Here is a 428563-nt window from a genome sequence, read left to right as displayed (position 1 = left end):
GAGAAAGTAGGCCCTCACCAGACACCACCAGTGCCTTGATCTTGGATTTCCCAGCCTCCAGAACTGTGAAAAATAAATTTCTGCTGTAAATTACCTAGTGTTTGGCATTTTGTTATAGCGACTTGACTAGACTAAGACAGGCCCCTTTGTAAAACACTGAGAGAGGGATGGACTTCATACCCTTTAGAGGATCCTTCTCTGTAGAGTTCTTTTCTTCAGAAGACTAATTTTTTTCTTTCATTAATAGGCTTTTTATTTTTGAATACTTTTTTATTGGTACTAGTTGCACGTATTATGGGGTGCTTGTGATATTTTGATACAAGCATACAGTGCATAATGATTACATCCGGGTAATTAAGATATCAAAAACATCTATCATTTCTTTTTGTTGGTTACATTCCAAATCTTTTAGCTATTTTTAAACATGCAATACATTATTAACTATAGCCACCCTATTGTGCTATCAAACACTAGAACTTATTCCTTCTATCTAACTGTATTTTTGTACCAATTAACCAACCTCTTTTTATCCCTCTCCTCCTAGTATTTGCCCAGCCTCTGGTAACTATCATTCTATTCTCTACCAACTTTCTTAGCTCCCACATATGAATGAGAACATGCAATATTTGTCTTTCTGTGCCTGGCTTATTTCAGTTAACATCGTGACCTCCAGTTGCATCCATGTTGCTGCAAATGGTAAGATGTCATTCTGTTTTCATGACTGAATAATATTCCCTCATGTTTATAGACCACATTTTCCTTATCCATTCATCTGTTGATGGATACTCAGGTTGAATCTATATAGTGGTTGTTGTGAACAGTGCTGTAACAAACATGGTAATGCAGATGTCTCTGACATACTGATTTCCTTTCAAATTTTGGGTATATATGCGGTAGTGGGATTGCTGGATCATATAGTAGATCTATTTTTAGTTTTTTGAGGAATCTCCATAGTGTTTTCTATACTGGCACTAATTTACATTCCCACCAAAGGGTGTGAGCATTCCCCTTTCTCTGCATTCCTGCCAGTGTCTGTTATTTGTTGTCTTTTAGGTAACAGCTATTTTAACAAGGATGAGATGGTGTCTCACTGTGGTTTTGATTTTCATTTCCCTCATTGTTAGTGATATTGAGTATTCTTTCAAATACCTGTTGGCTATTTATATGTCTTCTTTTGAGAAATCTCTATTTAGATCCTTTGCCCATTTCTAAATCACATTTTTTTTTTTTTTACTCTTGAGTTGTTTGAGTTCTTTATACATTCTGGTTAACCTTTTATTGGATAGATAGTTTGCAAATATCTCCTCCCATTCTGTAGGTTGTGTCTTTACTCTGTTGATTATTCCCACTCCTGTGCAGAAGCTTTCTAGTTTTATGTAATCATATTTATCTATTCTTGCTGTTGCTGCCTGTGCTTTTGAGGTCTTACCCAGAAGATCTTTGCTCAGACCAGTGTCCTGAAGCACTTCCCCAGTGTTTTTCTTCTAGTAGTTTTATATAATAGTTTCAGGTCTTAATTTATTTCATCCATTTCAATTTGGTTTTTATACATAGTGAGAGGTATGGAATCTAGTTTCATTCTTCTGCATATGGATATCCAGTTTTCTCAGCACCAGTTATTGAAGAGGCTGTCCTTTCTCCAATGTATGTTCTTGGCACCATTGTCAAAAATGACTTGACTGTAAACGTGTGATTTTATTTCTGGGTTCTCTATTCTGTTCTATTGGTCTGTGTAGGTGCCTGTTTTCATGCCAGTACCGTGTTGTTCTGGTTTGTATGGCTTTGTAGTATTTATTTATTTATTTTTTTGACACGGAGTCTTGCTCTGTCACCCAGGCTGGAGTGCAGTGGCATGATCTTGCAAGCTCCACCTCCCAGGTTCATGCCATTCTCCTGCCTCAGCCTCCTGAATAGGTGGAACTATAGGTGCCTGCCACCACACCCAGCTAATTTTTGTATTTTTAGTAGAGACGGGGTTTCACCATGTTGGCCAGGATGGTCTCAATCTCTTGACCTCATGAGCCACCGCGTCCAGCCTGAAGTATATTTTTAAGTCAGGTAATGTGATTCCTTCAGCTTTTTTTTCTCAGGGTTGCTTTGGCTATTTGGAGTATTTTGTGATACATATGAATTTTAGAATAGTTTTTTTTTTATTTCTGTGAAGAATTTTATTGGTATTTTAATAGGGCTTGCATTGAATCTATAGATTGCTTTGGGTACCATAGATATTTAACAGTATTAGCTCTTTCAGTACATGAGCATGGGGAATCTTTCCATTTATTTTTGTCTTCTTTCATTTCTTTCATCAGTGTTTTATATTTTCATTACAGAGATCCTTCACTTTCGTTAAATTTATTCCTGGGTATTTAATTTTTCATAGCTATTGTAAATAGGATTGTTTTCTTGATTTCTTTTTCAAATTGTTAGCTATTGGTGTATAGAAATGGTACTGATTTTTGTATGTTGATTTTGTATCCTGTAACTGTACTGAATTTATCAGTTCTAATAGTTTTTGGTATTCTTTAGCTTTTTCTAAATACAAGATCATGTTGCCCGTGAACAAGGATAATTTGGCTTCTTTCTCTCTAATTTGGATACCACTTCTTTCTTGTCTAATTGCTCTGGCTAGGACTTCTAGTACTGTGTTGAATAAAAGTGGTGAAAGTGGGCATCTTTCTCTTCTTCCAGATCTTTGAGGACAGGCTTTCAGTTTTCCTCTTATTAGCTGTGGGTTTGACATACATGTCCCACCTCAGCCTTCCGAGTAGCTGGGACTACAGGTGTGAGCCACCAACACCCAGCTAATTTTTGTATTTTTTGTAGAGACGGGGTTTTGCAACATATATGGCCTTTATTGTTTTGAAGTATGTTCCTTGTATACCTAGTTTTTTGAGAGTTTTTATTATGAAGGGATGTTGAATTTTAGTGAATGCTTTATTCAGCACCTGTTGAAATGATGATGTGGTTTTTCTTGATTCTGTTAATGTGATATATTGTGTTTATTGATTTGTGTATGTTTAACCATCCTTGCATCCCTGGAATGAATCTTACTTGATCATGTGAGATCTTTCTAATGTGTTGAATTTAGTTTGCTTGTATTTTCTTGAGGATGTTTTTGCATCTATGTTCATCAGAGCTATCAGATCTTTTTTTGTTGTATCCTTGTCTGGTTTGGATATCAGGGTAATGCTGGCCTAATAGAAGTATTCCCTCCTCTTTAATTCTATAGAATAGTTTGGATAGAAGTGGTATTAGCTCTTTTTTAAATGTTTGGTAGAATTCAACAGTGAATCTGTTAGGTCCTGGGTTTTTTTTTTTTTTTTTTTGTGGGAGGATTTATTACTGGTTCAGTCTTGTTACTCACTGTTGGTCTTAGAGGTTTCGTATTTCTGCATAGTTCAATCCTGGTAGGTTATATGTATTTAGGAATTTATCTTTTTTTCCCCTAGTTTTTCTAATTTGTTGTCATGTAGTTCATAATGGTCTCTAATGATTCTTTATATTTTTGTGGTATAAATTCTAATGTCTTCTTTTTTTTCTCTGATTTTATTTATTTGGGCCTTCTCTCTTTTTTCTTAATTAGTCTATGTAATGGTTTTTTGATTTTGCTTATTTTTTAAAAAAACAACTTTTGTTCTTCTCTATTTCTTTTAGTCTCAATTTATTTCTGCTCTGATCTTTATTATTTCTTCCCTTCTGCTAATTTTGGGTTTGGTTTATTCTTGCTCTTCTGTTTCCTTGAGGTGCATGGTTAGATTGTTTATTTGAAATATTTCTATTTTTTGATGGAGGTGTTTATTCCTATAAACTTCCCCATTAGAACTGTTTTTGCTGTATCACATAGGTTTTGGTATGTTGTGCTTACATTTTCATTTGTCACAAGGAATTTTTAGATTTCCTTTTAAATTTCTTCATAGACCCATTGATTGTTCAGAAGCATGTTAATTTTCATGAATTTGTACAGTTTCCAGCATTACTTCTGTTATTGATTTCTAGTTTTATTCCATTGTGATCAGAAAAGATACTTGATATGATTTCAATTTTTAAAAATTTGTTGGCCGGACACGGTGGCTCACGCCTGTAATCCCAGCACTTTGGGAGGCTGAGGCAAGCGAATCACGAAGTCAGGAGATCAAGACCATCCTGGTTGACACGGTATAACCCCGTCTCTACTAAAAATACAAAAAGTTAGCCGGGCGTGGTGGCAGGCGCCTGTAGTCCCAGCTACTCAGGAGGCTGAGGCAAGAGAATGGCGGGAACCCATGAAGCAGAGCTTGCAGTGAGCTGAGATTGTGCCACTGCACTCCAGCCTGGGCGACAGAGCGAGACTCTGTCTCAAAAAATATAAATAAATAAAAATAAAAATTTGTTAATAATTGGGTCTGTCTTGGAGAATGTTCCATTTGCTTTTGAGAAAAATACGTATTCTGCAGCTGTTTGATGGAGTGTTCTGTATCTATTAGGTCTGTTTGATCTGAAGTGCAATTTAACTCCAATGTTCCTTGTTGATTTTCTGTCAGAATTACCTGCCCATTGCTGAAAGTGAGGCATTGAAGTCCTCTATTATTGTATTGCAGTCAATCTCTCCCTTTAGGTTTATTAATATTGCTATTATATATTTGGGTGCACTGGTGTTGGATACATATTACAATTGTTATATCCTCTTGCTGACTTGATGCCTTTATCGTTATGAAGGAGTCCTTTTTGTCCTTTTTTTTTTTTAACCATTCTTAAAGTAATCTGATATAATTGTAGCTACTCCTGCTCTTTTTTGGTTTTCATTTGCGTGGAATATCTTTTTCCATCCCTTGACTTTCAGTCTGGTTGTCTTTATAGGTGAAGTGAGTTTCTTATTATAGACAGCATAGACTTTGGTCTTGTATTTTTAAAAAAAATCCATTCAGCCTCTAGACGCTTTTAATTTAAGAATTTAATCCCTTTATAGTCAAGATTATTATTGATAGTTAAGGGTTTACTACCGCCATTTTGTTACTTGTTTCTAGGTTGTTTTGTAGATCCTTTCTTCTGTTTTTCCTTTCTTCCTATATTTCTTTGTGATTAAGTGATTTCCTCTAGTAACATGTTTTGATTCTATGCTCTCTATTTTTAGCACATCTCTTGTAGGTTTTTGCTTTGTGGTTACCAAGAGGCTTACAGAAACATCTGAGAATTGTAACAGGTTATTTTAAATTGATAATGATTTAACTTTTATTACAAGGAAAACTATGAAAAATAAACTCTAGTCTAATCCGCCCCACACATTTTGACTTTTTGTTAAAAAGTTGACGTATTTTTATATTGCCTATCCTTAACCAATTGCTACACTTACTATTGTTTTTAATAGTTTTGTCTTTAAGTTTTCAGACTTGTGATATAAGCGGTTTACTTTCCACATTTACAGTATTATTCTGATTTTGTCCGTTTTATTACTTTTACCAGTGAGTTTTATACCTTCAGATGTCTTGTTTATTTTACTTTTGTTTTTTTTAGTAGAGATGGGGTTTTGCTATGTTGGCCTGGCTGGTCTTAAACTCTTGGCCTCAAATGATCCACCCACCTCAGCCTCCCAAAGTGCTGGGATTACAGGCATGAGCCACCATGCCCAGCTAGATGTTTTCCTATTACATGTTGGCATCCATTATATTCAGATTGCAGAACTCTGTTTAGCATTTCTTATAAAACAGGTATGGTGTTGATTAATTCCCTCAGCTTTTGTTTGTATGTTTGTGTTTCTTCTCCTTTATATTTAAAGGATAGCTTTGCTGGGTAGGGTATTCTTGGTTGACATTTTCTTCAGCACTTTGAATATAACATCACACCCTTTCCTGGACTGTAGGGTTTCTACTGAGAAGTCTGCTGAAAGCTGTATTGGATGTGATATTTTTCTTTTGTCTTGCTGATTAGAGTTTTTCTCTCTTTGTCTTTGATTTCTGCTAATTTGATTATGATGCTCCTTGGGGGATAATTCCTCTTTCATTTGAATTTGATTGGTGACTTCTCAGCTCCTGTACCTGGATGCTGTTCGTCTTTCTAAATTTGGGAAATTTTCAGCCATTTGTTCTTTAAATATACTTTCTAGGCCTTTTTTTTTTCCTTGTCTGCTTTAGGAATTCCAATTACATGGAGGTTAGTACACTTGATGGTGTAGCATAATTTTTGTAGGCCTTCTTCACTATTTTCATTCTCTTTTCTGTTTACTACTCTGACTGGATAATTTCATATATTCTGGCTTGAAGCTTGCTAATTATTTCCTGTTTAATCAAGTCTGCTGTTAAAACTTTCTCAGGAGTTTTTCAGTTCAGTTATTGTATTCTTAGTTTTAGGATTTCTCTTTGATTTCTTTTAATTTTTTTCTATTTCTTTGTCATTGTCTCCTTTTGTTTCTGGATTGTTTTTCAAATTTCACTTCCCATCCTGGGGAGGACTTATATTGAGCACTGGAACTAAACGACTGTACTGGAACGGACTTGTTGCCCTGTTGTCATTTCCAGTCTCGTGAAGGCACAGTGAATATCAAAAATTAAATGATGTTCTAGAACTAAATTGCTGCCCTGCCATTGTTTCCTTGTCTGGGGAAGACTTATAGCAAATACCAGAGTTTAAATGCTGCCCTGAAACAACACTGCTGCCCTGCCATTGTTTTCCAGTCTGAGGAAGACTTAAGAGGGCACTGGAACTTAATCTCGACCTTTTAGTTGTTTCTGAGCTAGAGGAAGACTCCACTCACGCACCTGGGATTTGTGGAAAACCCAGCTGGGGATTTGGGCCTTCTTCTGGATTGTGCTCCTGAAGCACTATGGTCCTGGCCAGTCTGTTTAACTTGGTATCCCTAATGATCACAGTGCTGAGATCAGCTTTCTATGATGAACACCCTGGTCATTGTTTCCAACTCACCCCAAGTAGTTAAGCTTTCCTGACACTCCCAATGGTTCTGATCGAATAGGACCAGAATAGACTTCCCATGAAGATTCCTAGATCAGTGGGGAGATTGAATATTCACCTCCAGTTCCCTCCTTCACCAGCAACCATGGGTCTAGGGAAAATCTCTGTGAGTGGCACTATGCCAGCTTAGGGGAAGAGGTATAAAATGTAAAATGTGTAAAGTGACTGTTTATCCTACCTGTCATGGCTTCTCTCAATTCTGTGTGCCTAGGTGGTTTCTCTGCTTCTCCCCTGAGTTCTGGTATATTCATGGTGGTATTCTTGTCATTGAATGGTTTCTAATTGTATTTTTGTCAGGGGCGTGATGCTGGGGGATTGTCTATTCCACCATCTTGCTAATATCACTCTGAAACTCTATTTTTGAATAATTTTAGATCTATAGAAAAGTAGCAGAAATAATAGAGTTCTTTGATTTTTCACTCAGTGTCCCCAAATGTTAACATAGCACCATGGTATAGTTATCAACACCAAGGAACCAATATTAGGAAATTACTATTCAAGAAACTTCACACTTTTCTTTTGGATTTTATCAGTTTTCCCACTGATGTCTGTCCTAAGGTCTGATCGAGGATCCCACAGTGCATGTATTTCAACAGGCTTTTAGTAAATATTGGGATTCCAGGCTTTGCCTCTGGCTAGATATGAGAGTGCAAATCGTCTGTGCCCCTCCACCTCCCCAGGCAGTCATGCTGTCCAATCTTGGGACATAGGGTAAAGTGAAGGGCCTCTTTAGGCAGGCAGGTAAGTCGTCAGGCCACTCCATGGGCCCTGGGAGACCATGAGCACACAGCTGGGCCCTTCTTCGGCAAGCGGCTCTGTGTTCTCAGTAGTAGGAATAAGTAGACATTGAGGCCTCAATAGTTGGCAAAAAGCAGAGCTTCCTGTGGGAAAAATACTTTGAATAAGGAAGAAAAAGGACATTTGTATTATATAAGTTTGGCTGTCTCTAATTTAAAGAAAGTTAAACTTTATTGCACAATGACTACTAGTTCGTTCTTCTTCTTCCTTCTCCTCCTCCTCCTTCTCCTTCTCCTCTTCCTTTTCCTTTTTCTCCTCTGTCTCTTCCTCCTTCTCTTTGTCCTTTTCTCCTTCTCCTCCTCCTTCTCTTTCCCTGTTTCTCCTTCTCTTCCTCCTTCTCATTCTTCCCCTTCTTCTTGTCCTTCGTTTCCTCCTCCTCCTCCTCTCAAATTTAGTTTTCCACGGAATCCCCTGTCCTTTGGAATTTTTTTTTCTTTTTTCTTTGCTTAGTATCTGTTCATTTCTCCCAGAATCATAGTTTGGAATTAATGTCCAAATAGTAGTTAATCAGATGATAGAGATTAAAGTGAAGGGAGGGCATACACTGGAATAGCAAAATATATTTGCAGTGAAACCCAATGAATAGAATACTTCATGTTAGGGTCAAGTATCGGAGGAAAAACAAATACTTTCATTAAAATCAAAGCTACTTTTCAGAATTTCATTATATTCTTTTAATGAGAAATGTATGTGTTGGTTGTCGTCTTGTCGTCTTTGACTCTTAAAATGTAACCAAGCAAAAAGTACCTAAGAATGTGATGCTACATTGCCTTTAACTTAACTTCGTTAGTAGCAGAGGTTCCATGAGTTATGAGTACTCTGCTCTGTGAATGTCTCCATTTTTGAGGTGCCTTTGTGCAGTATTGATAGGAACCATGCCTGGGCTCCACTTACAGACTTCTGTTGGTGAACAGGATCTCACAAAGCAGAACAGAAGTTTGTGATAAGGAAGAGGACGAAGAGAGCAGGTCCTCGTGTTCTTCAGAAACAGTGAACATTATCCTACTGATTTTGGACAAAGGGAGTTCTCCAGTAGGAAGTGACACAGAACTTATCACAGTGCCTTTCCAATCCAGGTTTTTGGTAATGAGTGATGAATGAATCCCATGAGAGCAGAGCCCCGTGGAGCGGGTGGCAAATGTTGCTCTCTGACTACAGTTCTCTGCTTAGGGATGCTAACATAGACTGCCTCAGATGCAGGCAGGGCTGCTTGTCCACACTGCTCAGGTGTGGCTTTGCATTAACATCTGTAGTGCCCTTTACTTGTGCAGTGAGATACCTAGGATATGCAACAGAATAGGTGCTGGAAGAGGTGTCCACTACAGTGTGGACAGACTCTTTGGATCTGTATTAATAACAGCCTCTCCCATGGATTAGCTAGTCCAGGCTTTGGTGCTTTATTTCCTCCCAGAATAATGGAGTGTGTACTCCTTAGCTATTTGTAGCACCAAGAAAATTAATCCAGATGTCATCTTTTTTTTTTTTTTTTTTTTCCTCTAGTGTGGCTGGATACTTGGCAGGGCACACAATCACATGGTCTTCAGATCTTCTAAAAGCTGATTTTCCTGGGCCTAATCCCATGAGAGTTGGAGACAGTCTATGATAATTACTGATTCAGCTCCTGCTGGTGTTGAACTTACTGAGAAACTTAAACAAGAATTAAAATACACACCCACACACCCCTCAGATGGAGCCAAACACTAAACCAGATTAGTCTTTTGTGGTTACCTTTTCTTTAGGATTAGGAGGATCAGAAAGCAAGAGCAGATTCTGAAACACTGTAACCCCATTCCCCACTGGGTCATAAGAGGCTGGTGCTCTTGAGGACGAAGGTTGGCAGCAGGTGCCAACTAGGTACTGGCTTGTGGTCCCAGCAGAGCTGGCCTGCCACAGCCCAAGCTTCTTGTTTTGGTTAAAAAATGGGTCTTTTGGCTTTTCATGCTTGGACATTCTCTGGGACTCAGATGTTTGTGAACCAGGTTCAAGGACTCTCAAGTTCAAGTCACTGGCAGATTGGAGAGAAGACCTAGAAGTTCTAAGTGTCTGAGGTAATGAGAGGAGGGACGCAAAGCCTTATTCAATGAGACTGCAAAGTCACCTGAATGGGAAAGCTCGCCCTATTGCTGGCCTTGGCAATGGCACCTTCAGGTTGTCTCCTGTACGGGTTGATGAGGGAGTGGAGGACCCCAGGTCTCTTAGCGTCAGCCTTGGCCACAGGTTTCGATGAAATTTAGTATGTTGGTTAGGAGCGTGCCAAAATCAGAGCAACTCCCCTCCCAAGGGGACGTTCGGTTTTCAGTTGTTAAAAATACACCCTGAGACAGAAATTTCAGGACACTTAAGTGACTTTGAAATCCATCCAAAGGTTACTCTGTTCCTTCACTCCACACATCTCAGGCATTTCCGTGTTGGTCTCAGCTGCCATGTCAATGGTTTATTCTTTTTACATGTTGGAGCAGATCTGGACCTCCCAAAACATTTTGGGGAGAAGTAGACTTAGAGGGGTTTTCCCTGCTCTGTGAGAGAAGGAATTTAGCAAGCATTAATTTTTCTAAGAAGGTGGCACAAGTTTTGATGTGATGTGCTGGAAAATAGTAATAGTCACAATTTATCATATTCCCCCAAGAGAATGGGATGATGTTCCCATAGAATCTTACTCATCCTGTTAGCAATAACTTGTATTCTCTTTCTGATTCACACCAACAAGGATCAGAGGGTGTTGGTGGGGGAAATGATACGGTGAAATACACTTCGTTTTTTGCAGGGATTCAGAATGTGTCGCTGGACTTCAAGATAGGAAGAATGTTTGCCTTGAGGCTGATGATAGTAACCACCCCACCCACCATCATCTATTAAGGATTTACTGTGTGGTCACTTTACAGTCATCCAAGTAAATTTCCATAATCACCTGATAAGATGGGTACCGCTTTTCAGAAAAAGAAACATTTCTGGAGGGTAAGTAACGCAAATCATACAGCTGAGCCATCTGTCTGCATCTCAAGCATCGAGGCAGCATTTGGCCTCTGTGGGTGTTGTCAAATGTGCTGGTCTCTGTTAACTCAGGGTTTTGGATTAATTGGTGGAGCTGCTCATTTCCATAAAAACCCAGGATGCAGTCTGCAGCCTCTATTTAAAGTGAGGTCCTTGGGCGAGCAGCCCGGCAGCACCCGGCAGCTTGTCAGCAGAACGTCAGGCACTCCCTGGAGCTACAGCACCAGATCCCCAGGCAGGCGCACGTGCATCCAAGTTTGAGCCGCACTGCTTTCTGCTACTACGGAGGAATGTATCCCTCCCCTTCGTCTCATCTTGTCCAGTAATTTTAAATTATTTAAAAGTTACAGAAAATCATAGTGTCTCAAAATGGCTTACCAAGAAACACTCAAAGCTGTAGGATCAGAAGCTTGACATGAAGGTTTCTGCACATCTTTGAATTGCTTTACAGAAAGAAGAATCCAGACATCTAAAAGATTACAATTTCAGAATTCATAGTAACATGGGGATCTTCTTGGTGTCAGAACTGAGTTCTTGCTGAGGTGTGCACTGGGCCGTGTCCCCCAGGCAGCTGCAGCACAACACGGAGTCACCCTTGCTGTCTAAGCCTTGTTGTTGGAGGGGAAGGGTGAGGACCAAGCTGTCAACAATCCCAGACCTGCCAAGCCCCATTTGTCTGTGTGCCTGCCAGGATTCTAAAACTGCAATTGGGAATTCTGACTTTCACTGAATGTGCAAATCTGTGTATATACAGCCTTGGTGAGCTGACCCCGTCAGGGATGACTGTGATATACTTTGTCTTACAGGATTCAGAATCCATAGCTAGAAGAGGTAATAGGCCATTGGGAGGGCCTGCTTCTCCTCAGCCCGCCCCCACCCCGCGTGGGTCTCCATTCTGAAATTTCCATTCAGGTACTTCACAGTTCTGCAAGCTATGATAGGACTAGAAGTGAAAACATTGTTGGGGGGATTCAGAGGACATCAGGCTTTGTACTAGGCTGTGGAACCTGGTGTACTTGGGCTTGTATAACTTTCTGGTCCCTCAAAAGAGGCAACATCAGAATATTGAAGAAAATGAGAGTCACTAAATATAGCTTGTCGTTTCTGCCCAAATTTTATTACTTGAGCCCATAGTTACCAGAATTATTCAGGGTGAGCTTCAGTTTTGGCAGGACAGCATTAACTTGCATCTGTGTTAGCAGTATTGCATCTTTGCACTCTGAAGCCAAACAGATCTGAGTTTGAATCCTTGTTTTAGCACTAGGCCCTTATTCCAAGCCTTTTTTATTTTTTAATTTCAGGCTTAGCATATTTTTAATGCTTACTTTCTGTCACTTAGAGGATGTATAGCAGCACATAAAGGACACTGCATGCGTACCCACCATGGCAGCTTTGTGTACCCAGCTGTCAGGTGGGACATGGAGCTCCTGCTGCCCAACTCTCCAGGCTGTTCGAGGTCTGAGCAAGGGCACACTTGGCCACAGACAGGAACAGGCAGTGCAAAGGATGAGGTGCTCCCTCCACACAACTGAAACGTGTCTTTCTCCAAGTCTCTCAGTTCTCTGGTGGCCTTATTAGTTTCAGAATAGTAAATGGCTAATGTATTTATTCATGATGGCCTCATTGGCTTTGGAAACGTACTTAATTTTTAAAAATTTGCTTTAATGCCTTCATTACTGCACTCCTCCAACGCTTTCTATGAATTATTTTAAAGGCAACTGGGCATAGAGCACAAACCCACTTTTCTAGCTACAAAACGGACATGCCTGAAGTGTACGCCCAGCTTGCATCACCTTCCAGTGCCCTGCCTGGAGATAGAACAAAAACTTAATCCCAGGAGGCTTCTGAGGGGCTCCAGGGAGTCACAGGATTCCTTAAAGAGGGGAAAGGTCAGACCCTGATCCTGATGGCACTGTCAAAAGTTCTAGAACTTTCACAGTTTAAAATATTTTACATTTATACAAAATAGTCATGTATAAAATGTTTTTTGTGCATTTTACATTTTTAAAAAGGAAAGTGGTAATTTCAAATGCCTTCTGCTTACATGTCATGTAAATAGTTAGGAGCCCATATTTTTTACAAAAACTATTTGTGGAGATTTTCATGACTGTATGGGTGTTTTCAGTTGGAGGACTTGCCAAACCTGCGTTTTGAGGCACACACATGATCTCTGCTTGGGAAAGTGGCCAGTGCCACTGTGCAGTGCATTTATACGTGACTCTGATTTGGTGTGTGCTGTGTTGGTCACCACTTAAAAGTAGAGCCAGTGTGCACAATTTGAATATATAAAAATTTGAAAATATAAAAATTTGAAAATATGTTTAGCCAGTCTACTCTTCAGTACATTTTAAGTGTCAAGTGGAAAAAAACAATAAAAGGAAATGAATGAAGGAAAGGAAAGCACTTACCGAGTTCTGTCAAACACAAGAGCTTCAGAGGAAACACTGCTTCAAGACTGTAGTGTGGTGTGTCCCTCCTCATTGATTTAACTAAGTGGATACTAAAAAAGAGCATCACAGAGGCATTGATCTTGGTGCAGAAACCACCTCTCCCCACTAGGGGAAAACAAACGAGGAAGCAGTGTGGCAGGAAGACCCCTCTTGCGAGCAGAACAGAATTTAGACTACAGCCAGCTTTCACAAAGCTGTCAACAGTTTATGGTGTTCAGCTGTAAATATACCACCAAAAGCATAAGGTGTTACTCTTAAGAAAATGGCATCTTCATCAGATTAAAAAGCTCTAAAACCAAAAATGATCCAAACTTAAAATTTTGATTTTCCTTAACTCTGTGATCCGTTCTGGACACAGGGCCCAATTCTGTCTCTTGAGAACTAGGCAACCCCTGGGCAGAACTAGCTTAATTAGCACCATGGCCATCCCTTTATGCTGATAGTAAACCTAAATATTCACCTTATAAGGAATTCTAAGCTCAACCACATTTACAAATGCTCAGCCCTCGGGGTTCCAAGACTGCTGGTCTTGGGACACCTTAGTGTGACATTTATGACACCGCACAGCTTTGAGGCATTTGTCCTTGGCTGGAAATGTCACACCTGGGAGCAGGCACACCCTGCAAGAGGCTATTCCCTTGCCACCCAAACAATGAATTAGGATGAGACAAAGCAAAAATAACACTGTTACGGAGACATCACTGATCCCTGCAATGAATAATAATCTTTTGACTTCTTTGAACTGGTAGGCAAATGGAAGAAATCTTGAGAGCTGACAACATCCTAGCTGGTAATTAAAAAAATAATTAGTATTCCAGTTTGAAATTTGATTTGGTCTTTCACGGAAATTTTCCCTCATCTGGAGGTCACCAAATTGTACTAGCTTTTTTTTTTTTTTTTTTTTTTTTTTTTAAAGCAGCACAGGACAAACTTCTACCATCTTGAAAAACTTCTAAGCTAGCCCTTATCCTAAATCTTGCACCTACAAGTCTTAGAACGTGAAATCTGAACTAAAGGATTCAAAGATGAAACGTAATGATATCATACTTAATATAAACATCTATTTCAATGTTTACTCCAGACTGAACAAAATAAAAGTGCTTATGAAAATTATAAGTCTGCCATCTTTAATTCTTAAGTTTAGACTTACGAAATAACTCTTGACATTTATTTTGTTGGTATGTGCTAATAAACACACATTTCTAAGACAGCAAAGGAAAAACCCCAGTCCAGAGCATTCTGTCTGTGTGAAGCCAATTAAGACACCGCTTCTAGTGCCTTGAGATTCCGGGCTGCTGAAATGGTTGCTGGGGAATGTATCTATCTCCCTTGGCAGAGCCAGAAACCACTGACTAACATGTCTTCAAATAAGATCTACTGTGAGAAGGGCTTCCCCTCATTTCATCTGGGCTCCATTCCATGAAGATATAAGTAGTTAGTGGAAATTACCAAGGAAAACACAACATCCCATACACAATTTATTTTATATAACTTGGTGTTTTCTTTTATTGAATCATACAAATTCAAATGGGGATTCCTGAATAAATCTTTTGTTACTTTACCTTTGGCAGAAACAACAGATTCCAAAACAATTAGTAGCATCTCATTTATTTGTAGCATAAAAAAAAATTCTGTAGCATATTTTCCAAAAACATAGTCTTAAACAAATGTGCTTTAAAAGCTAACTGGTAATGATCTGATTACTATCATAGCTTATTTAAGAGAGCTGTTAAAGGACAGACATGTATTTTTTAAAAAAACACAATTTTTGGTCATGTGAATGATTCATGTTCAGATTTCAAAAATAGGAAACATCCTAAAGTGCATCATTTTATTTATAATCTCACTCCTTGAAATTATAGCAATCTGCAATGTAAACAGTAGAGCAAAGAATTCCAAACTATATTTTTATGTACATTTAAACCTGTAGGATTATGTACCGTCTTTGAGTGTGGATTAAAACCAGGGCACTTCCAACACATAGCTCAAGCTTCCATACGATTAAGAGCAAACTTAAAGGCATTCTTTTTCCCCATCCTTGACTTAACATGCAGCTGACAGAGGAGAGCTGCTACCTCACTTCAGCAATGGAAAATGTTGCTGTCAATCCCATTAGACCAGCCAGTTTCTCACGACCCTTTAAAACTGAAAACTGGTCAGTATAGTTTTACATTCTTTTTCTTTTCCTTAAAACTGTGCCCTTTAAGAAGGCAACTTTCAAAACATACAGGAGGGTGGCTCTGCTGTGTGTTCATCCTGTAACACTTGTCGTCAAAGGCAGAGCTCCTGAAGCACCTTCTCTGGTCAGCCATGGCGGGCGGGCAGACGCCTGGGCTCGGCCTCGCAGAGCACAAAGGTGGACCCAGAACCCGCTGTCCTCAGCGCAGGCGCAGGAGTTAAAGTAACAACACATCACAAGGTGACGTCAAGCACACTGAAGAGATGGATGATTTGGTGTCTTACATTTCCTGGTCCCTCCAAAATGTCTAATATAGACAGCTTTGTGACAGTCTTTGAAAAAAATTATAATTGGCCAGACAGAATGACATTTTTTTCTTTTTATACACGATCTCGAAAATAGTGTCATTTAGATTCTGCCTTGGGCTGAGCTCTGAGGGCTACATTTACCCGTCAGTTTGGGTATTTTAGTGCAGATATTTTTTTAAAAATTAAACTCTGGTAAGTACTCAGGAGGCTGGGAACACAGGCCCCTTCTCTCCCCTGATCCTCTGTATGCAGGCTAGGACTTAAGCAAGCCCCTTTATGTTTGGCTAGTGCCACAACAAAACAGCCCCAAACAGGTTGCCATAAGCATGCTGGCCTGGCTTGGTATTTGATGATAAAATCTGAGACTGGTAAGTGCAGTCACTGTTCAGGAAAGAATCTCCAGGCTCTTCTCCCATCAGCTGGTTTTAAAATCAGCCTTCATACAGCTGCTTACCATCTCTCTGTCCTCTGCAGATGACCCGGTCCTAGGCAGGGACCAAAATTCCTTGTCAGCTGAGGAAGTCCTGAAGAAACACCCTGAAGATGATGACTGCACTGCCATTGTGGGCAGATGCACCTTCTATCTACCTGAGGGCTGAAGGGGAAACCCTTTCACACACGTGAGGGAGGCGCAGCTCTGTGGAAAGGTCACCAGAATGGCAGCGGCAGCAAATAGGGCTCCAATGCACGTTTGCACTTAACTGGGTCCAAGGAGAGCACGGCCCTCCACAGCAAGTTTGCTCTATAGAATAAAGTCCTGAGCTTGTTTTTATCACAGTTAGACAGAGAATGGTCTCATGTTTCTCAGTTATCCGGGGAAGACCAGTGTATATTCTCTGTAGATGAGTGTGGTCTAATGTAGTGATTCATCTCTGCTAGTGTTAGGAAAGCTCCACTACTGTGTGTGTGTGTGTGTGTGTGTCTGTGCGCATGCGCATGTGCACACTGCAATCTTGACTTTCCAATTACAAAATGCCTAAGTCAGGTCACATTGTCTTCTTCCAGCCAGTTTCTAAGGCAGGCAATGGAAACAGGAGCCGATGCCAAATGGTCTAGAGGCAGAAGGGCCGCATGCTTTGCAGGGCCAGCTCCAAGGCTGCCTTCCAGAGCTGCTCTTTCTCAGGGGAGAGTAAACTCTCACTGCAGCTGCCAGCCCCCTGTGCTCGGGCGGGGGTCGCCCCTCACATGGACTTGGAATCCGTGTCTCTCTTGCTGATGAGCACCTCCAGGAGCCTCAGTTTTGCCTTTATGTGCTTGTATTCACTGTATTCTTCAGCCATAGGAGTGCGGTCTTCCTTCTGGACATTTCTAATGCAAATAAAGGAAAAAAGGGTCTGAGGATCATTTCCTGTCTTTGCTAGATACTATTCATCGGGCAAATTATCATTGTGTGTAGAAACATTGCAGTTTATCAACTTGTACAATCAGTGTTGCCAAGTGGCCCTTGGTCTTAAGACTGGAGCTGGATTTAGACAAATAATGAAAATGTTTCACCCAGAAGGCATCATGCAACTGAGTTTTTATATAATTAATCTGGCATCTTGTATGACAAGAAGGCTAAGAAATGCAGACATTCTCTCTAAGTATGAATTCACATTGAGCTCTCATACACCGAAATCCTTTATTCATAATTAATGTTTTCTCATTCTTATATATTTCATCTCGTGAACTTTTAAATTTTTAATTAGCAACTAGTCCATCCACAACTTAGTTTTTTTTTTTTTTTTTCAAAAACAGATAGTACTCCTGCTTATCATAAAACAGTCTTAGAATTCAGCAGCTGGATTCCATAATACTACTATAATAAGCCTTTATAGTTTGAGTAACTTTCCATGCATCCTATTTATATGCACAAGTATTCGAGAGCTTATAGGTCAAGCCCTGTGATAAGTACTTTGTACCCATGATCTAATATAACCCTTATAACACCTTGATGAGACGGAGCCATTTCTATACTACACATGTTGAAACCAGCACAGGAAATCAGATAACTTGCCTGCTCTTGGCCACTATGCGGTGTGCGCTGCTGCTTTGCGTTTTATGGGAAATTGCACATGGCAGACATTCAAACGTACGCTCCCTGCCTTTATTATTAAAGGGCAAATGTGGGTAAGGAAGATAGCGTGGGGCTTAAATTGTTCAATGAATTAAAAATAAACCAATCTTATTCATACCCTGCCTTGTTCTAGGAAAGGATTCTATCTAGTGGTTTCTCAGGGGGCAGGCAAGGAACAGGTGCTCAGGAATTGGAGCATCTGGAACGCAGGCCCCCGCTATACTCTGAGGGGCTTCACTCTCCTCAGACATGAAGTCATGGAACCAGAGTTTATCTCCAAGTCCCTCATAGTTCTAAACATTTTTGACAATTAAGTTAATGTCCTCCATTGACATTTTCTTAAAACCTGGGTGTTGCATAATTCTACATGTTTCTTCGTGTATAAGATATCTGTGCATAATGTGACTTAGAATATAAAAAAGGATAAACGAAAAAATAGGCTTAGATGAAAGATTGGAAAGATACACATCAAAACATTAATTCTGATTTGTCTTTGGTTATTATTATTTTGGGAATTACTACTTAAATTTGCTTACCTATATTTTCTAAATACTCTGCAATGGGTGGGAAATGAAAAGCAAATGTTTAGGCATAAAAATATGAGACATATCTAAATCAGAGATCCTAAAAGTAAATTTACACAATAATTGTTAAACTAAACTGAAATACAATGTATTTTAAATGACAAAAATTTTTATGGTGCTTTTATTTCCCCAAACTTTCAAGAAGTATAAAAGAGGACTCAAGAGAAACAATACTTACATAGCTTCAGTAATCTGGGTTAAAACCAATTTAAAACGATAAAACCTAACTCCAATGTAAGAGATGCAAATCTGTTCCTGGTTCTTTCCTCGGGTTCCTACTGTGACTTTCAGTAGGATGTTTTGTGTGCTGTTACTTGTAAACATGAAAGACTAAATTATGCCTTAAAATTCACTGGCGAGAGCCAGCCCATCAACCAGGTAGATTTACTGCTTTTCTTTTTTTTGGATATGAAGTCTCGCTCTGTAGCCCAGGCTGTAGTGCAGTGGTGTGATCTCGGTTTACCGCAACCTTGGCCTCCCGGGTTCAAGCAATTCTCCTGTCTCAGTCTCCAGAGAAGTTGGTATTACAGACCTGTGCCACTGCACCCGGCTAATTTTTTGTATTTTTAGTAGAGACAGGGTTTCACTATGTTGGCCAGGCAGACCTCATGTCATCCACCCACCTTGGCCTCCCAAAGTGCTAGGATTATAGGCGTGAGCCACTGCACCTGGCCAACTTACTGCTTTTCATACATATTTTTCATTTAAACTTGGCAATTATCACCTTCATTTTTGAAATGAGCTTGAAAATCAGTAATACTTAGATCCCTCTTTCCTGTGTTTCTCTAGCTCGTTTTATTTAGAGATGAGGTCTCACTCTATTGCCCAGAATAGAGTGCCGTGGTGGACCATAGCTCCCTGCAGCCTCAGACTCCTGGGTTCAAGGAATCCTCCTGCCTTAGCCTCCCAAGTAGCTAGAGCTACAGGTGTGCCACTATGGCCACTTGGCTAACCTCTGGCTTCTTAAGAAAAAAGCACTGGTGCCACCACCAGCTGGAAACGCAGCTTCCTGCTGCTCATTGTAGATAAGAATTTGATGGCACAGGTTCGTTTCATAAATGTCAGCTGAATCTGCATCACTCTTGGGCATTACCCAAAGAGCATTTCTTCTGGGAGGTCCACACAAATCCCATCATCTCACAGTCAACCTCTGAGGGTCCCTGGGCACAAACCCAAGGACCAGGTTACAGGGAGGATGCAGAAGAGTCCCCCGTTTGAAGGCATTCCACAGATCTGACAGAAAAACAAAAGGGATGGGTGTGTGTGGTGTGGCGGGGTGGGGAAGGGAGGGCGGGGAAGACAGGCACTACCTTCCGTTCTGTCTGAAAAAGTTGTCTTCAAAATCCCGAAGTTTCTTTCGAATCCTTTTCTTTTCTTCTCTCATTTCCTGGAGGTGTTCCAGGAGTTCAGGTCTAAGAGAGAGGAAGCATTGCAAGGAAATTAAGTTAAATTTGAGTTGTCATAAATGTAATGAATGTGTAACTCAACAGGAGCTGTGCAGAAAGGGGAGGCAAATAAATCCAGAAACTGCTGAGGGCATTGAGGGGGAGCGGAAATGGATGTTTTCCATTTCCTGAAAGCCAAACATGCTGGCAACAGATCCAGCTTCTGGGGGTTCCTGCTACTTGGGAATCCTTAGGCCTCGTGAAATCCCACGGCACTTTGTCGTATTTTTCTTTGAAAGAAGATGACGTCTGTGCTCAGCGTGTGTTAAGTGATGGGCTGTGATGTACAGAACCACACAGTGCCATTTAGAGAGAGAACTTCTGGTTGTTTAAACAAGACTCAAAAGTTCCCTCAAATAATATGGGCTGAAGCATATAAAAAAAGAATTAAAAAAAAATCAGTTTTATCCAGATACACCCCAGGTAGTCACATGTATTTTATCAGCTAATTTATTTAGATACAAAGGCTAAGATAATATTTAAGAGAGCTATTTTTACCAAAACATTTCACCGCCACCATCGAAATGACATACATTGAGGCAGCATGGAGATTCGAAAGCCCTGTGTCCTGGCTGCATTTTGATGGTATTTTATCATCCATTGGGGAAATAAAGCCATCAGCATCATCTTCGAATTGGTCCAGAAAGCATCGTGCACTGAAATCGGGTTTCAGAGTGACCATGAAGTCTGGCTTCACATTGCTATCGTCTTCTGACCCCTCCTCTTCTTCCTGGAGATACACAGCAACCCCAATAAAAATCTGGTCACTTTTTGGGGCACACTTTCATTATGAGTATCATTTAATAATCATTTAATTACCAGACACCATAGTTTCTTCTGTATCTACATTTAGCAATACATATGTACATTACAGATATATTATTGAATATCCGTATTCAATATAAATATACACATTTAATAACACAAACAACGTAGCCACTCAGTAGAGAAAACAGACTGCAAAACTATTTTCAAATGAGTGTACAGCATGTTAATAGTTGTCAGGATGGGGTAAGAAGGAACAACCATCATAATTTATAACCTAAATCAGATGAACTAAAAGGATCCAAAATTTTCCAGCTGTGACAGTACAAAACAAAATTCATCACCAGTAACCAGTGCTTTAAAGGATTCCACTACTTGTGTATCTCAGAGGGCTTTTTAAAAAAAATCAGTCTGAACATTTTCTGAAATAAAACAATACAACCTTTCTATTTAAGAATTGAGATTAGAAAATATTTTCTGGTTGCTTAATGCACAGAATTTTAGGGAAATTTTAAGAAGACTGAAACATTATATTCTCGTGATTAAAATAAGAAAACTCAAGCTTTTCCAAAGAACTTCCGAGGGCCAAAAATCTATTTTTCAGCATACAAGTTTCTAAGAAAAGTATGCTATTCTCTGTATTGATAATGCAAATAGAAAAATAATAAAGCCAGATCAGCATTTCTTAGAGCCAATTTAAGGCTATGTAAGCCTAAGGAAGAGATAATATCAGAGTCTGAAAGATTTCAAAAGAAGTGATGTACTGCCAAAAGGTAGTCAGACCACAGAGAATAACTTACTATCCTAAAAAAATTTAAAAATTGGTTCAGAATACAGCTATATGAAAAACGGTATGCACAGCATCAGTTATTACAGGTAAACCAAATGGCTTCAATGGCAGTGCAGCAAAAAAATCTCTGGAGGCAGCAGCAGTACCTGCTGGAGGGCAAAGTGCAAGTGTGCAAATGGTTCATGGTGAATTTTGGTATGTTTAATAATGGTGTTTCTGAAGAGAAATACTGGGAATAAACAAGCCACCAAACCAAGCAAAACAAAAAAGGACTATCATATAACTGATATCAAAGTATTGCTATGAAAATAAAATTGGCAAAAGCTAGGTGGCTTTTCCAGATTGTCTCAGCTGTGACTTCAGATCTTGAGTCTCTTTAAATTGTTAAAAACATTTAAAAATTTACAAAGTAAAATTGACTTTTTAAATGAACACGCTTCTTTTTGTTTTATTAAGAGTCATAACAATTCCCATCGACATAGTTTTGATAAAAATTGAGATAATGTATGTCAGGTACCTCATAAGGCACACCTGAGACACTGGCTGTGCACATCAGTTTTCTGCTCCCTCTCTTCCTTCCTCTCCCCTGGATAAGGAAGACAGGGTAGAAGCACCTGACCATAACTCAGTGGAGGCAGGAATTGGGGCCTATCTGTTTACTGCTGTCCCCAGAGCTTGGCCAATGCTTGCATATGGCCAATAAATGGCTATTAAGCAGTCTAGTAATTCAGTTTGAAAAGAGAACTACAAAAAACTATTAGAAGAGCATAAACACCTGGGACAGCTAACGAAGTTACAAATAAGAACTTAACGGCCTTTAATGAAATCAGGTGTCTAGGTCTTATCAATTATATCCCAAAGTCCTGAGAGAACTTAAAAATGTGGAAGTCTGCCTTGCACATAGTGAGCACTCAATATTTTTTGAGATAAATGTAACAAAATTATCCTTAGTAGCCTTTGACAATCACGAGGAAAAATAGCAAATAGATTTTCAAATAAGACAATCATCGTAAGTGTTGTAGAGACTGGATAGATTCTAGAAGAAATTAATACATAGATAATATATAAGCAATTGGGAAATAATCAGTGATCAACTGATGAGACTGGTTCCTTAAAAATGAGTCACGAAAACGAACCATTTTTCCTTTTTTGATAGATGTAGTATTTGGATTTCAATAAACAACCAGGTAAGCAGACACTATGAAAGGAAAGCTGGCTGCCCACATTTCTGCTGAGTAATGACTAAAGGGTGACGTGAACCTGAAGCGCAGTCTACAGCAGCCCCTGTGCCTGACCCTGCCTTCCTCAGTATCTGAGTCACTTGGACAAAGAAAAGGCATATTCTCAAAATGTACAGATAATACAAAGCGGGTAGGGATATCTGATATGTTGGAATACAAAAGCTAGATTTAGTGTATTTCCTACAGCTGAAATAGAAGTATGAGATGTAACAAATTAGAAAAATTCAAGGCCCTCTAATTAGGAAAAAGAAAGGCTGGATACATCAGTGGCAATGCAGAAGTATACAGCAAAGTGTGAGCCATGCCAGGGCCATGAGCAGTGGTTCTCAATGGGGGTAATCTGTTCCCTCGGGGACATCGGGCAATGTCTGGAAACATTTTTGGCTCTCACGACTGGTGAAGGGGTTGTGGTGGCACACTACTGGCCTCTAATGGGTGGAGGCCAAGGACTCTGGTAAGCAACCCACAAAGCACAGGGCAGTGCTGCACAACGGTTACCGGCCCCAAAGGTCAGCAGTGCTGAGGCTGACACCCTATCCTCAGACAGGCCAAAATAAATAACTGTCCCAATACCCTGACAGTTGCATAGGCAAGAAATTGGAGGCATGAAAAGGTCTCAGTCATCCAGATCAAGGTAAAGACTAGTCTTTGGTTCACTGTTCTGATTAACATCATATCCAGATTAATGTCCAGTTCTGGGTATCAGTTTTAACAGCAACACTGATAAACCAGTGTGTGTGCACACAGCAGAGCTAGGAGACCACTGAAAGGTCTGGAACCCATATCACATAAGAGTAAGAGGAACTTGGATAACAGATTGTCATAGGGTGTGGAGTGACAGTGGGCAGGGCAGGTGACTGTAAATACAGGCAGTGCTCTCAGGGAAGAAGCAGTGTGTTTATTTCATGGTGCTCCAAAGGGCAAAACTAAGCCTATGGGATAGAATGCAATAAATGGATAATAACTATGAATATTCTAATTTCAACTATTTTCATTAACTTTTTGTATTTATCAAACCTATACATTTTAAATTACATATTATGTAATTAAGAAAGATAATTATAAAACCAATAATATAAGTTGTTAGCTATTATTGATACTCATGTAGTGAGTGACCTAACTGCTCCCATTGATGTAAACGTTTCAAGCTTGAGGATGGAATCTCTCTGTAGGGACAATGTCTTTATTCTGCCGGAGAAGTTTTAGGGGGGATTCTTATGTTGGCCAGGAGAACTGACTAGATGATCTCTAGGTTACCTTGGGTTGGAAAATCTAGGCCTTCAGAACTTGAGCTGGCTCTAGTTCATATACAGCTGGTTCGCTCCCAAAAGCATTTAAAACCAGGGGTGAGTTTTGGAGAAACCACTTAGATACAATCTTATCTGCACACACACCAAATTCTAAATTGGAATTGCCAAGATTTAGTACAGTCAAAATACATTCTAATAGGCCTGGCCAACAGGAACAAAATGAACCAAAAGACAGCACTGTTTACAAAAGCAAGGTAGTCGTTGCAAAATTATCTGAAATTTTGACCATGATGTGGGCCAGGAGATAAACCACAGCCAAAATACACTTGTGAAAAAAAATTAAGCTAAAGGATAAGAATGGGAAAAATGTCTTTTATATAAAAAAGAGTATCCATCATTAGGTTATCTTCAATTCATCTAGTGAAATCATTATTAAGTGTCTATATTTTGGATGTGTTCAAGAACACATTTTTATCTAGTAATGGTTCTATTGCATGCTGCTAAGAGAAACATGCTAATTTTCATACACACAATTACCCAAATTTCTCCAATTACTGTGGTTTCATTCTTGGGTGACATTACCAGCCAGACAAAATTTGTCTTTCATTAACATCAAGCTTATTGTAAGAAAATAGCTCTAATTTTTAAAGACACAATATAGTATACTGGCCCAAATTTCAAGTACCAAGTTTAGAGCATTTTCATGAAACAAGTTCTGCTTAATACAGTGAGCACAGTCATTGCCTAATACCATACAATTAGGCATATGAAGTATTAAGATCTGCAAAAGGCAAGAAAAGGAATACATAAAAGAAGACTTTGTAGCTTGTGGTGCCTTACCTCAGACAAGAAAATGGAGAAGTTCTCAACTGGTTTCCCTCAGTAGACAAGAGTCCCCCATATACTGAAATAATCATTCCTAACTATAGCATGTAAATGACCACCCCAGGCTCGGAACTGTCACAGAAATATGACAAGTGAAACTCTTAAAACTCACTTCTGCTTCAGGTTTAACTCTTGCTTTGGAATTAAATGACTGTTAGAAAAACAATCACTGATTTTTAAAAAATGATTTCCCTTGATTTTTCATCTCTGGAGTTCTGTATAAGGCAGTCCAGTTTGTTCAGTTGTCTAGAAACAAAAACATGAAAGAGGCTGATCCTAGTACGGGCCAGTTAGGGTCCCACAGAGACACGCTGGTCTATGGGCACAGATTCCATCTCCCATTCTAGCAAAAGTAGCCACTGATGACAAGGATTATCTGTACAAAATCCGTATTACTGGAAAAAAAAATCAGGACATATGTTCTGGCAGCTATCAGTCATTCACAGCACCTCATTTGTAAATTAAGAGCAGACTTTAAAATTAGTCCTGGGGACTAAATGTGCTATGAGACAGTCAAGAAGGAAAAGCTGGAAATATTGCACCCGCAAATCTGTCAAAAACTACTATTTGTAGAAGTAAAATTTTGCATTGTTTTATATGTTTATATCTATTTCCTATGCTAATTTTGATTTTTCTATAAACAGTATATGAGATTCCTTTTAAAGTTGGTCTCATGAGCTAATTTAAGATTTTGGAATACAGAAAATCCATTCCCCAAATACAGAAAACAAAACCAAATGAAAAGCATTGTGGACAACAAAACCAAACAAAATAATCCCTGAAAGCAAAGTAAAAACAAAATGAACGACAGCAAATAATACAAACAAAAAAGAGCAGGGAATAAAATAAAACCAAAGAGATCAGCTAAATGAGACTGGAGAAATCAGCACTCTTTACAGGGAACTGTTGAAAGTCGGTTATATGCAGCTACTGATTTTTAGGGAATGCTAGGAGAAGCCATCACCAAAAGGCCCAATCACACCCCCTTTCCATTCACCGGAGGGGAGGGGAGTAGGGAGGGAACTGGTGCGGATTTAGCAATGGGTTAGCAGCTGGGGTCTTCACCTTTATCTCCTTGAAGAAGGAAGCAGTTTCGCCCTCGATAATTGGCTGCAGCAAAGGGCTTCTCCGCTTGCTGGAGGGGGAACCCTGTGACAGGTGTTAACAAGTAGGTTACATTCCGAATCCCTTTCCCTTTCCCTCCAGCTCTCGGCCTCCTCTGACCTCACCAGTATTTATTAACTTTTAACTCTGCATTCTTACCCCTCCCTGCCAAACACTCCCAGGAAAACCTGAAACAACAAAAGTTCTTTTTCCAAGTTGCTGCTTCCCTTCAGCGCCCACACACATAAATCAAGGAGGACAGAGTACAGCGAGAACAGCACAGGACTGTATCCGGCAGACACGCAGAAGAAACCCGAGGAGAAACACCTGCTCCCACCGCTGCCCCCACCAGTCACAGTAGCCACAAGAACACTTCGGCTGTAGTCAGCTAAGGAGAATCACATAAGCTCAGAAAGCAATACAAAGGGGAGCTGGCTTCTCTGTTGCACGTTCACCCTACTTAGGGACACTATGGGTTCCTGCCTGGAGAATGAAAACAACTCCTTGGATCTAATCGTTTTATTTGTTAGTTTAGGACATTCCTCCAGAATACACTAAAGTGGCTTTCTTCAAATACACCTGCCTGAGATCTCTGGACCCTCCTTTCTTCATTAAATACATTGTTAAAAGAAATAGACAATATCCTAGGCCTAGAAATAAGAAGGGCATTTAAGGCCGGGCCAGACAGGAGCAGCGGCTAAAATGAGTATGTATTGCAACGGCAACATCAAAGTGAGTTTGTGTCTGCTTATTAAAGAGCCTAAAAGCCAGCAGGGGAGATGGGAGCACTGAAACAGAGGCAAATGTTTCCCCGAGAGACGGGCAGGGCAGAACACCCCACTCATAAGCTGGGGGTGGAAATGCTGAGACTGGGATGAGGGATGGGAGCAGGTGGCTGGGCCTTAAAGACTGTCCTGTCGCTGAAGGCAAGCTCCTGCTCCCTACTCTTGACAAAATCAAAATCCAGGAGCCAAAAGCAGCAAAGTTCAAGGATGGTGGCCACTGACAGCAACTTCAATGAGCAGCCTCCTTTCCTACACCTTGCCACATCCTCCAAGAAGAAGGGCCTCTTGCTTGAGTTTCTCAGAGGATTTTCTCCCTGGACACAATTCCCAAGGGAGTTATCCCCTCTTGGATGGGAGGGACTATGAGCAGAGGGCCTTGGGACCACAGCAGCACTCTTTGGAGTGAAGAGGGCTGGAGAAAGCACAGCCCTGCCCGCTTGGTGCTCTGTCCATCTGGCCCAGCACATCCAATGGATGTACATGCCTTTGGGGCAAAGCATGTCCTCCAAAAGGGAAAAATAAATTCTATCAGCTTCAGATTTGCCCATTTTTAACAAATGTAGCCTCAGGGGTCTTTGATAAAGTCTTCATTCCTCAAGCTGTGGGTCATGGATACTAATGGCTGATTCAGCCACTAAAGCCTATTCTTTAATGAGAAAGCAGGTTAGGGCCCTAATTCATATATCCAGGGCCCATTCAAGCAGAAAGGTGTTGTAGCAGCCACAGGAAGGTATTCTACTCACAATGATGGGTATGGTGTTGGCTCGGGACAGGATCTGTTTGACCAGCCGGTACCTGTCATATAGTGGCTTCATCACCTGACGTTCGTTCTTTGTTACCTGAAAAGCAAGAACGAGAGCTATGAGAAGCCTGCTGCTGGGAGTCACGACCAGCTGTCTAAGCATGCTCTGGGCCTTTGTAATTCTAGAGAAACTCCAGATGATGCAACTTAAGTCTTACTACCCTCACAAAATTTATTTAAACTGATAATATTATTTATTCAATAAATATTCAGATTACCTACTTCAGCTGCAGATCAGGGGACGTCACTCCATTGGTAGTACAACTTTTTCTAAATCCAAACTAGGATCATTCTCAGGTTCCTGCTTAAAACTCCTCCAGGTTCAGAGTTCCCACATGACTATTTTCTGAGCCCAGGGAAAATGAAAGCATATATTTGCTATAAGACGTATCATGTAGGCTGTGCACGGTGGCTCACGCCTGTAAGCCCAGCACTTTGGGAGGCTGAGGCAGGCAGATCACCTGAGGTCAGGAGTTCGAGACCAGCCTGGTCAACACGGTGAAACCCCATCTCTACTTTAAAAAAAAAAAAAAAAAATAGCTGGGTGTGGTAGTGGGCACCTGTAGTCCGAGCTATGCAGGAGGATGAGGTGGAGAATTGCTTGAACACAGGAGGTGGAGGTTGCAGTGAGCCAAGATCACACAACTGCACTCCAGCCTGGGTGACAGAGCAAGACTGTCTTTAAAAAAATAAAGACAAAAAACAAAAGACATATCACGTAGTTCATTCACTTCTTTCTCCTCTATGAAATTGTTATGTTTCTAAGAACAAGATTCTGGCAAACAGTGGGTATTCAAGGAACATTTGATGAAAAATACATGCACTGATTCATCTGTATATCCCTAATAGAATCTGGCACAGGGCTAAAAAATGTTTAAAGGACGGATTCTCCAGGCAGTGGGGAGGAATCACACCCAGCTCCCTGGTACAGTATTGGAAGCGCCTCATACTCTTTCTGCTGTTTCTCCTCCCCATCACACCTCCAGCTCCAGCAATCAAGTAGGTTGTCTCAACCTTCTTGTCTAATTCCCTCTACCCTGCCATGACTTCCTCTTTGCTCTTTTGTTTGGCAAATTCCAGATCGAGAGCCACTTCCCTGTGCAGCCTTCTTCCAATATCCCCCATTCTGGGAGACTCACCCATTCTCTCCTTTGTTTCACCACCCTGCCGGTGCATACCCTGCAATTTCACAAATGCTTTTATACTCTATTGTAGCGATATGTTGACACGTGTCTCCTCCTTGAGACTGTAGCCCCTTGAGAGCAGGAGTTTATGTTTTTGTATCCCTAGTAACTATTTCAGTGCCTGAATACTTGGTGGAAATATTCCATAAATATCAAATGAGTGAATAAATGGTTCAAACATAAATAGGTGTACCTGATTCACAGATGCAGTCCCATTGGTTACTTAAATGGGGAATGAGATGAAGCATCTTTGTTTCAAGTTAGCTGTTTGTCTCCTGCATTCTCTTACAACTTCACACATAATAAGGCAAGAGTTTTAGAGGTAAGAAAGGCAAGTAGCATTAGCTTTGACCATTTCTTTTATGGGTTTTTTGAGCCTTCAACTTCAAAGATGACTCTGGATTATAAAGAAATGGATGGTCCTTTGTTGCCTTTTGTATTTGCCTTTCTCAAAGTGATCAACAGAAAGTGTGCTTTGGATAAACTTGACAAGTTAGAATAAGATCAACAAGAATAACAGCCTTTTATTTCTTGCTCTTCTGTTATCAGATAACTAACGGGCAATTTGTATTTTCCTCTTCCACTATCTACTATACCATGAGGAGTTTTATAATTTTACAAATAATGACTGTCAAAACTAGAAGGGTCTCAAATTATTTTACAGAAAAAGACTAAGGATCAAACCCCAGGTGTCACCCGCTACACACCTACCACCCAGCTGAAATGAAGACTGTGTGCAGTGCTGGCAAAGATGCTGAACATCTGGAACTCTCCTTCACTGCTGGTAAGAGTGAAATACTTTAGAAAACTATTTGGCAGTACCTACTAGAGCTGAACTTATGACTCGTCAATTCCACTCTTCAGTATATACCAAACAAAGGTGGCCTTAAGTTCATCAAAAGACATATGTAAGAATGTTCATTGCAGCACTGTAATCCCAAACTGGAAATAGTCCCAAACCAGAAATCGCCCATATGCCCAGTGATAGAATGAAGTATGTTCCCCAAATTGAATACTTACACAGCAATGAGAATGAGTGAATCACAGCTATATGCAACATCATGGATTAGCCTCATAATAATAAAGCCGAGTAAATTACACCAGACACAAAACATACTGTCAGATTCCACTTACATAAAGGTCAAAAATAAGAAAGAGCCACAGAGTTAGATGATAGTGGTTTTTCTCTGTGGAACCTTGAGTCACGGTACTGACTGGAAGGGAACATAAGCGAGGCCTTTGGAGGATCAGCAACGTTTTGTTTTTTGATCTGGGTGCTGGTTACCTGGGTGTGTTTACTTTGTGAAATTTCATCAAGACACATGTTTATAATTTGGGCTCGTTTCTGCACTTACGTTATACATGGTAAGCATCCCAAATCTGAAAATCCAAAATCTGAAACTTTTTGAGAACTGACATGATGCCAAAAGGAAATGTTCATTGGAACGTTTTGAATTTCAGATTTTGGGATTTGGGATGCTCAATCAGTATAATGCAAATATTCCAAAATCTGAACAAATCCAAAATCTGAAACACTTCTGGTCCCAAGCATTTTGTATAAGGGATATTCAACCTGTACTTCAACAAAAGTGCAACGATAGCCACAAAAAAGTGTGAGGAACAGAAATGAAATGATTTGTACAATGTCATATGTAAAATGACAGAATTTAGGACTGTCGGACACATGAAATAATTTTTTAAACAATATATAGAACATGTTGTAGATGAGATTAAAGTGCATCTAATGTCAGCACATGACACATGGTGAAATATAATGTGCAAGATAAACAATAGATGGTTGAGTAACCAAAGTAAACTAAAAATAGAAATAGGAACCAGCCAGCATCCCCACTGTGAACTAGCATCCATTAGTATGTATTTGGCAGAAACATCTTTGAAAGTAAAACCAACCAGTTACAACAAATTTGACACAAACCAATCTCATTCTTACTCTTTATTCAAAAAGAAAGTTTTCTACTTGGAGTAGATGAGGAAGATCACTGGCTTAATTCTTCGGCTCATGCCATTGATATTTAGATTTTCTACAAATTGCTCATGTTTTCAATAAGTGGCCCCCAGGAACTAATCACATGTGGGTGATCTGACAAAATCCAGTGTTTTTGACTATGGAGAGTTAAAACTCATGATTCCACAAAACCATTGTCATTTAACAGAAGCACTAAAAATATCAAAGATCTTTAAGTCTGAGGTAAGAGAAAGGTGTAAGAATAATGACCTGATTTTTATCATAATCATTTTCATGATATATATTTGAAGCCAAAGGCTCAGTGATACTAAAAGTTAATGCAACTTTTACCCATCATAATAACGATCAGTGCTCGGTTTGTAAGTGGGGTCAAAATTTAATCAGTAGTTATATGAACAAAGCAGGACCTTCGTTGAACTGTCAAAAAAGAGCTATTAAATCTGCCATAGGAAAACCGTTTGAGTTGACGTCTCTTATTCTTGACTCATCAGCTGCTCAGGGATTCTGCTGCCCACTAAGAACAGGGCTCTGAATGAGCTACTGAAATTCTCTCAGCCTCAGTTTTCTGAATGGTAAATTGCAGAAATCAAATTAGAAAATCTTTATGCTTCCTAATTGCTTGGAAATGACTTTAGGCCAGGCATATAGTATATTCTCTCTTCAAAGTACTTTCACTCCTCTGTCTTCAAAACTTTATCTAAAGTGATAGTGCTGAATGGTCTTCCAATATGTGGAACTAGGGTTATCCGGAAGACGTATTTTTGCACATAAGTGAAACAACGTAAATATCCAGATGTGAAGATCTAAGGGGAGAATGTGGCACTTCCACTCCGTCTTTCCTTAATGATTCAAATAAATTGTCATTTACTGGTCTCTTACTACCCTATTTGGTTGCCCCGTAAGTTTCGGATATTTCAAAACACAAAGGGAACACTAGCCAACAATTATCCACATTTAATTAATGGCAAGTCTTGAACAGAAATCATAAAGGCCTGATTAGGCAGCTGCATTTGTCTGCCTTTATATTTTGTGATGGTTTTGGTCTTAGCCTCAAATAAAACTTCCTTACTGCAGTATCAGTTTGGTTGCTGTTGCCTGACAAAACCACAAAGGTGAAAGGTAAAATGATGAATGTATTTACTTTAAAAATAAAGATAAATTAGAACTATGAAATATTAAGAGCTAGAAAAGCCTTATTTTTTAGATGATAAAATTAAAGCACCAGAGAGGGTAATGATTTGCTCAAGGCCACAGAGTTGGGTCCAGATCCGAGGTTTATGGACTTCCAGTTGTTTTCTTTCACAAATAAGAAGTAGGATCTTTAACTGTGATGATTTTTGGATTCGGGATGCTCAATCAGTGGCACGTCAATACAGCATAAAGGATATAGTGCTGTCAATATAGCACAGAGATGTAGCATTATTCTCTAATAGGGTTTGGCCAAGCTGCCTTCATAACGAAGAACTCTGCCTTCCAAGCCAAGAGTTTGCCTATATTGAATTTACAGAAATTTGTGCTTATGAACAGTGTCACAGAAACACAACTTTGTGAGAAATTATGTCATAGACAAACTATGCGGCCTCAAACTCTCCTTGATAAAACAAGAAGTACTTTGAGTTTGTGTGTGAGGGGTATACCTCTGAATCATCAAACTGCTAGAAGGAGAAGACAAAATGAGATGGATTCTTATAACTGTTGCATTCTTGGCCTATTAATTTGAAAAATGACAACTCTCTCTTCATTATCAGGTAATCATAACAGACTGTAAAAAGATCAGAAAATCCAAAACAGCAGTTAACCAAAGGAGAATATTTATAAATGGCTCCAGAATTTGCATTTAAATTTGAACATGGATGTGTCTAGGGTCCTCAAGGTTTAAAAACACACAAGACTAAAATACTCCATTGAGGAAGAACCAGAAGCTCTGATCAGGCAACCCATTCTCTCCCCTCTGTTTATTATCAAATAGTGGGATACACAGACAGTAACACAGTGACATGTAGTTATTTACTGCACTTCTGTGACATGCTCTTTTGATGAGAAGATTCTTAAATATTGAAAAGGACACACTTTAATAAGAATAGGGAATTATATGCCTGTGTATACATGAGTGTTTTGTTTTTATATATAAGTCTGCAGAGTGCCCTGATAAAGCAAACAGCTTTGCTAAAAATGTACAGAAGCAGCTGATTACCGTTTCGGCCTAAGATTTTACTAGTTAGTGCCCTTTTAAATCAGTATCTGTAGACTCAGAAAAAATCCATTGAATTCTGAGCACCTGCTTTTCTGAACAATTGGGGTTTGGAACAATAGTTTAACTCTGGAAGTACATGTATTTTTCTTCTAAGAAGAGTGTTGTCCACATGGTATTTACAGTCCAGAGTCCATGGTAACACCAGAAATCTAAGAATTAAAAGTTTACTCTTTGATTTGTTTTTCAGACTGGCCAGATATCAAATGAACTCTGCTTTTCCTGAAGAGGTTGGAGCATCACATTCCAAATAGAGAGAGGCAGAGAGTTTGGCACGGGACCAGAAATGAATGATGCTCAAATTTCCTACAGCATTTGTTCCCCACCCTATGAGATGCTAGAATCCAGACCCACCTGAAAGGGTGATGAAAGGAAATAAGGCAGGGCCAAGAATAATAGTTCATATTCTTAATAAGAGGGCTATGAAATGCACATTCTTTTGCCTGATTTAATCACTTAATCAGAAGGAGGCTACAGAGAGTAGAACATGTAATTGTAACAGAAGTGAAAACTATCATTTACTGTGCAAACCCAGTAAAAGCCACCCCACCCCACTTCCTCAGTGGCAGACATCCTACAGGTAAATATACACAGATAAACGTCTGTGTGTGTGTGTGTAATATCATTTCATCTCCTTGGCAATTTATAACAGGTATCTATTATATAGACAAAGCACCAAGGCTCTGAGAGGTTACCTAAGCAGCCCAATGTCACAGAGATCATCTCAGTGGGGCTGGTTTTGAAGCTGGGTCTGCCAATTCTATGTGTCTGACCCAGTCCAGACTGATTGAGGGAATCTGTTCCCAACTCAGAGCAACAAATACTACAGCACACACAATACTCAACTGGCAGCAAGGTGAAGTCTATCTAGAACACAGCTGTGAGCTCCTAAGGGCCTTGGGCATGGAAGTCCTTAAAGGTGTCTATCAATGTCATAACCCAAATCCACAGAAGGAAAAGAGGAAATGTTAAAGAAGGAAAACACACCTTCTCCATGAGGCCTGCCATACGGCTACACAGAGATCTATACTTTAGGGTTCTGAGCCTATTGTGGAGAAGGAGCATCTCTCTGATAAAAGAAGTTCACTTCTTCCTCTACACATTTTGAACATTCCAGTGGAGAAGGAGAAAGTTTCACAGCGTATTTGAGCTCTAGAGCATTTACTATTTGGTTCAATGCCTTTAAAAAAATCCCACACAAAGCTTGGCTGAAGCATGAACATTATCCCAGAGTGTCAGTATTTTCCACTGCAGGGACAGGCCAGCAGAATAAATCATCATCAGTGGCAGCATTTTTTTTTTTTTTAACATTTAAACCTGATAAATTCAGAATAAAATGCCACCAAGGAGACATTCTACAGATAGTTATTGGACCCGTGTCATGTGTCAGGTCTGGTGCTAGACACTGAGGACTGGGGTCACCACTAGGTGAACAAAGCCCAGAATCCCTACCCTCCCACACCTTAGAGTCTAGTGAATTATTCTGGAACCTTCTTTATTTAAAAGAGCATATTTTAGATGAAAAGACTATCGTATAGTCATGGCCAAGACTGAAAAAGAGATCTATACTTTTTGGCTATATAAAAATAATCAGTGAACCTAAACTTCATGCTTCCTTATACCTGCTTTCAAGAATTTGTTTTGTTAGGTCTCTGACAACATTATGAACAAAAGGTTATTAAGAATGACTGACAAGAAGGGTGTGTGATGAAAAGTTCTTCAAGGAGGAGAGCAGAAGCCTATCGTGCTACCGCTTCCCCCACAGCTAACAACAAACATTCCAGCAGTGCTTGCTGAACAGCAAGCCACCGCAAATGCTTCCGTGATTAGGAAAAGGCAAAGCCATATTTTGGATTCCTCACACTTCTAGTTCTGAATGGCAGCTGGAACTTCTTTACAGACAAACACTAGTTGCACTGCATTGCAGAGAGATTGAATTTTAAGGCAGATCATTCTAGTTTAACACCTTTCATTTTATGGATGAGGAAGCCTACAGTCAGTGACAGCTTATCGGGGGAGACCTAGGGACAGCGAAGTCTTCAAACTCCAGGGGTCTTTACGCCCTATACTCTGCCCCCCCAACCCCTGGCCCCTCCACCATTCCTTCCTTTAAAGCAGTACATTAATGACTAAATTTTACTTGCAAACAAATTTTTCACTGGAACCCAATTAAGTTCAACATCTACTAGATAGAACTTTCTTATTGGCTAAGCCTTCAGAAAGCTTAGTTATGGTGTAAATATATAGTAACCTCCTTTATCCTAAAAGTAAAGAAAGCAGACACTAGGGAACCCCATTTGTAAAATACTGAACATAGAAAATCCATTTCTAAAGCCAGATAATTGACCCAATCAGAAAATTTACTACATCACATACCGGCCGTCCATGAATGCTTTCATAATATAACAGAGCTTTCTGCAGAGCCACTTTCTCATTAGCAATCTGGTCTTTGGTCATATCCTGTATAAACACAGGGATAGAGAATTGAAAGAGAGGAAAATGTTTGTGAACATTCCAACTTCTTTACTTAAACACATTCCTAAAGCAAGGCTAAAAAGATTCCTCATATAACAGCTCTCCCTAGCTCTATCCAAAGTTCCTTTAGTAATGGGCTATTCCTGAGCTCTTGGGAGAAATGTGACCAGCACAGCAGAATCATCAGCCACTTGGATCTCCCACATGGCAGTAAAGGTACTGTGAACACTGAGGTAAGCAGGGCTGTGAGGCACATGGGGCTTAGCTTAATGGCCCAAGCAATGACGACAGTTATATGTTACACAGTCCCAAAGGTTTGTCTCTAATCCTTCTACCTCAGAGAGTCACAAAACCAGCTATTAACCTAAACAAGTTCATTCTGTAACCTATACAATAGAGTTTTGTTTTCAGTCTGTAGTCAAAAACCAAAGCACCCACAGTTAACGCACTCTGCAGTGGTTTCATCAGCTTCTCTAGACACTTAACAGCCTGGAAGGCTTAACAAGGCATCACCTTCCTACTGGGATTCGTGTGGCATGCCCTGTGTCCCTACCACATTGACTGGGGCTTAGGACTTCGCAGAATCATCGCACCTTAATGTCCTCAGGACGGCTGCTTTCCGCTCGCTTCTCCTGGAGCTTCCTCTGAATAGATTCCAACGTGGCTTCAACACTGGGCTTTATTGCTTTATCTACCAGCTCTTGCTTCTTCTCATCTTCTTTCTCAAGCTGGGAACCAAAACTCTTGGGAAGTGTGTTGCTTCGCTGCCGCATCCTGGGAGTTAGGTCCTCTTCAGATATCTTTAGTTTTGACTCTAGTTGAGAAGATTTCGGGGTAGAGATATGAGATTTGATGTCTGCCCAACACAAATTGTTTTTCTGTAGTGTCAATAACTTATTCTGTCTTTTTTCAGAGAGTATCTAGTTACAGTATCAGTAGAAATCCCTGAATTATTATGCAAAACCTGAGCTAATGGTAACATCTTCTTTGATTATATGGAATGTTTTCCTAACACTAATTGCTGAGAAAGCTTTAGCCGCATCTATCTGTATGATGTTCTCAGAATGTGGCATCCTTGTTCCTTCAGTGGTTAAAGGTATTTACTAATCTAATGCCCAACCCCTGGCCAACCTTTTCTGTATGACTTACATACTTTATTCTGAAATTAGGTTCACTTTGTATTCTATTCAGTTGTTTATATGTTTATATTCCCATCTCTGAAAAGATGGGAATCTCTTTGAGGGATGGGGGCCAAACGCTTTGCAGATTCATCTCTGTGTCTACTTGTTTGCTTCTACCACCACAGCAAATGGAGACTTGGATTAAACAGGTGTTTGAGAGATGTTGACTTGAAACCATCATCCTTTCTATTAGTGATCTAGGGAAATGAAGAAATGCTGCAGGATTCGCCTCTTAGCTGATCTGGTTTCCCTATGACTGAGACCATGCAAAGACCTGGGGCAGTGGTCACTCTGAATAGCTGAGAGTGCTGGGAAGCAACTTTAAGGACCCTGGAATGCCTTAGCAGTGGCAGTCAGTGGGAGAGGAGGTGAGAGACTCTGCACCTGGCTTGTTGTACAGAAGCCACAGCTCCAGAACTTTACCCACCTTTAAGTTGTCTCCGGAATTTGGCAAGGTCATTTGTCCATTTCAGAACCTCTGCATTGGCTGCTTTGTCACTGTGGGAAGGCTGAGAAAAGGAAGTCTAGAGTAAATGCTTGGGAACTGGAGCAGGGAAAAGAAGAAGTGTTTGATGATCATTTTTGTTTTAAATAGGAAGGAAAAATTGAGCCCCATCAGAATAAGAAATTAAACACAAATGTAATTCCATTATCCTTTCCATTTGGTTATTTTGATGCTTTCAAAAAATTCCTCAGAGGCAAAATGCATCTTTATGATCAGGGACTTCTGTGAGGTCCAAGACCCCCTTGCCATTATTTGTAGGGTTCAACCTGTAAGGCAAACAGTGTAGAAAACAGAGGGGTATATGATGTTTTGCTCAGCAACCATCATGAAAATGCCTGTTTGCCACTCTTGTGGGAAATCCTGAGTACAGAGCTGACAGCAGAACAAGCTCAGTGCTAACGAGATTTCAGAAGATAATATTGAATTAAATTTTAGTCAAACGATTTCATTCAACAATTTCTCCAGCTCCTGCTTACTGATTAATTTATAAAATGTAGATTTAAACTTTCATTTTTTTTTTGGTAAGAATGCACTTGTGCAAGAAAAATGCTGACACATAATGATTGGGGTTTATCAGGGTGTACTATCCAGGGTTTGCTGCCTTTTTGTTGTAAGATTCCCTAGAAGTCTCCCTTAACCTTTCGTTGTTTCTTTGAGTTGTTGAAACACTGGCATGTCCAGGGAAAGGGGGAGGTGAAAAGAACAGTGTGAGGGGACACTTACTCTGTACTTCTTCTCTTCTTCAAATCTATCTTCAAACTTCCGGATCTTCTTTTTAAGGCTCTGAATCCTTCGTGTGAGCTGGGCAGGCGTCAGGTCCTCTTGCTCATCATCGTAGGACCCCAGGGAGGAGCTTCGCCGCCTGGGAAGAGTACAACTTGGGTCAGTTTCCCCAGGAGCAGTCACTGCTTGGCGAGAGGGGCCCTGGGGAAGTGGGACACCATGTGGCATGTGGTGGTGGGGTGGGGTGGCAGCGTGAAGACCAAACAGCCTCTCTCCTCTTGAATAAAAGACACTTGACTGATCCACTGGAGCGTGGTATGTCCCACCTATTAAGTATACATCTAAGCTTTTCTAGCTCACATTTCTAATTAGCAAAGTAGGACTGAAGTCGACCTTTCCTGTGGGCCTAAAAGAGCTGAATTGGAGAGTGCTTTGGAAAGGAGGTGCTAAGAAAATTCAGTATGTGATGTTGCAGTTAGTTGGGCCACAGCTCAAATGGGAAACTGCAACGCGGCCTGTGTCCTAGGATGGAGAATTTCACATATGTTGCTCCATAGGCTCACGACTTAATTAACAAAACATTATTCGCTATCAGTGCCATTCCTATCTTTTCTGATGTTGTGGGGATGATGCATTTACCTATTGGCAACACAGAGAAACATACCTCATGAAAGAATGGGAGTCTGGTGGGGAAGGAGGCACTTCCGTGTCATCCAGGTATTGTCTGCTCTGCCCATAAGCGTAGAACCGAGGAGAGAGCATGGGGTCGCTGTCTTCGTCCAGCAGCTGACGGATCAGGCGCCCAGCCTGCGGCGAGAGGCGGGCTTCATCGGAGTCACTGTTCTCCCGCTGCCAGGAGGACAAAGCAGGGATAGGCTCTGGAAAATAAGGGCAGTAAGAGGTCAGGACTGTTCCTGAAAGAGGGCAGGGTTGTTCTTTAAAACACGTGTTTCCCAGGCTTCCCAGATGCTTTAGGAAGCTGCCTATTGAATCATTTCTCATTTTACAGCTAAGGTCTAGACTAAGGACACTGTGCCCCAACTGAAATCACTAACGTGTCTGACAGCCATCATCTATCTACCTCTCATTTCCATTCCCACTGGCTTTCCAAAGAGAATTTGCTAGGGCTACCCTGGGGAGGAGCCTTGAAGGGGGAAGCCCAGTCGATCAGTGACAAAACTCTTCCACCTGATGGCATCATTGAACAGAAAATGTGCACGCCTAAAATCCCAGCACTTTGGAAGGCCAAGGCAGGTGGATCACCTGAGGTCAGGAGCTTGAGACCAGCCTGGCCAACATGGTGAAACCCCATCTCTACTAAAAATACAAAATTTAGCTGGGCCTGGTGGCGGATGTGTGTAATCCCAGCTACTCGGGAGGCTGAGGCACGAGAATCGCTTGAAGCCAGGAGGCAGAGTTTGCAGTGAGCAGAGATAGTGCCACTGCACTCCAGCCTGGGTGACAGAGTGAGGCTCTGTCTCAGAAAAAAAAAAAAAAAAGAAAATGTGTTGGTGGGGGAGATATTTGGCATCACAGCTGTACAGCCTTCACTAAACAACTGAGGAGTCAAGCTAAGGAACCACATCAATCTTGAGAGAGCCTATGTATTTAGGAGTTTATAACTTCCCTTGAGGTCATCCAGTAAGCTGTTTTGTGTGCTTCTGCTTAAGTGTGTTGGGATTAGCACATTTAAGATGCATGCTTTGCGCTCAAAACTTCAGAAGCTGCTCAAGACTCCAGTTAGAGTGAGATGCATACATAAATTAGCCAACAGAGGAAAAACGAACACCTTACAAAGGACAAATTTGTACAAATCAGTTTAGATAATCTGTTAAAAAAAATAACATGCTCAGCACAGAATCTTGATCTGTCATTTAGGGAGGGAAGAAGGCAATTGTTTATTTCTATTTACTGTAAGACACCTCAATAGACTCCTTTCCTCATTTAAAAAAACCCGTCTAAAAGATTTAAAAAATAGATGTCGATGATATAAGGTATTTCATTTGTAATGTTTGCATTATAAAATGAGTTATGCTTTACATTTACTTGCGGATTACTGTGATTTACACAACGCTAGAATTTGGCCATGATCTTAAATTCTGGGATTCCTAGACTTTGAATCATGGAACAGTTGCTCCTCTACCTATCATACTATAAAATGTGCAAAACTATCTTGAATAAGTGCTTATTCAGGCTTCTATTTAAAAATAGATAATCCTAGAATGTTACAGCTGGGTGTGACTTCATACCTCAACTAATTTTGTGATTTCTCAATCCTGGCCGCACATTGAAGTCACACAGGGAAATATAAATGACTACCAGAACGCAGGCTTCTCACACCATCCAAGTCAACAACATTTAGGTGAGGGTCAGATATTTGCCCGTCACACACACACAAGTTTAAAAGCTGTCCAGGTGATGCTCATGTGCAGCCAGGTTTGAGAACGATTGATCCGACCCGGCAGATGACAGATAAGGAAACTGAAACCCTAAGAGGTGGGTCTAGAAGCTAAGTCTCCTGACTTCCAGATCCATGCTACAACTTAGAATGTGCCAAGTGCTTCCATAAGAGTGGCAGCTTTGAGATTTTTGTAGATCCCACATAATAGGGAGGATAAGCATATTAATTAAAAAAAATTACTTTATATGGCATGAGGTCCACAGGTTCTCGAAATTTAAAGAGAGCTAGGTTATCTGGAAACGCAGACAAAAATACAAACATTCTGAGAAATGAAAGCAGTGTGAAAGACAGATTCGTATCTATCGAGGCTCAAAAAGTGGCAGAGGACATGCTAGTAGATGTGCTTGGCGAAAGCTGGAGACGAACAGGAGGTGTTTCATCATTTGTGCTAACATTATCGGTCTGCTCCTTCTAACTGGTAGGACTTGGGCACAAGCAGCTCAAACTGCCAACATAAAAGAATAGAAAATGGACTGAGAGGCGAAGTAACGAAGGGGGAGTGGAAAGCAACCCCTAGAAAAAATAAAACATGTCAGCTGCAGAAAATGGAGCTATTAAACTGACCAGCTTGCATCTTCTCTGTCATGATATTTCATGAGACAGCGTAATTTTCTGCAAGGACTTTCCCCATGAGAGGGAAAGGGTTAAGATGGCTCGAACAGTAATGCAGCAGGCAATAAGCTCACTGCAGAGTGGCAAAGCAGCAAAGCCTTCCTGGGGACAGAGGGCTTTGGCAAAGCAAAGTCTGATGTTGATATTGGCATTTGAGTGCTGGTTAGTTTGACATTTCTATTCATAAAAACTTAGTTTAAAAGGTGTTACCTTACATCCTGAAGCCCTTTAATGTGTTAGAATCTAGCAGAATATTTCCTTAAAAATGTTACAACTCTTCTTTAAGTTTTCAACTAGGTGGTCTCTGTGTATACAAATATTTGCTTATAAGTGTGTGTGATAAGATAAACTGTGATCTTGAATTCACTATAAAATGCTAATCATGGAACTGAATAATCATTATTTGATGCTTTGTGGCTAATGGCAGGGCCATCCATCAGTTTTCTTGTTTGTTAACACAGCTTTATTTTGTGGCTTTATTCTTCATCAATTGCTTCACTGACAGGGAGATCAAATGTGTCCTTTTCCTAGTGTCTCCCGTGGTATACAGGAAATACACAGCTGCAGTAATTCTAGCTTATCAGTGACATTTTCTCCTAAAGCATATAGTTAGGGTGAATGAATTCACTTATTTTAAAATGAGAAATGTAAAACTATATGAAATTTCGACTTTAATAAAAAGGTATGCATGTAGAACAGAAGTGAAAGGTTTCTCATCTATGCAACACAAAATGCTTACGTGATTTTCCCCTTTTCCTCTCTTTTCTGTTATTCGATCGTCTTATAGTTTAAGGCTTCTATTCAAAAGAGTTATAAAATGACATGTAATACACAGTTCACTATAACTAAGGAATCAGTAAAACTGTTCCCCATTTTAGTTTGAAATGATCTAAAAGCACAAGGCTCACATTTTGAGAGTTGGCACTCAACTAGAACAACAACAAAGAACTAAATAAGGTAGTGTGGTAGGTAATAGGTCTAATTTCACCGCCTGCCTAGAGAGCTGGTTTTGAGAATGTATTCACTTACCATTCCCAGTTGCTACTTTGGGCAATATTTTGTATTTTAACTAGCAGTGCTAGAGCAAGGAAAGAGACAGGGATGTTGCAAGAAAATTATTCAAAGGGAAAAACAGGAGGCATGTGAGGCTTCACACTGGACTGTCTTGCTAAAGCACCACAAAATAAATGCATTTTCATATCTAGACCAAAGTTCCTTGTATACAGTTAGTTTTGCTTCTAGTCATGTGTCTCGTCACAGTGAACTCTGGACATAAGTATGACATGCCTCTCTATTAAAAATTAATCCACCCAGGTCAGTTGACATCGCAGCAGGTCTGAAATAACAGAGATAAAAGCTGCATGCTTGCTACTGAAGTAATAAAAAAGACTAGGCCCTGGGGGACTTCCAGTTCAGACACCATAGTACACATGGATATAACGGAAATTTTCTGTAGAAAGAGGGACATATCTCTGAGTAATGCTATCGTGGTCACTGGGACATAGCTACTCTCTGCTTGGCTGGCTGGATCCACTTACTATACAAAAGAAAACCGGCTATTGAGATGATTTATTTCTCAGAAATCTGCACAGAATTAAGGGGGCTGATGTTTTCCACATTTCCTTTCCAACTGTATTATTTAGAGCCATTACTCCTTGGCAAGATGTAACCATCTTTCTGCTCAGCTGAGTTAGGAGGTACTTGGACATCCCAGACATAGAAAGATATAAGCCTCATGGTGGAGGCTCTTTCCTGAAAGAATTTTATAACATTTTTAGTGTTCCAAAATTTAGAACAATGTTAGTCCTATTAAATTGTTCAATTAGTCTTGTAAACTATCAGAGTTAGGAAGAACTAGAGTAGTCAGCTTTATCAATCACAAATTTAATCCTTACATTTCATATAACTGCTTTGTCCCTGTTTGCAAAGTTAATAAGCAAGCCCTTAGTAGCTCCATTTAAATCATTAATAAATGTGTGGAACAGGATAGGGCTGAGGACTTTTTACCTAATGAGAATACCCCCGTGTGAGTTGACTTGGATCCACTTATGTGCACATTTAAGAACAGTTGTTTCATCAGTTACTAATTCACTACCCCACCTGTCTTCTCTCCTGCTTCTCTGACAGTCAGGCTATCATTAAGGCCCTGTCAGAGGCCCAGCTGAAGTCTTTTCAAATGCACCATTTCCCTAATCTAGAGTCTAGTATTAATAATATCAAAGAAAGAAAGGAGGTTGGTGTGACATGGTTAATCCTTAGTAAATCTGTAGAGGACCTAGTAATACTGATTCCTCTTGTGTTCAGAGTCATCCATGGCCATTTGGTAAACTGCGCTCTGGTTTCAAAGAAGACAAACTTAGGCTGTCTTTTCCTGAAACTATACTTGGAAAGATTTATGGAAGATAAAACTAACACTCACATAATACCTACTAAGTGCCCATACTGTGCTGCGCACTTAGCATATTTTAGCTTATTTAATCCTTGCATTACTTATTAAATAGATACTACTGTATCAACTATTCATTATTACCTACTGTTACCACCCTATTTAAAGATGGGAAAATTAAGGTGAAAACCAAGGCAGGTTTACTAACTTGTCGTAAAGCTGATAAGCAGCAGAGCCAGGATTTGAACCCAGGGAATCTGGCTTGTAACTACTTTGATCTGTTGCCTGTAAGGATATAAAACTGGCATTGTTTAGAAAGAGGCATCAGGTGGAAGTGAGGAGACTTTGTTACTCTGAATCATCAGTTTGCTTCTTTTGGCCTCAGTATTCTTATCTGTATAACAGGAAGGTTCAAGCGGAAGGTCTTTTGAGATCTCTTGCTTTTCTATGATACTTTTAGCGAATTTCCTTTCCAAAGTTACTTTCAACAAGCAGTACGTTTTAGATATATGAAGTATCTTATGCCCTTTTAAAAATACCACCCAGCTCCCCAGTTTTTGAAATGGGGAATTGTTATGTTGCCCAGGCTGGTTTTGAACTCCCAGGCTGAAGTGATCCTCCTGCTTCAGCCCCTTAGGTAGTAGGGACGCCAGGCGCAGACCACCATGCCCGGCTTAAAATGCCCCTTTAAATTTAATTTCATCAGGACATATTGAATAGAGTAGCTGACTGCTTAAACCCCAGTACTTACACAAGGAGTATCCTCAAATCAACATAATCGACTGCTTGGGAACATTCTAATTATGCAACTCTGAAGAGCTTTAAATAACACAGAATAGTATATTAAATTTGTATATTCATTTAACTCTGGTGAAAGGAAATCCTAGTAATAACAGTCATGTGGATAAAGCAAATAATAAAACAGCTATGTATATTTAAAAAGGATAAAGTACGCCTAGTATTTGCCAATAAGCATGACCAGACTCGGATCCTATGTTCACTTTGTGAGGGTTCCATTCTACATGTCCTATGGAATCTATTTCTTAGTTTCATTTCCCCTTTTGTTTCCTTGATGTTGAGTCCCAGAAGCCAATGAACATCATTTTCGTGTGGAGGGGCAGTACTTAGTGAAGAGCCTGCTGGTGCTCGCCTCTGCAGTAAGTATTGCTTCACCTGATATTCTGCGATTCCACACGAATGTGAGAGTATGAGCTACAGTATGGGGATGGGAAGGAGCAACCAAACAAAAGAGGGGATGGTGGCTTGAAGACTGGTGATGGGGGCTTGCAGGTGGATACTGGTTCAGGTGGTTTTTGCTAATTACGACTTTCGTTTACATATTTTGTTGCACTGGCTTCACATTCACAAATTCGTGCAAAGTTTATTCCTTACTGGAAAGACACCATTTTCTTATTTTAGCTATAAAAACGGTGATATTTTAGTGATCAGACTTATTGCTCTCATTTTATGCAAAAATTCCTTTACTTTTATTATACTTATAGCTACATTAATGCTAAAGTTACAATAAGTACATAAGCTTAAAAAAAGTCACTGAAAGCAGTAACCAAATGATCAGAATGGCCTTAGTGTGAATTCATGTAGATTTTAAAGATATGTACGTTCAATAACAAATGCGGTAATTGGCAAAACAAAAACAAAAAAAGTTAAAGCAAGTTATCTCAAAAACTACTTGGAATACACAATCCACTTTCCCAAGCCTATCAAAATGCAATGTATTTTTTTCCAATAACTTAAAAAAAATCCATCTAGATTTCTAAAATAAAATGTTGGTTCCTTCAATTATAATCTGAAGGAAAATTCTTTATGTTAATAGCTTTAAGGAAACTATAAACTGGCTTGCAGTCACTCTGAAGAGTATTCTCAGCTTTATATTAGCATTATTTCAGTGGCTGGGAGAGACGATACATTTATGACTAACCAAGATAAAAATAACAAACTGAGTCCATTTTAGGAGAAAGAAAAAATATGGCTAATTTGAATTCTAACCAAAAATCCTAGTTTTTATCTAGAGCTTTAGTGTAGACCATATCACTAAGACTTGTGCAAATATAACTTTTTTTTTGGTTACTACATTTTTCTTTTATTTGGGTAACAGTGACTACTATGGGAGGTGGGGGCAAAGGTTGTTTTTAACGTATGAATTAAAAACTAACATGTGATTATTTCACGGTCCTCAAAAATGAAAGAACATAAAGGTACTCAGGAATATATAACTGAAATTACAAATTAAACAACACTGCGTTTTGCTGCTCAGTGAATGCCTTTTGAGCTGAAAATGTCTGACAAAATCTCAAATCCACTGCCTAATTATATAAAAAGAACTAGAACAGGTTTCTTAGATTGCAAGGACAGAACTAGAGTAAAAAATAGTTTGTTTTCACTGAAGCCCTGGATGCCAGAAATGGAGTTTACTCTTTTTCACCTGGTGGTCTTTTCAGCTTTCCTCTTGATCCTTCATCTAACGTCATTAACATAACTTCTTGGATTAAAAAAGAGGGGAAAGTGGGTAGGGAGAGAAGACAAGGAGATCCACGTGCTGAAACGGGACTGATTTTTCACAGCTAAGACCCCCGGTAAGTCATTGTGTTAAGTCATGCTGCTGTATTGGAAACAGGTGCACAATTTTTCCCTCCTTGCAGCCGTCACGCACATACTGTATAGAGGTAGACTGGCATTTATTTTGGATCCATATTGGTATGTGTTTGGATGCAGACACATGGATAATGAAAGAACAAGCAGCTAGATAAAACTGCTGCAATATCCTCCCAGAAACACAATTTTGACAAGGCTACTCTCTTCTTTGCAAGTACATCTCTAACGTTTTCACCAAAGTCTCTAGAAAATCTGAAGCACTCACTGTATTACAGGCTTTCAGTAAGATGCATGTATTCAGTGTTCTTTTTGATAAGCAAATTCCTTAAATTTGCTAACCTGAAAAAAAAAATCTATCCATAAAAACAAACATAGAAACAAAGCAAACCAAAACATCGTTCTTGAAAAATGGGAAGGAGATTTCATGAAAGAGGCAGGCGGCTGGCATGCAGCAGTGGAAGATCGCGCCACAGAAGGTAGAAATCCTAAAAGCACACCAGTTCCCTATTACTCGGCTTGGTACTATGAGGGGGAAAAGACACGCACGTATCAGCGCTCCTGGTGAGTCACAAAGAAAAATAAAAGGCCTGCAAGGTGACACTATGATGAAGGGCAAGCGTATTTTCTTTCTTAGATTGCAGCCGCCCTCAGCAACATTTACCCTGAGGTATTCCTACGCCAGGTCAAGGATTTTCAGTCATTTAGAAATGCAGTTACTTCTGCATGCATAGCTCTCTCTTTCACCCACACTCTCACACAGTTACATGCCTCTCATTTGTGCTTCTTTATATATGCTTTAATGATGGCAAATCATCCAAGTATCAGACAACCCTACCTTCCCAGTTCTTTTCATCACACAATGCAGTCAGGTCCAACTGGGGCACTTCGGAGACAAAGCTCTCCTGCTGGTCACCGGCATCTTGATTCCTCTGCTGTTTAGTGTCAGATAGGCTGGGATGCTCCTGGATCTTCATTGTGGGGCTCTGCAATAACAGCACAATGTCCCCAAATATCTACTGTTCGCCCAAACCCAAAAACGTCTGCAGCAATTCCACTCCTTCAGGATAAAACCTTCCAAGCCACAGCTGCTAATGCATCCAGCACAGAAATAAAAATCATGGCTGGATGCCCCCCGGATCCTAGCTGGCCACTTGCATGCAGAAAGCAACTGTCCATCTGTGCTCCTTTAACTTTCCCCAGGCTGCTCTTCCCGATAACTGCAGGCAGCTGACAGTCTTGGTGATTACTGATTGGGGCCAGGAATGAGGGAAAGGAGTTTGGTGTTTTCTTAAAGGAGTATGGCTCTCCTGACTGTAAACAACAACAACAGCGAAAACCGGGCTACTGCTGTTGCTAAGGCTGTAGTAGCAACATGGTGTCTTTCACAGGTGGACTTCTTTGCCCCTTAGGTAAACAGTCCTGCGAGCCAGGAACAGAGGCTGTGTACGTGAAAGCTCCCCTGCCAGCCCTGGCTGCTTAGATCAATTAAGCGGGGCTAGCTGCACATTCCCAGATTTCCTGTGGTTGTTTTCTCGCTGAGTACTGGGAGAACAGACTATTTATGGAGGAGCTCTGGGTATTAAAGCATTGTTTGCGCAAATTCAAACAGCACCGGGGTTTGGTGTCTCATCTCAGCTAGCAGTAAAGAATACGGACTCTGGAAATGAGCCAAAATTACATAGGGAGCAATTTTTTTTTTTTTTTTTTGAGTAAAAAGTCAAGAGCTGGCAAGTCAGTGATGCATAATTCATGTCTTACAAATACGCAACTGTCACTTGTTTTCCTACTATTCATCTACTCTGAATATTAAATACTTGGCTATACTTGCTTACACCAGGCTAGGACATCTGAGGGAATGGAGAAATCCTCCCCAAAAGGCTGATATTCAAATCAATAATTTTATGTTTAAACAAATTGCACTGAAATTAATTTTTTTTAAACCTTGTTCTCTGGGTCATTCGTAAATTCAACCACTGTCAGTCTTCTCTGTCTCATACAATTATAAACAAAAGTGTTTATGAAACAGTTTGCTCACAAATGTATTCCTTAAGTAGTACAGATGGGTACAAAAGATCTTCTTTTGGAGTAACTACAAATGTACTTTGGCAAATATACTATAATTAAATGAAAAAACTAAAAACATCTGGAAATCATAAGTGATTTCATTAATGTATGAGAAACGTTCCTATGCTTAAAGCACTACTTAAGACTTGCAGCTACTTTTAATAGCTATCCAACCCACTTTGAAATCATCAGGGAATAGCCAGGGCTTTCTACTATTATATTTCCCTGAAATGATGCATGGAGACATATTTTCTTCACATTTGGGATAAAATGAAATACCATCATTCAGGGCCTGATGAGCTACTAAAGTCTTATAGAAATGCCAAGTAAATCTGGAGATTTAAGATACTTTAAAAATGCAGTTTGTTTACTGGGGAAAAAGCCAGATTAGGCATTTATGTCACAAAAAGCAGTTTTCCCTGAAGCTAAAGCCTAAGTGGACCAGGGTTAAATGCCCAAATCTAGTTCTCAGCTTTTTAAGTTACAAAGCCACTCAGTCACCAATTGTGTGTGTGCCTGGGTTGTGGGGGAGCGGGGGTGCAGGCGGGGGAAAGCAAAAGAGAATGAGAATATGCATACAGCAAATAAGCATTTTCTCAAAAAGATTTAAAATGCTCATTACCTTTACAGACATCAAAAAAAGAATACTAGATATACGATTTAATTTTTCAAGTATGGTATTTCCTTCACGAGGAACATACATCAAGTCATTTACGTCATCATGCCACGGAAAGGACAAGGGTTTTGCTTACAGGCAGACCTGGGTATGAAGTGTGGCTCTGACATTTACTAGCCTGGTGCCCTGGCTGGGTTGCTTCCCTTTTCTGAGCTTCCATTACCTAACCTTTAAAATGATATAAGTGATACCAACTTTGCAAAGTTCTTTCGAAGATCTGTCAGAAGGTATGAAGGGCCCCTAGCATGATGTCTGGGGCAGGAGAGACACAAATGAAAGCCATCATTCTTTCTCTACTACTATCTGACACCGTATGAAGACAAATGAATAAAACACTGGCATGCCTCAGAATTGCTAGAGAGAGGAATTGGAGACAAGGCAAATACATTTGCAATTTGAGGGGAGGTATACTGCAACAAAGGATGGAAGACAATGTCAAATGCATTATGAAAACATTTTAGTGAAAAGAGCCACTAGCGTATCCATCATGAATCAGCAACAGAAATTTTGATTTGGGGGCAGATAGGTGTGGGCTGGAGGGGTGAGGGAGGACGGCACGTCACACAGAAGGAAGGAGGAATACCAAGTGCAGATGCAGGCACGAGAGCGTGGCATGCTTGGCCACAGCAAGAGAAGTTTCAGGGTGACCAGCGCTTAGGACAAGAAGGGGGGATGGCAGATAGCAGAGGTGTCAGCTAAGTAGATGCTGGACTGTGAAAGGCCTTATATTCCGGGCTAAGTATTATATACTTATATATTCAAAAAATATTATTTCATAATAGGGCTGCCTATTATGTCTTTAGAGATACAAAGACAAAACTTATTCAAAAGAAATGATTTTTCAGTACCTACTATTTGCTAGATGTTTTTTTCATACACTGGTGAAACTATGGTGGACACACAAAATCTCTGTCATAATGAGTCTTACAGAGAAGACAGTTAACAAAAAACTGTTAGGGTTCTGGAGAAAAATAAAGGAATATAACAAATAAAAGAAAAATAAAGTAAGAGGGATGTTGGTGGTAGCGGTGGAGGCCTCTGTTTTATATTGAGTGGTCAGGGATGGTCTCTGTGATAAAGTGACAGGAGGTGAGAAAGTGGGCCATTTGTGGAAAGAGCATTCCAGGAAGAAAGAAGCCGAGTGCAAAGGCTCTGGGGCACGGTCAGTTTTTCTGTGTTTCAGGAATAGTACAGAGGTCACTGTTTCTGGAATCCAGGAAAGGATGGCCAGAGCCATTGTATACAGAGGGTGAGGATGTGTCATATATAATGAGGCATTAGGTAATTCACATCATAGACCTATGTCAACTTACATGAGCTTCTATACTTCCTGGCTGATTTGTGGTACAGCAGTGGAGAGATCCCTCCTACACAAACCTACACCAGCTGGCATAGCCCTGGACACCCTAAGCACAGCACACTCCAACTGCATGTGGAAACGCACGTGCAGACTGGCCCTGTCCTGCTGTGCTCCCATCAATCCCTGAGGTTGCTTTCTTACTTGCCCAAGTCCCAACTTTTGGCCCTGCTGGTCTATGATGTGACAGGGTTGTTTTGCCTGAGGTTGCAGACTGCTGATGGTTTTTTGTGCATGTGGGTGCCAGGGAGCCTGTCCTATGTCCTATGGCCCATGGTGAAGTTCTTCAGGCTCCGTAAACACTAGCATAAAAACCGTCCTGCCTTCAAATGTTAGCATAGTCTGGGTGAAGCATCTTGCCCAGGTGCACCACCCTCTCTAACAGGGCTCTTCATATAGTATTGCAAATATTATCTATTTCCCCTACTAGATCATTAAGGTTAAAATGTCAAAGGCATTCTCAAATATAAAAATATTTTTGGTTTCCACTTTTGTTGTTTACATGTCTAATATCTTCTGTTAAATCACGAAGTAAGTAAATTAATTTCACAATTTTCAACTCCAAGATCCTTGTACTGTGATGTCATATGCTAAACATCGTCAAAAATGCTGCACTATATGAAAACACACCAAATATTTGTGTATTGAAACAAATTGAGTGTTTGGCTTTTAGGTGAGACAACATAGTATGGCATATTAGGATGGTTTTAGAGGCAGAGACTCACGTTTAGACACGAGCTTTACTAGCTGCAAGACTTTCAGTGAGTAAACGTCTTTGAACTTTAGCTTTTTTTCTTTTCCTCAAATACAGGAACAAGACTTTGTAAGGTTTGTGAGGATTAAAATGAAAAGTGTGTATAAAACCGACTATAGGAACTATAAACAATGTTATTTCCATTTATACCCTACCTTCCTTTCCCATTCATTCATTCATACATTTGGCAAGTGTTTACTGAACACATGCTATGTCCTTGGCACTGGAATTTGGTAGCAAGCAAGATAAGGGATTTAGTGCAAGAGACAGACAATGAACATACAAGTGCCAAGTATCATGTGTGTTATAAAAGAAACGTAGGATGCTAGGGGGCAAATATGAAGAGAGCTCATCTCTCCTGGGGCCTCAGGTAACATTTCACATTCAGGTCAAGGAGCCATTAATTATGAAGCTATCAGTCTAATCTTTGCCAAGACTTGTCCCTGTCCAGCTGGACCTACCTTTTTCTGTCCTCAGACTTTATGTGATCCTGCTCTTTCTCTGGCTTCAAATAGTTGGCGAATTTTTGTTTTATTCCTTCTATTGCCCTGCACAGGATATAGTTAAGTGGCCTAATAGTTTAACAGAGCCAGGAATGACAATATCAGAAAATATGCCATATAATGCAGTTTGCATAGGAAGAAACGACAGTATTAACAGAACTACACAGAACCACAAACATTTTTTGTTTGGCCTGACAAGAAAGGAAAAGTGGACATAAATTTTCAAAATCCACGTGAACTCCAAAGCTTCATTAGGCTTTGGCTATTGGATTGATTTGGAAGCGAATGTGAAGTAAATAGAGCTTGTTAATTTTTCTGGTTATAATATTAAAACAAAGTCCTAAAGCTTCCATGAAAACAGTGAAGTCAAAATAACAGTCATCCATTTCATAAATACTTTTCAGAAATTCACTTTTTCAGGGCAAATAAGAGCCTGCACTTAAGATCTTGTGATAACTAATATTAATTCTCAGTCTTGATTGAAAAGCCTTGTCTTCTCTCCTTCTCTCTTTTTCTTTTCCTTTTTTTTTTGTTTTGAAGCAGGATAAGAAACATGGAACTAGTCTTTTTTTAAAATTATGAATGTCGTGTTTGTTATCAAAGGTATGCTTCTAAGCTCTCTTAAGCAGTAGGCTTAGAAAGCATAAAGAATGTAAAAATATTTTGAAAGAACTTAACACTTCACTGACCTTGTAATTCTGACATAAAATGATCTCTCCCAGATAATGTAATTCCCTCACATGTAGTTAATAATTCTTACTTGTTTTGACTTCTCAACAGAGATTCATTGTAAGGTTTTAGTTTTAATATTCTGGATTTTATAGAGAAGAATAAAATATTTTCATCATAGAAAACAGGGATTAAATTGAAGCGTAAAGTATAAACTCCCTTGGAAACAGAACTCTGAAAATCGGTAATTTCAGGGATATCTTTTAGAATCTAGAAAATGCTAGTTTTAAGGATTACCTCTCTTCTGGATACTTGTAGTTTGTTAAAAGAGTTTAAAACTACACAGAAGAACAAAGACTGTAGATTTTGCATGCCCAGGGAGCAGTGTGCTAGGCTCTTCCTCATGTTATCTCATTTCATATTGCCCAGATAAGATATTTTATTAAAATATCAGCCTTTCTGAACCTACCTGAAGAAACTGTACTTTAATTTTGGACATTTCAAAGTGACTCCTGACTTTTTTTCTCATTGGCAGTGTGTCACTAAACAAATTTTAATCCAAACCACATAAGGAACTCTTATGAAATAGAAATGGGTAACTATTATTGATCAATGCCCATCTGAGATCTCAGGAGAACTTCTGAGATTAGTTGCATAATTAAAATAAATTAAAAAGATATGAAATAAAGGGATAAGCCCATGTTCACTTTCAACACATACCTTCAAACAAAACACATTTAAGGCTGCAAACTGATTATTTAAGAACTGGGGTCACAGTTGTAACTTCATTTGCCTTCGAGCGGCAGATCTAAGAGAAGCCTCTCTCTGCCTGTCTCTAAAGAGCATTTCTGAGGCTGAAAACAAGTGTTCCTCATTCTAATGGAAACAGTAGTCCCCCCCAAAAAATCACCTTTCCACAAGAGCTGTCATTTGCTATGTTATCTTATATGAATCCGAGATTTTACAGGGAGAATTTTAAATCACAATACTAATAAGGACGAAGTCTATCTTAATGGCAAAGAAAATTAGAAATATTACAATATATATTCAGTAGTGGACATGTAAAATCTGACATCTCAATCTTATGCAATGAGACCTGAAACAAAATAAATACTGGTTAAACAGAACTCTAGGAGGAGTAACCAAAGTATAGACTTATTTTTCATCACTGAAAATGAAAGGTTATTGATGTTTTTACTAGAAAACCAGATTAAATATTGGGTGGTGTAAGTTTTAGGAAGTACTACATATATTAAAAAGTAGTAAATAACAGCACACTGAAACAAAGGAAAAACCCCTACAAAATGGAAAACAGTTCTTTTCACTGTCTTTCATGGATAATAACAAAATAAATTTCCCTCAGTGAAAGCAGCACATGCTTTCACAAGTAGAAATCATCCCAATCTTGTGGAGTGATGTCTTATTTTTCTCCTTTGGTGCAGCTGTGATAGAAAGGTGACATGGAGAGCTTAGTCTAGATTTTAGTTCACCACCTAATTTTATCTCCTAACCAAAACCATCATGATGACAATGATTATTATTAGTGAATGCCTAAGCAGTGCCAGCAGTGGCACTGGGCACTGATTGGTGGCTGCACATGGATAACACACATAAGAAGAGGACTTGGCACATGGAAGAAGGATGTGAGATTGTTTCCCCATGATTCATCCACTGCCCTGGGAGCTGTCCACCAAAGACCAAGGCAGACTGAGTTCAGTTTAGTTTGCCATTTAGTTTGTGTGCTACTTGGAATTTATGAGTTAATGCTATGAAGTCCATCCACAAAAGTTACTTTTATTCCCTTTTATCTCATAAAAGATAACAGGCACAAAAGGAAAGAACCGGCCTCTCCAGGAGACTGGCAAAGCGATTTTCTTTAAAATCATGTTAGATGGGAGATGAGTAGGTGCTTGCTGTGAGTGGAGGAAGATGGCAGTGAAAGGATAAAACCATAAAAAACAAAACACAACATGACACTAACATGGGGGAAACATGATCTTTAAAAAGATGCCTAGAGATAAGAAAAGAATGTCAGCTTGTTGCCTGGGTCCCAAGGAAGGAAGCATAAATGAGTTGGAAATAGATGAAAACAGTGGCTCAGAAGCTGTGGGGTCAGAAAGAGGAAGCATTCCCCTCCTATTATCTGGCTAAATTATCTAGTGAAGAAGTATATATATGACAAGAGTTGAATACAGTAGATATGAGCATTAGCGTGTGTTCAGGGAGTGGGGATTAATTTTTAGGAATTTTATGCACATTTTTTAATGATAATACAATTTTCTAAGAGGGTCTGTAGCTTTCTGATTTTTAAGCTGTAAAACTCCATGGGGGAATAGACTGTGGCTGTCTTTAAATCCCAGCTCCTAGCGCAGTACCTGTACCTAGTGGGATTTAATATATGTTGTTGATTAAATCCATCAGTGAATTTGGTCAGTGCCCAACAGAGATTAAGAATTATTGGGTTAGAGGGAATGTTCTCTTTATATCGACAGTCAGAATTTAAGAGTGGGTTAAGAAAAACTTTACTTCTTGAAAAGCAAAACTGATAAGATTGAAGGTGGAGTTGGAAGTATCTGGACGTAGTAGATTGCATACACATACATGAAATAAAAATGATGCTCGGCACACTGAATGGGAGCTGGAGTTGGGAGAAAGGGAAACCAAATACTTGGGTCAGCATGGTGATGCCTGGAGGACAAGTGGGAGGCCAGGGAAGTAAATGAAACTTGAAGATACAGATGACATAAGGGAGGTGAGAGACTTTTTCCTCCAATGTCTATTTAAAATGAGAGACAAAACTCAGCAAACAAATTGGATTAAGTAACTCAAAGTGAATTTATGTTAATTTGAAGATTCATGACCTAATCCTTGTGACTAAGACTCACTACCTACATATTTCAATCACTTAAAAAATGCATCAAATTGTGGAAAATAAAACCAGGAGCTTTGATTTTTGTTTTGTTTTACTTTATAGAAAATCTAAAGAGAAATTCTTGTGCTATTAAAGTTTATCGTCATAAGCAAAACAAAATAATTCACAAAGGAAAATAATGGAGTTCTTATGATTTCTCAAGGAATCTTTAAGTTTGGTATTTGCCTTTCTAATCAATCACAGTCATATTACTTAGCTCATTGTCCCTTACTGACAGACTAATATTTCAGAGGGACACTGAAGAGTGTATGAACAGCCCCATCACAGTCTTACTCTTGCTTGTTAGTTACTCACCTCGAAATGCTGAGTGTGTCCACCATCTTTTTCACCTCCTTTCCTATAAACAACAGCAACAACAACAAAATCATAAAATATCTACTTGTTTTATAACAATGTTTTTCATCCATTGATATTATAATTTTATTTTAAGAGTATGTTGAGTAGCTCTAAGCCTAATACTTACAAAATTCAAAAACAAAACACAAAACGAAAAATTAATCAAAACAAAGCAAACTGGAAACACAAATAAACATGACTATAGTTATTTGCCTTCAATAGCACTGTGATAGATTTTCTATTCTAAGCATTTTCCTTGCTATAAAATATTGCTGGTAAATATATAGTCCTTTAAATCCATTCTTTTTAGTTCTTATAATTCACATTGCATTACATGAAAATAACCTTTTCCTGCCCTTGGAAAGAATATTAGGAGATAATTCTAAAATTACCTTTCATCGGACATCCGTTCAAAACCATCAGGTCCGGTTCTCTCATGAGATCGAGTGGAATTGAGACTTTCCATATTCTGTAACAGAACCATTATTGGTTGTCCAACAGGAATGGTAAGAAATATGCAATGCAGACCCTCCTTTCTTTAAAATAGAAAAATCACATAATATGTATATATAAACCAATTCTAGTCCTCATATTTTTATCTTTGTTTAAACTAGTAAAATTATGACAGTTTATTATATCCTACTTTCATAGAATTGTCTATTGAACTTTATCATCCTTTTAACAAAGATATGTGACAGCATCACAGAAATGGCCATTGTGCCCTATAATGTTTCTCTTAGGTATTATCCACATTGGACAGCTAAATAGCAAAACCCAGATTGTTAGAGAATCAGGGTGGGTCAGACTTAGAATTGAGGAATCTGACCTCGAATCTCCTCAGAAACTGATGTAACATTTTCTCTCTCTCTCTCTCTCTATATATATATATATATGTTTAAGAATGTATATATACATATGCATATACACATTTATATATATTCAGTGTATATTGATAAAATCGAAGGTGGAGTATACACATATATGTATATATACATACATACATATATGCATGCACACACACATATACATACTTAGTGTATACTGCTAATATTATCTAGAGTAACATGTAGCTTATACATAAGCTGTAAAATATCTATAAACAGAAATGAAAATTTAAGAACCTTTCTACAATATTTAATGTTAATCTTTATATTAGCCAGGATGGAAAAAGACAGAAAACCTAATTTGAATAGTATGCATTTTCAGCTGACCAGGTAGGGTTACTGCTTACCAGGAGGCATATATGTAAGATTTTTTTGACTGCCTCTGTGAATATGGCCAATGCTTTCTAAATATCATTCAGGTGACTGGAACAGAATAAGTAAGCCATTTCCTTGAAGGGAGATTACACATAAGCAAACAAGAGAATATCTGAATTCAGCAAACTCAAAAACAAAGCTGCCTTGGAAATTTGGACCTGAATTTTGTTAACTCAGATTTATATCTGCATTAAAAGGATATTAAGCATAATCCACTCATCCTGTGTCATCAAAGTAAATTATACATATATGAAAGTAACATATGTTCATCTACATATCAATAACATTCCATTATAATAAAACCCTTTACTAAGTAAATCTAATTAAGGTTCACAATAATCCCATGAAGTTGGCATTTACAACGATCTCCACAAAATAAACACATAATTAGAATAGAAAACGAATCTTTGGCTTGGTAGATAGCTGAATTATTTTCCATTTATGTTGGTTTGGCCAATCTGCCTGGAATTCTCAGTTTGACACCCTGGGCTCCATTAAAGAATAGAAACAAAGAGAGATATCATAACATAATAGTTATGACGGTGACTCTGAATCAGAATACTTGGGTTAGAATTCCAGTTCCGCCATTTGCCAATTGTATGACCCTACTTCAGCCTTAATTTCCTCATCTGGAAAATGAAGATGGCAACAATAGTTAACATAGGGTGGTCATGAGGATTAAATAAAGTGATATATAAAGTACTAGAATAATGATGGGCGCGGTGACTCACACCTGTAATCCCAGCACTTTGGGAGGCTGAGGCGGGCAGATCACGAGGTCAAGAGATCGAGACCATCCTGACCAACATAGTGAAACCCCATCTCTACTAAAAATACAAAAATTTGCTGGGTGTGGTGGCACGTGCCTGCAGTCCCAGCTACTTGGGAGGCTGAGGCAGGAGAACTGCTTGAACCTGGGAGGCGGAGGTTGCAGTGAGCCGAGATTGCGCCACCGCACTCCAGACTAGCAACAGAGAGACTCCGTCTCAAAAAAAAAAAATAGAATAATGCCTGGTACGTTTAATGAATACTGTTAATATAATTAATGAATTGTTGATGTTATTGTTTCTGAACCAAGAAAAACATTTTATTGTTATTTGTTATAATATCTCCAAGATGTTTGTTATAATGTCTCCAAGGAAAATATTTTACTGTTCTTTGTTCACAGTCAAGACACTGTCCGAAGAACAGGAAATACAGTTTGTGTCTGCCATTAGAATACTAGAATACTGAGCATCAATTTACACACTTAGATAATTTTAGAATGGATCCGAGAAATTAAAAATTACAACTTCAACTTTATTCATACCTCTAAAGTTTGAGTTAGAAGAGGCCTTTATAAAATGGCTCCCATTAAATCAAGAATAATTGCTCTTATTACCTGAATGTGACTTTCCTGATGAAGAGGGATGTATCTATGACAAAGAATCTTTGTTCCCATTGGTAATCTTCAATAGATTATCAGAATCTTTAGTGTAAGATCTAGTGCAATAGTATTAGGTTTTCCTAAAGCTCTGAAACATGAATTCCAAAGGAAAGCACAATCCTCTATCTTCAGTTCATTTCACAGCAGCGCCAATGAAATGATACATTCATAATTACATGTAAATGACTATTTCCAAAGAACTAATCATTTTCAGATCAAGGCTAAGAAATATTCAGATCCTTCCTGTAGAAGATAGCTTAAAAGAAAAAAATAAAATAAAAAAGAAATATTCAGAAAGAATAAGAGTGAACAGAAAATAAAACATAATAGCATTATATAAATTTAGAGATATTTCAGTTAGAAGATGTTAGAAGGTTAGAAGATGGCTTTTTTTTTTTTTTTTTTTCCTAAACAGAGGAACCAAAATATAACTGAAACAGGCGTTAGGAACTACAGAATAAAGTCAGTTAGGTCACACAATAGACAGCTTTGCAAAAAGCAGTTGTGAGATGTGAGAAAGCTTAGCTAACCTCCAGGTTAAAACAAGTATTAACTTCTTCAACTCCATCCCTACCACTTTTTACATGTTTTATCCGTAAGTTTAAGAACTCTCCAACGACTTGAGGTTTTGTAGATGTAATTCACAAAGGCTGATTTCCAACATTGTTCAATATTCTTCTCTAAGGCTTTTTAGTAATTCTAATTGTCAAGTTATTTCTGTACACATTTGAGCCTGCTGAATATTCATTGTCTGGTTTCACTAAAACAGCATGCAGGTACACAGTGTTCCTTTTCTAAGGTAGCTGGGATGCACCTATACCTTTTGGAAATGGAAAATCTGAAGAATGTTACAACCGGGAAAGCATTTTTTTTTTTTTCTTTTCAGAATCAAACTAACAAGGGTAGTAAACATCTATGAGTACAGTTACAAAACTATGTATTTCCATGGGCACAATACATTTTGTAGATTCTAATTTGTATTCTTTATTTTGGGGTTAGGGAGGAATGATTAAGATAAAGTAATTTCTCTACTTCACTAAGATGAGGGAAGGGAAAAGTGTAATGTACAGGTCAAAATAATGCTGAAATGCAGAATGCTTTTGAGAAGTAGACCTTCAGATGTGCTCCAGGTGCTAATAATACTTGTCTTACAAGAAAATATTGAGTCATTGTCTTTTGAAGGTTTTAAACTGTTTTATGTCCCAAACATATCTCTACCAGGTGTGGTAAAAGAGTAGTCCATTAATGTTTTTATTGATTAGATGTTGAAGTAATAGAATATTGTGGAAGTGTTTTATTACATTAACTTTTAATTCCTCTTCTAAATTTGGGATCTTTTAAAGGTAATAGGTAATTTTTAAAAAGCAGGAAAGAACAGATTGTGACTTTAGGTCTAATTTAATAAAGTTGCTTCTTGTGTTGCGATTTTTTTCAACCAGATAAAGCCTAGTTTATAATCCATAAAATTCTGACTCATATAAGTCCTATCAATGACTTTCAAAACACAGAATCACTGTGGCATAATTTATTTTGATAATTTTGGGGTGTCAGAGGAACTAAATTTTAAAAACCATTCTCCTTAATTATAAAGATAACCTCAAGTCTAAAAGAGCAAAAGCCTTGATAAAAGTTCATTTTAGACTGTGGAATTTATTTTCGATTATTTTTCTTTCTCCCTCTCTGTGTTGGTGTTGAAAGCTAGGCTCAAAACCTGTTTGACCACTGACTGAAGCACTTAAAAACACTTGGAACAAAAACAAATTCATCTTCTAAAACTGTAAAATGCTGACAAAGCTTTAATAGAGGACACACACAAAAATGCCTCTCTCAATATACAAACAGCTCAATCTGAAGGCTACAGGAATGCTGTTAGTCAAAACAGGTTCATTATTCTAACCTTGAGCTCTAAGAGAAGGAGAATATTTGATAGTCTCGTTAAGAAAGGATTAATGGCATATTTGAATTCCTTTTTGTACCCTTTTGTACATTTTATGTTTTATTGCTTAAAATTTTATAAGCTCATCCATATTAAAAAAGAACTACTGGTATCATAAAGGATGTCTATGAAGAGTTTACCAGTTGTCCACCGAAACCCATGCTACGCTTCTTCCACCGTCATAAAGTAGATGCCCAGCAACAATACATTTCCCAGTCTCTCTTGTGATCAGGTACAACCATGTGACTGACTGCTCTCCAATGGGATGTGAGAAGTGATATGTGTGGCTTCCAGATCAGCCAATACAATGCTTCACCAGGTAGAGACGCTCTTCAACTTACCATGGAGGTTATATCCCAATAAACCCATGGTAATTAGAAAATATCATAAGCCAAAAATGCTTTTAGTACACCTAACCTACTGAATGGCATACCTTAGCCTAGCCTAAACATGGTCAGAACACTTAAATTAGCTTACAATTGGGCAAAATCACCTAACAGAAAGCCCATTTTATAACAAAAGTGTTGAATATCTCATGTAAGTATAGAATACTATACTTACTGAAAGTAAAAATCCATATGGTTGCACGGATACTCGAAGTACGGCTTCTACTGAATATGTATAGCCTTCTTTCCTTACTCAATAGTACAAAGTGGAAAGGAATCCTAGATGTGTGCATAAACATGAAGAGGCTGATACAAGTTAGAAGAGTATTCACTTTTCATAGATGAAATGTGGGCTGTGGTTAGAACACAAAGATAGACCTTTGGTGTTATGCAAAGGAGGCAGTGGGGGAAAGTTGTTGGAGTTCTTGATGAGATGGTCTTTAGATCAAAGTGATCTATGATCACACCACTCCACTTGTCCATCAGGTTCCATCCCCTATCCCCCATCAAGAACATTGCTCCTGCAATGGATCTCTCTTGCATCGTCATCTCCGCCTCTCCATGGGCTTGTCTTATACAAATATTCTGTAACATCACTGCCTTCTAAAAACTGTCTTCAGCTTGTATTCTCTCCAACTGCTACCTCGTTTTTCTTCCCCCCGTAAGGCAAAACGTGTTCAAAGACTTTCCATACTTGTAGTATCCAACTCATTTCCTCTTAGGCTTTCTTGAACCCACTTAATCAGGCTCTTCCTGCCTCTTCCCACCGATAGAGCTCCTATCAAGGTAGCTGTGGGTTAGCTAGATATATGTGAAATTATCACTCACTCCCTATTCCAATTTCTTTCTTCTGATTTTCTCTGGACCTAAATCTAATGAGGCTCTTGCCTTCATGTTGCACTGGAGATTGGCAGCAGCTCCTTCTTAGTCCCTTGTGGTGCTCCCTTCTCATCTGCTTACCCCCTAAATGTTGGTATGTCTCAGGGCTTAGTCCTTGGAACCTTTATTTTTACCCTTTGTACTCGGTCCTTTGGTGTCAGCTTATCCACTCTCAAGGGTTTAAAAACCAACTGTGTGCCAAAGACTTCCAAAATTATTTATTTCATCTCTCCCTTGACCTCCAGATTAATATATCTAACTGCCTACTTGAATTCTTTACTAGATTATGTCATTTATTTTACTTTAGTCCTTATCCATTTCTCATCACCTCATACGCTATACTTAACACAGTTGCCATAGTGATCCTTTTATAAAGTATGCCACAAAATGGCTTCCTTCCCCTCTCAATCTTCTGTGGCTCCTCATCCTACTTAAGGTAACTGCTAAAGTCCTAAAAATGGTTATGAAGCCTTAGGTGATCAGGACCTCTGCTACATCTTTGATCTCATCTCCTACAATGCTCCTCTCAACTATGTTCTAACCATGGCCACCTCTTCCCTGTCCTCAAAGGCTCAGCATGCTGCTCCCTCTGCCTAGATTTTCTCTCCCCAGATATCCTGATGGCTCATTGCCTCAACTCCTTCAGGTCTCTGCACAAGCATCATTTTCAGTGAGGCCTGACATGAATGTCCTCTAGGATGTCGATCCTTTACCTCTTACCACTTTCCATACTCTTTACCCTGCCTTATTTCTCTCCACAGCATGTACTGCCATCTGACTAGATATTTCTTTCCTATCTATCTCATTTTATGAGACTGTAAACTTCAGGAAGGTAGAGTGTGTGTCTGTTTCGATCACATTGTGTCCTTAGTGTTGAAAATAGTGCTTGTCATATAGTTAGCTGTTGTGTGATTGAAGGAATAAATAATTTTAAGTCAGTGGTTCACATTGTTGGACTTTTTTACATTATTATTACCACCCAGAAAATCACGATCATGTAGTTTTTGACAGGAGTTCTTGCTGAGTTGTGTTACACTGAAAACAATGGTTGAAAATTGCTGCGTTACGTAGATAATTGTTTTGTAGCAGCAGACATGTTCTGGAGAGGAAAGTGAGTAGAGGCTTGGAGACATGTTGGCTGGCTGTTTCAATATTCCAAATTAGTTATAATAAGAGCCTCAGCTATGTAATGGCAATACAAAAAAGGGAAAGGAGATGCACATAATATCTTTTTAAACAGCAGAATCAACTAAATTTGACAAATGATTGAAATGCTGAAAGAAGGATGGAGGTGAGGAAAAGGAAAGGACTTGGAAAATGACTAAGGAGACGATGATGTGATTGAATCAGATGGGACTCTTGAATGAAAAAGAGATTGAGGAGAAGATGATGAGTTTGGTTTCAACATGTTGACTTTAAAGTATTCTCTAGGGTGAACTGCAGACAGAATCCATCAAATGTTAATTTGTAAGTCATTTGTAGAGAGGTGACAACTGAAACCATGGAACTGGAGAAGCTCTGAAAGTTCAGATAGAAAAGAGATATGAGACAAAAATCTAGGTAACATTTAAATCCAAGCATGATTTATGGGAGCTTAGCCAGGGAAGGATACAGCAAAGAAGAAAACAGTCATTGTGGTATGAGGACAAGGAGAGGTCAACCATCATTGAGACCCAGTGAGAAAGGGTTCAGACAAAGAGCCACAAAGTATCAAACACCCCAAGGCCTTGAGGAGGCCAAGAACTAGATGAAGTCATAGCACAGGGACCAGTGATAGCACAAAAGACCAGTAGAGACATGAAGAAAAAATCTGTAGAGAACGGGGTTGGGGTTCGGATTGGGATTGGGGTTCGGATTGGGGTTGGGAGTGGAATCTAGACTATAGGGATTGATGTATAAATATGAAAAGAAGAATGGGGTCTGGGCGTGGCACCTCACTCCTGTAATCCTAGCACTTTGGGAGGCTGAGGTGGGAGGATCACTTGAGGCCAGAAGTTTGAGACCAGCCTGGGTAACATAGTGAAACTCTGTCTCTAAAAAACATTTTAAAAATTAGCTGGGTGTGGTGGTGCATGCCTATGGTCCTGGCTACTTGGGAGGCTGGGGCAGGAGGATCCCCTAAGCCCAGGAGTTGGGTGTTGCAGTGAGCTTTGATCATGCCACTGCACTCCAGGCTAGATGACAGAGTGAGACTCTGCCTCTTAAAAAAAAAATAGAAGAACTGAAACTAACAAGTACAGACTGTTCAAAATGTGTGATGGTAAAATGAAGAAAAGAGATTGGCCATCAGAGCAGAGGGAGCAGAAACATATTTACCGTGTTCAGTTTTACCTCTTCTTTAGCACATTTAGTTGCATTTAAATCTCACACAAAAAAAAACACAATCTCACAAAAAGCTGCTATTTTACAGATGAAGTAAAAGGCTAAGTAACGTGCTTTACTTGCCATAGCTATGAAGTGAGATAGCTGGAACTGAAATTCAGGTATGATTAATAAGACCTATTCTCCTTTCTTGAACCTTGACTGAGATTTCATGTACACCTGAAACTAAAAGGAAGTTGTTCATAAATAAGAGACCTATAGACTTTGTTTGTATTTTTTATATATTAAATGTAATATTATAGAATTCATATAATCACACAGAACATATGTGGAGAGAAGAGAAACAATTACCTCTAATACTACTGCCACCACCATAATGCAATCATACAATCACTTTTAGCTATATATCCTTTTAGCCTTTTTTCCTAGGAATGAATATGTCATACATATATGTGCATGCACTGTAGGTAATGCTTCATAACCTATTTTTATATTGAAGGGCAGTACAGTGATATCCCAGCTCCACCACTTATGTGTGACCTAGTTGTTTAATCTCCTGTGCCTAATTTTCCTCATGATTAGAATGGGAATAACAATATCTACCTATGGATTATTGGGAGGATTAAAATTGAGAATGTATGCAAAGCACTTAAAATATAACTTGTCAAATATTTTCTATTTTATTATATAATCTTCATAACTATAATTTTGAATCATTGCAGAATATTTTATTGAGTTGACATATAAATGTTACTCGTCTGCTCTTCTACTTTTGAACATTTAAATTGCTTCTAATACTCCATGATTATAAATAGCCTTGCAGTGAGCAAATTAATACATATGGTTTTTTCAATATTTAAGATTATACACCTAGTGGCTGGGTGTGGTGGCTCATGCCTGTAATCCCAGCACTTTGGGAAGCCGAGGCGGGCAGATCAATTGAGGTCAGGAGTTTGGGACCAGCCTGGCCAACATGGTGAAACCCCATCTCTACTAAAATACAAATATTAGCTGGGCGTAGTAGTGTGCACCTGCAAACCCAGCTACTCGGGAGGTTGAGGCAGGAGAATCGCTTGAACCCAGGAGGGGGAGGTTGCAGCGAGCTGAGATCGCGTCACTGCACTCCAGTGGGCAATAAGAGTGAAACTCCATCTCAAACAAACAAACAAACAAACAAAAAAGGATTATGCACCTAGAACAGAGTAGCAGAAGGAGGGTTATTGGATAAAATGCATGAATGTGTTGTGATTTTTGAGTCAAAGTATTAAACTCTGCCCTAGAGCGGAAGTTTGGAGATAGACTTTTTTTTTTCCTAAGCCAATGGAGATGAGCCAATAGAGAGGAAGTGTATATGTGTAAATATTTTTTTATGCCTGTGTGAGGTAGGCTGGGAGATGGATGTAAAAAATAGAATTTTCAAAGATACTTTTCACCTTAGAGGTTAGTCTTAGAATTTAGGAAACTTACTTTGTCATTTGAGCAGGAAAGAAAATAAAATAGGCAGAGAGCTAGAGAAATCTGGAAGTGAAGTGAGGGAAGTTGAAACAGAAGCTGGTTATTTCAGCTCTTCAAAGTAAAAGAGGAGATAAGGTTTTCTTCTGGGAGAGAAGGAAGGGCACAGGTATGAGCTTGGGGTTTAAGGAAAGGGAAAGGTTGAAATTGTGGCAATAATTTGAGGTAAGGCAGTGCAGTCTGATGCCCAGACTGATACCTCACTGCCCCGATTGCTGAGCTCTGAATTATCTGTAGTTTCTCAGTCTCTGCTGATCATGATATCCTCAAGAGGCAAAAGGACAGAGGGAGAAAGGAGCCAGATAGTTCTCACTGTAAAGACACCACATCTTTAAGATGCTTTTCCAGGTCTACACCATATTCTCCTCTTTGGCTGTGCTGTGGGCCAGCAAGATCACTGTGAAGCCATTCACTCACTGTCTTCAGTTACTCTCCTACCATCTTCTCCTGAAAATGGCTCTTGCTGCCATCTTCCTACCAACACTGTTCTTACTAAGATCACCAGGGAGCTACATTTTGCTAATTTCAATGGTCAAACTCGCAGTCTTCTACTTGACCTATCATCTGATTCTCCTTCCTCTTTGAGACCCTTGCTTACTTGGCTTCTAAGATACCAAACTTACCTCATTTTTCTTCTAGTTTTCTGGCTGCTGCTTCTTAAGTTTCTTCTGCTGGCTTCTCATCTCCCCATTCTCTGCCTCAAGGCCTTGTGAGAAGGCCTTTTCTATTCAAATTCACTCCCTTGGTTATCTCAGCCAGTGTATTGGCTTTAAATGTCATTTATAATGCTCATGACTCCCACATTTGTATCTCTAAGGAGGACATTCTCCCGAAACTCTAGGCCCAGAAGCCCAGTTGCCTCTCTAGTATCTCTCCTCTTAGATGTCTAATGGGCAGCTCAGTCTTTCCATGTCAGAAACTGAACTTAGGATATGACTCCCAAAACTTCTATCTACCTCATCTCAGTAAATTGGCAACACCAGTCTCCCAGCTGCTCAGGCCAAAAATCTTGGAATCATCTTTGACTCCTCTTTTGCTTTCATACCCCACATTGAATCTGTCAGGTGATTTTGTCAATTCTATCTTCAAAATACATTCATTTTCTTACCCCACCTCATGACCACTGCAGTGTACAACTCCCAGGGGGAACAATTCATGTTTTAGTTGATGGGAACAGTGCTCCCTAGACCAGTGCAGGGTATAGCCCGTGAGTCCATATAGCTGGCTCTTGTATCACCTCAGTTCAAACTATCATCATCTCAAACCCAGATGACTGTAATGACTCCTAACTGGTCTCTCTGCTTCTGCCCTTGCCTGCTTACTGTCTATTTTCAACAAAACATTAACAAATTTAAGTAAGCCAGGTCACTGTTCTACTGAGAACTCAATGGCTTCTCATCTCACCCAGAATAAAGGAGGGGTCCTTACAATGATCTATAAGGACCTACCTATTTAATGTGCCCTGCCTTTCCATTACCTCTTTCATTTTGCTCACTCTTTTCCAACCGTAATGGTATCTCTGTGGTTCCTTGAATATTCCAGAAAACAATTGTCTCAAAGCCCTTGCACCTGTCATTCCATCAGTAAGGCTTGCTTCCTTGCTTCCTCTAGTTCTTTATACTCAAGTGTCAAATTCTTGGAGAGGTCTCCTCTGGTTATTCCATTTAAAACTGCATCCCTTGCCCCCTCACAGTTCCTGTCCCCATTCCCTAGATATTTTTTCTTTCTAGTTGTTATCACTACCTAATATACTTTATTCTTTACTTATTTATCTTGGTCATTGTCTGTTTCCCTGACTAGAATGTAAGCTCCAGGAAGGCAGGAATTGTTACCTGTTTTTCTCATTACTGTATCCACAGGATCTAAACTATTTCCTGCCACATAGAAGACATATAATTATGTATAATTTTTTTAAGCAATAGAAACAAATGTTTGGTCAGAATGTAAAGAACTTAAAATGGGCTAGGGAAAGGTTTTGGAGGAAAGTTGGGGAAAGTAGAATTAGAAGGTTAAAAATAAGGGGGAAGTGAAGATACACAACTTAACTTTCAGGATGTAGTCTTAACACTAGTCTGTTGTATTCCCTGGCTCTTTGCTTTGTGGTTACTTGAGAAGATTAGATGTTTAAATTCATGGAATATAAGAATTGGAAAACATCTTTGAGAACACCCTCACTTTAGAGATGAGGAAGTTTTTCTTCTAAGTTGTACTGGCAGGGTTTTAAGTTATTCATTGCAACAAAGACACGGTCCACTGAGCTCACATGTGACAGGCACAATCCTGGAATGCGGAAACTGGCAACTGAGGTAGGGGCAAGTTCTTTCACATAAAAAACCCCAAATGGAATTAGGATCTTCCATCCCAATGTTTTTCAGCACAGACCATGTCCATAGTTTTATCAGTAAACATATATTCTAAGGAGTATATGTACTTTTCCACTTCTATTAACTATTACCATCTAACTAACTTATGACACTATTCCTGGTAGAAAAAATTAATGGGTTAAATGAACGTAAAAAGGGATTCAAACTGAGAAGCCTGCTTCATAGCTTCTTTTCACACTATAAAGCCAAGTCTCAGACTTCCAGTCACCAGATATCTCTTTGGCAGATAAGCAAATCATGGGCCAAATAGAGAGCTAATGACGTTAATACCATGTATTTTATTTAAATATTTACTTTTAACAACATAAATGAAATTATCAGGGTTAAAAAAGTGTGTCATGATTCCAAACTTTAAATTCTTTATTTTGAGAACTGTACCAGACATAAGTCTGAGGTAGATGATTACTTCTGTCCATTCTAGCTCATCAGTTTACTTCCAGAAACCATGCATTGAGACATTATGGGGGAAAAAATCCTAGATTTGCATTTATGTATATTTTACTTATGGAAAAATTAGAAATCTTCTCCGAGCACATGCAGAAATTGACAATGAGAAAATAGGTGGCCCGTGAATTTTATTGAATGTATGAAAAGCACAGCATGGAGCTAAAAACTGGTCAGAGACAAAGTACTTCAGAGGATGTGCACACCAAACAGTAGGAGAGGATATTGTCTGTTTTCATTAGGGATTCCAGTTCCTGTCACATTATAACATTTATCTCCAGGTTTTTGGCTTTGTCATTTTTTTTAACTAAAGGGACAGACTTTGTTGCTTATTTTTCAGAGAAACTAACGCATAAAGGAAGAAGGATGATGAATGTTAATAGTTACACTGAACAAATATTTAGCCATTGATTAAACCACTTGTAAAAACGTATACTATGTATTGAATTAATGATCCAAGATTCAGGTCTGAGGCAACTACGTAGGGATTAGTTTCTTTTTGTTTCTGATTAACTTGGAAGAAAGTACTTTAAAAGAGTATAGATTTGAAATGAAATTTCTGAACATGAAGAGATATCTGAACACGAAGATAGCTGATCCTCTTTCACTGTGCATTTCACCTTGCTTTAAGTTCATTCATTAATTTATAAAACATGTTCATTTAGACAAGAACAAATAGAATGGGGAAAAAGAAGAAAAAATGCTTTATGGGCAATTTTATTTCAAAAACAAAATTTAGAAATGCTTGAAAAAAATGAGAAAAAAAAAAAAGGAAATCAGAGTTTGTGTGGTGTCTCTTGTTCCTCTGTAGAATGTAATATTTCTCAGCCTTAATTTTTGTATTTATTAAAAAGAAATACAAATATATATATACTTAGTAGCTCTAAGGTCTCTTCCAGAACTCATATTCTATAATGTTATAAAACTGAAGACTGAAATTACTTTTAATTTTTTTACAAAGCAAAGCAAAGAGATGTAGTATTTCCTAACAAGTAAAATTTTATAGACATATTCACTTACCACAAGACCATCTTGATTGTCATGGAGCTCAGAAAGTTTAGTACTGGATTTCTGACGTTTAGGTTTGCTCCTTTCTCCAACACAACCAGAAGTATTTTCGTGTACTTTTTCGACTTCCTGAGTATTCAAAATACAATCATCAAGGTGGTTGAACCCAGAAGGAATATTTTCTTTGTTGATAAGTCCCCTTGAATTGAGAAAAAAGCTTAATTTTATTTTAAAAGATCAAATGGTCATTTAATGATACTCTAACTACATCATATCATACCTAGGAAATCCAAAGAGTGCCCAGAAATTCCAGTTTGCATCTCTGATCAAAATCTGAGCAGAGTGCTACTCCTGGGACTGCTTGGTGCCAAATAAATCACATTGAAAGAGAAATAATTCCTAGAGGCAAATTGGCAAGAGCTGTTTCTATCAATGGACAGCTTTTGTATTTTACCAAAAGTAATTTGTATTCAAACAGGGAGAACAGTGCAAGTTTATACAGAAATTTCCTATTATTCACAGTAGACATTTAAATATATATATATATTTCAAATTTATAAATTAATACAGTGTATGGAGCAAAATCTAAAAAGGAATTATATCTTCCATTTTAGTAGTATAGCAATGTGTATTTCAATCTCACTGAATTATTAATAGATAATCTTAGTAGAAATCATATAAGTTAATAAAACCTATGGAATACAAAGCATTTTAACTGAAATCTGGATTTGTTACTTCCAAGTACAGACATCTTTCATGACATAGTTGTAGAAGTAGATATGAATGTTGTAATTATAGAATTTAATTCATTTGATGTTCATGAAACAGTTTTAAGTATTAATATCTTAAGCATTCCCATAATAGGTTTTCACAAAAGTAAATTAGCAAACTGAGTTAAAAAAAAAAAAAGAAACAATATCATGGAACAAATAAAACCATCAGCACAGCACCATGGCTTGGTAAGGAACAAATAAATGAGACTTTACTCTCCTGCTTCGTGGTATGAATGAGTTAATTTACCTCCCTAAACACCTAAAACTGTATTGTGAAATAAATGAATTCTAAAGAGTAAAAAATACATATCATATTTTACTATTGGCTCAACCATATCCCAAAATGAAAGATAACATTAAATATTTATTCTGAAATCTAAATTCATATCTTTAGACAGGGTATAACAGAGGCAAAATTATGAATTAAATACTATCATAATCTTTTTAAAGTTATACTCTCTTTGGTAATTTTTAACACTCTATATTTTAGTATTTTTTCTCCAACTTTAATGTGAAAATATATATTTAGTAAAATTATATAAAAGATTTATGCACATTTATAAGAGACTTTCTAAGTACAAAGTAATTGAAGACAGGAGGAGCAGCTGATAAGGACTAAATGCAAGCATGTATACTCATGCACATGCTCTTCAATCTCTCCCCTCCACGCACTCAGAGCAGTGCCTTCTGTGGGTGGCTGGATGAATTTGATCTAATTCTAAAACTCAAATATTATTTATTTTACTATTTAAATTCTATCTTCTTATCACTCTTCATACTTTTTCCTAGCCTTTTTTTCTGTTTGTTTTTTATTTATGTTTAATTTTTGTGTGTGCACAGTAGGTGTATATACTTCTGGGGTACATGAGATATTTTGATACAGGCATGCAATGCATAATAATTACATCAAGGTAAATGGGGTATCGATTCCATCAGGCATTTATTCTTTGTGTTACAAACAATCCAGTTACACTCTTTTTTTTTAAATTTTTTAATTTTTTAATTTTTTTTATTTTTTTATTTTTATTTTTATTTATTTATTTTTTTGAGACTGAGTCTGGCTCTGTCGCCCAGACTGGAGTGCAGTGGCCGGATCTCAGCTCATTGCAAGCTCCGCCTCCCGGGTTTACGCCATTCTCCTGCCTCAGCCTCCCGAGTAGCTGGGACTACAGGCGCCCGCCACCTCGCCCGGCTAGTTTTTTGTATTTTTTAGTAGAGACGGGGTTTCACCGTGTTAGCCAGGATGGTCTCGATCTCCTGACCTTGTGATCCGCCCGTCTCAGCCTCCCAAAGTGCTGGGATTACAGGCTTGAGCCACCGTGCCCGGCTCAGTTACACTCTTTTAGATATTTTTAATGTACAATTAATTTATTTTTGACTCTAATCATCGTGTTGTCCTACCAAATACTAGGTCTTTTGCAAACTATGTTTTTGTACCCATTAACCTAGCTTTTGGCATATATGTCCAATTATAACTTTTTTTTTCATTTTTATTTTTTTTCAGACAGAGTCTTGCTCCATCATCCAGGCTGGAGTGCAGTGGTGCGATCTCAGCTCACTGCAACCTCGACCTCCCAGGTTTAAGCGATTCTCCTGCCTCAGCCTCCTGAGTAGCTGGGACTACAGGCATGTGCCACCATGCTGGCTAATTTTTGTATTTTTAGTAGAGATGGGGTTTCATCATATTGGCCAGGCTGTTCTCAAACTCCTGGCCTCAAGTGATCTGCCCGCCTTGGCTTCCCAGAGTGCTGCGATTACAGGCGTGAGCCACTGCGCCCGGCCCCAATTACAACTTTTAAATAGAGGACCTTTAATGCTTGAAAGCTAGTATGGACTGACTTATGTACCCTCAGAATTCACATTTGGAAGTCCTAATCCCCAATGTGACCATATTTGGAGACAGGGCCTTTAAGGAGGTAAATAAGGTTAAAAGAGTCATAAGGGTGGGACCCTAATCCAATAGGACTAATGTCCTTGTAAGAAGAGGGAGAGACATCAGGAGTGTGCACACAGAGGAAGGGGCACGAGCAGATACAGTGAGAAGGTAGCCATCTGCATGCCAATGTGAGAGGCCTCAACAGAAACAGACACTTCTAGCACCTTGACCTTGAACTTACAGCTTCTAGAACCATCAGAAGATAAATTTCTGTTGTTTAAGACACCCAGTCGGTGGTATTTTGTTATGGCAGCCCAAGCAGACGAAAGACAACAGCTAGAAACTATTTAAAAAAACAAGACAGTAAAATTCATTTTATGATCTTTTTGAATAGTGAATGAACGACTAGAATAAATCCTGTCAAAATAAATATATGAAAATCTGACCATGCTATGGTGTTCATGCGCAAATCCTGTTCTCCCTCGAGGAAAGTCTTTGCTTTTACGGGCATCCATGTGTCTCTTCTACTTCCCTTTGTTGAACTCTAATTTCAGTTACACTATAGATCCAAGAGGCTGGGTGCAATACCTGTTTTTCATCATTGAATCACCTTATAGTACTGGGTCCTCAGTTATCACTGTTAAAGACTTTGGAGGCACTTTATTTAGATACAGCTCTGTATAAAACACATGGTTGTATTTCTTTAAATCTAATCTTAGATGGAGCAGGTGTACTCAATTCCTTCCTGCAATATTCTGTCAGATTTCAATCATATCTGACATAACTTGGATTTGGCTGAACTTAGATCTCTGGACCTCTCACTTTCATTATCTAGATTTATTTCCGCATTTTTTCAGGATTTTCTCCTCACCCCTACATACCTACTTAATGTCCTGGCAATGCTGAACTATTTATTATTCCCCAAATATAGCCTGCTTTCTTTTACTTTGCAGGATTTTAATATAGTCTTTATATAACAAAGAAACATTTGGATCAATTTTCCAGTTCATTGTGTTTTTGGAAGATTGAAAACCATTTTCACTTAAATGATGCTTTGCTTTAAAAAAATATTTATTATGATTTTTTTCAAACATATACAGAAGTAGAGACACTATCACAACAAACTTCCATATACCTATCACCAAAATTTCACATTTCCGTAAACTTGGCAGATAAATTTTTTACTAAATGAATTTAGCTGAATATTTTTATATAATGAAGATTTTATGTTGAAACTTTTATGTTTATATTGTAGCAAACAGTAATATAGGTCTGATTATATTTCCTTATGAATTCAGACAAATAACAAATCATTTGTACCTATGAATGAAGTTTTTTGTAGTCTTCGTCTATCTTCGGTACTGCTATTTCAAAAATTGGCCATGATGACTTTAGTATGACTTTACTGACTCTTTTACTCATCTTGAAATATAGTCATCACTGGCTTCTTCAAGAATACTTTTTAATTTGTTGCATCTCTAAGTTACTAGAGGCAAAATAATAGATAATAATATAAATAGATTCCTATGTTTCTAAACACTTTTTAACCACTTCAAAAAGCTTATAGTTTTGAATAGAATATTATAGCCTAGCTTAATCTTTCCTTATTTTTTGAATAAAGACTTGTGAAAAATCTTAAATGAATCAATTGTATAGAAGCATATACTATGATAAACTCATTGACTGTAGGCTATATTAATGATTCTTGACCTTCTTATAGTTTATGACATGTTCATGACTCTCCTGGAGATACTGGAGAAGACGTTTATGGCAGTGGCTCATTGAAAGGAAGGTTAAAAGAGAAATCTGACACCAAAGAGGAGATGCTGAAAGAATCAGCCTGCTGGAAAAGTATTTCAAGCAAGCAGATGTGCAAAAGGAAAAGAGTGGAGGTGGGAAGAAATAAGTGGAATGAGAACGCTGGATCAAGGAAGTTGAATGAAAGGATGACAGAACCCAGCATGAAGATGAGGGGAGAAGGGCTGCAGGAAATGACTACTGACCTATGGTCGAAGCTGGACCAGACAAAATTAAGGGATCTGGGGGCTTTGAGAGATAAGGGTCTCACTCTTCCAAAGACCTGGAGAGCTAAGAGAAACCGTTCAGTGTGGACTGAGAGTTGAAGGACTATCAAGACACGATTGTGTCACAGTGTGTCAGGTTGGGTACTATTTGCACCCCAAGATTCTCTTCCTCAATGCCCAACTGTAATTTGACCAGGAGGAGTGGTGAAGGCAATAGCAAGAGAAGAACAACTAAGGGAAAGGCTAGGGTGTCATGGGTATAGTCTTCAGACAATCACTCAGCTACCATTCCCCATCTCCTTTTGTTCTCCTGATGTTGCTGGTAAAAAACAATCAAGATAACTTATGCTAGAAATGTCCCTGGGCTTGGGAAGTTCTCTATTTAAATTCTTCAGGAGAGGTGAGGCTGTGCTTCACATTTCCCTGCCCTGTCTGGCCCTCATCTGTTTTTACCTCCACTGTCCTCCCCGAGACCTGCTGCCAAGCATCCACCAACAGCACCATCACACTCTGTTCTCTCTCATGCTCCCCACCACTTCCCACCTCCACCTGCTGGCCCTCTGTCCAAACAAAGAGGGTGGAAAGCAGGATATCGTGACACACTGAGGATATTTTTAAAATGCAAAATGTTGCTACATACTCCTCAGCAAAAAATGAGGCAGCGGATAAGAACAGTGTTAAATGAATAATTTGTGCTTTCTCTACAACATATTAGAGGTAGTACACAAACTAATTATATTTCTAAACATTTTCTATAAACATGTCAGTAGCTAATTTTAAATGTAAATATCTCATGTCATGCCACAGGAGTAGAAGAAATGTAAATATCTCCTGTATTATAATTTTTCTATTTTCTAAATGGAATATTACAACTATTCTATCCACCAGCTCCATGAGAATTTATTTGAAAAGTACTGCATATGCTACCTGTAAATCAGTGGGTTATATTATTGATACTGCTCTATTTCTAAAGTTACATTTGCTAATATAGCACTTAAACATCTCGGTGAGGTACAGCATGAAACTTATTTATACTGTTTATCTTTTGTGTTTTTCTTTAAACAAAACAAAGCTTTTTTGCTTTTTCCATAAAGGGTTTAATGTAGATTATGAGTCTAGGTGAAAAAGAATGAGAATGAGGGGTGTATGACTATTATATATTCATACAAATTAAAAATTGAAAAAGAAAAGAAAGAAAAAGAATGAGGGGGGCTAGGGTCTGGTTCAGTTTAGTTTTTGACATTTAATAAGGAGTTCAAAACAACAACCATAAAGAGGCTAAAGGCTACATACAGTCAATAAAAATAACCTTGGAACTTTCAGGGAAAATATAGGAATATCTGCATAGTCTATTCTCTACATAAATTTATTTTCCTTGACAATTTAAATCATGATTATTAAATAATATAAATGGTAATTGCTCATCTGTATTTTATTAAATCTTTTTTCATGGAGAATAAAGCTCTTTGTAACACTGTTCTTAAAATTCATACTATGGGAATGCCTTAAAATTAGTGATTTTTATAATAAAGAACTTAAGCTTTTCATTTTTTGAGTAGATTTAAGCCTAACTTTTCTTATACTAAAACATAATCAAATGTTAGAGTATTATAGTGATATCTGACTATTTAATCACATAAATATAATGGAGAAATCAGCTGCTTCATAAACAAGTCTAAATAGTCAACTTAATGTTGTCTAGCAAGAAAAAAAAATACCTCCGGACAAGCATATGGTAACTTTCTCTACCCATGGTTCAGAATCCCTCTAAATAAGATATTTATGAGGAAGCCACAGGGTGTATTCAATCAGAGGTGGTTTCTAACAACATACCAAATGTCTGGATGAAATGCAAATATTTATGCAATCACCTATAAATTTCCAAATGTAGCTAAGTTTAGAATAGGCAAACTGAAAACTCTTAAAGTTTTAACCTAAATACTGAAATGGGAGAGGACCAGGAGGTATGACTATAACACAGTGACTAATTTGGGTGTATATTTTTCAAAGAAGAGAAAACTCAAGTAAGAAGAAGAATCAATGCCAACTCACTTGTCTCTCCCATGTCGAACTTCATCCTGCTCCTTGGACTGGCGGCGGCGCTGTCTGGCAGATGTGGCAGAAGATGCTGATGGTGTTCCAGATTCTGAGTCCTCTGAACTTTGACCTCCAGAGTTATTAACATCAAAAAGATGTTGTTCTACAGCTGATCGTATGGTTCTTTCTAAGAGTCTGGCAAAAAAGAATGCAGAGTCATTCAAGCAGTCAAGTTCATCAGTGGTCACCTTAAAAAAATATGTGCCTACAGTTTTGGGAACACCTGTATTTCCAATGGCAGGTCTTTAGAACTTCATGAGCAATGATGAGGCATTAATCTAAAAAATATCTGCATTATTGCTAAAACCAAAACTAAATGAAAACAATTCTGCCAATTTAATAACTTTCTCATCTTCGTGAAGCTAGTATTGCTGAAATGCTCATGGCAAGTCTAGCAACAATTATGAGGCATTCAGGAAACCGGGGTCAGTTAATATAAGGTAGAATGAGGAAAGATTTTTTTTTGCCCTTATAGAATAATAGTAGACCTATTCTCACAAAGGCAATTTCATACCAATTCTACAGAGGAAGAGAGAGTGATTTGCAAAGCAAACTGGCGCAAATAATTTTATGATGCCTATTATCTATTTAGAATCTAAGACAAATTATATGAAAATAATGATATTTGGGGGAAAAACTCACCAGAACAATTAGAACTTATAACAGCATGGCATAATCTTTCCTAACCTCTTTTCAATTAAATTATGATATTTATAATTAAAGTTGTATTCATGCAAACACCCCAAAACATATTATTGAAATTGGAAGGATAGATTTACTTTGTTCAACCTGAGGAAAAGAGATAAGCACAAAGAGCTGAAAAGTGCATGGCAAGCTATAAATGGAATCATTTTTAAAGCTGTAGAATCTTTCAAGGTGTGTAAACTTTCTTTTAGCACCACATTATTTCCAAATAAGCTGGTATGGAAAGTTTCTGACTCCTCAAACCATGTTTCTCTTCACTTGAAAAAGAACTATATGTATATTCTAAATGCTCAGGCTGAGAAATAGCATTTACTTAAATAAAATGTGTTTTGAGAACTTAACTAATTTCAGATTTTTCAAACTGCAAGCTCCGCCTCCCGGGTTTAGTTTTCCTGCCTCAGCCTCCCAATAGCTGGGACTACAGGCGCCCGCCACCTCACCCGGCTAGTTTTTTTGTATTTTTTTTATTATTCTCAATCCGCCCGTCTCGGCCTCCCAAAGTTTTACAGGCTTAAAGATTTTTCAAATGCAGTTTTATAATCCACTCATAGTTATATTATTCAAATTTTATTAAAAATATTTTAAGATCATGAGGAAGTATAGTCCAATTAACTTGGGCATTAGAACTTTTATACATAGAACTCCATGTGTCAAATGATTCAAGATTATTTAATTGCAGTACAGAGGATTGTAAGTTAATATACACATAAGAGATGTACATAATATATAAATAACATATTCATGAGGAAGCCATAAAATGCATTATGTCAGAGGTGGCCTCCTACAACATACCAAATATCCAGATGAAACGGAAATACCTAAACAGAACAACCCTGCACCTTTTCCAAGCTATACAAGACCCATAAGGAAAGGTTATTAGGAAATGAAAAAGGCAAGAACATGTCAGTCTTGGTGCAGTTCTTGAATATCTTTGAAACTGACAAAGTCAAAGGAGGTCAGTCCTGCCCTCTGATTGTTTTCTCTCCCAACAAGGAATTAAAAAAATTGAAATCCATCCTGTTAGATCCAAATTCATTTCAACTAGTGCTTCTTCTAATTCTTCTCTCTTCTCCCTATCACACCACATCCACCCCACCTCCTACACCTGATCCTTGCCAAGAGAAGATGCTCCAAAAAGGCCCACTCATGTCCCAGCAAGTAAGGAGAACAGGTACCTGTGATGGAAACATATGTGGGCCAGGAGCTGTTCTGTCATTCAATGACTATTTACTTAGTGCCTAATATATGGCAGGCACTTTTCTAGGCAGTAGGGAGATAGCAATGAATATGACAGACAAGCTCCTTGTATTTACAGAGCTTACATTCCTGTAGGGCAAGATAGATAATAAAGAAATAATGTAATTTCCAATAGTAATAAGTTCTCTAAAACACTGAGTAAAGTGGTGGCAAGTGAATATGGGTAGTTAGGAATAGAATCCTGGATAAGATGATACTTGAACAAGGAGTGAATGATAAGAAAGTGCTGGTCAGGCTGAGGAACAGCCAACACAAAGTCTCTGAGGCAGCAATAAGGTTGGCCCTCCCTGGGAACAGCAGGTCATGTGGCTGAAGTGTAATGAGCAATATGGTCAGAGGCATTAGCAAGGACTGATAACTGGAGTTTAGGTTTAGTCTAAGTGTCAGTGGAAGACTTTGGAGGAAATGGCATGTGATGACATAATTAAGAGAGTACTGCCACTGCCCTGTGGACCAGGGACTTGTTGCCATCACTAACTCGCTTTCTTTTCTGCATCCCTATTAGACTGTAACATCCCTGAAGACAGGGCCCAAGGCATCTTTGACGTTACACATCTAACCTGTGCCTGGTGTCTTGCAGGCACTCAGTCAATGTAGGTTCAGTCAAATGAACTAAGCAGGAGTAAAGACATGATTAATGGTTTAACTTTTAATTACATTATCCATTGCAAGATGCCTCCCAAAGCACATTAGACTACTTGCCAATATTAAATGATCCTGGCATTATTTTTAATGAAGTAAACAAAAAGCTCATGTTTTCTAATGTTGGAGTCATCTGTAGGAATACACATACAGAAGCTCAAATAAGAAAACCTATGTAGTCCTCTCCTCCATATAGTCTAAAAGTCACTGGCTGCTTATTATCTGAATCTTCCAATACTGTACACCGTTAGACTTGCTTTTTTTTTTTTTTTTTTTTTTTTTTCTGTTTAATAAGTGGGAAAGGGCATTAAAAATAAAACCCAAAGCCCAAAAACCCAACCCAAATAACTTACTCTCCGGTTGCAGACACATTGCTGACTTGGGGTACATGAGCACTGCAGAAAAGAAGCAAAGAGAAAGAAAGTCAGGTTAGATGAAAGATCGGAGATGATGAACCAAACATCTGAAGTGGATCGCAGGCTGAAAGAAATTAGCTCATTCCCAAGTGATCCTCAAAACAATGTTTAACCATCCAATGAAAGATGCTCATTTTCACTTGTTTCTAGAAATGGAGATGGCCCGGCTTGCTTATAACAGTGGCTTTTTCTCCTTTTAAAAGATGTCCATGGCAGACAATTCTGTAAATTTGGAGAACCATCTCTTAGCTGTCAACATATTGCCACAGCAGCCCTAGTTCAAGGTCTTTTCATTTTCCTAAAATGTCAGTTGTGGCCAAGTGACTTCCTGCCACCCACTTCACCTATTTCTATCTTTCCCCAGCCCAAATCCATTCCCTTCCTTCTCCTCTTAGGCCAGGAAACAGAACATCTTTCTAAAACTCTGCTCTCAACAGGCAGAGGGCAGTGGGGACCACAGGGATAGATAACAAGGAACCAATGTTGTTTTCTATATGACTATTTCTTTCTTTTTTTTTTTTTTTTTGAGACGGAGTCTTGCTCAGTCGCCCAGGCTGGAGTGCAGTGGCGTGATCTCGGCTCGCTGCAAGCTCTGCCTCCCAGTTCACGCCATTCTCCTGCCTCAGCCTCCCTAGTAGCTGGGACTACAGGTGCCTGTCGCCACGCCCAGCTAATTTTTTGCATTTTTAGTAGAGACGGGGTTTCACCGTGTTAGCCAGGATGATCTCGATCTCCTGACCTCATGATCCACCCGCCTCGGCCTCCCAAAGTGCTGGGATTACAGGCGTGAGCCACCGTGCCCGGCCTCTATATGACTATTTCTAAACCATATTTTCAAAGCCACATTTTTTCCCTAAGTTTCTCAGGATGGAAAGCATCTCAAGCTCTGTAATGTGTCAGCTTAACATCTAATTTATAATGCTTTTGTTGAGCACTTACAAACTTTCATGACTTTCCCATTTTTTCTAAAGCCTGAATTCTTTTAAAAGTATTGAGAAGCGGTCAACACAAAGTAGAATGATAAAATTACAAAACACTATCAGGTTAGCAAGCTTTGGAACTTTCCCCCTCATGCCTGCACTTATGTTCACATAACCACAATGAGTGTTGAGGCCGGCAGCTATTTTAATTGTATTAACACATTACATCCTCACAATCTGCCCTCTAGTGTTTAGTTGGCTTTTGAATCAAGATTTAAAAGTATCTATGCTTTAAAAAAAGAGGTTAAATATTGAGCAGATTTGAGACAATCTTTAGTCGTGTCAAACTATTGTTCTACCTAATAGTTCTAATAGTTCTTTTCCTTCTTTGTAGAAGACATTCAAAGAAAATCAAAGTTGTTAAGGACCAATATTGATAGTTGTCTTTCAACTACTCCAAACATTCTGATTTATACGGTATAATTTTCAACATATGAATATGTTGCTTGGGAATCATCTGTCAGGTTTTTCTCCCATGTAAGTGTATACCTCATCTCTTTCAATGTAGAATCTCAATGCCTCAAGGGATTGTATAATATTTCTCATTTTCTTTCATCACACTCCCTCCCACTACCAGCACCATCATGTCTTCCATAGTACTCATTATCCCAGAGGTGATCAAAAAATGTTTACTCTTTTAGCCCAAGACAATTTTCTTTAGTTAAAGCTGTAGCTCTTTGTTATGGCCACAGACCACGGCTGAAACCCAGAAAAACTACATAAACTCATGTGATTAGGTAAAAGGGAAGCTGATTCAAGTAAGTATTAAATAATTAAGAAGATAAATAAATAAATACAAACACCTAAGACTTACTGAGTACCTACTATGTTCCAGACACTGTGCTAAGTACTTTTTACATAGATTTTTTTTCACTTTTTCTTTACAACAACCCTATGAAGAGGTACTACTGTTTTCAGATGAAGAGGTTAGAAAGGTTAAATAACTTACCCACAGCCATAAAGCCAAGAAATAAGATGAGCTGGGATTTGAACCAAGAAAAGTTTTAGCTCAGAGTCTAAGCTCTTAATCACTCCACTAGCTTGTCTTTCAATCCATTACTCACTACAGTCATCTCTGGATATGGAGGCCTGGCCTTAGGTATTTTACTTTGCTTTTAATTACAACAATTTCTCTTCTGCCTTACAATGCCTGTTATTCATAGTGGTTCCCAGGCTACATAACCAACAATAAACCCCTTTCTGCTTTCTGTCTTTAACTGGAACAAGCAGTTCTTGCTTTTGCTACTTTGTGGCTCACCCTCTGTAAATTCAACACTATATAATTAACTCCTATACTCCACTTCTCAGTACAGTTACACAACCTTGGTTTTGGGAGCAGGGACCCATGTGAGTAATGACTCGGGGAAAACTCAGAAGAGAGTAAAGAATGTGGATCTGCTAGAGGCTAAAAAACATTCCAAAGACATGCCATTAGCTTGTTAGTCCCCTATGCCATCTCAGAATGAAGACATGTATTTCCTCTCATCCTTTCTACATCGTTTTGAACTGTCTTCTTTTTGACTATTAAAGCAGATCCTGATGTTTTGACGTTCATTTTCTATGAAGGGAGAGTGAAGAAAGAAAGACAAGAAAAAGACAAGGAAACAACAAACAAGATGAGGGTCTGAGATTTCTAACTCTTTAAATAAGTGCTTCTTCATTCTTAATGTGCATAGGAAATCACCTTGGCACTTGTTAATACAGACTGATTCAGCAGGCCTAGGTCTTGGGAAGGGGAAGCTGAGACTGCATTTCTAATACATTCCTCAGTGATTCTAATACTGTTGGTTTGTGGAAGACACTGAGTGGCAGAAGCTCTATATCCTTGCAACCAAAATTGTTTAAAACTTCAATTACTTAAATATCCCAATAATGATTTTTAAATACTGTAATCTAAGTAATGAAGGTATGATACGGAAAACTCATGTTAACCTCAGTGGATAAAAGTCAACATATCGAAATTTCTCCACCAGCTTAGAGGAAAATGACCTGAACCATCTAAATCAGTTGTAGAGCACATTTCTCAGAATACAAAAGTAAACGAATAAATCAATAATAAAACCAAGTAATTAAATCATATTCATATTTTTGCTAGTATATTTATTTTAGGACAGTTTTAGAATAAAGTGTGATGTTTTTCATAGTCCTTTGGAATTTCTGGTATATTTAACTAGTCTGTAATTTCAGGTTCTTTTAATAGAATTCCTATAAATAAAGTATTATGAGAAGATATTTTCCATTGGTAATCAGAAAAGAAAGTTCTGGTCTGGGCTCTGCAGTTGATTAGACAAAATCACTGGCAGGTTGTTGGTTAGCTTGGCTGCATTGGGTTGGTTTCTTCACACAGAAAATGAAACGTCTGGCTAGTGATAGAACAAAAAATTGTTCTATCTCAGGTTCAAGTTTACTGCCTAAAGATTAAATCATTACAAAAGGTTATGACTGCATATTTAGTTTTATGACATAGTATCAGATAAATATATGGTTTATTAGTTACCAAAATAACTTTGGTATTTAGTTCAGGTATCCACCGTCATAATTCCTATGGGATGTACTTAACAATTCACCCTTAACAAAATTTTAAAGAATATTTAACAACAGCAATAGAGATTTCTTCCATAACTAAGATACTGACAAAAAGGCAATAAGCATTTAAACAATAAGCAAATAAGACAAAGTGAAAGATAAAGAAATTTCCTTCTTCATCTGCATGTAGCTTGCTTTTTATCCTCTGCGGAGAGCTAAGAATAACGATTTTTTTTTTTTCAGAGTCCTTGACTGATTTGCTAAGAAAATTTCTTACTTATGCATTATAAACAGTTGGATATAGAAGCGTTCATTTCCTAATGTTGACAAAGCAAGTATTTAAAATGGAAAGAAAGATGCTCACTCATATGCAGATCCCAGTTCTATGGCCAAATTCAAACCTAAGCCTACTGTTAGTGATGATGCAACTGAATATTCTATTGGTATGGTCATTTAAAATAGATTCTAAGCCTACTTTGAAATATAGTCTATGACATATTGAAATATCTTTAGTCTTTATTTTTATTAGCAAAACCCAAACTATATTTCCTTAAGCCAATTATGCTCAGCAATATTAGTCTCTAAAATTTGCATGTGATAAGATGCACAGATGCCTGTTGACAAGTGATTCTTTAATTAAATCTCTTGATTTGAAATAAAAAAGCATACATTTCAAAAGAGGTTTCAAATCTACAAAATGGAGACATCTTGAAAAGCATGTGTTTTCTTTTCTGTGTGTTCTCTTATTTCAGTATGTTCTCCTCTATGGCATATAAAATCCTGCCTGTAAAATATTACCGTTTTATTAGGAAACATGAGGTCCAACAAAATTATCAGTTTCTCTAAGATATAATATTTAAATTTACTCTATTTTTCTAATAGAGCAAGGATTAAAAAGACAATTATGAGATGTTTGCTTAAATAAACCTAAGGATAAATCTCATGTAACAATCATCAAAATAGCCTAAAATTTTTAATTTGTCAATTTAACAAAATATAGTATTTTCAGTATCATCTTAAAATACTATAAGTTGATATGCAGCATCAACATTATACATATATAACAACATACATATTTGTTATTATGTAACAGCTTTCTAAATTAAATTTTGTTCATAATTTTAGTGCATTCTTCACAGTGTCCTACATTAAAACAATTCAATCCTCAATATTTATTCCTTTTGCTTTAACATCTAGCTATGATTATCATATGCAGAACTTTATTGGAACATTTGTAGGTATTTAAACTCTGATAAAAGTTGCATCATCCTTTTGCATCATTACAAACATTTTGGGTAGCCTCAAATTTTGGTTTAAAATTGAATACTGTGCATAATATACTAGAATAAAAATTGAAAACATACTACATGGATATAACTCAAAAAGAGGAAAATATTTATCCTCATACCTTCTCTAATTCAAATTTCCTATTCTTTTAAATAGTCTGATTTGAAGAAAAAAATTACTCTTCACAGCTATATCTTAATACTATATAAAATTTATTCTAACAAATCAAATGTAACCCATCAAAATGTCAGAATATTCATCTTTTACACAGCTTCTTTTGACAATTATTGATGTTTTCAATTTCATATATTTAGTATGTTTTAGCATAAAAAGAAATTGGAAGTTTTTTTAGTTTTTACACTAAGGTCTATATTAACAAAATTATAAAATGCAATGCATAATTCACTTATATACTGTATCTCTTTTTCATTTTACAGAAAATTGAAGATCAGAGAAGTATCTAATTTAAGTTTACACAGCTCCATTCTATCTATGTAGTCCGGCTTCAGAGTATGTCCTCAATTCTCTGAATAATCTTTATTCTCAAATAACGCTACTATTTACATAAATCTTTGGCTATACCTTTAGTTATTTCATTAGAATTAGGTTACTAAAAGTGCTTTTTTTGATTTAAATAGATTTTTTCTTTTTCTCCAAATTTATATAATGCAGAAAATTTTTATTTCTTCTAGGTTTTCATGTTTATTAGTTTCAAATTGCATGAAGTGTTCTCTAATCTTTTAAAAAATTATAACACAGTAAACTTCAATTATGATTATTATCATCTCTCATTTTTCTTAAGCTCATCAAGAATTTTGTATCTTGTAATTTTCATTTTTACTCTCAAAGAACCAGCTCCTGAACTCAAATATCAGTTCTGCTTGTTTTCTGTTTTCTTTTATTATTAACGAATTCTTTTAGGTTTCAAAGAGATTGCTTTTTCTTCCTTTCTATAACTTCTTATTCTGAATGTGTGGCTGATTTATCTTCAATCTTGTGTCAGGTTACCTCTTTAAAAAGTTTAGACTTTATTCCACAAATTTTGATATATACTTTTTCTTTATTTTCTTAACAATATGCACTTAAGATTCTTATTTACTCTTTGAGTTATCCCCTTCCTCCTGTCCCCTTACAAGAGTTTTCACTGGTTTATTGAAATTATTTTTTGTCATTAATTACAGTGTGGTCAGAAATTATTGGCTATCAAAATTTCTACTCTTTAAGAACTTTTAAAGATAGCTGAATACTTTTTATAAAGTAGCAGAAATGCTTGATTGAGCTCTATTTGTACTATGCAAAGTTTCACTTATGTATATAGGTGCTCATTTATTTGAAATCTTACTAATTTTACAAAATTCTCAATGCTATATATCCTATAAATTTTGTTATGGACATATAGTTATATGTATAAGTCCTACATTTCAAATGTGTTTACTTGTTTATCCTTGATAATATAAGAATTTAAATTTATATGATTTGATAATACTGTAAATCTAGATAATAAAGTAAGTCCAGTTTGTCTTTTCTAACAAATTTGGCCTTCAACTTCAGTTGTCTGTTCACATTTATCAGATACATGTTTATCTTTTTATTATTGACCTTTCTGTGCCACTTTGGTTTAGGTATGACTCTTTTGCAAACAGTACAGTTCAACTAGATTTCTTTCTTTTTTTTTTTTTTTAGTATTTTAGCTTTTCTCAAATAATTTTATCCATTTGCATTTATTGTCATAGCTGATAGATTTGTTCTAGTATTGTTTTTGCTTTATGCTTTCTAATTTGGGAACTTGTTTTTCCTTTGGTTGCTGCCATTGCTCTTATCTTTTGAAGGCATTTTGAATACAGGAATCCTATGCACAATTCTACTACGGTTGCTTTTCATGCCCATATTTCTCTCATTATTAAAAATATGGCAAAACCACAATCACTTTCACACCAACCTAATAAAACAAGAAAAGAAGCAAAAAAACCTCTTGACACCTGCTTCTATTTTCCTGTTTATGTAAGACAAGAAAATTATAGCTTCATTACTTTCTTTGCCCTTCCACCAATGCTAATAATCAGATCTCTACTTCATACTAATTGTTTTTTAAATTTATCTCTCAATTAGCTGGGCATACCCTATACTTGTCCTTTTACAAATACGTTTCTTCATTCAAATTATAGTTTTCAGATTGGCTTTTCAATCTCTGACTTTCACATTTAACATTATTATTCTGACAGTTCTGTGGTTTTTCTTTTTCTTTTTTTTTTTTTTTTTAGACAGTATCTTGCTCTGTCACCCAGGCTGGAGAGAGTACAGTGGCGTCATCATAGCTCACTGAAATCTCAAACTCCTGGGCTCAAGCAGTCCTCTTACTTTGGCCTCAGAAGAAACTGGCGTACATCAAGACACCTGGCCAATTTAATTATTTTCTTATGGAGACAGAACCTTACTATGTTGCCCAGGTTGGTCTCAGACTCCTTTGTTTCAAGAGATCCTCCCACTCTGGCCTCCGAAAGTGCTGGGATTACAGGACAGCACTACTGTGTCCAGGCTGTCACGTAGTTTTTATCTTTATCCTGTTCCTTTTTATTCCAGAAGGGCTTCTCCAGTTTCTCTTTCATCATGTATTTGACTGATTTTTAATCATTTCTGTTCTTTACTGCCTTCAACATAGTTTTTAAAGTCTCTTCTAAAACATTTCTAGGGTTGTTTTTCCCTCCTCATTTCAGCTGTTCTTTCTGTATCCCCAGTCTTTCAATTCTAAGCCTACTCCACTTTAATGGCTTCCTACTAATGTTTCAGAAAAGTTTATGTCCTTGAGCATTTTTTGAGAAGATTAACAATATTACTTCTCAAGTTTTCATCTGAATTTTATAAAAATCAGTTCTCTAGATTCTGTTTTTATGCTGAGTCATCGAGGCAAATCATCCTTTCCCCTAGTTTGTCATTTCTCTTCATAGGTCCCAAATTCTTTTATTGTGTTTAGTGGTTCTTAAGGTGGAACGATCAATCTGGGTAGAACCATTTCCAACAACCTGGGTAGGTAGACTGTTCTTAGCTTATATAATTGTCTACTTGGCTGTGAGCAGATGGCTCCTCCTGGATTTAGATTTGAAGAGCCAGTATCTGAATCTGCCCTAGAATAATCTATAATACCTACTTAGGTAGACTTGCTTTTTGGTTCCATTTTATGATTATGAGAATCAGAACAAATTTGTGGTTTGTTTTGGGGTAGTGTACACTTGAAAGCACATATGAAAATCCAATAATCTTCTTGCCTTTATCCCTTTCTCAAATGCTTTTGCTAGGTGACTGAGCATCCCAGGAGAATCCCTTTCCTCTCCATTGTTTTGTACGCTGAGTATTCTTGTCTGAATGGTTATTAAAATATAAAAGCTGATGAGGGCAGAGAGGTGAAAAACAATAACACAACTTGGCTCTAGATGGTTCAGAAAATAAGTTTCTGCTCAGTTGAGGAAATGTCACCAGCTTTTCTGGTTAGTGCAATAGACAGTAGAAGAAAGCAAAGTCAGTTTTTCCTCCCTTTCTTTTCTCTTTGTGGCTATCTGTATTGTTTAGATGGCAGAACATGAAGTCTGCAAGGTAAAAATATGTTTCTCTGTCCAGCCCATAGATGATGTGACCTTTGATGTGGCTTTTCTTTATCATTGCTACAGAGCTGTCTCTAGGGTTTGTATTTTATATTATCATGGATATTAAATAGAAAGATGGGAGTACTGTATCAGGCAAAAGCAGTCTGCTACCTATTTAAACTAGATTCTTAAATTTTATTAAAATCTGAAGTTCTACAAAGGGAAGCCCACAGGGAGGCAGGGAAACTGAGGAATGAAGTAACAAGAGATCTAGGCAGAATGGAAAGGTGTAATTTTCTACAAGTGAATTATTCTTTATCATGCTGAGGTAAAAGATGTGAAGAAAATCATTTAAAATGTATATAATTTATCTTTCTAAATTATATAGCTCTAACATATGCTTAATATTTTATTAACATTGTTAGAATTAAACCTAGAATCTATACTTACATCTTACTATGCAAAAAAAAAAAAAATGACTAGTGATTTTCAGATCAAGAACTCAATAATGAGTCTAAAAACTGTATGACAAACATTAGTAAACTTTGTAGCCATTCCTCAGCTATACTGTTGGTCTGGTTCTGTGTAGGCACCTAGCACAAGCAAAGACTTAGAATCCTGACCAATGGGACACAAACATCTTTAAGAAATCCACATACTTCATAACTATAAGGATGGTTATTATTAAAAAACAAAATAACAAGTGTTGACAAAAATATGGACAAATTGGAACTGTGTACTGTACTTGTGGAAATGTAAAATGATGTAGCTGCTAGGGTAAATAGTATGGAAGTTCCTCAACAAATTAAACGTAGAACTACCATATGCTCCAACAATTCCACTTTTTTTTTTTTTTTTTTTTTTTTTTTTTTAGACAGAGTCTTGCTCTGTCGCCAGGCTGGAGTGCAGTGACACAATCTCGGCTCACTACAACCTCCGCCTTCCAGGTTCAAGCGATTCCCCTGCCTCAGCCTCCTGAGTAGCTGGGACTACAGGCGTGCACCACCATGCACGGCTAATTTTTTGTATTTTAGTAGAGATTGGGTTTCACCATGTTGTCCAGGATGGTCTCGATCTCCTGACCTCTTGATCCACCTGCCTCGGCCTCTCAAAGTGCTGGGATTACAGGCATGAGCCACTGTGCCTGGCCCCAGCAATTCCACTTCTGAGTATATACCCAACAGAAATGAAAGCAAGGACTTGGACAGATATTTGTACATCCATGTTCATAGCAGTGTTATTCACAATGCCCAAAAGATGGAAGCAACCTAAGTGTCTATTGACAGGTGAAAGGATAAACAAAACGTAGCATATACATAGATGGAAATATTATTCAACCTTCAAAAGGAAGAAAGTTCTGACACGTGCTACAATGTGGACGTACCCTGAGATATGCTAAGTAAAATATGCCGGTCACAAACGGACAAAGACTAAGATCCCACTCACATGAGGTACCCGGAGTAGTCAAATTCTTAAAGACAGAGAGTGAAATGGTGGTTGCCAGGGGATAGGGAAAGGAGGACATGAAAAATTAGTGTTTCATACAAGATACAAAGAGTTCTGAAGATGGATGGTGATGACAGTTGTGTGACAATGAGAATGTACTTAATGCCACTGAACTGTACATTTAAAAATGGCTAAGATGGCAACCTTTGTTTATATTTTACTATAATAAAAAAACCAAAACCAAAACAACAGAGCTCCACAGGTAGAGGGGATGTGCCCCCTCAGTTTAGAAACACTACTCTGGCCAAGCGTGGTGGCTCGCGCCTGTAATCCCAGAACATTGGGAGGCCGAGGCGGGTGGATCACTTGAGGTCAGGAGTTTGAGACCAGCCTAGCCGACATAGTGAAACTCCCTCTCTACTAAAAATACAAAAATTAGCTGGGCTTAGTGGCGGATGCCTGTAATCCCAGCTACTGTGGAGGCTGAGGCAGGAGAATCGCTTGAACCCAGGAGATCGAGGTTGCAGTGAGCCGAGATCATGCCACTACACTCCAGCCTGGGCGACAGAGTGAGACTCCGTCTCAAAAAAAGAGGAAACACTATTATAATAAAAAGGAAAACAAATATTTTTGATAAGTAGTTGTGTCTAAAGACATCCAGATACCTAGCTGACTTTATCATGTTGCTAAAAAAGTAGATACTTAAATAAACAGCTTGCTTGTTTGTTTCACTTCTTAGTAGCCTAAAACAAGCTTTTGAATAAATATAATGTTTGGTATGCTACACTTCTCCAAAGCTCTCCCATGTGATAATGAAGGATTTTTACCTTAAAATATTCATTTAGAAAACATACAATATGCTTCTTAAGGAGAAAAAAAAACTATTAAAAGTTAAAGCTAATGAAGCATAATACAAAAAAAAAAATCACAAACATACAAATTCTAGCATAAGTTGTTCGGAAAGCAATTCCTCAGAAAAACTATCTAAAAATGCTTTAGAAAGAAGTTTTCTACATATCAAGATAGGAGTGGTATGGTGTAATATTCAGATCCCATCTAAATATCAGGTAATATTTTAATTTGAATTTAGCCAAAGTCATTTTTTTCTTTAACATAAATGTACAGTTATGAGACTGAAAAATCGATAGTTCCTAGGCTCCAGCAATTAAAAATTAACCAAATTAGAAAGAGTAAGTCTGTCTGCAAAACAGCTAACTTAGAAATAAATCCATCTGATGCACCTTCAGGAAAATTAGAAAACAGACAAAATACTGAAGCTGACCTTAATCCAAACCTGCTAAATTAATAATTTAGCCTCAGTTTGTACTGTGAGTATTAAAACTTGGGCTGATATTTTTAAAGATGGTCAATTCCAGGACTTTCATGGAGCACTAAATGAGAAAAGGAAAAGAGAGGAAGATCAGTGCACCTGCTAGAAGACAGGTGTTAGCTAAGCAAGGACCAAGTTTCAGATGCCAGGTGAGCTAGTTGGAGCCCAATGAACAAAACTGGTATATAGCCCCTGAACACATAGCCTAAGATTTTGAAAAAGCACATTAAACACAGGTTCTAGGCATGCAAGTTATATGTATAATCCAGGAATTTGTAAAGAAGGAGTTCAAGGATAGAAGTCTGATGAAATGGGATAAGGATGGGATCTGATCCTGCTCATAGGAGCATGAAAGTGGTGTAGGGGAGGGGAGAGCCGGGAGAGATGAGGAGAAACAGCAAGTGGAGATGCAGAACTCGAGTCTTAGTGGAAACCAAACACCGAAATCCAAACTCAGGCTTGGAGACACTGAAAACTCAGGCAAACAGAAGTAGAGTGGCCACAGATCCTAGACAGATCTGACTGGAGGCCAGGTAAAAGAATGCAGACGATAAAAGGTTGAACATGGCACAGAAGAACACCACCACCAAGTTGTTTTGATGCTCAGCTGAGCAACTGAGGTAGGGGCCCTGTTGTTTGGGATTCCAGCCTAGAATATAAAAGAGAACAGGGTATGAACATCCTGGCCAAGAACGTTCTCTACCTTAAGTTTGCAGGTCATGTTTATTCTGTTGTAGTCTTACTAAGGGTTTGGCATAACCTGTTCTTCCCTTTCATTTCCCTAATCATTTCAGCTGGGCTGGTAATCCCTAATAAGCGTCTGGGGAACAATGACACCTACTGTTTGAGCTCCTATAACTGCAATTAACTTGCTACATGGAATGGTGGCAGGTGTAGATTGATAGCTACTGTTTCCTTCCTTTGCAAAAAACAACAAATGGCTCTGTGGTGAGTTAAGTTGGAGAAGTACTGAAATTAGAGATGACAGAGTTGTTATCACAGAAGATATTTGATTTAGAATAAAAATATGACTGTGTGTCTATTTACAACAGCCCTACCTTATTACAGAAAGGACCTTATTACTGAAGGTAACTGAAATACATGATAGACTAACATGTGATTCAGGCATGACTGTTCAATGAGAATATCACATTACAGAACTGAAATTCCATAAGGTGATAACAAGAGCAACATAATGGCTGAAACGGCTTCTCTGGTTCCCTGTTTCTGCATCCCTTTCTTCTCCCCTAGCCACAGCAAGGTCCTGGGACCTCCACTAGTGTGCACTGTGGCGTCTTTACATGCTCTCCATCTGTATCCTCTATCCCAGACACAGACCCTGTCCTGTTATATACAATCCATCTCTTCTCCACTCCACTAGCAGGACCACTATGTGACCTCCTGTACCTGAGCGCGGCTATGGATCATCTACCCTCCTTCCTTTGAGACTGGAGGTCTGCTCTGCTCTCATCTTCTGTCTGTTCGGATCTGCACTCTCTGAAGAATGTCCACTCACAGACTTGTAGCCACTGAGTTTTGCTGTTTCACCTCTTTATGCTATAACTTTCAGAATTAACCACCAAACTGAATATCTCACTGCTGACCAGCTTTCCCAGCCCTATCCCCTCCATGGCTGCTTGTGGCTGGATCTACTTCCAGTGAGTACCCCTCTCAGCAGACGTGTCTTATGTCTTGATTGGGCCTACTTCTGAAATTCTAATTTCAGGCTAAATAATTACTATTTTTGCATTTGTGAAATAGTTCTGCTTGGTTTATCCATCATATGAAAAGAATGCCTGCTGGTAACTTTTCCTTTTTCTACCATAAATGTGGGCCAGTATGCATATTCATTCCCTTTTCCCCCCTAATTTTATCATATTTTAGTTTCTATGACTTAACATTGAAAAAATCGAGTAGCTTCTATTAAGAGTTCGGTAAATATATTATTGATTTTCTTTTACTCTATTTTCTTGTACTTTCATTCTGCAAGTACAGGACATTCAGAGAAATAAGTTTTCATTAGTTGGCATGATCCAGTGCTAAAGTCTACTATACTATGTAAAACTGAATTTCCATTAATATATAACAAGCATTTGCTGATATTACTGTGTGTATTTATATAATGAATACCAGACTCACTACGTGCTCAGCAACATCCTCATGTGTTCACATGAATTGCATAGTTGAGATAGCCTATGAACCAGAGTATGCTGATTTGGTCGGCAGGAAACCAGGATGAAAAAAACGGACCACGTTGTCTCATACTGAAACCTCAAATGTTCCCTCTCTTGCCATAAAGTGATTATGCAATACGCTGCAAGTCACTAAAGGGTAAACACTACTAAAAAGCAGTTACTTGGCTAAGCCTGAAGTCCTATGACACATTTCTGAAGTACTAGTGGTTGAATTATAGCCTAAATCCATTCTGGGACTATTTCAACAAGTCAGATTCAAAAATAAATAAATAAACAAATTCTGTATTGCATATCCTGACATTTCTTTTAAAAAACAGTAGACTTCAGGCCGGGCGTGGTGGCTCATGCCTGTAATCCCAGCACTTAGGGAGGCTGAGGCGGGTGGATCACAAGGTCAGGAGTTCCAGACCAGCCTGGCCAAGATGGTGAAACCTCATCTCTACTAAAAATACAAAAATTAGCCAGGCATGGTGGCGGGTGCCTGCAATCCCAGCTACTCGGGAGGCTGAGGCAGAGAATTGCTTAAACCCAGGAGGCAGAGGTTGCAGTGAGTTGAGATCATGCAACTGCAATCCAGCCTGGGCGACAAAGCAAGACTCCGTCAAAAATAAAATAAAATAAAATAAAAATAAAATAAAATAAAATAAAATAAATAAAAAGCAGTAGACTTCAGGAAAGATTTCAAAAAACAAACATCAGCATTATTTTACATTTACATTATTTTATATACTTTTCAAATATATTTTCTAAGCCTTTGAAGTGGTAGGTAGCAAGAAAAGAAATGCAATAAGGAAGACTTGATTCTAGGCTATATCTCAGATGACTCACTCGGAAAACCCTGTCAGTACAGCATTCATTCACCAGAGAGAAGTGATCTTGAATTCTGTTAACATACCTGCTTTAACAGTTGTTACTCTGGGTTTATAAGCTTTAGAAAATCATCTTCAATCCTATAAACTTGCTGAATATTTAGTTTCCTTCTCTGCTATGACATAGAAAATGATGTAACCCAACCCAAGGCTTTGTCTGTGAGTGGGTCTTGTACCCATTGGCCCCCACTAACCTATGCATACGTATATGTATAAAATAGAGATTTTTAACTTGGCTTACAGCCTAATCATCGGGCAGATTTTAAATTAAAATGATCACTTTGGCACTTTCAAATTTAAAACAAAATATCTTATTTTAGTTGTTTGAACTATATTAGACATTTAAAAAATATATTTCTTGAACCAAAGGGGAAAATACAGTAAGGTAAAGAGCTCCAGCAAGCTTAGTCTGGCCACAGTAATGAATGTTCTATTGAAAGGGATTAAAATGAGCAAATAAACCCAAAGAAGCCTTAACCCTCCTTTATTCCCTGTAGTAGACCAACAAAAATCAAATAAATACCTCAAATAGAAAGGTGAAATAGGTCTTTCATCTTCCTGCGAACTAAAAGGAAAATAAATTTTGAATTAATATAATGTCTGTTAATATGACATGTCAATTTTACTAAAAATGTTCTACCGGTCAAAAATGTTGATTTAGCACATTAAAGCCAATCTCATGATGGAGTAAGGTTAGTAAAACACGATCCACCTCGGACCTAGCCAAGGTCAATTACTTCTTGTCAGGATACCATCAAGTGAGGCTTCTTTCAAGATGAGCTAAGACAAAAGTAATTCACATCACACTTTCCAGAGGAAGCTTTTTACTGCCTTATTCTAGGGGCCCAATTCAAGTATTCGTATATTACACATAAACCCTTAAAACGATTACATACTAATTTATCTCAACAAAGCTGATTGCAGCTCATTAACATGATGATGAAAATAAGAAACAACCAACAAAACATTCCTGTTAAGAACGAGCCACTTCAGGAATGATTCCCTAGCAATGAAGAGCACACCAGTAAACAGCACCACACTCACGGGCTGTTTGTCCTTCTGTAGTTACTCTACTAAGTATTAACTAGTGTGTATAACATGAAAGGATATAAATGAAATAATTAACAAGTTTAAGTTCCTCAAACAACACAGACAAAATATCAAGCTTAATACACTGAAAGTTAATTTTTTTTTTTTAAGAGACATGGTCTCACTCTGTTGGCCAGGCTAGAGTGCAGTGGTACGATCACGGTTCACAGCAGCCACAAACTCCCAGGCTCAAGTGATCCTCCCATGTCAGCCTCTGGGGTATCTGGGACCACAGGCACATGCTACCATGCCAGGCTAATTTTTTATTTTTTTTGTGGAGATGGAGTCTCACTATGTTGCCCAAGCTGGTCTTGAACTCCTGGGCTCAAGCGATCCTCCCGCCTCAGCCTCCCAAAGTGCTGGGATTGCAAACATAAGCCACTATGCCTGGCCTAGAAATTCAATTTTTAAAATGTAAAGTATTTGCTGTACTTTCTTTGCCTTTCTTTAGCATGTTTTATTTTTCCTAATAAATGATCTCAAAGTATAGAATGAATCCCTCCGCCTTGCTGTCCACTGGAGTGATCTTTGAACTTTTAAAATTATGCACTCATAAAACTTGCTTTTCAGTAACCACTCCCCTCAAATATATAACTGATTAAATATATATATTATGTACATCATTAAACAGATAAAAGTAGAAAGATAAAGTATTAAATAAAATGAAAAAGAAGGTCTAATATTTTCTTTTGTCTCCTAGAGTTCCTCTTGGATATCACCTGGGGTGTATACCACCTTACAGCATCTGGGAAAGCAACTAATTAACTGCAGCATTCTCTTTGTCTCTCTTTTTGCTTAATTTTCTTAAGCATCATTCATGAAAAGAGAAAAGTCTGCTTTGACTGATAGTATTAAACTTGCAGTCAATAAACTCTTATTACAGAGTTACACTGTAAAACACACATAAGCAAACAAAATCCTGTCCTGAAAGTTGAATAGGTCTTAACATTTTAGAAGGAATATGGAACATAAAATGTGACACATTGTTTTTCATTCTCTCATGATTTGGATTTCCAATTTCAAAACTGATCAGCTGTTCTAATGCCCATGTTGCCAAGTATCTTAATGTTTATAACTAATGGTGTTAACTCTTCCCAGGTGAGAGGTAAGTGATGGGCTGTAATGTGGATGGGCTGAGGGCAAAGCTTGTAGAATTAGGTTGCAGGGTTGAAGAGTTAGCGGGGACAACACCTGGACATTTCCCAGGTGTTGTTATAGGAAACCACCTGAAACAGTGCTATTATAGGAGGTGTCTACTTTTAAGTCAACCTGACAGAAGTCACTTACACATTTGACTTCCAAATATTCCTAGAAAACACTAAACGAAACAATTATAAAAATGTTAGAACTGGGTTTCCTGATCAAGAAATTGATCGTTATGCCAAAGAAACACTATGCCAAAAAAAAACCAAAAAAACAAAAAAAAACACCTGCCACTAAAAACCTCTAATTATTTTGTTATTCCAGGAAAGGCCTCCATATTTTGTAAAATGAGTACTACATACTTTCTTTGCCCAGAACAGATCCTTTACTCTAACATGTAGCCAACTGAAGGAAAATTAACATGGTTACTGTAACATTCTTTGATGTACACTCAATTAGCAATATGCTTGGTTTTCTTAAGTGCTTTTGAGAGATGATTTAAATGGTTCAGGGCTCTGAACACAGCTGTTCATGTGTCTTAGCTATTTGTGTGTGTCTGTGTGCCAAATTTCTTTGCAGCAAACAGAAGCAATACTGTTTTCCTTTTATCTCCGTCACAAATTTCTTATCAATTGCGACTGCGGGCCAGATCCTACCACAGGTCCTATATTAATTATCTCAATTAGATCCTCACAAAACTTTCCTGGTACTGGCTTCTTGCTTCTTCTTTAATTCAGGTGGGAAAAGCAGTCTCAGAGTGAGTACATAACTCATTCAGATGATGCAGCTAGTCATGTGTAAACTACTGTGTTACATGTTAGTTCATTTTTCTTATTGTTTTCTCTTCATTTTTAACCTATCAAAGTACGGCAAGATGACTAGGTTAGTAAAGAAAACGCATTCGATGGCCAGTCTGCATTCCAGCAGCCACAGCAAGATCTCGTGGACTTGATAAGCTCCTTGTCATGCTTCTGATTATGGCAACTCTACATCACCTTAGTCAAAGTCTATTCGTAATGCATTATGCCTGACAGCACTTATAAGGTGATTAATTTATTAAAATGTACTGGCACGATGTCAAGAATGTCTCTTGATAGAAACACAAGACTTTAATCATAAGCAAATATTTTATCTGGCCTGCATTTGCACAAAGTAAATTCATCAATGAAAGACAAAATAAGAAATTTTTAATTTGGCTATGCCCCTGAATTTTGACCAGTTTTTGTTCTAAAAAAGAAAATGTAAGCACTGAAATTTAAGTAAAATAAAGCAGAGTCAGTATTACATTTAGTCAACAATCAGCAGTGCACAGTGGAGTAATCCATGCACACTACCTGAGAAAAACAATATAATTTGGAAAGAAAATGAGGATAAATAAATCAATTTTTATTTTAAAAGCATATTTCTCTTTTCCCTTTCCTAAAAATACACTTTTCTAGGATTTATTAATATAATCTAAACAGAGGCATACATTTTGAGACAACTAAATCATTGATTTCAAATTGATTATGCTACTCATTTTAGAAATAAATTTAATGCATTGATTTTGAAGGCAATTTTAAAGAAAAATGGCCAAGGACAATTCTTCCAAATAAAATCAAGAAAATAAACTTCTCCACAAAATGTACAAACCAGAATGCACAACATTTGAAAAAATTACCATTTTTATATAGTTGTTTGAACATATTATACTATTACTACAGGCTCCAAAACATCTTTAACAAAGATTATTTACGCCTATTCCTGTTTTTGTGTCAATGTGTCATGATCAATGATACTAAAGGATTTTGCCTAAATTCTAAATTGAATATAATTTGTCATAATTTTTTCCTAAATATGAAATTGAGAATTGATTCACTTTTAATTTTTAAAAATAAGCAAATGTTCTGTGAATGAAGAAGGAAGTGTGTGTTATGAAATTAAGCCAATGACAAATTGAAACAACTTAGAATTCATTTGATTTCCTCCTTGGTTACCAGTAACAACTCCATGTTTTAATTATTTCCTATTTGCTGACTCTCAATAATGGCCAAGCTTAAGCAGCCAATTATAAGTAGTTTACTTTTAAAAAATCAAATATACACTGAGAGATTTGGGCAATCACCTCATTTATGTGATTATGCTTAATGTTCTCAGATACATGGTACTATGTTCTCAAAATAACTGCTTGTGGGAAGAACATTTATCATATAGACCTAAATAATAGTCTAAATCTAAGAAGCTACTACCAAGAATGCCAATAACTTAGATATTTTTATCTAAGTTTTAGCAGAGTCCTGTCTAACTTTTTATACAGCTTGACATTGGTTAATGCACATAAATAAACGACACCTAGACTGATAATCTCTTCATGAGCTGCACTAATTTCTAAACTGAAACCACAGAATGCAGTGCAATGCCTATCAGTTTAATTATACAGCAAGCTAAAGGAAATCATGAAAGGCATACTGTTGTATATGTCTAAGAAAAACCAAATGTTGGGAGAATTCCCAGGGCAAGCACCCAGAATGGACCTTCAATTACTCGATCAAATCACCATTCCATTCAATTCCCTTTTTCACTCTCCAATGAATTCAACTTTCTAATTGGTTAATGTGGCTGGCTACCAAAAAATTAACATAATTTGCATATTTAGTCACACACTTTAAATACATTTCTAAGTGGTTTGAGACAGAAGAAATAGTTTGTAAGTGTTCCTTGAGTACTGAAAAGTACAGAAAAACAAGTAAATGCTAAGAATTTGGTGCCATTCTTTGAAGAAACTAGAAAAACCATCTATGAGGCTTAAAAAACAAAACAAGGAGCAAAAGAGAGAGAGAAAGTGAGGGACAAGTAAAAGAAAAGTATAAAGTAAACATTTTTTTCAGGAACTCAGGCATTTTCCACATGCGCTGCAGAGTGTAAGGGGAGGAATTTTCTTAGAGAATGATAAGTGAAGTTAGCACATTTTCCTTTCCTTCCTTGTTCTCAAACCATAAAGTGCAGCACATGTACTTGAGCATTTTCAATTTATCCAGTCTCAGTCATTAACCACGCCCCCTGCCAACTGGGGAGGTGTGTGGCAGCCACTGTTCAGTTGCTTAGGTTTTTGGTTTGGTCCCAATGAAGAACATTAAAAAAAAAAAAAAGTCCCCTTTTTTTTTTTTTTTTTTTTTTTCTGGAAAACAAATGTAAGAGTTTTCAGATCAGTTCATAACTGTTTGCAGCTGTAATTTGTTGGGGGTGGGGGATATTTTACAATTCTTTTTTGTAAACCCAGGCAGCTTTGTTTATAGTTTTATTATTTGCACTTTGTGCCTAAGAGCACAAATCTTAGCCAGTAGAAATACAAATTATTGCAGTTCAAGGGCAAATAGATTTTCCAGACCAAAGGTTAAATGCAAAGAGCTGAAGTTGTTAGTATTCACACAACAGACATTTTTAGCTAACAGTAAGAAGTATTATTTTGAAGGCAAAACAAATAGACAAAAAGACTTCCAAAGATTTAGATTTCATTCCAATAAGATAGAAAAATATTTCTACCATGTTTTGTCTGTTTAGTGGAAATTTGAAATATATTGTTATCAGTTGAATTATGTCACCCCAAAAATATACACTGAAGCCATAATCTCTCATATTTTAGAAAGTTATCTTATTTAGAAACAGGGTCTTGACAGAGATGATTAAGTTAAAATAAAGTCATTAAGATGGGCCTGAATCTAATATGACTAGTGTCCTTAAAGAAAGGGGAAATTTGGACACAGAGACAGATATGCACCCAGGCAGAATATCATGTGAAGACTGGAGTTATGCTGTCCCAAGCAACGGAACTACTTGAAGCTAGGGAAGAGGCCTGGAACATATCAAATTCAGACAGAAAAACCTGCCTAACAAAGGTGCTTCAATCTTACACAAAGGCTGTGCTCTGAAAGTTCATTTACAGGAATGCTGACTATAATCAATTTCCCATACTGACACCGAGATATGGTTTCCAGGCCTGTATTCAAAAGTCTGTCTAACCTCTCATTTAAGTGAACTATCCTCATAAGCAGTCCAGATACAATATTTTAAAGTTTTAATGATGATTCAGTTAGAAACACATTTTATATCATGACAATATACATACATATAAATCAGACACAAATTTCACTAAATTATTCTTAGTTTGCTGGGATATTTTCTATTTTGTTATTAATATTGGTCACATCCTGCTAAATTGGCTTTATGACCACTAATAGATCATGACCCACAAAATTAAAAAATACTGTTCTAAATTTTAGACTCAAGAGAATATTAAAATGAACTATTCTTATTATTTCATAATTCTTATTTCTAGGCCATAACTGCTCTCATTCAATTGATTCAAACTAAATAATGTATTTTTTATTAACTATAATCATTCATGAAATAAACACAATGTTGTGCTAAAAAGAATACTGTTCTACAATATGCTAAATACACATCTCCCTTGCTTGCTATATAATGCACACTGAATGAATGCTGATGAATTAAGATCTATGTTCTCACAAGACAAAGAAAAAAAAACTCTTTCTTTCTCTGTCCTACTGACAAAATCAGCTCTGGGCCAAAGAAGTACAGATTTTGCTGAGTGTAGATGGTAAAGACAAGCAGAGAGAAAATGGATCTGGATATGCCCAGTAGTGGGCATGATGACATAGTTGTGGAAGGCCAGAAGGATCTGACAGAATATCTCCAAATCTCTCTTACATAGTCCTTCCCTACTTACACCATAGGACGGTGTCAAGAATGAGACTCAGAGACACAGTGAAGGAGACCATTTTGCATAGGACACGGCCTCCATGGCTCTTTCTTATTTGTATGACTGTGGCATTGTTTATCACCTATTCTGTCTTCTAGAATCAAAGAAATATTATACTTAGAGAAAACTAAGGATCATCTCATTCTATTTCAATCCTACTCACTCAGCTAGTGCCAGCTCTGAATGTCCTTCTGATTAACAGCTTGTAATGTCTAAGAAATTGCATGGAGGTAGGGGTATGTGCATGCGGGGGGAAAAGGAACAGAGTTCTTAAGTAGGGGGTGGGAAGAGGAGTTGCTTTACCTTCCATTTGTTTTGCATCTCTTTCTACAGCTAGAAGGTGAAAAGTGAACCATGACTGCCTGCTGATTGATTGACAGTGCACTTCTCAGGGAATCCTGGGCTGAGACATGTGTAGAACTCACAGAATAGAATCTTATTCTTGTTATAACATTTACAGTGTGTTTATAAGCCAACTGTTTTCCTTAAGGACGTTTATCCCTGCTATAGTTTAAATGTGTCTCCCAAAGTTTATGTGTTAGAAACTTGATCCCCAGTGAAACAGTTGTTGAGAGGTGGAACCTTTAAGAGGTGATTAGGTAATGAGGGCTCTGCCCTCAAGATTGGATTAATGCTGTTATTGTGGGAGTGGGATGGTTAGTACGGGAGTAGGTTCCTGGTGAAAGGATGAATTTGACCCTCTCCTCTCTGTTCACTGAGTTCACTTTCTTGCCCTTCTGCCGCCTGCCATGGGATGACTGAGCTAGAAGGCCCTTGTCAGATGTGAGAACTTTGAGCTTGGACTTTCCAGCCTCCAGAACTGTAAGAAATAAGTATCTGTTCATTATAAATTATCCAGCCCATGCTATTCTGTTATAGCAGCACAAAATGGACTGACAATCTCTTACCTACATATTTGATCAATTACCAAATTGTATGGATTATGCCTCAAAAAAAAGGACATGTCTCTCGAGTCAGATCTCTCCTTTCCATTTCCACTGCATTAGTCTTCCGCAGGGGCAAGACTATTTCCCTGTTTTCCATACCAGTTCATCCTTAGCCTCTCCTACTTCCCCATTGCATTTGGGATACAATCCACATGCCTCAATCTGGCACATGAAGTCCCTCCCAGTTGCAACCCAACATATCTCTACAAACCTCTCATTGCAGTTTTGCAACCCTTTCCATTTGTACATGTTGTTCTTTCTACCTTCAATCCTTTCTCCACCTCTCTCCGCCTGGTAAATACTTCATCTCTCAGTTCAAGTGTCATCTAATCTGGGAAGCCATCTCTAGCACCCTGGAGAGGGAGCTGCTTCTTCCTCCAGGCTTCAAGACACTTTGTTCATAGCTATAACCGGCTGCTTAGCACATAACACTGAAATTCATAGGCTCAGAGGCTTGTCTCGTTTCCAGATTAGTCTTTATCTTTGCAACACCAGCACCTAGCTAGGTACCTAGAACACTGCATGTGCTTAGTAAATGGCTGTTGAATAAAATCAGTATCATCAAGATTTTGCTGAGTGCTTGCAGTAGTGTTTGATTAAACATTTTGAAAACATACTGTTTATAATTTGTAAAACTAATTTTGCCTAGAAGCATTCTCTGATATCTGTACATTGATCATTTTAAATTTTCTTTTTCCCATCTATTCAAAACTTAATGAATCTGCAGCTGTGCCATGGGTTTTCTCCCATCCTCACTTAAAGAAAATAATTTCTTTTTTCCAACTGCACAATTAGAGGTGGGAGCTTTGCCATTATGCCCATAATTTTAACACTGTACTCTTTGTGGTATACAGAGAACCCAGAAAATGATATGTTCGGGCAAGGTAATGTTTGAGTATGGCCTTGCCACACACTATATCTGTTTGTTCTGGCTTGAGAGCAGGAAAAAAAAAAATTATTTCACTTCACGCCAAACACAAAGGTTGTTTAAGGTTTGAAGAAATGTTGGGTTTAGTCCCCAAACTATTTTCAAGGCAGCTGGAAGTTTTCATTTGTCTTTGAGATCTTGTTCAGAAAAGTGATGTTTATCATTATTATAAACATAAAAACATTGTCTTAGGGAGGCAGTAATTTAGAACATAAAACACAACAACCCTCTTTTTCTTCAGCGAGGCGGCCAAGCTGCAGACGCAAACATGCAGATCTTTGTGAAGACCCTCCCGGGCAAAACCATCACCCTTGAGGTCGAGCCCAGTGACACCATTGAGAACGTCAAAGTCAAAATTCAAGACAAGGAGGGTATGCCACCTGACCAGCAGCGTCTGATATTTGCCAGCAAACAGCTGGAAGATGGCCGCACTCTCTCAGACTACAACATCCAAGAGTCCACCCTGCACCTGGTGTTGCGCCTGCGAGGTAGCATTATTGAGCCTTCCCATTGCCAGCTTGCCCAGAAATACAACCGCGACAAGATGATCTGCCGCAAGTGCTACGCTCGCCTTCACCCTCGTGCTGTCAACTGCCACAAGAAGAAGTGTGGACACACCAACAACTTGCGCCCCAAGAAGAAGGTCAAATAAGGCTCTTCTTTCCTTGAAGGGCAGCCTCCTGCCCAGGCCCTGTGGCCCTGGAGCCTCAATAAAGCGTCCCTTTCGTTGACTGGAACAGCAAAAAAAAAAAAAAAAATACAACACCACATCCTTTGGGGGGATGAAATTAGTTGATGAAAAAATATTTTTCATAACATTGGTAAATAATTTTCAAATCTTTAGTCACTGAAACAAAATCAAAAGAATACGGGGATACCTGTAGAAGGAAAGAAGGAAAAAGAAAATTGTTTTTGCTAACTTCTTTCAATTATTACCTTACTGCAAATTTATTAAGGGTTTTTTAATACAGTTTTGATTTAACAGATACACAATTTCCCAAACTGTTAACTCTGAATGTGGAATTCTTGAGACAAAGACAAAAGGAGGCACGCAAATTATCCTGTCATCCTCTCCTGAACACCCTCACCTCAGCCAGAGGAGGACTGTGCCAGCAAAATGGGTCAAGGCTTGTTTCTGACATCATCTTGACTTTCTGCTGCTTTTTAGGATGATGAGCAGCAACTGGAAAGTGAATGAAAGTTTGATGTCAACCTACACCTGGGCTTTGGGTGCTTCTACAACCATGGGCAGGTGCTCATACGGGAAGCATTTTCTGAGTGTACACTACTTATTAGAATCCATGGTAGGTGCTGGAGATACAGAGGCTAAGAAAACACAATCCCACCCTTCACGGAATTTACAAGATAGCAGAGAAATGGAAACTTGAAATGTGATTATTATTAAAAAAAAAAAAAAAGGCATACATAACTACCATTGATTGAGAGCTCACCATAAAAAGCCAGGCTTTGTGCTAAGAGTTTATGTGCATTATCTCATTCAATCCTCAAAGACATCATGGAGGAAGGAATTACTAACCAGATTTTTCAGATAAGAAGAACAAGTTTTAGAAAGGTTAATTAACAGGCTGAAGGCCATAGAGGCAGTCACGGCTGAGGTTCCAATCCAAGTCTGAAGTCAGAGCTCCAGCCTTTCCACTCTGAAGCACTATGCAGTCTGGCAGATTAGCTGAGGTTCAGTTAGATAAGCCACACAGGGAGTGAATTTTGAGGGTCACGTAGGTATTTCTGGGAGAAAGATAATGGACAGGACGAGAACTCAGAGAGAGAGAGAGAGAGAGAGAGAGAGAGAGAGAGAGACAGAATGTGCTTTGAAAGCATGGGAGAATTAATAACTCGGCAGGTGTGGCAATCGAGGGAGTTCAGCACCGTGGTGCAGCAGTGACCTGCCAGAAAGCTGACACTGGAGAAACAGGCAGGCTCTTGGGTTTCTATTAAATCAAGGAGTTGAAAATAAAGGAAAGTCACTTATAAAAGTAAAACACAGTGTATCAATGGTCTATTCAGGCCAGCATTTAATTTCTAATTTTAGTTTCAAGAGTTATTTTAACCTAGACAGCGAAATTAGTTTCTCTTTATAATCACTTTGCTGACTGTAAAATACTGATACTTATTGTTTTTTTCTAAATGCTTAATTTTTTCTCTAGCCTTTCAGTTCCATTCCTTTAATATAATGATCTGAGTAAAGCAGTTCAATTCTTTATTTTTATTTCTAGTAAGTTCGAGTCTTCTGAAGTCTTTTTTTGGTGGGGAGGGTGACAGGGTCTTAATCTGTCATCCAGGCTGGAGTACAGTGGCATGATCATAACTCACTGTAGCCTCAAACTCCTGGGCTAGAGTAACCCTCCTACCTCAGCTTGTAGGTAGGACTACAGGCATACGCCACCATGCACAGATACTTTTTAAAAAAAGTTTTGTAGAGACAGAGTCTTACTATGTTGCCCAGGCTGGTCTCCAACTCCCGGCTTCCAGCGATCCTCCTGCCTCTGCCTACCAGAGCACTGGGATTACAGGTGTGAGCCACCGCACCCAGCTTCCCTGAGTTTTATTCTTAGATCTGATGAGAAGATACCATGTTTTCCTGAGCTTGGTCTTTAAAGGTATTATAAAACGTACGTCTTAAACCACACCCCCACCTCATTATTTTCACTTTGTTACTTAGGCACCTTAATTTTAAAGAGCAACTTCTGAGGCTTCTCCCTATCTTGTTTTTACCACCCCTGGCCCTACTATTTCCCATTAACATGCCTTTTCTCGTGCAAAAACTAAAATCAATTTCTATATCTGGCTTTGGGATAATTTGCATAAGGGTTATAATGTACTATACTTTGGTTCTGGAGTCCGGTATTTGTTTAGCAACAATACTGTAAGTCTATATCTGATATCAGAAGTCAAATTTATTTTACAGCTTATCTTAAAATGATGGCTTAAAATTTGAAAGGGATTTTAAATTTAGAAATATAGATATATACAAATTTCTTCGCAAGAAAAGGACATAGGTCGAAAGATTAATTTACAATTTTTAAAGTGTACTCATGTGTACTTGATCAAAACAAAGTTCATCTGCCATTTTTATGTGTAAAAATGGGCTTGTCATAATTTCCTTCAGTGTATCCCTATCAGCTGAGATACTGTATGACCTGCAAATGTTTATTATAATCTGAAAACTTTAAAATATTTATTAGAAATTCAATTTTGAGCTACATCTACTTAGAAAAATTAAAGAAGACTGAATGTAACATCACTCTTAACATTTTCCATTGCAGAAGTATGTTTATCCCCAGCGTATAAACTGCTCAGTGTCTATGACAAAACATTTCTCCAAATACAAAATAGTAATGGTTGCTATCTGTAATAGGAATAAGATAATCCAAGTTCTTTTCTAAAAAAAAAAAAAAAAAAAAAAAAAAAAAAATCAAAGGTAAATTCAACTTTTTTGAATAAATCTTTATCTTAAAAAAACCAAAGTAGAATTAATTCCAGATAATTACAAAATAGTCTTTTATCCCATCATTATATAATAAAAAAGAAGCAGAAGAGGAAACCTTCCTATTTTAATGTACATGTAAAATAGGAGCTTCATTTTCCTTAAACTGCATTAATGAATACAGTAACTCTAGGAAATAAACTAAAAACTATTTCATCTTTCTCAGGGTAAATATCAAATACTCTGCAATGTAAACAGAAGTAGCATTCCAAATTGTTTTTTCTTTGCACTACAGGAATGCTTATATAATAACTAAGGGTGAGTAAATTACTTGCAATTTTTTTAGTATAAGAATATTCCTAGAAATTTATATGGAAGGCTTTAGAAATTCTGTGGACAATAGTGTTCTGATATGCTTCCATTAAATTTCTTTGTAGTCTCCAATTCAACAAGTGTTTACTGAGTACCTGCTACGTGCCTAACATAAAAACAACTTAAGCTGCCCTGTCCAGAGTCATTTTTAATCTCTAGTGCAGTAAGTGTCTATATATTAGAGCTCATTGCTAACGGGAGCAAGGTCAGGAGATCAGTTTCCTCTGCCAGTTAGCTAGTTTTTCTCTTTTGAATGACAATAGACTCTTCCCTTTACTAAGCTTCTAATGGGGGAAAACTCCACTATTAATCCCAAATACATGCCATGATCATTAACTTCGTGTACAAATGGCTATTCTTTAGACATGTGTGTAGAGTGTTTTCCATTTGTTTCTGTATATGTGACTGAGCAAGTCATTTTATTTCCCTGTGTTTGAGTTCAATCATCTGAAAACGGAAGCTATGACTTAGGTTATCTCTAGGGATCCGTTTGGCTCTAAAATAGAGTCTATATTTTCATAATTCTCAAAAGTTACTTTTGCATATGTTAATAGCAGCATTATTCATAACAGCCAAAGGGTGGAAATAACCCAAATGTCCATCAACTAATGAATGGAAAAACAAAATTTGCTACATCCATATATCATAATATTATTCAGTCATAAAAAACAATGAAGTATTGATACATGCCACAACATGGATGAATCTTGAAAATATTATACCAAGGGAAAGAAACTAGTCACAAAAGATTATCTATGATATGATTACATGCAAACTGATGATACGATTACATACAAACTGTACAACTCTGTGAATATACTCAAAACTACTGAACTGCACATTTTAAATGTGTGAACTGTATGGTATGTGAATTATATCTCAATAAAGCTGTTAAAAAGTGATTTCTATGGCCAAGCATGGTGGTTCATGCCTGTTATCCCAGCATTTTGAGAGGCTGAGGCGGGTAGACCACTTGAGGTCAGGAGTTCGAGACCAGCCTGGCCAACATGGTGAAACCTTGTCTCTGCTAACAATACAAAAATTAGCTGGGCATGGTGGTGCATGCCTGTAGTCTCAGCTACTCAGGAGGATGAGGCAGGGAAATTGCTTGAACCCTGGAGGTGGAGGTTGCAGTGAGCCAAGATTGTACCACTGCACTCCAACCTGGGTGACAGAGCAAGACTCTGTCTCCAAAAAAAAAAAGTTATTTCTAGTTCTTCTTATGGTAAGAATAAATAGTGCATTAAAAAGGTTTAAAACAGAACATACTATTCCATTGGGAATCCATTCTGATCATCACAGACAAATGTAAGTTTCTTAGGAAAAATAGGGTGAAGCCTTTGAGAGTTTCAAGAAATTTGGTTCAATTCTATTTTCAACAGTACTTCCAGCAAACAATTCTAGAGGTCATCTTCCAATATTGATGTGATGAAGTGCAATACAATGATACAGCACTACCTAAACTGTGCTAAGCAATCTTGCACTGATGGAATTGAAAGTGCATTGTAAGCATAAGAAGACAAACTAAAAGAAAAGCAACATGCCCTTTACATCTGAGTAGTTTCATCATTAACAAAACAAAACAAACCCCACAAAACCAAAACTATCACTTTTTGGTTTTTTTTGAGACAGAGTCTTCCTCTGTCGCCCAGACTGGAGTGCAGTGGCGTGAACTCAGCTCACTACAATCTCTAACTCCAGGGTTCAGGTGATTCTTGTGCCTCAGCCTCCCAAGTAGCTGGGATTACAAGAGCATGCCAGCACACCCATATAGTTTTTGTTTGTTTGTTTGTTTGTTTTTCTTTTTGTATTTTTGGTAGACACAGATTTCACCATGTTAGCCAGGCTGGTCTCAAACTGCTGACCTCCAGTGATTCCCCAGACTTGGCCTTCCAGAGTGCTGGTATTACAGGCATGAGCCACTGTGCCTGGTCCTATCACATTCTTTAACTCCAAAATTTCCCTCATAAAATAAGTACCTTGAGTGGTATCATCTCTTATAGACAATGAAAATGACCTGCTCAAATTCATATATGGCCAACTAACTTAGTTGTCCATGTCTGTATATGTTTTCTGATGGCAAGTTTACCACTGGTTTGTACTGAATAGCTAACATCTTTACTTTTTCAGTGGTTTAAACAGGATGATCTTAAATTTGAAAATATCCTCACCTAAGTTCATGTTATCTTCTTTATTTGGAGTAATTAGCAAATATTTGGGCTCCATGGGTAATTCAACCATCATGTGAGAACAGAGCCTAGAGAGATCTTATTTGTTCTGAATGACAGTGATGAAGAATAAATTCAGACACACAACCCATAGGCATTGGCCCAGATTTGAAGTGAGGCAGCTTTTAACTCCCTCCTAGACTGTGTTAGTTGAGGGAGGGGGCAGAGCCAGGAGTGCTACCAGAGTGCCAACAAGTTAGGAAAAACAGAGACTTCTAGATAAATTAACTGAAAGGTGTCATCTCCACAAGCAGTAGAGGGCTCTCTAACACCACAAAGAAACTCACAAGCTGGCCCAACATTACCTGGGTTCTTCCCTGGTGGACTCCCATATCATCCCCATGTTACTGATGTTTACGTTGGCAAAAGGGTATTCTAAAGACCAATGCTTGGGAAGAGTTGATGAATTCTACTGATAAGAAGCTTCAGTGAAACTTTTAGATGTTGGGCTACTAATAGATGTTTATTAATCCTCTTCCTTTAAGTCTGTTTTGAAGAAGAGCCACTGCAATTTGGAATTATGATGTGCTTCACCATCATCAAACAAATATTCGATAATACACACTTGATATCATTATTTGCTACATGAGAAAAAATAATTACATAGACATGATTGATTTCAGCTTCTCACTTTGGTAGACAAACCCAGGAAAGAACAGGATGTCAACACATGAAAGCAGATGTCAATGCACTGAAGTCAAATAATCTACATCAATCATTAGCACTCACAGGTTCATAACTTCATCTGCCATCGTTATCCCTTGTGGATATAAATTAAGGTCGTTTACTGGAAAGTTAGTCTTGCAAATTAAAATACTGCTATGAAAGTTGAGAATTTTGTCTTAGATATGACTCAGAGTTAAAACTTTGTATCTTAGCCTGCTTGAGTCTTTCTATACATAAAATAGAGATCCTTACCTACAGACCCACAATATCTAAGGGGAAGGAAACTCAATGAAATGAGAATTGTACAAAGAGTCTGTGGTACAAACTAAGCCTGAGATCTGACAAAACATCTCAGTGACAGAAGGTAAATTTAGTCACCTGAGAAAACTTCTATTTCAATTCTTAGTTTAATATAGTTTCTCCCTTTATTTCTGATATTATTTTATTTTTCTCAAGGAACTTTTTCAGATGGCAAGAATATCCATATAAGTTGATACACTATGTTGAGTTTTATTATTAGCTATAGGTAGTTTGTAAATATTTTAGTATTTTAAAAAATAACTGGGAGTGCCTATCATGGGGAGGGGGGAGGGGGGAGGGGGGAGGTATTGCATTGGGAGTTATACCTGATGTAAATGACGAGTTGATGGGTGCTGACGAGTTAATGGGTGCAGCACACCAACATGGCACAAGTATACATATGTAACAAACCTGCACATTGTGCACATGTACTCTAGAACTTAAAGTATAATAATAATAAAAAAAAATAACTGGGACTGTTTAATTATCTCAATAGAGATAGTTAATAAGATCCTGTCTTTAAGCCATTTGTAGTGAATCATTAAGAACTAAGGACTTTAGAGAAGGTCGTAATTTAAACATTCAGCCTCTGCCATGTTTTTTTCTAAAGATCATCCGTTTCTAAACAGCCAACTCCATCCTGGAAACTCTACCAATAACATTCCATAATAAACAGATAGCAAGACACATTTTATTTCATTTTTAGTTTTTGACCTTATCTGTTATTCTCATCTTGGCTACAGATTAGCAGTAACAACGTATCTTCTACACACTCTCACAATATGCTAAGAAAGGCTAAAGAGGCATTTATGAAAATTGTAAGTAGACATTAGGGGACAAACATGCCCCTAATAAGATCATACACTTACACAGGATAATATTATCCATCTAGGCACATCTCTATTATTACTATGCTAATCATACTGTGTATTACTGAATTCACCACATGGTACTGTAATTGTCTGGTAATGTGTCTGCATCCTAACTGGTATGTGACCTCTTTGAAGGAAAGCTGTGTCTTAATTACCTTAGGAGTACTGGCAGTACAGAGCAGTGTTCAATCAAAGAGAAAATATTAACACTCTAGTATGTTTTGTTTTAATGGGTAAAACTGACAATTTAGGAAATGAAAGCATCAATTATGAAAAAATCCTCACATAAGGTCAGATATTAAATATGCTATTTGGAGATGTTGAGTAGTATAATGCTAGATTCCTATATATGCCAGCTGTCACTAGCTTTACACGCACTATAATCATTAACTAGAATTTAGATCAGTGTTTCTCTATGGGTGGACCATCTGCATCAGATTTAGGAAGCTTGTTAAAATGCAGATACCTCCAGATTTGGATGCAGTGAGTCTAGGGAAGGAGGGCAATGGGAAGGATTTGATTTTAAAAATAAGTTCCTTAGGTAATTCTCATGTACTCAAAGTATGAGAAGCATTGAACTCTCTGCTACATACAAATAGTGAGCATGAATTTCTTTAGCTGCTATTTAAAGCTACTCTTTTACTCATCCAGTTTCAATGTAGTTTCTATTCCTTGGTGCTCTTAAACAGAATGCAACAAAGCACTCATTCTAAGAATACTACTAAGGCTCTGGAACCTTCCTGCTTCAGGCCCATAACGGTGGGGAGAGTCAGCAATAGTCATCATTACCATGAGAGTCACAAAAATCAATAGCCAAAGATATCAAACTGGGATTTGAAGAAACAATTACACGTAAGGGCAGGAAAGTTTTCCACATAAATGCTTACATTCACAAGGCACGCTTAAGAAAGACAACTGCACAAACCTGGTCCTTACCTTCAGGAGGTTTATAATCAAAGGTAGGTACAGGCTGGCAGTAAAGATTGCAGGGAAATCAGTCAAATTAAACTCTAAGAGCTGGGCAAACATTGCCGCAGTGAATGCACGTAGCAGCGCTCTTCAGAATGGTAATGCAAAGAAACAAAAGTAGCAACTCAACATTCTTGAATGCAAATTCAAATTATTCCTCCATTTATTCCTACTAGGTTCATTAATCATGACTAAAAATACAAAATAATTTCCAGGAAATAATGATGGTTTTATTTTAGCCTTAATAGTTTTGACTGCCTAAACAATGTTTTCACAGTATAAAGATCTATTTTCTTAACCGTTTTATAGCATCAAGTGGCTATCACAGAGTTCAGTACTAGCCAATATTCTTATCTAGAATACAATTCACTTAAAACCCTTAAGAACTGATGTCATTATAAAGGGAAAAATGTCTCCAACTTTAAAGTTGGAAACCAGATCAAGACTCCACAAAGTGTTGTAGTCTCTTACAAGCTTTAAGCATGCGGACATTTTCACTGAGTTCATTTAGAAAAATTTTAGATATATTTGTAAACTACTTTCTGCTCCCTTGGATTATTAATTTTTACAAAAGCAACTCTTCGGACACCCCCATGAGGTTCCCATGACGGTGTCCTTGTTAGTACAGTGAAGGAAAAATGACTATACTGTTTGATCTCACTGTAAGTATCTGGAGAAACCATTTTACAAATAAACAGTGTTTTAAACCTTATTTTTCATTGCTAAAACAAAAACATTCACTGAAATATTTGTGGCATGGTTTTTAAAAATGAAGTTAGTTTTTGTCTAGTTTTTTTTCAATCCTCAAATAAATCGCATTTACTATTTGATTTTTAATTTTTTTTTTTTTTTTTACTAATAAAACCTTCTATAGTTTTCCTAAATGAAACATTTCTATGGAATGAAATGCCACTGCATGTAAAGCAGTTGAAGTTGAAATGGGACAATATGATTAGCAAAAGTAATTTTTAAAATCCTAAAATGTGACCTTGGGCAGCCCTGAGGCCCTCTCCAGTCATACATTCTTCATTTCTTAGGTTCACCAACAGAGTTCTTTTTTATAAGCCCCTTTGTTTAAATTTACCTTTCTCTGCAAAAAGTATAACTCCTTCGCTCCCCCCAGCCCCACAATCTGTATTATAATCATGAAGGAACAAAAACAGTCTTGCGCTCAATCATTCTTACCAAGCAGTTTTAAAAAATGCTATTTGTGTAATAAATCTGTCTGGACTTATTGAAGGGGAAATGTTATCCTTAATATTTATTCTCACATATTATGATGTACTTATTGATGGAAAATCCTTGCCTAAATCTGAACTCCAGAAGAGAAGAATATTGTGATGCATTTTAAAAATGTCTTCAGTCTATCAACATCCTTTAAAATAGCCTTAGCAGAGACACTGCTAAGAAGCTGATTCAGTTTTTATTATAAACTCACTCACTATACTTCTCAGTCTATGTTTTTCTTCAGATTTCAAAGGTATTTTCTTATATTCATTTCCATTCAGAGAATATAACTAAATACAAAAACCAAGTGAAAAAGATAAATTGGGCAAAATGTCAGTAAAAGAGCAGTATAATATTTAATTTTTTCTGTTCTTAGGGAGGAACCATATGTACAATGGACTCTACACAGTTTGCAGCATGTTACTAAAAGATGCCAAGTACTGGCAAAGTTATATGGCTTGATACCACTCAAAAAATACATAGCAGAATAAAATAAAATAGGAATGAATACTACCTTTGCAGAGGCATGATTTCACAAGCCATTCTCGTATGTAAATTTGCAAGGGAATCTCACAACTGTCTCTTCCACGGCAAGTTTAGTCGTCTGTACAGTGAACGTCTTCTTACAGTGGCTAAGCTGGCTTGGGGGCATGAGGCTGCACCGCACGGCTGGAGAAACAACTTGCTCTGCAGTTGGCCAGTCTGCTGCTGCTCTCAGCCTCCAAACTTCTTCAGGCAATGCTATTTTATTGGCTGCTTCTCTACATTTACACTGCAGTCCACTTTGACCTTTTGTTCCAGGGAAGCAGCTGAACCACCCGGCCAATCAGAGGAGCAGCTGCTGCAGCACTAAAGGCGCTCCTCCTCCTCCCCCGCACCCTACTCCTTCTGCTCCTCAATGGTCCCTCCTCCTCCTCTTCCTCCTCCTCCTCCTGCTCCTCTCCTCCTGCTCCTGCTCCTCAGTGGGCTTGCCTAGTTCTGGTAACTTGAAACTTTCCTCTGAGCAGTTCCACAGACAAGATTTTCAGTCTGGGGCAAGCAACCAATAAGTGCAGCAAGAGCCAAGAGTCCTGTACTTCTCAACATTACAGAGACTGCCAGCAAGGATTCCATTTGTCAAGGAAAGACACTGCCCACGAAACTAAAGGTTTCTGTAGCAGAAGGCAAGGGTTATGTTGCGTCCCCTTTCTTCCTTAAAACAAAACAAAAACACTAGCCTTGAAAGGCGTGAGACTTTTCTAGAAGGAAAGCATGCCTCTAGACCCTTGCCCTACCCACATGTATTTCCTGCTGATGTTTGTTTACACTGCGGTGGTTACTAGTCGCTGGTGACATCACCCAGGGCACGTAGTTCCACTTCTGGGGAGGATACGTGCCCTAAGTCTCTGCCCAAGTTCTTAAGGGATCAGAATCCACCCTCATGAAAATTGTTTCAGCTTATTATTTCTGCATTTTAGTCTTATAAAACTGAATGTGTTTACACAGTTATTTTTCTCCGTGAACATCAACAGCATTTTGGGGAGGTTGCTTTTTATTTATTTTTTAATAGGTAACACAAAATCAGTTTTTCCATAAAGTCTTCTAAATGTCTGTTAATTATTACCTTCCCGTTATAATTTCTTCTTTGATGTGGAATACCAGGGTGTTATTTTTAGGAACATAATTCCTAACTCATAGATTTTATACATTGTAAGAAAAATAGCAGAAATATATTTACATGAGATTTTTTTCACATCATGAGTTGTAAAAAATTACCACATAGTCCAGACCATCACTTCCAGTATTAGAAGGAACATGACATTCCGAAACAGTCAGGGCTTGTAGGCACGAGGTATCCCCTTCCTCTGTAGCTTTTCCCCAATTTTATATAGACCACTCATAACTCTGAATTTAGAACACAAGGTCCTATTTATTATAAGGCATCTGCTTTTCTTTGCTATACCTGCTAATAAAAACATTTTCACTGTCTGACTAAATAATCTGTGTTTATGAAAATAGATTTGCCATCCTAAAACTATCTTCATATATAATGATAAACTATCAGTAACTAAAATCAGCTTTTTAAAACAAAAGGAGTTGATTTAACCCCAAACTTATTTAAATTGAAATTGTCTATACTTTTTTGATTCTAGATTTACAAATTCTAATTTGATTTTCTAGTAACACAACTTAGTTCTGTATATTTGCATACCTTTTTATTTAAAAAGATGACTTTAACTCTTGCTCAACACTTTATTTATTAATTTATTATTTATTTATTTTTGAGTTGGAGTCTTGCTCTGTCACCCAGGCTAGAGTGCTGTGGCACAATCTCTGCTCACTGCAACCTCCGCCTCCTAGGCTCAAGTGATTCTCCTGCCTCAGCCTCCTGAGTAGCTGGAATTACAGGCGCCTGCCACCATGCCTGGTTAATTTTTGTGTTTTTAATAGAGATGGGGTTTCACAATGTTGGCCAGCCTGGTCTCGAACTCCTGACCTCAGGTGATCCGCCCACCTCAGCCTTCTAAAGTGCTGGGATTACAGGTGTAAGCTTAACACTTTAAATAGCTGCTTGAGGTAGAAAAATCACAATTATACATCATAAGATCTATTTTATTGATGAGTAAACTTGGTACTAGAAAATAACTTGTTCATATTTACATGGAAAGGTAGTGGCAGAACAGAAACTGGATTGGAGATTTCTCCTGTCTACTCTGGAACTCATTGCTATATAGAGGAACTGCGGAACCACAGTGCTGGCTCTATTCTGTGTGAATTTTTTTTTTTTTTTTTTTTTTTTTTTTTTGAGACGGAGTCTTGCTCTGTTGCCCAGGCTGGAGTGCAGTGGCATGATCTCAGCTCACTGCAACCTCTGCCTCCTGGGTTCAAATAATTCTCCTGTCTTAGCCTCCTGAGTAGATGGGATTACAGGTGCTTGCCACTATGCCCTGCTAATTTTTGTATTTTTAGTAGAGAAGGGGTTTCACCATGTTGGTCAGGCTGGTCTTGAACTCCTGACCTCGAATGATCCGCCTGCCTCAGCCTCCCAAAGTGCTGAGATTACAGGCGTGAGCCACCGCGCCTTGCATGAATGTTTTAAATATCTTATAAGATACAAATATTTTCAGAAATAGTTAACATTCAAGTGACAGAAATATTATTTTGTCCTTTCTGAATTTTATGAACACATTAATACTACCTGGCTAAAATAGACATAAAAGCTCAATAATAAAGAACCCAGCATTAAAAAAAAAATGTTAAGTTGAACTACAATTTACACTCAATGCATTCAAAATACATTAAACTGAATTGCAATTTACATTCAATATTAGATTTCACATATATTTCCTAATACATTAAGTTGCCCTATCAACATTCCTCTAACATGCCATATTACATAAAATGTCAATGTTTTTTTAAAAAAAGTAATTAATGCTATAACTCTGTAACTACATGTTTTTTCAAGTCTCCATCATTTATAACAATTCCTCTTTCTTGTGTTTTTTTAAATCTATTTTGGGGGCATTATTTGACAATCATTTATGAATCTGTACCTGATCGCAGCCCCTTCTCTCTACCCCAGCCACTGCCAGAGTTCTGGATCACTTAAATACCTTTCTTATTTCTATTTCTAACATCCTCTTGTCAGTGCATAGTCAGGGAGTGGGAGTGCCATTCATGACCTCCGTCATTTCTAATTTTTCAAACACGGTATTTCAACTGCATTTCCCTGGCTACATTTCCCTTTCACGGAGCCCCTTAATGTGCGTCCCTCTTAACCTCCAACACTTCTCCCTCTCCCATTCCTCTGCCTTTTCACTTTGCTCTCTGTTCAGCTCCAATTGTTTTGTGATATCCACAGAGGATAGCCTGCAATCAAACCAACTGGCATGTAGGTTTAAAAAAAAAAAAAAAAAAAGCACATTCCTGACCCTCCTGAGCTTCCTTCTTTCTCTCTCTCTCTCTCTCTCTTTCTTTCTTTCTTTCTTGAGATGGAGTCTCGCTCTGCCGCCCAGGCCAGAGTGCAGTGGCGCAATCTCCGCTCACTGCAAGCTTCGCTTCCCAGGTTCACGCTATTCTCCTGCCTCAGCCTCCTGAGTAGCTGGGACTACAGGCACCCGCCACCACGCCTGGCTAATTTTTTGTATTTTTAGTAAAGATGGGGTTTCACCGGGTTAGCCAGGATGGTCTCGATCTCCTGACCTCGTGATCCACCCACCTCGGCCTCCCAAAGTGCTGGGATTACAGGCGTGAGCCACCGCACCTGGCCTAGTTATTTCTAAAATGGATTCCCTAGCATCTCCCACTTCTTCCCCCTTTATAAGTCCTGCCTGCTGGGCTGTCTATTGCCAGAGTGCTAAAAATTACAAAGAAAAGTCTCATAACTTGATAACTAGTTATACTAAAAATTCATAATACTTAACCTTAGTTTGAACCACAATACTGTGTTGCAACCTTTTTTATTATCTTTGACTGTTCACTGCATTCCCACAGCAACTGCTTCAAATCTTCTCCGGTGCCACAAACCAGAACCTCTCTCACTCACTAATTATTTCACCTGCCAATTGACTGAGAAAGTCAAGATCATCAAACATAAGCGAGTGCCTTTGGTCTTCTCTGCTCCACCTACCACCCCCGTTCCCATTCCAACACACATCTTGCCTCATTCTTTTTGACTTCCTCTTGGTTTAGGAGAAAGGGTCCTCACATATAGGACTCAAGCCTCTTATCTGTGTATTGGATCTCATCATTTTCTCCTTCCTCTGGAAGCAGCCTGGTCTCTCTCCTACATCTTAGATCTGCCCCTCACTACTCGCTTCTCCTCCCTTATGACAGGCAACCAAGTGAGTGGTATTAGAAAGTGCTTCTCAGCAGTCCTATCCTCTCGTACTGCAGAGCTATTTTCCTCTTCCTTCCCACTTACAGACTTCCACCAAGTCTATCTCTGCTGCCTCCACTTCCTCATAAATTACTTGTTCCTCCATCCCATGCCAATGGATTTTGACCTTTACCACTTTTCCAAAACTGCTTTTAAGGCCATCAAGGGTCTTTTGACCACTAAATCCAAATGTCTTTTCTTAGATCCTCTCCTACTCTTGACTTTTTGGAAACACTCACCTTCAGTTTTCTGAAAGTCTTTGGTTCTCTGTGATCTTTTCCGGGAATTCACCAAACCTTCCTGATCAACATTCGCTTTTTATTTCATCTGTCTTTCCTCCTCGTTTAGCTCTGCCTCCAAGACTAACACCATTCAATACATGCATTCAATAAGTTGGGTGCTGGAATTACACCTCTGGGGACTGGATCCTGACTTCACCTCTGACAGGCAGTGCAACCTTGGCAGGTTGTTTAAAAGTTCTGAGGCTGCTCTAAGGAATAAATGAGACCATGCATGTACAATACATAGAATAGTGCCTGGCAAATAATTAAGCGCTCAGTAATTATTAGTATTATCAACCCAGTCAAACATTCAAGACTTCATATTATCTGATCTCCAAATTTCTCTTCCTCCTGGTCCTTCTTGATAATGATGTTATTATTCGCTTTGTGAATCAGATTCAAACCATGAGTCATCTTTACTTCTCCCTCCTCTCCTACCTTCAACCAGTCTATTGATTGCCCCGTCATGTTTCTATAATCAATCTGTCTAGGTTATCTGTACTCTTAGAATAACACAATAAAATGTGTGCCACCATAGCACACATTTCACTATTAGTCAATTTCCCACCATGCTTGTGATCTGGTAAGTTTTGTACTCAAAAACTTCAATAGCTCCCAACTACCTCCTACATGAACCCCAATCCTTTTAATATGATGATTAGAACACTCCACCTATTAACCCCAATTTGCCTCTCTGATTCAGCTGCTTAAACCTCCCCTGAGGAAACAACTCCAGACATGCCTGGGTCGCTATTTTCAAATCTGCCCTGAACTTTTCTATCCTAAATATTTGTTCATGCTGTTCCCTCTGTCTGGAATATTTTCCCATTTCATTCCCTTCAGGAAAAATCCTACCTGTACTTTAGGTCTAGGCTAATTGAAAGAAATCTTCTTTTGTTTGTTGTTTTTGAGACGGGGTCTCTCTGTTGTCCAGGCTGGAGTGTAATGGCAGGCATCATCACAGCTCACTGTAGCCTTTACCTCCTGGGCTCAACTGTGCCTCCCACCTCAGCTTCCTGAGTAGCTGAGATCACAGGTGTGTGCCAAAATGCCTGGCTAATTTATTTTTTTGTAGAGATGGGGTTCTTACTATGTTGCCCAGGCTGGTCTTGAGCTCCTGGGCTCAAGCAGTCCTCTCACCTTGGCCTCTCAAAGTGTTCGGATTACAGGTGTGAACTACTATGCCTGGCCAAAGAAATCTCTTGACCTTTTAAAGTCATGTAGCCCTTTGTATCGATGATATTTATCTTTTTTTCCTGCACAGTTTTATTATTATTTGAATCTACTGTATATATTATCTTCCTTTTGGAATGCAAGTTTTCTACAACAGGAACTATATCTTTCCTGCAGCCCTGACACAGAACACTCAATAAGTGCAGAATGAATTAATGAATACATCAATTACTCTTCTATAGATTCTGAAGTATAGCTCCGTTTATTAGATTTAAACTTATCAAGCAATATTCTACCCACTTTTTAACATTTTCCACTGTAGAGCTACACATAAGATAAACTAGATGCCACATGTAAGTTCAAATGAAAAATAATACTAACAAATAACTGGCTTAAGGAATAAACTACCTGGGTTATACACTGATGTGCAATCACAGATGTGCTAAAAGTAAGATTCTATCCAAACCTTCTGAAATCTTTTAATCATTCTACATTATCCAGTTTCTCCCAGGTTGTCAATTTCCTTTTCCACATTTTAGCTGGCTTGCAGATTTCTAATTTTCTTACATAACTTCTTCAGCAGATTCCAATTGTTTGGCAATATCTGCATTTGCTCTTGTCCTATCAAGAGCAACAAAAACCATGTGGCTGTGTTTCTTTTAATTTCAACATCAACTGAAAACAACCAAAGAACCAAGAACATTTCTTGGCCACAGTAATGTATTTTCAGATATTGTTTTAAAATCAGATAGGTTTATTTCCTAAGATATAATGATATATTAAAATAACTTATTTCTTACAAGTTTGATAAGAAGGTACTTCTAGCCTGAGCAACATAGTGAGATCTCATCCCTACAAAAAAGAAAATTAGCAAGGTACAGTGGTGAGTGCCTGTGGTCTCAGCTGCTTGGGAGGCTGAGGTGGGAGGATCGCTTCAGCCCAGCAAATTGAAGCTGCAGTGAGCCATGACTGCACCAGTGCACTCCAGCCTAGGTGACAGAGTGAGTCTCAGGCAAGAGTTCTTCCTCATATTCTTGTCAATCTTTGTAAAACACACTAAGGAGCAATGCACTCCAAAAGATGCATGGTATTCATAAATGGTAAGGACTAAATCTAACATGAGTTATTTAGAATCATGAAGCCAAGACTTTTAGTGCACATATAATTTAGATATTCTGGTGTTGTTATACAAGATCCTCAGTAAACTAGTTTTCCAGCAAACTGTGTTAAAACACTAGTGGATTTTGGGGCTTACAGGACAATATCATCGTCATTATCAACAACAGCGAAATGTCAATAAAAAAGGGAGAAGAAGCTGGAGGAGTGCGTGTAGGTAAAGCAACAAGTATTTATTGTGAATTTATGCTGTGCTCATTTTAACAGATATGGAAATGAAGAAGTCAATTAATGTGAATGCTCAGCTAGTAAGTGGCCGACATGGAGCCAGTATCTAAATGCCAGTGTCCATACCTTTTCCACCATTCAATAGCCCCTCAAGATAATAAAGTATTATCCTTACTTACTGATATACATATTGTTAGTTGGATATGGGAAATAAAGAATCCTTTCTTCTCACCTGAGGTTTATATTTAGGGGTGTGTGTGTGTGTGTGTGGGTGTGTGTGTGTATGTATATATTCAATAATGGCTGCACAGTCTTACATAATGGCTGTCTGAACACTGAGGCATACACTGGACCATAACAAACTTCTGCTACTGAGTGGCAGGAGCCAGTTGAAGTGGAGGAAGGACGTGGTACAGGTGGGGTGTTAGAGGAAAGAGGAAGGTGCAAAGAAAAAACAGATGGAAAATCAAGTTTTAAATTGTATTCTTGATTGTATTCCTCTTTAAAAAACTAATATATGGAAATAACAGGTGGTTTGTGAGTTGTTTTATGTAAGCAAGCTCAAGTATTTCTTAAGAAATCATTACAAAACCATATAAAAATCTTGTTTTAGAAAACAAACAATGATACTCAAACAAGCTGAGGCTAACAGGAATAATGGATTTCTAGTTAGGTACTACTATTTTGTTGAGTAACAGTGAAATAAATACGCTTGCATTACTGAAGGCCAAAATAAAAACAATAAAATCATCGTAATTTAATATGTTTCCTCATTTATTTATTAGATTTATCTAGTGTATATAAGATTGCAGAAGAAAAATATCCCATAGAGATAGAAATTATATCACTGTTTTTCCAAAGACACCCCTCTTTAATTCTGATGATGTATCTTGCTTTTAAAATTGACACAGGCTTATTTCATTAAACTGTATCTGAGTAGGCTTGCTGGACTCCCAAATGGCTCACAGTGTTCATTGATTTGGATTCTAAAATCTTGTCAAGCTGTCAGTGAAGACGGAGGGAAGAGCTACTAAGAGAGGTGGGGTTTAAAGGCCTCCATAGCTGGAAGTGCACGATTCAGGGTTCCTTTCTTCACCAACTAACTGGCTCCAACATTTCAAACACAGAAAATAAGATTCAAAACATTCCCCAGAAGGATTAAGTACTGATTTCAAATCAAAAGACAAGCATTTATTCATGGTACATGAAGTAGCAAAGTTGTACAGAAATTCATGTGGATGCTGGTTTTTTTTTTTTTTTTTTTTTTTTTTTTTTTTTTTTTTTAAGTGAATTTCTTGTAAGAACTGAGGGACTATAATTCTCCATAAAAAGTGGTTAAAAATAAAATTTTCGAGACAACTTATGTAATTGTTCCTCAACTTTCTGGGACAGGGAAAAATCCACAGTTTTGCCAGATGGACTCTCAGTTAGTGATTATTGCCAATAAATAAGTGCTTCAAGCACATTTTCCTGGAATGGGACTCTCTGGGCATGACTTTCTCCAAATCTCCCGTGGGAGTCCGGATAATAGTGTTTCTGTTCTCATAAACTAAGTCATGTCCCACACAACAGCTGCTACCACACCTGAGATCAGCTGCCTTAAATTGTCCCCGTGAACTTTCACCTTGTTAAATGATATTTCCTGACAGCGGAGAAGCAGGCTTTAGCAGGGCTTCCTCAGAGAAATGTCAAAATTGTTTAGTGTGATATGGTAACCGACTGGCTGATTCTATGTCCATAAAACATAAAATAAACTCTTTATATTCCTGAGACATGACATACCAAGCACAAACATAAAAATCTCTTAATGTCAATATACTGGCTGGTAAAATTAATTTGCTTTAACACCAAGTGAAGTGTTTTTATTTGAATTGACCCTGTAAATAAATTAGTGAAAATATATTTAAAATAAAAACAAGGGGAAGTAAAAATTATTTGTGTTATCAAGAATAAGTCCAGGAATACAGCTAACAAGGGAAATGAAGGACCTCTTCAAGGAGAAGTACAAACCACTGCTCAAAGAAATCAGAGAGGACACAAACAAATGGAAAAACATTTCATGCTCATGGATAGGAAGAATCAGTATCATGAAAATGGCCACGCTGCCCAAAGTAATTTATAGATTCAATACTCTTCTCATTAAACTACCACTGACATTCTTCACAGAATTAGAAAATCTTTTTAAAATTCATATGGGAGCAAAAAAGAGCCCAAATAGCCAAAACAATCTCAAGCAAAAAGAACAAAGCTGGAAGTATCATACTACCTGACTTTAAACTACACTACAAGGCTACAGTGACCAAAACAGCATGGTACTAGTATTCAAATAGACACACACACCAATGGAACAGAATAGAGAACTCAGAAATAAGACTGCACACCTAAAACCATCTGATCCTCAATAAACCTGACAAAAGCAAGCAATGGGGAAAGGATTCCCAATTTAATAAATGGTGCTGGGAGAACTGGTTAGCCATATGCAGAAAACTGAAACTGGACCCCTTCCTTACACCTTTTACAAAAATTAACTCAAGATGGATTAAATATTTAAATGTAAAACCAAAAACTATAAAAACCCTAGAAGAAAATCTTGGCGATACCATTTAGGACATAGGCACGGGCAAAGATTTCATGACGAAAACACCAAAAGCAATTGCAACAAAAGCAAAAATTGACAAATGGGATACAATTAAACTAAAGAGCTTCTACGCAGCAAAAGAAACTATCATCAGAATGAACAGACAACCTACAGAATAGGAGAATATTTTTGCAATCTATCCATCTGACAAAGGTCTAATATCAAGTCTATGGGAACTTAAACAAATTTACAAGAAAAAAACCAACCCCATTAAAAAGTGGGCAAAGAACATGAACAGACACTACTCAAAAGAAGATGTTTATGTGGCCAATAAACACGAAAAAAAGCTCAACATCACTGATCATTAGAGAAATGCAAATCAAAACCACAATGAGATACCACCTCATGCTAGTCAGAATAGTGATTATTAAAAAGTCAAGAAACAACAGAGGCTGGCAAGGTTAAGGAGAAAAAGGAACACTTTTACACTGTTGGTGGAAATGTAAACTAGTTAAACCATTGTGGAAGACAGTATAGTGATTCCTCAAAGATCTACAACAGAAATATCATTTGACCCAGCAATCCCATTACTGGGTATATACACCCCAAAATATAAATAATTCTTTTATAAAGATACATGCACATGTATGTTCACCACAGCACTATTCACAATAGCAAAGACATGGAATGAACCCAAATGCCTGTCAGTGATAGACTGGATAAAGAAAATGTGGTATATATACACCATGGAATGCCATGCAGTCATAAAAAGCAACAAGATCATGTGCTTTTTAGGGACATGGATGGAGCTGGGAGCCATTTTACCCAGAAAACTAATGCAGAAACAGAAAATCAAATACCAAATATTCTCAGGTATAAGTGGGAGCTGAACGAAGAGAACACATGGACACTGGGAGCAGAACAACATACACTGGGGCCTATTGGAGGAAGGGAGAGCATCAGGAAAAATAGCTAATGCATGCGGGGCTTAATACATAGGTGATGGGTTGACAGGTGCAGCAAACAGCCATGGCACACGTTTACCTATGTAAACCTGCACACCCTGCACATGTACCCGGAACTTAAAAAACAAAGAAAAGTAATGAATAGCACCTTGGTGAGTTAAAGGCTTCTGCCTTATTTTGTTCATTAAACATTTTCTTTTAAGAGTATTTAAAAAAGAATAGATCCTATTTTAAAACATTACAGTATTAGTCCCTAAAGTGTCAAACTCCGACTGCATTTTAGATGACCTGATTAAAACAAAAACAAAAACAAAACGAAACCAAATATCTAAAAATTCCACTTAGAAGTCCAAGACTGAACATGGTGGCTCACGCCTATAATCCCAGCACTGTAGGAGGCTGAGGCAGACAGATCACCTGAGGTCAGGAGTTCAAGACTAGCTTGGTCAACATGGTGAAACCCCATCTCTACTAAAAATACAAAAACTAGCCAGGCGTGGTGGTGGGTGCCTATAATCCCAGCTACTCGAAAGGTTGAGGGAGGAGAATCGCTTGAACTTGGGAAGCAGAATTTGCAGTGAGCTGAGATCACGCCACTGCACTCCAGCCTGGGTGATAGAGTGAGACTCTGTCTTAAAAAAAAAAAAAATCCAATTTATTTATTTTATTAATTTAATTAAATTTTACGAGAGAGAGTCTCACTCTGTCACCCAGGGCTCCATCTCCCAGACTCAATCAATTTTCCCACCTCGGGCTCCCAAGTAGCTGGCTCTACAGGTGCACACCACCATGCCTGGCTATTGTTTTATTTTATTTTATTTTTTCTGTAGAGATAAGGTCTCACTGTGTTACCTAAGTTGGTCTCAAACTCCTTCACTCAAGTGATCCTCCTGCCTCAGCCTCCCAAAGTGCTGAGATTATAGACGTGAGCCACCATGCCTAGCAAAAAAAACCCATTTAAATTCAGAAAATTAGACTCAGTGCATCAAATAATTGTTTATATGTTTATATTATCTTTTCTTAGTGTCATTCATGTATAGAGCATTATTGGAATTTGAAGCCAAACATCTTTTTTTCCTCATTGAATTCTGGTGAGGACATATATAAGCAGAAAAAAAAAATTACGAATAAATTAGGAAATAAGTTAGACATAAATTAATGAAGCAAGCCAATAAAACTAATGAATCCCCAAAGAGGCAGTGAAATTAATTCACTATTTATATAAAGAAAACGCATTGTAGTAAGCATATCACTATGCATATCAAAACATTACGTTTTACACTCCAAATATATACAATAAAAGTACTAAGTAGAAGAAAATTCATTAAAAACAAATGATAATTCCACAATAATTCTCCAAAATACTACTTTAAGAAGACAACTTTAAAACAAATCAATCCAATTTTAAAACTTTAAAAACAGTCCAGTGAAATAATTTTAACAACTGTAAATACTTCTGGAAATAATATCATGCTAGACTTCAAATCACTGTTTATAAAACAAATAGTACAGAATTTGGCCGAACCAAGTGATACCTGAATGAATACTTTGTTAATAAAAGTTTAAATGAGATACTGTTATCTCTCTCTTCCTTCCCTGTCCATTAGTCTATTACCACCACTGTTCTCTTCCATTCCCCTTCATCCTCCCTTTCCTGCATTTAAATTTGTATTAACCTCTGCATTATAGCTTCTTTTTTTTTCTAGTAAATTTTACTTATTTTGGTCTTGTTCACCTTAAATTCAGATTGTACAGAACGGATCTCCCCAAATACTGCTTTAATGATGTCACAAAGCTTTGATTGCTTTTCAAAGCTTACAATGTAAAATCTAAATTCCATACATGCTCGGCAGGCCTGGTATTCTCCTCCTCTACAGACACATACATGGACTGGGGGCCCAGCTGAATGACCCACTCTGCCCCCTATCATGCCCTGCTTTCCCATCACTAGTTTTTGTTCAGGTCTTTCTCCTAGCCTGGAATATCCTCCCTAGCTCATACCTATCCATCAAAACAAAACTCATCCTTTCTCAGCTTCTCACACACTGCCTATTCTGATTTCTCCATTCAGAGGATTTTATCCATCTAAATGACTGAAGTCACAATTGCAAGTCAAAAAGCAGTTCAGTTGTCACTCTACCTCAGTGGCCCCCAACCTTTTTGCCACCAGGGACGAGTTTTATGGAGGACAACTTTTCCACGGACTAGGGTGTGGGTGTTTCAGGATGATTCAAGTGACATTTATTGTGCAGTTTATCTCTATTATTATTGCATTGTAACATATAGTGAAATAATTATACAATTCATCATAATGTAGAATCAGTGGGAGCCCTGAGTTTGTTTTCCTGCAACTAGATTGTCCCATCTGGGAGCGATGGGAGACAGTGACAGATCCTCAGGTATTAGATTCTCATAAGGAATGTGCAACCTAGATCCCTTGCATGTGTAGTTCACAATAGGGTTTGCATTTCTGTGAGAATTTAATGCAGCTGTTGGTCTGACAGGAGGCGGAGCTCAGGCAGTAGCGCTAGTGATGGGGAGAGGCTGTAAATACAGATGAGGCTTCACTCATTCACCTGCCACTCACCTCCTCCTCCTCCAGCGTGGCCTGGTTCCTAATAGGCCATGGACCTGTACCAGTCCATGGCCTGGGGGTTGGGGACCCCTGCTCTACATAATTTCTCTAAAATATGACAATTAACACTTCCTCCTTGAAGTATTTGTCATCCATCCTTGACTTAAAACAAAAATTTTTTTGCATTATAAATTATACAGTATATTAGCATTGTAGAAAAAATTTAAAAATACAAAGATTAAAGTTAAACACAATCCCATTGCTTCCATATCCAGTGTTTAACAAAATTCTATATTCTTTCATTGTAAAAAAATTCATAAATAAAAGATGGGACAATGTCAATGTACTTAATACCACTGAATTGTGTACTTAAAATGATTAAAATGGTAAATTTTGTGTTATATATACATTACCACAATAAAAAGATTATGCAGTATGTACTATTTTGTAACATTATTTTTCATTTAGTAGTCAGTAATACATTTCTGTGACATTTCTAGTTCTTAAAAGTACTTTTAGTGGTTACACTGTATAGCAGAAATTCTCGAATTATGGCCCAAGTACCCTTGGAGGTTCTTGAGACTCTCTTGGGAGGATCTGCAAGGTATAAAAATTGTCATAGTAATACTAAGATGTCATCTACTTTTTTACACTCTGATTCATTTATGAACGTACAGTCAAGCTTTCTAAAATATGGCAACAGATTTAATGCAGAAGCAGACATGAGAATCCAGCTGTCTTCTATTAATATTAAGCCAGTTGTTACAGCTTGGCAAAAATATAAAACAATGAGATCTTCTCACTCTTTTTCATTTAAAAAATGTAGTTATATTTAATAAATGGGCCAGGTGCAGTGGCTCATGCCTGTAATCCCAGAACTTTGGGAGGCTGAGGTGGGTGGATCACCTGAGGTCGGGAATTTGAGACCAGCCTGACCAACACGGTGAAACCCCTCTCTACTAAAAATACAACAATTAGCCGGGCATGATGGTGGGTGTTTGTAATCCCAGTTATTCGGGAGGCTGAGGCAGGAGAATCACTTGAACCCGGGAGGTGGAGATTGCGGAGAGCCGAGATTGTGTCACTGCACTCTAGCCTGTGTGACAGAGCGAGACTCCACCTCAAAAAAAAAAAAAAAAAAAAGAAGATGATTATTTTATCTTATTTTTTTGAAACGAAGTTTCACTCTTATTGCCCAGGTTGGAGTGCAATGGCACGATCTCTACTCACCACAACCTCCGCCTCCCAGGTTCAAGTGATTCCCCTGCCTCAACCTCCGGAGAGGCTGGAATTACAGGCACGCACCACCATGCCTGGCTAATTTTGTATTTTTAGTAGAGACGGGGTTTCTCCATGTTGGTCAGGCTGGTCTTGAACTCCTGACCTCAGGTGATCCACCCACATCGGCTTCCCAAAGTGCTGGGATTACAGGTGTGAGTCACCGCGCCCGACCAAAATGATTATTTTTAAATAGTGATAAACACATATTAAAACTCTGCTTATTTTTCAGTTATATCTATATGTCAATAGATACAGCCCACATAAATGAAATTTTTGTGTTCTCAGTAACGTTTTAGAATATAGTCAGCCTTTGCCAGGCGCGGTGGCTCATGCCTGTAATCCCAGTACTTTGGGAGGCCAACGCGGGCAGATTAACTGAGGTCAGGAGTTCGAGACCAGCCTGACTAACATGGAGAAACCCCGTCTCTACTAAAAATACAAAAAAATTAGCTGGGCGTGATGGCACATGCCTGTAATCCCAGCTACTTGGGAGGCTGAGACAGGAGAATCGCTTGAGCCTGGGAGGCAGAGGTTGTGGTGAGCCGAGATCATGCCATTGCACTTCAGCCTGGGCAACAAGAGTGAAACTCCGTCTCAAAAAACAAAAAGCAAAACAAAACAAACAAACAAACAAAAATTATGTTAAAAATATTATTTTTAAATAGTGATAAATACATATTAAAACTCTCTTTTCCAGTTATATCTATATATCAATAGATATAGACCACATAAATGAAATTTCTTTGTGTTCTCAGTGACATTTAAGAATATAGTCAGCTCTTTGTGTCCATGGGTTCCACATCTATGGATTCAACCAATCTAAGATCAATAATATTTGGGGAAAAAACGCTTCTTTATTGAACATGCAGACTTTCTTTTCTTGTCATTATTCACTAGACAATACAACAACTCTTTAAATAGCATTTACATTGCATTAAGTATAAGTAATCTAGAGATGACTAAAAGTATACAGGAAGAATGTGCATAGGTTATATGCAAAATACAACATCATTTATATCAGGGACTTAAATTGTCCATGAATTTCGGCACCCGAGGGAGGTCCTGAAACCTAACCCCCCACGGATATACCTAAGCATAACAATATACCAAAGGGGCTTGAAACAAAAGTTTTGAAAACTGCTGTTGTGCAGCAAAATATAATTTGTAACAGCTTATTTTATGACTCCATATTATTAAGCATTGAATATGGAAAAGGAGTGGTAAAAGTGCTATGAACAAAAATCTTGAAGCTCTGTCTTTCAGCACATTGAGAATGATATCTGTAGAATAATTTCCTAGGATAACTAATGAGAAAATACACATTTTTAGCTGTTTGATAAATAGTTACACATTTCACTGCAGCACTTGTACTTTTACCTGCAGCTAGTGCTTATTTCCTTCTGTGCTCATAAACATTGGAAGATGCAGCTACTCATAGTTGCAGATTAAATTTCTCTGATTATTCGTGAGATTATACTTACTTCTACTGTTGTGAATTTCCTGGTCACAGCATTTTTTCATTTTTCCCTTGTGTGTTTTTAATTGTTTTATATGTGTTCTCTCTATATAAAGACTATTAAATGTTTTCTCTATATAATGTGAATACTCTTATCATCATGTTATTTATTTTGTTCCTGGGCTTTTGTTTTATTTTTGACATTTAGAATTCTAAAAATGTTACACCGTGAAACCTCTCTCTTTTTTTAACTCTACACGTAGAAATTCCTTTTCAGCTCCATTATAACATATATACCCATATTGTCTTTCAATACTTTTGCTATTTTATTTTTATGTTTAAATATGTAATCTACCTGGTATGGGTTACAGATCTAACAGCAATTATTTATAAAATAGCATGTTAGTTATTCCAAATTTATAAAAATAAAAGCCAAACCTTATTTTTAAAAATAAAGCACACATCTATTTATTCATTCAACAGGTACTCTTTAAGGCAATAGAGTGTACAGAGGAGTAAATAAAATTGTAGTTCCTGCCTTTATGGAGCTTACATTCTCATGGAATAGACAGTCAATAGACAAGGAAAAATACGTAAATTAGGAGTGTAAATTAGGAATTCTATTGTATGTAGATTGAATGTGAGACGCTTGTTAAATATTGAAGTGGACTTCTTCAACTGGCAGGGCCGCAGGGGCATATAAGATGTGCAGTTTTGGCTGGGCACAGTGGCTCACGCCTGTAATCCCAGTACTTTGGGAGGCTGAGGAGGGAGGATCACTTGAGGCCCAGAGTTTGAGACCAGCCTGGTCAACATAGTGAGACAAAACAAAAAAAAGAAAAGTGCAGTCTCACAGAGCCCATATTCAGAAGGGCCCTATGCTTTGCTGTCAACATCTTAACATTTTTAATAATTGTTGAATCTGCCCCCCAACATTGCCCTGAGGGGTGGAGGATGGGGAGAACAAATTAACTAGCTGGTCTTGCCAACTGGACATAACTACCTGGAATATAATGAAGAGGCTAGAGCTAGAAGTATAATTTTTGGAGGCTTATGAATAAAGATAGTGTTTAAAATCACAGAACTGAATGAAAGCACCCAGGAATGAGTATAGGTTGAGAGGACGTCAGAGGACTGAGACTTGGGGTTCTCTAAATTTGAGAAGTCTTGAAAAGAAGAAAGCTTATACGAAAGAGACTAAGAAAAGATATCCAGTAAGGCCAGAGAAAAACCAGGAGACTATAATGTTACATTAAGCAAAGTGAACAAAGTGCTTCAAAAAGGAGTGATCAGTTGGGTCAAATAGTGCTGAGAGATAGCGTAAGATGAGGACAGTAGACTGACCTTTGGATTTGCCATGATGGAGGTTGTTGTTCTCAACAAGAACACATTAAGTGGTGTGTGGGTTGAAGAATGAGAGGAAAGGATATAAAGACAGCAAGTACATACAATCCTTTATCGGAGATTTGCTCCAACAGAGAAGAGGGATATTGTTTCTAGAGAGGGATTACAAAAATGTTGAGAGCTATTTACTGCAAATTTCTTTGCTCATGGGACTAGTCTAGAAAAAAAGGGGAAAGTGATGATATAAAGGAGGGAGGTGACTATTGACACACAGCCCTTGAGCGAGAGGGAATGAGACTCAGAGTACACATACAAGAATACACATACATGACCCTAAAGATGTGCAGGTTCAGCTCATCCACTGTAATGGGAGAGAAGGCAGAGTATAAGGATGCAGATGCGAATATGTTGGTAGATTTGGGAGGTAGGAGGATAAAAGCAGTCTTTCATGATTGCTGCTTGAAATAAGATAAAAACTTCCGGACTGTGCTATTATATTTTGTAGATCTAAACCATACTCACATCTCTATTGAATTGAAAGTCAATGTTCTCAGAAAATGAAGGTGGGAGGGAGAAGAGTGAGAATCCTAAATTAGTTTTTTGAAAAATTAGGTTCAGATTTTTGACAAGAGGGCCAAAACAACAATTCCATGGGAAAATAATATTCTTTTCAGCAAATGGTGCTGGGACAACTGGATATATACAAGCAAAAGAATGAAACTAGACTCATACCACACACCACATGTAAAAACTAACTCAAAATAGATCAAAGACCTAAATGTAAGAACTAAAACTATAAAACTCTTAGAAAAAAACACATATTTAAATCTTCATGATCTTACATCATGCAACAGTTTATTAGATGTGACATCAACATTATAAACAAGAAAATAACAGATTAATTAGACTTCAACAAAATTAAAAATTTTGTGCTTCAAAGGACACTATCAAAAAATTGAAAAGACGCCGGGCACAGTGGCTCACGCCTGTAATCCCAGCACTTTGGGAGGCCGAGCCAGGCAGACCACAAAGTCAGGGGTTCACGACCAGCCTGACCAACATGGTGAAACCCTGTCTTTATTAGAAATACAAAAATTAGGCCGGGCGCGGTGGCTCAAGCCTGTAATCCCAGCACTTTGGGAGGCCGAGACGGGCGGATCACAAGGTCAAGAGATCGAGACCATCCTGGCTAACACGGCGAAACCCCGTCTCTACTAAAAACACAAAAAATTAGCCGGGCGAGGTGGCGGCGCCTGTGGTCCCAGCTACTCGGGAGGCTGAGGCAGGAGAATGGCGGGAACCCGGGAGGCGGAGCTTGCAGTGAGCTGAGGTCTGGCCACTGCACTCCAGCCTGGGCGACAGAGCGAGACTCCGTCTCAAAAAAAAAAAAAAAAAAAAAAAAAGAAAAAAGAAATACAAAAATTAGCCGGGCCTGGTGGCACGCGCCTGTAATCCCAGCTACTCAGGAGGCTGAAGCAGGAAAACTGTTTTGAACACAGGAGGCGGAGGTTGCAGTGAGCCGAGATCACACCACTGCACTCCAGCCTGGGTGACAGAGTGAGACTCTGTCTCCAAAAAAAAAAGAAGAAAAATTGAAAAGACAACCCATAGAATATGAGAAAATATTTGCATATCATATATCTGATAAGGGTCTTATATCCAAAATAAAGAATTAACAGAGAATTTGAAAAGACATTTATCTAAAGAAGATATACAATTGGCCATTAAACACATGAAAAGATGTTCAACATCATTATTCATTAGGGCAATGCAAATCAAAACACAATGAGACATCGCTTCATATCCAGTAGGATGGCTATAATAAAAAAACATGATAACAAGCGTTGGTGAAGATGTAGTGAAACTAGAACCATCAAACACTGCTGAAAGGAATGCAAAACTAGGCAGTTGCTCTGTCATTCCTCAAAAGGTTAAACATAGAGTTAACATATGACTCAGCAATTCTACCCCTAGGCTTATACCCAAGGGAACTGAAAATATGTGCCCATACAAAGGCTTCTACAGAAATGTTCATCCTAGCATTATTCATAATAGCGAAAAAAAGTAGATACAACCCAAATGTCCATCAACTAATGAGTAGATAAGCAAAATGTGGTTCATATATACAATGAAATATTTATTTATTCAGACATAAAAAGGAGTGAAGTACTGATACATGCTACAACATGGATGAGCCTTCGAAACATACGCTAAGTGAAAGAAGAGAGACACAAAAGAACACATATTATGTGATTCTATTTATATAAAATGTGCAAGAGTTAGAGGGAACTTCATAGACAAGAAGAAATTTAAACTGACTATTGACAAAGTGGGAGAAGGACACTGCAGATAAAAGGGAAAATGTTAGCAGAGATACGGAACTGTGAAACTACGGGGAAACATTTGAAATAATGTGGTTGTAATGTAGCTCAGATATAGGATGAACCATAGAAGCGTTAACCAGGAAGGTAGGCTTAGCCAGATTTTTAAAGACCTTTGAAGACCTTGAACTTTATTCAACAAGTCCTCTTTGCTTTTACATCACTTCTGTTGTGCTGCTTTTAAACATCTTTCTATTATATGCTATTGTTAACCATGTGTCAGTTTGTCTCAATTAATGGACTGGTAGATGGTAGACACCTAACAATACACACCACACCTTAGTTCTGTCTGGCCCCTCAGGGCCCAGTGCATATGTGCAGTACATAGATTGTGCCCAATATCAATCTGTTAACTTTGAATTAGTAAAATAAATCCAGCTAAGATCATAGGAGTCCAGATATACTCTGTTGATCTAAATGCCACTAGAAATTATTTGAAGATATGACAATACATTTCTTTGCCATTACTTATCTATCATTTCATTAACTACTCATACTGTATACAGAATTAGAAAAAACATTTAATTGAAGTTTGGATTCCAGTAAAATGTCAAAATTCAAGTAGTCATAGCAATTGTATTGAAGGGCAGATTTTGGTGAATGAGTAGAGAACAATTTGTTCTTTAATAATCAAAATACTGAAATATCGGAGACTTTCATTTGAAAAGGAGACTGGAGTTAAGCCTAGAAAATATTTTTAATAGATATTTCACTTATATGAAATAGTTTATCTAAGGCCTTGGGATATTTTTTCATGGGAACTAGTGGCAGTCAAGAATAAATTACAAAATGGTCTGCATGAAAAGATACAGTTAGATATTTCTTCTAATCCAGTTTGAGAGGTTGGGGCCCTTTTCCAGTCTACCTTTCAATACATCTTTCTTACGAAAGTCAGAGAGTAGAAACATCCCAGGAAATGGCAGTTCTGCAGGGGAACTGCGTGCTGAAGTGCACGCTGTGCTTTTCATAAGGCAGCCTGAGATGCTCCCTCATTCATACGGGTGCTACTTCAGCTGCCCATGCAGTCGGCTATGATATTTGGTAATTTTTCAAATTATATTGTACATATGATTATAAATCTTGTATCTAAGAAGCCTTGCTTCATTTCAGCTTCAGTAGTCAATTAAAAAATTCTGAAACTTGGCTCCAAGTAGCAGAGAGTGAAACACTGTAAGGGAACAAACACATGTTCAGGAAGTAATTGGAGTGCCCTTCATGAAGTACAAACACAGGATAGTTATGACTGCTTTTTTTGCTGGCTGGACTTCAGAAATGAAGTCAGTCATATTTAATTGCAGATTAGATACCTTGAAGGGCAATGGTTACAGTTAACATTGTAAACACTGATTCATTATTAATATTGCTGAAAGTTTGATTCTCATGAAATGCACTATTATAATACATTATTAAATTATAAAGTGTTCTTTGACAAGTGTCACAAGGCACAAACTTTCTGCCACAAGTGCAGAGAGCTGCATAGAAATATTACGAGCCTTGTAAAACAATGGATTTCTCCCAGATAGATGGACAGACATGCAACAAGATGGACAGCGACTATGTGGGGACAATGAGAGCGCATGGCTGTCCTGACTTCTGTAGTATCTCTAAGGGTGTACAGTACAGGATTCCCTTGGGTCAGTACTTTCCAAGGATCTGAAGAGAGAAACTGACACATTAAAAAATTATATTATTTTAGAGTCAGACTTCAATCTCTAACCTAGGTCTAGGTCAGCTAGATGAAGAACGGTTAGTGTTCTCATCTGACAGTGGAATTCAAATTCAAAGTGGGCACATATAACAATATCACAATAACAACTAGGGCAGCAGCAACTGAGGACATGCCACCTCGGTACTAGCGTGAACACAAAGGAGACCTAACACACAGTCTCTCTTCTTCAGAAACTCATAATCAGGTTGGAAAGAAAATATAAACACATACTTTTTATGTGGGAAAGGAACTCAAGGTAGAAGTCAGGTAGGAAATAATAGTGAAATAATCACAGCCTGAAACTGTATTTAATCCCAGCCTGACTCTAATAACGACATGATCTTAGATAATTCACCTAACTCAATAAATATTTGTGAAATGAATAACCTTTTCAGAATCATAGGTTCTTCATCCAAGGTCATTTTGCAGATCTGACATTATTGTTACAGGGCTGCCTGACAGAGTGTGATATAACCAAAAGATGTTATACATAGGGTTACTATAATTTGTAAAGCAAGTATCAAGACAAAATCTGACACATGATCAGATCATGAATAGACTATCTGGAACCAAGACAGCCCTGGAAAGTGTGGGTTCTCTGACGGCTCTAGGTATGCGAAAAAGACAAGTATAGAGTTGGGGGAAAGACAGCTGGAGGGGCAGGTAGCGGGCAGAGCAAGGAGCTCTTTGTAGGCTAGGCACAAGTAAGCCGCTATATAGTTCTGAGCAGGAGTGGAGTCTGTTTAAACTCCTGTGTCTGTGGAGATGGTAAGGGGTGAGGAAGCTGTGGGGCCCAATAAAGACAGTGAGCAGTGAGGCTATCAAAGAGCATTCTGGAGTTGGCTGGCTATGACTGCATGACAGGGGTAGGGAGAAGGGGAAGCGTTTGGGTTATCAGAGGGACTGGGAAGACACGTCTGCTAGTTAGAGTGACATGAGTGTGGCTCAGTAGAAAATTCTGAATGGGAAATACAGAACCAGAAGCCATCATATAGAATTAAGAGTTGAAGACAGAGGTACTGGAATAATTTGTGTGACAAAAATGAATCTAGTACATTAGTGGGATGGATAAAATGTACTAATTATCTAACCACAAGGTGATGGAGGCCTACATTAGGGTTGAGATAATGAGGAAAAAAAAATGAGGAAAGGGATGTTGGAGACATTGAAAAAAAAAACACTGACAAGGTTTGGTGACTGATGATAGAAAAGATTGTGAGTCTGGTGGTTGGGAGAATGAAATACAGAGCAAAGTTGAGAGAGAAAAATGAGAGTAAGTTCTGTCTGGGCATAGCGAGTTTAAGATACATCCTGAAGTGGAGATTGTCTGGCAAGCACTGGAGGCCTAGGACTGAGCTCAGGCCTGAGATACTGATTTCTATTTTTTTGCTTCTGTGGCACTAGATGAGCCGTGGAAGGAACAGCAGACAGACAGAGCAGACAGCCCAGGAAGGAGACTTTGAGGACGCTGCAATTTGGACAGAAGGGCGAAGGAAGGAACATAGCAGCAGGAGGAAGCAATACAGGAAATAGGAGAATTTTCAAGAATCTGTGAAGCACCACAATACATTTACTAAATGAAAATTTTTTTAAAAAATTGAAAAAATGTGTGAGATACATTCCTGGGGAAATCCGTAGAAATAAGTCTGGAAGAACACATTACCAAACCTGTAATAGCACTTATCCCTGGGGGAGAAAGGAGTGAATTAGAATCATGAAGCAAGAGAATCAAAGGGAACTTTAGCCATCAGTGATGTACTAAATTTTTTAAGAAGAATGTATTTCCTCAATAATGAAAAAGTGTTGGGAAAAGGAATAAATAGGTAAGAAAGTACTTTTAGAATAGAACAATTCTCATCTGAAACACACTCTCCCACGGTAAGATTTATTTTTAATATACATTGAAAACTGATTTATTATGTTTCCCTCATTTATCTATCAAATTAAGAACACATCTGTAAGATAAGCAAAGACATTTTCCTTATGTATTCTTCATATTATTTTAGAGAAATACTTGGCATAGTGGTAGCTATTTCTTTATTCTCATTATAGAAAATAAAAACATTTAATATTAATCTCTTTATGAGACACCCGAGTACAAAACTTTCATTAATTGTGAGCTTATCTACAGTACCTTGAAAGAAGGCCATGAACTTCTGTTTACACTCAAACCTAATGACAATTTTCCTAGAGTCACAGAGCTTGTCTTAATCCTAGTAGCAAACTGGTTAACTTTTCTGCTTAAACACACAATGGAACTATGATTTTTTATGAAACTTCCAAGATGTTTCAGCCTTTTCTTTCTGTTTTAACGTCTCCCCGAAATACTGATTACTTCAATAACTTTTGATTACAGTACAGTAAGCTACAAATTGGAATCCTGCCAGGATGAGAAAACAAAGAGCATTTTCCCCCCCTTCCTCTCCCTGCTTAGGAATCACCTTTCATGAGAACCTGACCTTTATTCCCGCCACCATGCTCTGATGTAGTCAAAGAAAAGTATGAAGGACAAAAATCTCTTAAAATGTAATAAACGAACTCTCTCTGCAGACAGCATTGACTTAATAACAATGGCTGTATTTTAGCATTTTGTAATCAAGTGACATTCTTGTTAAAGCATATCCCTCCTCACTCCAGCTTTTTTTGCATTTGTATTTGTTTAAACAGTATTATTAAGGTATATTTTACATATCATAAAGCCCACCTATTTCTACAATTCAGTGACTTTTAGTAACTTTACCAAGTGATATTACCATTTAAGACAAGGACAAATAATAAATTGTTAAGAAGAAGATTTGGAGAAAGATTTTGTGGGCTCTGTGTATTTTCCACACAGGCACATTTATTCTTTAATTTAAAATATATGAACTAGCCAATAACTTGTTCTGGCAAGTAACTGCAAATGAAAATAGCTTCATATTTCATTTTGGAAATAAAAATATGATTACATTGTATTACACATTTAACATGATTTGGTTACTTCAAAGATATATAAAGGATTTAAAATTTATTTTTCATTATCTCCAATTATCTTTTGATAATTTGTCTCACAAGGAGGTAAATCAAATGAAAAAGTAAACATCTCTTCACAGATACAGTAGATCTATGGATAGAGACAGGAAGTTGAAAAAGTTTCTGTGTGATAGAGGTGGCCAGGTTAAACACGGATAATGTTGTTGTATCTAGACCTTTGAGGTTGTCTGGCTCTACTTTTAGAAACTAGAAAGTTGGGCTGGACATGGTGGTTCATGCCTGTAATCCCAGCACTTTGAGAGGCCAAGGTGGGTGGATTGGTGAATCGCTTGAGCTCAGGAAGTCAAGGCTGCAGTGAGCTGAGTCTGCACCATTGTACTCTAGCCTGGGCAATAGAGTGAAAGCCTGTCTTAAAAAACAAACTAGAAAAAATATAAGAAATTTATAAATATAGGTATGGATTTGTTTTAACTGGGGATAACATATGACAACCAGAAGAACAAATAGTTGCTACAGCAATGGCTAGCTGTGCCTTCTCTCCATAATCTCACTTCTTGATTTGTATCACAGAAATACTGATTCATTCTTCAAAAGGAGGCTCTTGTTAACTTTGGAAGCAGGAAACTATTTTCATTTTCTGATTGGAAGAATAAAAATTACATAAACAACAAACATCTGAATTTTTCTTTTCACTATTTTACTTAAGGCATTTTTGACATAATTCTTTACAGGGTAATTTGGCAAAATAACATTGACACTAGCTCTTGTCACCTAGCCACTTGACTATGATTTTTAAACTAGAGAAGAAAACTGTAAAGAGGACTACTATATCTGTGCCTCTTATTCTTTTCCAATTGTTCCTTAATGGCCAAGGCTAATTCTTCTATTGCTTATGACCTTCTCTCTCTGCCGTGCAGAAGGTGCACCGCCCACCACTGTTTGTTCACAGAAGCTATAATGTGAAAAGTGTCCTTATGGTTGTACAGCACCCAAGCTGCCTTACAGAAGATACGGCCACCTGGTCTCTGGATTCTCTCCTGGAGGTCCTTGTTCTATTACCTCCTGGCTTGCAACATCAGCTTCTCCTCTCCACTGGCTCTGCCCCTTAAGCATCTAAACCTGCCAACATTTGACTCATTAAAATATTTAAAAAACCCAGAAGAAACACAAGAAACATTGAAAAACTCCAACCCTTTCTGGACCAAGCCCCCCTATAAGCAGTAGTCTATTTTCTCCCACACCTTCAAGGGACAAAGACTTGTCCACACCTGCCTGTTCTCAGTAACTGACAATGACTTCACGAAGGCTCTTACTTGCACTGAATTGCTCCAAAGGCCTGCTTGTTGGTCTCCCAGCACCTCTTACTATTTCCATTCATCTTTCCTTGTTCCTTACCTTTCCATGGTTGTCATAGGATCTTTGATAAGATACAAATCTATTTATATCATTTTTCTACTTATATTCCTAGAATTACTCCCTATCATTTTCAAGAGAAAATCCAAACACGGGATATGGTTTTTCACGACCTGATCTATTTAGCTTAGTCTCTTAATTCACCTTTACCTTCCCCTACATTCTACACTGTAAACTGCAGATGTCCTGAATCCACTGCCACACTTGCAGCTCTCCCAAATTGTCCTCACTGCCCTGAATGTCCTCACACTTGTTGCTTTTTCTTCCAGGGGCACCCTTGTCTCTATTTCCCTGCCTGATAAACTCTTAACTGTTTTGTATTGTATTTGAATTGTATTTTATGTTTCTATGTATTGTGAATTGTATTTTATGTTTCTCAAGAAAAGCACCTGAATCTTATTTATGATTTCAGTGTCTAGTACATAATAGGCACGTAGCAAATGTGTTTTTAAGGCAAATTATTGAATTTTTATTCATTCATCTTCTATCTCCCCAAGTGGGAGATTTACATTTTTCCAGTAAATGCCACATAACTAGATTTCAATAAAGATTAATATCTGTTGAAGGAACCAACACTGCAATTGCCTCCAAACTCTACCTCTTCCAATCTGTCCTGCACACTGATGGAAGGTTACTTTTCCTAATATACTAACTCCCCATGGTATCTGTCACCTCCCCTAACCAGCTCAAACTTTCATTGGCTTCATATTACCTCTAGGATAAAATCGAGGTTCTCTCATTTCGTTTCTTTTGCATTTGCTATAATCTCTGCCTGGAATGCTCTTTCCTTGATTTTTACAGACTTTTTCCCCCTCCTGTTGTCTCAGAACAAACTTTCTCTGACTACTCAAACTAAAATGATCTTTGTGTCAGTCTATTAAACTGTTATAATTTCTTAATACCTTCCATTTATTAGAGCTGAAGTCATCTTCCTCACAGTCTTTTTTTCTATCATGTCTCTCTGTTGCTCTCCTCATTAGAATCTACGGTTCCTTAACACAGGGGCCTGGTTGGTTTTGTTCATTGCTCTGCATCTCCAGTCTTAAAGCAGTTCCTAGAACCAGAGGTTAACCACTCAAACATTTGTTCAACGAATGAAAGAATGAAAAAATACTTGAACCAGGCATTCAAGGTCCCCTATGACCTGGCCTCACTCCGCCTTTCCAGCCTTATCTCCAACTACTTCCAGTTACAATTTCCAAAATACCTGTTATACCTCCTAAATAAGCATATCTACAATACTCTTGTCTTCTTTCTCTTCCTATCTAAATTATCTTCACCATCTTCATCATCTAAATTATCTTCATCAGATCCAGCTCAAATGCTATGTCTTCTATAAGGCAATACAAAGTGGCAAGCTCCTTAACTACATTCTATCTCTGTTTAATAACTTCTTTCAACTTCCTGGAGTATTTTTATTTTAAAAATAGGTTATAAGTTATAATGGAAGATATTATTAAAATGAAAATTATATAATTTCTGGAATTATGGTAATTCTAGTAGTAAATAAAATTCAAGCTACTAGTAAATAAAATTCAAGCCCAAATTTACCTATTTTAAGAAAATTGTGGCCTGGCGCAGCGACTCATGCCTGTAATCCCAGCACTTTGGGAGGCCGAGGTAGGGGGATCATTTGAGGTCAAGAGTTCGAGACCAGCCTGACCAACAAGGTGAAACCCCATCTCTACTAAAAATACAAAAAAAAAAAATTACCTGGGCGTGGTGGCACATACCTGTAGTCCTAGCTACTCTGGAGACTGAGGCAGGAGAATTGCTTGAATCTGGGAGGCAGAGGTTGCAGTGAGCCGAGATTGCACCACTGCACTCCAGCCTGGGCAACAGAGTGAGACTCTGTCTCAAAAAACATTGCAGGTTTTTTTCTTCAAGTATACCAGAGAAGTCTGCTTTCAGTTATAATGTGCAACATGCTGGTTAAAAAGCAACATTCAAAATTAGTCTGTGAGAGTTGGTTCCAGTGACAACTTTGATTTCCATTTTAAATTGCAGATAATATTTTCCACTGAACATACTATGAGAAAGCATCCAAAGATAACAATTCAACTTTAACTCTGAGCCTAACATAACTTCTGTTGATTAAATCACTTGTTTCAATCTGGAAAACAAAACAACTAGAATGCTTCTGTGATAAGAACTGTTAGAAAATTCTCAAAACATAGAGTGAATTTTAAATATCTTTACTGATCTATATCCTATAAACTCCAGTGGTAGATCAATGCAGAAATACCTACATATGTGGGCCTAAACATAAGAGCGGATAATGCAATATGGATTGTGTAGATAAAGAAAACGTGCCAACCTGGGTACCAACTTGGCACTACTAGCATCCTCTGCTGAATTCATGTCTTCCAAGCAGGATTTTCTACGGCTTAGCCACAAGCTGAGCTGAGGAATGCCATCAGATAGCTCTGGTTGCAGTACTCTGTGTGTCTGAATAGATCCCTCACTCCTGGACTTTGGGATCTAAAAGGAAAAAAAAAAAAGAGGGATGGTAGAGAGCTAGATAAATGTTAAAGTCTTTCAAATTAAGTTTTTGGAAAAAGACAATTTATTCTAATTTTGCAATAATCCAATTTATAACACCCCAGAAAAACATCAAGCTAAAAATGAAATTTAAACTACATATAAAAATGATAGAGCAAAGGGCACAGGGAAGGGGAGATACAAATATTTCCAAGGAGAACATTCAAATCTTATATACCCCATACCCTACCGAGAAGATTTCTATTCTGACAGAAATCTTCCCCAGGCCCACCCCTCCTTAGAATAATCATTCTATGTAATGAGAAGTGATATGGGAGTATGTCAGACTGGCAACTTGGATTGAAGGAAATAAAAAATAGTTGGAAAGAGGTGGGGAAAAAAAGAGCTAAGAACCACTGGAATAAAGGATGCCAGTGTCTGAAAGGTATTCAGAAATATTTACTACCAAAAAGCAACACACGAATTTGCTGATGGTTTCTATTGTAGCCCTCTTTTGTAGGGCAAAGTAAGATCTAACAAACTTTTGATTAAGGTAATAAATAGGAAAAACACAAGCTTTTTAGTTTTCTTTTATCTCGGAATGCATGGGCAACACATGTCTCAAATGAATCCTGGGGGTACTGACTTCTCAGACTGTATCTGAAGTTATGTTCCCTCTAGCCCCCCAAATACCCTCACGTTCTCTTATTTTAGATCAGAATGAGTATCAATACAATCAATATTGTTTTCCTTTAAAATGTAAAAAGCATTATGCCAGAATTGTAGGAAAAATTAGAAACCTCGGATCAATTGTATTTGGTACACTGGAAGCTTTTTCTTGTGTCTAGGAATTTTCCCATGCTTGTCCTTACATCTGGAATGTCATGTGCTCACCATCGGCGACTCAACTGCCTCAAACCAAATGAATCCTAACTTCCTTTGAGGCTGAGATAACTCCAGTGGAGTTTCTCTAACAAGCTTCAGGTCTTTTTTTTTTTTTTGAGACATAGCCTCGCTCTGTCACCCAGGCTGGAGTAGTGCAGTGGTGTGATCTTGATTCACTGCAACCTCCACCTCCCGGGTTCAAGCGATTCTTCTTCCTCAGCCTCCTGAGTAGGTGGGATTACAGGCGTGCACCACCAAGCCAGTGTAATTTTTGTATTTTTTGTAGGGATGTGGTTTCACCATGTTGGCCTGGCTGGTCTCAAACTTCTGACCTCAAGTCATCTGCCCACCTTGGCCTCCCAAAGTGCTGGGATTACAGGCTTGAGCCACAGTGCCTGGACTTAACTTCAGGTCTTAATGACCGAAATTTCCCAACTCTTAATTTCCATAACACACTACCACGTAGTCTACCCTTGATTACACATTGCCTGATACTTTAATCTGAGTTTTTTCATGTTTCTAGGTCATATGGTCTCAATGGGTTCTTTGCAGATTGAGATTATAGCCTCCTCCTATTTTTTATCTTTCTCTCTCCTTCCTTTTATTCTTCTTGTTAACATTTTTACCATAAAGTCTAGCAAAGTTTTGGATCTATTAATAAATACTTATATTGTGAGACAATCCAGTAGTCAACCACAAGGTATTCTTAAGACATTGACTATCCTGGGGGATAGTCAGTAAAACAGATAGGTTTTAAAATAATATGGGAATAATTATGAACATAAATATTGAATAAATTCATGCCTCTATGAAGATTATATAAAACAATATATGAAGAAATATGTACAATTATGACTTGTCAATTAAAAATAACATTAATTTACAAAACCAAACAACACACACAAACAAAATATATGAGCATAATTTGGTAAAGAGATATATTTAGGATAGAGCAAAGTGAACACTCAATAAAAGCTAGTTTTTATTATTATTGTTGTTACATAAAATTTGCCCAAATCTGGTGACTGCTAATTAATTTTTCATGACATTTCTTTGTAGAGCATTTTTAAGTTCATAAAATCATGAAAGCAAGGAAAAATTTTTAAAAAATTATAAACTTACAAAAACACTTCTGTAGTCCATATTTGCCAAGATTGACTTTTTTATTGACAAAAATTATATATATTCATCCTATACAACATGTTGTTCTGAAATATGTATACACTGTGGAACAGCTAAACAGATAATTAACATACGCATTACCTCACATACATTTTTTGTGGTGAGAAAACTTAAAATCTACTCTCTTAGCAATTTTCAAGAATACCAAGAATACTTTTTTAAAAAAAACATTAATAGCAAGAACATGGAAGTAAAAATATATGCTATTATATATTTCATTCAGGAGTTCCTTTTGATGTGATTACTTTTCAAAAGAGTAGACATGAAAAATCAATACAAACACTGAAAATGCAGTAAGATTTCAAACTAATTAGCCAAAAAAATCTCACATTTAGACTTAATTCCCTGCCCATATTAAAGCAAGCACAAGGACCGTTGTTTCACAACATTTCATGGTGTTAAAATAAGGAGACTGTGATGGTTAACAATGAGTGTCAACTTTATTGAAGGATGCTAAGTATTGTTCCTAGGTGTGCCTGTGAGGGTGTTACCAAAAGAGATTAGCATTTGAGTCAGTGGACTGGGAGGAGCAGACCCACCCTCAGTCTGGGTGGGCACCATCTAGTCAGCTGCCAGCTCAGCTAGGATAAAAGCAGGCAGAGGAACGTGGAAGGACTAGACTGGCTGAGTCTTCTAGCCTCCATCTTTCTCCTGTGCTGGATGCTTCCTGCCCTTGAACATCAGACTCCGGGTTCTTTGGCTTTTGGACTCTTGGACTTACACCAGTAGTTTGTCAGGGGCTTTCAGACCTTCAGCCACAGACTGAAGGCTGCACTGTCGGCTTCCCTACTTTTGAGGTTTTGGGACTCAGACTGGCTTCCTGGCTCCTTAGCTTGCAGACAGCCTATTGTGGGACTTCACCTTGTGATCATGTGAGTTAATTCTCCTAATAAACTCCATGCTTTCATGAAACATATTCTAATCGAGGGGAAGACAGACAAGAAGTGGGCCCAGGAGGCCATTTAGACCCACCTTATCTCAGCAAGAGTTGCTACTGGCTCCATGAGGCTCAGACAAGCCCTGCTGGTCAGGGACTCCAAATCGAGCCAACAGCCTTACTGTAATAAATGGAGTGAATGTGCTGGAGAGACGTACCTGCAGCCTCTCTCATAACATGTGGCTGAAGCAGGAAAATGGCCAAGGGTTGGGGATACAGACTGGGGAGACCAGCTTTCTCTTTCCACTGCAGTTATAACTGACATCCACTAGTTCACACCACACTTTGCTTCTTTCTTTTAGTCATTTCTTCATTTATTTGATCATTTAGTAACTTTTGTATGTGAAGGTAAAAACTGTAAAACCCCCCAAACCCCAAACCACCTATGATGAACACTTTGCTCATAAGAATTCTGCCACTGGCTATTTGAGATAAAGATCTCGGTATATGCTGTGTGATTTATGTGTACAACTAAAATACAAACAATTCCAGGAATTTCAAAAAGAGTACATTCCATGCATGTATCTGCAGGTGTGCAGTAGCTCTAATTGTGGCATTTTTAAGGTACTTTAGTATTTAACATGCCATGGGAATAAAAACAAAGGAATGTTCTTTGAGACAGTAAAATTAGAAAACATTCTCTTAAATCCTGGTGCTGCTGCTGTTATAATTAATATTTACTGAGCACTTATTCTATGCCAGGCATGGTTCCAAGAGATTTACATAAACCAACCCATTTAATTCTTACAACCACCCAAGGAGTCAAGAGCTGTTATTATTATCATTTGAAAGATGAGGAAACTGAGGCACAAAAAAATTTCATTTGTTCCAGTGAGTAAGTGGCAGAGTTACCATCAGAACCCAGATAGGCCTTAGTACCTGTGCTTAACCACTAGTCTATATACTTGGTTATATGTTAAATGTTGGAATTGCAAGAATAAATGGCATTTTAAATGAAAGTCATATTACCTACCATAATGCAACCATTTTCTTTTTGGGTATTAGAAGTTAAAATTTTCTGGCCGGGCGCGGTGGCTCAAGCCTGTAATCCCAGCACTTTGGGAGGCCGAGACGGGCGGATCACGAGGTCGGGAGATCGAGACCATCCTGGCTAACACGGTGAAACCCCGTCTCTACTACAAAAATACAAAAAACTAGCCGGGCGCGGTGGCGGGCGCCTGTAGTCCCAGCTACTCGGGAGGCTGAGGCAGGAGAATGGCGTGAACCCGGGAGGCAGAGCTTGCAGTGAGCTGAGATCCGGCCACTGCACTCCAGCCTGGGCGGCAGAGCAAGACTCCGTCTCAAAAAAAAAAAAAAAAAAAAAAAAAAAAAAAAAAGAAGTTAAAATTTTCTTTTCTTTCAATTTATTTCTCTGGCACCTGTTGAAGCATTCTAGAAACATAGCCTTACGAAAAAAAAATTGAATTTGAGGACAAAACTAGATGGAAGATATGTTCATCATATTTTATTTACAATAGAATGAAAATGTAAGCATTCTAAATAACCAAATTACTATCATATGTAAATTATGGCATATCCACATGATAAAGGATTACTCAGCCATTAAAATACTTACAAAGTTTCAAATAAGATAGTAAAGTACTTTTTATGGGATATAGTATAAGCTAGTTTAGCAAATAAAAATGGAAAGGGGGGGTAGATATATACCTCCAATAAAACTAGGGTCATCATACTTAAAATACACAATAATTTGTTTTGAAAGTCAAAAAACAAATCGTCACAGTCAACACTAAAAATATTTTAAGATGGTCTAATCTTTAAAAATTGTATAAAGAACCCATCATCGAAAAAAATTATGTGATACCAGGCACTAAATTACCCTGATAAATTAATGTGACTGAAAATAAAAAAGACATTAAAATATCATACCTCAATCTTAATTTTGATACATTGCCCTCATATAACTGTGATGAGACAACAGTAAGCTGTGAACATAGGCTCTCTGTTCTGTGGGAGAGTGTACAGTACGAATTATCTGCCATGCTAAGTGGATATGAAGCAGGAGGGATTTTGTTTACTAGACAGCTTCTTTTCCTTTGTGGAGGAGTAGAAGGTTTCTCCACTTAAAAGTTTCTTCCCAGAAAAGTAATGTGCTTGTGAGTCAACGGGAGGAAAATTAAAAATAATAATTTAGTAAGCTATTATGAGGCAGTATTGTAAGTAAGTAATTTTTAAAAGCTTAAGCATAACAAACTGATATTTTAGTCTAAGGAGTCACCCTAAGCACTGTTCAGTTGCTGTGCTTGCATTTTGAAAGTAAAAAAACTCTAAGTGTGGACTGGGCATGGTGGCTCACACCTGTAATCCTAGCACTTTGGGACGCCAAGATGGGGGATTGCTTGAGACCAGGAGGTGGAGACCAGTCTCAGCAACATAGTGAGATCCTGTCTCTACAATATATATATATATATATATATATTTTTTTTTAAATAGCCAGGCCTTGTGGTGTCTACCGATAGTCCCAACTACTTGGGAGGCTGAGGTGGGAGAATGGCTTGAGCCCAGGAGGTTGAGGCTGCAGTGAGCTGTGACCGTGCCACTGCACTCCTGTCTGTGTGACAGAGTGAGACCTTGTCTCAACATCCCCCACCTCCAAAACAAACAAACAAAAAACCAAAAAACCCAAGCTCTAACTCTATTCTTTTCATGGACTCTATATTCTTCATCAGGTTCTTTGAGAAGTGATCAGGAAAGGACAGAAAATTATGTTCAAGGCTCAAATGACTATGAAAGATTGAGATAGAAGGACAAAAGGAGTAGCACTAATTTTTAACACTTAGACTTTCTAAAGAAAGTTAGCCAGTCCTCCCCATTATCTTTGGCCTCTTCTCTCCTCCACCTATCACTTGTATGGAAGATGGCAAAGCTTCTTGCCTCTCTTTAATGTTCGTTAAACTCATAATCTTCATAAGAAGAAATGTGAAATAACAAAGTATCAGAAAAGAGATGCTTAGTTCTGAATTTGCAAAAAAAAAAAAAAAAAAATACAGTTTTAATTTAAAGACCACAAAAAACTCTAAGTCATAAAAAGGCCTTTGTTTTTGCTTAAAAAAAGTTTCATTTAGCTTTCCAAAAAAGAGATTTGTTTACTAAACTGCTGCTACTCTCCTCATAGATAATTTAATGAATCCCTTCTGTGCCACGGTACTAGCTAACTAACGATCCAGTTTTTTTTTTTCTGAGAAAATTATTAACATGCTTTAGGGAATATATATTTTTAGGAGGGGAGTAGTTTCTTACACATGCTTATCTTTTTTTATAATAGTAAAAATGGGACAATGATAAACAGTTAAAACTAATTAAAATCTCATCTTGATCCAAGTTTTAGAGCAAGTCTGTATTTCAGCATAATTCAATTTAACTTTGTGAGAAAAATCACCATATAGGAGAAAAAAGAAATTTTATACTTCTCAAAAAGTTTATGTTGAGGCCTAGCGTGGTGGCTCACCCCTGCAATCCCAGCACTTAGGGACGCCAAGGTGGGCGGATCACTTGAGGCCAGGAGTTCGAGACCAGCCTGGCCAACATGGTAAAACCCTGTCTGTACTAAAAATTAAAAAATTAGCCAGGCGTGGTGGTGCATGCCTGCAATGCCAGCTACTCAGGAGGCTGAGGCAGGAGAATCACTTGAACCTGGGAGGCCGAGGTTGCAGTGAGTGAAGATCGTACCACTGCACTCCAGCCTGGGCAACACAGCGAGACTCTATCTCAAAAACAAAAAACAAAAACCAAAAACGAAGCTTGTCTTGAAATATAAGAGATCAAATCAATTACAGGTTCACAGTGTGGCCCAAGTAAGTAACACTCCTCAGTTTTTTGTTTTCCTCAACTCTGCCCTTCTCAGCTCCTCTCTCTTCTGCAAACTGGAAAGTGCCATTCCAGCAGAAATGTTTGTGGGTTTTGTTAACTGCTATAGCCCTGCCTCATAGAATAGCACTTAGCAAACAGTAGGTGACCACTAAATGTTTGTATAATGAATAAGAAACTAAGTAATAGCATCTACTTTCTTCCTAGAAACATTGAAATGTTAACAATCAGCTGATACTATAAAACATATTAATTCTATTGTGTAAACATTGCTCTTATTTAGAACTTTCATTTATATTCAATTTCAAAATCTGTCACTTAAAAATACTGATAGTACAGAGATCACAATAATCTGAATTTACAGAGTAAAAGAATGATTAATGCATGACCATGAGTCAAGAAACTACATTGGCTCTAACTATATGGCCCCATGGTAGAGCCATCTGTCCTGAGACGTGGGCTCAAGGAAATCTCACCTTTTAGAAACTGCTCAGGTAAATCTGTACATGGTAGTAGGGTGAGGTTTCTTATTAATTCTGACACAGTTCCATCTGCCATTTTACAAATTATTTGTTTAATTCTCTGACTTTAAGTCTTTTATCAGGAAAAAATTCAGGCAAAAAGTAATCGTTTAAACTGAGCATTGTAGGAATTAAGGTAGAAGACTTTAACAAATTTTCATTCTGTTACATAAAATTTTGCAGTAAAACACTTCATTTTGTATATTAATGTTCACAGCTGCATTATTCATGGTAGCCAAAAAGTAGAAATAACTCAAATGTCCATCAACTGATGCATGGATAAGCAAAATGTGGTATATTTGTAGGATGGAATATGATCAGTGAAAAAAGGAGTGAAGTACTGATACATGATAGAGCATAGACGAACCCTGAAAACATTATGCCAAGTGAAAGAAGGCAGAAACAAAAGGACACATATCGTATAATTCCACTGGCAGGAAATGTCCAGAACACACAAATCTAGGGAGACAAAAAATAGATTAGTGGCTGGCAGGGGATGGAGGAGGGAAAGTAACTGCAGATGGGTATGGGGTTTCTTTTGGGAGTAATGAAATGTTCTGGAATTAGATATTGTTCATGGTTGCACAACTTTGTAAATATATGAAAAACCACTGAATTGTAACCTTAAAAGGGTGAGTTTTACAGTATATAAATTATATCTCAATAAAGCTCTTACAACAAACAGGAAGGGAAGATCAAGTGTGTCAAATGCCGCTGACAAGGCGAATAATGAAATCTGAGAACTGACCGCTGAATTTGGCAATGTGCTGTTTCATTTTGTAGTAGGGATTGATTAGAGTGGGTTCCAGGCAAAAAAGGAGGAAGTGAAAGCAGAGAGCTTAAATAATTCTTTTTTTTTTTCTTTCTCCATTTTAGAAGGAGAGCTTATGCAATTCTTTCAAGCAGTTCTGCTGTGAAGAATAGCAAAGGAAAGAGGCGATTGCTAAAGAGGGCTGAAGAGTCAAGAGGGTTTTCTTTTCAAATAAGATGGAAAACACTATAGCATATTCCTATGCAAATGGGAATGATTCAGTAGACAGACATCAAACTGGTGACCCAGGAGAGGGAGGAGGAAGGAGGAACAATTGGGGGAGAGAGTTCTTGAGTGGGTGAGAGGGGATGGGATCATGAACACAGGGGAGGAGCCGATCTTAGTCAGGACTCGCAGCCCGTCCAGGAGATGGGAAGGAAGAAGGAAGAACACTGTGGGCCCAGAGGCAGGTGGTGGAGGGATATGAGGGTGGGAGCTGGTGGATGCTGCCTCTTGATGTTCTCAGTGAAGCAGCGAGTGAGGTCATCCTCTGAGTGTGAAGGGGTGAAGGAAGTGATGCCGGAGACATCATGGCCAAGGAGAATGTATGAAGGAATTGCTTACAAGAGAGGCCAGGACCTCAGCTTAGTTGTGTGGGTTTCACCAGCTACATTCAGCTACTAAGACAGGCAAGGAGTGGTCTAGTGTTGTTTTTAGAGGGAGCTGGGATTTTAAGGTTGCAGACACTATTAGCTTCTTTATTCTGGTGCTGCAATGTTGTCCTTATTAGAGTGAGTGATTTCCAAGTGTGTCTTTTTCATTTTTGTATCTCCTGCCTGTAAGTCTTCAATCACCTTCAATCACCTTCAGAACAGGTGATTAATGAATATTCAAAATAATATTTTCCTTATAAAAACAAATTCAGTAATTCCTTTGTTGCTTCTTTCCCCCCCTTGCTGCCTCAAACAAACAGCTGACACAATGTACTTATAAATTATATATTAAAAAACTATAGCTAGGTTTTCCTTACAGGTTTCTTTATATTTAAGTGGAGCAAAAATAATATGTTCAAAAAATAATTGCATTCCATTTTTCTGAGTACTCATTAAATAAATTCATCAAAGCACTAATCAAACATGAAAACAGCTTTTGATAACCTGATTCATGGGTTCTTAAAATATTATCTCACTCTTCTAGTATAAATATTATGGGGAAGAATTAAGCAGCCCAGGTTTCTTCCAAGAATGAGCATTAACGCCTCAGGAAAGGACGAGAATACTCAGGATTCTGTGCTCTAAGACTTACACCGTTCAGCAGTAATTGAGCTGCTTCTTCTGGAAAACTTCTAGAAATCATTCTTTCATCTATGACTGTGAATAGTAAGTACCACAATTATCCGGTGATCTGTTTGCGTTTCTATGATATATCAACAAGTGAATGTACATTTGGGTGGTGGGGAAGAAACACCTCCCACATTCCCTCAATAATAGTGAGGGGATGTTGCATTGAAAGGTTCTTCTGAAGGTGCTGTTTTGGGGAACAGGACAGCACATTTGTATCTGTGTGTATTTGTGAATGTGTACTGTGAGCATGACTGCCAGAAAATGATTAAAGGGATAAAACAAATGCCATTTATTCATAATCCAAGCTTTCTTTTAATGTAGGCCCTGCTGTAAACAAGGGAAGCTGATGGAATGTTTTGCAGTCCTTTTGCCAGACTCTGAGACTAATGAACCCTGTCCACAAAGCCAGCTGGAGATTGTAAGGCCAGGAGTCAGTGAGGTCCTCCATTAGTGTGCTGCTCATTGTGGCAAGGCTGTGAGGCATTACCAGTTATTTTATAAAATGTGTATTCTCAATGAACTAAAGCCATTTCTGTTGTCATAAATATAGGTGAACACTTTATTTTACAGCATATTCATTTACAGGGAAGAAACTGGCTTTAAACTCTCTTTTTCTCTGTTGCCAACTGCATGATGTGGAATAAGTCCCTTAACTTCTCTGAAGCTCAGCTGCCTCATCTGTATAATGAAAAACCTATATCTCACAAGTTATTACAAAAATTAAATGACATCTTTGGGAGTCTGAGGCGGGCGAATCACCTGAGATCAGGAGTTTGTGACCAGCCGGGTCAACATGGCAAAGCCTCATCTCTACTAAAAATACAAAAATTAGCCATGTCTGGTCCTGCATGCCTGTAATCCCAGCTACTCGGGGGGCTGAGGCAGGAAAATCGCTTGAATCCAGGAGGCAGAGGTTGCAGTGAGCCAAGATCATGCCACTGCACTCCAGCCTGGGCAACAGAGCAAAACTCTGTCTCAAAAAAAAAAAAAAAAAAAAAAAAAAGTTAAACAAAATAAACCATGTATCATTAGTGCCTGGAATAGACTGGGCACATAATAAATGACAGAAGTGAGAGTTATTAATTTTCATAATAAAAATAGTAGAAGACTGTGGAACTTGGGAAGGCAAGTCATTATCAAACTATCCTAGTGGTTTATTCTTAAATAGTATTCTTCAAATCCAACAACAATTTAATCAGCATTTACCAAATGACTATGACATGCTGAGCCTTGGACTAGGCCCTGACATCGTTAATGATGCTGGCTGTAGTCTTAAAGAAGTAGATAGTCTAGCAAGAAAACAGGTACATGGACTCCTACATCTAGTAATAAGCATAACTGCAATAATAGCTAACTGAGTGCTTACTATATGGTAGGCATAATATTTAAACATTATCTATCTATCTATTCTCATTTTCCATTTTAAAAATCCTATGAAATAGGTACTATTATTTCCATTAAAAGATGGTAGAATAGAGATATAGAAAATTTAAGGCACCTGCCCAAAGTCACACAGATAGTAAGTGATGAATCTAGGATTTGACTTGTGGAAATCTGATAACAGAAACAGCAGTCTTAACTACTATTTCACATTGTCTCTTATATTTTTCAAAACATTCAATAGCAAGAGATATTTATGGAGCACTTACTACCTGTGAGGTACTAAGGATACAAGAAAGACTAAATTAGACTTGATTTCTGCTTGTAGTCTAATGGGGGAAGACCAAGATTAATCATGTAATTGCATGAATATATACATATGAGCTATGGTTAAATGTTAGGAAAAACTTATAGGTGTTAAGTAATGACTGTATAATGTATTTTTATATAATGTATATATACAATGTTATTTGAGAATATACATAAGGCACACAACTAATTCTGCCGTAGGCAGATAGAGGTGACGAGGGGAGGCTTCCAGATAATGAGAACAGAGGGAGCAAAGGCATAAAATAAGAAATCTGAAATGAGTGGGCATGGAAGGAAATAAAGAGATGGTGGCAAGAGTTGGGACTAGAAGGTTGGGCTTGACTCAGACTGTTAAAGGCAATGTATACCAAGCTAAAGGGTTTGACCTTTAATCGCTATTCAGTAGGCAACAAAGCATTTTATAACAGTTATTATGTCCATGACGTGGAGAAAAACTAGGGTCAGTTTTTGGACTGAAATTCCCCAAACACTAATCTTTGTTGATAAAATATAAGGCCCTGGATTACATACATACCTTTCATCTTCTAACTTTGATGCTCACTAAAGAGATCTTATGCAATGGACAATTATTAGTTGCCTTCTCAGTGCTCATATCCCTCCTTCTTCTGTCCCGATGCCCCCAGTTAGTGTACACATATTATGAACCACTTTTTTACGGGTAAAAATAAATAAACAATAATAAAATTTATAAGGAAGTTTGGGTTGATCCATGAGTTGCTAGGCTAGTTAGCAGTCTTTATCATTCTACGTAAGTAATATAGTCATTAAGAGAGACTTCTGACTGGGACATCATGGGGGGAAAAAACTATGTTTTTCTTTCCTTTTTATTTTCTCTTCCTTCATTTAGCCAAAGAAAAGATAGGCATGTCAAATATATATATATATATATTTGGTCTTAGTCCCTGGTTTCTAAGATCTTCTAAAACCCTTGGACTATCCATCGATGAGTGTCTTTTTGCATATTAATGAGATGATTTGAGGCTGAAAGCCGCTAGAGAGCTTCAGGGTGAGGACTGGCTGCCAGAGGAACTAACCATGTGATTAGAGGGTGGGAACTTTCAGCCTCTAGAGAGGGTAAAGGGGCTGGAGACTGAATTCAATCACCAATGGCCAATGCTTTAATTAATTGTGCCCACCTAATGGAACTTCCATTAAAAGTCTAAACAATGGAGTTTGGAGAGCTTCCAGGTTGGTGAACACATGGAGGTGCTGCGAGGGTGATGTGCCCAGAAAGGGCACTGAAGCTCTGTACCCTCCCCCATACTGTGTCCTAAGCATCTCCTTCATTTGGCTGTTCCTGAGTTGCATCCTTCATAATAAACTGGTAAGTATAGCTAGGGTGCTTTTCTAAGTTCTGTGAACTGTTCTAGCAAATTATCGAACCTGAAGTTGGGGCCATGGAACCCCTGATTTATAGCCAGTTTGTCAGGAGAACAAGTCACAACCTGGGACTTACATCTGAAATTGGGGACAGTCTTGTGGCATTTGACTTGTGGGGTCTATGCTAATGCCAGGCAGTAAGTGCCAAAACTAAGTTAAATTGTCAGACACCCAGTTCATGTCTGCAGATAATTGGAGAATTGCTTGGTATGCAAAACTCACACATTTGGTGTCAGAAGTGTTGGGAGGATGTAGAAAGAAAAAGAGTTCTGTTTATTTTTCTTTCTTTTAATGGGATAAAGGAATGTGAGCTTCCTGATAACAAGACGAATAAATAAAGGCCTGGATGGAGTCATCAGGGTAAGTTTCCACTTAAAGGATTTCACATGAAGCAGAAAACAAACAAGTTCAAATTCAAACTTTCATGATGTTCTCAGAATCCAAACTGTAAATCTGAAGAAGATAATCAAACAGGGTTGTCTTTAAGATCAAGAAGTAAACATAAAACTTGGAATATATTGCGATAATAGAATTTGAGAGGAAGAATAAATCATTCATTCATTCAACAAACTGTCATGCAATATATTAGAATCTAGATATGCATAGGTAAACACCTTACAACCTTATTCTGAAAGAGTTTATACTCTACTGAAAGGTAAAAAGAGAAGTAGTCAAAGGAATGCTATATTGATGTGGGACACAATAGAAGTGATCCTTTCCAGTCAGGGAGAAGGATGCCAGGAAAGGTTCCAAAGAGTCATTTACAAGATTACTGTTTGATAGGTAGATGTGGATGTTGGTGGAACTTCAAATAAATTTCTTCAACCCTTCTTTAAATAAAACCTTTCTTTCAGAGTTATTAAATCAAGATGATTGCTAGAATTTCATTGTGTTTGTGATCTTATTTATTTATTCATTTATTTATTAGATGGAGTCTTGCTCTGTCACCAGGCTGGAGTGCAGTGGTGCAATCTCAGCTCACTGCAACCTCCACGTCCCAGGTTCAAGCTATTCTCCTGCCTCAGCCTCCTAAGTAGCTGGGACTACAGGCACGCACCACCACACCCGGCTAATTTTTTGTATTTTAGCAGAGACAGGGTTTCACCATGTTGGCCAGGATGGTCTCCATCTCTTGACCTCATGATCTGCCTGCCTCAGTCTCCCAAAGTGCTGGGATTACAGGCATGAGCCACCATACCCAGCCATTTGTGATCTTTTAACAAGGAGTTACCTACGTTTTTGTGCTCTGCTTTATGAGCATGTGCTATTTTTAATAGAGCTTTTTTTAAAAACAAACAAACAAAATGTTCCTTTCTCTGTCATTCATAGTGTAAGTAGTCAAATGGAAAGGTGGTAACTACTAAGTCTCTAGGCATAAAACCTATGCATAGTATATTCTCCCAAATATATCTAGCTGTTAAGTGACTATAGAGCATCACAGGGTATTTCAAAGGAGTAATCAACAACTTGTGATAAATATCAGGAAAAATTTTCACCTACAGCCACTCCAAGAGGAAAAAGAAAGTATCTGCGAAAAAATATAATTGGATTCCTTGGGACATATTTACATGGATTAAGCAAATACGAGTCAAAAACAAAATAAAAGCAGAAGAAACACTGATAAAAATTGTAGTAATTTTTTGAAAATTTATTTTTCCTATTTACATTATCTGTTATTATTTTTGCCTTAGCCTGTATCTCAGGACAAGCCATATTGAGAAATGATTCACTCTAAAAGTGACTCATTAGATGGAAACATAAAGAAAGAACCAGTGTGATTTCTTAATCAAAGGAATTTTAAGCATAGTACTGTCAGTTAGGTACAATTATTAAAAAAAGCAAAATATAATTTTGAAGTAAAATAAATTCATCTTCTTGCAGATAGTAGTTTATACCTTATAGTTAACATGTAAGTTTTAAAATGACAATATAATTATAAAATAGGCCCAAACGAACAGAAAATAATTTCAACCATGTAAGCTCTGAGTTTTAGTGTCGAGTAATGGTAATAGCAAATCATGATATTGAATAGTGATGATAAAAACTCAGATGTTTACATCAATCTATGGCAATTATGCTCCTACATTAGGAGCTGGCAAACTTTTTTTGTAAAGGGCCAGATAGTAAATATTTAGGGTTCATGGATTACATGGTCTCTTTTGCAACTACTCAGCTCTGCTGTGGGCAGCATGAAAGCAGCCACAGACAATATGTAAACAAATGGGCATGGCTGTGTTCCTACAAAACTACTGACAAAAACAGATGCTAGGCTGGATTTGGCCTGTGGGCCACTTTGTGCTCACCCAAATTCTAACATCATTCATTTCTTTCAACTTTTTCCTTTGTCTCTCTTTTTTTTGAGACGGAGTCTTACTCTGTTGCCCATGCTGGAGTGCAGTGGCACAGTCACTGCAACCTCTGCCTCCTGGGTTCAAGCAATTTTCATGCCTCAGCCTCCCAAGGAGCTGGGATTATAGGCACGACCCACCACGTCCCGCTAATTTTTGTATATATACATATTTTTTGAGATGCAGTCTTGCTCTTGTCTCCCTGGCTGGAGTATAATGGCACGATCTTGGCTCACTGAAACCTCTGCCTCCCAGGTTCAAGTGTTCTCCTGCCTCAGCCTCCTGAGTAGCCAGGATTACAGGCACCCGCCATCACACCCAGCTAGTTTTTGTATTTTTAGTAGAGACGGGGTTTTGCCATGTTGGCCAGGCTGGTCTTGAACTCCTGACCTTGTGATCTGCCCACCTCAGCCTCCCAAAGTGCTGGGATTACAGGCATGAGCCACTGCGCCTGGCCTAATTTTTGTATTTTTAGTAGAAACAGGGTTTTCCCATGTTGGCCAGGCTGGTCTAGAACTCCTGACCTCAAGTTCAGCCTGCCTTGGCTTCTCAAAGTTCTGGGATTACAGGCATGAGCAACCGTGCCCAGCCCTTTTGTTTCTATTTTTATGGGTATTTACACACAATTATCAAAGAGCCAACCTTGCACATAAAATTTTCTATTTATTTTAAATTATTAAATCTGACCCAACTGTATTTACATAATTAACTTTTCAAAATAGTCCAGAATACAAAAAAAAAAAAAAATCCTCAGTTCCAATGGAAATCAGGAACATTTTATATCTCAATCAAGGAAATACCAATCCACATCTATCATGTAGGTAAATATTTAAGGTTGATAATGCCCTATGCTTGATAGTTGGTAGAGCAGTTGGAACCTCTATACTTTATTAGTGAAAATACCACTAAATAGAATGTTTTAGAGGGAAATATGGTGACATTTACTCTTACTGAAAATGTGTAGAGACCTTAATATTTCACTCCTACCTACATAACCTGATGAAATGTTAATATAATTTTTTAAACTTTTTATAATTAAAAATTGAACACAATCTAAATATGGACAAAGGGTAAATACATGTGGCATAGTCATGGAAGAGAATATCATAAAGCAGTTAGGTAAATATACAGTAGATTCTCATTATGTGTGGTAATGATGTTCTATAAAGTTGCCATGAACACTGAATTAGTAAATACTGAATCATTGCCCCTGGAGGAAATACAGGTTCCCGTGAGCCTCTGGTCACGTTTTTCTCAAATTATCAAGACATAATGTTGTTTTGTGTATCTTTCTGTGTTTAAATACACCTTATTTAATATACTTGTTGGTTTATTAATACCAAACTCACAACTAACAGTGCTGTAACTCATGCCCGAACAAAGCTTATCTTAAACACCTGTCCTCCACTTATCCTCCGGAAGTCATACCACAGCCTTCTTGTGCTTTAGAAACATTAGATAGCCCTTCAGCATATACTTGGGAACCATTTTAAAGAAGGAAATTATGAACAGAAAGCACAACATGTAAAAATCATGACTAAATAGAACACGAAAAGGACACCTGTTTACAGGATGACAGCTGTCAAGAAGGCCCGTCATCACCTTATTTGACCTCGGCTGAGAATATGCAGTTCTCATTACTCGAATTTTTTGCCTCCTGGCATGTTCACAAATGACTGCAAAAGGAGTGTAAGTATTGACTTTGGGGTGACCAGTACAGAGTAGGCAAATTCACAATATAGAATCCGCAAATAATGAGGACTACTGTACTATATCTTGCATGTTTCAACAGATCTATCTTAAAAGGGAGGGAATGAAGCAAGTTGGAGAAGGATGTGTACAGTATGATACTTTAACAAATTTATATATAATTTCAGGGATATGTGCACATGTGATAGAAATATAAAAACATTTAGGGAAATGGTAGATACCAACTTTAGGATATGGGTATGTAGGGGGGAAAAAACTAACCACAACAGTTAATTGAAAAGAAAAGTGGCAGCTCAAAGGGCAACACGCAGTGGAAATGTTATTAAAAACTATAAATGCTTTTTGGAATTTCGAGGAAAATAATTACATTTTATTGTACTGAAACTCACTTCTAAAGTTTCCAAACCGAGAAGGTAAGATTGATTTTGCCGAGGATGTTAAAATATCAATACTAAACTTGCCTGTTTTCTGATCTTGAAAAAAAAAAAAAGATGATCTGCAGGCAATCTTTCATCTTTGCTAATTTTTAATCAATAAATATGCTGCTGTGCTTTATCTGCCTTGTCAAAGTCTACAATGAATACCCAAACAAAACTTTTTTTTGCTGGTCTTAGCACTTTATGAGTGGAGGCCGCAACATCATCTTAAAATCTCACAAACTCCATGCCCCCAAAAACTTATTGTCTTCCCAGTCATTGAATAAGTGCCTTTTTCTTTAGTTCTCACCTTGATGAAGGCACGAACCATCCACCCACTTGGATCTGGAAGTCATCCCTCTATGTTTCCTTGCCACTTAACAAGTCCTAGCTTTTATCTGTTTACTCTCCTTCCCTACCTGTCACTTTAGTTTGGACCTTTCCCGCCTCTCATTTGGATTATAGATTCCTAACTAGTCTCCTTTTCAATCCACTCTCTCTCTCTTGCCAGGGGTGATCTGATCCTATCTCCTGACTAAAACTGTTCAGTGGCTTTTCACCTCCGATCGTCTATAACCTGTACTCTTTGGTCTTGCACAAATGGCCCCAGACTATGTCTGCAGGTTCATTGCCTGCCATTTACCTAGACACACCTCACCCTGTAAACCAAGATTTATGCATGTCTATAAACGTGCACATCGTCTCACGTGCCTCCCTCCCTTTGTACTCTTTTACAACACTTAAGCTCTATATCGGCTAGTCAGTACATATATAATCTCTCTATGACGTCAACTCAGGCACAGCAGTAATCACCTTCCTCCTTAGTTTGCTGATTATACTACAGAGATGATCATGCTCCCTCATTTATGCACCAAATTCCATCCACACACCAATAATTCTTAATTTTTATCTTTGTCCAGACACCTCTTCTGAGTTCCAAATGTATACTCAATCATGATCTTCAATCAGCATCTTCATGTGGAAGATGGTAAAACTAAAGCACAAAGAAGTTATGGAGCACACAGCAGGGGTGGGGCCCAAACCATTAGACTCTATGGTCTCCAACCAGCTAGTTACCCATACCAGGAACCTGAGAATCATCTTCATCTAGTCCATCTTCGTCCATTCCAGCCTTTCATATATCATTGCCTGGACAACTCTAATTGCTTTGTAATTGGTTTTCTCACTTCCACTTTTGCCTTCTTCTGAGTATATTCACCATACAGAAGCCAGATTTATATTTTTAAGCAGAAATTTAATTACAGTTGTCCTTGTTTACAATTTGTCGATGGTTCCTCATTTCGTTTTGGAAATGTTCTCAAATTCTTGGCAGCCCTTCTTCGGCCTGTGTGGAGGCAGGTACTTCTGCTTCTCTCGCTGGGCTTCAGCCTCCTGCAGTGGCCTCCCTTGAGTTATCCAGTCCCAGGGCCTTATCGCATGCTGCGACAATATCCGAAATGTGCATCTCACCATTCCTCACTACTCCCTTGTGCTTTGGTCTCAAAAGAAAGGTAGCTTCCTTCAAGAGGCCTTCCCTGATGTATTAGCTTAAATCAGGCACCCTTGTTACATACTCTCAGGGCACTTTATTTTCCTTCTAAGGCAATTTACCCAATTACTAACTAAACATTTGAATGTTAGTTTACATTGCTTGCTGGTCTGAAGATTCCATGTATCAACTTCAATATCTGAATTCTTGGCTTCTAGTTCAATACCTGGCATGTGATAGAAAATTACGTATTCTGAAAAAAATAATTCAGGCTAAATGCCTGGTATGACAAAGAGATCATCAAAACAGACATGACTGCATGAAACGACAAAAGGGCTATCAAGCTGAATTATTCGAAACATGCAGGCAAAATCAATATGCGCCCAGATGAAATAGAACCAATCATAAAATATGCATAACTTATATAATTTACATTCTCTCTAAATATGTCAGCCTTCAAAACCCAAGATTAACTCTAAATTGAGAGTTTGGCAATTTAAATTCAACTTGTTACCACCCTGAGCCTCTGATCTAAAGCACATTATTTCTCTGTGCTTCCTTTTTCCTTAAAGTCACTAAACATTTCTGTTGTTAAAAAATGAACAGCAATGACTAAAATTTTAACTGGAGAAGAAGATAGTTTGTGAAAGGTATACTGTCAACACTCTGTAGTATCTGTGAAATAGGGGAATAAAAAGCAACTCTGCCCAATATCAGACCAACATAATAACAAAAAAAATGTAAAACAGAATTTTTCGTATTGGTCATTCTGTTCTAAAATCCATTCAATAGGACCATAGTCAGATTTGTCTTCTTAACATACACCTAGCCTCTGGTCATGTCACTTCTTTATTAACAAACATTCACTGCCAATATTTTAAAAATATAATTCACACAGCTGCTTAAGCAAAACCACTGAGATTATGATTGAGAACGAAATGGGAAAAGTATGTTGAATTAGAAAATATTTCACAAAATAGGAAATACATGGAATTTCATTATTGATAAAGTTATAAATTCAGAACAGGTTCTTCTTTTTGGTTCTTTTGCTCATAGACAAGGTTTAATTATGATACCTAATATTGAGTCTGATATATGCAACTGACACTGCCATATTTTTTGGTGGCTGAGTACATTTTCATAATTCTTTAGTAAAATTTTAATTTAATATTAGGTTTAAACACCACAAATATGTTTATAACCTTTGAACTAGTGAATCTGCTTCTAGCAATCTAACCTGAGGAAATAATTCTGAGAAATAAATCTTATGCTAAAATTGTTTGACCAAACAGTATTTATCATATTAAATAACATTATAACACTAAAAACATCTGAAATAAAGCATTCTGGGAATGATCATCATTGTTATTATGAGGGCTGAACTAACATAGAAACTCCTTATAATAATATGTTAAGGGGAAAAAACAGAAAATAAATGCTTGCAAAATTTGAATTTATCTTTCTTAAATATATTCACATACGTGTAGGAAAAGAGGCAAAATATCATACATCAAAATGCTAAGAATGATTATATTAATAGAGGGAGAGAAAGGGAAGTTGGCTCTTTGCTTCTTTCCTCTACTGTCCATTTTTGGTTTTTGCTTTTTTGCAATGTTATTTGATATCTATAATGAAGAAAAGTTAATTAAAATATCTTTAGTAGCTCCCCATTGTTTTCTAATAAGATTTAAATTTATAAATACCAATCTCCTATTCAAAGTCCTCAGTCTACCACTTTCTCCCTGAGTCGTCTTCTTCCCACCTCTTATACTATACATAGCCCTTAACAAGGCCCCTCGCAGTGGGATCAATGGTGGTGCTCATTCTGAGTTTATTTAGTGAAATGAACAAATTATTTCTCTTCGTGAACATTTTCTGGCACAGTCCCTCCTGTGGAGTAAAATATTATAGTTAAAGAAATTTGGTACTTTTTGAGATTCTATTTCTACAAAAGGATTGTTTATCAAAGCAGTAATTTATTAAATTCAGAAATAGGAATTAAAGTCATTGAGAGAGCACTATACTAGTAATGCATTTTTTCTCTTATAGACATGGATTAATGAGTCTGTTTATTTTCTGCTTATCATATGTCTTAAATTAGAAAATACAGTTATTTTAATAAATCAATTTAAAGGAGTCAAAAAATTATATTCTACATATAGAACTTTGTTTTCTTATTTGAAATTCATTCCATTAACACTTGGCATAAAAGTAAACTTGAACATTCTCAATATTGGTCTTCAATATAGTCACTAGGTACAGCTAATAATTTAAGATTGTGAGAATTAATGCAATATTTAGTGATTGCCTTAATCTTCTCTAGCATTTATAGGTTATTTAAGGCCCATAAATTATGGGTACAAGAGTCCCCAGTAGACTTGACATCTGCACCTAATAGTGTGGGGGACTGAATAAACATCTGTTATCACAATGAGCAAAAAGTACAAACTTATGAAGCCTGATAGTATGAAACTTAACATGTAATTTTCCATAGCAATATCCACATTGTAGCTAAGGTGTTAGATTCCTAGGATATCCTATTAGAGTCTATTTAGTTAATTACTTTGTGAGTTTGGTAGGCTGGCCTGATAGGAAACTGTATTCTAAACAGCATGGTTGATATATAAAACGGTCTTTAGAGTAAATGTTGGGAATAAGAAGTTGAGTGCAATCAGACACCTTTATATACAAAACGTATCTAATATTGGTAGCTGAAAATAGCTGCTGTCATGATGAAGAACAATTAATACAGCCACTATAAAAGCAACATAGAGCTTTAGCACTTAAGAAAGGCTCTGAGACACAGGTTAAGAGGTAAGAACAAAAAAGACCCTTTCATTAATCCCTAGATGCTTATGAATTCCCAGGCAGTACACCCAATTATTTAGATCTATTATTAATATATTTGATCCTCACAAAAACTCTGCAAAGCAGGTAGTATAACATGCTATAGCATATAAGACTAGAGAAGTGGGAGGTAATACAAGGGTAAAGAGTTCACGCTTTAGGATCAAATATATCTGTTATGTATTATACGTACTATCCTGGGAAAGTTAACTAGCCTCTCTAAGCCTGTTTCCTTACCTTTAAAAAAAAAGAAGGAAAATATGGTAGAATGTTACTGCTGTTCACCAAATATTGGTAAAATCATCCTTCCTTCTAGGCACATCCTAGGGTTGTACTCACTGTCTCATTGTGGCTGGGGGTGGAGGTGCGGCATGTGATTAGCTCTGGCCAGTGAGTTCTGAGCAGAAGGAATGGAGTTACTTCTGGACCACCAGAGCATTTCATTGCTAATGCAAGGTCCTATAGAACTCTTTCCTTTTCCTTGGGTACAATAACTGGTTACATTTGCGAGGGGCTGCTCTGTCAGGCCAGGTGCCTGAGTGACCAGCAAGGGCAGAGACTCCCTGTTAATCTAAATTGTGCAGGCAGCATGAGCAAGAAAAAAAAAATGTTGTCTTAAGCCATTAAGATAATGGGATTGTTTGTTACTGAAGTATAACCAAGACTATTCAGACTGAATTTTTATTCTATAGTGCTGTGAGCATTTAATGAAGTAATATGAGAAGTATTTTTCAGTGTTTAGCATACAGTAAATACTTAAGTCACACCTATCTATATTATTATTATATATTATTATTCCTCTCTAATAAATTAGAATACTGAAAATATAAAATCCAAGTGAAGCTCCCACTTGGAAGGAGAGAGCAGCATGTGGAGACTCACGTTGTGAACTTTTGCTCCAAGAACTACCACAGGAACATAGCAGGAAAGCCAGGAGAATCCACAGACCCTTTGAAGGAAGTGGATTGCTGCTGAAGGCTCCAGGAGACAGCTGAAAAACTCTGAGTGCCCAAAGTGTGAAAGTGTGAAAGGGGGACCATCCAGCCTTGAACACGCACCCTCACTGGGAAACCTGAAGGTCCAGATGACAGGAGAAGGTCTGACCTTACTTGGAGCTGAGACAAATTTAGAGAGCCAAGTAAAATACGAGAGTAGAGACAGTGGGAAGAGCCCTGTGGGCACTCTTGGTCCACAAGGAAGCCATTTCCCACTTTGTCTCATAGGGGTCCTTGGGCAGGACTGCCAGAGGAACTGGGAAAAAACCACAGGGAGAAGGAACCTTCTAGCTGAACTTTACAACAATTTCCATCAAATGCAAACGCAGAGTTTCCTGGACAGAACCCGGGGAAGAGGGCATTGGAATCAGGAGTGCAGACACAAAACAGAAGCCATGGCAGGTGGGGAGGCGCAAACCATGAAAGTCCTGCTTGCTTTCTCAGCCGGGAGGCTGGCAGCCTGGGGCAAATTCTCAGCCCTGCTTACCAGCTGCCTGGAAATAAACTCCGTGCTGTTGAGGGGGCAGAGTGGGAAGTGAGACTGGCCTTTTGGGCTGCGTGGGAGGTGAATGAGGCCTGTAACTGCTGGCTTTTCCCCACTCCCTTGGGGACCTGAATGAGGCAGCAGAGGCAGCCATAATTCCCCTGGGAACATAATTCCATTGGCCTGAGAACCATGCCCCCATCCCCAACAGCAGCCACAGCAAGTCCCTCCCATGGAGAGTCTGAGCCTCACCCTGCCCCCACCTGATGGTCTTTCTTTACCAGTTCTGGTAGCTGAAGACAATGGACATAATTTCTTGGGAACTCTATGGCCCTGCCCACTTCCTAATCCTCCCTATACTGCCACAGGTAATGCTGTCTTGAAAGTGCCACCTTCTGGCTGGAAGCCAACCAACTAAAACTAGCCCAATAAACAAAACTACAACTAAGGACTTTCACAGGGTTCACTTCACTCCCCTGCTACCTTCACTGAAGCGCGTGCTGGTATCCACGGCTGAGAGACCTAAAGACGGTTCACATCACAGGACTCTGTGCAGACACCTCCCAGTACCAGCCTGGAGCCTGGAAGCTCCACTGGGTGGCTAGATCCAGAAAAGGAATAACAATCACAGAAGTTCAGGTCTCAGAAAGCCACATCCTTAGGGGATGGTGGAGAGCACCACATCAAGGGAACACCTCATGGGAAAAAAGAATATAAACAGCTGACCTTGAGCTCCAGATCTTCCCTCTGACATAGTCTACCCAAACAGAAGGAAACAAAAACACAATTCTAGTAATATAACAACACAAGGTTCTTTAACACCTCCAAGAGATGACACTAGCTCACTGGGAATGGATTCAAACCAAGAATAAATCTCTGAATTGCCAGAAAAAGAATTCTGAAGGTTGATTAATAAGTTAATCAAGGAGGCACTAGAGAAAGGTGAAGTCTAACTTAATGAAATAAAAAAAATGATATAACATATGAAGGGAAAAATCTTCAGTGAAATAGCATAAATAAAAAACAATCACAACTTCTGGAAATGAAGGACACACTTAGAGAAATGTAAAATATACTGGAACGTCTCAGCGATAGAATCAGGCAAGTAGAAGAAGGAATTTAAGAGCTCGAAGTAAAGGCTTTCAAATTAACTCAATCCACAGAGACAAAGAAAAAATAATTTTTAAAAAATAAACAAAGCCTCCAAGAATTTTGGGATTATGTTAAATGACCAAACCTAATCATAACTGTTGTTCCCAAGGAAGATGACAAATCTAAAACTTGGGAAAACATATTTGAGGGAATAACCGAGGAAAACTTCCCTAGCCTTGCTAGAGATCTAGATATCCAAATACAAGAAGCTCAAAGAACATCTGGGAAATTTATCGCAAAAAGATCATCACCTAGGCACATAGTCATAAGGTAATCTAAAGTCAAGATGAAGTAAAGAAAATTAAGAGCTGTGAGGCAAAAGCATCAGGTAACTTATAAAGGAAAACCTATCAGATTAACAGAAGATTTCTCAGCAGAATCCCTACAAGCTAGAAGGGATTGGGGCTTATCTTTAGACTGCTTAAACTAAGTAATCAGCAGCCAAGAATTTTGTATCCAGCGAAACTAAGCTTCATAAAGGAAGGAAAGATACAGTCTTTTTCAGACAATGCTGTATTGTCTTTTTCAGAAAAAGATAGTCTTTTTCAGACAATGCTGAGGTAATTCACCACTACCAAGCCAGCACTATAAGAAAGGCTAAAAGGAGCTCTACATCTTGAAAATACACCAACATCGAACCTCCTTAAAGCATAAATCTCATACCACCTACAAAACAAAAACACAATGGAAACAACAACAACAACAACAAGGTCTTCAGGCAACAAATAGCATGATGAATAGAACAGTACCTCACATCTCAATACTAATGTTGAATGTAAATGGCCTAAATGCTCAACTTAAAAATACACAAAATGGCAGAATGGATAAGAATTCACCAACCAACTATCTGCTATCTTCAAGAGACTCACCTAACAAATAAGGACTCACATAAACTTAATGTAAAAGGTTGGAAAAAGATATTTTATGCAAATGGACAACAAAAACAAGCAGGAGTAGCTATTCTTATATCAGACAAAACAAACTTTAAAGCAACAGCAGTTAAAAAAGACAAAGAGGGACATTATATAATGATTAAGGGACTTATTCTACAGGAAAATATCACAATCCTAAATATAAATGTATCTACCACTGAGCACCCAAATTTATAAAATAATTACTACTACACCTAAGAAATAAGATAGACAGCAATACAATAATAGTCTGAGACTTCAATATTCCACTTACAGGACTAGACAGGTCATCAAGACAGAAAATTAACAAAGAAACACTGGATTTAAATTTACACTGTAGTTTAAAACAAGTAAGACTTAAAAGATAATTACAGAACATTCTACTAAACAACTACAGAACATACATTCTATTCATCAGCACATGAAACATTCTCCAAGATAGACCACATGATAACACAAACAAGTATCAGTAAATTTAAGAAGATTGAACTATATCAAGTATGCTCTCAAACCACAGTGGAATAAAATTGGAAATCAACTCCAAAAGAACCCTCAAAACCATGCAAATACATGGAAATTTAATAATCTGCTCCTGAATGATCATTGGGTCAACAATGAAATCAAGATGAAAATTTAAAAATTCATTGAACTCAATGATAATAGTGACACAACCTATCAAAACCTGTGTAATACAGGAAAGGTGTTGCTAAGGGGAAACTTCATAGCCTTAAATGCCTACATCAAAAAGTCTGAAAGAGCACAAAGAGACAATCTAAGGTCACACCTCAAGGAACTGGAGAAACAAGAACAAACTAAACTCAAACCCAGCAGAAGAAAAGAAATAATGAAGATCAGAGCAGAACTAAATGAAATTGAAACAAACAAACAAACACAAATACAAAAGATAAATGAAACAAAAACCTGGTTCTTTGAAAAAATAAATAAAATTGATAGGCCATTAGTGAGACTAATCACGAAAAGAAGAGAGAAGATCCAAATAAATTCAATAGAAATGAAATGAGAGGTATTACAACTGATACCACAGAAATACAAAAGCTCATTGAAGGCTACCATAAACACGTTTACACGTATAAACTAGAAAACCAAGAGGAGATGGATAAATTCCTGGAAATAGACGACACTCCTAGATTATACTAGGAAGAAATAGAAACTCTGCACAGACAAATAACAAGCAGCAAGATTGAAATGGTGATAAAAAATTGCCAAAAAAAAAAAAAAAAAGTCCAGGAAAAGATGGATTTACAGCTGAATTCTGTCAGACATTCAAAGAAGAATTGGTGCCAATCCTACTGACACTATTCCACACGATAGAGAAGGAAGGAATCCTCCCAGCATCATTTTATGAAGCCTATCACCCTTGTACCAACACCAGGAAAGGACATAACAACAACAACAAAAAGAACACTACAGACCAATATCCCTGATGAACATAGATGCAAAAATCCTCAAGCTAACCAAATCCAACAGCATATCAAACAGACAATCCACCATGATCAAGTAGGTTTCACACCAGGGTTGCAGGGATGGCTTAACATACACACGTCAATAAATGTGATATACCACATAAACAGAATTAAAAACAGAAATCACATGATCAGCTCAATAGATGCACAGAAAGCATTGGACAAAATCCATCATCGCTTTATTAATTCAATAGAATTAAATTCAATAGAAATGAAATGAGAGGTATTACAACTGATACCACAGAAATACAAAAGCTGGCATAGAAGAGGCATACCTTAACGTAATAAAACCATCTATGACAAACCCACAGCCAACATTATACTGAATGAGGAAAAGTTGAAAGCATTCTCCCTAAGAACTGAAACAAGACAAGGATGTCCACTCTCACCACTTCTATTCAACATAGTACTGGAAGTCCTAGCCAGAGCAATTAGACAATTGAAAGCAATTAGACAAAAGAAAGAAAGAAAGTGGATCCAAACTGCTGAAGAGGAATCAAACTGTCGCCATTTGCTGATGATCTGATTGTATATCTAAGAACCTTAAAGAGTCCTCCGAAAAGCTCCTAGAACTGATAAATGAATTCAGCAAAGTTTCAGGAAACAAAATTAACGCACACAAATCAGTAGCTGTGCTATACACCAACAGCAACCAAACTGAGAATAAATTCAAGAAATCAACCGCTTTTTAGAATAGTTGTAAAAAAAAAATACTTAGGAATATACCTAACCAAGGAGGTGAAAGACCTCTATAAGGAAAACTACAAAACACTGCTGAAAGAAATCACAGATGGCACAAACAAATGGAAACACATCCTCTTCTCTTGGATAGGTAGAATCAGTATTGTGAAAATGACCATACTGCCAAAAGTAATCTACAAATTCAATGCAATTCCCACCAAAATACCACCAATTGTTCCTAACAGAACTAGAAAAAAAATCTGAAAATTTATATGGAATGAAAAAAGAGCCTGCATGGCCAATTCAAAACTAAGCAAAAAGAACAAATCTAGAGGCATCACATTACCCAACCTCAAACTATACTATAAGGCCATAGTCACCAAAACAGCATGTTAGTGGTATAAAAATAGGTACATAGACCAATGAAACAGGATAGAGAACCCAGAAATAATGCCAAATATAGTCAATGTATCTTCAATGAAGCAAACTAAAACATAAAGTGGAGAAAGGACAACCTATTCAACAAATAGTGCTGGGATAATTGGCAAGCCACATGTAGAAGAATGAAACCAGATCTTCATCTCTCAACGTTTACAAAAATCAACTCACGATAGATCAAAGACTTAAATCTAAGACCTGAACCCATAAAAATTCTAGAAGATAACATTGGAAAACCCCTTCCAGACATTGGCTTAGGCAAAGACTTCATGACCAAGAACCCAAAAGCATATGCAACAATAACAAAGATAAACAGATGGGACCTAATTATACTAAAAAGCTTCTGCACAGCAAAAGAAACAATCAACAGAGTAAACAGACAACCCACAGAGTGGGAAAAAATCTTTGCAATCTATACATCTGACAAAGGACTAATATCCAGAATATACAAGGATCCAAACAAATTAGCAAGAAAAAACATCACACAATCCCATCAAAAAGTGGGCTAAAGGCATGGATAGACAATTCTCAAGTGATGATATACAAATGGCCAATAAACATATGATAACATGCTCGACATCACTAATGACCAGAGAAATGCAAATCAAAACCACAATGTGATGCCACCTTACTCCTGCAAGAATGGCCATAAGCAAAAAAAAAAAAAAAAAAAAAAAAAAGACATTGGCATGGGTATGGTGAAAATAGAACACTTTTACACTGCTGGTGGGAATGAACACTAGTTCAACTACTATGGAAAACAGCATGGAGATTCCTTAAAGCACTAAAAGTAGATCTACCATTTGATCTAGCAATCCCACTACTGGGTATCTACCTAGAGGAAAATAAGTCATTAAACAAAAATAATAATTGCATACGCATGTTTATAGCAGCACAATTTGCAATTGCAAAAATATGGAGCCAGCCCAAATGCCTATCAATCAACGAGTGGACAAAGAAATTATGGTGGCCGGGCATGGTGGCTCACACCTGTAATCCCAGCACTTTGGGAGGCGAGGCGGGCGGATCACCTGAGGTCAGGAGTTTGAGATTAGCCTGGCCAACATGGTGAAACCCTATCTCTACTAGAATTACAAAATTAGCCGGGTGTGGTGGCGTGTGGCTGTAGTCCCAGTTACCTGGGAGGCTGAGGCAGGAAAATCGCTTAAACCCAGGAGGCGGAGGTTGCAGTGAGCCGAGATTGCACCACTGCACTCCAGCCTGGAGGACAAGAGTGAGACTCCATCTTAAAAAAAAAAAAAAAAAAAAAAAAGAAAGAAAGAAATTATGGTATATAGGCCTGGCACAGTGGCTCACGCCTGTAATCCCAGCACTTTCGGAGGCTGAGGTGGGCGGATCACTTGAGGTCAAGAGTTTGAGACCAGCCTGGCCAACATGGTGAAACCCCGTCTCTACTAATAAAACAAAAATTAGTTGGGCGTGGTGATGCATGCCTGTAATCCCAGCTATTCGGGAGGCTGAAGCACGAGAATCACTTGAACCCAGGAGGTAGAGGTTGCTGTGAGCTGAGATCGTGCCATTGCACTCCTGCACTCCAGCCTGGGCCACAAGAGTGAAACTCTGTCTCAAAAAAAAAAAAAAAAAAAAGAAAAAAAAAGAAAGTATGGTATACATATTACCCATGGAATACTACTTAGCCATAAAAAGGAACAAAATAATGGCATTCACCACAACCTGGATGGAATTTGGAATCAGAGACCATTATTCTAATTGAAGTAACTCAGGAATGGAAAACCAAACATCGTATGTTCTCATTCATAAGTGGGAGCTAAGCTCTGAGGATGCAAAGGCATAAGAATGATACAATGGACTTTCGGGACTTGGGGAAAGGGTGGGAGGGGGTGAGGGATAAAAGACTACATATTGGATACAGTGTACACTGTTCATGTGATAGGTGCACCAAAATCTCAGAAATCACTACTAAAGAACTTATTCATGTAACCAAACACCACCTGTTCCCCCAAAAACCTACTGAAATAATAAATAAATAAATTTTTGAAAAATCCAGTTGAAGATAAACTGCAAACAAAAAAAAATTTTAGAATACGGAGATAACTAAATCTTCTGTAATGAGCTCAAGGATACATTACAATTAAGTGGCAGTTGCTTTTGTAAGACTTTGAAGCCAAAGATCTGTTATTCTCTAGTCATCTGACCCAGCAAAAAATAACTCTCTGGTAATTATCATTTTGTTCACATATGTACCCTTTTTTTTTTTTTTTTTGAGACAGAGTCTCCCTCTGTCACCCAGGCTGGAGTGCAGTGGTGTGATCTCGGCTCACTGCAGCCTTTGCCTCCCAGGATCAAGTGATTCTCTTGCTTCAGCCTCCTGAATAGCTGGGACTCCAGATGTGTGCCACCATGCCCAGCTAATTTTTTTGTATTTTCAGTAGAGACAGGGTTTTGCTATGTTGGCCAGGCTGGCCTCAAACTCCTGGCCTCCAGTGATCTGCTTGCTTTGGCCTCCCAAAGTGCTGGGATTACAGGTGTGAGCCACTGTGCCTGGTCCATATGTGCCTTTCTTGTTATTTTTCTAAAACCTCTCTGAAACAAGAAAATAAATTTCCCTTTCTTCTTTAAATTTGTTTTATGTTTGTTTGCTCTTGATTTTGTTTAGTAAATTTTGTCAGACAGCAAGGCAATCTTTATGCAAGATTTAAAAATCAAACCACTCTACAATTTGGCTGCAGCCTATTTTTCAGAATTTATCTTCTAATACTTCCCTTCATCAACCTTCTACCCATTATAGACTGGTCTATCAACTCTGCTCAAAGCATATGATGCTCATTTTCCCCTTATGTTCTTTGCTTATGTCATTCTAACTGAAATCTTTCCTCTGGCCAGTTTCCAGTTCTTCTTTTTAAATTTTCTACTTAAATTCTGTCTCCTCCATGAAGCCAGCTCTAATCAATTGAATAGCACATATGGTTTATTCTGCTTATTTGAAACATAATTTCATATAATTTTTATAAGATAGCTTTGCACTGCCAGGCTTAAAGCCCAGGAACTGTATTTCCCAGAATCTTCTGCCAGTAGGATTCTGGTAAATGTCTTCCAGTGAGAGGATTTCTCTCGAGATTTGAAAGGCAGAGGAGAAGTCAATGCTACTTACGGTATTATAGCTGGCACATGCACCTGACTGAGAGCAAACAGATCAAAAGTCAATTTTTACATTTTTGCATGAACTTACTGTCAACTTCCTTCAAGCCACAACAAACCAACTAAGCAACTATCATGACTATCATTACAAGTAAATAAATAAATAAATCAGCCCAGACTAAAAAAGCCTTTATCGTTCAAGGCTTAAAACAATCCTCGAAGCCAGGCGCGGTGGCTCACGCCTGCAATCCCAGCATTTTGGGAGGCTGAGGCAGGCGGATCACGAGGTCAGGAGATTGAGACTATCCTGGCTAACACGGTGAAACCCTGTCTCTACTAAAAATACCAAAAAAAAGAAAAAAAAAAATTAGCCGGACATGGTGGCAGGCGCCTGTAGTCCCAGCAACTCGGGAGGCTGAGGCGGGAGAATGGCCTGAACCTGGGAGGCAGAGCTTGCAGTGAGCTGAGATAGCACCACTGCACTCCAGCCTGGGAGACAGAGCGAGACTCCATCTCAAAAAAAAAAAAAAAAAAAAAAAAATCGAGTCACCAAACTTTCATGAACAGTAGGAAGACTGCACAGTTGAAGGAACACACTCCCTATACCCACTCCCAGGGGAATAATGACAAGGAGCGGAATCCCAGAGGGTGAAGGCAGCAGCCAGAAAGAAAACAGACAATGGAATTCCTCACAGGAAACAGAATTAGGTCTAATCAGGGAGCCTCCGCTACTTTCTCTGCGTGCGTGTGTGTGCGTGTGTGTGTGTGTACTGAAGTGTGAATGGGATTGCTGAGTGTGGTTATACTGTCCCGTTTGTATATGGCGATATGTGTGTGGAGGGAGGGACAGGCAATTCATCTTTTTATTTCACAGATTCTCAGACCGAGAAGGGTCATGTCTAGACCAGATGGAGTACTCATGTATCACCAAGAAATTCTGGTCTTGTAAGCTGGTTGTAACGACTGCTTGGTTCTTTGGATTTTCATCTTTGTAGAGGGAGTAAATGTATTTCCTGCATGATAAAAGAAATAGAAAAATATAGGTGGCAAACAGAAGGGTGAGTTGTGGCAATAATACTACGTATTCATCAACTCCTATTTCATTCCCTCTTCCTGTGCTCACTGGAAGACGACATTTCCCAGACTTCCAAGAATGTTACCGAGTTTTGGAATGTAAGTAGAAGGGACAAGTATCACTTCTGTGCTGTGGCAGTTATGGCCCTGTGAACTTTGCACACACCTTCTATTTTCTTTTTCAGTGCCCATTTCAGAAGCCATGTTTTCAGATGACACAGGTAGAAGATGGAAGCAGCCTGTGACCAGAATCACTGCTTAGGGTCTTGCTGCCTAGGAATCCCACTCTACCTGCATCAGACTGTGAAAGGACTGAGAAACACACTGATTTTGAACATAGCCCATACTTTAATGGGGATGTTTGTTACAGCAGTTAGCATTAAAAAACTTGGCTAGGCATTGGTCATAATTGTACAACAGAGCAAATGAAGGGAAACTGGAACACAGAGGTCAGTGAGAACTTTAGGGTTAATGAAAAATAAGGGCAACCAGGATTATTTGGTTCTTTGCCAAATAGGAAAGTGAAACCAAAGGTAGATTGGAGGTGAGAAAATCAGTCCAGCACATGTGATGTTTTCATTTAGTTGCCTGTATGTCTGCCTGGTCTCCAGCTCAGCCTGGCTCCTTGAGATAATAGGCAGCAGCTATTCACTTTTGCATCCCAGCACCTGGCATAGAATAGATGGGATGAAATGTTCAAACTGAGCCTAAGCTTCAGGGTGCTTATCAAAGCAGGGAAGATATGCGAGAGGAGATGATTCAGGTCCAGGGTAGGTCAGGGGTCAGGTATCTAAACCCAGTTTCTTAGGAAGCTGGATCCTCCGAACCAGGGAGAACAGGCTGGATATGCACTGGATTTCCCCGCAGCCCTGTATCTAGAGACTCTCATAGAGTCCCTTTTATTCCTTGGCCTAGGGTTACGAATGCTTATAGCGTCTCGAAAGACTCAACACCTCAAAAGAGACTTTTAGTAGATACAGCAAATACACTCATGGAATTAATAATTAAGCTTCAATATCACAACACATAAGAACCATATTTAAAATATATGTCTATGGAGGAAAAACCAACAGACAGAAATAAACAAAGGTCTCCATATGGACAATAGATGCAGAGAAGAAAGGAAATAACAATCAGAGATCAGTGAAATAGGGAACAAAGATAGAGTAGAGAATCAACCAAAATAAAAGCTGGTTCTCTGAAAAGTATAATTAAAATAGACAAATTTCCGGCATGCCCAATCAGGAGCAAAAAAGAGAAGGTCTCAAAAGAGAATACTACAAATGAAAAGAAGTTTGTAACTACAGAGAATATTTTTAAAATAAGAGTTAACATTTAAATATTTATGCTGATAAATTTAATTACTTAAAATAGATAATTTCCTAGAAAACTCATCAAAACAAATTCAGAACAGAAACATGAATAGATCTATATCCATAAAAGAAATTGATTATTAGTTAAAAGCCAGTTTACCAAAACAAATAACAAAAACATCAAAAACAAGCCAATAAACACTACCAGACCCAGAAAGTTTTATCAGTACATTCTACCAAATATTAAAACAATGGATAGTCCCAATCTTAATTGTTTCAGAGATTAGAAAAAAGGGACTTGGGCCAGGCACGGCGGCACATGCCTGTAATCTCAGCACGTTGGGAGGCTGAGGCAGGTGGATCACTTGAGCTCTGGAGTTTGAGACCAGCCTGGATAACATGGCAAAACTGCATCTCTCCAAAAAAATACAAAAATTAGCCAGATATGGTGGCACATTCCTGTAGTTCCAGCTACTCAGGAGGTTGAATTGGGAGGCACAAACATGGGAGATTGAGGCTGCAGTGAGCTGTGATCATGCCACTGCCCTCCAGCCTGGGTGAGACAGTGAGACCCTGCCTCAAGAAAAAGAAAAAAGAACAAGAAAAAAAGAAGAGGGACTCTCTCCAATTCACTTTATTAGGCTATACAACATTTATACCCAAAGTATGTAGAACAAAACACACTTAGAAACATGGATATAACCATACTAAACAAAAAATCAGCTACTCAAAACCCGTAAGATATTTAAAATTATGTATCAAGGTCAGGTTGAGAACTGGTTTATTCCTGTGATACAACCTTGGTTGAAGGTTAGAAGAATCTATCAATAAAACTGCTCACAATAAAAGAGTAAAAGAGAAAAGCCATACAATTATCTTAACAGATGCAGAAGAAAACATTGCTAAAATTTAACTCATTTAAGACAAAAACTCTTAGCAAACTACAGATATGAGAGAGCCTCCTTAAGGTCATAAAGCATAACTACCAAACACAGCAAATGTCATAAAGCCAGTAATAAGCAGATATGTAAAGGAAAACAGATATAAAAACACACTGGCTGGGCACAGTGGCTTAGCCTGTAATCCTAGCACTTTGGGAGGCCAGGGTGGGAGGAGTGCTTAAAGCCAGGAGTTTGAGATCCACCTGGGCAAGGATGTGAGACCCTGTCTCTACAAAAAATAAAACAATTAGCTGGGCATGGTGGCCATTTGTAGTCTCAGCTATTCGGGAGGCTGAGGCAGGCGGATTGTTTAAATTCAGCAGGCTGAGGTTTCAGTGAGCTAAGACTGAGTCGCTGTACTCCAGCCCGGGCCACAGACAGAGCAAGATCCTGTCTTCTTTTTTTTTTTTTTTTTTTTTTTTTTTTTTTTTTTTTTTGAGACGGAGTCTTGCCCTGTCGCCCAGTCTGGAGTGCAGTGGCCGGATCTCAGCTCACTGCAACCTCCGCCTCCCGGGTTCACGCCATTCTCCTGCCTCAGCCTCCCAAGTAGCTGGGACTACAGGCGCCTGCCACCTCGCCCGGCTAGTTTTTTGTATTTTTTTAGTAGAGACGGGGTTTCACTGTGTTAGCCAGGATGGTCTCAATCTCCTGACCTCGTGATCCGCCCGTCTCGGCCTCCCAAAGTGCTGGGATTACAGGCTTGAGCCACCGCGCCCGGCGATCCTGTCTTCTAAAAGAAAGAAACAACAACAAAAATACTGACGCTAACTACTTTCATACAAAATAAAAGTAGCAGTTGAATAATTTGTTCACTTTCGAGTCTTTATTAAGGGTCCGCTATGTGTCTGGCATTCTAAAATAATTATTTTTTAAGTGCCAAGATCATACTTAAAAGTCAGATGTAGAAATTTTCCCTTAAAATCTGGGAGTAAGTCAAGAGGTCATGCTATCGCCACTTTTACCTAACCTTGTACTGAAAGCACTACCAACACAGTAGGACAAAACCAAAAGAAAGAAAAAAAGAAAACAAGTTAAATGATAAAAGGCTTGAAAAAGAATAAACACTGCTCATCATTTTTCACTGATATTACATTATTTTCAGTTGATATGATATTGATTTATTTGATCATATTAAAAAAATCTTCTATACATTAAAAGGTACTATATTCAATGTGAAAAGAAAACCAAAAAACTGAGAAAAGGTTTTGAATACATACAACTTTGAATACATACAACTGATAACAGCTAACAAACAAACTCTTACAAATCATTTAAAAAGTGATAATCCAATAGTAAAACTGTCAGTGATAGAAGAAAGCAGCACACAAATTAATCATCACAGATATGATCAAAGCTTAACAAACACATGACAACAAAAACATATGAAAAATTGCCCATTTGTATTAATCAGGATAGACTTCATTATGATGAGGTTACAAATTAAACCCGAAATCTCAGCAGCTTCACAAAACAGAAGTTTATTTTTTGGTCATGACACAAATCCAATGCAGGTTGACAGGGGGCTCTGCTCCACAAAGAAACTAAAAGGTCCATGCTCCATTGTGTAGCTGCTGTACAATAAGAAACAGTTCAGGCTTGGCGCGGGGGCTCACGCCTGTAATCCCAGCACTTTGGGAGGTCAAGGTGGGCGGATCACGAGGTCAGGAGATAGAGAACATCCTGGCTAACACAGTGAAACCCTGTCTCTACTAAAAATACAAAAGGTTAGCCGGGCATGGTGGGGGGCACCTGTAGTCCCAGCTACTCGGGAGGCTGAGGCAGGAGAAGGGCATGAACCCGGGAGGCGGAGCTTGCAATGAGCGGAGATCTCGCCATTGCACTCCAGCCTGGGCAACAGAGCGAGACTCCGTCTCAAAAAAAAAAAAAAAAAAAAAAAAAAAAAAAAAAAAAAAGAAAAAAAGAAAAAAAGAAACGGTTCAAGAGTTATGCAAAAGCTTCTGAATTCTCTGCTCCTGAAGTAAGACTATATTGACTGAAAGTAGTTGACTGGCCAGACCTAACTGCAAAGGGGCTGGAAAACACATGGATATTCAGTGTCTCTGGCGCAACTAGAAATTAGCGCAATCCAAATTAAGGCAATAGCAAGATGAAGATGCATCTTATAACCATTAGGTAGACGAAAAATAGTAACAAAAACTCCTATTACCAAGGACTGGTGAGGATGTGAAAAATGGAAGCAATCATATACAGGTGTTAGCATGTAAATTGATGTAGCATCCTAAGAGAGCATTTGTAACATCCTGACAAGTTAAAGATGCACATGCTTACGATCTAATATTTCCACATGTGCATAGAATGAGTCACGTGAAAATTATTCACTTAAAAATGTTTGTAATAGCAAACTATTGGAAGTGACTTAAATATTGGAGACAATCTAAGTATTGGGGAAAAATTAGAATAACAACCATATTCTTTTTTTTTTTTTTTTTTTTTTTTATAGCACCAGTCACCAGGCATTTATTTAACATGGCAGTGTCAGTGAAATGGAATCCCTTCATTTCTTTTTTCTCCAACATATTTAAAGGCCAAAAATGAATTATTATAGTCTATATTGAGCAATCTCTAATTGAATTAATTCCTTAAGGAGAAAGGGAAGAAAAAAGGCAGACTAAGAAGTACAGAGAACTCTAGACACTAGAAATTCTAGGGATCCCAGAATTATTATTCCTGATCATTTTAGGCTCTAATTCTTTCTTGCTGTCCCAAATCCTAGAACAATATCTACCCCAAGTGTAGATATATCTACGTATCAGATTTTGTGGGTTCTGTCTGTTAGGAGTCATAGAATGTGTTCCCCTAATTTGGAGGCAATTGAAGCAAGACACAAAAATGCTTATTAGGTCTCCTCTGTCATACACATGCCTTCCTATTTTGCTGCAGCCAGTGAAGTCAAGGTTAGAGAATTAGGCTGGGAACAAATAAACTATAGATAACTACCACTACCTGGCCTCCTTCCCCCAACTAGTGTTTCATTATTTAAGAGTTAAAAAAAAAAAGTTACACAGAACAAGCCACTAAACAATGAAGAAAACACCGAGTTAGAGCAGAAAGGTCATGAAATCTTAGTATTAACTAATTAGCTTATAACCAGTTGGCTCTCATAAAGCCTATTTACAGGGATATTTTAAAGAAAATCTGTGATTCCAAGCTGTTACCCCTTTTAATTTATTTTTTATTTTTTTTTATTTCACTAGGTTTTGGGGGGACAGATGGTATTTGATTACATAGAAAAGTTTGTTAGTGGTGATTTCTGAGATTTTGGTGCACCCATCACCTGAGCAGTGTACACTGTGCCAAATGTATAGTCTTTTTTATTTATTTATTTATTTATTATTATTATACTTTGAGTTCTAGGGTACATGTGCATAACGTGCAGGTTTGTTGCATATGTATACTTGTGCCATGTTGGTGTGCTGCACCCATCAACTCGTCAGCACCCATCAACTCGTCATTTACATCAGGTATAACTCCCAATGCAATCCCTCCCCCCTCCCCCCTCCGCCATGATAGGCCCCGGTGTGTGATGTTCCCCTTCCCAAGTCCAAGTGATCTCATTGTTCAGTTCCCACCTATGAGTGAGAACATGCGGATAACAACCATATTCTTACCGAAAGTTAATATTGACAGCATATTGAACAGAAAAAAAAGGAAGCCACAGAAGGCAACACACTGTGTATTATTATTATATGATGTTTTAAAACCTGCAAAACTATAACATATATAATGTATAGATATATAGATATGCAGTGTTCTTATAATAACATGCATGGAAGTGATAAGTATTAATTTTAATTTATTTTTATTTTTGTTTTTTGAGACAGAGTCTCACTCTGTCACTCAGGCTGGAGTGCAGTGGCGATCTCGGCTCACTGCAACCTTAGCCTCCCAGGTTCAAGCAATTCTCGTGCCTCAACCTCCTGAGTAGCTGAGATTACAGGCATGTGCCACCATGCCCGGCTAATTTTTGTATTTTGAGTAGAGACAGGGTTTTGCCAAGTTGGCCAGGCTAGTCTAGAACTCCTGGCCTCAAGTGATCCACCCACCTCAGCCTCCCATAGTGCTGAAATTACAGGCATGAGCCACCGCACCTGGCCTAATTTAATTTTTCAATAGTGTTAAAATGAGAGAGTAAAGATGGTACATTAGGATACATCAGTCATATCCTTTAATTATAAAGCTACTTATATCCTTTAATTCTACTATAGGTAATAAAATCTAAGAAAATAATACTATTCCATATTCAAAAGTTATTCTTTATTATCACTTACATAGCTGTGCTTTTTATACTAATGATAACTTAGAAAGTCTCAAATATTCAAAATGGCTAAATATGATATGACAACACATTAAATATTATGATTATTAGATGAGATAATATACATTAAGTAGTTGGTACAACACTTGGCACTTGACTGATGTTAGTTATCATCATCACCAGTATTATTTCTATTACTACTAATACTATTACTTTTACTAAAACAATAAGCATAGGTTGATGCATGGAAACCTATAACGTAAATAATGTTAACTGGAAAAAGCAGAATACTAATTATAATGTATATGTTAATGAAAGAAACATAAAATGTATGCATGCCCATTAACACTGATTTTAAAATAACTGGGAAACTTGGTAAAATTCAATGTTTATTAAGTTATTTTATGAACTGTATATTAAAAAATTATAATGGTCACTAACTTTTCTCAAAACCTTGTATTATTTTAAGTATCTGGTTGACTTTGCACAGGCATTTTTAAAAACATTAAAGAAAAAATAACGCCAGCCGCGGTGGCTCACGCCTGTAATCCCAGCACTTTGGGAGGCCGAGGCAGGCGGATCACGAGGTCAGGAGATCGAGACCATCCTGGCTAACACGGTGAAACCCTGTTTCTACTAAAAATACAAAAAATTAGCCGGGCGTAGTGGTGCGCACCTGTAGTCCCAGCTACTCGGAGGCTGAGGCAGGAGAATGGCGTGAACCTGGGAGGCAGAGCTTGCAGTGAGCTGAGATCGCACCACTGCACTCCAGCCTGGGCGACAGAGCGAGACTCCGTCTCAAAAAAAAAAAAAAAAAAAAAAAAAGAAAAAATAACTGTGACATCTCATCTCATTATGGAATAAAATCTCTTCTTAAATGATTCATGGTTCCTGAAACATTAAGCTTTGAAAAGAAAAGCAAGTTAACAGTTGCTTCTACTATAACTGTTTGCTTGACAACTACACTATCTTTATCCCACATTTTATAGTTAATATGACTCTGTTTAATAAAAGAAACATCTATGAAAGCATTAGGAGAATCTAATAACTAACCAAAACTATCATGTGCTTTTAATTTTAATTTATTAGTACATTTTGTATCCCCTGATAAAAGTCAAAATGGAAATAGATCATTGGTTATTTTATACCTTCATACTAGCACTGAATAAACCTCATATTTATCCTCATACAATGACCTACCTTGAGTTTTTTGGTAAGGTTAAGAACGCAGCAACTATAGTGTGAAGTCTAGAGCATATCCCAAGGGAAAAGAGAAGGAAGCTCGTTTTCATCCCTCAGTTCACTGGATCCTCTTCAGGGTTTACATATTGAGCAAAGTAAATGGGTTGTGAGGCTTAGAGCCATAGCACCTCTGTCTGGTAGAAGAAAACTTTGTCTCCTCTCCAAACAACTATACTGTGTTACAAGGAGCTATGTCTTTCTATATTCTATACCTCTTTATCTAAAAATCTATTTGATGTTCTCTTTTGTGTCATCCATTCCAATTATCTGTTGGCATATACAGTCTATGCAGTATTAGGCATGGAATAGCTATACGAGTACGTCCTTGAGCTAGCAGGGCTGGGAATCATTACTCATCCAGAAGTGCCATGGCACTGTGTAATAGAGGTATCATCTTTTTCATCCTGGACTCAAATTAAGATGTGGCTTTCCTACCTAAGGAAAATAAATAAACACTTCTCATTGCTCAAGAGCAGAGACACCAGCTGGCAGAGGGAACACATGTACAGACAGATGGCTTAGATGACAGAGACATCTCCAGAGCTAATGAACATAAGCCATTTCTGGATTACCATTTTACATCTCTAGCCCATATAGGGATCAGAAATACTTAACTGTCCAAGGCAAATACAGCTGTAACTAGAGATGTTGAGAAAGACAGCAATGGAGGCCAACTGGAGTACCATTAATACCAAGGATATGCATCACCCTCACAGCTCACTAAGTCACCCTAGAAAGGGCACACTAACCGTATTTTGAAGGTGTTCTCAGATTTAGTTTTCAAAGATCAACTGGAGAAAAACAAGATTTTAAGATAAAATCTTGGTGACAGAGTTAGTACCTTAATAATCTCTTATAGTTCACAGGCTCTGCCTCATTTCTGAGATTTGATATTACAAAGATTATCACCCTACACTAAGTGGAGTTTTATTTGTTCATGTAAACTTAAACTTATCCATGTAACACCACAAAGAAACTAGTCACAAACCAAGACTTAACCAATGAAGTAATTTCTCTATTGAATTAGTTGGTCATAAACCATACAGCCAGATAGATAAAAGGGAGGATAATAAGTACACATTAATTATGATTCTTTGCATAAATAACATATTATGAATGGGACTAATTTCATGAGAGTAATAGAATCACTTCAAAACATTTTTATGACCAGTTTCAAGAGTATATTTCATTTAGGAAGTGATTCATTTAAGGTCTCATCACCTCAAAGGAGTCGATACATATAAAGTTAATAAGCAAATGTTACCTAAAAATGTTCCTCAAATCCCACGTTATTTTCTCAAAATGCATTTGTTTAGTGAGTATATTTTTGACACTGAATGTTTACTAATTGTACAGTAAACCAAATTTCTACTACACATTTGAATTAATCATCTATAAGTTTGGACATGCAAATATTTCAGTTAAAAAGACATAAAAAATAGTTTGAGTCAAGAAAGGAAACCATAATAGACAACTGAAATAATTTTCCAGAAAAAAATCAAAGTATAATAAGTTTTAGGAAAGATATTTTTATTTCTTTAAAAATAAACCATATACTCTTGCCATAAATTAAACACTAAGTAATGCTCAGTGCTGCTCTTGAATTGTCTTTGAAAATAAAATTACAATTATTTTTATAGTAACTTCCTATTAAAATCAGAAAATAGAGTTTTTAAAAATTTTGCCTGCAGTGAATTCAAAAAAGTTTGGAGAATATATTGTCTTAGAACTGGAAAAAACGTAGCTCTATAAATGTCATGGTGGCTAATAACAAGAAAATTTTTAAAAATAGATGTTGGCATGGATGTGGTAAAAAGGGAACACTTCTACACCACTGGTGGGAACATAAACTAGTACAACCACTACGGAAAACAGTGTGGTGACTCCTTAAAGAACTAAAAGCAGAACTACCACTTTATCCAGCAATCCCACTACGGGATATCTACCCAAAGGAAAAGAAGTCATTATCCAAATAGATACTTTCACATGCATGTTTGTAGCAGCACAATTCACAATTGCAAAAATATGGAACCAGCCCAAATGACCACCAATCAATGAGTGGGTAGAGAAACTGTGATTGGTGTGTGGGTATGTGTGTGTGTATGATGAAATACTATTCAGCCATAAAAAAGAATGGATTAATGGCATTCACAGCAACATGGATGAGACTGGAGACTATTATTCTAAGTGAAGTAACTCAGTAATGGAAAACCAAACATTGTTCTCACTTGTAAGTGGGAGCTAAGCACTGAGGATGCAAAGGGATAAGAATGATACAATGGACTTTTGGGGAAAGGGTGGGAAGGAGTTGAGGGAAAAAAAGGCTACAAATTGGGTGCAGTGTATACTGTTTGGGTGATGAGTGCACCAAAATCTCACAAATCACCACTATTGGGTTACTCATGTAACCCAATATCACCTGTTCCCCAAAAACTTATGGAAAGAAAGTAAGTAAGTAAGTAAATAAATAAATAAATAAATGTCATGGTGGCTAGTTAGGAGTATTATATATACTTAGTAAGTAGGCATTCTCTTCAAATGAAAAGATTAAAGATTAGAAAAGTGTCGGGCTATAAAACTAATATACTTTTCTGGGTGGACAAACAAATGATCAAATCCTTGTGAAACATTTTGGTTTAAAGAAGTTTTTCTATGCTGTAAACTCAAAAAGCTAGAGTGTCTCTTCTCCAAATGACTGCAACACCTCTCCAGCAAAGGCACAGAACTGGGTGGAGGCTGAGATGATTGAATTGACAGAAGTAGGCTTCAGAAGATGGGTAATAAAGAACTTCACAGAGCTAAAGGAGCATGCTGTAACCCACTGCAAAGAAGCTAAGAGTCATAATAAAACAATACAGGAGCTGATAGCCAGAATAACCAGTTTAGAGAGGAACATAACTGACCTGATAGAAGTGAATAACACAATACAAGAAATTCACAATGCAATCACAAGTATCAATAGCAGAACAGACCAAGTGGAGGAAACAATATTAGAGCTTGAAGACTCCCTTTCTGAAATTAGACAGGCAGACAAGAATACTGAAAAAAGAATAAAAATGAATAAACAAAACCTCTGAGATATATGGGATTATGTAAAGAGGTCAAACCTATAACTGACTAGGGTACCTGAAAGAGATGAGGAGAATGGCACCAAGTTGGAAAACATACTTCATATGCTGAAAAACACATGTCATCCAGGAGAACTTCCCCAACTTAGCAAGACAGGCCAACATTCAAATTCAGGAAATCCAGAGAACCCCAGTAAGATACTCCATGAGAAGAACAACCCCAAGATACATAATCATCAGATCCTCCAAGGGCAGAATGAAAGAAAAAATGTTAAGGGCAGCCAGGGAGAAAGGCCAGGTCACCTACAAAGGGAAGCCTATCAGACTAACCATGGACCTTTCAGTGGAAACTCTACAAGCCAGAAGAGATTAGGTACCTATACTCAACATCTTAAAGAAAAGAATTTCCCACCCGGAATTTCATATCTGACCAAACTAAGCTTCATAACGAAAGTAGAAACAAGATCCTTTGCAGACAAGCAAATGCTAAGGGAAGTTGTCACTACCAGGCCTGCCTTGCAAGAGCTCTTGAAGGAAGCACAAAATCTGGAAAAGAACTGTTACCAGCCAATACAAAACCATGCTGAAGTACACAGATTAGTGATACTATAAAGCAACCACATAAAAAAGTCTGTAAAATAAGCAGCCAGCATCACGATGATAGGATCAAATTCACACATAACAATACTAACCTTAAATGTAAATGGGCTAAATGCCTCAATTAAATGACACAGAATGGCAAGCTGGATAGAGTCAAGACCCATGGGTATGCTGTCTTTAAGAGACCTGTCTCCTGTGCAAAGACACACATCGGGACAAAATAAAGGGATGGAGGAAAATTTCCAACCAAATGAAAAACAGAAAAAGCAGAGGTTGTAATCCTATCTGACAAAACAGGCTTTAAACCAACAAAGATAAAAAAGACAAAGAAGGGCATTGCATAATGGAAAACAGTTCAAGTCAACAAGACTAGCTAACTATCCTAAATATATATACACCCAATACAGGAGCACCCAGATTCATAAAGCAAGTTCTTGGAGACCTACAAAGAGGCTTAGACTCCCTCACAATAATAGTGGGATCTTTAACATCCCACTGAAAATATTAGACAGATCATTGAGAAAGAAAATTAACAAAGACAGTCAAGACCTGAACTCAGCTCTGGATCAAGCAGACCTGATAGATACCTACAGAACTCTCTACCCACAAAAAACAGAATATATATTCTTCTCATTACCACACAGCACTTACTTTAATACTTATTCCATGATCAGAAGTAAAACACTCCTCAACAAATGCAGAAGAACTGAAATCATAACAGTCTTTCAGACCACAGTGCTATCACATTAGAGCTCGAGATTAAGAAATTCACTCAAAATCACACAACTACATGGAAATTGAACAGCCTGCTCCTGAATGACACTTGGGTAAATAATGAAATTAAGGCAGAAATCAGTAAGTTATTTCAAACTAATGAGAAGAAAGAAACAATGTACCAGAATCTCTGGGACTCAGCTAAAGCAGTGGTAAGAGGGAAATTTATAGCACTAAATGCCTAACATCACAACTAAAAAACTAGAGAACCAAGAGCAAACAAACCCCAAAGTGAGCAAAAGTTAAGAAATAAGCATTATCGAACAAGATGGCCAAATAGGAACAGCTCCAGTCTCCAACTCCCAGCGCAAGCGACACAGAAGACGGGTGATTTCTGCATTTTCAACTGAGGTACTGGGTTCATTTCACTAGGGAGTGCCGGACAATCGGTGCTGGTCAGCTGCTGCAGCCCGATCACCCAGAGCTGAAGCAGGGTGAGGCATCGCCTCACCTGGGAAGCACAAGGGGGAAGGGAATCCTTTTTCCTAGCCAGGGGAACTGAGACACACAACACCTGGAAAATCGGGTAACTCCCACCCCAATACTGCGCTTTAAGAAAACGGGCACACCAGGAGATTATATCCCACACCTGGCCGGGAGGGTCCCAAGCCCACGGAGCCTCTCTCATTGCTAGCACAGCAGTCTGCAATCTAACCGCAAGGCAGCAGCGAGGCTGGGGGAGGGGCGCCCACCATTGCTGAGGCTTAAGTAGGTAAACAAAGCCGCTGGGAAGCTCGAACTGGGTGGAGCTCACAGCAGCCCAAGGAAACCTGCCTGTCTCTGTAGACTCCACCTCTGGGGACAGGGTACAGCTAAACAACAACAACCTGGCTAACACGGTGAAACCCCGTCTCTACTAAAAAAATACAAAAAACTAGCCGGGCACGGTGGCGGGCGCCTGTAGTCCCAGCTACTCAAGAGGCTGAGGCAGGAGAATGGCGTGAACCCGGGAGGCGGAGCTTGCAGTGAGCTGAGATCCGGCCACTGCACTCCAGCCTGGGTGGCAGAGCAAGACTCCGTCTCAAAAAAAAAAAAAAAAAAAACAATAACAACAAAAAGCAGCAGAAACCTCTGCAGACGCAAACGACTCTGTCTGACAGCTTTGAAGAGAGCAATGGATCTCCCAACACGGAAGTTGAGATCTGAGAAGGGACAGACTGCCTGCTCAAGTGGGTCCCTAACCCCTGAGTAGCCTAACTGGAAGACATCCCCCACTAGGGGCAGTCTGACACCCCACACCTCACAGGGTGGAGTACACCCCTGAGAGGAAGCTTCCAAAGTAAGAATCAGACAGGTACACTCACTGTTGAGCAATATTCTATCTTCTGCAGCCTCTGCTGCTGATACCCAGGCAAACAGGGTCTGGAGAGGACCTCAAGCAATCTCCAACAGACCTGCAGCTGAGGGTCCTGACTGTTAGAAGGAAAACTATCAAACAGGAAGGACACCTACACCAAAACCCCATCAGTACGTTACCATCATCAAAGACCAGAGGCAGATAAAACCACAAAGATGGGGAAAAAGCAGGGCAGAAAAGCTGGAAATTCAATAAATAAGAGCACATCTCCCCCTGCAAAGGAGCGCAGCTCATCGCCAGCAACGGATCAAAGCTGGACGGAGAATGACTTTGACGAGATGAGAGAAGAAGGCTTCAGTCCATCAAACTTCCCAGAGCTAAAGGAGGAATTACGTACCCAGCGCAAAGAAACTAAAAATCTTCAAAAGAGTGGAAGAATTGATGGCTAGAGTAATTAATGCAGAGAAGGTCATAAACGAAATGAAAGGGATGAAAACCATGACATGAGAAATACGTGACAAATGCACAAGCTTCAGTAACCGACTCGATCAACTGGAAGAAAGAGTGTCAGCGATTGAGGATCAAATGAATGAAATGAAGCGAGAAGAGAAACCAAAAGAAAAAAGAAGAAAAAGAAATTAACAAAGCCTGCAAGAAGTATGGGATTATGTAAAAAGACCAAATCTATGTCTGATTGGGGTGCCTGAAAGTGAGGGGGAAAATGGAACCAAGTTGGAAAACACTCTTCAGGATATCATCCAGGAGAACTTCCCCAACCTAGTAGGGCAGGCCAACATTCAAATCCAGGAAATACAGAGAACGCCACAAAGATACTCCTCGAGAAGAGCAACTCCAAGACACATAATTGCCAGATTCACCAAAGTTGAAATGAAGGAAAAAATTTTAAGGGCAGCCAGAGAGAAAGGTCGGGTTACCCACAAAGGGAAGCCCATCAGACTTACAGCAGATCTCTCAGCAGAAACTCTACAAGCCAGAAGAGAGTGGGGGCCAATATTCAACATTCTTAAAGAAAAGAATTTTAAACCCAGAATTTCATATCCAGCCAAACTAAGTTTCATCAGTGAAGGAGAAATAAAATCCTTTACAGATAAGCAAACGCTTAGAGATTTTGTCACCACCAGGCCTGCCTTACAAGAGACCCTGAAGGAAGCACTCAACATGGAAAGGAACAACCGGTACCAGCCATTGCAAAAACATGCCAAAATGTAAAGACCATCGAGGCTAGGAAGAAACTGCATCAACTAACGAGCAAAATAACCAGTTAATATCATAATGGCAGGATCAAGTTCACACATAACAATCTTAACCTTAAATGTAAATGGACTAAATGCTCCAATTAAAAGACACAGACTGGCAAACTGGATAAAGAGTCAAGACCCATGAGTCTGCTGTATTCAAGAGACCCATCTCACATGCAGAGACATACATAGGCTCAAAATAAAGGGATGGAGGAAGATTTACCAAGCAAATGGAGAACAAAAAAAAGCAGGGGTTGCAATCCTAGTCTCTGATAAAACAGACTTTAAACCATCAAAGATCAAAAGAAACAAAGAAGGCCATTACATAATGGTAAAGGGATCAATTCAACAGGAAGAGCTAACTATCCTAAATATATATGCACCCAATACAGGAGCACCCAGATTCATAAAGCAAGTCCTTAGAGACTTACAAAAAGACTTAGACTCCCATACAATAATAATGGGAGACTTCAACACTCCACTGTCAACATTAGACAGATCAACGAGACAGAAAGTTAACAAGGATATCCAGGAATTGAACTCATCTCTGCAGCAAGCAGACCTAATAGACATCTATAGAACTCTCCACCCCAAATCAACAGAATATACATTCTTCTCAGCACCACATCGCACTTATTCCAAAATTGACCACATAATTGGAAGTAAAGCACTCCTCAGCAAATGTATAAGAACAGAAATTATAACAAACTGTCTCTCAGACCACAGTGCAATCAAACTAGAACTCAGGACTAAGAAACTCAATCAAAACCGTTCAACTACATGGAAACTGAACAACCTGCTCCTGAATGACTACTGGGTACATAACGAAATGAAGGCAGAAATAAAGATGTTCTTTGAAACCAATGAGAACAAAGATACAACATACCAGAATCTCTGGGACACATTTAAAGCAGTGTGTAGAGGGAAATTTATAGCACTAAATGCCCACAAGAGAAAGCAGGAAAGATCTAAAATTGACACTCTAACATCGCAATTAAAAGACCTAGAGAAGCAAGAGCAAACACATTCAAAAGCTAGCAGAAGGCAAGAAATAACTAAGATCAGAGCAGAACTGAAGGAGATAGAGACACAAAAAACCCTCCAAAAAATCAATGAATCCAGGAGTTGGTTTTTTGAAAAGATCAACAAAATTGACAGACCGCTAGCAAGACTAATAAAGAAGAAAAGAGAGAAGAATCAAATAGACGCAATAAAAAATGATAAAGGGGATATTACCACCAACCCCAGAGAAATACAAACTACCATCAGAGAATACTATAAACATCTCTACGCAAATAAACTAGAAAATCTAGAAGAAATGGATAATTTCCTGGATACTTACACTCTTCCAAGACTAAACCAGGAAGAAGTTGAATCCCTGAATAGACCAATAGCAGGCTCTGAAATTGAGGCAATAATTAATAGCCTACCAACCAAAAAAAGTCCAGGACCAGATGGATTCACAGCTGAATTCTACCAGAGGTACAAGGAGGAGCTGGTACTATTCCTTCTGAAACTATTCCAATCAATAGAAAAAGAGGGAATCCTCCCTAACTCATTTGATGAGGCCAACATCATCCTGATACCAAAGCCTGGCAGAGACACAACAAAAAAAGAGAATTTTAGACCAATATCCCTGATGAACATCGATGCAAAAATCCTCAATAAAATATTGGCCAACTGGATTCAGCAGCACATCAAACAGCTTATCCACCATGATCAAGTGGGCTTCATCCCTGGGATGCAAGGCTGGTTCAACATTCGCAAAACCATAAACATAATCCAGCATATAAACAGAACCAAAGACAAGAATCACATGATTATCTCAATAGATGCAGAAAAGGCTTTTGACAAAATTCAACAGCCCTTCATGCTAAAAACACTCAATAAATTCGGTATTGATGGAACGTACCTCAAAATAATAAGAGCTATTTATGACAAACCCACAGCCAATATCATACTGAATGGGCAAAACCTGGAAAAATTCCCTTTGAAAACTGGCACAAGACAGGGATGCCCTCTCTCACCACTCCTATTCAACATAGTGTTGGAAGTTCTGGCTAGGGCAATCAGGCAAGAGAAAGAAATCAAGGGTATTCAGTTAGGAAAAGAAGAAATCAAATTGTCCCTCTTTGCAGATGACATGATTGTATATTTAGAAAACCCCATTGTCTCACCCCAAAATCTCCTTAAGCTGATAAGCAACTTCAGCAAAGTCTCAGGATACAAAATTAATGTGCAAAAATCACAAGCATTCTTATACACCAGTAACAGACAAACAGAGAGCCAAATCAGGAATGAACTTCCATTCACAATTGCTTCAAAGAGAATAAAATACCTAGGAATCCAACTTACAAGGGATGTAAAGGACCTCTTCAAGGAGAACTACAAACCACTGCTCAGTGAAATAAAAGAGGACACAAACAAATGGAAGAACATACCATGCTCATGGATAGGAAGAATCAATATCGTGAAAATGGCCATACTGCCCAAGGTTATTTATAGATTCAATGCCATCCCCATCAAGCTACCAATGACTTTCTTCACAGAATTGGAAAAAACTGCTTTAAAGTTCATATGGAACCAAAAAAGAGCCCGCATCTCCAAGACAATCCTAAGTCAAAAGAACAAAGCTGGAGGCATCACGCTACCTGACTTCAAACTATTCTACAAGGCTACAGTAACCAAAACAGCATGGTACTGGTACCAAAACAGAGATATAGACCAATGGAACAGAACAGAGCCCTCAGAAATAATACCACACATCTACAGCCATCTGATCTTTGACAAACCTGAGAGAAACAAGAAATGGGGAAAGGATTCCCTATTTAATAAATGGTGCTGGGAAAATTGGCTAGCCATAAGTAGAAAGCTGAAACTGGATCCTTTCCTTACTCCTTATACGAAAATTAATTCAAGATGGATTAGAGACTTAAATGTTAGACCTAATACCATAAAAACCCTAGAGGAAAACCTAGGTAGTACCATTCAGGACATAGGCATGGGCAAAGCCTTCATGTCTAAAACACCAAAAGCAATGGCAGCAAAAGCCAAAATTGACAAATGGGATCTCATTAAACTAAAGAGCTTCTGCACAGCAAAAGAAACTACCATCAGAGTGAACAGGCAACTTACAGAATGGGAGAAAATTTTTGCAATCTACTTATCTGACAAAGGGCTAATATCCAGAACCTACAAAGAACTCAAACAAATTTACAAGAAAAAAACAAACAACCCCATCAAAAAGTGGGCAAAGGATATGAACAGACATTTCTCAAAAGAAGACATTCATACAGCCAACAGACACATGAAGAAATGCTCATCATCATTGGCCATCAGAGAAATGCAAATCAAAACCACAATAAGATACCATCTCACACCAGTTAGAATGGCGATCATTAAAAAGTCAGGAAACAACAGGTGCTGGAGAGGATGTGCAGAAATAGGAACACTTTTATACTGTTGGTGGGATTGTAAACTAGTTCAACCATTATGGAAAACAGTATGGCGATTCTTCAAGGATCTAGAACTAGATGTACCATATGACCCAGCCATCCCATTACTGGGTATATACCCAAAGGATTATAAATCATGCTGCTATAAAGACACATGCACACGTATGTTAATTGCGGCACTATTCACAATAGCAAAGACTTGGAATCAACCCAAATGTCCATCAGTGACAGACTGGATTAAGAAAATGTGGCACATATACACCATGGAATACTATGCAGCCATAAAAAGGGATGAGTTTGTGTCTTTTGTAGGGACATGGATGCAGCTGGAAACCATCATTCTTAGCAAACTATCACAAGAACAGAAAACCAAACACCGCATGTTCTCACTCATAGGTGGGAACTGAACAATGAGATTACTTGGACTCGGGAAGGGGAACATCACACACCGGGGCCTATCATGGGGAGGGGGGAAGGGGGAGGGATTGCATTGGTAGTTATACCTGATGTAAATGACGAGTTGATGGGTGCTGATGAGTTGATGGGTGCAGCACAGCAACATGGCACAAGTATACATATGTAACAAACCTGCACGTTATGCACATGTACCCTACAACTTAAAGTATAATAATAATAATAAATTTAAAAAAAAGAAGAAAAAAAGAAATAACCACTATCAGAGAGGAACTGAAGGAGATAGAGACATGAAAAACCCTTCAAAAAATCAACAAATCCAGGAGCTGCTTTTTTGAAAAAATTAGATAGATCACTGGCTAGATTAATAAAGAATAAAAGAAAGAAGAATCAAATAATCAGAAATAACAAGGGAGATATCACCACTGATCCCACAGAAGTACAAACAAGCATCAGAGAATACTACAAACATCTCTATGCACATAAACTAGAAAATCTAGAAGAAATGTTGAAATTCCTGGACCCATACACCCTCCCAAGACTGAAACAGGATGAAACTGAATCTCTGAATAGACCAATAATGAGTTCTGAAATTGAGGCAGTAAGAAATAGCCTACAACCAAAAAGAGCCCAGGACCAGAAAGATTCACAGCTGAATTCTGCCCGAGGTATAATGAAGAGGTGGTATCATTTCTACCGAAACTATTCCAAAAAATTGAAAAGCAGGGACTTCTCCCTAACTCACTGTATGAGGCCAGCATTATCCTGATACCAAAACCTGGCAGAGATACAACAAAAAAAGAAAACTTCAGGCCAATATCCCTGATGAACATTGATGCAAAAGTTGTCAATGAAACACTGGCAAACAAAATCCAGCAACACATCAAAAAGCATATGCACCATGATCAAGTCAGCTTCATCCCTGGGATGCAAGGTTGGTTCAACATATGCAAATCAGTAAATGTGATTCATCACATAAACAGTATTAAAGAAAAAAAAAACACTTGATTATCTCAATAGATGCAGAAGAGGCCTTTGATAAAATTCAACATACTTCATGTTAAAAACTTTGAATAAAAGTTTTTAGGTATTGAAGGAATATACTTCAAAGTAATAATAATAATATGACAAACCCACAGCCAATATCATATTGAATGAGCAAAAGCTGGAAGCATTCCCCTTGAAAACTGACACAAAACAAGAATGCCCTCTCTCGCCGCTCCTATTCAACATAGTATTAGAAGTTCTGGTCAGGACAATCTGGCAAGAGAAAGAAAGAAAGGGTATTCAAATAGGAAGAGAGAAAGTCAAACTATCCCTATTTGCATATGACATGATCCTATATCCAGAAAACTCCATTATTTCACCCAAAAAGCTTCTTAAGCTGATAAGCAACTTCAGCAAAGTCTCAGGATACAAAAGAAATGTGCAAAAATCATAGCATTCCTATTCACCAACAACAAAGCCAAATAATGAATGAACTCCCATTCACAATTGCTACAAAAAGAATAAAATACCTAGGAATACAGCTAACAAGGGAAGTAAAGGACCTCTTCAAGCAGAACTACAAACCACTGCTCAAAGAAATCAGAGAGGTCACAAATATAAAAACGTTCCGTGCTCATGGATAGGAAGAATCAGTATCATGAAAATAGTCATACGGCTCAAAGTAGTTTATAGATTCAATGCTATTCCCATTAAACTATCATTGACATTCTTCAGAGAATTAGAAAACAACTATTGTAAAATTCATATGGAACCAAACATACAAGACAAGCCTAAGCAAAAAGAACAAAGCTGGAGGTATCATGCTACCTGACTTCAAACTATAGTACAACGCTACAGTAACCAAAACAGCATGGTACTGGTACCAAAACATCATGATACTGGTACAAAAACAGACACATAAACCAATGGAATAGAATAGAGAAGTTAGAAATAAGACCGAACACCTAAAATTATCTCATCTGTGACAAAACTGACAAAAGCAAACAATGGGAAAATGATTCTCTAATAAATAGTGCTGACAGAACAGGCTAGCCATATGCCAAAAATTGAAACAGGACCCCTCCCTTACACCTTATACAAAAATTAACTCAAAATAGGTTGAAGACTTCTAGGATTTTTATAGTTTTGGGTTTTACATTTGTTGTAAACACTTTACAAGAAAATATAGGCAATACCATTCAGGACATAAGCATGGGCAAAGATTTCATGATGAAAATGCCAAAAGCAATTGCAACATAAGCAAAAATTGACAAATGGGATCCAATTAAACTAAAGAGCTTTTGCACAGCAAAAGAAACTGTCATCAGAGTGAACACACAACCTACAGAATGGGAGAAAATGTTTGCAACTTATTCATCTGATAAAGGTCTGACATCAAGTCGACAGGGAACTTAAACAAATTTATAAGAAAAAAAGTCCTATTAAAAAGTGGGCAAAGAGCGTGAACAGACACTTCTCAAAAGAAGACATTTATGTGGCCAACAATCAGGAAAATAACCTTGACATCACTGATCATTAGACAAATGCAAATCAAAACCACAATGAGATACCATTTCATGCCAGTCAGAATGGCTATTATTAAATGTCAAGAAAGAACAGATGCTGATGAGGTTGCAGAGAAAAAGAAATGCTTTTACACTGTTGGTGGAAGTGTAAAGTAGCTTAACCACTGTGGCAGAGTATTGATTCCTCAAAGATCTAGAACCAGAAATACCATTTGACCCAGCAATCCCATTACTGGGTATATGCCCAGAAGGATATAAATCATTCCATTGTAACAATACATGCACATATATGTTCACTGCAGTACTACTTACAGTAGCAAAGACATGGAATCAACCATAATGCCCATCAATGATAGACTGGATAAAGAAAATGTGGTACACATACACTATGGAATACTATGCAGCCATAAAGAGGAATGAGATCATGTCCTTTTTAGGACACGGATGGAGCTAGAAACCATTATTCTCAGCAAACTAATGCAGGAACAGAAAGTCAAATATTGTATGTTCTCACTTATAAATGGAAGCTGAATCATGAGACCACATGGACACAGGGAGGGGAATAACACACACTGGGACCTGTCGGTGGGGTAGCTTAGGGTGAGGGACATCATCAGCAAGAATAGCTAATGGATGCTGGACTTAATACCTAGGTGATGGTAGGAATCTGTGCAGCAAACACCATGGCACACATTTACCTATGTAACAAGTCTGTACATCCTGCACCTGTACCTCTGAACCTAAAATCAAAGTTGAAGAAAAAAAAGAAATTTTTCTTTTCACTGGCAAAACAATTATGTGCATTTTGGATTTTTTCTTACTAAGGGAAACAAAATTTTACACATTAATGCCTTTATGTTATCATATGTATAGTAGTCCTTATTTTTTCTTGTTAAAATTTATGTAAATACTTTCCATTGATTATGTGCTACTTCATAATTATGAAACATCAATAAAGTGATTTTTATTTTAAAAAATTACAGCTGAACATTTTACTTTATGCCCAGAAGGGAAAATGCATCTCATGCATTTCTATCATGCTTAGAGGTACCCTAGGAAGATCTATTGCACTTGACTATTTCCTACGTTGGAGGCTAGAAAAATTTTTATTTATTTATTTATTTATTTATTTATGAGATGGAGTCTCATTCTTGTTCCCCAGGTTAAAGTGTAAAGGCATGGTCTCAGCTCGCTGCAACCTCTGCCTCCGACGTTCAAGCAATTCTTTCTGCTTCAGTCTCCCAATTAGTTGGGATTACAGGAGCCCACCACCCAATCCTGGCTAATTTTTTTTGTATTTTTAGTACAGATGGGGTTTCAACATGTTGGCCAGGCTGGTCCTTTTTCTTTCTTAATAGTAAATATTTTGGCATTTTACTTTTTATATATTTCTTTTCAAAATTTTTTATTTTACGTTTGGGGGTACATGTGAAGGTTACTAGGTAAACATGTGTCACAAGGGTTTGTTGTACATATCAGTACATCACCCAGGTATTAAGCCCAATACCCGATACTTATCTTTTCTGTTCCTCTTCCTCCTCCCACCCTCCACCCTCGAGGAGGTCCCAATGTCTGTTGTTTACTTCTTTGTGTTCATAGTTCTTATCATTTAGCTCCTATTTATAAGTGAGAACATGTGGTATTTGGTTTTCTATTCCTGCGTTAGTTTCCTAGGCATGATAGCCTCCAGCTCCATCTATGTTCCTGCAAAAGGCATGGTGTCATAGAAACAATTGTTATTGAGCAGAAGTAAAAACATCTACTAAAAATTATCACTGTCTGTTCGATAATAGGAGTATCCAAAGAATTTTTGGCTGAATGCAACCACGGATTAAAGGTACTATACAAAAAGTGCTTTTACACCACCAGATCTTCCCACAACACTACCTCATGCCTACTTCCCTGCAAAAACAAACAAATGAAAAACCGAAAGGGTTGAAGGAAATGCAAGCAACAGAACATGGAAACAGGAGAGCATAAAGAACCATGCTGGCTGGGAGCGGTGGTTCACACCTGTAATCCCAGCACTTTGGGAGGCCGAGGCAGGCAGATCACCTGAGGTCAGTAGTTTGAGACCAGTGAGGCCAATATGGCAAAACCCCGTCTCTACTAAAAATACAAAAATTATCTGGGCATGGTGGTGTGCACCTGTAGTCTGAGCTACCCCGAAAGCTGATGCAGGAGAACTGCCTGAACTCAGGAGGCGGAGGTTGCAGTGAGCCAAGATTGTGCCACTGCACTCCAGCCTGGACAATAAAGCAAGACTCTGTCTCAAAACAAACAAACAACAATAACAACAAAAAAAAACAAAGAACCATGCTAAAGATTTCACTTGGTTGCCTACAGAGCAAACATAGTTTACCTTGGTTTTTGGAGGTGGTTTTGGCATGTCTTTTTCTAAGCCTCTTGTTAAAAGGATGGGCAGGGAATTCTTATAACTGGCCTCCTACAAAAGAAGTATAAAGGAAACATTAGAGATTAAAGAACATTTACCCTAACCAAAAATTACAAGGTAGTGAAAAACAGTTTTTAAGAGAGAGCATTTCTGGATTGAGTTGTTCACATCAGAAGCTGGTGAAATTGTAATATGGAGTGAAAACTTTTCCTCTTATTTGTCATATACAACAGCAAAGTTAAGATGGTGATGGAGTAGGTGGGAAATGTACAGTACGTATATTCAGAGATGATCATTAAAAATCTTACCTGCACTATTATGTCAGTTTATCACATACATATCCACTATAGACAGCTTGCTCTTCTTTTGAGAAGTGAATAGTTAAATCTCCAAAATATCAACCAACAAACTTAAAGTTGCCAACATTCCCCACATTTTACAGATGGATTCTGACTCTTTACATACTTGATCTTAAACAATTTCCTTCAGATAATTTAGCAAACTACTATTAAATAGTGATAGTTTTGTATTAACACCCTGTGGAAGAATATATGAGTATCTGTTTCCAGAATTATTAAACCTCCAAGTCCTTGGTTCACACCAAAACAACATTTACCAAAATAAGGGCAGAAATTACAAGGAGGCAGCTGAGGCAGAACTGTATAGATTTATTATTTATTCCTACATGATGAACAGAAATGACTGTAATCTTGTTTGTTTTGTTGTTTCAATAATGCAGAGCCTCACTTCCGAATAGCCATTAACTTGGATAAGCTTTCCATAGATGATTCCATCTCCAAATTAAGATAGGAAAAGAATACATAAAAGGAAAATTATAGACAACAAGAAGCCTAAGGAGAAAGTCAGATTTTTTTCACTTATTCCATAATCCTCTGTATCCCATTTCTTCCCCAACATTCCTGCCATTCAATAATCTAAATCATATATTTTTAAAAGTTTAGTTTATGGCTAACTTGTTATAATCTTTTAAACATAATTTTAGTATATATACTTCACAATATTACTAAAATTTGCTAGACTTATATTCATTTATTTCTAAAGGGAGCAATATATTATTAGCATAAAATGTCCCTAAAGAAAGTAACAACACTACTTATTATTAATAAAGATTGACTCTTATGATGTATTGGGCACTGCTAAAGACTCTGCATTTATAATGCCATTTTTACCCCCAATAGCCCTATGAGCTAGGAACTATTATCATCATCTCCCCTTTAAGGCTAACACAATGCAGGCTTACAGAAGTTAAGTAAACTTGCCCAAGGTCACAGGGGACTCAAAGATTGTTCTGTATAACTTTAGGGCCTGAGCTCTTAATACCTTTATATATTACTCATCTCCAATATACTATACTTGGCATCTTAAACCACTAAGTTGTGGAGCCATAGCATTTTAAAGCCAAAAGAGTTTTGTAAAAGTCAACTAGTCGGCCTTCCTGATTTTACAGATGAGGGACTTGGATTCTAAGGTGATGTGTCCAAGATCACATAGACAGTGGCAAAGCTGAGACTCATGTCTGGACCACAAAGCAGTACACAGCACCTGTTCTCAGGGTTGTGCTAGGGACAAACATTCCCAGATGCATAGGGGATTGGAAGCCTCTTTTAAGCTGCAGAGTAGCTGCAGGTACTGCCAACACTCTCAGCTGCCTGTGGCCTCATGTAGCCCTTATGTAAGTACCAAAGGGTACATTTCAGAGATCCCTAAATAAGTGTGCATTCCGGTCCTACCCTTTCCCACTAGTTACAGCACCTGCTGGTGGTAAGCTGCTTTCTGGAAATAGTGAATGAACCCATTCCCGCTTCTGACTCACTGTGAGAGGGATAAACTATATCCAGCATGACATTTAGGAGAGCCAAATGCATAATCCATTGCGTAATTTGACTATGCTTGGATAACACAATTATGCTTTATACTTGTACCCGTTTTTTAAACTACTGGTATGTAAATGCTAGAATATGATGAAAAGAAATAAGGCTGTTAAGGGAAATTAGTAGAAATGTCTGATTTTTGTCTATGACTGTCTGAGTGTTTACAAATGCCTATAATTCTTTCTTCCTTATGCATAAAACAGAAGTGACAGTATTTCTTTATTCTATTTTCCAGCCCTGTCTCTGTGAATTAATGGGCACAAGGCTGACAGTCAACTTTTCCCTATAAGTCTCTGAAAGCATTTTTTCTAAACTCCTATTTGCAAATGTCGCCTACATGAATTATATTTACTTTTTGTTTTACGACTTTAAACTCAGACAATACAGACAAAGTAAAGTTTAGCAGTCCAAGAATGAACTGGCAGATAAAAGATCTAGCTCAGGGAAGAAGTACTATTTATTGATGAAAAGACAAGTCAGCACCTGTTCAGAGTTGCGTTCCCAGTGCCCCATCAGAATGGTGCTGAAACAGCAGCCCCCACGCTTGCAGCAAGCAGCCAGCAAGGGGGCTGTAGAGCCACAGGACACAGGTAACACCTTCCTGTAAGGCCCATGGTACTTCGATTTCTGGAGAAAAGTTAAATAATTCAACCAGTAGCCTAAGCAAATAACTGGTGATAACTTATTCTTTTAAAACATATATTATGCAGTTAAGTACGAAATACTAAGATAAAACATTTTACAAACCTTTATAAAGCCATTTATATTTGTACATACGTATCTGAGATAGTTGAAAATTTATGTCCACAGCAAAAGTATAAACACAAATGCAAACAGTAGCATTATTCATAATAGCCTAAAAGTGGTGACAATCCAAATACCCATCAACTGATGAATGGATAAACAAGACATGGTATAGTCACATAATAGAATATTCTTCAGATATAAAAAGGAATAAAGTACTGACACCTGCTACAACATTAATGAACCTTGAAAACATGCTAAGTGAAAGAATACAGACACAAAAGGATATATATTGTGTGATTCCACTGAAATGAAATGTCCAGAATAGGCAAATACTTAGTGACAGAAAACAGATTGATTATTGCCAGGGGCCGGGGGGAGTGGGGAGCGACTGCTAACAGGCCTGATGTACATGAGGTTTCTTTCTTTCTTTCTTTCTTTCTTTCTTTCTTTTTTTTGAGACAGGTCTCACTCTGTTGCCAGGCTGGAGCGCAGTGGCGCAATCTTGGCTTACTGCAACCTCCGCCTTCCAGGTTCAAGCTATTCTCCTGTCTCAGCCTCTGGAGTAGCTGGGACTACAGGTGCGCGCCACCATGCCCAGCTAATTTTTGTATTTTTAGTAGAGACAGGGTTTTACTATGTTGGCCAGGATGGTCTTGATATTTTGACCTCGTGATCCGCACACCTCGGCCTCCCAAAGTGCTGGGATTACAGGAGTGAGCCACCGTGCCCGGCTGAGGTTTCTTTGTAGGATGATAAAAATATTCTGGAATTAGGTAATGGTGATAACTGCACAGTTTTGTGAACACACACAAAGCCGTAGATTGTATACTTTATAAGAGTGAATTTCAATGGTATGTGAATTATATCTATATTTTTTACAAAGCCATGTAAAGAAAGTTCCCACATTCTCAAGGCAAAAGAGACCTTGGGCTTGTGTTCAAACTCTTCCTTTAGAAGAACTTTTTGGAAATAGCTTGGAGGGGGATGTTTTGTTTTTTAAGTGTTAAACTGTATGTAGGCATGAAAATTTATTCAACAAATATCAACTGAATCTTATTAATAGTTGGAATGGTTGGTATTCCAATGCTGAGCACTGGAGAATGAAGTGTCAAACTGGACATTAATAGATCATATAAGGTATATCTATATTTATTTTAAACATTTTGTCTACTTACATGAGACTTTTGACTGAACCAGTTGGTCACTTTAATGACCTTTGCATAACACCTACTTGCTTAAAACAGCTGTGTCATGGTATTATGAGAACACCAATTAAAAATACAATAAGGAAGGAAAAAATACCTTGTTTATCATGGCTTCTTTTGCTTTACTATTCAACTACTGATGACATTTAAAAATAGAAAAGCCCTCACTGTCCCCTCAGCCTTGCATACTGCTCCCACAGCTCTTTTAAGGCTTGGTCCCTTGTTTCATTCAGGTCTTTGCTAATTTCACTGGAGCAGGTTCTCTTCCCAGGATGCTACCTGGGAAGGGATATTAATCACCACCTCTCTCCTCTTCCACTTGTTGCTCTCTATCCCCTTACCCTATTTGATGTTTTTCCATAGCCCTTAGAAATATCTGACTTTAAATTACACTTACTGGTTTTAATTCTTTTTTTTTTTTTTTTTTTTTTTTTTTTTTGAGGTGGAGTCTTGCTCTGTCACCAGGCTGAAGTGCAGCGGCGTGATCTTGGCTCACTGCAACCTCTGCCTCCCAGGTTCAAGCGATTCTCCTGCCTCAGCCTCCTGAGTAGCTGGGACTACAGGTATGCATCACTATGCCCAGCTAATTTCTGTATTTTTAGTAGAGATGGGGTTTCACCATGTTGGCCTGGATGGTCTTAATCTCTTCACCTCATGATCTGCCCGCCTCGGCCTCCCAAAGTGCTGGGATTATAAGCATGAGCCACCGCGCCCGGCTGGTTTTAATTCTTTATTGTCCATCTCACCCTACTCTGTAAGAGGAGTTGGTCAGTCTTGTTCATAAATACATTATATCTACAGAGCCTACAACTAGGTTTGGCACATAGCAGGAGCTCAATCGTTGAGTGACTGAGTAAACTGAATAAATAAAATCCCCTTCAAAACTCCCTGTGCATTCCTCCTGCTTTTAGTCTCTTCTTAATTCCCTTCCTAAATTCCCTTTATGATCCTTCATTCTCTTGCTAATACCCTTAATTTCCTTCCTCCAGTCTCCAATCATTGCTTTCACCTCACAAAAGTATAATATTAGATGAATCCAGCTATATGCCTTCTCTGTGCTGGGAATGGAGCAACTCAAAGTGGCTGGAAAAAAATTACAGAATTGGTTGATTGGTTTCACATTAAATTTATGACCATAAACTTTGAATGGACCCTCCCTCAGGTACAGCAATTCTGCTATACTTCTTGCGTAACTTGATTTTCCACTTTCCAAGATGGTATTTCTTGTCTTTCCCTCTCTTCTCAAACCCCTTTCTTTCCATTCTTGCTTCATACTTCTTTGGAAAAACAGAAACATTAGAGCAGAAGCTACTCATTGTTATACCATCAAATCTACAAACCTAGCTGAAATCATTCAATCCTCTCTGCCTTCCCTGTTGTTACAATGAGAGATATGACTGGTTGTATGAAAGAGCAATTCCTTTCATATGCACAGTGGATCTCATTTCCTCTCACCTCCCCAAAGGCTGCTCCTTCAGTGGTCTCCTGTCACTCCCTTCCCCACTATGACTATTCCCATCAATCACAAGCATGCTCTGCAGTCATATCTTATTATTTTTGTTTGTTTATTTTTAAAAGATGCTTCCTTAATCCTACATCTCCCATTAGCTATGGTCCTACTTTTTTTGCTTCCCTTCATAGCAAATTCCTTTAAAACAGCCATCTTCATTCACTTTCTCTGCTTCCTCATCTCCAATTCATTCTTCAATGCCCTAAGATCTGGTCTTTGTCTCACTATTTCACAGAATCTGCCAAAATAGTCACAGCTCAGCCTCCATCTTACTCTTGTTCTTAGTAACATTTAAAGAAAGTGACTATTCTTGAATTACTCTCTTCTCTTAGCTTCCATGATATCACTGGTAGGTGGCTTGTGATGGTTAAATTTAGGTGCCAACTTGACTAAATGAAGAGATGTCCAAAGAGTTGGCAAAACATTATTTCTGGGTATGTCTGTGAGGGTGTTTCTGGAAGAGGTTGGCATTTGAATCAACAAGCTGAGTAAGGAAGATCCACCCTCACCAAATGTCGCAGGCACCATCCAATTGGCTGAGGACATATATAGAAGAAAAAGGCAGAGGAAAGGTGAATTTGCTCTCTCTCCTAGAGCTGGGGCACCCATCTTCTCCTGCTCTTGTACATCAAAACTCCAGGTTCTGCATCCTTTGGACTCTGGACTTGCACCAGCAGTCTCTCAGGCTCTCAAGCCTTCAGACTTAGACTGAGCCATGCTACCAGCTTCCCTGGTTCACCAGATCTTGCAAACAGCATATTATAGAGCTCTTCAGCCTCCAAAATCATGTGAGCCAAACCCCATAATAAATCGCCTCTCTCTTTACACACATACATACACCCCCCGCCCCCCCCCCCCCCCCCCCCCCCCCACACACCTCCTATTGGTTTTGTTTCTCTGGAAAACCTTGACCAATATACAGGGGGAAGACATTTTCCTACTCAACCAGACCAACTCCATATGGTTGGCTGCTGCTCCTCCTCTATACAACAAAGTTACAGTTGCATATCTATCGGTTATTGGTTTATTTTCTGAATCCTCTACTAAAGAGAACTCTAAGCCTGGGCAACATAGGGAGACTCCATCTCTACAAAAACAATAAAATAAAATTAGGCAGGCATGGTGGCACATTCCTGTGGTCCTAGATACTCAGGAACTTGAGGCAGGAGGATCTACTGAGCCCAAGAGGTCCAGCCTGCAGAGCTGTGATCACACCACTGCACTCCAGCCAGGGTGACAGAACGAGATAGAAGAAAGAAGAAAGAAGAAAGAAGATGAAAGAAGAAGGAAGAAGAAGAAGGAAAAAGAAGGAAGAAGAAGAAGGAAGAAGAAGAAGGAAGAAGAGGAGGAGGAGGAAGGAGAAGGAGAAGAAGAAGGAAGAGGGGGAGGAGGAAGGAGAAGAAGGAGAAGGAGGAGAAGGAGAAGAAGCAGAAGCAGCAGAAACAGAAAAAGGAGAAGGAGAAGGAGCAGGAGCAGCAGCAGAAGCAGCAGTAGTAGAGGGAAGAGGGAAGAAGAGGAGGAGGAAGAGGAAGAGGAAGAGGAGGAAGAGGAGGAGGAGGATGAGAACGAAGAAGAAGAGGAAGAGGAAGAACAATAAGAAGAAGGCACTGGCGATGGCAAAGAAGGCGGTGGCAAATAATATGTCTCCTTTTACTACTGTGATCACAATTCCATAAAGAAGTGCCTGGTATAGAAGGAACTCAATATGTGTGTGTTGAATAAATGAATGAAGGAAGTTGGAGTGACTCAAGAGTTGATACAGAGAAGTCTTCTTTTCCTAAATGATATGAAATCATTCATCTTGATGGCTTTTAAATACAACCAATATATAATGTTGCCCAAATTTGTGTCTCTGTCTTTGATGTTTCTCCTGAGCCCAAATTACTTACATCTAACTGCCTAATTGGCAACTCTACACTTAGTATGTTCAAACTTGAGCTTATAAATTATCAGCAAAAAAATTTTGTCAGTCTGAGGTTGCAGTGAGCCAAGATTGCCATTGCACTCCACCTGGATGACAGGGTGAGACTCCCTCTCAAAAAAACAAAAAAACAAAAACTGTCAGTCTTTGAGTCTTCCTTAGATTAGCAAATGTCATCTAGTTGCTCAGGACAATGTCCTAGGAATCTACCTTGATTCCTCCCTTTCTCATACATCTTGCATTCAACCCACCAAGTCCAGTCAGTACTATCTCCAAAATAAACTGAAATCTGTCTACTCTTCCCTATGTGCACAGCCACCCCAATCATAACCATCACTGTTCACCTAAATTACTTCAAACATCTTGCCTTCTGCAAGCTTTGTACATGTAAATCAGAGGATGTCACTTCTCTACCCTAAATCTTCCAATGATATATCATTATTCCTACAATAAAATCCAAATTCCTTACCATGACCTACACAGTCCCAATGATCTAGCCTATGTCTCTAATCTCATACCATTTGCCCCTTCCTCATTATGCCCCAGCCACCACGGCCTTCTTTTCTGTTCTTCAAATACTGCAAGTCCCTTCCTGCCTCCCAGCATTTGCCCTTCTTATTCCTTCTCCTTAGAATGCTTTTTCACACTGCTCTAGCATAGCTGTGCATTCAATCTTATCTTTCAGCTCCTATGTCACTTCCTCAGAGAGGCCATCTTTAACAACCTCATCTAAAGTGGCTCCTCTAACTATGCTGTTCTCTTCTTAACAGGCTTCACCTTCAACCACAGTACTCACTTTAATTTGTTATTGATTGTCTACCACTCCAAGAAGTCTTTAAGGCTCGTGAGGGGTAAAGATATTTGATCAGTGTATTCTAGTATTCAGTGCATATTTAGTAAAGATTTTTTAATGAACAAATAAAACTGTCAACTTCTACATTTCCCTTCCTTTTAGTATTAATTTCCAACCATTAGAGAATTTTGGTGGACTCTGTGATATTGGGAATAAGATAATAACACACTTTTCTATTTCTGATGGGTAAGGATAGATGTAAAAGAAGCTACATTATGACAGGGAGGAACCACATTTGGTGTGCTGGGGTCAAACTCACAATAGTTGATTTGGTCAGATTTGGTGTAGCAAAAGCCCATGACTGAGGCCTATTACAGGAAAGGGCATGCAGAATAGTGCTACTTTGCACATAACCAGGGTCCAATACATATGACTGGTACATTACAGACCACCCTTTTTAATCCCGCAGAAGTCTCTTCTGCAGTTCATCTGTATCTCAAATGAATCTCAATTTGATTGACTGAAAAAAGCAGATTTCCTTAAAACTCAAAAGAAATACAATGTTATCTTTACATTAATGAAAGGAATAAGCTTAATTTTAAAATAGCACTTTCTAGATCTTCACTATATATTTTTGGAAAAACTCTGTAATTTTCTGGCTTGGCCCAGGGAAGTAGAAATGGGAGGATGAGAAGTAGTCAAATTCTACATAGAATTTTGAACTAATTATAATTACTTTATGAACTGCAACAATAATAGTCACAGGTACAACCTTATGAATTATATACCTTATGAAACACAATTATAATTTTAATTGTGTTTAAGTCTATTAAAAATTACCCTACAGAAAATGGCAACCAGTCATTTCCACGTAAAGAAAAAAATGAAAATTAATTGCAGCAGGGGTGGTCAAATTAAATCAAAGCTTTATTGTCCAGTGCTACAGTTTGAGTATTTGTCCTCTCCAAAAGTCATATTGAAATTTAAGCCCCAGCGTGGCAGTGTTGAGAGGTGGGGCCTTGAAGCAATGATTGGGTTTTAAGAGCTCTGCCCTCATGAATAGATTAATTCATTTGTGGATTAATAAATTAATGGGTTAATGAATTAATGGGTTATTATGGGAGCAGGATTAGTGGCTTTTGCATCCTCTCTTGCTATGTGACCTCTGCACATGCCAGCTCCCCTTCCCCCTTCCACCATGAGAGGAAGCGGCCTGAAGCCCTTGCCGGAAGCAGATGCTGGTGCTATGCTTCTTGTACAGCCTGCAGAACTGTGAGCCAAAGAAACCTCTTATCTATAAATTAAAAAAAAGAAGAGGAAGAGAGATCTGAACTAGCACACTTAGCCCCCTAACTATGTGATGCCCTGTACCACCTAGAGCAAGAAGGCCCTCAACAGATATAGCCCCTTGAGCTTGGACTTCTCAGCCTCCAAAACTACAAAGAATAAATTACTTTTATAAATGACTGCATTTCAGGTATTCTGTTATAAGCAAGGGAAGATGGACAAAGAAATCAAGCATCATTAAGCTCTAAAGTTTGGACTCTCAGTCTTAATATTATTATAATCCAATATAGAGCTTTCCTTCAGCTCCTATATCACCTCTTTGGAGAAGCTCCATCTAACAACCTCACCAAAAAAAGCTTTCCCTAGTTATGTTTTTCAACCTGCTTTACTTCTGTCACAGTACTTATTGAATTGAGATTGGTTTAGATGTCCATGTGTTGCTCTGATCTGTTCCAAATAACTGTGCTGTCCTTTGATCATCGAACCCACCATGCTTTCTCATTTAACAGTCTTGACTTAGAGAAGCTCTACTTTTTATTTATTTGCACAGAGGTTTAAATAATGATCCACTACCATATGCAAGTGTGCAAGTGCCTGACTCAGGGCCTTTGTACTTGCCGTTCCTTGTGCTTAGAATGCTCTTCCTCCAAAAGTTTGTATGGCTTGCTCTGCCACGTCATTTAGATCCCCACTCAAATGCTCCCTAGCCTAGGGGTCTTCCTTCACTTCTCTACACAAAAAAGCTCCCCAGCTCCCTTCTCTCCCACCAACTCATATACAGTACCATTAATTTCAAGAGTGTATCATGGTTTAATTTGTTTTTTTTTGCAGAATCTATCATCAGATGACATAGTAACTTCCTTAATTGTTTATAGTCTGTGCCCATCCCGCTAAAAGGTAAACTTCATGAGAGCAGGTATTATTTTTTAATTCACTGTTATTTTTAAAGCTCATAGAATATCAGCTGGCTAACAGGCATTCAATAAATGCTTGAATAGCTGAATAGACTGATGAGTCAAAAACAACCTCTTCCGACTCCTCTTCTTCAGTTTATCCTACACATGAATGCCAAATTAATTTTTTCTACTTTATTACTCTTAGTCTGTTTTGTGTTGCTATAAATGAACATCTGAGGCTGGGTAATTTATAAAGAAAAAAGATTTATTTGGCTCATTCTGGAAAGTTAAGTTTGGGCATCTGCATATGGTGAGTGCCTCATGAAGGAAGGCAAAAGGGAGACAATCTGTGTAGAGATCATATGGCAAAGGGGCGGGGGTGCCAGGCTCTTTTTAATAACCAGCTCTTGCAGAAACTAATACAGTGAGAACTCACTCACTTCCAAGGGAGGGCATTAATCTATTCATGAGGAATCCACCCCCATGACCCAAACACCCCCCCATTAGGTCCCAACTCCAACGCTGGGGACCAAGTTTCCACATGAGATTTGGTGGAGACATACAAACTACATCCAAACCATAGCCAACTCCAATTCAAGTTATTCCTTTCCTGGAAACTTTTAATTACTGCTGCCCATCATCACATTTAAATTCTTATTGCTGCCATCCAACACATTTCAACCCACCCTTCTTGTCATATCTACCCTACATGAACTTTATAATTGGGGTCACATGCTACTTGTGCTAATTACTTACATGCTTATCCCATTTTCCATCCTTGATCTCAGATGCTTAAAGGACTTTTCAATCTTTTCTCTCTTTATGGTGCTGAAGTAGACAATTAATATCTTTGTATGTCCAACACTCATTCTCCCTTCTTTGGAGGAAGATGTAGTTTTAGGAAACCACTCTTCTCCTATTGGATACAGTGTTTCAATAAAAGTGTATCTCTGAGGAACAATTGGACATGTCTTCCAAGAACTTCCAAATATCAATCAGATACCCATTCACTATAATTTTCACCAGAAATGAGAAGACTCAAAAACTGAGAATAGCTAAAGCTGACTCTCCCAGTGGCAGTCTGTTGAAGACACTGTTTGGCTCTCACAACACCTGCTGCCCAGAACCTTATAGCTGTCAGCTGTCTTGGTAAGGGTCCTCTGGGAAGTCTGGTTTGTAGAAATTCCTTTCCTTTCCTTTTGTCAAATTTTTCCCAGAGTTGTTTTTTGTTGCTTTCAACTAAAGAAAGTACTTTGAGTTACACAAATATTTATTATAGTGTCTTTTATATTGTGGGCACTGAAGAGAAAATTATGAATTGAAATCATGCAGTATTGATGGTAATGATAATCAAATTAATAAACAACACTGGCTATCACATATATAGTAGTTACTACGTGCATGGTTTTCTTCTAAGTGCTATTACACATTTACTCATTTTATCCTCACAACAATCCTATGAAATATGTGCTTTTACTACCCAAATTTCATATGTAAGGAAAGTGAGGTACAGAGAGTCTGAGTAACTTGTCTAAGGTCCTACATCTAGTAAGTGGTAACACTGGAATTTGAAGCCAGGCAGTCTGTCTCCAAAACCTGCTCTCACCTGCACAGAACACTGCCTCTCCTGAAGAGTCCTTCCTATTTAATAAGATCAGGAAACAACGCACGTTAGGTAAGTCCCAAAGGAAACTAAAGTAGGAAATCATAACAAATAATCTTTCATGTACGATCTGTCTTGTACAAGCCACAATCATAATGTGTCACCTATATATTGGAGTGGAAATACATGGAGTGAAAATATGAAGCCTTTAATCATTATTAGGTCTTTCCTAAGTATTCAACTAAGGTTTTGAGGCAGTGGCAACGCTTTGTGTATTTCATATCATTTACTCATCTTCTCCCTCTGGGCATCAGGAAAGCCATTTTCAGCCTCTCTTCCAGTTAGATTGGGAGCCACATGACAAGCCACTTCTAGATTTGGCCATAAAAATATTCCAAATTATTTTCATCCTCCTGTTTCCCTGATAAGGCAAACTTTGATGGTAGCTGGTCTAAGATGAGGAGGGCTCCTCAACCCACTGGACTGCAAAGTGAATGAGAAATACATTTTGATTGTGTTAAGCCACCAAGGTTTTAGAATCTTTTACAGAAGCTTCCATTAACTACTCTGACACTATTTTCCCATAAATAGCTATATTGTTGTATTCACACTACATTTGTTTAACTAAATTATATAAGTACCATAAAAAAACAATAATTGGCATAAACAGGTTTGGAAACAAACACGATTGACTCCTGGTCAGCATACAGTAAAACTGGTATTGAGCAGGTGTATAAGAGAGTCACCTATTAGTCACAAGAATTAAGGGTTGACATGTACAGCAGTCAGTATGTCTTAAAAAAGAATGCACAGAATTAATTCACCTGGCAAATTAGGTAGTTGGAAGTCTGTGAAGCAAACTTTTATTGTATGCACTAGAGATGTGAACAATTACTAATGCTCAGAATAGTTACTATGACTTTCTTGAAGGAAATTTGAGTTAACTTTCACTTAAACGTGTTGTAATTTAATGGATGTTTTGAGTAAATATAAAGAACTAGAATAAGTGTTTTAGAAGATACAAGAATGTATGAGTTGATTCACAACTTTAAGATAAATGCCAACATATAAGTAAATATGAGATATTGTTCTTACCCTAGAAAAACTTACAACACAACATGAAAGGAAAAAAACCCCAACTTATCCAAGGCAGAATGTTCTAACAGAGGGAGAAAGAAAGTGCCACAAGACAACAAAGGAGATGAGGATTAACTCTACCTGGAAGCTGGAGAGGGCTTCATGGAGGGGGTAGAATTTGAGATGTCTCAGTTGGACCTGTACCAACTTAACCAGAAGCAGACCTTGCCACGAGGATTGACAGCAAGTAGTTTATGCGGGTGGTTCTGTGGTGGAATGGGGGTGATAATAGAGGGAGAAAAGGAGCCAACAAGAAATGTCACTATTAAGCTCCCACAGTGGTTCTTAAGCTTAAATTTAGGGGAGAGCTCGGGGAACAGTGTAAAATATACACCCCTAAATAATTCTAATTGAGGAGTAAAGCAGCTGGGAATTTATACCCCCCCAGTTTTCAGCCATGGATAAGGCTTACCCCCATCACTGGAAGAATGTTCATTTCTAGGCACTTCCAGGCCACAGAAGTATAACTTCCATCCTGAGGAGATCAACTGAAGAATATATCAGAAACTCAGTTTTATAGAAAATGTAAGTGATCTTTAAAAACCTCAAATATTCACTTGCCATTTACTGAGTGCCTTCTATTTGCCAAATATACACAGTATAATGATTTAAAGTAGTCAACTTCTTTAATAAACAGTTCCAAAGTTTTGCCATCTCACTGGAAACAGTTTAAAGGATACATAGCATAATGGCGTCTTCATAAGCAAAAGCAATTTAGTCTGTCTTCTGTTAATTATTCCTTATAATAGGAAAGAATGTAATACCTGGCAATGTGTTACATCTAATGATTCATGAGAAGACACGACTTTCTAGTGTTTACCTATAATCACTCTATAAAACAAAATGTCTGGGGAGAAGAAATTAACAGCAATCTGAATTGTAAATATATGCGTATGATCTAAAAATTGGAGCCATAAAGCATTCCAAACTATGAAGTAACTTTTAATATTACTTTTATTACTTAATGCTTTACACTTCTTGTTAATCTAATTAGTTTCTACTACTAAAAGGTGCCCATTTGAGTAATTCAAGCAAACAACCCTCTATTATGCTATTAAAAATTTTATTTTTATATAATTAGGGGGACAGGTGCATATTTCTTACATGCATATATTACACAGTGGTGAAGTCTGGGCCTTTACTATGTGTACACACACCCACACACACACACACACACACATTTTCTTTATTCAATTCTCCCTTGATGGACACCAAGGTTAATTCTATCTTTGTTATCGTGAATAGTGCTATCCCAATCCATAAGACTGGGATGTTTTTCCATTTGCTTGTGTCATCTACAGTTTTTTTTTTTTCACCAGTGTTTTTTAGTTCTCCTGATAGAGATCTTTCACCTACTTGTTTAAATATATTCCTATGTGTTTTTTTTTTTTTTTTTGGAGCTACTGTAAATGGGATTTCCTTCTTGATTTGGTACTCAGCTAGGTCCTTAATGGTATATAGAAATGCTACTGATTTCTGTACATCAAATTTGTATCTCGAGCCTTTACCAAATCTAAGAGTTTTTTGATGGAGCCTTTAGGGATTTCTAGATAAAAGATTGTATCATCAATGAACAGGGATAATTTGACTTACTCTACTCTAATTTGGATGCCTTTTAAAAAAAAAATCTTGCTTGATTGTTCTGGTGAATCTATCTGGTCCTAGTCTTTTTTTTTTTTTTTCTCTTGGTAGAATTATTTTTATTACTGATTCAGTTTTTCTACTTATTGTTGGTCTGTTCAGGAATGCTATTTATTGATCTCAGAAAGTTGTATGTTTGTAGGAATTTATCTATTTCCCCTAGGTTTTCTAATTTGTGAGCCTATAGTTCTTCGTAATAGTCTTTGATGATTTGTTTTATTTCTGTGGTGTAGGTTGTTATGTTTCCCTTTTCATTTCTGATTGTGTGTTTATCTAGATCTTCTCCCTTCTTTTCTTGGTTAGTCTAGTGAGTGGTCTATCAATTTTGTTTGTCTTTTCGAATAACCAACTTTTCATTTCATTGATCCTTTGTATTTTGGGGGGATCTCTTATTTAGTTCTATTCTGATCTTCATTATTTCTTTTCTTTTGCAAACTTGGGGTTTGCTTTGTTATTGTTTTTCTAGTTCCTTGAGGTGTGAAGTTAGGCTGTTAATTTTTTTAATGTAGGCATTTAATGCCATAAACTTCCCTCTTAGCACTATTTCTGCTGTATCCTGCATATGGTGTGTTTTCATTTTCATCTGATTCAAAAAATTTAAAATTTCTGTCTTAATTTCTTCACTGACCCAGTGATCATTCAGGAGCATGTTGTTTAATTTCCATGTGTTTGTATAGTTTCTGAAGTTCTTTTTGGTATTAATTTCTAGTTTTTATTCCACTGTGGTCTGAGAAAATACTTGATATAATTTTGATTTTTAAAAATTTATGAAGAATTGTTTTGTGGCCCAATCATGGGGTCTATCTTGGAGAATGTTCCATGTGCTGATGAGAAGGATGTATATTCCATAGTTATTGGGTAGAATGTTCTGTGAATGTTTGCTAAGTCCATTTAGTCTAAAGTCCAACTTAAGTCTAATGTTTCTTTGTTAATTTTCTGTCTCAATGATCTGTCTGTTGCTGTCCCCATTATTACTGTATTGCTGTCTATTTCTTTATGCCTAGAAATATTTGTTTTGTGACTCTAGGTGTTCCAGTGTAGGGTTCCTAAGGTATATCTTGCTGAATCGATCCCTTTATCATTACATAAAATCTTCTTTGTCTTTTATTACTGTTTTTGATTTAAAGTTTGTTTTATCTAATATAAACAAACTTGGATTTGCTTTTTCTTTTTAATCCAATCTGCCAATCTGTATCTTTTAAGTGGAACATTTAATCCATTTACATTCAAGGTTAATATTTATATGTGAGGCTTTGATCCTGTCATATTGTTAATTGTTTCCAAATTGTTTTATAAATTCTTTGTTTCTTTTTCTCTTTTTGTCTTTGTGGTTTGACGAAATTGTCATGCTGTCATTTGATTCTTCTCTCTTCCTCCTTTCTGTGATTGCTTTATAAGAACTGTGAGTTTCATATTTCCATGTGTTTTCATGATGGTGAATATTAACTTTTCATTTCCATTTTTAAGATCCCTTTGGTCATTTCCTGTAGGGCCAGTCTAGTGGTGACAGATTGTCTGAGCATTTGCTTGTCTGATAAAAATTTTAGTTCTCCTTCATCTATGAAGCATATTCAGGAAGGTTATAAAATTCTTGGCTGATAGTTTTTTTTCTTTCTTTCTTTCAGCACTTTGAAAGTACCATCCTACTCTCTTGTGGACTGTAAGGTTCCTGCTGAAATGTCTGCTGTTAGACTGAAGGGTTTTTTTATATTGATAACTAGACTTTTTTCTCTGGCTAATTTGAAAATTTTTTCTTTCACTTTTACTTTAGACATTCTGAATATAATATGCCATGGTGTAGTCTTTTTGCAATGTATTTTCTTGGAGATTGCTGGGACTCCTATATCTGGATATCTAACTTTCTTGCTAGATTTGGGAAGTTTTCATCAATTATTTCCTTAAATAGATTTTCTAAGCTTTTTTTAATCCCTCTTCCACCTCAGGAATGCCAATCATTTGTAAGTTTAGTCACTTTTTGTAGTTCCATATGTCTTGAAGGCTTTATTCATCTTTTTTTTCCTTTTTTTTTTTTTTCTTTTTGTCTGACTGGATTATTTCAAAAGACCTGCCTTCAAATTCTGAGATTCTTTTTCTTATTTGGTCTAGTCTGTTACTGGAGCTTTCAAATGTATTCTGTATTTGCTTCAATGCATTTTTTTAATTCCAAAATTTCTACCTTGTTTTTTGAGACAGGATCTCTCTCTGTCACTCAGGCTGGAACACAGTAGTATGAACACAGCTCCCTGCAGCCTCAACTTTCTGGTCTCAAGTGATCCTCCGACCTTGGCCTCTTGAGTAGCTGGGACTACAAGTGTGTACCACCATGCCAAGCTAGTTTTTGCATTTTTTTGTAAAGACAGGGTCTTGTCATGTTGCCCAAGCTGGTCTTGAACTCCTATGCTCAAGTGATCCTCCTGCTTCAGCCTCCCAAAGTGCTGGGATTATAGAGGTAAACCACTGAACTCTTTTTTTTTTTTTTTTTTTTTTTAAAGATATCAATCCCCTGGTACGTTTCACATTCATATCCTGAGTTGATTTTCTGATTTCTTTGTACTAGTTTTCAGAATTATCTTGCATCTCATTGAGCTTCTTTAAAACCAATATTTTGAATTCCTTATCTGGCATTTTGAGAAATTTTTTTTTATGGGGATCTGTTACTGGACACTTGTTGTGTCCTCTGGTGGTGTCATATTTCCATGCTTTATCATGTTTTTTATGTCCTTTCTTTGATAATTACACATCTGGTGTAGTAGTCACCTGTTCCCATTTTTATTTTGTAGGGGAGAATTTTTGTATTTTTCTCTTGAGTAGATGTATTTTTCTGGTTGAGTAGCATACTTTGGCTTTGATTTTGGGCGCCTGAGGTAGTATAATCTTTGTATGACACTCAGCCATACACAGGGTCAATGGTATCTGTGATTTCCTAGGTGGCTTAGAGTAGTTATTAGGTGAGGCTGTGGTGAAGCTCTGCTGGGGACTTGGACATCAACTAAGCCTGTATTTGAGCCCTGGTGGTGGCAGCAATGGAGTAAGTGTCTCTGTCTTTAGGTCTCAGAGCAGCTTATTCTAGCTTGCTCCATCCAGCATTAGTGGGTCCTGGAGGGCTGATTCTTGGGCCTCCTGATGGCTTTCATAGAAGCTAGTTGTGAGACTGTTGGGCTACATGTGTGAGTGGGCTCTTAAGGTCCTAGGCATCTGAAGTGGTGTGGGTGATGGCATAGCAGTGGTAGAGCAACCCACTGGCCCCCAAGTGGTATGTGTTAATGTTGCTGAAAGCAACAGCGAATGGGGCAGCCTAGTCTCCAGTCCCACAGCCGCCTATAGCAAGGTGATATGTATTGTCCTAAGCTTAGGAGAGCTTGCTCTTCCCTGTCCTTCCCATGGCTAGGTGATGGGTACAGCCATGTTGCCTCAAACTTGGCTTAATGGTGAGGCACAGCCTAGTGTTAAACTCTCAAAATGGTGCCTTGGGCCTGGGACCAGAAAGAGTGCGGTCCCTCTCAGGCAAGGAGCCTGGACAAGAAGCTGTGAGTACGGTCTACTCACATCTCAGTCTCAACAGCTCACAGCAGGGTGGCAGGGACCCTCCCATGGGTGCATGGGAGTGCTTTGTTTCCCCTCTCTCTCCTTGGAGCAATGAGGTGGCAGCAACTGTATCTGTAGATGCTTGGTATCTAGGTTGCTCTCAAATTGGTATCCAGATGAGGCTGCTCTAGGCTTGGATGCCTATGGGATTCTGTGTGGGTTCCCTTTCTGGAGCTTCATATGTCAGGCTAAAGGCCCTAGTGGGTTGAGAGTTTTTCCCATATCCAAAACTATAGAAGCCTATTTCAGAATGTGGAGCCCTGGGGGTTTCTCTTTGACTGTTTCCCCACATCCAGGAGCCTTTCCTGGCTCTCAGTCAGTCCCTGGCCATGCAGGCTGCCTCAAACCTTCTCCTTACTTATCTCTGGTGTTTCCCAACTCTTCTCTAGGTAATCCCAGTGTCTTCTCCTAGACAATCTGTTCAAAATGTATCTATTTACTATTCTGGTCCCTCTCTGTGAAGGAGACATATACTACCTGGGTCTATTCAGCCATCTTAATATCAACTCTATGATCTGCCACGCTATTTAATTACTGCGTTTTAAAAATACATCACTTAACTTTTTTTTAACCTCCAAACTCAGAATCTATCTAAAAATTATAACTCACGATCAAAACAAGGATTTGTTCGGAAGAAAGGAGGAAATGAATTCTAAATAAGTGCTACCTCTGAGTTTCATAAATGCTCAAAATGATAACATAGATTTTGGTGGGTACAAGCTAATCATTCTCACTACATAAGTTTACCTACACAAAAGGAGAGACAGTGCAACCAGATTACAAAGAAGCAAACAACAAAAAACCAAAAACATCTTTTATTTCCTGTTATAATTCCCCTGCTGCTCAGAAGTTTATAATATTCTTGAGGGGCTACACAAGAGGTTAGGAATAGTGAAGACATATAGGAGTCAGAAGAACAGAGTTCAACTGCTTTCCTGACACTGACACTAAGTTCCTACAGTACATACTCATTAAATGAATGCACGTATGAAAGCTCATGGACTGATGGCCTAAGTTAAGTCTCCAAGATTTTGGTTATTTCTCTACTTCGCTTCTAATCAGTACTTTCTTGATTTCAAAACCCAGCTTTGCCATTTACTGTTGTGTAATCTTGAGCAATTTACCCTTATATTTACTCATCTGTAAACCAGTATTAAGATCAATTACTTCAAGAGGTTACTGTCAGTAGTAAATGAGGTACATATATAGAAGAATGTGGCACAATGTCTGGTATAAGGCCCTATTCTCCCTTTTGCCCCTGTGTTCCTACACTGATTTTGTTTCTTATAGACTGTAAGGTCCCCCAAGGACAGGGACATGTCTTGTTTATTTTCTGAAGCACTCCAGCACTTAGTAGGGAGCTTTGCACAGAGTAGTTTTGCATTAAATAAGAAAAAAGTGAACAAACATTTGTTGAAGTTAATTGTGCTTAGGCTGTGGCACTAAATGAAAATGGAGAGACATGCCATGTTTTTGAGCATGAAAAAGATATGGGAAATGGTTTAGGAAGTTTCTGTGATATATCAGTTTATAGGGTAAGTGACTTTGATTCTACATAAACAATATTAATTTTTTGACCTGAAAGTCAAATACATAAAAAAATGAGCTTTGTGGTCAAACTTGCCATAACATATATTAATGTGAGCACTTCCTTCGAACTAATCACTATGGAAGGTCATTCTAATATTTTGCTTTCCTCAGCGCATTTGTTAGTAACTGTTTTGAGAGTTTGCTTAAGAGTCACATAAGAAAATCAACATAATTATTTTATAGCCAGATTTAAATTTTAAACCCAAAAGTTAACATATAATCAGCACTCCTCAACTTAGTGATATGCCATAGGTCAAAATGACTATTGCTCACTTCCCACAATCAAAGCATTAAAGTACAAAGATTTCCCAGTCCAATGATATACAGAAAAATATGGTATATGAGTGACATATATATGCTCTGAAGACAACTTTAAAATCCCAAAAGATATAATGAGCAATAGCAACACTATCTAATAAAGTCCTATAACATGTTTATCTGGAATAGGTTCATATTCATCTAGATATTTCTAGATAGATATTAGCAATATGCTAATCACATTATTTTATAGTATGCATATATATGAGGTTTGCATGAACCCTATTACATATATTCATAATACTTATACACAAACGGGACAACCAGACAAACCAGGCTCATAGACTCCTGAACCCCTCAATATCTGCCAACCTTCTGGGTAAATTCAGGGTCAATAAGGACAAACCATCAATATCTTTATCTCCCATCTTTTTATCATCGCCTTTCCCATAATTTTCTCTTCTCCTTCACTTTAGTCCCTCATGCTCATAAACACAACTTAAGCCTTATTTTCACTCCAGATAGCTCAACCTCCAAAATCAGTAATGCAAACCTCCTATTTCCTGTTTTCAGCCCCTACTCTTCTAGCTTACTTGCTCATCTACTTCTGCCTCAAACATTCTTTAGCCTGCCTAACTACAGTCTCTAATAACTCCTATTGTATTGCTGTTGCACATCCTAGCTTACCTTCCGATCGTCTCATCACTTTCATTACCATCATCCATGCCCAATTTACCATTGTTTTTACCTGGACTATTGTAATAAATTCCTAATAGATTGCCCTACTTCTGTCTATCCCTCTCAAGAGCCTAGTAATCTTTTTAATACAGAAGTCACAACATAGCACTCTTCTGCTTAATACTGACTAATAGCTTCACTTAGAGTAAAAGTCAAAGTCCTCAAAATGATCTATCAATAGACACAATCTGCTGATCCTTTGTTTCCTTTGTGGCCTCATTTCCTTTCAATTCCATCTTGCTCATGGCAATCCAACTGTACTGGCCTCTCAGCTGCTCATCAGACCAGGTATATTCACATCTCAAGGCCTTTGTACTGCTCTTCTCCTTGCCTGGAATACTCTTCTCTCAAGTGTTTTCATGGCTTGCTGCCTCACTTCCTTCAAGTCTCTACTCAAATGTCTTCCTGTCAATGAAGCATTTTAACTGTTCTATTTAAACAAGCAAATGCCACTCCTCTACTTCTGCCTTGCCCTGCTTTATTTTACTTCACAGAATATATCACCATCTGACATACTACATATTTTCTTTTCTTTTTTTATTGGCTGTTGTTTATTGTATTTCCATTAGAATATAAGAATCATAAGGGCAGAGATTTTCATCTATTGTTCACTATACCTAGAACAATTACTCCTATTAGGCACTGAATAATTACTAATACTTGGATTTAATGAATTCAACTTAATAGTTCATGGTCCATTATTTTATCCATACTTTTCTCACCAAATTTTGTGTATGTAAATATCTGGATGATTAAGTTAATTCTTGAATGGGGCTTCACTAATGTCTAGATTTAGAACACCTTCTGAAGAGAAAATCTAGAATTATCCTGCAGCTGGAGAAATTAGACTGTGGCTGTTAGATGCCTACTGGAAAGATGTGCTTCTCCTAACCCAGTTATTCAGAAATACAGCCTTGACCTTTCATTCTGACAAAATAAAAGTGTTTCTATGTAAATTCCCTTCTTGAAACCTATAAAAACAAAAATAATGAATGAGAGAAAAGAAACCTCCATCTTAAGTGAAGTAAGAGATGGCCATAACTGTGGACCACTGACTGTGAAGACTATTTGCCAAATTCAACAAAATGGGGGCTAAAATGCCAAGGGCCAACATATACATTATCATATTTCTCCAAATGTCACAGTGCTAAGAGGTCTATCCAAAATTTCCTTCACTGGGGTAACTAGATCTGGTCAACATGGTCAAACCATTGCAGAATCTGGAAAAACTCTAGAGACCTAGGTTCACTCCCAAAGAACGGCAGGGAAAGCAAAGTTGAACGGGAAGTCATAATGATAAAACTTTTCCCGTTATCATTACTTTGGCCTTCAGACAGAGGAAGTCTGTCTCAAAGTGAGGCTGATGAATGTGCTATAGATGCCATGATCAATTTTGCAGCTACTGACCATAATCAGCTGAACAGAAACAGACATTAGGCTTTGACAGCCTACGACAGAAAAAGACCCCATATTCCAATACTCTGGTCAAAGTTCTTCATCTAGGTCCAAATACAACCAAATATATTTCTCTGGGCCCAAATCTCCATTTAGCATGCATGCAAGAATATATAAGAAACTTCATTCAACATTTTATGACTCTGTTCTCCAAACTGGGATATACAAGGTATCTCAGTGTTTTTTTAGTCCTTTTCCCCACTTAAAAGCCCTATATCTAAGTCGTTTTCATGAGACTTGCCTTATTCTCAACTCATATATTTTATGTCCCTATCACTCTTGGGTATTTATCATTTCCTTTGTGCCTATTTCCTATCTTTATATTCATCTTTCCAAAAACTGAACTCATGTGAAAAAATGAACAGAAAGACACTTTTCTTTAATTACCTTCTCATTTTTTTTCTTTTTCAGTATATTAATGATTTCATTCTGAGAGTCTCAATTTCTTTTAAACCCATCTACCTTTTAGTTTCTATCTAATGCTTCTATGATCTTTATAATTTTCAAAAAAGTCTGTTTTCGAAGCATTGTCAACATTTACATATCTAAATGTGGCTAACATATTCTCATTTTATTACTATGTACTTTAAAATGGCATTGGCATATCCTTTTAAAATGACTACTATAACTTCTATTTCATCCTTACTTGTTATGATTAAGTCCAGAGAATCACAGCCCTTGTCACATTCTCTACTTTCTCAAAGAAGAGACTATCAGCAAGATCAGTTAAAAAAAATACATCAAAATTCTGCTTTGGCAGAATGACACTTCCAGAGACTACAAACGTAGTTTCTAATCATGACATTTATCTGCCTCTAGGCCAGATCTGAAACTTACATTAAAAGAGCAGCATTTTATATTCTTCTTCATCTACTGAAGACGTCTGTATTTGGTTCCCACAGAATTATATCTTATATTATAGTCTCATACCATGTTCTCCACCAGCCTTAAACCTAGTCACTCAAGGATTTCCAAGCAGGGCACTCTTCCACAGATCTCAACAGGTGTTATTTTACTTGCACAGCAAATAACACCTGTGTTAGTCTGATTGTGTTGCTATAAAGAAATACTTAAGGCTGGGTCATTTATTTTAAAAAGAGGTTTAACTGACTCACGGTTCAGCAGGTACAGAATATCTGCCTCTGGTGAGGCCTCAGGAAGTGCACAATCACAGCAGAAGACAAAGGGGAGCAGGCACGTCACATGGCGAGAGTGGGAGCAAGAGTGAGGGGCAGAAGTGCCACACACTTTTAAACAAGCAGGTCTCGTGTGAACTCACAGCAAGAACTCACTCGTCACCAAGGGGATGGCACTAAGCCATTCATGAAGGATCCGCCCTCGTGGTCCAGACACCTCCCACCAGGCCCCAGTTCCAACACCAGGGACTACATTTCACCATGAGATTTGGAGGGGACAAACATCCAAACCATATCAACTTCCCAATGGCATATTCCAGCAATTAGTTTTATCTCAGCAAGTTCGCCCTGCCTAAGATTATATTTATCTATTTCCATTATACTTCAGGTTCACCTTATTGTTTTATCTGCCCTAGTAAAAAGGTATGAGTGTTAAAAATTGTTTATAAGAGATTTTTAATTTTTTTTATTTTTAATTGTCATTATGGGTCCTTTAGTAGTCGTACATATTTATGGGGTATATGTGATTGAGAGACGCTGCTGAAACAAAGTTCATTACCTTTTAACATTTTAAAAAGAGATCCTTTTCAAAGTACTACAGGCACCAGAGGAACAAACTTGAGGGGGTTTTTTTCTATTTAAAAAATTATTTATTTTAACTTTTCTGAGGCAAGACTGAAGTAATGTTGTTTTCTTATTTTCTCTTGTGAATCGCTGACATTTTTTTCAGCTACTGTTTTACTTCTAACTCAGATTTACAACTGATAGTCTCCAATTATCTCATTTTATCATTTTAACTGCGCAAACTAGAAAATCTAGTTTTAGATCCTTTCGTAGGATGCTACTTGATACTCATACCATTTTAACCTTTCTTCAAAGTCAGCCTCAACTGGGAGAAGAGATGAAAACATTCCTTTAAGTGCCCAAACCAAGTGTCTCTGATTTTATCATTCATTGCTATATGAATCAGCAAAGAGTATGTTATGGTCTGTAAACCTGATAATCTTCAAGAAACCTCCTGAGGATATCTCATACCAGCTCCATCATCATTTACCTCAATATAAATGAGGACGAAATAAGATGGCTTCCTTATTTTCCCATATCTGGAGGATTTGTTTGGATGTTTACCCACTGATTCTCAATTCTAGGTCTTTGGAGACCTACAGGCATTTACCTAATATATACAGGGTATATTATAAAATTACCAATGTATAAAAAGACTTAGATAGTATTGTCAAGGACTCCTTTATAGGTTTTCAAAATATTTTCCTTTACTGATGATTGCTACCAAAAACTAATATATGGGACTTAAAATCTGAGGTTGAGCTTCAAACTGTGCCGGACACAAAGGAGACAAAAAGACACAGTAATACTGTCTTCAGGAATTTGCCATCTAGTTAGTAAGCTAGCACTCCTGATCACAGCCATATGCACTTACTCCTGCTGTAACATCAGGCTTCTACAGTAAGGGTGGTGTGGCCAGTTAACCAGAGCACTGGGCTCATGCAGGTATTTTTGAGACGACCTTATAGCAACAAGAAAACATAAAATTGCTATTATTCTTGAATCTTATAAGGCTATATTTCAATATAATAAACATTTGAAATAATAGATTTCATAAGAAGAACTCACTACACATAGGAATAATAATCTGAGGGTTATATTCATACGGAATTTTTATGAGAAAGAATTAAATAAAATCTTCTGTCTAAAATTACAGCAATACTGAAAATTAAAAACCAAGTTGCTTACTTTTACTATGATAAGCCTAGCCAGGTTTTCGCATCTCGGTTGATCATTTTCTGTATACTCTACTTCAAACAGGGTATTATAATTTTCTAGAATTGTAGCCATTATCTTGTTGCACAGGTCCTGTTCCTTCATGCCTTCAAGCCCAGGTGGCACACTAGAAACAAGAAAGGGAAAGAGAGGAATTACTTAGTAAACACAACAATGTCTGCTAGCTGACTCAGACTCGTATTTTGAAATCTCCTGAATAATTAGCTTTCTTATAGGGATGTATGGGATTTTCAACAAGCTCTATGGTAACATGCATGACATTGTTGGAGCAATTGGAGAGTTCCCAAGTTCTGAATCAATAGCTTGGGCTGAATAAGAAAAACATAGGCTGTTCAGGAAGACGATAGAGATGAATACTGAGGCCAGTGGTGCTTTGAATATATTAAAAATTATTATACATAATATTTATATAAAAGTAAAAAAGAATGAGGTTTTCACAACAGAAATAGCCACACAAATAATAGGAACACAGTCTTTATTTAAGGATTTCTTAGATAATGCACAAAAAGTACAAACCTTAAAGGTAGAAATGAATCCTTCTGGGGAAAAATAATGATAATTGTTGAACTAAGTGACAAGAGCATGGAAGGTCTATTACACTATTCTCTCTTCTTTTGAATGTACTTAAATTTTTTCACAATAAAAAGAGTTGAAAATATATCTGAATGCAGAATACCCCACAAACAAGGTAAAAAGATAGTTTACAGGTACATTTCTGCAGTAACATGTATAACTGACAAACATTAGTAGTTATACTATGTAAAGAATCCCTACTAATCAATAGATAGGTCCAAAAGAAAAAGAGATGAAAGATATGAGTTTGAAATGTTGCAGAATAGTTAATAACCTTACGAAAAGATACTTAGCTTCACTGAATAACCAGAGAAATACATTTAAAAAGCACCACTCAGGTCTCGTTTACTACTTATCTGTATTAATTTTCTGAGGTTGTTGTAACAAATTACCATATACTAAGTGACTTAAAACAACAGAAAGTATTGTCTTCCAGTTTTGGAGGCCAAAAGAACAAAATCAGTATCACTGGGGCAAAATCAAGGTGTCAGCGGGGCTATACTCCCTGTGAAAGCTCTAGGGGAGAAGCTGTTCCTTGCCTCCCCTAGCTTCTGGTGGCTGCCAGCATTGCTTGACTACAGGTGCATCACACCAATCTTTAATCAGGGCCAGCATCTGCAAATCTCTCTCTGCCCCATCATCACATGGCCTTCTCTACATGTGTATAATCTCCCTCTACCCCATTCTTATAAGAATACATGTGACTGCATTTCGCGTCCACTCCCCTATCCCTCAAAAATGCAGGATAATCCTTATATCTCAAGATCCCTATCTTAATCACATCTGCAAAGCGTCTGTTTTCCAAATAAAGTAACATTTACACATTCCAGGGATTATGACCTGATATCTTTAGGAGATAGTATTTAACCTCCTAGACTATCTTGGGATACACACCCTAAGGCCCCCTTTACTTGGGTGTAGATAGAACCTGTGACCTGCTTCTGATTAATACGATTTGGCAAAGGTGATAGGATGTCACTCCCATGCTTATGTTACAATGGATGCAACTCGTGAGAGATTCTCCCATGGGCCTTAAAGATATAAGCAGTCAAGTTGTGAGATGGCTGTAAGAGGATCATGTGGCAGGGAAATATGGGACTTCAGGGGGGCTACAGCCATAAGAACACAATAAGATGCTAGGGTGGTTACTCATGCAGCTGCAAAGAAATGAACTCTGCCAACAACGTGAATGAGCTTGGAAGCAAATCATTCCCCAAACTCAAGTCTTTAGATGAAAATGCAACCCAGTTAATACTGTGAATTTGGCACTGTAAGATCAAGAGCAGAGGATTCAGTTAAGTTGTGCCCATATTCCTGACCCCTAGAAACTGTGAGCAAATGTTTGTTGTGTTAAGCCACTAAATGTGTGGTAATTTGTTACACTACCATACAAAGGTTGGTACTAGGAAAGGGGATGCTGCTGTAACAAATATCTAAAATGTGGAAGAGGCTTGGGAACTGGGTAGTGGAAGGAGACTGGGCAGCATCATAGAGAAGGGCTAAAATGCCTTGAACCAGTTCTCAACTGACCCCTGGACCTTAAGGACACCACTGATGAGGGCTCAGAAGGAAATGAGGAATATGTTACTGGAAATTGGAGCGATGGAGACCCTTGTGATGGTGGCAGAAAACTTAGGGAAACTGTATCCCATAGTTATGTGACAAGATAAACTTGTAAGCAATGGCCTGAGATAAACAGTTAACGTTATTTCCAAGCAATGGTTTGAAAGCACCACCTAGTTTCTTACCACTTACAGTAAAATGCAAGAGGAGAAAGAGAAAGAAATTGAGAGAACTTATACAAAAATGAAAGGGGACATGATTTTTAAAATTTTCAGCTTCTCCAAATAGAAAAGACACTAAAATTAAGAAATTCACTGTCAAGAAAGCAGGCTCTATAGAAAAAGTTGGGAGTGTGACTGTATATCCTTTTGCTAAAATCTCAGAAAGATCAAAAGCTGGTATTATACAGTCAGGCAAAGGTCCCTTTCAAGTTATGAAGGGTATGCCTCACAGATCTTGTCGATCAAATCAGAGGGCCTCTAGGAATTTAAAAGCATCATCCCTCAGCCATTTGAGCATGAGCCAAAGATGCAAAAGGGATTATTTTTAAAAGATCTGTGGATATGCCTTTCTTATAATGAAGTGAATCTCCATAAAATCCACAGAATACTAACAAAGTTTTCGAAAAATTCATTTCAGCAAAAACACTGCCAACGTGGAATCAAAGGGACAGAGAGAATACAAAATCAAAGGACGATGCTGGTGCCCCCAAATTCTATTGGCAGGAAGCAGGCTGACAAAACTACTCAGCTGCAAACATGAGTAGTTTCATTAAAAATAAAGCATGACTTAGAGGGCAGAATAAAGAATCTAGAGGGCTGTTACATAAAAATCATAGGAGGCCATTGTTTTGGACTAAGCCCGACAAACCAGATTAAAAATCTAAATGGAGTCACCCTTGCTAAAATTCCACATCACCAAATCAAAACTAAGTTGTTATCTGACTTTATAAAATCAGGAAAGAGAGAAAATATCCAACTTCCCGAACAGGAGCTTCAACTGGCATGACAGTGAAATTTCCTGTTTTAATCCTTAACCTGAAAACAACCTAATGTTAACCAAACTGTTATTTTTCTATTATCTTGCCTCCCAGCTCCCACCATATAAGGAAAGTAACTTTAAAATGACTGATCCACTTTTTGTTCTTTGCTTCTGCTTTCTTAAGGCCTTTTTCTGTCTATAAAACAAACCTCTTTGCTCGACTCATTGGGACACTTATCTACTTAGTGGAATGAAGCATTGCATGACTCTAGAACTACACATAAAGCCAATTCAGATCTTTAAACTAAATTTGTTGTAATTTTGTCTTCTGACAGATACAGTGACCAGTGAAGGGACTGTATGACTGAATGAAGAAGGTTACTGATGTCTCTGAGACTCCTTGAGGAACACAGGAAAGATGCTGCTAACCTCCCCTTTAAGTGGTTGGGGGTGGGTCCCCTGTCTTCCTCCTGGAGCCCTGAGAATCATGTGTAAGTTCCTCTTAGGTCTGGGCTCCGCTCTCTTTTGTATTTGAGTACTCTGATCTCTTTGGCTTTTGGGGTACCAATGGGTAGTCTGTGCTATGGCAGGGCACATAACCTTTCGTTTGCAGTGACTGAACAGTCACTGGCAAAAAAAAAAGCTGCAGTTTTTAAGGTAACTGCCATCAGCTGCACTAACTGGTTATTACTGCAGCGGGGCTCTTTACTTCTTCTTTTCTTGTGTGCTGAGATTTCAGTGCCAAAGCCATCTTGGCTCTAACATCCAAGATCCAACATAAAAATAAGATCCCTAATTTCTAAAGATGTCAGTACTCTGCCTTCTGGTACACCTGACTTTCTCAAGGATAAAAATTATGCCCACAGAAGTTGCAAAGATTTACAAAAGTGGCAGAATCTTACTACAGATAATTCAGAATTACAATGGCCATTATATGAAATATCCTAGATGAAAAAAAAACTGTTCTTCTAAGAAGTGCACTTGAATCCCAAGCCTCTTGAATTAGGCAGAGAGAATGGGATTGTTATTCTAACTGACATTTAGAAATGTCAAAGAGTTTGAATGTTGGCTTGCCTCAAGCATTCTTATACACCAGTAACAGACAGAGAGCCAAATCATGAATGAACTCCCATTCACAATAGCTTCAAACAGAATAAAATACCTAGGAATCCAACTTACAAGGGATGTAAAGGACCTCTTCAAGGAGAACTACAAACCACTGCTCAGTGAAATAAAAGAGGACACAAACAAATGGAAGAACATACCATGCTCATGGATAGGAAGAATCAATATCGTGAAAATGGCCATACTGCCCAAGGTTATTTATAGATTCAATGCCATCCCCATCAAGCTACCCATGACTTTCTTCACAGAATTGGAAAAAAAACTGCTTTAAAGTTCATATGGAACCAAAAAAGACCCTGCATTGCCAAGACAATCCTAAGTCAAAAGAACAAAGCTGGAGGCATCACACTACCTGACTTCAAACTATACTACAAGGTTACAGTAACCAAAACAGCATGATACTGGTACCAAAACAGGGATATAGACCAATGGAACAGAACAGAGCCCTCAGAATTAGTACCACACATCTACAGCCATCTGATCTTTGACAAACCTGAGAGAAACAAGAAATGGGGAAAGGATTCCCTATTTAATAAATGGTGCTGGGAAAATTGGCTAGCCATAAGTAGAAAGCTGAAACTGGATCCTTTCCTTACTCCTTATACGAAAATTAATTCAAGATGCATTAGAGACTTAAATGTTAGACCTAAAACCATAAAAACCCTAGAAGAAAACCTAGGTAATACCATTCAGGACATAGGCATGGGCAAGGACTTCATGTCTAAAACACCAAAAGCAATGGCAACAAAAGCCACAATTGACAAATGCGATCTAATTACACTAAAGAGCTTCTGCACAGCAAAAGAAACTACCATCAGAGTGAACAGGCAACTTACAGAATGGGAGAAAAGTTTTGCAATCTACTCATCTGACAAAGGGCTAATATCCAGAATCTATAAAGAACTCAATCAAATTTACAAGAAAAATACAAACAACCCCATCAAAACGTGGGCAAAGGATATGAACAGACACTTCTCAAAAGAAGACATTCATACAGCCAACAGACACATGAAAAAATGCTCATCATCACTGGCCATCAGAGAAATGCAAATCAAAACCACAATGAGATACCATCTCACACCAGTTAGAATGGCAATCATTAAAAAGTCAGGAAGCAACAGGTGCTGGAGAGGATGTAGAGAAATAGGAACACTTTTACACTGTTGGTGGGACTGTAAACTAGTTCAACCATTGTGGAAAACAGTGTGGTGATTCCTCAAGGATCTAGAACTAGAAATACCATATGACCCAGCCACTCCATTACTGGGGATATACCCGAAGGATTATAAGTCATGCTGCTATAAAGATACATGCACACATATGTTTATTGCGGCACTATTCACAATAGCAAAGACTTGGAATCAACCCAAATGTCCATCAGTGACAGACTGGATTAAGAAAATGTGGCACATATATGCCATGGAATACTATGCAGCCATAAAAAAGGATGAGTTCGTGTCCTTTGTAGGGACATGGATGCAGCTGGAAACCATCATTCTCAGCAAACTATCTCAAGAACAGAAAACCAAATACCGCATGTTCTCATTCATAGGTGGGAATTGAACAATGAGATCACTTGGACACAGGAAGGGGATCATCACACACCGGGTCCTATTGTGGGGAGTGGGTAGAGGGTAGGGATAGCATTAAGAGATATACCTAATGTAAATGATGAGTTAATGGGTGCAGCACACCAAAATGGCACATGTATATATATGTAACAAACCTGCACGTTGTGCACATGTACCCTAGAAATTAAAGTATAATAATTTAAAAAAAAAGAAATGTCAAAGAGGCTGGGCATGGTGGCTCATGCCTGTAATCCCATCACTTTGGGAGGCTGAGGTGGGTGGATCACCTGAGGTTAGGAGTTCGAGACTAGCCTGGACAACATGGTGAAACCCCACCTCTACTAAAAATACAAACATTAACCGGGTGTGGTGGTGCAGGCCTGTCATCCCAGCTGCTTGGGAGGCTGAGGGACGAGGATCACTTGAACCCAGGAGGCACAGGTTGCAGTGAGCCAAGATTACGCCACTGCACTCCAGCCAGGGTGACAGAGCGAGACTCCATCTCAAAAAAAAAATAAAAATAAAAATAAAAAAATAAAAAAAAAAATAAATAAATAAATAAATAGAAATGTCAAAAAAAAATAGGATTCTAAAATTGCTTTTTAAGAAATGTATCGTGAAGGCTAATAAAAAGCTAACAATGCAAGATATCACCCATACCAAAGATGGTAACGCCCACCTGACTCCTACTGCTCCCTTCTATCCTACCTTGCCTGAATATTCACAGGCTACTAACTCTCTGAATTGCCTACCTTCTTTGAAAAAAATAGTCTCCTTATAAGGTGAAAAATTGAGCTTTGATATCAACAATACACTGATGCAAAAATTTGGTTTCCTGTTTTAAAACAAGGTTTTTTTTAGTATTTATCTGCTCTTAGTAAAAAATGGTGAGAACTTCTTGGTAACTGGCCTAGGAAACAAATAATCTGAGTCTTATCAAAATAATCCACGTGCCTCATATTTTCCTTCTTAGGTTATTGATTACTTACGAAAACTTAATCTCCTCTCTACTAAAAGAGTTAAGGTTTTCTACAACTACATAACTGCTTTCAAAATCTTACAATTATCACTTTGGTTAAATGAATGACTATTATTCACAGTGATTTGTGATCCTATTATTGATAAGTGTTTTGAACCTTTATTTTTGACAAACTTACCAAAACTGAATTCAAAATTAAGTCATTTTGATCACAAACTAACTTTTGAACATTCCAGAAGGGCTCCTTAAAGTCTAAAAAAGAAATATTAAATCAATTAGGCTTGAGATGTTAAATTATATGTGGAAACACTGTCAAATAAGAAATGATGTTTAATCTTTGAGTTCTAATTGTATGGATATGTTTTTAATATGTGCTGCAAAAACTATATGAGCTATAAATCTGTTGTGCTATCAGTCATAACTTTATGTTAAAATGTTGTACATCACAGAAATAACCAAACTTCCTTGTCAAGTGTATCCTTATTACGAAGGATTCTCATCATGTTTTTAACATGGCCATTTTAAATCTTATCCACAGTTAACTGCTTTATTCTGATGCCTTTCTAAAAGCTTTCTGTAAACAACTATAATCTTAAAGCACTGTGTCTTCAAGATGGTTCACAGAAAAGATGAGAGGAACTCTGGCAAGTTCAGGTTTTTGCTAACCTTGAGATAACACTGGACTGGGTGAGAATTTCTAGAACTCTAATGAAGAAACTGATGAGTTTGTGAAACTGCTAACTAAGCTCAAATAGAGCAAGAATTAATTACATGAGACTAAATGAACTGATGAAGAAGAATTATGAATTTTTAAAGCTTTTAAAAATTTTGAAACATTGCTAGTTCTTTTAATGTTCTGTTTTTCAGATTTAAGGACACATTTTTTCTCTCTCTCTCTCTTTTCAACTATCCATAGTTTACAGCAATTTGGTAAAGGATACTTTTGTAAACAAAAATGGAAACATTTGTTTCTCCTCTCTACCTGACACCTCTGAAATTCAAAAACTATCCTAAGTATGTTTATTTTTACAGCACTATGATTATTTGCATAAGTTCAGTAAGAATTTGCTCTTGCTGGGCATGAGCAAATGCCCAAATGTGGCTCACATGTGCAATCTCAACTACTTTGAAGACTGCGTGGGAGGTGCACTTAAGGCCAGGAGTTTGAGATTATCCTGGGCAACATAGTGAGACCCTCATTTTAAAAATTAGCTGGGCATCATGGCATATGCCTATGGTTCCAGCTACCCAGGAGCCTGAAGTGGGAGAACCTCTTGAGCTTAGAAGTTTGAAGCTGCAGCAAGCTATGATCATACCACTACACTGCAGGGTGGGTGACAGAGCAAGACCCTAGTTCCTCTTTTTAAAAAAAGAATTTGCTCTCTTTATAACATGACATAACCAGAAACATTGGTTTTATTACCAAGGGTTTGACTGGAATGTCCTATTTGAAAATGTGGATAGACTGCCTAGCTTCAAGGGTCCCCTGCCTTACAGCCAGTGAGTAAAAAGTTGCCACTTCCTGGCAGGTCCAGGAACCTCAAGATATTAGATGCTGTAGGCAAAGTCTGATGATTATAGTTGATTAAGATTATAGTTGTTTATATTGGTTTGACTTCCTAGAGTTAAGATGCTTTTAAAAGTCCAATCTGGCAGGGCACGGTGGCTCACGCCTGTAATCCTAGCACTTTGGGAGGCCAAGGCAGGTAGATCACCTGAGGTCAGGAGTTTGAGACCCACCTGGCCAACATGGTGAAGCCCTGTGTCTACTGAAAATACAAAAAATTAGCTGCGTGTGGTGGCGGGTACCTATAGTCCCAGCTACTCAAGAGGCTGAGGCATAACAATTGCTTGAACCCAGAAGGCAGAGGTTGCAGTGAGCCGAGATCATGCCATTGCACTCCAGCCTTGGCAACAACAGCGAAACTCTGTCTCAAAAAAAAAAAAAAAAAAAAAAAAAAAAAAAAAAAAGTCCCAACTGAGATCCCTTGTCAAAATTCTAGCAAAGGAAATGTAAAAGGAACCTCTGTGGGTTATTCTTGCTGCACTTATGTAAATACCTCAGACCAACTTTTATGGGACTAAACTTACTTTGCAAACAAATTAGTCTTACCCTGATTATCTTTGGTAGGAATGGGGGTGACCGTAGAGAGAAAAATTATGTTTCAAAAGAAAACTACACTATACCTGTAATTAGATTGTAGCTCTGTTCATTGTTTTTGAGTTTTTATTATCAACTGTAGACTGAACTGGATCCTAAATTCTTCCAGTTCCCTCCAAAATCTGGCTACAACTAAGAACAAAAACTGCTAAACTGGACAACTCAACATAAATTTCAAGGGACAACTCTCATGTCTGATGTGTGAACTACACGGAGAATTGAAAATAATGCCTGCTAGCACAATCAGAGACATTCAACTGCAAATGAGGACGAGAAGTTGCCAACTTCATGCTGTGGAGTTTTTCCCAAGATGCATGGAATGAGACTCCCTATCGTAATAAGACTCTTGCCCCATTTTTCCATGTGTAGGCCTACTTCTTTCTCTTGGAAAGATAAGGCTGTAGTTAGAATTCCCCAGTCAGTAGTTTTTGGGGGTCACTTAACAAGGCTGGATGTCTCATATCAAACCCAAATATTTATACAATCTAAGAGATCCTATAGTGTACCTAGTGGGAAGCTTTAGCAACATCCCTAATGCGACTGTTTGTTCAAATTGTACTAGTGGTCTGTGAGAAATGGGAAAGTTCTTCTTCAAAGATTATAAGAAGTCACATTTTCTTACTATAAGATTGCTATCCACTATCAGTATATATATACACTATATATTCTATCTGTGTGTATGTATGTATATATATACTATATATACTATATACACAATATATTATAATATGTAGTATATATAATATATAACATATAGTATACATATACACACATAGAAATTACAAAGATGGGTTTTCTATTAAGTACAGACATATATTTACATACAGATATACACTATATTAGTGGTGTTAAAATTTAATGGAGGCAAGGAATGATTAGGAAAAAAAAAGTCTAAAAAGGCTCTTTAGAAGAATAATAATGCAAAAAAGATTGAGAAACCTGCTCTAGTCCCTGCAGTATATTACTATGAATGTTAAACACTGGCTCCTAATATAAGATCAACCTGGAGGTAACTAAACAATGCAGAAAAGAGCAGGGCTCTTGGAGCAAGGGGCTAGCTGGAAGGGTCAAGGCATGTTTTCAGGATCCTGAGTTAGAAAATGGGGGCTCAGGTTCTGGCTTCACAATTCATAACTTTAAACCCTAGTTTCTTCTATTGTAAAATAGAACTGTTGATAATATTAATGTTGTAGAGGTCTTATGAAGATCAAATTCTTAAAATAAGAAAAATAAGAAAATAAAGTTTAAAAAGTTATGTGAAGGAAGCTTTGCAAAACTATGGGGTCAGAAAAGAGTCAGTAGCTGCCAGTGGCTGGAGTAAGAGGAAGAGTCAACTAAAAGTGACACGAAGGAATTGTTTGGAATGATGGAAATGGCCTGTATCTTTTTTTTTTTTTTTTTTTGAGACAGAGTCTCACTCTGTCACCCAGGCTGGAGTGCAGTGGCATGATCTCAGCTCACTGCAACCTCCGCCTCCCAGGTTCAAGCAATTCTCCCGCCTCAGCTTCCTGAGTAGTTGGGATTACAGGTGCATGCCACCACGCCTGGCTAAATTTTGTACTTTTAGTAGAGACTGGGTTTCACCATGTTGGCCAGGCTGGTCTTGAACTCCCGACCTCAGATGATCCAACCACCTCGGCCTCCCAAAGTGCTGAGATTACAGGCGTGAGTCACCGTGCCAGCCTGGGCTGTATCTTGATTGTGGTAGTGGTTATGACTGTCTGAGAACAATGTACTAAAAAAGATGCATATTACAGCATGTAGATTGTACTTCAAGAAAACTAACTCTCTAAAATAATGCTTTGCAAACTGGTATTAAACTAAATCTTTCTAGTCCTGATCTCTTTTGAGAATCAAAGTTCAAGACTAAACATTTATTCACTGTAAATATCAATTTGCTAAGTTTCTAGACATTCTTTCTACCTACAATAATTTTTTTTTATAAAACTAATATTTTTGTACTTTTCTTCAAAACTTTCTAACCTTGCTATTCAACATTAGTTATCCTCACCTTTGTTTCATTGATGACTTTTATGTGTATAAGCCTTCTATGTCTTAATCTAAGTCATTAATAAAAAGGTCTAATAAGTAAATAAAGAGCAATAAGATACTTCATTTGTAACCCCTCTTGGTATTGGCATCATTTGATCAAGCAATACCCTTAACATGATTGTTCACCCAAGCCCAAATATACCTAATTGCATTATCACCTGATCAAATTGCTCCATCTTGTCCACATAAATTCCATGCAGATACTATGTCCTTAATTGATTTGCAATTAAAAAAATGCTGACACACTGGAACATTCTCCCTTATGTAGTTCCTTGCCAGAAAAAGAAATAAAAAGTCTATTATCAAAAGCAATCACTTGAGGCCAGGTTTAACAACCATTTTAAAAGATGTAAAAGTTTCCAAATTTGTACTCTCCTGTCTCTGAATCTATTTTGATGGTCCTATATTCCTTAATATGTTATAAATGAAAATTTAGTATAAACAAAAAGCTGGAAGATTTTTTTTAAAGATAACATTCAATTATAAAGTTCCTAATGTTTCTTAGAATTGAGGTGAGGCAATGGAAACTAAAATTTCCAGAACTGTTTTTGTACCTGGCCCCACCCTTGGCAATCTTCCCCTTCTCAAGAATTACTGACGTTGGTGTTTCCAGGAATTCAATTTATATCATGTATGTCAGCTTCCATTTTTCCCTCACATTACAGAGTTTATAAACAGTTCCACTTGTTAATCCAACTCATGAGTGCTACTCAAAAGCACTACAGAACATAAAACGTCGTAAGTGAAAGCTCTTGAGTACTACATCAACAATTACCCAACCATGTCTACGTAGTAATCGATATTTTGGATACACTGGAAAAATTGACATTAATTTCTGAGATATTTTCGAATACCCTTATGTATGAAATCAAGTTACCAATCATTTGGGTGGATAAGTACTTTTTAAAGTTTTATACTGGATAACTAGATATGTTTTAATCTATTTTAGACACACGGTCTTAACAAAATTAGTAAAAAAGTAGTAAGCAATTATTACTCTTAAGGATAATTACTATTAAATCTGCAGTGATAAAAATCAGGTATTTTTTTTTAAAAGACAAGGTCTTGTTATGTTGCCCGGGCTGGAGAGGTGATCACTGCACACTACCACCTTGAACTCCTAGGCTCAGGCAATCCTCCTGCCTCAGCCTCCTGAGTAGCTGGGACTATAGGTGTGCACTGCTGTACCCAGCTAAAAATTGGATCAAATTTAATTGATATTTAATTGTGCCACCATGCCCAGCTAAAAATCAGATCACTATTAACTGATATATGGAAGTACAAGATAATTGGGATATAATTACTATCATTTTTAGTTCTCAAAATATTTAGATGTTATATTACAACAAAGAGTAACTCCTACGTGTCTTACAGAAAAGCCATCAATAGTATAGAAGCAAGAAGAATACTGAAGTAAAGAGGTGGATGGGTTTTTTCTAATCTACTACCAGAATAAAGAGTGACAGTGTTAGCATCTTGAAGATAGATGTATACTATTTATCTGAAATAGTCAACAATTAGAAAGGAGCTGATTTATTCTGGATGAAGAAGAGTGGTCTAACTTAAAATATGGGTGAATTTTTCTGTAATTCCCATTTTTATACAAGGATGTGGCTGATGTTAAAGTAGCACATTAACAGTGAGGGGTCAATAACTCAATGGGTGGCCAACAAGGAAGAGTTACCAATTCTGTTATGGCCATCAGCTCTCTTTAAACCGCAAGACCCATAGGCAGTCAGGGCATCTATGAAGTTTCAGAGAACCTGCATTAGATAGAGCAACTAAAATATTACAAGAGAAGACATGTAAAGGGAAGTGAGGCTCAGGTGCAAAGGTGTAAACCCCGTTGCCAGATCCTCTGTTATGCTGTAGGCTGGGAAGAGCAATGGGCTCAAGGGCCAGAACACCCGCATCCCTGGGCTGCTGCTGCTGTTTATTGTATGTGTCACCCTGGACACCTGACCTCTGTAGAAACCTTCCCATTTTGAAAATCTGGGTTTTGTCCTAGATGATATATCAGATCCCTTCCATTTCTTTAATTCTACTTTTCTGAAGAAGCAGACGATGAGGTGGGGCAACTGGGAGACTTCTGTTGACATTAGAACACCAGTTATTGAATAAATGAGCAGGTGATTGTGTGGATGAGTTCTATCAACTCTGGCAAAATTAAAAACATTTTTAGAAACTCAACTTCAGGACAACTTCTCATTTTAAAGCAGGAGGGAAAAATATCATTTTTCCTTTAAATAAACTCAGGACCTTGCTTATAGAAACTTTTCAAATTAATGGTTAAAAGAGAATATAAGTCTCAGTGTTCAGATTACTTACAAATTTTATGTTTACCAAAGGTGATTAGGATTAGACTTTTAGCAGTTTGAATGCCTCAAATAACTTTTAGTCTTATTTTTCATTATTTTCTCCCCTGTACCTTGGGGTCCAAGACGTAACAATACATTTTCAACCTCAGAACTCATGATGCTGGTTTTTTCCTTCTTTACTTATTAAATCTTATCCATCTTTCAATGTTCAATTAAGTTTTGTTCTTCTCTCCCATCAAAATCAATTGCTTCTTTCTTATTCTCACAGAATTCACTTAACCTTCAATCACAGCATTTATTAGAGTTTCTTATATATCATAATTTGTTGTGAGGGTATTTATCTCCATTGCATTGTATCTTAAGGGCAGGGAGTCTCTCCGACTCATCTTATATTTCCAACAGAGCCTAGTACTATGCATGATTTACAGGGAACTAAAATTTGCATACTCTTAGAAGTTGAACTTATTAATACTTTCATAGATCCTTTTCAACTTATTTAAAAAGTTACTTTCCTCTTTGTACATATATGGGCAACATGTTCCTAGGTTACAGTGTAAAATATAGTGTAAAGAATATACTCATGGTTCTTACCATTTGTATTAGAATAAATAGCATATATGATACCTTTCCTCTATAATGGTAATATTCCCCAAATCAGGAAGTTATAGGCCAAAGCAGCAATCTTTTATATAAACAGCCATTGAGATGGAACAACCAGAATGCTTCCAAATGGGCTAAAGAAACATTGGCAAGGCCTGTCAGGGGAATAAATACCAAGAAACACATGTTCTTCACCAAGAGCTCAGCCTGTAATGTTACTAAAAATAAAGAAAAACTTGGCTCCTTCACTGCTATAGTATCGATCCATTTGCAAGTCTCAGTGGGGTTGCATAATGGTGGCTATCAAAACAGAGAGAAAACAGCTCAGTGTCTCAATGTTATTTGAATAGTAGTTTGAAAGAAACTTCATTCCATGCCCAGCTTCATGCTATTTGACAGCAGTAAGGCCTAAACTTGCCGGATCCTCATACATCTTAGTTAAAACTGAAAATGTACCAAGAAAGAAGACCATATTATTTTTATTTTGTTCTGTACTATGTATAGGTACATGTAGTTCATTCTAAACTTTAGTCCACTGAATACCACAGAAAAGCTTCTTTAAGTAGCAAACTTGAGGCTGGGCACAGTGGCTCACGTCAGTAATCCCAGCACTATGGGAGACCGAGGTGGGTGGATCCCTTGAGGTTGGGAGTTCAAGACCAGCCTGGCCAACATGGTGAAACCCTGTCTCTATTAAAAATATAAAAATTAGCTGGGTGTGTTGAGGCATATCTGTAATCCCAGCTACTCAGGAGGCTGAGGAAGGAGAATCACTTGAACCCAGGAGGCAGAGGTTACAGTGAGTTGAGATCGTGCCACTGCACTCCAACATGGGTGACAGAGCAAGACTCTGTCTCAAATAAATAAATAAATAGTAGCAAACTTGACTAATTTGAATTTCAGCTCCTTGCCTTTGTAAATAAATATTTTACAGCATCACTGAGATACAATTAACATCTTATACAACTCACCCATTTAGAATGTACAACTCAATGCTTTTAGTATATTCAGACTAGTACAACCATCATCACAATCAATTTTAGAACATTTTCATTACCCCAAGAAGAAACTTCCCTCTTGGCCGGGCGCGGTGGCTCATGCCTGTAATCCCAGCACTTTGGGAGGCGGAGGCGGGCGGATCACCTGAGGTCAGGAGTTTGAGACCAGCCTGGCCAACATGGTGAAACCCCGTCTCTACTAAAAATACAAAAATTAGCTGGGCGTGGTGGCAGGTGCCTGTAATCCCAGCTACTCAGGAGGCTGAGGCAGGAGAATTGCCTGAACCCAGGAGGCGGGGGTTGCAGTGAGCCGAGATCACGCCACTACACTCCAGCCTGGTGACAGAGCAAGGCTCTGTCTCAAATAAAACAAAAACAACAACAACTACAAAAAACCCCCACATAACATAAACTTTAACATTGTAACCATTTTTAACTATACAGTTAGCAGCATAAGGTACATTCACATAGTGGTGAAACAGATCTCCAAAATGTTTTCATCTGGCAAAACTGAAACTCTACACCCATTAACCAACTTCCTCTTTCTCCCTCCTCCCAGCTCGTCATAACCACTATTCTGTTTCTATGAATTTTATGACTTTAGATACTCATATAAGTGGAATCACATAGTATGTGTCTTTTTTCATTATTTCACTGAGCATAACATCCCAAGGTTCATCCATTTCCTTCCTTTGTATGGTTGAAAAATATTCTATTGTATGTATGTACCAAATTTGTTTGTCTATTCATTCACTGATGGACATTTGGGTTGCTTCCACCTCTTGACAGTTGTGTCTTACCTCTTCTTACATGTATTTTTAAAAAGCAATCAGGTGTTTAAATAACAGGACAAGAAACAACAGAATAAGAACAATGCAAAAATTCTGAAGTCAGCCTCTACCCAAACCAAAATAAGCCAAAGTGTTTGGAAATGATAAACATTTAGTGAGGGTGTTTACTTCTGAAAAAAAAATAAATTGTTAGACTCCATGAATTTAGTTGGTCTGCTTATATAGCCAAGTTAAGGTAGGTCTTGAGATAATCCAAAATAAGACAACCCAATTAGTCAACACATAATATTAATATGAGGTGCTATATATTCCTGTATTCTTCAGCCAATGAACATTTTCTTCATTTCAAAAGCTTAATACTTACTAACAAAAGTGAAAATGAATCTGTGATCACAAACTTGCTCTGCTCTTTAAAGCAGCCCAGAGATGCATAGGAGAATGCTACTGTCCAAGAAGAGTTAGAACACTTTTCTGTGCAGTAAACTGCCATCTATCTATCCATAAATCCATCCATTCATCTATCAATCAACCAAAGTGTTAGAGGCTAGGCTAGTCAATGACACTTCTAAGATGGGTAAACCAGATTCTTGCCCTAAAAAGTTTACAAATAAGGTCAAGGGAGGAGCCAGAAAGAGGATACATGTTAACAGCCTTAAACAACTATACAAAAAATAATAGGAATACAAAACAGAAATATGTTCAAAATGTGATGAGAATGGCCAGGAGTGCTGGCTCATGCCTGTAATCCCTGCACTTTGGGAGGCCTGAGGTGGGCAGATTGCCTGAGCTCAGGAGTTCGTGACCAGCCTGGGCAACACGGCAAAACCTCGTCTCTACTTAAAATTCAAAAATTAGCCGGGTATTGTGGCGCACGCCTGTAATCTCAGCTACTCAGGAGGCTGAGGCAGGAGAACCGCTTGAACCTGGGAGGCAGAGGTTGCAGCGAGTGGAGACTGTGCCACTGTACTCCAGCCTGGGTGACAGAGTGAGACTTCGTATCAAAAAAAGAAAGAAAAAATGTTATAACAACTCCAAGAAAAGTAGTTGTTGCTTGTTATTCCCACCACCATCATTTCTCTTTTCTGGTTATTGTCTCGATTCTAATCCCATCAGAATATTACTCTGTCAGGTCAAGTCAAGGCGGTTAAAGAAACTCCATAGAACTTCCTTCATACCTTACTGTTTTATAACTCTCACAAATATTTTCTTAAGATTGAGTGTACTTTTAATGGCTACAACTAACCATATTATAGTTAGAATGTGTTTTTACTATACTTAGAATTCTGTTTTTAGAATGCAGAATTATATATTAATTAGAATTAAATATCATTATATTTATTTATTATATTGTTATATTTCCCTTCAGTTTTGATAACAACAGAGCACCATGCAAAAGGCTTCTAACAATCTCAAATTAAATTCAGAAAACCAACATAATCTACTGAATACACATAGTCTGCCACGACTGTAAGTGTCCTGAGGCCTTCCCAGCCATGTTGAACTGAGTCAATTAAACCTCTTTCCTTTATAAATTACCCAGTCTTGGGTATGTCTTTGTTAGCAGCATGAGAACAAACCAACACAGTAAGTTGGTACCGGGTAGTGGGGCACTGCTGTAAAGATACCTGAAAATGTGAATGTGACTTTCGAATTGCTAACGGGCAGAGGCTGGAACACTTTGGAGGGCTCAGAGGACAGGAAGATGTAGAAAAATTTGGAACTTCCTAGAGACTTATTGGATGGCTTTGACCAAAATGTCGATAGTGATATGGACAATAAAGTCCAGGCTGAGGTGGTCTCAGACAGAAATGAGGAATTTTTGGGGAAGTGGAAAAAGGTGACTCTTGTTTCGCTTTAGCAAAGAGACTGGCAGCACTTTGCCCCTGCCCTAGAGATCTGTGGAGCTTTGAACTTGAGAGAGATGGTTTGGAACTGGAACTTATGTTTAAAAGGGAAGCAGAGCATAAAAGTTTGGGAAATTTGCAGCCTGATGATGCAATAGAAAAGAAAAACCCATTTTCTGAGGAGAAATTCAAGCAGGCTGCAGAAATTTGCATAAGTAGCAAGGAGACTAATGTTAATCTCCAAGGAAAAAAATTTTTAAACGTTTATAAGGTAAACTAGTTACAGTAAGTTAAGGTTGATTTATTATGTGAGAAAGAATTGTTTAAAATATATTTAGTGTAGCCTAAGTGTACCGTCTTTTTAAAGTCTACAGTAGTGTACAGTAATGTCCCATGCCTTCCCATTTACTCACCCCTCACTCATTGATTCACTCAGAGCAACTTCCAGTACTGCAAGCTCCATTCAGGATAGGTGCCTGATGTAGGTGTACCTTTTTAAAATCTGTGATATCTTATTTTCCTGTACTTTTGTTAGTTTAGATATGTTCAGATAAACAAATGCCATCGTACTACAATTTCCTGCAGTATTCAGTACAGTAACATGCTGTACATGTTTGCAGACTAGGAGCAATAGGCTATACCATGTAGCCTAGGTGTGTGGTAGGTTATACCTCTCAGTTAATATAAGTATACTCTGTGATGATCACACATGTACGAAATTGTTTAATGACACATTTCTGAATATGACTGTACACTTCAATAAAGCTGTTATTTTTTTAAAAAGATGAAGAAACACCGAAGAACTTAAGGAATTTATCCAAGGTCACTATACTAGTTTTCTATTGCTGATATAATAAATTACCACAAACTTAGTGGCTTAAAACAACACAAATGTATTATCTTAGAGTTCTAGAGGCCAGAAGTCCAAAGTAGGTCTCAGTAGGCCAAAAAAGTAGGTTTTAGCAGGGCTCAGGTCCTTCCTAGGGGAGAACTTGTTACCCTCACTTTCTAACTTCTAGAGATCTCCTGCATTCCTTAGCTTGTGGCTTCCTCTCACAACACGCCTCCTTATCTGACTCTCCAGCCACCTATAATGGCCCTTGTGATTATATTGGGCTTATAATACAGTCTGCCTAAATTTCAGGTTGAATTATAACCCCAAACGTTGGAGGTGGGACCTGGTGGGAGGTGTTTGGACCATGAGAACAGATCCCTCTTGAATAGCTTGAGCTATCCCCATGGTGATGAGTGAGTTCTCACTCTGAGTTCACATGAAATCTAGTTATTTAAAAGTGTGTGGATTAGAGGTGCAGTGGCTCACGCCTCTAATCCCAGAACTTTGAAAGGCTGAGGCCAGCAGATTGCCTGAGGTCAGGAGTTGGAGACTAGCCTGGCTAACATAGTGAAACCCCATCTCTACTAAAAACATGAAAATTAGCCAGGCATGGTGGCGCATGCCTGTAGTCCCATCTACTCGGGAGGCTGAGGCAAGAGAATCGCTTCAACCTGGGAGGCAGAGGTTGCAGTGAGCTGAGGAGATTGCACCATGGCACTCCAGCCTGCATGACAGAGTGAGACTCCGTCTCAAAAAAAAAAAAAGGTGTGTGACAGCTCCCTCCCACCCCGTATCTCTCACTTGCCTCTGCTTTCTCCATGTGATAAGCTTTCTGAGGCCTCCCTAGAAGCTGAGCTGATGCCAGCACCATATTTCCTATAGAACTTGCAGAATGATGAGCCAATTCGACCTCTTTCCTTCATAAATTACCCTGTCTCAGATATTTCTTTATAGCAATGCAAGAACAGCCTAACACAGCAAATTGGTACCAAGGATGGGCATTGCTATAAAGACACCTGAAAATGTGGAAATGACTTTGGAACTGGGTAACAGGCAGAGGCTGGAAGAGTTTGGAGGGCACCGAAGAAGACAGGAAGACAAAGGAATGCATGGAACTTCTTAGAGATTTGTTAAGTGGTTGTGACCAAAATGCTGACAGAAATATAACGTTGAAGGCCACGGAAATGAGATCTCAGACGGAAATGAGGAACTTATTGAGAACTGGAGTAAAGGTCACCCATGTTATGCCTTAGCAAGGAACTTGGCTGCATTCTGCTCATGCTTTAGGGAATTAGTTGAAGTTTGAAATTTAGAGTGAAGATTTAGGGTATCTGGTGGAAGAAATTTCTAAGCAGCAATGTGTTCAAAATGTGGCTTGGTTATTTCTAACAACCTATGCTCAGATGTGAGAGCAAAGAAATGACTAAAAGTTGGATTTATATTTAAAAGGGAAGCAGAGCATAAAAGTTTGGAAAATTTGCAGCCTGGCCATGTGTCAGAAGAAAAAAAAAAGCTTTTTCAGGAGAGGAATTCAAGCAGGCTTTGGAGCAACCACTTGCTAGAGAAATTTGCATGACTAAAAGGAGCCAAGTGCTAATAGCCAATACAGTGGGCAAAAGGCCTCAAGGGCATTTCAGAGATCTGCTTGGCAGCCCCTCCCATCACAGGCCCAGAGGCCTAGGAGAGAAGAATGGTTTCCTGGGCCATGTCTAGGGCCCTGCTACCCTACACAGCCTCAGGACACTGCTGTCTGCATCTCAACCACTCTGGCTCCAGCTCCAGCCATGGCTCAAAGGAGCCCAGATACAGCTTGAGCTGATACTTTGGAGCCTCGGGACACTGCTCCCTGAATCTCAGCCACTGCAGCTCCAGCTCCAGCCATAGCTCAAAGGAGCCCAGGTACAGCTTGAGCTGATACTTTGGAGAACACAAGCTGTAAGTCTTGGTGGCTTCTATGTGGTGTTAAGCCTGCAGGTGCACAGAATACAAGATTTAAGGAGGACTGGCAGCCTCTACCTAGATGTCAGAGGATGTATGAGAAAGCCTGGTTGTTCAGGTAGAAGCCTGCTGCAGAGGTGGAGCCCCAAGACAGAACCTCTACTAGGACAGTGCAGAGGGGAAAGATGGAGTTGGAGCCCCCACTGGGGCACTGTCTAGTGCAGCTGTGGGAAGAGGGCTACCACTCTCCGGATCCCAGAATGGTAAATTCAATGGCAGCTTGCAACCTCAAGGTAGAAAAGCAACAGATGCTCAACATCCTGTGAGTTCAGCCATGGGGGCTGTACCCTGCAAAGCCACAAGGTCAGGGCTGCCCAAGGCCTTGGGATCCCACCTCTTGTATGAGTGTGCCCTGGATGTGGGACATGAAATGAAAGGAGATTATTTTGGAACTTTACAATTTAATGACTGCCCTGCTGGGTTTCACACTTGCTTTTGGTTAATTTTTCCCTTTTAGAATGGTAATGTTTACCTAATGCATATAGCCCACTGTATCTTGAAATTAAATAACTTGTTTTTTATTTTACAAGCTCATAAGTGAAAGGGACATGCCTTGTCTCAGATGAGATTTTGGACTTTTGAGTTAATGTTGAAATGAGTTAAGACTTTGGGGGATTATTGGGAAGGCATGATTGTATTTTGCAATGTGAAAAGGACATGAGATTTGGGAGGGGCCAAGGGCAGAATGATATAGTTCGAATATTTGTCCCCACCCAAATCTCATATTGAAATGTAATCTCTAGCGTTGGTGGTAGGACTTGGTGGGAAGTGTTTGATCATGGGGGACAGAACCCTCATGAATGGCTTGGGCCATCCCCTTGGTGATGAGGGAACTCTTACTCTAAGTTCACATGAGATCTGGTCATTTAAAAGGATGTGGCATCTCCTTGCCTCTGCCACTCTCTCGTTTGCTCCTGCCTTTGCAATGTGACGTGCCTGCTCCCCCTTTTCCTTCTGCCATGATTATAAGCTTCCTGACGCTTCCCTAGAAGCCAAGCTGATACCAGTACCATGCTTCCTACAAAGTTTGCAGAACTATGAGCCAATTAAACCTATTTCCTTCATAAAATACTCAGTCTCAGGTATTTCTTTACAGCAATGCAAGAATGGCTTAACGCAGCCCACATGGATCATCCAGAGTAATCTTCCCATCTCAAGATCTTTTACTTAATCACATCTGCAAAGTCCCTTTTATCCATGTTAAGTAACATATTTACAGGTTCTGGAAATTAGGATATCGGCATCTTGTGGAGGTAAGGGGGTGAGGGGGTGTTGTTATTTTGTCTACCACAGTCATTTCACTAGGCAGGTTTAAAACCAAATCCAAACCCACGCACTCTGAGCACCTGCTTGCTTAACTACTACATCCCTACCCTTCCATTATATACAGTAGAAGTTGCCTGATTCTTGGCAAGAAGGCACTTACGTTGCTTTGAGAATGACTTTTCAAAATACACTGGACACTCAAAAGAAAGGATTTTGGGTTGTAGAATGTCATCTCCCTCTCCTGAGTTCTAGAGGCAACTGCCTTAAATTCAAAGTAGCCCTGAAGGGCAATTCCCATGTGGAAATATCTATACCAAGGCAAGAGTAATGTCCCACCTCTTTGCAAGAAACAAATGAAAATGCTATAGGAAATCCTTCAGGAAAATCATCTCAGTTATTGTTACTATGTCTTTCTCTTTTTTGCTTTATTTAAAAATAACACAATTTTCAACATCCTGAAGCCTATTTGATTTTTTAGTGAGAAAGACAGTTTTTAATATTTTTTTCCTAGTTGTGAGTGAGATATAACTGAAGATAGGAGAAAAACTGATGATTAAGTTCAATTACAAAACAGCAGAAAAACAGAGGGATACAAGTTAGCCTGCCCAAATAACTGAAGCAATCCCTTGGTTCTACTTCATCAGTATCATCTTCTTCAAAGAAAGAGAAAAGACACAAAAGTGTAAAACAATAAACTGGATTTTCCCCCAACAACAACAAAACTCATTTGAAGTATTAAGATGACTAGGTAAGCACTCTCAGCAAGAGGAGAGAAGAGAAAAGAATGAAGAAACTAGCCGCTAGTAAGAAACACGCAGAGGTATCCTCAATTCCCTTTTCTAAACTACAACCCAAATGTAAGGCTTCCTTTTAAGTGTGACAGGCATTGTCTTTTGCAAAGTTGCCTCCTAAAAAGATTTACAGGAAGCAGCTTTGTTTTACCATTGCTGAAAACATGTAACAATTTACATTTGCAAAGTGGAAATTGTGCAAACCATAACACAAGCAACAGTTACTAATTAGAAAAACATCAACTCCAGTGAGAGGAAAATTCACAAAGAAACTGTAACAAAATTATATTTATGGAAATTGATGACTTGCCTCCTTAAGAAGCACAGAAAGTGCGTCTGTGTTAATTCTTAACACTTTTTAAAGAGGTGCCCTCTTACAGTTTTTAGACCAAAATTTCCTTTTTAAGTCAGGATTTAGAATTCAGAATGGACTTTCTAATAAAAATAGTGATAGAAATGGTGATTAAATCTGAATGTTAGCCTAGAAAATCAATAAAAGCCATAAAAGTTTTGAAATACTCTTCACTCAAAATGGAAAAAAAAGCAACACAAAGTATAGTTGCAATGAAAGCTTTAAAACAAAATACACATTTAAAAATAGAATAATAAGTTACGTTTACCTATAATTAACTCATTCACTGAACAAATAATATCTATATTTGCCAAGAAAAGAGATACATAAAAACAAATCCTCAGCTTTGTGGAATTTGCCTTTTTTATTTGAGACTGAGTCTTGCTCTGACACCCAGGCTGGAGTGCAGTGGCATGATCTCAGCTCACTGCAACCTCCGCCTGTCAGGTTCAAGCCATTCTCCTGCCTCAGTCTCCCAAGCAGCTGGGACTACAGGCGCGCACCACCATGCCCGGCTAATCTTTTGTATTTTTAGTACAGACAGGTTTTCACCATGTTGGCCAGGCTGGTCTCGAACTCCTGACCTCATGATCTGCCCAACTCGGTCTCCTAGAGTGTTGGGATTACAGGCGTGAGCCACTGTGCCCAGCCAGAAGTTGCCTTTCAGTGGTGTGTGGAGGAAGCAGTAGGGAACATTAAGTAAATAAATGTATGACATAATAGATGTTGACTGTATCTCATAGACAGAGTCTTGAAGGTCTAACTCAACAGAAAGTTTTGGGATTCAGTTCATTTTAAAGGGCTGCAAAAACAGCTTTTTATTTTAATAAAAAACTGGTTTAACTTCACTTTTATGGATTCTTTTAATCTTATATATAGCAGGTATTTTATCAAGTCATGGAAAGTGAATGGAGAAAAATAGATTAAGTTCAATTATAAAAATTATAAAAATGATTAAGTTAAATTATGAAACAATAGAAAATTAGAGAAATGGAGGGAAAGAGGCGAGAGAGAGAAAGGCAAACAGGAGAGTCAGGGAAAGAAGGTAACTGGGTAGGAGTCAGAAGAGAGAGTGAATGGCAATAGTAAAAAGCCAGACCTCATTAATATGTACAATTATTATTTGTCAATTTAAAAAATAAGTTAAAAAATAAAAAGAAATGAAACCTCAGCAAAAATGTCACAGAGGATATTTGAGTCTCCTTTTAATAGATTTCAAACACAATGTTATTACATTAGTAGAGACCCATGAACTACATGGATTTTAATACAAATTACTTAAACATTTCACAAAAAAACAGAGAAGGAAAGGATGAACGAGATTTAGGAAATTTGGAACAAGCATTTGTATGAAGGGGATTTACTGAAGGAGAGTAAACCAACTCAAGATCTGTGAAAGTGCAAGGATAAGAGAAAAAACACAGCATTTATACAATTTTCCAAAGAGGAAAGAAAGGAGGTGGGGAAAACAGAGAGTTTCACCGAACTGGGAGTTTGGCTGCAATCTGAGTAAGGGGTGGTCAGCTGCAGGGAAGCTCCAGAGTGGTGGGAGCAAGGGGTTGCACAGTTTGTCAACCAGGAGTCACTGCTATTTGGTGGGCAGGGAGAGAGAGAGAGAAGAGCACATGTGTGTGTCAACTCAAAGAGTCATCTAATAAACTGTAGACTTTAATTTCATCACATGACTAGAAGTTAGTGAAATATTTATGGAATGTGCACCACTCAGAATACGCATCAATCTTTCTGGCCACTGAAATGTGAGTGTATAATAGTCCCAAATTGACAGCAACCTAAATGTTCATTAAGAAAGAATTAAGTAAATTCTAAAACATAAGGGAATACTATCACAACTACTACAACAGTGGTATAAAGATTAATGTTAGTTGACATGGAAGATGTTCATGACGTATTATTTAAATAAGATTAGTAACACAATAGCATGAATATTTCCTATATGTAAAAATGCATTTTAATTTCTGTATAGAGATTTCTAAAAGGATGTTCAGAAAAATACCAATGGATCACTAGGTGATTTTTACTTTTTTTTCTTTTTGCCTTTTTGGGTATAATTTTAATTATTTATAAGAAGCAAGTATCGTTTTTATGAAACTAATGTTACTTAACAAAAATTTAAAATTGATGAGGGTATATGCTTCTGTGAAGCTTAACAATGTAATAATGGTGTCATTAACTCACCCAGACCAAACAAACAACTTTTAATAAGATATTCCCTTGCTTTACAACAACAGGTTGGCCACCCAAAGAGAGATTACTAAGAGCTTCATTTGAAATCTTTTTTTTTCTCTTTTGAGACTAAGTTTTGCTCTGTCGCCCAGGCTGGAGTGCAGTGGCGTGATCTCAGCTCACTGCAACCTCCATCTCCCGGGTTCAAGTGATTCTTGTGTCTCAGCCTCCCTGGTAGCTAGGATTATAGGCACCCGCCACCATGCCTGGCTAATTTTTGTATTTTTATTAGAGACGGGGTTTCACCATGTAGGCCAGGGTGGTCTCGAACTCCTGACCTCAGGCGATCCGCCTGCCTCGGCCTCCCAAAGTTTTGGGATTACAGGCAGGAGCCACTGCACCCAGCCCATATGAAGTCCTTTTAGTAAGGATGAGATAATACCTCTATAGAATGGTTGCAAATTTCCCTGGAGTAATAAGACAAGGGTCTCTTTTCAAAGATTTTTAAAAACTCCCACAATTATATCTCATAGGTCCTTGTTTATACATTTTAAGGACCAGTCTATTAGTTGTTGCTAAAACTTACAAATAATATGGTAAGATACTTGTATTATTTGAAACATACTATAGTCAATTTAAGAGTGTTTCAAACTTGCAGGCACCCACTTTACTTAAGTACAAGTGGTAAACAGGTCAGCTGATGGGAGTGCCACTGAAGAAATGAATGCTCAGTGTAAACAGTTTGGGGTACAGTACACTCCTCAGGCAGGTCCCACTGAACAATCACAATAAAGAAAAAGAAAACTTGTAAACAACTCCCCATGTGCCAAAAAACTCAACAGGTTTGACTTCATTCAACACAAGCAAAAAGTTCTGAACAGTCAACATAAAGTAGCTACAATCTGCCTAGTTAGGTTAGGCAATAGGATGCAGTCACAGAGTGGATCTGCATTTCTTTCATATGGATGAGAATAATGAGAATAGTTAACTTAATGTATATGTAAACAGCTGGCTCAATTCATCCAACAAATATTTACCAAACACTTACTGCCTTCTTTGCCTGTGGGAAGGGCTTCAAAGAATACCATGGGTAAGGGCAAGATAGCCTCTCCCATAAAGGAGCTTATATTATGGTATAAATAACATAATAATAGACTGTTTCTATAAGAAAGATACAAACTAATGCAAGGTAGGTCATTGTATATTTTTGGAGGTAGTTTGTTGTTTCAGGATTTAAAAATATTATTAGGAAAGATCTCCTAGAGGAGGTAGTATTTGATACAGGATTCAAGAAACTGGGTAGCATAATTATTAAACTAGATTTTCCTGGAATTTTTTTTTTACACAGCACCATCTAGTCAGAATGAATCACCACACTAACACATAATGAATCATAAACATGTAATGAATCACCAAACTAATATACACTCTGCTTTTTTTTTTTTTTTTTTTTTTTTTTTGGAGTCTCACTCTGTCACCCAGGCTGGAGTGAAGTGGTGCTACCTTGACTCACTGCGACCTCCACATCCCTGGTTGAAGTAATTCTCCTGCCTCAGCCTCCTGAGTAGCTGAGACCACAGGCACACACCACCGCACCTGACTAATTTTTGTATTTCTAGTAAAGATGGGGTTTCACCACATTGGCCAGGCTGGTCTTGAACTCCTGATCTCAAGTGATTCACCTGCCTCAGCCTCCCAAAGTGCTGGGATTACAGGCATGAGCCACTGTGCCCGGCCCACTCTGCTCTTCTTGATAAGAAAAAATATGTAATAGAAAATCCAAAAAGATATATTTGTGTGCTGGCATTAGTTTTCTTATGGCCTCTTCTGACATAATGGGGGGAAAATCACACAGTACAACTCTACATCTTTTACATCTTCTTTCCTTTTATAATTGAACACGCAAGACTAAGGCAAGACCTTGCCTAATATGATAAATGGTACAGTCTGAGCAGTTGTAGCATTCCCGTTATAGACAATGAGCATTAGGCCATTCCTCACCAAATGGAAGAAACAGTGCCTTTCACTGAGAGAGAGACATAGAAAAGAGAGGCATCTGCTGATTACTCATGAACTATATAAGGTGATCCAAAGTAGACTCCGGGTTGGTTGCTGTGCAGACAGCACTCCCCAACTCTAGGATGGTCCTCTATCAACAAGAATACAGCAGATTTCTCTCAATTAAACCGAATGTTCTTCTTCATATTACAAAGGTCAGACATTGGGACAGCATGGAAAGCAAGTATCAATCCACTTAAATGTCATGAAGGAAGAAAATAATGTTCAAATCACAAATTTTGTGATTTAAACACTAAATACCTAAAACACTGAAAAGAAACCTGAAAATAGGCAAAACTATCTTGTATGAAGTTTTTTTAAGTCATAAAAAAACAAGATGAAATTTGCCATCTTAATAATTTTTTTTTTTTTTTTTTTTTTGAGGCGGAGTCTTGCTCTGTCGCCCAGGCTGGAGTGCGGTGGCCGGATCTCGGCTCACTACAAGCTCCGCCTCCCGGGTTCACGCCATTCTCCTGCCTCAGCCTCCTGAGTAGCTGGGACTACAGGCGACCGCCACCTCGCCTGGCTAGTTTTTCGTATTTTTTAAGTAGAGACGGGGTTTCACCGTGTTAGCCAGGATGGTCTGGATCTCCTGACCTCGTGATCCGCCCGTCTCCGCCTCCCAAAGTGCTGGGATTACAGGCTTGAGCCACCGCGCCCGGCCCATCTTAATAATCTTTAAGTGTAGAGTTCAGTAGTCTTATTTATATCCACATCGTTGTACGACAGCTCTCCAGAACATTTTTATCTTGCAAACTTAAAACACCATACCCATTAAACAACTCTCCTTTTTCCACTCCCCCTAGCCCCTGGTAGCCACCATTCTACCGTTTCTGTGAATCTGACTACTTTAGATACTTCATATAAGTGGAGTCATACAGTATTTGTCTTTTTGTGACTAGCTTAGTTCACTGAGCATAATGTCGTCAAGGTTCATCCATGTTGTAGTATGTGACAGGATTTCCTTTTTAAGGCTGAATAATACTCTCTTGTGTGTATATACCACATTTGTTTACCATTCATCCACCAATGGACACTTGGATTATTACCATCTCTTGGCTATTGTAATGCAGCTATGAACACAGGTGTGCAAATATCTCTTTGAGACCCTGCTTTCAACTCTTTTGGATATATTTACCCAGAAGTGGATCATGTGGTAGTTCTATTTTAATTTTTGGAGGAATGAGGTGAAGACATATTGTGTACTTTTTGACCACTAATGTGATTTTTGAAATTGGACTCCTTTTTATTAAATTCTAATTAGTCAGAAAAACAGTATAATATAGATTAATTCTGGGTGATTGCTTTACCCAAAATAAATAAGCATTAGAACCTTGTGAGCTACATCCCTCCCTCCTTTTCTCAGAGTATTAGAAATAAAACTGATCCTTCATATTCACTCATTCCTTCTTTGAACAAATATGCACTGAGAGCCTACTATATGGCAGGGACTATGTGCTAGGCATTGGCACCAGAAAAACAAAACTAGACTGAAGTTTCACCTGCCCTCTCTTACCTTTGACCTTTTTCCTGCTATAGTCAAATAAGCATTAGTGGAACCATGGTTAATCCTTTTTGCCTGGAGGTTGGACTATCCTAAATATGCCCAACAGAAAGCTATTTTATTTTTTTCATTTCATTTATTACCTACTTTCTTCTTAAGTCTAGGATGTAGGTTCAACTAAAGTTGAATCCCTGGCAGTCAGTTACAATGTTCATTATTTTTAGTCCTGAGAATAGTCCATAGAATAGTTCTATTCTATGTTAAGAGGAATAACATTAATGGCCTCTTCCAATGAACTACCAAAAAAAGTTCACAAAATTAAATCGGAAATGTTATATTGAATTAAATGTCACTAGCTCAGCTCATGCAAAATGAAATACTCCAGTCACTAAACTAGAATGTAGACATTTAACCTGCTAGAAAATTGTTATCCTTTCTCTTCCGTATTCTTGAACTCGGTACCTGGTCTCAATATTCTCTAACCCAGGCTCTGCTATGTTTTGTAATTATAGTGTAGATGTAAAGAATTCAGGCTCTGAGTCTTCTATCTAGTTTCAAATTTTGGCTCTTTAGTAGCTGCATCCATTGTGAAAGTTACTTAACTCACATGGTCTATTTCTTCATTTATAAATTTGAAATAATAGCACCTAACTTCTAGGGTTATTATTAGGATGAAATGAGATAGTACTTGTAATTTCTTTAGAACAGTACCTGACATCTAATAAACACTGTTACTTGTGATTATTATTATAATGATTAATATTTATTTGTATAGTGTTTCTATTGAAACTAGGCCTCATAATTCCTAAGCCTCATAAAATTTAGAAAGCTTGGCCATCATGAAACTTAAACCCCAGATGGCCACGATAGCCCCCCCGATGTTCCCAGAACCCAAACAGAAAGACAATTCCAGGAAATAGCCTCATAAGGTCCCAACCTCATGGGGCCCCACCCTGATAGCCTCATGAGGTCCCACCCTGATAGCCTCATGAAGTCCCACCCTGATAACCTCATAAGGTCCCACCCTGACTCAATGTCCCCGATGTTCCCGGAATCAGCAATTCCAGGAAAGAACCTCCTAAGGTCCCGCCCCAACCAATCAGAACAAGATACCTTGCTCAGGCCATAGACAGACCCAATTACCACACGCCTAAAGCTTTGTTTGAATTTCGCGCCCTAAGCTGTGTTTGAACTTGTGTTTGCCTATATAAACAACCTGTAACAAGCACTCGGGGTCCCAGGGCCAACTTAGAACTTGGGACCCTAGCGTGCTAGTAATAAATAACTCTCTGCTGTGAATCTCATGTCGGTGATCCTTCGCGGCGACCCCTGCCCAGGAGGGAATCGACAGTTCGGTTCCAACACTATGTGTTTTCCTCCACAAAAATATAAGCTCACCGAGGGCAGGCAGTACGTATCTTTGGTTCATCCACTGTATATTTGGTGCACAGTATGGTGAGAATAACTGAACTGCTGATTAAAGTCTGATTAAAGAGTCAGTTAATGAATAATCTCATTTCCCTACACAATCTTATTCTTATTTTTTTAAATGAGAGCTTTCCCATGACCACCAGTATTTTATATGTGATCATCTGCAGTTGAGATAAAATACACCAAATTCCTTTATGAGCACTTTTATTGGTAAGTTCCATGTGGAACATTTTAACTCTTCTAGTGGGTCAGCTACAAACATATTCAGGGTCTTCATATTTATCTGAATTTATAATGTGAGCCCATTGTGGGATGTGGCTTAAGGAGTAGGCTTATCTTTGCTCATCATAGAAATGAGAGAGAATTCCATCTGCCTTACAACACAGCGAAGATGCCCGGCAAGAGCAATGGGAAGAGACTCAGTGGGTCAAGCACTGTACCATCATAATTAGGAAAAACAAATACACCAAAATTTAATCAGCAGTTCAGTTTTTCCCACTGTGTGCAGGAGGTTGGTAATGGGGACAGAAAGGAGGGGAAATTCTTTTGGAGATGAAATCAGTTGATACTTGTTTATTACCAGGAGTTCCATGCTTGTTTTTCCGGGTATCACGTCTCTTAAACGGTGCCTAGGCTGCCGTATGGAGGACACTGGCTGAGTGAGAGAGGCTGTGGTGGTAGTGTGTGTGTGTTTACTTTCCACAATTACAGTCCACAGTCATACTGACTCTTCCTGTTTATCCCTTTCCACAGAAGACCTGCCATAATTTGCAGGGTCTAGCAAGTAGTTAGAAAGGTTTGTTGACTAAATGTAGGAGATTGGTAAGCCTCTGGGTACAATGACCAACAAGGGAAGATAATAAGAACTATTTGCATTATCTCTGATACAAAGCAGCCGCCTCAGGGACTTGAATATCCTAGTTATTAAAACTGCATGCAACTCTTGGCCACATCACCTACTTGCAAACAAAGGTCATCATCTGATTAAGAAATACTTTTTCTCCTGTTTGCTCAGAACACACCTTTCTAAAGTTTCAACTTTGTACCACTTATGTTCTAAACGAAGAGGGATAAAAGTAGAGGCCAGACAACCATTGTTTTCCAACATAGCAAGTATAAAAATAGAGAATGAGTAGCAAGGTAAAACTGACTCTGAAAACAGCTTTCAAATTCTTTCTTGGCTATGACCTAGAATCAGGTGAGGATACAGTAATTATTTACTCTACAATGAAACATTTTGTTTTCAGTTTAGAGTGCTTGGCAATTGTTCCTAATCTTTTTTTCTGCCCTATATGCCCCAGAGGATATATACTGCTCTTTCTTAATAACAAGGGAATCATAGACAATAATTTCCAAAAGTGTTTTGGACGTTTCTATCCCATTAATCCCCTTTTCTCCCACCCCACTTTCTTCCATATTTCTTACTTAATGTTCCTGCCCTATTCTCCATATCCAGCAAAATAGGCATTTAAACAAAATAAGCAGAAGAGCTTAAATAACTGCCTGAAGTTTTTTAAAGGACGGAGTGGCATTAATTTTGTCTCCGCATTCATTCTCAAACTATTATTTATTTTTCAACAGAAATGTCTATAATGCTGTGAGGGATTTTGGGGTCACATAAAGGAATACAACCAGCTTCTTCTATCAAAGGAGATACATTTTAACTAAGGGGGTATGAAATCTTTGTAAGGAAATTAAATAATAATGTCATCAATTTAAAAGATGTTCCAAAGAGGTCATATGATTGAATGCTATAAGTTATTAGTGACACATAATTTCCACCTCAGATTATCAAACCAAATCAATTTCTCAAAAATCTCACAAAAAAACAAAATCTCACAAGTCACCACTAAAGAACTTATTCATGTAACCAAATACCATCTGTTTCCCCAAAACCTATGAAAATAAAAAAATTAAAAGAAAAAGACAAGACTCTGGGATAATTTTCATAATTTCTGTGTTAAATATATGAAGCTGGGATCAGAAAAGTGACTTGTCCAGGCAGCATAGATTTTCAGTGGCAAAGATGGGACTGAAGTCCAGTATCTTGATTGCTTGCCAACACAGGATGAAGAGCTCATGTGTAGAAATGATTAGGAGAGGCTTCCTAGCTGATGAATGCAAACAGCTTGGCTCTAAAAGATGGCTACCAGATAGACTCATAGACAGGTTCAGGTAGAAGGTCAGGATGGGAAAATAAGGGCACCCTGATTGAAAGAAACATGTGAACAATGCATATAAGTGAATCTCCTATCATTTTCCAAAACCACAGATCTATTCTATTTCTGGAACATGCCAAGCTTATCCTCATCTTTGAACTTTTGCACTGAATGCTTCCTCTACCTGGAAACAAAACAAAAGGTAACACTTACGGAGTGTATACTATGTACAGGCACTTTACATGTTTTAATTCACTTAATCCTCCAGTGTCTATCATGTGGGCACCATTATTTTGCTCTTATTACTTATTACAGAGGAGGAAACCGAAACTCAGAAAGGCTAAGAAAACTGTCCTAAGGCATAGAGATAGTGAATGCCAGAGCCTGGACTGGAATCCAGTTAGTCTAGTGCTGAAGCCTAGGCTCTGAAGTGTTTTCTAGCCTGCTCACATTTCTGCTCTCTGTAGGGCTGACTTCTTCCACTTTAGATCTGTGTCGATACCAGTTCTACAAAAAGACAATCTCTGGATTCCCAACCAAAACTGGTCACCCAGCCTCTTGCTATCACATCACCCTATTTCAGTCATAAAACAGTGCTGGTCGTACAGCAGGCACTCAATAAATATTTGCTGAACGAATGAGGATTATGAAAACTTGTTACAATTACTAGAATTTTAGCACTAGACAGTCCCTTTGAAAAAATATATTTCATCTTCTTTGTTTACATCTGAGAAAACCTGGATGAAAAGACATAAAATGTAAATGAGTAACTTCCAAAATCTACCTCAGCCCCCAGATTTTCCTCTAATATAATATAATTACAGTTGCCCATCTTTAGATTCTTATGCATGGCTCCTGGAAAATAGTAAAGGAGATGAGGCTATACAAGCACCAAATCATTAAAGGCTTTGAATGTCATGGAAGAGAAAATATCACTAAATAAAGGTCTTGGAAGCAAGAGAGAGATGATCTGATATATATCCATATATATCCATATATATGAGATATATCTGAAACATAATCATATATATCAGATATATAGATATAATATCTGATATATATGATATATTTGATATATTTATATTATACATATCTTATATATCTATATTTTAGCCTTAATAAATTTCAAAAATTAAGTATTATATAGACTGATCTTCAATTAGAAAGAAATTAAAATTTAACAAAAAGTTAAGTAAACAACTATACATTTGGAATAAAACACACTGCTAAATAACGTAGAGGTTAAAGAAGTAGTCATAATCGAAATTTTTAAAAATTTCAGAACTGAGTGATAATGAAACGAGATAGCAAACTCTGTGGGGCAGATGGCTTAATAAGTTAGAAAATGAACCAAAAAATACACTCATAGAGAGGGATAGTAAAAATGAGATGAAATTAATGACTTGGAAATAATAACAGGGTAGAAAAAAACGATCAAAGCCGTAAGTTCTTTGAAAAAGCACAAAAGTCATCAAGGGGATATTTAGTTAATTGAAGGCTACCTTGTATTAGGGCTTAGTAATTGTCTTTTGGATAACAACAAATGAACAAACTGTCTTCTCCCAAGTGATGCTCTTCGTCTTCATTCATGCATGTATGTGGCAGTCTTCACAGACTTTTAGGCATATTTTTATTATTTACTTTTTAGAATTAGTAAAATAATCAACTGTTCTGCAAGACTGGGACTTTTTTTAAATGGCTCTGGGACCCTTTATTTGCTAAATATATGAATTTTAAATATTTTTCAAGTTGGGGTCTCGCTCTGTCACCCAGGCTGGCATGCAGTGGCATGATCATGGCTCACTGCAGCCTTGAACTCCTTGGCTCAAGAGAACCTCCTGCCTTAGCCTCCCAAGTAGCTGGGACTGTAAGAACACACCACCTCACTCAGCTATGTTTTACTCTTTACTTTTTAGAGACAGGGTCTCACTGTGTTGCCCAATCTGGTCTCAAGCCATCCTGGCCTCAAGCAATCCTCCCACCAGCTTTCTGAGTTGCTGAGATTACAGGCATGAGCCACCGCACCTGGAACACTTTTACTATTTTTAATATCAAATTACTGCAAGGAAAAGGAAACTAGCTGAAACCTTAACATAATGAGAATATAAAGAAAACTTTAATTTACACATATCCAATTTAGAAGATCAGAGTGCTGCCACAGTTCAAAACTTTTCTACATCTCCTTCAATAACAATAATCCTAATTCTTTGCTGCTTGTATCATTTGTCATTCATGTCACTTATACGTGAGCATACATAAGCATATATATACATAATTAAATATACTACTATTATTTTGAATGAACTGTTATCCATTAGATAAGAAATTTTTTTACCTTAACTCATTCCTTCTCTTATTCTCTTCCTTTCTTATGTAGATCCAAGTTTCTGACTTACACCATTTTCCTTCTCCCTAAGAATTGTTAACATTTCTTGCAAAGCAGGTCTACTGTCAAGAAAGTCCCTCAATTTTTGTTTGTCTGAAAAAGTTTCTGTTTCTCCTTCACTACTTTTTTTTTTTTTTTTTTTTTTTTTTTTTTTTTTTGAGACAGAGTCTTGCCCTGTTGCTCAGGCTGGATTGCAGTGGTACGATCTTGCCTTACTGCAACCTCTACCTCCCAGGTTCAAGAAACTCTCCTGCCTCAGCCTCCTGAGTAGCTGGGACTACAGGTACATGTCACCACGTCTGGCTAAGATTTATATTTTAGTAGAGACAGGGTTTCAGCATGTTGGTCAGCCTGGTCTCAAACTCCTGACTTCAAGTGACGCACCCACTTTGGCCTCCCAAAGTGCTGGGATTACAGATGTGAGCCACTGCACCCAGTCCCTCCTTTACTATTTTTTTTTTTTTTTGGGACAGAGTCTCGCTCTGTTGCCCAGGCTGGAGTGCAGTGTTGTGATCTTGGCTCACTGCAACTTCTGCCTCCCAGTTCAAGAGATTCTTGTGCCTTAGCCTCCCACATAGCTGGGAGTACAGATGCGCACCACCACACCCAGCTAATTTTTGTATTTTTTGGTAGAGATGGGGTTGCACCATGTCAGCCAGCATGGTCTCGAACTCCTGGCTTCAGGTGATCCCCCTGCCTTGACCTCTCAAAGTAATGGGATACAGGCATGAGCCACTGTGCCTGGCCTCCTTCACTTTTGGGTATAATTTTATAGGGTACAACATTCTACTTTAAGGTTTGTCTCTCAACACTTTAAGTATTTTATCCACTCTCTTCTTGCATGCATGGTTTCAGAGAAGTCAGATGTAGAGCTTACCTCTTTGCTCCTCTATAGGTAAAGTGTTTTATTCTTCTGACTTCTTTCACAACTTTTGATCTTCTGCAGTTTGAAATGATAAGCCTAGGCATAATTTTTTTGTCATTTATCTTGCTTGGTATTCTCTGAGCTTACTGGATCTGTGGTTTAGTGAATGGAAATTCTCGGTCATTATTGTTTCAAATATTTCTTCTGTTCCTTTGTCTATTTCTTCTACTTCTGAGATTCTCACTATGTGTATGTTATACCTTTTACAGTTATACCACAGTTCTTGGATATTCTATTCTGTTCTATTTTATTCTATTTTTCAGTCTTTTTTCTCTTTGCTTTTCAGTTTTGGAGATTTCTATTGAAATATCCTCAAGCTCAGAAATTCTTTCCTCAGCCATGTCCAGCCTACTAATGAGCCCCTTAAATGCATTCTTCGTTGCTGTTTCAGTGATTTTGATTTCTAGCATTGCTTTTGGTTCTTTCTTAGAATTTCCATCTCTCTGCTTACATTGCCCTTCTGTTCTTGCATTCTGTCTACTTTATCCATTAGGGCCCTTATCCTATTAATATAATTGTTTTAAATCATAGTATGATAATTCCAACGTCCCTGCCTTATCCAAGTCTGATTTTGATGCTTGCTCTGTCACTTTAACCTATGTTTTTGTTTTTTGTTTCTTTTAGACTACTTTGTGATTTTTCTCATGATGGCTGGACATGATGTACTGGGTAAAGGGAGCTGCTGTAAATTGGCCTTTAATAATGTGACGTCCAAGTACTAGGAGAGGGGAAGAGTTCTACAGTCCCATGATTAGGTCTGTCTTTTAGTAAGCCTGTGCCCCTCAACTGTAAACTTCACAAGCGCTTCTCAGTTTTTCCTCCCCTTACATGGGACAGGATGATTGGATGGGGCTGGAATTGGGTATTTTCCTTCCCCCAGGTCAGTTAGGCCCTGAGAAATCTCTGGCAAGTTAGGCTCTGGTTAAATAACTTTTCTCGAAGGCAACCCTTAAGAACAAAATGCTCTCGTGTATTTCAAATTGGTTCCTTTTCTCCTCCCCATGTCAGAAGCGTGAAGGGATTTTTCTCCAATATTCACTGTGAGAATCGGGTAGAGTTTTAGGAGGCAAAACTCCCAAAATTATGGAGTTCTCCAGATGACTCAGTGGCCCTAGAGTTAACTCACAGACTTATCCACAGGAGCTTCCAGCAATTTGTCAATTACAGTTCAGGTTGTTCTGCCCTTCCCTGCTGGTTTCCACTGGGGCAAATTGTGATTCTCTGTATTTGCCTGTCTGTCTGACCAATTTTGGGGCACTTGTTTTCCCTGTGACCTAAATTCTCTTCCAAATCTAAAAAGTGTTGTTGATTTTTCAGTTTGTTCAGCTTTTTACTTGTTAGGAACAAGTGGTGATTCCAAGCTCCTTAAATGCTAGACCAGGAACCAGAAGTCACCTGATTTATTTTTTAATTTTTAATTTTTTTGAGACAGAGTCTCGCTCTGTTACATAGGCTGGAGTGTAATGGCACGATCTCGGCTCACTGCAACCTCCACCTCCTGGGTTCACGCAATTCTCTGCCTCAGCCTCCCGAGTAGCTGGGATTACAGGCACCCACCACCACGACTGGCTAATATTATATTTTAAACATAATGCAGTGTGGATTTGGATTTGGGTTGGTGAGACCAAAGAGGGGAAACTAGTTAAGAAGTTACCAAATCAGACAAGAAAGAGATGAAGAGAGTTGGGGTCTGCAGAATGCACTAAAAAGGAGAGAGTTCAGAGTTAGATAAATTTGAATGAAACACAAGCTACTTTTCTGGCACAGACATTCATATATTCACATATTCAGCATCTCTATTATTAACACCACTGCAGGACTTATCACAACTGTAATTCAGTAATTATATAAGGAGCCTTCATCCCCCTACATAGTCTCTGCTCCCCAAAGGCATGAGCCACATTGTTTGGCTGACATCTGGGATACTGTCTGCTGGCATATAGTATGTACTAAAAAAATACTTGGTAAGTTAATACATTTACCAAATAAGTAAATTAATGATAAAACTTGTAGAAAAATAAAATCATATACAAATCTTAATGCTCAAAAGAAATTCATACATCACCTAGTAGAAAATAGACGGTTAGAAAAATTGAGTGACTTTCTTAAAGTCACAAAGCTGATTAGTAACAGAGGACAGAGCAGAATCCTGTTTCCCCAAGACTGAATCTCCAGAGTAACCTCGTCGGAGAAAATAAAAGACAGCTGTGCAAGTAGAAGGTAGACACAAGGTTGAGATAATAATTCTGGAGATTACTACATAAGTACACACACGCACTCCCACATATAATGTTGGGAATATAAATTTGCCACTGAATTTTGTGAATACCTAATAAACATGCCTCAATATATTTACTTTTGTGTGTATATACCTAAATTTTCTACTTGTCATCACTGAATGATGCTGCAAGGAGTTTAAAGGGTCAATAGCCATTTTCAAGATTACTCTTGAATAAGACATATGGTACTAATTTTCATTTTGAAGTCTTATAGACAGCAACCAAACTGCATTACTAAAATAATTTTGCATTCACTTGAATTTTCTTTTAGAAGCATGGAAAATGAGAAACAAAGAATTGCCAAAATCTGAATTTGCTTTTTCTCTGCAAAGAGTATTCATTTTAAATGCTTTCTTCCATTTTTAAAAGTTGTATTTAACAACTGACTCTGTGCACACATGGGCCACATAAAGGCAAATGATACAATGAAGGTCATTAATTAACCCACGATGAGTGAGATAAAGTATGGTACAGTAAATAACATCAGTAGTATTATCTTGACAAAAATGTGTGCTCTAAAGGACAAAACACCAGTCCAGGAGTCAGAAGACATTTTATTCTTAGTTATATAATTTGTGGCCAATCATTGACACCCGCCCAGCAGCCATTTTATAGAGCCTTTAGGTCATCCTTTGTTAAATAAAATGAACTGTGCTGCTCTCTTCCTAAGACAGATATAAGGAATAAGTAACACTGTGAATGCAGAGGTCCTTCGAAACCATGTATGAAAGAAAACATGCAGTTTCATTTTTAAAAATAGTATTAGCAGAGTAATGTTGATGAGTTTTGGCTGAGCCTTTCTCTTTAATGAATAACTCGTTGACTTAAAGGATCTTGAATTTACGATAAATTATGTATCTCTCCTGATGACCATTAACTACCAAGCAGATGTTATTGCTTAATCACTGCATTCCCACAGATAATGATGGACTCAAGGGATTATTTTTACAAGAATAAGAAACCTTTGACTCTGGCCTCCTCAGCAATGTTCAACAACGAAGCCTGGTTATTCACTAGAGAGAAGCAATTGTCCTCTATGATCTGCAGGAGATACGTTCCAAGAACCTGAATAGAGGATGAAACTGTGAATAGTATCAAACTCTATAGATTGTATATTTCTTCCTATACAGTAATGTGCCACATGACATTTTGTCAACAACAAACCACATATATGAGGGTGGTTCCATAAGTTTATAATGAAACTGAAAAATTTGTATTGCCGGCTGATGTCACAGTCATCAAAATGTCATAGAGCAATTATTTTGTTATAAATTTAGTGTAGCCTAAGTGTACAGTGTTTATAAAGTCTACAGTAGTGTACAGGAATGTCCCAGGCCTTAATATTTACTCACCACTCACTCACTGACTCACACAGAGCAACTTCCAGTCCTACAAGTTCCATTCAGGGTAAGTGCCCTATACAGGTGTACCATTTTTTATCTTTTATAGTGTATCTTTATTGTACCTTTTCTTTGTTTAGATATGGTTAGATACACAAATGCTCACCATTGTATTACAACTGCCTATAGCATTCAGTACAGTAACATGGTGTACAGCTGCGTAGCCTAGGAGCAACAGTCTATACCATATAGCTTAGGTGTGTAGTAGACTATACCATTTATGTTTGTGTAAGCACACTCTATGATATTCACACAATGACAAAATCAGCTAACGATGCATTTCTCAAAACATATCTCTGTTGTTAAGCAATATGTCACTGTAAATACATATCTATAATAAAGTTGAATTTATAAATGAGGTACAGTAAGAGGTTAACGACAATAACTAATAATAAAATAGAACAATCACAACAGTATGCCACCATGACTACTCTTGCGTTAGGGGTGATTAAGTTAAAAAGTGCTACTTGAACACAAGCCCTGAAATACCACACCAGTCCATCTGATAACGAAGATGCCTACTACGTAACGAACAGGCAGGTAGCACATACAGCGTGGATATGATATACAAAGCAATGAAACCATGGACAGTGAAACTGCAAATAAAGGGGTACCACTGTCTATTCCAGAGAAGAGTTCACACATTCTAAAAACTCTGCATCACCCTGGTGAGGTAAAACATCTGCAAACCACTTACTTAATTCACCATTTCTCTTATCAGCACTAACCTAAAATTCACTGACCGGAGATTACTAGGAAAAAAAAATCACTGCTCCCTTGTAATATAACAAAGTGCATTATTGCATATAGAAATTCAGAATTACAATGCGTATTTTTCAAAACAATTGATTGCTAACCCACATATATTACAATCAAGCAATTAGCTTGCAGAATAATCATTTGTAGATCTAAGGTTATTCTACTATCTCCTTTTCAGTGAGACCAAGGTCAAAAAGTATCCTTTCTAATTACTTTTTGTTTTGAAAACCAAGACTTGAAGCATCATTACTAACACTAATAGCTGAGTAATAAAGTTTGCTCCATCCTTCTTCACACACAATATCTGGAGGAAGACTATATATGGAGCATATAAAGTTATAAAACATCATGAGTCCCAGAAAAAAATAACTGAACATCTAGAGGATAATGTATAATATCATCTTCAATCAGTAATATTTAATTTTTTATGTGATACAAACTCATATTCTCAGCTGAACCCAAGGAATAATAGACTTCACATTACTTTAAGACTGTATTATATAAAACTACAGTATTTGACCATTTCGAACTAGAAAAATGGCAGTTTTACATGGTTCAATCTAATACCTATAACCACTTCACCAAGAGACATTGATAACATAGAAATCCTTGTGCACCAATTTGGGCTTTTTCTCTCTAAAAAGTAACTGATTATTTTCTTGCCTAGTTGTGAGTTTTAACTAAAACAGATCGGGAAGTGTTACAAGTTCTCTTTTAACTCAGTAATCCTAAATAATACTTTCTACACTTCAGTTTTTTAATCTATAAAAGTCTGAAAGTAACAACTATGTTTATGGATTTACCATGAGGAATAAATAATTGAAGAATACACTTTTTTATACACACAGAACTTAATAAGTACAAGTCTGTCATCTTCTATACAAAAATTCCTGGCTGTAAGTAAAAGAAAAAAAAATGCTGTAAACTCAAGGATTTGAATGACACAGGAAATATTTATAACCTAATGTTGTGTTTAAAAAGCACAATTAAGGCTGGGTGCGGTGGCTCACACCTTTAATCCTAGCACTTTGGGAGGCCGAGGTGGGCAGATCACAAGGTCAGGAGATCGAGACCATCCTGGCTAAGATGGTGAAACCCCATTTCTACTAAAAATACAAAAACAAAATTAGCCGGGCATGGTGGTGGGCGCCTGTAGTCCCAGCTACTGGGGTGGCTGAGGCGGGAGAATGGCGTGAACCCAGGAGGCGGAGCTTGCAGTGAGCCAAGATCATGCCACTGCACTCCAGCCTGGGGTAACAGAGCAAGACTCTGTCTCAAAACAAAACAAAACAAAACAAAAAAAAAGCACAATTAAAAAGGTATATAAAATATAACTGATTAAAATTTTAAAAATGTATACACAGGGAAATACTGGAAGAAAATAGATTTAAAAATTTAAAGCTATTATTTCTAAGTAATAGGATTAGTGGGTAATTTTTTACTGTATACTTTACAATTTTGTGTTTTTTCAAGCTCCTAGAATTTAAGGAAATAACAATAAATAAGTTTGAAATTGGATTAAGTGGGGCAGGTACATCATTTTATTAGATGAAAGACTCAATATTTAAAAATTTCAACTATACCTAGTTAAATCTAAAAAAAGCTCAATGGGAATTTTGAAACCTAGAAAATAATTACGAGATTCTTCTGGGAAAACATATGTACACAATTACCCAGGAAAATTCTGAAAAAGAATGAAGTGGAAAGATATTGTTCCTGATATTCAAATATAAAAGGTATGATTCTAGCACCAGAGAAGCCGATAAATCATAGTATTACAGCAGAGCCCCTATAAGACCAAAATATATTTAGGAACTTCATATAATGACAAAAGTGACATTGTGAATTACTTGGTAGAGTATGAATTATTTTTTATTGTTGTTCAGTTAGCAAGGTAATTGTTTGAGTGAAAAATTAAATCCTTAAGTCATAACGTATTGCAAAGTATTAATCTCTTTCACTAGGATTTGGGATCTAAATATTAAAATATTATAAATATGCTAAGATGAAATATGTGACTATTTAATAACTTTTAGATTACCTACTCATACCTTTTCTAATAATTTCCACACTTTTAAGATTTAAATACTAAGAAAAATGAAACTGCAAAAGAACTAATAGACAATAGAAATAAATACTCTTCTATCCTTGAGGCAGAAGGCCTTTTAAGGATAACATCAAACCCAAGCAACACAAATTGATATAAAGAATTAACAAAATCTTTAAACTCCTTTTGGCAAAAATTTTAAAGCTTCAAAAATAAATCATAAGCTCAGAGAAATATTTCCAATACATAACAATAGATTAATAGTCGTATTAAGAAAGGAACTCCTACAAATCAGTCATAAAAAAGATGAGCACCAGCTTAGGAAAACTCAAAGAAGAGAGTGAAAGGCAATGCACAAAAGAACTACTTGGGAAAATACGCTTTTAACATATTAAACCTTATAGTAATTAAATAAGCAAAAATGTCAAAAGAAACAATTTCATTTATTATATTGGCAAAGATTAAAAAAAATAACATGTGTACTAGAGAAGGTATGGGAAAGGAGACATATTCACATATTGCTGCTCACAGCATGAACTGGTGCAACCTTTCTAGAGCACAAATTTGATGATACACATACCCTTTAACTAGGCAAGTTTAATTCTAAAAGTACATCCAATGAAAATAATTAGTTAAGTGTGAAAAATGTATGTTCAAGAATAGCTCCTGAAATGCTGTTTATAAGGGAAACAGTTATTGAGTGGTGATTAAGAGCTTGGAGCTGAGGAGCCAGGCCTGGATTCAGAATCCTGACTCTAACCTCTTACTGGTCATGTGACCTTATGCAGGTTAAACTTTCTGTGCTTCAAGTTTCCTCACGTGGAGAGATAATAATAGTACCTGCCTCATAGGGTTTTGAGGATAAAATGAAGAAATATATAAAAAGCATCTATAACATTACCAGGAACCTAGTAAGAACTCAATAAATATTGCCTATTATTATTATTGCCAAAAATAAATAAAAATAAGTAATTGGCCGGGCATGGTGGCTCACCCCTGTAATCCCAGCATTTTTGGAGACCGAGGCAGGTGGATCACGAGGTCAGGAGTTTGAGACCAGCTTGACCAATATGGTGAAACCCCATCTCTACTAAAAACACAAAAATTAGCCAGGCATGGTGGCACACACCTGTAATCCCAGCTACTTGGGAGGCTGAGGCAGAAGAATCGCTTGAACCCAGGAGGTGGAGGATGCAGCGAGCCGAGATTGCACCACTGCACTCTAGCCTGGGTGACAGAGCAAGATTCCATCTCAAAAAACAAAAAAGTAATTAATTTTTCTAATTGCATTCTAAATGCAATTTATAGAATGGCTTAAATAAATTGTATTGCTCTAAAGATCAGAACTTTATGCTGTCGCTAAAAATGATGATGTAGAATTACATGTAAAAGTATGAGACATGTCATGATAAACAATAGTAAGTTTTTCAATAAAGGTTATAAAGTGGTATTACTTTATTATCCCATCTTTAATCATGTGAGCATACAGAGAAAACAAAATGAAAGCACATAAACTGACACGTGGGGATTAAGTCTGGTTTATAAAGTGACGTGTGAACAGGGATTAAGTCTGGTTAGTAGAATAATGGATGGTTTTTATTTTTATCTTTATACTGTGGGGGACTTTGTCTGAAAACATTTTTTTTGGCCATGAGCATATGTTACTTTTGTAATAAAAATAAATTTATACATATTTTGAAAAGAAATTTTAAGTAGCAAGCCAATTATCACAGTTACAAGTGGCAGTAGGATTGCCAGCAGAGAACTACAGGCAATGAAATAGGTGTTACATAAGGCTGGTGCAGATTTAGGCAGAGAAAGGCCAAACTTTCCAAGCACCCATTCTTTAATATTCCAAAAATATATTTATAGAGAATATCAATAACAAATATAATTACGCTAACAATTAAGTGAAAATTTTGCATTTTATAAACAGAAAACAGGTTATAAATATATGAATATGTGAGACTAGGGCTCGGGCTTAATTTTTTTAAATTTCAACTATTTATACTTTTCTATCCAAATTACCAGTTTCTAAAAGTAACTTTTGTGTTGCAAACCAAATATAGCTGTTTAATAGTGATTAGCAGGTAAAACGACAGCAACATTATAATATCTCATTATACATCATGTTTGTGTCTACAAATTTAGCTGATCTCATCTAATATTTACTGGTGTATTAAACTCTAACTTATTGTGATGTTTTTCTGCAAGACTTGAAGACCAACAGCAGTTTTAAAACTTTTTTGGTGCTGCCACTAAGAAAAAATGTAACATCTTGGATAGAAGAATAAGTAGAAGGGCTTATCATTCAAAATATGAAACTGATTTATCTTTGAAAGTTTCAGGAATACCCTCAAAATTACTTTTTATATTATTGGTTAGTACTGAAACACTTGTTTCAAGGAATAGAATTAATTTACATATCTATAGACAAAAGGCACAGGACGCAGAGATATGAAGCAGAATTTGATCAAAATGATGTACTCATCAGTTGCAATAGCAAGTTTATTAGAGATTAAAGACATGCATATTATCAAATTGTACAAACTAAGTGTGCACAATGAGTTTAATGCAAAGTGCCAAGAATACTAACAGACAAACAAAAAACCCAGAACCAAAAGCCAAGGCTTTGGTCTGTTCATCAATATCACTTAACAATCAGATTTTTAAATACACTCTAAACAATGGCAAATAAAAACTGTTATGTGTCTTGTGAAAGAGCTGTGCACACTTTACATTATTTCACATCCCTCCTTGCCTCCTTTTCTCACCCACCCTGCCTGGTATCCCTGCTGTCAAAATACACCAACATCCTCATCATTGCCTTGTTTTCTTTCGGTTTCTTTAGAATCTGCTCTAAGGCACTGTGCACCTAATGATGTAGGAGACAGTTCTAATACATTAGGAAAATATATTTTCTTAAGATTAGGTGAGAGATTTTACACTTTAAGAATATTTAAGGATAACACTGGGTACGCATGAGATTCATTATATTAGAAATACCTAAATATTTCTTATTCACTAGTACAAAGACACATAACAGTTTGCTCGACAGATGCTTTGCTTGGCAGTCTGGAATTTATGGGATGAAGAAATATTTAATGTGTTCCATGGGAAGAAGAAAAAAATCCATGTTTCCTCCTGACTCCTATTTAACTGTTCTAGATTTCCAGGCGTATCCCATGACTCTGATACCCCATCAGGAATTAAGATCCGAGTCTAGGGTTCAAAAGTGATGGCAGAAGCCAGGAACTCTGAGCAGGTGGCTGGTTGACCCAGCTATAAGGCAGACGCCAAAGAGAAAAATCCAGCATTCCCAAGGCAGGAGAAAGGTTCAAGCCTGGTGGCAGCAGACTGGTCTGGAAGAGGGGTAGAGTCAAGGCAATCTGAGGAGGTCAGAAGGTGTCTATACAAATACTAAGTTGAAGAAGTTGGCTTGTGTTGGGAAATTTTATTGGGCAAGAACATTTTCTATTCCATTAAATATTAACAAGCATACTCAATACCGTGAGAAGCTTGTTTTAAGTGAGAACTATGACAACTGAGGTAAGAGGAATGTCATGTCTTCTATCTCATGTTTCTAAAGAGCCCCTGGTTCACTAAGTAGTACGATGGGCAGAACCCATAAAACCTGATCTTTCCCTTAATGCAGTTTTAAACGTATTTAATTAAATGCACATGGATTCCAACACCACTCAGTCAATTGCTTACTATGTACGAGAACTTTCTCTTACAGTTTCACTTAAATTTCAAAGCACACTCTGTGGGTCCTGTTTTACAGAATATTTAACAGGAAAATAAACAATGCAGGTCAAATCTACCTGCATTAGTAGAATAAGGACTACTAATTGGCAGAATGAGAGCTAGACTAACTTCCTTTTATATGTCATGCTCTCCAAACCACTGAAAATCCAATACTCATTGTAATAACTATCACAACTTACGGAAAGCAATTCCTGCTAATTCCCAAGAACAATAAAGTATTCAGGAGGATGTTTATTTGTCTTAGAAACTGGAATATTGAGGATTTCCTTAGAAAAATCATATACAACATATATAGCTCACAGTCCAAGGTTTAATGAATTTTTAAAAGAAAATATTTATGTAGTGACTCTGTGAGGTGATGCCCAGGTGTCTCCTCCATGCCAGAAATATTCATTATCCACCCCATCCCACTGAAAGTGCTGCCTGCTTATGGCTCATGGCCAACTCCCTCTTCTGAGACTACACCATGTCCCTGGCACAGATCACCTCCAGTGATTGATGGAAATGGGGTAAAGAGACTAAACCCTTTGATTCAATTAGGGATTAATCTGAAAGGTCATCCCATCTTCTAAGCTCCCTGGGACTGAATGAATCCTGTGTTACAACTTTATGGCAGTTCAACTTATGCCTAATCCTACCTTCGTCTGCTCCTTATAGGTATAAGGAAAGAATGGTTCCAAAAAGTACTACCCAATGAAACTTCTGCTTGAAAACTTAGTCTCAGAGTTATATCTTGGATAACCCAACCTATTAAATGAAGTGGTGAAATAATAGAGAAAATGAGGAGACAAAGTAATACTGAGAGGAAAATTAGAGTTTTAAGTGTGATTATGATGGATAAAAGACACTAAAAATAAATAAAATAAGTATTCAACAAGGAAAAATAAAACCTGAGGCCCTAATAGGAAAATGGCAAAAGATACAAACAGGTATATGAGGAAAAAGACACATGGCCCTTAAATACAAGTAAAAATGTTTAGTTTCATTTATAAGAAAACACAGGTGCTATATTGGTATTAGTAATGAGCAATCTGAAAATAAAACTGAGAACACAATTACATATGGAATAGCATCTAAAAGAAAAAAATACTTAAGAATAGATTTAACAAAATAATTGCAAAACTTCTACCCTGAAAACCATAAAACATTATTGAAACAAATTAAAGACCTAAGTAAATGGAAAAATATTTCATGCTCACATATTGGGAGATTTAATTTTGCTAAAATGGCAGTAAAGTACTCTCCAAATTGATCTACAGATTCAACAGAACATCCTATCAAAATACTAGCTAACTTTTTTGTAGAAATTTCCAAACTGATCCTAAAATTTGTATAGAAATACAATGAAACCAGACTAGCCAAAACAATCCTGAAAAGAAGAACAAACTTGGAGTATTGAAACTTCATGATTTCAAAACTCATTAAAAAGCTACAGAGTTATCAAAATACTATGGTACTGACATAAGAACAGATATACAGATCAATGGAATAGAACTATGAGTTCAGAAATAAGCCCCAATAATTGTGGTCAGCTTGTTTTTGACAAGGGTGCTGAGATAATTCAATGGGGAAAAACAATCTTCAACAAATGATGCTGGGACAACTGGACAGCCACATGCAGAGGAATGAAGTTGGACTCCTTTATACCATTCACAAAAGTTAACTCCAAAATAACTCCATAGACCTAAACATAACAGTCAGAACTATAAAACTCTTAGAAGAAAAGATGAATAAATCTTCATGACCTTGGTTAGCCAAAACATTCTCAGGTACAACACAAAAAGCATAAGTGACAAAAGAAAAAACAGATACATTGGACTCCATCAAAAATAAAAACCTCTGTGCTTGAAAGGACACGATCAAGAAAATGAAAAGGCAACTTATAGAATAGGAGAAAATATTTACAAATCCTATACCTGATAAGGAATTTATATGCAAAGTTTATAAACAACTCTAATAACTCAATAATAAAGACAAATAAATCAACTTAAAAATAGGCAGATCTGAATAAACATTTCTCCAAAAATATACAAGTGGCCAATAAGCACATGAAAATTTTCAATGTCTTTAGTAATCAGGGAAATGCAAGTCAAAACCAAAATGAAATAGTGTTTCATTCCCACAGGAATGGAATCAAAAAGATATTAACAAGGTTTGACAAGGATGTAGAGAAATTGGTTCGCCCATACATTGCTGATGGAAATGTATATGGCCATGTGTCTTTCTCTTCATATATTTTTGTCTTTTGCCATTTTCCTATTAGGTCCTCAGGTTTTATTTTTCTTTGAATATTTTATTTTAATCTCTTTCTGCATGATAAGCACATCCCATTGCTGATGGGAATATATGAGGGAACAAATGCATGAGGGAATGTAAAATGGTGCAGCCACTTCAGTAAACATTTTGGTAGTTCCTCAAAATTTTAAACAGTTACCATGAGACCCAACAATTCTACTCCTGGTTATATACCCAAGAGAAATGAACACATAATTCCACACATGGACACGTACACAAATGTCCATAGCAGCATCATTTGAAATAGCCAGAAACTAGAAGTAACACAAATACCCATCAACTAATGAACTGATAAACACATCAACTGGTATATCTCTACACTGAAATATTATTCTGCCATAAAAGGAATGATGTACTGACACATGCTACAAAATGGATGAGCCTTGAAGACATTTTGCTAAGTGAAAGAGTCCAGTCAGAAAAGAACACACATTGTATGATTCCATTTATATGAAATGTCCAGAATAGGCAACTCTCTAGACACAGAAAGTAGAGGAGTGGTGGCCTAGAGCGAGGTTGTTGTGGGGAGCGATTAGGAAGAAATGGGAAGTGAGTGCTAACAGCACAGCATTTCTTTTGGGGATGATAAAATATTCTAAAAGTGACTGTGGTGATGGTTCCAGAATTCTGTACTTATTCAAAACCAACAAATTATATACTTCACATGGCAAATTGTATGGTATATAAACGGTGTCTCAATAAAACTCTTAAAACTTAAAAAATCCACACTGGGATATCACATCTGACCTATTAGACTGGCAAGACTTCAAAATTTTCACAAAATCCTCTTGGCAAGACTGAAAAACAGAGACTCTTGCATGCTGCTAATAGACATGTAACACTGACTCATCCTCTATGGAGGGGAATTGGGACTATCTAATGATATGGTGGCATTTGTTCTTTGACCCAGAAATCTCACATCTAGGAATTAATCTTGGTGACACATATGCACAAGTTTATTTGATGTGGGATCATATCTAACAATAAAAGACTGGAAACAAATGATGATCAGAAAAGTACCATTGACTAAAATTTACTTTGTCCAAGCAATGAAGTAATACACAAGCACAAAAAAAGAGTAAAAAAATAAACTGTTGGAATGATCTCTAAGATTTGCAGATAAAAAGCAAAGTGAAGAACAGTGTAAGGAAGACACAGAAATAAGAATGAACACATATAGACATCACATAATATACATAATGTAACTACATATACACTTTCATTTTTACAAAAAGAAACATTGAAGGATAAGCCAGAAACTAATAAAAATGTTTTCCAAAGACAGCAAGAGGTTGAACGGTATAGAAAGAATGATAAAAGGGAAACTTCTGAGTAAACCTCTTTCTCTTTGCATAATTTTCACTTTTTTTTTTTTGATATTGAGTCTCGCCCCGTCTCCCAGCCTGCAGTACAGTGGCGCGGTATCAGCTCACTGCAACCTCCACTTCCCAGGTTCAAGTGATTCTCATGCCTCAGCCTCTCAAGTAGCTGTGATTACAGGCACCTGCCACCACTCCTGGCTAATTTTTGTATTTTTAGTAGAGATGGGGTTTCACCATGTTGGTCAGGCTGATCTCAAACTCCTGACCTCAAGTGATCCACCCGCCTTGGCCTCCCAACGTGGTGGGATTACAGGCTTGAACCACTGTGCCCGGCCAATTTTCATGTTTAAGCCATGCAAATGTTATAAAAATTTAAACAAAATTACATTGAAAAGGAAAAAAAGCTCTGCATTCTAAAAATTGGAAACAAGTGAACTCAATTATATGCCAAATGGAGAAGACAACCACCCTTTACTTTGAATGCATACTCTCAGCCAGATATAGGGACAATACAGACTGCCAGATGTCTTAAACATTAGTGGCTTCCCTGATGTTGTGACACTTTATATCTATACATAAAATACACATTTTATGTATGTTGTGGAGAAAAGCAAATAAATATTCTCATTTTTTAGGAAGCAAGATTTTTCACTGTCAGAGTATGGAGTTACAAATATGAAATCAAAGTAGTTAAGAAAGAATATTATAATGTTAAAATTAAACTCAAAATATCAATATAAATCCATTATTTCTTCCATTCAGTCATTCCATCATTCAAGTATTCATTTCTTTCTTTATTTCCTTGCTCTAGAAGTCATTAAGACCTAGATGCAAATAACTTAGCACCCAGATCTTGGCTTCTAAATATAATTCTTCTATAAAAGAAACCAAAGCCCCTTGGAGAAATGGTTAATTCCATCCTGAGACATCATCTTTAGCTAGAAAGGTAGGAAATACTATTACAGGGTTTTGTCAGAAGGACACAGTTGCCAGCCTAAAGGGACTCCCACAACTGCCAAATTTGGGATAATACGAGCACAGGAAAATTTAATATTGTTCATTCCCCACTGACAAGGGAAAGCTCTTCTTTATAGAAGAATATCACTAAAAGAAAAAGAAAAGTAGAGTTTAAAAATCAACATTCTACAACCCAAAGAGAAAAGAGAAAAAACTGAATCAGGCTAGGATGATCAACAGACAATCAAACGGATAGTGAATTGGGAGGAATATGCATTTGCATGATGCCCAAGTAGTCACCTAATGAATTACTTGCTAACTGCAAAGGGAATGTCACAGCCCTACAATAGAGAGATTTGAAAGTGGTGACTTTAACTAACAAAGCAAACTAAGCATCAATAAGTGTGAGACAACTTAACATTACATGGCTTCTAATGGGATGCAACATTAAGGATACAATATCGCTGATAAAGTATTCTGCCCAAAAAACTTAATCTGAATATAACTAAGATTTTATATCTGACTTATAGATTATAGTAGATTCAGAGGATAGAAAAACAACTTAACCACACCACAAGAAAATAATCAAATTCACACTGTACAATATTCCACAGGATGATGTCTGGTTTCTTAAAAACTCAATGTGGTTGCATCAGGAAAAACAGCTAATGTATGCTGCGCTTAACACCTAGGTGTTGCAGCAAACCACCACGGCACATGTCTACTTATGTAACAAACCTGCACATCCTGCACATGTATCCAGAAACTTAACAATAAATTAAAATTTTTTCAAAAGTCAATGTGGTAGAAAAAAAAGTTGTGGTTAAACACCAAACAACCACGTGGGCACCCCTGCACGTGGGTGTGCACACATGGAAGGACTGTTCTTTATTAAGACATACTAAAGAGACCTAACAACTAAGAAGAATGGATGAACCATTGGATCCTCTTCTGAGAAAAATAAATTGTGACAAATTGGGATACTTAAATGGACTCTCCAAATGATATGATGGAATTGTCAATTTTCTTAGGCATAATAAACATATTATGGTTATATAGCAAAAAGTCCTCATTTTTAAGGATGCATGATTAAGTATTTAACAGTGAAATAGCTGAGGTCTGCAACTTAGTTTCAAATGGTTCAACAAAAAATACATATTTACATATATATACAGAGATAAAGCACATTTATTTCATCTAGTTAATGAGAAAATGTATAATCTAAGTTATGCTCCTTCAAATTGTATGACTGAAATTTTTCATATTATGAAAACAGGGGAAAAGCTTGAAAAAACCAGTTAAGTTCTAGTAAATTGATAAATATGAAAACAGGAGTTAATGAAATAGAAAAATGTTAAGGCAAATTTATTCAATAAAGTTAAAAATGGATTATTTGAGAATAATAATAGACAAAGCTTGGCTACTCTGGCCAAGATAAATAGTGAGAAGGCAAAATTAACATTAGAAAAGAGAAAGAAGATGTAACAGACAAGAAAATTTAAAAATTTAAACGAATTATTGTATAACCTTATACCACATACATTTCAAAAGCTACATGAAGGTCGGCCTATAATCCCAGCACTTTGGGAGGTGGAGGTGGGAGGATCACTTGAGGTCAGGAGGTCGAGACCAGCCTGGCCAACATGGTGAAACCCCGTCTCTACTAAAAAACCCAAAATTAGCTGGGTATGCTGGCAGATGCCTATAATCCCAGCTACTCAAGAGACTGAGGCAGGAGAATTGCATGAACCCAGGAGGCAGAGGTTGCAGTGACCCAAGATTTCACCACTGCACTCCAACCTGGGTGACAGAGCCAGACTCTGTCTCAAAAAAAAAAAAAAAAAAAAAAAAAAGCTACATGGCTACATTAAATGACTGGTCTTTTAGGTAAATGACTGATCTGTTAGGTAAATGGAATTTGTCAAGAATACTAAAACTAGCTAAGCATTAGTTTAAAAACCTGAGTTGGCCAGGCACAGTGGCTCATGCCTGTAATCCCAGAACTTAGGGAGGTTGCCGCAAGTGGACTGCTTGAGCCCAGGAGTTCGAGACCAGCCTAGGCGACATGGTGAAACCCTGCCTCTACAAAAAATATAAAAACTAATCGGGCATGGTGGCATGTGCCTGTAGTCCCAGCTACTCAGGAGGCTGAAGTGAGAGGATTGCTCGAGCCCAGAGGGTGGAGGTTGCAGTAAGCCAAGATCGTACCACTGCACTCTAGCCTGGGTAACAGAGCGAGACTCTGTCTCAAAAAGAACCAAACAGGTTAAATTGGTATATTTTATTTTATGTATATGTTATAACAATAGAAAAACTGTAAAACCATACTAATTAGAACCTATAATAAACACTCATTACTAATTAATATTCTGACTCACTAACTGGAGCAGATTACCAGAAATTCCAGATCAAGTCCAATTTCTAAGTTAGTAATGAGGTATGGATCTGTGTTTAATGCTTACTAAATAAGCATTCTATTTACAAATTCATTTTTATCTGTTCTAGAATCTAGGTTTCAGAATTATTCAACGGTTTTCTACTTACACGTTTCTCACATGTAAGTCACCAAACAAAGGTTTAGTGGGCAGAACAAATATAAGAACAAATATAGACTTTTTACTATCACGGAGCTTCTGAATAAGACAAAAATTAGTAGATCCTGCATCTGAGATATTTATTCACAACACCCTAATATATCCTGTGAAATGCCATTATTTAAAAGTTAACATCTTTAGAATTACAATCAGGATAGTTATTAAGGTAGAACTTCTACCCAAATGAGGCTGTGAATGACCTGGAACCCTGTAGTCACTAGGATCTAAACTAGAATCTATATTTAGACAGTCATTCTGAGGACTGTAATATTACTAGTTCGGGCAGCTGAATAAGCCTGTATATTAATGAAGTGGAGAAGTAGATATGTTATAAAAAAAAAGTTGCTGAGTTTCTGAGAGTTTTTAGAGTGTGAATGTTCTCTCTCTCCCTTCTCATAACTAGGAGGAATATATTTGATCAGAGGTGATTAACAGGAGAGTTAAAAGCAAAGTCCCTGGATTGCAGGATCATGTTTCACATATCAAAAATTAAAGAGCTTTATGGAATAAGAAGGAGAATAAAATATGAAGCTTTACAAATGTTCCTGTGGCTAGCAACAAAGAATCTACTAACACAGACTAGTTTATTTCCAGTAAATGAAGCTGAGGTTATATTTTTGTGATACTGGCATAGTCTGTTCAAAATTTTCCATCTATTGGCAATAATTTGAACTTTATTACTATTTAAAAAATTATTCACTATGTCATACTCCTTCTCTTTCTGCTAATCAACATTTCTGATTACAGATTTTTTAAATGCTCCTTTTAGTTGAAATATAACTTATTTCCAGATTTTAAAATAAGGCTACTTGATTTATAGCAAATCATAGTTTTATAAAAAGGGCATAGCTGCTTTCTTCAAATTGGGATGAAAAACAGGGCTAACATGCCCAAGAACAAGATACAACTTCTCCAACATAAGCTGGCTGAATTTTCAGACTGAAATATGCTTCTACATCCCAGTAATTTCAGACAGTAGTAAACACAAAGGGGGACATGATGATATTAACAGCAAAACTCCACTAACTTACTGAAAGCAATTTGGCCCAAATACAGTGGCGAGATTGTGAACATTCATGCGATTCTGCACATGATGCTTGGCTACTTTTGTCAAGAACTGGCAAAGGTACTTGAGGAGGCAGTAGTGGGTGTCTGGCAGCTCTTTTATTAAGTCTCTTAAGCTACTCTCCTGAACATCCTTTCTGCCATCTGGAAAAAAAAAAAAGAATAAAAATGTTCTCAGGTATATTTCACAGTAACAACAACAAAAGCACGTAGGTGTAACACATTCTAACATTTTATTCACAAAAAAAACTCTTGAGAGACTGAGATAGGCCTTGCGTATTTGACTTTATGTTAAAGAATTACTAACTTAAGCAAGAAATATAAAAAACCCACAAGGTTTATTCAGTGCACAAAATGGGTTTGTGTTTCAATTTGATGTTTTCATCCCCAAATTAAGACAATGGTTAGGTTTTTGATCCACAGTGGAATCTTCCATTTGATTTTTGTCTTCAAGTTTGTCAAAACCAGAATTCTCTTGAATAAAATATGGTATGAGAGACCTTCAAGGGATACCATGGGGGATGCTAAACTTAGTGATCAGGATACTGTACACAGAGAAAGCTGAAGTAAACTTTTAAACAGCTTTTTACTCTTGACAAAGATTATCTCCTTGACCAATCTCTAGTCACACTTCTCTGAGCTTTTTTTCAACTAAGCCCTGTTCTGGGCATATCCTCAAGAGTCCACTTTTAGTAAGAATACTGCTAAGTCATTTCAGACAAAATCCCTACCCTTCGTATCTGATAACCCTCCATATCTGACCAAATTACTCATTTCCTACCATCCTCCAAATGATGTCTGATCACCTTAGCCTGCCTTCAGCAAGAAACTTGTTAGGTCTGTTTAGCCATAATCTCTCCTGACCCTTGAGGTTTTTCCTCTTAGTAATTTTCCACCCACTGACTGCTGCCTATCCCAACCCTGCTATATGGTCATGTAGTTACCACTTTCCCTTGTATTCCAAGTTGAGACCAATCTCTCTGCCCCACTGCAAAACCCCAAATGCAGTAGTCCCTCTAGCTATCGTAATAGTCCTGAATAAAGATTGTCTTACTGTTCTTTAACAAGTTTCAGAATGAATAATGTCTTTTTTTTTTTTTTTTTTTAAAGGAGTCCCGCTCTTGTCACCCAGGCTGGAGGGCCGTGGTGCGATCTCAGCTCACTGCAACCTCTGCCTCCTGGGTTCAAGCGATTCTCTTGTCTCAGCCTCCTGAGTAGCTGGGATTGATTACAGGTGTGCACCACCATGCCCGGCTAATGTTTGTATTTTTAGTAGAGACAGCATTTCACCACGTTGGCCGGGCTGGGGCCTCCCAAAGTGCTGGGATTACAGATGTGACCCACTGCACCTGGCCAGAATAACTTTTTCTTTAACAACATCTAACATGTCATATGGTTCAGAATTTGATATATGTTTCTCATACAAAAGACTAATAACCCAGCATACACCCCAAAATGTCTAATGATATATCAAAATTCACAGGCATACATATGAAAAGTTTCTCTCAAGTCTCAAAGATTTGTTTTGCCAATACTTAAATACAGTAAAATTGCTAAGTTTTGTGACTTTACGTAATGCTTTCTCTCAGAAGAAAATAAAAATATTTTATAACAAATACAGTAGTTTAGAGGAATGACTATAATCCATTACTTTAACAGACATTTAAGAGAATAAAAATGTAATTCAGTTATAATTAATACGCAGTTGTATTGCTTACATAATTCAGCTTTAGCCAGTTAAGTGAAGAAGAAACAGAAAAATGAAGGAAATGAGATACAAAATCAGACAATTCATCAGTGTTACAAAGCACCTGGATAACATAATGCTACACACAGGAAGTGAAAACATATAGCGAATCAGACACACTGACGTTGATAGGCTTCAGAGCACAAGATCAGAATGAAGGCTCGAGTCATTTCTGGGGTGAGGAACCTGGTTCTGCTACCTACTATCTATGTGACCTACGTTGTATTGTTTATAATGACTATTTTCCACTGCACTATGACCTTAAATAGCAGAGATACACAAGATGTTAAAATAATTAAGGTGGAGGGATTAAGAACTAATTGGAGATACCCATTTCTCATGCCTTTATATTATAAAAACAAACAAATAATGAACCAAGAGAAAATGTTCTGTCTTCTTTTTTATAGTGACTGATTCAAAGTGAGTCTATGGATGTTTTCATGGGTATTTGCTCTCTGTTTAAAATTGTGGTCTGATTGTCAGCATTTAAAGATACAAGCAACAGCATTACAACAGCCTTGACAATCAGCCTCTGGCTTTCTGGCTCTGAAATGAAACCTCAAACCATAAGGCAGGCAATGTGTAAAGACACCAGGTCAAATAAAATGAAGATTCAAAATAGTTATGAATTTATGACAATAACATCTTTGAAAAAGCAGCAGCATTTTCATCATTTTCCAACTTTTGAAATACGATAAACAATTTTTCCAGGAAATAAAATTGCCAAATAATGGGAAGGGAGACAGATGTATTTAGAGTTTCACGTTTAGCAAAATAACATAAAATGGTTTATGGCAGCTGGGCGCGGTGGTTCACGCCTGTAATCCCAGCACTTTGGGAGGCTGAGGTGGGCAGATCACAAGGTCAGGAGGTGGAGGTCCTGGGGCTGGGGCTACGTGGTGGTGGGTGGGGAAGAGTAGCAGGAGATGAAATGGGGAGACAACACAAGAGGAAAAGGACAGATCATTACCGTCTGATTAAATTTGACTAAAAGCTATGGTCTTTTCTTGTTTTGCTTTCTGTGTGAAGGTTTTGAGCTGTGGGGAGACATGATCTGCCTTGAGGGGGTCACCACTCTGGCTGCTCTGCTGAGTCTAGACTGTAGAGCACAACTGAAAGCAGCAAGATTATTTAAGAGGCTACTGTAACCATCCAGAAGGAAAGGGCCCAGGGCCTGAATCAGGCTGATGCTGGCGGGATGGTTAGACATGGGGACAGATTAAGAATGCAATTTAAATTTGTCTTGTGTTGGAAGATGTTTTATTCATTTAATCATTCTGAAAACATTTATTGAGTGACTACTCTGTGCCAGGCACCATCCCAAGCATTTAAGATAAATCCGTAAACAAAATAAACAGAAAATCCCTACCCTCATGGAACCTACCGTCCAGCAGGTGAGACATTAGGCAATAAATACAGTAACAGGGCTAGGGGAATTGGGAGTACTTGGATCAGCGTGAAGGCTAGTGATTAAGATTATAAATAAGCTTGTCAGGAAGGTCTCCTTCAAATGTAGTTGATGTCCGCAGCTAAAGTAAAAAAATCTATAAACTGGTAAATATAAGCTCTTTTAGAGTTGGTGGTTGAGTTTTGACCATCTTTTAAACACTCTCCATGCCTTGCATATTAAAAGAGCTCAAGACATTGTTTTAAAGAATGATACACATTTTAAAGACACACAATAAGGAACTAACATAGGAATAAAGTACATCTATACTTCAAACATATTTTTAAAAAATGTGGAATAATTTCGTCCATTTACAGAATTTGCTGAGTTGGATGGAATATTACTGTTAGGTAGGAATTAGATTACAGATAGTATCTAAATAGAAGAAAAAGCTACTTTAGTGGTCACAGGGAAAGGACACTCAGCAATAAAATTCCATAGACAGACCTCAGAAACAGAAGTGAAATGCACCTCTGCAGATGTATTAACATATGTTAACTGCTTTAAACTTGTAGTCATTTTTAGAATTAAATTGGAATAAAAACTAGGATCATATGTTATAATTCATAAATTCAAAAATTCCAAGAAAACTTTGCAGATGGAAATAATGGTTCACAATTAAAATAGTCATCATTTTCTTCGACATCAATCTTTTCTTAGGACAAAAACTCTCTCTCTCCATTAGTGAAAAGTACCACTTTAAATTATTCAAGTTTTCTTGAAAGTTCTCATTCGTTGTTGGCTACATTTGACCCATTTCTCAAGCTAAAATGCAAACATTCAACTAGCACAGTATGCATAGCATACAGAGAAATCTACTCAGCACTTGAAAACTGTACCATAAATACTTTTGTTCCAGGTTAAGCAGCAAACATTGAACTATGTGACAAATATTTGCTCTCACTAAAAAAAAAAAAAATTATAATTATAATCAGCAATGCTATTCCCATATCACAAGATATATCACAGGATGGCACCTAACTCTAATCTTGACACATGCCTGGACTTTTCAATGACCATGAAGTTATACTATACTCATAATCTTAGCCTCAAGGAAAGAATAAAGTAGCTGACAAAATGTTAATCTCTATCATGATATATCTCAGAGCCATGAGAAAGTCAACCACTAAAACAACAAAAATATTTAGCCTCATGGTGCCAGATTTATCAAAGTAGTTTCCCCCCTCCCTCTGCCTCATTAAACCTCACAAAAGGTTTTATGAAAACTTGCTAATCTATTAGATATTAATAGTATAATGACCTGTTGCCAACTTTGCAGATTAAGAGGTCATAAACTCGAGAACATGAGCAGCCTCTAGAAACTGAGAAACCAGCAAAGAAACAGAGATTTCAGTCTTACAACTGCATGGAACTGAATTCTGCCAACAACATGAATGAGTCTGGGAGTAGATTCTGCCCAGAACAGTCATACAGGAGCCTAGACTGTCACCTGGATTTTGGCCTTGTGAGATTTAGAGTAGAGAAACCAGTTAGGCCCACACACTTCTCACTCACAGTACAGTGAGATAATAAATTTGCAACGCATTAAGCCACTAAGCTCGTGGTAATCTGTTATGGTAGCAACAGGAATCTAGTAGCTCCCCATTTGGGGATGACTAGACTGAAATAGAGAGATTGATTAGTCTGTCCACATTCACCCAGGTACCAAATAGCTGAGCTACAATTTAAATCCAAGTGCCCAGGACCTCATAATATACAGTTTGATCAGCATACTCTTACAAAGTTAGCTATTATTGTTATCATTATTACAGAGCAGCTAACACCATGTCTCAAGTATGTAAATATTTAAGAAATGTTTCCTGAATCAATCAATCAATAAGCAAATCTGTTGTGTAGTGGAGAGGTGGGAATCTTAATTCATTTGTGAGAAACCATAGCTTTGTAGGTTCTCAGGGCTTGTGGAGAAATAAAATTTTAATAGAAGCCTATAAGGCTGTATGGGCACAAAATACAAACTACATAAGAATAAACAAAACATGAATTATATTTCTTTCCAAATATGTATTTACAGAAGAATGAGAAAAATAATCATGAAATGCCAGCTGTACAGAATCAGACTGGGTTTTGCCTCCACATTTCATTCCTCAAGACTGGAATCACTTCTTTGGAGTGATGAGCTTATAAAGGCAACAGAATTTCATTTTCCTGTGCAAAAGGAGGGGTTATGTTTCTTACAAATCTCTTACAACCTCATGACCATGATATGGTTCTCAAAGGACTCACACAAATTTCTCAAGGGGCATGCTGATAAAGTGACTAATAAAAATTAATAAATTACTGCCTATTCTTAGAGGTTATTAGTGAAACTACAAATCTTATCATTCTGATTAGATTCTGCAAAATGCAGAGGTACGTTTATTGACAAATTAGTCAACATTTATACTGATCTCCTGTTCCCAGAGAGAACCTGTATGTTCAAGTAAAAGCAAAGGCCTGCAGGAAGAATAAAGAATTAGGTGATATTTTACACTTCAGTCCTATAACCAAAACAAACTCCTGATAATGCCTAAATAGTATCTCAGCATATTTATTTTGTGAGTATTTATTGGGTACTGAATGTTTGTCAGTGGGGACTGATGGTATACATAAACATATAAAATAGTCTAAATTATAAAGCTGGAACCTCATATCTACACTAAAGGTTAGACACAAGCATTTAGCAGCTGAAGAACTTATTTCTATGAGAATTTATGTACCGAGGAGACTGGAAAAAACAAACAGCACATAGGACAGAGAGCCTCGCACAATGTAAAATGCTAATGTGAAACAATATTGGCAGTATCTCAGCTAATAAAACTTGGCTTTCTCCATAAATCTAGCACTATATTAAATTGGCCAAGTACAGTAAGTATATAGTTACAGATGAAATCATACTAACACCAGTTGGTTTTTTTCTAGGCACTACTGGTTAAATGCTCAGCTATAAGTGGCCTGTAAGTGGATTTGGTGTCATATGAGTTAAACCAAGCCCAGAGTTACTTAAGCCTATTTGTATGTTCTCTTATCCCTCCTTTCTCCCTTAAGGGCCTCAAATTATTTATGGACTCATTGTAAAAGGTTGATTATTTCCATGGGTTCAGTAAAGCAGGTGTTCAAAACAGGGCTTGACAGAGTTAGGGCAGAGCTGTAGGTGGCTAGCAAGCTAATCATCTGGCAATCCCTTCAATTGATATTCTTTAACCAAATTTTTACTATTTTTTATGTAGATTGATTTTCTATTAATACAAGTTGTATACTTTTTAAACAACTCACTTGTTGACTATGTCTTCTCTTCTTCCAACATAAAAGCATTACTAAACAAAAAAAGAACTTACTGAGGATTTCACCCAGTTCACAATTAATTCCATAATATTCCCAATAAGCCTCTTCTTGGCCTTGGAGCTGCTGGGTATCCTGCTTTTCCTCTTCAAGCCTATAATCTTTCTACAAACTATGTTAGAAAATAGTTACTCAAAATAAAGTTACAATATAACAGCAATTACAGGTAGATACTCAAGAGAAATGAAAGCATATATCCACACAAAAACTTAAATGTTCATAACATAAATGTTCATAACAGCAAAAAAAGGGAAATAACCCAAATTTCCATCAACATATAAATGGATAAGTAAAATATGGTATATTCATACAATAGAATATTAACCAGCCATAGATATGCAGTACTGATACATGTGACACCACAGATGAAGCTTGAAACATTATGCTAGATCAAAGAAGTCAGTCACAAAGTACCACATATTGTGATTCCATTTATGAAATGTCCATAGAAGCAAATGTTTATAGAGAGACAGTAGACTGGTCTTTGCCTAAGGATGTGGGTGGTGGGAGGACGGAGGAACGGGGAGTGACTGCTAATGGGCATAAGGCTTCTTTCTGGGGTCATAAAAATGTTCAAAAGTTAGATAATGGTGAGGTTGCACTTTGTGAATAGATCAAAAACCACTGAATTGTACACTTTAAGAAGGTCAATTTATGGTGGGTAATTTATATACCAATAAAGCTGTTCTAAAGAAATTCTGTTGACTTCAAAATCAAGCATGGGAAAAATTCAAGCATGGGAGAAGAAAGTCAGAGGAGAACTTTCAGATAAAGATGACAGATCATTTCAGTTAAAGATGAGTGTACCTACTTTTCCTCCTAATATCCCACTAAAATGACAATTTTTTTAAAAGAATAAGCCCTCAAGGATAAAGAGAATAGCCAAATACATGACAGTAGATGAACGATTTTAACAAATGTACATATGCATGCACACAATCATGTTTCAAGATGAGTTGTTCTTATATGGAATAATTTGCTCAGTCATGGCTTCTCTTTCCAAGCTTGCATAACCTCACCCACTAGTTAATACTATCTCACAGAGTCAAAGGCCATATAAGGAAAATAAAGATGCACATGTGTATCCAGCAAAGAAAAGATCATCTAGTTATCAGGACCTACAATCTCAGAGGTCATGGGTGGTTATAGATACAAATAAGGTTCTTCCTGTCACATGGATCTGGATGACAGCAGTTCAATTGGAATATTGTCAAAATGTATGAAGTCATCTGTGGAAACCTGGGTTTCCTGCCACCACATTTCCAATTTATTCCAGTGGAGGCTTTGTGCTGCTGATTGATTGATACCTTGAGCAAATATGTAGATGTCAAACCTTTAATTTTGCTCTGGGTTTAAGTCTTTACTTAGAAAAAAAGAATAGTGTATATGTTTGGCATTGCTTATAGAAAACCCAAAAGATACACACTGGAAATGGAAAGGTTAAATTTTGTAGTTTAATATAATGATTCTGTTTCTCGCAGAAACAGGTATTTGTGTAAGTTGAGTAATTTCAAAAGAAAAGAAGCTTCCCAGTAAAAAGAAATTACCCTGGGGAAGGAAATGTCATATGCTTGTTATGGAGTTCATACTATCCAAGAAACGACACTTCATAACTATGTATTTGGCCAACATTTATTCACACGGTACTTTAAAATTTGCAAGTCGAAACCACTCAGCTAATCTCAACACAATACAGATGGCATCAAGATAGTGTAGATAAAAGACAGGCTTGACTCCAAGATATCTAGTGAGTTCCTCATATAATGAAGAAAGAGAAAGCCCTAAGGCATAGGTACAAATTAGCTTATTAAATTAGATTTATTTACAATTAGTCACTGTGCTGATTAAAATGGCCCTATTAGAGTGGTTTTCTTAAGAAAAACAGTTACTGTCTAAATTATCAAATGCTCATAAGCATTTCATAAAATTCACAGGCACTTAACTCTCACATGTTGTTTGCACAGCTGCTATTATAAAATTCTGTCTCATTTAAAATCAAATATGGGTTGTGGGGGTAAAAAAAAAAAGGACAAGGGAGAATTTCCATTTAAAGAGACAGATCGATTATATGTGTTTCTCTAGTCTTTCCAAGGCTCCACTGAAATGACAGTAAAAGAATGCTTAAAAAGTATAAGCACCCAACGGCAAAAAAAAAAAAAAAAAAAAAAAAAAAAAAAAAAAAAAAAAAAAAAAAAAAAAAAAAGAACAGCAGAGAAAACAGAAGAGTATTAGATTTTAAAGACATTTGGAAGTGGATGCAAGTAACTGGAAACAGACTGTTTACAAGCCTGTCAGGCTCAGCGAGTCCTCCAACACCACCTGTATCCAGGCAGGCACGTGCTCAGACAGGAGTGCTAAGGCTTAGTCTCCGGGTAATATCAAAGGATTCTTGGATACCTAAGATAGTTAAGGACTAGCATGAGAAACACATTTGAAAATGTGAGATTAGTGAAAAGTCTACTAAGAAATAAGGAGCCATTATTTCCTTACTGATGGGAAGTAAGCATACTACTTCCCACCTCCTCTAAGCCCTGATCTTGAACTCAGTAGCTGAAGAGAAAAAGATGTTCACATACTGACATTTGGGCATCCCCAAATGACACAGCTAAATTTCTCATTTTTCTATCTAATCCTTCCAAAGTGAAGTATGCCAAGAGACAAGCTCCTGATCCCATTTACAAAATGTCATCCTCAAATTAAAACAGCTAAGAATCACTTTGTTTGAATAAAGACAAAAAGAAAACCTATAAACAGATAATAGAGAAAAGAAGAAAATTTAAACAAGTACAACGTAACAACAAACCACTGTTAGTATCCTCAGAAAAATAAGACAAGAATGCTCTAAAACAAGAGTATGGTGTTTTGCAAAAGGAATCAAAAGCAAGAATATTTTGGATATTAAAAATAGAAAAGCTAAAATTTAAAAAAATAGGTTTGGCAGGAAAATAAATGGGGAAATTTCACAGAAAACAGAAGTAAAAGACAGTGATAAGTCACTTAAAGAAACTATAATATAGGAAGGGTAATACAAGAAAATTTCCAAGACCAAAAGAAAATACTTTCCAATCTGATGGAACTCATGGAATGTTTAACATAATGGGTATAAAAAACGACTCCAGGAAATAGTAGGTACAGGAAAAAACATTGGTGATGGAAAACTCAAGATGACATCTACAACCAATACAGGTGGGAGCAGAAAATAAAAAGGGCCCCAAAGAGGAATCACCACAGAAATAAAGAATGGATAAATTACTTACTTTTTTATTAAATTCAACAGTGGAGTTGTTGGAGCAATTTGGGGGAAAAAAAAGACCACATCAAGTTTATAGAAAATTATGTAAGTGGGCTGGGCATGGTGGTGCACACCTGTAATCCCAGCACTTTGGGAAGCTGAGGTGGGCAGATCATTTGAGGTCATGAGCTCAAGACCAGCCTGGTCAACATGCGGAAACCCTGTCTCTACTAAAAATATAAAAATTCGCTAGGTGTGTTGGTGCACACCTGTAATCTCAGACACCTAGGAGGCTGAGGCCACAGAACCATGGTTATAGGTGTGCAGGAGGTGGAGGTTGCAGTGAGCAGAGGTTGCAGTGAGCCGAGATCCCACACCACTGCACTCCAGCCTGAGTGACATAATGAGTGGGGAAAAAAGAAAAAATATATATATTTATATACGTAAGTAAAAAAAAAAAAGAAGTATTGTCAGAAAATATCTCACAAACCATATACCCTCTTACATAATTATTCAGTCACACATTAGTTATAAATTTAACTGAATTTGTGATATATCAATATTCAAAGAAATTGTTTGAAGTAGAAAGGCAGCAGAGTGAATTCCATCTATTTATAAGCAGAAGTGATGAGATATCTGAAAGTTAGCAATCAAGATTTAACACTATATTATCAAATGGAAGCAAATACCAAAACAACAGCTAAACCAGTTACAAGATTCTGAGAAAGAACTGAGGGCTGCCAAAGGGTATGGTAGGGATCTGCTGGTTTTCTTTTCTTTTCTTTTCTTTTCTTTTCTTTTCTTGTAGAGACAGGGTCTCGCTATGTTGTTCAGGCTGGTCTCAAACTAGTGGCCTCAAGCAATCCTCCTACCTTGGCATCCCAAAGTGCTGGAATGACAGTCATAAGCTACAACACCTGGCCAGGGTCTGCTGGTTTTCTTTTCTTTTTTGTAAGATGGAGTCTCACTTTGTTGCCCAGGCTGGAGTGCAGTGGTGAGATCTCAGCTCATTGCAATTTCTACCTCCCAGATTCAAACAACTCCCATGCTTCAGCCTTCCAAGTAGCTGGGATTACAGGCGTGCACCACCAGGCCTGGCAAATTTTGGTATTTTTAGTAGAGATGGGGTCTTGCCATGTCAGCCAGGCTGGTCTCAAACTCCTGGCATCAAGTGATCCACCCACCTCAGTCTCCCAGAGTGCTGGGATTACAGGCGTGAGCCACTGAATCCAGCCCATCATATGTTATCAACTTAGCCAACGATCAGAAAGTTCAAGCACAGTTTCAATTAATTTGGGCAAGGATTTTGAAATCTTCCTCTTCACTCCAAGTTGAATTCATTTCTTTTTTCCCTTTTCCTTCTCCTTTCTAATCATTAGGCAGGTAAGTACACTTATTCTTCCATAACTCTTTTGTAAATATTCGAAGAGAAAGGGAAGTTAGAATAGAGAAAGGGTAAAGAGACCAATTTGAAGCTTAAAAGCAGAAAAAATGAGGAGAATCACACTAAAATGACTTGTCTTTTTATAACCAAGAAAGCAATGAACAGGAGTGAAGGCTGAGGATGAGTTGGGACATAAGCATGGGGAAGGGAGATTACACTAAAAATATGAATGCCCATGTTCCATCCCCCTAATGATTTTATTGGCCTGCAATGCAACTTGATCTCTGAAAGTTTTCTGAGATTTCTAGAAAATTCTTTTTAACTTTTATTTTAGGTTCGGGGGTACATGTGAAGGTTTGTTACATAGGTAAACTCATGCCATGGTGTTTTTTTTGTACAGATTATTTAATCACCCAGATATTAAGCCCAGTACCCCACTGTTATATTTCCTGTTCCTCTCCCTCTACTCACCCTCCATCCTCAAGTAGACCCAGTGTCTGTTGTTTACTTCTTTGTGTTCATAAGTTCTTATCATTTAGCTCCCACTTATAAGTGAGAACATGCAGTATTTGGTTTTCTATGTTAGTTTGCTAAGGATAATAGCCTCTAGCTCCATCCATGTTCCCATGAAAGACATGATCTTATTCTTTTTTATGGCTGCATAATATCCATGGTGTATATGTATCATATTTTCTTTATCCAATCTGTCATTGATGGCATTTAGGTTGATTCCATGTCTTTGCTATTGTGAACAGTGAACAGTGCTGCAATGAAAATTCACAAGCATGTGTCTTTATGGTAAAATGATTTCTATTGCTCTGAGTATATACCCAGTAATGAGATTTGCTGGGTTGAATGGTAGTTCTGTCTTTAGGTCTTTGAGGAATTGCCATACTACTTTCCACAATAGTTGAACAAATTTACACTCCCACCAACAGTGTATAAGGATTCCCTTTTCTCTACAACCCCATCAACATCTGTTAATTTTTGACTTCTTAGTAATAGCCATTCTGACTGGTGTGAGATGATACCTCATTGTGGTTCTGATTTGTATTTCTCTAATGATCAGTGATGTTGAGCTTTTTTCATATGCTTGTTGGCTGCATGTATGTCTTCTTTTGAGAAGTGTCTGTTCATGTCCTTTGCCCACTTTTTAACGGGGTTGTTTTTCTTTTGTTAATATGTTTAGGTTCCTTATAGATGCTGGATATTAAACCTTTGTCAGATGCATAGTTTGCAAATATTTTCTCCTATTCTATAGGTTGTCTGTTTACTCTGTTGATAGTTTCTTTTACTGTGCAGAAGCTCTTGAGTTTAATTAGATCCCAGTTGTCAATTTTTGCTTTTGTTGCAACTGTTTTTGGTGTCTTTGTCATGAAACCTTTGCCCTTTCCTACATCCGGATGGTATTGCCTAGGTTGTCTTCCAGGGTTTTTACAGTTTTGGGTTTTACATTTAAGTCTGTAATCCATCTTGAGCTGAATTTTGTATACGATGTAAAGAAGGGGTCCAGCTTCAGTCTTCTGAATATGGGTAGCCAGTTATCCCAGCATCATTTACGGAATAGGGAGTCTCTTCCCCATTGTTTTTGTCAGCTTTGTTGAAGATCATATGGTCGTAGCTGTGCAGCCTTATTTCTGGGCTATTCTGTTCCATTGGTCTATGTGCTTTCCAAAGCAATTCTTATAGGCTGTCACAGTTGAGAAGCACTGGCTTAGCACTTACTAAATACTTAGTATGTGCGTGGCATTATTCCAAGTTATTTAGTATCTTTCAATATCCACAACAACCTCAGGAAGTAGACACTACTGCTATTGAGAGGGAGAATTCCCTGCACCCCTCTGTGGGACTTGCAACAGGGGTGTGGCTTGCTTACTCAAATCCCTTGTGGGAGGAGGAGCATGCAAGTGCTGGGGCCAGAGCGAGCACTTTTGGGCTCCACCCCCAAGGTAGCGTCTAGGGGTGTGTTACAATTAACGGTCTTTTAGCAGTTGCCATCCATAGACGTCTAAGTGTTAACCAGCTCAGTGGAGAGTCAGTGTGACAGCCTTTTACACCCTGCCCTCTTGGGACCCCGGTCCTTGTCTGGCATCCAGGAAGAGTCAGGTCACATGGACTTGAAGGACGGTGAATGCGGATTTTTTATTAAGCAGTGGAAGTGGCTCTCAGCGGAAGGAGAGCTAGACAGGGATGGTGCAGGTAATGTTTCCCTGAAACTCTGCTGTCTCCAGCTGGGCTCCTCTCCAAAGTTAAGCCGCGTCTATCCACAGTCTCAAGACACTTAGTTGCTTCTTCTCCTCTCGACATTCAGCCACTTGTCCCTCTGCCAGCCGAGGTCTGGGGTTTATATGGGCACAGGATAGGGGGGCAGGACAGACCAGAAAGCAACATTCATGGACAAAAACGGGAATGCCTGTTCTAATTTAGGGCCATGGGTCCAGGCTTGAGGGTGGAGCCCTCACCAGGGACCCCGCTCTCCTGCCTCCTGCCCGTATCGTTATCTCCATTGAATCGGGAACCTAAGGGTGGTGATTTTAAAATGCCCACAAAGTTTGACACATTTCCCTTAAAAAGATGGAGCCTAATTTCCATCCCCTTGAATACAGACCAGATTAATGACTTGCCCCTAACAAACAGGGCAGAGTGATTCTATCTGACTTCTAGAGCTAAAAAGACAGCTTCCATCTCTCTTGAACTGCACGCTCTAGGAGAAGCCAGCTACCATGTTAAGATAACATTCAAGCAGCCAGCTGGAGAAGCCCACCGAAAAAGGCCTCACCATGACCCAGCATTAAATTGTCGTCCATGTGAGTAAGCCATCCTGGAAAAAGATCCTCGAACCCCAGTCAAGCTTTCACATACCTGTAGCTCCTGCCAACCTCTTCACCACAATTTCCCGAGACCTTGAACCAGACCTGCCCAGGAGAACCACACTTGAGTTCTTGACCCACAGAAACTGTGAGAGAAGATACATGCTTACTGATTTAAGCCACTAAATTTTGGAGTCATTGTTACACAGAAATACATTAACAGATACACTAGGGCATAAAAAGGTTAAGTAACTTGGCCCTACTAAGGCGGAGAGCAAATGGCAAACCGAGATTTGAAATCTATTGGATTTACATTTAAGTCTGTAATCCATCTTGAGCTGAATTTTGTATACGATGTAAAGGGGTCCAGCTTCAGTCTTCTGAATATGGGTAGCCAGTTATCCCAGCATCATTTATTGAATAGGGAGTCTCTTCCCCATTGCTTGTTTTTGTCAGCTTTGTTGAAGATCATATGGTCGTAGCTGTGCAGCCTTATTTCTGGGCTATTCTGTTCCATTGGTCTATGTGCTTTCCACATAGTCAGAACCTATGCTCTAAGGCACATGCTATACTTTCTTCAAAATGGAGATTACACTGCCAATATCATATTAGAGCTGGTGCTAAGATTAAAAGAGATTATATAAGTAAAATATCTGTTAGATATTAAACTAAGCAGTAAGTAGTCACCTAGTGGCACCTATTACTGTCATCATCACTCAAACAAGTATATTCTCAAAAAGGATCAATATTAAACACAAAAAACATATAAAACTTATTTGTACAAATAAAAAATACACACCTCAGTATCATTTTTTCCACAGCATGTTGTTTATTTTAAACTTTTTCCTTACTTCTAAACTCACTAGACATTAAGGATTTCCAAGACAGAAACAAATCAATGCTATAATAATTTATATCCCAGAGACTATCTAATTAACATCCCACGGCAGGCATTTTTACTGTTTTTCACTCAAACATTTATCAAATTTCATAAATTTTAAAAAGCACAGTGTTATGCACCAAATTTTGTCCAAAATTCACAGATTGATACCCTAACTCCCAATGTGACCATAGTGGAAGACAGAGCCTTTAAGAACGTAATGAAGGTTAAATGAGGCCACAAGGGTTGGCTCCTGATCAAATAGGGCTGGCGTCCTTATAAGATGAGAAAGAGATATCAGGAGTACTTCAGCACAGACAAAAGGCTATGTGAGGGCACAGCAACAAAGTGACGACATCTGCAAGGAAAGAAAAGAACCCTCACCAGAAACTACTGCCAGCACCTTGATCTTGGACTTCCAGCCACCAGAACTGTGAGAAAATAAGTTTCTGTTGTTTTAGCCATCCAGTCTGTATTATTCTGTTATGGTGGCCCTAGCTGATTAATACATGAAGAATAAAATAAAAAGGCTGGGCTTTGGAGTCAGGCAGATCCCAACTCTGCACAATCTACCTGCTTGTTCTTTGGCAAGTAACTTGCCCTCACTGAGCTGAGCTTCACTTTATCTATGAAATATTTGTAGGAATAGCTGTAATGGAGATAAAAACACAAACACAAGGAAAGCACCTAGGCAAAATCTTGACCCAAAACAGGCACTTAAATTGTGATTAAAGAAATATATAAAATTAGCTCGTTATCCATTTATATCTACAATATTGTCCAAACATAATTGATGCTCAGAATTATAAACATTGACGAGTCTACAAAGATGACTATGAAACGCACACCTTCAGTGCTAATCCCTCTCATAAGCACTGACCTTCATTTTACTCATCCATTTAAAATGAACTCCTCGTCATGGCCCCCAAATAATCTTCCTTTTTTAACTTCCATTATGTTTATTAAAGGATCAATTGTTAAGATGTCACATCAGGATCTTTCCCCTTTCTTCCAAAACACACACACACACACACACACAACACACACACACACACACACACACACACACGATCTCTGAGACAGATATTTAATAAAGTCTCCACCACAAAATCATCAGATCCTACTGTGAAATTAAATTAAGTAATTCAAACTAAAAGCTGTTGGAACTTTAAATTATTTGAGCCTTAAGGGAAATGAGAATATGTGGCCTGAGTCACGTAGCATGCAGTTGCAACTTGTGCTTCTCTGATTATAGATTAACTTTCCTCTGTATTCCCGTACTGCAGATGATTAGGAAAGACCCAAAGGTACCAGAGATAAGACTCCCCTCAACACCATTACCTCTCCTTAGGGAATGTTAAAGCAGTCTTCCTTGGGCTGTAACAAGCTATAACCAATCAAACTGCTATAATGTATGTGCTATGAGCTATGCAAGGTTAGAGATAACCAGGTCCACACATGTCTGTGTATTTCCACAATGCCAGGCTTTTATTAATGTTATTCCAATCACAAAAGCCAAGTTTATTTTATAGAGACAATAAAATATATATATAACACAGTAACCCTTCTTACCTATTTTCTATCTGAATTATGAAAGAGTAAGTTTATTTTATAGAGGTTATATTGTCTGATGCCTAATGCATACATTATTCCCTCTACTTGGCAGTTTACATAACTAGTAGCTGCTCAATTATAGTCATGCCCTGCATAACGATGTTTTGGTCACTGAGGGACTGCATATATGACTACGGTCCTATAAGATTATAATGGAGCTGAAAATTTCCTATTGCCCAGTGATGTCATAGCCATCATAATGTCCTACTGCAACATATTACTTATGTGTTTGTGGTGATGCTGGTGTAAACAAACCTACTGGCTTCCAGTCCTATAAAGGTATAGCATACACAATTATATTGGGTACATAATACTTGATAACAATAATAAATGACCATGTTACTGGTTTATGTAGTTACTATAAAGCAGGTATAATGTCATTTCATTCAAGGTCATTTTGTTCTAAGCTGATGAGAAAAAAAAAATAGATTCCTAGCCAGAGCCACAGTCTATGTGGAGTTTGTGCCTTCTCCCCAGATCTGCATGAGTTTTCTCTGGGTGCTCCGGTTTCCTCCCACACCCCAAAGATGGGCATGATCGGTTCATCAGCATGTCTAAATGGTCCCAGTTTGAATGAGTGTGGGTAGGGGGGTGAGTACACCCTGTGGTGCAACAGTGTCCTGTTCAGGGTCGATTCCCACCTTGCGCCTGAGCTGCTGAGGTAGGTTCCAGCCACTCACGACCCTGAATTGGAAAAGGCAGGTTAGAAAATGAATGAATGAATAAATGAATGAATATAAATGATTGTAAAATAAAAATTCATAGACAATAATCCTACAAATGCATGACAATAAACAATGCAGTAGGAACGCACTCAGTGAGCCTGCCATATTTGTCACTGATTTTGAACTATGTGGTGGGAAGAGGTGCTGCTGATAATTCACAAATACCTATTCCTTGATTTAACCCATCAGCGCTATGACAGCCATCACTCACTAATTTACCAACAACTAGGGAAATCATTCTTATTTTTTACAAAATACTTCTTAAATGTATGTGTACCGCACATTTATTTCAACATTTAATATCAGAAGTGTTCTGAGTCTTCAATTAGAAGTTTGGTGATGTTTTTGTAACCAGAAACACGCCATCAGAACTTAACTTTTGTTTCTATCAATCTGCCTGTGGTAAAATTTCTTTCCCAATATATCATTTTGCTTAAAGTTGCAGTTTCCAAGAAATTATCAACAACATTAAGTGAAAACTTACTATACTATACATTTTATTGTTATTTTAGAGTGTACTCATTCTATTTATATATATATATTTTAAAAAGTGCATTTTAGAGTGTACTCATTCTATTTATATGTATGAACTTTATATAAAGTTAACTGTAACACAGACTCAGATACACATATACATATACATACATATATACATGTGTATGTTAACTATAACAGACTCAGATACACATATACGTATACATAGATATATACACACGTGTATCTTAACTATAACAGACTCAGATATACATACACATATACAGATACACATACATGCATACGTTAACTGTGACACAGATTCAGATACACATATGCATATACATACATATATATACACATGTGTATGTTAACTGTAACACAGACTCAGGCAGGTGCTACAGGAGGTATTCCGTAAGAAGGCATTGCTATGGTAGGAGATGGCAGTTCCACGAGTGTTACTGCTCCTGAAGACTTTCCATTGGAACAAGATATGGAGGTGGAAGGTAGTAATATTGATGATTCTGACTCCGCAGGCCTAGTCTCACATCTGTGCTTATGTCTTAGTTTAAACAAAAAAAAAAAAAAACAATTTTACAAAGTAAAAAAAGAAAAATGAAAGTTTTAAAAATAGAAAAATATTAAAAGTATATATATAAAGAAAAAATTTGTAGAGCTATGCAAGGTATTTGTATTTTAAGCTAAGTGTTATTTTAAAAGAATCAAAAGGTTTTTAAAAGTTAAAAAGTTATAAAGTAAAAAAGTTACAGCAAGCTAAAGGTCTATTACTGAAGAAAAAACAATTTTTTAAATAAATTTTAATTTAGCTTAAGTGTACAAGATTTATAAAGCCTACAGTGGTGCAGTAATGTCCTAGGCCTTCACATTCACTCACCACTCACTCACTGACTCACCCAGAGCAACTTCCAATCCTGCAAGCTCCATTCATGGTAAATGCCCTGTACAGGCGTACCATTTAAAAAATCTTTTATACTGTATTTTTACTGTACCTTTTCTGTTTTCTTTTTTATTTCTTTTGAGACAGGGTTTCACTCTGTCACTCAGGCTGGAGTGCAGTGGCATGATTATGGCTCACTGCAGCCTCGACTTTCTAGGCTCAAGTGATCTTCCCACCTCAGCCTCCTGAGTAGCTGGGACTACAGGTGCATGCCACCATGTCCTGCTAATTTTTTTTATTTTTTGTAGAGATGGGGTTTTGCCATGTCACCCAGGCTGGTCTCAAACTCCCAGGCTCAAGCAATCTGCCCATCTCAGCTTCCAAAAGTGCAGGGTTACAGGCATGAGCCACAGGCCAGGCCTACTGTACCTTTTCCATTTTTAGATATGTTTAGATACACAAGTGTTTTCCACTGCGTTACAACTGCCTACAGCACTCAGTACAGTAATATGCTGTATAGGTTTGTCGCCTAGAAGCAATAGGGTATGCCATATAGCCTAGGTGTATAGTAGGCTATACCATCTAGGCTTGTATAAGTATACTCTATGATGTTCACACAACAATGAAATCACCTAATAACGTATTTTTCAGAATGTATTTCTGTCATTGATGCTTAACTGTAAATTTTTTTTTTACTGAATGACTCAAATCTAACCAGAGATTTTAAGGGAATGGAAGAATAATACTAATATAGCAAAAATTTAACCTCTCTTCCCATCAAAATTTGTTACCTGTGCATAATCTCACATAACCTAAAGGCTGACTATACAATGAGTCTTGCTTTTAGAATGATACTGCTTGCTTTTATGATGCCTATCAACTTTTTGATGACTGAGGAACCATGTCATAAAGAATATGACAACTCACAAAGACCTAAATAACAAAAATAGTTCTATAAATAGTAATAAAAATAATAAAACAGTATATTCTCACATCAAATGAAAATGATTCTGGAAATGCGATAAAAGCCTTTGAAACATACAGGATTTTTGAGTAATAAGAATACTTAATAATATAGAATACTATAGAATAATATTAAGAATACTAAAGATATTTGACTGCCAAATATTTTGCATTACGCACAAAATATTTGTCAACTCCTATAGACATTATTTTAAAATAATTTCCAAACTTTATCTCAAAACTTTCCATCCCTATAGATAAAATATTCCTTGTAAAAAGGATTTAATGTCTCCAAATAGGAGGAATAGTCATCTTTATGAAGGAATGGTTATCTTCATACATATCGGGAAAAAGTTCATACAGTTTCCAATTAACAAGCCTCAAACATATGTCACTCACTGACATACAAAGCTAAAAAGCATTGTTGTCCAGAACAAACTTCTTCTAATTTGCTTTCATATTTTATCACTATTTTCAATAAAATACAATATTTAGTAATCCAATAATGTTACGCCTTTTCGAAAAATAAAATCTTTTTTTTTTTCAAAAATGAAGTAGTTGAGACCACAAAAAAATAATAGGTTTGAAAATAGGTAAAACTTCTGGGATTTTTCCTGTTGCATCATTATTAAGGACTGAATTGTGCTCCCTCCAAAATTCATATGTTGAAGCTCTAACCTCCATACCTCAGAATGTGATTGTATTGGGGGCCTTTAAAGTGGTAGTTAAGGTTAAATTAGATTATAATAGGGGTCCCTAATCCAATAGTAGTGTCCTTATAAGAAGAGGAAGAGACATCAGGAGAGTGCACACAGAGGAAAGGCCACGTGCGGACACAGTGAGAAGGCAGCCATCTGCACACCGGAGAGAGAGGCCTCAGGAGAAACCAACACTGCTGGCACCTTGATCTTGGATTTGCAGCCTCCAGGACTGTGAGAAATAAATTTCTCTCGTTTAGGCTTGTAACACCCAGTCTGTGGTATTTTGTTAGGGCAGATGTAGCAAATTAATACAATTTGGGGTTGAGGCCTCAAAGATAAAAATAAAGGTTGTGATGGGCCCTCCCATTCTAAGCCAAAATGCTAGACGGGCTATATAGAACTTGTGAAGGTGAGACCAAACCCAGGTCTGGAGGCCTTGGGCCATCAATTGGCCACAGAGATATTTAAGCAGGAAATTCATGTGAAAATTTGAAGTTAAAAATTAGACAGCGAGGATTTCTTTAAAGGGAGAGAGCTGTTAGAGATATATAATGCTTCCCCTAACTTTCCCAAGCCAAGTGAGGGGCATCAGATAATCACTTGGGTAGTTTGAAGAGTCTAAAACTCCTTAAAGAGTCTAACGCAGACAGTCTGGCTACGGGTGCCCTGGGCGGCAGCACAAGAAGGCAGGGCTCTGCCTTGTGACTGACCTCCATTTCAAGAACGTGGCAAAGATGTGTTTCCTGAGGACCGCCTGGGTACTCTGAAGAAAGAAATAAGACATGAGTAATCTTCCAAAAGGATTGCCTGGAGGTCACCACAGGAGGCCAGGGGCTGCAGAGAAGTGAGAAGAGGCCAGGGCAGGAGGCATTGCTGATATGAGGGCCTGGGGGAGAGCTACAGACAGGTCTCCCTCCCTAGGGGATGGCAAGTAGAGATAGTTAGTGTCCTCTTCTGATACAACCACACTACTTTTAGCTAATATTTCAAAATGGTCTTTCATGAGGTAAAATATTTCTGGTACTTTCTTACTTGTCCTATCTGGCCTTCTCACTTACCCTGTTCTTTAGCAAATTACATGTGAGTAGGTACATCACTGCTGTAAAGGAATGTGGCTTTAGGTAACATCCTTAATCTGGCAACTAATACTTTTGGAAATATATTTTCTCCTTTCTTCTCTAATTTGGGAAAAATAATAAAAGAAATGGCTTTCAAGGGTACACCATTTTTCTTACAGCACTTAGGAAGGAGAACTCAATAATGACTATGCCTATAATTATTACACTTAAAAAGCGAGTTCCTGGCCAGGTGCAGTGGTTCACACCTGTAATCCCAGCACTTGGGGAAGCCGAGATGGGTGGATCACCTGAGGTCAGGAGTTTGAGACCAGCCTGGCCAACATGGTGAAACCCCAACTCTATTAAATATACGAAAATTAGCCGGGCATGGTCGTGGGCACCTGTAATCCCAGCTATTCGGGAGGCTGAGGTAGGAGAACTGCTTGAACCTGGGAAGCAAAAGTTTCAGTAAGCCAAGATCGTGCCACTGCACCACAGCCTGAGTGACAAGAATGAAACTATGTCTCAAAAAAACAAAAAAAAAAGGGAATTCTTTCATATGAAACCACTTATTACTACAATCAAAAATCAATTTTTACTTCACAAAATGAACACAATTATTTTAGGACTCAATCTTGCTTATGAGAAAAAGCAAGTACACCAGTGAGTTTTCAGTTTCAAAGGTCACTAACCAAACACAATGTAATGAATATTTCCTTTATTTTTCTCTAATGTTTTCTAAATTATTCTTGATCTCACTCCTTTTATGGCAGTCATTAGTCAGAAAAGAACATGTCTTTGGCTCAAAAGCATCAGGGCTTTTCAATATTATGTTACTGAAGTAGTCACATGTTAATGGTATCAGAAATTTCATTTAATAATAGTATTTCATAATCAGTCTAGTATGATTTTACATAGGAGATGACGGCCTGGAGTAAAATAGCAAGGTGGTGGTTACAGAAAGACCACAAATATTTAAAAGCTTTTTAAATTTTAAATATTTAGTACATGAACTAAAAATAAAACTGGTGGTTTTTTCCGGCTTTTTGTTTTGTTTTTTGTTTTTTTTGTAGAGATGGGGGTCTTGCTTGGTTACCCACGGTGGTCTTCAACTCCTGGCTTCAAGCACTCTTTCTACCTCAGCCTCCCAAAGTGTTGGGATGATAGGTGTGAGCCACCGTGCCTGGCCTAATAAAGTTGTTTTCACTCCTAGAAAGATTTACTGTACTAACCCTGAAAGAGCTGAATGAATCGAGGCTGCAACGCCGACGTGATCAGACTGTCGGGCAGCTCCCTCAGAAAGAGCTTCAGCAGACTGGCTGCTGAGCAGACATCACCGTCCTTCCCGAGCTCCACGGGCACTCCACTCTCGAACTTCAGTCGAAGTTGTTCCACCACCTTCACGTTACCATTCACCCGAAAAAGACCTTCTTGGGTGAGTCCTGGAAGAGCAAAGTAGACCCAGAAAATAAATAGGTTTCTCACAGACATGAAATGTAAAGAATGATAACAACACAAAACACAAAGAGAGAAATTTCAGCATATGATTCTCACAACACTGTAATTATCAATCATTGCATGACTTTCACATTTTGTAAAACTTTCCTTAGAATAATAAATGTTCATATCCACTGCATATCAACTAAACAGATCATACAGGATTGGTATAAAACCCAGCCTTTAAAAATAAGGCTATGCCATATATAAACATAGAGCAAAACAGAGTATACAAAGAAATTTTTCATTTATGTAATCTTCTAGAGCACATAACAAAAACTTACTCAGGGCTCTAACAGCAGCTTAACACTTCATGAACAACTACTTTTTAAATGACATGTATTTAAGAAACTTTTAAACTCTATGTGATTACCTGTGTAATAGTTTAAGAAATAAGTGATGGTTTTTCAGTAATCACTAAATTCAAAATGTAAGACTCTAGGAAACTATAGAGTGGTGTAAGACAAGATCCTTGACTTCAGTCAGTTGACCGGGGATATCAGTGTCAGCTGAGGTCATCAGAGAAGGCCTCCTGGAGGAGGTAAACTTAACCTTTGGCTAAAGCAACACAGAGGGGCTGGAGCAGTTGAGCTATGAAACCAATGAAGCTTGAGCTTCAGGGCCCCTCATTTTCTTGGGCCCTTTACAAGCTCTGTCCCTAATCCTGTATTCTTAGTATCACGTTCTTTTTCTTAAAGAAGTCTCAAAAAGTTTAGGCATCTGGACCCACAAAACCTTGATCTACCCCTGACAAAGATAAACAAAAATACAAATTGAGAAGTAGAGACAGGACAGCATAAAGAAAGGTAGGCAGAGGACAATGTGGGGTGCCTAGGTCAAAGAATGATGGGATAATAAAATGGAAAAACAGGAAGGGGTCTGTGACAAGTTAAACAGTGAAGGCTTTATCACTGGAGTATTAAGTGAGGAAAAAGACAAAATATAATAAGGGTTTTAGGAAGATTTAGCTAGCTAAGAAGTAGGGTATGAAGAGGGCTTGCCTTATGGAAACTATCTTCTATTTTAAGGTAGTAAACTGATATTATGGTGGAAAAGAAGTGAAAAATAAAGAGTAAAGATGATTTGGTAACTTGGTTCAAAAGGGAGAGGGAAAGAGTTGAAAGGTAACCTTAAGGTTTTGAAAAATAGGAATACAGGGAAAGAAAAAACACTGTAAAAGATAAGGTTGGGGGTAGGGATAGGAGAGTAGCTGGTTTAGGGCAGAAGATAATGATTTCCAGCTCAGTGTGCTGCACACCATGTAAGCGAGTGTGTCAGGCAGTAGAAGACTTCGAAAGTGTAAGAAACAATCTTTCTAAGAAAGAGCAGGCCAGGATTTAACTTGACATTCTTGAGAGTCTAATGGTGAATGTTAGCAAAAACATAATGACATTGAAGCCTATCAGGATTTTTTAGAGGGGAGGTGATAATTTATATCAGCCTTTGCTTCTTACCCTTACCTGGTAATTGCATTGCTTTTTAAAGCAAAAGAGGAAGCTAATTTCATTTTATTTTATAATCTGATAAAATGCTTTATAAGCTCTTTAATTCAACAAACATGTAATAAGTGCCTGACATTATGTTAGGTCATAAAAAAATCAATCGTGAGAAAAAAATTCAACACTATCATTACCCTCATGGACTTTGAAGTCTGGTAAGACGTTTGGGTTCTTCCACGTATACATATTATTTGGCTGTAAAGAAAATCAATATCAAAAGTTGATATGAATTTTAGCTCCAATTCTGAAAAAAACTGTGACACTAGGGATGATATTAAAAGTATTTAACAATGACTATGACCAGGGCACCACCTAAATAGAAGAGATATCAATTGGTCTGTGTGGCAGACAGCTTCTAAAATAGTTCCCATGAAGCCCACTTCTCGTACCACACCCATTATAATCCCCTCTACTTGAGTGTGGGCCAGACCTAGTGACTTGCTTCTAACAACAGAATACAGCAAATGTGATGTCATGTCATATTTTGAGATTAAGTTATGAAAGACTGACAATCCATCATGCTTCTCTCTCTTTCTCTCTCTCTCCCCTTCTCTCTCCGTCTCTCTGATGTACTTTATTAGCTACTGGCCACGGGCAAAGATCTAAAGGTGGTATCTGGCCAACGACCAGTGAATAACTGAAAACCCTCAGGTCAACAGCTCACAAGTAACAGAATCCTGCCAACAACCACATGAATGAGCTTGGGAGGGAATTTTTCCCCTGTTGAGTCCTGATATGACTGAAGCCTTGGCTGACACCATGATCACAGCCTTGTAACTCTAAGACAGAGGACACAACTAAGATGTGTCTGGATTCCTGACCCACAGAAACTGTGAGATAATGATAAATACTATTGTTTTAATCTACTATGTTTTGGGGTAATCTGTTATGCAGCAAATGGATAACGAATATGATACGCCTTTCCCTTAAGTTGTGTGGAATATCAGGTTCTATTGGGAGACGCCAGCTTAATTGTTTAAAGCTTTCAAGGTCTGTTTCCTCTACTATACAAAAGTTTATCTTTAGCTTCAGAAACTTATCCAACAATCAAGCAGCTAGCATCCAACAGAAAGGCATTCCATCCCTGGTCAAAGCTGAAATCCTGAAAATTTAGAGTTTTGTTTCCTGTTCCTATATTTACCCAGCTGCTTAACCTAACCTTGCCTTCTGTTTTTGGCCTACCAAATGCCCCTTAGATCTGATTTCACATGATGTTTTTTTTTTTTTTGTCTTTTTAGCTTTGACCTTAGTCTTTCTTTTCCAACAAGGTTTTTATGAACCTTCCCCCAAATAAATATACTTCCAGCAATTTCAGAAAAAACTACCCAGCTCCAAGAACTGTCTGTGGTCCTCAAGCCTCCTGATCCCACTGGACCAAACTAGAAGACATGTAAGGTACAAGTAGAAGTGACTGAATTTAATGCTCCTTAATAATATTTTCCTGTCTCTGTCCCATTTATCTGAACAACTCTTCCCTCAGGAATATCTCCCACCCACAACTCTTTTATCACTAATTACCATAATTAGTGATGTTCAGCTAGGGGAAGTTTATAATCCTGGACATGAATATATCACATTCTGAGAAGAATAATCCATACAGTTTTTTAAGCCTCTTATGAGGCTAGAATACATCCAATACCCACAAGAGGCTTACCAGACCAAATAACCTTTAAATTTTCCCACCCTAAAATTTTAGAAAGTTATGACTATAACAAAAATATTCAGAAAAAGGGGATATTTGGATGACTTCGTGAAGCAGAGTTACTCTCACACATTTCAAAGCTTCTATTATATTTGATTTTAGGCTATGTGCTAATTACTACAAAACAGCAACTTAATAGTGGTTTAGAAATGAAAAAATTATATAAGTAATGTCTACATCACTGAAAGATACTTTTCTGTACAATTGAAATATTTCTTTCAAAATAGTATGACTATTAGAAACAGAATATGCCATTAGAAACAGAATATGCCAGAAGTCACAATTTGCCTAACAGCACACTTTGGCCAAGGAAGTAGTATGACAATAAGTAAGCACATTCTGACACCTGGTGGTGACTTGAAACTCTACACTGCGGGTTAAAACGGCATCACCTATAGTATCTTCATGCTAAACTAAGAGAAAGAAGCTGTTAACATTGTCAGTGAGAAAAAGAGTTTAAAGACTATATGCTTTATAAGTTATAATGTATATATTTTTAAATGAAACTATCCAAAATCTGATTAAAGGGCTTGACATAGGTCTTTCTGTCTTAAAATTCCATTACAATAACAGTTTACTCTCATGCCAATTGTTAAACTGTCTGCATTTATGTGAAACAATAATAAAGCATAACCAAAATGCCAACCTATGATTGAATTATATGACCAGTCACGTGACCCCTATAGTCCCATTCCCATGCCTGACACAGTGCTTACTGTATATCACAAGTGTACAGTAAATATTTGTTGACCTGAAAAAAACTGCAAAGTAATTAAATAAAACAAATTGAAGTATTATGCCCTCAAACTTTATACTACCCTTCAAACTTACACAGTTTCTTTGGTTTATTAACATGATAGTTTCAAATACAAGAAGGGGCTTATGTTTGTCTACATAGTAATTAACTACATAGCCTTTCAAAATACAGGTGCTAGGCCTACCTGAGTTTGCCCAGTCAAGATTCTGATTCAGTAGATATGAGGTGTGGGCAATGCATGTGTATTATGAAAGATTCCACTAGTGATTCTATTTCACATCCCTCATTAAGAACGACTGATTTAACTTAATAAAATGGTTAGTTTGCATTACCCAAATACACCCTGTTAAAGTATAACTAACAGTATGCTAAGGAGGGGCAGAATAAAATCAATCCCTAATTTAAATTTTGCCAAAATTTTCATATGTTGATGGTGTGAGTATAAACTGTTTCAACTCTGATAGAGTTCATTACAGATGCACATATCCTCTGACCACCCAGGAGTCCACTTCCAGGAAGGCAGTCTATGCACACACTTGCATGTGCTTGAAATGCCATATGTTAAAGGTTAACCATGGAATCATTGTTTGTAAACAATATAAGACTGGAAACAATCCATGTGCCCATCAGTGTGGGACTGCTTAAAGACATGATATATACATATGGTAAAACAGTAGGCAGAGGAAAATAAAATAATTAAAAATGAGTAAAGCTCTTTATGCAATATAGAACAATCTCCAAAATACCTTGATATTTAAAAGATTCAGAACAGTATGCAATATTTGTGATAAAAGGGAAAAAAGAACACACAGACATATACTTATATATACACGAAACATCTTAAGAAGATACCAGAAACAGGTATAGTAATACTGTTTTAGAGAGAGAAAACAAAGGTCAGGAGACAGTTTGTAGAGAGAGACTTTTCACCATATACCCTCCTATATTTTGAACCACATAACTTTATTAACTATTCAAAAAAATTAAAATTTTTAAAAATTAAAAATGTAAACTATTTTTACACAATAAAAGTATGCTCAAGAGACTATTATCCAATTAATGTTGAGAGAAAGAACACTGATTATGCCAAAACCAAAATACTACTTTAGGTACCCATAGTTGGACATCTAAATGAATATACATCCCTACTTAACAGATTAAATGAATGATCTAGAAATCCATTTGTATCTGACTCAGTGGGATACACAGTCTTACTCAAAACCAAGTATGTAAATAAATCCTATTAAAGCTGGTTGTAACTCCTGGCTTCAAGATTTTGTAGGCCAAACTTCCATCTTCCTGTCATGCAATGTGTAACACTGTTTGTGTTTCACTGTTTGAAGTATTTGAATAAATCCAGAGCTGTTTTCTAAGAATCTGGCCTTTTTGCAATTTATCTTCCTTTAATAAGGAGAAAAACTCTACAGAGTAAGAGCAGAAACCTGGCTCTTAAGTTTTCAGAAAAAAAAATACAATTTTGTCATAAAGAACTGCCTGAAAGTGGGTAATTTATAAAAGAAAGACTCACAGTTCAGCATGGCTGGGGAGGCCTCAGGAAACTTACGAGGCAGAAAGCAAAGGGGAAGTGAGGCGCCTTCTTCACAAGGTGGCAGGAAGGAGAAGAAGTGCTGAGCAAAGCGGGAAGAGCCCCTTATGAAAACATCAGATCTCTTGAGAACTCACTATCAGAGAACAGCCTGGGGGAAACCACCCCCATGATTCAATTACCTTCATCTGGTCTCTCCCTTGACACGTGGGGATTAGGGGATTATGATTCAAGATAAGATTTGGGTGGGAACACAAAGCCTAACCATATCAGTCACCTACATGCCTAGTAACCAGAGCAGACAGACGTTTTTTCAATTAACATCTAACCATCAGCAGAATGAATAATCTGCCATAGAGTCCCTGTCAAAAGTTGATACATGTTCCTATAGAGGAACATGTGATGAGCGCTTCTCACTCCTTTCCAATAAATGATTCTTATCAGAAAGGGTGAAGGGACTTGTAAAGCTGGAAAGATATGGCCTGAAACAAATTACTCAAAATACAGTAGACCCACCTTACCCAAAGGGGATATGTTCCAAGACTGCCAATGGATGCCTGAAATATTGGATAGTACCAAACCCTATATATACTGGTTTTTTTTTTCCTATACGTACATATCTATGATAAAGTTTAATTTAAAAAGTAGGCATAGTAAGAGATTAACAACAACAATAATAAAACAGAATAGAGCCAGTTGAAATGGCTCACATCTATAATCCAAGCTACTTAAGAGGCTGAGGTGGAAGGATTGTTTGAGGCCAGGAGTTCAAACCAACCTGGGCAACATGGCGAGACCTGCCTCTAAAAACATTTTTTTAATTAGCAGGTTACAGTGGCACATGCCTGTATAATAGCTACTCAGGAGGCTGTGGTGGGAAGATTATTTGAACAGTGGAATATGAGGCTGCAGTGAGTTATGATCACACCATGGCATTCCAGCCTGGGCAACAGAGCAAGACCCTGTCCCTTTAAAAAAAAAAAAAAAAAAGGAATACAATAGAATAATTGGGAGAGATTTGTTCTTACCATAGATCTTAGCAACCTCAGCATACATTTTTTTTTCTTCCTTTATTAAGTCGAGAACTCACCTTTTCAATTAAAAGCCACTTCATGGCTTCTCTTCGGCATATCGAATTGCCAGCATTATTTTTCTTGCACTTTGGGGCCATTATTAAGTAAAATAAGAGTCACCTGAACACAAGCACTGTGCTACCACAATGATCAATCTGCAAACTGAGGCCACTACTAAATGACTAACAGGCAGGTGGCATACACACATGGATACACTGGACAAGCAGACGATTAAGGTCCCAAGCGGCAGGATGGCTGGAGAGCTCATCATGCTACTCAGAAGGCTATACCATTTAAAACTGATGAATTGTTGGCCGGGTGCAGTGGGTCATGCCTGGAATCCCAGCACTTTGGGAGGCCGAGGCAGGCAGATCACCTGAGGTCAGGAGTTCAAGACCAGCCTGGCCAACATGGTGAAATACCATCTCTACTAATAATACAAAAAAAAAAAAAAAAAAAAGAGCTGGGTGTGCATCTGTAATCCCAGCTACTCAGGAGGATGAGGCAGGAGAATTGCTTGAACCCGGGAGGCAGAGGTTGCAGTGAGCCGAGATCATGCCACTGCACTCCAGCCTGGGCTACAAAAGCGAACCTCCGTCACAAAAACAAAAAACAGAAAAAAAAAAAAAACCAAAAAACGGATGAATTATTTATTTCTGGAATTTTCCAGTTAGCATTTTTGGACCATGATTGGTCACAGGTAAGAGTGAAACCCTGGAAAACCAAACCATGCATAACATCGGGGACTACTGTACAGAATATGTTTGAAGCCTCAAGTTCTACATTTAAAAATCCCTACATGGCTGAGTGTGGTGGCTCATGCCTATAATCCCAACACTTTGGGGGGCTGAGGTGGGAAAATTGTTTGAGTCCAGGAGTTCAGAACCAGCTGGGGCAACATTGGGAAAACCTGTCTCTACAAAAAATAAAAATAAAAATAAAATAAAAATAAAAATAAATCAGCCAGGTGTGGTGGAATACACCTGTAGTCCCAGCTACACAAGAGGCTAAGAAAGGAAGATCACTTGAGCCCTAAAGTATGAGATTACAGTGAGCTATGATCACATCACTGCATTCTGGCCTGGGTAACAGAGCAAGAACCTATCTCTTTTTTTTTAAAAAAAAAAAAAAAAAAAAAAAAAAAAAAAGATGCAGGGAATATGGAAACATTCTCTCAAATGATCCAGGCTTATGATTTATTTTAAACAAAATCATCAAAAAGCTGTGGGCTACACAGCTCTCAGTAACTAAGATATAATTTATCTTTTTATTGTATAACGTACTATATTACTCTCCAAATGTTTTACATGCTTAACTTTATCTCTATAAAGATAAGAGAAACCAGCCCACTGCCACCCTGCATAATCAGCTTTACATCATAGTTTTTTGGTATCTCTTCTAAGCGTATGAGGATAGTCTAGGCATTGAATAAGTTCATGATTGACCTCAGGTGAAAGAGATACCCAAAAACATGTTTGATTACATTAAAAATTATTGACTATCAGTTAGAATTTAATTAATCTAGAAAACTGACTATTAATATTACAACAGAGTATTTTAGCATTTAAAACTAGGAAACATTCCAAACTAGAAATCTCTATAATTAAAGTGATTGCTCTATGGTTGATCAAATTAGTACTGTCAAGATAATGTTAAGCAGTAATGCCCTTTTAGTAATGCCCTTTTTAAAATGAAAAGTATATTACACAATAATTTAATATTCTAATGAAGGTGCTTTAGAGGACAGTCTAATCATACATTATGAAATAATTCACACAAATAATTTGTTTACGCAAGGGACTGTGAAAATGAAAAGACTAAAGCATGACTTAACTCACCATGCTGCGTCAAGTATTCCACTATATTCCACACTATTGCTGGAATGCCATTCTTGGTGAGCCCCTGCCGTTGAAGTTCTTGGAGACTGACTCCAAATAACTTCTGATAGGTAAAATCCTTCTGTTCATTTAATGGCACCGCCACTATCTTTTTCATGTCTTCTTTCAGCCGAACCGCTGCTTTACTTTGCTTAAAAGAACGTAAGAAAAAAGAGCAGTCGGTCATATTGACTACAGGAGGTTGCATGGCTACAACAGAAACACGTGAATTAAAATGTGTTTGAAGATGAATAGTTGTGGTCTTATTTTTACTTCAACTCAAACCAAAATCTCTAACATCTCTCACATGTTGCTCAGATATAATGGCTAAAAGGAATGAAAAGTAATGAGAAACCTAAAGCCACAACTGAAGTGTGTAGCTAAGAGAGGGAGCAATACACTGCCGTATCTAAGATATATTACTACAGTAACCAAGGGGTGTGACTCAGAAGTACCTGGTTAACAAGAAAATAAAACATTTATAAGAACAGTGAAACACCAGGCAGATCCTGAGATGTTTCTAAAGACAAAAATTTGTCTCGGTGTCATTTTAAGGTAGCTTTAATTTAAAGTGTCAGAAGAAAAAATTACAATGACCATTCTACATGTACAATGACCATTATAGTTCTCTGATTTGATTACATCTGTAAATATCTCAGTAATCTTTTGGAACATAATATCAACTCAGTTCGTACTGAGGTTCAAAATGCCCTCAAATCTTTGAAACAACAACATTTAGGTAGTCGCAATTTTAAATTCTTAAACAAGATTGTATTATATATATTGTAAATAAAAATGCAACTTAGATTCAATTACCTCAAATTAATAAAACAATGAAAAATTCATAAGAGTTTGTTTCTTCCTTGTGATAAAAATCTGCATCCAAATAAAGAGGAATTTTTTAAGCATGTGTCTTATATAAATTTTATTATATATGTTAATAAATCCAAACACTGAAAAGAGAGATGGAAAAATGCAAACAGTCTTATTTGGGGGACAGAGGCAGTAAAATTGGAGGAAACTTCCACTTTTTGAGAATGAATGTAGCAGCTAACCAATGTGGAAATACTATTAAATGACTTAAATCACCATCATTTAGTCACTAAAAAATCCTAAGAGTAGAAACATTACGTTCAATCTAGAGTTGAGGAAACAAAAACCAGAGTTAAGTAATTTGGTAAAAGAGAACTAGTAAGAGACAGTTTCATCTTGCTCTAGGTCTATGTTCCTCTCCTTAACTTATAATAGGTTTATGTAATGTTATAGTGCAGTTTATGTACAATTATAGTAACAAACTTATAAATGCTATATGTGACATAAGACAATTACAAGTTAATTCTACAATCTTTGAGTAGGATAATTCCAATCTCAATTTGATTTTAAATTGTATAATCTACAGAATGAGGTAAGCTTTTACTAGCATATCTGCATCTTTTATAGGTCATATTTGAAAGCCATATTTCTCTAGTGAAAATTCAGCCAATGTAAAGATACAATACAGATTTAGTATCTATTAACATTATAAATAAGTCATGGGATAGCCACTATGGAGTACTAGTAGTATGGATGAAACCCATGATCTCTGTTACCAAGGAAATTATGATTATGTTAATTAAGTCCAACTTGTAACAGTTAATAACTTCTTTTTCTTATAGGTTTATAAATGTATCAATCTCCTTCAACTGAATCCATGGGAAATTTCAACCAGGTATATCTGGTGAGCAAGCAGCTAAAAAATAACCAGTAATAACAAAACTTAAAAAAAAAAAACTCGTGTAGCATTAAAAACAGCTGACAGTGAAGTTAAATTATATAAATTTTATTTTATTTTATCTGCTTATACAGAGAATACAGCATAGTGGTTTAGAGCATAGACTATGGAACAAGACTGGATCAAATCCCATTCTGACTTTTATTAGCGATAACCTTGCACAAGTCATATAACCTCTGTGTGCCTCAATTTCCTCATCTATAAAATGGGAATACCAAGAGTTTGCATGTCATAGAAATGTACAAGGTAGAAATGAGTTCATTTACGTAAAGGAGTAAGAACAGTGCCTGGCACACTCATTGAGTACTGACTGTCATAATCCTTTTCCTTCTCCTCTTTCTTCTAGGAATTATTATTCTGATTTCTTCTTAAAGTAATGGAAAGCTAATTAATCATTCCTGTAGTAAATATTTCTATAAAGGTTACTTTTTAAAAAGGGAAACATAGTCGAGACACGTTTGATTGCTGAATTCTGATGACCTAATTACTATTCTCCATACATCTCTAATTTTCTAAAATCTCTAAGTATGACCTTTGAACAATGAGGAGAAAATAACTTAACATGTACTTATCACAATTCCTTGATTTCTTCCTAGAAATTCACAAGGTTTCCTTAGAAATTCTGTCTATACGAGTTTAAAACCTTGAATTAGGGCTGGACATGGTGGCTGATGGCTATAATCCCAGCATTTTGGGAGGCTGAGGCGGGCAGATCATGAGTTCAGAAGATTGAGACCATCCTGGCCAACACGGTGAAACCCAGTCTCTACTAAAAATATAAAAAAACTCAAAAAACAAAAAAGTTAGCTGGGCATGGTGGCAGGCGCCTGTAGTCCCAGCTACTCAGGAGGCTGTGGCAGGAGAATGGCATGAACCCAGGAGGAGGAGCTTGCAGTGAACCGAGATTGCAACACTGCACTCCAGCCTGCGCAACACAGCAAGACTCCATCTAAAAAAAAAAAAAAAAGTTACTACTTAGGGTATTGAGTCTACCTTAACTGCTTAAACTTTTGTTTACATATAAATTCCCATGCATCACTTGAGTGTGAAGACTGGACTATCTGGAGCATATTCATGGGGGTGTGTGTATAAAAACAATATAGGTTTCCACATAACAAAGACAACCAGAGAACCTTAAAGTTTTACTGTTAGAACAATCCTTACAGGCCTTCTAATTCTTATACTATCGCCTTAGTGATAAGAAAATCAGGACCTAAAAAGTTGTGATGTTAGTCAAAAAGGGCTGTGTCTAGAGCCCAGATCTCCTGAGTTTTATACCAGTATACTTTTTATAATTAAGTACTGGTGACCTTGTTGATGGCTTTAATTTTGTTGGAAAATAGTTAGGATAGTTAACAAAATACACTGATTGTAGTAAATATTTATTGGTTTGGGGCACTTAAGTCTCCACTTGTCCTTTTTCCAAATAACAAATCCAGAGTGTGTTTTGGGGAATGACTGCAAGTTCACTGTGAACAGCTTTCATAACAATACTACTCAAAATGATTGCCTGGCCTCTAAGAAAGACGGGGCTCAGTCTCTCCACCAGGTGAATCAGATCCCTTCTCCTGCAAACCACTGAAGCTTGAGTGCCTTATCATAAAGACAGAAAATGGGTACTACTGTAGCGCTCTAACAAGATGGGCGATAGCATTTGCCACCTGCATCACTGCAGCTGATGTGGTCCTTCATCTACTCTTTCTGACATTGGTCATTCTTCCACTGTTCATTCCATTTGGTAAGCTGCTCCAGTAACTTTCCAGTAAAGTTTCTTTATGCTGAAATTATTCAGAACTCATTTCTGTTCTGTAACCACACACACACACACAGACATACTCTCTCTCTCTCTCTCTCGATCTAATTGATTAAAATACCTAGAAAAAAATAAAATAATCAGAGAAAATAGAAAATTAAAGTTTTAAAAGATAAGAAAAAATCAAAATGATAATGACAGTGAACTTTTATGGAGTCTCTACTGTCTATGCCAGTGAGGGCTGTCAATACTTCAAACGGCTTCACTCATTAAATCCTATAAAAAAGAAACTCTAGGAAGGAAGATACTTTTGTGATTACCACTTCACAAAAGGCACAGAGAAGCCAGTAAAGTGCTCCAGTTCACATAAGCAACTGGTACAGCCAGGAGTCACATCAGGCAAGCAAGCTGAGTCCAGGGGCCACAGTATTAACACTGTCTCCGAATAGATAGCTGTGAGAATAAAAAACACATGCTGCGAAGATAAGTGCACTTGCTAGAAATGAGAACCAAATTCCATATTCTTATAGCAGAGAAAAAGAGTTATTTACATGTTTCATGGTCTCTTTAATACAAAGTAAGGTATGTTCAGAAGCAACATCAATAATTGTGATGTTAGGACCTGAATAAAGAAGGCTTTCATCAATACAGTAAACAGGACAAATTTCAGAAGCTTTGAGTTTTTATAATAGCTAACACATAGTAGGGACTGACTGTATCACAGACACTGTTGTACATGGTTTAAAATTCATGTCTCTCAAAAATAAACAATGGGGAAAGGGCCCCCATTCAATAAATGGTGCTGGGAAAACTGGCTAACCATATGCAGAATAATGAAACTGGACCCCTACCTTTCACCATATACAAAAATTAACACAAAATGAATTAAAGACTTAAGTGTAAGACTTCAAACTATAAAAATTCTGGAAGAAATCCTAGGAAATATCCTTACGAACATCAGTCTAGGCAAATAATTTATGACCAAGTCTTCAAAAGCAAATGCTACAAAACCAAAATATAACTATTGGGACCTAATTAAACTAAAGAGCTTCTGCACAGCAAAAGAAACTATCAGCCTAGAGAATGGGGGGAAATATTTGCAAACTATGCATCCAAGAAAGGACTAACATCCAGAATCAATAAGGAATTTACACCAATCAACAAGAATAAAACAAATAACCCCATTAAAAACGAGCAGAGAACAAGAACAGACACTTCCTAAAAGAAGACATATAAGCAGCCAACAAACATGAAAAGATGCTCAACATCACTCATCATTAGAGAAACACAAATCAAAACCAGTGAGACCTCATCTCATACCAGTCAGAATGGCTATAATTAAAAGTCAAAAAACAACACATGTTGTCAGGGTTGCAGAGAAAAGGGTACATTTATTCGCTGTTGGTAAGAATGTAAATTAGTTTATCCCCTGTGAAAAGCAGTTTAGAGATTTCTCAAAGAACTAAAAATAGAACTACCATTTAACCCAGCGATCCTATTACTGGGTAGTATACATCAAAGGAAAATAAATCGGCTGGGCACAGTGGCTCATGCTTGTAATCTCAACACTTTGGGAGACCAAGGCAGGTGGATCACCTGAGGTCAAGAGTTTGACACCAGCCTGGCCAACATGGCGAAACCCCATCTCTACTAAAAATACAAAAATTAGCCAGGCGTGGTGGTGGGTGCTTGTAATCCCAGCTACTTGGGAGGCTAAGGCAGGAGAATCACTTGAACCTGGAAGGCAGAGGTTGCAGTGAGCTGAGATCGCATCACTGCACTCCAGCCTGGGTGACAGAGTGAGACTCCATTTCAAAAGAAAAAAGAAAATAAATCATCCTAACAAAAAGATACCTGTGCTCATATGTTTTTTGTAACGCTGTTCACAATATTAAAGACATGGAATGAATTTGGGTGCCCATGACTGGTAGACTGGATAAAGAAAATGTGATACACATAAACCATGGAATGCAACACAGCCATAAAAAAGAATGAAATCATGCCTTCTGCGGCAACATGGATACAGCTGGAGGCCAGTATCCTAAGCAAACTAATGCAGAAACAGAAAACCAAATACAGCATGTTCTCACATATAGTGGGAATGAAACATCGGGTACAGAAAAAGAGAGGGAAGAGAGAGAGGGAAAAGGGTTGAAAAGTTCCTATTAGGTATTATGTTCACTATTTGGGTGACAGAATCAATAGAAGCCCAAATCTCAGCATCACATAATATACCCTTGTAACAGACCTGCACATGTACCCTGAATCTAAAATTTGAAAGACAAAAAATAAAAAATTAATGTGTCTAAGTCTCAAAACCACCTTATCAGTATGTACTCTTAGCTATTTCCATTAGGATAAGAAAATTAATGCACAAGAAGGAAGGAAGGAAGGAAGGAGAAAGAGAGAAAGGAAGGAAGGAAGGAAAGAAGGAAGGAAAAGAAAGAAAGAGAGAGAAAAAAACAAGAAAGAGAAAGAAAAAGAAAGAAAGAAAGAAAGAAAGAAAGAAAAGAAAAGAAAAGAAAAGAAAAGAAAAAAAAAAAAAAAAAAGGAAAGGAAAGGAAAGGAAAAGAAAAGAAAAGAAAAAAGCAAAGAAAAGGAAAGAAAAGAAAAAGAAAAAGGAAAACTGAGATGCCAAGAACAGAAACTTGACTAAGTTTACATGGTGATATGGTTTACATTTGTGTCTCTCCCCAAATCTCATGTGGAATTGTAATTTCCAATGTTGGAGGAAGGGCTGGGTGGGAGGTGACTGGATCACGGGGGAGGATTTCTCTCTTGCTGTTCTTGTGATAGTGAGTGAGTTCTCACAAGATCAGGTTGTTTAAAAAGTATGTAGCACCTCCTCCTTTCCTCTCTTCCTCTTTCTCTGGCCATGTAAGACATGCTTGTTTTTCCTTTGCCTTCACCATAATTGTAAGTTTCCTGAGGTCTCCCGAGTCTTGTATCCTGTACAGCCTGCAGAACTGTGAGCCATTTAAATGTCTTTTCTTTATAAATTATCCTGTCTCAGGTAAAGACACGAGATTTGTGAAGGGCCAGGCACACAACGATATAATTTGGATTTGAATCACAACCCATATTTACAGCAATGTGAGAACAGAATAATACAGCAAATGTGGTACCTAGGAGTGGGCATTGCTATAAAGATACCTGAAAATATGGAAGCAGCTTTGGAAATGGGTAATGGTCAGAGGCTGGAACAGTTTGGAGGGCTCAGAAGAAAGGAAGATGAAGGAAAGTTTGGAACTTCCTATAAACTTGTTGATTGTGATCAAAATGCTGATAGTGATGTGGACAATGAAGTCCAGGCTGAGAAGGTCTCAGATGGAGATGAGGAACTTATTGAGAACTGGAGTAAAGGTTACTCTTATTATGCTTTAGCAAAGGAAGTGGCAGCATTTTGCCCCTTCTCTAGGGATCTGTGAAACTTTGAACTTAAGAGAAATGATTTAGGGTGTCTGGAGGAAGAAATGTCAAAGCAGCAAACCACTCAAGATTTGACCTGGCTGCTTCTAACAGTGTATTGTCATATGCATAAGCAAAGAGCTTATCTGAAACTGGAACTTATATTTATTAATAAAAGGAAAACAGAGCATAAAAGTTTAGAAAATTTGCAGCCTGATCATATGGTAGAAAAGAAAATCCAATTTTCTAGGGAGGAATTCAAGCCAGCTGCAGAAATTTGCAGCTGAACATTCAGAGGAACTGAATGTTAATAGCCAAGATAATGGGGAAAATGTCTCAAAGGCAGAGATCTTCACAGCAGCCCCTCCCATCACAGGGCCAGAGGCCTAGGAGGGAAGCATGGTTTCCTGGGCTGGGCCCAGGGCCTATGTTGCTTTGCTCAACCTCAGGACACTGATCCCTGTGTCCCAATCACTCCAGCTCCGGCCATGGCTAAAAGGACCCAAAATACATCTCAGGCCACTGCTCCAGAGGGTACAGGTCATAAGCCTTGGTGGCTTCCACATGATATTAAGCCTATGGGTGCACAGAGGGCAAAAGTTGAGGCTTAGGAGCCTCTACCTAGATTTCAGAGGATGTATGGAAACTCCTGAATGTCCAGGCAGAAGTCTGCTGCAGGGGTGGAATCCTCATGGAGAACCTCTACTAGGGCAATGCAGAGGGAAAATGTGAGATTGGAGCCCCCATACAAGAGTCCCCACTGGGACACTGCCTAGTGGAGCTGTGAGAAGAGGACCACCATCGTCCAGGACCCAGAATGGTAGATCCACTGACAGCTTGTGTCGTGTGTCTGGAAAAGCTGTAGGCACTCAATGCCATCCCAGGAAAGCAACGGAGGGTCTGTACCCTATAGAGCCATACGGGCAGAGATGCCCAAGTCCTTGGGAGCCCACACGTTGCATCAGTGTGGCCTAGATGTGAGACATGGAGTGAAAGAAGATTATTTTCGAGCTTTAAGATTTAATGACTGCCCTGCTGGGTTTCAAACTTGCACAGGGCTTGTATCCCCTTTGTTTTGGCTGATTTCTCCCTTTTTGAATGGATGTATTTACCTAACACCTGTACCCCATTTTATCTTGGAAGAAACTAACTTGGTTAAAAAAAAAAAAACTTGGTTTTGATTTTACAGGCCCATAGGCAAAAGGGACTTGCCTTGTCTCAGATGAGACTGTGGACTGGACTTTTGAGTTAATGCTGAAATGAGTTAAGACTTGGGGGACTGCTGAGAAGGAATGATTGTATTTTGTAATGTTAGAAGGACATGAGATTTAAGAAGGGCCAGGGACAGAATGATATAATTTGGATTTGAGTCACCACCCACATCTCATCTCAAATTGTAATCCCCAATGTTGGAGAAGGTGCCTGGTGAGAGGTAATCAGACCAGGGGGGTGGATGGTTATAGTGAGTCAGTTCTCACAAGATCTGGTTGTTTAAAAGTATGTAGCACCTCTCTCTTTCCTCTCTTCCTCCTCTTCTGGCCATATAAGATGAGCCTGCTTCCCCTTTGCCTACCACTATGATTGTAAGTTTCCTGAGGCCTCACCAGCCATGCTTCCTTACAGCCTGTGGAACCAGGAGACAATTAAACCTCTTTTCTTTGTAAAGTACCCAGTCTCAGGCAGTTCTTTATAGCAATGCAAGAACAGACTAATACATATGGCTGGTAAAGTTTACAGCCAGAACATAACCTCAGATCCTTAAGGCTCCAGTGCTTGAGCTTTTAATGATGACACACTATGGCATCACCAGAACCTTTAATACTGGCAGCTCTGTGAGGGCCCAAGGGGGCCAACATTGCCTGTATGCAGCTCTGTTTAACTTAATACAAAATCCAATTTTAGACTACTGAAATCAATGGCCTGTATTTCCTTATAGCAATCCTTCACAAACTTAAAGCCCATATATTTAAAGTACTTTGAAGGATAATCAGGTTACACTGCTGGTTAAATTCAGAACCATGTGCTCCAAGACTCTTTGGAACTGGAGCTAGGGTTAATAAATCTAATAAGGAATGTATAAGATAGAAAGATACCCCATCACCAAATAAAAGTAGTGCAAGGAAAGTACAAGGTGATCCTGAGACATCTTGCTCCAGAAAGCAATAAAAAAAAATGCTCAAGGCCTAAGGGGGCACATTCACAAGACCTATGGGCCAGTGTAATGGAATCCCACTGGGTAAATTTATGGCAGTTAAAGCACCAAGAGTAAGCACTGTAAATAATGACATATTTAGTTAAGCTAAATTTGTTATTAAGACATATAACCTATGTATTAACATATTTAATACACTAATAACATAGTGTATTAAAAATTCCTGAATTCATAATAAGTGAGAGAAAGCGGTAAAAAAGTTAAGGACTTCTTTACAGAAGAATGCTGCAGTTAAATGTAGAAGGAATGACAATTAGAAAACCACCATTTTTCTCACAAATCACTTAATAAATAATGTAAGCAAGGATAATCAGCAGCTGTCGAAACATCAGCTGAAAGGTTGTTGGAGAATAAGACTTTCATAGCGTCAAAAAGATTACCTCACAGATTATATACTCATTGCAAAGAAAAAATTCACTATTACAATTATATCTGGCCATAATCACCTTAAATCTTTACCCAAAAGATCCAGTTTATCATTACTAATCATGAGAGGACTTGTCATCATGTGTTCCTGATGTGATGCATTATAAAGAACACATAATTTATCAAGTGTTCTTGCTAAAAACCTTTAAGGTGATGCTCACTAGCTTGTAAACCTAACTTCTAGCTTACAGTAAATACAGGAGGTAGAAGAACAAGTTAAAAGAGACTGAGAAAAAAGAAACAAATCCAGAAGGAGAGACATTCTAACATAGTATCACCCTGGACTTTTCAAAACATCATTGTCATGAGGGAAAGACTGGTTCTAGATTTAAAATAAGTTAAAATACACAACCTTCAAATGTAATATATGAATCTTGATTGTTTCCCCATTTATTAAAGAAAAACATAGACACATGTCATCATGTATTTTACCAAATTCACAGAATGCATAACACAAACAGGGAAACCTAATGTAAACTATGAGATCTACTTAACAATAATGTATCAATATTGGCTCATCAATTATAACAAATGTGCCACACCAATGCAAGATGATAGTAATAGAAGAAACTGGGAAGTAAGGACAAAGAATTATGTGGGAACTCTGTACTTCCCAGTCACTTTCTGTAAATGTAAAACTGCTAAAAAAAAAATGTCTACTCATTTTTAAAAGCAAAATTAGGCCAGGTGTGGTGGTTCACGCCTGTAACACACTTTGGAAGGCCGAGGCAGAAGGATCACTTGAGGCAAGGAGTTTGAGACCTTTATATAAGCATAACTGACATCAAAAAAGGGGTGGGAGTTGTTCAAGACCAGCCTGGGCAACAAACTGAGATCCCATCTCCACAAAAAAATATTTTTTTAAATTATCTGGACATGATGGCTAATCCTCCCACCACAGCTTCTCAGGAGGCTGTGGCAGAAAGATCACTTGAGCCCAGGAATTTGAAGCTGCAGTGAGCTATGATCACACCACTGAACTCCAGCTTGGGAGACAGAGCAAGACACTGTTTCTTTAAAAAAAAAAAAAAAAAAAAAAGCAAAAATAAAAACAGCCAATTGTTTCATCAGGACAACTGGGAAAATGTGAAAATGTACTGGATATTAGATGGTGTAACTTTAAATATTTTAGGTATAATAACATATAATAACATCATGTAAGAACTAATTTATTCCAGTTATAGTATTCCTTATTCTTATAAGGTGCATGCTGAAACAGGGATGCAATGTAACGATGTCTTCAAATACTAAAATATTTCAAACACAAAGTGTCTATGCTTGTGTATATATATTGTATATATGCATATGTATACAAACATACAAAGAGACAGAGGGAATGAGTACAAATATCACAGAATGCTGATTTTTAAATCTAAGTGGGCAGTATACAGAGTGTCCATTATACTAGTCTTTCAACTTTTATGAATGCTTGATATTTTTCATTAATAAAAAATTTGGAAAAAATAGGAATCCCTCCAAGAGACTTCCAGCTAACAAAGAGTTATACCTTATACCAATTTTTTTGACAGCATAAGAGGAAAAGGAACATGTTCTTTCCAAATTGTAATTTAAAAATTAACAATAACAATTGTAGGATTACTCTTTTATAGAGACATAGACAATCATATTAACTTGGATAAGGTTGACGTCATGGAAAAGGAATAGATCTGAAATTAGAGCACTTGAGTTTGAATCCTGGTTTTGCCATTGACTGGTATAGTCTCACTGGGAATGTCAGCCTCTTTGGTGAATGTGCACCTTTGGAAAAGAGCAAACTCAACAATAAAGAAGGATGACCCATGCTGTCTGTGATGGTTAATATTGAGTGTCAACTTGACTGGATTGAAGGATTCAAAGTATTGTTCCTGAGTGTGTCTGTGAGGGTGTTACCAAAGGAGATGAACATTTGAGTCAGTGGACTGGGAGGGACAGACCCACACACAATCTGGGTGGGCACCATCTAATCAGCGGCCAGTGTGGCTAGGACAAAAGCAGGCAGAGGAACGTGGAAGGACTAGACTTGCTAGGTCTTCCATTTTCATCTTTCTCCCATGCTGGATGCTGCCTGCCCTCAAACATTGGACTCCAAGCTCTTCAGCTTTTGGACTCTTGGACTTACACCAGTGGTTTGCCAGGGGCTTTCAGACCTTCAGCCACAGATTGAAGGCTGCACTATCGGCTTCCCTACTTTTGAGGTTTTGGGACTCGGTGGGAGTTTACCTTGTGATTGTTTGAGTCAATACTCCTAATAACTCCCCCTTCATGTATATACCTATCCTATTAGTTATGTCCCTCTAAGAGAACCTTGACTAATACACTCTCCAGTCACCAACTGAGTCAATCTTAGGGAACACTGGGGAGACACCGCAGCCAGATCACCCTCACATTCAGCCTTTTGAACTTAAAAAAATTTTTATCTATCCCAAGACTACCTCCTCATCTGTTAAACTGCAGTAATAACACCTACTTAAAAGTGTTAAGAGTGTGAGTATAAGGGAGATAAAGAGAGATGTTAATGAGTACAAACACACAGTTAGAAAGAAGGAATACATTCTAAGATTGATAGCAGAGTAGGATGACTATAGTTAACAAGTACTGCATATTTCAAAACAGCTAGAAGAATGGACTTGAAATGTTCCCAACACATAGAAATGATAAATACTTGAGGTGATCAAGTCAAATACCCTGACTTGATCATTACACAGCCTATGCATTTAATAACATATCACATGTACCTCATAAATATGTACAAACATTATCAACAAAAATTGTTATGAGAGTTTAATTAACCCAATTATGCCAAAGGTTGCAAATTTTTCTTGCTAAAAATCAGACCTGGATGATGACCTTGAGCAGTAGGATATAAATAACTCCCACAAGCTTAGCGTTCCAATAATGGGACACTAGGCATAAATGGGTTAAATAATGTATGTAAAAGCATTTCTCACACAGTTGGAAGAGAGTTAATGCTAAAAATGTTGATTAAAAATTTCTTTGTGGTGACCAATTCTTTAAAAGGATAGTGTGGCAAGCCAGGCACGGTGGCTCATGCCTGTAATCCTAGCACTTTGGGAAGCCGAGGTGGGTGGATCACTCGAGCCCAGGAGTTCAAGACCAGCCTGGCCAACATGGTAAAACTCCGTCTCTACTAAAAATACAAAAATTAGCCAAGTGTGGTGGTGGGTGCCTGTAATCCCAGCTACTCCAGAGGCTGAGGCACAAGAATTGCTTGGACCTGAGTGGTAGAGGTTGCAGTGAGCTGAGTTCATGCCACTGCACTCCAGCCTGGGTGACAGAGCAAAACTCTGCCTCAAAATAAAATAGAATACTGTGGCAGAGTTTGCAGTTGCCTATTGATGGGTGTTTCTCTTCCTTAGTAAGAGAACTCGGATTTTGTTTGCAATGGTAGGGAACAAAGTGCTCAGTTAAAACGTACCCAGCCTTCATTGCAGCACATCTTTGATAGACATATGTATATGTTTGATGAACAAGATATAAATAGACGCTGCTGAGACCACCAGAAAAACTCCTTAAAAGGGGAGCAATACAGTTTCCCCATGTCCCTGTTTTCTGCCTAGATCACAGATACAACGCCCAATAGCCATGCTGTAATTAAGTAGCAACCCAGAAGCTAAGCTCTAAGTACAGTAAAATAGAAAAAAGGGACTTGTAGCCTGATGACGTAATAGAGGCACATGTCCACCTTGGAATAGCTAGCTATGGACTTATTTTATGTGAGAATCCCCAAATAGTGCTCTGTCAGAAAGTCAATTATTTACTGAATACGTTGTTAAATCAAGGAAATCTGAAGCTGTCTAAAAACCAATTTTCTAAATCTAGTACATTAATTTGAAAAACTCAAAGCAGTTCTTAGATACCTTATTCGTTACCCTTACAGAAACATTTCATAGCATAAAGAATTATTTATGTGCATTGTAGATCCAAGACAATAGCTCTTAACCTAGAACCCATGAATCATGAGACCCTGAAAGTACATAAAATATAATTTTTTTAGAAATCATATTCTCAAAGAAGTCTATGATCTGAAAAATAAAGATCCAACAAACTTTAAACATTCACAGAAAAGTTTAAGATTTTTAAAAGATAATCCATTTAAATTTCTCTTTATGTTTTTTTCCTATTTAGCCCATTGATTTTTTCATCTAAAAATTATTTAAAATAACTTAAATCGCCTTATAGCTCACAAATTAAGTTCAACTAATTTTTTCAAATTAGACTAAAAACTTTCTATTAAAAAAGACTCTATGTACTTGATACTGTTGAAATGTTCAAGAATCTATTAAAGACAAATCCAATAAAAATCTCAGGGTATCACTTCTTCTGAAACCACACAGATGAAGACAGTGAAAAAAAGTAACAGAAAAGCTATAAACTCTGATTTGTATACGTGATGCCAAAGGTAAGGATGGTGCGGAAAGCTTATGGCAGACACCACACCAGCACTGGGGTAGGAGTCTAGAAAGGACCAGCAGTGGAAAGCGTTCAAACTCTCCTACAAATATTTGCCACCTGAAAGAGAGAGCACACTGTCAAAAGAAGCTGAAAAGACTCAGCTGATTGGAGAAGAGGAGGGAGAAGGTACAGAAGACACCTACAGGCACACCAAGGTGGCAGATACCAGGAAGCATTAGAAAAATACACTACCTAAGAGTGAGTGCATCACCTTGGAAGCCAAGTTTACAAAGAAAAGGCAACAGAGCTCTCTTGACCCAGGCCAGCTTCTGGGAGGCAAAGGAGAGATGGGCAAACAGAGGGGCTGTATTAAGAAAACAGTCATTTTTGTAGTAATAGAGGGGGGAACCTCCCTGAACTGTGAAACTTGAAAGGCTACTTTGGCCTGTTATCACTATACCCCACAGGAAACTCTTGCTACTAACCCGCAAAACTTCATCTCACTCAAATATGAGTAGGAAAAAAGGATCATGGCCAGCATTTACATAGGAACAGTATTTTTTTAAGTATAAAAAAGCATCACTATCTTCCTGCAAGAACTCATCAGAAAAATGCTGCCAAGAAGCAGACAGAAACTATAACCTAACAAAAAGAACTAACAAAATTTTAATAAGGATGTGACAACAGAAGCACAGACAACAACAACAAAAAGATAAACAGAACTTCAAAACTAAAAATGTTTGTGCATCAAGAGACACCATGGCCAGGAGCAGTGGCTCATGCCTGTAATCCCAACACTTTGAGAGACCAAGGCAGGAGGATTGCTTCAGTCCAGAAGTTCAAGACATCTGGGCAACATAGCAAGACCCTGTCTCTACAAAATACAATAAATAAATAAATAAATAAATAACCAAGCAAGCAAGCAAGCTGGGCATGGTGACACACACCTGTAGTCCCAGCTACTCAGGAGGCCGAGGTGGGTGGACTGCTTGAGCCCAGGAGGTCGAGGCTACAGTGAGCCATGATGTCACCACTGCACTCCAGCCTGAGCAACAAAATGAGACCTTATCTAAAAAAAAAAAAAAAAAAAAAAAAAAAAAAAACACTTATCAAAGAGTGAAAAGACACAACACATAGAATAGAATCCTATAGAATAGGGGAAAATATTTGCAATTCATATATCTGAATACATATTCAAAATATGTAAAGAATTCCAACAATTCAACAACAAAAAATAGCCCAGTTCGAAAATGAACAAAGGACTTGGATAATCATTTTTCCAAATAAGACATAATGTGCCTAATAAGCACATTAAAATATGCTCAACATCACTAGTCTTTAGGGAAATGCAAATCAAAACTACAATGGGATATCACTTCACACCAATTAGGATGGCTATTATAAAAAAAGAAAGAAAGAAAATAACAAGTATTGGTTAAGAGGTAGAAAAGTTGTAACCCCTGTGCATCATCAGTGAAATACAAAGTAGAACAGCCAAAGTGGGAAACAGCTAAATGGTTCCTCAAGAAGTTAAACATAGATTTACTACATTATGTAATGATTCCCCTTCTGGGTATATACTCTGAAAGCAGGGACTCAGACAGACATTTGTTCAACAATGTTCACAGCAGCATTATTCACAACAGCCAAAAAGCAGAAACAATCTAAACTGTTTCACAACAGATGAATGGATAAATGTAAGGTAGAATATACATAAAATGGAATATTATTCAGACCTGAAAAGGAATGAACTTCTGACACATGCTACAAGATGGATAAACCTTAAAAGCATTATGCAAAGTGAATAAACCAGACACAAAAAGACAAAAATTGTCTCGTTACACTAACATGAGATACCTAGGCTAGGCAAACATACAGAGACAGAGGGAAGAACAATGGCTACCGGGGCTGGGAGATGGGAGGATTGGAAGTTATTGTTTTATGGGGATAAAGTTTATTTTGGAGGTGATAAAAAGTTCTTGAAATGGCTAGTGGTAGTGATGCATAACACTGTGAATATGCTTAATCCTACAGAATTATACACCTAAAATAGTTAAAACAGTAAATTTTATGTTATGTATATTTTATCACAATAAAAAAAGTTAAAGAATTGATCACAATGATGAAAGAACACAAATCAGAAATAAAAAATTCAGGGAAGAATTTGAGCCACTTTAGATCCCACCTACGCTTCTTTCCAACATGTGTTTCTCTTTTTTCTTTTTTTTTTTACTTCAAAAATGTTTTTGAGGTGATCAGATAATAGGAGAATGTGAAGTAGAGACCGGTGGAACTCAGGAAACAGGGAAAAGGGAAAGGAAAAAACATTTCAGAAGTGAAGACTAAATTATAAGAACACAAAGAACAGAAATTGTTCACCTCAGTAAGGGGCAGAGAGGAAATGAGGAAAGTAGATATAATGAAACATTTTTAGAAATCAGAACGATTTGAGAGTTACAGAAAGCAGCTAACTGATGCCACTTTATGCCCCATTTCCACTCTTAGAAATCCCCAATGAAGAAAATCAAACAATGGAATAGAATATTTAAAGATGTAATTCACAAAAACTTTGTTTAAATAGAAGTGCTTTGAGTTTACATATTGAAAGGCACATCACAAACCCAGAACAGTCTGCACAAAGATGTATTACAAGGAAATTATTAGACTAACAATAAAGAATCTTTTGCGCAGCCAAGCAAAAATCATGTCACCATGTAATAAAAGAAAAATAAGAGTAGCCTCAAATTTATAGATTGCAGTACTTGATCTTGGCAGAGCATGAAAGGCTTACAAAATATTTATGGAAAGAAAGTATGAGCCAAGGCCAGGCGCAGTGGCTCACGCCTGTAATCCCAGCACTTTGGGAGGCCAAAGCAGGTAGATTACCTGCGGTTGGGAGTTTGAGACCAGTCTGACCAACATAGAGAGACCCCGTCTCTACTAATAATACAAAAATTAGCTAGGCATGGTGACACATGCCTGTAATCCCAGCTACTTGGGAGGCTGAGGCATGAGAATCGCTTGAACCCAGGAGGCGGAGGTTACAGTGAGCTGAGATCGCGCCATTGCACTCCAGCCTGGGCGACAAGAGTGAAACTCCATCTCAAAACAAAAAAAAAAAAAGAAAGAAAAGAAAGTATGAGCCAAATTTAATAATCAGCCAAGCTGTCCTTCAACTATAAAAGCTACAATTTGAACAGACAAAGGCTAAAAGAATACTGTACACCTGAACCTTCCTTGTCCAAACTACCAGAGGACAAATTTTAACCAATTACTCAATGGCTGGGAAAGTTTGATGAAAAGACCAGCAAAAAAATTAAAAATAAAGTAAAAGTACAACCATGTAATATGAAGAAGAAATGAAAAATCTGGAACAATTATACACAAAAGAGAAGATTGGAGGTTGGAACATATTCAGGTTTTAAAAGAGCTGCCACATGGTTCAGACTGTAGGAGAAAGTAAATGGCAGTTACATGGAGACACATTTTAAGACATATAAAGAAGAAATAACAGTCACTTCTATTGATGGAATAGATTTTCTCAGAAGGTAGTGAAATTCCTAATAATCGAAGATGGGCAAAAATTATAATGTGATACTATTTGTTATCCATTCTACTCATAGAAATTTTTAAAAAAGAAAAGAGTGGCCAGGCACAGTAGCTCATGCCTGTAATTTGGGAGGCCAAGGCAGGCAGACTGCTTGAGCCCAGGAGTGCAAGACCAGCCTGGGCAATATAGCAAAACCTCATTTCTGCAAAACATACAAAAATTAGCCAAGTGTAGAGGCATGCGCCTATAATTCCAAGTACTCAGGAGGCTGAGGTGGGAGGATCACTTGAGCCTGGGAGGTTGAGGCTGCAGTGAGTCATGCTCACACCACTGCACTCCAGTCTGGGTGACAAAGTGAGGCCCTATCTCAAAAAGAAAAGAAAAGCAACTCAAAGAGTTGAATAAAAAACCAAAGAGTAATAAAAAATATATATTTTTAAGTAAAAACAAGAAAAAGAAAAAAGAGAAATGAATGTTGGAAAGAAATATTGGTGGGATCTAAAGTGGCTCGAATTTCTGGAAGGCAATTTGGCAGTGCCCAGCAAAAGTTAGAGCTTCTTCATAGGTCATTCTCTCTCCAACCAGGCCTCTGAACACAGGGGAAGGGCAAGCAACAGTAAGCAAGACTCATATCTTATACAAAGGGACTGCCAGATATTTGCAACATACTGTTATTGGGGCTGGAGTGGGAAGAAGGCGATAAAACTCATGTCAAGTGTAATCTTTTTTTATAAGTCTACATGATCACAGAAAAACTTTAGAAGGACATATACATATATTAAGTGGTTTTTTGGGGGGGGTTGTCAAATCTTGAATAATTCTTATTTTCTCCTCTTAAGTTTTCTGTAGTTCCTCATTTTATACTCCAGACGTGTTACTATCACAACAAGAAAATTAAAGGTTATTATAAAAAGTTAAATTCTCTATATAAACACAAGTCAAGACCTATTGCTGAACTCCATGATGGTAGAGTGAAGAGGTCTGCAAATACTCTCCTAAAAAAAAATGTATAAAACCAGACCAAACAAAAGAAGTTCCAGGGCTCTAGAAATTGATCAAAGATATAAAAATTAAATTGAGAAACATTTATTCATGAATGGGAGATGAAGTGTAGTTAAGAATAGTGGGAGTTTGCAGCACTCTTGCCTAGGCCTGTTTCCAAACCCTCCATGCCCTAGGCTGGGCTGGCATAGTAGTGTTACCACAGGGGGAACCAGCAGTGAAAACTAGTGGCTTTGGTGATTTGGAAGAGAGGACAAAAACCCACACCCAGTGGATCATGTATCTAACAAAGGACTTGTATCTAGAACATAAAGAACTTTTATAATTCAATAAAACCAAAATGACACAACTAAGAAACAGGCAAAAGATATGAAAACACATTTAGCCAAAGAAGATATACAATGGCTAATATGCATATGAAAATATGCCCAATATCATTAGTCATGAAGAAATTGAGATAGCACTACTAACTTACTACAATGGTTATAAGAAAGAAAACTAACAATACTATTTGTTGGCAAGGATATAGAGAAACTAGAACCCTCATTCATTACTGGTGAGAATATAAAATGGTACAACCACTTTGGAAAAGGTTGGCAGTTTCTTAAAATGTTAAATGCAAAATTACCACACAACCCAGTAATTCTACTCCTAAGTACCTACCCAAAAGAAACGAAAATCCATATCCACACAAAGACTTGACTTGTATATTAATGTTCCTAGCAGCATTACTGATAATAAAATCAGAAACAACCCAAGTATCTATCAGTGAATGAATAAAATGTGATATATCATAAATAGAATATTATTCAACAATAAAAATGATATGCTAATACATGCTACAACATGGATGAACCTCATAAACATTATGCTAAGTGAAAAAAGCTGATCACAAGAGAACATATAAGTTCCATTTATATCAAATGTCCTGAAAAGGCAAACGTATAGTGACATAAAGCAAATTAGTGGTTGTCCTGTGGGGGTGGGGAGGGATGGTGAGAATGTTCTAGAATTGGATTTTGATGATGCTTGCACAGTTGGTCAATTTACCAAAAGTCATTAAACTGTACAGTTTTAATGAGTATACATATGGTATGTAAATTATACCTCAAAAGAGCTGTTAATAAAATAGAAAGTCAACAAGTGCTTGGTAACTTCCTCTCAAAATAAGACTACTGTCAGTAGAAATAATATATGATATTAATATTTTTGAAAGATTCCATATTCTTCAGTCTAATAACATACTATTGCTTTTCAATAATTCTAGATGAAATAGATAACTTTTGGAGTGGGTCACTTTTAAGAGATTACTACTGCTACACTAATGTACAAAAAACCTGAAACACAGAAACATTTATACACGTAGAATCCTTTGGTTATTTGGAAAAAGGTGGAAAGCTATTAATGTCACTATTTTACATCTTTTGTTCATCATTTTTGGCAGTTTTAACAAGACAAAAGATTTAAACAGAAAAGAACCATCTTGTAGGAGGTCACTATCAATTAAATCTGAAAAAATATTCTTGGAAAGATTATTCTTGCCATCATTTCTCAACATATTTACTGGAATGTAAAGTTAAAAACAGAATAGTGTTTTGAATTTTTATAAAATTACAAAGACTCGGGCTGGGTGCAGTGGCTCATGCCTGTAATTCCAGTGCTTTGGGAGGCCGAGGTGGGAGGACTGCTTGAGCCCAGGGGTTTGAGGCTGTAGTGAGCTGTGATCTCACTATTGCACTCCAGCCTGGGCTAAAAAGCAAGACCCTAACTCAAAACAAAAAAAAAAATTATAAAGACACATTTAAAGTTAATGACCTTAATGCTGTAGGAGAATTACAGCGTTACAGTGTCAAATGAAGACTCACTTGTTTATATATAGTTTCAGAAAAGTCAAATGTGCAGAAAACTAGGCCTATGTGATTTCTTTACAGCGTAAACCACAGGAAAAAAAAATCTATGACATCATTTCTTTACATTTTAACTAAAACTTCCTTCCTAAACATTAAAGAAATCTTTGGAATTTAACCACAAAAGCAAATTAAGTTCTTATTTTTTGGCAACTTTATATCAAAATTCTCTTTCAACAACTGTTTCTCTTTAGCGTATCATTTTCACTGCCACTCTGTACATTTTTCATAGAATAAAACATTTGTCTGAATTCTATTGAATTATTATTTTGTTTTGTTTTGAGACAGAGTCTTGCACTGTTGCCTAGACTGGAGTGCAGTGGCGTGATCTCGGCTCACTGCATCCTCCACTTCCCAGGTTCAAGTGATTCTCCTCACCTCAGCTTCCCAAGTAGCTGGAAATACAGACACCTGCCACCACACCTGGCTAATTTTTTTTTGTATTTTTAGTAGAAATAGGGATTCACTATGTTGGTCAGACTGGTCTCGAACTCCTGACCTTGTGATCCTCCCACCTCAGCCTCCCAAAGTGCTGGGATTACAGGCGTGAGCCACCACCTCCAGTCTATTGTATTATTTTAAGTAATGTATACATTTTTATACAATGAAATAGAATAAAAATTTAATAATTCCATAGTAATGTTCTCTATCTCATTTTTAAGAGTCTCTAATATTTTCACTTTCTGATTTGCCAAAATATTTTTTTTTTTTTTTTTTTTTTTTTTGAGATGGAGTCTTGCTCTGTCACCCAGGCTGGAGTGCAGTGGCCGGATCTCAGCTCACTGCAAGCTCCGCCTCCCGGGTTTACGCCGTTCTCCTGCCTCAGCCTCCCGAGTAGCTGGGACTACAGGCGCCCGCCACCTCGCCCGGCTAGTTTTTTTTTTTTTGTATTTTTTAGTAGAGACGGGGTTTCACTGTGTTAGCCGGGATCGTCTCTCGATCTCCTGGCCTCGTGATCCGCCCGTCTCGGCCTCCCAAAGTGCTGGGATTACAGGCTTGAGCCACCGCGCCCGGCCTGATTTGCCAAAATATTAAGTTAACTTGAAAAAAGAAGATACCATAAAAATAAATAAGAAGTACCATAATGTTCTTTTGAAATTGGTTAAAGTACTGAATTGGTAGAAAAACTAATACAACTAGTAAGGATATATTTACCAACTTTGTTTAGAAAGGCATTCCTCAATCCAAAATTACTTTTCTTTAATTCACATATATACTATTATTCTTATGATTTCACTTTCATATTTACATTCTCATTCATCTGTAGTTTAAATCATAAGGAAGAAACCCAACCAATTATTTTTCTCCAAGTGACTAGCCATTACAAAATTGCTTTAATTTGTTATTTTAATATCTGATAGGGTAGCCCCTCCAAGGTTAACATTCTTAAAGGCGGTAGCTGAAATAATTCAAAGTTGGAGTAAAACAAAACATGGAATTTTTTCCCATGAACCATTCATTGAATGATTTTTTAAACTCTCCAGTCTGCCTATTTACATGTTAATTATACAATTTACATAATTATACTATTACTCACTGCAGTATCACTATTTAAACCATTGTAAATTCATATTTGCAGATAACAGCTAAAGCATGCTTGCTTATAGTTTCCATTCCAGGAACTACTGGACAAAAGTTTCTTCCTTGTCTCTAAAATTTAATTTCCCTAATTCAGTTTTAAGATTTAGATCACATTGAGAGTATGGTTGCACCGGAAAAGAAGAGATTCTCTTCCCTCACAGGGTTTCGCCATTGCCCGGGGCCCCAAGAAGCACTTGAAGCCTGTTGCAGCTCAGAAGCATTTGGATGCTCGACAGACTAACAGGTGTATCTCCACCTTGTCCATTGACAGGTCCCCACAAGCCGAGGGAATGTCTTCCCCTGATTGTCTTCCTCAGGAATAGACTCAAGTACACATTGACTGGAGATGAGATACGTATGCAACGCTTCATCAAAATTGATGGTAGGGTTCGAGCAGACAGCACATACCCTGCTGGATTCATGGATGTCATCAGCATCAAGAACACAGGTAAATATTTCCGCCTGGTCTATGGCACCAAGGGCCGTTTTGCCATTCACCACATCACAGTGGAAGAGGCAAAGTAAAAGTTGTGCAAAGTGAGGAAGATCACTGTGGGGATGAAGGGAATCCCACACCTGGTGACTCATGATGCTACCCAAATCCGCTCATCAAGATGAATGAAACTGTGCAGACTGATTTAGGGACCGGCAAGATAATCAACTTGATCAAATTCGACATGGGCAATGTGTGTATGGTGATTGGTGGAGCCAGCCTCAGTCGTCTTGGTGTGACCAACAGGGAAAGACATCCTGGTTCTTTTGATGTGGTGCATGTGAAGGATGACAATGGCAACAGCTTTGCCACAAGGGTTTCTGACAGTTTTGTCACTGGCAATGGCAATAAGCCTTGGATTTCTCTCCTTAGGTGAAAGGGCATCCGACTTAAAACTATTGCGGAAGAGAAAGACAAGAGGCTGGCCACCAAACAAAGCAGTAGCTAAATTATAGTAGCAGCATATCTTTTTTCTTTGCACAAATAAACAGTGAATTCTCGTTTAAAAGAAAAAAGAAAGATTAGATCACATTAATCTAACTCTTGGTCTTAACAGTCTTTGTTACCCAATTAGCCCATTCTTTTACTTCCTATGCTGCTTCATGCTGGTGGGCGCTTCCTACCACTATCATTAAAGCTTACTTATGCTGATGCTCACTCAAAACAACTGACCCTAAAACAAATCTCCTAGATTCTAGTGATTTTACCCATACTCTCTCACAGCTTCTTAACACTAATCTATAACTAAGTAATTGACCACATGCTACGATCTGTTTTAGCAGCCTGAAGAGACTAAGACACCATGCTTTTGTTTGATTTCTGAATTCTGTATAACATAGATGAAAATTCTACTTGCACTACAAGTTTACAGAAGAAAATATATAATGCCTTTGTTTGCCTTTCATTAACCTCTTCTTCCTCAAATACTTCAATTATTGGTTTACTGTATAGAGAAGCACAACTAAATGTTTAATTCTGGTTAAAGTTTGGTCTAAATCCAATAATATAAACAGTCTCTTCAGATCACAGAGTTCCTTTCATTTTATTTAAAATAAAGTACAATGAACCAATAGTAACAGTATTAAGGAAACTACCATAAAGCAAGACACAAAGTAGCCTGCCATTTCACAAAGGTAAAATTTTTAGGATGCTACATAGCTTACAATGTATTTTCACATTATTGTTTGATTTGATGTACACAACAATCCAATTTAGGCTGCTATTATCCCTATTCAATAGGTGAAGAAAGTGAGAGAGGCTAAGTATCTTGCCCAAGTTCAAACACCCGTCAAGTGGCCTACCCAAGATTCAAAGCAAAGCTATGTCATTCCTGCTCTCAAATCCTGCCCCAGTTCATTTCATGAAAAGCCTTCCCAAACCACAGAATAGCAACGCATTGTAAGATGAAGTGTATTGATTAGATGTTTCTGACTCCAAGTAATTGAAATTCCAGCTCAAATTGGCTAACATACTAATGACATTTATCATCATATTATAGTAATACAAAGGAGTTCAGTAGAAGGAAGACTCTAAGTTGGTGGATTCAGTGGTTCAAGGATATCATCACTATTCTACAATTCATCACCGTATAAAGTCTTCATCCTTAGGCTACCTTTATCTATCGGTTAGATGTCTGCCAGCAGCACCTGGAGTATATAATTCCTTGTAGGGAAATAGATTGTTAATATTACATGGAATATTTGTCTACATTTCTCAACTACCTTTACATTTAGATGGGAACATGTGACTGGGTCAAAGCAATGAACTGTGAGGAGAAGAGAGGCGAGTCACTTCCAGGATGAGACAGGTAAAAGCATCTGCACCTCATCCATCTCTTACTTTCCCTGATGTAACCTTGGAGGATTCAAGGTCTCAAGTTAAGGTAGCAAATACTCCACAGAATGAAAGCAGCCTGGTACCAGAGTGGCCAGATGGAGGAGAGCTCCGTCAGCCTGCATTGGACTTTGATTAATCTGTAAATAAATCTTTGTTTCCTTGAGTTACTGGGATTCTAGTTTGACTGTTGTGACATTTGGCACTTATTACCCTAATGCGGATTGCATGGCTACCTGAGGGAAAGCCACACACTGGCCTGCCTGCACATTATCTGAGATGGAATATGTGCACCTGCATGGACTGCATGCAATTTTATAGTAAGAGAACTTCTCTAGTATTTAGTTGGACACTCAAAAGAGAAAAGTTGAAAATATTTACAATTATACTGCTAAATCTTACTAGATGGGAAACTGCAATTTTTATACAAAGAACCATCAGGACCGGGCGCGATGGCTCACACCTGTAATTCCAGCACTTTGGGAGGCCGAGGAGGGCAGATCGCGAGGTCAGGAGATCGAGACCATCCTGGCTAACACGGTGAAAGCCCTTCTCTACTAAAAATACAAAAAAATTAGCCGGGCGTGGCGGTGGGCACCTGTAGTCCCAGCTACTAAGGAGGGTGAGGCAGGAGAATGGCGTGAACCTGGGAAGCGGAGCTTGCCGTGAGCAGAAATCACGCCACTGCGCTCCAGCCTGGGCGACACCGCAAGACTCCGTTGCAAAAAAAAAAAAAAAAAAAAAGACGGAGGCTCGATCTGTCGCCCAGGCTGGAGTGCAGTGGTGCAATCTTGGCTCACTGCAAGCTCCGCCTCCCGAGTTCACGCCATTCTCCTGCATCAGCCTCCGGAGTAACTGGGACTACAGGCGCCTGCCGCCACACCAGGCTAATTTTTTTTTTTGTATTTTTAGTAGAGACGGGGTTTCACCGTGTTAGCCAGGATGGCTTCGATCTCCTGACCTCGTGATCTGCCCACCTCGCCCTCCCAAAGTGCTGGGATTACAGGCGTGAGCCACCGCACCCGGCCAAGATAAAATGTTTTACAGTCATGTCCTTGGTCTTCAAATGACTTATCTAAACATAAAATACACTTAAGTGAAACTTCTAAATCTAGAGAATGGGATTCTGTTTTGTGCAACATTAATTTAACAACTACTACTGTCCAGCCCAGAGCAAGAGGCAAGAAATACAAATAAGATACGATCCTTTCTGTCTAAACTGTACAGTCTGCTACTGAGAAAGACAAATAGTACAGGCAAGTTGAACAGATGGTGAAGTATTACCTAAAATCTAACAAGAGAGCACCACACTGCTCCCTAATGGCTAGAATCAGAGTGTAGTCAGTGACGAAAACCAGGAATTGCCAGGTATGCAAGGCTCCAAACAAAACTCATGTTCTTTCTTTCTTCTTCTCTTTTTCTTTTTTTGAGGCAGAGTCTCACAAGCTCCATCGCCCATGCTGGAGTGCAGTGGCACGATCTCTGCAACCCTGCCCCCGGGTTCAAGAGATCCTCATGCATTAGCCTCCTGAGAAGCTGGGACCACAGGTGTGTGCCACCACTCCCAGCTAATTTTTTTTTGTATTTGTAGTAGAGATGGGGTTTTGTCATGTTGGCCACATTGGTCTTGAACTCCTGGCCTTAAGTGATCCACCCGCATTGGCCTCCCAAAGTGCTGGGATTACAGGTGTGAGCCACTGTGCCTGGACAAAACTCATGTTCTTTCTAAAACTCCTCACACCTGTAATCCTAGCACTTTGGGAGGCCGAGGCGGGTGGATCACCTGAGGTCAGGAGTTCGAGACCAGCCTGGCCAACATAGTGAAACCCTGTCTCTACTAAAAATACAAAAATCAGCCGGGTGTGGAGGTGGGTGCCTGTAATCCCAGCTACATGGGAGGCTGAAGCAGGAGAATTGCTTGAACTCAGGAAGTGGAGGTTAGAGTAAGCTGAGATCATACTACTGTACTCCAGCCTGGGCAACAGAGCAAGACTCTTATCTCCACCTCCCCCCACAACCAAAAAAAAAACTACAAAGATAACCATCATGGTCTTGAATCTTGAACTTATGCAATATTTGTTTGTTGTACTACTTAAGAAAATTTGATTCTACTAAATAGACAACAAGAGAAACAATGAGGACAGATACAACTACATATAGATAATATGCAAGGAAGTAGCTTAACAGACTGTCTTAATCTGTTCACACTGCTACAACAAAAAATACCATAAACTGGGTGTGCTTATAAACAAGATAAATTTATTTCTCACAGTTCTAGAGGCTGGGAAGTCCAGGATTTAAGGCGCCTGCAGATTCAGTGTCTAATGAGGGCTGGCTTTCTGGTTCCATAAATGGCTATCTTTTTGCTGTTTCCTTACATGGCAGGGGGGTCAAGGAACTCTCTGGGGTCTCTTTTATAAGGGTAATAGTCCCATTCATGAAGATACCACGTTCATGACCCAATCACCTCCCAAAGTCCTCAATTCCAAATATCATCACATTGGAGAATAGGTTTCAACATGTGAATTTTGGAGGTACAAACATTTGCTCTATGGCATTCCACCTCTGGTCCTCTCAAATTCGTATCCTTTTCGCATGCAAAATACATTCATTCCATCTCAACAGTCCCTAAAATCTTAACTCACATCAGCATCAACTCAAAAGTCTAACATCCAAAGTCTCATCTAAATATTATCTAAATCAACTATGGGTAAGACTCAAGGTACAATTCATACCAAGGCTAACTCCTCTCTAGCTGTAAGTCTGTGAAATCAAACAAGTTATGAGCTTCCAAAATACAAAGGTGGGTCAGGCATAGGATAAACACTCCCATTCAAAAAGGGGAAACAAAAGAAGAAAGGAATGGCAGGTCCTGAAAAAATCCAACCCAATGGAACAAATTTCATTAGACCTTAAGGCTCAAGAATAATCCTTTTTGGCTCAATCTCTGACCTTCAGGCCACTAGGACCTGCCCCCACAGCTTTGCTGGGCAGAGGTTGAGCCCCTAAGTCTCTAGGTGCTCCTGCCCCAACGGCTTGGTGGGTTGGTCCTGCAGCAACTCTCTGCCTAAATCTCACACTGTGTCTCTGAAATGTTGGTCCCATCCTTTGAAACCTATGTAGGGGCAGCCAGGCTACCATGTCTCATGCAGTCTGTGAACTGGCAGAGGCAGCTCTATGTGGTCACTAAAGTTTGCTGCCTGTACCCTTTGGAAGGGCAGCCACCTTGCTTCACTGGGCCTGTTGGAGCCACACTTGGGCAGCTGTGAAGTGTGGCACTACAGTGTGGGAGCTGAGCCTAAGATGTAAGAGGTGGTGCTGGGTAGCACTTTCTGAAGTCCCAGAAGCACCAGGCACAGTAGTCCCTCCTTTGAAACTACTCTGCCTTCAAGGAACTTGCACTCTGGGCCTGGAATGGGAGTAATAGCTCTGATGATTTCTAAATTGCCTTTTGGGTAATTCTTCCCTTGTCTTGGAGAATAGCTCCTGGCTTCTGTTGACATGGCTGATACATATTAATTTCCTATAAGGAAATGCTTTAGTTAAATATACAATTTAATTGCTCACAAGTTCTTCCTTCCACAAAATAATAGAACACAAATACAATTCAGTCAAATTCTTCAACACTTTGTAACAAAAAATCATGTTTCCTCCAGTTTCCAACAACATGTTCCTCATTTCCATTTGAGACCTCATCAGAATGGTGTTTGCCATACATATTACCATGATCAGGAAAGGCTGATGTGGCAGAGAAGGCAAGAGCAACAGGACATTTGAATGTTAAGTAACACAGAATTCAGGGAGTGTGGTCCTTTCCTCCCACTTAAGACCTTTCGAAGTAGATAAACCTACCCTCATCCTTTTCCTCTTTCTTCTTGCCGTGATTTAAGTTGATTCAATAAATCCCATGAATGGAATATTTCAATTTGGTACATGACTTTCTGTAATGCAGTCGTAAGTTCCTGCTTGTGCTATGGGGTATGTGGAAGATAGCTGATGGTACCAGGTTGTAAGACTACAAGAACAGAGGTCCCCAAGTTAGAGAGAAAGGCTACGAGGCCTGGGACATTGTTGAAATTATCAGCACCAGCATGAACTGGGGACAAATCAGGAGGGGTGGACTGTTAGGCACTGATATTACCAAGAGAACCAATTCACAAATTCACCAGTCATAGATTTGAGACCTAAATTCACCAGAAATCATAATATCCAGAGTATAAGAATCTACACATGCATTTCAACTCCTCCTTCTTCATCCACTAAAATATGCAAACTACCAGTTTCAGCCCACCGGTCTTCAATACATCCTGATGCCATATTGGACAGAACAGCAGGAGAAGCAGAAAATCTGACTCACGATTCACTTGACAGAAACAGAATCATCCAAAAGTGACATTTAAAACTAGAAGAGACTAAAATAACATGAATTGGCAACTATAATTTCCTACGCTGCCTCAGGATAGGTGGTTTACTGAAAATAAAACAGATTTGTTACAGTAAAGCAGCTAAATTTTCTTTGTACATGATTGGCAATACATTTTTGAGCCTACTGTAGTATCATGAGCAGCAAAATTTCTTAACACTAACATGGCAAAGAGTTTTAAAAAGAAATGAGGAAGATAAAGTAGGTTCATCAATGGACATAGAAACTGAGTTTATTGGAACCAATCTGTGTCCCACTTCAAGAGTATACACACACACACACACACCCCCCAAATATCTAGTACTCATTATACTGTCTGAAGTATTACTATCTTCAGCAGCAGGATACTTGAGCAGTTGCTGCATATATGTCTAAGTATATAAGTTCCAAATGTTGGGGTTCAAAAAGCTATACCCCAAAATATGATGCTTTGTCATGCTGGGTACTTTTAATTAAAAGGTCTCAGAAATGAGCCTCAGAACCAAGCTCTCTCTCTGCCTTTCCACTCTCCTGACCCGCCCTCAGTCTCTCTGATCCTTTTTCTTTCCTAAAGCACTGAGAGTGACTCTCTCTGGAATTTCCTTATCTGATTAAGGAAGCTTCTTTCCAAAAGAAATGCAATTGTCTTAAGACCTACTTCCTGAGAATCTCATCAAATAACCATGAAAAATTATCCATCAGAAAAGAGACTAAAAGTTGTCACCATATCCACATTGACTTTTCATCTGTTCCTCTGAGGATAGCTCCAAGAGATTGGCTGGGAAACTTTATCTGCATAAAAAGACAACCTTCCTTCACAGTGAAGTTCCACCCCTCACCTTTCCACCACCTCACCATAGGTCAGGGAAACGCTGTCCCAGGCCATTGTTCTTTGAATCCATTTTTAAAATTATTTGAATCTCACTTGAAAAATTATTTACTACCTCTCTAAAATTACCTGCAGCTCCCTACTTCTCTGTTCCCCAAAAAGAAGGCATTTAAGCTTCAACCACCTGGCCCTTCTTTGAATCTCATATTTGTGGGACTCTCATATCCATACACACATTAATAAATTTGCAACTCTTTATGTCCTATTAATCTATTGCCAGTCGTTTCTATAAAATTGCAGAAAGAGCAGAGGAAAAGCTTTCTCTTCACCCCTACACAAAGTAAAAAGTAGTATATCAGCTCATTAAATGTGTTAATGTGTGACTTAGTTCTCCCTTTTTTGTTATGATTTTTTGTGTTGTTCTCCAAAAGCTATCTTTTTCCAGACATGCTATGGTACAACTGTTGAAAATGTATTTCCTCCTACAGTAAAACCGAGACATAGCACAATCAAAGGCCAACCTTAAGGAGAAGGGTAGAAATGATTGAGAATTATTCATCTACCAGAGTGAATAATCTCTTAAACTGTGTGATTTTTATGTCAACTTTAACTGTAATTTTATACATGCTTTGGATATAAATTAAGGGAAAATATAAAGTTTTATACATGAGTTAGTGTGCATTCCAATCAAGGTAGAGATCAATATATTGCAGGTCAAGGGAAAGAAGTAAAGATCTAATCAGACAATCAGAGATTACTACCAATCTGCATGACAAATAGGTCAATCTGCTGCCTCATTCTACACATTTTCAGTTCTATATTGTTTCTTTTATAAAGCTAGAAAAATAGAAGGGCCACCTCTGCAGTAAAATAAAAGTCAGTATTTTACACATAGATAAATCAGATTTTGAAGGAAACTCTTTGGGGTGATAAAAAAAAAAAAAGAATAACCACATGGTTACCTGCATGCTACTAAGCCTCAGAGTTAAAAGGAAAAGACAGAGTGACACACTGGGTGCTGAAAAGTTTTGAGCCTGGAAACAAGGTCATCCTGCAGTTTCACTAAGAAAACTTAATCTATGGGGCTTGTCTACCATCTGGTGACCATTTGGTGTGTGTGTGTCAAAAATTGCCCAGATATTTCTAAACATTTCAGAATGCCATCAGAAGCTACAGCAAATTGCAGCTCTTTCTGAAAAGCAAAAAAAAAAAAAATAATAAAAAGGAGGATCTGGCCTGAGTGTGATTTTTTAAGTGAGCAGTTAAGGTGATAATAAAGAATATTTCTCATTTAATACATTTTAGAAAATAAAATGTCCCTATGGAATACAGTAGCAACTTGCAATATAAATATGTATAATTCCCATACAGATGTATGCATTTTCTACATAGTACAATCAAAATTTAAATTACAGCATCCTATAAATTATATAATGGACAATATTTGATTATTACAAAAGGTTTTGTACAAGCACCAGCAGAATAATTTAGAAATTCATGAATTCTAAAAATTCTAAAACCCCAGAAATAAGCACATTTTCCCAAGGGTTTTATTTCAGTGTTATTTATGAATGCTACTGTGTAATAACAACCATTCATTTCTACAGTTTAAGGATACACAAACATTTATCAACCAGGCTTTTCCACCATCACTTTCAGAAATTATGCTGAAACAGAAACTCCAGAATTACTACATGAAAATAGAAATATAAAACAGAAAAATGTCACGCACATACTCAAAAGTAATAAATTAATGGTTACTTCAATTCCTTCTCAAGCTAGCCGCAAGATTTTTCTAATAGCTACAATGAAGCATTCATGTTTAACTATTCAGGGACAAGAAAGTCTAAAACGCTTGAAAGTGCTCTACTTTAAATCAAGTTGACTTAACGGAATAAATCAGCATGCATCTTTCACCTTTTTTGGAAACTAAAGTGCACAAATACGCTGAATGCCACCCCAAATCCTGCCTAATACCCATTTAAGTAGATAGGAATTTAAGTAACAAATCTTTCCCCACCTCCTGAGAAGGAAAAATAAGTTACACAAAAACATCTCATCAAAACAAGGAAGGCAAGGCCCTCCCCTAAAAACTGGCAGTAAACACAGAAGACAGAAGAAGGCCTATACTTACACAGATGGCTAGAGCTCCTGCCCCCATTCTCTCAGGAAGCGTCCAGAAGAACTGAGGAAGACCAGATGAAAATATTAAAATGACAGCAAAATACTAAAATTCCATTCAGCACATATTCTTTGATGTGAAAAACAGCTTCCAATCCAAAGTCCCCGAGGTAAGCGAAGCGCAGCTTCTAACATTTTAGGAAGACTGGTTTTGCTTCTCTTTCCGCTGAACCCACATGGCTGGAAGGACTGCCTGGAGTTGAAATTTGATCCACAGCCTTAGTGCTGGCAAGTAGAGGGAGTCACGTGACACGGGTCTTAAGTCGCTGACATCTTTTTCTTAAACCTGACTCCCTAGATCCCACACACAGGCTTCTTTGGCTTAGAAAACTGCCAGTCACCTGGTGGTATTCATTAATAGAACCAGTAGTGCATAAAGTGAAAACACAGACTTGCTTCCCAGACTCCACACAGCTCTAAGAAAAACGTACGCATTCAAACTCAGGTTTAAAACTGCAGGCACGTTATTCATTTTTTCTCAGGCAGTCTTCTCTTCTGCTGTTCTTTAGAAACCAGCTAAATTCTACCAAAATTTTTTTCCTTCCATCCTAACCCATCAGAATTGTTTTAAATGAAAATGCTCTATTTTATGTAGCTGTTACTACTTCTAATTACATATGAGTTGTCTTATAAAATATACTGATGATAAACATAAACATACGTCTAGACAGCCATAATTCTACATATATGATTTGCAGTCTGAAAAATTAGCTTCTAACTGACTTTTCAGTAACTTTCTATTCTACATGCTGTCACGAGAAAATCTGATAGATTTTAAATTTTCCAAATATTTGAACTAATAGCTAAAATAGTCACTTCAGGTAAGCCAAAAGGAAACTATCCTATTTTTATTTTTTTATCATTTTTTCTGTCAATTTTTTTTTTCTTTTGCTGGACCTATTGACACATCCTCTAAGTCCTCTCCCCTCACCCCCAACCTCCCAACAGGCCCTAATGTGTGTTGTTTCCCCTCTCTGTATCCATGTGTTCTAAATGTTCAACTCCCACTTATGAGTGAGAACATGTAGTGTTTGGTTTTCTGTTCCTGTGGTAGTTTGCTGAGGATGACTGCTCATAGCTTCATACATGTCCCTGCAAAAGACATGATCTTGTTCCTTTTTATGGCTGCATAGTATTCCATGGTGTATATGTACATTTTCTTTATCCAGTCTATCATTGATGTGCATTTGGGTTGGTTCCATGTCTTTGTTATTGTAAATGGTGCTGCAATAAACATACATGTGCATGTGTCTTTACAGCAGAATGATTTATATTCCTTTGGGTATATACCCCAGTAATGCGATTGCTGGGTCAAATGGTATTTCTGGTTCTAGATCCTTGAGGAATCTCCATACTGTCTCCCACAATGGTTGAACTAATTTACATGCCCATCTACAGTGTAAAAGTGTTCCTATTTCTCTATATCCTCTCCAGCATCGATTGTTTCCTGACTTTTCAATAAATGTCATTCTAACTGGTGTGATATAGTATCTCATTGTGGTTTTGATTTGCATTTCTCTGATTATCACTGATGTTGAGCTTTTCTTCATAGGTTTGTTGGTCACATAAATGTCTTCTTTTGAGAAGTGTCTGTTCATATCGTTTGCCCACTTTTTGATGGGGTAGTTTGTCTTTCTCCTGTAAATTTGTTTAAGTTCCCTGTAGATTCTGGATATGAGACCTTTGTCAGATGCACAGCTTGCAAATATTTTCTCCCATTCCATAGTTGCCTGTTCACTCTAATGATAGTTTCTTTTGCTGTGCAGAAGCTCTTTAGTTTAATTAGATCCCATTTGTCAATTTCAGCTTCTGTTGCCATTGCTTTTGGCATTTTTGTCATGAAGCCTTTGCCCATGCCTATGCCCTGAATGGTATTGCCTAGGTTTTCTTCTAGGGTTTTTATGGTTTTGGGTTTTACATTTAAGTCTTTAATCCATCTTAAGATAATTTTTGTATAAGGTGTAAGGAAGGGGTCCAGTTTCAGTTCTCTGCATGTAACTAGCCAGTTTTCCCAGCACCATTTACGAATGGGAGATCATTTTCCCATTGCTTGTTTTTGTCAGGTTTGTCAAAGATCAGATGGTTGTAGATGTGTGGTGTTATTTCTGAGGTCTCTGTTCTGCTCCATTGGTCTATATGTCTGTTTTGGTACCAGTACTGTGCTGTTTGGTTACTGTAGCCTTGTAGTATAGTTTGAAGTCAGGTAGCATGATGCCTCCAGCTTTGTTCTTTTTGCTTAGGATTGTCTTGGCTGTATGGGGTCTTCTTTGATTCTGAATGAAATTTAAATAGTTTTTTCTAATTCTGTGAAGAATGTCAATGGTAGTTTGATGGGAATAGCATTGATTCTATAGATTACTTTGGGCAGTAGGGCCATTTTCATGATCATGATTCTTCCTATCCATGAGGATAGAATGTTTTTCCATTTGTTTGTGTTCCCTCTTATTTCCTTGAGCAGTGGTTTGTAGTTCTCATTGAAGAGGTCCTTCACATCCCTTGATAGCTGTATTCCTATGTATTTTATTCTCTTTGTAGTGATTGTGAATGGGAGTTCATTCATGATTTGCCTCTCTGCTTGCCTATTGTTGGTGTAAATGAATGCTTGTGATTTTTATACATTGATTTCGTATCCTGAGAGATTGCTGAAGTTCCTTATCAGTTCAAGAAGTTTTGGGGCTGAGATGATGGGGTTTTCTAAATCTAAAATCATATCATCTGCAAAGAGAGATAACTTGATTTCTTCTCTTCCTATTTGACTACCCTTTATTTCTTTCTCTTGTTTGATTGCCTTGGCCAGAACTTTCAATACTATGTTGAATACAAATGGTGAGAGAGGGCATCCTTGTCTTGCACCAGTTTTCAAAAGCTGCTTTCAGCTTTTGCCTTTTCAATATGATATTGGCTGTGAATCTGTCATAAATAGCTTTTATTATTTTGAGATATGTTCCATCAATACCTAGTTTATTGAGAGTTGTTAACATGAAAGTATGTTGAATTTTATCAAAGGCCTTTTCTGCATCTATTGAGATAGTCGTGTGGTTTTTGTCTTTGGTTCTGTTTATGTGATGGATCACATTTATTGATTTGTGTATGTTGAACCAGTCTTGCATCCCAGAGATGAAGTCGACTTGATCATGGTGGGTAAGTTTTTTGATGTGCTGCTGGATTCGGTTTGCCGATATTTTACTGAGGATTTTTCGCATCAATGTTCATCTGGGATATTGGCCTGAAGTTTTTTGTTGTTGTTGTGTTTTTCCCGGTTTTGGTACCAGGATGATGCTGGCTTCATAAGATGAGTTAAGGAGGAGTCCCTCCTTTTCAATTGTTTGGAATAGTTTCAGAAGGAATGGTACTAGCTCCTCTTTGTATTTCTGGTAGAATTCAGCTGTGAATCCATCTGGCCCTGGGCTTTTTTGGTTGGTAGGCTATTAATTACTACAATTTCAGGCTTGTTATTGGTCTATGCAGGGATTCAACTTCTTCCTGGTTCAGTCTTGGTAGGGTGTATGCATCCAGGAGTTTAACCATTTCTTCTAGATTTTCTAGTTTGTTTGCATAGAGGTGTTTGTAGTATTCTCTGATGGTAGTTTGTATTTCTGTAGGATCAGTGTGATATCCCCTTTATCATTTTTTATTGTGTCTATTTGATTCTTCTTTCTCTGTTTTCTTCTTTATTAGTCTAGCCAGCAGTCTATCTATTTTGTTAATTTTTTCAAAAAAAAAAAAAAAACAAGCTTCTGGATTTATTTTTTGGAGGGTTTTTCGTGTCTTTATCTCCTTCAATTCTTCTCTGATCTTAGTTATTTCTTGTCTTCTGCTAGGTTTTGGATGAATTTCCTCTTGTCTCTCTAACTCTTTAAATTGTGATGTTATGGTGTCAATTTGAGATCTTTATAGTTTTCTGATGTGGGCATTTAGTGCTATAAATTTCCCTCTTAACACTGCTTTAGCTGTGTCCCAGAGATTTTGGTACATTGTCTCTTTGTTCTCATTGGTTTCAAAGAACTTCTTTGAACTTCTGCCTTAATTTCATTACTTACCCAGAAGTCATTCAGGAGAAGGCTGTTCAATTTCTATGAAATTGTGTAGTTTTGAATGAGTTTATTAATCCTGAGTTCTAATTTGATTGCACTGAGAGACTGTTTATGATTTCAATTCTTTTGCATTTGCTAAGGAGTGTTTTACTTCCAATTATTTCCAATTACGTGGTCAATTTTAGAATAATTGCCATGTGGCACTGAGAACAATTTATAGTCTGTTCATTTGGGGTAGAGAATTCTGTAGACATCTACTAGGTCCACTTGATCCAGAGCTGAGTTCAAATCCTGAATATCCTTGTTAATTTTCTGTCTCTTTGATCTGTCTAATACTGACAGTGGGATGTAAAAGTCTCCCACTATTATTGTGTGGAAGTCTAAGTCTCTTTGTAGGTCTCTAAGAACTTGTTTTATGAATCTGGGGGTTCCTATATTGGGTGCATATATATTCAGAATAGTTAGCTCTTCTTGTTGAATTGTTCCTTTTACCAATATGTAATGCCCTTCCTTGTCTTTTTTATTTTTGTTGGTTTAAAGTCTGTTTTATCAGAGACTAGGATTGCAACCCCAGGTTTTTTTTTTTTTTTTTGTCTTTGCTTTTTTGCTTTCCATTTGCTTGACAAATTTTCCTCCATCCCTTTATTTTGAGGCTGTGTGTGTGTCTTTGCACGTAAGATGGGTCTCCTGAATACAGCACACTGTTGGGTCTTGACTCCTTATCCAATTTGCCAGTCTGTGTCTTTTAATGGGGGCATTTAGCCCATTTACATTTAAGATTAGTATTGTTATGTGTGAATTTGATCCTGTCATCATGGCGCTATTTGGTTATTTTGCACACTAGTCAATGCAGTTTCTTCGTAGTGTCATTGGTCTTTGTATTTTGGTATGTTTTTGCAGTGCCTGGTACTGGTTTTTCCTTTCCATATTTAGTGCTTCTTTCAGGAGCTCTTGAAGGGCAGGCCTGGTGGTAACAAAATGCCTCAGCATTTGCTTGTCTGGAAAGGATTTTATTTCTCCTTTGCTTATGAAGCTTAGTTTGGCTGGATATGAAATTCTGTGTTGAAAATTCTTTCTTAAAGAATGTTGAATATTGACCCCCAATCTCTTCTAGCTTATAGAGTTTCTGCTGAGAGTTCTGCTGTTAGTCTCATGGGCTTCCTTTTGTAGGTAACCTGGCCTTTCACTCTGGGTGCCCTTAACAGTTTTTCCTTCACTTCGACCTTCAAGAATCTGACGATTATGTGTCTTGGGGTTGCTCTTCGCATGGAGTATCTTAGTGGTGTTCTATGTATTTCCTGAATTTGCATGTTGGCCTGTCTTGCTAGCTTGGGGAATTTCTCCTGGATAATATCCTGAATTGTGTTTTCTAGCTTGTTTCCATTCTCCCCGTCTCCTTCTGGTACTCCAGTCAATCGTAGGTTCAGTCTTTTTATGAAGTCCCATATTTCTTGGAGGCTTTGTTCATTCCTTTTCATTATTTTTTCTCTACTCTTTTCTGCGTATCTTATTTCAGCAAGGTGGTCTTCAAACTCTGATATCCTTTCTTCCACTTGGTCAATTCAGCTGCTGATACTTACGTATACTTCACGAAGTATTTGTGCTGTTTTTTTCCAGCTCCATTAGGTCATTTATGTTCCTCTCTAAACTGGTTATTCTAGTTAGCAATTCCTCTAACTTTTTATCAAGGTTCTTAGCTTCCTTGCATTGGGTTAGAACATGATCCTTTAGCTCATCATAGTTTTTTATTACTCATCTTCTGAAGCCTACTTCTATCAATTCGTCTGTCTCATCCTCCATCCAGTTCTGCACCCTTGATGGAGAGACGTGATCATTTGGAGGAGAAGAGGCACTCTGGCCTTTTGGGTTTTCAGCATTTTTTGGTTCATTCTTGCTCATCCTTGTGAGTTTACCTAGTTTCAGTCTTTGAGGATGCTGACCCTTGGATGGGGATTTTTGCGGGGCCTTTTTATTGTTGTTGTTGATGCTGTTGTTGTTGCTTTCTGTCTGTTTTTCTTTCAACAGTCAGGTCCCTCTTCTGTAGGGCTGCTACAGTTTTCTGGGAGTTTGCTTCAGGCCTTATTCATCTGATTCACTCCCATGCCTGGAGATGCCACTCAAGGAGGCTGGAGAACAGCAAAGATGGGTGCGTGCTCCTTCTTCTGGGACCTCTGACCTTGAGGGGCACCAACCTGATGCCAGTAGGATTTATCCCATATAGGGTGTCTGACAACCCCTGTTGGAGGGTCTCACCCAGTTGGGTGGCATGGGGAGCAGGACCCATTTAATGAAGCACTTTATCCCTTGGTGGAGAGGGTGTATTTCACTGGGGCGAAACCCACTTGTCTGGGCTGCCTGGATTCCTCAGAACTACCAGTGGGAGAGGCTAAGTCTGCTGGTCCAGAGAGACTGCAACCACCCCTCCCACTATCGGCTCAGGCCCCGGGAGATCCAAATTCTGTTCCTGAACCTCTGGCTGGAATTACTGGAGATCCTGCAGGGAAGACCCGCCCACTGAGGAAGGATGGGTCAGGGTTAGACCTGAAGAGGCACTCTAGTTGCCGACTGCCACAGCTGGTGTGTTGGGCTGTGGGGACAAGTCTTGGGACCAAGCTGTCCAGTCTCCCTGGCTCCAGCAGGGGAAAAGTGCAGCCTCGAGCTATAGAAATGAGTGCCACCCTTCCCTGGCCCAGAGAGCTTAGCATGTTAGCCTATTGTGAGTCTCAGCGCTGGCTGCTACAAAAATTAACATATCTACTTCCAATATATTTTCTATGCTTGTTAAGAAAACATAATGCAGATCTAATTTATGATAATTTTATATCCCAATTTTTTTCACTTAACATTGTATCAGAGGCATGCATGCTCCCATGTTAATAACAGTATAAGCAAACTAAATCAGAAGTGGTATTACTTTTTGTACACACACCAGTTTCCTTAGTCATTCTCCCATTTTTAGACATTTATATAGTTTCTGATTTTATCTATGTATGACAGTAAGTAATGCTTTGTCCTTGCTCTGATTCTTTTCTGGTAGATTCCTGAAAGTGAAATTTCTGGAATACAAAGAACATGAATGTGGGCTGGACCAGTGCTTCTGACATGCACTGGCTCTGCAGTTTCTATTCTACAACCTACCCTACCCAAGAATGAATATTTTATAAAATATTTCCTAATATTTTAAACTATTCAGCAAGTGAAAACGGTTTCTCAATTTTAAACTTACATTCCTTTTTATTTTCAGTAAAATTAACAATATAAAAAAATCCTCATTAGCCATTTGTATTTTCTGTTGTGTAAACTGTTTTCATTTTTTCTCCATTTATCAACTGGAATCTCATCATAGTCTCTTTTATAGGATGTTAAGTCAAACTAAATTTGGCCTGAGAAACCCTCCAGACCCACAAACTGAAGTTCTTATGAATAAACCACAACCTAACTTTGTAGGCAAACAAGCTGAAAACCTAACTTAGGAGTATGCTTCTGTAACAATAGCTGGGTCTCAGCCAATCCCAGCAGCCATACCTTAACCATTTTCAGAAAAATGGGCTAACCTTACTAGAGACAATGTAAAATTAAGATGGCCACAGTGGGGAAGTTTTAAGTGGGATAAAATTATTTATTTGAAAGGTAAATTAGAAAAAAAATGAAAAACCCACAAAAACAATGGGATGTATTATTTAATTGGTATGCAGAGCATCTACAAGACTAAATAAATTTAAAAACTGCCTCCTTAAAAGAGTCTTTGCAAAAAACACATAAGTTTAAGCAACAGATGAAAGAGGACTATACTCTGCATGAACTAACCCTGACCGTTCCCTCTCTTTATACAACTCTGCCTAAATATTCTGAGTGTCCACTAACCTCTTTGCTAAATTACCCTTTCACCCTGAAGATGGTGATAAGAGAAGTTAGATGCCATACAAAGCAAGACCCTTTGATCAGCCAGGCCTTTTTGCCATAACCTTTACTCATGGTCTAAGCTTAGAGCCATGGTAAAGGACTTCCTTGATTTACGGGAAAATCCTCAAAACTTTACTAAGGAATGTAAAATCCTCATACGAGTTTATGATCCAGGACTCCCCAATCTTCGCCAGTTTACTCACATGATATTAGGGTTTTACAAAGCATGAAAATGATGGGCAAAATGGGACAAATGCGAGGAAGGTATTAAAGACTCCTTCAAAACCTCCTCATGGGGAGGGCCAAAATGAGCTAGAAAAAAATGCTGAAAACCATTTAAATTCACTTCATAAGATTCTTCCACAAAAAATTGATTGGTCCCTCACATAATCTTGCAGGCAAAAAGGATGACCCAGTTTCAGATGACAGAATTCACTTAGAAATACTATTTGTGAAACACTCTGGGCTCAAAATACAACAAGGAGTATTTCCTGCAGGGACTGTTGTATTTATAAATGCACTCTGTCCTGAACTTAGTAGTTTAATTAAAAACATAAACTAGGATGGGAAATTACAGATATGACTAAAGGGCTGGCCTTAGCTGAACATTTTGAGAGGACTCTAGAACAAGAAAAAAACCCAAAAAGCTAACAAGCCTATGTCAATCCAATTACAACAGTTACCAAGACTAAAGGGACTTTCTCATTTTTATTTTAAATCAGAATCAGGAGGTCCTACAACAAGAAATTCTTTACCCCAAGGTGTCTCCCTTCATAGCCAACAACCAGTACACTGGAAAAGAGATTGTTGGGTTTTATATCAGTCCACCAATAAGCTTCCTTTCAGACCACTAGAGAAAGCCCAAGAGATTTTAACTGTCATGATGATAATCAACACGGAAGAAGTTCTAAGGTATTCTCCAGCAAACTGTTCCTAACAACACCCTTAAATAAACATAAAGAAACATGTTAAAATAAGTGGAGAGTCTTGTACAATCCTGGTGGATACTACAGTCACCTTATCTACCATAAATCCCATTTTAATACATGAACAAATCCCTCAAAGTAATAAGGTCATTTCTGTGCTGGAGTTTCGAATCAAGCTCAAGAAGTTCCCATATCTGAACCTGTCCGATTGACTTTAGGGTCATTTAAAAAAAAAAAAAAAAAAAACATATATTTTTACCATGTGATAATGCTCCAGAAAACTTGCTAGGGCAAGACTTAATTTCAAAGCCAAAAGAGCATATAAAATTCTCCTCTGGCTGGGTGTGGTGGCTGATGTCTGTAATCCAGCACTTCAGGAGGGTGAGGAGGAAGGATTGCTTGAGCTCAGGAGTTCAAGATCAGCCTGGGCAACACTGCAAGACCTTGTCTCCAAAACAAATTCTCGGCCAGGCGTAGTGGCTCTCACCTGTAATCCCAGCACTTTTGGAGGCCAAGGTGGGTCGATCACCTGTGGTCAGGAGTTTGAGACCAGCCTGACCAATATGGAGAAATCCCATATCTACTAAAAATAGAAAATTAGCCTGGCATGGTGGCGCATGCCTGTAATCCCAGCTACTTGGGAGACTGAGGCAGGAGAATAGCTTGAACCTGGGAAGTAGAGGGTGCAGTGGGCCGAGATCGTAACATTGCACTCCAGCCTGGGCAACAAGAGCAAAGCTCCATCTCAAAAAAAAAAAAAAAAAAATTATCCTCGGAGGGAGACTAATGTTAGAGTTTCCTGACTCTCCTGAACCAGAAATATTATGCTCTCTACAGTTAGAAATTGCTAAGTTTGAAATTCAGGCTTCTAATACCCCTGACCTATTTAAAATCCCTGAATGCTTATGGGTCTCTTCCTCAACTGATATAGGGAGGATTAAAAGTGTGGAACTTATAAAAGTTCAAGTAGATCATTCTAAACCTTGGCCTAAATTACCCCAATATCCACTAAAATCTGAAGCAATTCAAGGGCCTTCACCAATTGTAGAAGATTTAATTAAACAAAGACTTACAATTCTGTGTACCAGTCCTTGTGATACTCAAATTCTACCACTTAAAAAATCAATGAATGAGGTCAAAGATGTGTTCAAGATTTACAGGAAATTAAAAAAATTGTTATACTAAGGTTTCCTGTAGTCCCAAATTCTAATACTTTTATTATCTAATGTACTTGCTGATTCAAAGTGGTTGACAATAACAGACCTCTATTCAGACTTCTTTAGCATTCTAATTCATAAAGAGAGTCAACACTTGTTTGCTTTTATTGGAAAAATCAGCAGTAAACCCAGACTGTAATGGGTTTATTGAAGCCTCTTTATATTTTTCCCAGGCATTGCATCAGGACTTTATAACCCTATAGTTTCCTGGAATACTACTCTTATTCAGTATGTAGATAACCTGTTGTTATAATCTCCCACTAAAGATCTCTGAAATTGACTCAGTTTACTTTTTACAGCAATTAACATAAAGGTCACAAAGTTTCAGTGAAAAAACTGCAGTGTTCAGAAGAAAAAGTTCACTATTTGGGACATGACTTGACTGCTAAAAGGATTTCTTTCTTGCTGAGAGAATAAAAACTATTCAAAGTTTTCCTTAGCCTGCAACCAAAAGACAATTAAGAGATTTTCTTGGTCTTGCAGGATATTGCTGGGTCACAAATTTTTCCTTAAGGGCATCATCATTGTGTGAGTTCATTAGAAAGGCAATACCAGAGCCTTTACTTTGGGAAAAGAGTCATGGGTAGGCTTTTAGCCAAATGAAATTGGCCTTAAAACAGCCCCTAGCTTTAGGACTTCCTAATTGTACTAAATATTTTACCTTGTTTGTCCATGAACATAACAATCAGGCATTAGGAGTTCTTACTCAAGAACATGAAGGCAAAAATTGGCCCACTATATATTATAGCCTGCAACTAAACTCAGTAGCTAAAGCACAGCCTAATGGTTTAAAAGCAGTAGCAGCAGCAGTCATGTTGGTAGAAGCTTAATCTGAGCTGATTTCAGGGAATCAAGCTAATTTTGCAAGTCCCACATGCTGTGGAAAGTCTATTAAATTCCAACCAAACTCAGCATTTTTCAGCAATTAAACTAACATCTTATGAAATTCCCCTATCTCCTTCCAATCTCCACCTAAAATGCTAAAGCCTACTTAATCCCACTATTCTATTCTCTCTGCCTGATTAATGGTGAAGGTCACAAATACATTACGTGTAGTATCAGAAATAGTGGTCCATTGCATTGATTAAAATACTCTGTTGGATAATTCTGCACTAATACTTTTTGTTCAGGGGTCCCATGCCAAAAACTTGGAAGGAAAATATCAGGCAGGCTATGTCCTTAGCACCCAAAATCAGCTAACAGAGAAGGAAACTCTCTCAATTTAAGTCAGCTCAACCTGTGGAGCTTTTTGCTCTCTCCAGGGTTCATTGTATAGCTAAAGGCAAGTCAGTAAATACTTATGCACACAGTAGATATACTTTTGAAGTAGTGCATGATTTGGGCACATTATGGAAACAATAAAAGCTTCTCACTTCTTGTGGAACCCACATCATAAACGGACTCCAACTAGATAAACTCCTTTCTGCTATCCTGTTACTATACAGACTGCCATGAAGATAAAAGCCCATACTTGTAAAACTGCACCTAAATATCAAGGAATGTCCTAGCAGATTTTTATGCTAAATCAGTTAGTGCTGAAACTGTTAGAATATGTAATTTGCATAACTACGTAAGATTGATCCAAGTCTACTCTCTTAGGATGACCTATTTAATAAACACTGCAATTAATCCGATTTGGAAAAACAAAATTGGTATCTAACTGGATATAAATTTGATGTTAAGGGTGGACTCACAGAGGGCCTTCCTAAGTCTTTGAAGCTGCCATTGTTAAAAGTTGTGTACTCCATAACTCATTATGGAATAGACACAATTGGCATGACTATTCCCAAATTGCTAAAATAGTTTACAACCTATGTTTGGGCTGTCAAACTCATAATCAGGGGAAAGCAATCAAGACTTCAGGTGGCATATTTCCACCAATGATGGATCATTTAAATATTTACAGATGGACTTCATTCAGTTGCCACCCTCACTGGTAACAGTACTTTCTTATAATAGTCTGTATGTTTGTTCCAGCTCCCAGCATGAGCGACATAGAAGATGGGTGATTTCTACATTTTCAACTGACGTAATGGGTTCATCTCACTGGGGTGTGTCAGACAGTTGGCACTGGTCTGCAGGTGCAGCCCGATCAGCGAGAGCTGAAGCAGGGCAAGGCATCGCCTCACCTGGGAAGCGCAAGGGGGAAGGGAATTCCTTTTCCCAGCCAAAGGAAATTGAGACACACAACACCTGGAAAATTGGGTAACTCCCACACTAATACTGCGCTTTAGCAAGGGTCTTAGCAAACGGCACACCAGGAGATTATATCCCACACCTGGCCCAGAGGGTCCCACGCCCACAGACCCTCCCTCGTTGCTAGCACAGCAGTTTGAGATCTAACTGCAAGGTGGCAGTGAGGCTGGGGGAGGGGCACCCACCATTGCTGAGGCTTAAGTAGGTAAAAAAAGCAACCGGGAAGCTCGAACTGGGTGGAGCCCACCATAGCTCAAGGAGGCCTGCCTGTCTCTGTAGACTCCACCTCTGGGGACAGGGCATAGCTAAACAAAAAGCAGCAGAAACCTCAGCAGAGGTAAATGCCCCCATCTGACAGCTTTGAAGAGAGCAGTGGATCTCCCAGCACAGAGGTTGAGATCTGAGAATGGACAGACTGCCTGCTCAAGTGGGTCCCTGACCCCTGAGTAGCCTAACTGGGAGACATCCCCGACTAGGTACAGACCGACACCTCACACCTCACACGGCGGGGTACACCCCTGAGACGAAGCTTCCAGAGCAAGAATCAGACAGCAACACTCATTGTTCTGCAATATTCTATCTTCTGCAGCCTCCGCTGCTGATACCCAGGCAAACAGGGTCTGGAGTGAACCTCAAGCAAACTCCAACAGATCTACAGCTGAGCGTCCTGACTGTTAGAAGGAAAACTAACAAACAGAAAGGACACCCACACCAACACCCCATCAGTATGTCACCATCATCAAAGACCAAAGGCAGATAAAACCACAAAGATGGGGAAAAAGGAGTGCAGAAAAGCTGGAAATTCAAAAAATCAGAGCACATCTCCCCCTCCAAAGGAACGCAGCTCATCACCAGCAATGGAACAAAGCTGGACAGAGAATGACTTTGACGAGTTGAGGGAAGAAGGCTTCAGTCGATCAAACTTCTCAGAGCTAAAGAAGGAACTACATAACCAGCACAAAGAAACTAAAAACCCTGAGAAAAGAATGGATGAATGGATAACTAGAATAATCAATGCAGAGAAGACATTAAAAGAACTGATAGAGATGAAAACCATAACATGAGAACTATGTGACAAATGCACAAGCTTCAGTAATGGACTCGATCAACTGGAAGAAAGAGTATCAGCGATTGAAGATCAAATGAATGAACTGAAGCGAGAAGAGAAGTGTAGAGAAAAAAGAATAAAAAGAAATGAACAAAGCCTCCAAGAAATATGGGATTATGTGAAAAGACCGAATCGACATCTGATTGGTGTGCCTGAAACTGACAGGGAAAATGGAACCAAGTTGGAAAACACTCTGCAGGGTATCATCCAGGAGAACTTCACCAACCTAGTAAGGCAGGCCAACATTCAAATTCAGGAAATGCAGAGAACGCCACAAAGATACTCCTCGAGAAGAGCAACTCCAAGACACATAAATGTCAGATTGCCCAAAGTTGAAATGAAGGAAAAAATGTTAAGGGCAGCCAGAGAGAAAGGTCTGGTTACACACAAAGGGAAGCCCATCAGACTAACAGCAGATCTCTCGGCAGAAACTCTACAAGCCAGAAGAGAGTGGGGGCCAATATTCAACATTCTTAAAGAAAAGAATTTTCAACCCAGAATTTCATATCCAGCCAAACTAAGTTTCATCAGTGAAGGAGAAATAAAATCCTTTACAGACAAGCAAATGCTTAGAGATTTTGTCACCACCAGGACTGCCCTACAAGAGATCTTGAAGGAAGCACTAAACATGGAAAGGAACAACCAGTACCAGCCATTGCGAAAACATCTCAAAATGTAAACTCCATCAATGCTAAGAAGAAACTGCATCAACTAGCGAGCAAAATAACCAGTTAATATCATAATGACAGGATCAAATTCACACATAACAATATTAACTTTAAAAGTAAGTGGACTAAATGGTCCAATTAAAAGACACAGATTGGCAAATGGGATAAAGAGTCAAGACCCATCAGTTTGCTGTATTCAGGAGACCCATCTCACATGTAGAGACACACATAGGCTCAAAATAAAGGGATGGAAGAAGATCTACTAAGCAAATGGAAAACAAAAAAAAGCAGGGGTTGCAATCCTACTCTCTGATAAAATAGACTTTAAACCATCAAAGATCAAAAGAGACAAAGAAGGCCATTACATAATGATAAAGGGATCAATTAATCAGGAAGAGCTAACTATCCTAAATATATATGCACCCTATACAGGAGCACCCAGATTCATAAAGCAAGTCCTTAGAGACTTAGGAAGAGACTTAAGACTCCCATACAATAATAATGAGAGACTTTAACACCCCACTGTCAACATTAGACAGATCAACGAGACAGCAAGTTAACAAGGATATCCAGGAATTGAACTCAACTCTGCACCAAGTGGACCTAATAGACATCTACAGAACTCTCCACCCCAAATCAACAGAATATACATTCTTCTCAGCACCACATCACACTTATTCCAAAACTGACCACATAGTTGGAAGTAAAGCACTCCTCAGCAAATGTAAAAGAACAGAAATTATAACAAACTGTCTCTCAGACCACAGTGCAATCAAACTAGAACTCAGGACTAAGAAACTCAATCAAAACCGCTCAACTACATGGAAACAGAACAATCTGCTCCTGAATGACTACTGGGTACATAACAAAATGAAGGCAGAAACAAAGATGTTCTCTGAAACCAATGAGAACAAAGATACAACATACCAGAATCTCTCAGACACATTTAAAGCAGTGTGAAGAGGGAAATTTATAGCACTAAATGCACACAAGAGAAAGCAGGAAAGATCTAAAATTGACACTCTAACATCACAATTAAAAGAACTAGAGAAGCAAGAGCAAACACATTCAAAAGCTAGCAGAAGGCAAGAAATAACTAAGATCAGAACAGAACTGAAGGAGATAGAGACACAAAAAACACTCCAAAAAATCAATGAATCCAGGAGCTGGTTTTTTGAAAAGATGAACAAAATTGATAGACCGCTAGCAAGACTAATAAAGAAGAAAAGAGAGAAGAATCAAACAGACGCAATAAAAAATGATAAAGGGGATATCACCACTGACCCCACAGAAATACGAACTACCACAGAGAATACTATAAACACCTCGACACAAATAAACTAGAAAACCTAGAAGAAATGAATAATTTCCTGGACACTTACACTCTCCCAAGACTAAACCAGGAAGAAGTGGAATCCCTCCATAGACTACAGCAGGTTCTGAAACTGATGCAATAATCAATAGCCTATCAACCAAAAAAAGTCCAGGACCAGACGGATTCACAGCCGAATTCTACCAGAGGTATAACAAGGAGTTTGTACCATTCCTTCTGAAACTATTCCAATCAATAGAAAAAGAGGGAATCCTCCCTAACTCATTTTACGGGGCCAACATTATCCTGATACCAAAGCCTGACAGAGATTCATCAAAAAAAGAGAATTTTAGACCAATATCCCTGATGAACATTGATACAAAAATCCTCAATAAAACACTGGCAAACCGAATCCAGCAGCACATCTAAAAGCTTATCCACCATGATCAACTGGGCTTCATCCCTGGGATGCAAGACTGGTTCAACATACGCAAATCAATAAATGTAATCCAGCATATAAACAGAACCAAAGACAAAAACCACATGATTACCTCAATAGATGCAGAAAAGGCCTTTGACAAAATTCAACAGCTCTTCATGCTAAAAACTCTCAATAAATTCGGTATTGATGGAACGTATCTCAAAATAATAAGAGCTATTTATGACAAAGTCACAGCCAATATCATACTGAATGGGCAAAAACTGGAAGCATTCCCTTTGAAAACTGGCACCAGACAGGGATGCCCTCTCTCAACACTCCTATTCAACATAGTGTTGGAAGTTCTGGCTAGGGCAATCAGGCAAGAGAAAGAAATCAAGGGTGTTCAGTTAGGAAAAGAAGAAGTCAAATTGTCCCTCTTTGCAGATGACATGACTGTATATTTAGAAAACCCCATCATCTCAGCCAAAATCTCCTTAAACTGATAAGCAACTTCAGCAAAGTCTCAGGATACTAAATCAATGTGCAAAAATCACAATCATTCTTATACACCAGTAACAGACAAACAGAGCGCCAAATCAAGAATGAACTCCCATTCACAATAGCTTCAAAGAGAATAAAATACCTAGGAATCCAACTTACAAGGGATGTAAAGGACCTCTTCAAGGAGAACTACAAACCACTGCTCAGTGAAATAAAAGAGGACACAAACAAATGGAAGAACATACCATGCTCATGGATAGGAAGAATCAATATTGTGAAAATGGCCATACTGCCCAAGGTAATTTATAGATTCAATGCCATCCCCATTAAGCCACCAATGACTTTCTTCACAGAATTGAAAAAACTGCTTTAAAGTTCATATGGAACCAAAAAAGAGCCCGCATCTCCAAGACAATCCTAAGTCAAAAGAACAAAGCTGGAGGCATCACACTACCTGACTTCAAACTATACTACAAGGCTACAGTAACCAAAACAGCATGGTACTGGTACCAAAATAGAGATATAGACCAATGGAATAGAATAGAGCCCTCAGAATTAGTACCACACATCTACAGCCATCTGATCTTTGACAAACCTGACAAAAACAAGAAATGGGGAAAGGATTCCCTATTTAATAAATGGTGCTGGGAAAATTGGCTAGCCATAAGTAGAAAACTGAAACTGGATCCTTTCCTTACTCCTTATACGAAAATTAATTCAAGATGGATTAGAGACTTAAATGTTAGACCTAATACCATAAAAACCCTAGAAGAAAACCTAGGTAATACCATTCAGGACATAGGCATGGGCAAGGACTTCATGTCTAAAACACCAAAAGCAATGGCAACAAAAGCCAAAATTGACAAATGGGATCTAATTACACTAAAGAGCTTCTGCACAGCAAAAGAAACTACCATCAGAGTGAACAGGCAACCTACAGAATGGGAGAACATTTTTGCAATCTACTCATCTGACAAAGGGCTAATATCCAGAATCTATAAAGAACTCAATCAAATTTACAAGAAAAATACAAACAATCCCATCAAAAAGTGGGCAAAGGATATGAACAGACACTTCTCAAAAGAAGATATTAACACAGCCAACAGACACATGAGAAAATGCTCATCATCACTGGCCATCAGAGAAATGCAAATCAAAACCACAATGAGATACCATCTCACATCAGGTAGAATGGCAATCATTAAAAAGTCAGGAAACAACAGGTGCTGGAGAGGATGTGGAGAAATAGGAACACTTTTACACTGTTGGTGGGACTGTAAACTAGTTCAACCATTGTGGAAAACAGTGTGGCGATTCCTCAAGGATCTAGAACTAGAAATACCATTTGACCCATCCATCCCACTACTGGGGATATACCCAAAGGATTATAAGTCATGCTGCTATAAAGACACATGCACACATATGTTTATTGTGGCACTATTCACAATAGCAAAGACTTGGAATCAACCCAAATGTCCATCAGTGACAGACTGGATTAAGAAAATGTGGCACATATACACCATGGAATACTATGCAGCCATAAAAAAGGGGTGAGTTTGTGTCCTTTGCAGGGACATGGATGCAGCTGGAAACCATCATTCTCAGCAAACTATCGCAAGAACAGAAAACCAAATACCGCATATTCTCACTCATAGGTGGGAACTGAACAATGAGATCACTTGGACACAGGAAGGGGATCATCACACACCGGGTCCTATTGTGGGGAAGGGGTGGGGAGGGATAGCATTAGGAGATACACCTAATGTAAATGACGAGTTAACGGGTGCAGCACACCAACATGGCACATGTATACATATGTAACAAACCTGCACGTTTGTGCACATGTACCCTAGAACTTAAAGTATAATAAAATAAATAAATAAATAAATAAAACCTAAAAAAAAAAATAGTCTGTTTGTTTTCTAATTAGGTAGAGGCTTTCCCAAGTAGAAAAGCTGCTGCTGTCACAATAGCAAAGAAATTATTAGAAAATTTATTTCCTGGCCAGGTGCAGTGGCTCATGCCTGTAATCCCAGCACTTTGGGAGGCCGAGGCAGGTGGATCACGAGGTCAGGAGTTGGAGAGCCTGACCAACATCGTGAAACACCGTCTCTACTAAAAAAGCAAAAATTAGCCGGGCATGGTGGGACATGACTGTAATCCCAGCTACTCAGGAGGCTAAGGTGGGAGAATCTCTTGAACCCAGGAGGAGGAGGATTGCAGTGAGCCAAGATCACATCACTGCACTCCAACCTGGGCAACAGAGGGAGACTCCGTCTCAAAAAAAAAAGAAAGAAAAGAAAAAAAAAGAAAATGTATTTCCTTTATGGGATACCCCTGAGGAAATCTCCAGTGATAGGGAAACTCATTCTACTGGGTTAAGTTATGGAGTAGTTAAATAAGGTACTACAGGCACAATGGTCTCAGCCAATCCCAGCAGCCATACCTCAACAAGTCAAAGGCAGTCAACTGTTCAAAACAAGTTAAAATAAGGAAAATGCTGAGCTGTAACCAATCCTGCTGTTTCTGTACCTCACTTCCATTTTCTGCGTGTCTGGCATGCTCTGCACCCCCACCCTACAGTCCTTGCCCTATGCATCTCTTTCTATATCCTTTATAACCACTAACTTAACCACTTTCCTTTTCCTGTTCACAAACCTTATCGACCATGCAGCAGCCCTGAAGTTTCTATCTGTTTAGATTCTGGGGGCTATTTCACTATGAATCAGGTTTTTTTTTCTTTTTTCTTGCTCTATTAAGCTCAAATTTAATATGTTTAAAGTTTTTCTTTTAACATAGGGTCACTGGAGGGATTAAATAATACAATACATAAAAAGCACTTAGTATAGTACCTGGAAAATGGTAATAAAAACTAATATTTTTGGATGCTTATTACATGGTTTGATTATACATCTATTTGGAATTTATTTTGAAGTACAGTAAAATATGAGGATCTAAGCTGATTTTTTTTTACTTTTCGTATAACTACTATAACCCAGATGTGCTAACAATCTTCAGAACCCAATCTTTCTGATACTTCTAATATATTTTATCTGTTTTTCTTTCCTGTTCTCCCTGTTAGCTGTGGCTGAGCCCATTGTTGTCCAGTTACAGACTAAATTTCTTGACCTTTCATGTAGATAGATACAGCCACGTAATCATGTACTCATTAGCAGAATGTGAATGCGTAAGTATTTGCAACTTTTGTGTCACATGCTTAACAGAAAACCCCCTTACTCCACATTTCTTCTCTTTCCCTTTTATCACAAACTGCAGGTGGGTTAGAAACTTAGCTTCAATCACTGAGAAGAAGGACAATGTCCTAGGGGATGACAGAGTAATTAAACGGAAGGAATCTAGATCCTTGAATAACCTTATGAAGTACAGCTGCCTTGCAATCCTAGACCAAACTAGACTCTTACATGAGAAAAAGATAAAACTCTCATATATGCTATTGTGTGTATATGAATAGTGGTTAGTATATTTGGCTAATATACTAACAAAATGATAGAGCCCAATTTGTTGAGCAAATTTCCCATTTTCCAATTATTTCTGATATTGAAACTACATATGAAATTCATATACAAACACAATGCCTACACATGCACATACCAGGGTCTTTTTCAAGCTAATATATTTTATCTGTTTTTCTTTCTTCTAGTCTCACTATCATAATGTTTGAATAAGTGTATCATTAAATATCACTTAAATATCTGATAAAAATAGCCCTTTCTTATCCATATTTTTCAAAATTTTACTGCTTTTCTTCCCAATAAATTCTTCATGATAAATTTCAGAAACATTCAGTAAAGGCAGAACAAGTTAGCGCATGCGATATTGTGATATAATAAGAAATATGTATTAAGTCTTAACTCCCGATTGATTTCTGGCACAGAGTTCCTAAAACCCTTAGAATTTTCTGAGTGACAGGGTGATAGGAGAATCCTTTGTTAAAATATTTGGTATTAGCCTATGGTTCCTAACACAAGATCTTTCAAGACCCCTGGAATCTCTGGAGTGATGAGTATATTTTGTATGCTAAAGAGATGACTAGTGGCTGGGGGCCCCTATAGCTTCAGGATGGGGGCTGGTACAGGATGGCTTTAGGATAGCTTGAAGGCATGATTAGAGGATTGAAACTTTCAGCCCCACCCCTGACACCTGGGGAGGGAAAAGAGGCTGGAGATTCAGTCAATCACCAATGGTCAGTGATTTAATCAACCAAGCCTGCATATTGAAACCTCCAGAAAATCCCTGAAATAATGGGGTTTGGAGACTTCCCAGGTTGGTGAACGCATGGTGGTGCTGGGAGAGTGGCGTGTCTGGCATGCTCTGCACCCCCACCCTACAGTCCTTGCCCTATGCATCTCTTTCTGTATCCTTTATAACCACTAACTTAAGTAAACTCTTTTCCTGAGTTACGTGAATCATTCTAGAATATTATAAAACACAAGCAGAGACTCACAAGAATCCCATTTATGGCTGAGAAGTACAGGAAGCTTTGTAGGAGTCTTGTGGGACTGACATCTGAAGTGGGAGCAGTCTTGTGGGACTGAGCCCTTAGCTTGTGAGATATGATACTCACTCTAGATAGTGCCAGAATTGAACTGAATTCTAGAACACCCAGCTGGTATTGGAGAATTGGTTGGTGTGGAGAAAAAACTCCACACATTTGGTGTCAGCAGATCATAGCACAAAAATTACATTGTCATTGTTTCTCATAGGTATACATACATCTTATATTATTTCTAATATATTATTTATGTTATTTATAATAGGTATATACAAATTATTTCAACTATTATTTCCTAATGCTGACATTAGGATTTTAAAAATCAAGTCTTAATTTTCATAACTTCTTACACAATTATAAAGTAAAATTAGTCCTGTGCCTACCAAATTTTTATCTGTAATTATTATTCTCCATGATGACTAGACTTCACTTGCAAAAATAAAATATTCTTTCTTTTTTTTTTTTTTTTTTTTTTGAGATGGAGTTTCGCTCTTGTCGCCCAGGCTGGAGTGCATGGTGAAATCTTGGCTCACTGCAACCTCCACCTCCTGGGTTCAAGCGATTCTCCCGCCTCAGCCTCCTGAGTAGCTGGGATTCCAAGTGCCCACCACCACGCTCAGCTAATTTTTTGTATCTTCAGCACAGACGGAGTTACGCCATGTTGGCCAGGCTGGTCTTGAACTCCTGACCTCAGGTGATCCACCCACATCAACCTCCCAAAGTGCTGAGACTACAGGCGTGAGCCACCATGCCTGACCTAGTACTCTTTCAACAAAGGTTAAGTGAGCACCTATCCACTGCCTGAGTGTGCTAGGAGTGCAAACAAGTACTCCCACCAGGGGTTGGTGGAGGTGATGAATAAAGTACCAGCAGCACAGTAAAAACAATAATGAAGAACTTCTGCAGGAACAGCACCACATGAATGGAATTTCCTAAGGCTATACTGTCTATACTTCCAGGCTCTCCTGCAATTCCTTGTAAAGAAACTAAGTGAAGTAGTGGAGGCTGGGCAGAGGCCCTGCAGGGGAAGGGAATCTCCTTGATCTTGTTCTCCTAGCTGAACACCGCCATAGGTAACCTTCCTGGACAAGGGGCAGGTTGAAGATTCTTGTCAAAGGACTGTCATCTCCTTTTCTCAAAGGACATGGATGTATGTGAACTAACAATCAATCAGGACACCCTCTGCATATGACCACTGCTTTGCTAGGGTGTGTGGGAGTGGCCCATGAGGTAGGAATCCACTTTCCCTGACAGCAGCAGCTGCTCCATGTCACTCCAGCATTCTCAAGGCATCTAGTTGACCTCACAGCCTGGAATCTGGCATCTCAAGAAACTGGCATTGAGATGGCCCCTGAGGACGAGCACTCTCTGCTCTGCCCCACAATGCTGATAGAAGGGGTGATGAAGTGGTGAGACCATGCAGTGTCCCTTGGGAGATTCATTGGGTTAGAGACAAGATAGAGAACAAAGAAGTTCAGAGAACATAGCACCTGGTCCCATCTGGAATGTGGTAGGTGACACTGGAACTGAGTTTACAGGCTGGATGGGATCTAGGGAAGGAGGTGCTGGGACTCAGGTTGAGAGCACCATCTGCTTGGCCAATTGTCAAAGCAAGTTTAGCTGCCTCTGCTGGGTTTCAGAAATGTCAACACGTCAAAGGGAATGTGTGCACTGGGAGTCTGGGGTAGACACATTCCAGTGCTTTTGCAACTAAATAGTATTTTGATAAAATTTTTATCATATCTTTGTGAACTCAAATGGCTGATGTTTCAATGAGCAATTTAAAAAGAGATTTTTGTCCCCATGACAACAGTGTTTTAGGTCCTGTTAAATAAAACCCATCAAAACCTTAAAAAAGAAAAAACACCCTGAATAGGCCATTGAACAAAAAGCACTAACTAAAAGACATTGTGCACTTCAAATAATGTTTGCTTTTCCATGGAATATATCTGAAATTAGAGTCTGAAATATTATTTTTTCCTGACCCCAAAATGTACACAAATGATGTTAGAGCTCAATTAAGCCCAGAAAGGTCTCTTAGGTGTCATATACTTAAATACTGAGTCCTGAGTATTGATTTACAAAGAACCCCAGCCAAGACATTTGCTGATATGAGTTACTACTTTTTCTCCAGAAAGGATACAGGAATTTTAAAAAGTGCTTTTCTGACTAGCCTACTATGGTGAGCTAATTTCATAACTACTCCTGGAAATTCTGAAATACCGCAGCAAGACAAAGAATGTCCAATTTTCAAGAAGATCTTCCCTGAGGACCCTAGAGGAGGAAGTCAAGGTGACTTCATAATTGAGGATCAGGTCCCAAGGACACTGTCACTGAAACCAGCCTATGACCTGAGAAAACTGGGGAATGCCTCTTAATGGAGGAAGCTAAAAGAGCCAGGCTAGTCTCTAGTCTCCAAAATAGTGAAAAATGCTTCAAAGCCAGGCTTTATGGTGTTAGCTAACAGAGCTATCAGTCTTCAAAGGACAAAATCTCTTCAGCTGGAGTAGAAATAATGGTTTTCAGAAGAGCAGTGGCCTACAGAGACAGTACTGTCAGCCATGTAGCAGGGATCAGAATGCATCATGGGAGGTGCGGAGGTGGGTATGGTAGCAACAACACGAACCACCCCAAGCCACATTGGAAACAGGGAGTTGGAAGCTTTTTCCTCCAAACTCAGTTACTCTGTGCCCCAACTATGGCCCCATCCTAGCTCTTTCTCACTAAGTATATACCAGCTTGGACCAGAATCAGCAGTATCCCACCTGACAGGATGGCAGTCAGTCAGCAACTATTTAATAGTGATGCACTCTCTTTGGACCAGTCAGGAAGTTGATATTTTGGTTTTCCAATCTTGAAATTGGTACACCTGAAAGATTACTTTCTAGGCCAGGGTCAGTACACTACAGCCTGTGAGCCAAATTCAGTCACACCCACGTGTTTATGTAAGTGTATGTCTGCTTTGGCACCTACAATGGCAGAGTTGAGCAGCTGCAACAGAGATGGAGCCCGTGGCCCTCAAAGCCTAAAATATTTACTGTCTGACTGCTTATAGAGGAAGTTTGCCAATTCTTGATCTAGGCTATTCAGGAACATTAGTGAGCATGAGAGTCCTCATATTCACATAGAGATACTAGTCTATACACTTAGGCTGTTTGGAAAACAGCAGAAAATAGGTCCTGGGTTTGTTAATCTACTGTGTTACAAAAGTCTTATTACCTGAAGTTGGACCTATTCTTACTTTCTCCTCATTTTTTGAAAGATTTCCCTGAAAAAGGTCAGTTCACAATCTGATGACCAATCTCCGTTCTGAATTCTACATGTATTCCCATCCTACGTGGCTCACACTCCTAGGAAAAAATCAGTTATTCTGTAGCCATGAAAACAGAGCATAACTAATTATAAACGTGTTCAATGAATCAGCAACTTGCCTTAGTAAACTCACTTTTGCAAGCCCACCAATCAGTGACAACCCCTCGCTCTGGCCAACCAAGAAAGGGTTCAGTTCATGCCTCACTTGGAGCACCGAAAAAAAAAAAAAAAAAAAAAAAACACATAAAAAAGGGTGGGAGGGTGCTCACGCTGATAAACATGTCCCTGAGTGCCAGCCAATCAACAGCCATCTAACTTGAGTGACTACTATCCTTCAGATGATCTCAGTCCATTCAGGCATTTGCTCAAACACCTGAAAATCCACCAATCCTAATTTCCACACTTGCCAAAAACCCTATACAGTAGTCCCCCCAATCCACAGTTTCATTTATCTGCAATCAGCTGTGGTCTGAAATAGATAGGTATAATATAATAAGATATTTACAGATAGAGAGAAGGAAAGAGAGAAAGACCATATTTGTGTAACATTTATTACAACACATTGTTATAATTGTTCTATTATTAGTTATTGTTAATCTCTTATTTGCCTAATTTATAAATTAAACTTTATCATAGGTTTGTAACTATAGGAAAAACAGTACATATGGGGTTCAGTACTATCTGTGGTTTTGGGCATCTACTGGGAGTCTTGAAACATATCCCTCATAGACAAGAGGGGACGGCTGTATGAGATCAACACTCTGCTATGCTCAGAAAAGCCTGCCTGACCAGCATGGCTTTCCTTTACTACAATAGTCCATAAATTCGCTTTCTCTTTTTATTTCAGGTACTGAATATTGATCTCATCATTCTTTGACACAATCCATAGTTTAGACACCCCAATTCCATGGGCCATTATTTAAGCTCCATTGTTTGGCCTGCATTTCTATTACTTCCTCACTAGCTTGCCTTAGAGTACTCCTTCTTCCAGCCCTATCTACCCCACAATCATAATGTTTAGCATGACATTTGGTTGAGGCCATTCTGCTCAATACTGTTCCCTATCTTCCTCTGGAAGCCAAAGTGGATCCACTATGCCAGTCTCCATATAAGAATCAGAATTCAGCCCCCTAAAATAATGGGCAAGGGAGTTGACTTTGGAATTGGAAGCACTATATCTGTGATGATCACCCAAACCTCAGGTCTGGTAAACAAGGGAACAGCTGCATTTTCTTTTGAAAACAGTTTTCATTATTTTCCCCATAGGTTTGCTAAAGCTATAATTCAACGTTTTCATTTTATAAGTACATTATATACACATTACCACTCTAGGAATTATGGCTAAATGGAGTCCAGGAAATGGTGTATTACTTGAGCTGCAAAGTATATGGCTAAAAATTTAGGACACGAGTTGCAAGTCTTGTGGAGGCATTCTGTTTGGTCATTTTATCTCACCTGCATAGTGATTTAAAAGTGCATATACCTAAGTGGAAATTACTATTGGCAGCAATCAACACTTAATACCTATTGTTCTTCACTCTGCCAGTTTCAGTTTATGATTACCTCATGCCCCCTGCAGGCACTTCAGTTAGCAAATACAATATACTAAATTGTATAATCAATTTTGGGATTTGTGCTCTTAGTACTTGTGAATTCGAATACAGAAAAAAATGTAATAGATGGAAGTGACAGTAGCTAGAGCTACAAGAAAGTAGGTGTTGCGCTGACTTACAAGGAAGTCATAGATTAGGATATGCTATGGTGTGAAAGTGTCCTCCAAAAAGCATGTGTTAAAAATGTAATCCCCAAAGCAATAGTATTAAGATGTGGGTCCTAATGAGAGGTGATTAGGCCATGAGCACTCTGCCCTCATAAGTGGATTAATGCCACTGTCATGAGATGGGTTTGTTATCACGGGAGTTGGTTTCTTATAAAGGGGATGAGTGTGGTCCCCTTCTGTCTCTCTTTCTCACTGTCCTTGCCCTTCTACGTTCCACCATGGGATGATGCAACAAGAAGTTCCTTGCAAGATGCCACACCCTTGATCTTGGACTTCCCAGCCTCCAGAACAGTGAGGAAATACATTTCTATTCTTTATAAATTGCTCAGTCTGTTACAGCAGCATAAAGTGGACTAAGACAGGATGGCAGAAGAGGGAGAGGGCATTCCATTATGGTTCTGTATGATGAGCATAGAGATAGACATGAACATGAAAAGTAAGGGCTTTAAATATCAGAATAATAAATCTGGGCAGGATATAATAAACAATTGGAAACCATGACAGGTTCTTATATAGAATAAATAAGCTCAATAAAAGTAGTGCCAGATTAATCTGGAAGTTGGGAATACGCTACAATGAGAAGGAGACTTATTACAGATAAATGGAACCTGTTAATAATTCAGCTGACAAGAAGAAGATTTGAATTTAGATAGTCAAGGATAAATCATATGTATTTTGAAGTAAGAACTCATAAGACTGATAACTGACTTTGTATATGAGACAAAAGAGATGCCATATTAGTCAAGGAAAGAGAAGTCTAAGAAATGAGTCTAAGTTTGTTTGTCCAGGACACTGGATTAATGACTAATATTCAGTCTGTCTTAGAAAGTTCCCATTTTTGCTTGTTGACTCAATGTAATTATTAACATTGTCTCCTTTCACTCTTAAAACTGCTGTGGGAGAGCTGAGGCCAAATGAAGTAGCAGGAAAGATACTGCTGCCAGGTGTCAGAAGGAGTCCTCCCCTCCCCAGGATTCTAAGATGTGAGACATCAAGACTTCGATCTAAATAGGAAGACCTGAATACCACAGACAACATGTCTGGGGTTGACACTGAAGTCCAGCTGTTAAGGGCTGAGGCTTGTGCTATTTAAGCATTCATGATAGGAAAAAACCACAATAATCAAGAACAAAATAATCAAAAATATGATCAAGAAAAAATGTAATCAACAGAAGTAGGCCCGCTTATAGAATATGCATACAAAGACTTTAAGACATTATTATAAGACATTTTAAAGAATTTACAGGAAAAGACAGATATAAGTAGTAAGGCAGTATTAATATATTTCATGAAAGAAATACAATTTTTTTAAAAAAGAGAACCAAATGAAAAAATCCTAGAACTAAAAAATAAAATATCAAAAATTAAAACTTCATTGGAAGGCTTAATAGCAGATTCGACACTGCAGAATGGCTCAGTGAACCTGAGGATATATCAGTAGAAATTTTCTAAATGGAGGCAGAGAGATCAAAATACTTAAAAAAAAAAAGAAATAAAGAATGTCAATAACCTGGAAGATAAGATCAAGTAGTCTAATCAGAGTCACAGAAAGAGCTATAAGAGAGAACTAGGCTGAAAAAAAAAAAAAGAAAATAAGGACTAACATTTTTCAAAGCTGATAACAAAACATTAACCTTTGGCCCTACATATTCCAGGATAAAGAAAAGTACACATCTTTTCAATGAACATCTAAAAATAAAATTTTCTCCAGAGAAACAGTTCTCCAGAGAAACAGAACCAATAGGATATATAGAGAGATATGTCAAAAGAGATTCATCATGAGGAATGGGCTCATGTGGTTATAGAGGCTGATAAGACCCACAATATGCCATCTACAAGCTGGAGGTCCAGGAAATATGGTGGTTCTGTTCAAGTCCAAACCTGAAGGCCTGAAAACGAGTGGTACCAATGGTGTAAATCCCAGTCTGAGTCCAAAGGTCTGAGAACCAGGAGCACAGAAGTCCAAGGGCAGAAGATGAATGTCCCAGTTCAAGCAGAGAAAGTGAATATACCCTTCTTCCACCTTTCTGTTCTAATCAGTTTCTCAATAGATTACATGATGTCTGCTCACAGCTGTGAGGATGTATCTTCTTACTCAGACTACTGATTCAAATGCTAATCTCTTCCAGAAATATTCTCACAGACACACACAAAAATGATGTCTTCCCAGTTATCCGGGCATCCCTTAGCCAAGTCAAATAGACATACAAAATTAATCATCACAGAAAGTTAAAGAGAAAACCTTAAAAACAACCGGAGAAAGATAGTTACTTTTAGTGGAACAACAACAAGAACAAAAACTCTCTTATGAGAAATAATGGAGACCAGAAAACAATGGATATATATCCATATATATATATGTGTCCATGTATGTATATATATCCATATATATATATCCATATATATATATCCATATATAGAGAGAGAGCACTTTGAAGGAAGGAGGCTTATAAAACTAGAATTATACATCCAGGGAAAATATTCTTCAAACAATCCAGGTACAATTTAAATACATGTCACATACATAAAAAGCTAAGTAAATATGTTACCAGTAAATTCACACTAGTGAAATGCAAAAAGAAGTGTTTTTGTGTGAAGGGAAGTAATAGCAGATGAAAGACTGGATCTGTACAAATGAATGAGGAATGCTGGAAATGGTATATATGTGGAAGCAGATTTGATTCTGAGCAGAGCTGTGGTGTTTTGTTTGTTGTGGTTTTGTGGGACAATGGCAAACAGAGACAGCTCAACAATGAACTGTGGGGTCATAAACGGACTATGGTCGGCTTCATCATCATGCTTCAGCATCTCCTTAAAAAGCTATATAAGATCACAGGAGCTGAAAACTTGAATTTCAGCCCTCATCATGTCAGATTTTCTTGGGAGGTGATGACATAGTCAAGGATCCTTGGATTTTGTTATTGGGAATAGGTCCCCAAAATCTGGCCATAAACTGGCCATAAACAAAATCTCTGCAGCACTGTGACATGTTCATGATGGCCATGACACCCACGCTGGAAGGTTGTGGGTTTACCAGAATGAGGGCAAGGAACACCTGGCCCACCCAAGGTGGGAAAACTGCTTAAAGCTGTTCTTAAACCACAAACAATAGCATGAGCGATTAGTGCCTTAAGGACGTGTTCATGCTACAGCTAACTAGCCAGACCAATCCCTTTATTTTGGCTCATCCTTTATTTCCCATAAGGAATACTTCTAGTTAATCTATAATCTATAGAAACAATGTTTATCACTGGCTTGCTGTCAATAAATACATGGGTAAATCTCTGTTTGGGGCTCTCAGCCTGAAGGCTGTAAGACCTCTGATTTCCCACTCCACACCTCTATATTTTTATGTGTGTATCTTTAATTCTTCTAGCGCTGCTGGGTTAGGGCCTCCCCAGCTGAGCTGGTCACAGCATTTTGTTAGTTCTCTAATTTGTGGGCAGAAATTTACACTCCATACCAACTATATAGAGAAAGAGAGAAAACACAAATATACAATTTACCAAAGTATTTGAAACATAAAATTCTTTAAGTTTAGCCCCCTTAAAAGAGAGCAGGATGATTTAGAATCCTTAAGAGATGCCAGCCTTTGTAAGGAGTGATCAAGAACAGCAGAAAGGGAGGCAAATGGTGAAAAGTTAAATGGGTCCAACTCTGTACATGCGGATGAAATACCTTTAAAAAACAAGAACTAATGGAAGATAAAACTAAATATTCAGACTTAGATGAAATTCTAACTTTATGTTACTAGAACATAAACCAAAGTCCGTGATGTCACCAGGAACTTTTCCAAATACAGCATTCGACAACATTCACATATGGTCCTTTATGTGTCTTCACTGGGAAGATGGTTCACCATCCTCCACATATATTTGCACCTTGGCAATCAGGGGCTTTATTTCTCCACCTATAATTCCAATGCAAATCATCCAGTTCATGAGACAGAGACCTCCACAAAGCATGCATGGGTAATCCAAGGAACACTTCTCCAGGGATTTTCTGGAATACCACATCCTTAAGTAACAATAAGAAATGTCTATCCACCAAAGGGTGTTTCTTGTTTTCCTCTTTAAGATGTGTAATTTTCTTTCAGCATTCCAGCATCCTAAGTAATAACAGCAAGGCACCAGCAGTGTTGGCTCATTCTTCAAACAAACTTACCGCATAAATGCAGAACCACAAGAGGCCGGGTGCAGTGGCTCATACCTGTAATCCCAGCACTTTAGGCGGCTGAAGGGAGTGGATCCCTTGAGCCCAGGAGTTTGGGATCAGCCTCGGCAACACGGCAAAACCCTATCTCTACAAAAAATAAGCCAAGCATGGTGGTGCATATCTATAGTCTCAGCTATTCAGGAGACTGAGGTGGGAGGATCACCAGAGACCAGGAAGTTGAAGTTGCAGTGAGCTATGATTGTGCCACTGTACTCTAGCCTGAGTGACAGAGTAAGACCTTGTCTCAGAAAAAAAAAAAAAAAAAAAAAAAAAAAGCATCACAAGAAACTTGAAACTTTTTGTCCTCAAAAGTAATGTATAATTCTCCTCATTTTCTGGTCTAGGAAACTGTATTACTTAAGTGATTATACCTTAATGAAAGCTTAATAGAAATACCAATTGTTAAGTTGGCACTTAAAAAATAATTTGATTTAAATTTTTTAAATGGTTATAAAAATAATTGCCCCACTTTGGGCTATGTATTATATGGTTACCCTACTAATGGAACAAATCAATTAACTGTGAAACAGAAAGTAATTCTTGGTTTCAGGCAGAAATCAGTCACATGGTAGGAGAAAATTTCAGTAGGGAGAGTACATTAGGATCATTTTCATGTATATTTTCTGAAAGGTTACTGCAGTCTTCTCTGGCTTCTTTAACTCCTCTCCAGAAAATCACTATGCCTATTTATTCTGTTTCTGCAAAATATTTCAGATGTACTTTCTCTGTTCCCACAGCCATTTTTAAAATTCAGGACCTCACCAGCATTCCTCTGGTACCCAACTACACTATATATTTTTGAAACAAAGTTGATTATGCTACTTTCCTGTGATTTCTCTTTCTTGTTAAGTCTAGGGCCTCCATTCATCAATGGTTGTGGAGGATCTGTGATCAACATGTAATAGTATTTGAATTTGGGGTGTATGTGCATTAAAGTGAGCATCCATCTTAATCTTTTTAACCTTTTACAAGAATAAAAGTTGCTGAGCTATAGATTAAATTTCAAAGTTCTTAGTGCAACTTGTTAGGTTTTTCAAAATCTAATCCCATACTAGCATTTTCTTGATTATACACCTGGTATTCTGCCCTTCTTCCTTGAGGTAGGCTGAATAATGCCTCTCCTCCTCCCAGAGATGTCCACATCCTAATCCTCAGAACCTTGGAATACATCACCTTGCATGGTTAAAGGCGCTTTGTAGATGGGATTAAGTTAAGAACCTTGAGATGGGGAGATTATATTGGATTATCTGGATCCAATTTAATCACATGTGTCCTTATAAGAAGGAGGCAGGAAGGTCAGAGTCAGAGAAGGAAATGTGACCATAGAGGCAGTGATGTATGCTTAGATTTGAAAATGTGATCCTGCTGGCTTGAAGATGGAGGAAGAGGCCATGAGTCAAGGAATGCAGGTGGCCTCTAGAAGCTGGAAAAGGCAAGGACTCCCCTAGAGCACCAAGAAAGACCTTGATTTTAGCCCAAGTGCCACTGATTTCAGACTCTGACCTCCAGAACTATAAGAGAATAAAGTTGTGCTATTTTCAGTCACTAAGTTTGTGGTAATGCCTACAGCAATTAGGAAACAAATACATTGTTGCTCCACATATTAAACAAGGTATATATTTTCCCACTTCAGAACCTTTGTTCATGATCTTACATTTCCTTGTAGAAAAGTCCTTATATCCTTTATCTGCTTGGAGAACTCATACACATATTTCAATGCCCAGAACCAATGTCACTAGCATTACTAACGTCACTCCTTTATGTGTGCATATTTATGGTTTAAACCATTAGTATAACATCTGCACATGGTGTTATTACTGTCTGTAAACCTATCTTTCTTTATTACCAAACTCCTTGAAGAACAAGGCAGTATCTTATCTGTCTCTGTCTCTCTCACTCTCCCTCTTTCTCTCTCTCTCTCTCTCTCCCTCGGGGTGTGTGTGTGTGTGTGTGTGTGTGTGTGTGTGTGTGTGTTTGGTATTCCCAGTAAGCTTCTTATTTGTTTTTTGAGACAGGGTCTCTGTCATCCAGGCTGGAGTGCAGTGGCATGATCACAGCTCACTGCAGCCTCAACCTCCGAGGCTCAAGTGATCCTCCCAGCTCAGTCTCCTGAGTAGCTGGGACTACAGGGGTGCATCACCACACCCAGCTAATTTTTAATTTTTGTAGAGATGGGGATAGTGCCATGTTGCCCAGGCTGGTAACAAACTCCTGGGCTCAAGCAATCCTTATGCCTCAGCCTCCCAAAGTATTGGGTTTACAGGCATTTGCTACCATGCCCAGTCCCTTGAAAGCTTCTTAACATACACATTTGTACAATCAATACATTGAACATGTGGTAACAAACCTGAGTTGCTTCTGGAAACATTCTGGGAGCTATTTAAAAGTTAGGACAAGAAACAAGAATTATATGAATGTCATCAGAAAAAGAGGTAAAATATACGAGCACAGATATTATTTCTAAGGGATTTTAGAGAAAGAAGTTCAGAGAGCTTAAGAAGGAAGAACAGTCAGGAATAATAAATGTATGAGAGAAATTAGTCAGACAGAGAAGGAAAAAATAGGAGTACAGTGCTCCTGGAAAAACATGTTTGTAAACCCTGAATAACTGGGTCCTTAATTTCAACCTCTTTTTATCAGGAAGAATCCACTGAATTTTTTTGAGCCTTACTTCTGAATAAGGTTAATTGTAATTCTTGCAGTAATTGCTTTTGACTTTTTTTAAGACACAATTTTTTAATATATTTTCATTTTTAAAACTTGCTGGCACAGTGTCTATGAAATAATGCTGTTTATATTCTTCAATAAAAGAAAATCCAAAACTGATTTTCAGAAAGTAAAAAACAAAACCAAAAAACTTATTTTGCAAAGAGCCATAAGCAATACAAGAAAATACATATTTTGGATAATAATACCCAGAACTAGAATTAGAAGGTATTTTTAATTTGTGAGAGAGTATAGGGAATATTTATTCACATTCATTTATTACCAAGGGCTTTCATATACATCTCATTTAGTTATCAAAACAATTCCATAGTACATGTATTATTATTCAAATGTACCAAATGAGAACGAGACTTAGGTAAGTTCAGACTTCCACAGTTAGTAATGGACAAAGACAGTTTTATTATTATTATTATACTTTAAGTTCTGGGATGCATGTGCAGAATGTGCAGGTTACATAGGTATAAACGTACCATGGTGGGTTTGCCGCACCCATCAACCCATCATCTACATTAGGTATTTCTCCTAATGCTATCCCTCCTCTAGTCCCCCACCCCTTGAAGGGCTCCAGTATGTGATGTTCCCCTCCCTGTGTCCATGTGTTCTCATTGTTAAACTCCCACTTACGAGTGAGAACGTGCGGTGTTTGGTTTTCTGTTCCTGTGTTAGTTTGCTGAGAATGATGGTTTCCAGCTTCATCCATGTCCCTGCAAATGACATGAACACACCCTTTTTTACGGCTGCATAATATTCCATGATGTATATGTGCCACTTTTCTTTTCTTTTTTTTTTTTGAGACGGAGTCTCACTCTGTCACCCAGGCTGGAGTGCAGTGGCGTGATCTCAGCTCACTGCAAGCTCTGCCACCTGGGTTCACACCATTCTCCTGCCTCAGCCTCCTGACTAGCTGGGACTACAGCTGCCTGCCACCACACCCAGCTAATTTTTGTATTTTTTAGTAGAGATGGGGTTTCATGTTGTTAGCCAGGATGGTCTCAATCTCCTGACCTCGTGATCCGCCCGCCTCAGCCTCCCAAAGTGCTGGAATTATCGCCGTGAGCCAGGGTGCCAGGCCACCATATTTTCTTTATCCAGTCTGTCATTGATGAGCATTTGGGTTGGTCCCAAGCCTTTGCTATTGTGAAAAGTGCTGCAATAAACATATGTTTGCATGTGTCTTTATAGTAGAATGATTTATAATCCTTTGGGTATACCCAGTAATGGGATTGCTGGGTCAAATCACGCTTCTAGTTCTAGATCCTTGAGGAATCACCACACTATCTTCCACAATGGTTGAACTAATTTACACTCCCACAAATGATGTAAAAGCATTTCTATTTTTCCACATCCTCTCCAGCATCTATTGTTTCCTGATTTTTTCATGATCGCCATTCTAATTGGCATGAGATGGTATCTCGTTGTGGTTTTGATTTGCATTTCTCTAATGACAATTATGAGCTTTTTTAAAAATATGTTTGTTGAATGCATAAATGTCTTCTTCTGAGAAGTGTCTGTTCATATTCTTTACCCACTTTTTGATGGGGTTGTTTTTTTCTTATAAATTTAAGTTCTTTGTAGATTCTGGATATTAGCCCTTCATCAGATGGAGAGATTGCAAAAAGTTTCTCCCACTCTCTAGGTTGCCTGTTCACTCTGATGATAGTTTGTCTGGCTGTGCAGAAGCTCTTTAGTTTAATTAGATCCCATGTGTCATTTCTGCCTTTTGTTGCCATTGCTTTTGGTGTTTTAGTCATGAAGTCTTTGCCCATGCCTATATCCTGAATGGTATTCCCTAGGTTTTCTTCAAGGTTTTTTATGGTTTTAGGACTTATGTTTAAGTCTTTAATCAATCTTGAGTTAATTTTTGTATAAAGTCCAAGAAAGGGGTCCATTTCAGTTTTTCTGCATATGGCTAGCCAGTTTTCCCAACACCATTTATTAAATAGGAAATCCTTTCCCCATTTCTTCTTTTTGGCAGGTTTCTCAAAGATTAGATGGTTGTAGATGTGTTGCATTATTTTTGAGGCCTCTGTTCTGTTCCAGTGGTTTATATATTTGTTTTGGTACTGGTGTCATTCTGTGTTGGTTACTGTAGCCTTGGAGTATAGTTTGAAGTCAGGTAGCATGATGCCTCCAGCTTTGTTCTTTTTGCTTTGGATTGTCTTGGCTACAAAGGCTCTTTTTTGGTTCCATATGAAATTTAAAGTAGTTTTTTCCAATTCTGTGAAGAAAGTCAGTAGTAGCTTGATGGGGATAGCATCAAATGTATAAATTACTTTGGGCAGTATGGCCATTTTCACGATATTGATTCTTTGTATCCATGAGGATAGAATGTTTTCCGTTTGTTTATGAACTCTCTTATTTCCTTGAGCAGTGGTTTGTAGTTCTCCTTGAAGAGGTCCTTCATATCCCTTGTAGGTTGTATTCCTAGGTATTTTATTCTCTTGGTAGCAATTGTGAATAGGAGTTCACTCATGATTTGGCTCTCTGTTTGTCTGTTATTGGTGTATAGGAATGCTTATGATTTCTGCACATTGATTTTGTATCCTGAGACTTTGCTGAAGTTGCTTATCAGTTTAGGGAGATTTTGGGCTGAGACAATTGGGTTTTCTAAATATACCATCATGTCATCTGCAAACAGGGACAATTTGACTTCCTCTCTTCCTATTTGAATGCTCTTTATTGCTTTCTCTTGCCTGATTGCCCTGGCCAGAACTGCCAATCCTATGGTGAATAGGAGCAGTGAGAGAGGACATCCCTGTCTTGCGCCAGTTTTCAAAGGGAATGCTTCCAGCTTTTGACTGTATGATATCGTCTGTGGGTTTGTCATAAATAGCTCTCATTATTTTGAGATATGTTCCATCAATACCTAGCTTATTGAGAGTTTTTAGCATGAAGGGGTGTTGAATTCTATCGAAGGCCTTTTCTGCATCTATTAAGATAATCACAGGGTTTTTGTCTTTGGTTCTGTTTATGTGATGGATTACGTTTATTGATTTGCATATGTTGAACCAGCCTCGCATCCCTGGGATGAAACCAACTTGATCGTGGTGGAAAAGCTTTTTGATGTGCTGTTGGATTCGGTTTGCCAGTATTTTATTGAGGATTCTCACATTGATGTTCATCAGGGATATTGGCCTGAAAGTTTCTTTTTTGTTGTTGTGTCTCTGCCAGGTTTTGGTAGATCAGAGCTGCTCTTATTCAGTTATGCTGGAAGAACTTCCCAAAGACAGGTTTTAAATCCATGCTTCTCTGACTGAAATCTGTGTATGTTAAGAAGCTTACAAGATTTTGGTTTTGTTTTTTACTTTCTGAAAAGGAGTTTTGAATTTTTTAAATGCATTAAATTAGTATCAGTAAATCCCTCTCTTTGGAACAGATCTGACTTCCAATTATGATTAGGCTTAGAGTAATGATGAACAATGAACATTATTGTCAATTGCAATTGGGGACCAACATCCCAACTGACAAAAAGCATTATATACACACATAATATTAGTAATAGAGGTGTCCTCAAGAGTTAGTTTTTTTTTTAATATTAAAATTCAAGGACTTTTACATGATTTTCTTAGTTAATCAACATGAAAAAAAGTTAGGATATAAATACATTATTTCCATTTTATGATGAAACACATTTGAAACTCATAGAAATCAAATCACACAGCTGGAAAGAGGTACAACCAGAATAGAACAGAAACACAATAGTGCAGTTATTTATTCATTTAACTTCAAATATTTATTAAGAGCATCCCATGTGCCATAGACTGCTGCACACACTATGCTCCTCTCTAGTGGATTTTTCAATAAATAAAACATAATCCTAAAAGCCTTAAAACTCATATGATTTATAATATGCTAGGATATCGGGACTGTCAGGAAAGATGGAGAGGGCATTGCTTTGGGACTCTTGTGCGTTCATGCGCCAGCTATTGAGGCTCAGGACCCGATATCCCAAAATATGGTGCTCTGATTTGCTGAAGAGAAAGCCTCAAGATCTCTCTGATCATTCCCTCCCACTTTCATTCTCCCAATCCTCTGTCTCTCCCAAAGCACCCGACGGAGTCCCTGAAGTTCCCTTATCTGCCCAAAGTCCACATCTTCCAAAGAAGAAAACAATCACCTCTAGCCCCTTCCCTGAGTTTTTATTAACTAAGCTCATACTCTGGGAAGAAAGACTGAAGTCTAACTACCTGGACAGATTTTTGTCACAGACCACTGTCTCTTCTGTGGCCCCCAAAGACTTTGTCCTAAACCAGTATATGTTCTTCAAGCCCATAATTCCCCTAAAATTCAATTCCTCTAAAAATCATTTACTACTCACCTCAAATCATCCACACTTCCTCCCTCTCTCTTTCCCCTAATAAGGGTATATAACCACCTGTACCCCATTGTGTGTGAGGTTATCATTCTCCCCCTTAGCATGTTAATAAATTTGTATGCCATTTCACCTATTAATCTGCCTTTTGTCCGCTGACTTTCAGCAAACCTTCAGAGGGTAAAGGGAAAGTTTTCCCTTTGTCTCTACACAGTTAACTGCTTAATAACAATGTTTCATATTACTATCGTTACAACAACAGTTCAATTATTATTTATGGACATAAACTGCTGCTAAATCATTGTTTTATAATATAACAATGTTTGTTCCTCTTCATTGGGTTACAGCAAAATTCCTAATGGCGAAGCAATTACCTACTTCTGTTTGCGATAAATCAATTTCCTAGTCACTTACATCAAGGAGTATCAAACTATACAAAGGGGAGGAAATCTTTCAGCTCAAAAAAAAAAAAGGGGGTCGGGTGCAGTGGCTCATGCCTGTAATCCTGGCACTTTGGGAGGCCAAGGTAGGTGGATTGCTTCAGCCCAGGAGTTCAAGACCAGCCTAGGTAATATGGCAAAATCTCGTTTCTACAAAAATTAGCTGAGTGTGGGGATGCACACCTGTGGTCCTACCTACTCAGAAAGCTGAGGCGGGAGGATTACCTGAGCCTGGGAGGTTGAGGCTGCAGTGAGCCAAGACTGTGCCACTGCACTCCAGCCTGGGTGACACAGCAAGATCCTGTCTCAAAAAAAAAAATTGGGCACGGTGGTTCACGCCTATAATCCTAGCACTTTTGGAGGCTGAAGTGGGCAGATCACCTGAGATCAGGAGTTCAAGACGAACCTGACCAACATGGAGAAACCCCGTCTCTACTAAAAATACAAAATTAGCCGGGATTGGAGGTGCATGCCTGTAATCCCAGTTACTCGGAAGGCTGATGCAGGAGAATCACTTGAACCTGGGAGGTGGAGGTTGCGGTGAGCCAAGATCGTGCCATTGCACTCGAGCCTGGGCGACAAGAGTGAAAACTCCATCTCAAAAAATAAAAATAAAAAAGTTTGGGGAAGGAAAGAAGGAGGGACAGTGGAAGGAAGGAGGGGAGGGAAGTAGGTAGGTAAAGCCCCACTATTGCATGTGAACCATCCATCAGAAAAAAACTACCTAAAAACATTTTGTCACAGTGGCAATGAAAAATGAACTAAAATCACCTATTGATTTAAAAAAAACTCAGAAAAAAAAAAAAACAAGGTTAGCGCAAAACTAACTCCTGTGTTATAGCAGCAGATGTTGTTGTACCAATAAGTAAGCCTGTTTTATTTCTTTTTAACACTATGGAAAACTACCAACTAAAATATGAAAAAATTAAAATATAATCAATTTCAAAATGACGAATTTAATAATCCCATAAATCTCTCCTAACCACAGCAATAATGTAATCAGTGTATCAATTTTGGCACACTGCTGATAGGGACTTTCTAAGATTTTAAACAATCCCACTATTATATCCCCAAAGGACACAGAACACAATGTAGAAGATAAAGAAGAAAAAACATAACTTTGTGAATGCTACAAGTTTAAATGTTCAGAGAAAGGGGCTGGGGAAAATACACACATGTAACAGAGCAAGAGGAAAAAATATGGAAATCCAAGAAAAAAAGAGATAGTTAACATCTACTACCACTTTTCAGAATTGAGGCATCAGGGCTTAGATAAGTTGAGTGATATAATAAATACAAATAATAGGAATGGCAGACCCCTCTCTTCAATTTTTATGATTTTTAAACCTTATGATATAAAGTAGAACAAAGGTAATATGATATATTTCAAACATATTTCCTAAAGAATAACTATCTGAAGACTGTCAATTACATTACATATTTTATATCCATATCATCTACTTCAGATACCTTTAGACAAGCTATAAATCTGCCAAAAACACAGTATACATAATATGCTGTGATTCAGGATTAAAACAGGCAGAAAATGTACATCTGTTTTGGATTGAGAATTCTTCAAGTAGTTTTGTGAGTCCCCTTTTAATTACAACTCTCTCTCTATATATATACATACACACATATATATATAAAATGGAATATATATATAATGAAGTATATAATAGAATATATTTATAATGGAATATATGTATATATGTAGTCTACAATTCATCATGGGTATATAAATTAATCTGGCATTTCTCACTATAGTTGGCTTTTAGCTATCAATATCTCTTTTCAAAGCCGCCGTATCTTAGGAGCTTAAGAAAATGTGAGTACTTCCTTCAGGTTGGAAGATCCAGGAAATAATAAAATCATAGCTAGTCTTAGTGCTTATTATGTGTTGGGCACTCTGCAAAACAATGTATATATACCATTTCAGTTCAGTCTTCAAAACCAAAAAAATAGTATGATCTTTATTCCCATTTTCCATAAGTGAAAGATTTTATATAGCCAGCCCAAGGTTCCATGGCTGGTAGGTGGCAGTCAGAAGTACAAACCAAAGACTGTGTTTCAGGAACCGTAAGGTTTATCACTAAGATGCACTGCTTGTCAAGTCTCTTAATTTTAGTTTACCCTACATGTTTCCAAACAATGGTCAAGATAATTATAATATAAAAAGAGATTCACCATTAAAACATACTTAAAATAGAACTTAATGGATAGGAGAAGAAAAGTAGTAAAAATTCAAGATGAATTAATAGAGCAAGTAAACACAAAACAAAGCACACAGATTTGTAGAAGTCAATTTAAAATGGACATATCTAGTTCTTGTGTCAGACAAAAGAAAGTCAAATTTCATCTGGTCATACTTTTTCATTAAATATAGCCAGACTTTATCAAATAAATCCTGAAATAAAATGATAGAGTACATCATGAGCAGTATCTTCAACATCAGCTGGGCTAAATACAGAGATAATTCTCAGAAGTTTATTTCTTATGCTTCCCCTCTAAGAACCAAAATAGGGAAACAGCAAATTGTAACATTTAACATAGAACTATTACAACCCAAGTAAAAACCGGGTAATGACCTGAAGAGACATTTCTGCAAAAAAAAGACATGTATATATGGTCAATAAGCACATGACATGAAGATCAATATCATTAGCCACCAGCGAAATGCAAATCAAAACCACAGAGAGATACTACTTCACACCCACTGAGATGGTTATAATAAAAAAGACAGATAATAACAAGTGTTGGTGAGAATGTGGAGAATTTGGAAGCCTCATACATTTTTTGTAAAATAATCTAGCTGCTTTAGAAAATATTTCCTCAGAAGATTAAACAGAGAGTTGCCATATAATCAAGCAATTTTAGTCATAGTTACACACCCAAGAGAAATGAAGACATATGTCCACACAAAAAGTTGTACATGAATGTTCACAGACAAACAGCAGAAACCAAGCAACTGATGAAGGAATAAATAAAATGTGATCTGATCTATCCATATAGTGGAATATTATTCAGCAGTAAAAGAAAATGATATACTGATTCATGCTATAAAATGATGAACTTGGAAACATGCTAACTGAAGGACATACATGTTTCTGTTTATATAAAATATAAAAAATAGAAACATAAAGTAGGTTAGTGGTTGTCAAAAGTGGAAGTGAGTGTTGGGGACAATGGGGTATTACTGCTAATGGTACAGGATTTGTATGAGTGAAGAAAAGTGGCGAAAAGCTGTCTAAAATTGATTGGAGTTTAAGAAATACTATCATGAAGCATTGAAGGGATTATTTTGAAGGACAAGCATTCAAGCCAGGTGTTAATATAGTTATGGGTCACATAATGACATTTCAGTCAATGACAGACTGCGTATATGATGGTGGTCCCATAAGATTATAATATCATATTTTTACTGTACTTTTTCTATGTTTAGATATATTTAGACACAAAAATACTTAACATTGTGTTACAGCTGCCTACAGGATTTCTACAGTACAGTAGAGGTTCACAGCCCAGAGGCAACAAATTATACCATATAAGTTAGGTGTGGTAGGCTATACCATCTAGGTTTGTATAAGTATACTCTATGACATTCACACAATGATGCAATTGCCTAAAAACACATTTCTCCAAACACATCCCCATCATTAAGCAATAGATGACTGTAATTGTCTCTCTCAAGGATAAGAGAATCTCACTAAGGTAGAATTATGTCTTGATACATGAATTAGGAATAGCTGTAAGCCTAAATGAGTTCATTTATCAAGGATTATTAAACTTTTTGGATCATGAATCCTTTGAGAATGTGTTAATGCTATGAACAAGGTAGGCATGGTATTTACCCTATGAAACCTAAATAATTTTGTAGAATATCAACATTAGAGGAGGACCTGCCATGACTGTGGTGAAACAAGACAAAAACAAGATCACCTCATAATCTCACTTGAACAGAAATTTAACAAGGGGATGGGGGAAAAATACTGTGTAACCACAAAAATAACCAAACATCCCACTCTCCTGGATAACTTCTCTAGTGACAGCTCTGGCCTCTCTCTGTTCCTCTGGCTTCCTAGACAAAAATTTCTAATATACCCAATACTCAGATTGCTTCTGCTTTCTGACAACACCCAGTTGAGAACAAATTCTTTCGTGAACCTTCCCTAAAATCACCTTAGCTAAGCCCAAATCCTACAATAAGCCTCTCTTCACTCTCTCTTAATGAGATATCCATTGTTTTCCAAGGTATGACTCTCCCTTGCTAGAGTAGTAAGCCCAATTTTGGCTACAAGTGTGTTCTTGGTAGTATTTGGCTAATGAGAATGACAATATAATATTTATAACACATTACTGCAAAAAGCATGTATAAAAGTACATATATATGTGTGTGTATATATGTGTGTGTGTATATATGTGTTGTGTGTGTATATATATATATATATAGGGCCAGGCACAGCAAATCAGTCCTGAAATCCCAGCACCTTGGGAGGCCAAGGTGGGAGGACTGCTTGAGGCCGGGAGTTCGAGACCAGCCTGGGCAACAAAGCAAGACCCTATCTATACAAAAAATAAAAATTAGCTTGATCTGGTGGTGCGCGCCTGTAGTCCTAGCTACTCGGGAGGCTAAGATGGGACTATAGGATAGTTAAACTGATATAAGAAAGGTAATGGAGGCTGGGCATGGTGGCTCATGCCAGTAATCTCAGCACTTTGGGAGAACAAGGCAGGTGGATCACCTGAGGTCAGGAGTTTGAGAACAGCCTGACCAACATGGTGAAACCCCATCTCTACTAAAAATACAAAAGCTGGGCATGGTGGCAGACACCTGTAATCCAAACTACTCAGGAGACTGAGGCAGGAGAATCACTTGAAGCTGGGAGGCAGAGTTTGCAGTAAGCCGAGATTACACCACTGCACTCCAGCCTAGGCAACAAAGGCGAAACTCCATCTCAAAAAAAAAAAAAAAAAAAAAAAAGAAAGTAATGGATATACAGTAAAATGTTAAGCATAGTTATGTCTATATGTTGGCATTATTATTTTCCTTTTTGCTTTTCTGTATTTTATCTTGTTCTTCAAAGATTGTGTGCAATTTAATAAGAAGAAAAAAGAGGAGGAAGAAGAAAAACTCCCAAAAGAATATAAGGGAGGAATTTTATATCCAAACAGTTGTTAACCATAAAAGGTTTTCAAACTTTGGCGTAATAGAATCACATGGGATGATCACTGAAAGCAAAGATTCCTGGGCTTCATCCCTGGTGTGAGCCCAGGAAATCTATATATTGAACTCCAGGTGATTCCAACTCGCAGGGTTTGAAGAGCAACCTTGATAAATGTGACTCTGAGGACAAAGTAGGACTTGGAAGGATGTACAGATGTACAGAGGAAGGAGAAAGCTTCCCAGGCTAAAGGGCAAGCATGAAAATCTCAAAAATATGAAGCTGCATGTGCTGAGGAGAGGGAGAATGAGTGGTGTGATGCACGACGGGCTCCCAGTTCACCTGACCTTACTAACCTGGGACAGAATTGAGGGCTCCTCTAAAGAATGCTGGAAATTGGGCAGGCTTGGAAAGGTAAGCAGGGTATACAATTTTCATTCACATTTCCTACTCATATTTCTCATGCCACTCAGCCAATTCACTGGTTTCTTCAATTTACATCTAAGTGCTTTTCAGGAAATGAGTCTAACTTTTCTTTAAACATTGCCACCAATAATTTTCACTTCTTTTTTAAACCCCACAAAATCTTTTCTACCCTCCTGGGAATTCATTCTCTTACCTTTGCCTCTGCTCCCAGTCATCTGAAAACCTACCACCCACCAGTCGACCAAGAAACAAAGAAAACAAAACAAAGTTTAAAAGTTCCCCACTGGGCATCTATATGACTCAGGAGTCTCAGAACTCACTATCTTTCAGTATTGTAACTTACCAACTTCTTAAAAATGATCTGGGATTTTCCAGTGAGTAATCAGAACTTTCACTTGTGTGTAGACATTTTCAAGTGGAAAAGTATCCCTACCTTTATGCAAAAGAATATTTTTTTAATTTCTATTTTCTATACATATTTTTTATTAAGGCTCATCTATAATATGAAGTAAAATAATGTTTGAGCTGAAAGAGATGTCAAAGGAAAAGCTTTCATTTTACTGATGAGACCCTTTTCACATCCTGTTTTCCCTAACACAGGGGTCCCCAACACCCAGGCCACAGACCAGTATCGTCTGGTCAGTGGCGTGTAAGGAACTGGACCGCATGGCAGGAGGTGAGTGGCAAGTGGGCAAGTATTACAGCCTGAGCTCCACCTCCTTTCATATGAGCAACAGCACTAGATTCTCCAGAAGCTCGAACCCTATTGTGAACTGCACATGCCAGGGATCTAGTTTTTTTTTTTTTTTTTTTTTTTTTTTGAGACGGAGTCTCGCTCTGTGGCCCAGGCTGGAGTGCAGTGGCCGGATCTCAGCTCACTGCAAGCTCCGCCTCCCGGGTTCACGCCATTCTCCTGCCTCAGCCTCCCGAGTAGCTGGGACTACAGGCGCCCGCCACCTCGCCCGGCTAGTTTTTTTGTATTTTTGTAGTAGAGACGGGGTTTCACCGTGTTAGCCAGGATGGTCTCGATCTCCTGACCTCGTGATCCGCCCGTCTCGGCCTCCCAAAGTGCTGGGATTACAGGCTTGAGCCACCGCACCCGGCCGCCAGGGATCTAGTTATATGCTCCTTATGAGAATCTAATGCCTGATGATCTAAGGTGGAACAGTTTCATCCCGAAAGCATCCACCACCTCCTCCATTGTGGAAAGTTTGTCCTCCATGAAACCGGTCCCTGGTGCCAAAAAGGTTGGGGACCACTGCCCTAACAGACTCATATCCCTCCACATACTCCAAAAGAAGAATAAATTATATTTTATATTTATAAAATATCCCCTCAATATTTTATGTCCCTTAATGTAGGTGACAGTAAATGGTTTTTATGCAAATCACTGATTTCTTATTGGCACTAAATAATTAAGTTACTAAAGGCAAATATTACTCTATATTAAATCAGTTTATTACCCATAGAATAATAGTATTGTAATAAAAAATTTCATGTCTTTTTTTTTTTTTTTTTTTTGAGGCAGGGTCTTACTTTGTCACCCAGCCTGGAGTACGGTGGCATGAACACAGCTCACCACAGCCTAGACTTCCTGGGCCCAAGCAATCCTCCCACCTCAGCACCCCCAGCAGCTCGACTACAGGCATGCACTACCACACCTGGCTAATTTTTGTATTTTTTGTAGAGGCGGGGCTTCGCCTCTTGTTGCCCAGGTCGGTCTGATACTCCTGAGCTCGAGTGATCTGCCCGTTTTGGCCTCCCAAAGTGCTGGGGTTACAGGCGTGAGCCACCACGCTTGGCCCATGTCCTCATTTTAGGTTTATTAGGTATCATAAAACAAAAATCTTCAAGTGAATGAGAATCAATTATAAAGTAAATGGAAACCAAAAACAAAAAAGGAGTCCCTTAAAAACTAAGAATGTAAATCCATCTAGAGATGTCCTATTCTATTACAAAGCTATCTTGCATAAGGAATACTACTAATAATTCAAAGTCCATATAAGATATTTGTATGTCTGCATTATCTCAGCAGAACAGAAAACTTAAGAGCTTATAATGATAAGAAACAATCTAATTTCAGGTGATTTGCAGTAGTTTTCAGAAAATTCTCATTCCAATGAAGCAAATGAACACCATTGCAGACTTGCAGTGCTTTTATGAGTAGAAAGCCATTTTTCTTAGTTAATGTTAAATATTCCATTTTAATAAATAACTTTAATTTTGCAGGAATAAATAATTACAGTACACTTTTTCTTCTTTCCATGTCTTTGACATAAATACTTCTATTGTGATAGCATGGGCAGAGCATGGAGCTTTAAACCCAAACATACCTGGGCTTAAATCCCTGTTCTGCTACCTACATTTGATAGATTCATATACTTTTATAGCCTTTCTTTTTTTTTATTTTTTATTTTTTGAGATGGAGCCTCACTCTGTCGCACAGGCTGGAGTGCAGTGTGCAATCTTGGCTCACTGCAACCTCCGCCTCCCAGGTCCAAGCAATTCTCCTGCCTCAGCCTCCTGAGTAGCTGGGACTACAGGTGCATGCCACAACCCCCAGCCTAATTTTCTGTATTTTAGTAAAGACGGGGTTTCACCGTGTTGCCCATGCTGGTCGCAAACTCCTGAGCTCAGGCAGTCTGCCTGCCTCGGCCTCCCAAAGTGCTGGGATTACAGGTTCACGCGAGCCACCACACCCGGCCTAGCCTTTATTTTCTTGTACATAAAACATAGGTAACGTCTACCTCATAGTGCTGTTATAAGGATTAAGAGAGTCGCACATATGTAGAAAAAAGAGACATATGGGTGACAGAACTCCCCAATGACTGAAATGCCTTTTCATTAGAGATAAACCACAGTGAATGGTAAAGGAAGTCAGAAAAGAAATAAAAGAATACAAAATTGCTCTGCATAATGAAGTAAAAAAAAAAATCTTGAGTGTTCACAAGCAGGTGAGAAGGAAAAAAAGAGAAAAGAAGGGACCCTGAGATAGAAAAATGTTGGCGAAAGAAAGAAAAGAATGGCATAGCAAGATGGAAGGATGCTGTGACCCAAAGAGAAGAACTGACAATAGGAAGTTCCCTGTGGTCAACTGGGCTCTTAATAAAACAAGAATGCTACGGTATAATATGAAATATATTTGGTCTTTTCCCCAGATCCTGCCACACAGCTCCTAAAACCCTTGGGATTTCCTGAATGTTAGGAGTGTCTTCTGACATTTATATCAACCCTCTTTTGATGGTACCTGAGTTTATGCTAATGCAGTGACTTAGGGTGAGGCCCCTAGATAACCTCAGCATTAGGCTGGTTAGCAGAAAGACCAAATGATTAGAAGGCTGGAACTTTCAGCCCCACTCACTGGCCTCTGGGAAGGGGATTGGGCTGGAGATGAAGCTCTGTAAAAACACTTGAACAACAAATCTGATGAGCTTCCAGGTTGAGCACATCCAGTGCAGAGAAGGTGGCAAGCCCAGAGATGGCATGGAAGCTCCATGCCTCCTACCCCCTCATACCTTGCCCTATACATCTTTTCCTTTTGACTGGTCCTGAGTTTTATCCCTTATAATAAACTAGCAAATGCAAGTAACATGTTTCCTTGAGTTCAGTGAGGAGTTGCCCTAGCAAATTAATGGAACACAAGGAAGGGCACCATGGGAATCTCAATTTACAGCTAGTTCTTCAGAAGTATAGGTGGCAACTGTAAGGGAAATGGCTGCTCTGCAGTCAAGAGTAGGCTGAGGTAAACACCTGGTGCTGCATGATACAGCGGGACTGGAGCGCAGGTGCACAATTCCATGCAGTATACAATCACAGTTATGTAACCACGTTATGGGTGGGCTCATCACCCGGCTTTGAGCCACTGTTGTAATATAACTGCACTGCTAATTCTGTAACAGAGAGCTGGGCCACCTTGCAGGTGGCCAGGAAGCGGCAAGTGCACTTGGGAGCACAGCTACAGGCATGGGGGTGGCAGGCGCTGCAAAGCCGGCAGTGAGACGGGCTATGGTGCAGCTACAGTTGTGGGGGGTGGCTGAGACAAAGGCTGATGGAGAGAGAGAATAAAGCCATATCCCAACTACCTATAGTGCCCTGAGTGTTCATTCAACTACCCTCCACCTATCCACCAACTCCCCTCGGACCCCAGCTCAGGTTGGAACCTGACAATTGGTGTAGTCATCAGGATTCCGAGGTGTGTCCTCAGCCCCCTGTGAGCACGGAGAAGGTGCTGAAACACCTGGAAGCGCACAGCACCGAGAAGGAGCATGCCTTTGCCAGCAGAGTCAGATGGGCGTTTTTGACTGCACTATGGTCAGTGCATGCCCAGTCCCTGCAGGACGCAGCACAGGTAAGGGACCTTCAGATGCAAGCCAAGTGCCTGGAGGGCCGAATACACAGTTTGGAATAAGAATTGGGAACTGCCATAAGTGATGGCTTAAGCCTACCCTCCCGGCTGGACACTCCCGCTTGGTCTGATACTGAGGGGGAAGAACCCCCGCTGTGGGCTCACCCCCATGGTCCACCAAATAGAGCATGAATAGCCACTTGGGCCCAAAAAGCAGGCCCAGGGATCCCCTACCGCGGTGGAGCATGCTTCACATAGTGCCTACACCCCCAGTGATTTGGGGGAGTTAGACAAACAGTGTTGGCACCGACTGGGGGAGCCCCTACCCACCTGGGAAGTGCTGGTAACTTTGTGGAGGCAATTGACTCCAAAGCAGCAGTTCCGGAAATGCCCACCCAGACGCTCTGGCTCAAGGACTACTTACAGACAGGCAGAGGTATACAGCCTTTTGTGTTTGATTAGGGAGCTGGCTGAGATGCCTGGCTTGGAGGGACACCAGGTGACCAGAGGCTACATGTGGAATTAGCAATCCACTGGTCCCCCACCAATGTACAGCAGGTTGGCACAGATTGTAGTCTTGTCTACGGGAGCCCAGATAAGTTTCCGGGTAAAGCTGCATACATAAATGGCTATGGAGACTGGTCAGTGAAAGTGAAACCTGTATCTTTGCACCTTGGCATTGGCCACTTGGCTCCCTGTTTATACTGTGTATATCTCTCCCATACCTGAATATATTCTGGGGGTGGATATTTTACACTGCTTGGCAGCTGTGCCATCTATCACGGATTTGATGGACCACTTGACAATGGAATTGGGACAGTACCACTACGTGGTGGACTTGGCCAATGTATTCTTCTCAATTGACATTGCTCTAGAGAGTCAGGAACAGTTCACCTTCACATGGGAAGGATGACAATGGACTTTCACAGTGCTGCTCCAGGACTATGTGCGTAGCCCCACCAATATGTCACGGCCTCGTTGTCACAGATTTAGCCACCTGGAAATGTCCAAAGAGAGTTCCCTATTCCATTATATTGATGATATTATGCTAACCTCTGATTATCTTACAGATTTAGAAGTGGCAGCACCTCTCTTGCAACATTTGGCAGCATGCGGCTGGTCGGTCAATGAATCCAAGATCCCAGGGCCTAGATTGATTGCCAAATTCTTAAGAGTTATCTGGTCGGGTAAGACGAAAGCCATATCAGATGCCATCATAGACAAAATTCAGGCATATCCCTGGCCCACCACTGTGAGGCAGCTGCAGACTTTTATGGGCCTCTTGGGGTACTGGCGGGCATTTGTGCCCCATTTGGCTCAGATGATAAAACTGTTGTATCGGCTGACAAAAAAGGGGGTTACCTGGGATTGGGATAAAGAGGTTGACACAGCCTTTCTGGCAGCCAAGCAGGCTATTCAGCAGCAAGTGCAGGCCCTACAAGTGATTAACCATGGATGCCCATTTGAACTCAAGGTGCATGTGACCACAGATGATTCTGGCTGGGGCCTATGTCAGCGCATGGACTGCTTTAGAATGCCAGGAGGCTTTTGGTTCAACTGTGGAAGGGAGCTGAGCTCCAGTATTCATTGACAGAGAAGCAGTTAGCAGCTGCATATGCCACCCTTCAGGCTTATGAGAGTGTGACAGGATGGACTACAGTCATCATGCAAACGACTTACCCAATAGTGGGGTGGATATGTTCATGGGTAATGACTCCCCGGACTGGGATGGCACAGACATCCACTTTAGCAAAGTGGGGTGTCTACTTAGAACAGTGGAGTCCTCTAAGCATAAGCCCCTTAGCAGCAGAACTGCAAGAAGTCTTGGGACCTGCAGTTCTGATGCAATATAAGGCTATGGGTCAGCCTGAGGTACCCCTAAACCCTGAGCCATCACTGTTTAAAGAGGGGCACCCCACCCTATCCCCCATGGGGCATGATATATAGATGGACCCAGCTGGGGTGCCATTGCCGCCTGGACCGCTGTCATGCGTGGTTCAGCCTAGTACTGACACCATATGGTTTGATACCAGATGTGGACAAAGTACTCAATGGGCCAAACTCAGGACAATATGAATGGTGATCACCAAAGAGATGACACCTATGATAATCTGCACTGATAGCTGAGCAGTTTATTAAGGCTTAACCTTGTGGTTAACTACTTGGAAGTTACAGAATTGGCTAGTTGGTCACTGGACCATTTGGGGCGGGGCCATGTGGCAAGACCTATGGGAGAAAGGATGACCTCCTCCAACCAGGTATTGTGACAAATGGTAATTTGTTGTTGCCTGTCTCAATGTCCCCAAAGGTAGGGGAACAAAAACCTGGATTTGGCCATGAACCCTCCAAGCCACCCACTGCAGATGGATGGCCATTGTAGCCCCATGGAGGGAGGACTTGGGAATTTAATGTATGGCCTCCATATGGTTTGGCTGTGTCCCCACCCAAATCTCAACTTGAATTGTATCTCTCAGAATTCCCATGTGTTGTGGGAGGGACCCAGGGGAAGGTAATTATATCATGGGGGCAAGTCCTTTCCGAGCTATTCTCGTGATAGTGAGTAAGTCTCACGAGATGGGCTTATCGGGGTTTCTGCTTTTACTTCTTCCTCATTTTCTCTTGCTGCCACTATGTAAGAAGTGCCTTTCACCTCCTACTACGATTCTGAGGCCTCGCCAGCCATGTGGAACTATAAGTCCAATTAAACCTCTTTTTCTTCCCAGTCTCGGGTATGTCTTTATCAGCAGCATGAAAACAGACTAATATAGCCTCTGTGATTGATGATTTGTAGGGGAATGGCTAAGGAAGGAACCCTCGTCCAGGGCATATATGTACTGCTGCTGTGGCCTATGGGTCCAGAGTGCTGCCCTATGGACACATTTCTCCACTAAGAGGACTCCCATGGCCTAGGGGATGGAGTGTAAGGTAAATAGCTGCACTGCAGAAAAGAATTGGTGGAGGTAAACGTCTAGTGCTGCATGACACAGTGGGACCGGAGTGCAGGTGCACAATCCCGTGCATTACATAAACACAGTTATGTAACCACATTATGGGTGGGCTCATCACCTGGCTTTGAGCCACTATTATCTGTGAGTAATATAACTGCACTGCTAACTCTGTAAGAGAGAGCTGGGCCACCTTGCAGGTGACTGGGAGGGGAGCCAGGAAGCAGCAAGCACACTGGGGAGCTCAGCTACAGGTGTGGGGGTAGCAGGAGCAGTGGAGCCAGCGCTGAGAGGGGCTGCAGCTGGAGCAGGTGGCCAAAACAAAGGCTGACAGAGAGAGAGAGAGAGAGAGAGAGAGAGAGAATAAAGCTGTATCTCAACTGCTTACAGTCCCCCAAGTGTTCTTTCAACTACCCACCACCCATCCACCAACTCCCCTCAGACCCCAGCTGGGGTTGGAACCTAACAACAACCTACTACTTGCAATTGGCATTTGAAGTTGGGGGGACACTCCAGGCAGATGGTATCAGAATTGAAATGAATTATAGGATACCCAGCTGTGTCCAGTGGAGAACTGCTTGGAGTGTGCTGTGTTGGGCTTATAGTAGATGAGAAAGAGTAAGTTGCCTTAGGTGCCCAACATTCTCATTTTTTTTTGTACCTACGTTTTTAAGAAATAGGCTTTATTTTTTAGAACAGTTTTAGGTTCACAGCAAAATTCCACAGAAGATAGGGAGATTTCCCATATACTCCTTGCCCCCACACATCCATAACCTCCCCATTATCAATATTGCCCACCAGAGTGGAACATCAGTTGCAATTGATGAACCTACCTTGAAACATTTTTATCACAGAGTCCATAGTTTCCATTAGGGTTCACTCTTGGTGTTGTACATTCTGTGCATCTGAACAAATGTTTAATGACATGTGCCCACCACTATAGTTGTACAGAGTAGTTTCACCACCTTAAGAATCTATTATTGACCAGGCAGGATGGCACATGCCTGTAATCCCAGCACTTTGGAAGGCCAAGGTGGGAGGATCACTTGAGCCCAGGGGTTTGAGACCAGCTCTGGCAACATAGCAAGACCTCATCTCTACAAAAAAATACAAAAATTACCTGGGCATGGTGGCACACACCTGTAGCCTATAGTCTTGGCTACTCAGAAGGCTGAAGCAGGAGGATTGCTTGAGCCTAGGTGGTTGAGGCTGCAGTGAGCCCAAGCCACGGTCATACCACTGCACTCTAGCCTTGGCAACAGAAGGAAACCCTGTCTCAAAAATACACACACATATATATATATACACACACACATATATTCTTATGTATGTACATATGTGTATACACATATATATACACATGTTCTTAACATTTTAAGTCCTCTCCCCCTTGTGCTGTAATGTCTGTCATAACTAGCCACCCCTTCCCCCAACAAAAGGAGAAAGTTTACCCAATAAAACTGTTTTGTGTAAAGACACAATTGCCTTGAGTAAAATCTTATTAAGTCGACTAAATACAATTGCCTTGAGTCAAGCGGTGTTTTGAGAAAATCAAGAAATGTGGGTTGTATCCAGATTTGAACTTACACAAGGTGATAAAAAGGGAAGAGCTGTAAGACATAAAACAGCAAAGTGGAGAATCCAGGAGGAACAGATAAAAAGGCAAGTGGTATCTGGAAGAAAATTAAATCCTAGAGATACTGTGGAAAAGAGAGGAAGAGTAAGAGGCAGGATTCCTTTGTACTTAAATATCCTGGGACAGAGCAACTCCAGCAGACTTGGGGGTGAGGGGGAAAGGCAGGCAGCTGACATCTGGTTACAGGCTGCCTCATTTCCACATGGGTGGCAGTAAAAGTGCTGTTCTAGCAGTGTTTCATGCTCTTCACAGGTATAAGGGAAAACAAGAATTTTTTTTTAAGTTATATAAAACTACCATGAAGTAAGTTATACTCTACCCAAAATAGGAAACCAGGATTTCCAGAAAGGGACTGACTTGTTGGAAGCCAAATGGAGGGCACGGAGGAGGGGAGGTCTAAAAGCAGGTATTCTCCAAAAGCCACTTACAACCTCACAACATAACTAGATCAAAGAATTTCTGTCATGCCAGATAGTGGAAGGCTGCTATGTTGAGAAAGGCAATTGAGCGGTTCTGGCGGCGGAGTCAAACAGAAGGCTTGGAATCAACATCTGTTTTCTACAGTATGCTCGCTTTGATTTCCATCTCCAAGTTTCTGAAATTCCAGAAACAGTATATGGCCTTGTCAAAGAAATGACGAATTACTATGTTACTTTGTGTTAACGAAAAGGTTACATTTATGTTCATATGGAAGAGATGCTTCACTGAAGAACTTTCAATTTTTCAAACTGTGACACGCACACACAAGACGGAAAGGGAGGCAGCCTGACCGCGTTTCCCAGGAAACAGGTGCTGCAAGGTGGAGTTGCACCGCTCCCTCCTCCGGGAAGGCGGTGACCCTTCCGTAAGTGTCTCCGTTGGAAACAAATAAAGGGAATCTCGGTCAAAGCGCAATTCCCTGATTCCACTTGAGAAGCCCCGGGCGTCAAGGCGTGGCAGGAAATTTACCATGACGCCTCCCACAGGCTCCCGCGTCTCCCAGGTGCTGTCGATTTTGCAAAGGGTCCGTCTCTAGAGCGACTGTGACGAGTTCCGGAGCATCAGCACCAGGGAGCGCTGACCCGACACTCAGCTCAACCGCCGCCCGCCGCGCCTCGGCACCCTGGGCTTGTCTGGTTGGGTGTTGCCGAGTGAACGCCCCAGCTCCTACCCCGAACCCACGTCCCCCGGCTCCTACCGTGCCTCATGATCCTCGCTTGGGCCAGCACTTTCCACGCGCGCTGACGCTGGGCTCCAACACCCGGACCGCCTCCGCACAGCGGCGCGGCTGCTGTTTGTAAACACGCCCCACGTGTGCTCCCCCTGCCCCATTCGCAGCTCGCTCCTGGCACGCAAGGATCCTCCGCTTTCCCACCCAGCCCTCTGGGGGAGAGATTTTAAAATTGCCCCTCCGGGAGAGAAGAGCCTGGTACGCAGACCCGGGCCACTGGGAAAAGCGCCAGGACAAGGCGAGCGTGTGCCGCCCCCTGCCGGCCAGGGAGGCAGTCCGGCCCGGAACGGCCAGGCGGTGAGTGGAACCCACGCGGCGCCCAGAGACGCGCCCCTGCGGGCCCCGCCCCTCCCGCTTGCTCGCCAGAGTCCCCTCCCCCGGGCCGCGTGCGCTCACCCGCGCAGGCCCCGCCCCCTCGCCGGCACAACGTTCTGCGGGGGCGCGCGCGTGCTCTCTAATCCCCCGCCTTCCGGCTTCGGCGGCGACGCTCGTCTCTCTCCGCTCGTCCCTCGCCGCTGCCGCGCCACCAGTGCCAGCCTCCCTCAGGAGACTCCATTTGCGCTTAGTGTGGTCTGGACGCCGCGCAGGCGGGCGCAGGGCGATGCCCGGGGCCGGCGGACTGGCGTTCTCTGTGCCAAGCGGCCGCCCGCTGGCTGGCTGGCTGCGGCAGTGACACCCAGGTCGCTGGCGTCCAGGCGGAATCCGGGCTCCGTCCGCGGGAGGAAAGACGTCCCGCGCTCTGAAGCTCGCCCAGCGGGGAGAGGCCCTCGCTAACACGGCTTCTCTCTGACCTCTTAATTTCAGGAGGTAGGCTCTTCAGGTCCCTCTCCCTGTCACCCCAGATTATGCCTAAAAGCATTATTTGTCGTATTTAGCTATCACATTGATAGGAGGCGTTAATTTTCTCAACATAGTTGCAGGATAGATGTGGATAATGCCACAGATCCTGATGTTGAATTGAAAGAAAATGTTTTTGGTATTTTCCTTTAGGTTTCGGAGCCTCCGAGTATCTATACAGCCCCCACAGGAACTGCTTCTGTTGGCCCATCGAGGATCGTCTTTCACCAGGATTATTGTAACATCATCTTCACCGAGCCTTCCACCCCATAGCCTCTACCTGGGGTCCTCATTTCCACGGATGCAGTTTTTTTGATGCTTGCTTTAGTAATGTGACATCACATGTCCACTATCCTCCTTTCCAGCTGCCAAATCCAGTAGGTTTAAGTCGCTTTTAAAGTAGAGAGTTTTCTGCCTGTTCCACTTTCACCTTATTTGCACTGTTCCGGGGTCATCTTCTCTTGCGTATGATTTCCACAAGCACTCACTTGCGCAACCTATAGCCGAGTCCTTGCCTAGAGAGACAGCATTCCATACAATCCACTGCTTGACAAAGACCGCATAGTCAGCGGGTGAGTTTTCCCATTGTATTTTCCTATATGTCAAGTTTACAAGTCCTCTCTTGACTTAAACTCTTTACTCCCTAGCACATTTCCTAAAATACTTCCACCTGAGATTTAGTGGCTATTTTTGGCAAAGAACATTACCTGCAAGGATGGCAAGAATTGAGTATGCAATAGTACTGTTTTAGAGGCCTTACTAGTACAGCACTGATTGAGTTTCTAACCTCTAGTGTGATGACAATTCATGAAACACCCTAAACCCTAAGTGAGGAGGAAGAAAGAAGGTAAGAGTTAATTGGAGCTAGGCTTTTCTGTAGGAAGTTTGTAAGTTTTAAAATAGCAAGTAGAGAGATTCATGTAGCCCTGGTCAGGAAATTGGTCATTGCACTATCCATCTAGGCCCTAGAAGTGAGAGGAGGAATCTTACGACCTCATTTTCTAGTTGCTTTGTATTCAAATCTTAGTTGTTAATTATCTTGTTCTAGTAATCAGCTAAAATATTAGACAAAATGTTGGGGAAACGCAAGCGTGTGGTGTTGACAATTAAGGACAAGCTTGACATTATTAAGAAACTTGAGGAAGGCATCTCTTTCAAAAAACTTTCTGTGGTGTACGGAATCGGTGAATCCACAGTTCGTGATATTAAAAAGAACAAAGAAAGGATTATAAACTATGCAAACAGTTCAGATCCTACCAGTGGGGTATCCAAACGTAAATCTATGAAGTCATCAACATATGAAGAGCTTGATAGAGTTATGATAGAGTGGTTTAACCAACAGAAAACAGATGGGATTCCAGTGTCCGGAACGATTTGTGCAAAACAAGCCAAGTTCTTTTTTGATGCTTTGGGGATGGAAGGTGATTTTAATGCATCGTCAGGCTGGCTAACTCGATTTAAGCAGCGCCATGGTATTCCAAAGGCTGCTGGTAAAGGAACAAAATTAAAAGGAGATGAAACTGCTGCCAGTGAATTTTGTGGTAGCTTTCAGGAATTTGTTGAAAGAGAGAATCTACAACCAGAGCAAATTTATGGTGCTGATCAAACTGGATTGTTCTGGAAATGCCTACCATCAAGGACATTAACTCTTGAAACTGAACAAAGTACTTCTGGGTGTAGGTCAAGCAGAGAGAGAATCATTATTATGTGTTGCGCAAATGCCACAGGTTTACACAAACTTAATCTTTGTGTTGTGGGGAAGGCCAAAAAGCCCCGAGCATTCAAAGGCACTGACCTTTCAAACCTTCCTGTGACATATTACAGTCAAAAAGGTGCATGGATAGAACAGTCTGTTTTCAGACAGTGGTTTGAAAAGTACTTTGTGCCACAGGTACAGAAGCATTTGAAATCCAAGGGACTTTTAGAAAAAGCAGTGCTGCTTTTAGATTTCCCCCCAGCACATCCAAATGAAGAAATGTTGAGTTCAGATGATGGCAGAATAATTGTGAAATATTTGCCACCAAATGTCACAAGTCTGATTCAACCAATGAGCCAGGGAGTTCTAGCCACTGTAAAAAGATACTACCGAGCAGGACTTCTCCAGAAATACATGGATGAAGGAATTGACCCAAAAATATTTTGGAAGAACTTGACGGTGTTGGATGCAATTTATGAAGTGTCAAGAGCTTGGAGCATGGTAAAATCAAGTACCATAACCAAAGCATGGAAAAAACTTTTCCCTGGCAATGAAGAGAATTCAGGTATGAACATTGATGAAGGAGCCATTTTAGCAGCTAATTTAGCAACAGTTTTACAGAACACAGAAGAATGTGAACATGTTGACATTGAGACTATTGATCAGTGGTTCGACTCTCGAAGCAATGACTCAAGCTGTCAGGTGCTGGCTGACAGTGAAAGTGCCGAGGACCAGACCAAGGCTGCTGAGCAAAAGCCTTCCAGTAAGAGTAGAAAAACAGAGCTGAATCCAGAGAAGCATATTAGCCATAAAGCTGCACTTGAATGGACTGAAAATTTACTGGATTATCTTGAACAACAAGACGACATGCTTCTGTCTGATAAATTGGTATTAAGGAAGCTTCGGACCATAATAAGAAAAAAACAGAAGATCCAAAATAACAAAAATCATTAATAAGGCTCTTAAGTGTTTCAGTGTACTTGCATCTTTGTAACTGTCTATCTGCAGTGAAACTTTGCTTGTTTGAAGTCCTGTGGATTCCAAAGCCAAATACATTTTATAAATGATTTTAGGATTAGATGTCAATTTGGATTACTTAAATTACAACTCTTTAATGTTGACTCTAGTCATTGGGCATTGACATGTAACTTGTCTTTCTACTGTTTCTAATATGTATTATGTTAATTAGATCATAAGGTACCTGAGGCCAGGGATCTTGTGTCTGTTGTGCCTGAATTCGGCTTGTCTAATAAAGGCCCATGCACACTATAAGGCACTCAATAAAACTTACATTTTTATGATTTTTCATTGAAGTTGAACTTCCAAATTGAAATATGTTGGGGGTAAGTTTCCATTTTCACAGCTTTTCCACTGCTGAAAATCTTAAGAGTTCAGCAAAAATTGCACTTGAAGTATTTCACTGCGACTGCAGACAACTGAAGGAAAATAGAGCCTTAAATATTGCATTTCTGTACTAGCAGTATTTGGGCAATTAGCAATTCAGATCAGCCATCTCTTGAGAATAGTAAAGGAAGCGAAGTATGATTTAAATGTCCCAGAAAAAGGATTTGCACTTCATTTTTTTTTCCATCTGATAAGAGGGAGAGTTCCTAAATAGTTGTGGAAAGAATCCCATTCCTGTTCCAGGAAAATAGATTTCAGTTCCCAAACTATTGCAATTAGAAGAGGTAAGGGTTACATTTTATCATCTGTCTTTTCGGTTCTTTATAGATGCCAGTAGTTTTTAATAAGCTATTTGACGTTTATGTAACACTTGAAAGCTTACAAAGTATGTATGTCATTTGCTTTCATACAGCATGTTTTGTGAAAACTAATACTGAGAATATAAGTGTACATCTAATTTGTGGAACCAGCACACGAATAGTAGACTAACATAAAGTAGAACATGAAGAGAGGCATTGTAGAGGAGTGCAGCTGCTGTGTGACCATCGGCAAATTACTTAGCCCCCCCATCTGTTAAATACAAGTAATATCTGCCTCAGAGGGTTCTGTGAGGCGTAAATGAGTTGACATATGGATTTTAAATAATAGGGGCTTATAATAGGGCCTTGCTCAGAATAACATTGAGTGTTAGCTGTTACTGCCATTGTGGATATTGAGTTTCAGTAGTATGCTAAACAGATCCAATGTGTGACTCAAAGTGGGCTTGCTGCATTAGGAAAATCCTTCCAAGGAAGTGAGATAAAAGATACAGGTGGCCAGGCGCAGTGGCTCATGCCTGTAATCCCAGCACTTTGGGAGGCCAAGGCAGGTGGATCACCTGAGGTCAGGAGTTCAAGACCAGTCTTACCAACATGGTGAAACCCCGTCTCTACTAAAAATAGAAAAAACTAGCCGGGCGTGGTGGCATGCACCTGTAATCCCAGCTACTCGGGAGGCTGAGGCAGGAGAATCGCTTGAACTCAGAGGGCAGAGGTTGCAGTGAACTGAGATCATGCCACTGCACTCCAGCCTGAAACTCCGTCTCAGAAACAAAAAAATAAGATACAAGTAATTAGTTCAGCGGAAATGCAATAATGATTTCTTTCATTGAAAACTGAAGGGTTACTCTAACTGAAAAATCACTTACCATCCCCGGTAGGCTTTGTGATGTATGCAGGCATTTAAGATATCTTTGGTAGAGTTATAATAGGAAATGAGAATGGAATTGTAATTTCTTTGGTCCAGTTCTGTTAGCACGTTGCTAATAAATAGATGTCGGCTTTGTTCATAGAAGAAAATCTAATACTGGCATAATTCATAATAAAATACCTTTACAGTAGATAAGAGCAATAAGGAAGGCACTTGGAATATTTCGTCAAACTAAAGTAATACGGGATCAGTAGAAAAAGCAAAAGAAATATCATGGGAGACAGTGGTTACAGTAATTAGGCCCAGCTATATATAGGGAGCTCGTCATTTGGTTTGAGGGGACTTTAGAGCCCGCGTCTGATTATTTTTCTTTCGTGAGGATTATCATCAGTGTCTTTTGAGCTGAGCCTCTGGCTTCTAGAATAGCTTTTTCAGAAGACCTCTCAGAATATACTTTCTTTGGATAATTCATACATCACTATTAAAACACTTTCCTCAGTTTACACAATTTCACCTGCCTGATAGCCTTGAGGAAATACAACCCTGCAAGATAAGTCCTGAGGCTATTTGGCTTCCTGGAGACTTAAGGATTCTAAAACTTGATAAGGGTAATGACTTACATTTGAACACTGCTTTGCATTTTCACATTGCTTTTTGCTAACACAAACTTTGTTCAGTCGTGACACTGAACTGGTTTAGTCTCATGTTATATCATTAATCATAATATAAATTGTGCATTCTCATTCCACATTTCATTGTAATACAAAAATCTTAACCTCCTTGAGATATTGTAATAGTTCCTCTAGAAAGACACATCGTGGTAATCTTGGTTAACACTTGCCCCTTATATGTACCCTAGTTTGAAAAGCAGACATACGTATTCTCATTTGACTTTGCACACCTTAAAGGAAATACCTACAAATTCTGACTATTGGTTAATAATTCTGACTATTGGTTGATTTTTAAAATGTATATGTTTTTTAGAACCTGAGAGACTAACAGAACTCAGACCAAATGGACAAAGTATTTGGCAACTAAGCATGCTTTTTTCACAAAACCGCAGTGTGAATATTTACTATTTCATAATTCAATCTCAGAGTAACACAGGGGTTGGTTGGAGAACTGGGCGCTAAATATAGAATTGGCAGGGCCAGGATCAGAAGCCATAGTCAATTTAAGCAGAATGATAGGGAGGACCCTGCACTCCAAAATTAGACTTATTCAGGAGGGCTGTGTTCACGTATCACCTTAATATTTTCACAAATTGACTTTTTTTTTAATATGCGCACTATGCATGTTAAGCAATAATATCTACAGAATTACAGGTCTCATGTGCCAACTGAGGTCTTTGTCTAATTCAGGTTAAACGTAAGAATTCTTATTTTTAAACTTGCCAAACTAAAACCTAAAATCAATTTTGTATACCTCATCTGCACAGTTTAGAAACACTAGCCAAGCAGAAGGAGTAGGGTTGTTGAAGGTTAACAGATTGGAATGCAAACTCCAGCTTCTCCACTCTCTGTATAGATAATCTTGGCAACATTCTGGACCTCTCTGAACCTCAGTTTCCCCATATGTGAAAGAGTTGAAAGGTGAGCAGTCACATTCCAGGCATTCATAAACACCAGCTATTAAGCAGTTCTACAGCTGTACATTGAGGACCCCTGGTCTTCAGGGTTGCCCTGGAGAATTCATCACAGCTCTTCTCTCACAGACTCTGTGCAGACCCCCAGGAAGCCCAAGCATCTCTTTTGAGGTCCAGGGCACTGACCCATCTCTCGGAATGCTGGCTGGGGTGTATGCATAGGTGGGCAGGCAACATTGAGTTCGCCAGACCCCAAGGACTGTAGCTGTCAGTCACCACAGGGGCCCATCTGTAAAAATGTTGAGTTATGGATAAACTTGTAACATCTAGTTTCTTCTAAGACCAACAAAAATGATACCTAATTATTTCCTGCATTTCAGAATATGTTGCTCTTCTGGAACTTATTTACGAAGAAAGACAGTCACCTTTGAGTGTAAAAAAAGGTAAACTAAAGGCAGTTTTACTCACCTGTTGAAGCCTTGACCTGAACTCAAGTGAGCCTCCCACATCAGACTCCCAAGTAACTGGGACTACAGGAGTATGCCACCATGCCCGGCTCTTTTTTTTTTTTTCTTTTCTTTTCCTTTTTTTTTTTTTTTTTTTTTTTTGTGAGCCAGAGTCTCACTCTGTTGCCCAGGCTGGAGTGCAGTGGCACAATCTCAGCTCAGAGCAACCTCCACCTCCTGGGTTCAAGCGGTTCTCCTGCCTCAGCCTCCTGAGTAGCTGGGACTACAGGTGTGCGCCACCATGCCTGGCTAATTTTGTGTATTTTAGTAGAGATGGAGGTCTCACTATGTTGCCCAGTCTGGTCTCAACTCTTGGACTCAAAAGATCTTTCTGCCTTGGCCTCCCAAAGTGCTGGGATTACAGGCATGAGCCACTGTACCCAGCCCATAATACTATTCATTCCTTGAACACATACATACTCTTTACTAATTTAGGAGAAAAAATAGGGTAATCCTTACCAAATTACTCAAAAACTATCTTCAAAGACATGCCGCTTTATTCCTTTTAAATATATAAAGTAGGCCGCACGCGGTGGTTCATGCCTGTAATTCTAGCACTTTGGGAGGCCGAGGCGGGTGGATCACGAGGTCAGGAGATCAAGACCATCCTGGCTAACATGTGAAACCCTGTCTCTACTAAAAACACAAAAAAATTAGACGGGTGCGGTGGCAGGCACCTGTAGTCCCAGCTGCTCGGGAGGCAGAGGCAAGAGAATCGCTTCAACCCAGGAGGCAGAGGTTGCAGTGAGCTGAGACCATGCCACTGCACTCCAGCCTGGGCAACAGAGCAAGACTCCGTCTCAAAAAACAAAACAAAATATATGTATATATAGTAAATTGAAGAGCTAACAAAATGTAATCAAACAGTGGTTTTACTGGCCATACTTCTAATGATTTGTACGTAAATTAATTCTGGTAAGAAGTTTTTAGGTTGTTCAAGAACAGTTGTTTTTCCTGTTTGTTTGTACTATCCACAATGGGTTTTTGTTTATTTGTTTTTCTATATTTTATTCAGAGTTCCTTGGTTTGAATCTGGTGTCCTTTTCCTGTTCCAGGCATCCATCCAGGATACCACATTATGTTTAGTCATTGTGTGTTCTTAGGCTCCTCTTGGCTATAATAGTTTCTTAGAATTTCCTCGTTTTTGATTGTCTGGACATGATTACCTTGACAGTTTTGAGGAGAAGTGGTCAGGTATTTTGTAGAATGTCGCTCATACAATAAAAATTTTTTTAGTTCTTTATGCATTTCTTGCCCCCACTAACACAAAATAGATTGTGAAAGTGCCATGATTAAAGATACATTATATAAAGTAAAAGTATGAGAGAGAAAGATAAATTCTTATAAGGATCTGGGAATGCTTTTCATCACAAGTAACGTTGTCCATGAAGTAATTAGTTGTGTTTGTGGTAGGATAGGGGGTGCCGCATGAAAATCAAGAGTGCAGGTCATGTTCTAGTAACAGACTAATAGAATTGCAGTGTGCTGTGAGTAAGGTGGGATTAGAAGTAACTAAAGTTTGGCAGGGGCCTCAGGGCTTTTTTCCCTCCTGACACCAAATAAATGGTATCTTTTCCAACAACACTTCTCTAACTCTCTGACATCATCTGGGTGTCCTACAATTCTGACACTAACTATCCAGAATTAGCATCAGATTCCACAGATTCAAGGGCTCAGTCCCACAAGATTGCCCTCATTTCTGATGCCAGTTGCAAGTATCAGGCCCCCAGATTAGTCAGGGGTTCTCCCAATACTGCCTCAGACTTGATAATTTAGTAGAATGACTCATAGAACCCAGGAAAATGCTACACTTACTTGTAGTTTATTATAAAGGATACAAATGAACAAGTGATACATAGGGTGAGGTCTAGAAGATTCCTGAGTGCAGGCTTTATCCCTTTGTAGGCGGGATGTACCATCCTAGTACGAGGATGTGTTCACCAACTCAGAAGCTCCCTAAACCCCAGAGGCATTATCGATGGCCAAGCTTTTCTTTTGTCCCATATCAATGCCAGGGGTGGTGTGACTGGCTGCCCTGGGTCCATCTTGTTCCTCAGTGGGACCCCTATGGCAAAGGGCTTTAGAGTCAGAAGACTTACAGCCAATTAAATGTTTTAGGCCAAATGAGAATGGAGATGGGCAGGCACTCAGAAAATTCCTTTAATTGAGCAGCATAAGAGACCAAAACCAAAAGCCAAAAAACCGGGTTACAAAATTGACTTGTTTATCTCAATAGTGCCTCTGGCATATGTTGACCATAAAAGGAATATGAACTAAAAAAATAAAATCCTAAGCCTCCCAACAGACTGAATGGACTCGCTCTTGGCCAAAGGGGATCCCCAAAACCCTGAAAATCTAGTTCAGGATATGGCAGGAAGTGGGCATTGGACACACCTCATTGTGCCCACCCCCCTGTGAAATTTAGGAATTTAGGCCCAAGTGACCACCACTAACATTAAAATAGACATTGTAAGACTGACAAAACCGACTCTTGTAACAACAAAATAACAAATTATAAACAGGACCTAAGACCATGCAGGCAAGGGTTTAGTGACACACGCCTACACTTAAAGAGTAAGCTGGATGGGCGCGGTGGCTCACGCCTGTAATCCCAGCACTTCGGGAGGCCAAGGTGGGCGGATCACAAGGTCAGGAGATTGAGATCATCGTGGCTAACACAGTGAAACCCCATCTCTATTAAAAAAATTACAAAAAATTAGCTGGGCGTGGTGGCGGGCACCTGTAGTCCCAGCTACTTGGGAGGTTGAGGCAGGAGAATGGCGTGAACCCAGAAGGCAGAGCTTGCAGTGAGCCCAGATTGCGCCACTGCACTCCAGCCTGGGCGACAGAGCGAGACTCCATCTCAAAAAAAAAAAAAAAAAAAAAAGTAAGCTGTGTTCTAGCCGCTACAAGGGTTTTCTTTTTCTCTTAACAGTCAGACAAGCACTGGCCTCAGGCTCACTGGCCCCTAGCCCCTGTTCCATCAGCCGTAACTACAGATTTAATTAACACAAGACTGACTTTAATAATTTTCACCTGATAGAAGACCACCGACTATGGACTAGTTCTAGCTGGTTTACAGAAATTGCACACTTGGGTGCCTTTCTGTCCTGAAAATACCTTTTAATGTATAGGGCCTAATTGTAATATATTTAAATATTAGGTGTCCACCCCAAAATGACATGGGTCATATGTTACGTGCATATTTGTTCAATTCACATGTATCAGGACCACCTTCATGAATATTCGTAGCCCCTCCTGCAACCTGTTGAATATGTAAGTTTAGCCAACCTGTTGTCATATTCCCATAGGACCTCCAAGCACAATTGATAGTGGGGAATGTGCACTATAAGACTCAGTGGTATGTGAACATCCTAGATAATTCTGGAAACAAATCCTCAGCCCTATAAAACATGCACAAGCAAATTAATGCTATGTCTTGTCCCACAATGTCCTAAGTCAATGGCTGTCCTCGTAGTTTGGATCAGGCCCCTCCTGGTGAAAAAAAGTTGCTCATAATTTTAGCCATGATATAGAGCTAGGTTTATTCTGCCGCTATAGATTCTATTGCAGTTACACACTCACCATGATGCTGTAGCACATCTCTTTCTTAAGCCCATGGACTCACAAATATTTTCCACTCCAAATGGTGAGGTTCCATTCCACTGCCCCTTAACTGCACCCCGTTTCAGCAGGAAGTAGCTAGATGGAGCACGTCACCCCCTTTCCTTAGAAATGGAATGGAACTTAACAGTGGGGAGTTGTAACCAAGAGTCTCAGCTTTAAAATGTATTTTAAAGCCCTTCCCAGTAGCCTTAACATGTATTTAAATGGTTTTTTCCCTTTTTCTTTCTCTTTCCCCCTGGACACTCCCTTATACCATGACCCTGTGACCAACATATACATGCTTATCTAATTGTATGCTTGCTTAGAAATTCCAGGGGCTAATCTTGAAACAGCCCAGGCCTGGAGACCCAGCTGCACATTACTTCAAGGTGGTTAATCTACAACCTGGTCGCAGTCGAGATGGGACCAGCTAGTACTCTGGGTGGACAGTAACTCAAGATAGCCATCGGAGCAAGACATGCAAACCTGCACTCCGCACCGTTCCTGCATGTTTCCCATACCAGGTTTCCTGTTTAGAAACCCCTTCAGTCAGCCTTACAATTTGAAATATCATTTTGAGACTTGAGTCCGGGCATGTCCTCAACTGATAGCATTTTATTAAAACTGCTTTCCTTTCACCACGCCTCGCCTCTCATGTATCTGGCTTTTCAAACTGTGAATAGCCAGACCTGAGTTCGGTGAAAGGACAATACCTTCACAAGGAAAATGTGTTCCCTACATTTAGGCAAATGAGAGGAGAGCAGAGAACACTTCCTGCATCTGTTGATTCTCAGTTGCCTTCAGCTGAAATAATCCTTATGCTGAAGTGGCATGTTTTTGGGTGGCATGACCTGAACCCCTTCAATCCTTAGTAGTTTCTTAGCTTCTTAGAATCACAATTTTTTTTTTCCTTTCCTTTGCGAACTAGCCTGGCTCTTGCAAGTGAGAACCTTGCTTTCCAGATTATTGTTTCTGCTGCACTCTTTTTTTTCCCTTTTGTCTACTTCGAAAGTCAAAGCTAAGCAAAGACTTCTTTGTCTCAGCATTATGCTTTCCCTGAAGCAGTGAAGCTATAGGGCAAGAATTACTGGGAATGGGAAGTGCGTTGGCTTTTATTTTTAAGATTCTGTATTTTCATCCCAGAAAAAAAAAAAAAAATTATCCCACATTCTGTAAATTTGGATCTCCCAGAGATAGAAAGATCACCCAGAGTGTAGAGCCTTCTGTCATCTCAGGGAGAATCCCTCTCCATTATACATTTTCACTCCCGCTTTCAGCAAGACAAATTCCTCGTTGTTTCATGCACTTCAATTCAGCAAGCAAGCAACTTTTAGCGCTTGTGCAAATAACCTTTGTATTTCACCCTCTACCCCAGGCAGCTTAGAAAATCTATTTTTTTCCTTGACCAACAGTCATCTTAAAAGAATTCTGGAGCCAGCTATTAAAAAAACAAACAAACTTGTTCTCCACTTCCTTATACTGTACCTGTCTGCTCTCCTGTTTCAGTGAATAGAGAAGGCCTCAGAGCTTCACGGTGCTGGATACACCAGTACGGAGATGTTAAAAGGAAGGGAAGGAGTCTTTACCTTTCTTATGGTCTAAGTAACATTGTGAGTGAAAATATCATCAGGCAAAGAATTACCTGTGTGCCTTATGTTAACTTAGTAAAATATCCTTGCAGGCACAGAAAAACACAAAAGGTCTGGACAGCTCTTTAAGTAGATTTGAAAACCATTTAAAAGAGGATAGAAAGTGAAGTCTGATGGGGCAATGGAACACACACTGGGGCTTGAGGCCTAGGTGTACGTGGTCCCTTCTCTTGCCTCTTGGGACAGGCTCTCAGCTGCCAGCTCTGCGACCTTTGTCACTACAGATCCCACCCACCATTTTTTTTTTTAAGATGGAGTCTCGCTCTGTCGCCCAGGCTGGAGTGCAGTGGCACAATCTTGGCTCACTGCAACTTCCGCCTCCCAGGTTCAGGTGATTCTCCTGCCTCAGCCTCACGAGTAGCTGGGACTACAGGCACGTGCAACCACACCTGGCTAATTTTTTGTATTTTTAGTAAACGGGGTTTCACTGTGTTAGCCAGGATAGTCTCGATCTTCTGACCTCATGATCTGCCCCCCTCGGCCTCCCAAAGCGCCACCTAGCTTCTTTCTCCCCACTTCTGCCTGGTGACCACTGCCAGCTTCCTCCCCTGACAGAGGCCTGAGCACAAATTCACAGAGGTTGAGATTGGGCATGCTGCCCAAGGGCATATTGGGTAAGGCATGGCAGAAGTTATTTTGCCCCAGGCTGATAGTGCTGTGGTGCATTAGGTGGGGATTGGCTGGGGTGAGCTGCTCACTCACCCCAAGCCAGGTACTGAGCAGCTCTGCCAGGTTGTAATCTCTTGGTAGTCACCCATTGCTCTGGGTTGGGAAGGCAGAGACATGGGAAGGAGAGATTGGCTTTCCCACCCAAAGCCAGGACAAAGTGCATTAGTGTGGCAGAGGACTGCAGGGTGGGCACAGGTACCTGTGAGGGTCTGCACTTGTCCAGCAAGTGTACCTGTGCCCAAAGGTGTGTGACATTAAATAGCAAATTCAAAAACCCGGCATGATAGGTCCAAAGAGAGACTGCAGAAGAAAAGGAAATGCTTATATCTTAGTACCGTTAACAACACCTTTATTTTAAGGGACCCCATATTTTCATTTTGCATTGGGCCCTGCAAATTAGGTAGCCAACTCTGCTTTCCGCTATTTCACATCCCACATTCAGGGAATACAAGTCTCAATATTAAAGGACTGTAGGGAGTAAAGGGGAGTCGATATGGGTATACAGCCTTCTTACAACACTGGGAGCAATATATTTGCAGGGTACCATCATTTTCAACATTGTATTGCAGGATTCTTCAGATTTTTAAAAATAAATTCCCATCCAACAATTACAGACATAAGAGACCCCACTTCAGTCCAGCATAGCCACACTACACACTGGCTTAGGACATTCACAATCACCTCCAAATGAGGTCTAGATAAGAAAGAAAATCTTGGGACATCCAAGTGGATAAGTGAGATGGATGACATTCTATATACCCTTCAACCAACAAATGAATAACATACCCTAATAGCTCTGTGTTGTGGGGAAGGAGAAAGGATACAGCCTATGAAAATTATTATGAAAGTTCAGAGTTAAGAGCATGCAGTGGATTTTCTTTGCAAAACAGAAACAACCTATAGAACATATGCACTTTTCTTCATTAAGATGCAAAAATACATGGGCTCTATGAAGCAATGCTGAAGATACACATTCAGCAGACTGAGATGGTGAGTTAACCAAAATGAGCAACTTTCTAGGAAAGCAAAAATAGAGTATCAGAATTAAGGCCTTCACTGGAGATGGTAAAGAGCAAGATTAACATTGTAAAATATTCAGTTAGTAATTTTTATGATAAGTTCGAAACAATTTCCCAGAATGCAGAAGATAAGGTTGAGAAAAGCAGGTTGGTTGGTTTCCTGTTTGAATATGAACTGGAGGAAAAGAGCAAAAGCCCCTTACTCAAGCTCTAGCTTACCTAAGGCTCAGCCGAGCAGTAACAAAAGATCCAAGAAGTTATCAAATGCGAGTTCTTACTTCAGGGGGTTAAGGACTTCCTCAGGGCTCTGGAGACAGACTCCAACCCCTTCTTCCTTTTAATGCTAAAAATCTTGTCTGGGGTAGAAATTTATAAGCTGATGCTGCATACAATGTATGAAGAAGCGTGTTGAGCCACTGCACAAATGCTAGAAAAACTCCTATACATGCCCTAATGTAATCCTTCCCTGTAGAAATGCCCTATAAAACATACCCACGGGCCGGGTGCGGTGGCTCACGCCTGTAATCCCAGCATTTTGGGAGGCCGAGGGGGGCGGATCACGAGGTCAGAAGATTGAGACCATCCTGGCGAACACGGTGAAACCCTGTCTCTACTAAAAATACAAAAAATTTGCTGGACGCGGTGGCGGGCGCCTGTAGTCCCAGCTTCTCGGGAGGCTGAGGCAGGAGAATGGCGTGAACCCGGGAGGTGGAGCTTGCAGTGAGCGGAGATTGTGCCGCTGCACTCCAGCCTGGGCGCCAGAGTGAGACTCCGTCTCAAAAAAAAAAAAAAAAAAAAAAACCATACCCACAGGCTACCCTCAGGGATTAGCCCATTCCCTTTTCCTTTTAGTGCTGACTCCCTTGTGCACAAGATGAATAAAACTCTTTTGTTGCTATGTTGGTGATCTCTCTTGATTTCTGTCATGGGGAGATCTCAAGAACCCAGGGCACCAGTAACAAGGTCACGGAATAAAAATGATGAGGTGACAGAAAGTAAACAACCCAAACTCTAAATTTGCAATAATCAAAATTAAATTCCATTATATGCTTGAACTGAAAATAGGAATAGGTACTAGGAATACTAATTACTGAATAGCAGAAAATATCAATGGAGAGAGATTGTTCGTTTTAAGCTATCAAGACAGCTCACAAAGCATCCAGTCAGAAAAAGTTACACACACACACACACACACACACACACACACACACACACACACACACACACAATCTGTTTGTCTTCAGGTTGCTTTGTAGCTCAAGTGATAGAAGAGATTGATGACTCTCCATAGATTTTAAGGGAGAAGAGTTGTAAGCAAATGATTTTACAACCCAGGTTGTTATTCTTGTGTAAAGGCAACAGAAAATTATTCTGTCTTATGCAAGACTTCAGAGTTCAGCAATTTGTCATACCACCCATGTAACCTACCTCAAATTAAAAAATAATATATAAACTTTAGCAGACTAAAAATTGAAAACACAAGAAACTGTTAGCCTTGTAAAAAAGTTGACAGTTACTTTTAAAACCATTTAAATATAGATATCTAATTGTAAGTACAGTTACAAAAGTAAGATATAAAATATAAAAATAAATGTAAACTATAAAAATATGAAATAACAAAAATAACTTGGAAAGGAAAAGCCCTTAAAATATAAGCCATGATGATGTTTTAGCAATATTGTCTGAGTATAGAAATACCAGATTATGTTAACAAAGACCCAGAATGGACTGGGAAAATAAAAGCATGGTAATGTTTTTAATGAACATAAGGAGAGTGAAAAATGTCTAATACTTTGTTCTAGTATAAACCAAAACAGGCTGGGTGTGGTGGCTCACACCTGTAATCCCAGCACTTTGGGAGGCCAATGGGGGCAGATCACTTGGGGTCAGGAGTTCAAGACCAGCCTGGCCAACATGGTGAAACCCCATCTCAAGTAAAAATACAAAAATCAGCTGGGCATGGTGATGCTATCCTGTAATCCCAGCTAGGAGAATCTCCTGAACCTAGGAGGCAGAGGTTTCAGTGAGCTGAGATCATGCCATTGCACCCCAGCCTGGGTAACAGAGCGAGACTTGATCTAAAAAACAAACAAACAAAACACCATATGCTGTTTACAGGAGACATATCTTAAGCAAAAGGTCACACATTTTAAGGTAAAGAAAGAACAAATAAACTGAAAGTTAGGAGTGGCAATATACTAACAAAGTAAGATTTTAAGTAAAAAGCAAGTTTGACAAAAATGATTATATAAATGATGGGCATAATGATGGTGATAATAATAAAGCTGTGTTTTATAAATAAAGTAATAAAGCAAAAATTATTAGTCATACAGGATAAATTGATAGAAACATAAATGTAATGGAATTATTTAACATTCTGTTTTTGACAGATCAAGAAGATAAAAAATAAATGATATAGAGTATTTGAACAATAAAAACAGCAAGATCACAAATTTTACCTCATACTACAATTTGAATAGATAATAAGAAATATAATTTCTTTGTTTCATTTGTGATTAATCTGGCTTCCTAATACCCAAAGTTCCAATTTGTAACTGAGGGAAGAAATGTAAATATCTAATCTCTCTTAAGTCATCATTCACTCCGATAATTTAAATGGTACTTGTAGGTTCTGTTTAGTGCCTCTCTGGTAAAAACATTTTGTCTCTCAAGTGGCTCATCCATTCCCCTAGTTTTCTTCTCAAGGCAGCATGTGGGTTTATGGAAAAGGGGTGTTCAGTTTCATCAACCTCTCAGCATTGCCATGAAGGTGAAATCCTCAGGCTCAGGTGCTGTCCTTGAACTCCCCTCTGTTATCTCTGGTCTTTGGAAAAATGTCTGTGCTCTTTCTGGTTGTATACTTGCTCCACTGACCTTTACCCTTAAAGACTGAACCTGGTGTCAGTAGTGGGTTGACTTTTCACTGCCTTAGTCACTGGCTGTTAGTGACTGCTTAGCTGAGACTGCCTCATCTTGCCTCTCATTGGTGCCATAAGCCCATTACATGTTTGGGTTTGGCTCCCATTTGGCCCCAGCTAGACTACAGCCCTTGACACAGAGCTATCCATTGCATCCCTTGGCCATGGCAAATCCTCTCCAGCAGCTTTCCGAACCTCATCTAATTCTGTGATCCAAGATGGCTTAGGGAAGCTAAACAGGATGGCCTACTTCTATCTCCCTGTTTTTATAGATGTTAAAAAATCTTAGGAGGCCATTAGGCTGCATTCTGGGTTCCTACAAAAGCAAACTGAAACTCAACTCAGAGTAACTCAACCAATCAGAGACTGCCAACAAAGCTCTAATTAGGAGCTGTACTAATCAAAAACCTTCAACTATCCTCTAACTAGAGACTCTCCACCTAAAACAGTAAAATAGTTTGCTTTCATGAACCCCTTATAAAAGTTCTTTCTTCATGTCTCCTTGGTGGAGCCCAAGCTGCTTGTGATTTGGTGCTACCTGATTCATGAATTGCTGTCTGCTCAAATAGACTCTTTAAAATTGTAATGGCCCTAAGCTTATCTTTTAACACAGCTCAGTTTGTCAAGAATCAACTAGTCAAATGACCAATTGCCAAATTTAATAAACTTACTTATTTACCAGAAACTTGTTTGATTGTCCTGCTTCTGAAGGTTACTGCAAACAGTTTTGAAAGTGTCTATGAAGTTTTAGTTGACAGGTTTCCATTTTATCTTCACAACATTTTAAGGAATAACCAGGTTGTTGAAACCTGAGTTATAGAGTGGTTTAGTCCATATATCTACTAGTCAGGAAAGTTTATTTCAACATTTTAGCATTTTTAGGACATAGAGTCAATCTTCTCTTATTATTTATCTGTAATTTCATATTTACAATGAATAAATACCAGATTTAGAGTGCTAATCTTAAAATAGAGCTCATTTACCAAAAGCTTACACTTTTTCACTTTAATAAATTTTGCTTTGCAATGCACACTATACATGTCAACAGAATCATACGATTCCTTTAGGGCTTTTTTATGAAAGCCAAAGCATCACAGACCAAAACAAACACAAAGTAGGTAAAGGCTTAAATTCTTAAGAATTTTTATTTAAGCAAAGCACTTTTTAAGGCCGCTGATGTTTATTTTTCAAATTCTGTGTGGTGACTTGTGGGGGACAGGAATGCAGATTATGAAAATGCTAGCCTTTGTCAGCAAGATACATTGCACAAAGTCAAGAGCCATCTACCTAGCAAATGTTGGTAAGAATGTTCATATGCTGTGAACTTTTATGATGTTGCATAGAACATTGAAAGTCAACTAATACAGCAGGCATTCATAAACTCTTGATGAGGTAGTTGACTAGATTGACAAAAGAGAAAGAAAGGTTGGAGCTAGAAAGTCAGATTTGGAATTCAGCCACATAGAGTTGCTAGTTTAAATCATGAAACTGGCTATGATCACTGAAGAAGAATGTAAGAAGTTAAAATGTCAAGAATTGAACTTTCAGTACCTACAATTAAAGTGTTTACCAAGACAAATAAACGCATAGGAGTGATGGGAAGGAAAAAAGTGAAGGGAATATAAATAGAAAAAGAGAAGAAAGAAAGATAGCCTCAGAGAACCCAGAGATAGAAATTAACAATGAGAAGACACACATAAGTGAAAAGCAGAAGTGTAAATGTTCGAAGAAGTAATAAAAGAGGGATTTGAAATGCAGAGAGAGAGAAAGGTCTCTGTCCTTTGATGGAGAAGCTTGGAGAAGGAGAATGATGAAATGTACTTCTTACAATCATTGTCTTCATCTTCACTTATTTGTCAAAGCCCTTAAATGAGGTATGTACATATAGCAGAGCTGTAATAAAAAGCAAGGTATTCAAAAGCAGTTGGAGATTGTTTAGCTTCCTATTTCTAAATTTCCCTACTCCAGTTAAGCCAGCTTATTCTCATCGTGGGCACTATCTGACACTCTAAACCTAGATTTGGTTCTAGAATACTCACCTTAGGCAGATAATTTTAACACTTTCTCTTGAGACCATTTTTATTGCCGTTCTTCTAAACATAACCTTACCCTCTTGTGGCTGACAGTTTCCCTCTTTTCTTTGCTCTTGCTACTCTTCATTTTATCATTCATTTTAGCACTTTTTTGAATACCTACAATGTACCCTAACAAATATAAGGTCCAGGACAGCAGGGACTTTAAATGTCTTGGCAATTTTGTTACACAGTCCCTGAACAGTCCTGGCAGATAGAAAATGTTCAATAAATATTGGTTGATTGAACGAATTAGCACAATATTAAGCACTATATACAAGATTAAGATAAAAGTTCTATTATCAAAGAATTTACAATAAAGGAGTAGGAAAGCATCATTTATTCAAGTAACTATAGTAAATAATTGCTTAATAAAATCAATGCAATAAGAGACTGTCTAGGAGTGTGGGCTCATGGAAGCCAGGGAAGAGTGCATTTCAGGAAAAAGAAGGGATACACAGAGAACAAGTAAAAGGAGGACTAAGAAAAGTCGATTGGATTTAACAACAAGAAAGTCATTGAGCACCCGTACAGAAGATTAGATTCCTTGAATGACCCTTGTGCTGAAAACAACTAAAAATGCTAGATAAAATATTTAAAAAGTGCTCACTTTGGCAGCACATATACTAAAATTGTAACAATACGGAGAAGACTAGCATGGCCCCTGTAAATTAAATTTTAAAAAAGAGAAAACACTATCATTTTAAATGCATCACTGAGCTGACAAAAGAGTATAGAATCTGCACAGATTAAAACAAGTCGAAGTGAAAGTCATTGCCATTTTATATAAAATACAAACACACACACATACACATATAACTTACCTCTGTTAGAAGTCAGAGTATAATTATTCTTGATAGAGTTAGTGGCTGCAAAGGATATTGAAGGAAGGATTGCTAATGTTCCTTCTCTTGATTTAGGTGGCGGTTATGTAGAAGTATTCAGTTGTGAAAAATTCATTAAGCTTTCACCTATACTCAGAATATTTGCACTGCTTTGTGCTTTTTTTTCAGTAAAAGTTTACTTTTTGGAATATAAAACAACCAAAAAAAGTGGGTAGACTAGGAGGTAAGTGAATACCCAAGCTGGCTTTTGACTGGAAGTTATCTGCCCAATCCTGGTAATTTTCAGATTCTGTTTTGATGGCTGTGGGAGTTACTGGGGAACTATAATTTAGAGCCTGTTCAAGATGGAAATCCAGGAGGAAGTCTCCTAGAAGGTTGAGACCACAAAAGACTACACAGTGAAAGAGAATTAAAAATAAACTTGTAGTACAGGAGAGGCAGCAAGACAATGTTCTTGTCTTAAGCTTGGCTTTTGGTGGGAGGAATAAAAACATCTTGCCTGAGAATTTGAAAATGGGAGCCTGATTGCAGGTAGATTTGCACTGTGAACTTAACTCTAGGTGTTGTTCCCAAACCGTCAAGCTGAGCATTTAATTTAAGATGGTAGTGCTTGCAGGAGATTGGTAGGAGTAAACCCAAATCATCTCTGAAGGAACACAACTTTTATATGGGCCTCAAAGAATTTCCATGGATAAACCTCCAGAGAACAAGAGCTCACAAAGCACTGTGAGTAAGCACCAGCAAGAACAGCGGAAAGCAGAATCAGATCTGCTTAGACTGCAGTTCCTGGATTTATTGTGTAGTGAATGTAAAAGTAGCAAAAGTTTAGGTATAGAATATAAAAAGTGTCAAAACTAGTATAATTTAATTTATTTTATTTTTTTGAGACAGAGTCTTGCTCTGTTGCCCAGGTTGGAGTGCACTGGTGCACTCTTGGCTCACTGCAGTCTCTGCCTTCTGGGTTCGGGTGATTCTCCTGTGTCAGCCTCCTGAGTAGCTGGGATTACAGGTGTGCGCCACCACTGCTGGCTAATTTTTGTATTTTTAGTAGAGACAGGGTTTTGCCAGGTTGGCCAGGCTGGTCTCGAACTCCTGACCTCAGGTGATCCACCCACCTCGGCCTCCCAAAGTGCTTGGATTACAGGCATGAGCCACTGCGCCTAGTCACAAAATTTATTTTAAATGGAGACTTTAAAATATGAGCAAAGAATAGGAGAGACTTAAAGCAGATTTGAAAAGGAACAAAATGGGACTCGGAAAAATAAAATGTAGTGATCAACATAGTAATTACAATTAAGTTACTGTGACCCTTGTCAGAGCCAGATCATCAGAGGGAAGGGTGTAGTATCCAAAGCCTAGTCAGTTGAAGAGTTAATGGCAGTGAATAAACTGCATATATGTGTTATGTGCTGTTCTGTATGACCATAACCTTTTACAGTTTAAAAATATTAAATAGGAGATAACAGATGAAAAATAAGAATGGCAAGTGCAGAGTATTTCTAGTAGCTTTCAGTGGTGACAAAACTTAGTGATGGTGATAATGAAATCCCTACTTCCATCATTACATTTTACTACTTCCGGATACCAATTCTGCTTCTCTCTCTTTGACTAAAGGAAAAGGAGACATACAGGAAAGGGAGGGAGAGTGGGAAGATGAGGGAAAGAGGAAAATAGAATAGGAACAAGAAAAAAAGGGAATTGAAAGGGAAAAAGGAGAGAGGAGAAACCCATTGTCTACATTGAATGATCCCCTTCTCCTTGTGCTGGATTTTAACTATGGCAATGGAGAAAAATAAAATGGTGGGGAGAGAAACAGTGAACATGTGAAGCACATCCTAAATCAGTCACCTTGAAAATTAGCATTATATTAAGATTTAATTTTTTCCACTGTAAATAACAAATTTCGTTTAAAAAATCTAACACTAACCTAATGCTCTCTAATTTCACTTTTCAACTAGAAAAACTGGATTTGAACTTAACCAAAATGGACAAGCTCTAGTCTACAAAACCTGAAACACCCCTACCTCTTATTGAAAAGTAAAAACTAGAAAATAGGGCATTCAGTTGTCAGTTTGAATTACTTTTCTATTTTTTTTACGTTTTTATTTTTAACATAGTTTAAGCCTCTCAGAGAGCTGTGCCTAGGGCAAGGGGAAGAGGGATAAAACACACTATTAGAGTTCATAGATCCATATACACATAATTCATCTTCTTGACTTTGTAGTGCAAAAGGTTAAGCATTTATTCTATCCAATTACTTTGAATGTATTTCAATGTCAGGTAATTTTGAAAAAGTACAATGCAATTTTTGCACAAACAACTCTGCCCATTATCGTTCTTCTCAAAAAAACAAGTCAATGCATTTTTCAAATTGGAAAAATAACAGCATCATTACATAATTAAAAATAGTATTTCTCAACTCTAGCTATTGTGTTCAGGTTCTTGGCATTTTGAACAAAGAATTGGACAAAACGTGCAAACAAAGCAAGGAAAGAATGAAACAACAAAAGCAGAGACTTACTGAAAATGAAAGCACACTCCACAGGGTGGGAGTGGGCCTCAGCAAGCGGCTCAAGGGCCTGGTTACAGAATTTTCTGGGGATTAACTACCCTCTAGAGGTTTCCCATTGGTTACTTGGTGTACTCCATATGTAAATGAAGTAGTGGCCCGCGATCAGTCTGATTAGTTGCAGAAAGTGACCAATCAGAGGCTGAAGTGAAGTTACAAAGTTATACTCCTATGCAAAAGAAGACTTGGCCCATAACCAACGTGATTGGTTGTGGGACGGGACCAATCAGAGGTACTTTCAGTTTTTCATCTGCCACACAGAAAAGGTGGGGGTGGAAAGGGAGTAGTCTCTGATCCTTTCTTTACTTGGGCATGGAAAGTTGGGGTTTTCCTCTTGATTTAGTTCTAGGAAGTCAGTGTGAATCGGCCTTAGGTTCCCTGCCTCCAGACCCTAATCTCCTGCCTCAATGCATCACTTAATGATGGGAATATGTTCTGAGAAATGTGTCATTAGTAATTTTGTCATTGTGTGAACATCATACACAAACCTAGATGGTATAGCCTACTACACACCTAGGCTATGTGGTGTAGCCTATGGCTCCTAGGTTACAAACCTGCACAGCTTGTTACTGTTGTAATACAAGAGTCAGTATTTGTGTATCTAAACATAGAAAAAGTACAGTAAAAATACAGTACAAAATATTTTAAAAAATGGTACACCTGTATAGGACACTTACCATGAGTGGAGCTTGCAGGATTGGAAGTTGCTGGGTGAGTTAATAAGTGAGTGGTGAGTGAATGGGAAGGCCTAGGACATTACTGTACACTACTGTACAGTTCATAAACACTGCACACTTAGGCTACACTAAATTTATTTTAAAAATTTATTCTTTTTCTCTAAGAATAAATTCAGCTTAGCTTACTGTAACTTTTTTACTTTATAAATTTTTAACTTAAAAAACTGACTCCTTTGTAATAACACTTAGCTTAAAACATAAGCACACTGTACAGTTATACAAAATTATTTTATTGCTTTATATCCTTCTTCTATAAGCTTTTTTTCTATTTTCAAAATTATTTATTTACTTTTTAAACTTTTGTTAAAAACAAAGACACAAACACACACATGAACCTAGGCTTACACAGGGTCAGGATCATCAGTATTACAATTTTCCACTTGTCCTCCTGGAAGGTCTTTATGGGTAATAACACACATAGAGCTGTCATCTCCTATGATAGCAATGCCTTTTTTCTGGAGTATCTCCTGAAGGACCCGCCTAGGGCTGTTTTACAGTTAACATTTTAAAAAAAAGAATGAGTACACTCTAAAATAACAAAAATTATAGTATAATAAATAGATAAACCAGTAACATGGTTGTTTATTATTCAGTATTATGTATTATGCATAGTTGTATGTGCTATACTTTTATATGACTATCAGCAGAGTAGGTTTGTTTATACCAATATCACCACAAACACATTAGTAATGCATTGTACCATAACAATGTTACATGGCTACAGTGTCACTATGTGATATGACTTTTTCAGCTCCATTATAATCTTATGAAACCACTGCCCTATATGTGTTCCATCACTGATTAAAATATCATTATGTAGATGACATGACAGCACCATCATAGCTCACTGCAACTTCGAACTCCTGGGCTCAAGCGATCCTCTTGCCTTAGCCTCCCAAGTAGCTGAGATTACAGGCGCACACCACCATGCCTAGCTATTTTTAAAAAAAGGGGTTTTTTTTGGTAGAGATGAAGTCTTACTATGTTTCCCAGGCTGGTCTCAAACTCCTGGTCTCAAGCAATCCTCCTGCCTTGGCCTCCCAAAGCACTGGGATTACAGGCATGAACCACCATGCCTGACCATTACTGTTCTTTAGAATGACCATCACATTTTCTCCACATCATGCTTCTTCTTGAAAAGTAGCCTGACTTGGAGGGTTGGATTCATTATGACTCTTTATAATGCAAATGTCATAATCCAACTCACAGTGGCCTGAAAGGGATGAGAACCTTTATTTAGCACTAGACTCAATACCCCAGAGGAAAGTTTGGTGTTAGGTGTGGCTTGATTTAGGACTCTAATCATATTCCTGGGGGCCATCTGTGAGGTCAGCATTCCTTCTAAGTCAACTTTATCCCCAGGCTGGCTCCTTTTACCGCAGGCAGCTATTGAAAAGCTCCAAGACCCTGTGATCTCATACCATCAAAACCACCTCCAGCAAGTGTCTCCTCTTGCCTGATGGACTCTGATTACTTATGTGTGTATTAAGCCTGAGCTATGGTCAGAGGGATAGGTCAGACTGCCCGGCTTAACTCAGTTAGGGCCCACAGCCCTCACGCTTTGGTTGGGGGCAGTCCCTTCTAAACAGCATGGCTGAGAAAGGGAGAGGGTGGTTTTCAAATAAACTTTGAAACCATTATGTTTCTGGAGGGAGAAAGATGCTCGGTGGCAAACAGTGGATGATTTGGGCAAGTATTGGTCAAAGTTGGCTCTAGAAAATATTCTGAAGTAAAACGTGGTATTTTCTCTCATTCTGACATCTTCCACTTTCACACTCACTTCTCCCATTTGTAGTTACTATTTATCCAAGCACAGCCTAAGGTTTTTTTAAGGGCCGTTTTTAATGTATCTAGCTTGGATCTATTATGGCTAATATATTGTCAGTCAGTGAAAATCAATGAACACTAAGGATTGAGTTCTCACTTCGACATCTTTAGTTTATATTGACCCTGAAATTTTAGAAGGAAATAGCATTTCCTTTTTTAAAAAACTTTTATTTTAGGTTCAGGGTACATGTGCAGGTTTGTTATATAGGTAAAGTCATGTCATGGGGGTTTGTTGTACAGATTATTTCATCATCCAGGTAATGAGCCCAGTACCCAATAGTTATTTTTTCTGCTTCTCTCCCTCCTCTCACCTTCCATCCTCAAGTAGGCCTCAGTGTCTCTTATTCCCTTCTTTGTGTCCATGAGTTCTTATTATTTAGCTTCTACTTATTTATTTTATTTTTATTTTTTGAGACAGGGTCTCACTCTGTTGTCCAGGCTGGAGTGCAGTTTTGCAATCTCAACTCACTACAGCCTTGACCTCCCAGGCTCAAGCAATCCTCCCACATCAGCCTCCCAAGTAGCTGGGACTACTCGCATGTGCCAGCATGCCTGGCTAATCTGTGTATTTTTTGTAGAGACAGGGTTTCACCATGTTGCCTAAGTTGGTCTCAAACTCCTGAGCTCAAGTAATCCACTCACGTTGGCTTCCCAAAGTGATGGGATTACAAGCATGAGCCATCATGTCTGGCCAGTTTCCACTTATAAGTGAGAACATATGGTATTTGTTTTTCTGTCTCTGCATTAATTTGCTAAGGATAATGGCTTCCATTTATGTTCCCACAAAAGACATAATCTTGTTCATTTTTATGGCTGCGTAGTATTCCATGATGTATATGTACCACGTTTTCTTTATCCAGTCTGTTACTGATAGGCGTTTAGGTTGATTCCATGTCTTTGCAGAAATAGCATTTCTTTAATGTAAAAGAGTAGATAGAATAATATTGACTGAAATAAAATGTTACTTAACACATAGTGTTAGAGCATTAAAAAGCTTTTATTATTCACCAAATTTGTATATTTATACGAATGATAAAGGTATACAAATAAATTTTACTTGTTTGTGTATTTTAAACAAGACACAATGGCCAATTTCTCCCTTCCCTTTGCCACTCTCCTGTTACTTATTAATTCAGCAACTATTAAGTATCCCTTGTGTTCCAGGCATAGTTTTAGGAGTTGGAAATATGAGATTAATACTATGTCACTCATAATGGAATCCCAATCATATGCTCACAATAAAGAAAATACTATTTTGATGGATAGAGCATCCATATATATGTAAAAGAATACAAAATTGGGCCCAGTGTGGTGGCTCACGCCTGTAATCCCAGCACTCTGGGAGGCCGAGGCGGGCGGATCACCTGAGGTCAGGAGTTTGAGACCAGCTGGGCCAACATGGTGAAACCCTGTCTATACTAAAAAAAATGTAAAAAATTAGCCCGGTGTGGTGGCAGACTCTGATAATCCCAGCTGCTCAAGAGGTTGAGGTGGGAGAATTGCTTGAAACTGGGAGGCGGAGGTTGCAGTGAGCTGAGACTGCGCCACTGCACTCCAGTCTGGGCAACAGAGCAAGACTCCATCTCAAAAAAAAAAAAAATACAAAATTGTGATTATTTCTGGGGTAGCAAGGAAAATTATTTGGCTTCCAGAAGGAAGAACTAGTTTTATTTAGGCACACAAAAGTTCAATCTGGAAGAAAAGTTTCTCTGGAACTAGAATTGTGCTCAAGGTTCACTCCATCACCATCCTTTACCCGTAGCGGACATTGCTCAAATCAGTAGTTGATAGAAAGAGGATATGAAATATCTAACGAGAGTTTTCCCAAAATATGAAACAGACTTGTTATCTAAGGAAAACATAATTCCAACCTTGCTATTTTTTGTTGTTCAAGTTGAACTGTTAAAAATAAAGTTCACATATGTTAAACCATCCTATAGTAACACAAACGAGAAGGCAACTATATAATTCTTTTAGCTACTCTATTTTTCCCCCCTTGGCTATTCAAGGTTACAAAACCAGAGCCTGGGAAAATGGAATTGTACTAAAACTCCCACAAAAAGATGTCTAGAAGTCTTGTTGCTTCAGATGCAGCAAAACAACATCTGATTGGCAAGGGGCCACTTTGGTTTTTCTCTTGCTTGGCTAGCATCCTAAACTTAGTTTTCACAGTGTTCTGTCCCTATTTAACACTGTGTTGTAGAAAAGCAAAATAGTGAGGTGGTAAAGAACGTGGACTATGGATTCTGACTGCCTGGGTTGGAATTCTCGTTCTGTCACACACTGGTCACGTGATCTTACCCTCCATCTCTGTATCCTCGCTTATAAAATGAAGAGAATCATAAGACCTACTTCAGGATTGGTATGAGGATTAAGCGAATTAGTATATGTAAAGTGCTTAGAGCCATGCTTAGCACATAGTAAATAGTATTGCATAGTTAAACACACACAAACACACAATATAGTAATTTCTCACATTTTGTGTAATCAAAATGGGATGACTTTATAATTCCCTTATATAACTATAAAGAAGTATTTTATTATCTGAATTAGCTTATTCATTGAGGACTATTAAAATGTAAGGGATAAACTGGGTATCTAACATACATGTGAACTTTTTACTTCTTCCACTTACGGCTATTAGAACTATTAAGTGTTTTTACACTCCATAGATATCTTACAATGTGGGTATAAAAATCCACAGGTAGCATAAAAGTAAAGGGAGAATGATAACGGTCTTTTTCTTTTCCTGGTGATGACTTCCCAGCAGTGTTCTTTTTTTTTTTTTTGGAACACATATTGGCAATGGGAATATAAAGACCTGAAGGAAGCTCTCTGCCTAGCTTCAAGGAAAGTCACAGGATACTTAGGGAATTAAGGAATGATAAAAGGAAGAATATCATGAGACACCTGGGAGTCTTGTTCTTTATCATTTGCTCTTGGCACGAATTTCTGAAACATGTGTCATTTCTCAACCAGGACAGAACTGTAATAATTTGTTCTAGTTCTCACATGCATTCTTTATGATGAGAAGTCTGAAGTCATCCTCACCTTTGTTCCTGTGTGTGTAACAAGGCTTTCTTCTCTGGTTGCTAGGATCTTCTCTTTATCATTAGTTTGGGGAAATTTGATTTGTGCCTTGCTATGATTTTCTTCATATTGCTTGTGCCTGGGTTTGTTGAATGTCTTGGATCTGAGGTTGTCACAACATATTACTTTCTTCACAGAGACATACCCCTGTAGATGAAGTGATAAAAGTTCTGAATAATACTACAAAATGGTTGACTTTGTTAAATAAAGACCAATTCATGCCATAATGTTTTAAAAATTGTGTTATTATGTGGGCAAAGATTACATACATCTGCTACATATAGAAATCTGTGGCTTAGCAGAGGAAGGATTTGCAACAGTATGCTTTATGGATTGGATTGCATGAGTATTTTCAAGGTAGGCCAGCTTTTGCTGAGTATTTTGAATAAGAAGGTGGTGGCTACAGCAATGAACTACTTAGCAAATATTTTTCATCACATGAACCAGTTGAATGAGTACCTATAAGACCTTGGAGAAAGTAGTATGACTTCAAGTGACAAGATTCTTTGATTTATGTGAATCTGAATTCTTAGAAAAATTATACTGCAATGGGAAATTTTAAAATTTTCCCACTTCTACTTGGGATTAAGAATGACAAAAGATAATAGTAAGAGTTAAATTTTATAGAAAGCCACCTTGAAGAACCACAGAACAAAATGGCTCCGTATTTTTTCTTTTAACACAAAGGTGAAAGACCTTTTCTCTGAATCTTCTACTACTACTCTACAGTCTGATAACATGACTTTGAAAGAGGAAAAATAACTTAGTAAGCTGCCATCTGATCATGCAGTCAAGATAAGGCTGACTGATCTGCTCCTAGCCAACTTCTGGATTTCTGTGAATGAAGAGTATCCTGCTAGTGACAGGAAAGCAATAAGCATTCTGCTGCAGTTTTTTCAATTCGTTACGTATGTGAACAAGTTTGACTTGTTTAACAATCATCATGAGCAAGGAAAAATATCAACTCATTTTAGTTGAAATGTCATCCATGTGTGTTTATCTCAAGTTTGATCCAGAATTGTATTTTTTACAGCAGAAAAATAGCACAAGTTTCAAGTTACTTTGTTCTTTATTTCTGGTTTCAAAAATAACAAATTTTATGCATAGGCATATAGAGGAGATATAAAAATTCAACACATCTATAATAATTATGATCGCAACTGCTAGTCTTATACTTGAGCTTAATCATGTTACTCAGGAAGAAAGTAATTTTTTGAAAGCTTTATTAAAAAGTGTGTCTTAGGGTATACGTTTATTCATATTCTGTTGGCTTATGGTTTTAATAGTTGTACTAATTGCATTGTCTAATTTTCATGTTGTAAATAATATTAACTAAATCAACATAACCTTTTTTTTTAATCAACTTTTATTTTAAGTTCTGGGGTACCTGTGCAGGATGTGCAGGTTTGTTACATAGGTAAACATGTGCCATGGTGGTTTGCTGCACAGATCAGCCCGTCACCCAGGTATTAGCCCAACACCCACTAGCAGTTCTTCCTGATGCTGTCCCTCCCCTCTCCCCACACAGGTCCCAGCGTGTGCTGTTCTCACATAACTTTTATTCAAATTAAATCAATCAAGCCTACCTTTAGAAAAAGTAAATTACGACTTTTTGGCTTAAACTTGCTAGTTAACAGAAATTTATTATATTTGCCTTATATGTCTTTTAATAACTTATGAAAAAGAAAGTAAAATATTACTTTGAAGAAATGTAAGCTAAACGACTTTTTTTTTTTGAGACAGTTTGGGGAAAAAGTCATTTTTAGTTTTAAATAGGGGAAACAAACTTTGATCTACCATATAGCACACAGCGTACCTTCTCAGCTGCTTGTAGGGTAGGAGTTGATAACAAACCTTTAGGCTTTCTGAGATGCAGAAGCCATGAGAATGCAGCTTGCAGCCCTCCACCTACAGAGAACTCAGCCCCGCCACTGTGCTCTGCACTCCATCGCGTGGTTGGTGCTAAGGCCACGCTTCCCAGGGACTGCTTCTGGCCGATGACTGAGTACAGGAGGAATGCTAGAGCAGGCCATTTCTGCATGTCATTGGACCCCCATGACAGCTGACTTTGGCTCCCTGATAGCCTTGCTAACCCTTCCTCAGACTTCATGGCAGTCGAGGCTACTCACAACTCACCTTTCTTCCTTCACCCCTCACTTGGGGTCCTACATGCTTCGCGGTCCAATGGCTCTCCCAGGCCTCCAGTCTCCCTTGGGTTTTCTCTCTAAGGTATTTCCCATAATAAAATCCTTGCCTGTTTAAATCCAATCTTGGTTTCTTGGAGAACTTGGACTAAACATTGGGTATGGTTTAAAAATCAAGTAGTAAATAAAAATAAAAGGGAAGCTAAGTTTTTTTAACCTATTCTACCAATTTATGTTCGGGTTGGTGTCTTTTACGGGGAGGGAGAAGCACACAGAAAGACTAAGCTAATAAGGTGTCCACAGAAAAAGATAATTTGTTTCTCAAAAAAGGATTGAAAATTATTGGATTATTGTATCTATTACTTATGATCACAGTAATATTCTGTGATTAGCAGATATAAGAACATTTATATAAGGATTTCCTGATACTGGAAAGTTATTTCAAGAATTCCTCCAGGGTAAAAAACACTGAGAAAGGCTACTCCAGGCTACTTCTCATATGCCTCAGTTCAGTCTCATTTGACTCTCTAGGTGTTACATTTTGTGATAAAATTGAAATATTTTGCTCCCACTTTGGAGCTCAAAGTAGCTGAATCAAATTCTTGCCAACACGGAATCCCATTCTAAAGGCCATCTGGACTGGGCCCAGTGGCTCTTACCTATAATCCCAACATTTTGGGAGGCCAACAGTTTGGGAGGCCAGGAGTTTAAGACCAGTCTAGGCAATATAGTGAGAGCCCATCTCTACAAAAACAATTTGTAAAAAATTAGCCAGGTGTGGTGACATGCCCCTGTAGTCTTACCTACTTGGGAAGCAGTGGTAGGAGGATTGCTTGATCAAGGCTGCAATGAGCTATGATCACATCTGCTGCACTCCAGCCTGGGTGACACAGTGAGACCTTGTCTCTAAAAAAATTAAACATAAAAATAAAGCTATTTGTTGTTGCTGTTGTTGTTGTTGTTTTTTTCTACCTGCCCCTTTATGTGACTTATGGAGTCTCTGATAGAGTCTAACTACACTGCAGAGTTAAAAAGTTAGATTCTAGCCCTGGAGAGATTACAAATTTTACCAGGTTATTAAGACAAAATTTATGTACAGGGGCAATATAAGACTTCTGGGCAATTTAAGACTACTGTTCACAGATTTAGAAAAGAAATCAAAATTTGGGTATTAAACGTGGCAAAAAATCCTCACTGCTAGAATTGGGACTCAAGACCAGGGCCAGGAGAGAAGCAAAGTATAGTATTTAAGAACATCTTGGGTGCGTATGGTGGCTCATGCCTGTAATCCCATCACTTGGGGAGGCTGAGGAGAGAGGATTGCTTCAGCCCAGGAGTCCCAGACCAGCCTGAGCAACAAAATGAGACCTCGGCTCTACAGAAAAATTTAAAAATTAGCCAGGTGTGGTGGCACGTGCCTGTAGTCCTGGCTACTTGGGAGGCAAAGGCAGGAGGATGGCTTGAGCCCAGGATGTCAAGGCTGCAGTGAGCCGTGATCATTCCACTGCACTCCAGTCTGGGCAACAGAACAAGACTCTGCCTCATAAACAAAAAACAAAACAAAACAAAAAATCCTTGGTTTGATCACTGACTGGCTGTATGACATGTGGCAAGTTACAGTCTCTCTTTAGTTTTCTTATCTATGAAAATAGAAATAGTAATACCTACTTAGGAGAATTAAAAAACCTATGTAAAGTGCCTAGCACATAGTAACCACTCAATAAAGGGTAATTTTCATCATTAACAAAGATGATTTGATACAAGTTTTCATATTAGTGCTATACTATATAGTCATTTTGCATTCTGCTTTGGGATCAAGTTCTTTTCATAAATTATTATTATTATTTTTAAAACCCAGGAAAATATGATAAAAAAATCAAAGATACCTAGGCTCCCCCAGTTCAGTGTGCACATTTTCACTTGATGCTGCTACTTGAAATCCTTCCTCTCCTCAGCTCTCCACAGCATCCTTAAGCCTGGAACTTCTTCATTCATCTTCTCCAGAGAATAAATGATTGAGGGGAGATGTAGGGATAGTTGGTTGCTGGGACGAAAGAGGGGTAGCTGCTTCCTTGCCTGGGGTAGGATAGGAAACCTAGCTGTCTTAGTCAGAGTTCCACAGACAGACAGAACCAATAGAATATACATGTAAATAGATACAGATATATGAGAGGGGATTTCTTAGGGGAATTGGCTCATGTGATTATGGAGGCTGAGAAATCCCCAAGACAGGCTGTCTGAAAATTGGGATGCCAGCGTCATGGCTCAGTCCAAGTGTGAAGGTCTCAACATCAGGGCCGCTGATAGTGTAACTCTTTGTCCAAGGCCAAAGATCTGAGAATCTGGGGTGAGGGGCAGCTGGTGTAAGTCCTGGAGTCTAAGTGCCAGGGAGCCTGGGTTTCTGATATCCAAGCGGAGGAGGAGTTTATCCCAGCTCCAGGAGCTTGAAAGACACATTCACCTGTCCTCTGTGTTTGTTCTCTCCTGGCCCCCAACTGATTGGATGATGTCTGCCCACACTGAGGGTGGATCTTCTCCACCTAGTCCACTCAGGACTCACATGCTAATCTCCTTGGAAAACAGCGCAGAGACAGACACCAAGATCGTGCTTTAACAGGTTTCTAGGTATTCCTTAAGCCAGACAAGTGTGATGACAATTAATCATCACACTGGCCAGTCAAGCATTTTGTATACAATTTTTTGGTCAGTTTCCCATTTTCAGATCCTGACTTCATACCAAAGTAATTCAATCTGAAGTAGCCGTGCCTCTCTGGGCACAGGGCGAAAGTGTTCACTTCTTCTCTGGAGTAAACCCCTCCGTAGGTTTTCAGGTTGCCACTTCTTCCACTCTGTTAAACTCATTATTTCTGCTCCATCTCCTTTCCATTTTCTGAGAGTTTGTTGAAATGTTGTTGCCGGAAGTCTCCCCTACCATTTATTTTGTCCTTGTGAGTTAATAATTTTAAAAAATTTATTTCCTTCCATTTCAGAAAGATTTGGAGGATGGGGAGAGAAGATAAACACACATGGTCAATCATCATTTTAAACTTGAAGTGGAAGTTAGATTCTAATATCAGCTCATAAGGTGAAAATTTCATTTGACTGAATTAATCTTAAACTCATATGATATGGAAAGAAAAGTATCTTTAAATATTAGAATCGCAGTCATTTTGATGAGGAGCCTTTTACTGTGAGAGGCACGTGAGGCCTTAGGCTTAGGAGCCGCAGAGTCCCATCTGTCTCCTATTTTAGGCTCCCAACAGGATATAGTCTTCTAGATTGGCATGGCAAGTGAAATTGACCATGCTATTTGTTACTTTTTAGGCTTGTACTTTAATTGTTCACTTCTAAGTCTCTAAATAAACAAAATGTACAGTTTATTTACATTTTATCATAAGTGTAAAACTCTGCCATTGTTTCTCAAATCCTTCTTTAAAGAGACAGTTTACTAAAAAAGAATCCAAACTGAAAATACAGACAGAGGTTAAAAAGTCTTACTTAACACAGGGAGAGAGAGCTGGTAGTTACCAGCTAAGGTCAGGACAAAGCTAAAAAGGGACAGAGCCTGAATCAGAACAAACTTTTTCTATTCTGTGGACTCAGCTTCAGAGTTAAAGAATCAAATTCAAATTGTGAGGAGACTTAGAGCAAGAACTGTTCTGGTTTTCCACTGCATGCCTAATAATGTGAATGAATTTCATTCTACATCTTTATACATAATAATCTGAAATAAAATGAGATTAACATTTAAATGAGATAATATATAAGAACTTTATACTTTAATTCATACTCTTTACATAGCTCATTTGATCTTCACAATAATTCAGTAAAGTAGATACCATTATTGTCCTACTTTTAATGATGGGTAAAGTAACGCTTAAAGAGGTTGAATAAACTTCTTCAGGTCACACAGTGGCAGGACAAGATTTTGTGATTTTTTTTTACCACTGTACCCTCTATTTGCTCAACAATGTGATCACAGTGGTCAACACTTAATAACTATAGCCTCTAAACATAAGTTCATAGTTCTTGGAATAGACAAATTTTTAAGCAAAAAAGGAAAAGTGAAGAGGACAGAATAATATTTTGTTCTTGTCACTAACTCATCAAAAATAGATTATGATGACAATGAACTCACAAAGTTTTCTGAACATCTAGATGAGATCTTTGCTCAAACCTGGACTTAAACATCATACTGGTCTAATATTGCTGTTTTCCAGCCTTACATGTGGAAAAGTGGTTATTAGAACTAGTTTTTTGTTTTTTTGTTTTTTTTTTAAGTGTTCAGTTTATTTCAAACTTACAATGCTTTGGATTTACCCTTGTTAGTGAAAGCTTTTTGCATACTGGCAATCTATTCCAAAACGACTTAGCTGAAAATGCTAAACTGCCAATGGCAGTAATATCGTTAATTAAGTCTCTTCACTTACAAAAACCAAAACAACAGCCTCTCTTCTCCCCTGACTCCCATTCAACACTACTTTAAAATGTATTTCAGTTCATATTTTTAGACTAATCTAGTACCAGATGTAGAAAAATAAAAGACCCCAAACCTCAAATTATATCAAGACCAGCTACCATATTTTATTTTTACAACCTGAATGTTTTATATTTCTAGTTGACAGAAACCTGTCTTACGACCAAAGTTATCACTTTTGAAGAAAAAACTGTTTATTTTATCTATAGAAAGGCTTGCATAATAAATCAAGATTAATATGATTACAACATGTCTTTAACGAAACAAAGTTTTTTTTCTAATATGAAATGAAATGATACTTGTTTGGGATCAAGTAATGAAGCTATTTTGCTCAGGAAATCGAAATTACTAACTGGCTTCACTGGATATGTATTAATGTCACAATGGTCAGTTTCATTTTACAGCACTTTCTTGACACCCACATGTTTTAAAAAGTCAGCAATGCAATAAAATATTTATAATGAACTATTAAAAGAAATCTGCAGAGTATAATATTAAGTATCTTCTTTAGAATTTAATTCAGAAAGCATTTGTAGGCTTAAAATATGGTTTCTCTAAAAATATATCTTATTATGTGCATTCAGTTAGAAAAATATTGTGACCAGTTTGGTGACTTTGACCTGTTTCAGTTCCTAAAAATATCTGCCAGTAATGTCCTAATACCTTCAAAAAGAATGGTCATTGAAAGCACTCTTTCTTTGCCTATAGCATTGCTACTGCATGCAAAATTGAACTGCCTTCCATTTCTGAATATTAAATTTTTAACAAAAATTGTAATTGCTTATAAAACATTTCTAAAAAAATAATAGCGTAACTGTGAAAATAATATACCACTTACCATAGAATAATGAAATTAAAAGATAAGTGCAATTAAATTTAATCTAAACGGGTCATGAATTAAAACACAGCAGTTTGCCAATGCACTGTGTACAAAACAGAATCAGGAAACCAGATGTAAATTGTTAATTACAAGAACATATGTCATCAGTGCACTTGGGACTCTCAGTTCACTCACAAATATAACCTTTAGGCATATTAGCAAAAAATGGACTCTAACATCATAGACATCTGTGCCAAGGCTTTTTATATCTTAACATATTTTGTTTAGTTTTAAAATAATGACCCAATTAGAAATTTTAAGCAAGCTGGAAGAACAGAGTTGCAATTGCAATTAAAAAATCTAATAATTATTTTTTAGCATTGAGCATATATTGGTGCAAAATTTTAAGGCCATTTAAAAGGAATATTCAAATCAATAAATGGTAATATTTACATTTTATTGTGCCTACATGTTATAAGCAACTACTAGTTTTGGTTTATAAAATAATTTCATTTTACTAAGAGGGCTAGTTAGAAACCTTTGGCCAAAAGAATTGTATTCTCTAAGATAACAAAAGTCCTCTAAGGAAGAATAAATTACTTAGTAGCTGTAGGAAGCACATTTCTTTATCATTAAGACAAATACATTTTACATTTTCCTATTTGAAGAATACAGTTTATATTTACAGTTAAATGGACACTCTCTAAAAATTATGTTTACATAACTGATATGGTTTGGCCCTGTGTCCTCACCCAAGTCTCACCTTGAATTCTAATAATCCCCACATGTCAAGGGCGAGACCATATAGAGATAATTGAATCATTGGGGTGGTTTCCCCCATGCTGTTCTCATGATAGTGAGTTCTCACAAGATTTGAGTTTTATAAGGGGCTTCCCCAATCGCTTGGCACTCATTCTCTCTCCTGGTGCTGTGTGAAGAGGTGCCTTCCACCACAATTGTAAGTTTCCTGAGGTATCCGGAGCAATGCGGAACTGTGAGTCAATAAAACCTCTTTTCTTTATAAATTACCCAGTCTTGGGTATTTCTTCATAGTAGCATGAGAACGGATTAATACAATAAGTTTACACTAAAATATTAATAGTTTATTGGCCAATTTCCCATGTGCTCAACATCTTATTTCTAGTTAGTATCATTTCATGATGTAGTGATTTTTTTAACTTTTATTTTAGGTTCAGAGGTACAGGTGCAGGTTTGTTATATAGGTAAGTTGTGTGTCATGGGAGTTTGGTGTACAGATTACTTCATCACCTAGGTACTAAGCATAGTACATACTAGGTCATTTTTCAATCCTCACCCTCCTCCTACCTTCCACCCTCAAGTAGGCCCCAGTGTCTGTTGTTCCCTTCTTTGTGTTCACATGTACTTAATGTTTGGCTCCCACTTATAAATGAGAACATGCAGTGTTTTGTTTTCTGTTCCTATGTTAGTTCACTTAGGACAATGACCTCCAGTTCCATTCATGTTGCTATGAAGGACATGATCTTGTTCTTTTCTATGACTGTGTAGTATTCCATAGTGTATATGTACCACATTTTCTTTATCCAGTCTACCACTGATGGACAATTAGGTTGATTCTATGCCTTTGCTCTTGTAAATAGTGCTGCAGTGCATGTGTCTTTATGGTAGAATGATTTGTATTACTTTGGGTATATTCCTAATAATGTGATTGCTGGGTCAAATGGTAATTCTGTTCTGAGTGCATTGAAAAATCAACAAACTGCTTTCCACAATGACTGAACTAATTTACATTCCCATCAGCAGTGTATAAGCATTTCCTTTTCACTGCAACCTTGCCAGCATCTGTTGTTTTTTGACTTTTTAATAATAGCCATTCTAACTTTTGTGAAATGGTATCTCATTGTGGTTTTGATTTTCA

General features: G+C 38.3%; 3 protein-coding genes, 1 non-coding gene and 1 pseudogene across 12 annotated transcripts; 4 read left to right on the top strand and 1 right to left on the bottom strand.

Moving 5' to 3' along the window:
- Nucleotides 1-14649: 14649 nt before the first annotated feature.
- Nucleotides 14650-390993, bottom strand: FAM13A (family with sequence similarity 13 member A). 9 transcript variants are annotated; one of them, XM_050790419.1, is made up of 25 exons: nucleotides 390976-390993; nucleotides 337653-337703; nucleotides 305900-306089; nucleotides 297220-297429; nucleotides 274682-274859; nucleotides 220737-220890; nucleotides 195558-195641; nucleotides 140194-140357; nucleotides 93125-93166; nucleotides 78328-78369; nucleotides 75326-75505; nucleotides 68613-68799; nucleotides 55437-55513; nucleotides 55003-55045; nucleotides 46589-46736; nucleotides 38346-38559; nucleotides 37682-37820; nucleotides 36881-36962; nucleotides 35866-36086; nucleotides 35174-35257; nucleotides 27317-27412; nucleotides 25750-25833; nucleotides 20287-20483; nucleotides 19619-19720; nucleotides 14650-16976 (listed from the first exon to the last, which is right to left on the bottom strand). In XM_050790419.1, the coding sequence occupies exons 2-25, from the start codon at nucleotides 337677-337679 to the stop codon at nucleotides 16850-16852; spliced, it is 3072 nt and encodes a 1023-aa protein (XP_050646376.1). In that variant the 5' UTR covers nucleotides 337680-337703; nucleotides 390976-390993; the 3' UTR covers nucleotides 14650-16849. The 9 variants fall into 9 exon arrangements, with proteins under 9 accessions (XP_050646376.1, XP_050646375.1, XP_050646379.1 ...); XM_050790418.1 differs by lacking the exon at nucleotides 390976-390993 and having other exon boundaries at nucleotides 337653-337905; XM_050790422.1 differs by lacking the exons at nucleotides 337653-337703; nucleotides 390976-390993 and adding an exon at nucleotides 299118-299178 and having other exon boundaries at nucleotides 305900-305981.
- LOC126954710 (ubiquitin-60S ribosomal protein L40-like) lies at nucleotides 101700-102243 on the top strand. The gene has a single exon (XM_050790511.1). It carries the CDS (start codon nucleotides 101736-101738, stop codon nucleotides 102117-102119), a length of 384 nt encoding a protein of 127 aa, XP_050646468.1. The 5' UTR covers nucleotides 101700-101735; the 3' UTR covers nucleotides 102120-102243.
- On the top strand, nucleotides 328172-328902 carry LOC126955007 (40S ribosomal protein S4, Y-like; annotated as a pseudogene).
- Nucleotides 390994-391464: 471 nt separating the features above from the next.
- Nucleotides 391465-394854, top strand: TIGD2 (tigger transposable element derived 2). Its single transcript, XM_050790471.1, has 2 exons — nucleotides 391465-391815; nucleotides 391999-394854. Exon 2 carries the CDS (start codon nucleotides 392918-392920, stop codon nucleotides 394493-394495), a length of 1578 nt encoding a protein of 525 aa, XP_050646428.1. The 5' UTR covers nucleotides 391465-391815; nucleotides 391999-392917; the 3' UTR covers nucleotides 394496-394854.
- A 15905-nt stretch (nucleotides 394855-410759) lies between these two features.
- LOC126955807 (U6 spliceosomal RNA) lies at nucleotides 410760-410863 on the top strand. Its single transcript, XR_007726101.1, has one exon. It is a non-coding gene; the product is annotated as a U6 spliceosomal RNA (small nuclear RNA).
- The last annotated feature ends 17700 nt before the right edge of the window (nucleotides 410864-428563 follow it).

This window comes from Macaca thibetana, chromosome 5, assembly GCF_024542745.1.
Source record: "Macaca thibetana thibetana isolate TM-01 chromosome 5, ASM2454274v1, whole genome shotgun sequence".
In the NCBI taxonomy this organism is placed as follows: Eukaryota; Metazoa; Chordata; class Mammalia; order Primates; family Cercopithecidae; genus Macaca; species Macaca thibetana.
The sequence above is the reverse complement of the archived record's forward strand: the minus strand, read 5'-3'. Positions and strand labels throughout refer to the sequence as shown.

What these genes read in the sequence shown, in the direction of transcription:
- TIGD2 (XM_050790471.1), top strand. Translation starts at nt 392,918, where the DNA reads ATGTTGGGGAAACGCAAGCGTGTGGTGTTGACAATTAAGGACAAGCTT.
- FAM13A (XM_050790419.1), bottom strand. Translation starts at nt 337,679, where the DNA reads ATGGGGGCAGGAGCTCTAGCCATCTGT. An exon ending in GAACGGATGTCCGATGAAAG is followed by an intron (nt 55,046 to 55,436) that starts GTAATTTTAGAA and finishes TGTTGTTTATAG; the next exon opens with GAAAGGAGGTGAAAAAGATG. An exon ending in AAAGCATTCATGGACGGCCG is followed by an intron (nt 27,413 to 35,173) that starts GTATGTGATGTA and finishes CTTGCTTTTCAG; the next exon opens with GTAACAAAGAACGAACGTCA.
- LOC126954710 (XM_050790511.1), top strand. Translation starts at nt 101,736, where the DNA reads ATGCAGATCTTTGTGAAGACCCTCCCGGGCAAAACCATCACCCTTGAG.